At 37.1% G+C, this 564,928-nt stretch overlaps 31 protein-coding genes and 6 long non-coding RNA genes across 56 annotated transcripts; 19 read left to right on the plus strand and 18 right to left on the minus strand.

Moving 5' to 3' along the window:
• Window positions 1-15,434: 15,434 nt before the first annotated feature.
• On the minus strand, window positions 15,435-16,250 carry LOC149690696 (SRR1-like protein). The gene has a single exon (XM_089870531.1). It carries the CDS (start codon window positions 16,248-16,250, stop codon window positions 15,435-15,437), a length of 816 nt encoding a protein of 271 aa, XP_089726657.1.
• Window positions 16,251-17,144: 894 nt separating this feature from the next.
• LOC149690697 (E3 ubiquitin-protein ligase PPP1R11) lies at window positions 17,145-17,956 on the plus strand. 2 transcript variants are annotated; one of them, XM_089870318.1, is made up of 2 exons: window positions 17,145-17,288; window positions 17,368-17,956. In XM_089870318.1, exons 1-2 carry the CDS (start codon window positions 17,229-17,231, stop codon window positions 17,653-17,655), a joined length of 348 nt encoding a protein of 115 aa, XP_089726444.1. In that variant the 5' UTR covers window positions 17,145-17,228; the 3' UTR covers window positions 17,656-17,956. The 2 variants fall into 2 exon arrangements, with proteins under 2 accessions (XP_089726444.1, XP_089726443.1); XM_089870317.1 differs by having other exon boundaries at window positions 17,147-17,288; window positions 17,356-17,956.
• Fbw5 (F-box and WD repeat domain containing 5) lies at window positions 17,741-21,394 on the minus strand. Its single transcript, XM_089870307.1, has 7 exons — window positions 21,248-21,394; window positions 20,800-21,169; window positions 20,521-20,713; window positions 19,724-20,443; window positions 19,015-19,209; window positions 18,727-18,939; window positions 17,741-18,645 (listed from the first exon to the last, which is right to left on the minus strand). The coding sequence occupies exons 1-7, from the start codon at window positions 21,392-21,394 to the stop codon at window positions 18,396-18,398; spliced, it is 2,088 nt and encodes a 695-aa protein (XP_089726433.1). The 3' UTR covers window positions 17,741-18,395.
• A 391-nt stretch (window positions 21,395-21,785) lies between these two features.
• On the plus strand, window positions 21,786-25,064 carry LOC149690699 (beta-1,4-mannosylglycolipid beta-1,3-N-acetylglucosaminyltransferase brn-like). Its single transcript, XM_089870311.1, has one exon. The coding sequence runs from the start codon at window positions 21,888-21,890 to the stop codon at window positions 23,073-23,075; it is 1,188 nt and encodes a 395-aa protein (XP_089726437.1). The 5' UTR covers window positions 21,786-21,887; the 3' UTR covers window positions 23,076-25,064.
• Window positions 24,936-31,727, minus strand: Usp20-33 (Ubiquitin specific protease 20/33). Of its 3 annotated transcripts, none has more exons than XM_089870297.1 (15): window positions 31,170-31,727; window positions 30,685-31,088; window positions 30,492-30,605; window positions 29,094-29,660; window positions 28,603-28,795; window positions 28,309-28,520; window positions 28,082-28,232; window positions 27,883-27,997; window positions 27,744-27,809; window positions 27,561-27,687; window positions 27,423-27,492; window positions 26,930-27,117; window positions 26,644-26,858; window positions 26,514-26,582; window positions 24,936-26,437 (listed from the first exon to the last, which is right to left on the minus strand). In XM_089870297.1, the coding sequence occupies exons 1-15, from the start codon at window positions 31,239-31,241 to the stop codon at window positions 26,157-26,159; spliced, it is 2,844 nt and encodes a 947-aa protein (XP_089726423.1). In that variant the 5' UTR covers window positions 31,242-31,727; the 3' UTR covers window positions 24,936-26,156. The 3 variants fall into 3 exon arrangements, with proteins under 3 accessions (XP_089726423.1, XP_089726424.1, XP_089726422.1); XM_089870298.1 differs by having other exon boundaries at window positions 28,321-28,520; window positions 28,597-28,795; XM_089870296.1 differs by having other exon boundaries at window positions 28,597-28,795.
• A 144-nt stretch (window positions 31,728-31,871) lies between these two features.
• On the plus strand, window positions 31,872-33,320 carry LOC149690701 (alpha-ketoglutarate-dependent dioxygenase alkB homolog 3-like). Its single transcript, XM_089870312.1, has 5 exons — window positions 31,872-32,092; window positions 32,176-32,410; window positions 32,477-32,915; window positions 32,993-33,073; window positions 33,145-33,320. The coding sequence occupies exons 1-5, from the start codon at window positions 32,020-32,022 to the stop codon at window positions 33,217-33,219; spliced, it is 903 nt and encodes a 300-aa protein (XP_089726438.1). The 5' UTR covers window positions 31,872-32,019; the 3' UTR covers window positions 33,220-33,320.
• Window positions 33,107-45,659, minus strand: Pbp95 (proximal sequence element A Pbp95). Its single transcript, XM_089870294.1, has 13 exons — window positions 45,235-45,659; window positions 44,847-45,022; window positions 44,661-44,783; window positions 44,500-44,578; window positions 44,107-44,423; window positions 43,867-44,031; window positions 43,722-43,792; window positions 43,441-43,630; window positions 42,444-42,624; window positions 42,250-42,356; window positions 41,758-42,178; window positions 40,742-41,678; window positions 33,107-33,211 (listed from the first exon to the last, which is right to left on the minus strand). Exons 1-12 carry the CDS (start codon window positions 45,434-45,436, stop codon window positions 40,747-40,749), a joined length of 2,964 nt encoding a protein of 987 aa, XP_089726420.1. The 5' UTR covers window positions 45,437-45,659; the 3' UTR covers window positions 33,107-33,211; window positions 40,742-40,746.
• On the plus strand, window positions 34,107-40,738 carry stumps (DBB domain-containing protein stumps). The gene is made up of 12 exons (XM_089870295.1): window positions 34,107-34,877; window positions 36,955-37,535; window positions 37,600-37,738; window positions 37,802-38,080; window positions 38,138-38,410; window positions 38,473-38,787; window positions 38,882-39,057; window positions 39,137-39,274; window positions 39,338-39,524; window positions 39,580-39,671; window positions 39,738-40,038; window positions 40,264-40,738. Exons 1-12 carry the CDS (start codon window positions 34,799-34,801, stop codon window positions 40,620-40,622), a joined length of 2,919 nt encoding a protein of 972 aa, XP_089726421.1. The 5' UTR covers window positions 34,107-34,798; the 3' UTR covers window positions 40,623-40,738.
• Window positions 45,660-46,166: 507 nt separating the features above from the next.
• On the plus strand, window positions 46,167-50,827 carry LOC149690704 (transient receptor potential protein-like). Its single transcript, XM_089870319.1, has 14 exons — window positions 46,167-46,478; window positions 46,712-46,949; window positions 47,029-47,373; window positions 47,441-47,611; window positions 47,674-47,908; window positions 47,973-48,125; window positions 48,196-48,335; window positions 48,404-48,516; window positions 48,570-48,824; window positions 48,887-49,082; window positions 49,169-49,330; window positions 49,386-49,421; window positions 49,484-49,667; window positions 49,733-50,827. Exons 1-14 carry the CDS (start codon window positions 46,315-46,317, stop codon window positions 50,674-50,676), a joined length of 3,336 nt encoding a protein of 1,111 aa, XP_089726445.1. The 5' UTR covers window positions 46,167-46,314; the 3' UTR covers window positions 50,677-50,827.
• Window positions 50,828-57,560: 6,733 nt separating this feature from the next.
• On the minus strand, window positions 57,561-61,657 carry LOC149690705 (protein phosphatase methylesterase 1). 2 transcript variants are annotated; one of them, XM_089870310.1, is made up of 12 exons: window positions 61,436-61,657; window positions 61,189-61,288; window positions 61,033-61,125; window positions 60,859-60,968; window positions 60,543-60,791; window positions 60,094-60,445; window positions 59,225-59,285; window positions 59,090-59,155; window positions 58,980-59,024; window positions 58,802-58,866; window positions 58,567-58,634; window positions 57,561-57,767 (listed from the first exon to the last, which is right to left on the minus strand). In XM_089870310.1, the coding sequence occupies exons 1-12, from the start codon at window positions 61,504-61,506 to the stop codon at window positions 57,764-57,766; spliced, it is 1,284 nt and encodes a 427-aa protein (XP_089726436.1). In that variant the 5' UTR covers window positions 61,507-61,657; the 3' UTR covers window positions 57,561-57,763. The 2 variants fall into 2 exon arrangements, with proteins under 2 accessions (XP_089726436.1, XP_089726435.1); XM_089870309.1 differs by lacking the exon at window positions 57,561-57,767 and adding an exon at window positions 57,789-58,295.
• A 3,372-nt stretch (window positions 61,658-65,029) lies between these two features.
• Window positions 65,030-244,427, minus strand: LOC149690706 (uncharacterized). Of its 2 annotated transcripts, XR_016383783.1 has the most exons (12): window positions 244,369-244,427; window positions 244,192-244,296; window positions 221,278-221,367; window positions 195,454-195,618; window positions 163,288-163,338; window positions 162,942-162,967; window positions 150,411-150,557; window positions 117,320-117,404; window positions 90,324-90,614; window positions 89,987-90,261; window positions 74,625-74,690; window positions 72,489-74,539 (listed from the first exon to the last, which is right to left on the minus strand). It is a non-coding gene; the product is annotated as an uncharacterized LOC149690706 (long non-coding RNA). The 2 variants fall into 2 exon arrangements; XR_016383782.1 differs by lacking the exons at window positions 72,489-74,539; window positions 74,625-74,690; window positions 89,987-90,261; ... (2 more) ...; window positions 162,942-162,967; window positions 163,288-163,338 and adding an exon at window positions 65,030-65,137.
• On the plus strand, window positions 77,619-210,566 carry dac (dachshund family transcription factor). 8 transcript variants are annotated; one of them, XM_089870299.1, is made up of 11 exons: window positions 77,628-80,352; window positions 119,056-119,139; window positions 119,623-119,771; window positions 129,921-130,341; window positions 154,344-154,420; window positions 155,014-155,235; window positions 155,328-155,555; window positions 169,163-169,246; window positions 185,193-185,333; window positions 195,972-196,055; window positions 208,036-210,566. In XM_089870299.1, exons 1-11 carry the CDS (start codon window positions 79,469-79,471, stop codon window positions 208,053-208,055), a joined length of 2,394 nt encoding a protein of 797 aa, XP_089726425.1. In that variant the 5' UTR covers window positions 77,628-79,468; the 3' UTR covers window positions 208,056-210,566. The 8 variants fall into 8 exon arrangements, with proteins under 8 accessions (XP_089726430.1, XP_089726425.1, XP_089726427.1 ...); XM_089870301.1 differs by having other exon boundaries at window positions 77,630-80,352; window positions 129,945-130,341; XM_089870300.1 differs by having other exon boundaries at window positions 77,630-80,352; window positions 119,644-119,771.
• On the plus strand, window positions 185,990-192,932 carry LOC149690708 (uncharacterized). The gene is made up of 3 exons (XR_016383784.1): window positions 185,990-190,363; window positions 190,430-190,569; window positions 190,707-192,932. It is a non-coding gene; the product is annotated as an uncharacterized LOC149690708 (long non-coding RNA).
• A 9,423-nt stretch (window positions 244,428-253,850) lies between the features above and the next one.
• Kr-h2 (transmembrane protein 33-containing Krueppel homolog 2) lies at window positions 253,851-255,952 on the minus strand. The gene is made up of 8 exons (XM_089870320.1): window positions 255,732-255,952; window positions 255,522-255,647; window positions 255,357-255,448; window positions 255,085-255,269; window positions 254,936-255,003; window positions 254,736-254,869; window positions 254,589-254,672; window positions 253,851-254,304 (listed from the first exon to the last, which is right to left on the minus strand). The coding sequence occupies exons 2-8, from the start codon at window positions 255,591-255,593 to the stop codon at window positions 254,157-254,159; spliced, it is 783 nt and encodes a 260-aa protein (XP_089726446.1). The 5' UTR covers window positions 255,594-255,647; window positions 255,732-255,952; the 3' UTR covers window positions 253,851-254,156.
• LOC149690710 (meiotic recombination protein REC114-like) lies at window positions 255,930-256,736 on the plus strand. The gene has a single exon (XM_089870321.1). It carries the CDS (start codon window positions 256,068-256,070, stop codon window positions 256,704-256,706), a length of 639 nt encoding a protein of 212 aa, XP_089726447.1. The 5' UTR covers window positions 255,930-256,067; the 3' UTR covers window positions 256,707-256,736.
• A 7,390-nt stretch (window positions 256,737-264,126) lies between these two features.
• On the plus strand, window positions 264,127-265,951 carry LOC149690711 (uncharacterized). Its single transcript, XR_016383895.1, has 4 exons — window positions 264,127-265,009; window positions 265,075-265,170; window positions 265,235-265,667; window positions 265,740-265,951. It is a non-coding gene; the product is annotated as an uncharacterized LOC149690711 (long non-coding RNA).
• A 4,494-nt stretch (window positions 265,952-270,445) lies between these two features.
• On the minus strand, window positions 270,446-414,217 carry LOC149690712 (teneurin-m-like). 3 transcript variants are annotated; one of them, XM_089870323.1, is made up of 26 exons: window positions 414,116-414,217; window positions 373,702-373,761; window positions 344,255-344,475; window positions 326,992-327,624; window positions 320,807-320,992; window positions 318,366-318,474; window positions 310,623-311,044; window positions 310,096-310,206; window positions 308,838-309,190; window positions 307,419-307,530; window positions 304,543-304,647; window positions 294,859-295,053; window positions 293,412-293,621; window positions 293,086-293,271; window positions 292,801-292,947; window positions 290,127-290,334; window positions 287,764-287,790; window positions 286,018-286,137; window positions 285,646-285,934; window positions 285,265-285,532; window positions 283,583-284,209; window positions 279,841-279,998; window positions 278,233-279,558; window positions 276,741-277,043; window positions 273,182-274,781; window positions 270,446-272,909 (listed from the first exon to the last, which is right to left on the minus strand). In XM_089870323.1, exons 3-26 carry the CDS (start codon window positions 344,454-344,456, stop codon window positions 272,047-272,049), a joined length of 8,760 nt encoding a protein of 2,919 aa, XP_089726449.1. In that variant the 5' UTR covers window positions 344,457-344,475; window positions 373,702-373,761; window positions 414,116-414,217; the 3' UTR covers window positions 270,446-272,046. The 3 variants fall into 3 exon arrangements, with proteins under 3 accessions (XP_089726449.1, XP_089726451.1, XP_089726450.1); XM_089870325.1 differs by lacking the exon at window positions 326,992-327,624; XM_089870324.1 differs by lacking the exon at window positions 287,764-287,790.
• On the plus strand, window positions 382,292-388,658 carry LOC149690713 (uncharacterized). Its single transcript, XM_089870322.1, has 2 exons — window positions 382,292-382,505; window positions 387,426-388,658. The coding sequence occupies exons 1-2, from the start codon at window positions 382,495-382,497 to the stop codon at window positions 388,243-388,245; spliced, it is 831 nt and encodes a 276-aa protein (XP_089726448.1). The 5' UTR covers window positions 382,292-382,494; the 3' UTR covers window positions 388,246-388,658.
• A 48,120-nt stretch (window positions 414,218-462,337) lies between the features above and the next one.
• LOC149690714 (uncharacterized) lies at window positions 462,338-462,805 on the minus strand. Its single transcript, XM_089870532.1, has one exon. The coding sequence runs from the start codon at window positions 462,803-462,805 to the stop codon at window positions 462,338-462,340; it is 468 nt and encodes a 155-aa protein (XP_089726658.1).
• Window positions 462,806-463,529: 724 nt separating this feature from the next.
• LOC149690715 (uncharacterized) lies at window positions 463,530-463,997 on the minus strand. The gene has a single exon (XM_089870533.1). It carries the CDS (start codon window positions 463,995-463,997, stop codon window positions 463,530-463,532), a length of 468 nt encoding a protein of 155 aa, XP_089726659.1.
• Window positions 463,998-484,282: 20,285 nt separating this feature from the next.
• On the plus strand, window positions 484,283-486,299 carry epsilonCOP (coatomer subunit epsilon). Its single transcript, XM_089870328.1, has 8 exons — window positions 484,283-484,441; window positions 484,562-484,775; window positions 484,847-485,010; window positions 485,087-485,293; window positions 485,590-485,671; window positions 485,736-485,891; window positions 485,951-486,094; window positions 486,163-486,299. Exons 2-8 carry the CDS (start codon window positions 484,674-484,676, stop codon window positions 486,208-486,210), a joined length of 903 nt encoding a protein of 300 aa, XP_089726454.1. The 5' UTR covers window positions 484,283-484,441; window positions 484,562-484,673; the 3' UTR covers window positions 486,211-486,299.
• Window positions 486,300-486,400: 101 nt separating this feature from the next.
• On the plus strand, window positions 486,401-493,752 carry LOC149690717 (uncharacterized). Of its 2 annotated transcripts, none has more exons than XM_089870326.1 (8): window positions 486,401-487,027; window positions 487,262-487,530; window positions 487,602-487,768; window positions 487,852-487,991; window positions 488,765-488,921; window positions 488,993-489,084; window positions 489,148-489,224; window positions 490,762-493,752. In XM_089870326.1, exons 2-8 carry the CDS (start codon window positions 487,330-487,332, stop codon window positions 490,888-490,890), a joined length of 963 nt encoding a protein of 320 aa, XP_089726452.1. In that variant the 5' UTR covers window positions 486,401-487,027; window positions 487,262-487,329; the 3' UTR covers window positions 490,891-493,752. The 2 variants fall into 2 exon arrangements, with proteins under 2 accessions (XP_089726452.1, XP_089726453.1); XM_089870327.1 differs by having other exon boundaries at window positions 491,244-493,752.
• Window positions 493,753-493,898: 146 nt separating this feature from the next.
• Cib2 (Calcium and integrin binding family member 2) lies at window positions 493,899-497,163 on the minus strand. The gene is made up of 6 exons (XM_089870330.1): window positions 496,818-497,163; window positions 496,542-496,576; window positions 495,129-495,246; window positions 494,757-494,904; window positions 494,428-494,623; window positions 493,899-494,102 (listed from the first exon to the last, which is right to left on the minus strand). The coding sequence occupies exons 1-6, from the start codon at window positions 496,866-496,868 to the stop codon at window positions 494,081-494,083; spliced, it is 570 nt and encodes a 189-aa protein (XP_089726456.1). The 5' UTR covers window positions 496,869-497,163; the 3' UTR covers window positions 493,899-494,080.
• A 184-nt stretch (window positions 497,164-497,347) lies between these two features.
• Window positions 497,348-500,643, plus strand: LOC149690719 (ribosome biogenesis protein bop1-A). Its single transcript, XM_089870329.1, has 9 exons — window positions 497,348-497,565; window positions 497,637-497,921; window positions 497,984-498,253; window positions 498,314-498,517; window positions 498,816-499,372; window positions 499,448-499,566; window positions 499,639-500,019; window positions 500,099-500,291; window positions 500,359-500,643. Exons 1-9 carry the CDS (start codon window positions 497,485-497,487, stop codon window positions 500,510-500,512), a joined length of 2,244 nt encoding a protein of 747 aa, XP_089726455.1. The 5' UTR covers window positions 497,348-497,484; the 3' UTR covers window positions 500,513-500,643.
• Window positions 500,644-501,567: 924 nt separating this feature from the next.
• On the minus strand, window positions 501,568-504,291 carry PIG-U (phosphatidylinositol glycan anchor biosynthesis class U). Its single transcript, XM_089870331.1, has 10 exons — window positions 504,069-504,291; window positions 503,862-503,998; window positions 503,735-503,797; window positions 503,556-503,653; window positions 503,389-503,489; window positions 503,092-503,320; window positions 502,883-503,026; window positions 502,190-502,314; window positions 501,966-502,108; window positions 501,568-501,873 (listed from the first exon to the last, which is right to left on the minus strand). The coding sequence occupies exons 1-10, from the start codon at window positions 504,208-504,210 to the stop codon at window positions 501,763-501,765; spliced, it is 1,293 nt and encodes a 430-aa protein (XP_089726457.1). The 5' UTR covers window positions 504,211-504,291; the 3' UTR covers window positions 501,568-501,762.
• A 181-nt stretch (window positions 504,292-504,472) lies between these two features.
• On the plus strand, window positions 504,473-511,067 carry Hsf (Heat shock factor). 3 transcript variants are annotated; one of them, XM_089870333.1, is made up of 10 exons: window positions 504,473-504,693; window positions 505,315-505,423; window positions 506,813-506,943; window positions 507,028-507,426; window positions 507,501-507,775; window positions 507,837-508,187; window positions 508,919-508,963; window positions 509,258-509,357; window positions 509,697-509,741; window positions 509,832-511,067. In XM_089870333.1, the coding sequence occupies exons 1-10, from the start codon at window positions 504,586-504,588 to the stop codon at window positions 510,288-510,290; spliced, it is 2,022 nt and encodes a 673-aa protein (XP_089726459.1). In that variant the 5' UTR covers window positions 504,473-504,585; the 3' UTR covers window positions 510,291-511,067. The 3 variants fall into 3 exon arrangements, with proteins under 3 accessions (XP_089726459.1, XP_089726458.1, XP_089726460.1); XM_089870332.1 differs by having other exon boundaries at window positions 504,474-504,693; window positions 506,813-506,949; XM_089870334.1 differs by lacking the exon at window positions 508,919-508,963 and having other exon boundaries at window positions 504,474-504,693; window positions 506,813-506,949.
• A 5,969-nt stretch (window positions 511,068-517,036) lies between these two features.
• LOC149690722 (uncharacterized) lies at window positions 517,037-519,130 on the plus strand. Of its 2 annotated transcripts, XM_089870339.1 has the most exons (3): window positions 517,037-517,227; window positions 517,514-517,597; window positions 517,670-519,130. In XM_089870339.1, exons 1-3 carry the CDS (start codon window positions 517,216-517,218, stop codon window positions 518,186-518,188), a joined length of 615 nt encoding a protein of 204 aa, XP_089726465.1. In that variant the 5' UTR covers window positions 517,037-517,215; the 3' UTR covers window positions 518,189-519,130. The 2 variants fall into 2 exon arrangements, with proteins under 2 accessions (XP_089726465.1, XP_089726464.1); XM_089870338.1 differs by having other exon boundaries at window positions 517,037-517,597.
• A 244-nt stretch (window positions 519,131-519,374) lies between these two features.
• LOC149690723 (uncharacterized) lies at window positions 519,375-520,982 on the minus strand. 2 transcript variants are annotated; one of them, XM_089870340.1, is made up of 6 exons: window positions 520,824-520,982; window positions 520,590-520,751; window positions 520,429-520,522; window positions 520,183-520,355; window positions 520,042-520,111; window positions 519,375-519,761 (listed from the first exon to the last, which is right to left on the minus strand). In XM_089870340.1, the coding sequence occupies exons 1-6, from the start codon at window positions 520,839-520,841 to the stop codon at window positions 519,712-519,714; spliced, it is 567 nt and encodes a 188-aa protein (XP_089726466.1). In that variant the 5' UTR covers window positions 520,842-520,982; the 3' UTR covers window positions 519,375-519,711. The 2 variants fall into 2 exon arrangements, with proteins under 2 accessions (XP_089726466.1, XP_089726467.1); XM_089870341.1 differs by having other exon boundaries at window positions 519,375-520,111.
• A 69-nt stretch (window positions 520,983-521,051) lies between these two features.
• Glg1 (Golgi apparatus protein 1) lies at window positions 521,052-528,843 on the plus strand. Its single transcript, XM_089870335.1, has 18 exons — window positions 521,052-521,522; window positions 521,623-521,655; window positions 521,729-521,815; window positions 523,123-523,341; window positions 523,406-523,651; window positions 523,718-524,122; window positions 524,196-524,317; window positions 524,627-524,728; window positions 524,792-524,954; window positions 525,031-525,441; window positions 525,515-525,603; window positions 525,791-525,905; window positions 525,983-526,075; window positions 526,150-526,518; window positions 526,825-526,962; window positions 527,038-527,251; window positions 527,332-527,438; window positions 527,733-528,843. Exons 1-18 carry the CDS (start codon window positions 521,190-521,192, stop codon window positions 527,898-527,900), a joined length of 3,414 nt encoding a protein of 1,137 aa, XP_089726461.1. The 5' UTR covers window positions 521,052-521,189; the 3' UTR covers window positions 527,901-528,843.
• Window positions 528,737-530,878, minus strand: Mettl14 (methyltransferase like 14). Its single transcript, XM_089870337.1, has 6 exons — window positions 530,772-530,878; window positions 530,638-530,711; window positions 530,437-530,572; window positions 530,061-530,378; window positions 529,482-529,574; window positions 528,737-529,415 (listed from the first exon to the last, which is right to left on the minus strand). The coding sequence occupies exons 1-6, from the start codon at window positions 530,841-530,843 to the stop codon at window positions 528,840-528,842; spliced, it is 1,269 nt and encodes a 422-aa protein (XP_089726463.1). The 5' UTR covers window positions 530,844-530,878; the 3' UTR covers window positions 528,737-528,839.
• Window positions 530,879-531,255: 377 nt separating this feature from the next.
• LOC149690726 (5-phosphohydroxy-L-lysine phospho-lyase) lies at window positions 531,256-537,265 on the plus strand. The gene is made up of 11 exons (XM_089870336.1): window positions 531,256-532,028; window positions 533,233-533,351; window positions 533,435-533,594; window positions 535,209-535,283; window positions 535,352-535,445; window positions 535,551-535,762; window positions 536,003-536,103; window positions 536,169-536,293; window positions 536,360-536,514; window positions 536,576-536,665; window positions 536,729-537,265. The coding sequence occupies exons 1-11, from the start codon at window positions 531,940-531,942 to the stop codon at window positions 537,003-537,005; spliced, it is 1,497 nt and encodes a 498-aa protein (XP_089726462.1). The 5' UTR covers window positions 531,256-531,939; the 3' UTR covers window positions 537,006-537,265.
• Window positions 537,266-537,282: 17 nt separating this feature from the next.
• LOC149690727 (glutamate receptor ionotropic, kainate 2-like) lies at window positions 537,283-540,237 on the minus strand. The gene is made up of 8 exons (XM_089870534.1): window positions 540,074-540,237; window positions 539,788-539,891; window positions 539,646-539,733; window positions 539,270-539,585; window positions 538,987-539,207; window positions 538,624-538,919; window positions 538,262-538,555; window positions 537,283-537,833 (listed from the first exon to the last, which is right to left on the minus strand). The coding sequence occupies exons 1-8, from the start codon at window positions 540,134-540,136 to the stop codon at window positions 537,629-537,631; spliced, it is 1,587 nt and encodes a 528-aa protein (XP_089726660.1). The 5' UTR covers window positions 540,137-540,237; the 3' UTR covers window positions 537,283-537,628.
• Window positions 540,238-541,667: 1,430 nt separating this feature from the next.
• On the minus strand, window positions 541,668-542,059 carry LOC149690728 (uncharacterized). The gene is made up of 2 exons (XR_016383785.1): window positions 541,905-542,059; window positions 541,668-541,846 (listed from the first exon to the last, which is right to left on the minus strand). It is a non-coding gene; the product is annotated as an uncharacterized LOC149690728 (long non-coding RNA).
• Window positions 542,060-544,152: 2,093 nt separating this feature from the next.
• LOC149690729 (uncharacterized) lies at window positions 544,153-546,549 on the plus strand. The gene is made up of 2 exons (XR_016383786.1): window positions 544,153-545,237; window positions 545,298-546,549. It is a non-coding gene; the product is annotated as an uncharacterized LOC149690729 (long non-coding RNA).
• LOC149690730 (uncharacterized) lies at window positions 546,501-548,319 on the minus strand. The gene is made up of 2 exons (XR_016383787.1): window positions 547,296-548,319; window positions 546,501-547,183 (listed from the first exon to the last, which is right to left on the minus strand). It is a non-coding gene; the product is annotated as an uncharacterized LOC149690730 (long non-coding RNA).
• Window positions 548,320-553,749: 5,430 nt separating this feature from the next.
• LOC149690731 (growth hormone-inducible transmembrane protein-like) lies at window positions 553,750-555,531 on the plus strand. The gene is made up of 5 exons (XM_089870342.1): window positions 553,750-553,830; window positions 554,041-554,402; window positions 554,465-554,904; window positions 555,037-555,208; window positions 555,273-555,531. The coding sequence occupies exons 2-5, from the start codon at window positions 554,071-554,073 to the stop codon at window positions 555,355-555,357; spliced, it is 1,029 nt and encodes a 342-aa protein (XP_089726468.1). The 5' UTR covers window positions 553,750-553,830; window positions 554,041-554,070; the 3' UTR covers window positions 555,358-555,531.
• Window positions 555,532-555,943: 412 nt separating this feature from the next.
• Window positions 555,944-558,404, minus strand: LOC149690732 (monocarboxylate transporter 9-like). The gene is made up of 4 exons (XM_089870535.1): window positions 557,940-558,404; window positions 557,728-557,871; window positions 556,603-557,651; window positions 555,944-556,181 (listed from the first exon to the last, which is right to left on the minus strand). The coding sequence occupies exons 1-4, from the start codon at window positions 558,157-558,159 to the stop codon at window positions 555,966-555,968; spliced, it is 1,629 nt and encodes a 542-aa protein (XP_089726661.1). The 5' UTR covers window positions 558,160-558,404; the 3' UTR covers window positions 555,944-555,965.
• Window positions 558,405-564,928: the final 6,524 nt, after the last annotated feature.

Raw genomic sequence — 564,928 nt, forward strand, 5'->3', positions numbered from 1 at the left:
CTAGAAGAACACTGTCGCAAAAATATATTTATTGGTAATGGAGCAAACTGCGGTTGGTTTAGGTTCGTGATGTAAAATAAATTTCTAGAATCATTTTGGCCTACAGAAGAGGATGGATTTAAGCTGATGATAACGGTAGGGAGACCTATTTCCTCCTAACCCCCAGCGGGAGGAAAGGGAACTAAAAGGAGTAACTGGGAATTTTGCCAAGCAAGGAAGCCTTACTATCGCCTTAAATTACTCTCTCTCTCGGATATTCTTGATTCACTTTTTAATAAGCTCCCTCATTTAATCTTTAATAAGATTTCGTCAAAAGTTATTCACCCTTTTAGGGGTTCCACCCCCCTCCCAAATGAAAAAAGAAAATATTAACCACGCAAATATGTTCACGAAAATATTTTGGTGTAAGCAAGCGTGACAAGTTTGATGGAAAATTTCCTGAATAAAATTTAAAATATATAGTATGCACTAAAGGGTTAGGGAAATTTCCTAGAACCTTTCCTTAAATTAAACTGCGCATGCGCTTCAGGGTTGCCAATAATTTGTTATTAGAGCATATATTGTATCATTCAGGTTTGGGAACTGAATGATAATTACTGAATCGAACAGAACTACTACAAGCTTTTCAATCTGTTGTAGATAGTGATTGAATTGCACTTAATCAATAGTGTCTATCCCCTCTACTCAGGAAGTGAGGTCGAAACTCAGGCGGCGGTCCATCGCAATGATCCTCGAAGAAAACAGCTTAAAAATAAGGACCATTGGGCAAGGCTTAAAGGTTATGGTAACCTTTTGTCGGTGTTACGAAGGCACATACACCCGAGAGGTCACTAGGGATAGAGCAGAAGGACCACCACGGCCGCTGCTGGAATTTAATTTGCAAAAGTTTGTTGGCCCTAACGAAATTTTGGGGAAAAGGAGAGAATTCTTTTTATCGACGGAAAAGGACTTTAGGAGCGAGAGAGAGAGGGGGGAAAGCTCTCAAAAGATAGAGGAAAGCAACTCGGAGAGAGAGCGAGAGAGTGAGTGAGAGAGAGAGAGAGAGAGCGCGCGAGAGAGCGAGAGAGAGAGAGAGAGTGAATTTTAAAGTCGTAACCAATGTTTGCTTAAATTTCAAGAACTCGGGCTTTTATGTACTAGCAGACCGTAAGAGCGGAAGCTTAGGAAGCCTATGCTAACTGCAGCAAAGAGTAAATAAACTTTTCTACATACCTGGCCTACAACCCGTTTATTTTTTAAAGTTTTTAAGAACAAAAAAAACTATAGGTAAATAAATAATGTCACAGGTAAATAAGTAAAAATATAGCCAGAAGTTAATCATTATTTACATCAACTTTGGACCTGCAAACAAGTTGTTTTAAGAACCAAAACAACTAGGCCCCCCTATAAGGGTAAATAAATAGTATCGAAGGTATTATCCTCTGATATAATATTAACGGAACACGACTTTATAAGAGGGGGGAGTGATATTATACGTGGGTAGTGTCTTAAAGGGGTTCGGGGGATCTTTCTCCCCAGGGGAAGACAGCCCCCAACCCCTACTTCGTAGCTAGTTCAACCAGGCAGCCATAGCTTTGATTGATTGACGTGAAACGGAGCTGAGTTCTCTCTATGGATGCGGTTCATATCCCCGCGTAACACTTCTTTTTCTTCTTCACACTATAGAGGTATTATGGCTCAACCTACTTACTTCCGTACCCATCCGCACCGGCACCGGAAGCTAACCATTCTGTACCGCCTGACTAGATCTAGGACGTCAAAAATATAACGTAGCTGCCTTAATTTCATTTTAAAAAAATATGCCAAAGGGATTTGAGAAATATTCTTACACCCATCACCCTGAAGAAATACATAAATAAAGAAATCAAAATGGCGGTTCATCAAACTATAACGGCTCCTATAACTTGTATAGGTCGCGGTTACACCCTTGGAAAAAATGAACGTAGATCATAATACCCTTCCTAGGTTGCGAGAGTCGGTATACCCGGAATTGGACTGTCCCCCCGGGAAGCGTTACGTTTTTATAACAACTTTTATATTTGTTTTTTTTTCAGCAAAAATACTCGAAGAAAAAAGAAGAGTTTTCCTCTATAGTTCCTTAGCATCTTGTTACGAAAGGCTAGCAAAAATAAATAAACCCCTTTCCTCGAAGCTTTCCAAGGTGCTCAGATACTTAAGAATGGGTAAGAATGGGATATAATCTCGTCCTTGTTACGAAACAAACTACAATGGATAAAATGGATAAAAGACGAAGTAATTATAAGCTATGTCTGTAAATGAATATTAATTATTATTATCCATTGAATATAGTTGGCATAGACGCAAGGCGCTCATGTAGTAAAGGAATGTGGTGTGTGTATGTGTGTGTGGTGTTAGGTGAAAGAAAAAACAGGACCCCTGTCTGGATAGTCTGCGAAGGCAGGCAGGCATCTTGAAAAGTTGATCCATCCCCTAGGAAATCTATAATGGCGTGTCGTCTCATACATTCGCTCCTTCTTCAAATAAACTCAAAGCAAAGCTAACCTACAACGTGTACAACACTGAACCAAAGGGACACTCAAAGCTCGCGCAGAAGCCCCGCAAAAAAAAAACCCACGGAATTATCAAACAAAAATTGAACTCGAATAAACACGATTACAGAAATTGAAACTTCTCTTTTCAGATGAGGTGCAATTTCTCTACAGAATATATACGCGAGTTCCAGCTCCCTTTAAAGTATTTTTATTAACTTTATGGCTTCGATATACCGTTTTGTTTGGCAAAGGTTTTCAATTTCCTCCTGTAGTCGTCCCCTCACCATCCCACTCCCATCTCGGTGTCGCTGACAAGGAGAAAGTTAGAGGAAGAGAGAGTGTGCGCAAGTACTTGTATGGTTGTACAAGAGGAAGACACGTCCCGAAGCAATACCTATATAGTCTACCAATCCATGGATATGTAATGTTATGTTTATCGACCATTGGATATTCGCAAGGTTTCCTCTTGAACTATATAAATCTACTTGTTTGTCTATATACTATACAGAGTACTTGAAATGGAGACAGCTATATACAGAATGGCGAATTGAATCCAGTTATAACCCAAATATTTATTCTTAAAAGCCATACCGACTGGCGGAATTAACGTATTGGTTAATAATTAACGAATTAAATACGTCCTCGTTACCTGATATCACTAATGTAATGCCTGACCCATTTTATCACCTTTAAAAGGTACTAAACAGGCCGGTTCTCATTAAATTTCTAAAAGACAATACCCCAAAGCAATAAAATTCCATGAGAAAATTTAATATGAATGGAATCCATCCAAATTAATTAACAGGGCCCATATTCTAATTAAAGAAAAGATAGTGCCCCCCCCCGTACTTAACTTCTAAAATATATCTAAGAAATTAGCGCCCCAACAAAAAGTTAATCCAATAATAATCCACTTTGCCATCATGGGATGTGAACCGGGATGAAGGAACCTAGTCCATCCATAGCTCACTTTTTTTTCTTCAGAAATAATTCTATTCGGATCAAGGGGTTGAAGTATACGAATATACTCTGTTAATGAAAGGAAAGAGGGGATGGATACGTTTAAAGAATAATTCTTCACATTATTCATCTATTCAGCGAGGAAAAGCGAACGGATGGGAAGAAATTCGAGTTAGGGGAAGCGAGAGCCTTATATAACTTGGAATTAGTGTTAATTAAGGATGCTTTCAGGCCCACACCCACCCCCAACCCTAAAACCCCACCTCACTCTCTTGTAATTAAAGGAAAAAAGGGGGTGCGGGGAGTTGAGGAAGGAATTTCTAAGATCTATAAAGAATTGTCGGGGGTATTGCCCCAGTCTGGATTACGGGGAAATACAAGACAGGGTTGAAGCAACTTTTGGAAAACCGATTTCCCTGACATTTCCAGGTTTTTCCCATATATTTCCCTGACATTTCCAGGTTTTTTCCCCAATATATTTCCAGGATTTTTCCCACATATTTCCAAGAGTTTTCCCTGAACGTTTAGTCAACAATTTAATTCCCTGCAGACATTTCAAGCTTCGGCTGGTTTTCCAGGTTTGAATGAACCCTGGGAAGTAGAGAGAGAGGCCTGGATTAACCCCGATGTTAAAATATAAATATTTTAATGAAGTTGCCAATCGCATCTCATTATAAAAGAAATTTAAATTTCGAAATCAGTAAAGTTAAAAATAAGTCGAAATGCGGTGGTTTAAAAAAAATCAGAATCAGAAACAGAATTGATTTTCTCCAATTAAAAACTCCCTCTTTTATCTCAAAACTAAATCAGCTAAGCTATAGCCTAGCTTCATTTAAATATTGTTTGGGGGGTTAGCTATAGCTGCTAGATCACGTGAGTAAGTCCTCTTTGAAATTCGAAATATTTGAGGACATTCTAGGCTTCTGACATTATTACAGAGTGGAGCTGGGATTTCAAGCGTTAGAATTTCGTAGGTATGATAAGCATTATTTTACAGGGAGTAAACAGAGATGGGGAATTAAGTCCACGTCAAGAGCTACAGAGAGAGAAGGCGAGAGAGAGAATTCGGCTAATTTAAGTTTACCCAAGACACGTCGCTAAAACCCGGTCCCAAAAAATTTGAATATTACAGAATTTGAATAATAATTCTTTAGATGGTGGACGCAATATAAAAAATTACATCCCTAGACTGCAACAGCATTAAGAGCAATATTTTGCAAGTAAAAATGAAAACGGTATCTCTGGCTCTCTTAAAGGACCACACGGTTACATTCCCTATCGCTATTATATCTTACGCAACGCGTTGCCTTTGATTTTAAATTTTTATCTTCCGCGGGCAAAAATATTTAATAACTTTAAAGTCTATCATTTATTTTTTTTTCTTAGTGAAATAAATTTAATTCAAAGTCACGTCCGCCGCCGACGTCGACGGCGACGCCGAGAGCTTTTAAACTGGATGAAGAAAGAAAATTTTTAAGAATTTCGTTTCATAAGCGAACGCAAAAATTAAGCACGTATTTTATTCCCCCAGACGACAGAATGAATATATATTCACTCTCGAGTGGATATAAAAAAAAATAGACCAAACTGTGAATATTTCGCCTATTTTATACGTCTCGCGAAAATCAGAAAGGAACTTAAGTCTAATTTAAATAATTAGGCTTAGCAAAGATTCGTTTCCCGCGCGTGCGCAAATCCACAAGGAAAACTAAGTCTAATTTGAAAAGTTAGGCTTAGGAAAAATTACCTTCCTTAGAAAAAGTAGGATGAAGATTGTAAGGGGGAAAAATAGACTTAATACGCGTTAGGCTTAGGCTTAGGTGTTAATTATCTATATGGGTGGAAATTTTTACCAGAGGAGACTATATATACGGTATTATTTCTACCATAACCGATGAGAGGGAGATTGGGGGGAGGAGAGTTGGGGGGCATTAGCGTTAGGGTGTGTATGGAGGGAAAGGGGGAGTACTAATGAAGGGTAACGTCCTAATCGTGGTTTTCCTTTAGGGGCCTAATGAAGCGAACTCCTACCCCAATTAGCCACTGACCAAAATCCATTTCTATAAATAGAGCTGGGTGCCCAGCCCAATCCAACCCTTGGTCCCTATAAACTCGTTCCTCTATCAACACTTACGTATAGACTGTATACGTAAAAGACTTAGCCTATTACCAACTTGATGAAAATTCCATGAAATTTCTCGGAAAAAGACAAATAAGTCCACGAAATTAATTTGAAAGAATTAAATCAAAATTCAACTGAAATCCGTGACACTTTTCTGATTAAATAAAAGGTGGTGGTAGTATACACTCCATTGAATTATAGGTATACATTAATCCTATAGCAGTGATGATTAGCAAAACCGCACCGCCTTGATGACATGGTACTTCGCGCATGCAGTTACCACCACCTTGCCAATGCTCTAACAGACACAGCCCAACCAAAAAAAATGGGGTTTTCTTTTTCTGTGGGTTCACGGATGAGAGGGGGGTGCATGCCGGAGTTAATTTCGTTCAGGGGTTCAGCTACCTAGTGATTAGTTTGTAATAGACTAGTACCCCCAACCAACCCCAGCCGAGAGAACCCCCCCCCCCCCGATAGAGAAAGAGTAGTTTTTTTCTTCTATCCTATACCCGGGGTTAATTAAGGGTTTTGCCCAAACTTATTAGTTCGGTGGATATACCCCCGACTACATATATACATACATACATATATACCATTGATATACAGACCGACCCAATCAACCCTCGTCCCCAAACCAAAACCCACAAGTAGATAGAGAGAGTTATTAGAATAATACAGGGTGTTTATGAAAGGTATGTCAGAAATTAAGGAAAGGTTTTCAAATATTCTATGAACTTTTGACCTAAGTACCTCTGCAAAATCGGTCGTATACGTTACATTTTCGATTTTAAATCGTAAAAAGAGCATATCCCTTAAATTCAAACAGATCTAAAGTTCAATCAAGTCTGCGGTTACGTAAGTTTCTAAACAATAATAATTCTTTACAGAATTGATCACTAGTCATCGTAAGGGCCTTTCCAGAGAATGGATCTTTTTGTTTATCGAGAAAGAAAGAGGGAGTGTAGCAAAGACTCTTGAATGATTGGGGTTCGTTAAATGTTGCGTCTACACGACAGAAGTCGGTGGGATGCCTATTAGAGAAGCTCTTTTGTCGTGTATAACCCTTCCCAAGAAAAGAAAAGACGCAGTTTTTAAACGACAGGACATTGACGAGAGGCAACTAGAAGACAACTAACTAAAGAGACAATTTGTGACGATGGCAGCGTGAGGTCCTCTCATGGAGTTTACGAGTTCTTTTGTTTTAGCTTCCAATTACTATACCTAACATTTCTGATATTTTTCTTACATAAAGTTCACCACGTTCATTAGTAATTTAGTAATTAGTCAATCTTAAGTATTACCCGATAATTTGGACGCGATTCTTTTAAGCGTATCAACAAATTTACGTTAAGAAACTTCAAGTACTTACCGCGAGTTGTTGTTGAAGTCTCGTGGTAGAAGAATTAAGGCAGAAGCTAAGGACCACCACATCTCTTCAAGCTCCAAAATTTATATCTAAATAAATAAATAAATAATTAATCAAGAGAAGAGAAGATTCCTTAATACATCTCAGGGCACGTGACTTTCTTGACGAAATAGCGCGTGCCATTTCATTAAAATAGATCGCAAAAATAGAGGAGGCCGTGTATGACGAATATGCACTTCCCAAAATTCCAAGAATTCCTTGACGCGCAGCTCAGGGGCATCTTTCAAAACTTTATAATAAAGTATTTCGGGAAGAGAGGAGAGGAGTGTGTATACTAATTTTAAAGCAAGCCCTAAATCTGTATAGAAAACTCCAAAATCTTTAAAGGACCACTTCAAGTCCGTTTTTGAGAATGTCAAGTACATACTCTCCTCACCTCACTTCCTCATGAACTGCGAAGTAATTGCGCCTCGAATCTCAAATTACACTGAGATAGGGGACAGACGAAAAATGCTCTTAATTTTGATGAAGATTTTTGTCCAAAACATTTTCACATTCCGACGACCAAATTAAGTAAGGACCCTTTTTTTTCAACTAATTAAGTCCCTTAATTAACTGCGCTATTTAAAAGCGTTCGAAGCCTAGCTGGGAATGACCAACTCAATTTAAAGTCAGTAACAATTAAATTAGGTTCAATTCTTAATCACTAAATTTGATTATGTATTTAGACAATTACAATTAAAAGGTCCATTATAAGTATAGGCTTAGTACAAATTACAATCTAATCAGGTGGAATTTTTGGGGTTGGTTTAACAGCGGAATCAAATTCAGAGTTGGGTCCCCAAGTAGATGAAGGGCATTTAAATCATTAAGAAGCTAAAGCTTATACAACAAACTTTACGACGGTGGGATTCTCAAAATTTTAATTAAACTACAAATTAAATTTCGGAGGGACATTCATGAAGGAGATAATCGAATGAGAGGTACTAAGGAGAGACCGAATTGAAGCCGAGCACTTATCTTTTACCATAATTGAAACCGGATAAAATTAATACCAATTTACCAATTGTCAAGATGAAACTGAGAATTATTCCTACATTTATCGAATCAGTAGTTTTAAGTTAAAATGTTTAATTATAGACTTCGTAAAATCAGAGAAGGTAAATTTTCAAGCGTTCAAATTTAAGTATGGATTTGCACCGACCGGTGTCTATGGTGTATTCCCATCTTTTGGGAGCTTAGTATCCCCTAAGAGAATTTGGGGTTGGGTTAGGGGCAGAGTAAGCCCCTCAAAGGCTAGATTTATATATAACAAAGCTTATAAAAAGCTTTTCGCTATGGCCACTTTAAAAAAATAATAAAAAATAAATTCAAAACCAAATTTCTTTGAGAGAGAAAAAAGTGAAAGCCAACGAAGAGATTGAAAAAGCACCCAAAGCAAGACATAAGGGGGGAAGTGGAGAAAGGGGTATTATCCCCCGAGGTGTTAACCACTCCTATAATAAATTTCAAAATTAAACGTATCTGGGTTTGGGGAATTTCTTTCTTGCATAAAGAGTGTTGGACACCTCGGTTGGGATCCAAAAGCCCCTTTTTATACATTAACATAAAAACTATATCCCTTTCAAGACGCCACGCCGTCCGAGCTCTCCATAGAAACAAAATAAAAGGTGAAACCACGCAAAACACAGCGAAGAAAAAAACACCCCCGCATTTACCATGTACTCCAAACTTAACCTGACGTTACACTTCCTTTTAAAACTTGGTATAAAACGCCAACCGAGGGGGAGCAAAAAAAAAATTCATTATGAATTCAATTCTCTACACTCAACTTTGGAATTTTAAAAATTTTACACCCTTAAAAAGTTAAAATCAAGGTCCTCTCTGGTACCACATTAAAAGGCGTTGTTAAAAACAATTAAACTAAAAATAAATCGCCTTGATACCCAATAACAATAATATATACTAAATACATCGCAACCTGGCAGTCGTATCGGTGAGGTACACAATTTCAATAGCCTAAATTTATATCCTTTCTTGGGAAGGAAATTTCCTACCAGGTCTCTTAAATATATATATATATATATATAACTTTTTGAATAAAACTTCCTTGGCGGAACTTTTACTTCAGCTAGCAATTTAAATAAATTTTAAAAAGGAGTTTAAATCGCGTTAGGGGGAACCAACGGAGTCACTTGGCGGACCCAGTTCACGTGGACAGAATCCAGTACCAGTTTATTTATACATAAAGGAGATGGAACCAATATCCAGTCAATCCCCCCCCGTATTGTTACTGTACCCTGCATCATAGAGGATATAAAATAAGAGGAGTGGACAGTTCTTGATAAAAATATTTTAGCACTCGGCTTCTTGGTAGACACGTGGTTTACCTTTGCCTAAATATAACTACCCGCCTTCATAGAGGATGCGGAGTAAAGCAGACGATATTTTTCAACCAATATCATGCACAGAAGGGGCAAAAAACAGTAAAAAATAGAGATATAGTATCTACTCCTCTACTGTATATCCTCTATGCACCGGCGTGGCACCTTCGAACGCACGAAGCCTATATATACTAAAATGGGGCCATTCATATTGAAATGGGCATACATTTCCATATAGCACCACTCTCTTGGTAAAAGAGCCTCTTTCGGAATACCAATCGGACTTAACTTAGTTTAAAACACGCTGCCCCCCCCCCTCAAAAGGGTTGGGGGCGAACCCCCCAAAAAAGCTATAATCTCGCAAAACCATCCGCCAGAAAGCGTATCAAAGATACAATTAAATTTAACCCAATCTATATTTAAGATGATTCCAGTGATTAAGGGGGATATTTTCCCCCCTACAAACAACCAATCTGCTACCAAAAGAGAGAGGGGAAAGGGTTCCCTATATCTATCAAAAATCAAAGGCCGTGATTACACAAAGAAGGAAGACAAATCAAAAAGCAGATCCTTAGATCCGAATATCAGCAACAAAAAAACACTCGTCAGAGTTGTAGGTTTTGGTGCATTTACTCTTAGCGTTACTAGACAATCGATATGACGGAATACACACACCAAAGAGAGAAAGAGAGATAGGGATAGAAACAGAGAAAGTGAGAGAGAGTGAGTCGTTTTATCAGATTGCAATGGAGAAAAGTGTAAAGCGGGGTAACAAATCCCCTAATCGATCAAACAAAGAAACACTCTTCAAAAAATAAAGCCCCCATCCAAGTGTAGATCAATTTAACAGAAAACAAACATATATATATATATATATATATTATTTCAACGATTCTTAGACCGTAAATACCTCTCCTTAAGACTTTAAGTTATTTTACTACCCCTTTAAGGAAGAAATAGAAAAAATAAGAATGTCTCACGACACTATCCCTTCAAGAAAAGCACATCTTAGACACGAGCGAATGTTTAGAACTATGGGGACAAAGTAGAAGTATCGCGATTTTAAAACGAGAAATGTCTTAACTAGGAAAAAGATAGATGCATTACATCCAAGAAAGGACAACAAAAATAAATATACGTTAAAAAAACACCCTTAACTTAACCGGGTGTCAGATATTCTGAGCTTTCAGGAAACCATAAATTCTTAGCAGAAAAAAAATACCCCGACATGGAAACATTATTCAAAAATTCAAACTATGTAGGCGTATAGTGTATTTATATTTTAAAACAGTTTCTGGAATCCATATATTACTTACAAATCTAAAAAAATATATATAAAGAATTATGGACCATCTACAAGTTTGAATTCTTAAAACACGATCAGGGTTCTATAAAGCATCCCATCTTTGATATATTTTGATAATTGTTAAATTGACATTGGAAAATATCTATTGAAATTCCAAAAAGGAAAAGAATGATAGAGGCTCTTTTAATTAAAATCTGGCAAAATCCCTCAGAAATGTCATTAATTAAACAACATCTGGATTTAGGAAAGTGCAACTAGAGAGTCTGCGTGTGTGTGTGTGTGAGGTGAGAGAGAGAGACAGAGAGAGAGAGAGAGAGGGTTGTGGGGAGGAAAAGGAGAGACAATCAGAATCTTCATTCATTTGAATATCTCCTACCTCAAACCCGACTAAAACGAGAACTCAAGTCAATAATTAGCCTTACTATTTTCCCCAAAGGGATAGATATACAAAGAGTATATAAACCAAAGACGAAACATTTGGAGCTCTCGTTTTCTAATTGAACAACCCATTAATCAACACTTTTTGCGTTGCTAAACGTATATACGAACTTAGACTGAAAACTATATAATTAACTTATGGCGTAATGCAGGATGAGTTGATAAGAAAATTTACTTCGCTGAGAAGAAGTTTCGCTTAATTTGAATCCAAGTCCTAGCCCGGGGGGGGGGAAGAAAGGAGGGGGGAGTGTTAATCCAGTCCAAGGTGGGGGTGGGGGGACCCGCCCCCGCAAAAGCTTCGGTTAATAAAAGGACGCGTAAAAGGGGTGAATTTAGATCAATAAGAAATGAATATTCATAGCAAATTTCCTGCCCGGAAGCTTCCTTAACGTCAATCTAAGAGAGCATCTAATAAGAAAAGAGCCTCCAAACCCAATATCGGAAAGAACACGCCGGTCACTAGTAACAGACAGGGTTGCCACGAAATTTTCACATTCAAATTTCCCTGACTTTTCCTACGATTTTCCCTTACATCTTTAGGCCCAATTGTTATTGTTCTAAATATAAGAAGAGGGTGATAAAAGTAAACCAATTCGAAAGTTTAAATGGGGTGTTATGAATTCCGGTGTCTGGTCAAACGTGATCTAGTTCAAAAGTCACCCAGCTGGTTTGTTGAACTGCGGATATTTCACCAACTTTAACCAAATATCCTGACTTTGTTGAAATTCCCCGACTTTCCCCAGGTTGTCCCCGACTTTCCCCAGGTTGTCCCTGACTTTCCCCAGGTTGTCCCCGACTTTCCCCAGGTTGTCCCCGACTTTCCCCAGGTTGTCCCTTACTCGTGTCAACCCTGAAGAGTCAAGAGTAAGAGCACCGGACCGGTAGCCAATGACCTTTCCCTAATATTGCCTACAAGCAAATGTATCTTTCAGAAGAACTATAGTCTATTCATTATCTACTCTCGATAATACTACGAAGAAAGACAGATATATCGTAGATTAGAAAGAAGAAGAAGACTAAGTAAGTAAGTCTACACTAGTAACTGCATCCGCTAACGGAGGAGACTCGGATGATGAGGATGAGGGAGGAGTTAGGGGACTTTTGGGAGAACGTGCCGTATTTCCGTTAAAAAGATGCTAAGACGTTAGTAGCGAGTCAAGCAAACCGAAGAAGACTGTTTGCATTTTCATTGTCGCTCGCCTAGCCGTGATTAACCAAATTATAGCACCACCCATCCACCCACCCACCCACTATCTTCCCCGGGTATAACGGGTTAAAAGGATGGGATAGAGGGTGTCCCCCCCACCACTACGCCCCCAGAACTAAACCCCTCATTTTCTACAAAAGAATTGTCAGAGCGGAAAAGCCACAAATTGCCAGCACCACCACAGCTAGACGCCCAAAAGTCCCTCTTACGAAGACGCGACAACGAAAGCAGCCCGGGGAGTGTACGGTATTCACCCTTTTCATTTAGGAGACCCGCGAGCATAAACCGGAAATGAACTTTTACCAGATACTATACACGTACCATTGTACCAACTATTATTATACACCGAAGAATAGAAGGGGGAAGGGACACTTAATGAAGAGAACTGAAAATCTTCTTCGGGTGTGTACATTAAAAAGAGATAAAACTGTCCTCAGCTTAAAATATAGACAGTTTACACATATGGAGGAATCATATCATTTACACCTGAAGCCAAGGCTACCTGGAGGACAAAAGCAGACGGGTTTTTGTCCTCCAGTTAGCCCGGCCTCCTGGTGTAAATGGTATGAATCCTCCATGAGCGTAAAAGTATCTGTTTGTGCCAAAAAATCAACTTTTCGGTCCAGAAATAGAATAAATACACTTTGACATAAAAAAGTTTGAGAAACTTCCATTACACGTAATGGGTAATTAGGCGTATTTTAACTGTTCGTTAAAGCATTTAGATTATTTTAAATTACCCTTCAAAACATATTTTAAGAGTACAGCCATAAAGATAAGACAAGTTAGTAGCGGTATAAATTTACTTCAAAGATATGGACTGCCGGCGTTTTTCTCAAAAACCCAATCTAAATAAACTCTTTGGAGGAAAACTTTTTTCCCCCACCGAAAGTCCGAAACGAACTTGTCGACGTTTGAAGGATTAAAGTTTGCTGCAAATTAAACGCCTAAACTAAGACTGTCCAGAAAAGAGAGCGGGCGGAGGTGGTGGTGGTGGTAAGTGTCTCAAATTTTGGCGAGACTAAGCCCACCCCCCCCCCTTCTCTTAGAAAACCCCAAAAACCCTAAGTAGGATTTGGGACCAATGAAAAACGAGGGACCGGACATTATTACTATCTTCAAATTAAATAAATAAAGAGATAGGAAGTAAATATCGCGTAACTATCCGACCCCTCCAGAATTTTAGATATAAGGTATGCAAATAAGATAGGCCATTGAGGGGGGCCAAAGTTGGTCAGGGGTGAAGGGGGGAAGGTTAATATTGTTTTCCCCTGGTCTGCAAAACTTTGGAACGTCAGCTAAAACAGGTCGACTACTAATTAGGCGGATTAAAATCCCCCCACCCCTAAAATAGAGAGAAAGGGGGGATTACCCCACACGGACAGAGAGTCCAAAATGATTCGAAGCGGCGGACGACAGATAGGGAGGGCGCCATTATAGAGAAAATAATTTTGCTAGCAAAAACATCGTATCTGCAACTTAGTGGGTGACATTTGAGTTTGCCGCGGTTGAATTGGTTTAAGTGGGATTTTTCTTTTTTGTCTTTAACAAAAAAGCTGCGTTCTTAACAAAAAAGGGGTCCTTCCCCTTCATCCGGGGGGGGGAGAGCGAGTTAAGATGGGAAACAAACCCTCCAGGGAATTAATCCCCTCGCGTAAACGTAAGGGAACGAAAATAAAAGAAGGATTTCATTTCAGTCCTAAGAGTTTTTTAAACGTCAAGAGGGTTTAAAGCCACGCCCCCTAGAGACATTCCACAAAGATTGAACCCCCAAAGTGGATTCAGGGAGAAAGAAAAAGGAAAAAAAAAAAACCTAGGCGCTGCGCAAGTATAATAGAAGAAGTAGAAGAAGACAAAAAACGTACCCAAATAATTCAATAAATATTGACGTTGAAGTGGTCTTGAATGAAACGTCATCAGTTCTGAACTTTTGATACCGATTGTGATTACCTGAAAAAATTAAGTCAATTTCTATGAATGTTTTACTGTTTTTTTTTTGTTTTTTTTTTGTTCATTTCTTTCAGTTATCGTGGTTCAAAAGATTGAAAATACTGTCATAACTTTAGACAAATTTACTCCGGGGTTAAGATCTAAGATGGATCAGAAGGGACCAGGGTGCTTATCTTATGTCTATAGTGGTGGTAGAGACGAGGGGGTAGACACTTTGGATCTCTTTATACACCTGAGTTTAAAAGAGTTCAGCTTTGACAGTGCATTGAGTTCAAACCCTTCGGAACTCAGAGTTCAGCTTTGACAGTACATTGAGTTCAAGACATATTGTACACCTGAGTTCTCAAGTGGCTACCCCCTCGGGTAGAGAGGGCATAAGCCGCTTAAGCTACTTTTGCCTTCCCAGGCCAAAAAAAAAATAAGAGAGCTCTATCAAGAAGTTATATCAGTATCTCAGAGAGAAGGTATAAGATGCCTTTGTATTCGCCGGGCGCCATAGTCCCAGTCCCCCTTTCAAAATACAAGGGGGGACGTAAAAGGAGGCGCCGGGCTATTTCGCAGCCTCTCCTCTGTCGGAAAATATGACTGTAATTTTCGTCACTCGCGTCGTCGCGCTGACGTGAGTTTTCAAGAACCAATGAGATATCTCGCTGGTTGTAATTTAGAGACGGGGATTAACTCCGGACCTACTATACGTTTGGACTGGAGATAAAGCTAGATTATAAATCTGGCGAATTTATACCTTCTCTCTGAGATACTAGATATAACTTCTTGCTCTATGAAGTAACTGCAGTTGTAATCCCGCACCATAGGGCACAAAAAATGCCACATCAGAATAAATAAAGTAAGAAAGAAAGAAAGAAGGAAAGAAATATTTTGGGGGCAAAGAAGTATCGATATACTAAAATTTGGTAATATTTCCATGGCCTTAGGGACTGACAGCTATTTTTTCATCCATCCAACATTCATTTGAAACTATGTTGGAAATTTCAAATAGAAAGGGAACGGGGAAATTTCTAAGAAAAGGTACGCAATTCCCACCAGTTATATTTATATTATAGGAAGGGTTGATGAAGGGCGAGTGTATGTCTGTCCAGGCGTATTTGAAAAAGGCGCCAAATAAGAAACCGTTCCCTTAAAGGATAGAGACTAACGCCATCTTTTGGTTCATAATTATAATAATATTTCTTAATCTTTCACCTTCAATTTAACAATAATTTCATCGTCGCTATCATATTGAGGTTCTTTAGGAAAAGACCAAACATTCGCGTCAAATTTAATTTCCAAATCCCTCTCCCTAAAGAAGTGTAAGGCAGTATCGTTAAAGATATCATCCCTTTTAAAAGTATTGGGTATTTGCACTTCGGTCACGGCACTCAATACTAAATTGACGTATTTCAATTTAGTCGCGAGGTATTGTTCCGTATTAACAAGTTTAATACGCGAAAAACTGTTCCCTATAATGGCCACGTTTTGTAAAGAAGTAATGTTCCAATTGGCCCAAAGTAAATTATTATAGAGAGGTTTCCCACAATGAACCATGTAAAATAGAGTTTTCTCCGTTGTTTGAAATTTACCTTCATCATTAATTTTTAAAACTTCAAAGCCAAAATCATTTAACATCGTTTTTTCACTTTCAACAAAAACTGGGTCAAAAATTGATACTCTAGACTGAAATTCATCCCTTAAAATTAGTAGTAAGGCTAACTGGTAACTCGAGTTGAGGCAGGAACCAAAATTGCCCAAACCATAACATACTAAATGTTTAAAATTGGCAAAATGGGTTTCAATTATAGACAAAACTTCAGTGTAGAATTTGCAGCTTTTAAGTTCAAGTTTTTGTTTGTTTAAAGTTTCTAGAAACAGTTTGAAGTTGCTTATTTCCGGAGGGGATGAATTTGGAGAAAGACTGGTGACTTTGGGTTTGAAGCATCTTGCTCCTTTAGCGCCATTTTTCCTTTTAACAATTTGGAAACCATCAGAATCAAGTACATTGTCAGACATGATCCAGATTGGATTGATCTCAGTACCAACTTCCAAGTTGTTTGGAACAAACTTCACCAAATTTGCGTAATAAGACGCTTTCTACAAACAAATAAGTAAATAAGAGAGATCATGAAACCATGATGAAACTCTATTCCTAAGTTTCGAATTTCGTACTAAATTAACCAGGGTTTAACGTGCAAAAGCCACGTTGCAACTTGCAAGACTCCTAAATTAACCAAGGCTTAACGCGCCAAAGCCACGTTGCAACTTCCAAACCCCACTAAATTGACCAAGGCTTAACGCGCCAAAGCTGCAAAGCATTGTCAAAGCCACCAGCCCACCATGGATGAAACCACGTTGCAAACCCCGCTAAATTGACCAAGGCTTATCGCAACATAGCCATGTTACAATTACAAACACCGCTAATTTCTAGTTTTCTGTAAAATGTCTACAAATATAATTTATACCTACAAGTAAATGAACATCCACTTTCTCGATTGCGATGATATTTTTTGACCCTATTGTAATTAAACTTATTAAATATCTAATTAAATTTTACAAAATAGACGACAACCGGCTTCGAAGCAACCAAGAACTGAAACTGAATTAATACGAAAATAACCCGCTGGGCGCCACTAAAAACTACGGCGTTTTTCCATTGGCCAATACTGAAAACGTTTGCGGCTCGTGATTGGCTGAAGTCTAATGTTTACATTTCTTGTGGACGAAATATTTCGATAGAAAAGGCTAATTAAGCGTTTAAAATTAAAATTGAAGACATAATTTTAAGCTATTTGTTCCAAAATTAAATATTAACATCCGTTAAAATTTTCCCCGTAGTTTTCGGCATTTATCCCTACATAAAACGCGGAAATTTATAGCTAAAGAGAAAAAAATCATTAAGCCTTGGTCATAAATAGGATGCTAATTTGTCCGGGCCAATTTAATCTCAATTAAATTGATATCCATTAAATTTGGTGGAGAAATAATTAAATCATGGCCGAAGCCCAAATAATCACGGAAAACAACAGCGTGGTAATTGAAGAGAACTCAGAGGTATATATCATTTGAATGTTACCCATCATTAACCAGGCCATTCCCGTAACGGAAAGTTAAATTTTAGGACCATTTTCAGGAATCTAACGTCAGATTAAGATTAAAAAAACCCAAAACTAAAAAGAAAGTCATTTGGAGGGAAGATACTGTCGATAATGAACATATGAACAAAAAGAAATCGAAATGCTGTTGCATTTACGAGAAACCCAGATCATTTGGTGAAAGTTCCTCCGACACTGACGATGATGAATGTGAAAATTGTCGGGGCCATGTTGAAAATCGTAAAAGAACGACGCAGAAAGTACAAAAAACAACTGAAAATTCCTTGACTCAAGTTATGCCCCCAGAATTAAGCCAAGCTGTATAAAAAAATACAGACAGCCGAACAGAGAGTACACGTACTATTGAAATAAATAGACTACGTCCTATAAATATATATAATGTAACCATAAAGCGCAAATATTGTATTTATTCCTGTTTCCCCCATAATTTTTAAATATAATTAATTTCAGTCAGGCTTTTCACAATTAGAAAAGGCTTAAAAAAACGCCATTAAAAAAAAAAACAAAACAAAAACAAGCTAACCTTGAATATTGTTTATCATTTTAAATACATTATTTAATTATTTTGAATAATTAAAAAATAAAAATGATTATTGAAAACCCTAATGATTCCAATCCAATCATTTTTGGTAATTGGGAGGGGGGCGGGGCCTCAGGTACACCTTACATAATACTTAAATATTAAAAACTAACTAACGAACAAACCCTCAAAATCAAAATTCCTATCACTTTAGGGCGTCTTAATTACAATTAACACTATTAATTAACATCCCAAAAAAAATAATTATCATAAAATATTGGGATTGGGAATTAATGGGATGAAATGAATATATTTAAACGGGTAATTAAATATTAATTATGATTAAATGAGTAGCTTAAGTACAATTTGAACTATACTTCCTCCCCAATTTTTTAAAAATAACTATTCCATAGATATTTTTTCTTTTTTTCCTTAAGGCAATTAATTAATCTAATGTTTTTTTGAAAATAGTTCCCCCCCCCCCCCAATAGTAATTAAGCTAATTATATCCCTAATTAATTTTGGTTAAGAAAAAGAAGATTGCACGTTTCTGGAAAGGGGTATTTGGTAAGGGGGAGGGGCTTTGGCATTGATTTGCTTGACTCTATTACGCGAACGCCATACTTTCAAGGTGAAATCATCACTGGCGGTGACCAACATTTCGGGATCTTTGGGGTTAAAGGCCACGGAATTAACAACGTCACCATGGGGTAGCTTAGCCAGAAGATTGCCATAATGACGGTCCCATAAGTATCCGTGTTTATCCTCAGCCCCACTACATTAATTACCAATGTTTGTTCGATAATTAATAAACTCGTCTATTCTTTAAGACTGAAAGTGGAGGTGATATATTTACCTTGAGACGTATTGGTCACTGACGTCCAGAAATATGAAAAAACATTCATCATTGGGCGTGTAAGCTTTGTGCGAATGTAGCATAATGCCCACTTCTTTCAAGGTCACAAGGTCAATGACGTGAATGTCAATTTCTTGGGCAATTGGTGGGGGACTTAAGGGACGTTCAATATCATAGTTCTTGGGCCATGGACGACTGTTCACGTAAAGATACCTGCAAAATAGTAAATACCAACTTGACAATGACTGACCCATGACTAAATAAATCTAATGTTGATGGTTTTCACACCTGTGATCGGGTGATAATCCCATTCCAATGATATGACCATGAAGATCAATAATATGATCAACTTTATCATAAAGGGGGTCTTCCTCTTGCAAGAAATTATTGCCAGGGGAAGAACCACCCCCATTCTGATCAGCATTGGACTTTTCTTTTAATCTATCAGCTAAAGTCGCGGTTTCTTTAACCATTTCTTGAAATCTATTGGGGAAACTTTTAATTTTGGTTCTCGGCCGTAATTAATTATTTTAATTGGCCATATGTCTAATCAGCGCCACTAGCGGATGGTCTGAAAACTACTCCCATAGAGTCTAGGTATATTTAAGAGGGTTTGCAGAATTTCCGTCAGATGGCGCGGCGTTCGAGCCACCTGGCGGAAATTCTGCAAACCCTCTTAAATATACCTAGACTCTATGGGAGTAGTTTTCAGACCATCCGCTAGTGGCGCTGATTAGACATATGGCCAATTAGCCTTATTCCTGATCAGCGCCATCTACCCATAGCGGTGACTTTGAGAACTACTGTAAGCGGCAAGCCAATCAGATGTCGCTAAAATCTGGTGACGTCATTTTTGGTAAGACCCGAGAGTGCCAGTTAGTGACGTCACCAGATTTTAGCGACATCTGATTGGCTTGCCGCTTACAGTAGTTCTCAAAGTCGCCGCTATGAGTAGGTGGCGCTGATCAGGAATAAGGCTAATTAGGCCTAGTATAACCTGAATGGCTTAATTCTTTTGAATCCAATTTGATGCGGAGTGTATGTCAAAGATCCAGTTGTAAAAATTAGAAACTTCTCACGGTGGTCCAGTATCTTGGCCACACTAGAGTCTTCTTCCGCGCTTTCTTCTTCACTTTCACTACCACCTTCTTCCGGTTCCCCCCCATCTTCCCCCGCTGCCTGGGGGGAATAAGCCTCTGAATAATCAGAGAAATCGGGAGTTTCCTCATCATCATCAGAGTTTGAATTCTTCTCTTCATCCCAAGGGAATAATAGAGAATTGTTACAATCTATTTCATCCGGAGATATTGGTTTAAATTTGTTTTCCGGATGTTCAACTCGTCTATATTCTTGGCTATAACGAATGGGGGATTCCATAGTACACGCTACTTTGCTTTCAGCCCCAAATTCTACTTTTTCATCCCTGGAATTCAAACTCGAAGGCGGAACAAAGTCAATTGACCTTCTCCGTCTAGTATTTGTTAACTGCCATTGGCTGGAAGACAAGGCATTGTGGGAGACTGGGTTTCCTTTGATAATATAATCGGGAAGAGAATTAGTCGAGGAATGAGCTGACCACTGATTGTCCGAGGAGGTACATCCCCTAGGGATGCTTCTCCCAACATTCTCTTCCCCATCCTCCGTCTCTTCATCACTGGGGCACAAACAATTTGCCACCATTATCGTACGAATTGAACTGGCGTTCTGATTCAGAAACCTATAGTTTTAATTAACGAGTGAAAACCAATTAATAAAATTAATTAAGTTATTAATCGTAATTAAGTATTAACTGACTTAAATAATCGTTTAATAATTGGTTTTCTCTCAGATTCTGACTCTTGCCAGGCTTTATTTAACCATAAAGCGGAACAAGAGACCAAATGTCCCAAGAAATGAAGTCTCCCTGATAACAAGTAATTGTCAGTATACCAAGTACCGAATAAATCGTAGGGTTTGTTTAAAACGCGACATTGAAGAGTGAATTCGTCTGAAAACATTAATTAATTCATTTACAAATTTGATGATAATAAAAATACAAATACCCATAATTAAAATTAATTAACGTTAACGAACTTTGTAAATTAAACACTGCTATTTCCCCTGACGCAGTATGAGCTCCAAAATGAACTCCCGATACTAATAACAAGCTATCAGAGTTATTAAACTGCGAGAATTGAGTATAATTCCAGTGGTATTCCTTCATATCGGCACTGTATCTAATGGTGGCCGGATAAGTTGCGTTCCATACTTTAACGAACCCGTCTTTACTAGATGAGGAAAATAATTTGCCATTGTGGGAGAAACTGACGTGTAGAACTTGATGAGCGTGTTCATTCAGCGTTTCCGTTTCAATAACGGGGGTTTTGTACAATAATCTGCGATATTCGCGGTACCAGGATGTTTTTCCAGGCACAATAGGGATGGACCGGTCAATTTTCCATTCCTATATAGAAATTATTTCACCCTGATTTTTCCATAGAAATGATTTTTGATTGAGAGTAAAAAAAAACATAACCCTTACTCGATAGAACAATCTTTTCCAAAGAGAACCGTCTCTAGTTATTCGATACCAACTATGGCAAACACAGCCGCAACGTAAGAGTGTTTTAGCATCCAAATAAGAGAATATTTGCAATAACAGAGATTCGGGGAGATTGAATAAATCCATACTGGACTGGATTTATTATAACTTTCCAGCTCTAATTATATAATAATTTTACTTTCTTCTTCATAAATTAAATCCCATAAAACCTGTTATTAATTATAGGTTTAAGATATAAAAGGCATTGACCCCGTCCCCGACTCCCGAGACCAGCTGACAGCTGGGTGACATGCCTTATCGTATCGTATCGAAAATTGCGGTTTTTTAAACAACTTTAGGGGTTCTTAATTAATTTTTTATAATTACCTCGATGACGGTTGTTAATTAAAGTTAACTATATGAATTTAAGTGTTATAGAAAGGTTTTTTAACCTAAAAATTATATTTTTAAAAATGTAAACAAACCAAGGCAGATTAGGGGCGTCTGCTTGAGGACATCCGGATCCGTGGCTGTTGGGTACTCACCTACTCGGGTTGCCAGCAAGCCGCTGGAATATCTTATTGTTGTAATCATTAACAAATAAAAAATGAATTTAATTTTTTAAATATGTATTAAATAAATGAGGGGAATTAAACGCCGCGTTATGAAACTGAACTTAAGTCGACTTAAAGCGAAATACGTCTTATTGGGCGTGATTGTCGTGGTGCTGGCGGACATCATGGGGTTGTTCAGTCACATATTGGAAACGCATTACGACGATTTTTCGTATCCTTTGGATCTGGATTTGATGGAAATCGTCGAAGCGAAACGAGAAGGAAGAAAAATCGACGTGAAACCGATAAATAATTACAATTACACCTACTTAATTAGTAACTCTATAAAATGCAAAGTTGCCGAGACGCGCGAGTACGAGGACATCACCTTATTAATCCTAGTTAAATCAGCCATGAACAATTTCAAACAACGAGACGCTATAAGAAACTCTTGGGGGTTTGAAAGAAGGTTTTCGGACGTCAAAATAAGGACACTATTTATGGTTGGCATCAACCCTTACAATGAAGATCAAAATAGGAAGATCGTGATGGAAGATAAAAAATATAACGATTTAATTCAATCGAACTTTGTAGACGCTTATTACAATAACACCATCAAAACTATGATGGGCTTCAAATGGGCGGTAACCAATTGCCCTAAAACCCAATTTGTCTTTCTAGTTGATGATGATATGTATGTTTCCGTTAAAAACTTGTTAAAATTTCTCAGGAATCCTTTAAACATAGAAATATCCGCGGGGGGAAGAAAATTATCGGGAGTTATCCTTAAAAGCAATAATGTTGAGGATGTTTTAAAAGATGAAATAGAATATCAAGATCAATTTGACGATCCTTCTAATCCAATGGATAATAGGAAACGTTTTTATGACGGCAGATTATACGGGGGTTATTTATTCCCCGATTCTAGTCCCATGCGTCATAAAACCTCTAAATGGTACGTCAGTCTCTCGGAATATCCCTTCCATAAGTACCCACCTTATATCAGCGCTGGTGCGGTTGCATTGAGCTTCCCGGCTCTTTCCGATATGTTTGCCGTCAGTTTTTACACGAAACATTTCAGATTTGACGATATATATATGGGTATTTTAGCCAAAAAGGCTCAAATTGAGCCCATTCATAGAGACGATTTTTATTTCTGGGGAAAAGAGTATTCTAAAGAGGGCTACCGTGACGTGATAGTCGCCCATGGATTTGATAATCCACAGATTTTGTATAAATCATGGGAGGAACAAAGAAGTAGCGGGAATGCCTGAAAATAAATATTAATATCAAATTGAATAAAGAAAATATCATTCAGGATTTGAATTCTAGGAGAAATGATTCCCAAAAAATATTATTCTTTCCAAGAACACAAATCCTTTGAAAAAGGAAAAGGACAAACTAATACCTTAAAAGAATGGCCTTTTTCTAAACATAAAAGGGAATCAAAATATTATAAAAAATATATTTAATTTGTCTTAAAAACGAGGACTACTGCGCCGCCATTTTGTTTTAGTGGCGTCTGCTAACTCGAACCTCTTATCCCTACGTGATTGGTTGAATTCTCACAGGGTGAGGGAGGTTAGGGTAAGGTAGGTTCGAGTTAGCAGACGCCACTAAAACAAAATGGCGGCGCGGTAGTCCTCGTTTTTAAGACTAATTTAATGCTAATTTATTTTATTTTCTATTATATTTTTGCTAACTCGAAACTCTTATCCCTACGTGATTGGTTGAATTCTCACAGGGTGAGGGAGGTTAGGGTAAGGTTACTAAGGTAGGTTCGAGTTAGCAGACGCCACTAAAACAAAATGGCGGCGCGGTAGTCCTCGTTTTTAAGACTAATTTAATGCTAATTTATTTTATTTTCTATTATATTTTTGCTAACTCGAAACTCTTACCCCTACGTGATTGGTTGAATTCTCATAGGGTGAGGGAGGTTAGGGTAAGGTTACTAAGGTAGGTTCGAGTTAGCAGACGCCACTAAAACAAAATGGCGGCGCGGTAGTCCTCGTTTTTAAGACTAATTTAATGCTAATTTATTTTATTTTCTATTATATTTTTGCTAACTCGAAACTCTTACCCCTACGTGATTGGTTGAATTCTCACAGGGTGAGGGAGGTTAGGGTAAGGTTACTAAGGTAGGTTCGAGTTAGCAGACGCCACTAAAACAAAATGGCGGCGCGGTAGTCCCCGTTTTTAAGACTAATTTAATGCTAATTTATTTTATTTTCTATTATATTTTTGCTAACTCGAAACTCTTACCCCTACGTGATTGGTTGAATTCTCATAGGGTGAGGGAGGTTAGGGTAAGGTTACTAAGGTAGGTTCGAGTTAGCAGACGCCACTAAAACAAAATGGCGGCGCGGTAGTCCTCGTTTTTAAGACTAATTAATTAAATGCTAATTTATTTTTTATTATATTTTTCTTTTTATGTTTAGAAAAAGGCCATTCTTTTAAGGTATAATGTTAGTTCTAAATTTCCTTTAAATAATTAATAATACAAATTCCTATATATCCTTAAACATAGAGATCTAGTTTTTGAAAAATAAATCTAAGCGAAATTCGCAATCAAGCTCAAAGCAAAGTTAGAAAGAAAATGTCTCGTCTTACGTCTTACAAACTTTATAAAATTAAAATTAAAAAGAGATTTAAATTTTTTTAGAGAAATCTATTAAATGTTAGACAATCAAAATATCTTCCCATCCAATGTAGGCCTTAATTAAAAATTAATCCAAACCTTAATCCAAGAAAAATACGTTTTAATTAATATTAATAAATATCTGTTATCTTTCCTTGTCTTTTTTTAGGTCAAATTTTATTTATTTACGGACAAAAATTTTGTAAAATATTTTTAAGTTTTCTTTTTTAAATTTAATTTAAATTAAATTAAATTAAAGCGTTATTATTATTAATTATTCAATTATTTTTCATAAAGGTCATTAACAGCGTTTCTTATATTGCTTTAATTAATTATTTATTTATTTATTATTTTATTTTAAGTCAATTATTTAAAATTTAAAATAAAAAAAAATTAATTTAATTTTGTCAATAGATACGATTTATTAATTAATTAATTAATTAAATTTTAATCATGATTATTTTTCATACTGTGCACTGGTTTGTTTGTTTGTTTGTTATTTCTTGCACAAATAATCATAGTGTTTATTTGTTTGTTTGTTTGTTTGTTACTTAAAGGTTTAAGGAAATGTAAAATAAATATTTAAACTTGAACAATATTAAATAAAATTCTGACTTAGAAGTGATTTCATTCTCAGGTGTGTGTGTGATGTCGTTTCTTAATTAATTAACGTTCAGTGATTATCGTTTGTTTCTTTGTTTGTTTGTTTGTTTGTTTATTGTCCCTCTAAAAAGTGTCTTTGCGGTTTTCATAGTGTTTTAATTTTTAAATATATTTTATTGGTGAATATCTTAACTATTTTTATTTTGCTAACGTTAACGAGTTGTTTGTTTTTGTAAACGCGGGAAAATAGGCCTATTCTTATGAAATTAGGCCTAATATTTATGGTGGTTATCACGCGTATTCTGAAGGAAATCAGCCCGCTAACTGTGGAACACTTAAGGTCCACCGGGATGCTAAAAATGGCGGATTTATACTCGGAAAAATGGCGGACGGTCTTCCTGATTGGTCTGACGTAATCCGTCCGCCATTTTTCCGAGTATTCCACTGCCATTTCTAGCGCCCCCACAGGACCTAAGTTGTTCCACAGTTAGCGTGTCCACCGATTTCCCTCAGATTACACATCCTCTCCCCCATTTCGTTCTTGTGAAAGGGGATGATTCAGTAAATCGGTTTTAAAATGTTCTTATTTTAAATTTTGATCTAAAAAACCTTTAAACTTCCCCCCCCCCTGAAGAATCTTTCAGAAAAATAGGCCAAACTGGTCTACTACATATGATTATTGCTACTACTACTAAAAAAATGGATAATTAAAGGCGCTAATTATCTTAAATCTCATATTTAAATTAATTTCCCGGGTGTGTATGTGTGACGACAACAACAATTAGCCTTATTCCTGATCAGCGCCACCTACCCATAGCGGTGACTTTGAGAACTACTGTAAGCGGCAAGCCAATCAGATGTCGCTAAAATCTGGTGACGTCATTTTTGGTAAGACCCCCGAGAGTGCCCGTCAGTGACGTCACCAGATTTTAGCGGCATCTGATAGGCTTGCCGATTACAGTAGTTCTCAAAGTCGCCGCTATGGGTAGGTGGCGCTGATCAGGAATAAGGCTAATTCCCGGTTTAAGTTTAAATATCAATATCAATGAATAAATTATTAACAGTGGTTAAATAATGCCCTACTAATTTTAATTTAATCTCTAATTAATTAACTTTACTCGTTAATGAGGGGGTTTAGGCTAGACGCGGCTGACGAACCTTTATAAGAACTCGAGAGTGAGGGGGAACGTTCCCTATTAAAACGACCGGCATGCAATGGGGCCAAACCTTGTTGAGGATTAGCGTTAGCGGGAATCCCAGCCCCTGGTTGTTGCTGCTGCTGGGAATGTTGTGGTGGGAGGGCTGGGATTTTCTGCAAGAGAATTTCGGGTCCCCCCGCGTATATATTTGAAAGAAACCTCCACATTGAGTCCGAAATTGACCCATAATCTGAACCTGTTTGGTTTTAAAGGCCGAAATATTAACTAACCCACCCTTATCGGAGGTCGTGGTTCCTTCCCAACATTCTTACCTGGTCTAAGAACATTTACTCCATTCTTAGAGTAACAAATGGTCGTATTGTCAATAGATCCAGGCGGTTCTAATTGAATTCACAGTATCCTTTAATATTAAATTACTTAAGTGTAATTAAAAATAATTACCGTTCGTTTTCCCTTTGACAAAGGCTTCCCATTGTTTAAACCAATAAAGGGAAAGAGCGTAAACTGCTTGGGGTGGCGACTCCTGACTTTGATACTCTTTGTTTAAAAGGACAAAAGTGTCGTGTTCCGTCTTCCGTCTCCGCTCCAATGACTCTTGTTCTCCCTGACACGTTGGACAGATGAACAAATGATTGCAAGGTGGACCTCCCCCAAATCTAAGAAAGAAAGTTTAATAAAAACGTCACTCAGAAATAACTTTAATTAAATTAAATAAATAAATAATTACGTGTCGTGTAGATATTCCCAAACAGCTTGTGATAACATGGTACAGAGATCTTCAACGTAACTGGCCTTATTGGGATGAACACCACCATGACTGCATAAGAAATCAGTGTTGGTGATTGGTCCTGGTTCGGCAAATGTGTTGAAACGATTCACCCATTGTTTTGAGATGTAAAATTGAAGCAATCCAGGCTGTCATAATCATAGATCATCATTAATTTAATTTAATTTAATTAGCCTTATTCCTGATCAGCGCCATCTACCCATAGCGGTGACTTTGAGAACTACTGTAAGCAGCAAGCCAATCAGATGTCGCTAAAATCTGGTGACGTCATTTTTGGTAAGACCCGAAAAGTGCCAGTCAGTGACGTCACCAGATTTTAGCGACATCTGATTGGCTTGCCGCTTACAGTAGTTCTCAAAGTCGCCGCTATGGGTAGGTGGCGCTGATAAGGAATAAGGCCAATTGACTTTAATTAATAAAAGTAATCATTTACTTCTGATTTGCTTCGTTCCATCAATTCAACAGCCAGCTGTCTTTTCTTGATGATTTCATCGCATGATTTTCTTAAGGTTTATTTGGTTAATTTAATTTAATTAAAGTTAATTAAGAACTTTAATTAATAATTAAATACCTATAAAATAGAACATAGGCTTCACAGTTTTGGACCACCTGGGGGTCAACAGCAGTGACATATTGGTCATCAAACTCGTACCATTGATCATTAATGTGGTTCAAAGAATAGGCAGTGTAATGACCAGCTAATTAAAATGGTTGATTAATTAACTTAAATTAAATTATTAATTAAGGTTCTTACAGCCAGCTGTTCCATGATGACAAATGACAGCGATTAAGTCATAAGTAGTAACACCTCGGGGACAATCTAAATTTAATTCTAATCTTAATTTAAATTAAAAAAAAGCATTTAAATTTTAAACTTAAGTTAATTAACATGCCTTTATGTAAGAACATGGACATGTCAAGGCCTTCCATTGGGAAAGAGACATAACTCCCAATTTTAGATGAAAACATGACTTCATGACGAAAACGTTTCAAATGTATACACAAGACCTAATACATTTAATTTAATTTAATCCTTAATTTCTTATCTTAATTTAAAAGAACTACCCTAAATACTAATTAAATTAAATTAACCTCTGGCAATTGCAGAACTTTAGAAAATTTGATTCCATTGCGCAATTTCTTGCATTTATCGCAACTGTACATGTTATCACCCTTTAATTCATCAGCGGAGAAAAAGGCCGATAAACAATCTTGTAAACTGATAGTTGGACCCCAAAACCAACTGATAGATTGTTAAATAGATATAAGTTAGAGTTAATTACCCTTTAAGTACATTAAATTAATCTTAATAATAATACTTAAACATCCACCCAAACATCCATTGTAGCCAACTCTGTCGATTGTAAGAATCGGAACAAGAAGAGGCGACAGTTGCCAGACTATTTTGACTGGCGCTGTTTGACTTTTGCATCTGGATGAGACCACCGTGCGTGGAATGCAACAAGTTCAAGTGGTCCCGAGAGGGAATTGGTAGAGAAAGGTCTTGGAACGTTTCTCGAGTGGTTGAGATCTATTGAAGGACAATTTGAAAGACTGATTCCCCCCAGGGTCTCGGTGGATGCTTCGCATGATTTGGGTAAACTTACACTTACAGTATCGCAGGTTAAACATTGAACGGAACTAAGAATTTTCCCGTCAAAAATATCAGAGATAATACTGCGAAACATTTGGCTTTTCTTGCATTTTCCCAAGCCTTTATTAGTGCATCTGTTGGTTTTACCAATAGGGCCCGGGGTTGGGTGCATTTTGTTGCCAACAGAGACGGGGGAAAGATTGTTTGAAAATCTAAGATCAATGTTAATTATTTACCTCTCCTTTCTTTATTTAAATTAAATTAGCCTTATTCCTGATCAGCGCCATCTACCCATAGCGGTGACTTTGAGAACTACTGTAAGCGGCAAGCCAATCAGATGTCGCTAAAATCTGGTGACGTCATTTTTGGTAAGACCCGAGAGTGCCAGTCAGTGACGTCACCAGATTTTAGCGACATCTGATTGGCTTGCCGCTTACAGTAGTTCTCAAAGTCGCCGCTATGGGTAGGTGGCGCTGATAAGGAATAAGGCTAATTAAATTAAAGAACTACCTAAAGGGGGCGTCGGTGGGTTTTTTAGGATTATTTGTTTTCTCATTGGGGTTTTCAATGGGTGATTCTAAGGAGGCTGTTGAAGAAGTTCCATTGGCCAACTTGATCCCTTCATCACTGTCCTCATGAGGACGTCTTTGAGACAAAGCTCTATTATCCTGAGAACCACTAATCAACTCCGTTTCCTCCATAGCTTCTTGTTCAACAAATTCCCCGGAATAGGAACTCTTTTCGCTGCTAAGTCCGGAATCGCAGGTTTCAAACTCAGCCTCTGATTGACTGGAATCATCTTGGATGTCCTCCAAATGATCCTTTTCACGTTGATTCTCCTCATAATTCCCATTCTCATTCTCTTCATTCCCATTTGGGTGTGAGTCGGGTGAACATAGGGACGTGGTTTCATTGTCAGAGTCAAGGGAATCAGGGACGGATTCTTTCAACTCTTCATGCAATTGATCCATGAAACAACGCAGGAATTCCTGCGCGTCTTGCTGAGTGTAACCCCGGAAAACGGGGAATACCACTTTAATTCCGTGAGCTATACCAGAAGGAACTACATAGCTTGGTCTAAAACAGTTTGTTGAAATTCAGATCATCCATCCGCTTTCTTAACTATTGGGTTCATACAAGTTTTGGAAAACCGATTTCCCTGAGTTTTCCAGGGTTTTTCTTTCCATATATTTCAATGCGTTTTTCCCATATATTCCTCCCGTTTTCCCCACATATTTCCCCCCGTTTTCCCCATATATTTCCCCCCGTTTTCCCCATATATTTCCCCCCGTTTTCCCCATATATTTCCCCCCGTTTTCCCCATATATTTCCCCCCGTTTTCCCCATATATTTCCCCCCGTTTTCCCCATATATTTCCCCCCGTTTTCCCCATATATTTTGCCCCGTTTTCCCCATATATTTTGCCCCGTTTTCCCCATATATTTTGCCCCGTATTCCCCATATATTTTCCCCCGTATTCCCCATATATTTCCCCCGTTTTCCCCATATATTTGCCTGCGTTGTCCAGGGTTTTCCTCATATATTTCCCAATTTCCTTGCGTATTCCCCATCTATTTCCCTGCGTTTACCAGGGGGTTTCCCCCCATATATTTCCCTGAGTTTTCCAGTCCTTTTTCCATACATGTTGTAATAACAATAGGAGTGGTTTTTATATAGTTGAAGCAACCCCTTCAAAGCAAACTTACTCAAACCTCACAAATTTTCTTGTGGGTACTTGTAGGTACTTGTGGGTACTTGTGGGTGCTTGTGGGTACTTGTGGGTGCTTGTGGGTGCTTGTAGGTACTTATGGGTACTTTTAGGTTTATTTCCCTGAGTTGTCCAGGTTTTTCCTGTTCCCCAGGTTTGTATGAACCCTGACTAAAGTTTTATTTTATTGTAAGAAGAACCTTTGTTTATGCCAAATTTCAGAAACGAGTTTCATGTAGCTTTTAGCTAATCCAGGCTTCAGATCAGATCGGACGTAACAGCCACAATCCAAAAAGAACTGTGTCAATTGCGGGCTGAATAACCATCATTAACATATTGGGTATAAATTAAACTAATAAGCTAAGAATCTGAAATAGAAGAGTAGGAACAAACCAATTTGATAGGGCTTGTAAAGCGGCATTCATGTAACAAGTATTTCCTAAATTTTGGAGACCAGTTAAGCCTCTAGGTTTGAAGTTTTGAGGGTCATCATCATCATCATCATCATTCAAATCAGGTTCAGCCGCTGTCACCAAATTGCTGGAGATATGAACAGCTTGGGACAAAACTCCGGGAGCGGGAGGATCATTGTTCTCCAAAAATACTTCTCTTTGACACAAATAACACCATACTCGTAACGTCACCAAGTTAAGGATTAAGGAATGAGTGCTATTGCTTTCAAAATGTTTTGTGCTATGATCAGCTTGACCATCTCCACATCCGACGTATAAGCAATCGTAATGCAAGCAAGCCCATAAATTGGGACCGTTAGAATCGCAGCTATCGCACTTATTTTGCTGCAAAAATGTAGAAACTTTGTTAAGCAAACTTACTTACCAAGTTACCAGCATTGAAGACTCCGAGAGATTTAAACTCACTTCTTGTTTTTTGATGATATCATCTTGCGCGTAATCGCCAACGATACAAACGTGACTACAGGAACTCGACATTTTTAAGGTTATAACTACTTGCTAACTATTAATATTTCTTAAATTAATTTTCTACGAAAATTGGTTAATGATTAAGCAGAAATAATCGTTAAGCCTTGGCTCCATATATGGATTTTTTAAAGTTCTCGTGTCGAAGATGCTGAACCATTTCTAGCCGATTTATTTCTTACTTTTCATAAGATGACGCCCTATTTAGAAGAAACGTTTTGGAGGAAAATGGCTTGGAAACACTCGCTAGTATTTAATTACATTTTATCGATTCAATTATTTACCGAAAGAAAACACAACAAACGGTTACCTACTGCCGTCATAGCGGAAAGTAAACTTTACCTTTGACCCCGAAACCGGAAATGGCTTTCAAAAATCTCCCCGGGAGTCGGCACCGAATCAAGATTACTTTTCCGTAAAATCATCAAAATTCATGGAATAAAACACGATTTTAGAGGGAATTAATATGAACTCTGATAAAATAATCCCCTCTATTAATATAGGCCTATTGTAATAATCATGAAATTAGTTTAAATATAGGAAATTTATACATGAAAAGAAGACTAGGCCTAGTCCCTTTAAATTTTAGCAGACGACACAACAGGATAGATAGTAGAGGGCAGGATATAAGCTTAATAGTGACTCGGCATCCGCAATGATCAATCCTCCATTAATGAATGGTCATCTTACAACAACTTTTACGACTGACTACGAGTGGTCAATCAGCATTTTTGACTGAAACCTAAAAAATTAACAATTGTCATCTAAAATCTTTTAAAGAAGGATTAATATGAATGAGGAGGCCAAAAGACGCGCCAGAACGCAAGGAAGGTTTTCTTTGGATAACAAATGGAACAATAAAGGTTTTTTTTTTTTTTTTGCTCCTGTGGGGGAAATTAACGTGAAATAATTAAAAATTAATTGATTAAATGTGAAATTTAAATAGAATCCAAAAGACCGTCGGATCAGCGTCTAAATAAGAGTTTAAATCAGGATGATGACGATAGATATCAACCTAGACCTAATTTCGCTCCATCACAAAGCAGCAGACAACCACGTTTAAGCTATGAAGGAGGCGGCGCCAGTCCTTCCGTGTCTCTACCTGTAAAATGCACTGATTTCACCGCAAATCATTTCAAGAAATGGGTTATTTTGGATCCCTCAGCAAAAAAACCTTCATTGTAAGTATTTCTATAACACTTTCATTCATTCAGTTTGACAGCCTAACTCGTTAACGATGTTTTTAGAGTCTACTACGACCCAAACTTTTTACACACCGATGAAGCTGATCTTTATTACGAAATGATAAAAACCGGTGTAGATTGGGAACAAAAGGTGCAGTATAGAGATGGAAATGCCGTACCGGTCCCCAGATTAACGTGTTGGTTTGGGCCATTGGCTTATGGCTACGGAAAGGGAATATCCCATAAACCAAATGAAAACTGGTCTCCTCACGCGCGCAAATTAAAAACAAAGATCGAGAATTATTTAAAAGATAATTGCGATGACGAAAATTCGGCCGAATTAAGAGACGCAACTTTTAATTCGGTATTATTAAACTTCTATCGTAATGGCAAGGATGGCGTTGCGTGGCATAGTGATGACGAAACCACTATGGGGGTTTGCCCCACAATAGCCTCAGTATCCTTGGGTGAAACGAGAAAATTCGAATTAAAGAGATATTCCGTAAGACAAAGAGTTTAATTCAATTATTAATTGGAATTAATTTAAATAATATTTAATTCCAATTAAACAACTTGTAGGGTTTTGACGCTGAATGGCGGGTTCATTTAAAAAATGGAAGTTTGTTAATCATGTCTGGTAACACCCAACTGGACTGGAAAGTAATTAGAATTAAATTTAAATAGTAATAGTAATTAATAGACCAAAATAATTTTAATTGTATCAATTTCAGCATCGAGTTCCAACAGAATATCATGATAAACAACCGAGAATCAATCTCACCTTCCGGCACATTCAACCTATTTGAAAAAAACATGAATAAAATACATTTCATCAATTGTAAATTTAATTGTACTTTCACCGCTGATTTTAAATAAAGAAATAAAAAATAATGTCATAAAAAATAAATTGTTCATTTTTTTTTTAACCTGACATCAAGTTATGGGCTTTTATGTCGCTTGTTTATTGGCAGGAACTAGGCTTTCCCTAACTAAGTTGGTTTGGTTTTTACGTTGTAGCATAAGTTTATAAGATATGTTCCCCATAAGTTTGTTTATCACTGGTTACAAACTGGAGCTTATCATGAAGTGAGGGAGGTAGGTCATACTCATAGATTCGAGGTAAAGCGACGCCTGGTGAAGGCTGTCAAAGGCTTAGTACACGGACTAAATAGAGTAGCGTCGGTAGAGAGGGGAGTAGACGGTGTATCCCTCCCTCTAGGCGCGCTTTTGCAAGAGGGGATACTATATGCGCCTGGTAGGGGGGATGACACTGAGCTAAGAGATAGAAGGGTGTGACGTTTGCATACGTAGAACTGACATTACTCTATAGGAGAAGATGGAAATCCTGCAAAAATTAACCACCGAGTGTAGGACTTCAATTCACGTCGCTTCCGTCGTTCTCCAACTCTATCTCGAGCTGTTAGTCTCTAGCATTACGTACTTGTATAGGAAGTGTCATACTTATGGAAGGAACTTATCTTATAAACTTATGGTTGTAGGGGGTGGTGTGAGTGTTTTAGAGCTTCCGTTTGTTGGGTCGGTCGGGTCGGGTGCATCTGTGCGACATATCTTTTATTTTTTTCATTCCACCCTTGTTGGAGGGGATGGGGATGGGGGGAGAAAGAGGGGGGAGCTGAGAGGACTTCCGCTCGGATGGAACCCCTTAACTATTCCCTTCCCCATTGCCACATTTTTCACATCTATCTTTGACAAGATTACTAAATGAGCTTGTTAAACCACGGCGAAACTATTAAACTCCTTCCTCTAATAAGTAATGAATAATAATCACAAGTTGAAAAATTATAAGAACGATAATAAGAGAATCAGTCTGAAGCTGATTAGTGCACGGGGAAAGTGATAATAATTCTAAGAAGATAAAAATACATCCTCCTTAACCATCTGGTCTAGTAAAGGATGCTTTCTCTCTCTTGTCGATCCCGCTGTTCTTAATTCACTCATCATATATTCATTCCTCTTTGGTAGAAGAAGCGAAAATAAATCGGTGTCGGCTGCAGCGACGGCACCCAACCCATCTGTGCATTATAGACGCGCGCGCTTATACACAGTCAATGTAAATTCCCCAGAGTAAAGTACTGGTACTAGCTTAAAGTTGACGCGTGCCGGCGGTGTATAGCACCACTAACGCAAACCCTCCTCCTTCGCCTCCTTTCCCTTCAACCCTCCTTCCTTCGTCGCAATAATTTAAAATTTTGTTCCTGGATCGAGAAAACACAAAACAGCCCTCACCCAAAGACTACAGTCGCTAGTTTTGGGAACGGGAACGGTTGTCATGTCAAGACTTCTCAAATAAACCCGTTGCGACCTTTCAAGTGTCAAAAGTCGATTGAACTACATTAATTGTGTTAAAACAAGTTGAGAAACAACATGAGGGTTGCCGCTAGACCAAAAACGGTTTCACCATGGGATAGCGCCGTTTCCCCAAGAAAAACTAACAAGAGAAAAGGTAAGAATTTAAGTTAATTCTGGAATGGTGTCATTTTATTCAATAAATATGTCACAAATGGGTGTCATGTCCTTCAATGTACCATGCTCGGTGTCATATCATATTTCGAATGAATTAGGTTTGTATCAAAATCTTTTCAACTTCTTTTTCGGTCATATTTTTTAAATTCCCTGACTTTCCGGTGATCTTTAGGTCATATTTTTGAAATTCCTTGACTTTCCGTTGACCTATCAGCCCTATTTTTCAAAAAAACCCGACTTTTCCCGGACATATCAGTCCTATCATCAAATTCCCTTACTATTTCCGGATCTATGTCCGCCAATTTCAAAAAAAAAAAAAAAAAAAGGCTGACGTGTCCAGGATTAGATTATTGGTTACCCCCATTGAATAACTTTTAGAAAGAAAGTGACGTCAAGTTGAGCTGACATAAACATCCCCCGAGTGTGTATAACAAACGTCAAGTACTTGGAAAAATAAAATGGCCTGGTGTGCCTTAAACGTAATTGAAAATGATTTCTGTCTGAAAGACTTACAATGACCCTCCATTGAGAACTCTAAAACCCTGTTCATTAAACCATTCAAAACTCTCCCCAGTCAGTCTATTCAAGTTTGTTTAAAGAATCATTCTTACAATCAATTCCTTTAAGCTTCCTTCCCGCGTTCAGATGTACTTGATAAAATGTGTAAGCCTAAGGCGCATCAATACCCAATGGAAAATCTCGTATAAAACGAAGTAGTCTTTCTAAAAACAGACTGAACAAGAATGTTAACTCAAAATAAATCTTGGAATAAAAAAAGCATTCCTGGAACGCGTTTTTAGCTCCAAGCCATCTGTGTTTTAAATAAAATATTTTGATGAAGGCAGATTATTTTCTATCCTGTAGCTCTCTGGCTCGGCTTGGCCCGTCCCGTCGAGGTACACGTTTACTTGACACCCGAAAAAGTTTTAAATAACACCAGTAACACCCCCCTCCCCCAAACCTGGTATCGTACCGTAAGCCTGGTTCATATGATCCTACCATATTTCTTGGGTCGCTGCACCAGTTAACCCTCTGAAGTATAACCCCTCATTCAAAAGCTGAATAGAAACCTATTTTTAAACATGAATACCATATTTGGTTTTCGGTCTTTTCATAGTTTACGTTTCCAAAGTTAGCATAAATGTGGCGAGTTCAATGAGGTTCAGAAACGTATGGATGGTTTCAGACACGACAATTTACGAGGTTTAAATGTGATTTAAATACTTATGTGAATTAAACATTTACTTGAATGCTATATTTAAAGTTGTTCCTGGCTCTTAAAATGTCTCGCAATCGGAAACAGTCGATCATACTTTTGATAAAGGGCCAAATAAAACACGGTATCATAGATTTGGATTGGGTTTTTCTGTGAATGACGCGCGCGTTTGCGTTGGACGTTTAATTAGACCTTGAAAGGAATAAGTTCCTCTTCTCTTTCCTACCAACTTACTAGCCCAGTAATTTCCCACAATGTTAAGGCACTTTGTTCCGCCTACGAACAACTCCATCCTCCTTTTAACCAAAACTAAAAAGACAAGCGCACAAACAATAATAGGACGCCTACCACTAATTACTTGCCAACCCACTATCTGCTGCCTTTTTTTGGCGACTTCAAATAATTACCATCATGACTAAAACTAAATTGGCCCCTTCCAACGCTTGTTGACACCATCCCCTCTCTAGTCGGGTGCAAAGTGACTAACTAATTTTATTAATTAATTAATTAGTAAAGCAGAATTAATCCTAAACTACTTAAGGCGAAAAATATTTCGGATCGTCTCCAAGGAGTAGTTCACTCTCGCGATTGAAAACTATAACGTCTTTTAAATTTAATCGCGTTCCATAAAAAAGTAGTGAACATCCCCTCGACCGGAAATGAAAATACATACTTTTAGAAGTAGGGTTTGATTTAATTTAAACGTTTAATTATTGTTTTTAAATGGTTCTCATTAACCACACGGTGTTTTTGGGGATAAAACTTAATCCATAATTCAATATTGTAATACGCTAAGTCCAGAAGCTTGTAATTAGAAGTGGAAATATTTAAAATCTCTCAGGTAGCAACAGATGTTACCAAGCCGAGCAAGGGGATTCTAAAAATCAAACCCGAGTGGATGTGAATATCATATTTGCCGAAGACACGGCCGGATGGGACACATACTTAATCGATTTCCTCAATTACTTTCAAGAAGAACCGGCTGCCAATGCCGCATGCGCCTCTCCCTCACCCCGTAAACTTAACATCCGTTGCGATGAACTCGAGAGCGTAAATCTTAAAAACATTAGCGCTTTGGACGCGAAAGCCATTTCAAACGCTAGAGCAACTTTGATTATCCTGTCCCCGGCTTTCATAAATTATATAGAAACGCACGCTGACGTCTACGAACTTTGTAAACTGTTAAAACCAGCCAATACCATCGCTATGTTATGCGGGATTTCTGACAAGGACATTATCTCCGTTCATAGAGCCGCCTTAGTGTCCTATGACGCATGGCCACGATTGGTGGCAAAGAATACCGATAACGAATTCGTTTTGTCATTAGTGCAATCTTTACAAGAAGTTCTGGCAAAGTCCCACGAATCAGCAAAATTAATTAATAAGTTCAATTTGAAATTGACACCCAGAAAGGTCAAAGAGGTTAGTCAGTTAGTTGGGGCTTCGTAGGTTTTGGGCAAAAGTATTTATCTAGAAAGTTTTTTAGGGCCATAACAAAGTTTTCCTTCTCCTGGAACAACCCTTGGATCATATTCACAGAGTACAAGTATTTTTGGAAGGGGATGGCGTTCGCGAAGTACAAGTCAAGCAAAGAAACCCTTATACTTTACAGTTCGTCGTGCCAGGTACTTGATATGCACGCTTATTCGATCCCACCAACTAACTACACTTTCTTTAATCCCAAACAGACGCGTACCTAAAAGTATCCAAAATTCTAAACGTTCATATCAGATGTCAAGGTCGACTACTAGGAGTTCTTCCTTTGAAAGTTGAGTCCCTAATGGGGGAATTGTCCGCCATTTTATCGGCGGTTGATTCTCCGTACGAGTTACTCTGTCGGACATTGGGGTTGGATTCAAGACATCAAGTAGATGCGTTTCTAACAGATAGATTTCGACAAAGAACACCCAGAGGGTTTGATAGCGAATGGATAACTCCACCCCAGTTAACGATGGATAAAACTACCAGTAAATAACAATCCTAACTATCAAGATGGACTAGAACTAACTGCAAATTATCCTTAGTAAAAGAAGAGCTCCCAACATTACTTCACTTCTCGGCGTGTTACGGACTTAAGTCCTTTACGCGACTGCTTCTCGATTCGCCGGGTGGTAATACCGCTTGCACCATTAAAAACGCGAAAGGACTGACCCCGAGTCAACTGGCTAACTACGCCGGCCATAACGACTTGGCATCATTACTTCACGATGCCGAAAAAGGTCAACAACCCAAGAAATTGAGCTACGAAAATCTGGTAGCCGCTACCGCCTGTTGGTCAATTGACAATCAGAGCTACGGTATGTCTCAATAAATTTATTCCAATGACCACGACTTAATTCTCATCCCGGTCTTTAAATAGTTAATATGCCGTCGGAAAGTGAATGTTCCGGGGGAAGTTTCCAAATACCCGAATCTGAAAACCTAAATACAACCAGGGAGGAAGAATGCCAGAGTCAATTCTCACCGACAAAGTCACAGACGGAAATACCACCGCCGTGGGAGGAAACCCAGGAAAGCCACTATCTATCAATGCAGCCAATCAAATCGCCGTCACAATCTCCCGGAGGACCATTACTACCGCACGAAAGGATGTTGGAAGAACTGATGAAAATGAGAGATTCGTGTAACGACCAAGAGCGCGACAGTTATCTGAGCGAAATCAATGAACCATCAGGTACAAACGCTTTGAGAATTTATAGACGCCTTTAACCGTCTCGCCCTGTGACGTCCCTAACTTTGCTAAAAACCATGGCATGAATTATTTCTAGGCGTAGAACCGATTGCTTCTTCGAGTACTTGTTGTAGTAGCGAATGCTTTACTAACAGTCAAAACGAGCTGGCAAAAATATTGGAGAGTTTTAAACAGGGTCGCAGCATCGAGGAAATTGAGAAGGAAGTTCACGAGTGGAAGCGAAAGAATTCGAAGCCTTTACAGGAAGATGAGGTTTGTACCATTTAATTTTTATCATTCAAATGTAACTCTAAACTGAATAACTAAATTCGCTAATAATTCTTCCATTCAGGAATCTCTGAATCTCTTAAGACTGGAATACGAAAAGAAAATCTCAGAGAAAAGTCCCAAATCTCGAAAGAAATGTTTCTTGGACATTAAAGGCATTTTTCCCAATAAGGTCAAACAGGATAAGAAGAAAACTCAAGGGGTAATCATTAGGACTTCAATTTTAAATACAGAAAACCCGGGTTAACGTTTTAGCATAATTTAGATGGTGAATTCCACGTCAAATACTTCATTATCATCGATGGAGAATGTTGAGACAAACCCGGCAGGAAAAAAATCGCCCAAAATTAACTCTAGAAAACCATTACCCGTCCCGAGGACTACTCTATCCCTAGAGGATTTCGACCCTTCAAGACCAAACAGTACAATCAGTAGTTCAGGATCCAGAGCTAGTAGGTTATTCCAAATCCAAAATTAGACCGCAATGAATTGAAATAAATCCAATAGGTACCGCTTCTAATCTAAGCAATTTGAGCGCGGGAAGCGTTTACGATAGCGGAAATCAAACTGATTCTTGCGATGAATTAAATACCAAAAAGGTTAGTTAGTAAGATGTCTTAAAATACGCGTTTTAATTTACAATATAACTTTATTTTGTTCCCCAGCCTTACGTCAATCAAAGTATTATCCAAAGGACATTGCTAAACTTGAAGCCGAATTCCCTGAACAAGTACTCATCAAAACCAATGAAAGCTCCGGCGCCTCCGCCGCGTATTCGAAGATCCCCAAATTGCGTAGAGTCCGTGGAAGAACATTATTCTCACCCTAGACACAGTTTCGATACGTGTGCCAATTTCGCCAATCAATGCCCAACTCAATCACCCGAAAACAGAATTTCCCAACAAGGATATGTCAGTCCCGATTTTGCAGTCGCTTGTTTTCACAGATTTAAACAAAATCAGTCAGGTAAGACAAGTGTCGAATGACTTTTACGCGACACCAAGTGTTCTTTAAGCAATAAGGGTTTTACGCATAGCTTCCTACAAGTTACGAAGCCTCCCAAGGTTTTTAATCAAGGCTTACAACAGGGTTTCACGCAAATGTTCTTAAAAATAATTTACGCCTAGATTTCTATAAGTTAACCAAAGACTCCAACAAGTACTAACGAAAGAATGCCTAACTATATTCCAGTACCAAATTTATGCAAAGCCCAATCAAATCAGTCGCTGAACCCTAGTAGAGTCAGCGCTTCATCATGCTACGACGAGGATTGTTACTGGATCCCTCCTCCACCCATCCCAGTTTACCGCAAAACCTCAGCGCCCACATTGGAAACATCCCCTAGAAGGTGCGTCCCCGAATTGGACTATGATATGCCTAAACCCTCGGTCATCTTCACGCCTCCCAATCCCAAATGCGCGAGCAACGCCTTCTTCCCGGACCAAGAATGCCATTACTATTCCATTCCCAGATCGGTTCAAACCGTCGAAACAAGTCACTCTTTAGATGACATCCCATCGGAAGCCCCGCCACCGCCTCCCCCAGTGTAGTAGTAGTAATAATAATTTTAAGATACTGTTAACTTTATAATTGTCCTTGCGTTATTTAACTGTCCATTTTATACCGTCACGAAATAAACTGGTTTTAATAAAGAAAAAAGATCATCTACCTGATTTACTTCCTGGCTCGGGAACTTCTTCTGACCTCTAAGTCCGGCGGTGGTTTGTATCTATTTCGTTTCTTGGGCGGTGGTTTATCAACTACTTCCGGTTCCGCGGGTTCGTTAACTACATTAGTTTGTACGGGGTTATCACCATCCCGTTGAGCTTGATAAGTCTTTCTACATTGTAGCAGAAGAGCCAATCTTTGACGATCAGTTCTTTTCTTGGATCCACGGGAAACCTTTCTGACAACTTTTCCAGTATTTGTTCTTAGCACTTCCGTATCTTTGTGCAGACGTTTCACGATTTCTTTCATCTCTTCGGCGGAAGCGATGTCTCCATCAGGCGGAGGAACGATGGATAAAACCCCGGGCCAAAAGAAGATACTGACGAATCGACGACGCAGAACATTATAAGCTTCTCTCATTTTACGCAAATCGTCACAAGTACACTTTTGGTGACATTCGGAGGTTGTCGCTTCGGAGTCAGAGTCCGATTGCGTGTTAGTAGATGTACCAGGATCACTCTGGTCAGATGGACCTTGGTTATTTTGAGTAGTGGAGGGACGTCGTACGCAATGGCGACACACTATGGGGCTTTTCCCAACAATGGCGTTGACGTATTTAGTGGAGTTCATACTCATGGCCATTTCAGCCAATCTAGCCCGATCAACGACCAAGATTTGAAAGGATTCCAATATGTCCATCATGGGTAACAAGACGCTTTGAGGGTACTTGGAATTGGTCTCGTTGGGGGACAGTTGGTAAGACGTTTCGCGCGCAACTTTGGTCGCTATTTGCAACAAATGCTCTTGGTTTTTGTTGGGTCTACCACCAACATACGTCGTTTCCTCCTCAGTTTCTTGGTTGACGCGTTGAAGACCCAACGCCTCGTGTATTATATTGCAAGTAGCGTTGAATTGCGCCTCTCTAACACCGCCAAACACTGGCAAACACGAACGCGCGGACATTGAACAAAATGACTGAAGACGGACAGAGAAACGGACAAAAGATATTGTACTCACTTTTAACGGTTCTGGTTCTTTCGGGGTTAAAGTTCAGGATACTGTAAGATTGGCACAATAGGCTATCGATTTTGGAATCTATCTCTTGTTCGGTACGCGTTTTTTTCTTGCGCGGACTACCGCTTTCTTCAATCTTATCATCGTTGATATGATTTTGACACATAATAGAGACTTCGCTTATAAGAAAATCCAATTCGAAATCGGACAAGGGCGGGATATCGATCGAGTCATTAGCGTCGTAACATTTGGGATAGTACTTTTTCAAACTTTGGGCTCCACCGTAATATCTCTTATTACTTTTGGTATGTTCCTTCATCCATTTCAATCGATCCAACATGTAATTACGGAAAAAAACGCGTCGTTGGAACAGAATTTTGTTGGAGAATGAAGGAACAGTTTTCCAAGTGTAACTGGGATCGTCCTGTTGACAATTTTAACCGATTAACGACGACTAAGGCAAGCCTACTCTTAACTATAATCGCGAGGACTTACAATTCTTTCGACAGCATTGGGATTGTAATCTAAAATAGACTTGTACCTCGAACTAAGCTGATGCGCGAGTCGGTTATGAAACTCTTTCCGAACTTCTCGCCAACTAACTGAACAAACGACGAGTTCAATTAAATTAAATTAATTAACTTAATTTAACGCTGGGTATGCAAGGTAATTAAGCGCGCTCTACTTACATCCGTGTTTAATGGCGGATTTTATTAATTTGCGATCATCTTCCGTGGTAAATTTCTCAGGTTCGCGATATTCAATACTATTTCGAAATCGGTTGGAGATTTGATGAGTTGTACGATTCGGGACGTGGTTAGTGTATTTTTGGTAATTTTTCCCGTATTTTAAAGAGCACAGGAAAAGCAGCTTCAAAATTTAAAATAATATTGTTTTTTTCATAAGGCCAAGGCTTAACGCTGTATATTTTTCAAAAGGCCAAGGCCCTAAAAGCTTAACACTATTTAGCAAATCCATCTCCATCCTTATAACTAAGTAATCAGCCTTAACTAAAGCTAATTATAACTAAATATATTATTATTCATATTAGTTTGATGATAATTTTCCATTTCTTGCAGTAAGTAGTTTTATCACGATTTTGTCATGATTGAGCCCTATATTTCATAAGGCCAAGGCTTAAAGACTTAACGCTATTTAGCAAATCAAATCCATTCTCATCCTTATAACTAAGCAATAATTCTTTAAAATACACCGTAATCAGCCTTAAATAAAGCTAATTATAACTAAATATATTATTATTTATATTAGTTTTGTACTTTAAATATTATATTTTTCATTTATCGCAAGTAGTACTAGTTTTACCGCGATTTGTCAACGAGGCCTATATTTATCACTATTTACCCTAGATGGCGCTCAAAACGACTAACGCGTATAAATATAAAATATTGAGCCCTATATTTCATAAGGCCAAGGCTTAAAGACTTAACGCTATTTAGCAAATCCATTCTCATCCTTCTAACTAAGCAATAATTCTTTAAAATACACCGTAATCAGCCTTAAATAAAGCTAATTATAACTAAATATATTATTATTTATATTAGTTTTGTACTTTAAATATTTCTCATTTCTCGCAACAGCGATTTGTCAATGAGGCCTATAATTATCACTATTTGCCGTAGATGGCGCTCAAAACCATATGGCGCGAAATTTAAATTTAAAACTTACCAAATCTTCCGCGATGTTAAATTTTCCATTACAAATTTGGGAAATGTTAATATCTCGATAATGACGTCTCAATTTTATCGCGTGACGATTAGGAAAATGATGACAAATTTCAGACCATAGAATTTCACCCTGAACCGTGTATTTCTTTACCAAACTCAACAGTTTCTCGTCCTCTTCCTTTGAATATGGACTGAAAAAGAAAAAAACAAAGAAAAAATAAATTAAATTAATTAATTAATTACAAAAAATGCTTCATTTTAAAATTATTAAACATGACTTACTTATTATGTAAATTATCAACCTGAATTTTACGATGAAAATGAATGAAACATGATATAGAATTTCTTCCAGTCTGAAATAAATAAAACAATTAATTTATTAAATAATGTAATTAATACTATGTAATTATAATTAATTTAATCTTACATTTAAATCTCTGGCGATGGAATCCCAATCATGACCTTGATATTTTTCAACTAATTCACGTAGATTATCTTCTTCCTCGTCAGTAAAAGGGTCTTGTTTCACAGCTGGATTAACAAAATATTTCCACATTAATCTGCAAGAAACGTCACTGTGTTTCCCCAGCATCTAAATTAATTAATTAATTAATTAAATTATTTAATTACAAGAAGCATAATAAATAAATAAATAAAGAGTTCTTACAATTGTGACTGAGATATGATACCAATCAATATCAATCTTATTAATTTCACGGGAAAAAAGAACTTCATCGGAATAATTCCCAATCTTTACAATTTCATCATCAACTTCTTTTAATTTGGCAACAATTTCTTGCTCAGCTTCATTTTCAGCCTCATTTTCTTCATCCTCAGCTTCAGTATCATTTTTTTCTCTCTTTGTTTTAATTGCCTGTCGTTTTGTCATCAAATTTAATTTTCTTTCCATTAATGGTGTCATTAAATTCTTTAGTGTCACTGTTTTGACACTTTTTCGTAATAATTCCTTCTCATTCTTGTACCCTAATTAAAAATAAATCCCTAATTAAATTAACTATATTAAAAACCAAAATATAATTATAAAAGTTCCTAGTCTTACAAAGTAAAGGAGGCAATACGTAATTTTCCAATTCACCATTAGCTACTTTAATCTCATAATCCTCATTTTTAGTGCAAAACTGCAATGACACATAGTCATAGTCATTTTGATTAAAAGTACAATTAAATAATGAAATAATTAATTAAGAAAATTAAGCTTACAAAATCATTTTCATCTCTAAAATATGGGGCAGCGATAAATTTGACTTGTTTAGGTAATCTACTGTATCTTGGAATAGATGTCTCATCATTGGCAATAGTGTAAAGATCATCTTGTAAGAGTTTCTGCCAATTGATATCCCATTCAGAAACGTTTAATTGAAATATATGCTTAACAAAAAGGTGTACCTGTCTCTCATTATTAGCCTGAAGAGCATTTTCTAACTGATTAATAATGTCAATTAAATATTCTTGATACATCTGGTTAGATACTAAACAAGCCTCTAAACTTGTGGCATCAAAACTCCCCTCATTCTTTGAGGTTTTGAATCGAGAACTGTGGTTCTCATCAATTATTAAGGAGGCTAAATCGATTTAATAATTAGCCTTAATTTTAAATTTAAACCTAATAGGGACTTGGCAGTACCACGTCATGCAATGTCACGCTACCTTCCACTAGTGCTAAAAAACATACCAGGAGGAGGGGCTTATATAGCTTTCATTCTGTTAAATAACATACCATAATGGCGCTGGGGGAGGAGTTAAGCCCGAATTGCCAAGTCCCTATTACACATACCATCATTTGAATCTTCAAAATCTTCATCTTCACTACTGTAAAATTCTTCAGGTTCAGGTTTAACTTTTATTTCTTGAAAATCTCGACTGTCAACGTCATCTTCCTCTTCTTCTTCTTCTTGTTCATCATCAGAATTTTGAATGTATTTACTTAAATAAGCTAGATTTAAATCTAATTCCATATCATGTTGCTCTAAATCCATGTTTTTCTCAAATATTTTACTTAAGCCTTGGCCAAAAAGCCAAACTTTACCCTCAAAGTATAATAAAACTAGGCTTAACGTTTAATAATTTTCATATATTGCTTGTGGTTTTTACTGGCATTTATTAGAGTGTATACTCAACCTTTGTGATGTTTAAATTTTAAATAAACGAGTGTTAATTATGTTTAGTCCAAAGAAATTTTTCCCAGGCTACGTTTGACATATGTCGTCTGCTTACGTCTCATACCGGCCGGCTGTTTTTTCCACCAATCAAGTCGTCAAATTGAAAAGCGGGAAATTTTAAATAAATTTTAACACGTGGTGAGAGTGTAGATATGTATTAGAATTTAAGACTGAAAATTTTAATTACTGTATTGTTAATCATCAATGAAATAAATTTAAAATATGATAAAAGTTTTAGTAAATAAATTAATTTAACATTATAAAATGTAATTTAATTTTATTGTAAAAATAATTACTTTGGAAGTATTTCTTAGAAATTAGTTATTTTTAGTCAGATCAAATTACTTTTCCAAGGTTGTATATTTTTGAAAGAGCGAAAAATACATTTGGATCTCGATGAAAAAGAGAAAGAAACCTTACAAGTACAGACAGTTGAAAACAGTGCCATTACCCTAATACCTTTTCCCCCAAGTAGTCCCCCCAACACGATGATGTAGGTCGACAAAGACCATTCTCCAATCTTGTTAGGTAGAAAGGCACAGCTGGATGGAGCCGGACGAAATTAACGAGCACTCCTTAATTCGTCCGTGAAAAGAAATGTCCTTAAAAACTTAGCAGAATTAAGTAGAGGGTGGGCTGGTTTGATTACCAGCGTAGATCAGATTCTAGAGTTTAGAATAAACTAAACGGAGACAATGGCCAACGATAAGAAGGGCAGCCGAATGAGCAAAATGAAGGAAAGCGAAGAAAGACTAGTGGCCGTAACGGCCAGTCAAAAGATTAGGAATCGAGAACTGACCGTCTTCGAGAAGAAATTTCTACTATTCGTACAACGGGGAGATGTCATCCAGGTTAGAAAGTAAGTAAACAATTGTTAAGGGAGAAATGGGACTCTTCAATTAAGACATATTCGAAGCGGAATACATTTGTTTCAATTAGTTCTAGAAGTTAGCTACTTTAAACGAAACACACCGGGGTTCTTTTACCTCAAGTGGCTAGCTTCTAATAACAATTGGTAGTTTGTCCATGGCGTGTCCATTACTCTTATAGAAAGAACGAAATGACAACGAAGATCTTGGCTTTGTTTTTCAGAATCTTAGAACAGCATAAAAACAATCCCCGTCTCGATATAAACTGTACGGATCCTTTGGGTCGAACCGCCTTAGTAGTTGGCATTGAAAATGAAAATATGGAGTTGATAAGCCTTCTATTGGAGTACAAAGCGACTGCGGGCGACGCCCTGTTGCACGCCATCAGCGAAGAATACGTCGAAGCGGTAGATGTACTCTTACAATACGAAGAAAGAGTCCACGAACCCGGGAAACCTTACGTAAGAAAGCGGTCATTGGGGATTAAGAATGTCTTTTCTAATCCGATTTTATTTCTCTGTCCATTTTCGCAACCGGTAGAGTTGGGAGGCTGTCGAATCGAACAGCGCCTCCTACACTAAAGATATTACGCCCCTGATTTTAGCCGCTCACAGGGACAACTACGAAATTATTAAACTTTTATTGGACAGAGGCGCTTCGCTTCCGGTTCCGCACGATGTCCGATGTGCCTGCGACGAATGCGTGGTCAATTCCAAAGAGGATTGTCTCAGACATTCCCGAGCTAGGATTAACGCCTACCGGGCTTTGTCCTCACCCTCCCTCATTGTCCTGTCCAGTAAGGACCCCATCCTGACGGCCTTCGAGCTCAGTGCCGAAGTTAAACGGCTTAGTACTATCGAAAATGAGTTCAAAATAGAGTACAAGGTGAATGTCTCTCTTTAGCCTAACTTCAAAAGTTAATGCTAAGGGAGATTTTGTTAATTCTTATCAGGAACTGAGAGCCAAACTTCAAAAATTCGCCACGGCTTTACTAAGTCACGCCAGAGCGTCCCACGAACTCAGCGTTTTACTCAACTACGACCCGAATTCCGTCAGCTTCGAACCCGAAAGCCGAATGCAATTGGAGCGATTGAAACTAGCCATTAAGTTCCAACAAAAATCGGTACAGTTTTCCAGTAGAGTTCTTTGGTGATTACATCTATACGAATTACATTTCCCCCAAAGTTTGTAGCTCATTCGAGCGTTCAGCAGCTACTAGCGTCAGTTTGGTACGAAGGGATGCCCGGTTTCCGCCGAAAAGGCCCATTGGGTCAAATAGCCGAGATCGGAAAACTAGGAATCATGTTTCCCGTATATTGCACGGCTTACCTACTGGCCCCTGAAAGTGAATTGGGAATGAAAATGAAACAACCCTTCATCAAATTCATAGCTCATTCATCATGTTATAGCTTCTTCTTAAGTCAGTTGAGACAAGCTAAAATCAACGTTCAAAAACCTAACTACACTGATGTCGTATGTTTCAGTGGTTCTAATCATGGCTTCCCAAAGAGCGGAATCCATAGCCGTCGACTTCATTGGTCCCGATTGGTTAAAAGAATGGATGGATGATTACAACAGGCGCGAGAGAGGAAAGTACCCGATGATACTAGAAACAGTTACACTAATTTTCATAATGGGTAGGTAACAGGTTCGCGTACTAGCGCGAGGCAAACATACTTTGCAACCCGTTGTCCTTCTACGATACAGGTTATATTTGGAGCGAAATCAAGGAACTATGGGACGAAGGAATTATAAATTACACCAGTGATATGTGGAACGTTTTGGACGTCATTGCCAATGTATTTTACATCACCTGGATTGCCATGAGGGTAGTCGCCTGGTACTTGGTAAATTGAAATTAAAACCAAAATGAATCTATCGACAACTTCTGAAGAATAAATAATTTCCAATCTAGGTTCAAAGAGAATTGTCCCTAGGTTACGAACCTTATATACCTAGAGAAGAATGGCATCCTTACGACCCTATGTTAATATCTGAAGGAATGCTCGGGGCAGCCATCATTTTTAGGCAAGTAACCCGGAACTATCATTCACGTTTAACTGAAAATCCTTTCTTTTCAGCATCCTTAAACTAGTCCATATCTTTTCGATCAACCCACACTTGGGACCTCTTCAAATCTCATTGGGGAGGATGGTCTTCGACATTATCAAGTTCTTCTTCATCTACACTTTAGTCGTCTTCGCATTCGGTTGCGGTATGAACCAGTTGCTATGGTACTACGCCGAAAACGACAAGAACCTCTGTTACAGTCTACCCGGCGAGAAACCCAACCCTGATGCTGATATGTCCTGCGAAATTTGGAGACGATTCGCCAAGTTAGTTTACTACAATTTGTGACAAATGTTTTGGTTGACATAAAATGACCTCTTTATTATAGCTTGTTCGAGACGTCGCAGAGTTTATTTTGGGCTAGTTTCGGACTGGTGGAACTGTACAACTTCGAACTGAATGGGATTCAATCTTACACTAGATTCTGGGCCATGTTAATGTTCGGTAGCTATTCCGTTATAAACGTAGTGGTCTTACTAAATCTACTCATCGCTATGATGAGTAATTCTTATCAGATCATTTCGGTAAGAACAAAAGTGGAACGCGGATATAATAAGCCTTAATTACCTCTAATTAGGCTTAATTATTAAAGTTTTCATTTCGTACGTAGGAAAGATCCGATATGGAATGGAAATTCGCTAGGAGTAAACTATGGATGAAGTACTTCGAAGAAGGTGACACGTTACCACCTCCTTTTAACATCATGCCAAGTACAAAGTTATTAAGACGTTTCTTTGGATGTACCGTCAAACCACCTTCGGTTTCCTTCAAGGTAAAATTGACCCCGAACCTTTGAAGATACGAGTTATTAATTGGACTAATTTCAGATCAAAGAAAATAAATCTAGAGAAGCGGAATACGAGGTTAGTTTATATTTTCTAAAAACTTGCTTTTCAACTTTAATTAAATGGAATACATCCGTTAGAAAGTAACTCGAAGCTTAGTCCGACGTTACGTCACCAATCAGCAGCGAGAAGCCGAAAGTAAAACTGTGACGGAAGATGACGTCAACGAAGTGAAACAGGACATCGCTACATTTCGATACGAATTGTTCGCAGTACTTAAACAAAATGGGATGAACCTTTCCAGCATTCATTGCGAGAAGGACAGTAAGTTTTCTACTTAAACTCGCACCATAAAGGTCATATTGGCTAAATATAATTCATTTTGGCAGCTGGTCGTAAGGAAAGGGAATTCGAACGCCGACTTTTGAAAGGTTTTAACATCGGTCTGGTCCAAACGGTAGTCGGGGCTGTTATTCGTCAAGGCACGGGAAAGAAAAACTTCGACATTTTAAGGAAACTGACTGGAAAACGTGGCAAAGCTAAACGCAACTGGAACGCCATCGTCACCGCCGCTAAAGAAAAGCAGTCGCAAATCGGATCTAGTCATCCCAGCCATAGCGGAAGTTTGAAAGAACTCAGAGATCGCATCATGAGCGAGAAAGAACTCGAAGAAAAGAGAATCAACGACGCTCCATTAACCAAGGTCAAGCTAATGGCCGCCTTAGCCCGCAAGGCGCGTATGGACGCGGAAAAAGCTAAAGCAGACGCCCTAGGTAGCCCTGCCATACAAAAGGATGATTCAACATCCAGCAAAATCCTACAAGAGTCGAAAAAGGGTCAGTTAACGCATGTCCAAGAACTTCCGTCGAACGGAACCCATCAATTGGTACAAGCGGATGTTACTCCAGATATCCCTCAAGTTGAGAAGCAGGACGATGTTTTCCCAGCTGATATCCAAGAGGAACCTCATTTAGAGGCTGTAGAAGCGTCAGCCATGGAACGGATGTCGACAGCAATGGGAGGCCAAATCAACCAGGCCTTCCAAGACGATGAAGCGAATTATTCCCGGGGAACTACCCGAGATAAAGTAGCTTTGATCGAGTCCAAAAAGGGGGAAACTGCTAAGGAGAAGAGGAAAGGTTTACACGTCAGGATATCCTTGGACGAATTAGACCCCGTCAAGGAGGAACCGTCTTCATCTGTCCAACCAATGAGACCAACACCATCTTCATCCACGATGGAGGTTCAATCAGTAAAACCACCTCAGCAGGAAGTACTCGAATTCAAACACCCGACGGAAATTAAACAAGTTAGAAAAGGACCATGGATTTAGTACGTGATAAAAACTCTTCAAGAACAAAAATTCTTAATCATATTTTTGGGATCGTTAAAATTATAGTTAACGTTAAATTTTCGAATATCTTATAGATCCAATTTTAAATTGGGTTTTATGTAGACGAAAATTATGCACTGTTGCTTTAAATAATAAAATTATAAAATGTTAAAATTTTGCCTCTTTTATTTTCAAAAATAATTAATCTAACCGTGAAACGGCAGAACCTATCCTTTGGTAGTACTAAATACTACGGCCAGTTTCTGTTTTGCGCCATTAGGCCATGTCCCTGAGTATTAGCAGCCTTGAAAGACGTTAATCAATATAGAGTTCTTCAAAAGTGGGTCCGAATAGTCTAGCCAAATATACATGTAGGAAAAAGACATACCTTTAAGAGACGTAAGATTATAGATGCTCCCATACTGTTCTTGGAATGACACCCTTTTTTTTAATAAGTATTTGGGCCGACGAAAAGTTCACCCATAGGTGAGGAAACCCTACAAAGTTCCTGTTACTTGTCAGTCCTATATTTTACACCTACAATAAATGTTCCAAAGCGTTAAACCAATTATAAGAAAAGAAGGCGAAGCGGCCTTTGAACAAAGAAAGAAAGAAAAATAAATAACCAAAGAATCATAAAATCTATATTGACTTAGAATAGAACGGTTGCTAACATGAAATCAGAATAAAAGTTGTCTAAACATTTCCAGGAATTTAAAAGTCATGGAAAACTCGCAGAATAGTAAGCTTTTGTGTAGATCCAAGTCTAGGAATTTAATGTTCACATTATATAACCGTTCTTGTTTCCCCTATTAGGCGCTGGTTCCAGACGAAAGTCGGTCGGATTACTAAGTCAAACTCTAGTAATTAAAAATGACGATGGTACGGACCAAGAAGAAATGTACCAACACCCAGCCACCAGGAGGTTAAGTCCATTGGAAAAGAGATATCTCTTGGCCGCGGAACACGGGGATGTGGCCACCGTTAAAAAGTAATTGTTAACGGGCCTGAATTACTTGCTCCTCTAATTGTAATAAAACTGTCTTTTAGAATCTTGGAGAAATGTAAAAGCGCGCCATCATTAGAACTGGACATAGATTGTATGGACCCCCTGGGTAGAACCGCCGTGCGAATGTCAATTGACAACGAAAACCTAGATATGTTGGAGACCCTCTTAGCTTTTGGAGTACATCCTAAGGATGGACTTCTACACGCGATAAACGCCGAGTTTGTCGAGGCTGTTGAATTACTAATAGAATACGAAGAATTTCACCATAAAGATGGTAAACCTTACGTAAGTGTGAAAGTGCGTACTATCCACGGACAAAAGCACTAACTTAAGTTTCAATTACTCACGCAGAGTTGGGAACAAATGGAGATCGGTTTAGCTTCCTTCACGCCCGAAATCACTCCCTTGATCTTGGCGGCTCATAAAGACAACTACGAGATTCTAAAACTGCTACTGGACCGTGGCGCGTCGCTACCACTAGTTCACGATGTGAAATGTAGTTGCAGAGAATGTAAAATCGCCACTCAGACCGATTGCCTGAAACATTCCCGTTCGAGAATCAGTTCTTACAAAGCTTTAGCGTCTCCTTCTTTAATTTGTCTATCGAGTATGGACCCTATCTTCACTGCCTTTGAACTCAGCTACGAATTGAGAAGACTCAGTGGCACGGAGAATGAATTTAAACAGGAATATCTTGTAAATAGAAGCGGGAGAAAAAACTTTAACTAGAGATGTAAGTTTATTTCGTTTTCTCTTAACAGGGGCTGCAAAAACAATGTCAAAAGTTCGCCACTGATTTGGTGGACCAAGTTCGAAATTCGGAGGAGTTAGAGGCAGTTTTGACCTACGATGGAGCCGAGTCTAAAATGAAGGGCAAAGACACGTCATCTATGCGTCTACCCAGGATCGAAATGGCCATCAAATATAAACAGAAAACGGTTCGTTAGATTCGTTTACTAGTTGACCTAAAATTTATACGTTTTTCCGGTTCAGTTCATAGCGCACGCCAACGTCCAACAATTACTGATGAGTATCTGGTACGAGGGAATGTCCGAATTCAGACGAAAAAGTAGCGCCAACCAAATGCTAGAGATTCTAGGCATCGGGGTTATGTTCCCATTATACGCTTCTCTGTACATGCTTTGTCCCACGATTACTATTTGTTCACGTATAAGAAAACCTTTCTTCAAATTCATAATGCATTCCTTCTCTTATCTGTTCTTTCTACGTAGGTTTTGCGTCGAAACTCAAGACCCACGAAGATTAAATTAACCTAATTGATCATTTTCCTTCATAGTTTTGTTAATCTTGGCGTCGCAAAGAGTCGAATCCCTCATTATAGAGCTACTTGGTACGGAAGACATGAAGTTAGAGATGAAAGACGAAATGAGGAAACAAAGAGGACAAATTCCCACCATCACCGAGTTCGGAATCTTGCTTTTCGTCATAGCTCATATCACGGAAGAAGTTAAAGACGTTTGGAGAGTGGGTTTCTTCGAGTACTTTGGCAATATGTGGAACATCATAGATAACATGAGAAACACCATGTACGTTGTCACCATCGCCTTAAGAACCTGGGCCTACATCCAGGAAAGAATGGAGGCTTACGTCAACCCCGATTCTGTCTACATTCCGAGAGAAGCTTGGGACACTTTCGATCCAAATTTGTTAGCCGATGGCTTTTTCGCCGCTGGAAACATCTTCGCGTAATATTTTTAATTCAGTAGTATTCTGAAATACATATTAAGCGGCAACTCTTTAATTTTTGCAGAGCGATAAAACTTGTTCACATGTTTTCGATAAACCAGTACTTGGGTCCATTGCAAGTGTCGTTAGGTAGAATGGTCATCGATATCATCAAGTTCTTTTTCATCTACACTCTGGTCTTGTTTGCGTTCGCTTGCGGGATGAATCAACTCATGTGGTATTACTCTGATCTAGAGAAACAGCAATGTTTCTCCGGGAACAATGGCGAAGCGGACTGGGATAAACACAGGGACAACTGCATCGCTTGGAGAAGATTCTCAAAGTAAGACGACGACGATTATTAGATCATGGTACTTAGAAAGGTACTGAGTACATTTTGTTTATTGTTTCAAAGCTTGTTCGAGTCGTCGCAAACTTTATTCTGGGCCAGTTTTGGTTTAATCGATATTGGTAATTTCGATTTAACCGGTATAAAAGATTACACTCGATTTTGGGGTCTTCTTATGTTTGGAAGTTACTCTGTAATTAACGTGGTTGTCCTCTTGAATCTATTAATCGCTATGATGAGTAATTCCTACCACATAATATCCGTAAGTTACCAACAGGACGTGTAAATCATTAGAAAAAGCTTAACACTAAATAAGCTCTCGCGTCTTTAATAGGAACGTTCCGACGTAGAATGGAAATTCGCTCGTACCAAACTCTTCTTAAATTACTTCGAAGAAGGTGGAACACTTCCCCCACCGTTTAATTGTTTACCGAATGTTAAACACCTTATGAAACTCTTCACTTGCAAATTATGCAAATGTTGCAAATGCTGCAAATCTGACGACGAGCCCCTTTCAAACGTAATGAAATTAATCTACTTGTTTAAGACATTGAAAAACTAACCTTCCAATTTTACCATAGGATAAGAATGCCCAAAAAACCGAAATAAAGTATCAAATAGTCATGCGCAACTTGGTATGGAGATACATCACTGAACGTCAACACCAATTGGAACACCGTTCAGTCACCGAAGATGATATAAATGAAATCAGACAAGATATCAACACGTTCCGATATCAGATGTTAGACGTCTTCCAAAACAACGGGATGGATACGGCTAATATTCGTGCCGATAGGATGGAAAGTGAGTAATTAAGTCTCACAGGGGAACTTACTAAATGTTACTGACAATGTTTGTCTTTCGCAGCTGCTGGCAAGAAAATCAAAATCAGGGAACGTAGATTACTTAAAGACTTTAGTATCAGTTTGGTGGAAGATACGGGTAAAAAAGATCAGGCCACCAACGACGAGGTTGTTCGTCGTAAATTCCAGGAGCTGACCAGGACGGCAAGTGGAAAAAAAACGGTTCCTAACCGCAGTTCTTTAAAATGGCGCGAACTAATCTTCTCAAGTGGCTCTCCCATTGGGAAAACCAAGAACAGACACACCATGATGAAAACGGACAGTATAAAACAACGTCTCGAGAACGAAATCAGTATGCAACTCGAAAATAGACTTCGCCGGAAATCAAGATCCATCGAATACCTTCCTGGAATTCAGGATAAGAAAGGACAAGTCATCGAATGCAAACAACCATCCGCCACGGTTGCAATTACCATTACCGACACAGAATACAAGAAAAAAGTTGGATTTGACGTTGGTTCTAAAGCTCAGGACAGCGTGAAACAAAAACAAGGATCTTATGTCCCGGAAACGAAAATTAAACCACCGGAAGCTAAAGCGATTGCGATGGTACCCACGAGTAACCAGGTTTCTACGTCAGTTAAAATAAAAGCTCCTGAATTACCAAGGAAGCAACAGAAAGCTCCACCCACACCCAAATCACAACCTCCTCCCAAATGGGACCACCATTTGATAGACATGCCAATAGAATCGGAAACAAGGGACGACACACAGTTAATCGATAAAAACCGAAACACACCTAAGACAGGGTACGACAACGCGGCTTTCGTTATGGATGAGGACACGGACTATGGGTACGGAACGCGTGGTAGAGAGAGGGAAAGAAGGGTCAGCGGAGGGTTTCAGTCCAATTATCCCAAAGATGTTATGATAGATTTCACATCATCACCGACAGATCCTGTTGAGGAACTCAAGTCTTTGGAAACTGGAAAGGTCCGAGAGACGAGGTCAGATTTTGAAAATAGAATAGGTCAGGGAAGAATGGATTTTAGTCCAATTACGACTGACATATCAGGGAGAACTTTAGTTTATATCAGTCCGTCTAGACGTGGGAGTGCCGACCTATCCCAAAGAAGAGGAAGTTCAGATTTAATTCTAACTAGACCACTAAGTCCCGAAAGACCACCGAGTCGACGAGGTAGTACCGATTTGATTAGAGCTAGACCAGTCAGTCCTGAAAGACCTCCGAGTCGACGTGGGAGTACCGATTTGATTCGAACTAGACCAGATAGTCCTGAAAGACCAGGAAGTTCTGGCATATCCGTTGGCAAATTTAAAGCCGACTTAGCTCCCATTAAACAAGAGAGCTGGAAATTCACATCAGGAAATCAAGAAAGCTCAAAATTGACCACGAGTAAACCGGACAGCTTAATATTGACTCCGAGTACACTGGAGAGCGCAACAGGTAAACAGGACGGCTCAAAACTGATAAAGGGTAAACAGGAAAGCTCGGTTTTGACCCCAAGTAAGCCAGAGACAAAAGATTTAAGTCAAAGTAAACCAGACAGTCAAGTTTTAATGCCGAATAAGCAGGCCAACAACGATTTGACATCCTTAAGTAAAGCGGGCGGCTCAGTTTTACCCTTAAGTACACAAAAGAGCAAGGTTACACCTTCAAGTCAAACCCAAAGCAAGGATTTAACAACTACAACTAAACAGGAGCCGAAAAATTCATCAAAGCCAGAGCTCAAAGATTTCGCCCAAAGCAAACAGGACACAAAAAGTTTAGTAGCGCCAATTAAACAGGATAGCATGGAGTTGAAAACCACAAGTAAACCCTCTACATCGGCTTTAAAACCGAGTAAAGAGGAGAAAAAGGATTCGGCGCCTAGTAAACCGGAGAAGAAGGATTCGGCGCCTAGTAAACCGGAGAAGAAGGATTCGGCGCCTAGTAAACCGGAGAAGAAGGATTCGGCGCCTAGTAAACCGGAGAAGAAGGATTCGGCGCCTAGTAAAGAGGAGAAAAAGGATTCGGCGCCTAGTAAAGAGGAGAAAAAGGATTCGGCGCCTAGTAAAGAGGAGAAAAAGGATTCGGCGCCTAGTAAAGAGGAGAAAAAGGATTCGGCGCCTAGTAAAGAGGAGAAAAAGGATTCGGCGCCTAGTAAAGAGGAGAAAAAGGATTCGGCGCCTAGTAAAGAGGAGAAAAAGGATTCGGCGTATAGTAAACCGGAGAAGAAGGATTCAGCCCCGAGTAAAGAGGAGAAAAAGGATTCGGCACCGAGTAAACCGGAGAAGAAGGATTCGGCGCCTAGTAAACCGGAGAAGAAGGATTCGGCGCCTAGTAAACCGGAGAAGAAGGATTTATCGCCTAGTAAACCGGAGAAAAAAGATTTAACACCAAGTAAAGAAAAAGAGAAGGACTTATTCCCAAGTAAACAAAAGGAGAAAGATTTATTCCCAGGTAAAGAAAAGGGGAAGGATTTATTCCCAGGTAAAGAAAAAGAGAAGAACTTATTCCCAAGTAAACAAAAGGAGAAGGACTTATTCCCAAGTAAACAAAAGGAGAAGGACTTATTCCCAGGTAAAGAAAAGGGGAAGAACTTATTCCCAAGTAAAGAGACGGAGGAAGACTTATTCCCAGGAAAACAAGTGGATTTGTCCCCAGGGCAAGGTACATCAAGTAGACGTGCAAGTTCTGCCTTGTCTACTGGGAGATTAGGATCGCAGTTGAGCCCCTCGGACATGCCCCCAAGTAGTAGGCGGGGCAGTAGAGATATTTCCCCAAGTAGTAGGCGAGGCAGTAGGGATGTTTCTAGTAGGCGAGATAGCAACGCCACTAGAGCCGCCTCAAGCGTGGACGACGATGATGAAGCGTACGTTATTAGTTTCAATGGCCATATATCCACACTAGGTAGACGTTCCCCAACATGGTTCTAATCTAACCTATTATATGCTTAACGACAGTCTATCTTGGCAAATAGTGATTAAAATAGGCCTTGTTCGCATTGAATTAATTATAAAAATCTTCTTATGATAATTTCCTCAAAAACAACAAGAAATTGTTTATTATTTACTACATCGAGAGGATTGTTTGTTTGTTTGTTTGTTGGTTGGATTTTCCAATTATTAAGTATAACAACAATAATCTCTCACTCTCTCTGTCTGTCTGTCTGTCTGATAAATTGGCAACGAAATATCACGGGGGGGGGGGGGTCCCGAAAATTAAAGTTCAGCATGCATTTATCTTAAAAAATAAATAAAAACAAAATGGCCTAAATTTAATCAAATCTTAATTAACATTTAAATGCTAATTAAAATTTTTGCGAGTGTAGCGATTCTGAGAGATGAAAATATAAGGTCCATATAAAAATATGAGTATACCATTTTTTTTTTAAAAAAAAAAACTTAATTAGTTTTAAGTGTTTAAAGTTAAATTAAATTAAATCAAAAGCTGTTTTTTTTTAATATTTTTTTTTTCTTATGAAAATATTATTGCCTAGAAGTTAAGCCGTTTTTTTGGTCTTAAAATTTGCTTCATTAAAGTTCGTTTTAATCTTTGGGATTAATTTTAATTGGTTATTTTTTGAAGCTAATGTGTCCTTAAATGTTGTCTGTCTGTCTGTCTCATTTTCTTTTTTTTTTTTAATATTCCTTTTTTTTTTTTTGGAAAACACGATTGGTTGTTGGTTTTTGGGATTCATAACATTAAATTTTAAATCACATTTTAAGTATTTAAATTTAAATACTTAACTCTCAACATCCAGGGAAGGTTCTGTAAAAATGTTTTAGGCTTATTGGATTTTTTAAATTAATAATTAATTGGATTCCTTTGGGGTTATTTTAGTTAATCTAATTATATTAATTAGTTTTAACTGACTTAAATAATTAATGGGGGGGGGGTAGTGTTTTTTTATGGCACGATTTTTCAAAGTTAATGATGGATTCTCTATCATTAAAATGTTTTTTTTTTTTTTTAAGTATTTATAGTTGGTTAAAATTAATCGGGATTAATTTAATTTGGGTGGTGTGTTTAAAATTCGTACCTGTTGAAATCAGACATAGGATTGGCAAACTTGTGTCTGACCAAGAAAGTTGAAATTGCTTCAGCAACCTTTAATTAATTATACTTAATTTAATTTAATACGCGTAATTAATGATTTACGTAGGTAATTTAAAGGGTAGATAAAATACCAAAATATTAAAGGGTCTATGAAATTTCCCCGATATATTTTTGTGTTTTATCCCGAACCCTTTAAATTAGGGGGGGGGGGGGTGTACCTTATCAGGGACATCTTCATGTACCGCGTGACCACATTGAGGTAAAACCTGCATTTGAAATTTTCCTAATTGCATTGAGGTCAGGTAAGGTTAAATAGAGGAAATTTAAAAATAAGACTATGTTATAAACAATATGTACTCAGTTAATTAATTAAACAAAAAATATATATATAGTAACCTTGCATTTGACCAATGGTCAATTCCCTGTCCAGTCTATCAACACCTAATAATTAATATTTATTAATTTAAATGTCCTAATTGATTTAAATTAATAATGAAAGTAATTACCAGCTAATAGCAGCAATTTAGGTTCATTTGTTGATAGAAATAAACTAGATAATCCCTCAAACCAACCTATTATTAAATCCGTCCATTAAGTTAATTATAATTAAATTTAAATTAAATTAAATGAACTAAACTAACCAGACCAAAATCTTTCAGTATTTGATAAATCAATTCTCCATGTATACTTTGTGTTTGATTCCTTAAATTTATATTTAAATATGATAATTAAGCATAAATTAAATTAAATTAAATTAAATGAGCCCAAAATTTAAATATGATAATAATTAAGTATAAATTAAATTAAATAAGCCCCCAATTTAAATATGATAATTAAGTATAAATTAAATTAAATAAGCCTCCAATTTAAATATGATAATTAAGTATAAATTAAATTAAATTAAATTAAATGAGCCCCCAATTTAAATATGATAATAATTAAGTATAAATTAAATTAAATTAGCCCCAATTTAAATATGATAATTAAGTATAAATTAAATTAAATTAAATAAGCCCCCAATTTAAATATGATAATTAAGTATAAATTAAATTAAATGAGCCCCCAATTTAAATATGATAATTAAGTATAAATTAAATTAAATGAGCCCCCAATTTAAATATGATAATTAAGTATAAATTAAATTAAATAAGCCCCAATTTAAATATAATTAAGTATAAATTAAATTAAATAAGCCCCCAATTTAAATATGATAATTAAGTATAAATTAAATAAGCCTCAAATTTAAATATGATAATCAAGTATAAATTAAATTAAATTAAATAAGCCTCCAATTTAAATATGATAATTAAGTATAAATTAAATTAAATAAGCCCCCAATTTAAATATGATAATTAAGTATAAATTAAATTAAATTAAATAAGCCCCCAATTTAAATATGATAATTAAGTATAAATTAAATTAAATGAGCCCCCAATTTAAATATGATAATTAAGTATAAATTAAATTAAATAAGCCCCAAAAAAATTAATAATTAAAATAATTCACTTACTGTTGGTAATGAAGGTGCTTTAAATAGTGCAGACCCAGAATCCACACTGAGTGACCGGTCCCTTTTTTTGCTAATTAAGTCATCTCTTCCTGTATTTATATTATCTCCTGTATGGATGCTGCTTGGATTAAAGGAGATATCATCTTGGGTTTTATTTTTCTTGTCATCTTCATCATATTCCTCTTCTTCGGGGATGCTATCAGCTCTAGGGGGCATTTGATAAGCATTTTGGCCCTCCCCCACTGACCCCCCAACTATGGTTGTTGCTGGTTGGTCAGTGGAGCAACTTTTAAGTTGACCAGGCATGGAAACACGGGCTGATTCAACATTACGTACTTGACCACTTCTGATACTATTAAAATTTAAAATAGTAATTGAATTGAATTAGATTAATTAATTTTAATTATGAACTAGATTAATTAATTAATTAATTAATAAATGAGACTTACCACCATTCAATAGCTTTCTCTAGACTTAGGAAAGAATTTGGGCGACTTCCTAAGAAACTCTGCATACTTTGAAGGGCATCCATTGCCGTTCCTTCCACAACATCGATAACAATCAACCCGATACAAGATGGTATTAAACTTCTGTGTACAGCGTGAACTGCAATAGCCCCTCCCATGCTATGACCAATAATAACTAAAGGGGGAGGCGCCCCATCAGGGTACATGGCTGCCAAAACGTTACCCACATCCCTAAACACAATTAAAATCAATTAAGAAAAACCCCAAGGGTTAAATTAAAATTGTTTTTTAAACTTACATTGAAACTGTTTCCGCTGATAAATCTTCATTATCAGTTGTTACTGTTTCACCATGACCTCTTAAGTCTAAAGCGGCAACTTGACATTCAACCATGTTCATAATACTGGTCTGTAATTAATTAATTTTAATCATTATTTAAATATATTTTAATGTTTGATTAAATGACATTTACAGTAAATAATGCCCATGTTAAACCACAGTATCCTCCGCCATGTAACAATAACAATAAAGGTCCGGAACTTCCAGCAGTATACACCCTAAATGTCTAATTGAATGTTATTTAATTAAGGTTAATTTAAATTACACTTATACAACTTTAAAAGGATACATTTCCCTCTGAAATGGTGATATCTTTAGCATTTTCAAAGTACTTGTCCCAAGTTAAGGGTGTAAAGTCTCTCGGCCTCCCAAAGCCTTTCCTCGGACCACTTTTATAATAATAATAATTATAGTTATTCATTAAAATAATTAAATTAAACATTAAATACAAATTTTCCGGCGGATTTATAAATGACAAACGTTAAGCCTTGGCTCTTTTACTACTAAAGGTTACAAAACAAAGTATTTTCACTTACTCTCCAGCACCCGATCGCGGTACCATGGGCGGTAACCTATTCTTAACGAGTTTCTTTTGCAAAGCAGACATAATTATCGACTAATATTTAATTAAAACTAAAAATATAATGGTTTTAAATCAACGGTATCAAGGAATGAGCTTCATAGCCACCATTTTGTTTTTTAACACACGAACTGCGCATGCTCTATGGATGCTGGATAACTTCCATGTCGCTCTTTGATCCCTAAAATTCTTTCAGAGTATGTAGGAATTGTTTAGGTGTGTGTGTCTGTTCACTATATAAAATTGTTTCTAGTGTTTTATTCGAAGGAAAATGGGCAAATTTTGTTTAAATTTAAGCCCATTTCTCTCGGGATGGGAAGAATAGTGTTCGAACGAATTGAAGCATCATTTACAAAGATAAAAAATTGATTCTAGAATCGCTAACAAAAGGGGAGAGACAGCGAAAAGTTAAAAGTATTGTTAAAAATACTTAAATAGATCCTTTTATTCAAATTTCGGTACTGAATTTTACGTAAGCGAGTCAAAGTGAAGACGTTACGTATAGAAAAGACGAATTCGTTGGAGTGTAGAAAATGAAAATTAATGAGTTTTGCATCCGGCGCCAGGAGGGGAGGGTGAAGGGGGATGGCTGGCCCTACGTGTATTTAAATAGTGAGCTCACGACTCTTGAATGACACGGTTAGTAGTGTCATTAATCATTTCGAAGCTGTCAGCCCCCTTAGAATTACCCAACGTTCCTTTCGTTTGTTTCTCTCGAGGCGCGGGCCATAGGACCGAACCGACATTCGAGCTAGACCCGATGGATGTACCCAAAGCTAGGAACGAGACACCCAACCTCCTATCCTCGAGAGTAACAAAGATTTAAAGCCTACCATACCGTTATCATCAGTTAGTCAAGATAATACGCTCCTTGGAAAAAGTGTTTTACCTCTCGTAGATGATATATCCAAAGTGCAGAGTGCTCTTTCTCGGAACGGGGTTTGAAAGAATCTAACGTCCTATGTGACGTAAAATGGGGGATGGGGGGCTAGTACCCCCAAAATGCTTCCATCTCTCGGATAGTGATGGGGCATACTACCAAAAGGGAGGAGGAGGGGGGGCAGGGAGAGAGAGACGAATGTGTTAGGAAAGAGAGATTAGATAGACGTTTAAAAATCGACTAACAGTTAGCGCCTAATGCCTCCTTGCCAATCCATTTTATTTTCGCCTCACTTGACTTTTAACTCGAAACGCGAACGTCAATGCGAGATAGAAATTCTCAACAAAAAGATTGACTAGATTATTCTTAGTCAAATTATAATTAAAATCGTGGTTAAAAATGATTAAATGGGCCTTCTCGTAATTATCATTAAAATGAAGGATTACCTACGTAACAATGGAGGAATTGAATAAATTCATGGATGGTTTAAGTTTTCCATTGAGTTAGAAGAAAAGAAAAAAAAATACAGTTTTCTTATTAGAGAATACCCTAAAGGCTTTTAAAGTAAGAGAATTTTTAAGGAGTAAAAAAAAACGATCTAGGGCAAACGAAACATAAAATAGGAAATATAGGATGAGCTATAAAATTCTTTTTAGTGCATGGACTGCCTTGCCTTTTTTATTCTATGGCGTTTGATAGAAGAACTCTTATACTTCAAAAGAAGATATTTTTGTCCCTGGAAACAGATTACGCTGGGGGGTTAAGGGTTGGGAGGGGATACGGTTTGGCTTGAAAAAAAAAAACCTTTTCTGCCAGAATAATCTTCTTGGACCAATAAAGAATAAGAACTCTCTCTCTTTCCATGAGGGGATGCAATTTTTTTTTCTTTCTATTTTCGAATCTTTTTCCACTTAAATTTAAAAGAGTTCTACGTTCTATTAAATTCAGCTTTGTAATCTTCAAAGTTTTGGACATAAAGTTGAAGAATTTAAATTCCAATTAATAATACACGAATTTTAATCGCGAAGAGGATATATTTCGTTCAGGAACAATGTGAAATTCAGCGAATAATTTCCAAAATTTCGCGGGTAACTAAGTTCTATTACTTATCTTTTCTCAACACGCGGAAGGAACACCGTTTCACCAAAAACATAAAACTACAGTCCATCCCAAGGTTAAAAGGTCAGAAACTAAAGGGAGGTCATTTGTTTCGCTCCAAAGGCGACGAAGCCTGGTTCCTAGTGGTCAAAAGAAAGAAAAAAAGCCCATCAATCCCGCTAGTCTCGAAATTTTACGACATCCGTAATCACCACCTGTTTCTCCATATCCCCCCAAAGACGTCCATCCGTTCCTAGGCTTTCCAAAAACCATAGCCTTGAGCCTAGTACACTTTCCAAATAAAAAAACCCTTCAACAGGATGGACCAGATCAAAATATCCAAGAGATTCTACAGTGAAACATTCCCGTACATCAGAAGAAGTTACCGAGACCCAAACCATCCTGTACGCATTAGCCCGTTTGATTAAAAGTAAGAATGTTATACAGGGTAACGCGGTAAAGCAACCGTAACTACCCAAAGCGACTTTTTACGAGCGCAAACCATCGCGAAACTAAATTGAATTTTGTTTATATAGACAGTTTCAGTGTAAAAAAGTACCCTCGTAGTCTTTTGATCATCTAGGAAATTCCAGGAGTAAGGAATTAAAAAGCTAAGATTTCCGAGTAGTCAGTAAGAGAAGCCGGGGAAACTTCTCGTAAAGCGGTCCGAGAGAGATGGATCTAGAGGAAGATGAGGATAAAGAGAAGGATGGTAAGAGGATGGATGAGGAAGGCGTCGAGCCGAGGTCCCGAAAACGATAATAAATGAGAGTAGCGTATCCGCAGAGAGGGCGCTTGCCGCTTGCGGTATTGAAACAGGCATCCCAACAAAACGCACTCATTAATCAAGCCTTACCTGTCAACATCTTTTCCAACTGCGATGATAGAGGGAGCTATACGCCAACTCTAAACACCAATAGAACTCGCGGGACGATTTTATTCCCTTTATCATATTTATTTCGTACAGATCTAAGACAATTCCTTACACCCTAGCCTAGTACTAAGAGCGATAAAAGTTTCCCAAAACCTAAGAAAGGAGCTTGTTTCTCTGATGGCGACTAAAATATGTGCCAAAATCAATCTGTAACAAATGAAATTCTTCGCTTCGTTCCATGGCCGATCTGGATTCTACTGGACTTCAACACCCCCATCCCCCCCACGCAGCAACCGATGGATGGATTTTTAGTATTTTTCTCCCTATCTATCTTGAGTTTGGTGTAGTTTCCCTATCGCTTCCAAGGGCTTCAATCCCGAGTTATACAATCGTTTTTTTTTTGCCCTTGACGATGACGTAGGAGTTATTCGATTGCGCGCGGGACCCGCTTAGCTTCTCAAATAAAAAAAAATAAGGTTCCACGCGCCCAAAAATGCTCGGAGCGAACTTTTAATCAAGCGACAGGCACTGATGGATCGCCCAACAATCTATAGCGAGTGCAGCGCGATACCCAGATATTAATGCGGATCTACTCGCGCATATACAACCTTCTATCACCCGCCGCGTGCAGTTCCAATCTCCATGGCTAGGAAAACCTACAAAACATTTTCAAATTCACGAATATTTCAACTTGGTATTTTAAACCACTTCAAGCTTGCTGTTCCGCTTTTTGCGTTGCAAGCGGTGTATCTTGGTAGAGCTGGCTTCCTTCAACAATGTATTTGAACAATAACCAAGATATTTGCCTAAAAAAATGAAATAATCAAATGGAAAATTTAAATTAATAAGTTTTAATCAAGGGGGTGGGGACAATTTCTTGTTTCATATAATAAAACTGGGAAAAATCGTAATACAGCCTACAACTTTTCGCTTCTACTTCGGAAGGGGTGCTTTATCGATCGGGGGGAGGCAACACCCCCGTTGGAGAGAAAAGTAGCTTTTAATAGTAGTTACTTCTCTGTCAGGGAGCTTTTGTTGCTCGTAGAATGATTAATTCCCTTAGATATGGCAATACGGATCTAGAAAAGAGGCTGGCTGGGGTTAGAGTGCGGGGTGTAGGCGTTTTTTCCCCCCGGCCCTGTTAATGTATCCCATTGGAATATGGATCAAAACATTAAGCCTTGGCTTTCCTCCCCCCGCCACATACAAAACACTCGTTCGTAACTTCAGTTGGATCGGCGAAATATTGTAAAGAGAAGTCTTTTGTTGTTAATTTTTGTTTCGAATCTGTCAGTTGGAGGCGCTGACGTTTTCGGGATAATTTTAACACTATATATACTTCTTGCTAGTGTATAGTGTTAACACTCTATTGTGTGTGTATTGGGGGACCACCTGACGTTTTGCCCACGCTTTTCTAAGTTGACAAGAAATGTTTTTGATAAGTTTTCCTTTTCCATTAGCCCGAGTCGTTTTAACGGATCTTTATTGACAACGGAGAAATCTCTCCCCTTGTATTATTATTTTTTCAGAACAATAAGATCTAATTTTTGCCTTGAATCTACAGCTGAAGCAATAAATATTCAGTTGCGCCTTGCAGGACCCTTAGCCGGTCACCAATTTCAGGCTTTAAACCATTTAATCCCAACATGAAAAACAAAATGAATCCGGATATTAAGGTTTCACCAAGCACAATCTATTTCTGATTGCTTTTTTCCTTTGTTAAAAAAAATCCCGTAGGAATGACGCGATAAGAAAGTCTTCCTTACAGAAAACAACGAACAAAATTTCCTGCAAAGGCCTAAGAAGTGTGAAAATTGGGGGGTAAGAACGGGAGGAACAGAGAACTAGAGACGGAAGTGGGACGGGTGTGGGGGTATAAATTGGACACTAAAGATAGCCGGCCGTGTCCGATATTTTCCAGGAGCTGGTCATTACTTATCGTTTATCAAAGAATAACCTTCGGTCAGTTCTGGGTCTTAAGTTCCCTCTATACCATGGCCCCTTATGAATTTATTTAATTTCAACAAGAATATTTAACTTTAAACGACTATTCCAGGGCACGAACTATACAGTCTCCAAGATGCCTTCAATATACTCTCGTACGATTTGAATAAATTCGGTTTTGTAGTGAGTGACCAAGGTCCGAGGTTCTCTAGAAATAGTGGGCAAGCCAGTTTTGATCCGTAACGCCCGATTGATAAAGATATATTGCTGTAATAAAGGGTTTATGGACGGACGTCGCTGCACCACCGGACTGCAAGGATTTTTGCTTCAACCCTGGGAATGAGATTCCAGCTCGGACTTCTACTGACCGTTACGGAGGGGGTTGGGGCTGAGGTTAAAGTCTTTGACACCGTCCAGCTCATATCATAATGCGTCCGGATCTAACTGGGTGGCCGGGGGGATGAACCCCCCTCTAACATCAACACTAAGAGAAATGTTCGAATAAAACGACCGTTTTTATATATTGTATAATATGGAAATTGGGGTTTGTTCACATTAAACGACAATTTCAGTACAGTTAAACGTTAAGATAAATTGCGCCTAGCTTGTGGTTCAAAAAGAAGACAAACCCTAGACGTTCGAAGCTCACGTTTCAGCGTCCAAATTGGTTTGCTAAAACTCCCTTAACGCTTTGCCTCAAAAATTATATTTATTTTGACAGCATTTTGAGCAACACTACTTTCAAATGCGAACTAACTCCCATGGGAATTTAGTGTATGGCTTCAATACCTTCTCTCTCCGATTAGAGGGGCGGTTTATCGTTTGACCGTTCTGTAATTCCTTCTAGCGGCTTATTGCAACCTCCCCCCTTACGGCCCCAAGGCGAATTAGCGCCTCGAGGCCGCGAAGTCCCCCCAAAAAATAAGGGTCACCAACTTCCATTCCTAGCCCCCCTCCCTTTGACGAGAATTGACCGGGAATGATTCCTAGCCGCCGGGAGATGATATCTTTTCCTTCTCTTGAATTATTACCCAAGACCACGATAAAAATAGACCTGAGTCTGCGGAGGAGAGTAATACATAGCATCCTTAAAACTATTCCGACTCGGTGGACGACAATTGGTCCGTTTACTTCACTCGTAAAAAGATTCGATCGCAAAAATGTTATTTTATGAAAAGCCAACATTTAGGCGCATTGATTTCCCATGCTTTTCCTATGAGCCCCTGTAGAAATGTTTAACCCGCAATACTTTGGTGTACTACAAGTTGACATATTTCTATTAGAGTTTGTTATATTTGTAACAATAATTTGTTAATGAAATTGAAGTTACAGTAAGGTATTGGAAATCTGGGCATTATATTGTACAATTTTCAACTCGATGTCTGGAGGTCAGAAGGTCATAAAAATAGGCGCAAATAATACGTCATTTATTACGGCATGCGATTGGAACAAGGGGAAGGATGGATTATATTACCACCACCACCGACAAAGAATAAAAGATCTATAGGGATTGAAGAAAAGGCGGCAAAAGAGAGAGAATATCGGAATGACCTTTGGCTCGTAAAGGGTCGAAATGACCAGCAGGCCGCTAGGCTAGCTTCTTTTTCCTATTTGACCGTGGACCAATAGAAAGGCATTTTCGACACACACATACACACAGTGTATTTGGAAAAATGGGTAATGGCTCTTTATGGGAGCCCAACTCCTTCCGAAGGGGACTCGTACGCTACCAAAGATAATATAAAAATATAAAAGGATTTTAGTACCGGTTCAATACCGCTTGACCATAACGAGACCCGCAGGAAACCAACGCTATTTAACACCTGATTTAGTGACAAGCGACACTGAACCTTCGTATAGATTCGAGACAGGGTGGCGCGAGATATTTCATACTTTTCTTTATTGCCTCAATAGCTTTTCCGCTTTCACGTGATACGTCTTACGTCGCCAGCAAATGATTAATGAAGTGTAAGGCAGGGAATAGGGTTTTCATAATGTAGACTATACCTTTCTATTCATTACCAAGGTTTCTTCGAAAAAACTTTTATCTTTTTGTTCATGCCTTGGTTTGAAACAATTCAAACAATATTTTTCCAAAAATTAGGCTTAGCAACTTCAGGGGTTGAAGTTATTCTTAGGGTTTCCCCCAGGGTATACCACACAATCAAAGTCTCTTTAGACGGTTCCTTTTGGTTCAATTTGTGTTTTTGTACCATTTCTTCGAGAATGGCGGACTCGAGGGAAAAGGTACCAGGTCCATTCGAATGGTTAACGCGCCCCCTGGGAATAAAGCGTGGCAAAAAGAAATACTCCCATGTACCGAAGGAGAATGACTCATGAACTGTTCGGAGATTTTACGATTCTAGTACTATTCTTCACCTATAGGAGTAATATATATAGGTAGGTATATCACAAAGTAGTAGAAACTGCTAAGCTACGTCTGCGCTCGCCAATTTCTCCCCAAAAACGGTCTATTCTCTTCAGATGGCTATAAAAACGCCAGAGGGGTTGGATAGTTAGTTCTATAAATAGAATCAAACCTGAAATTAATACTTGAAATAAACTTCCACGAACTCGTGGACCGGAAAAGGAAAGTATCCGACCTCCGGTGTTAGAGGGCAGAGAATATAACGTCATAGGCAATAAAAATCAGGCACATACAGTCAGAGAGTTGAGACAGAAAGAAATAGTATGAGAACCATTCCTTTTGCTCGTCCACTTCATTTTAGCACCCCGTCTATGGTATAGTGCCCATTTCGGACAACTCAACGCGGGGCTCCATCCAACTGGCTTCCAGGGTTCGGTGGGGAATGGATTTATGAAGTTCTCTGTAAGACTTACTGGGCAACTACCCAGAAGTTTAGCTCGGTAATACCATAAGTCTGAAAGAATAGGGCCTTGGTTTGTCTGAAAGACGATGTATCATCGTTTAGAAAGCGTACGTACGTATTTATAAAGAGAAAATAGTTCCGGAAAAGCTATAAGGCGTGCATATAACGCTGTCCGTATTACAATTTACTTTCAAATACTAAACAGGAAACCGTAATACAAACCAGCATTTTAAGGAAGTTAAAAAACTATTTCCTCTTTCGAAAAATAATTTTAATACCAACTTCCGGTGGATTTTAGACACAATATAACAGTTCGTAGCGATAGATAACGTTCCGCGTCAGTCACGAGAGAGACAGAAAAAACGTCAAATATCTGAATAAGTCACCGTTGGTGGCGCAAGGTGCTAAGTATCATTGCAATGGCGATTTATTCGAGTGTGTCCGAAGTGCGAGACCGCGAAACCGCAATAATACGGCGGTCACGGCTTGTTGACCGCGGGTGCTTGAGCGCGTGCTAGACCGGAAGTTGGCCACGCGCTGCCCCCTTCCTTAATGATAGCCCTGGGGTTTTGTTCCTATAAACAAGGGTGACTGACTACATTGTCTGGAAATTGACGGTTTTTTTGTGACAGTGACCCAACAGTCAAATCAAACGACCCCCGTTTTCTATTATTTCATTTCTTTTGAAAATTTTCAGCTTTAGATCGTAAAAGTCAAACTATATCTAACAGGGATTGTTATTTTTCTAAAATGGGGTCATATTTGATTCAACTTTGAAAAGAGAGGGCCCATCTGCACGTGCCAATGTGTTTTTGTTAACTTTGTTCCCTAATTTATTTGAGGTCGAGGGTCAAGCTTGGGTCACTCTTGGAAAAAATTGAGCAAATTGTAATACAAAATACATAACTTAATCTAAACTTTTAGCAAACCTAAAATATAACTTAAATAAAATAGATACATTCCCTTATATCTAACTTTTTTTAGGTAGGAACTATTCTTTTTTTAGGAAGTAGCTTCCTCCATCTTTGACAGTAAAAATCGCGTAAAAAAGAACTGAATGACATTTTGCTTTTAAAAAAAGGGGAGGTTTTTCCTTTACCTACTCTACTAAATTCAATACTTCCATGAATATTGCATTTTATCCAGGCCTATTTTATTTAAAGGAATCGCGACTAAAAGATATATCCCTCGAGATTCATGGAAGAATGAAGTTGAAATTTTTTTCTGGCGCGAGCGTTTAGAGACATCACGAGAAGAATTGGTATAAAAATATATACGTTCGTTTCAACCGGTGAATTCAATAGTGGTTATGGTTGAGATAAGTTAATGGTAATCGCGTTAAGGTAGCTTTCTACGTATTGAATATTAAGGTTGATACCATAAAGGGACGGGTATAAGAAACGGCAGTGTGTTTTATGCGGATTGCGTTTGTAATTGGTTCGTAAAAAGCCTCTTGCATAATAAATTCTGGCTTTTACGAGATTTTCCCGAACTATCTTTTCCATCTCATTGCTCCCGAGCTTCTCCATCCGTAGAGAGAATTTAAAAACAGATCTTTCCAACATTCCCTCAACTGCGTCTATAGGGAGAAGGGGGTAAGGGCTTAAATTCCAACCGATTCCTTCGTTTAAAGCAATGAGAAAATAACCCGTAATACGGAAACAAGTCGGTTAAGATACCTATAATCCTTCTCTCTCAAAAATAAATCGGGATGGAAAAGATACAGTCTCATTAAATACAAAATTTTCCGCTTCCAAAACTCTAAACAAAGTCATTACTCGGCGATGGGTAGGACTACCCCCAGCCCCAACCAAGTTGGCGGCTTTAAAATGATTGCCAGCAAAGCCCAACTTAAGGGGAAAGGGGGTGGGCAAGGAGAGACGGTTTTTGAGAGAGAGAATGAAGAAGCAAAAAAATGGTTTTCAGTTTTAGTCTGGTTTCGTTTCGCGTTTTGCTCACTGAAGGAATAATCTAAGGGTTCTACCAATAATTTGCATACTTCGAGAGGGAGAGAGAGAAAGAAAGGGATAACTGGAAAAGCGGTGATGTAGAACCCGCCGCGGTTTGTGGCCAGGAAAAAGGGGAATTGAAGCAGATGGAAATAAAGGCAATGCCGAACGCTGCTGCATGGCTTTTTCTCTTCATCACGCTTCGTCTCACCGATCATATTGCAAAGTCTTTTCGGATTAAAAACTAGCAAAAGGAAATTAGAAATAAAGCTACTAGAGAATGATATCATCATTTATATAAATTATTATTCTATGGAGGGATGGATATCGAGGATTCCTTCCCTCTTCATTAAGTATCACCATTTCTAATTAACTAACAATACGAGTTGAAATTACAGTCGAATTATTTCTTATCATTTAAAATATTATAACCCAAATGTTTATTATTTATTATATTCTCTTAAAATTGGATAATTTCCAATGAACCCAAATAAATACTTCCTAATACATATCCAAAATTGTCCCAGGTGGAATAATTAAAATACAAACAGAGGCCTAGACATCAACTACAACTTTATACAAATGTATAATTTTCCCAGGACTTTCTTTCATTAACGGACATACTTCTAATAAGAACGAGAAGGGGTATGGCAGTGCACTCACTTATTATTCTTGAATCTTTCCCACTCTCCTCGTGCCATAAAGCTGGTAAACCCCTAGCTATTCCAAACGTATACTCGGGCTAAAAGCCATAATAACGAAATAAAATTCGTTGGATACTCCCTTTTCCCCTTTCCTCCTTCCCCAAATCAAAAAGTAAAGGGGGCTTTACCCCCATGTATTACGTATTTTTACCTCCGATTCTAAAAATTCTTTCATTTCTGCTGGCAAGGTTTTATTACTAGCGCTATCATTGAAGCGAGTCAAATACATTTGCATAAAACCCCTAGAAACACCCATGGTTCATAAAACCCCTTAGTTTTGCAGCTTTGCTTCTCCGGTACCCCCTTCAAACCCCACCCACCGTTATACTACTAGCTCGGGGGTACTTTTCCCCTTCAGTCAAAAATCCAAGGCAGTTTTGAATTTTTCAAATAAAAACATAAGGCTAAAAATATATACATACATACCTAATACCAACCCGGCCTTTTTATGTATAAAGTTTATAGGATTTACAAGACAACTGTTTGATATATATACAACATTGTGTTCTGTTTGCCCTGTAACGTTAACTTCGGGGGGTTTTTACCCAAGCTTGGTTGGCTTTTATTACTCAACTCACGCCTGAATTCATTTCGTATACTAAGTCCATCTCAGACTCGAAAAATATTCATGTTATAAGTGAAAATTTCTCGCGTTCGAACTAAGATACGCCTTTGTTAGTGACGTCATTTTATAGGCTTAAATGTCTATTTTCAAAATACATCCTTAAATTTGTCCTTATTGAAATTTTGAGGTCTTAGCAAGGTTTATAAGTAAATAGTTCGAAAATATCCAAAAATATTTTAAATTATGTAAATTGTTGTTTAAAAAATTGCAAATTTTTAGCGTTCCAATTAAGATAAGCAATTGTTAGCAACGCAATTTTATAGGCCTAAATGTCTATTTTCAAAATAAATCCTTAAAATTTTCAGCTCTTGGCAAGGCTTAGCAAGAAACATCAAAATATAGTTTAAATTATTCTTTTCAAAATTTTCGAATCGAGCATAACATTTCTCCAACATAATTTTTTTATACATACATAAATAGGCCTAGAAACCCTCAGAGTTTGTAATCTACGGTATTACAATATAAGTTGAGAGAGAATTTATACCGACCGAGGGATGAAGGGGGAACTATGAATAATTCTATATTGTCACTGCTTAGATATTGATGCGTTATTCATACCAAACTCATATAGCAATACCTTTCTTTATCCGACCGAAAAGATGAACAAGAAAAAAAAAGAGCTATCCCACCCTCCCGACAATATATATTCGTTCTAAGACGAGAAACGTTCTATTAAACTACATCATCTCCCATCTATTCCAAAGACAAAAATATAGTAAATTTCCATCTAAACCAATTTTTTTCTCTCTCCCTAAGAAAAATTGGACTGTTATGGGATGGAAAACCTTGATCGGGTCTACGGAGAGAGAGAGAGAGAGAGGTTTTTAAGCTCAAAAGAGAAGAAAGAAAGGATGGAGAGAGACAGAGAAAAGATCAGGAGAGCTACGTATAGTCAAGATCAGGGGATGAGAAGAAAAAGCAATATAGTTTCCATTTTTTTAAAAACGGAGTTGAAATATTGAGTTCTTTATCCGTGAACAATGTATCGGATCAAACTTCCGCCCAATCTACTTTTGAATCTAAGCTTCGGAAATATATATATAAGTTGGATTATACAATCATATAATAAATAAATATTTAACTATAAATACTCCCTTAGCACATTTGAATGATAAAAAGAATAAGTAATAACGAATTCACTGATTTCAATTAAGAAAAGAGTTATAAGAGACAATGGAAATTTTTTCTTTACACTAGGTGTGGTGGTGTTCAGTTTTGGCGCGGAAAAGAATGGTAGTACACCCGGTCCTAACTTCCAGCTACACAATAAAGAGGGCGACACAAGTCTCGCGCATATCCAACAACCTCAAACACACAATAAGTTTTCCTTGAAAGTAAGTCTACGTACCCGTACCCGCGTCTCTCCGTCCACCAAAGTCTCCTGTCTCATTTTCCTCGCAGCTTTTTTCCTAACTGGTCTTGGCGTGCGTCGTCGTTTACTTTAGTTTTAGGCCTTACTTCCTCTTCTCTTCGTTGGAAAGGAACTAACCCTTCAAATACCCATTTTTTTTTACTTTCCATCCTTAGAAATTTGTACAATCTAGAAAAGTTAGTGCCGCGGGTGACGTACCAGACCGGCAAGCTGTAGTCGCAGGGGCATAAAGAACAGAGTGTAGAGCGGCTAGTACCACCACCGTTCTTTGTTTCAAAATCCATGGAACGACACGTCACCAGCGAGAAAAAGTTACGCGACAACCTCTTCCACCCACACGGTCCCACAAAACCCCAAAAATTCCCCCCCCTGCCTTCTCTAAAACAGATTCAAAAGAAAAGTTGTACATATTGAATAGGTTTGGGGGTTATGACGTGGGGATACAACCCCCTTTCTCTCTCTCGATATCTCTTAATTTTGGGGGAAAATGCCCTCATTTGCATATTGAGTCCCTCCTATACACTCTGGGTAGAATTTCGGCTCCCATCTCTCTGGTACACAGGCAGGCGTGTTCCGGAGTCAATACATATGAATACATCTGTTTCTTTTTAGCTTTAGGGATGGCGTAGGGACGGGATCGAAACCCTTGGTCCCTTTTCTTATTAAAGAGGAGAATCTGAACTACGTTTCGTCCTCGATAGGAAGCGCCGTTTTTCATTTTTGTCAAACTTCGGAAAAGTTTCTTTTAAAATATTTCAGAGAGAGCGGTAGTAGGTTTAGCCACTGGAGGGATTTTTAAAGACACTAAAATGAGCTTGGGGGTTGTTTTGTTTGTTAGCATCTAGTATACAGAAAATGAAATACGTACGTCAAATTTAAATAAGCGTGGTCCGGATCTGCACATTCGTGGCAATCATCTTCAAAAACATTAACACTGTGGAAAACGTTTTTTATCTGAATCATATTATTTTTAAATTATAATAAAAAATTAAGAGGAGTATTTAGTGAATTAGGCTTAACACGTGAGACAGTTTTTCTAGACTGCAAGTATGATGATAAGAAATCGGTCGTAAGGAGAGGATGATTCTGTTTTCCCAACCAGCATCCCCATCCCTAAGAGGATGGGTCCCCCCGAAAAAAAAGATGAAAGAAGCGTGGGAGACAAAACGACCGGAAAAGTAGACAAACACGGCGCTGTATTTGTCCAAATATTGTCCCCCATCCCTAAATGCCTCTATCCCATCCTGGAGACTGGAGAGACACGAGGGAAGAAGATAGTCTTCCCAAAAGAGTCACTGCGGAAAAGATGGGGAGACAAATTCATCCTTATTTATTAGGTAACTAGCAAAGGATTACTATAATATTGCTATTATTACGTGTGTTAAAGGCCTCCCTATTTTAACACACAGACAACCAAAGAGCTCCTCAATACACGCTCGCGTTATACCATTGTGGGGGTAAAATTGAAAGCCAAATAGACGTAAGTCGACTTATTCAAAAATTATTAGGCAACTAACATTGTTGGAGAAAGACTTCAAGGCGTTTACGCAATAACTTGTAACTAAAATCTTAACGTATATCAAGAGTAAATAAATCGGGGAAGAGTACCCTATACGGGGTGGGCTAAATGTTTTATTTAATGGAGATGGGGGTTCTATATTTTCTAAATGCCTTTAGTATCTATATATATAATTTTTTTGTTTCTAAATCATAACTATTTTGGGGGAGGCCAAGTGTTATAGTTTTCCTTTTGATAGTCTTTGAATGTTTACATTTTTGTATGGGGAGGCGCGATGCGATCTTATATACTCTAGAAGCAGCGCAGGGCTATTTCGAAGACGTACTAGTATCCAAGATAAGACATTTTAGGACGGCTAAAAATGATGGATACCGTTTTAGCTGCCAAAGCTAAAGCTAGAAGAACTGAATGCCTGCCTCTCTCTTCTCTCCTCATCCCTCAGACTACTGATGGATAAAAGCTTTTTTATGGATTTATGGTGGAAAAAAATGTCTGGTAATTCTTGAGAATTGTATATGGGTTTTTATCGGTTTATGCCTATGAATTATTTCGGATTTATCAATTTATTTATTATTGTTTTATTAAATATAAGGGGGGCTAGAATATATTTCTCTGATCGTAGTGTAAGCCAGTGTAATTCATATTCATTGTTTTAAATTGATTTAGCTCTATTGTAGAAGAAACTGTACTAAGTCTTTGAGATATACTGTATAAACAATATAAAGTGTGATTATAAGTGTTGCCAGTCATTCGTGGTGAGTGAAACAGACTGAAAAACCTTGTAGAATTCAGTTCAAAACCAGAGATGCTCTAAAACAATATTAATGGCACCCTGAAACACCGGTTAAAATTAAAAAAACGGTGGAGGATATTTCTCTAGCATCTTTAAAAGAGAAATAGCCTAAATTTGGTTCAAAATAGACCCGTTAGATGGCGACAGTCTCATCGAATATCCCCATCAACCATAGGCAAAAAACTACTTCAAAGGAAAGCTAAGGACAACTACTATAGCTCTTCACGCAGGATGTACATCCTTCAGTCAAAAACACAAATTATTTAACGAACGTTAACAAAACTTGGCTTAATATCTTTCACACTAAACATCATTGCATTGCTGCATTCCCGAGTGAGTTTCGAAAGTTTCAAACGTTCAAAAGGATCCCCAACCAAAAATAAAATAAAACATTCCTAGATAAGGAGGAGAAGAAGAAGGAGAAAGCGAAGTGTACCCATCTAGATTTAAAACAAAGGAGGTTCTTGTGCAAAGACCGGGTTTTTTTTTTCTTTTGCCAGGAGCGCAGGATCACAACAAACCCCACAGAGAAAGATTCCAAGAGAGGGAGAAGAAGAAAGAAGGAAAAGAAGAAGAAGAAAAAGACGTGGATCTTAGTTTCTTAGAGGAGGTTCTCTTGGCTTGGAGGCCTCCTCCTTCGCGCAAGAATTCTAGAGAAATTCCTTTTTTTCCGTCTGTGGTTTTGCAGAGTTTCTCCAATTGCGCCGACCGACTCTCTCCGGGAGAAACGCCTTTTCTGGAATAGGCTCCACCGCCAGATGCAGTCGAGGATTCCGCGGCCCCTCTCTCTCTCTTTCTCTCTCTCTCACTCACTCTCACTTTCTCCCTCTCTCTTAGAAGTCCTGGTTTTCTTGGATCACTTCTGGACTCTAAACGCGGGAACCATTCCTAACCTGTTTTGGTTCCATTACGTAGTAACTCCCAAAAAAAACCTCTTCCAATACGTCTTACTTACTCTCATCTAAAATACGAAAGTTTTAACCGTTTTGTGTCGGTTTTCCAATGATGAATTAATTTTAATAGAACCATGAATAAATTATTTCCTAATGAAATTATAAAATATTTAGTTTAATTGTATCCATTATTTTCTTTGCGTTAGTTACGTCGTCTTGGCTCTAAAACCGATCCCAATTATAACTTGTGTATTTGCATCCCCCGTTAAATCACAGCCCAGCATTTCTTCTGGGGCGATTCTCTTTCTTGTAATTGGTGGAGAGAATGTTTTCCTACCCCCCCCCCTTTCTTTCTTAAGATCTCGGGAAAGAAAAATAGTACGAGTTTCCTCCCCTTAAATACATCCATAGGAACCAATTCACTCCGAAAAAATAGTTACCCCAATTTATTTATTTCGACCCTCATGTACCAAGATCAAACTTGTAAAAATGTTAAGCCTTGCCCTTTTGATTACGTATTACGTATCTTCAGGTTATAAAACGGAACCCCCCCCTTTACACCCCTGTTCCAATCCCCGAATTATTCGGTGTTTCGAACCCCAGACCAGAGTTACCACTCCAAGCCAGTCCAGGACCATAGAGAGGTTCATCTAGGTGGGGAGGGATTATATCAAAAGAGGGGAACCAATTTTTTTTTTCTTTTTTGGCAATCGGGTACTCGAACGAGAGCCTTCATTCGGAACTTGAACCAACGCAAGAAGAGACAGCGTGAATATTCCCGGTTTCTAGATAGGCATAGTAGTCATGAATGCTGGAGGTATCGTGCAATGCACCACCGGATGTTAGGCACGCACGAAATCCGGTTTAGTAGGTCTGCGGGAAGCGCGTTGTTTATTGATAAACATTAACGAGGGAAATTTATCAGCGACTGGTGAATTAAGTTCATGATATTATTCTGATATCTATGGTTACTTTCGCGACAATTATGTTTGGAACAACATTTGAAACTCGCGTTCTTAATTGTAAACCAGTGATTTACCCCTCGAATTTCATATAAAGAATTCAAATTGACCATAGTGTACTACAGCGTGGAGTTAGAGGAGCAAGGACCACACCGAATTTGTTTAAATGGTCGAATTTTTAAAGCTCCAGCAGGGATCAGCATCCGCATCTGATCCTCGCATCTTCCCGCGCAGACATATTCCGGATCCCTCAACCACGCGACGCGACACCACGTGGCCAAAAATATAAAAAAAGAGATCTACTATAGGCATAAAGCTCTGGTGTATCTGGAGCCGCGCTTTCATCTCCTCGCGGGCGCGCGGGTTTTTGGGTGGCGTTGTTGGAAGAGGCAGGCGGGCGGGGGAAGGAAGCTTCGATCAGCTGAAAAGGAGAGAGTTTTCTCCGAACTCCATCTCTCTCCTCATTCTCCTCTCAGTGTCTAAAGAGAGAAGTAGAGGAAAAGTTGGCTCTTCGGAAAAAAGGGCGCGTTTTAAAAATACAAGATAGAAATAGGGTCCGAAACGTTGAAACGTTTTAAAGGGCGGACGCGCAATTTTTTAAGTTTTTAATCGGTCGCGCGCGCGCTCTCTCCATACGCATTTCGCGCATCTTCGCGCGCCACAAAAACATTTCTGCCATTGATGGTGGTGGCGGTACGATTCGACTCCCCCCTTTTTGGATTGCCACCCCCCTCGTAAGGTAGCCACGTGATTCGAGCCTCCCCCCTCTCCCCCTTTGGCAAATTCTGATCGGAAGAGGACAGAGCTCCGAGTTTTCCCTTTTTGCCCGGGTTGTATTCTCTTACTTTGGTTTGGCCAAAGAACCGAACGAACCGACCGCGTTATATAACTTTTGTACGTACGTTTTGGGATATTGTAACGCGCCTGCTCAGAAGCCGAACAAACCCAAAGAGCGGAGCGACGAATCGGCCAAAACGCGATCCGAGTGAATCCGGCCCCAAATGCCAACCCCCCTGAAACCCCCCGCGGCCAAACCCCAGATAGAAGAATATAGTAGCCCCTTTTCGTCGATTCGAATGAGGTAGCTATGAATTGAGCTCCCCATTTCGACTGAGCATTTCGAGCCGGTCGGTCCTGACCGAGGGGACAGATATTACCTTTTCTTTCAATCCGATACTGTTGTCCCTCAACAACGGAGCCAGAGAGAAGCCCCACCCACTCATCTCTCGAAGAACTGTCTAGCGCGCGCGGGACACTTGGAAAGAAACATTTTGGCAAAAACATCGGGTCGGATCTTAACACGATCCAACCGCGAACCCATCAGTACATCTGGCTATCTTTCAACCGCGGATCCCATTCTGGGATTTGGTCTTCGATTCGGATCGAGACCGAAGTAATTCCAGTAGTTGCGGAAGTAACTACCATCCCAAGCCCTCGATACCACGGGAAGACGAAGAGGAACAAGTTAAAGATTTAACAACCGGCAAGATTACGTCGCAAGTAGTTAAAACAATTCCTTCACCGTCAACCGGTTCCTCCGTGGCCATGGATGGTAGCGTCAGCGACGGGTCCTCGACACCCTCAATGGGACTATCTTCCCCTCATTCCATGCAACCCAGCCCAAACCCGGACAGTAGCGGGGTCATAGGCGAGCCACCACCGTCGAATCATCCGGTCTCGACGCCAGGAACCCCGCCGATTTTAACTTCGTGTCCACCGACTGTCGTTAATAACTTAAATCGCAACGGGGCTTTGAGTCCCTGTCCGAAATCGGCACCGCCGTCTTTGAGTCCGACAAGTACCGGGGCGGGATGTTTATCGTCGGTCGTCGGGCCGGGAGGACCGCACCCTCACGCGCCGAGGTCCGTTTCTCCCGGTGGTCCCATCTCTTTGACCGGGAAAGGTTCGAGCGCGTCACCGTACTCTCTACCGGCCGGGGTGTCTCCGGTTTCGGTCGGAGGTTTGGTCATGCCCCGTCACGACGCGCTACAAGTCGCTTCCATGGCTCTAAACGCGGCGGCGGCCGCCGCGTCCCGGGGCAACGGAGTCGGGTACGGATCCCATCATCATCACCACCATCACCATCACAGAATGCACGCGGCTTCACCTCCCGGCATCAGCGGTGACGGCGTCGGCAACGAATGCCGATTGATAGATTATCGCGGAGCTAAAGTGGCCGCTTTCTTGGTCGGTGGAGAATATTTACTTTGTCTACCCCAAGCTTTCGAATTGTTTTTGAAACACCTGGTCGGAGGACTGCACACGGTATACACTAAACTCAAAAGATTGGACATAACTCCCATCGTTTGTAACGTCGAACAAGTTCGAATTCTCAGAGGTCTAGGAGCCATACAACCCGGAGTCAATCGTTGCAAATTACTCAGCTGCAAAGATTTCGACTCCTTGTATAAAGATTGCACAACAGCGAGGTAGGCCACTATCCTAAAACAATCATTATTATTTACGTAAAATTGTTTATCAATTTCAATTTTATGATTTTACTCCGTTAATTTTATTTATACTGTTTTATCATTTTTTTCCCCCCAATTGCTTAATTTCGATTTATTTCATTAATTTCCAAGCAACAGAACGTTCGAATGATCCAGGTTTACGATCATTCTAAAGTTCTATCGCTGTACCAGTATTATTTTAAACCTTAATTTAGTTAAAGCAATTATATCTGAGAACAGGTATTTTAATTACACCGCGTCTGATAATATAAATATTACGGGAAATTATAAATATATTTAAGGGTTCTTAGAACTTTTAAACCTAATTTTAATTAAACGTATAAATAATACACCCAATTTAAAAAAACTCCAAGCTTAAAACAAAAGCTCGTGTTAAATAACAGAAAAACCCAGTAAAATCTGGTGCTAGAATGACTGCCTATCTAACTCTTCTTTTCCAAAGAGACTGTAACACATTCGGGAATAAGGGGATTCAAATAAAAAAGGAAGAGAGTTGGAGAGAGGAGAAGTGACGGGGCCCTAGATTTGTGTATATCCTATCCAACAGTACATCTAAACCGATATTTCTAAAGAACACAAATAGGAGAAAGAGAGTGAGAGAGAGAAGCAACACCCCGCCGAGAAGCTCATCTTTCTCCCGAGCCTCTGGCTTCTTTAGCATCCCTCTGACACGCGAGCGAGAGTGAGCCCATTGCTATAGTATTCGAAGCCCCGCACCCGAGCAAGAAGACTCCTTCCTCTCTCTGTCTCTCGGTCCGCGAAACAATCGTAATAAGCGTGCCAAATGGTTCCCCTATTATCTCTCCCGCCAAGACAAGACATATCCCCGCAGTTTACCACCTACGGATTTTTCCAAAAGGCTTTTCTAGCTTTGCTTTTCAAGATACTTTCTCCTACTATACTAGGGAGATACTTTTCTCCTCATCCCGGGAATTAAGGGAAGGGGAAGCTCGAGAGCAGAGAAGATGGAAAAGAAATATATTTCGAAATAATACTGTCTCTTCTCGGGTGCTATTCAAATTTGTACTCGATATAGAAATGTCTGGTCTTACGAGCAAAATTAATGCGGGTGGGTCTTCGTTTGGCTTTATTTGTTTGAGATGCAACCAGATTTGGCGGGATTTTTGTATAGATAATGGGTGCTGAAGGGGCTAAAGAAATCTGGTCCTCGTTTCTTAACTTTAAGCACTTTTTTGGGTTACCAGTAATTTGGGAGATCATCTCGAGTTTGGAACTGTATGATCCGAATCGAACCATCTGTTGTAGATAGCGGTTGAATTGAATTGCACTTACAAATGACTGGCAACACTATCTATTGTTCTGGTGAAATTTTATATCTTAGCGCCTTCGTGTGCACGAGATACTCCTTTTCCCAAAGGAGCTAAGAGGGTATACATAATAGTGTTGGGGTTTTTAGGGCAATAACATGGAATTATAATCTGACTATACCACCCACGTTTGATGTTACTTAGGCCTAACTGTATTAGCAATTTAAGGATTCCCAACGATATATTTTTTCCACTGAATGACACATAATAGAAACGATGGAAATTAACACCTATCTCGGTTACAATAACACTTCAATCAAACTATACAGATCCTTCCATAATAACAAGTAAGGTAGTTCCCCGAATTCAACAAATACACCTTCTTCGGGGAGGTCGAAATCCCGATGAAAAATATTTTCAAAATTACTAACAATACTTTTACTACCGAAAAATACAATCTATACGGAATATTTCATGACACCAACGACGATTTTCAACTTGTATTTGGGCCTAACCAACCTCTTCTAGTTAACGGAGGAATTTAACAGAGCTAAGTAATGGAATGTTTTGGTAGTATAATAGCCTTTCATTTGGATAGCTGATTCTATTTCAAGCAGGGGCCATGACGCGGGGTAAAAATGCATGGTTACTGTAATGTTTACGTCTAACCCTAGCAGGGTCCTGATGAACTCCTGGTACCGGGATATAACCCATCGCTGTCAACGCGCCAAACCCCAGTCGGTCACTCCCTAAACGAAAAGTACGCCCCCTAAGACCGGTCAAGCGTGTAAACTAATAGAGTCGATCGTCTGGGTACGGGAGGAGAAACTCACGGTCATAATCGCTAGCTGATAGATTGGAAAAAGATCTATTTCTGGAAACAATTTAAGATATAGCCAAGTTTTCCTGTCCACACTTTACGCGTTTAGAATTGTGGTCCAAGTTAACAATTAAGCTAAGAGTATGATGGCATATTTTTAACTGTAATTTTTTAAAGTTTAATTTGTGTCTTGTCAAAATGCGTTAAATCTACGAAAAGAAAAAAAAAACAGAGACAGCGTAAGACTAAATACGATGCTGACCTTTAGGGAGCAATTTGACTGTGACCCCTTAGTAATGGCGTCCCTAATTTGCATACGTAGCCCGGCCCCGAAGTCACGCTCTAGCAATGATGGGGTGTGTTGTTTCAGATACTACATTACATAGGCCAAGTCCATCCCTACTCGAGTTTACAATTAAATCAAGACTAGTTCCTTGCTAAAATAACGCGCGGTTAATAATTTAGAAGGTATTGAAGTTTCAAATTGAAGTAAATTCAGGCTTCAAGGCATATTTTTTTCTTTTGCAAGCCGCAATCATTGGAGCTATGGGGTACACAGAGTCACGATGTCCCCTTTGGGTGTGTTAAAACGCTCAAATTATATTGAAAGAACGCAAGCGCAAAATACTATAACGAAAGCTTAGAATCCCACGCGCTAATTTTTCCATTGAAAAGGCCTAAGATCGAGAGCTGGTGCATGAGTCTTTTTGTTTATTTTTGTAAAAATCAACTCAGTTGGCGCCATTTTTAAGTGGCCAACTTATAACTTTCATAGAATAAAAATAATTCGTAGGCGGTTGATGTTTAGCTTTGAAAAACACGCGTTTTAGACAGTGAACATGTTAAAAAAATCCTCTTTCATATAGCGAACATTATTAAGATTAAACGGTCTGCAAACCACTCTTATTTTTTTTTCATTCTTTTCTTTGTGTAAAGTCATATAATATACGTTGCGTAATTGTCTAACGGAGCAATTTTTTTAACGTTTAACAGAAAAGATTCGCGTATGTACTTACGTGGTGTGGGTAGTTTTCAAATCTTCTCCTATTTATAAAAGATCCTAATTACATTTAACTTTTCCCTCAGCTTAACTGACACGCTAAGCCTAATATTCAATTACGCCTTTTGTTTTTAAGGCGATAAAAAAGCCAGCAGCAGCGCGCGCTCTGTTAAAAATGGCGCGAGATCCTTAAGCTAAGCTTCTAAAATGGCGGGAAAAGTCTCGCGGCCGACGGCGCGCGGCAAACTCTCGGATAAAAGCATCCACGTGGATGCAATGTTTTTCTCTCCCGCCTTTTCCTCGAGATCTTCTATTCATTCATAACATTTCTACTATTACTACTGGCAGTCGGTCGACCGGCTCTTTTATAGGAATGGAGTGTGTGTAGATTGTATACAAGCGTAGTATCCAGCCGGGTTGCATGCTCTTCTACATTTCCATTGCTAGAAAGAGAGCATTGGAAATCGACTCGGAGACAGACTGCGTGACTAGGTCGCTTTCGACTCCCCCAAGAGAGAAAAGAGAGAAGAGAGAGAGATAGAGAAAGATGGGGATGGGAAAAAAGGCTTCCCGGCGCGGCACGGGGATGCGGCGGGAGCAACAGAGAGCTTCTCCGGGATCAGGAGAGGATGAAAGAAAGGAAAGAACCACTAAAGGGGATTCAACTCTTGTTGCTTGGCGAATAAGATACCCACTGCACCCAATTTGACTCTATCGTTAATACAATTAATTTAGATACAAATTTTAGTAGATTAATTAACCTAAATATTAATTTAACTGTAGTGAAAATGACAACCATCTTGGATGAAAATTTAGAAATATTATTTCACCATCACTTTGGGTTTGAAGTCGGGTCGCGGGCATCAAGAAAAGTAAAGCGTTTTCTAAATCGATATAGGAGAGGGTTTGCGTTGCTTCGCGAGTTTCGGGGGAGGGCGAAAGATTGAAGATTTTCATCCCAAAAACCACCCCCCCCCCAATTCCCCACCACCAATCTTCCTACAACTGCCTTTTCAGATAGTCTTTTAGTATAACGTCCACCAAGTAGAGTTGAGAGAAGGGGAGATGCTAGCTAAATGAACCATACCGAAATAGAATTGGGGAAAAATTAGGCGTAAGGATTTGAAAAATCGCGTACAAAAATTCGCCTTTTTCCTATTTCCCATCGTCCTCCTCCCGAGGAATACCAGTATAGTGGTGGTGGTACACCATACCGTTATGTTTTAAGCGGTTTCCACTTTTTTTTTTGGAAGCTTAACTTTATTCGATGTTAAATGCGCTGTAACACGATTTATGATTATGACGTATGATGTGATTCTCCTAAAAATTCCTTAACAAATTGATGCTGCTCTCGAGTATTATTTTTATCTTTTGAAATGGCCCAATTTTTTATCCGTCGGTGCACCACCGAGACTTATTCTTAATTGAGAAAACATTGCACTATAGCTACCAATTTCAAAATAAAACCATTCATTCTTCCAAGTTTCTTTTCTTCCTCTCAAAGATGAGAGAGGTTGCATGGTTGAAAACTAACTCATCATGACTTAACACCACAGCTAAATTTATACCCGTAACAGAATTGTGAGCGGTTAGTTCAAAAAGGTGTTCTCGTATCTTCGAAGTCCCGCATCTCTTACATTACTCTCTGTGTTTTTGGGGGGTGGGAGAAGAAACCATAAGATCCATTTAGTAAATGGGCCAAAAAACACATGGCTTTTTTTGGCATAAGGCTTCTGAACGAGAGAGGAAACTTAACTCTATGAAAGGCATCGGAAATCTCGACACCATACACAACAACGCAACGCGGCCGCGGGATAATGTGAAAAATATGGAAAAAGCTAAAATGGTTTTTCTTGAAATTTGAGGGTCCGCAGATACCCAAATTTTTTCCTACTACTTCTCTTTAGTTTTTCTTAAAGAAATCAGTAAAAACACACATCACTAGGGGTCCTGTATAAACTTCTTGACTTTTAGGATAGACTATTTTGACCTTAATCGACCAAGAGCTCCAGAAGTTGGTTGCGTGAGTTTATATACAAACTGAATTTTGAATATATATTTTATATAAACAACGCGAAATTTGATCGTCAAAATCGGTTAAGATACAAAAACAGGAAGTCTTAAACAGAGGGGCAAGATACTCCGCTGTACGTTCAATGATTTAAGTGATTTGACCCTCGAAAATATACACCAATGTTCTGATGTTCGGGGTTCAGTATGTAAAAAAGCGTCTGCTAGAATATTGAACACCTCCCGCGTATTTGGTTGGACATAAGAAACGTTTTCTTTAATAAAAATCTAGTTTTTTTTGGTATGGGTTCCACGCTTTCGCGAATTCGATACTTTGATACTGGCTTCGACTATTGTCCAAGAGTGTATATAAAAACAACTTTTTTAAATAATAAAAAAAAACAGGCAGAAGCATATATGCCTAGGCCTTTTATCATAGAAAACGTTTCTTGAGTGACAACTTTGACGGCATATGCCGCTGAGCTCTGGGATCGCGCGCGCATGCACTGTTACAATATTTCTGCACTATCCCAGAACTACCCTGGAGCTATACGCTAGAGGAAGGGGAACCCCAGTAAACTGTCGACACATTTTACACTAGAAGCTCTAGAACGTGTAAAAACCCTAGAGGGGAAAAATTATTATATTTTCCATCGAAAACTAGCTATGCTGCTAGAGAAAGAAAGAGAGAGAGAGAGAGAGAGAGAGAGAGAGAGAGAGAGAGAGAGAGAGAGAGAGAGAGAGAGAGAGAGAGAGAGAGAGAGAGAGAGAGAAGAAATTCGAATATTAATAATCTGCTTTTTCTGTAAAGTATAAACCGATAATAACTTGAAATTCGACGCTTGAGGCTAAAGGACCCCAACTTATTGTCGCTCAGTGGTTAGAAAGAGAGACCCGCGCTTTGCAGTTGTCCAAGGCCTAGCTAACAAAATTGGAAAGATCTAGCTTGGATCCTACAATAAAAACAACCATATTTTGAGTGGTTTTTCGAATGTATCAACAATTTATATTCCCATATTTTGATAACCTTGTTTATAGCGTGTTATACGAAGGAGCTAGGTGTTTTCTAGAGATAGATGCGATGGTTGAGCCTGCACCTATAGGTTTTGTTTAGGTTATTTAGTTAGGTATGCCGCGCCATGGGAATGGTGAGCTGTCAACTGTCCAATAGACGGATCACGCGATGCGTCCATCGGACTAACAAGGCGAATATTACGCTAGGATGGCTCCGGGACTGAGGAAAAGGCCATCGAGGAGGTGTCGACAAAGATATCGGTATATACACCTTATTTACATAACACGCGTGCTGCAGCTGTTACTATTTGCATCTATATAAGACTAGCTATAGCATCGTTTAAAAATGACCGTGCGGACATCCGTTTCAAAACGGAACTACTAAAGAAATTGGCAGTTATTAACTTAACAGTTTGCTTTAACCATAAAATGGTTGCGTCAAATAGTACTTTATCCATTTCGAAAAGAAAGTTAAGTTTTATTTAAGCCTGGAGTAAAAAAAAAGAATAAGTTTTGGACCAAGATGGCAAGACGACCTTGTTAAGTTAAAAAGCAATTGCGCAGGGAGTTTCGCGGTCAGCGCCTTAAAGGCGACGAGGATAATGGAACCTTCATTATGTCCATCGCCGAACAAAGTGCAACTCTTAGATACGCGCCAAGGAAAAATGCCTCGCCGCTCCTTCCAGAGGAGCACTATATGGGCCAAAGAAACGTATAAGCCGCTGTAGTATATAGTTTACATTTTTTTCTGGACATAAAAGCCAGTTCAAATTCGTCTTCATCCATCTTGCGTCGTTACTGTCGACGCCAAAAGATGCCCCCCTGAAACTAGGGGCGTGATACCCCCATCCTCTACCCTTAAACCCCCGGTAATGATAAAGGTCATGGTGTTATCCATTGGATCGCATTATTTTCATATGTTATGCGCCTAATTTGAGTTACAAATAATTAAAGACTCCGCACGTGTACTGCGAAAATGGCGCGAAATCAGATCAGAGGAACATTTGGTGCAAAGAGAGGATGCCGTATTTACTATACCAAAAAGGACTTATTTCCAAGTATCTTGAGATGTGGGTTCACTTTTTTAAGAGGTCCTCAGATTAGCTACAGTTCATAATGGGCAGAGCTGCACTCAACTTCACGTGGGGGGATCTAACTATACCATGGGTCACAAAGAACTAGTAAGGTTTCGAACACTTTAGTATATGCTATAGGTACCTAGGTTACAATTCGATATATATACATAAAAAGAGGAAGTAAACTTTTACTTCAGAAGTTCCTGAAGCGAAACTGATATGTTGTTTCCTATTATGTTTTTTATATCCCCCCATGTGAGAATTCTAATTCAAGGGTCTGCTATTCAATCGGCGGCCTATTTTGTTGACGTCAGATGACATAAACTCGATATAATATTCCCTAATCCAGTCTAGGCTCCACTATAGTGTCATGGGTTTCAAATCAAGGTGTAAAACACTGTGTCCAATGAGATTCGAGCATTATTAAGTATAGCAGACGAAAAATTATGACATTTGCCAAGCAATATAGTTGACATAACGTTCCTAACTATATAAGGCGACATTTCGTGACTCGTGAGAGAGAGAGAGAGAGAGAGAGAGAGAGAGAGAGAGAGAGAGAGAGAGAGAGAGAGAGAGAGAGAGAGAGAGAGAGAGAGAGATTTGAAAGGTCGAACAGACAGACGAGAGAGAGAATCTGAGGAAAAATCTCACGCAAACTTTGAACTGCACGCGTTCACAAAAAAAAAACCTACCACCAAGTCTTCATCATATTAGGCTATTGAAGACTCGAGGTGAATTTTTTTATAAGTCGAGTTAAGGGAAGAGGGGTCAGTCATGCGTTCCTAAAAGCGGCCGTTTTACGTCAAGAGACGATTCACACGGACAATGAAGATAGCCTAGACCGCTTTTTCATTCAATACAAGAATTCTCTCAATACTGTCTCTCTTGCTCTCTACTCAGAGACGACATAGAGAAAGCCACGGCATGTTCGTCACAAATTCACCATGCGAAACTTGCAAGGACAGCCTTAGGTTAGATCATACTGGGCATTGAATACAATAACTAGGTATAGTTACGTGTGTACGTTTTAAATAAAAAAAAATGTCCTCTTGCAGTTGGATAAGGAAAACTCGAGATATCAGCATTGATTGCCTTATTTAACATTTTAGAATCATTACAAGTTCGAATCAGTCGTAAAATACGAATTATATCTCTCGGAATGTTTCGACTATTGAAGCGAAATAACTCCGATAAGAATGTATCGAAACGGCACTTGACATTATTTCTCAATGAAAAATAACTTAAAAGTGCCTGTACTCGATATACCACTGGGGAAAAAAAGGGAACTGATAGGAAAACATGACGAATTGCTTTCGTACGAATTCTGTTTCCGTTTCATCCAACCAAACAGAACTAATAACGGATAAAGGCAGGGATGGTATAGGACAAACCTAGCGAACAAAACACCCTAAACCATAGCTTCAAGCTTGTTTTCAATTGTTTCTTGAATCTTAACACGCCAAACGAAATAGAAAACAATGTTATTTTGTACTGCAAACCGAAGTGTTCAAAACACCCAATAATAGGCTTTAATACCATTGCATCTGTGTTTATAACATAGGTGAGGGGGGAAGGTTAAAAACTGCGGGAAAAACGACTGAAAGGAAGGGAGTCGCGCGGAGAAACGGGGATTACAGGGGTAGGGGTTTGGGGCCAAGAGAGGAAAAGAGAGGAAAAGAGAGAAAAAAGCGGGACTTCGACACGGTGGTTTGCAACGTTTCCAACGCAATTCGAATGGAAAAGTATATACAAACTGGGAAAACGAATGAGGCACGGAAAGATTTCTCTTTTTATTCGACTCGGGGGTGATTCTCTGTTGGGGGATTCTCCCCACAAACGGTGGGGAGAAGGGGGGGTAAAGGAGATGTGTTTAAAAGAGGGTAAAGTCGTACCACTCCCCCACACACTATCTAAAACTAAATAAACCCCTGAACACTAGTAGAAAAGAAGGCAACCGTTTAAAGAAAGATCTTGAATCCTACACGATGGAGTAGGAGGGGAGGGGGGCAACACCCCCCAAGGATTTAAGGTTTCGAGGTGAAAATAAACCTCAAGGATTCAATATGATAAACTAACTATACGTAGAGGGATGGTTCACTATACTCCACAGGGAATTAGACGAGGAAAACAGGGAAGTCTTGTTAAAGGAATCCTTCTGGGAGGTAGTTGATCACCCCTCGGTTGATTCAGTTGGAAATCAAGAAGATTTTTATCGACAAAATGATTACCGAAATCTTAATTGAATTACCACCCATAGCAATGAGGAATACGCCCTGTTTCATAGTGCTCAACGAGAGGCTAACCATCAATCCATAAGGATAATTCAACCATTACTTACAAATGAATACCTAGGAAATAATTTCGGGTGCATTTTTGGTTTGCACCTCGTGCCGCGTATACTTACCGAGGAACAGTTCCAGAAAGCGCGAGCGGGTCAAATGAACCACGTGTGCACTGGTAAATCGGGTTGAAAGAGCTAGCTAGGTTAAGTCCATAGAGTTTCATTAAATCCACTGACTATTTTATCGATTTATGTATGCCTGTGTGTAAGGTTTTAAAAATGGGGTGTGTACGCCCGGCCATCTCTTTTCAATTACATCAGAGCGACCACTTAGTGACTAGTCAGTCGCTTTACCAGTAACGTACGTATATACCGGAAGAGGTGTACCAGCACCAGCCCTTTCAAAAATAACTTTGAATTTATATCTATATATATATAAAAAAATCCGGTATGTTCTTACCTAATGTGGGTACGTAAGTAGTCTTTAGCTTGGAATATCTTTTGTCGGCGGCCATTTAGCGGAGGTAATTGCCTCATTATTCTTTCCGGTGGACACCGCGGGGTGGCGCTTTCCTATTCCGATGGCATTAGTCTTCCGAGGAAAAGGATGGTGAGAGAGAGTATTTATAACCCGACCACTATGAAAGAGCGGCTAGTGATTTTTCTCAAGCTGTTAGACAAAGCTCTAGGCGTTGTCCCTTTTCTCGACACTATATTGCAGTCATCTCGTCTTCAAATTCCAACATATCATCTAAGAATAATATAATAATACATGGATTAGCTTAATTGGACTTAACAATATATATATATATTTATGAATTTATCAAATTTAATCAATGAGTATTGATAATTTTAGCAAAAAACTCAAGACTTAATTCATAAATCCTAATTCTTCCAATGAATATTGAAATATATTCACGCCTTATTTTTTTTTTAAGGAACCCAAGTCTTAAATTCAAATAAAAGCAATTTTTCTTCAGGATGAAGTGAATCCCCCCCAATAATTCCCCATCCCCCCGTCCCCCAACGGTTTACAACCTGATCATCTTTCTTCTAAATTCTAAAAGATGGTTTTCCAGGTTCGTAATTTGCCTTACAGTACCGTTACCGTACCGTGACGAAGGGGGGACAAGGGGTAAAACCCCATAAGGAAAGGCCCCAACGTTTCATTCCAGCAGGCGGCGCTAATTAAAACTTGCTTAGGACCTTTAATCCTTCAGACCCAGGCTACATCTTTTTAATTTTTTTCAACCGGGAGATTAAACCAGTACCGAAAGGCAAACCCCCATTCGTTTCAATCAGCGAAGCGTTCTCAGCTCAAAGTTGAAATATTAACGAAACAGAGTTCTAGTGTTCAACTAAATTGAAGCTATGAATGGGGCTAGAGAGAGAGAGAGAGAGAGAGAAGTACAATCACCTAGAACCATGTATCTCTTCTTCAACCCTTCTCCCCACCTTCCCCAATAAGTCCTTTATTAACTGGAAGATGCTGCGGGATGATTTTTAAGAAGAAGATGAAGAGGAAAGAGAATCTGTTCTCGCAAAGATAGCTTTGGTTATGGATGATCCGCTATTTACGAAAAGTTCTCGGTCTTTACCCCCTAACTTCCTCCCATCCTTTAGAACTAATATACGACTCCAAGTGATCAAGGGCTAATCCCTCCATCTCGTATCTCACGTGTCACGCCTTCATTCTTCATTGTTTCAATTTAAAATAATACAAGGAGGGATGATATAGAGGTTGGATCAGAAATCCATTATAAACTGCTGAAATAAATGAGCTTCTTTTAATTAAAGATCGGAGCGGTTCCTCTGTATTTTTTTTAAGGGTTTGGGAAAATTGCACGATCCCTAGATTTTTATAAAAGGGAAAGAAAAGGAAGCCTAAGATTGTCATGGTTTAGGCTTAGCTATACATTACGTAACAAGTTTCCATACTCTAGTGTGAACTGAACTGATTGTATTAGGTTTCCAATTTATTTTCCTTCCAAAAATATGGGATAGCCTTGGCTGTATACACTTTGATTTCGTTTTTCTTCTTTTTTTTTATGATAAAATATTATTTTGATTAAAGAAAATGTATCTTTTTAATTGGCAAGCTAAGCTACATGCAGGTATGTTTATATTTCAGGATTGAATAGATATGTAGTTAAGATAAAATTTAAATTTATCGTAATTAATAAAGTAACGAAGTCGCAAAGAAATTAGGCGCCGAATGGTTTTATTTTATTTATTTATTTATTTATTTTTTTAAATATTAAGACCATATTGTCATTATTTCGAATTCCGGACCTTTTATCTATATAGTCTGTATTTCGAAGTCAGACATAATTAACGGTGAATAAGTTTGAGCGGCGTCATTATAATTCCAACCAATCATCTCCCTTTAAAACGGAAGAGGGTGGAGCCTAATAAGAGGATCCCGTACAAAATGGTAATTAAGAATTCCCCGTCTAGCCAAAGAAACGTAAGACAAATTTTACTCGCGCTTTGCAAAAAAAAAAATGTTTTGAAGTTACTTCGTATTTTTTTATTTCGTTCAAGGACTAGCTAGCATGCACCATATGGCCCCCTTTATTATACATACATACATATATATATTGTCTAAACCAATCAGCTTCCAGTTCTTATTAACATAAGAAATTTATTGTTCTAGGCTACAGAAAGTAAAGTAGTTTAAAGCCTGCAATTTTGGTCTTTTGCAAACTTTTACGTTTCTAGATTAGAACTCTTCTCAAGTGTTTGTTTTGAGTCGGCGTCAAAAAAAGACTTAACATTTAACCTCAAAAATGTCCAATCTTAATATACATGTATAGTTCTTACTTCAAAAGACCCCGGGACCCTCCTAATTCAAAAACGGAAATAATCAATCATTTTAAATAATTAGATTTACTTAACCCTTAAAATAGGCCTATAAAAGAAGGACCCAAAATGGAACGCGAAAACGTAAGCGCGTTATACTAGCCCAAAAACCAACGAAACAATTAAACCTACAAACGAAATCCCAATAATAATAAAAAAAATAAATATTATAGAATTATCCTAATTTTACAAACAATTTTAAGTGAAATACGTGAAACCGCCCAAAGTTTTCACTAAATGTATTTTGTGCCGTTCCCTCAGTGTTGCCAGACCTTTGATAAGACGGGAGAATGCATAGTGAAAGGTTAGCAGTTCAGTTTGAACCAGTTCTTGACTAATATGACCGAATTTGCTATACCAAGGGTCTGACAACACTTCATTGAAGTTAATGCTGAGAGAAACAAGAGAGTGCAAACTATCTATACATTGGCATCTTAACGTGACGGTTATATTTGCTTCGTGAATTGGCCTATCCCATTTTGAATGGCGTCTAAAATACTAAGAAATCCTTTGAAATAATTACGCGGAGACGAAATAATCATCGACTAATTTTTTAGAATTCGCATTAAAGTTAATTATAGGTAGAATCCCCACCCCCGGTACCGTCATTACCATAGGCGTACCGCGTTAAAGCTTTTCATGTCAGCCAAAAAACCCTATTTCTTCCAATGTATGTACCCCCACACTTTTTTGCTTCGTGATATTTCAATTAATCAAACGTTGTAAAAGGGATGGGGGGATGGTATAAATATACGGAAAGATTCGTTGGGTTTTAACGATAAAGGTTGTAGTCTTAAATGTCACGTGACTACAAATACTACCGGAAAACCAAATGCTCCTCTGTATCACTCACTACAAAGACGATTTGTTTTAGTATAAGGTTAAAATTTAAACATCTGCTCCATCAGGAGTCTGATTTTACGACATGATTTCTCTATTTTTTATGTTTCTGAGATTAATTTTTAACTTACAGACCCCTTGTTCGAATTCACTCAACGATGATTTTAAATTACGAGTAGACATAATTTTAATTAAGGGCCATGCATTATCAAAGCTAGAGATGACGTCACGTTTGACTAACCAATTGTAAAAGTTTATAAATTGAAGTAATTCAAGTAGGGATAAGAAGATAAGAGACTTTTTCAGATGTTTAGAGCTAGGTTATGTAAGGTTAGGTTATGTTAGGGTCAATTGGAGGTCAGGTTACCTAGCTACAGTCTTCTAGTCTTAAACTTAGGACCTGTTTAGAGTCGTGGCGTATTAATATACAATGTAAAACCTCGTAGGAAAGGAAAGATGCGTAGTGTAATTGAACAACAATAAATTTTGAGTTTAAATAGCTTCCGAAAAAAAAACCGTCGTCGAAACGCGTACTTTAGTTATAAATCAACGTTAATCAACGGTGCTGTTTTCTTCTATACGTCTCTAGTTGGCCTCGCTGTATTATTCCGGTTTTAACAGACGATTAATATTATGTGTGTGTGTGTGAGAGAGAGAGGACCAGGGCCAAACATACGGCAGAAACCAGACTAAAAAAAAAACTGGTACTAATTTCTGGTGGCTGCCAAAGAAAATGGCAGGAAACAAATGCCCCTAAGTCATAATATCTCAAATACAGCTTTTATCCTCTCTTAAACGATTCCCCAAAAAAAAATTTTGATTCTTTTAAATCGTGCCGCAAAATGCCAATTAAAAAATTTATAAATAACGATATTAAATATGTTATTTATTTTATTTTTATTTATTTTTTGGAAAATTAATGAATTATATAGCTGATGGCGCCAAGGGTTAAGAATTATCTAATTTTATATTGATTGTAATTATAATTAAATACATCCTTTGCAGGAAATGATATTCACCAAGGTAGGGCCAACTAAGTTAAGTACTTGAGGCACTGTAGTGTTTGCGACCACGTGGCGCAGTGACTAAGCCTCGGCCCATACTTAATAATACGATATACTCCATAAGTTTACTGCTTACTGAGAGACTGTCATGAAGTGACGTAGGTCTGAGATTCAAGGTAAAGAGACCCCTGGTGAGGCGCTGTCAAAGGCTTAGTACAGACTAAATAGGAAGATGGGACTTCAAAACCGAGTGTATGGTCTCGAACTAGCTCTCAGTAAGTCTCTAGCATTAAGAAGTGTCATACTTATGGAATATATCTTATATACTTATCTACTAGCAGCTCAACACATAGGCCAGAAAATAATAATTAAAAATGTATTTATTTTCTTACACCCATAATTGCAATAAGCCTTTGCGACAATTAGGCGTTCCGATTCACAGTACACAAAAATCACTTTACCCCCAAACTAAGAGAAAATATTTCGGTGTATTCATATTTAAATTCCTGTCCTGTATATAAAAAAAATTAAATAGGGAGACGGGGTTTCCTGTTTAAAAAAAAATCTTCCCCATAAACTGTGAACCCCCTATAAAAAAATTAAACAAATTCTTTAGGGTTACAATCTGAATCACAAAAGGAAAACGGGGAAAAAATGACACAAAAAAGAGTGAGATTACCGAGGACATAGAGGAAAGGTACGGAGATAGCAATTAAAGTGTTTTGAATAAATATTTCCACATGGTTTCTTTCAATTATAAGGGTGAAAGAAATCTAGCCCAAGTATTGTACTTAAAAGATAGACACACCTGTGGGGTACAAACCCCACGGGGTAATTTACCCTGACTCACATAAAAACGGTTAGTTATTTTACCCCGAAACTGAATTAAGAGTATAAAATTTGAAGGAATTTTTTCTTTAATTTCTGGAATTTTTTGTAGTGTAAGAAAATTTGAATTAATGTTTTGATATCAAATATTTTAAGTATTTGGTTAGGGTTAATAAAGGTTAACAAAGACAGAATCGGAACTAAAATAAACAACGTGTCTAAATTGAACCACCTGACGTGAACTTCACTTTTAAAGTCAAAAACAATAGATAACAATTGCCACGAAACTTATTTCATCTAATTTGAATGAAATTAAGCCTATAGGTGTGTAATAAACGATACCACGTGATTCCTTCATCCAACACGATCTCGGGGACGACACCCATTGCAGGGCCATAATGAGTTTAGAGTATCGCGTTACACCAATTAAATCAACCCCCCAAAAGTAATTTGGCTTCTTCACAGCGAATCAAATATACTTTCGTACATTTGTATTCAAGAGCCAAATGTATTAAGGGGCCGAAAAAAAGTGCCAATTAGCTGTATGCGCGCCGATTCTAACAGATATCATTAAGACACAGCTCCCACCCCCAGGGCTAAAATTATTATAGATACAGAGTCGGATCGTATTATACCTTAGGCGTATTGAGGGGTCGGTCACTTGCATTTATTTAAACGCGTTATATATACCATAATTTTTAAAAAGGATACAGCTATCCAACCCCTCCAGAGTAAATCCCAAACCTCCACGCCTTGATATAAAATAAATCTCGACATATGATGAATGCATTCGATAAAATATATTTTTGAAAAAAAAAATATACTAAACGTGATATAAAATTATGGAAATTAACTTCAACGCTAATTGGATAGTAGCAAGAAGGAATTAATAATGATAATAAATTTATACAATTACATTAGTTTTTACGACATGAAAAATAATATTAAAATTATATCAACTGCAGCCATGGAAGTGGTTTTTTAAAGAAAAAAATATATCAAAATTTTAATTATATACGATTTTTAATTATTCGGCATAATTATAGAAAATAAATGCCGTATTTACGAGCTACGAATATAAATTATTATAATTGCCCTTTAGGTATGTTATGCTTTTTTTTCTAATCGCGATTAAATTAAGAACTTAAAGGAATAGCGACGTGATTTAAAAATTATCTCAAATCTAAAGAAAACCTTACTTTTTTGAGAGTTTAAACTCTTCTGATTCCAAAAATATGCTTGATAAATATTTAAATTTGAGGGAAAATACAGAAAAAAACACTTCAAACATTTGAAATTTGGGGGCAAAAGCAAATTTGCGGAGAAGATTTTTGGCGGGTTTTTCTCCTTGATACGTCACTCACGGCATCTCGCGGGAAAGCCAAGCGCGAGCGCACGAGACTCCCGAGTCTACTAATACCGCGCGAATCTGAATAAAATAGGCTTAACAAGGCGCGGCGACACTAACAGGCGTCACGTGAGCGATATCTAGAGAGAAAATTTCTCCTTACTACGTCATCAAACGAAACAAAATTTTAACTAAGCCTTTTCCAAACACAATACTTGGATTGCAATTTTCTAAATTGCTACGAAACCAAATAAAAAAGTAAACATATCATAATAAACTAGATTTTTCAAGCATTTTTTTCGCATATTAAGTTTGTGGATGACGAAAATTATGTCACTAACACTTTAACATTAAATGATCGAATTGACATATCAAAATAGTTGCCCTGTCAATTCAAATAAATTCAGGGTGTTTTAACTTTGATAAATAATAAGTGTTTTTAGGAAAGGGTTACGAAAGATAATTTAGAAATAAAAACCTATCGCGCCCCTTTTTTAAAAGAAAAAAATAAATAAAAAGGCAGGGTCATTGTCTTAATATATTGGTTTCAAGAATTCGATGTTTAAAGAAAAAAACCGGTTTTTATTCACGTAAAGATTGTAGTTAGTTGAATTTTTTGATCAAATCTAATGCTAAATATTATACAAAACAACAGTAGTTGAAAATATCCTTTCACTTTTTTTTACCAATTCGAGGGGTTCGTTACCCGATATCTCTTGCAAAAGTACTTGCGAGTTGAATTCATTATTTATAGACGGGGGGCTAACCCCTTAGTACTAACCTCCTCCCACCCCAGCCATATTTTTTAATTAGAAAAAGTCTCTCCAGTTATTAGCACATCTCCCTATCCATTTTTTTTAAAGAGATAGAGAAAGAGAGATGTTGAATTTCTTATTAATACAGACACCATATAATTTGTCATAACTGTATCGAAGTTGTAAAGGGTTTCTAGGCCTTGGTTTCAATGACAAGTTACGTAAGGAGAAAAGATGTCAAAGCTTAGTCAGGAGTGAAGATTAGGGGTCCATCCCTTTGTCTTTCTCACCCCCCCCCCCCCCGAATTTCAGTGGGTATTGTATTAAATGGCCTATCGAATTTACGTCCCTGCATCTCATCGCTCTAGTCAGAGATGGTTTTTAATTTTTAATATATAATTTTTTTCTTTGCGAAAGGGTTTTTGTTAGAAAAATATCAGGTTACTTCACATCCAAAAGGATGATGGTTTTTTTTTTATACTGGGACAGATTTTTAATTGGTTATTTAATTTATAACAACAAGAATATGATAGGTATGATATAATATCAGAGCTTTATTTTAAAAATAAAATTATTAGCGTCATTTTTATAAATTTCTTGAGATTTCGTTTTCACAAAGAAATTTATCGGAAACTGTTTTTTATGGTTTTACGACTTTCAATAGGTGAATTTATCTGTCTTAGTTTACTCGTTTGAAACTTAACTTGGATGACGCGAGGTTCAGCTACTGCCACACCCCTGGGGTCATAAAACCATCCATTCTAGATGGATTGAACTGTGCATGTTAAAAGGTTACGTAACCTTTAACAGAAAATAAAGCTAGAATCTATTTTTAGAGAAGAACTTTTAAAAATTTATTAGTTTACAACCCTAGAAAGAAATCTTTCCCTACTATCTTTATTATTGCATGATGTTATTGTAAGCCTATAACTCTTTTAAAAAAGAAATATTCTATTGAAAATGCCAATGCGTAGAGCCCGAATAGAACAGCTAAGCCTTGGCTATGAAAGAGAGATACAGAGAGCAGTTGACATAAAATATTTTATTCTAACCTAGCTAGCTCCTATCGTTTAATTTTTTTCAAGTTTGCCGCGAAGCTTTTCTCCCAAGAAAATAATTGCGAGGGAAAATATATTACGGAGGGCTATCTCTATAGAGAGAGACAGAGGTTGTTCAGCAGCATGTCCTTCATGGACAATTTAAAGAAAGATGGCCGGTCGCCTAAGGACACGAACCAATGTTACGCTTGACTTGGGTCATGCAACATCTTTTTAACAACACAACACGCGCGCCGCGCACAATTCAGCTCCTCGTAAATATTTACGATACTAAAACTTTTGGGCCTCGGTGGTGGTGCGACTTTTGTCGAGGCCAAATGTTTTCAACTTTTTTCTTTTTATTGTTTTACAACTCTGTTTTGTTTGGTCCATTTTGGTTGGGGCAGTATAAGATTTAAGTTTTCGGTATCTTTTGAAGTAAGGAACTCTAAATCTAAAATGACCCCAGGGTCCAAGAAAATAGAGCCAAAAACATTTTAATTGTTAAGTTCAAAGTTCAATCTATATTAAAAGTTCACTGAATGTCCATGAAGTTCATGAAGAACTATGGCGCTAATTAAAGATTAATTTTAATTAACGAATTTAGGTGCGGGTAGTATTACTTGACGCGTATAAGGCAACGTGGCGTATCAAAATTCAATCCCACCTATCAAGTCTGTCTGAAATGTCAATGATAAATATTCGGGACGTATTTGAAGCGTATCGTTTGATAGCTTCATTAAGGAAGGTTGACTTGCGCGCGAGGGTTTTTTTCATCTAAAAATAAACTATTAATGGTGAACATAGACGTATTAAATGACTGACCAAAAGGAAATCGGTTAACGCCCTGCCGAACAAAAAACCATAAACCACGATTTTTCTATCCCTATGATAGACATCATGCATTCCGATAACATATTGGGGGGGAAAAACTAACTCCTCCTTTCAAAATAAACCAGAATATTCTATTAAAAACAATAAATTGAACTGGTAAAGGCTCAGCAGTAAAGTTCATAATAATATTAATATTTAACCTTAATTTTTTTAATAATGATATTAAGCTACTAAATTATAGGTACGTCATTTTAGTATCACTTTAAACACAACCGAATCGTGCGTTTTTCTCCCCCTCACCTAACTTCCATAGAATTTTACGAAAATGGAAATGAAATATATTCTTTAGCTAAAAAAAATCTTTGCAATCTGATTGGTTGCTCGTATAGCCATCATTGACCCTAAGGAAAACGTACTAGCGCTCGCAATCGTGACTGAATTGTAGAATCAACCGAAGCGTGTAGCGTGTTTAAGCCTAAAACCGAGATAACACCTTGACAGAAAAGCAATAAGAAACTTAAATTGATACGACAGCGAAAACCCAAAATGAGTTTCCATTTTTTTTGTAGATCACGATTTGGCGATTTCAGAGAGAAAAAGAGAAATGCCTCTCTTAGTGAAATATCACCAATGAGTGTGATGATACCTTGGGAAAATATTCCCCCCCAATCCCCCTCCTTACATCTCCTGATCTATCCATATTTCATTTCAAACCTAGGAATAGATTCTCTCTAAAAATCTATGGGACGTGCTTCTTTCCATAGTCGTTTATCCTAAGCCTTGGTTGCCTTTTAATCTTTTCAAAAGGTTATATAACATTTTGGTTAGGTATTCGAATACTTCTTTACACCCTGCACGTCCTCAAACCGGGGTCCCTACGAAGTTACAAAAGAATTGGATGAATATTTCTCATATCTGGTTTGAACTGCATGGGAGAATGCGAGGAACTAGGCCCAGGCCTTAGCAAGCGCGAACGCGACGTTTTATTTAAAATTGGAGGAACGTGGTAAAGGGCTATTATTAGGAATCCTATTTAATGATCGGGTTTGGGAACGTAGAAACACAGAGAACCGTCCTGTACGTCCGTCTATTGAACCGAATTGCAGAAACAATATAGCTAGCGTGATCTATTGCGCATATCTCCTCCCCCAATTCATCTTTCTATATCTCTTTTAAGCCCAGACGCTGCTGGTACATGCTCCAGAACTAAGCAGAATACCTGTGATTTAGTACCGAGAGGTGTGTAGGGGTTGTTATAGACGGACAGACACGCGGCGGCGCATGCGTATACTAAACATCCCACCAAATCGAAGTCGAAGATAGTAATTACGAAGAAAATAAATAGTAATCTTTTTTTAACAAGAGAAATACTATATACTTTGAAATGTATGGGGTCAAAAGGGTTACGGTTATTTTGACCCCCTTATTTGATTGATTTAGACAATATAGAAAATTCCCTACCATCTTCTTGTTTATTTCTATGAAGGAATTCCTTAATTTAAATTAATTGATATTAGAAGTTAATTTACTGAAGTAAAAAATGCGTTCGTACTTCAAAATGATGGCCTTTTCTAAAATGCAAAATAAATTTTAAATCCTTTTAGTCTTATTACATTTGAATATTTTACGAAGCAATTTAAAATATTTTATAATAAAATTACGGATAAAGGACAGGTAAAATAAAGTGGTATGAAATTTATAGTTAAATCCAGTTTGCATGGGAAAAGAATATATCTAATGGAAAGACAGTGGAAGGGGGGGGCGGAAATGGTTGTAGAAATGAAGGGGGGGGGCAGCAACGAGGTCTAAGATTTTTACGTGACCAGAAAGCGTAATGTCGATAAGAATTTAATGTTATGGCCGACTTCTTCCTCAAAATTCAACTTAAATATATACTTTTACATTTTTTTATGGAAACTTTTCTTTTTCATTTTCTGTCAGATGCGCGGCCATTGTTTCACGAATTTAAATGAGCTCTAATAACTTTCTAGTTCTAGTTAGTATAAGAACACGCAGACTCTAAAATAAAAAGAAGAAATTGTGTACAAGTCAAGGTTATACCTTGGTTGGTTTGGAATAAAAATATGATTCTAGATGAACGACACTTTAGGCCGAAACGTTTGTCATAATTCCGTGAAAAAGCAAAAACAAAGATTATTCGAACATTATTGTATTTTTGTTCGAGACAAGCTAATTCCGTAAAAACATCACGTGAAAATAATTATTAGTATTATTTATTTATTTACTTATTAAGAAGGAATATGTTGTATCTACCAATACACTTAAGGTAATAAACTTACGTAATATTCGCTTTAAGATTAGACAAAAAAGAACCATATAGCAATTATCGTGTGTGTGTTTGAATGCCCATCACATCATAGAAAAACTGTCATTTCAGGAACAGTCAAATTAATCATTATCATATAAAGGTAATATTATTGGCCGCAGTCTAACAGTTCAGGCTACTAAATAAGCTTTAAGAGAAAAGTTAAAGGTCACCCACGCGATTCGGCCACCAACAAAATACGTCTAACATTCTAATAAATCAATTTTCGGGGCCCAAAATACAATCAACTTTTCCGGAAGAGGTCAAACGTAAGGTCAAGCAGAATCGTGTCCGATTCAAACAATTTCCTCTCTGTAGTTTCAATTATATTCTATTATGGAATAGACTCAATAGAGGCTAGCGTCAAATATATATTCAGAATAGCGGATGTAAGAAATCATGATAATTGTTTTTCTGTTTCCTTTTGGGACTCTTAATAGATATTTGTTCTTGCGTATTTTGTAAATATTAATAGTAATTGTTAATCAAATTTAATAAACTTAATTTTACGCGTAATGCACCTTCCAATTAAAGCATCTCTTCCGCGCATGTGCAGGAGGGTTTATTATACAAATGGATGGCCGATTCAAAGCAAGAAACAAACAGTAGTTACAACAAGATAGGTAGAGATAGAAACTGGGCAGCTTTAGTAGGAGGGATTCTCCGCATTGCAGCTGTGTTTGAGAAGTGAGAGAGGAGCTCTAGAACTTTCTACACCTGCGCGGTCAAATCGGATCTAGGACCACAGAGAGAAAGAGAGAGCGAGAGAGAAGAGTAAGAGAGAGAGAAAATCCCCAATCCCGACAAGAGACGAATGAGAGACGAGATGAATTCCAAATGTTTCTACGTTTGTTTTGACTTTAGGGAGGACTTTAGCTATAAGCTTTCCGTGGAATGTTGGTTGGGTTGCCGCGCACACTCAGTAACGTTCGTTGCATCGCAATCGTTTGCCGCGCGCATCCGAAATGGATTCGGAGCAGAAACGGAGAAACTCATTCGTGCAATTCCATTCGTCTTCCAGAGAGAGCGAGAGCGATAGAGGGCTTCAAAGACGCGGACGGGAAGAGGATAGGACGAACCCAACATCTCTCTCTCTCCGGAGATGCCTTTTCCATTTCATCCCCCTCCCCCATTCTAAGAAAAATTGTAAGACGTTGCTACGGTTAAGAAAGAATCCCGCGCATACTCCGTGATGTACCATAACCATCCCTTCTTGTACTCAACTACTTTCTTCCCTACCATCTTTAACATTAGGTATTAATACGCCTAAACCTAGCCTGTTTTGCCAAGAACCTTTGTTTCGTTCCAACTAGCTTCGCTGAGCGAGTCAAGTGTATACCCAAGACTGCTCTCTATTGGATAAGACGTTGGTGACGTCACCAGGGAGGGGATGAAATCTTAAAAGGGGGGGGGGTAAGAAGGTTAACACAATAGAGCAAACATCGATCCGTATGGTACCATTTCAAATTGAATTCAACCAGCCAGAAGAAAAAAAAATTCAATAGATCTATGTGGTTGGGTTATTAGTTTCTATATAGTGCATGCAAAGGCTTAAGTTTGCTTAGGTACTGTTATTTTATTAGCTAATTAGTATACGGTTAAACCCTTGACCCCTTGATAAAAGTTAAACCTATCCCGTTTTAGTATCAAATAAATAAAAAAAAAATATAACAGTTTTTGAACTTTCACAGTAAGTTCATACATGCACAGAGCAAACTGTACATACATAGGTCGGTGCAGAATAAACAACCATCCACCAGACCAGTATTTCCCGTGGGGTCACGTGTATATACGGCGAAATCTTTTAATTTTAATACAAGTAAAGCAGAGAGAGAGAGAGGACATGGGTGGCAATTGGTTGCGTGTTCGTAGTTGAGTTTGTTCAGAGCTGGTATGGTCTAACCCACCCTCTCCTAGAACCAACCTTTCGATTTTAATTAACTATACCCCCACTCTGTTAACAAACAAAACCAAAACCAAAGGGAAAGATGGACGAGGCTTAAACATCAGACCAAGGCTTACTGTGGAAATTATTACCTGTCGCCATAAAGATATGTTAGTAAAAGATATTGTAAGTGATGGTTCTCAATATGTTGGCAAGGGTAAACACCTTACAGGGGCAAAATATTCCAAAATCAAAGGCGTTTTAACATGGCCCCTGTAAAAGTGTTCCACCCTCTATACACCAAAAAAAATAAAATCATTTTCCATTCCGTGAAGTTACTGAAGTAGTAGTCGGGCTTAGCAACTATTCCAAAACACAGCAGCTGGCAATCGAGATGCCGTACTATTTTTGCCTTTTTATTATTATTATTTCCTCTCCCCTTTCATCCCCCACCCCGGGCTCAGTGTTTAAGCGCGTATCTGATGGCGCTAATCTCTTTTTCGATTTGGCTAGCTATTATTAATTTAACTGACTGTATACCACGCTTATCTCAAAGGTGTGTGTATGTGTTGTGTGTGTTTAAATATCTAGCGTGGGACCGGTAACGCGTGTGTGCTTCCTAAGCCTTTGTTTCAACTTAAAAACCTAGAGAGAGAGAGAGAGAGAGAAAGAGCAAGAGCGGTAATGCATATTTGCTCTCGATTGCACCATGCACCATCCGGGCGCGGGCTAAACAGAGATAAGGAACTGTGGATTTACTTTTTAATATATTTAGTCGATACGAGACTCCGGGTTTGGGGTACTCGTGTTTAACTCGCTGTAAAAGCTCTTGTTATTTAATACCACAGTTTTTAATTAATATCGAGACGTATTTTCTGTTCATTTTAAGCCTTGGTTGATGCTATAATTAATGTAATTGCACAGGGAGAGATATTTATTGCGTTTTTGATTGTTTACTTCTGTGTTATTATTTACTTTTTGTGAAGTATTACGAGTAATTGAAAAAACCTTTTACGTATACTTCTAAGACTATAATTATGAGCTTCTGATGGAGCTAACCAATTTAGGAGTTATGGCTTTATGTCTAACGGAAGAGCTAATCATTGAGGGATCCGTAGTCCCTTCTCTAAATGAATTCTCTATTCAATTAACATCTAGAAATTAATTTATAAATTGAAATCAATAATTGTCAAAATACACGTGACCCAATAAGTAAGACATTAATTGGAAGAGGAGGGGGTTGATATAATAAAGCCGTACAACATACATTACGTCACCTGTTGATGAACCCTACAGAGAGAGCGCGCGGCCCCCTACAATACAAGTTAACCCTTACGATCCTATTTACACTGAAACTGTCCGCAAAACGTAAATGACAACTAAACCAACGGGACTCGCGAAATTTTGCCAACGCGACATATCAGTGAAACGAATACTAAAACGTTCGTAACCCGGAAAGCCAACGAGGGTAGACAAGTCCAGTTGTCTAGGCCTAAACTCTCTCTCATTGTATCGTCATCATTCCAGCGAGTTTCCATCCCCAAAGAGGAGAGTGAGCGAGAGAGAGGGAGGGGGAAGAGAAGAGAAAACAATGAGATGGGTGAAATTCAACAGGCCATTTTCATGGTAAAACTCAACTGTTATTCCCGCGCCTTTGATAAGCGTTAAATGTAAATCACGTGAAAGGCGATTGGATCTCGTCTCGTGACTACGATTGAAATACGTCATGGATAATCCATATACACGATTTCAATTTAAATCACGCGCCAGGTTAACTATAGCTTTGACTGTATTAACATAATGAAAAGGGGCGCGAGACGCGAGCGATTTTACATCGAAATGGTCTATATTGAATAATTACTTGGGAAATCGGAATGAGAATTGTCGCGGGGGTCGGAGCGGGTGTCCATCCACTAATTAAAAGGCTGTTTGGGGGCGTACGAGAGCCCGGAGGGAGGGGAAGGGGGAGAAGGTCGAAAATACAATGAGATGAGAAGGAATTAATTACCGCAAACTGGAGTGGCGCATAGATTTCCCGCCTTTACTCTTCCCGCCAAAACATTGACATCCCCGCGATTTGGTCCCGACAATTTAAGTATTAAAGTGCCTCGAGAGAGCTTTTGGGGGGGGGGAAAGAAGGGAAAGAAGGGATTTAATCCAAGCAGTTCGTCCACTTCCTACTCCTCTTTAGTTTCATTTCCTATTTCCTTTTGTATTGTTTATCTATCTACAACTCCAACGCCAAAGAGGGCTTTCGTTTTCAATATATCCCAAAATTAAGCCTTCTCTAACCTTGGGGAGTTTCTTAAACTCTATTTAAACAAACAAAACAATTTGACACATTTCGGAAGTAAAATAACTTCCACTACAAAAGTAACAATATAGAAGTAAGTAAGCCTACTTCCTTCCATGGTTCCTAAGTTCCTCATATATTAATCCTGAATAGGGAAAGGGAAAAATCCAATTTAGAAACGAGAGGAGACTTGAGAGAGTAAGCGAAACTATCCTAACAATAAAATATGATCTTTCAAAAATTTCATCCGGAAAAAAGCCTGGGCCTTTGTAGGAGGTTGGTTGGGTTGGTAAGGGGAGAGGAGATATGGAGGCCGAGGCTTAGGTTCGTTGTTAATTGTAGAAACTGAATCGTTTATGAGTCACTAGCAGTTATAAATATTTCAAGCCCTTTGATATACGATTGCAGTCAAAAATGTACGATATTAGCTAAACCTCGGTCCCTCTAGCTAGCTTACTCTCTCTTTCATATTTACCTTACACTTCTTGTGATTTATTTAACGCCAAAGAGCAAATATAGTAAGGCCAATTGCAGTACTCTCTCTCTGTAACCCCCCCTCCCGCCATTTTCCCCCGGATTTGAGTACAGAAGAAAAAAAAAGAACAAAGGGAATGGATAACTAAGCCTAACCGAGTCCGATTTCATTAATAACCTTTATTGTATAGGATATACTTCCCTGTATACTCGAGATGCAGTAAGAGTTTCTTTGCCTCGTGCTTCTCGTATCACGTGATTCATAACCTGTCCCCCCCCCCCTTCCATTCTTTTAAGTTATTTTAGGAGAGCGTTTCCATGGAAACAGATTAAATTTAGGGTCGTAATTCTACCTAGGTTTCAATTGTGCATTACAATTGCGGTTACGTAATCATAACAACGGTGCACCAGGTGGTATTTGACATATTTATCGGTATTATTTACAATTTAATATATAATACTCTATTCTATACAGAATTACGCAAGAAATATTCGAATTAAGGAGTAGAATTTAATATAAATTATAATTTATGTGTGTATCAAAATTTTTAAGCCTAAATAATTTAAATTTAATAATTATATAAGGGGGAATATAAAAAAACACCTTTCCAACTGTAAACGAAACGTTATTCCATTCAATTGAATAATGCAAACAGAGAAAGAGCGGGAACCGTATAAGCTGCCAAGTTTTACAATAGTAGAAATAACATGGCCGATTATGCGCTAGGAGGTTCGGATTTTTTTTTTTTTTCAAAAATCTATCGGTATAACCGATTGAATAAATGTGATATGGTGGAATTCAATCCCGAGCGTTTTTTTTTCGCTATTGAAAGGGCACACACACATATATTATAACAATGCAATCGTTTTGCCGAATGAACTGTTACGTAAAAACGAAAACTCAGGCGGCCTCGGAAGCCGCTACGCCACGCACGCCTCTATTCACAATATTAAATCCAAACTAGGGGAACCCTGATTCTATTGTACGAATGTCTGACCCTGTTAGTTTTTCCCGCCAAGAAAGAAATCAAGGAAAAAAAAAGTTTCGGAATCGAATTTATATATTTTCCAATTGAATACCTTTTTGATCTCCCCCTTAAGGTAAATGATATTGGATACCATCATGCATACGCTAGAAATAAAATTTTTGAAGGCATGGTTTGATTTTGCGAATCTATTCGGGCGCCAAATTTGACGATGGGTGCACTATTGCATGCACCACCATCCAAGAAGTTTTTTTTCTTTCTTGGTAAAGTTTGCTTAACTTAAGAAAATCTGATATATATTTTTTTTTATCCAAGACTATTTCCAAAAAAGCGTAAAATTGAACGTAGGTTAAAAAGGAAGTTGGCTCTACTAGGTATTTGCCGACTTAACAATTTAAAATTTACATTTGCATGCCGGTAAATGTTGCCAGGCATTTGTGACGTATGCAATTCAACGCCTATCTACACTGCATGGGCAGGAAATTTCTCTAACCCCTTTAGACATCAATAACTGGAAGTAAATGATACGAGAATTGTGACGTATGCAATTCAACGCCTAAGTACACTGCATGGGCAGGAAATTTCTCTAGACCCTTTACACACAGACGTTAATAACTGGAAGTAAATGATACGAGAAGTGTTAATTTACGTTTGATTTATTAATTGTTTTGGGGGTTAGAGCCGGGATGGCGCTTATCTGTGTCACAATTTGTTTTGGGAGCTCAGGTTAATCCCCCTGGCGGGCTTTTAACGTTACGCCATTCGCCGATTATAATTGCTCGTATAGTCCGTCAGATGATGAAAAAGTGATCTAACCAAATTCATCCTTTGGGGCCCAGAAAAAAACAGTTCGAAGGGAAAACATATCACCTTTTTTCTCTCTCATGGATAGAGTTTTAGCCTGCCATAGAGATTTCACTTGAAACAATATATAAATGAAAATGGGACCGCGCCCCGATAGATTTCTAGGAATAAATTTTGGCAACCAAAAGATAGGAAGGGAACGCGGGGTCGAGTTCTCATTAGTTCACTAATAATTAAATTACTTCGAATTGAACCGAGGGATTTGGATGAAACTTGGAAAGAATGTTTATCATATTCTATCGGTACAAGATGTAAAATTTTATCCAAGTTCCATTATTAGTTCACGGTGAATAATTCAAAGGTCAAAAAAAGGAAATACTTTGTTATCTGAATTTGAAATTTATATACCTACGAACCAAACCGAACCGAGGGTAGGAAGATATTTCTTTCAGTGTTCGTGTTTGAGCGCTTTAATAGTGGGTGTGGTTGGCAATTGGGAATAGGTAGAATGATGGTGGACCGACCGAGGCTTAGCCTTCTACATGTCCAGATACAAAAGTCGAAACGGTTATTACCAACATTCGCCTTATAGGAATAAAAGGAACGTGTCTACCGTTATCCCTATAGACCGATTTCACGCGACGTCCTCTACGTGGGAAGCCATTTTGGCGCTAAAATATGGCGCCAATACTCGAAAACGAGGCTGTAACTGCAAAAAGAAAGCGCGAGAAAGCTCGTGCGTACGAGCTAGAGAAATAAAATATACTAAATCGCAATCTAAGAAGGGGCAAATTTAGTATAAGAGAAAGGTACTGGTTTCATTGTTTTTTAAGGATGTTTTATAGTACTATAGGAATGATGTCGCGTGCTAGTCTGGCGCATGATTGGTAGTTAGGCCCGGGCGCTTTTATATCTATGACAAGTGCGTAGATATTGTAATGTACGATTCGTGTACGGAATTGAATAATTTAATGATTCCCCTGACGCGAGCGAACGAGCGAGCGAGCGCCCAAAAGAAGAGAAAGAAGCCAGCAAAGGCAAAAAACACTCGGCTCGGCTATACGCTTTTGTAATCGCCGTTAAACGATTAGGGCAAGCAAGCTCCGGAGGGAAAAACTAACTTCTGTAATACGAATGAATGCCACAAAGAAGAAGTAGAAAATGATTTTTATGACTCCGCCTAATTCGTTTCAGACGTTTTTAAAACACCCGATCAATTATCTCGCGACTTCAATGTACAGTGGGAGAGTTTTCCCTTCCAAAAAAGTCATGGCTACACGAATTAATCCGAATTCGTTCCGCCGCCCTTTAAAGTAATATTAGTTTTCTTTTAAATCGTGCCATCATTAATTATCCTTTATAATTTAGAATCGTTTATAATAGCGGAGAAATGGAATGACCAAGTCCGAAATTATTTAATAATTAGGGTCAAAGGTCACATTGTTAGACGATTCGATTTCGTCTAACCTTGTGACCTTTGACCCTAAGTATTTAGCATCACTCAATAGAGAACAATGTTATTTATCAGGACTTAAAGTGATTTCGTCGTATTTTTTAATGTGAAAATGTTATAACGATTTAAAGTTGGTCAATTGTAGATGAAATCGGGGTACAAATCTGTAACACGGACTGTAAACATACAAGGAAGGGATCCGTATTGGCAGGTTTATTTTATAAACAGACAGACAAACAAGTGATATTTCATTTCGTGACGTGTTAATCTGCGAAAACCCATAAACCCTTTCGCGATCAATTTGTGATTAAATATAAACCGGGGGTCCATACGCAAAACCCTAAATATAAACACACTAAGTCAGCCCTTGACTTTATTACCTTATTCTGTTCGAATACCATCCAGGAGTCATTTGTACTCTCCGATTTATAGAGGGGCATATCCCCTAAGAAATAAATCCCCCTCCCCTTAGGCCATTGGAAGGGAAAACTGGACAATAGAAGGTAGGTTGTGATACGTCCGGTACGGACACATTTCTTTTGTGGAATATTGTGGGTCCTAAACGTCTTGTTTTCAGTTATTTTTCACCGATCCCCCTCAATACTAAACTGCATGGGGAAAATGGGGGGGGGGGCATTACCCCAAAAGGAGAAGGGAAGGGGGGAGATGGGGCAGTTTTATGATTACCTCGTGGCCCGAATAATTTGCCCTGACCCGTGAGTGCACTGATTCAAATTCTAAAAATTCATCTAGAAAATACAGTTTGTTTGAAATCGTGGGAAGTAATTCTACGCGATAAATACTTCGAAATTATAGACTTCTGTTTACGTTTCATAACATTCTGTTAGTTTTTAATGTAACTACTGAATTACCTAACCCTCGATTCAAAATAAAAATAAAACAAAAGGTCAGCAAAGGCAACGGTTATTTTCAATATATTATTTGCAATGAAAACGACTGGACACAAAAGCGAGCGAAGTCGTATCCAAGAACACTTCCTGTTCCGGTGTATCTCTCTATGGACACCGCAAAGGTCGCGTGGCTAATAGATTAAAACAAAGAAGTACATTGTGAGATATGTTAGGATATGAATCCATATAGTCCCTTTTTTTCTGATGCACTTAACCAATTTTGATATAATAATAATATAGTACGGTTGGAGCCGTACACTTTTCAGACAAAGAATTGCGCTATATCGGTTTCCTATTCGTGTCAAAACCGCTTCCGTTTGAAATATATATATAACTTCCATTTCCGGTGGTGGTGGTGGTCACGTGTTACATACGTTACTGAAAACCACTATTGTTTTATTTAGGCTTAGCTCTGATGGAAATGGTTGTTGGTATAGAGAAATAACAATAATAAACGCGTTAAGCGTGGGTTTCACATCAAAAGTTGATACCATACGAGCTGTTATTATTATTTGATGTTTGTCAGAATATGAAACAAAGAATTTATTATTCTAGAATAATCCAGAGGAAGCCTATTGAAATTGGAAATTTGATTTTAGTTTTTCGTGGTTTTTTTATTATTATTTTGCGTTGGTTTATTCAAAATCAAATTTTAATGATTTTTGTTGATAGATATTATGTAATTTTGAGTTTATTAATTTATGCCATGAATATTATTATCATTTTAGTAGTTTCGGGAATATGATGCCATGACCTTTAACCTCTTGTGGAATAATATTTTCATCGTTTCATTCACATTATTTATCAAGAATAAGAAAGTTTCAAACGATTTAGGCTTGGAGGGCACAGGACGATTCATAAAAGACCTCTTTCAAAGTTCGAAGGGTGCAAAGCAATTTTAGGTTTTTTGGGAAAGTTTTTACGGTTTTCTTAAAAGTAGGCCAAAAACCTGCTCTGTTTTTTTTTCTTTCTCCGATTCAATTCAATTTGGGGTAGGAAAGAAGAAAGGAAAACTACTGAACGAACACCGTAACGAAAAATATGAAAAAGTTATGGATTGGAATAATTTATCCCGAGGGTCTCATTTTAGAGAAAGTTGAACAATTTTTCATTTTCATTGTAACGTTTATCGACTTCAAGACTTTAAAACTAACAGGTTGACGAGACTTTCAGGAAGTGATATTACAGAGAAAAAATTATTTAAAGCTATTTTTTGGTTCGATTAAAATTGATTTAAAGGGAGAATGAATTAAATTTGTTGGAATAATAAAGACTTAACAATCCCTTTAAAAAATATATCGTAATATATTAAAATAAAAATAAAAAATCCAATTTCATAATAATAATAATAATAATAATCGAATCGCAATGGTGTGGGTTTGGTTGTTTTAGAACAAAAAAAATATAAAAAGTTAAACTTATAAATTTAAAATATTAAATGATAGCGATATATAAAATTTTTTGGGGCGTTGTCTTTTGAGAAAGGGCGAGTCACAAGAAAAAAAAATTCATTTTTATTTTTTTGCGTTCGATGATTGAAAGATTCAACGTTAAATAATTCGTTTCAAATTCAATAGCTATCAACGATTTTTGTTCCCTTCCCTTATAAGGTCAACTTTATAAAATTATGGATTGAGAATAATAGAGAAGGAGATAGAGATAGATTAAAAAAAAAAATGGTATTACGAAATTTAATCATATCTTTATAAATCTAAAAGTTCACCAGGTATTTTATAATATTATTATATTTTTTCCAAAGTAATATTAATTATATAATTAATATTCAGATTAAATAGCTTGTAAAATTAAAAATTTAGTAGATAATAAATTAAATTCAATATAATTTGAAAAATTAAAATGATATAGGCCTTAATCAATATTCATTTAAGTGGTAAATACCTTTGATAAATGATGAAAGTCATTCTATTTTTGTATCATATGATATTTTTAAATTAAATTAGAAGAAGTCATAAGTAATCTGATGTCACGTGATCTACAACTCCCCCCCCCAACAGAAAAAAAACTAATTTAAATTATTCAATTATTTATCAATGAAAACGCGACTTAATCAGCGTAACAAATAATGAACTTTTGTGAATAGAAAAGAAACAAGAACGAAGGGCGGCGAAACTATTGTGGTTTTAAGCCTATTATTTTACACACAAATGAAATTTCCTTCCCCTCCTCTCCCCCCAAATTTTCCCCAATCTGTCTGCTTGGAGTTAGTGTTACTAGGCGAGGGTAAAAAAAAATCCCCTTGCTAATTTTGACAAAAGAAGTTGGTCCTCTCCGATCCCGAATTCAATTGAAAACCGGGCCCAAAAATAATTTGGATAGCGACGGGCTATAAAAAGTCATTAAAAATCCCCCTTTCAAAGCGAAATAAGAGCTAAGCTATCAATGAGAAAACACGGCTTGTTTTATAAAACAAAAAGATTCTGAGAAGGGGAAACGTAACCAATCCGCGGGAACCAAGTTCTTTTGTTAAACAGTTCCATATATTTCACCTGGGATTGCACCAATCCCCTTCTTAAGCCTCGGTATGTTTAGACTTAGCTTGATTTTCTTCCCGAACTAATTAAGAATAACCCAAAATAAATTCAAAAACATTTTAAATTTACTTTTTGGGCTCGGATTTAATAATTCTAGTGGGATAAAAAAATTAATTTGAGTGGGTGTTCGCGATGACTTAGTTAATGAAGTTAAACCGGGGGATATTTCCAGAGGAGTATATTAATGAAAATGTTACCACGTGAGTGAACCCATTGTTTCTGAGAAGGCTGTTTTTTTCTAACTTTTCTTAGCTCTGATTGGTTTAGGCTATTGTTTAACGAGGGTGTGATATACCCTACCCTTTTTAAAACATTAGAAACAACGTTTTTCCTCCATAAAGGCATTGGTAAAAATCTACCAAGGGTTTCTTATTAATCTTCTATGCTAATTTTTCAATGCATTTTTGTTTTTTTCATTGTATTATTAATTTCGAAAACATTTTGTCCGTCGGCGTTTCGCTCGATTGCTTTGTATCATTATGCAAAAATTGTTACTTCGTCTAAAAACCAACTTTACAGCTAAAACCACGTAATTTTAATAATATTTCTGTAATAAGTTACGATGTTTTCGCTATTAATCTCTGGTTATTTTTAAATATTTTTTATTCGGGGTAAAGATGAAAGGAAAAGAAAAAAAAATTTCTGAAATAGTTTTGGTTATTAGAAAATTACTTGTTGGAGTTATGTTCTTTTTTTAGGGGGGTAAACCCCTTCGTTGGTGGCAGGATAATTTGCATATTTATAAAACTAATGTTTTCTTTTTCGACTCTGATAAATATCAGACGTAGAAGTACATTAAACTTACAGAAGTTGATAAAAAAATCGAGAAAGAAGTAAATAAACGCTGTAAAACATTGCTAAGAAAAAGGTAAAAAGGATTATTCCGGGTCATTAGGCTTAACGATTTCATACAAAATTCAGATGTATCTTTCACCATTCCGAGGATTTCACACCAGGAAACTGTTTGAAAATTTGATTAGGCGAAAGTAAAAGCAGGAGCGGGAAATAAATACACGGTGTATAAAACCTAGAGGCTATTATTTAAAAATTGAAAAGGAAAAAAAAAAATCCATCCTAAGGTGGTGGTGATACACCTTTTGACCTCTATACACACTATCTACCATTTCATGTGGAAAATATACCAAGTACAAAGGCACGAGCATTGATTTTTTTCAATAGAATTTGGTACCAATAAGTACGTTTAAAACAAAGGCGGGAAAAGGTTAAAAACTAAGCCTACAATGTTCCCGGGTTTCGGCACCACTATAGATTCCGGGTAACCTCCCTTAGAAAAAAAAGAAAGATTTGTATATATACGGTTGTATTTCTCTGACATACGTTGGCGTGATTTATTCCGTTGCTTCTGGCGTTTAGATTCTCACTTTTTCGCGCATTCTCGGGGCCCAAGCTTCGAATAGTTGCTGGCTTATGGCGCGCGAAAGGGACCCCCGCCTTTTTTTTCGCGCTCTTTTTACCCGCTGGTATTTTTTGGGAACAAAATCGAAATGGATGGAAAGAAACGTTTTTTTCGAGCCCGGGAAATTTGTACCTACTGTAACTATACCGAAATTCAAGCGTACTTAATCGACACTACTTTCTTTTATACGAGATTTAGTGTTGGGAATTCGTCCGCCCTGCTTACCCAAGTGTCCTGAGTTGACAAGGACTGTTCGGAATGTATTTTTCTTATCCCCGTTTCGTAAGGGGGGGGGAACATGGAACTCAATGATATACCTAATTTACACCCTACTATCAATTTAGAGTCGCCTTGGGCCTTGCCTGATGAGTTGTGTACATACGATATCCATGATTGCATTTAACTGTATTATATCCTTTTGTTATATAAAAATTCTAGGAAATAAATCTATTTCCGGTAAGGGGGTATAGGTAATTGCAACCTAGTTAAACCCGCAAAAGCACCTTTTTCCCTTAGGAAATTTACCCTTACCAAGATTGCAAAGTATTAAATCATCCACAACCCCTAATTTAAATTGATTTTAAAAAATAAATATACCTTAGGTGTATATACCATGAGCAATAATTAATGTTATTAGAACTAATTGAAGATATCATTTTGGACCAGTTTTATATCATCTGGAGGATAGGGGGTATTAGTCAGTGTGGCCAGTTTCAATAAAGCAAGAAACGAATTGGTTATTTTCCGTTCGGGGGGATATACCCCCGAAATGTCGGCACTAAAACTTAATGGGGGAGAATAAAAATTTATCCGTTGGTACAGAGAAGGATACGTTACGTATCTCTTTCCCGTAGCTGTTAATTATAAAGGTTGTTCTGTACCCCAACCCCCCCCCTAAAAACCCCCGTAGAAACTTAAATCCCCCTGATATAAAACCTACAGTACTATATATAGTAGTAGTACATACAACTCAGTCGAATTCGCTAGAGAACAAAGCATTTTATATGGAGAAAAACCGTGTTCGTCTATTTATTCTAAGCCTTGGTCAGGAAAGATGTGGGGGGAAAGGCCCTTCCAAAGCAGGTAATAGCCCTTTTGCGGGGTTGGTTGGGGATACAGGACCAGGGGAAAATCCCGCTCCATAAAAGACACTGTTAGTTTAGGGAAAAGGTATAAACACCAGATCCATGATCTAGAGACGAACCTAAAGCCCCATTCAGACTAGAAACTAAAATATTACGAAGTTGCTTTGGACACAGATGGCACCACTTCCTTAGCGCCTTTTCTTTAGCCATAGCTCACTCGATTATGCCTTACTGACACGTGATCGATTGAGTCATCTGCTCTCGCGTCTGAACAAGAAAATGAACCTTTACTGATATTGACGTCATAGAAACGAAATTAACGAGGCCACCAAAGGGAACGGAAGACGTTACTGAAGTCTGAATAGGCCTTAACACTCTCCTCTAGGTTGTAAAACCAAACTAACACCGTATACCAGAAAAGTTAGGCTTAGGATAGGTCTATTTTCTATTTGTCTAAATTCATTGGTGTCCGCAGCGCAAGTTAGTACAACCCCAGGTCAGAATTGAGGTTTGTTGACTGCGATAATACGGTATTTTTTTTCTCCCCTTTAGTGGAAGTGCGTATGCATGTTTGGGGGCATATTGTATATTTGTTAACAAATAAACTTTAATGGCAATTGCGAGCTTAGACGGACGCGCGACAGTGGGCCGGGAGGTGAGCTAGGTCATTAGAAAAGATCCATTTCGAAAACTGTTGACATTTAGACCCATATAATGGATAAATGGATATATTTTGGTCATTAGCGGAGGTGAAATATCACGGATGACCTTTTCGTGTTTGATTTAAATTTATTTTCGTGCGTTTTTCAAATTATTGGTCATGTTTCGCCAAAACAAATATGGCCACTAACTCTTGGTCGGTTTCGGTTTTATAAAGATAACTTAATCTGTTTTTATGTTTAAACACCAACCAAAACATAATACGCTTCTCTCTTCTAACAGAGTCCAAAATATAATTAAACGATATATGTACGTACCTTATAAGTTCTGAAATTGTATTTGATATAAAAACAAAGGTATAGCTAGCTCTTCGTTTATTGGATGATTCTCGATAGAATTAAGTTAGGGTTAGCTTTATACGTATGTAATGTTTCGATAAAAGTAATTGTGATTCAGGAGCTATTATGATTTCATCACGCTAGCATTGCAAACATAAATGCCTAATTTTTGCATAAATTAGTTATTAGTGTTTTGTTCCTTATGGGGGAAACTTGGTTAAATTATATTGTTATTAATATGGCAAATCAAATATTTTTTCAAACTAGACTATAAATTAACTTAGAAAGTTAGTATTAATTGGCAATAAACACTGCTCATGAAGAGGGTGGCCAGTTCTGTTACTGTGTACATGTGAACGTAATATGACTATGGATGGTTTGTCCGTTCGTCTATTCCGTCCCCCCGTCCCCCCCCAGAAAACAAATGGATGGTTTTCTCCGTTTCCCCTATACGCGATAAATCATTTGAACATTTTCCCCTCCACTAAACATAGTTGCTCCTAGTTTTTTTGTAGTTTTTTTTCAAACATACTAGGTTGTATATGTAGTTCTATGAGATACGATACATATTAAAGGCGAGCTAAAGGTGTTAGATTTCAAAGTTATTATTGAAACCAATGTTCGGTGTGGTATATCCAAGCTTGTTAACCAAAATATTTTGACGCCAAAATTGTCATATATGAAACGCGAAACCTCGTGCCCAAAATATGTCCAATTTAGGCTACGAACGCGAGTATAGTATATAAAGTATGAATTTAACTCACCAATTTAAGCTCGCAGTGACGTTCCTTGAGTAACTTGAAATTTAAACCAAATCGTCATGTCATGTCCTTTATTTTTTTCTTATATCTATGAAAAGAATAGAAAAAAAAAAATTATTATGTATTAGTTTAATTATTTAAATTAAATATTTAAAACACTTAAATTATTAAACTGAACGACAATTAAAATGAAATTTATAGCCATAAAAGAAGGACTGGGGACTTGTAAGTACTTATTCCTGTTGGAATGCGTTATAGACATTCACCCATAACAACCATCGAACGTAAAAGTCACCCTGAAAAAAATTACCAGTCTAGAACATTTCTTAAATTCTCCCCATGAATATTGAACAGTCTATTAGTAAGATTTTACAGTCGCTTAAGAAAAAGACACGAGAATCCTTTCTTGCTTGAATTAAACCTACTCCAAGTTATTATAAGCCCGGGAACAATTTCATCGTTAAAATACACTAGAGTTGAAGGTATAATCCAGGACACTTAAACGTAATTGAGATACACCTTTGGGGCTAAGGTATTTTACTCCGAGTGGTAGTGAGATGGAGCGTGTATTAAAGCCATTTTAGAATCTAGGAGGAGGAGGAGGAACGCGTAAGTACAATGCGATTCCATCCGCTTACGACGAGTTAGGGGGTTACGTTTTCAGTTCCAAATGGAAGAAGTATACACCCAGAGTTTAAATTGAAGCGCAGCTCCAAGTTTTACGAGCGAAATCATGAAAGGGAAGAAAAGGTTATAAAAGCTGGCTCTGACTCATTTCTGCTCAATTCCATGGTCTCACGCGTAACGCGCCTTGCCCACGACAGCCTACACGATTGTAAAACGAGCGACTAGACTCAAAAGTACTCCTATAGGCACCACAATACGAGTTCGCATTACGATTGAATCCACCGTAACCCAGGCGCTGTACACGTCGCAGTTGGTAATATAATGCGAACGCGACTTTCCTAGCTCGAATTATAGTTGTGTAAAATGCTAAAAGGGGTTCATTCCTTTTCTACATATATATATGTAGTTGAACATAACGCGGAGTGAGAGAGAGATGTACAGAGGAAACCCAAGGCTTATAATGTGACCATTTTCGTGTTTCCGAGAGTCGTTTCATTCCATACCATAGTGAAGTTTATGTTCCTAAAGGGAAGTTGCATGGACGCGACGGTGTCTTTTGACGTACGCTGCTACCATGATATGCCGCAGCCAGCTTTATATAACTATAGCCCCTTAAATTGGCCATACAGGGGAATACACGTCCCTACATCGCTTACTTTCAAAGGGGAATCGTAACATAAACCTTGCTGCGCCGGTAAAAATTTCGTAGGTTTTCATTTCTCCCAATTCTAATAACAAAACCAAGTTTATTTCAAATTTCGCTGCGAATAAATCTATAATGGGTTACGGATTTTTAAAGGGAGTATATAGGTATAAACCCCCAAAATGGACGCCTGAATTAGTTGCCTCTGTATTGCAATGCCAAAGAAACTCATAAGTTAGAGAACGAAGATAGTAAACAATTATTTTCGAATGTGTTTTATACTCTCTTTAAGAATAATGTGTAGTAACTAAGAGATTAACTTAAGGTTAGAAGATTTGGATTTTATAAAAGTATATACATACATACATACATACATATTATATATAAGCGTCGTCTGCTAATTTTAGTTTAAAAACGCGGGGACATGGGAGTAAACATGCCATTCTGAAAATGTTGCATCTATTTTCAGGAGATTACCTTTCGGGAAAACGGACTTTGGGCCGAGTTCAGCGAGATCAGATACGGAGGCATATAACGGCGAGGCAATGCCAGTGTAAGTCCTTCCAAACAAATAATTATAAACAGTACAACAAACAAATAAACAAAGTGTATATATACCCCCTCATTTATTTATTTTTCAATATATATTTATATATATAATACTGGCATCGCTTCAATGTGACTCTTTAATTATTTTGATTATAATTAAATAAATTAAATAAATAAATAATTATAAAAATCCCCCGGGGTTGGGGGGGGGGAAATGGGGATTAGATTCAAAATTCGGGGGGTTCTCGCATTAAAAACGACACCTCGGCTAATTGTAAATCCCCCAATTGGTATATAATACTGAATGAAGAACATGATACCTGATTCTCAGTTCTGTTTTTTTGAGTTATTTTAATTTAATTATGATTTGGTAATTAGTAGTGGTGTTAATTGTTGTTGGTGGCTATTGATTATTGTTGTTGTTGGGTGTCGTTGGTGTGAGAGCCTCGTCGAGTTAGTAGGGCTAAGCCTGAATAATTGTCAACAGGTGTGTCTTCTCTTCTGGCAGGCCGGGCCGACCACCAAAGAGAGCGTCCATGGTGGGACTGACCAGTTCCTCCATCACACACGCCGGCCTTCTCAAGAAAGGACGAATTGACGGAGAGTACGGTGGATACGAAAACGGACACATTTCCAGTAAGAGCACATTTTTTCATTAATAATATTACTTATATCTATTACTTTTATAAAGGGTTACGGTAACTATTTTTAAAGTTTCTCAACCTATATATAATTATTAGATGCACTAGCCCTTGAAATAACCTAAGCCTAAAATATGTTAAGTATAGGGTGCAAAGGTCAGTCGATGATTCCCAATAAATAATTAACAATTACTCTAATTAGATACCTAATTACACTACCCCCTTTCATATTCACTAATTATTAAAAACGCTAAGCCTTGCATGGTTTTATTAAAAACCCACGATGAACCCCTCGCGCTAGGGTCAAGTTTTTGAACCACTGAAGTAACAGCTGTGTCGAGTTAAAAAACAATTTTTTACCCATAAAAATATTTAATTTCCCGCTATTTCTGTAAAGAATTTTATATAAAAATGTTTTTTTCTAAAGAAAATTAATTGAAACTATAAACTCGGCGTCAGAATTTTAATCTTAAATTATCTTAAAAAGCGATGAAAGGCGTCGATCTAGATTACCGGATTAACTTACCACTAAGATATTAGATTACAGACGGTGAGAAAATTAACGGCGCGAATAAAAAAAAAATCACAGATATATCGTACAGTAACTGAGATCTTTGGGAAACAACAAAAAAAAAAAAAAAAACATTTGACCAAAAAATAGCCCTAGGTATTTTTCTTAAACTTCCACGGTGATCAAATTACTTAAAAATCTTTATTTTCTCTCACTATGGGAATGTAAAATTTCTTAAATACGAGGGGTCGGAAATTTATACAAAAATTATACTTATATGTATTTCAACACCATATACGGAATATAAGTTTAAAAAAATAAGTATCCAATCCCTCGGATTTATGCTTAGCTACTAGTTGTCTGTCTTTTCTTTTCGATTTCGTTCCTTGCATGATCAGATCGATGTTCCTAATCGCCGTGTTAATCTCACTGCGCCCCCCCCCCAGCTTGCTTCCTACATCTCGAACGGCCCCCCATCACATAGTAGCTTGCAGACAGCCGTTTCACCCCCTTTAACTTCCCCACAAAAATGATGGATTATACAGAAGTATTGAAGAAAAGGTTATACCACCACTATGTACCCAAGAAAGCTAAGCCTAAAGAAGGGTGGGTTGGGGGGGGGGGAATATAATCGATTATTTAATCGAATAACGTCATCCAAGATGGTTACCGTTTATTCGATTAGGTACAGGGGGTACATACATATCCTTGGGTTACCTGACACCGCTGGGAAAGGTGGGGTGCATGGGTTGGTGGTGTGATGATGGTCAGAGTGTGATAATTTTCCCTTACTGCAGATGGTTCGGGTATACGACTCTTAGGCTATAACGTAACGCAAACTCGGGATGGGTCGGTTGGTAGTGGGTTATGGGGTAGCTATATGCCTTGTCAGATCGAATTGGTCCTCAAGTATGTCATTGTTCTTGTCCACTTTACTTCCCGTGAGGCCCAGATGGCTAAAAAGCAAGCTTCGGGCTATTTTTACCTACATAATAATTGCGCAAGGGGATTGGTTATAGACTCTATACGACAACCAATAGGAGGGGGGTGGACCGATGCTATTGTTAGAAGATGTGTCTTATCATTCCCTACCCCTCCCCCCTTAATTCGTAAGGGAACTTGAGTTGAGCAACTCAAGAAGATGATCTTATAGTGTAGGAAGATAAGGAGAAACTTCATCCCAACCTGAGCATGTACTTCGTCCACGAAGACATAAAAAATCCCTACGATGTAGCTTCGGTTTCAGTAGCAAATCATCTTAGAAAACGCGATGAAAATGTACCTAGTCTCTTGGCACCATTTCCATCTCGAAAAAGGGGTGTGTGTGTGTGTGTGTGTGTAGTATATATCCCCTCGAAAAATGACTACAGTACGTCAATTTGAGGCTGATAACTTGGACAGGCAACGTGTCCCGCGAAATATGGAATGGAGGTTGGTGGGTAGCTTGGTTGGGAAATTGTCTAAGTGCCTATCCTGGTTGGACGCGGTGGTTATATACTTATTCGTGATGTCGACAATAGCTAACGGTAGCCGGCCGCGGTCACCTTCTGTTGCCTTGTTCGGATATCTCTTCCCCCCTCGGGTCCTCGACGTCGCTACAAACCTAATTTGTCGGAGACAGGACACTGGTCTATGGATATCAACCCCCGAAAGGGACACTTTGCGGAGAGAGATAAATTTACCCATCCTTTCTCTCGCTCTCCTCTTGGTCTTCTTATCGAGACTCTGAATCTTTTTATACTGGATTGGCGACATCGGTTAGGGTCGGAGGATGGATAAGGTAGTTGGTGTAGTATACCCGGCGGTCTCTCCATCGGATTAAAAAAGCCCATGACGGAATGGACAGGGCAAAAGTGTGACGGGACTTGAGGAGAGGCCGTAGCCCGACTAGCTACTCTTGAAAATGAGATAAAAAATATATGTATTTCTCGGGTTAAAATTCGTGGATGGATATCGTGGTACGTGTTCACCGAGGTTGCACGCAGACCAGAACCAGCAGTTTCTTGGTTATCGATTCATCTTAGAACAGGTTACTTATATTATATTAATGGTGCAGAACGAGTATTTTTTTTTAGTAATGTTTCACTGTTTCTCGGATTGATTTTAAAATGTAATGGTCTTGCTATAGATTTTCAAAACATGAACGTACAATAACAGACTACCTTACCAACTGAAACTCTAGCTAGGGCTGCGAGACACAAAGAACTAACTGAGATAAGGATGACGCAAGTACTTAAAGCTTCAATGACCATGCAGTTCATAAATGTCAAACCCTTATGGATTTCTAGTCAGGATGAACCCTTGAAAAAACCCTTGTAACTCCATAAAAGACGATGAATTCATAATGGGTATAGACGGATAAAGATCAAGCAACGATTTTAAACTCTAAAGTCACGATCAAGCAAGAATTATAGTGAATAAAAAATTAAAGAAAGGTTAGGTTAGACAGAAAAAGAGTCGAGTGCCCTTTTCTCTCTCTTTCTCTTTTGGGTAACTTTGATGGGAATGCGGTGGCCTGGCAAGCCTGTCGGCGGCAACGTGACGCTATCAGATCATCCGGGACCTAGCAAAAGTCTGTCGGGAACTCATCCCATGTCCTATAATCGTTCGCATCACGCAAAACGGTTCCCAGGTGTCCACAAAAATTGGGGGAAATTCAATTTAGACGACCCCCTTAAAAGCTCTAGTTTAGAGAACGCTAGACAAGATGTCAGTCCTATTCAATATTACGAACGACATATCCCAAGATGTTCCTACGATGAAGTAAAACGCGTCATGTCAACTGTAAACAGTTTTTGTTCCCTTAGTGTTCAGTATACTCGCGTTACATCACTGTGAACTTTCAGTTGCCGCAAAAGCAAAATACTTCAGTTTTATGAGCTTCTACAAATATCCGAATTCATTTTTTGACTTCTGATAATGGGGGTCTTTTAAACCCCACCCTTAGGTGGATATATATAAAAAATGGTAAGGATGATTCCATTGTTAAGTATTTTTCCTCTATTTGAACTTTCGGAAGTGGAATACAATAAAAGATACGAGCGGCCCTTTTTAACCATAATGCACTTGGGCAAAATGCAATATGGAATTGAATTCAATGAATAGACAGAAACCCAAAATAGAAAAGAAAAAAATATATCGTCCCACAATTCCAAGCGGGAACGTAACTATGAGCGCAGTCAGACAGTGAGTGCGGGAGATGAATTTCTATGAATGTGTGTGTGCTCTTTTTGGGTGAGCTATCCTAAACCGACCACAAGAGGATTGTGGTGGTGGTCATGGTGATGGTACTATAGATCCCCTCGGGAATGGTACCATCAGGCCATCTTTGTTGTATTCTAAACTAATCCCGAGAGATGAAATGGAAAGAAAAAGATTCTGGAAGATTCTTCTGATAGATAGTTTTGGAAAAAAGAAAAAAAAGGAAAAAATCTTTAGCCCTAACTTAAAAAAATATTCTATTTGAAAGATCTTTTTTTTTCCCGGTCGTTTCTTCAGACGTCAAACGTCGAAATCACTGACAAAACTTCCGAACGATTGGAAGCAACGTACCATAAACGCCAAATAACTTCAAGAAAGACAGAAACGATGAACCACCGAAGAAACAGTTCTTATTTTGTATTTTTTAGGCTTAGCCCTGGTTAGTAAAAGCGAGATTTAGACATTTTGTCCCTTTTTTTTTCAGTTCATTATCTTAGAATAGAAATCTGTCCACTGTCTAATAAACTTCATATAGGCCTAGAAGTAATTTTGAAAATATTTTTGAATTCGAAGCTTGTTAGGGCCGCGTTCGTGGTATTTATTGATTTATTCCAATTTTTTGCAAAGCAAAACAAGAAAGAAAAATTCGTAGTTATTTGAGGTCACTGAACTGTCACTAATTTATTTAAGAAACGTATTTACTCTTACGAAAATAATTTGCATAAATCTATTAACAACAAAACAAAGCCCCCCCCCCTTTTAAGCATGCATTGTTTACTCACAAACAAGGCGGATAATTTTCAAGAAATTCCCTTAATTAAATAAAATAATTAAACGCCCTTGGGTTTAAGTTAGAACACGCGATCAGTGATCAAAAGGTTTTGGATTCCCCCCTCTCGTTTCTTAATTCAACTAATTAGCAAAGTTTCGCCGTTGAAATTGTGTCATAAGGTCTATTTTTGACCTACTATTCCATTATTTGTAACAACAAAAAAAGTCGTAACGGTTATAGGTGAACCAGAAAACCAGGAAGTCGCTTACGGGGATTTCAAAGAAACTAGATTTGTACGATTCATAAATCATAACCTTACAATAGGGAAACCCCAGTTGGAAATAAAAAATGTATCATTGGAATGTCGACTTTCTCTTTCTGTAACTGGCGCAGTTTGCAAAAGGAGCTCGCTCACCCCTCCAAGGTATTGAGAATTACACAATGAAGGCGAGGAAACTCGTAATAAAATAATTTATATCCAATTTTCAATTGTGTTCCAAGAAAGAGTTGGTTGCATTCGACACGCAACGGTTCATCGAAGTACGTAATTCGAAGTAATTATTCAATATTTCTGTGGCTCTCATAGGAAATAACAGTAGTCACCAACCAACTCACTCGATCCTCGGAGGATACTAGGGGTTGAATTAGAATGGTATGGGAACCATCGGGTTCTTACAAGTGGGGACCGGTAAACCCCGGACCCCCAAAATGCGAGCGAATAATATGACAAGGAAAGAAATCATAGAATAGCATCTTGACTATGCAAATTTGATTTCTTTCCAATTGTCCCATTGAAAAATTCCCGATGTCCCCCGCTCGCTCCGGGACACAAAGTATAGTGTGTGTGACGCGAGTATATGACGAGGAGGGCCCCTCTCCTAGATCTGTAGATCTCCGGGCCCTATTTTTCTTAAGGACATAATGATATTCGGGATAACACTATAGATCTAGATGCCACTATGCCAAGGGACCCCTAGATAAGGGGCCTCAATCGAAGGCTTGAATATTCTTTAATTTCAAAAATATTTTTATGGAAATTATCAATTTTTTTTCTTTCTTTCTTGGTTCGAGGAGGAGAAATCTTTCAGGCGTTAATTTTACGGTTGTCCGATTCCATTTCAGACTTTTTAGGTTCAGTTCAATTCGATTGAGGGTATATAGAATCTTTCCTTGAAATTTTATTCAATTATCTATAGCATTTGAGTACCTTGCTTGCAGCAAACCACTTTAGCTACAAAACAACCTTGGCATACTGCATGGAAGGCAGGCCAATTGGAACCATCAATTTGAATAATATATCCCGGAAGTGTCCATAGAGAGGTCCTCTAAGCTCAATCCAATAGGTCAACAGAGTAAGGGGTTCATATCTACAGGTATTACACGTGTTTTGGGCCAAGAGAAGGAGTTCATATGCAAATGGTAAATCCCCTAACCCAAAAAAAGAGGCCCATCCATATCTTGAAGAATAATTTTCCTTCTTGAAGAGAGAGAGAGAGAGAGTATCGTGTTAGATTCGGGTATCAATGACGCGTTATTATTATAACTCCGAGGATTATCCTACCACCACCATCATGCAGGATATCGGATATGTCCCACCAAGAAATCCTTGACAAGGCGTTTTATAAAAATTTCCATTGTGTCCCATGGTGTCGACACTTTTCCTTAGGGGGTATGAAGGACGAAAAAGGCTTAGTTAAAGCAGCAATACGTGACGAAAATCATACGCGAGCTTTGTTAAGCCTTGCACGTATAAGATTACATATTTTTACCTCAACTAGGTATATTTTAAGTTGAAATTATACTATTAAACCACGTCTTTCATACCTCTACCATACCTTAAGTCCAGCTTTAAGGTATGGTAAATACTAAAGTTGAAATATCGATATGTTCCTACATTTTTTTTTTCTTTTCCAGAACTAAATCGTATATATACATGGTTACAAACAACCCCTCTTCTTTTTTGGAAATATGGATTTTGGGGGCCCATAACGTGCCCCTTTACTAAAGAGAGGTTGGGGTTACAACGCGGGTTTTCTCCCTCGTCATATTTTAATCCTCAATCCCGTTCACTCTCTCTCTCTCTCTCTCTCGTTTCTTTTCTTCCCATGCTAATTCGATATCCGTTGTCACAAACGTATATACACTATGTCCTTAATACGAAATTGGCGGGAAAGTTGTCGCGCTAAAAAAATACGGGGGTTTTCCCCTCGCGCCTAACCATTACAAACCACGTCAGAAGCAAATTAAATATATACTGAAATATATATGTATGTATGTATGTATTTCTAGATTTGGCAAAGTTAGAATTTTTATAACCTAGCATTGGGGGTACGTAGACCCCATAACGGAACAACTATGCAAAACCCCATTGAGGAAAGAGTGAGTCAGACACAGGGAAAAATGCATCAGTTTTTTAGGTCTGTACTCGAAAACCTTAACGTATAGGCATACATCACAGGATGAGGACCCTAGATGTCATTTCAAAGTTGGGTACCATCCCTCATAGTGTTATACTAGGGTATCCCTGCCTGGTTCATCCCATCAGGAATCTTATATTCACTTGTACTATGACTTAAAGTCATTCTAAGCTCAGTGATGATGCATTTTCATTTTGGGTTGGCGTATTGACAACAAGGGTTGAGAGTTTGAAGATGGGATGGATTGATAGGGGCCCCAATTTTCTCTCTCCATCCATTTGCATAACTTCATAGATACGTATCACGTGGTTCAAATAAAATATTATCAATGCCCCTACCTATTATTTGACCAAAAAATTTAAACTGATTTCATGAGATCCGATTGAATCTTAAATTTGTAGAATTATAATTCCGTGTTCGAACAAAACCTAGCCTTATATTTTAATTAATTTTGGTGATAGTAATTGGACCCCCCCCCCCAAAAAAAACCACGATGGTGTCCTGTCAGGAAACCATGTTGAGAGAGTAGAAGCAGTTGTTTTAACAAACACTAGCTAGCTGCCAGATGTTTAAAGATATCTAGAAAAAAAAAGGAGAACTCCACCTAGAACTTTAGGCCCTTGATTGGCCAGCATACCGAATGGAACACCGAATGGAACAACTGAACTCGGGACAGATTCTAGAAACTATATCAGAAAATGCAACACGCTGAGTCCTACGTCCGTTTTAGTCCATCTATCCCCGACACGTCTACTTCACCGCGGGAACAATGACGGAGAGGAAAGCCTATACCCGTTACGTAAAGAGAACCCATCCCTATATCATCTACCTGAACCTTCTTTACACCAGGGAAACCTACTGGACTTGGTATAGTTCATAAGGCGAACTTAGGGACAAGTGACGCGAGTTGGGCAACGTTTTAAACACGATACCATCCGTCTGTTTGACGAAGGAGACGAGAGGAAGATGGCCAAGCACGAAACTGCAGCGTGGGGAGGATTGGAGGTGTAGCCTTCGTAAAACGAGGAAGTTTAGGCTTAAAAAAATTGGCCCCGAATTCAATTAACTTGACCCAAACACTATGAAGTGATCGTTGGTTGACTGCGTTTGCTCAACATGAACGCAAATCGCATCTGCGCTTTGAGAAATTTGCAAAAGACATTTCGTGAATTATTTTTAATTATAAGCCTAGGCGGATTTTGTGACAAGAGCTAGACTAATCAATGAAATTGCAGTTAGAAAGACGTCCGAATTGTGACGCATGACGGACAGTTTTCAAGCCTGGCCCACAAAGCCCAAGAATAGAAATTAACATGGACCCAATGATAATTGTAGAAAATACTTTGAAATTTTTCTCAATGTTAATTGCGTTAGATCAAACCAGATGTTCGATTCAGTTTGTGAATTAAATTCACGTGCAGTCAATAGATAAAAAAAATTATATAATTTTCTCATGGAAACGATTTTTAAACGAAAGCAACTTGAGAGTTTTTAGGACCCCCAAAAAAAGGAGCTTTAGCTAGCTATACGAGTCGAATCTTGGGTTTGGAGATTTCATAAAGTATATTTCCCCTACAAACCGCGCTCCACTTCTGCCATCCATTTTTGAACCAACGTCAGGAAGAACTTATACAAGGATGGTAAAAAAGTACGTTCGAAAAATTTAGCGGCGGCGCAACGTTTTTTCATATATAGGATCTCATTGTGCGATTTTCACTCCGTGTTTGATCGGAAGCAGAAGAGGTCTGCAATGAGATAAGCGCTGCTTCGCCCCATCCCTTAATGCAAACAAGTTGAGTCCGACACAAAGTAAATATCAAGTTAGGCTAAAAACCCCGGACAGAGAATAAACCGGGAAGCTAAAACTTTTTATTCTAAGTGGCCGTAAGGATGATTTGGAAAAAAAAAAAAAAGATCCAATCCCAGGGTAGCGCCTACGGTGGTGATGTGGCCTTATTATTGTCAGATGTCACTCGAGCGCGAGAGTGGACACGGACATATCTCTCTTGTTAACTTTAGTAGAGTAGCTATATGTTTAGGCAAAAGGCCCAGATGGTACTATCAAATCACAACGTCCCAAATTTCAATCTTAGATAACAATTAATTACATCCAACGGTTCAATTTGAACCATCATGTTAACTCCGTATGAGCAGACAAAGAAAAACACACTGAATCATACTAGTAACTAAGCACATCATTTTATCCGTCTCCCTCCCAATGCATTTGACGCAATCCTGGCTGGTTATGTAGTTTACATTTGGGTCCTCAATGCGTGGGTTGCTTCCAACGTGTCCCCATAATCCTTGACATTGAAAGACAAAGGCTTAGCAGCTACACTTGAATAGGATAAAACATGCCTAGTACCGTAGTGCCCGGTGATATCTGTTTCCCAGTTATATATATACACGCAAGTAGGCTTGAAGCGAAGGAAGGAAGCGATAGACGGTGGTGTAGTGTAGTGTAGGTACATCTGTATTATGTACCGGGCGCTGATGGTTAAGTGACAATGATAAATGAGCACCAGAAACCCGAAGCGCCCATAAGAGATAACTTTCGTTTTAGACTATCTTCCAGTACAGGAGAGCGCCATACAGAGCTAGCTTCCTTGTTTTCCTTTTCTTCCCCTACCCCCTCATTCGATCCCTTTACCCATACTGCATTGCGCGGGACAGACAATCGACCCTAGTTCAACAACCATAACCAGAAAAATACTTGGCAACTTTAGTTATCTTTTTGTTTCGATAAAAATACTCGAATGTTGACTCCTTCGGGATTTGAAGTCTAGAAGTTGTAGACCAACTTTCTCAATTTTCCCTTTTGAATTCTAACCAAATTCGGAGTTGAAATAGAGTACATTTTAGATGGTTCAATCTTTTTTTTTTTCATCGCAAACTGAGGGATGATTTAATGGTAGATAGTTCCAAAAAGGAAGAGGAGTGGGGCTTCTTCCCCCCAATAGTCGAGGGGTATCACCGATTCAGGAAGTAACTTTAATGAAAGACTTACACGAAATGCCATTAAAACTTTAGAAAACTCCCCGCTATTTGCATTATTAACCAATCATACAAACGCCTTGCAATAAGTAAACTTTGCAACTTCAGGGAATCTTCACCCCTTTTAATATACTTCTGTCTATGCTTAAGAGATAGTGTACGGGGAATGGATAGAATTAGCCAATGGTATTTGATTTGTTGCGAACGAACTAATGACATGTTTTTCTCACCCCATTACTGTGATTACAGAAAGCCGATATTTCTATTCAACAGGTGAACGATTGGAAAAGCACGGTTTGTTACCGAACGGCTACAGTCACCACGCGGCGGCCCAAGCGGCAGCAGCGGCGGCGGCCGCGGCCGCCACCTCTCCTCACATCAACCCGCTGCCTTTCATGGCGCTGAACCACCCCAACGCCCACGGGGGCAATCCCCCCGGATCCATCCTGCCCGCCGGGATGACCCTACCACTATCATCATCCTCATCTTCCTCGTCTTCATCGGCGGCCGCCCAGGCGGCGGCTGCAGCGGCTGCGGCCGCCGTCGCCGCTAATTCCAGACAGCACGCCTCCCAAGGTGGTTCCAACAACATAAACCCATCCTCCAGGACGGACGGTTCAGTCATTAAAGACAGGTCACAAGGACATACGGACGGGGTCAACTCATCAAGGTAAGAAACTGATTCAAATTTTCCTGAACTGATTTCACATATTTGCGCGCCCATAATTTGACCCCCCCTATGAACTTCAACCTTCAAGCATATATTTAAATGATTATTTTTGGCAACAACAGAACCCTCTACGTATAATCTAATGAAACCATTCCTTAAACCTTTGGGAACATTTCCCTCATCCTACAAAGGGACACCGCCTTGCCCAACTAAAAAAAGAGATCATACGCAGCACCAATCCATTCTTTCCCAAAAGGGTTCCTCTAGACTAAAAGCAATTTTTTTGTTCTATCATATCACATCGTATCACACACATACACATACACAAATTCCGGAGAGATTCTCTTTGAGAGAAAATATAATTTGATTGCGGAGATTCAGAGTGTTGCAGGGAAAAGAAAGGGGTCATTCGGATTTTTTGGGGGGCCATGCATGCCGGTAGGCTGGAAAAAAGGCTTAACACTCGCCTTGTTAATGTGATGAAAAGAGAATTTTCCTATCGCCAGATTCTGACGCCAACTATTTCTGACTACCGCTGTAGTACTTACGAAAAGCAAAAGTCGGAAAAAAAAATCCCCGCATCTTTGATCCTAGGGAATTGTTCCAAAAAAGGCGGGAAATACGTGACCCCCCGCGACCCCCGGATATAAAAATGAAACTAAAACGATGAAGGTATTGTTCCTACTATACCTTGCTACAGTACCAACTAGCAAATCAAATTTGTTACCCCTTTTAAAGGGAACGCAAAATGAGTCGAGATTTCATTGCTGACATATCGAAAAATATTCAATAAATACGTAACCTTCCCTTTAATATCATCTATTCCCTTGCCGAATGTACAGGTACAAGCGCTTTGCCCAAAAATGAATTGAATTGAACTGGAATCGAATTTAGGCTTAATAAACGCCCTACACAAAATTTCTCTACAGCAAACTCGAAACGTGTTCAATTTGACATTTTTATATAAAATGCTGCATTAAAGGGTACACAACACAACCCTTAGGTAATATCCAAATCTTCAAAAGGAAGAAAATATGTATGCGTACAACAGTTTGAAACCAAGGCCTAACTCATAGCTCATTAGGTTTGAATTAATAAGCAAAACCGTATGCAAATTTTGAAACCAAACCCATATCGGTTGACGACAGACCAAAAGGTTTAAAGAATGTATTGAAATCACTTAGCAAGTACGGTCAAGTGACATTGGGTGCTATACCCCTTAACGTTAGTTTAATTTTCCCACAAAATACTCATTATCGAGACCCGTTGGTAATCCTTACCGTGGGGGAGGGGGGGTTACGCCGTTTCGTTCTAGCCCCCCCCCTGTCAAATTGAGACAAGTTTCGAACCCCCTAAAGACTCCAAAAGGATTACTATGAATTTTTGTAAGTTGAGATGGTTGAGGTCTCCTGTTCTTACTGTTGTACAGCCGCGCGGCCTGAACCCGAATATCTAATATTTATTTATTAATTTGCGTTTTGACCTCAACCATATTATTTCTAAGATGAAACCCAATTACGAAACGCTTTTGGTTTTGGTGTAGTATAGCTATAGTCAGTATATATGGTCGCCGGTTTTAAAAGGTTTTAAAATTACAAGGATTATCTTCTTGGGGTACAAGTTAGCTTTTAGAATAAACAAGTTTTAAAACACCGTCGCAACCCCCCTTCTCCTTTCACCCTATCCCCAATCTACGCTATTTTAACAAGCATGGAGGAGTAAAGGATTAACAGGTTTATATTTAAATATCTGATTATAATTTTTCCATGTAAAGATTTGATCAAAAGCTTGTTTGTTTATTGTAATACCTGATTTTACACTGAACGAGTGTTGCAACTTGTTTGTATGAATAATTATATTCTTGTGCGGTTTGCACCTCCATTAAGGGGTGGGGAGTTTAAACGGCGTATTGTTACAACTATGGCGCCATTTTGGTATTACTTCCAAAGCATACAATACTGCAAACACCATAAAAATATATATATAGAAAAAAGTATATAGTTCTTAAGCGTATAATTCTGTTCCGAGGCTTAATATTACTTTTCAATTCGGTGTGCAGAAACGTTAGGGGGGTAGTATAGGGGATTGTTCCTTTTGTTTTGGGCCGCTAGGATCGCTTCGCTACGTAACTGAGTCATCGGGCCTCATTAACCCTAGCGACCCCGCGTGCAGTGTAGAAATGGCGCGCTAAGCCGCGTGCCATCGGAACAGACAAAAATCCATAAATAAACCCCGTTTAACTTGTCCCTAAAACCGAGGCTAAAAATCCCCTACAATCCATGTTTAAAACGCTGCAAAGCGATACTTGACCATTTCAGTCGTAGATTACACTACCACGGGGTTAAGTACTAAGGCGGAGAGTACTATGAAACTGGTGGCAAATTCGGGATGGAGTCGAAAAAGAACGAAGGTGCGAGTGGAAGATAAATGAAGTTTTAATTCGTCACCCAGCGAGCGGGCGCCCCCAATAACGGGGACCCAAAGGGTGAGGGTGTGGGGGTACATCCCCGCTAAGAAAAGGATACACTAAACACCCCCCCCCCCCACCTAACACCACCAACCAACACTTTCCGTAACACTTTCAAAAGAGTATTATGCGGAGAGTGGAAAAAACTGGGCACCCAAAAAAGATAGCGTACCATGCATGCATGAATTCATTCAAATTATCCCATGAAAATAATTACTTTTACTATATGAACTTATACTTATTGACTACCCTATCATCACGTGATTAATGCCGAACTTTTATGGTAATTTTAATAATTTGCAATGTAAATATTCATGTTAGAAATTTATATAATTCATAGTAAGCTGACGATTAGAAATGCAGTACATGAATGGAAAGAAAGTAGCACGAGAGCGCGTGGAGGTTTTCCGAGGGGTCAGTCACTAGGCGGATTAGGTCGTTCACGCTTACTAAAGTTAAACCATACTCAAGGAAATAAGAGTGTCTTGCCCCTCGCGTATCTCTAGGAATGAAAGGATTGTATAATTATGCCTGTTGTGATTTTTTTTCAACATCATCCCTTTCTTTGGGTTCTTTTACCGTTAGGCCTCAGCATAGTATCATGCGTGTGCCTTTCTATTCTAGCTTAGAAGCTGTCAAAATGAGCTGGCGTTTTATATCCCCTTTTTTTAAAATAATACTTTTTTTTAATTAAAATATCAGGTGTGAAAAGTTTTAAAACTACTACAAAAACCTTATACGTACCACCGTAATTCAAAATTGAAATTTAATTACGTGGAAAATGGAATGGAGTTCAGTGTTCATATTAAAACCTTTCGCTATAACTAAATTACAAAACCTAATTAAACATACAAAACTATAAAATAAATTCACCCCCCTCTTTAATAATAAACTTTGCCCCTACTACTACGAGGTGGTCTAATCATTTCTAAATTGCGCTGCGTCTAATGCAATTGGCATAGTAGATAGAATAGAATCCCCATAGAGAACTCAGGGGGGAAATCCTCTACACCAGTATAATATCCCTATATAGTAAGTAGACTGAGTTAGAAGCGAAATTTAACAACTGGAGATAGAATTTATCCAAGCCCATCTCGCTGGCAAAACTGCAAGCAAACTGCATTTAGAAATTTAATTAAGCGAAAGGGGACAATTCAAATAGAATTCCCGCTCTCTATATATAAGTTTTGGGCCTAACTATAGCCGTACCGAACTCCCGTTTGAAGATAAACAAGACTAGGTTAAAATGACGTGCTCTCTCTCTCTCTCTCTCTCTCTCTCTCTCTCTCTCTCTCTCTCTCCACACCAACTCTTAACTCCATCTACGAATTAAATTGAACCATAGGAGAGTAAGAGAGCGCGTAGCTCTCTTTTACTGTCTTTTGAAAAGGCCATGCACTCCGGCACTCCCCAATCCCATTCTTATATATAGATGGAAAAGGAACTAGTTCCTAAAATAAGCTTAACCTTAGAATCGGTAGAATTTAACAAAGAATAAGGCAGTTTTCCATAGGGAAATGTTACGTTTCTAAGGTTGATTTTTGAGACTCTATGAACCACGACGAGTCTCTGTTTAATTAGTGGCCCTCAAATTTAGGATACAACAGAGAGGGATCCAATAATTCCGGCAACCCGACAATGGAATGAAATGGGTACAGGATGAAACTGAAATTACTGTCTTTACAGACAGAATGGGAAAAGGAAAATATATATATGCGAAAAGGCTTAAAACGATTTGCGAGCTTAAATTGCATCCACGTGTCTTTGACACATTCGGTTCCCATCGCGAGATACTGAACCTTTTCCTTCATACATTTTAAAACAATTTAATATTGGAAGCTAACCACTGTATATTTATATAAAAAAATATATTGATTCGATTTTAAAATTCTGAATATTAAAGCTAAAATTATTGATAAATTTCCATAGAAGGTTTTAACCCTTTAAAAGATATTATATAATATAATATTAAAGTATCGGAGTTTTATTTTTTATTCACCCTCATTCTTTTATTAATATCTTTCATATCATTTAGAAATTAGTGTTGAGATGGGGTGAAACAATGAGATTCAAAAACCCTTTCACATTTCTGACGGATGTCAGAAGAAGAAAGTGGTGTTTTCAATGTTCATCCCCCCCAATCCTCAACATCTCTCTGAAGATGCTACAGGGGGAGGAAAAAGAAAGGGGTAGTATAGTAAAACGAGACCCCAGATTGTGTGAACCTGAGAGAGAGCTTTTTCAGGAAAAACTAAAGAGAGAGTCAGAAGGGAGAAAGAGAGAGAGAGAGATATGTCAGATACTTTTCCCCTTCTAGCCCCAAAAATCTTACCCCTTTTTTTTTATTCAACTTTTCTAACTCAACCCCTGGAAGGAAGGTTTCGCTGCCCGTCAATGCCAGCTGCATTGAAAACAAAACCCCGAGATGATGGGAAGAGGAGAGAGAGAAAGCTAAGCCTTTGCTGGCTCCGGATGCCTGGAAGATGCTGGGCGAGATGGGTTAGTTGGATGGTGGGTTTTTGGAAAGGATAGCCCCACCACCAGAAAGAAAAAAAAAAAAAAACTAAAAATTTGATAATGAATATCAATTGAATTTCTTTAAGCAAAAACGACTGCACACCCCTGACGAACCTCCTCCCTAAAATTGCCTATCGGATCTAGAAAGAATCGGGTTTTTTTTTCATAGCAGCGTGGGGGTTGGGTTGAATCACAAAGGTTCGACGTGAGCTAGTTCAATAAATTCCTGAACAAAAGCGAGAGTCTACGGAATTTGGTAAAAAGAAAAGAACTACTTCTTTCTTCTTTGCGAGGGGGTACATCCCCCCAACACCCCCTTAAAGAAAAAGAAAGTAATATGGGGAAGGAGGTGCAAGAATTGAATTTTTGTCTTCTTTTTTTCTATACAAACATTTTGTTAATTTCTACAAAGCCTACCCCCCCCCCCTGCACCACATCTTTTTTCGGGGGTTTCGCCCCCATCCCCCTTCAAAACCAAAATTAAGGAGAAAAAAAAAGAGGGCAAAGGGGGATATAAAAAAGAAAGTTTCTCTCAGCTTCCTAGGATCCCATTTTCAGAGAAACGGTTTTTTAATGCACCCCCTCATCTCCCCCCCCCCGGGGGTCGCTTCATCCTCATCCCAAATCGATTCCGATCAACCATTGGTCCGTTTTTAAGATCGGATTCTTTAAAAGAAATTTTACTTTCTTTACCCAAGATTTTTCAAAGGGTTAGGAAAAAGAGAAGAATTCTAAGAGAGGGAGAGAAAAAAAAATACTACGGGTTTAAAAGGATTTAAAGGAATTTCTTTTTCAGTTTAAAAATAGTTTAAGATAAGTTTTTAAAAAGTCTTTAAAAAACTTAAGGACAACTATTCGGACTCGACCTTTAAAGTATAAACAAAAACTATACCTATTTTTCCAAATGACAATAATCCGAAAAAAAAATTAATTAAAATGTCACGGGACAAAAATTTAAATCTAAATTTCAAAGAGAAATATTTTTTTTTTTGACGTAACATCTTAATCGGAATTTGAAATTCCGCCCAACATCATTGAGATGCGATGAAAGCAAAGTACAAGAAAAAAAAGCATATTAGAAAAAAACCCAGTATTTAGCTAGAGGACTTAGCAATCTGTATGAAAGGAGAGAGAGAGAGAGAGAGAGTCTAGGTCCCTTTGACAATTGAGACATCTTCAATTAGCTGCGAGCGTTGTCTGTCCTTCCGTCTCTTCCCCCTCCCCTCCCCCACCTCTTGTCTATTTTTCCCCAAACTAATTTTTTTCTCTGCCATCAAACACTTTATATTGTAGGAAGTGTAGTTTTTCCCCTGAACGTTAATTCTTTTGTCTTGCCAGGCGGCAGATGTCCTATTCCCTATTCTAGCTACCGGGAGAGAATAATTCTGGGACCATTAGTGTCCTTAGGCCAACACCTAGGATTACTAACAAAACTTCTAATTGAGATACGAGCACACCATCCTGAACTTGCACCGAGTTTAACACTATGACATTAAATAAATATTGCAATTGAAAAATTTGAATATTTTTGGGTTAACAGGATTAGGACTTCATAAGTAATTTAAAATTGCCACTAAACCATTTAAATCTTAATTAATCAAAAACTCTGAAAGGGTACTAAGCCTAGTAAGAGCGTAATTTGCCACAGCAATTCAAGGCAAACTCCTAGTGAAATTGCCGATGGAATTCTTAAGCTTGGTGAATATGAAAAAAAAAAGTATAAATTCATTTGAATAGGAAATTTGGTTGGTTTGGTCGGTGTATATACACGAGACAAGACAAGGGGTTTGGTTGACACGGAATTTTTTTTTTCTTACACTTTGGTTTTGTACCGCGGGACTTAATTTGAAGACAAGGGGATTCTGATGTTAATAGAATGGAAGAGACTATTCGACGACGGGTTAAAAGAAAGATTCGCTAATCTAAAATCTAAACAAAAGGAGCCGAGCTTTTGCAGCTCTGCACTGCGCCACGCACGTGTATGTGAACTCATCGAGGGTCGTATAGTGTGTCAGAAATGTAATCTTTTCTGTTCCCAGAAACAAAAGGGGTCCGCTTCGTTCCCAAGTCCATAATTAAGAAGTGTACCACCACCTCCCCATACCCCCAAATACCCCAAAACTCCATTCATTTCCAAAAGAATATGAATGCAAAAAATAAAAAATTATTTCTCGCAACTTCAACATATATAGTTTGAAATGCACATTCATTTTGCTGTTTAATTACCTTGCGTCTAAGTATAGGCGTGCTGCAAAACATATTCTACTAGACCTGGACTAGAGATAACAATTAGGCCAATAGACTAAAAATATACAACGACTAAACATAGGTTTATCAGTTTGCGTGTCATGATATGAAGGACATCAGATATAAAGTAGAGACGTGTGCTTGTGACTATGTCGCACTGCACTGCGGGATGGTTCGTTAAGTTCATTTCGAACTTCACATCTCTATAGTCCATGGTAAATTAAGTAGAAATTAAATACAGCCTGACCTTTAACCCTATAGATTTTATTCCAATTACTATTCAAGACCTGGCTCTATCATAATCAAATATAAGGGGGGGGGGGTTTAAACTGTTCACGAATGTCAGGATCAGGATGGAAGTGGTTTCCCAACATGATGGGAAAACTTTGAAGAACAATTCCTTTCCTTCTTCCTACAAAAATCATCATAATCCATTTTCCAACTGCTTCAGTAAACACATTTCGCGCCTACCTTCGTCACCCTGTGTCAATATGGCGAGGGGACCGACCGGGGGTAAACCCCCATCGGATCTTAATGAAAAGTGGTGGGTGTTCGCCCCATCACGTAAAGAAATGTGTAAATTCTTTTTTTTTTCCCCCATTGGTTTCAATTCATTCCCCAATTCCCTACCATTGAATTCCCAGAATGAAACGAATATATAACCTAGTACTTGATACAATCTTGTCTTTCTGTTGGAAGAAGACAAAGAAAATCCTAAAGGAGAATATGAAATATATGGAAGAGAAAGAGAGACAAAAAAATTGCCTAATTTACGCAAGCTGTCCTATTTACTCTGATGGGTCCTCTCCCAAAATTTTTGCGTCTGTCTCATCGGCGTTGAAACAAAATGAAAAAAATTGGTAGGAAATTTAATTAGTAAGGCATCTTTTGGACGGAAAGAAAAAGGGGATGATGGGAACGACGGATGGAGAAAAAGGAAGCTCAAGATGAGAATACTCGCGAGCGGCGCGCTAAATGAGGAGAGAGACTCTTCTCTCTCTCTCTCTCTCTCTCTCTGTGTTCATCCGAAATTGTCATTGATTCGTTTCGTTTTGGAGAACGTCTCTCTCCTCTTCCTCTTTAATTAGGAAAAAAGAGGGCTAACCCCCCCCCCCAAACCCCATGCACTAGCTGCCTCTTTATTTAAAGGCTGCTGTGGATCAGAACCGTTAACAGCTCGATAAGTTTATGAGAAGAATTGGGAGCTTAGTGGAGAAAGCCAGACGAGGCGTGCTTTGAAAACCCAAGTATATTCAGGCGTCGAGTTTGGAAATTTGACTTAAATAAAATTTAAATATGACATATTTAAATATAATTTTTCAGATTATATACGGAGGCGGCCATCTGGCATCTGTATCCTCCTATCTCTTGACAAAAGTGAATGTGAATTAAGTACTTAGTGCGAGAGACAGGATGAATTCTATTTGTTTAGTTTTTGAGTGAGAAGTTATAGGCCTACAACCCTACGATATCTTTGTTTAAAATAAGCTCCAAAATCCATCCACTTGAAGGGGGGTAGAACGAAATATAAATTTTAAAAGATAACATTTGCCAAAATTGAAAAGAGTTACTTTTTAGGCAGTTGTCATGGCAACCAACCTATTCAAGCTATTCTCTAAATAAATTAATACCGAAGTTATAATTATTTTCTACTATATTAAAACTTCCATTGGTTGATTTCAATTAAACGATAAATATCTTTAGTTTAATTTTCTTCTGACAATGTGGAACTATTGTTGTCATTATTTTCTATGGGGAGTTGATACGTGTACGGAGGGGAAGTGGAAGCCCAAGGTCTAGTATATAGCAAGGACATTCCCTGATTGGTGATGGCGTTTATTGGTCCCTTCGCTCTGTTTCTCTTTGTCACTCGCGTCATTTATCATAGCGTGCCATTTCCAACTCTCTCTCTCTCTCGCTGTCTCACTCCGACTGTCTGTCTGTATTCACTCCGCAGCCTCTTCCAATCCCACTCTTCATCCTCCGCATCCCCGTAATGCCGGAGAAAGGTTTATACGTTTGTGTTATTTCTATCTCTTTATCCAAATACAGACTCGGTTAGAATAAATACAGATAAAAGGCGGAAAGATATGTTAATTCTAATGCGAACAAGTCCAGGTCAATTGACCATCATTCCAGTAGGGAAGGGAAAAATGGTATCTTAATGGAGTGACCGCAAAAATTGACCCCCGGCTCACATGATTATATCCCCTTGACCCTGATATATTGACCCCTTTCACGATAAACTCCCCACGTGATCTCTCTACCCCCGTCCCCCCTCCCGTTCGACACAGAACTGTGTGATGGGATTGTCCCCCACGATGGGAAAAAAAATGTTTCCAGGAAAGGATGGTTGCATGCGGGATTCGGTGGGTAAAACGTCAAAATGCCAGTTCATTTATCATAAGGAAAAGCCGAAAAACCATTAGCAGAAACAAAGATTAGGCTTAACGCCGGGCCCGAGCTAGGAAAAACCGTGAAGGGTAAAGTTTTAACTTTGAAACAGAGAGGGTGAATGCCGGTGGAAAAAAAACTGACTTTATCGTAGCGAATGCAGATTTCACGTCCTTTTTTGGGGTTGAAAAACATGGTTATTTAACACACTGGTTATAAAGTGTCGTTCATGGAATTTCCCATACCATCATTTGGCAGCTAACTGTGATAAGGTTAGAAACGTCACGTCCCACTTAACCAATCAGGCGCATTCCCCCACTAGCCTTGCCTTTTGTAGAGTTCGCCGCCATTTTGGTGGATCTTATTATCTTTATTCGTGTTTGGCTGGGGAAAAGTGAAGAAACACCATAACCAGTGTATTTTAAAAAACCATGATTTTAAGAAAAGAAATATATGTGCAGGTTGGCTTAACACTGGTCTTAATATTTATACGACTAGGAAAAAGTACATTTGTCTTCCCATCCTAGACAACTCGACTTCTGGAGTCATTTCATCTCATTAAAAACCTTCAATACCTACCAAACTAAGTCCCGATATAAAAAACCCCACCCAGTAACTTGGCACTCGTGGTAGATTTAAACTGGGACGGTAGAGCAAGATTAATGACGAACAATCGGTACGTTCCGAGCGTTGTCAGTTATTACGTACCCATCTCATATGCATCCATTCGCGTGGTAACCGTGAATAGCGTGTAATGGATGAAAAGGGGAGCAAATATACATTAACTCTAGTATCCACTGTATTAACGCAAAACTCGCGAATAAAATCTTATATAGTTAAATCCCATCATTTTCCTTACACAAATTTTTATTTAACGTAGTTGCAAGCAAAGTCAAGGTTAGAATTGCGAAGGCTTCCTGAGCTTCCTGATTTGACTCCTGGATTGAAAATCAATTCAAAATTTAGATCAGTTTTTCGGGGAAGTAAACCTACGCATGCGCATTAATGGATTCGTGAAGAATCATTGTTCGGTCCCCATTTCATATATTTTTTACAAAGCTTTCTCAAATATCTTGGGATTTTAATGGATTTCATATTTCATCCTTAAGTTATATTGTTCGAAGGATTTATTTTGTAAGAATCCATTTATTCAAAAAAAATAATAATTCTCTAAGCTAAAAAAGATCATACGATATTTTGAATTTTGAAAGGGATTTGAAAATAACACCAGATATAAGACGGGAGGGTAAGAAGAACTGCATGGGATTATGATTTTTAAGATATTGTTTTCAAGGATATATCTTTTTAATATATATACTTTGTTTCCTATGGACCAGATCTAAAGAACGCCAAGAATGTTATGTTTGGGAAAAGAGGTCAGAAAGGTCAGAGGTTATTCGCGATTGATTCGGAAATACACCAACAATTTTCTTCGAATTCAACGAATGTTATTTCTTGGGGGTCCTTTATATATAATTTGATTGAAGAGTTCAAGACCTAGTTGCTCTGAATATAGATTAGAATGATTTCCCATGGACCTGCGCGTCTGAATGTGTCGCGTCTGATTTCATACAGGCCAAATCTTATTTCTCTCTGGAATAGTTAGGGGTCAGTCAGCAAGTCATTCAGGGGAGGGGGGTAATGCCCCCCTTACTAAACTAACAAGGCAGCATGCACCCGTAGCGCCAATCACGATGCCAAATCATTGATAGGACCCGAGACAACTTCGTCATAAACTATGATGGCACCCCGTGCACAAGTGTAAGATTTGATTGACTATGCAAACCCAGGGATATGTTTTGGGAAATTCAACGTTGGACGTCTCTAGGACTGTCTCTAACACAAGACATTGACTAGTTTAACAGATCGTGGGCAATGTTACTTAAAATCATTACAGACATTTTGCTCGAGCAAAATTTGAATCAATGGTAACAATTTATAATCTAAATAATTTGAATTCGGGACAGGAGTTGAATATTCTATGGGAAAATATATAAATTCAATATAGTAAAAAAAATCTATAAAAAATTTGAGTTAACTGTCGTGGGATCTAGCTGTAGAAATTTGGCAAAGGTTGCATTGACACAAACGAAACGGACTGCATGGGAAAGGCAGCCTGTCGGGTTAGCAAGCTCTAGTTCCAACCAGTGAGAAAGAGATAGAAAACTGAAGGTGTTTTTTTGTCTGGCATCTTTCGTAAAATTTTATCTCTCCCAGAGTTAATTTAAGCCGACAGTATGATGGATTGCACCCAACCTATACGGCCAACAACACAACGAGCACCAGAGAGAGAGAGAGAGAAGGTTCGCTGCTTTTTTTACCATTCCTTCCGTCTTTCTTACTTATTTCAACCCCGAATCGATTCCCATCTCTCAAGAATATCAAATTCCTAAATGAAAATCGAATAAATACCCATAGTCCAATATTGGCAGAAGCATTTGGATAACCCAATAGACCTGTAGTATCCGGACATAGAAGGGGGTTGATACATTGCCATCCGCCTCTGCGTGCGTACTCGCGTGACACAAAGAGACTACAGCGCATGCGCCAAAACGTGAGATGAACATTGAAATGGTCTACAGCTATTTGAAGCTCATAAAACACAAAACAAACCTTAGATGTTAAGACAATTATTCTTGGTGGAATTTTTCGTACACTTCTTCCTTACGCTTGAACGGGGGCTCTCGCCCCTTCGTAGCTAGCGACCCCCCCCCCGGTTGGTTTTACCCCCATCAGCCGTCGTCCGCCTTCTCTCGGCAGCTCATTGGTACCCCCAAAAAACCATCAATCACTCTGGTGCCAAGAAACGGTACCCCCGTCCGTCCGTCCCTTTCTGCTAGGTCGCCCACTATCCAACAACCATTTCTAGAAAGTCGACGGCATTTTTTTTCTCTTCTTCTTGTTCCGGGGAAGTAAAGCTAGGAGTTTCCGGCAAAGAGCCGTTCGCTTTCCGTCCCTAGTTAGACAATTTTTACTTCTACTGTATAGTGTAGCGTAGCCAAGGACTAGTTCGGGTACAATACTTGACGCGCAATTATAATGGCTAGCTTAACAATTTTTAACAATGGAAGGGTGCCACATCTGCTAAGTTTCATACGAGATATCACGTTAAGGATATCAGAAACCCTGATTTTAATAATAATGCAAATATAAGTTTAGTTTGAATAATAAATATGTTAATTGCGTGATGGTCCTTGCGGATCTTCTTTAAAATTCAATAGGAAATACTGGGATAGTACTTCCGAAATTGGGTACGGCCAAAGTATGAAAACTTTTATAGACAAATGCGAACAAAACCCTAGTTCAATGTTCTAGGTTCACATTTTTTTTCAAAGCCTCGTGCTTTAGGGGTTGGTTAGTTGGATAGGTGTCAAACAAGAAATGTCTCTGACGATCACAAAACATATTGGGGGCTTTTAAAGTCTGTCCGATAATATTCGGGTTTATTTCTCATTCCTACACGGTATAGCCATAGCTGACTTGTCACGCAAACCCATAAGTAATTGTAGATTCCATCAACAACTAATGATAAATCGTTTTCCACGAAAATTTATCGCAATTTAATTTCGATCGAGCCAGGACAACAAAACTAAAAAACCTCTTGGACATTTTTAGAGAAGTCTGGCCAGCAGCAGCTTTTAAAACAACTGTCCGCAACTCGATCACCATCCCAAGGTTGCAATGTGGATTGAAATTTAAACTTGAACTTAAATGACAAGTGAGAAAAATATAATAATAAAATGGGAAAGCATAGCTAGATTTTTTTGACCATTATAGCTGAAATGAAAAAAACTAAATTTCAAATGAAAAGATCCGAGATTGCAATAACTCTTTTGGTTTGTGTGTGTTCGCGCCTGTCTCCTCCCTTTCAATAAGTTTGAAAATGAATTTGAAAAGCGTACGTATATCGTATCTTTACACAAAAGGATTTTGGGGGCATTAAGAACCACCACAGAGGGATGATGGCGTATTACGAAATGTTACAAAAATCATTTTCATCTCTTGTGGTGGATTGGTTAAGTTCCTTTTCATTGTATCAAAAGAATTTAACCCAAAAGTCTGCATGCAAACGGAGGAGCGCGCCTCTATGCGAATTTATTCCATTTTTGAAAAAGAGAGAGAGAGAGATTTTTGATAAAAGAATCAACTAATGAAATCATTTCGAACAATCCATCTCAAACGGAATTTACAATATTATTATAAAAGGCTAACAGCATCCTTATTTTAACCGTCGTATGTGTCCCATAGATATCAAAAACTAGCCCCAGAAAAACGTGTTTGATCGTAACTTATACTACACGTGCTCTCGTATATTATTTACGATATCTATGATCGCGTGGTTTTGCACGAGATGAGGTCGCGAGATGGGATGAATATCGGATAGACTATTTCGCACGAAAGCACGCGCTGCCTTTGATAATATTACGCAATATTCGGACGATTTAATATAGTGGAAAGGCGGGGGATGAAATAGCTATCAATTTTAACTTAAACAGCCCATGAAAAAGCGCGGAGAAATGATGTTTTTGGAACCGTATGCGTTTTATTGCCGTCGTACGTCGGTCGGGTCTTTTGTGTTTTCCCAAAAAATAAAAAAATAAAAAAACCTTACGAAGGGAATTGAATTTTTTGTTACCAGCCATCCAGCATTTGGCTTCCATCTCGAGTAATAAATTTCATTCTTTATTAATTCTTCCATCGTTGATGTACGCTAAAACCGAGTTATCTCGGTTATATAAGGGAGGGGGAATATCCAGTATGATCTAATATAATGCAATTTATATATAATATAAATTTGATTTCAACAGATAGTAAGTAACATAGTAAGTTTGGGAAAAAGGTACACCGCGCTAAGTGCATGGCAACGTATATAAAACTATATATTGTTTACTTAAAAGGTATGTTTCATATTATTATGGCAAATTCCTTCCCGCCCCCGCCCACGTGATCTATCCAAGGCCTAGCTAGTTTCGATTATTTGAAAATAATCAAGAAGACTCACGTCTTTCTCTCTTTACGTTTTAATATCTTTGGGGGGGGGGGGAATAAGATGGATGACTTTAGATCAGAACCAATTCCCGACTGACTTTTTTATTATTAAAAAAGAATGAGATAGATATGTATAGGAATTGAATCTAGAGAAGAACAAGAAGAAGAAAAAAAAATGGCCGCCATCGCATCAATGATTGAACACATTGCTCCCTTTTCGTTTTTTTAAAAAAAAATATTTCAATTTAAGGCTCGTGCCAAGGTCTATCACGCTACGAATTAATTCTCGTGATTTCTATAAAAAATATTGCTGTATTTTCGCATTGAAAAATTCTGAGTATAATAATATTCATGGGGAAATGAATAAATTCCTGTGGAAATCAGAAAATGGTTTTTTTCTTTTAAACAAAAAAACAATTCATTATTCTTTCTTTCCGATTCTATCAGTACTCTATTCGCGATGAAAATGGTAATAACGTGAAAGGCAAGGTCTATATTATTTCGTAATAATCTCAGTTCCATATACCCTCGTTTCAATTCAATTCATTCAGTGGAATTGAACAAGTAACTAAAGGAAGAAGATCCGATAGACGATTAGTCCCTGCTGGATCTTTATAATTCGCGCAGATTCAAGTAATAAAGGGGATAGGGGAAGGTATAAAGCCTCGAAATTGAAACAACTGGAGTCGTACTTTAAGCCTAATTAATTATACAAACGCGAATACAATAACAATAATTAAACACATTGAATTTTTAACCTGAAATGAACTCAAATTCCCAATGAACCCCCTTTGGTCCTTATCAAAACTCGTAATCCTGAATGAATTGAAATTCAGTGAAATCAATAGATATCCGTTAATGAAACCCCAAAAAGGACGCTATATAGTTTTCTGTTTGAGCGAAATTAGCCAATCAGAGAAGAAAGGCAGGCATAACTTTGAATTTTAATTAAAAGTTTTGTCCTTTGTCAAGAGAGGAGATAGGTGTGGATTTTTCTGGTTACCAAAATTTCAATATTGAAATAACCAATAAATAAATAAATAAATAAATAGCCCCAGTAATAATATTCATTACTTTGGCCTAATATTGGTTTTATTTTTTTGCCAATGAAGTCAATATGCAAATTTTACTGATTAACCTGAACCTGACTACTGACAAAAGTACCTGTAGAAAGACAAATAAGGGGGTGCGAAGGGGTCCCATTGTATTTTTGGGGGGTTCTTTAAGAAACAATGTATATGAAGATCCATAAAAACTAATCTACAATATCGAATCCTTGAAGGAAAAAAAAAAGTGAAAGAACAAGGGACCAACGTTTCACCATCACAAACATCTGACGAATAATCGAGCAATTTAAAACTGCGGCCCTAAAAAGAATCACTTCAATTAATCGCCCAAAATTTTACGTCCTTATGGGTGATTACCAAAAGGAAAAAAAATGTATTTCATAAAAAATTCCAACCTTAATATGCAATACGCTAGAAACTACCTAAGTTATATTGCAAGTGTTAATGAAAGGTGGCTAGGGTAGGGTTATCGTCTGACAAACGAAAAAGTGGCGCGATGCATTATGGGAGTGGAAAATTTTTAACTAAAGCGAGCGAGAGCGCGCGTGTGTGTGTATCTTACAGGAGCTCTCATTTGCATAAGAGAAATGATTGAGTAGGCCTTTTCTTTAACCCCATACAGGAATATTGGTGTGGATAATATTCCATAGAATGCATGAATTAATTTAATTCACCCTTGAATAAAAACGCTCTAGTTAATTACAGAAGAGTGTGTGAGCCAAGAATACATACAGATAATAGAAACCTCACAAACTTCCCTAATTTCCCTGAAGTTTACTAAAAATCCCTGAGTTTTCCCTGTGTTTTTGTCAACAATTTATTTCCCTGTGTTTTCGTCAACAATTCATTTCCCTGAGTTTTCCCTGTGTTTTCGTCAACAATTTATTTCCCTGTGTTTTCGTCAACAATTTATTTCCCTGAGTTTTTTCCCTGTGTTTTCGTCAACAATTTATTTCCCTGAGTTTTTTCCCTGTGTTTTCGTCAACAATTTATTTCCCTGAGTTTTTTCCCTGTGTTTTCGTCAACAATTTATTTCCCTGAGTTTTTTCCCTGTGTTTTCGTCAACAATTTATTTCCCTGAGTTTTTTCCCTGTGTTTTCGTCAACAATTTATTTCCCTGAGTTTTTTTCCCTGTGTTTTCGTCAACAATTTATTTCCCTGAGTTTTTTCCCTGTGTTTTCGTCAACAATTTATTTCCCTGAGTTTTTTCCCTGTGTTTTCGTCAACAATTTATTTCCCTGAGTTTTGTAGGTTTGTATGAACCATGTTAGAGTTTAGCTAGCTCTTCCCAAAACGTCTGTACACAATTAACGATTCCAATTCAGAGCTCAGTCAGTATTTAACTTTCATGGTAGGTTTGAAATACTTCATGCATGAAGTCTTTTCTATCTATACGGGGGTATCGTTGCTTCTAATTGGAGAGCATAGGTGTTAAAGTCATCTCAGCGATTTTTTCCCGGGGAGCCTGCATTAAACACGGCCCACCCAAATGATTAAAGACTTCTTTTTTAGCATAGTAGCCCCTTTTTTCTACACTATACTATACGGTACCATACCAACCATATATACCCAAGGTTTAACATCGCAACCACCTTCACCACCACCTACCCATCCATCCATATCTTAAGTTAGGATGCCCGCTTGATTGGAAGACACACTCCTCAAGATTGGTTTTTTTCTTCTTCTTCTTTTCCTCCCCTTGTGCATTCTGGGTAAAGACTCAACTAAACTACCTGCTTAAAGAATAGCGATGCGAAGGGTACTTTTAAATTTATGCAAGGTTTTTTTAGGGGGTAGGGTGAACACCAAATATTTTTTTCTCTCTCTCTCTTTGGGAGGGACCAGTATAAGGTATTTAAAGTTTAAAAGTCAAAGAGAAACGTTGTAAAAAGTATTGTTTTCAAAGATGAGTCGACTATAAGAAAGGGGACCGAATTTTTGCGCCACTCACATCTTCCATCATGATCATAGTATCAAGAGATTGTTTTTTTAAATTTTTGGGGGTCCCGTATTTTCTGCTACTACTATACAAAAGGAGTTCGATAAAATGATAAAACGTTCGTATACTCAACTCAAGTCTCACGGGATTACATAACAAAAAATAAAGACTAAGAGGCTGTTTTTTTTACCTTCTGAATAAAGAATAAGATATAATATAGCTAGCTTATGAATGATTTTAGATAAATGTGTACTGCAATCTTGGAAAAGATTAATTTTTTTTTAATTATGAATGAATATACTTAAGATGGAATAATTGGAGGAAAAAATAGAGGTTAAGAAATTAAATGAACTTAAGTTAGTTCTGCTTTGTACTTCAAACGCCAATCTCGAAAGATATTTTGTCTGTTAGGCGTTGACGTACGCGTTTAACTGAACGTTGAGATTTACTGATTAAATCTCAGTATTGACTCCATGGTTCAATAACTAAAATCCATCTCAGGCTTTAATACAATGTTAAAAATACCTAGCTGTTCCAGTAGGTAAATTGGAAAGAGAACGAAGCACAGAAAGAGGCTTGTTAACTTAACGTTTTAGAAATAATTAATAATATTGCAGACGTCAAGTAATATATATTGGATGAAGGAGCAAATTTGCTATCTAGCTATAAATTCAAGCATAGGACCTATAATATATATCCCGTAGTTTGACAGTAAATCCGCGTTCCGTATTAAGGAATTCCACTAAAGAATGACTTTTAATTTAAAATCGAGTATGTGAACATTTCCGTTGAAGGTGTAGGCAGTAGGCACACCTCGACCACTCTATCCCCTCTACTTATCTATCTCGTATAACTCATGGACAAGGGAGAGCTTGAAATTCCAAGCGTGAATTCACGGGAAGAGATTGTTTTAGAATATACAACCCTAGCAGACGACGTAGTAAGTAAGAGAGGCGGTCCCGGTTAAGTTTCTTGTTTACACTTGGAAAAGGGACTTTAATTAAATCTCCGACTGTTTTCCCTTCCAACTCTTGTCGGCGAGGCCCAACCAAATCCGTTCGTTCTCAAATTAGACAACCGGGGCTATGCATGCCGACTTAAGCTTTAACTGAGAGAGGGTATGGCTAGCTGCTATCTCGCCAAGACTCCTTGTGTTTGGTTTAGGGATTGGAATTGTTTCATCGCGGAAATATTTGGTGATATGCGAAAGATGGTAGGTTGGGTGGGTTGTAACTCGTAGTGGTAGTACCTCAGCATTGCCCCAAAACCGTATATGAAATAATTCCTGTGTCTTGATTGGTGCGAATTATCCTTAGCTCCTGTACTAACTCTTATTGACCATGCCTTCGAGGACATTTTTAGACGTAAGCCTTGCATGCGGGTTATGGAACAAATTAGTACTTATTAATCGTTCTAGAAAAGTTAAAGACTCGTACACTGCAGACTGCCCCGAGGCCAAATAGATGCTTAATTCCAAGACTGAAACGTACGCAAGTACTTGGGGGCGAACTTGGTCTTCTAGCTTACTTGACGCGCGTATAAAGAGACAGTTTCCTAAGCCTCACCATTAAATACACTTCCCCTTGTTCTTATTAACGCTGACAAAGGGTACCAACCAAGTCCAACTATAGCTCTCTTCAATACGAGTGCATGGACCAGAACCCATGGTGCGGTAGGAACCGCGGAAAAAGTCATCCGCAGGCAGTTGGACGCGGAGTAAAATAGTCAATTTAACTTGGTAACAAACGTGTAAGGGGGTTCCAATGGAAAGAAAAGGGGTAATACGCTTTCAACTTGAATTGGTGTAATCTCAGGGAAGTTCTCTCGTTTTCGTCTTGATTAATGAAATCTTGCTAAATGTAATTTTAAGCACTGTGAGGCCCCGGATAAAGGGGAGGGGGCTTTCCCCCCACCCAGTTTCATTCTTAAGGGGTTCAACTTCTATTTTTTTTAGATGTGTCGGAAACCGGGGAGAGAAAAGGGTGAGCAATTGGAACCGCGTACCACCACCATTCTTTTTTTTTTAAACTTCAAATTTAGTTCGAGAGGGCATTAATTTGTCTTATACATTTCAAGTTGCCCCCTCTCTCTTTTTGCGAGTCTCTCTCAGTCAGAACACACAGCGGTAGCAGATTTTTTTGGGTCTGTGTATATTATACGGTAGCCCATTTTGTGACTTTAAAGGGTGAGTTTTTATGCGCACCTTTGTCGAGAGAGCTGGGTGCGCGAAACGTTCGTAATGAGCTTGACAATTAACCGAAACATCATTTATAACAATTCCCCTTCTTATTAAAAAAAATACCTCCACGTAAGAATAAAAAAAGAAGTCGGTTGCTTTTTTAAGTTACTTTCCCAACAATGAAATTTAGATACCTAAGCCTAACGTGTTTTTCTTTCTTTCTTTCCTTATTGTATAAATTTGATTGAAAAAGTTGGTTTAAAAACTTACATTACTCGTTCTTCAATAGTTCGATTGATGAGATGGTTCTTATAGTCAGGAAATTATTTGTTGGGGTTAAGTAGAGGTCAAAGTGCGTTGAAAGGTGCCCCTGTCATATTAGTGAACTGGTTGATTTTTTTTTTGAAGTATTTCAACCTATATAAAATAATACAACAATAATGCTCAAAAACAATTTGTTTACAAGTAAACAACATTGACGGAATAAACAACAACTGATTGATTGATGGATGGGATCATTAAATGTATGTCAAATCCATTGAAATTTAACCACAAACGTGTCTAGATCGGCTGTGTTATAATCTCAAACATTAGAGCCAAGGCTAAATGTCAAATTTATAACTTTAAACAATATCTGGTATTAATTTTATAGTAAAATTATCAAATACTTACAAAATTATATCACTTAAAAGTAATTAAATTGGCAAAAAAAAAAAAGAAACACCTACCAACCAATGGCAAACTGAGTATATAAAAAAAATTTAACCAATTTTTTATAGTTAACCGATAATTTAATAAAATTAAGCCCAAATTTAAAAATAAAATCCTCACCACTTAAAGTTTTAAACAAACTCCGTAGATATAAATCAGATTAGTACGTAAAAATTAAATTAAGCTTCACTTTATATTATTTAATCAAATTACCAAAGCCTTGATCGAAAAATATTAGAAAACATTATTTAGCTTCGAGGCATCTGTATTTTTTTTTAACTTAAGGTACACTTCGACCCCGACTCCATAAGGGGGGGTGTTGAACCCCACACTAGCTCTTGTCACCATCTATTAAGAATTGTTCTTATGAAAATATCACCCCATAAGACGGCATTTTTTAAGGAGGGTTTCTAAGTGTATTAAAGACACCGAGGGGTGTTGTAAATTAGATTGCCGAAGACAAAAGTATCGGTCCTTTTAGAACGCTTTAGGTATGGGAAGTTGGGGGCTCAAGCCCCGCAAGAAGGTGTATTGATAATATGCCCCTAAATACACCTATCCTGCATTGAAGACAGTTTTTTTTTGTAACGTCGAAAAGTTGACAGGTTATGAGAAGAGACTTCCATAATCCCTCTAGCCAAATATACTCCCTTAGCACCTTGAAAATCATCCCAAATATTGATTATGTCCATTAGGACCTTGGTATTATTCATATAACGAAATAATTAATAAACAACAGATACAACTCTATGTAAATTCACGCGTAATCCATACAATGTGCTAAGGTACTATTCATCCTGGTCAAACCTTAAGGTTAAATATTAGTATACCTCTATAAGAGTCTTAAGCCTAATTGCTATAACACGGGGGAAAGGATTTTTTTTTCTGGTATGTTTTTTTCTTCTCACTTTTTTTATGGGACTCAGGGGTTAAGGGGTTAGGCTCTGAACTTCTTGTCGATTATCATTTTTCAAAGGCCTTAAATAAGCTTTTCCTTAAACAAGTTATTAGAAAAAGGCCCGGCCTGATTTACGGTACTACAATATAGAATTAGGGAACGTTACAAGCACCTCTTCAGTCTTAACAAGTCTTAAGTAATTTTATTGTCCCTGATTAAATTTAAACGTTTAGTATTATTTTTTTAATTCATAGAAAAATAATTAATGCGAATAATTGGCAAATGCAGCAACTATTCCCGGGTTTTAAGGACCAAAAGACCTCGTGTTCTTGGACACTGCCCATTCAGTTTTGACCCTTGAATTTAACGTAGACTTATCAGAAAGAAAGTTCGTGTCTCTAAAAATATTTCGATGGCGCGAACTTTAATTAAACTAACGATGCAAAAATTTGGAGGCTGCAACTTTAATTACTGAACGAAGCGGATTTAAGTTGGATTAAGTAAATAAGCCAAGCGCGATAACCCTTCTTTCTGAAGCGGATCGAAATAGATGCAAAATAAATTTTAGGGGGAATAAAACCCATCGGACAACTTAACGCAACGCGTACGAGGGGGATTTTTTAGGGATGGTCAGTAGTTAGTTACCTTGGGAACGCATTCATCCATAGGAGAGACTGTATCTCACTTCCCATGCAGGCAACGGACAAAGTTACTGTTCAGTAAAGATAAAGATTGTACAAGTACCCCTAAATCATTAAAGACAATGGTAAAGGGTGTCTGTTTGTACTTGAACTTCCCCAGGGTTAGTATAGGAGGGGTAAGAAAGGATAATACTCTTAGTGGACTAGCGGAGTCCGTGCAGTTCAGTTCAGTGGAAAGAGAGACTGCCACTATACGTCTTATCAAAACGGCTTAGCGCTTGTCAAAGAGCCAAAACTAGAAACTAGTGCGTGAGCGTGTGTGTTGACTCTTACAGGTATATGAAAGGAGACTTTGCTCATTCAGTACGTTAAATATGAATCAATACATTAGTAACAGGAATGTCCAGCAGCGGGAATTAAAGCCATAGATGGTTTTCATCAAGGACTGTTAGAGAAAACTCTTCAATATTCTAGGAAGAATGGGATAAATTCGTGGAGGTTAGATTGAAGATTCAGGGGTACTGAAGATCCTCATATTCCTAGGCCATTTTCCAGTCTGTTTCATTGACTAATTTGAACATAAAAGCAGAGAGAGAACGTCTTTTGATATATTATCTAGTTAGCACCGGCGAAAAGGGGTATATATATACGAAGTAACTTATAAGGATTGCTGCCGCGTCGAGGAGACTGTGGCGATACCAACCCGCGACTCCCTAAAATTTCATGAATATTTATAGGCATGGATTCTCGACCCCCATCTCTCTCTCTACTCGCAGCATCCTCCTTACAGGGAGAGAAAACGTCCTTAGCATCTCGGAAACCATTTATTCTAAACGATATAATTTTATTTGGACCAACCAAGCAGCCAGCCACTTCGGGAGAGCCCCATGCACGCGCGCAATCCCGCCAAAAGTGCAACATAGCTTCGCGCCAAAAAGCTAAACACGAGAAAGCAAAGATCATAAAGTAAAGTGTAAAGGAAATATATTTTCCTCCAAAACACAAAGATAAATCGGAAGAATATGAAAAACTTGGAATAAGATTAGGGAATTTATAAGGATACAAAAATAAGGGATATGTTATACACTACAAGTCATAAACCTTTGCAAAACCATGCAGAGAAGAGAGAACGGTGTAAATATATTGCCCGTGACGAAACGGAAAATATTATCCATAACTGCGCATGTCCCTTGTCTCAAATTTGATAACGGAATTTTATAGCGCAGATAAGGCGGGATACACATATTGTCTATAGTGTCTGTACTCGATACGGCGGCTAGATTGTAACAACATCGTATTTTATAAACCCATATGGTACTAGTACTAACAAAGGGGTTTTAAACTCCAGCCATGGCCCGTTACGTCAGCTCTGGTCCAATAATGTATCCTTTAAAAGGATTAAAAACTTTTAGTGGAACGTAACATTTTAAGTAAGCAAGGTCTAACGATAAAGACTTTCGCGTCGAAAAAGCCACCACGTGATTTGGGAGGTTTGACAAGCGTGGTCCCTGCATGGGCGCCCGGTGGTAATCTCTCCCTAATCTCAGGGTGGATAGTTTAAATTTAACGAGCAGGGTAAACAGGCGAGACATGACGATGACGCAACAAGTAACAAGCCATCAAGGCGATGAAACAACTATAGCTAACGATGGCATAGGGAGCTAATTTGCCAAAATGATAAGTACTTCCCAAGCTAGCTAGCTAGACTGATGGGGAAACCTCGATGTACCCTTATATAATGGATGGTGGAGAAATAACAACATATTTTTACTAGAGAGTAAACAAACTTATAAATTGCGTATACTTGCGCCTCGCTGGCAAAGGCCCAAAAATTACCCTGTTTATATTTTTTTTCTATTGTCAATGAATTATATTAACCAAACTTTCAATTTCTTTTTATCTTTCTTTCTCTTTTCGATTTGATGTTAATTCCTTGGACACGGAATGGAACAGAGAAGAGCTAGCGGACGTCAAGGATAAATTTTACGGTTTTGACAGTCACCGACTGAAGGACCCCACGTTCTTAAATGGTAAGCCAAAGCAACCAACCGACAATTCGTTGGGACAAATACACTATAGCTTAGCGAACGACGCTCTCCAACCCTCAAGCGTCGCTTCCTAGAATCCCTGGATTAACGAAACCCCCCGCACCGTTTGCTTTCGAGAGTGTATCGGGGATTGTCGATGCGATATGGCGTCATAGGGATGTACGCCAAGCCCCGACTCCACCGACTGACGGTCGGACCGTGTTGCGAGAGCAATGAAGGATAAAATGGCTCGAGATAGACAGACCAAAGAAGATAAAACTTTCCCGCGCCTATCGCCCGGGATTAAATTCAGTACGATTTAATGACAATTACGGTTAGGGTTAAGGAATTGTCCCATTTCTGCCCCGTTGACTCTAAAGACAATGTCAAAGCTTTTTAAACGGATTCCACGAAGCGAACGCTGTACAACTCTCTTTGCATACATTAGTAGCAATTATAATTTATTAGTTTAATTATAGCTAATTAGTTTGTTTATTTTCTAATTGAATGATTTTTTCTCTCTCTTTACCCCTACTTCCATTATGTTTTTGGTCAATCCATCGTGAAAACTCTTCTCTCGCGGCATGTGTCCGAAGGCTACTTCTGGCTTCTTGCAGGTGCCTCGGCCAACGGTCACAGTCCGGTCCTTAACCTATCGCAGAACAGTACCCGAGGCGTTGGCGGTCCGGGTAATGGCTTGACCGCCGGAAATGGTAACGCCACGGGCGATCATAGCGGCAGCGAACACAATTACAACGAGTGCGCTGATGACGAGGACAATGATACGGAAGATGAAGAAGAGGATGAACGGGACCAAGGTCAGTCAGTAGTACTAGTCAATCCATGGACACAAGTACTCGTATGACTCCCAGGCTAATATTATGTACGTATCTATTTTGCTCGTGTCTAGGCGACTTAAGCGACAACCCAGACGTAACGAGTACGGCGAATAACGAGTGCAGGTTAGGGGGCAGTCATCCGGGAATGCCCTTCCCGGCTAACCCCGGTGACCTGAGCGCGGCCGCCGCCCTACAAGGGGTCTCATCCATAGAAACGTTATTAAGGAACATTCAGGGTCTACTCAAAGTCGCCGCCGACAATGCCAGGCAACAAGAGCGGCAAGTCAACTTAGAAAAAGGTAAGCTTAACATTAATTACTCTAGGCCTATCTTGGCGTCTTTACCAATGTCGAAAATCGGAAATATACCAGCGGGGAAACGCGAAAATAAACACTTTAAGCCTTTGCTTAACAAAAAGAGAAGGGGGTGCCGTGTTGAGAAGCTAAAGGGGTGCGTGATGTGAAAGAAATTTCAACAACAGCCGATCGTATCCTCGAACAAGAAATGGGAAAATAATTAGGGCAACCATTTATTCTCATATTAGTTATACCTTCACTAAGGTTTTTTCCTTTGAACATTTTTTTTCCCTTTCTTTTCCTTCCAACGAAGGAAATCTCACTGCATCCCAAAAAAAAAACCCAAAAAAAGGTTTCAACTTTTCTTCGAATTCTTTGATAAGAAGGTTTAAAACGTTCGGGGGTTCAACCCCCCACTCAAGATTCCTTAAAAAAAAGGATTTTTTTATCTCATGATAAAAAAGACATCACTAGTGTGATATAGAAAGAATTCTCCAGAGGGGGAAGGGTTTCGAAGGGGGTAGATTCGAAATATATTCAGAATCAAGGAGTCATATCAGACATTGAAACGTCACGTGCTGGGGGGGGGGAGAGAGAGATAAAAGGGGTGTTTCTCCAGTTTTAAATAATGATTCGAGCCACCCATGGACGGATGAAGACGGAGAAGAGAGATACTAATGGTTTTTATTTCTTAATGTTCCATTTTTGAAGGCCGTATCCATTCTTTACGACAAATGCTTGTATTTAAAACTAAGGACTTTTAAGTGTACAGGGGCCAGGGCACCCCTTTTTCCCCCGGATCTCCAATGATTACGATTATGGAAATACTACAGAACGAGAGAGAGAGAGCTAAATACCTCTTTTCTGAAATTTCTCAGAGAACGCCGGGGCATACAATCGTCAAGGCGCGTAAGAAAACGATTTGTTAGAAACAATGAGGAAAAGGGAACAAACAGAGGATGGGTTAAGAGAGTGGGTGAACGCCACGCCACGTCTTCTGTTTAAGGCTATTCAATGACAAAACGAGCGAGCTCCTAGCCCTTTTCAAATGAAGAGTTTGCGAGAAAGAGAAAAGATATTCTAATAGAAAGATTATTCAAATGAATCCAAGATCTTACTTAATGTTATTCGCCCCATCCTGGCCCCGAGAAATTAAGCCTTTCTCTCCTACACTTAAGAACGAATGAATAAATAAATAAATAAATGCAGTACCTATGGATAGATGTTTTGAATTCTAATACGGATTAATGTTACGTTACCCCAAAATTAAACGCAATTCACTGTTTAAAGAATTATATTAACATAATTAAAGTTTTAAATTCAATAAAATTTTCCCAATTTCAAATGCCAGTCAAGATTATGGTAAGGCCATAGAATTTAACCATCCTCTCAATCTATAACAGACGATCTTTTGAAATTCACCGCTCGTGATTCTATCATTCATTCGTGAGAGAGCGCGAGCCTGTATTTGACCCCGTTTGACCCCCATAGAAATAAACCTTAAAGGTTGTCATTCGGAAACATTTCGGGGGCCCTCCCATAATCAAGTTGATCTCACTCTTAAAATTCACTCCCTTTAGCACATCTCATATAGAGATAAGGCGAGTTTAATCTATTGTAGATTGAAAGTGGTACACCAATTTATTAAAACATTGCGTTCTTTAGTCATTGTTAAGCCTTGTTTTAAGAACGAAAATTTGTATTCTAGACGCCGTAGCTCTATATATACTATTGAGACAATAAATAACTAGCGAGGTTGGTTGGTTTGGTTGGGTGTTAGCAATCTTAATAAGGAATTCGGAGGATTCAAGTTCATGACGGAGAGATCTCCAGAAAGAGGGTCGTGGATTGACCCGCCCACTTCTGCTCGGCAAAAGAAAAAAAAAATCCACACGTCTTTACGTACGGTTTACCTGCAGCTACAAGTCTCTAAGTTCTATATAGGAAAAACCGAGTGAAATTTGCGATATAGCTACAACTTTGACTGAGAAATGTATATATATGTACATACAACTGGAAAGGAGGGGTAGCTAATACGTGATTATTGTTAAAACTTATGGTAAAGTAAAAGAGAAAGAGTCTTGTTCGCACTTCCTTAGCACCTCATAATTGTTCTGACGAGGGTCAATTTTAAGAACTTTGAATGTTTAAATACCGTAGGGCAATTTCAAAATATGAAACATATTAAATCTTACAATTAGATTAAATTGCACTTTGCGTCTGTGCAATTGCGTATTGGAAGTTTTATTACTAAGTATCCAAATCAGGATTAGTGCGGCCTAGTCTAACTCATTCTGTTTTAAAGAAGAAAAATCCAAGAGAGAAGAAGAAAAAACATTCATTCCATTTTGAAAGAGAGAGAGAGAGAGAGAGAGAGAGAGAGAGAGAGAGAGAGAGAGAGAGAGAGAGAGAGAGAGAGAGAGAGAGAGAGAGAGAGAGAGAATTGGCAAGTTTTTAACAGACGATTAAAAGGTGGAACATAGAACTCCTCCCCTTAGACCGCCGCGTTTTTACAAACTCAAATTGAAGTTAGAGAGAGAGAACAAACGGTCAAGTCGTTTACTTTGAAAAGAAAAAATAAAGAAAACATTCAAACTTAGATCCGGTATTATAATAAACTCTCGGCTCCGTTTCTAACACAGTAACAGACGCAACTTTTAAGAAAATCATCTTTAAAGAAAAAAAAACTGAAAAGCTTGGTCTTTCTTTTCTACAGTATAGCAAAGCGAAGTGACCTTTCGGGGGTTGACCTTTCCAACGTATACGATCTCACGATGTTTTTCTATATACTGACAACTAGCAATATACCTTTCGAAAAATAAGAAAAATACGGATATCTTTAAAGAAACTTATTCCGGACTGTTTTAGCTCTTTTAAGATCGAAGCTATTTAAGAAAACATTTTTTTTTTACCTTCCTTCAACTTTTTCAACAACTTCAATGAACGTGTGTGAAAACAAATCCCGATGATTCGGCTATCTCTAGTATAGTAGACAGTTCTTTTGACAGTAATTGCTATGGTTTCCTATCGTTTAAAACGAATTTTTTTATTATGAAAGAAATAAGAAGGCAAAGAACATGAAGTCATATTCATTTCAAACCTACATACTTGAAACAACTCGTCTAGTAAAACTTATATGAAAATTACACACTAAAAATAATCGATATATGGTTATGGTATATACCAAATTCCTATATACGGGGTTAACAACACGAAAACCATAAGTTTATAAGAAATGTTCCGTTCCATAAGTATGATACTACCCATACTTCGTAATGCTAGAGACTTACAGCTCGAGCTATGACAAGCGAGAATTGACTACACACGGTTAATTTTGCACTGTCCATCTTCCTATTTAGTTTGTACTAAGCCTTTGACAGTGCCACACCAGGCGTCACTTTACATCGAATCTATGACCTACCTCCCTCACTTCATGACAAACTTATGCAACATATCTTATGAACTTATGGTAAAACTAAGGGAATCCCCGAATCAATCAAAAATAACGACTTATATTTAATATTTTTGATTTATTTTCGAAATATTTTTCGAACTTCATTCTTTCTTTTAAGGGTGCATGGGGAAAAGAGAGGGGACACGCAATTAGAAACAGAACATTAAGCTTTATTACTTCAGCAAAGGCTTAAATTAGCAATAAATATTCGTATCTGAATTGGAAGGGGGATTCGCCGCTCCCCAAAAGCTGAAAGAACTAAAGAAACCAATTTATTCCCGAACCGAACTGAAATGAAATCAAAGCAAAGTTCTCTCTAGCTCTCTTTCAGAAGTTTCTCATTGTGAAGAATCATTTAGCAAAAATACCCGACCGTCTGAGTTGCACCAATCGGAATTAACCCAGCGGGTGTTCCGTCGGAGTAAAGTGTTAAAACCCTTTCGGGCGATTCATCAAGGACTAATTAAACTGGACATAATGTTGCTTAATATCATTTTTGCCTACATATATCTCTCTCTCTCAGGGACGTTTGCAAAACCTTTGCGCCGCTATTCAAATGAATGCCTTTAGTAATGAGTTTATCAGTCTTAGAAAGGTATAAAGAGTACTTATTCAACTAGGTTTTACCAGTTGGAAACGGACCCCCAAAACAAGATTGAAATTGAGAGAAAAGGGTTGAAGTCGAAAAAGGGAAAAGTATTCATCACATCTAGAGCTATTTCTAGGCGCTTGTTTTACTGCGAGTCAGTGTTTTATGAAAGAAAAGGGGTTCAGGGAACAAGGGCGAATAAGGGTTAAACCGGGGATAGATGGGATAGCGAGGTTAAGGGAGTTTTAGACCTCAATTTAAAGAACACTTTCGACTCAATTCCGCGGTGGAACGCGTTACATAATGGGGTTTGAGTTGACAGCAAAGCCATTAGCAACACCTCTCTCTCTTTCTCTTTCCGGGCGTCCATCCATCTACGATAACACTCTAAGAATGGTGCGTATTCCCGCAATAACCCTTTTGGCGTTGTACCCAAACTTAGATTGTACCTTTAGATCCATTCCAATTGTCTCTGCACCCAATTCTACGGAAGAACCCGACAGTTCATTGGGTTACGTGGACAAGTGACAGGGATTGGTGTGTATACCCAAGTAGAAATGCGAATTCGGACAATTCTTGCCTGCTAACATTAAACGCCATTAACAAGTAAAGCCCCCCAATTTTGAACGACGCCTTCGAGCTACTTGCTTGCTTTCTCTCAAAATGGAATTGGAATGAGTGTGGGGGGTTCTTGCCCCATGGACCCCTTTCGCCTTGCCTCGCCTCTACCCCAACCCCATTTAGAACGGGGGCATCAGGTGGGCTTTATGAGGTGTATGAATGCTGCCCATTAACGACCCTTGCTAGCTAGACTTTGGGGTCCGGACGACGCTCCTTCATCTCGACGTCGACAAGGCTTAGCCTAGGTAGGGTTTGACTTAAAGGGTGTCCCAGAGTTGGCAAGGCTTAGCACTTTCTCTCCGGTCTTTCTTCGGCCTTAGGACACGGGAAGGAAAATTCTCTCCTCGAGTCGAGACCAATAAAAACGTCATCGTGAAATATTGGACAAACGTACCAGATAAAATTGCACGTTGAAAAGGGGTACGAAATGAAATGGACAATGTTAGTTGGGATTACGATAAGGCTTTTAATAAGGCTCTTTTCTAACTTGATCACGGTGCAAAGTCAAACTGACCAAGAGACGGATGGGAAGTCGCGATGGTACAAGCATTTCTATTGCCAGAGGTATATACGTCGTCGCGATGCTGCGGGTTTAGTCGGTCTTTAATTAAGGAATTGTTCCGGTGAAGTTATTATTGCCTAAGGCAATTCGCGTATTAACAATGAATACCCAGATAGGTATGGGTATGTCGCGGTAATCCTACCTAACCACGCATTACACCTATTAAAATACTAAACGCGAACAAACTTAACTCAATGTTAAGTAATATTCCCCCGGACTTTTGATATCGTGGAATAATAAAACCAACCAACTCGCTCTGTAATTTTTGATTATAACCCAAGTTGAAGTCATTTACGTACGTATAAAGTTGAAACTAATATTTTTAGAAACATAAACCCGATCTGATACAAAAATATCAGAAATAAATTCACGAAGTACATTTAAGATTAACCGTTTCTTATCAACCCAGAGTTCATTCTTTCTATTAGTATTAAAAACAGTATACGTAATTGACACGTTATAATTTCGTATAACTCGAATCCCTTAAAATATTCAGGTCACAAACGTCGTCGTAAGGTAACAATTACAATTTCTTTCTTTCATTCCAAAATGTTATCTATCTGTTATGGTTTCATTTATTCCCGCCCCGAAATACATGATAATTCCCTTTTATAAAATCGTGAAACGGAACTACTATAAAAACGAAATGATTTATCAAGTATATGCGTGGTGAGAATCTGTTATTTCAACTGGGTTTAGATTTTTCTTAGAACTTTGCTTGCTATATTCGCTAAATCCGGATTCGATTCGAAAAACTTATACATAAATTAATCTTTAAAAGTTAAATTTAACGCACACGTTTGCTTTGTAAACCTCAAATACAAAACTAGTTCCGATTTTTTTTTTAATAAATGGGTTAGGGAAATGAACTCCTGACATTAGTCACGTGGTTCCCTCCTCCTTTCTGTCTAAAAAAAAATCATTGATAAGCAATGTTTGATATCTCATCCCACTTTTTTTTTTGCGGAGAGGGGGATTGTTCGTACACATATCATGAATGAATTCTGACTGTTTTGACATGACAGAGCAGAAGGTATCAACCCCAAAAAAATTATACATTGAATAACAATAACCACGGGGGTTTCCATATACAATATTATACCCCCCTTACAAAAAATGCACGTCAATAATACGTCAAGAACTGAGCCTCGGGTATGTTGTCTATAGTCACTAAATACACCATACGCAGACTTCGAAAAATTGCCTAACTAGTTTGATTAAAATTACCCCCAAATAATTTCACTTATTTATTTCATGGTTTAAATTCTATGCACTGGACCAGGTTTTTCCTTATCTAGAAAGCACTAACTATATCTTAACTATCTATAACTGATTTCCACTAGTTAGTTCCCCTGAATCCGTTTGAGCAATATCGGTCATCGTCTGTTCGGGAAGGCGTCTTGTCTCTTTATAACGCGCCATTTTACCTTTAACGTATGCAAAGGCGTCCGTCCAAGCAACTAACCAACTTAATATCATATCTCTGTTGTCCGTTAGAGCTGGGGCCCAAGTTACTAGTTAGAGAGAGAGCGGTCTGATATGACAGCTATATGGATCTACATACCGTTATCTATACTTAGCGGGGGCAAACGCCCACCCGGCAACCGAGTTTCCAAGCGGTTTCCAGTAGCCTCTATAATGCGAAACCTATATTATCGAAGCGGTATATGGGACAATACCTAGGGAGATAGCGAGGAGAACCGTCCCTCGAAGCGATATTGCCCAACAGCGACAAGTCTAACCTATAAGAGGATAGCTAGCTCTAACTTCAGGAATGATAAATTAGGGCTAAGCTAGCACTCGGACCTTTCAGACATACGTTACGCGCCAAAACTGGAGCTATATACGTCGGACACTTGTCCCGGTCGGTCCCGAGCCGACACCAAATTAACTACGCTCCAATCTCTCAAACACATTGTTACCTGACCCTAACGGAACCCAGCCTACATTGGTACGTTAGCCTTTCCACGTAATGTTAAGTTTCAACGGTGTTGAAATATATCGATTATGATTATAACGAGCCTACCATCAGTCAATTTTAGTTGCAATACGCGCGCAAAGTAATCCTATATAGCTCTAATCCGAACATTTCCGGTTCGAACGTTAAATCCGTGAGACATAAACATTCTGTTGTTCTTAAAAAAGTCATGCCTAAACACTTACCCAACCAATATATTTCCAGATTATTATACAGGGCGTTTGTGAAAAGTCCATCAATAATGAAAGGGCGTATTTATTGGGCCATTTTGAGTCGAAAATGTTCTATGACATTTTGCCGTCCGAGCCACGGTTTTCGAGTTATGATTTGAATATTTTAGGGATGACCCCTTCATTAAATTAGCGCTGTCTTTCAATTTCTTAATTAAATTTAAGGGGTCATCCGTAAATTACTCCAATCATAACTTGAAAACAGTGGCCCGAACGGAAAAATGTCATAGAACATTTTCGACTCAAAATGGCCCAATAAATACGCCCTTTCATTATTGATGGACCTTTCACAAACACCCTGTATAGTCCTTTAGAACATTGAGTACTCTGATTCGTCTAATTCATAAGCCATCTGTAAATAAATAAAAATAAAGAAAATAAAAATTAATACAAGTCCATCTTTGGGCGGTTTGGAGTTAAAAATATTCTAAGACATTTTGTCGTACGGGTCAACGATTACCAAGTCATGCTTCGAATGCTTTACGGTTGACCCCTTAATTCTTATTTAATTATAAGGGGTCATCCTTAAAGTGAAAATTTCAAAAAATTATTTTACAAAGTTTATGGAGGAGAAAAAAAAACCCCCAATAGATTGTTAAATCCCCTACATATATACACAAATATATTTCTATGGGAATTCTTGTACATTATTACGTTGATAAAAGTCACGTATAACTCCCATAGCCACAGTAGTAGAAGGGAAAAAGTCATTACTCATTCTTACGAAACAAGCAAGCTAAACACGAAAATATTGGTGCTATAACAAACTATTTTAACAGAGGAATATCCCTCCCTCGTCATCTCTCTCTCTTCTCTACAAGGAATATGTATTTACCATTTATCGAAGAATATATTTATTATAAACGACATCTAGTTGTTGTAAGCGAGAACACCGTGTTAAAAAAAAATGAAGCCCGACTCGACTTAGAGAATGTACCAAAGAGACCAAGGGGACATGGAAAATATCCGCCATAACGACTCACAAAAGAGTGCTGCTAAGTTAAGATGGTTATGGGAACTTATGGGAAATCAGAATGAAAATTTATTCAATTTGATCATGAATATTTGGTAATGGTTGAATTAAAGAGAAAGTTCAATGAAATACTCTCTTTTAGAATCGGGATGAGTTAGGGCATAATAAGAGCTACACATTTAGTCTAATTAGACCTATAGATAGTTTATAGACAAGGAGGATTAATACCATTTACACAAGGAGGCCTGGCTTTAGACTCCACCAGTGAGTAACACGTGAAGCTTGGCCTCCTTGGGTAAATGGTATGACTCCTCCTAGTCAGTACTTTCAACCGAAAATATTGGGTAAAATTACGATATTTTTAAAAATATATAAATAAAATAAATATAATCATGTGAATTTCTTAGTAAACTCTCAACCATCTAATCACCAGTGATTTTCGAGTTGGGGGTCTGGGGTTTTTTTGGGGAAGCGGCGGTGTAAATTGAAGAATTAGACCCAAGTGTTAGTCGGCACCACCAATATGGGGGGAAAAGAGAAATCAGTCAAGCCTGCAAATGCAGTCATTAATCATAAGAGCTGCCCCAAACCCCCGGATCCCCCCTCCCCCATACATGGACCCCAAAAATCAGCCTGAAAGCTTATATACTTGACTCAAAGCAACGGGCTACGAGAAAGAAAAAGAAAAAAAACATCAGACAGCGATTTTGCATAAGAACTACTTTCAAACATGATAAAATGTAATAAGGTATCAATCCACGTGTAGGTTCTGTTAAGGGGCAAAGTGGGCTGGTTATTAAATAAGGCGGATTGTTTTCTCATATCGATTATAAATGCAACCAAAGACTAGTTTGCTAAAAGGTGACTAAATTGCAATAAGAATAAATATAACGTTCGGCGACAGGTAAAGTTCTAAATTAACTATAAACGAAGACGTTAACGTTTTAATAAGTAATAGTTAATTAACTACAGGACTATGACGTCTTTCTTGGGTCTAGTTAGTCGGCATTCTGACCCTTAACCCCAGGAGAATCAAAATAAAATTTAAAAAACATTCAGACAACTTCAAATAATTTTTTTTACAAAAATTCAGTAATCTTCATTAATTCTAAACTGTCTTTAATATTAATAGCGAATAGGGGGGGGTGATATCAGATATCTTATGGCGTGTCACGAGCTATTAAAGCTAAATTCACTAATGGACCAAAACTGATAGATATGTAATAATAAAAAAAGGATACTACCAAAGTCGATCTGATGACAATGGCAATATCTTTTAGCGCGGTTAATATTAACGGTTGTCCAAACGACACGACGGTCATTCTGCAGCTAATAATTTAAACTCCCTGACGGAAAAGTGGTCCATTACCTCCCTGAACCGCTCACTCCCTGGTGGTGTAATTATACCAGGATACCTTTTAAAGAAAGGCTTCCAAGTGAGACATAATAAAAAAAAAATTGAATTTTTCCATCCCATTTTGGTATACGATATCGATAAATAATGAAATTAAAATTTTGCGGTGGGGGGAAAAAGACATCTTTACCTGTCTCTGAGAGATTAGGGTTAAAAGGGGTCTTCCCTAATGTTATTAATAGAGTCAGGTGATCAAGGTATTAAATGACCATTCGCGAGATGAGCGCGGATATCGTAGAGGATCGGAAATATGATTCAATTTAATGCCAACTAAGGCTTAGGAAAGAAGGGGAAAGTAATGGAGGCGTACGAATACGCAATGTTCAATCACGTAAGAAAGTAGTGCCAATGGGTTTCCTTTTTTTTAACTAATGGACGAACGGTTCGGTTTTTTAATTGACCCATGGTCACGTGATCTTAAATCGATTCTTTGGGGTTAACATTTAAGGCGATCTGTTGGGTATGGTGGGTAGTAACATTTAAAATAGGTTTAGGGTTTTTGGACAAATGATGTACGATGCTGTTTCCAGCCAACGGAAGTAGCTTGGCTTTTATGATAGAAAGAAGAAACGTTGTCCAAGAGAAGCAATCCGACCGAAGCTAAAAGGTCCATTTTAGTATATATGATGACCGCGGCCCTTGTCCCGTATACAGGGTCCCGAAGTCTCCAAGGGTAATAACTCATTTGGACCCCATCCTGAACGAATTAGGGTACACGTATAGTTCATGCTAGAACTTGGACGGACACAAAAAAAAACTGCAATCTCGGGGGTCTATGTATATTTTTTCAGTTCTCCTTGGTATTATTGGAACCTCCCATCAGGTTAAGGTCATTGTTGGGTTTAAAAATAAGTTCGAAATGAAGTTAACTTCTTTTACGAAGGTTATAGGTTATAGGACGTTACGTGTCATTCGGGACCAAAACCGTAGCTAATCAAAGCAATATTTTATATCGTATAGATTTTCTTTCAGCAAAGGGAAATATGTCCACCGATATGTTATGTTATGTATTTTGCAAAGGAACTTAATTTGTTACGGGTTAGTTTCGTGGGTTTTTTGAGTCCAACGCGTATGGTTGTATGGCAAAAATGGTATCCAGATGGTATGGCATGGCATGGCATTCATATTCGTTATTTTGAAATGATTAATATATATGTACCATAAATATACACCTTAAACTTAATGTGAACTATGAAAAAAAAACATTTTTAAACTTAATGGTCTGAACAAAACCCTATCCTTCATTTTAAAATTAGTTATTCAAATTATTAAGTTACGAGTTTAGCATCAGATTAAATTAACACGTTTGACCTTTGACCTTATACCTTGTATCTTTATTTCTAATGGGAACAAGGCCCAATATCTCTAATTTAAAAAAATTAGTGTTTATCAATAAATCTTAAAAATCACAGCGAAATATATATATATATACAAATATATTCATATTGCGAGGTCATATCCTTCCCCCGGTGTGTAGTTTCGTTACTCGTTTGACCTTTGACCCAAGGGGGGAAGGAGGGGGCCCCTTCAACCAAAAATCGAAATCGGAGGTTGGGTTAACACCCGGCTAAGCGATAGAAACATCATAGAGCGCTTTTCGAAGATAATTAACGCCGAAAATACTAATTAAGATTCAACTCGCGAGCGCGCCATGTTATAAAAGGGGGCGACGAGAGAACACACCTGGTCTGAGTCATCCCGACCAATAGGGTACTTTCAAAATCGTGACGCCATATACACACCATCCAATCAGAGTGCATTCTCCCCGCCTAAAAAAAATTGGCTTCCGAAATACATGTACTATTTCATTATAATTCATATTTCCATTGTATTCATTTGTTCACGGTGTTATAATTAATACGGTGGAAGGTTAAATGGGTGGAGTTACGAATCAACTACGTGCATGGCGGTAATTTCCCTGAATTCACATTTTTAGGGTGAACAGATTACGTTCGCTAGCCTTTTAACTTAATTTGCATATTAGAGGAAAACCAGTCACCAATAATCATGATTGGTTAGAAGCCAAAATCACGTGCCTTTCCCCCCCTACTCCCGGCTGTATTCCCTGCCCCCCCCCACGTCATCCTTAATACGTGGCGGATTGTTTGGAATGCTAATAAGACCTAAATTAACATATTCTCGCGTACAACACGGTTCCATGTTAACGACGCAGTTACCAAATATGTCGTGCGTTAATTTTAATTTTGACTTAAATGTTAAAAAATCAATTAATCGGTGGTTATACAACCTTGAAATTCACCTTTCTCAATGTTAAAATATTCCTTTTATACATTGTAACTCTGGGTAATTTATTTAATTGCAGAGTATATCTTTTTTAAAAAATTAACAGTTAATTTATTAAGTAATAAAAACCTTCCCTTATAAATAAATTTTAAACACGATTTCTAGAAAAAATAAAAAAATAAAAACTTGTCGTATATTTTTGTTTTAAAGACTTCGGGAATCACGTATAATTTTTTTAAACGACCTTTTAACTTCTTATATTCGTGTATCGTGAAATAAAGAATATCTTATTTCAAAAATAACTCGAGAAAAAAAAATTGAAGAAAGAACGAAAGATGGGTTTTGAAAAATTGCGTGGCGTGGTTTGCCATTACAAATAAATTTGGGCTAAAGAAACATTAAATATTTTTACTAAGGCAATCAAAATTATTATAGATTTATATAAGGATAAGAAAATTATAAAGTTGATAACATATGGTCCCCAAAATATATACCTATTCGGATGTAATTACTTCAATTTAATAAGCACGCAAAATTAATTAGAGATCATGCTCTAAAGAACAACATGTGTCATGTTCATCTACTAAACCAAAGACTCACTAAACATTAAATTTCCAGACAAAATAACATAATTCAAATCACGTTCGCTTATTTTCCTTTTAATTTCTCTCGAAAAGAAAATTATATAAAATTTGATAACTTTAATCATTGCCACTGAAACAGCTTAAAGCGTATTTCCTTCATCCCCCATCTTTCTTCCATCCAATTGAGGGATTAAAAATCTCCCTTCAATTTCATCTTCGCTTTCATTTAATTCGTAACCTTTTTATATAAAAATAAAGGTCCTCCGAAAACGTTTTATAATCTGAACTTATTTCTGTAATATCAAGTCGCAAAAAAGGGAGATATGGACCCTGAGGGAATTCAGGGACTCTATGTTTGTTCATATTGAGAATGCAATGTGAAAAATTATACACATGAACTAAGTTCGGAATTGAAATGATTAAGTTTCTTTAAAAAAATTGGAAAAAATCCTTTGATTTTTCTTGGCGCTGATTTCGAGGACACGTTCGTTTGAATTGTTAGCTTACGTTTCAACAAGAAAGTACATTACATTTTGGGTTAGATTAATCTTTAACTAAGTATTGTATCAACGGAAAACTGCAATTGGGATAGATTTAGGAGAAATACGGGTGAACAAATGATGTTATTTAAAAGATAAGTCATTCATTTCGACTTTTCTTTTACATAATACAAGGGAGGGTTTTTGTGTTGAAGTTACAACTTGTCAAATAAATTGTTTAAGAAATAACAGAAACACTTGTTCGTTCTTTCTTCGGACGACGTGGGGGTCCGTATGAGATTAAAATTAATTGGGTAATTCTAGACGTTAAGAAACGGTCAGCCTTCAACGCTATACATATAAAATTGATTAATAAAGCCAATTAATTATTTAAGTGGGTTAAAATTAGTTACGGCATATTACGTTAAAGTTCATAAACATAAACCTAACGAAGTACATATTTTCTTTTGTTTTCATTACAGCCGAATTAAAAATGGAAATTCTACGAGAACGAGAATGCAGAGAAAGCGTAGAAAAACAATTATTAGAAGAGCAAAGAGTTCGGGGTAAGTTTTGAATCCATTAATTAAAAATTAACTAAGCCTAAAAACCAAGAAAGAACTCCAAAATACGCTTCGGCATATGATCAATTAATGACTTATAACTCCTGAAATAATTAATTAACTTCAAAATATAAAATAGTCAGGGTATATCAGATGATAAGAGTCAATGATACAATACCATCCATACCTCCTTGGGATGGGGGCAACACCCCTAAAGGAAATTGGATATCTAAACTTAAATTCGAGAAGCGCGGCGTTGTTGGTTACCTTCCGGTGGTATATTTCTACTTGTGGAAAACCAAATACATATATATTTCTATCTATATATATACACTACAAGTAATCGCTCAGTTTCCAGTTTCAAGATGATATATTCTTCGACTATGCACCATTTCAATACAAGTCGCGAGCTATTTCGCGCCCGCGTCTTACTCCATTGATATATAAGCATTTACAAAGCTCAGGTTGAAATTACACCTGGTTTTACATCGAAAAGGCGCCTTTAATCGCCTACATGTCCAATAGGGCTAGCTAGCTGGCCCTAGCTGGGGTTGTCCATGGAGTAAGGGAGGGGGTAGGATACTATACTCTTAAATTGATAACTGGATATAAAGGTCGTTGGTTGATGGAGGCAAGTGTTCTACCCCTCAATTTATAATAATTCGGAACCATATTTTTTCTTTCTTTCTCCTTCCTTCGTCTTATTCTGGAGACGCGTTGAAAGAAAAACGTTATCTATTTTATTTTATATATATTTTTCTTCTGGGGGGAAGAAGGTCTCATTCACCTGCTGTCACGAGTGGTGCAGTTTTGCGCGTTTTCCACGGCACCATCCCTCCTCCCACCCTTAACTTCATCTTTTTCCTTTTCAAGAAATTCGATAGCATCCGTTTGGGGAAGCCAAAAAGGGAAAGAAAAATAAAGAACCGAATATTCTGTCATCTTAGAAACTAAAGTTCGTATCATACTGAGGAATCAGTGATAGACGAAGCTATAGCTATAACTAACTGGGGAAACTTAAATATGATATTGTAGGGATAGCTTAGCCTTTGTTCAAAAGAATACTAAAGCTGAGATGAAAACAAAATACCGAAAAATAAAAAAAATAAAAACTACCATACTCTCTCACTTCAAGACTTAAAATGGTCGTTTGAAAATAACGGCGATTTTCTTTATCTACTAGCTGACTCAAGTTCGGTATAGAAAGGATATGTTTGCAGACAGTGAAAGACGTATCTTCGACCCTAATACAATTGACAGAACTTGCCCTCTATTGTTTTAAGAAATATCTTTTCCTGTATGACGCATGATCAGTTGGCAATAATGGAAACCAAATTAAATATATTCTTTCAAAAGTGTTTTAAGAACAAACACTTCAGTAAGAAAGAAAGAATTACGGTACAGTTCTTGCCGCCATGTGAGCGAAAGAAGTCAACGTGGAATCGGAGTTAAGCTGATAAAAAGAGTATACCATCGGGATTTGACCTTTACATACAGGCGTCGTATTAAATAAAAGCTTAGAGGCATTTCATTAGTTCATAAAACAAAGGTAAAATTTCTGGAAAAGGGGGGTGGCGTCGTTATCAGTGGAGCAAAACATGGTAACTCATCGCCCGGTGGTGGTGGTAGGCCTAGTCCCTCGATCCCAAAAGCGGACGGAGATTGCCAGAAACCCCTGCCGCGTTCATTTTTACAACTCCAAATGAAAATCCGCCCTGTCCCTTACTACTTTCTTTTTCTACTATATCCATGTCCCTCTCTCTCTCTCTCTCTCTCTCTCTCTCTCTCTGTGTGTGTGTGTGTCCCCGATTTGCAGGAACGAGCGTCTTGGGTCCCCTTTAGTTACACTCGGTTTCACGCAATAAAAGTTCTTCCAATTTCTAACGTATACTTTTTAGGTGTCGAGTGATTACGCTGACTTTAACTCGATTTTTGTTCTCTGCAAAACTGAATGAGGAAAGGAGGGGGTGGGTTCAGTTTTTAATAGCTTTTAATTATTCCCAAGCGTTTAACTAATCAAAAGGTACCGTGAAAGCAAACCGAATTAAAGATAAAAAGTGTAATTAACAGACGTTCATAAATTTTGAGCAAAAAAATGTTGAATTTCAAAAGCTATCTGCAAAAGTTTGTAGAATTCTGTTCGATTCAGTTCAAAACCTGCAGGAGATGCTCTAATATTAAATTACTGGCAACCCTGAAGCACATGGGGTTAAAGTTAAGAAATTTCTCCAACCACACTATTTCATCCATGAATATTGTCCACTAATTTAGCAAATATAAAATTTAGTAACTTCAAGTAACACACTTTTAAGAAAAAATCGATTGAGACGAACGCAAAACCGTGAGAGAGATATTTTCCTAATACAGAGAGGTCAAAGTTGAATAAAATTTTATGTGGGGAGGGAGGGGTCAAAGGGGTTATCCTTAAGATAGGTGTGGGTGTTTAAGTAACAAGAGGGTGGTCATAATTCACAAAAAAGGGGGAGGGATGAAAACGGTACCTATCCCTTCTTTGTTTCGGCTGCTGCAATGAGTACTATTGAACACGCGAAGTGTTAAATCTTTTCTTTTTCCTTTTTGGGAACCCCGGTATTATTCCAATGGAGAGAGAATATATTTCTAGGGTCGTTATAGGTTATGGTGTAAGGAGCTAGCCCGCGCTAAATTATGCATGTATTCCGCGGGGGCCCGTAATGAGAGTTAACCGAAACCGTAATGGCATGCAAAATAGCAAGCCAGAACTGTATATGGCTTCACAATGAAGGCCGTCGTGGCAGGCTCACAGAAAAAGCCAAAAAATACTTTACATAAAAAAATGCATACACGTGGTGGTGGTGGTAGCTTTAGCGCGTGGTACATACACTTTATAGTTTTCAGTCAAACGCCTACAGATAGACAGACAAACAGTGTTAATTTCTTACAAATTAAAAATGCTAAATGGGTTTCAACAAGATATTTATCAGGTTGATATCGGCCTGATTCCATAAAACAGAATATTTAGCAAGTTATTCTTGCACTTTTGTAAGTTCTTCAGTTATTTTGAAATTATTTATAACATAACGTCGGCAAAGAACAGAGAGAAAACCCCTTTCTTCACCTTTTCAAGACTTCAACTTATAAAAAAAATTGCGTAAAAAACTGCAGCGGCTAGGGCAATAGGGGAAAAAAGGGTTAAGATATGTTTTACGACGCTTTACTATCCCAAGCTTGTATATAAGTTCGCTATTCAAATAATGTACCTTACAATAAAACAGACTATAGTCATACAATAACATTGCCAAACCAATTACATCAGATTACCTTAAGAAAAACAATCCCATGCAATTTTCCACCAGTAATTAGGCGAGATTTTTAATTCCCCTCTTAGTAATTAACGCAATTAACCTAAGAGAATAGAAAAATATACTTTCCCAGATTGTTTCTCAGGTAAGAAGATGAGACATACCAACGAGGCTTAATTTATATGATACAGGTGGCCAAGGGGAGTATATGAAAGAAAATAAATTAGAGGGCGTTGTTACGCCCAGAAATAAAGTATTGATGACCTTGAAGGGTCACGGATGGGCCATTCGATCGGATATTCCAAGAAATACGATAATACCTATGTCCCCCCTGTTACCAATTACATAATGAACAAAACAAGGTATGCCCCTCAAGGTATTCCTTCGTTAGAACCAGTTTTGATGGTGCTAAAATAGTCTGGGTTTTGTCTAGGTCTAGCAAGCTCTTAGGGGGCGCAAGGCAGTCTACCTACCATGTTTTGTTTAAGCCTATTTCCCGCCTACTTTTTGGGGAAACAATAACTTTTAACCCCGTTATTAGAGTTGAGCAAGGGGGTGTGCAGGAGGATATGTTTTTAAACTTTACTTAAGTCGCGTACCCATCCTGGAAGGCATATACGGGTTAAGGGCAGCAACAACAATAAGACGGGGTTGCCAAATGGGTTGAACTCAGGGTGTGGACTGAAAATGATGTATTGATTGTTATTTAGGAATTGGAGTACTTTATCGATGATGAAAAATATCAATTTTCCACCCAAATTCTTATCTACTTACGCCCTTAATGAAATATTTTTCTGTTTCCGTAAAACTATATTTTTTCCTACTAAAATTCTTTAGAGGGGTTGGTGGAAACCAGTCGAAACTGACCCAAAACACCAACCAGGATGTATTTGTTTACCAGTAACTGAAACCCCGTAGAAAAGTTCGCAACTTGAAGTAAACAAACTGTTGGTTAGGCCTATACTTGTTCCACACACATCTTCAAGAATTCAATTCCGAGTTTTAAGACAAAGAGGATTCATACCATTTACACAAGGAGGTGAAGCTACTTTGAGGACAAAGTAGTATGCACTTTGGTTTCCCAAGTAGCATGGAATCCATGTGTATATGGTATGAACCTCCTAGTTTAACGGCGCCATTTCGGTTTACTTTAAATTCAAAAATTTGGGTAAAGCCGATTCTCAAAAACTTAACGTAACATAACATAACAAAACAATCTGGTAAAATTCAATTTGAATTCCATGGGAGGTCCTTTCAATCTTTTGAAATAAATCCCAAATACTTCCTAAGCTTTTGATTGTATCAATCCGCGAAGCTTTTTATTGGTTAAGATGGACGATCCATCAAGATTAACAATGTATTATCTACGACATGGGAGAAGAAAAAAACTTAGCTAGTGTATACGTCATTCTAGAGCCCATGAGCCCATATCGTCTGCTCACGAATTTAGAATCCCTAGACAGATTTTTCTCATCCAACAATAAAAATTTAGCGATTGGACAAATTCAAGTGTGTTCTCCCTATGAAGATGAATTGATGAAGGAAATACAGTAGGAAATCCTCCCATTCAAAAGAAAAAAGCAGTTCTCTAAGTCGCCTCGCCTTGATTGCAAATTCATACTTGTACCCATCCATACGTTTTAGGGAAGAGGAGGGATCAACTACTAGTTCCTGAGGAAGATAGGAATATTTTTCTCATGCTAAAATAGTTACATAATATGAAATTTAGTATTCGGTATCTTTTGAATTGAAGCTAATACAGTCAAGGTACGATTCAAACTTCAATTAATGGGTTTCTTAGGGAACCTTTACTGGTTCTCTTTGAACGAATACTAGAAGAATCTCCTGGAAGTTCTAAACTTGTCCTAGGAATAGAAGGAGGCGGTCTGAGAAATTTTTGCGTCTCCTTATCCAGTTGGTGACTGTCATTTTAAACTGCAATGATGGATGGTTTCACCTGCTCTCTCTCTCTCTTTTTCCAAAGAGCGGGACAACTACAGTCCAGGTGACAACTATTATGGTTATAGGTTTTGGGTCCATCGAGGGGTCTAACACTAAAGCTACCTTTCAAATCAACAAAACTGCTTCACATTTACGAACAGAACTATCAAATAGATAACTGTCCAATCACTTTTTCTACATCTACAGTCCCAACCGAGTTCAAAAATCGTACAATGAAATAAATATTTTGGTCCAAAAAATAAATTGTCATTACCCAGACTTTCCATTTGAAGTTATTGTAAACTTAAATTGTAATCTTGATTGGGATTTCAAGGGTTTATCAATGTAAGATTGTAGTGGGGTTAATCCTAAACGAAGCCTTGTTTCTAAATCGGTTTGGGTTTTGAACTTCCGAGGAAATCCAGTTCTAAATCTTTTTTAGGGTTGAGAGAATTCCCCCTGATAAGAAAATGTCAAAATAGAAGAGCAACTGTTGAGCGCTTTCAAAATGGTTGGCGCAGTCAAGGAATTTTTTTTTAGTATTTTTTAAACGAATGCCAACTAAGAAAACAGCTTTCAATTTGTGTCCTTGATATATTTAGAGTGTTTTCTAGCAACTAAAAGAAAAAAATAAGTAAAGGATTTTGATACCCAAACAGAATTAAGTCCCAAGTTAAAAGAGACACCGCACCGCAAAGCGCCTATTTAAGTTTTGACTTTTATTTTCTTTCAAAACTCGAGGATTAGATCTCAGGCAAGCCAATTACTTAACAACTTCGGAATTAGGGTAAAGAAAAATAACTTCAGACTTTAAATAAAAAAAGGCATCGAGAAATCTAACAGAGACATAATTTCTGGAAGGATTTCACGACCCAGAAAGCAAATACAATGCGCTATTCATTGAATAAAACAGAAATAAATTCTAAAATACACTGAACTGTTTTCACTGGTTGCTTAACATAAGTGCAAACGCACCATAAACTACATCACCAATCAAGGTTCCGGATTAATTAAAGACAGTAGAATCTTATTGCCTAGCAACCACACAATCGCGAACCTTAGTGGTATAAGTAAGGTCACAAAAACCCGCCCTACCATACCCTAATATGGGAAGAAAATAACTTTAAACCACACAAGGACTACGAAGTATACTCTTAATGTCTTTGGGGTCGGGATTCCGGAGAGGGATTTGAAGATGCAATAAGAAGATGCGAGAGAGATTGAGAAGAGTAATGCGCCGTGAAAGGGATACAGACCAATAAGGAATAAGTATCTCTATTTCCTTCCCCATCATACATACTTCCTCCGAAAGAGAAAGAACACAGAATCGCTTCTTTCAAACGAACCAAAATTAGAATGCATCTAAAGCAGATTCGGGTATAGATAAGCGTGTGCCCCACTAATTGAGGAATGAACCAATGGTTCTTCTTCGTCTTCTCCATCCCAAGATGAGAGAGAGCGCGAGAAAAAAAGTCTTCTTCTAAAAGATCTCGCGCTTCGGGAAAGAATTAGTCGCGCGGGCCCCCATCATGCATCGCGCGACTACTCCGATACATTACGAAACCAACAGTCCGTAGACAGATATAACGTACAAATTTCAGCGCCGATGCCAAGTATAAAGTTTCTCTCAGCTTCCGACGCCATATGCCCCGGCCTAGATTAGACTTTAGACAACGCCAGCTATAGCTTACTACAAGTTATTCCTTCAAGAAGAGATGAACTAACAGAAACCGATTCATCATGCGCTAAAAGAGATCAGTTCAGAAAAAAGAACCCAACAGACTTACGAACGACAATTCGACGCAGTTAAACTATGCACACTAACGCGACAAAATTCTTTCTTGTTCCTATTCGTAGCCCTTGGAATGTTACGATTACTGGTTCCACATTTTTTTAATTGTAATGTCACGTGACGAAATCAATTCACGATAATAGCGACGTAAATAACAAAGTCAACTTAATTGTTCGATGTAGATTCGTAATGGGATGAAGCTTGTACTAATTCATAGATCACAGGCCGAAATTTCTTACGTATGTCTTGGGTGGGGGTTAGGGTTGGGGAAGGGAGAGATTTTGAGCAGCGAAATAATCAACGCGGTAATCAGAGAATGATTGGGATGAAGGATGAGGATGGAGAAGCTCTCGGAGAAAAATGTTGCCTCGTAAAATAGGCTAAGATTGAGTGCCTCTCCTAAGAACCGAAAAACCCCAAAGACAAACCCAAAAACTGTATCTTCACACACACACACACAGAAGAAATTGCTGGAATTTCTTCGCTCTAGTCGTTTAATAGCTCAACGGCTGCGTCGGCCACATCAAAAAAAAATAAAATAGAAAAAGTCTGACTTTGCTCATTTTTCTATATAACTCAGCGCCATAAGTGTATGGTTCGAAACTTTTTCCTAACTGTAATATAGCTTAAGTACGAATGGGACAGTGGAGGGGGGTGGAGAAAAATGTACTTGGAAAGCCTAGGCGCACTAATACATAAGTAAGAGGTATAAAGAAAATAGAGCCCAGGCGTGGGAAAATATGTTAAAAATTAAAAATATGTGGTCGTTTGCGAGTTTGGCTCAAAACTGACAGATTAATTCCGTGCCATTTAAAAGTTTAACGACTTTTCCTGGAAATATTTCCCATTAAAAATATACCTTGGGGTAATATTAAAGTTATTAGAATATTTGGCGGGCAAACTCATGATCGTATAATAAATCAATTAGATTAAATTAAATTAAACACGTCAATTTTCCTGATATAATCTAACACCCCCCCCCCCTGCAGTTTAATCCAGGGAGATGGTAATCCATGATTTGACAAAATTAATCCAAACGAATTTAAAATGACCAATATTGACATATAGGGGACTAGGGTTTAAAATTTGTCAACGTCAAAATAAGGCTACCGCTTTGTAAATATTAAAAAAAATATTGAAATTATTGACCTCTGTCCTGGTACGAGGTCAATCTCTCCCCTTCAAAATAATTCCATGGCCAAAGCAAGGCAGGACATTAGACTCGTTAAAGATTAAATACCCTGGAAAGGTTTCTAAAGCTAGGCTTGGGGGGGGGGGCGAGGGCGCATTACTAAAGGTCAAACCGACCTTAGAGAGAGAGAAATAGCCATCTATCTTGACAAAAGCTGAGAGACAGAGTAATATAGCCCCTACCCTTTTTGAGAGAAAAACGAAAACAAAAGATGAAAGAAAAGAAAAAATACGTTAGGATAAGTCCAGAGGAAGTTCATAAAAGATATCTGGTACGGAAATCGGAAATCTCCCATCAGTCATAGCCAATCAAATGGAGGCTTTAGGGATAACACCATCCAGAGCTAAGGGATCCCAGCACCGTCTTAACCATAAGCGAGAAGAATTCATTCAATTCTTACACGAATGTACAAGAAAATAATTGGCAATACAGATACGAAGGTGAGTGCACTTAGCACGAGCTCAATGGCAATATTCATGGGGAATTGGGGTATAAATTCATGGTCTGCCCTTTATAATCTCTCCGGCCAAGTACGGGGAAAGTTAAGTTCCATCTTTTTTTGGTGGCTAGCGAAAGATAAGGTTAGTAAGTATATAACTCGGTGTGTCGAAGGGACTAAAACGTTACGCGTGAAAAGGACTTAAAGAAGGGAGGGCTTCCCTAATCAAAACTAATGGCTCCGTTCTCAAAGATGGAGGAGACAGGGGATCATCTTTCACTTATTAATTGGCGCAAATCCTTCTTCAGACTCGGTGCTAGTACCATACCATCGTATAACAAACATCCTTAAACTTAAATTATTTGTCAACGTCAACAATTTTTATAAAGATATTATTATTATTACTATTATAATATCTTAATAATTTTTGGAGTTACGTGTTTAAACGTTGCTCGGCTTTAGCGTTAAATTCGGCAAACCACGAGGCTCGTAACTCCCCGAATACCGAATATATGGCGCCTATACTTTCTAAAATTTTCTTTCCATTTTTTTGGTGGGATTGTAAAGAAAGTGGGTGGATACTTTGAAACCAATTTTTGTGTTGATTTCATATCAGGAAAAAAAAACTTTTTCTGGATTTTCTAGGACGGAAAAAGAGGATTTTTTATATATGTACATACATATATACATTTCTCAACGTTGGTCTAGTATATATATATAAAAAAAATGTGGTAGCGCACAAAGGAATTGATGGAATAGTGGAGCCCAAGCTATCCTCTTCCAAATTCTCCAGGAAACTTTTTCCACTGGAAAAGAAACAGGGTCCCTAATGCGAGCAGTGGCGCTCTCTCTCTCTCTCGCTCTCATTGCGTTTTTTGACGTCCGAACATCGAGTGATTGAAGAGGTTGGTCTCTCGGACTCAAAAGAAGTCCAACTGCGACCTCATTGTTCTGCTCGAACCCCTTCTCTTTTCCCCTTTTGGACCTCATTTGGAACCAGCCAGAATCCCCCTGGCGTTTGTTACCCCTATGCTAGGATACCATACTATCTTAGCCCCTTGTTATTTACCAAGAAAGAGAGAGAGTTTTATGGAGGTTTAATGGAATTTGTTATGTACAGCGTCTGGTTCTTTCTAAGGCGCTAAAGAGGTATATACGTAACCGTAGCGATCTCTCATTGTTACCAAATAAGTATTTCACCGTTAGGAAGGGTGGGTTGGTTCCCTTTTCAAGAAATCTTCAATCATTCATTAGTTTCGGCAACGTTTCAACAGAAAAAAAATACAATTTTTTTATATCCTACCTAAGACTGTAAATTACCAAATCGATACCAAGCAGCTGGACCGATATTCCAACAACTAGGATCCATAGTTCTCTATCGTAATCATTGACCCACCTGACCTTCACCCAAACTTTATTTGCAAGGTCATTCACCTTAATTTAGTTTATAAATTAAATTGGAAGCTGACGAAAACCCAGCTCAAACTCGTAATAATTACGAGTTAAAACGCGAATTCAGTCATTTTTGTTCTAGAGGTCCCATGCGTGCCCTTTGACCTTCAATACAAATGGAGAAAAATATATTTTCTTTCGCCAGAAAGCTAGATGCGCGCGCATGGTAAGCAAGCAATCGCTCTTGAAAATAGCATCCGATGAAAGGCATCTGAAAACTGGCAATCGGAAAAAAGGGACACGAGATCCGGGGGTTGTATTTTCACCCCAAGATGGTCCTCCTAAGTTCCTAACCTTTTAGGAGCGAAGAGAATATTTCCCGAAAGGTTTCTCTGGGCGCGGGTAGTCTGGGTAGTATAGAGTATAGGGCGCTCATCGTTCTCTCTCTCTCTCTCTCTCTCTGAGGGATATTCTATAGTATTGGCCATTTTCTTAACACGGGGGCTTCTGCACAGTTTTTCTTTCTCTCTCTCTCGCTTTTGAATGCGAGCGCCGTTTGACAGTTGGACCCGAAAACGTCGTTCATCATTCTGGAGTCAGCCTTTGCGCGAACATTTTTGAAAGGCCCACGTGGGGTGGGATGGAAATATAACCGGGGACAAGTAGAAGAAGAAGATGGCGTCAATAGGGAGGGGGAGAGAATCTCTCTCTTTCTCTCTCTCTAAGGAGCACCCAGAGGAGGAGGATGGGGTGTAAAGAGAGAAGCATCCTTACCCTCCCTTATAAGAATCTTTATTCCATTTGGCTCCACGTTTTTCTTTTCTTTTACATTTATCAAGATGAATTTAAAGGTTTTCGGGTTTCTTGGGCTTTGAACTTTGAACTCTTGTCGGGGACATATTTAAGATGGGAATGCAATGATACTTGGAGGTATTACGCTATGGATATAGTAGTATCTTACGGTACCTTTAATTTTGATCTAACTTATCTCCAAGAGAGGTTATACCTAATTATTTTATTGAATAAGAGTTATTTGATTTTGCAAAAGGTTCAAGTCCTAGTGGACCATTACGATACTTAAGAGTGCTCAATTACTCCTCTGAATTATCGCCTTCAATTGTAAAAGTATACGACCCACCCTCAGAAATCGTTTCAAAATTGACTTGCAAATCTTGTTAGAATTTCACCAGGGCCTATCTGAAATGCTATCTGAACTGTATATTCGTCGTATATAACCCCAACAGATATTCATATAATATATATATTTTTGAATGATCATCTCCAGTTTCGTTCTTCATGCCCCTTGGAGAATGAACCCCGAACCCAACCCTAGCCCCCCTTGGACCATTCGACTCCGATTTGCCTCAGAGTCAGAGGCGGTCAGGATCAGGGTACGATAGAGTATTTGGGACAAGTCGATGTTACAGGCGAATGCTTTTCAATATCGGTATATATTCAGTCAGTCAGACGTACAAATGATTGAAAACTACGGCGTTTTCAGAAGCCGATCGCGTTTTGGGGAAATAGAATATCGCTTTTAGTTTTTCTCTAATCGACTCTCTTTCTCTAAGGTGATTCTTCATTTTTTTCTGACTCGAAGAATTTCTTAGTAACTCAAGGCGAATGTCGCAAAAGATAGCCCGAATCGTTCTATCATTGATAAATTTTTGCCATCATGACATTTTTTTTTGTCAACCTTGCTTTGGATTTCACGCCCAAATTTTCCCTTAAATTTGTATTTGAAAAAGAAATTCTACTTACTCCTTAAAAGTTTCGATTTAGTTTCTTCCATTTCATCATCCGTAATTAAATAAAAACAATTAAATCTAATATATATATACATATATATCAAAGGTCCCTATCCCTATGAATTATAACTTAAAATAAAATTAATATTGGCACGTATATATTATATAACCAAACATTTTAAGATCACTGCACCTTTACCAAATAAAATAAAAAAGAAAAAGTTTCAAAATATTAAAAAAAAACGTGCACCCCGCCTAAGTAATCAATCAAGTACAAAACTAACAATTCTAACCTCTAATGCAAACTTTAAAGATGAGAAAGAGAAGAAAAAAAATTAGCACCCCTAACAACCAAAAAAGGAAAAATAAAAAAAATAGGTAAAAAAAATTTAATAAAACATTTACCAAAAATCAAATAATTCCGAATTATAATTAAAAAAAAAAAATAATTTTAACCGATCAAAAAGATCTCGCAAAATTCAATATTACAACTCTATGAAAAGAAATTTATATTTAATTTATATTATATTATTATTTGAATTGGAAATTTCTTTATACCGTGGGAAAATAAAATTAAGAAAAAAATCCTCAATCTTTATATGAAATTTTGGCACAAAAAATGATGGTGTAGCCTAGATATTAAAAAAGATACCGGGTATATTCTTGTCTATGGTTATATAGTTAAAAAGATTCAATTTTAAAGGATCTGTATATAAGGATGAGCTTCCATTCTTTAGTATAGCGCGTTTAATTCGGGATGTAATATTGAATAAGGTTAAAGAGCGATTAGGCTTAAAGTTAACTTGGGTCTACGGCTTTGGTGGCATTAACTGGGACGTAGGCGAACACTCGAGACTCGAGATATAAAGAACGCGTATGTATGTTTCTTTTTGGGAATCTAAGCAAAAAGTAGAGTTTCCTTTTGGCTTAGAATACCAGATGCCAATGGCAGGCCGCGCAATGCGCAATCTAAAAGTAACCGCGAACCGTAGAGATCCCAAAAAATTTACTCAAAGAAGTACGTAACTCGAAGAAATATTAAAAATAACCTAGGAACAAAGTAAATATTTTTAAATATATTCCAATATTTCAACTACACTAATTTCTATAACACAACTTCACTACGATTATATTACCAACAAGACTTAATTAATTTTAATATAAACCGATTTCCCTGACATTTCCAAGCTTTTCCCATAAATTTCCCTGATAATTCCAGGTGCAATGTCACCTAGTAACTCAGACCTCGTAAATTTGCCTGATTTCCCTGACTTTCACTAAAAAACAGATCTCCCCGAGTTTTCCCCTGAATTTTTACTCAACAATACATTTCCCTGGACATTTCCAGGTTCTCCAGGTTTGTACGAACCATGTTTTATGTAGGACTAATTACATCAAGGCATAGACTTCTAGCAAATATCAAGAGTACATAAAGAAAAAAATCCGCTCGAATTCGAAATCTAAGCTTTTGAGAAAAGTCTGCGGATGGTTGCATGGAAGTTGGAAAAAGAAAAAAAAATGCACTGTAGGAAAAATTCAGTTTCCTTCCAAACCCAGAGAGAAGTAAAAATTAAGGGAAGGGGAAAAGGAGGGGGGAGTATACCCTTTCCGCCCCTTCGCCCCCCCTCTAAGAGTTGACAGTGATTAATGACTTAGAGTTGCTCTTCTATAAGACTTAACACACAACTATCCCACTGCATCCGACACTCAAAATGCTACGAGACCAAAGTTAAAATCAGAACTAAAGAAAACGTGATACATTCAACATTAATACACGTTGAAAATTAAGACTGAAACGCTATCTTAAACACTATATAGCAGCCAGAACGACACGCATAGACTGCGCTAGCTGTAGAGTTTTTTTTCTGCTGCCTACATACAAAAATTTCTCCGCCTTTAGTCAAAGTAGAGTTTGCTCTTTTTTTGGTCCATGAAGCTAAGTTGAATATTGATATAACTTGTAATCGAACGCTTAGAAATACAGATGCGTTTAGGTTCGTTATCAATTCAGCTTAGAAAAGTGGACAACTTTAGATGTTTGCGCGACTGAACAGTGACGTAATAAGCATTGGGAAAAAAAAGAACTATAGTGTGTTCTTTCTATCTAGGGAATTGCGTATGTTCACCCGGGATTAGTGTAATGTAATAGAAGTTATGGAAAGGTTATTTCAACTTGTATCGAAAATATAATAAACACTATTCAACGTCTTAAGTTGAACAAAAGCAATTTCCCAAATGCTTTCGTGTTCAGTTAAAATCAAGTAATATTGGATAAGGGAAATAATATGGGTGGTGATAAAATACGGTTGTAGCTTTCTACGTATTGCTTCAACTAGGTTGAATAGAGGGCCTTCTACAATTATATCATGCCTATATCCAGATCAAATATATTCGAAAAGTTTAACCCTAGTATTTTTTATATTCTTTTTTCTCCTTTAGTTGGAGATTAAAAATCGAAATCCCACCGGGGGTGAATAACAAAAATGCTTCCAGAATAATTTAAGTTCGGATCATTAGGTTTTTAGGCCTTGGTTTTAGGCTTAAGAAATACTTCATATATATCGTGGTATTCAGTATTTTATAAGAATGGTTCGATCTGTTATAGAATTCTAAAGAATTGCTTTTAATTTAAAATAAATTTAAGAATACCCTAATTCTTTTAGTTTAAAAATGAATAAGTAAATAACAGGAACGAACAGTGTTCAAAATTTATCTGTCTTAGAATTGGGAAGGAGGAGGGGTTCGTCAAATGACGTCACAAGAGAGAGTGGTGCATGGTCTGTTTACCCAGGAGGGTATCGGAGATTGTCAACATTGGGTGAGAGAGAGAGAGAGAGAGAGAGAGAGAGAGAGAGAGAGAGAGAGAGAGAGAGAGAGAATTGCGGAGAAGTGAAGTTCAGTTGGAGGTTGGGAACGTGTTGTTGCTATAGAAATGGATGGTGCACATCCAGCAAGCACCCCAAAACTAACTAACCCTCACCAATTCTTCCCAAAATCCATGAGATTTCCTAACCCTATATAATAATACTCCATTTCAACTGAGAATGCAATAAGAACTCTGTATTAAATCAACAATTGAAAATATCATTGAATTTATTGCAAACTGGGTTTGAAATGAAATGAAGACATAGGTCCAAGACGCCCCAACTGCTACCAAAATTAAACGTGGGAGTGCACGTTTCTTCAATGTAACTGAAAATAACACGGGACTTAGCTTTGTACTGTAGAATTCATTTATCTTTGGAAAAAACCTGCACATCCCATCCCAGTAGATATATATTTAATTGCAATCTTGGAAAGCGTATTTTGGTCATTTTTTTACAAGGGGATCTAATACCTTACAAGAATACTATGAGATATGTCTAGGTTGTAGGTTTTATCAGTGGTGTTCCATTTGACAAAGACTCACTCTCTCTCTAAGTCTTCTCTCCTTTGAGTTTGTTTAGTTAAACGCCGAAAGTCCTCTTCGGGTTATAAGCCGACAAAAAGTTCTTATTTGGCCATTTTGCTTCAGTGACAGCCATCCTTTACCAGTTAAAGCCCCCCCCCCCACCCACCTCAGTAGGACCGCTCCGTTTGACATCAACTCAAATTCAAACGTTTCCGGACCATTTGTTTAAAGATTTTCACCCCAAACCTATAGTGGACTAGTACTATCTCCCTTACCATTCCATTCCATTGTTTGCACGTACTGGTGGTGGGGGTTTTAAAACCTAAGCCTATACTTCCTCACAATCCAAAATGGGTTTTAAAGAAATAAACCAACCTCAACTTAAATTTAAATCGAAATCACCTTTAAAAGTAATTTAAACAAAAATAAATCTATTTAAAATTAATCCGGAATATTACATTTACACCGCATTGATCATACGCCGAAATGTTTTAATTAATTTCTTACGCCAACACAAAAAAAATGTTAAATATTTCTAAACATCATTCTTGGCAAGGGATCATAAATGTTACAAAATATGTCATATGTCAGCTACTGTTCAAGATTCAAGCGCAATTTGCAATGCAGACTAAATTACTAAAACGGCAATGATAAAATTAGTTCTTGCAAAAACACTTTCGTTGCTATTGAAAGATTAAGGTTTATTTTAACTTAAGTATATTAATAGAACGTGCTTTTCTCTCTTAATTTCTTTTCATGGTTTTTGGCTTCAGTTCTATATCAAAAACGCGTGAAACGAGAGAAGCGCTGCAGGCGGAGACTTCACGAACAACTCGAGAGCGAAATGAAGAAAAGGTCCCAGTACGAAGACGCCCTAAGGAGTACGTCCGGAGAAACGCTTAGACTACTCAACGGTAAGACCTCTAACGCCACCTATCTTTTATAACCTAAATTATATAAACACCCATCCCAAGGTGGTCGGACACTTGCCACCAAAGAAAGCAATCAAGTGCTCGACCCCTCTCTTACCAATAATTAAAAACCTAATTTGCATATTCATATTATTTTCCGATGTAGTGAATTCGTAAAATGTACCAAATAATTCCGAAAATATCATAAAAACATTGTAGACAATTTAGTTAATCGTTCAAATAAATAAATAAATAAATAAATAAATAGACATTTTCCATCATATATTTTCTCATTCATTCACTAAATTATTTAATTATAATTAAACTAATTATCCTTTTAATCAATTCTCCATAATTTTAAACCCTTCTCCCATCCATTGAAGTAAATTTTGAAGATCCAAGCGAATTTTAAGTTAAATTATAATGGAAATATATATATACATACATTGAAGAGAAGGTCTTAATTATAAATATTAGAATATTCTAAAGATGCGTTTAAATTGGCAGTGCAGTTAAAGTTAAGGCGGATGAATACGTAATGTTAAATCTAACAGCAGTATCTCCAGAGCTCGAGCTGCTCCAAGCTAAGAGAGCGAGAGAGAGAGAGAGAGAGAGAGAGAGAGAGAGAGAGAGAGAGAGAGAGAGAGAGAGAGAGAGAGAGAGAGAGAGAGAGAGAGAGAGAGAGAGAGAGAGAGAGAGAGAGAGAGCGATTCTAAAATCCTATTACGAACCATAGAGGAGAGAACTCGAAACTTGTTGAACATTCGGAGGTACGCGATAACACGATTTTGCGTTTGTGTGCGAGTTCGGCGTTTCCCTTTTGATCCCCCACTAGCTAAGAGTCGTAGGTGAGTGACTTCTCCAACTAGGAATTTGGGGAAACTCAACAATTTAACCCTTTTACGCCCTTTGTTGCGCGCTTTCCACTCGAGCACTCGAGATTTCATTTCGACTAAAGGGATTCGATGGATTCGCTCTCTCTCCATCTCTCTCCTCTTCCGCATCCCGCGGCAAAAGACTCCTTAATGGACCCATTTCGAGATGGAGAGAGAGAGATAAAATGTCGAAATTCGTTTGTTCGGCCAACATTACGAGCAGCGCGCTTTCAAATACAGTTAATACGTTTTAGCACGCGCTAAAAAAGATAAAACAAAGACAGCTAGGCCTAGGCGTTTATTCCCAAAGCGTACGTACTTCATTAATAAAATGGAAACGATTTCTACGTCAAATAAAAAGAAAGAAAAATCAGGATTATTTGGAATTGCGTGGGAGGGGAGAGGGAAGGCGCGCGTGGACAGCAATTGGATTCCGAGTTATATTATAAGAAAGAACGGGGAGCTTAATGATGCTTTGTTGCTAATTAGTTTAACAGCAACGATATACCCCCTATATTTTGTTCGCAAAGTATTCGCGAATGTACATGCAGAAGGGGATTTTAACTTCATCCCGATGGTATATATGTCTGGGAAAAAATGAGGGATGCGGATGAAGATGAGGATCTTTCAAAGGAGGATAAGGGGGAAAAATAAATGATAAATTAAAGCCATTGGATCAATTAAAAGAAACTGGGATGTGATTGGATGATTAAACTAATGGATTTCGAATGAAAAAAAAAATGAAATGGTGGGTGCATGCCTTTCCCGCTTAGCTTAAAATATTTTAACGAAACGAATTTGCATAATGAGAAATATACTTTAACCATTAATTAAAAGAATAAAATAAAATTAATGTCAACGGAAATTCTATTGATTTATCAAAACATAAAAAAAAGTATTAAAATATTTCTAAATCCATTAGGGTTAGTTATTTATTTAGTTATGGCGACCCTTTTAAGTAGAAAAATCTATATTTGCAAAGCGACTCGTTAACTTAAAAACATTCATTGCAATATTCCTGGAAATGAAATCGTGAGAGAGTATGTGAAGTGCATACATCTTTTTGCTTGCAAATTAGCTCATAAAGACATAACGTTTTTGGTAAAAGCGAATTAGAATCGCAATTTTTCCCATCATCATCCCCAGTCTTCTTTTCCCCAAAAAGTAAGAAATTTCACCGGGGGTTTTTAGCTTTGATCTGGCCGCGCTCTCTCTAAAATTCCCGCTTCTTTTTACGCCAATTTGTAGGCGGCAGAAGGAAGAATCCCAATAGCGTTTTGAAAACCCCCTCTCTCCATTTTAAAAAGCCTATTTGGTCGAATTAAGGAAGAGACCCATTCCACGAAAGGCAATGCGATTTTCCGTACGTTTCATCTCCTCTTAAAACCATTGGCGAGAACCTTAAATAACGTTATACTAAACGTCATTGAATCATGCTTGAATCCAGGCTTAAAACGTAGTACCATTTCCGAATGAAATTACGTATTAGAACTCATTCCGGTACTCGAGTTTTGGAGCGTTTTTCGGGAAGGGAAATATCTCTAGCTCTCTCTCTCTCTCTCGCCCACGCATTTGGTTCCTTTAATATGGTTTTCCTTCCTATTTTTATGGCTGATAATTTTCGCTAAAAAAAGGAAAAGTGGGCAAGGCAAAAGCCGTTGCCAAAAACGAAACTAAACTTAATGCGTTTTCTTATTACCACATTTTTATATAATATATTTTAAGTGTCGATTAAAAATAGAATGATGAAAATGTTTAGCTGGCAATGGGTTCCAAATGAAATCATGGATATTCAAGCCTTTGTAACTAATAGCAGTCGACAGTTTACAGTTTTTTGGGTCTTGGGTTTTACATTTAAGCCTTTGTAACTAAAAGCAGACGACAGATCTTTTGTGTAAATCTTTCTCGCCTTAAGGGGTGATATATATCCAACACTGGGGCTTTAGGAAACCCCAGTTTTGAACCCTAGAAAGCCGTGGCCCTTCTGTACAATCGTTCATAGGGTTTTACAAAGAAAGGAGGTCAGAAATCGAATGGCTTCCGTATTTATGGCGGGAAATCGAGATTCGATACAAATCCCGCAAAAAGAGGAGATCACGTGGTACCGAGTCGGGTTGCTACAAGTTCAATCTCAGTCTGTCCGAATAGCAATGTTTTTTCATAAAAAAAACTTAAAATAATTTTTCTACTAAAATTATTTAACTAATTCGTATGAAACTTGGATGAAATACTCTACGGAATTGTGGCTTTCTCACGGTATGATTCGTATAAACACCTAAAATTATTTACACCACAAATACGACGCGATCACTTGTTTAAGTTCAAAAACAATGCAATATCATAAATATTCTTTGCATTTTTGATCCCAAAAACTTTAGAATATATTCCATGAAAACCTTTAAAATGGGGGAGGGGAAGGCAGTAGACGCTATTTATCACGTGACACTCACTGTTTCTGCCAGAAAAGAAAGAAAAAGAAAAAAAATAGCGAGGCTTTGAAGAAGAAAATTTTTCCAACCAGGTTTGATTTTTTTTTGGGATCTCTTTGAAAACGTTATGTAAATGTCTACCGATACAAATCCCCGGGTTTGTTACATAGGGATGGAATAAAAGGGGCCTGGGGCTTATACCCCCTTCACGCAACTTTTGAATCCAACCTGGAAAACGGAGGTGGGGCTTTAAACCCCTCACACGTGTTTCTTGAACCAGAATAACATCAAATATACAATAAGAAATATATATATATTTCTTTGTAGACGCCTTTTTAACAAGAGCTTTAGAGATATCTATATGGATTATTTGATTTATTTGAGGTGTAAAGAATATAGATATGGCAAGATAGGTTAATTCTCCAAAGATTCAAACGTTCAAAACACTATAAAGGTGTCAATACTACATAATCTAAATATATTAAATCCCAGCACGCGCTCGCATGTGCCAAAAAAAAAAAAAAAATAACAAAATAATAATTTAACATATGGTAGGTACAAAACGTTAAACTTCTTCAGGCGTAAATTAAGTAATATATTTACAATCTTTAAATTCATAAAAAAAATCCATATAAACCTTAATAAAAATCAGCCCCTTCCCAGCCTGCAAAAACCCACACATCACCAGAATATCATTAATAAATTTATATATAAATATAAAAAAATTAATTTTATATTTTACAAAATTCGAATATATTCTATCAAATATATAGCTGTATATATATGTAAAAAGTCTTTGTTAAATTTAACAATAGAATAAGCGGGTTGGTTCGTTGGAAGGCGAACGGTTGAATTCAAAATGGAAACATACTATAAGCGTGTATTGAAAAAAATTTATATATCCCTTCATTGTATTTCACAAGGTATTACATAGGTTTTTCATGTAAGTCAGGTTAGCGAATAAAAGTCCCTGAAGTCAAACAAAAAAAAAAACTAACATCGGGGGAAAAGGAAAAAAGGTTACGAACCAATAAAGAAAGATTATTAATCAAATCATTCAAATGTAAGGATTACATTGCTATTCGACAGCCCGTGTAATCGAACCCAAAGCCCATCCATATTTGAACACTTAGCCTTTAACATCAACTGCAAAGTGACATTGGTTTCGCTATACTTAAAGAGTGCTTGCCCTTTGACATTTAATAGTCCTTACACCCGCTGCAAAGTAACTTTGTCACGCGTTTTATCAATAGAGTTCGACACCCTTGTAATCTGTATGTTTTTTCTTCTTTTAAAAAGCGGAATCTAGTTTAGCGCAAAAAACACAATAGATTTGGTTGGACATTTGAAAAATGACTTCTAAGCTCTAATATGGATTTAAAACGTTTGTCGCTAAAATGTTTCTGAAAAACCCAAGGCTTAGGCTAGGTGGTAGACAACGTAACAGCTTTTAACATTAGATAAATGTGTGTAAGTAATAAATAAAATCTAACAAACATAATAGGGTTCGGAGTGAAATTGGCTGGAACGGTCGAGCAACCACTCGGACGGACAAAAATTGAATTTGAGCCTAAATTTGTCATGGTCCTTCAGATTTATTTGTCGATGAAACGGAAATACTTTGTTGTAATTTGTTCCTTACTGGAGTATTTACTTGTTGTTAAGTGAAGGAGGACATGCAGGATTTTATGGGTGAAAAGACATGTCTCGTTCCCATGTGCATGCCATGGTAATAAGCACATCTTATTTATATCTTCAAGTATTTTAAAGCAATTTACTTCATGACGCGGGTTAGGTTACGTACACAAGCCCCAGTACCAAATATAGCAAATTATAAGGGGCTATCGTGTCCTAAATTCAATTGGTTTCTCTGGGCAGTGGTCAGTGGACGCGTAGAGGTATTTACAACAATACCTATTCCGCAGAATCCAACGGGTAATAACACTAATGCAATCGAAAATAGGCCTAAAATGAATCTCAATTTGTGGTCTATTTTTTTTTCTTCTTGGAATTTTACACGTAACAAAAATTGTAACAAATGGATTCGATTTGCCGAAATGCATATTGGGTAGAAAGAACATTACCTCTATTCTTTGGTAGCAAAAATTGAGTTTCTAACTTGGCAATAAATAGGGGACTAAGGGAGGAGGTAGCTCCGAAGAAAAATGGAAAAAATGGAAATTCTGTTGGAAATGTTCTCTCTTCTCTCTCTTTCTCTCTCTCTAGCACTCTTATCGTTAAGGCAACCAGGGAGAGAGAGAGAGAAGAAGACGTAAACGCGGATGGAAAAGATGGAGATGAGATGTAACTATAGAAACGTAGAAACGCAAGCCTTTTTCTCTCTCTCTCTCTCAGCCAAATTGAATCAAAAGGGGAAAGAGAAGATACAGAGAGCTAGAAAGATTAATGTTGCTTCCAACTGAGCCATCTGCCATCCTACATTTAGCCCATTATTTAGCAATTTTTAAGATTCAACTCTAGCTAGCTAGCTGCGTGATGGCCCGAAGTTTCTCTCCCTTTTTCCTCCCACCCTGCCTTGAAGAACGAAAGACGTCGTCTAGATTTTTTTGTTGCAGAAGTTAGGAAGTTATCTTTGCCATAGAGTTCCTGCATGGCAACCCCGCCCATAACTGTAGCTAGTGACTTTATAGTCAACTTTCAGACGACAGACAAAGCTTAGTTCGTACTATAATAATACCAGCTAAGATTATGTATAAACATTTCTGAAGTTTGGCAACAGGTTGACTAACCAACTTTGGAAAGAAGTATTTAAAGATATGGCCAAATGCCTTTAGGGTATGATACACCAATTTATTCCGTGTGCAAAGATATCAAAGAGTTGAGTCTGCATCAATTAGGGCTCGAGTTCAAGAGATGTTAAATAGATTAATTTTTTTACCCCACGTGGCGTGTAAGTTTGAAACGTCATAACGTGGTCAATTTTGAAGATACGATAAAATGCCTTTAGGATGTGATAGAGAAATTTATCCTCTTTTGAATGGTACCAATTAAGTTGGTCTACATCAATTAGAGCTAGAGATATTTAGGATTTTAGACCTATTCCCTAAAAAAGTTCGGAAACTGCAATGACATCTAGATGAGAACGCGACCCTGGATAATAGTACGCGGCAATAATCCGGAGCAAGTCGCCTAAAGTGGAAACTATTGTGACAAGAGGCATTTCAAGTCAGCGGCCACGTCGGGTAGGTCGGTCGGTGGCGCGAGTACTATTCCTCCTCCCCATCCCAGAATGCATCGGGAAAAAGCGGAAAGCTTTCTTCTTATGCCTTTTACTACTGGCAGTACGTACTTTCATCGGCATATCTTTCTGCCTGTACACTTTTACCCAAATTTTTCTACCAATTCCTTTCGATAAAGGGGGAGGTTGGGGTTTGGAGGGATGAAGCCTTTTTGCATTTTTACTCCGTTATTTCTGGGGCTAAAATACCCCCACCACTTTTCGAATTTCCAGGCAGCGTGCATTAAAAAGCGAGCCAGTGAATATCCTACGCCCCCCAACATACTATACGGGGGCTCCAGCCCCCCCCCCCTATTCCGTCCCTAGTATAAATTCAAACGCATTCTTCAAAGGAAGACGAAATTGAATATGGACTGAATATAATTTCGAGTCATTTTAAGGTTGACTCCGTATAAGAGCGCGTAATACCTTCGGTTTCAATCCCGAATTGCATTACATTCGAAGGTAGATTTCTACCAGAGTTATAATAAGTCGTATTGAATTCCCAGCTTGAAATCAACCAGGTTTATCCATCGAATTTTATGTAATAGAGAAGAAGGTATCCTCTATGAAATTTTTACCAATCTAACTCCCACTCCCTGCCTTCACTTAGGCTATTTCAAAATCGCCTAACACACCTATAAATTTCATTTATTGAATTAGAAGTAAAATGGTGGAAGGCAGGGCTATCCTTTTTAAAGTTACAACGTATTCCGCCTTTCCCTTTATTACATTTAATTCGACGGACACCGGGGAAACTAACGGAGGATGGCGTACGTAATATTTGTTGCCGACTTCCATTAGTCGAGAGACGTTTTTTCCTTCAGGAAATCCAGGATATTCAATTTTCCAATTAGGGTTTCCTAGTAATTCCGATTTTTTTTTTCATTCTTTCTGACTTTTTCTAATGTTATTTGGAAACTACCCAAAAACGTCATGATATTTTTGAGCTAATGGGTCATTAAGATTAAACCCACGCAATTGAAACTTATTAAATTATTTCGTGTCGTATTGCACTGATAAAGCTACAGCGTATTGTTACAAGAAACGAAAGTAGTGTTCATCAAAGACATGTTAGGTCTTAAGTCATTAAAATTAAATAAAATTCATAATAACTCAAGAATATTAGCCTAAAACTAATTCTAACTCAACAATACTAACTTAAAACTCATTGTAACGTAGACAGACAGACATCAAAACCAAATTAATGCCAAAATAAGCCACCCCCCATTTGAGTTAATTTGATATAAAATACGCAAGTACTTAAAAAGTAATTCCAGTAATTCTAAGCAGCGTTAAAAAAAGCTTTTACCCTTAAGTCCTAAACCAACCAACCAAGCAAACCCATACAAATTAGGGACCCTGAAGAAGGCAAATGAATTAAACAAAATACCCTTAAAAACCTCCTTTGAATAAAAAAACTAAAAAAAATAAAAAAAAACCCCTCCTGAAAACCCAAGGCGGAAATCCTTGAAAACCTTTTCACATCAAAAGAATCGTCCCCAAAAACAAACGACTTGAAGTAAATCAAGTTGAGTATTCACTCCCCCACCCCCTCTCCATCTTCCCCGAGAAGAAGGAAAAAAAACCCGTTCTTTCTTTTGTCAAGTCTAATTTTCATCAAATAATTCTCTCCCTACTTACACAATCGTGAATTAATTTCATTCGCCATGACAACTGACAATTTTTAAAATAAAAACGAAATGAAAAAATAAATTTATGTGGGTTCAAACCTAAATCAATATTAATGGTTGAATATAGTAAATTCATGTTTGAAACTGGAATTCCAATGATTAGGGGGCATTTCCCCTTGTACCCTCAACGCAACGCGCAACCACTAATTTGCAGAGTCCCGTTCCGTTCTTAACCTCGTTTTCTCACCATTTCCATTAAACAAAAAATAAAAAAAAGACCCTCGGCCTCTCTTAGTGAAATGAAAAAAATTCTAGACCTTCATTCAGAAAGGGGTAGGCCTGTTTGACGCTTTTTTTCCCGACTATCCACTGTTTTTGGTACAATTACTACTGTTGGCACTAAGCCTTGGTTTAGTGTTAATAGTGTAAACCTTAATGCCAAAATGTCTTAACTTTAATTTAAAAAAAAATTAAACTGAAATTAAGATTAAAATAATTATATTTAAAATAGAAATAAGAATTACTATTAACTAATTAGTAATTAAAACCCTAATCCTAGTCTAATTTACTGATAGTTAATGAACCATCCAAAATTATAAAAGACTAGCTGTTACCCGCGGCGTCGCTCGCGTGTAATAAGAACTTCCATCAAAATGATACAAAGAATGGGTAGATTTTACTGATGACTAATATTTTTGTAGCACCCTAGGAGCGAAGGCACTCGGTTTTGCCCGTCAGCCCGTCGGGACATTTTTTATTACTTTTCACGCGGACATTATTCCATAAAGAAGGCTTTTTTAGTTTTTGGCCGCCATTTAAAAATATGGCAACAAATCGAACCCTAAAGACCATTCAGCCCGTCTATAGGTTAAAGGAAACCCGTGTACTAAATATCTGTGAAATCGGTTGAAACGCGCGGACTTTGTTGCGCAGAGAAGATTTTTTACATTTCTGGGCGCCATTTTTTAAGATGGCGTCGGATTGGGGGGAAATCTTTCTTAGTACGCGCCTACTACTTATGAGTAACGTTCCTGCTAAGTTTCAGCCTTCTAGGGCAAGCGGTTTGGGCTGGGCGTTGATTATCAGTCAGTCAGTCAGGACTTTGATTTATATAGATATAGATGTTCTTCGATAATGGTAAAATATTGAACTACATTTTCACATTAAGACATTTTTGCACTTAGACTTGAAACAAAAGAAAACTGGGGGCAAATATTCATATATACAAGAAAAGGAATGTTTTAGTTTGGTTGGAAAGGGGGGCATGGGGTTGGGGGGGGGGGGTTGAAAGTTGCGTAAGGCGTGAGAGCTTTTCCCAAATGAGGTTTGGCACTTAAAGGCGGATTGCCACCTGAAATTTGTATAATGCTGTAGTAGGCGAAATGACTCTAAAAAAAGCAAGAGGTTTTTACACCCCCTCAATATGGCATGCAATGCAATGCCTGGGAGTCTGGTTGAGGGTGCTGTTCTAACCCCAAGAATCCATTTTTCTTACCCCTAACTCCAGGAGTATCGAAAAAAATAATCGGCATAACTTACAGTGGCAGCTTGGGGCTAATCCCCACGTTTTTTTGAGTGTAAAATTTGAAAAATCTGGCAGTATAACTCAAGCCTCGGAGGAGTTTTGAAATTTAAAGTAAAGAATAGTGTTTTACAGTTGATTTAGGTGTTAAAATATGAGAATTGTAACCATAAATGGTGTATTTGAACCAATTATACTTAAATTTAAACTCAAAAGTACTTTAAGAAGGATTTTTGGTGTCATAAACCTAAAATCTTTGTCACAAATGAAGTCCAACTTCGTTAAGTTTCAACCTGTTACTTTGATTATTCAATTCTACCGTTTGTTTCTGACATTTTGCATATTTATTAATAATCTTGTGTATTCTTATGTTAAATAGTATTTAACTTTTACCCCCTCCCCCTAAATAATTAAATTTAACTTACATTGATTTCAGTCGCATCAGATCATAAGCCTTGGCGAGGTTCCCTTCCTTCCTTCCTTCCCCTTGAATGGTTGATCCTTTCGAATTTGACATACGGATTACAAAGAAATAGCAGCCAAGGCTTAACAATCCGACTATTTTCATCCAAATTAGGGTCCACATTTTTCTGTTAACGAATAAAAATTATTGAAATGTATTAAATATCGAGTAATAATCATGAATTTCATATAATTACACTCGGAAATATAGCTTAACATTATCGAATTACCATAAAAAGTTGCATCAAACTCTCCCCCATTGTTTCGGCGCAAGAACTGATAAGAAACTTAGCAATTTTCGCACTAGGTGTCGCTAAAAACCCACGAGGCCCTATTCTTAAGGCGCCAATTTTAAACACACATTTTTCGATCAAAAAATGATAAATACTTAAAAATCAAAAATATAACATACAAATTAAGTCCCATAGAGTTTTAAACTTAAAATTAAGCATTTTTTTCCTATTCTTTTCTCTCCCTACAGAATCGTTACAACAAGAAATTGAACGAGAAAGAAATTCGAGGTCCGAGGCTGCGACAGAACACAAAAACATGCAAGCCGAAAAAGGTCAGTTCATCTATAAAAATACTTAACTTAAAACGAGCGAAAGACCAAATTACCCGCGAAAAAGGAACATCAGCTAAGCCTAAAAACTTCCACCGGATATTTACGACACAATGTCCGAGGGATTGAACTTTGACCCGTAACCCTTTGACGACAGAAGAGTGTTAATAAAATAACCCTTAGGAGTCAGGATACTTTCCCTGTAGGAATTAAGGAAGAATACAATCTAGGAAAGGGTAAAATTAAACAGGTTTCCTATGGGGAAATTCGCCCCTTCTGAGACTGAATTCCACTATAGTATGGTGCGGGAGAGTAAACCGAAACTGATTAGGTCCATAGGGGCGAGAAACAAGACCCTACAAAGCTTTTGGAAATGAGTCTTGTCTTAAGCCTCGGTTTCGGCCTTGGTTATCAAAATGTTACCAACGACGACCGACGTAGTTCGAATCTACCAAGGCTTAAAAGGGGATGTATTCTCATGCAGCTACATTGATGTATAAAAGCGTACTACTACTTTCTTTCTTACGAGATTTAACACTGGGTATTCATCCGCGAGTGCCACTCTTGGCACAAAAGTTCAGTACACTATCTTTTTTTGTAGAAAGGTTAGGACAAACTCGATTTACCAAGAAAAAAATGTGGTCTTACGTTATAGGAGAGTAGTGTAGTGAAATATGTATGGATGGTGGTAAGTGGAGAAGGGAGAAGAAGGCAGCGCGTACCGTCTATTAATTAGTGGTAGCGAGACTTTTAGAAAGTAAAATAATTAGAAGCGCTCCATTAAGTCGAGTAATTATGAGAGGGAGTCGCAGTTTTTGATTTCAAAGAGCGTAAGAGCCGGAGCAGCACTGTGGGGGTGGAGAGAATGCACCAGGGCGTCAGAAAACAGTTACGTGAGCGCTAAAGCGTACCCAACATACTCTATATAGTCTAAAAGAGAAAAGGGGACATGCCGAGAAGATGGAATACACACCCAAAGAACTGTACAACCCCTGTTTACGATGCGCTATTTCAATGACCCTTTTTTTTAATATTCTTAGCTTCGATTTTTGGTAAGAGTCATTTAGTTTTTACTCAGGTATAATTAAGACACGGAGGATATAGTATACAGGTTAGGCAATTGATTTTTTTCTGCCGATATGAACTTGGACGTGTAGTTAAAATTTAAGTTGAACTTGAAAGATATGCTATCTATATCTGTACGTCTACTCTTAACCTATTAAGAAAGGTAAGAAGGGTGGCTTTGAAGCAACCAATAAAGAGACGAGAAGGGGGGCAATTACCTCATCCCTGTAGTCGTTAAATTCGTGGGATTTTGGATGGTGATTAAATTTTGGTTCCTTGTCGAAAATTAACTTTAATTACTATAGGGCTGATCCCAAAGGTAAAGGAGTGTAGTATGCTTGGTTTATTTTGATAAAGAGTAAGCCATTATAGACCAAACGTGATCTCAGAGGGATGGGGATGGAGACCGGGGAGGGGGGTTATAGAATCGTCTAATTTGCATAATGTGTCGATAATTAGGGTCTGTGGCTCTCCGATAGCATTTAGGTGTGTTTTTTTTTCCAACACCGTTCATGTGTGTAGGAGCTTAGTAAGGTGTTGAAAGATTTAGGTTATAGATAAATTCAATTATTAATCGTATTATTTAGTTACGGGGGTAATTATAATAAGGTTAGGGTATTAATTAAATTAAAATTAGTAATTAGGGTTGGTATCAATTGATTACATTAAAATCCGTATTAATAACGTGGGAGTAAATATTTCTTTAATTGTTATTGTCTTACTTAATTACTTAATTACTCATTAAAGATGAAGATGAAGAACAAATTATAATTTTACAATTCATTTGAATAAATATAAATAAATCAATTTAATTTCTAAAACGCGATAAAACTCGTTCGAAATCATAGCATCTTTGAAAACCCAATGAAACTTCATACAATGTTTTAGTAAACTATATAGATTTTTCTTAGAAGAGGGCAAAGAATATTCCAAGATATTCTAGACATATTTCAACCGAAAACCAAAAAGTAGAAGAAAAATAAAAAAGCTTAGAAAACAAAGTCAGTTTTCAAATTTTCATCCCGTCAAAGATGAAACCGGAGGAAACTCTAGATTTGGGGAATTTTTTCTTGTTTTCTTTCTTATTTTGCTCAGTCTGATGGACAGATTTTAAAACAAGAGAACGATAGGTAAGGGGGCGGGAGGCAAGGTAAGGAAGAATAAATTCCTTAAAACAGTTGGGCCTTTTCTATACTTTATTTTTCTGACCGGATATTTGCTTGACTGCTCTTATCATCCGTGTATGAAAAGAAATACGTAACCAAAAAATAATAGCTTGTTAACAAATATCAACTAGACTTCGTCTCTCTTATCTCCGCGTAACCTTTGAAACCATCTATGAATTTATTCCTTAATGATAATAATATTTCATCTCTAGAGTCTCGCATGAGACAAAATAGTTTTGTACTGGAATTAATTTAATCATTAATTTAAATTTAAAACCAGGCACTTTTTTATTAAAAGATCGAATTGGAATTGGGGTAGAGAGAGATGGAAAGGGAATGAGAGAAAAGGGATGCGGAGGAGGATGGAGGATGGAGAAATCCCTTTCTCTCCCTCCCCATCTTCCTCTCTCTTTCTCCTCTTCCGAATGCAGTCGGAGAGAATTTCTACCACTGACACAGTGACTGAATTTCAGATCTCTCTCTCGCCCTTTTCCGATTCCAATGCGGAAATAAACTGCGAGAGAGAGGGAATGTTTCTGATTCTCCCTTTCCGCTAGGGGGAGCTCCCCCCATCCTTCGTGACAAATGCCTTTGCGGTCTAGCGGACTAACTTCCCTGTCTGGCTTCTTCCACCAAAAATACTATACAGTACAACTGAAAGACTACACTCAATGAAAGGGCGTGGGAATAATTGTACGATTGAGTAATAGACGGCGTAGAGATGGGAACGCCACCTAGATTTTAACTTTAGAACTATTTACATTTATTCTTGGGATAAAGGACGAAAATTCACGGATACACATTTAGTATTTAAACCGAATGTCTGATGAACTATAATTAAACTTTCAAGCTATCATTCAAAAATATATTTCGATTTATTTTTTTCTTGACAAGTCGCTACTGATATTTCGCCCGCTTCTAAATTACACGTTTACTACGCTTGTCTTTCACGGAAACGCTAAGCCTTAATTGAATTTTTTAAAAGCGAAAAACAACGGTCCATCCCCCCTGTAGAAGTGTTCTACCCGCCGTACACCGGTGTACAGCGTCGAAGATAAACTCTTTAACAACTAAAATTTTTGGGTGCGACAACATACAAAAGCCAAGCTTGAAAAGTTGCAATGCCTTTTAAGGTGGTTTTTGAGGCTTTATTCCGTTTGGCGTTTGGAGCAGAGGTCTTCGTCGTCGTAAAGTCCACTTTTCAACTTTCCAACGTAATTAGTACCGGGCCGAGAGACAAAAATCCATTAAAGCTTGTTTTACCAGAGCTAAAATACTTAACAACTATTCCCTGGTTCAAAAATAGGCGCGAAAAAAAGAGCGCCAAAAAGGAAAGGGCGCCACGAGGTTCTTTCGTACCACGCTGAAACTATTTTTGACGCTCGCGCTAAACTGGCGCGCGCTTTTCAAACCTATATTCGATTCACCCGGAGAATTCCATAAACTTTAAACTATAACCCCCATTAGTAGGCTAAACCTTGATAGAAAAGCAAACTGAACTTGGTCAAAACGAACCTTTTACCCAAAAAGGGGAAACTGGTAACGTTTCCGACATCCATTTTCAAGTACAGTTTAACTTGGCAACAAAGTTGGAGAATGAGAATTATATCTAACCGGCGTTTGGTTTCATTATCAACTTAGGTTGGGGTGGTTTCGGACCAAGTCCAGTTCGGCAATTAAAGTACCCCCTTACCTCCCTCCAGTCCACCACCCGGGGGAGGGGGGGGGTTGTAGAATCACCAAAGCCTTTAAACTTATGCCCAAGTATTATCCCTGATTCATGAGCTATACGGGAATTGAGGTTTAACTTATATGGGTACCGTATACGCCCCCTTTCGCATTTACAATTTGGGCATTTTCCCGGTTCAGGCGCGAGCCCCGATCTATGGGCCCCCTCTAGTAATTAAAATAGAGCGATTCTAGAATCAATTCCTATAGAGATGAGATGGTTAAGGCAATGAAATGTATTCGATAAAAGCTAAGGTAAACCCAGAAAATAAATAAAAGCAGCTTGAAATGTGCAAACTAATATTGGAAAAGAAAGTATTACCATTGAGAACAAACCGTTTCTGAGCCTTACTAGTGTATATATGAGAGATTAATTCTAACCTTAACCATCCAATCTAGTAATATTACTACAGTAGCTAGAGAGAGAGCGAGTTTTCCGAAGATATTACCGTTGAAATACGTTTATAGCAATATTGTCAACCGAATTCAGGTCCGCGTTAACTGCACAAGCTACGCGTTTCGGTTACTCCCGTCCAATATATATATTATAGGGGGGGCTTTGCCCCCGATGGCGTCGTAGGAAAGGGCGAGGAGGGAATAGTTCCGAAATGCCACATCCTATTATCGTTTCGCAGGCCCAAATTGGACCTCTATCTAAATATATATTTCTATAGTCGTTAAGTGAAAGTCATAGATGGTTTCGGGAGAGAGTTTTCCATTGGGCTATACATCTTCCAGATACCTTCTAAATTTCTCTCTCTCTCTCACTCTTAACTAATAATATAGCTTTATAGTTCGGATATGAGAACCCTAACTCAATTCGATGATTGCAAAAACGTAGTAATATCATCATACCTGCATGCCGAAAGTTTAATTTTGTAATCCGTATTTGTGGTAAACAGACGAAGAATCATTTTGGTAGTACTTAAAATTCTGTAGATTGTTTACACAAATGGAGGATTGATACCATTTACACCAGAAGACCAGGCTACCTAGTAACCTAGCGGACAAAAGCAGACGGGTTTCTGGCATCCAGGTAGCCAGGTCTCCTGGTGTAAATGGTATGAATCCTCCATGTGTCTAAACTATTGTGGTTTTCAACCTACTTATAATAAGTTGGTGTGCGATACAAAATCCATGATAATCTCCTCATGTGCACGAACCAAAAATATTACAACGAGTGGTCGGCCAAGTTCTGTTAATCTGGAGTTACTTCATTTTGGTCCGGAAACCTTTTAGCCAACCGGGGGAAATGTAAGCTGTATATTCATAAATGTATAGGAGTTGGAAATTCCAAAGATAATTAGAAATGAACTTGGCTTTTCTAGCATGAGCTAGGACAGAACGGGACAGGAACAGGGACAGGTATGGGAGGAAGGAGAGAGGGGGTAGGGGTGAGGAGGATGATGAAAGTCGTTTCTCTGTCGCTTTTCTGGAAGGGAATCGGGCATGTGTAAAATTAGCCGCAAACCATTGTGTTATATACTTCTCCTCCCTTAGCCGCTTCTCTCCAGCTCATTTTGATGCCAGAATAGAGAAACTTTCCCGACAGTATTAATGCCACCAGAAAACCTTCATTTAAAAGATTTTCTCTTAAAGGGGGAGGGGGAATTACCCCCCATGAATTGCCTTAAACTCCCCATGAATAAATTATAATTGATTGATAAAAAAAACTTGGTTTCATTTCAGATATATTATAGAATATTAGTATATCAAAGATACAAGTCGGGACCTTGTTATTAGTTTTCATGCAGCCATTTTAAAATATGGCGGACAATTTAACCACAAAATCTTACCATAAAACGGGTCTATAGGATATAGCCTACCAGCGCACTAAATATTAGTGAAATCGGTTGAAATACAGGGACGTAATGCCATAAAGAAGTATTATTTTTTTTACATTTTTAGACACCATTTTTCAAGATTGCGGTGGATTGAAAAAGTATTTCGTAGCACGTTCCTACTACTTAAGAGTAACGTCCCTGCAAAATTTAAGCCTTCTAGGTAAAGCGTTTATCAGGCAGTCTTCGGGACTTTTGACTTATAGAGATATATATTCTTGGTAGATATTAATTTATTCATAATGAGACTAGGAAACGCGTGCCATCTCGATTATTCGAGAAATATAATAACTTAGTTAAAAGCCAATTTCAACGACGACCAAAGCAATTTCGGAAGCTGCACTGTGTATTAAATTTATGTTTCCATACTTAATTCATAGAACGGGAAATTTCCTCGAAAACTGGGATTGAATTTCCTATTGTTCCGGGGAAAAAGCCATCCCCGTCGCAGTAATATTACTTAGTATATCTTTCCCATATTAAAGCCTGGATTGTTTTACAATATTTGTCACATAGTAACTGTATCATAAGGACGGCGCAAAAATGTCATCAGCGGACTTTTAAAGGACAACCAAAGCATCTAAAGAATTTAATAAATAAAACGCCTTTTCATCTTTTATAAAATTTGACTCGGATATCGATATTAAGGATTAAAAATTATTTTAGATTGTTATTAAAGATGAAAACCTTAGAAATATATTTTATAACTAAAATATTAAACGAAAAGATGACACAAACGTAATTTAAACATAATTAATGATCATTTAACACTTGTGCAGCTTCAAGAGTCGATTCTGTATAGGTAACTATATACTCTATGGGGAGAGACGAGGGCCTAAATCGTCTAAAAATGTGTAATAATTCCTTCTCTTTAGCTCAAAAATGATCTTAGCTTTCGTATAGCAATGATGGATGAGGTCTAAAAAACATCGCGTGCTTCTTATATATGAGAAAAGATCCAAACCGAGGCTTAGCGCATAGTGTACTTTAGCCCAACCTAGGAAGGAATGATCATAGCAAAGATGGGCGCGCCGGTGAAAATCTAGAAACGTAATGGTATACCCCCTAGATATGTAGTGAAAGTTAATAGGCTTAACTACGCTACAATATATTCAAATGCCTAAAGGGTATAGTATATAAAAGATCACGAGTGACTATATTTGAATTTATAATGCAGGATGAAAAATATATAATAGAGAGAGGTGGTGTTTTCAAATTTATAATCGCGAATTTAGACAATTTCTCCTGGAATATTGTAAGGAGTCTTAATTCATTTACACCTTTACCTTCACTCACCCTTTAATTTATGTCATACTTATCAGAAACACCTTATATTCTTCATTAATAATACATTAATTAATTGCCTTTTAAACAATAATTAGGCATCCATTATCAAATAACTCGAAAACCCTTTTAAGCTAAATTTAAACAACCATCCAATCAACTTCCTTCCCATTATCCCCTCTTCGCTTACAAGATAACTTCGTCAAAAAACCTTTCATTTAAATTTGAATATTTAAACTGAAGAAACTATGCTTAAATAATTCTTAAGAGTTCTTAGACATGCATAAGAAGCAGAAAAAAATAGAAATTGGTCTGAAAATATGTAGCGAAAGTGAAGGGGGGTATAGAAAGGGGGTGTTGCTAATGACTTCTAAATCATACACTCCTCCACTCCACTCCCGAGATGATTATGATGCTTGGAGGATGGAAGAGGAGTAGAGGAGGAGAAAAAAGAAGCTCAAGATGAGGATGAAGAGTAGTATAGGAAAAAGAAAAAGGTTTTTCGAGATAAAACTAGCTGATGGCAAAAATGACAGAATTAACATACTGCACTTCTAAATAAAATATACTTTTATCGGAGGTTCACTTTTTTATAAGTATACGGGTATGGGTGCGGAGGGATACAAGCTATCGAATCGCCAGCCAATAAGAGGGCTTTCCCCCCGTCCCCCCGAACCTTTCTAAGTGTCAACGTGACGTTTTCTCCTATTGTCCCCGCGATGATTAACGACCTTTTCGGATACGGCTCGGGATAGTAGAACTATTTCCATCCCAGCATCAAAAACTGTACTAAAAGAGCGTATCTTATTCAACGCCAGTTTGCAATGTTATTAAACATACCGTTATAGATTAAGAATCAAAGTATCTAAACGTATATATTGTAGTGTAAATTAAGCGTGAGATGGTCTAGTGTTTTGTCGCGTAACCCGACCTAGAGAGAGAGGCAGGCTGCTCCACTAATGTTACTTCGAAATTCATACGCTAACCAAAAATTTCTCCAACTTTTATACCGATTTTAAAATGAACTAGGGGAGGGGTAGGATGGAGGGAAATGGCCAGTCGAGGGGGAAAAGTTTATATTTTGATGTCCAGTAGCTGTTATGGGAGTGGTCCCATTGGGATTGTGGACGTAACAAAGTTTGAGGAGGTAAAGTTGTTGTTCGTAATTAAATATTTTTAAATAAATAAAAACATAGTTTTAACTTTGACCTCCAAATTATAAGTAGCTACTAACACCATGGCAGTAACTACAATAATTTTCGCACCGTCCAAGTAAAACAAACCGCTCAAATACTATAAACCTGAAGTTTTTCAATCCAATTTAATCTTATATATAAATTTAATCACCTTTTTTTCTTTCGATATCAAGTCATTAACACTTTAGAAAATTTCCCCCCTATTAAAGAAATTCTTTTCTAATCAATTTGTCTTAAAAACTATTTAAACTTTTTTTAATTTTAATTTAAAGTTGTACGCGAGAAAGGCGCGGTCGTGACCAGGTTATGCAATCTAAAATCTTTTAAGCGTGTAAAATAGTCAGGTATATCCTTTAAATTGTCGCCCCCCCCCCTTTTCCTAAATTTAGGCATAGATTAACCCTTTTTTTTAATAAAATTTATAATAAATGTAGCGTTGAAAATTAAAATACAGGTCTACAATGTGCATGATACGAGAAAAAAAGCATGGGCCATTTTAACCTACGACAGGGTGAAAATTAGTCCCCCGCCTATAGCAGTATTAAATTAAGAACATTGTTAAAGGCTACGTAGGGTCTTCCACTAAATTAGCCTATTTCAACAGGTAAAGTTTTTACCTCAAGGATTAAAAAAAAAAAAAACACCAGGCCCTCTTAGGATAAACGAACGTCATTAAGTCTAGATAGTGGAAGGGAATATAGAAAGAAAAAAAAATTCCAAGTGTTGCTTCTTCCAGACGCTGAGCATAAGAACTTTTTTCTTACTTAGTCAAGGGGATAAAAACAATTTAGCTTAAGTTTTCTTACGGGGAGGAGTGAAGAGATGCGGAAAATGCAACCGACAAAGTTTCTGATGATGAAGTTAGGTGATTCAGGTATGAAATAACAAAGTTAATAGAATAGTTAAGCATGAATGAATTTCTTGGAGATGGGGTAACGCCCCCTCCCGCCCTCACACTATACAGTAGAAGAACCTCCATGCACCCTTTGTTTAGTAACCTTTTATATAAATAATAAGCAAATAAATATGGTTACAAAATGGCCGCTTTTCAACATTTGTTTTATTTCTAACATCTCTTCTAGATACTACCCGCATCTCTATACTATTTGGGGGCCTTAGCTTCATTGGTTTAACAAAGCCCAGGGTTATATTTAACTCTTGGAGACATTCCCGCATTTATACCCTTTGAGTGGTTTGTACGATTATAAAACCGGTTATATTCATAAGGGAATTTTAATGGGGTACGCGACGGTCCAAGTCACTCGTTTAATAGTTAGAGACAGAGCGTCGTCGTCGCAAATATTTAATGTTAATGACTAGCGGTGATTTTTAAATGAGGAAAAAAGGACATTTTTCCTCTTTTAATTAATGACGAATTTAATGATGATTTTAAGGGGGGGGCAAAAATGATAACGCGGGACCCGGACCAAACGCCCGGGCGAATTAACATTTTTTTCTGTTAATTAAAAAAACAGGCTATAAATATTAACTTAACAGGCGCGACGAAATTATACACGTTGCTTCTTAATGTTTTAACCCTTTCTCTTCTAAATTAGGATTTATTGTATTGGATTGTTCACAATTATAACAATGCTAAATTGGATTATCTTGCTTGAAAATTCCAACGAAATTTCATCAGCAAGTTTTCCCAAATAATTTAAAAAATCAGTACAAAATCACATTAAAATACAAGGGGACCCTTAAAACCACTGAAGAAATAGATTCTATTTCATTAAATATATAATTAGTATGATTTATGCTGATGCATGAAAAGTCTGAGTATAACCAAGGCCTAAAAATTTTAACCAACGCTTATAGAGAGAGTAAGAGACGCTGTTAGTGACAAAAGAACCCCTTCCATAACCAACTAATGATCGATACGATTTTTTTTCTCCTCTCCCAATTCTTAATTTCCAAAGGGTCCGTTTTTTGTATAGAGTTCATACCATATTTAGTTAGTAATATGTACTGTACAATCGTATTGGGACGGATTAATAGCGACACTCGACACCAGGAAGGGGTTGCGGAGTTAGGAAGGTTTACTCTATACCCAAACGAAAAATATAATTTCTAGACTTCAAATGAGGGGTGAAATTGCTAAGAAACAAATTAGTTTTTTCTCTCTCAACAATCTCATCTACTTAATTAAACAATTCCTTCATTTAGGAATTAAAGATTATCAATTTATAATTGGTATTATCAGAATTACAACCATAAGTAATAATTATACACAATCAGCGCAGGCGCAGTTGATCACAAGGGGTGTTACTTGAAAATTTTAAATTATTTTTCTGTTCCCACGGAATGAGATAGTGTCTTGAAGACAAGCGTCTTGAAGATGATATGTATTAGCATTAAGTACTTAAGGGGAGGTCCCTTTTCTCTCTCTCTCTCTTTCCCTCTCTCTTTCCCTCTCTCTCTATCTGTCTTGAACTTGAATATTCTTCGAGTAAGTTCTTGTATGGCCACGCTAGCTGCTTTATGGGAGGTTCATTGGTAATATAGGGGAAAATTAATACAAGGCGAGGCGAGATGGAGGAAGGTAGGAGGACAAGGAGGGAATGAGTGTACTTAGCATGCTAGTCACGTCCAAATTCAATTTATATCTTTCTTCGCAGTGCATGATGGGACAACGTTCAACTATCTCTCCTTTCATATATATATATTTATAAATTAAAGTCTGAATATGGCGTTAAGTTAATTAAGGGGAAATTTTTACACTTGTTTGCCCCCTCCCCCCGTCGTCTACTTTGCAGTAAAAAAGGGGGGACATTAATAACGATGACAAAGTGTACACCGAGACGCAAATAATAATCATCTAACTTTCAAACAAATCCTTCATAGATCTTTTGTTTTACATTATTGGCTGCCATTTTTTAAGATGGCGTCGGATTGGAAAAATATAAAGTAGAGCGTATCTTGCAATTAAGAGTAACGTTCATGCAAAATTTCAATCCTCTAGGTGAAGCGATTTGGGCTGGGACTTAAATATAATAAGTCAGAATGCAATATCAGATTGAAGGCGTATTTTCACGAAACGAAATTCAACTTCTATTTAATTTTGGGGGGGGGGGGGCAGCTGAAATTGATAAAAATCCTAAATGCATTTAGCCAAATTAAAAAAAAAAAAAATAATAAAAAAAAATACGATATTGAGAAATTCAATTAATTATTTTAAACTTTTATCAGTTATATATTCTGCGAGCACGTAGCTAGGAACTCTCCAATCTACGATGATAATTTTATATATATATTGTCACGCGATGGTTCCTTCCGACAGTTGTCATATTAGCACCGCAGCCAACTGCCCAATGTATAGCCACAACAGTGGTCTGCCAATGTAGCTATTTCATTTATTTAGTTCTCTGTAGCTGTTATCTTAGTCACGTTTCCCAACGTTTCTTCATGCGGTTTATACTTATATATTTCAATTCCAGTATACCTGGTCTGGTCAGGACAGGTGAGCTCAGAGAACTTTTATCTGAAAGCTCATAAAGGAAATCCGTTTCTTTATCGGAGCTTACAAACGCCGGCGCCGACATTACAAAAAAAAACTGACAAAAATTAAAATTAGTTTTTTCTAAGCCTTATTCTTAATAATAAGTTAACTTTTTTTTCAATAACTACTTATATTCTTAAAACAAAAATTGTTCAAGCAGAACAAAGTTAAATAATCTCTATATTTTTATCTATATCATTTCAGAGTGTCCAATGTCAGTTTAGCCCATAGGTAAAATAAAAAAAGAAATACAAACTAAACCCAAGGCCTCAGTCTCTCTCTCTCTTCGTTGGTTCTTCGTCATGAAGAACACACAAAAACAAACAAAACATTTCTTTTGCATTTTGTACAGTTTCACATCTCTAATAAACAACAACAAAAAAACAATTCCCGCCCTTATTCAACCACCACAACAAAGTAAACAAGTATTTACAAACAATCCTGAAAAAAAAGAAAGAAAAAAATAAACAAAAACAAAGGTACGATTTCAAAAGATATCGAGAGAAGACAACACAAGTTGGTTCGGTCACTTGAATTAAAAAAGCGTCGTATAGTGCGTCATTAAAAAACATATCAAAACATCTTCCTGATTGGTTGAAATATTGACGAATGAAAACTGGTTTAATAAACTTTGAAGAAAAATATAGCTACTATATTCGACTGGTTGAAAATGAGATAATTCGGAATAAGAATTTATGCGACGGAAAATGGACGCTAAATTACAGCGCGTTACGTCAACAATTACCGATTTCTAATGAAAATGACGTCATAACAAGCCTGTTTTATTGATTGGCAGGATCATCTAGATGTTAAATAAATCTTGTCGGCACAAACAAAAAAAAAAACAATCCCTACCTAATTAAACTTAATCACAATCCAACCCAAGGCTTATTTTAATTTAAACGATCAATAATTAATTAAACATTTTGATCCCGAAGCTTTCCTAATCTAACGTGATTAATTTAATCCTAAATAAATCCTCCATATTGTACATAAATTCGATGTACATGGTGTAACAGTTAATATACATGTTCGTAACTAAAAAACCCCGAAAAACTCATGAAAATTGTGAGATATTCGTTTTCACATTTTTTGAGATGAAATAAAAAGATAACTTGGCTTTAAATACGTCAAATGGTATTAAATTTAAGCTGTTAATAATAATTATTATTCAAATAATAATCGAAAAACAATATAAAAAGAAATTGTCACACGGAAAGAATTATTCAAAATTAAAAAAATAAAAAGAATCGACTCCAAAGAATATTTAAAAAAATAAATAAAAGAAATTAATGAACAGTCGACGTTGGTAGTTTATATTACAAAAAAAAAACAAAGAATGTGTAAAACTTTACTATGTAATAATTGTATAAGAACCTAGAATACTTAATTATTATCTTAGCCTTCCCTTATATATTTAAATGAAAACCATTTCACTCGTAGGAAATCAACCTAATTAATTAAATACTTCAATATAACCTAAAACCTACGGGATACCTTGAAACTAAACGTTCGAATCTAGGGGTTTTTAAAAACTTAAACTTGATAAATTTATTTAAGCGTTAAGTTGACGAGTTTTGATTTAAAGTAATTAAATATTTGAGTAGATTATTTAAAGAGCTACAAAATGAGACCAATTAAGTCTAAATCGGACTAAAACTAAGAAAGTTACGACCGTTTTTCAAAATATATTCGTAACTCCATTGGTTAAGAACCGATTTTGACTTTTATGGGTTAATTAAGTTCTATTCAAATATTTAATTAGGTTTTAAAAAAACACGCAACTTTTAATTCTACACCCCTCTCGCAATATCGTTGCCATATTTTACTTTTTTTTTTAAATTGTCGAATGAGTGGTCACGTATTTTTTTTTTAAATTTAAAATTAAAATGTTTTTCGTTAAAAAATTTGTAAATTGTTTTCCTGTTTTTTTATATATTAATTTAGTTTTTAAACTAATCAATCTTCGTTAAATTTAATTTACGAGAGAGAAATGTACCTTTTAGACCACTTTAATTATTTTTAATTGAGAATTAAAAATAAGCTGCCATAGGCGAGAAAGTTATGGACCTTACCCCCCCCCCCCTCCCAAGAAAAAAGAAAGAAAAATAAAACAATGACATTTTTCATAACTAGTTCCTAGAAAACTCATCGTTTTTATAACCCGTTTACTTTTTACAAAAAAATATAAATCCAACCATGAATATTTGAAGAAGGAAAAAAGAAATTCAATTCATCATATTTATGAAATTTAAAACTATATTAATTAGTTTTAATTTTCTAACTTATTTTTACTTCAACCCACCTCAAATTAATTTTAATTAAAACTATAATTTTCGGGATTGTTAAAAATTCTATCTATTTCAAAAAAAAAAAACTTCCATTTTGATGAAACAAAAAAACCCCACGAATCGTACGTAAAGAGGCCACAATTAAATTAATTCAAGTATTATTTTTTTGAATAATTAAATTAAAAAAATTAATTGTCAAAAATAAACAAATGAATAAATTCAAGAAAAACATGAAAAAAAACCTCCCCCAAAAAAAACCTTTCCACGCATTGCTACTAGTATTTTTAAATGTTGTTATAAATACGCATCGGTTTTACTGTGGTCAATATAAGCTTTGACGTAGAAACAAACAAACAAAACAAAGAAAGTGTGATTTGTCATTCATTATAATATTATTATTGGTCAACGGAAATATTAAAAAAAAATATGTTTTCGTCCGCCAAATTACTTTGTCTTTATTGACTTTTAAAAATATAATATTAAGCCTATAACCTAACCAACATTCATAAGAAAATTTACGTTATTCATATATTATCGTTGTTTAAATCATGGAGGCCTCCCGGGGGGTCAGAGGTCAGTTAGGGGGGTAGAGAAATGAAACGTATCACACACACACTCACAAACACACACCCAAATTTTTCACGAAAGTTGTTTGGAAAATATGCCTTTTTTACCCAAAAAAAATATCGTTTATGAAACGGTATATTATATCCCCCTCTAATAACCCCCGGGCCAAAAAGAAACGCCGAAAAATATGGCAAGTTTCCCTAAAAACCGAAATTCATCTCCTGACCCGAAACCATGTTTGTTATCTTGAATCCCCACGTCTGATATTCCCAGACTACTTTTGTTTTCATCAAAGTTTCTTATCAACGCATTCCATACAAAATAGAGTAATTGATCCGAGTATCACTAGCTATATTATCCAATTAAATTTAATCCTTTTTTCGGGTAAGGGCATGGATTTAAAACCACACCTTTATAAAGAAAGTAAATTGATTACAACTCATTATATCCAATTTTTTTCCATCTCATACGTCATCCTTTGAATTCATATATTTATTAGACAACGTTCCTTGTCTGTATCATAAGGATTAAAATAGGCTATCTATTACCTTCATAATAGTGTCAAGGAAAATGTTTAATGCGCGTGAATTTGACAAGCGCACGTGAAATTTCCTTCTAGACAGTTTAAGCAATATTATCCTGGAAACCACCGTATATCTAGGCCTACAACGTGTTGCATTAAATTTCACGCTTAACTAGTCTACAACATTTCTTTCACAAAGTAATAATTAGGCACCTTTTTAAGGGCCCACTCAAATTACCCGGACCATTTTTGTTTCATATAGTGTAGTAGGTATGAAACTGGAATTTAAAATGTCCCCCGCTAGAGGGCGAACTCTCTAGAAAGAATTTCGGGATAGGCGTTTGTCAAGTTAGTTGAATTTCGCCCAATTAAACGCGTAAATGGGGGTGGGAAGGGGGAAGAAGTTGGAAATAAAAATTGCCGAATTCAATGTGAGGGAATGTCGTCTTGCCCGGAGCTACAAGTACTTACTTAACTTACCCATCTTATAAAGAGGATTCTTATGGGTCAAGGATTAGGGTTCGTCTTTTCTTTTTTAAACAAGTACCCCCTTCGTTAAAACTAAACCAAAACGGACCTATAGGTCTATTTGTAAGTGTTTGCCCTGGTTTGGTTCAAGAGTCTCTAGAAGATGTTTCGAGTGAAACAATTGGGGCTAATCACACTGTTTAATGAACGCGTCGTCTGCTAAGAGTGACCCAAACTACGTCATTAATAAACTTTGCATTATAAACCAAACTAAGGTAAGTTAACCGATAAGCAAATTACTTAAAACAATTAGATTAATTCTTCAAATTTGATTAAATATTTAAGTACACTTGGGTGTTATTAAAACATTTCACTATTAATTATTCTTAATTAATTTAACTAGGCCTAAACTCGTACTATCATATTATCTATCAGAATTTAGTAAACAGTAAACAAGTTATAATATAAAATAAATAATGTTATATGCGATCAAATAAGGGCATAATAAATCACCCATCCTATTGTTATTCGAGTAACAATAGGCCTTGATAGGTCCATCTTTAGTTTCATAAAGTTTAGTAGCTTCGCTGACTAAGTACTGCTATTAGCATTAACCAAGAATTGATGACAAAAAAAGGCAGAGTAACTTCTCTAATTGTCTTTTGGTTTTAGTCATTTTAAAGATGGGACACGAGCTTCTTGTTCCTTAAAAATGCTAAGATACCGAGGGGCTGGATACTTATCCGTGTATGTTCTTAGACCTTAAATATATGCTGTTATTTATCGTAGAATTCATTAAAGGTAAGTAAACATTTATGCAGGGGCAATTCACAAACCCAAGTTTAAATTTTAAACACTTAAAATTAAATATAATTAACGCATCACCGTTCGAAGTGAATTGTCCCTCGGATATCAAAATGATATTATTTTTTAACAAAATTAGCCTTCGAGATGGAAAAATAATGAAGTGAGTTAGGGTCGAAGTCGCGGTTAGCCAAACCGATATTTCACGTGAACGAACTGGACGGCTGTTTCTGATTGGCTTAAAAAATAAATCTCCTTATATCATTGGTCGATACGGTGGCGTTAATGTCTTCCTTTAAACCCCCCCCCCCCCATCCCCCATTTTTGGATGCCCACAGATAGGGTTAACTTCAGTTAGTCTCATTTCAACCCTCGCCATTTTTTTTCTAACTCCATCCAAACCCTTTTCTGGTTTTTGATCGCATTTTTGTTAATGTTATTAAATGAAGGTCTGTTCAATAACGAAAATGTAATAAGGAAAAAGCCCTAGGTTAATACAAAATAAATATCATCTTGAACAGTATTCAGTTTATTAACTGCGTATAAGTGAACGACTCTGATGTATTGAAGATAAACCAGGGAAAGATATTCAAAAATGAAGATAAGTATAGCCTTCGTAGGCGCTGGTTCAATTTAATTTAACATCAGTGTGTGTTACCCTCTTTTTTTGGGAAGGAGAGGGGGGGGGGTGTTCCGGAGAAAGGGGTGAAAATTAATGGTAGCTATGATCTGATAATCGTTCATAGTAACCGATTGAATGAAGTCAATACGGGGAAAAGGGGAAAACACTGCAGGGAAATCATCATCACGATCAGGTTTAGTTCGTATTACCCGATGACGAAATCAAAATTTAGGGATAGAATAATGGTAGATGATGATGATATTTTTTTTTCGTTACTCGCCACGCCACGAGTGGCTCGCTCTTATAATCGGTGGCAAATTAACTGCAGCAGGAAAGCGGCTGCTTTTGAAAGAACACACGATAAATGGCCACAGAAAAAAAAAACATAAGAGACCCCAAACTAATTTCGGTATAATATCAACCCAAAGATATTATCATTTGTTAACTTTTAAGTACATATACATGGTTAGTTTTAATTGCAATCATTTATTATGATTATTACGATGTTCTTCCCATTGGCTCTTAGGGTAGAGTTAGTCATATTGAAGTTAGTCTAGATGGTTCGTGGCCTTAATGATTTCCTCGAATAACTTTCTAAGAATATATATTTATACAAATAATAATATAATACAACACTAACAGGAAATAGAAGTTTCCATCAGCGGAAGTTATTTTATTGACTAACGGAACTAAAATAAAATACGTGTCTGCGTGAGTGCATACATCGTACGTCCATGCATGGTTATCGTCAATTATCCATTTAAACATTTCATTAGTAAAATATTCCTTCTCCAAATTGCTGCTTATAGAAACAAGATAAATTAGTCCCTGGTAGCAAATTGGGTTGCGGCGGAGTCAACGCCACCGGTGTATCTTTCCCTCTCTGTAAATCTTCATCTCTATCTTTCCCATTCGAAGTTAAATACATCCGACTTAAACGGCCAAATAAATCCTTTAACCTTCTGCCTTTGGCCCTCCTCTTGAATTCCTAGCGAGGACTAGGGAAGTGAGATTTCTACTCGAGGGAGGGAGAGCCTTATATCGGTATCACAGTTAATTCGACTGAGAAATACCAGAGACTGTTTTTCGAAGACGAAGTATAAGCTCTTTGCGAATGGCAGTCAATTAGAGAAACGCGCTTTCCATCGGTTTCCCCGCGCGCATCGTGTTTATTTGCGGAATGGATCTAATGCCAGCTTCCACTACCATAACTAAACTACTTAGAGGGACGGGAGAGAGATTGACGCAACCGTGATGGAGTCAGTGACTTAACTGACTTTGAGACTAAGATTGCGTAGTTGTAATTGATTTCGGAACATATCTTATGAACATATGATATTAGTAAAGTGTTTAGGTTCAGATCGCGAAATGGACAATTGCAAGGTCTTCGTTTGCCCTAAGTACTTCACCCAAAAATCTTTTTAATAAAGGTAAAGATCTCGCGAAGTTTTCCTCCAGGCGCCTCGGTTTAGGGTTTCCTTGGTCACATCCAAGTACATTTAGTTAACTAAACTACACTTAGATATGTTGAGTCTCCATCGGTATGGCGCCATATAGATACGTCTCAAAGTTCCCCCACTCTTTGCTGCTGGTTTCTCGCAAAAGTGCGGGAAGGGAGGAGGGGGTCAACGGTTCAGGTTCCCATTAAGAGAGTTTATATTCGCCCATATAGTCCCGCGTCTTATCAAGCCAAGAAAAAGCCAACCAGAGGGATTATATATTGCGTAAACAAAAGAGCCCAGAAATTATTAGCTTTTAACTTTTCTCAAGTTGGTTGGAGACTCCCCACAGCGAGCCAAATATCCCCCAAAAAAACATACATCTTAGAAGATTCCACATAAAAATATAAATGTTAATTGAAATCAACCTTCAACCTAATAAGTACTTGAAATAGAAAAGACAAGAATATATATAGATACCTCGAGGTCCCGTAATACGTCAAATATTGTCAACCAAGGCCAATTTTAATTACTGATCCTCCTTCCAATTATTTTTTTAGGAAATTTGAGAAAGTTCTCAACTTTAAATTTATTTCTTAAATTAATTCTTTCTTTCTTTTAGAGTTACAGTAGGTTGATGATACGATGAGAGCAAAAAGGTTGTTAAGATTTGTTCAAAAGATAACCCTGAATTTATAAAGAAACCAGACTAGACCGGGGGCGCAGAGAGTTAAAAAACTATCTTGAGTTACTAAACCATTTAATAATCATGAAAACTAGCTAGATGCTCAAATAAAATCGTTTTTATGTTATTTTTTTTTCTCTTGTAGATTTTGTAATCAGCGAATACGATCTGTTTTAGCAAGGAGGTATAGTTGCAGCAGCAGGCCCAAGAAATAAGTTAAAAAACATTAGCCCGCCCACAAGGAATTTACCGAGAATTTACTCGACCTTTCAAGAAACATTATGTTTCTTCTAGAATCCCTCCCATCAATCCAACATTTACAATATTTTATTATTTTTCTATCCTAGGATGAGAAATTTGGAAATTTCTTATTCGTTTGATGCTCCTGTCATTCCTCCATGAATATTTAACATGATTTGGCCAAGAAATTTACAGCAGATTCAATTTTTTCAGGTTTTCCCTAACGTTTTCGGGCCCAATTGTTATTGTTCTAAATATAAGAATGCCCGAGTAATATTGGTAAACAATCACATTCTTCGAGTAATTCACGTATTAAAACAACATTGCTAAAACGGTGTCTAAAACGTTAACCGAGCTAGACCGCGAATATTTTAGCAACCTTTATCAAATTCCTTGACCTTTTTGGTAAATATTGAAATTCCTGACATTTCCAGGTTTTCCCTGACCTATTTCAACCCTGCTTAACATAGAATAGGTCCTTACGACACCGTATGATGTTACGATGACCTTACTGGTCACTAAAATCATGGGTTCAAAGGGTAGATGGCAAGATACAAGTTCCATTAGATCATTTACACTTTCCCATGCATGCATGCACCATCTTCTAATACGACATGTATACTTTTCCTCGAATATTCTTTGGCGAAATTCAATCAACTCACGAATGTATTACACTACCCCAAAACCCCCCACACACACATGGCCAGTATAGTTTATAGAATCACTAAGCGTCCCACGTTTGAAGACAATTTAAAGGAATTGGATGAGATTTCGTTTCATAAACGGACGGAATATTTTTCAGGTACGAAGCAAAATAGCCTTGAGATATAATATATTAATTTCATCTCATCTTTCTTTCTTTTTCTTACAAAATAAACAAGACTGTAGCGTATAGAGTTTTCTAAAAAGAAATTTCAGTCTGACGTCGCAACTTGTAACAGATACGCCATCCTACTCTGTGGACCGACACGAACCTAAATTACATGACAACCCCCACGGAATAGTTGAACAGAGCATGCGCCAGGCACCAATGATGATTTCGGCTCATCGCGTTAGATGCAGTAACATATCATATACCCAAAATGAAAAAAAAAAAAAAATTGTGGAGAGAGAGAAGAAAAAAATGGCGTTTTTTGGGTGGGGTTTAGCTTTGGTTTGAGAAGATCATGGTGGACACACCTTTATAGCTATGATCCAAGCGGATAAATCTATCTATCTACCAGGGTTCCTGGGCTGGGTTACCTACCATGAGAGAGAGAAGGAGAGAGAGAGAGAAGAAAAAAACTTTCATTATTTCATAGCCCGTAAAGTAATTGACTTTGAAACCGAGTTCATGATTTTTTCCATCCGAGGAATATTTCTTGCCCCCCCCCCTTTCCAACGTCTCTTATATCTTATCACGATTCAATATATAAACGATTTTGCCGACAATATTATATTAGAGAGATACGGAAATCCACTAATCGAAGTGGTCACCAAAATTTGCAACCTGATCCCCATGGTATTTATTATTGTGATAGGTTAGGTTATGGTTGGTTCGATAAGATTAGGTTAGCTTCATTGGGTTGGTCAAGTGGTCCGTCTTGAAGCCCAAAGGTCAATTTTACCTTCGATACCTAGATGTGGTCAAACAGGCGAAAGGTCAACCTCTTAGGTGAGTCAAGAAGCCCCACCAGACGGAGCTAGCCCAAGTTCCACTACACGCCTAGGGAGGCTAGCCAACTCGCCACTACCTCTAGCGGTGCATGCTTCTTGACGCTAGGGAAATAATCCAAGGTGACCATTGTCCGCCCCTGTATTATTGCCTTCTCTGCTAGAATCAATGAAATAGTCTCTTCTTACAAATTTAGAATTGGTTAAACACCATCTTCTCATTATGAACATCTGATACATCTCAAAAAGAGGTCCGAGAAGAGATTGAATTGGATTTTTGGGATACAGGCCTTTGTTGAAATAGATAGCGCTGTGTAGGGATTGAAGGGGGGGGGTAAGGTTATTTCATATTTGATAGGCTGCCGGGTGGGTCAGAAAGGGGGGGAGAGAAGGACTCAACTTTATATTATAGCTAAGGGGTCGTCAAATATGATATGAAAAAAAAAATAAAAAAAAAACTCCATAACCACTACCAGCAGATATGATATCCAATCAGGTTTATTACCGAAGCATTTCGGGTGAATTGTAAACCCACTTCTGCGTTAAAATTATTATAACCCCAAGCTAAATACATTTCTATTCGGTTGCCTGGAAATTGATGACTTCGCAAAACTATATATATTTTTTTAATACTAAAGTCATTATTAACAAAGAGAAAAATAATTTTCAATCAAACAAGTTGAGTAAGATAAAAATTATTTCTCCAAATTGAACTAATCGAAAGGGAAAAAATAAATGCAATCTCAAGAGACTTTGACGTCTCTCTAAGACAATATTAACACTTTCCGAATGAGAATCGGGTACGGAATCGAAGTGTCAGATAATAATTCTGATGGAAAAGCATTCATGAGCAGGTGTGGTTTCAAAAATTTCCATAAAACGTTGTGGTATTTAATAGAAGTATATCATTCCATGGTATAGGAAAGTGTGTTTATCACACACACCCCAAAAAAGTAATTGATGAAATAGACTCCGATATAAACGCGGTCGGATCTATCTAGAATAATTCCAAAAAGGGTGGGGACCAATAAAAAATTTTAAGAAAAAAAAAAAAAAAAACTTTAAATTATCATTTATCTTAATGGCTGATTTTTCAATAATGGAAATGATCGGTTTTCGAAATGGGATACCTTTAAAAAAATCGTAATCAATTTTAACCATTATTTTTTTTATATTCTATAAATCTGTCGAGGAGTTAATCACTCCATAAGAGAATGCTCAATTTAAACATTAACTTGTAGATTTTGCTCGGTAAATTACTTTACCAGTGAATAGCACCTCGATATCTCTACGATGATGAGACGAACCGATCATAAAAATTTTAACTATCTCAAGCCGAGTATTCAACGCCTTGTAAATATTGCCTTCAATATTCACCTATGGCGATTTAAGGCAAACTAAAATTGGGACGGACGCGTTCGAGGCGATGTCCCGGTGGGTACGAAATGGAAATTTATTATAGATAGGATTATAATGACGTCACGCGATTTATATGATAGATTCGTTGAGAATTAAGAAACTGATAGTTTCCCCAACTCCACCCCTTCATTAAGATTGCAACGATGAAATTATGTAACCCCCTAAAAAAAGTGTTAAATAAGAAAAAGAAAACCTACGTTCAACGAGTTATATAACACAACGGACTCTATAACAATTAAATTTGAAAGATTTCTTAAGCCTTGGCATTTCAAACTTTCGTAATTTTCACGCGATTTAAAAATTGTAATGTCACGCGCTACAAATTTCGCGCGCTTTTTAAATTAAAAAACAAGTGTGCACGTGCTAGAAATTTCGCGCCCTTTTTAAATTAGAAAACAACCACGTGCTTTTTATTTATTCCAAGCCTTTGTTTTTGAATTGTAAAAACTCGAGATGCGATTTAAAAATTAAGAGAGTGTAATTATAGATACTCATATTATAGATAAGAATAGTTTTCCAAGCCCCTAAAAGACTATAATATCGCGGAATATTACAAAATGGAGATGAATTTAAAAAATGATCGCGCAAAACAAATTTATTTCTTATGCGGGTATATGCCTATACGTTTCGTTACTTTGTCTTGGTATTAAGTTTTGAATCCTCCTTAATTCAAGGATGGGACGAGAAACGCGAGGCTGTGGTGGGCCAACAAAAAGCCAGAGAGACGGATGGTTGAATTATTCCAAATTATAGTAATTTAGAAATGGTATATTACGTATTCTCCGTCGTGTTTTTGTGAGGGGGGGATATATAATAATCATAGGTTTTCCAAGATCCTGTTTGACTTTAGAATTCCGGCTAGTTTCATTGGATCACATACCGCATTCGAAATAAAAGATACGGCGAGTTTCGACGAATGAAATTCATTCCAAGTCTATTATTTTAAAAGGTACTTTATCAAGGTATTGTTTGATATCCAATAAGATAACGCCATTATTCGGAATTAAAAGAAGAAGGGGATTCAAAATGGCCAAATAATTCTTTTCTAATCCAATCGTATTCTTAGATATATGGTAGATAAATAATTAGATATTTTAAATAAATATTACTTAATAAATGTTCTTAATTTCAAATTAATTTCAGGTACATTTCTAATAGCTAGCTATAAAATATTAAAACTAAAAATTATCTTTGTTTTTTTTTTATTATTATATATACGATCCCAAATATTATACGAAATAAAAACCATCTATCACTGGGGTTTTTGTTACTGCACCCCTCAAGGGGGTTTCATATAATATTTTAATGCAAAACTATACCCGGGGGGAGGGAAAGGTTAATGGGGGGGGGGTAACTAAAAGAGCCCAAAGATTTTTAAGTGGAAATAATTTCAACGAACCGGATATTCGAATTCAAAATTCGTAGCTCGGGTTTTTTTTGTTGTATTTTTTCGTTTCTCCCCCTGAACGCTATAAATTTTTGCGCCTGTAATATTATTGAGTGCTTTCTCATAGCTCTAATGTTTATAGGTAGAGACCCCGCCTATTTTCAGAGTTTCTGTTCTAAGAGAGAATACTAAATATTATAACCCCCCACCCCCACCCCGACACACAAGCAAAATATACCTGCCTTCAATATATACGCGCCGACAAGATGGTCAAGCTGCCCTGACTAAAAGCCCCTCGTTTAAAACTATTATTTTGCTGTACAGTTCCCCTATTTTATGCAGAATATTTTGCTGAAAAATTCACCTATTCTATGCAGAATATTTTGCTGAAAAATTCACCTATTCTATGCAGAACCATTGGGTCTACAAATCCCCAACTTATGTGGAATATTTTACTGAAACCTTTTTCATTTTATCCAGAATATTTCGCAGAATTCCCCTTGTTTATGCAGAATATTTTGCTGAGAAATTCCCCTAGTTTATGCAGAATATTTTGCTGAGAAATTCCCCTAGTTTATGCAGAATATTTTGCTGAGAAATTCCCCTAGTTTATGCAGAATATTTTTCAGAAACATTCCCCTAGTTTATGCAGAATATTTTTCAGAAACATTCCCCTAGTTTATGCAGAATATTTTTCAGAAACATTCAATTATTTTATGCACAATATTTTGCTGAAAAATTCCCCTCTTTTATGCAGTACAATTGGCTAAATAAATATCCAAATTTATGAGGAATATTTTAGTGAAAAATTCCCCTAGTTTATGCAGAATATTTTGCTGAAAAAATTACCTAGTTTATGTAGAATATTTCAATGATAATACCCCTAGTTCATGCAGAATATTTTGCTTAAAAATATTTCACAAACAAATAAATCTGCAGTAACATCAACCCGCAAGACTTATCAATTCAATACACTATGAAACCTTTATCATTTCTTGAAGGGATTTAAAAATATATAAAAATATAAATTCACCCATAGAGCCCTCGGCTTGAATCATTCATTCGTTAGCCCTCTTTAGTTTTAGCGCTTAATGAAAAAAAAGGAAAAAAAAAGAAAAACCCTTATAGCTCTCTCTCGTATTCGAATGGCGAGTTAAAAGCTAAGAGAGGTAATTTTTGTGGAATATTTCTTAAGAATTTACGATCCATTTTTATACGTAACTTGTAATAGTCTTAGGCTGGGACTAATTACCATAAAATACTAATGTTAACTTCATGTTTTAAGGGTAAGAAAAAACGCGCTATAATGACTGAAACCCCAAAAAAGAAAAAAATCATCGGTACTCACGATTTAAAAATAAAAATGGCGGCCACCGGTGATGAAATTTGCGTAAAGGTTTCTAGTCCTTCCATAAATTACACTTGATTTTAATAATATCTAAAAATAAAATAACACATAGGGTTAATAACTTATTAATTAGCTACGCAAATTAATTGCTTCATAAAAATTAAGTAATTAAGGCTCAGAAGGTAATCAGTTTTGAGCTAAATATTAATAATAATGCTATTTTAAAGTTGCAAGGCTAATTTAATTCAATATTAATTGAATTTACCTTAATTAGTAAAATATAAGAACTTTCATTGCGTTTAAAATTGGCCAATAATCATAGTGTATGTTTTATCTTTAACACATCTCAAATTGAATTCCGTCAGTTGCGCTAGAGGGCCTTTTCATTTTCCGAAGTGTAAATATATTTTTTCTTTTACCTCTCATTTTCGTTTTTTAATAGAAATGTTTCAAATTTCCATTTAAAGCCTTGGGCTTCTTTTAATTCATCATGACATTAGCTGCACCACGAGTGCAGACTACATTTGGGAATTCCTTAAAAAACTAACATACACCCTCTCATAAGAAAGAAAAGTAGTTTTTATCAAGTGCGCTTGAGAATTGATACAATTCATCCAAGAAACATTACCATTTATGTCATCATGGAGTCTTAATTACCCTTATTCCAATGTATTACTAGTCCCAGTATCATAATAAACAGACTCATATATTTCGTATTCATGTACGATTTGAATAAATTCAAACGAATAGGTATTTTTTTAGGGATGGAAGTATGAAAAAAAAGTGAAATTTTGGTGGATTCCAATTTCATCGTATGACTGTACTTTGTTAAGCCTTTGCGTCCAAGTTAGCTAATGGGTTCTAGGTAAAAAGAGACCCTTTTGGTAGTAGCGGGGTAAAAAGAAAAAAATCAGTGGAAAGATTGGCCCTAATAAAAGCCCAGGGAATTGAAAGAGTGTATTTGATATCTTGTTTAAACAACTCGGGGTGAAACTGCGAAACCGCCCTGGTGCAAATTTAACCCCATCTTCCCCCTATTAGTTCTAGCTACCTCTTTGAGTCAACACGACACCCTTAAAGAAAAAGAAAAAAAAACGCACGTGGGTGATAATTTCACCCTGAGATAACAGTGCTAAGAAACATAAACGGACCCTATAATAATACTTCTATATAATGAATTTTAAGTCTGAGATGAACCTCAGTTCATCCCAAATAGAAGCTGCAAATCTTTGATAGATAAACGCGAATGTAACTCTAGGGTTAAACTGATTACTTTGGTACTGAGATGATAAAAAACGGAATTGGAAAAAACTACTAGTATTTTTATCAGAGTGTTGTATATTCAAATTTATACTATAAAAATACGAAATTCCTTATTTTTTTTAAAGGAGATGGGGGAGGGGGGGCTAAATCAAATATTAGCCCGGATATTTTATACTACCCTTTTCAAGTAACTGAGAGAAAATTTTCATTAGATTTTTTTCTCGGTGATAGAAATTAAGAGTTGTTTAAACAAACATTCATTTTATTAATATCAAAAAAATTTTAAGGGGGCGATTGGCAGTCAAGTGGAATCAATACTTGCCCGGGGGCTAAACCCCTTAAATTTAAATTAAACTACGCCATGGTATCACGTGGTCCCCTGCAGTTTTAATGACGTCTTAGAGTATCACACCTTTATTGATTTCGTGATAAAAATAAATGTATTTAATATTTCTTCTACAAACTTAATAAAATGTTAAAAACACAGCGCAAACTGAATTGAACTGGTGTAATTGCAATCTACAAGTTTAGCTCAATATACCTACACAGAAATATTTCGGCACTAAAAATTCCTGAAATTTAAATTCCTTATTGGATCATCGAAGACGATATCATATAAATTGAAGCACGTCGTCCCATTTGTTGAAGAAGAGTAAGGCTAAGCCTTGGTGGGTGCCCTCCGCCCGTCATGATTATAGTAGGCGTAGAAGGAAATTGTTTGGCTATTATTCGAAGCACTAAAGATTTCCCTGGACCCGTTTTGAAAACCCCGAAAAGCAAGCAAGCAACCCACTCACTCGCTCCTTCCTTTTGGAGCTGGCACTCGAATGGCTCCACTATAGCCTAGCTCTCTCTCTCAAAATTCAAATGGATTTTCCCCATCATGCACTAAAGGGTAAAAGGGATGTGGGGATCTTTCTCCTTGATACTCCTAATTTCGAAAGCTATTGCATTCCACTGGGAAGACCAAGAGCGAAAGAGCATCTCTCTTTAAAAGAGAGAGCCCACAAAGAGATGAAAGAGAGAGAGAGAGTGTGTAATTTAATAAGAAAATCCCTTTCTTTGCAACCGTACCATCCATGGTACAGAAAAAATATTAATAAAAGTACATAACTTGTAGAACAATCAATCGAGCGGAATATGAGTTGGGCAAAGCAGTTCTGAACCGAAACCCACGTTATAGTGTGAACATAGCTTTAGAAAGGGTTGTACTTAGTGGAAAAGAAAACAATGATTGCTTATAGAGTTTTGGCGGGAAACCGAGGGCAATTTTATTGCCCCTTTTCTCGACCATCCTATCGGCCCCTATTTGGCAACTTTTATTAGAGTAACATTTCAAAAAAGGAACCATGAAGTAAAAAAAGAGCCTCAAATTAATGAATTCGAACTCTAGCATGCAGCAGCCGAAGAGCTATGGTTTCGTAGTTATTGCTTCGAACCCAAGACTTGCCGTTTCCCCCATCATGGCAACGTGCGTCCATTGGAGTACCCCTAAGACCAGGGTATTTTACCACAGGAATTAATTGAAGATACCATTCCCGTTTAAGGAGGAATAGCGCACCTAACACCAGTAAAGAATATAAAAGAGTAAAACTACATCCCGGAGTTTTGATCGTCTGAGACAGTTTCTCTTGTCATTGAAGGTTACATCAGGATGGGTTTAGGGAATGTAATGGATAATACGGACTAGTGAAATGGTGAATGTAGTGTAGGTATATGGCAATAAAAACGGGCCCGAAACACTAAAATGGCGGAGCGGAAAACCCAAAAAGGTTATTGTTGCAAAGGCAGGGGAAAAAAAAATTCCTATCTGAAATGAATGTTCCCATGCACGCTCTTTACGCGCCTAAAATGGAATTATATTTATAAATATATATATAAAAACACGGAGGATCCTGGGATATATCCATCCATAGTTAGGCTTAGCTACGAAGAAACAAAGGCATTTTATGCGTCCCCCCGTCCGCTTTTGGGCATTGTTTCATGGCTTCGACCGTTTCATTACCAAGAACTAAAAATGGTGTATGTATGGTTTAGGTTTCATTATTTCTTTTCCAATAAATTATTTGGTTTTTAATTGATTTTTGTGAAAATTAACGCAATATTTTTGATATAATATGTTTGGGAATAGTTTTCTGAAGCTGGTTTCAATAAGGGACATTAATTTACCAACAACCTTTGGAAGAAGGTTTCAAAGAAACTAAATAAGAATTTTCAAACGATAGTAAAAAAAAGTTGGTCTAAAACGCTAGACGCAATAATAACTGGCCATAAAAATGTTTTATTCCATTTCTCCAAAGAAAACGACAGCCGACCAAAAAAAAAAAAAAAACGTGGGGAAAATTATATGTTGGGTAATTTTTGTCAAGCCGACAGCCATAGCTGCTCAAAAACTATAAATTCTTTCTTTATATGCGACTGTTTTTACACAGCAGTTGGTCAGAATGTGGAAAACCTCCATATGTGAAAATGGCAGATAAAAACCGCTTGTGAATTCGACAAAACTAATATTGAATGTTTTGAAATTAATATTAAAGTAAGTGATTAAATTAAAACCCAATATAAAAACCTTGGACTTCAAATTCGTAAAAGTAAAACACCAAAAATCTCATGGAAATTTCAACTCCCAGAAACGAGCAAATACACTATTGACACCTACGTTTAGTCTCCGTTGAAACTTAGATCTTTAAAAGGCAAACCGCTGCCATTACCCCATACATTCTTTCCCATAGATTTCAATCAAGGGGCTAGACATAGTAACGCCATCTGTTTTAGAAAGTAAGAAACATTGTTTCCAAAATAACAGGGCTCGGCTCTTCAATATTTTGATTTGTATATCTATCTAGCTAGGGGTTGTATTTTTGTCGGGTCCTATAAGTGAGGAAGTCATACGACAAGGAGACTCAGGGTCCCTCTCTGGCACCCCGGAACCCCGCAAGTCGTAAATAAAAGGGGCAAAAATGGGACCATAGATGACCCTTGTGATAATATTAACGCCAGAAACCTTTTTCCAACTAAAAAAAATAACTGCGGCATGCAGCACCTTAAAATGTATGACGCAACCAAATGGTATCCCGCGTTTTTTTAAAAAAAAAACCTTCCCAGGATGCATTGAGTGCTTGGAAAAGGGAGCCCATAAAGCATAGGGAACTATGGCCCCCGACGTTTAGGAAGCTATTTAGGCCCTTAATACGGGTGCATCTGTATTGGGGTCGGGCATACAACTAACACCCCAAGTGCTCTTGGTTCCTAATGGACATTGGCTTGTATGGCGACGAGTTACGACTGACCCATCTGTATGCCATCTATGAATTGTTCAATTCATTCGCGGTTTTTCCTCTGGTACTGGTACCCGTGTCTACGCTCACAGCTACAATGGAAAACCACTTTTAGAAAAGTCCTAGGTGCTTGGTAACCCCCAAGACGTAGTCTTTGAGGGCCTTGGCCAATACTTAACAGTAAACATTGCCATTGAAATAAAATAATATGACTTTGTTCATTTACCAAACAAGTCCCTGAGTGCCTACTTATTATTTCAAGTGGTCCATGAGAGAGTAAAATTTTAATACCATTAACAAAACAGAAGAAGTTAATTAAACAAAAATTATGTCTAAAATCGTGTTAAGGCTATTAAAATTTCTACCCTAAATTCGGTTTTTTTATACATATATAAGACGGTTTTTCTTATGGTAATAGACTTTAAAGTTAATTGGATATTAGGTCAATAGGTGAAGGACATTACGGTGTAGGTAAAGAGCATATTTCAACAATGGTTTCTCATTCTTGAGAAGAACCGCTGTGCGTGTTAAGCTCCCGTAAATTTGTATAAATTATTCCGGCACGGAAAATACAGATTCAAAATAAAAAAAAAATTTATAAAAATTTATATTTTATCCTGGTTTGAATCGCGTACGTAAGTAAGTACTTATGAAATTGGACATAAATATAAAATGGTATCTTCAGAATATTTTATTTTTTATAAATTTATTAAATTGTTTAAGTTTAAATTCCTCATTTTGATAATTCCCCAAGGACATCATACAATCCTATAAAAGCCTTGACCCCACTCCCCTCCACTGGGTGTACAACCCCTTTCAATATAAGGTTAGGTTTCATATTACAAACTGGAAATCACGGCTACCCATATCGTTTTGGGACCCATAAAGAAAAATAAAAAAAAAGAAATACATAAATTTAACTTTTATTCTTAAATTTATAGGTGCATGGATCGGGATATTCCATTGTTTGTTAATACCGCTTGTTAATACCCAGGATACCCCGCGCGGTACCACGCTAGAATCGCTCCGCGCATGCCCATTGTTGGAATCGCACAAAATCCAAGGGACCAACTTTTTTCAGGGACCCCCAAAAAAACTCAATATACGAGAGCTAAAATGTAGTAGATATAAACTGAAATTCGAATATTTAATCCAGGAATAGTTAAAAGTTACGACGTTTTTACATTAAAACCTATGTCTAGAATCAAACGTAACAGAAGCGTAAAGAAAAAAAAGGCCATAAACGCCAATATTTACGAGTTCTGATTTGAGGGGGAACTATTGTAAATGTTTGATTGTTAGGAAGGAAGAAAAAAAATTGGATAGGGGGAAATTCCAATAATTTTATTCGAATGTTTATTTCGACTTGAAAATGTGTTTGAAAATGACGCCCCGAGTAATGCGTCACATCCCCTATAGCTAGAATGGTTTCCTTTTTGCCAGTGAAGTCAGTTGCCAAAAAGGTCCGCTGTGTTCGATTGAAACCACAGATAGAAAGAAAGTTTTGTATAAAACGTAAGTCGTTATTGCTTTTTCATTTGAGAAAATCGCCTCTTATAAGCTAAGGTAGTAAATTCCCGATCACCATCACCGTTTCTATAATTTTCTTTTCCATTCTGATAAGCCTAGGTCGAGGGGAGAAATGGAGTCCGAATTCTCGTATCTGATTTCAAACCAACCCAAGTCAGTCATCATGTTTTACGACATATTGTATACGATTGTAATGTCAAAAAGTAACATTAAAAAGGTCGTTATGACGACTTAGAATCGCGTATCCGGTTTGCAAGCGTTTTGTTACGTTACATTATATATAGATGGGCAATAGTCTGCGCAATAGATGAAAATACATGGCCTTAAACTCAAAAAAAATAAAAATAAATAATAGTTAATTTTTAAAAAAAACGTAAGCCATTAAATTAACTATTAATACGTGTTTGAATTGATTGACTTTAAGTTGAAAAACACCGCGCGGACAGTTTTACAATAGGGGCCAAATTAAAATACTTCAAAAACCAAACGTATAACTGACAAGATGAGGCATCAACTGATCACCTCATTTCTTGACCGCGCATTTAAAGCTAGACTGCGTTAAAAACAATCTAAGGTTGAAACGGATTGCAATGCCTTCCATTCCTGATGCAAACTTAAATTGACGCGGGTTTCACCTTAGTCCTCGAGCCCTAAGAAAGACTATAGATGGGAGCGAGGCGAGGCGAGCGATGCTGTTATTTCATTAAAATAAGCTTTCCTCAACTAGGTGAGGTAGGTAAGTAGATTTTGTGACTGCATGCCGTCCGCTCTCCATCCGAGATTTGTTATTCTTTTAAGAAAATAAGGATACCGAGGCTTAGAGATGAACGGGGGAGGGGGAAATGGGCAGGCATTTTTCTACTTAAAAATAATAATCGCACGCTGCTTGCTATATAACCAGCCTCTTCACGAAAGAGTGGGGAGAGAAAAGCTTGGGCCAAGACGTTACGTCTTAAGATTGCGCGGACAGGGCTTGCCTGCTTGCCCTTCTTGGAATTTATGAATGTTTTGTTAACTCGTTCTGTCACGGCAATGTTTTCCTTCAAATTTAAATAATAACTCTTTCTCTTATCTCCGTCATCCTTTTCGTCCCTAAAAGACTTATTGTTTATATCTTAGCTGTATTGTTCAAAGGCTTAAAACAAACACGAGGAGTTTTGGCGCTCTTGCCCTAGGGGTCGTCGAAAGAACTCACGTGATACTCTGCATGGCTCTTTCGGCTCACGCGCTTCAATATTTAGGCCTATATCCGACCTTGAAATTACCTTTAATCCACAATCACGTGGTGATTGCGCGTGATGTTTATAAATGTACGTTACCTTGGCAACGTAAACCATATTACAAATATATATAAAAAGATTAGGGTTCCATTAGTGAGAACAATTTGTATAAGATTATAGTCCGGAATTAATATTTCTTCTTTTATTATATAATCTTTGGGGGTGTGTGCGAGGCTTAAGAAAAGGCTTAAACATTCAGTGACGAATGGTTCACGTCCGCCTCGCGATAAAAACATTCTCATGGTTTTCCAAGATAGAAAACCAAACCGTACGTGTTCCGAAATACATATTATTCTCTGCGAATCAACCATTTGAACACCCAAATACCAGGAGTGTATAACAAACGCAGAGTGTACTATACTTAGATTTAAAATATAATATAATATATTATAAGATTTAATTTTAAAAAATTAGTTACTCAGAAGGAAAATATTTAGGAATATTAGGTTACAAACTCGTCATGCATTGCTCGGTTATATTCTGGTATACAGGGGTGAGGGGAGGTGTATAAAGGTTGTGATGGATGAATAGAAGCCCGTTTATTTTGGCCCACCGTATATACTAGCAGCTAGCAGCAGCGGTTCATATAAATATATGTATATATACGTAATTCGAATGGCTATTTCGTGCCATAACCTTATAGGAACCGCAGGGGGGGTATAAGCTATCATTTTCTCGACCGTAGGTTGTAGAGAGCTGGAAAAATGCGTGCGTCCGTGCATGGACCCACCCTTTATATAAAATTGTACTCTCGTCTGATTAATATACGAAACCCAAAAGAAAAAAAAACACAGTACGCCCATTTCGAGCAAGCACACACACACAGAGAGCGAGAAAGATCGTGTGGCGCAAAGGTTTGATGGAATTAAATTGGCCCTCTCGACGACGACCAAAGTGCCGAGTGTTCATTGGATTTCTATATTCAGATACGCCTAAGAGAATTACCCTCCCGAATTGTCTTTAGCATAATGGCGACAGGGGGGTCATTTATCTGACCCCTGATTGGTCGAAACAACCAACCGAAAGAGTACGTACGTACGAGGTCGTGGGATAATATTCCAAAAGATCGCGTGACCCGGGATGATTCTAAAGTTGTCGACGTACACGGAGCCGACCGGGGGCTAGCTAGCTAGCTATTAAGCGCTCGCAATGTATGCATGCGCCCAAACATTCCCGGCGCTCGCTTCAACCTTTCCGAATCTAACTAGATTGTTCCTATGGGTGTGGTTCCATAGATGGATTTAAATTATGGAACTAAGAGAGTTAGAGCCAGAGTTTATAGGGGAGAGACTGAAAGAGTTTAGGTGGTTTGGGTTTTAAATCCTCCCATAAGGTTTGTTGCCTAGCTTAAACGCAGGTGAAATTACCCCCGATAGCTTTGCTTCACTGCAACGGTTTACTGCTATATATACGTTATGGGAAAGCTTACCTACAAACTTACAAAGAGTGGGAAAGGGGGGGTTCAAACGATATAAAACTCTGAGGGAAAGAGAAAATTGTTTTTAATCGGAAATTTGAATCTCGCTCCAGATTTATTTGAAAAGCGGTATTGGTTTTAGGACTACTGGGAATTTAATAACAACATTTTATCAAGAGCTGAGTCAATTTCCAAAAAACAATTTCTTGTTTTTTACCAATCCTGATAACTATTGAATTAAATGCCACGAACCAAAAGAGACTTATAAATTGTCAATGTTGGTAGCGAGCGTTGACAGCTTTTAACGATTAAATGTTATTATTTTGGCAGTTCTTATTAGAGAGCGTACGTGGGTCCAAGTCAGCTATTTTTGGTTGGAAGAGGGGGGGGAGAGAATATGATCTTGATGATTTGCTCTGATGAATGATGATTGATTCCGTTATTATCATGCAAATAACAGTTTATCTATGCATCCGAGAATCCCCTCCTAAGCCTTTGCTTCTGTTAATTATTCCTTTCTTTTCGTCGACACGGAAGTCACGTGATTAACATAAACCAACCAATAGTCTTGGCCCTCAACACTTCAACGCGAGACTTCTAAAAGGAACTACGCCTCTAGAACAAAGCCAAAGTCTGTATCCGCACGCTATACCGTTAACTTTATAGTAAAATATTAGGTGCGAATTAATATTTTAATTATTTAAATTAATTGTCAAACTTTTAACTCAATTAAATATTTATATTTAAATAAAATTCAAAATATTCATGGGGATATTTATTTTAAATTCATATATTTAAAAAGGCAAGTAATTTAAAATTAGCTCAAAGGTATCGCAATAAATATAATGGCTCCGCCTTCAAATAAAACATTAAAAGCTATAGATATTTTAAAAATTCGTTTCTTTATAATTAGTCGAAAGATACGGCCTCGGGCTTGCCCCCCTCCCTCCCTCTGCTTTCCCGGGCTGGGGTAACGCCCCTAGAATCATAATGGAAAAAGGAAACTCACAGTGAATAATAAAATAATACAAAAAAAATAAAATAATTTGGAAATACAATTAATATTAAGCTCGTAACCTTCGAGAGTTCATTAAAAGCAAAAAGGCCCGTTTAAAATCATTTTTACGAACAAAAATAAAAAGAGACAGCGTGGGGGGGTACAGGGGGGGTTTGAAACCACCTATACTATTTCCGCCACCTGTTTTATAACCGATTTATGAATATTCATTAAAAATATCGGCTAGGGAGCAAATTCACACTTAAATTTATAAAACTATAGAGTAGTAGAAACGTTAACGAGGTATTTTTGGTCACAGCTTGATAAAGATCAGGTCAAAGGTTAGGTTGAAATTGAAAACAATGACTTTAAGATAATTAAGTTAAAATCGCGGGTAAAAACAAAGGTTTAGTAATAACTAATCAGTTCGTTGTTGAGTTTCACGCGGAATTTGCTTTAACCCCGTTTATTTTCCTTAATGGTGATTATAGGGTAGTTCGTGGCATACTCGGAATGGTCTTCGTAGCGCGCGCGCGAATATTAGATTCGAGATTTGGAGCACGAGCGCTTACGTAACAAACTCAAAGTTAAACTGCACGCGCCAAAGGCGGGGAAATAAGGATGAAAGGGGTAGATCACCTTAACTGGAAATAGGAACAATTGAATTTGTACGCTAGAGGGCCTTGGATTATCATTTAGTGGATGGTTGGAGCATCCCAAAGAGTAGTAGATTACAGTAACCCAGAGAGGAAGGGAGTGAGGAGATGGTCCAAGGCTTATCGGGGGATGCTAGCTCTTTTACTCGGATTTTACTCCAACAAAGACCCGTTGGAGCGATAAGAGCGGCTTTGAGTTATCACGAGGCCAACGTCGGAGCTAGCCCGACTCATTAATCATACCGAGAACCAGAGAGAATGTTGGTTGTGTGCATGCCCCGTTTTGGGCACCCAATACGAGTACGTAGATGAAGGTAGAAATACCATACCCCCTTCCAAGCAACCAGAGGAATTCAAAAGACACCTTTTCAGGAGCAAAAAAAAACTAAACTATAGGATTTTAGCAACTAGAAGCCCTGGACCAAAAAGAGAGAGAGAGAGAGAGAGAGAGAGAGAGAGAGAGAGAGAGAGAGAGAGAGAGAGAATCTTCTCCTAACTTTAGGGAAAAGAGTAATTTAAAGGGTGGGGGTTAGGTTTTTAATCAAGGTTAAGATAGTGAATAGCCCCTCGAACAAGTAGAAGAAAAAATAATTTAGACGTATGAAAATTAAATTAATTTAAGTTGATTTGAATGAAGGAAAGGGATGAGATGAGATGAATTGAAGGGATACATAATATAAAAATAAGTAAACAGAATCAGGCTGCTAAAATTTGTGTGGGAAAGTTATTTTAGTTTTAGAGGCATACGTGGGGTGTGCTTGTATGTACCCTAATATCCAAGCAGCCATCCAGATCCACTTCATGGTCGTTTTTGACAGACATTTTTGGAGAGCCATCCCGATGTACTTAAAAGACTATCTTTTATTTCAGCGCGAGGCGGCACCATCACCGACCGGGTGTAATAACACAGAACCCGAGTCATGCAGTCAGGCTATACGACTTTAATTAAAATCAGCAGCCACCATGATCCAACCGTAATATTCAATACCAATAATCCCTTTCCACTCCGGGCTTTAATCTATTACTTTGAGGTGCAAACTAAGAGTGAAAATCTTTGAAAATGGGGATCGCCTTTAACTTTTCTTCATCGATTCATGGCCCCTTGACCCCTAAGCGGCGGGATGCGATATCTTCAAAAATATGATCCCCTAGTGGCGGACATCTAAACAAAACAGTAGAAAGAGAGATGGTTTGGGGGGAAGGGAAGGGGACCAAAGATTTTTAGGGGGAAAAGAGATTTGAGGGGGGGGGTCTCCCCAAAATGAATAGAAATTGGCAATTGTTTGAAATTTATCGCTTGGTTCTTTGGTGAGGGATTTTTCAAAGAATATTGCACCCCCTTTTAGTTTTCGTTAGGGGATTTTTGAGAAGATACCCCAATAAATGAAAATAAAGTGCTCTTGGCTTTAAAACTGGTCGATTATTTTAAAAATAGCCGTATATACCACCTTTTATACACAAGTGTTGCCAGTCAATTGATAGTTCAATTGAACAGACTGAAAATAGAATTTTGTTCGATTCAGTTCCCAAACCCTCAAGAGATGCTCACAAAAATTACTGGCAACACTGAAGCGCATGCGCAGTTAAAGTTAAAGTTTCTATAGCCCCTTTAAGCTCACACTATAAATATGGTGGTTTTTAAAGAAGATACAAAACCACAAACAAAAATATTAATATTAACAAAACCATTTTCGAATTTCTTACAAGATAAACTGACTAAGTTGTAATTGATTATTTCCACGAGGTATCATCGTTAGAAACGCGTTTAACAAGTCGTTAACCAGAAAGAATTCCCATTCCCGAGTTAAGAAAACTTCACTTCTGCTTCTATTAACGAACAGAAATCAAGTTAGGATTGTTGGGGGTCACAGCTATGCCTATTACCGATTGTTGACCCTCCCCATTTGAAGAAAAATATCATCTATGTCGTGACTTTCTCTTGATGAGAAAACCATTTAAACCTCTTGCAACGAAACCGGACTTGCATGCTTAGCAATATATATGTATTTTTTTGGGTCCAGAAACATTTAAACGATTTTTTTTCTCTCTCTTTCTATCTCTTTTGAAGAACGATTTAAACGCTTGTCGATCCCAAAAAATTATTTAGCCCTGCCTAAAAAGAGTATATAAGAGACTCGGCATATTTTAACTTCAAAAGGTCACTTAGATCTAGATAACCTTTCTACGAAGACATTGAACTAACTAACCATCACAAGGATACGTTTAGATATTTTAAGAAGAGAAAAAATAATTTACGAAATTGGCAATTATTGAATTTACGTACAGACCCTATTTATTCAAGATATAAAAATTGTCCTCCAAAATATAATTGTTACTAAAACGTCTTTCGATGACACGTCAAAGTATAACTACAAAACTACGATTGATAGCGTTAATTAAAAGCAAGGAAAAAATTAAGGGGAAAAAACCCGCCTTTAGTGACATATTTTTTCCAGCTGAAAATAATTTTATCCAATCATTGGCAAATTATTAGCAATTATTTTACCAAGAGGAAAAAAGCAATTATATGATCTAATACATATTTTTCTTTACCTTCCTTGGCACTGACACATACCCAATTAAATTCTTTTCAATAATTCTAATTAGTTTTAGGCGTAAGTATAGGAAAGTTTGCCAAGATCGTAATCTACCGATAGTATTTGCAAAGTACAAATAATTTTCGTGTTTGACATACGATCAAAATTATATACCGTTTTGACAATCCCCAAAAACCGGTATAATTGAAACGTTTAAATGAAATTAAATATAAATACTTAGTTTGTAAACTTGATAATTAAACTAATCCTAAAATAAATACTCTAGGCCTAAATCTAAAGTGTGTAATGGCCGTATTGGCATGATAATATAGGTGAAATTTTCAGTTGTTCAAAATAATATTCTATAGGTGGGTTAACAAGGCCAAAAAACCCTACAATTACTATGGTATATATATATATCAATATACTTATAGCCCCTGGAAAGAGTTCAGAGATTTCTACATGTTTTTTGAGAAAGGGGGCATATTGAAACACCCCAATTTTAGAGTTTAGACCCAAGTGGTATTTAAGCCGTCAAAAAGATTAAACATAGATATAATAATGATAGCCTACTAAAAACAACTACCCTCAAAGAAACAGGAGTGAAACTCCAAGTAGATTGTTTGTGTGTACGGAAAAAATCTACCTTGTTAACTTGGTTTACAGTAGATTTCAAAACTTATAATTGAATTTGAAGATCAAAGTAATTTCTGATATGTTTTGAGATGGGTACAGTGCAAATTGAATTATTAAATTCCCACGTGCACTTTTAATTAACTAGAACTAAATTAAACTTAACTTACGATCAAAGTCGTAGCTAGATAAATTCAGAAACTTTTAAACTTCCGAAGAATTAAATTACCCAAGTTGAAACGAGAGTAAGAAATTGTAAGAATCTACAAGACGTATCGCCACCTATGAAGGAAAACTGAGAGATAGAGTTTCTCCAACAATTCCTCAGATGCATTGATTTTTTTGCGAAACCAAATAAACCTTAATGGTTCTTACTATGATTCGCTTGTAGCAGCCCTTTCCTAACCCTAAAAAAAATGGAGTCTCCAAATACCCTATCCTACCGAAGAAGACACAGACATATACTGACATACAAGCGCGTGCAAATTTTTTCTTCTCTATTGTATCTCAATAATGAGAGTCACGAGGGTGATCTTATCGTCATCCTGAGCTTCTTTTTTCTCCTCTCTCCATCTTCGTATGATCCCTAACATCCTAACGATTCCTGGCCTTAGAAACTTAGAAAAAATGATCATTTCAAGAGTGTATAGAGGAAGATGACACCCTCCTTATGTTGTTTGGCGGCGGCGGTGACGGGATGCTAGAGTACATTTATCGGAATGTGAAAGTCTCTCTCATCTTCCAAACCATTCTTTCTTTTTCCCAATATATATATGAAAGGATGGGGACAGATTTTTATCTTTCTACGGAATATTTCTTTTATGTATTGTCATACTTTTCCGCCCAATCTATTCAATAAAGTTTTTTTTTTTACTTTATTTCCATATTGTTCGGAAAAATATCTAATAAAAAAATCTAGTCATATAGGCTAATGTAGTCTTTTCTATTCAATTTTAAATGAAGTGAAATTCGATATTTTTGTACAAAAATGACACGTTTCCCCCTTTTTCTTTAAAAAAGATGTATATTTATAAATTACAATCGTACGTACACCTTAGAAAGGTATTTTTAATTAACCTTTGACCTTCTCTATGACCCTGGCACGAGGGGGATTTTTATAAATCCGGATACGAATTGAAAGGTAAAATTATTTTATATATATAAATATATAAAATACGCAACCCATGGACTATTAATAACTTCATATATTTATGAAAAGGTATTTGTTTTTTGGTATAGTCATAAATTACGTATAGTCAATCTATTATTTGCTTCATGGCAATTTAATATGCAAGACGGAGGTTGTCCAAACATTTCCTACGGACCAATTTAGTCTTAGTTGCAGCATGAACAAAAACGTGGGGTTATTTTTACTATAAATACAGTACTGATAAGAGAGTAACGAGGATTTCTTAAATTATAACGTGAATATTGATATATAATTATTTATACGTATTACAACAGATTTGCAACAAAATATTCTGTTTCTAGGTCAATATTCGTGTAAAAAATGTATAAACGCTAGATAATCTTTACTCGCCTATCGGAACTGACCAATAGATTGCTGACTTAATGAGATTTTTCCCTTTAATTCAAAGCATCATTAATTATTCCAAGGTTTTCAAACAGAAAAGAAAAATTACCGTAGAATAAAGACATTTCAACAAATATATATATATAAATATATACATTCGCCTTAAGGAATATGTCAAGCAGCCTTAAAGAGAGAGTGAACTGGAAAATAAACCGATTTTTTTCATAGATTCATCTACTAGTAAACATGCAGGAATTACATTAAAATTCAAATTAGTTTGAGATTTCATAATTTGAAATTCGCACCTCGGACAAATGGCGTAAAGACATTGTATCATCGCGTGCAATTTTTAACAAATCTTAAGCGCTTAATTTCATTCCACAATTCACTTTATTTTCCTTTTCACGCTCCCTTTAACCTGCACGTTTAAAATTAAGGCAATCCACACGCGGTTTAACTCTTAATTAACCCTTTCCTCGCGAACAAAATCCGAATCATAATGTTATAAGCAAAGCAGTATTTGCAAGTGCAGAAACGTTCGCGCCAATAAGGAAAGGGGGGGGGCAGAGTTGACGGAGGGAGGGGAGGGAGGAAGGAGTAATAATACTTGTAATAACTCTCTTTATAATAATGTAGGTAGGGTGCGGTCTTCCTGAAACTATTAATAACTTAGAAAACCAACCGCTTACGAATAAAAGAAGCTATACGCAACCAACCTACCATTCTTTAAAAACTGATCATATTTTAACATATCATACCCACGCAAAATACCAACGATGTTAAATCTTTCATTCTGGCAGCAACAAGGCCAATATCACTATCAAGTTAATAACATTGTCAATAACTCTGCTGTCCCAGAGGTAGGCAACTCGCAACGTTACGAAATACTTGGATAGGTCTCTGAAACCCACCGTGATTGAAGAATAAGTACACTTAAACACCCATAAATATTTGTATTTTTTGTGAAAAACAACAGAAACAGGATATAAAATAAAAAAGGAATTGTTTTTCCCATCAAAAAACATTTTCTAATTAATATAAAGGTAGTTTAAATCATAATCATTATCAATAACTCAAGCCTACAAATTATAGGCTTGAAAATATACTAAAGATAATGAAAAAAAAAGAAGCCTTGATCAACACGTTCGTATGTATATAAACTTAGCTAACTTTAAACGCAGTGGCAATTCATCTTGAAAAACAATATTGTTATTTTTTTAATATAATAATAATCTCTAGATGCTTATTTTTTTGGGGTTTCCCACACACACACCAATTTATCCATTACTTCATTATAGCATGAATAAACTAAATAATACTTTTACCCATGAATATCGAACTCTTATTTAAAAGTATCAGCTTGAAACGATCCCATAGTATTTTATATGAACAATACTCTTTGGTGAATTCGCGATACTGTCGAATTACGTACCAACCAGATGTTAGTGGTATAATCATTGGAATGTTAATCGTAAAAGGTAGTATCTGATATAAGGTAGATATTTAAGAGATACGATGTTTTGGGGGTTAGGGGATTGAATAAAATAATAGGTATGGGGCTCAATTTATTCTGGGAATGAGGCGTGTCCCTTGGCGAGAGAGAGAGAGAAAAGGGGCCGCGCGCTGCGTACGTCCACGTTTAATGATTAAGTCGGCATCAGAACCTTGAAATCAATCAAGAATGGGGAGGGATCATTGGAAAATGATAGCCTTTCGATAGATACTTTTACCCCAGTTAATCTATTATGGATTTAACACTCCCTTATTATACTGGCTGGCTTTCGTCCCAGTCACTGAGTGAGTTGGTCTCGCCCAATCTTACGTACCTACTACATCCCGAAACGTATAGTTGCAGAGACAACCCACCATCAGGTAATATTGATTTAATTGCATCTTCGATTGATTAAAAGTACTCTTTCAAGGTTATATTTATATTAATTAAGTTAATTAAATAGCTAATTAAACAGTACAAAAATATCCAGATATTTTATATAAATAATATTTATATCTTTGCTTAATTGTTAAATTCAATTATTATCGTTAGAAGTTAATTACATTTAACAAATATAGTGATTAATTTTATTTAGATAATATTTATACCATTGTTTAATTATTAAATTCATTGTTTTTATCATTAAAAGTAAAATTAAATACGTCCGAAGTTTTACTAGTTAGTAATAGTCTATTTCTAAGAAATGTAATATATTTTTTATTTCTCTATTTTATGGCCTGGCCTAGAGGGTCAATTTTCTTATTAATAAATAATGCGTTTCTTTTCTTTTTTTTATTAATCTAAAAATTATTAGGAGATTAAAACCTGCACCATAAAAAGAGAGAATCACGAGTTCAAATTATTTCAGATTATAAATATTATTGGAAGATAGCTATTAAAAATGAAGAAGATGAACTCGACACTTTACGGCCCCAATACTAATTAATAAAACTGAAAATCGAGCTCGTCTCATTTTACGCCTGTTACATTAACACGGCCATCTAAAACACGAAAGCAACTTTTTTTAATTCCAGAAAAGATGGATGGAAATTACTACTAGAGATAAATCCGCCAAGTTACACTTTTCTGATTTTTATTTATATTTTAATGAATTCATATTTTTTCTTTCTCTATTAATTTAATAGCGCTGTTTCCTTTTTTTAACAATGGAAGGTGATTTTACACCCCCTCTCCCCAGAAAAAATCCAAACCCCATCAAGCCTAAGGGGTTCCTTAAATGGGAAAATATGTAAAATGGTTCAAAGAGGAGAGAGAGAGAGAGAGAGTTGGTCTTAGAGAAAGTAGTCCCTTGTGATGAAGGTATGTATGTATGTACACCTCTACAAGTTTCTCTCTCTTTTTTTAAATAAAATCAATTTCAAACCTATCCTCTTCTACAATATAGCTTAAGAGGAACTTGCATACGAAGGAGAGGGGGAGAGAGAGAGAGAGATTTCGGTTCGGAAAAGAAAGAAGCCCAAGAGCAAAGATGGAGGCGGAAGAGAGGATGAGGATGGAGAGAGAGAGAGAAAGGAAAAAAAGGTTCCACTCCAGGGAACGATTCATCTTGGAAAACTATTGTCCTCAACAGATAAAGATTCCTAAAGTTAAAAACATAAGCTAACTTATACCATCATTGAATGCAGAATTGATTTAAGTCCATTAATTTTAGAAAAAAACCTCAAAATTCACCTCCATTGTATTTTAGATACGAATTTAAATTTTGGAGTTAGGATATTTTGGTATTAAATTGTGGATCTCAGAAAATGTCATAACGCGTTTGGGTTGTTGCAGTGTGCTCAACGCACGGTGTCTGTCTTGGCGATAAGATGCGACTCCAATATAGCATATAAATCAAAAGACTCTTTGTGCATGCATACAAGGGGAGAGAACTTTGCAGGGGCTATAGAAATATATCGAATCGACATATAGATATATATTCGAATTTTGTACACTATATTATATACGTTTAAAAAAATTTGATATAACTTTTGGCTGTATATCGGTCTACCCCCCCCCCCCCTGGGTTTGCTAAAAAGAAAAAAAAACTTAAAATGATGTATACGTATTCTTTTTGCTATTGATGGAGATAGCTATATTCGGGGGGATTCGCCCCATATTTTTATGGCTTTTCAAAAAAAATATATATATATATTGATTCTGCAGTATGAAACATAATACCATCTATATACTTTTCATCTTTTAAGGTAGGTGCGGTGGTGGGTTCTTACCCCCCAAACTGTCGCATAGTTTAAATATGTCGTTTAACGGGGGTGATTATGAGTAATGAACAGGGGGTATATGCCCCCGCGACTTGTATAATGTATTGAAATGAACAGAAATATCTTGTGTGGGAAGTAAAATACCCCCAAGGGGATATATATATATATGAAAAAAATGTCATTTAAACTAAATGATAGTACAATTGTAAATGACATTTATTGTAAATATACCTGACAGTTAAAGGGGCCGGCACTAAAGGAAACTTGCATAGTGATTAAAATTTGTATAATTTATTTTATAAGAGTGCACGACTATTTTAAACATCCCTAAAGATGCTAATAGCAACCCTCTAATCGCGTATTTAACGGGCAATAACAGGCGACAATACCTTATCCGCGTTTAAAGTGGTAATAAACCCAAAGGTAACTTTTAATTAAAATTATTCCAACGAAAATAACCTTCTCTTTATTAAACCATAGCTCGCGAACACTTTCAATAGACTAATTTAACGAAAGTCACGAGACAGCGCGTGCTGTTTATTAAAAACGTTAAATTAAAGTAAAGGCACGTGATGGCTACTATTTTAAACTAAAATAGCCCATAGTGTTTTGTCCAATCACGTGTAGGTAAACGGAAAATTTCCTTTTGGTACGTACGTAGAGTACATAGGACAGGGGAAGTTCAGGTTATTAAGTCCGCCGACGGGGCTATACTACGAGCTGGCAATTAAGGGAGGATGGCGACGAGAGAAGGGCAACGTTTTAATTGCTCCATAAAGTCAATTAAGCGTTCAAGTCGAAATGGGTCGACGTCATGCCATTTCCACCGAAATGTAAATTGGGGGGAACGATATAGCTAGGGCCATTTTAAAGTTTTAAGATAATGGGGTACGTTACATAGCGCCATTGCAAAGCGCTTCTAGACCAGCCAGCCAGGTTCCAAATGACCTGTGTCCAATGTTTGCATCCGCGTCACCATCAAGATGCTAGAACAGATTACAGAGTTTAAACTGCGATGCTCGCTTACCATCCATATCCCCCCCCTACAATCATCCCCGTTTAGGAATTATTATTCTCAAAATTAATATATATATATATATATATATTAATATAAATACAAATTAAACTTCTATATATTAAAACTTGCCTGGCTAAGGATATACCATCGAATTTAGAAGAACGGTATATAAAGTCACCTCTTAGAGGTTATGTCTGAGTCTGACCTTACAAGGTTTGGGGGTTATTATCAGGGACTTAAACTTCAAATTATGAACTTCTAATTTTATATTATAAAATTTGCGGTGGTGATATTATACACCCAGTCCCCCCAAAAATGTTAAAATGGGCAGTTTTTATTTTCATTTATATTAAAAAAAAAAATCATATTTCCGACCTTACTAAGCCTCGGTTTTGGTATATATAAATAGTTCATTAAAAAAATTAAGTACTCTAGCGTCCGACGTTAATATTCGTTTTAATGGGGATATTAGATGCCATGAGTTGATAAAAAAGTCGAAAAAAAAAGCTATATCTATAAACGCTACCTAACCTTTCCCGTCGTGTCTACGAAATGGATGTTAATGTCCATTTCAAAAAGGAGAGGGGGCTAAATTTCGTAATTAAAATTTTACTTAAATTAAAAATTATATTAAGCAAATTTTTAATTAATTAAAACCCGCAATCTTCAGCACCTTGCTACAATATTATTACTAATCCGCATTAAATATTAAAAGTTCTACGTTTAATCACGTGTGAGGGTGTGAAAGGTCATGACCTCACGTGAATTAACCATATTATCCTTACGTGCAGGGCTAAAAAAAAATAAGGTATACCTAACGGTCCCATAAGGCAACTGACTCCCAGGACCAAGCAAGTATATATAAGTGTATATTGAAAAAACTGAAATGGATAGTGCATTATCATTAATACTGTGTTTCATAAATAAAAAGTGTATGTTACTTTTTTCTTCTTGTTTTTGGTGTAGGGAGTTGTCCCTTTTATACAAGCCAGGGTAAGGGGGAAAGGTAGGCCCTAGTAAATCTAATTATAATTCCAGGATCATATTTGATTTTCAGCGAAATGAATTTATAAATTTAATATATCGAAAAATTGATTGATTTTGTTTATAATGTATATTAATTTAAGGAGTACTACTTTCATTAATATATATATGATGTATTCGTACGCGTATTATAATCGTAGGTTATTCTAAACACGTTCGGATATACGAGGTTGTTTTTTGGTTTTTCAAAAACGTATTTAGACGCAACGTTTGGAGAAAAAAAAATTAATTGTCAAATATTTTTCTGCGACTAGACAGCGCTTGCATTTCACCCCCCCCTCCTCTCTAAACAAAAACTAATTTAGTAATTTACTAATTGAACGAAGGAAAAATTAAATATTTTAGATTAAAGTGGCATTAATATAATTAATATAGTTAATATAGTTAATTTCTTAAAATAAATTCAGGGGAAAAAAATCTTGCGGTCACGTGGAAGTATGACGTCACTACTTCAATTAACATCCTTTTATTACTCGTTATTAACGCATTATCGCTTTTGAAAAAAACAAAAATTATTACAACCTTGAAAAGTTAAAATAAATATTTCCAACGAAACTAAAAAAATCTAAATCACGAAAAATGTACTTAATTTCCTTTTTTTTTCATTATTTTAAATTTATTTTTCCACCTATTCCATCCCCCTTATATCTCAATAATATATTAAAATGTAAATGAATCCTGGGCTGTATCTAGCAAAGGCCTAGCTGCGTTTCAAATGAATGATTTTCGTTCCGGGCCCTAATGTTTCGAGAGATTGAATTTCTTACGGCGTGCATTTCGTAATTCCAATCCCCGATCGACGGCAGCTGAATTATCAAAGTCCCCAAATTTCTTATTTCGCCCCTAAGGCGTTTAATTCTCAATTATTTTCTAATTGCACCTTCCACGCTTATTATCCCACCCTCAATATTCAATACTATCCCAGCTACAATCTCCATACCCGATAAACACGCGCTTCATTGCAAATTAGGTATGAAACGAAGCCAATATTCTTAGCCACGCTCGAGACACGATGAAAAGTCAAAGCAACCTGACACTGTTACTAAACACGTGGATACGATTAATACATCCTTTCCTTAAAAGTCAAGTAATGTTGACTACAATACGAATACGTCATTAAAAAAGCTTCTTCTTTTTCTTCAGAGGGTAACCTATTAATTTTTATATTATTTTTTTTTTGCTATATCCATCTATCGGATGCGATTCTCTCTACCATCTCCATCCCAATCCCCCAAGTTCTCATCTCATCTCATCTTAGAATTTCGGATGAGGTTCTAGTACTTAGTTTTTTTTAAAAAAAAAAAAGAAAAATGTAATTTCAACCTATGTCATTCGGAGATTACTAATTTACAAAATTTCGGCCTCTCCTTAAAAGTAAAAATAATTTGATGGCAAAATATTAGCGTAACGAAAGTTCATTTGATGGGTTTCCTATATACGATTCATGATTGACTCAAATGATTATTTTTTTCTACTTCAGTAGAGACATGTAGACTAATAAAAATATCCTACCATGGTACGTAAGCTCCGCCCAAAATGAAGATATAAATAATAGGGAGGGGGGGGGTAGAAATAAAGGTGCATTTGAATTAATAGTTTGCCAGGTATATGATATCATTAGAGCTGCATGGATAGCGGGGCGGCGAATGGTTTGGGACCATGCTTCAAAATGGGCGGTTTATGATCCCTCCCATTTCTAGACGTAATTATTTCGTAAGGCCATCCATTACCGACAGGACACAACCTGAATATTTCAACCACTACACCGGACACGTCTTCAAGTACTATATATATATATACCTTTTTTATAGTTCAGGTCCTACCACCTTCTCTGAACTGCATCGAGATATCACTGACATTACAATTACTACAGTGTCTACGTACCACCGTTTGTACTGTACTACGTGGTCCATTTTTGGAACCAAATTTAACCGATGGGATTACCTAGCTACTTGTTACTTAAGTACTTGTACGGGTCTGACTAGGAGAAAAATATATAAGTACTTCACTTACCCAATTAGGTTTTGAAATGAAGAAGCCAGTTGAGTAAACGTGCATGGTCAATTTCGGTCACCGGTGCGGTTAATGTCCACATTTCCATGACTTGTTAATTAATTTCTAAAATAAATAACATAAAATTAAATTAAATAATAAATAAATAAATAAATACACTTAAAAACAATCACATACCAATAATTAAACCAAGGCTTATTAAAAACATTAATTAAAACCTCATTTTACAATCAAACAAAGACCTAATTATTCGAACTACAAAGCAGGCGAGCGGCGCGTTTCAACGCGTCTGCAACGTGGCCCCGATTTCTTTCTTTCCCAATAATCACGTGACACGCCGAATTGAACTTTGAGACGCAGACAGTAGATCATTCTGCCACCCCCCTCCCGCTAGTTGCCCAATAAATTTGTAACAGAATTTGACAATTCAAAAATCGAAATATATTAAAATTAACGATCAATATTGAATAGAAATCGTGTTAATAATTTTATATTAAGTGTAAATTAAATAAAAACTTCAGAAGTATCAAGATATTTATGCCTAGGCCTATTTTATAATCAAAAATGTCTATAAAATGTTTCAGAGAAAATTTTTGGTTCCCCGCCATAAAAAATGGGATATCATAAGGAATAATTTATTTTATATAATTCTCGTTTCGTGGCACGATTTCTCATTATTTTATCTGTAGTCTTTAATCAAAAATACGATGCCTTTTTATATTTTTCTACGTATTCCACCCAAAAAAAAAAATAATAAAATACCAAACTGAAGTTGGAGAAAATCCGCATGAGGCTCAATGCACGCCGGGAAGGGGATCTCTCTCTGATTAGAGGGGGGGGGGAAAGAGGGATGGGGAGGAAACAGTCAAATTATCCCGGCTTTAATTTCTGACCAACTGCGTGCGTGCAGACGAAACAAAAAATCCCAACAAGATGAACTGGGGACGACTTTTTGTTAGTTCGACCATTAGGAATAATCTAAAAGTCTTGTTCATACTGTCAATCAAATCTAAGGTGAATCCTTAACCAATATACTAATACCATTTTCCATTGGCTGGCTGCTAGTAATCCTCCACCATGGAGCAATATTTAAGGAAGAATAGATGCATTTAATGCAGTTTTTTAGGAACTTTCGTTCTCGCTCCAAGAAAATGCCAATAGAAAACGACAAAAGTCTAATAAGAAAGAACACACATGATCATAAATTGCCTGGTGTTAGTATAGGTCTAGATAAATTTACCTGTTTTAATCATTGCTTCTTGGGTTATCATAAATGCGAACAATTCTACGTGAAAGTGCGTTTCGTATTACGCAACATTTTTGGGTAGAGCGCCAAACCGGGGGTATATCTAGTATTACCTTGACCTCTTGAGGTAAATTACGCCTTAATCTACCCCCCCTCCTTTTCTCTTTAAGGATGTACGTTTCCTTTCATTTAGAACATAAGCTAAGATTAAAAAACACTTTCTCCCCGTCTGAAGAAGTCCATTACAAGAAGAAAACACTTAATATCTCGAGTTCTAATTGACGAAACAGAGATTATTTGGTACCGTTTGATAGAGGACAGTCATATCTATGATATCCTGAAGGCATTTCTCAGTGCCGGTTCAATCACGATAGTTATAACAAATCAAAGTTGACCTCTTCTGACCCCTTCAATTATGGACTTAAACTAAGTTCACAAAAAACACTTATTTTCTCTTGTTCTAATTGTTGAAACCACGATTATTTGGTACCATTTCATAGAGGACAATCATATCTATGACATCCTGAAGGAGTTTTACAGTAGCGATTCAACTACGAGAGTTACAACAAATCAAAATTGACATCAAATTATGGACATGAACTAAAACTCACATCACAGACGGTGAGAGAGAATATATATTTTTTTCTCTCTCTCTCTTTCTAATTCTTCATATCTGGGATATTATTTCTCTCTTAAACCACACAGAATATTCTCTCTCTTTCTCTCTCTCTCTTTTTATCAGATCCGTATATAATATTATACGTTTTACAGGAGGGGGGGACGTTGTTTCAGAGAGATCTCGTGATGGTGGGTTAGGGCTTATACTCAATTCATCACGGCAAGGTGTCATCCGAAAAAACGCACCCTAATCGTCGGTTAGGACGCACGATTTCATTCGTTATTCCACGATACAAGCGTATAAACGAGCCCCCTTTTTCTGGCGGGACGTAGACCTATACGAATTGCTAAAGCTATAGAAATACTCACTCAACCAAAGAAAACCAACCCCAGAGGTTGAATCTACAGACCAATTTTCTAATATTTTTTTTCCTCTTCTCCCAGGTAAATTATAGGATAGCTATTAAATATCTTCGTTGGAATATAAAATTACTATCCCAGGTAGGTAAGGTAGGTAATGTATACGCCGTAACATCTGTACATATCATGAAGGAACGTTTCTATTGGTTAGTATTTGTAATATAAATTGTAGGGTATCATCAATCTGCTTAGGCCCACTTACATAACAAATGTAGAAAGAAGTGCATGGTGTACTTAAACCACGTAAGTACTTTTTTTACTATTCAGTTTAGTAATATTGACTATTGCAGTATTGCAAGTACACGATGTAGTTCAGGAATGAGAGTTCGATTTAATACGGACTTAACCCAAATAGGAGGGAACTTATGTTCTGTGAATCACAAGCCAGACCAGACCATGCAACGTTTAAAAAGCTATCGTGGCGTAAAACTGTATACAAAATAAAACCCAAACACAATAGGAACTAGATTTCAGGGAATCACGTGTCCTGAAACATTAAGCTCGCTCCATAAAATTTGAATTACCCATAAGGGCCAAGGGATTCCTTTTTTTTATTAATAAAAAAAGAAGAAATAGGTTTTTTAAATCCGACACCGATTATTGTGTATCATTGTGTATCTCTTTTAATGTCGTTTTTCAAAAGGAAGAAGAAGCGGTTTCGGGTTTTGGTCTTCTCTAACCTCAAACTTGACAAGTAATCCCACTCGAAACTAGAGAAAAGAAATTGGCCGTAAACAACCGTTTTGATTTCCAACGCCCCGTTGGAGATAAGCACCCAATGGTTACGTCCTACCCTTAACAATGGACCCCCCCGGGGTCTTCAAGGGTAAAAAAGGTCCTACTATAGCTATACCACCGAGGGATATGGGAACAGTAACAGTTTCCCGAAATCTTTGAAACTTTTGTGTCAAACTGGCTTGGGTCTAGCTCATTCTTTCATGTGCCCTAGCTGGCTGGTCCGTTTTTGCAGAAAGTATTTCTAGTAGTGTTGTGTAGCTAGAGGACCCCTAAGACCCTAACAATACGAGATGGGTGACAACTTTTGACGAGTATAGGCTTTTCAAAGGATTTTGTCATAAATGAACAGACGTTTATGAAACGTCTCTCAAATAAAAAAAAAAGAACTTTCCGTCTGTCAATGGGCCTTTGAACTTTGACCTTCCTATAAAGACGGCGCGTTCGCACTCGTTAACCCTACGTAATCCAAGCCAAACCAATGCATATATAGGTCAGTATGGGATAAATGCGGACACGATTTAACTTGTACGGTGGTCCAATAGGTTAAATTTTAAATCTTTATAAATATCCGTAAGAAATAATTAATTTAGTTAACAAAAATTTTATAGGGTCAGTTTTAGGGTTACCTAAAATATTAGTTAGATCTAAATTAATTAATATAATTAAATAAATTGGAAAGGCAACGATCGTAAAGTTTCGGGAGCATCGAGGAATTAATAAAGTTTTTCTACCCAAAGAAGAGAGAAAGAGAGAGGAAAAAATCCCTTTAAAGGGGCAATGTTTTTAATCCCACACTTTTCAATGATTAATTTTCGAAACTAGGCAGAAAAAGTTGGGATCGAGCTTGGGATTTAGAGCCGCATGCTCCGGACCAGAGAGGAAGAAAGAAAAAAGAAAGTACCTTTCAATAGAAGGACTGATTAAGCAAAGAGCCAATAGGGAAATTCTTATCGAAAGAAAGTCCACCAGCACCAGCACCACCACTCTCTTCTTAATTCATTCCATTCAAGCGAGTACCATCTTAACTTTGGTTCCTCGAGACTAAAACCGATATATCCCTTAAGAATAAAACTTAACTCCCAAGTTCAACCTCGTTCCACAAAGACTATTTTCTAACTTATAAGATTTTACATCAGGTATTCATACGCATCCACTTTCATTACATTATCTAGTCAGCTTGCACGAAACGGTAACAAGATTCACGAGACAACTTAATAGCTCCAAAATATAAATAAATATAATTACATTCAGAGACTTAACATGGAGTAGAAGCAACGCCAGACGGAGCTCTAGTTCACTATACGCTTCGGGAGGCTAGCCAACTCGTGGTGCCTCTAGCGGTGCATGCTTCTTGGCGCGAGGGAAGCAACCCAAGAAGGCGTTCGATTCTCATCAGGAATCAATGTAATGGTCCAACAATTCTCTCAGAACAACAACCCTCAAACCCACGAAAAATGTTTAAAATTAAGGATGGAAAAAAGCAGCTTTGACTCTTTCTTACATACGCTTGTAAAAAAGATACAGTTACTTTTTCTAGCCTATATATAGCTTTTTCTTTCGGGAGCTTTGGGTAGGATGAGAGTTTTAATCTTGATGGATCTTTCTGGGTGAAGCCATTCCATCCCTTTTTAATTTTACACGTAATTTTAATTACGGTAAAATTTAAGAAACGGCACCAAAACCCCTGTCCCTGTCCCTGTCCCTGTCCCTGTCCCGGACGCGTCCGCGAAACGAACGCTTACGATGAGAGAGAGAGGGAAACCGGTCGCGTCCGCGAAACGTACGCTTACGATGAGAGAGAGAGATCGCTAGCGTACGCGGTGGCGATACGAAGCTCCGCGTAGAGAGAGAACTGCCTGCCTGGTATATTAGAGAGAGGGGGAAGAGGGAGAGGGGGCATCCCGCTCGGAGAGAGAGGAAAGAAAGGTAGTTTAAATCTCGCGGGCTTTTTTGAGTGAAGGGAAACAAGATGATAATTTTCGTGCACTACTGCACTTTTTTAATTTTACACGGAATTTTATTCCGTTAAAATTTAAGAAACGGCACCATGCGCGTGATACATCAGAGATTATGCTGAATGGTTAGGTTAGGTTAGGTTAGGTTTCGTAAAATAGAGGGGACGGTTTACGGTCATAGTGATTTCTGGTTTAGGGGATCCAGGATTTGGTTTTAGATACATTATTTGATTCGTATGGTTTTGAAAAATTATACTTTAGTGGGGTGCACAATTTAGTTTCATTAATATTATTTGAAATGTGACGTTATTAGAAATTAAGGGGATACACGATTGCGTTTCAGAAATGTTTTTAGTTGTACGATTTATTGGAGATCAACTATACGGGGGGTCACGTGAGCCGTGTAAAATTACTATTAAGGCCCAGCCCTTGGGCCATCTTGTTTAAGAAGTAGTCCGCTTGCCGTACGTAAATGATAATCAATTCAGCTATAGAGCGAGAGAGAGAGAGAGAGACGAGTGAAATCCATCGGCGGCGGAGTGAAATCCGGGCCTTTTTCGATACCCTCGAATTTTAATCACTTTTTTGTGGGTTAAGTCGAGGGAGGAGAAAATAGAAACTAGGAAATTTTAAACCCTTTTGCGCCCAAAAAAAGGCTCCTTCGCTTACTCGCCCGGGTGCCAAATAATTGTATTAACAAACAATACAGTTTGGGGAAACTTTATAACCCGCGGCCCGGGTTGCACCCAGGACATTCCTGAAAGGTTTCGGGAGGTGGTGGTGGCAATGGTGGGTGTTTTGGTGCGTGGTCTAGGTCTATACCAGCAAAGAATAGGGATTCTTTTTTATTATTATTCATCCTGAGCTATACTATTTTTTCTTTCGCAGTCATCCATCCGTTTCTTCTCCGAGCTGAAATCCTTCCCTCTCATCTTTTTTTTTTCATCTTTAATGTTTAATCCTTCGTGTAATAAATAGAGACTCTCTTCACGCTCTCGGATCCGGAGTTCGTTTCATCTCATATTTAATGTACAACGTTAAGAAAGGGGAAAAAAATTGATACGGAAGAGGAGAGACAGAGAGAGAACGGAGGATGGAGAGCAAAAGAAAGTAGAAGAAGGAAAAAAAAATTATTCTTGGAATTTGACGAAGTGGCTGATGAGAATTATCCAGGCCTTTCATAAGTTCATAAAATGTGTTCCATAAGTTGGTTACTGAGTTTGTCATGAAGTGACGTAGGCCATAGATTCGAGGTAAAGCGACGCCTGGTGAGGCACTGTCAAAGGCTAGGTACAGACTAAGTAGGAAGATGGACTGCAAAATTAACCGGATGTAGTATTTCAATTCTCGCTTGTCGTTCTCGAACTAGCTCGAGCTGTAAGTCTCTAGTATTACGAAGTACAGGTACATACTTATGGAAGGAACATATCATATAAACTTATGGTATATATACATGTATATTGGAAGGGTTTTAGAATTTTCTGAATCGCTATACGCTACGGGGGTGTCGATAGGTGGAAAACTACTATCAATTCCCCCAAGATTCTTATTAGAAAGCGAGCTACCGAAGCTAATTGTTAAAAGATTTCATCCCCATACAAAATATGATATTTTTTTTTAAATGACTTTTTAAAAGATGGGAATTTTAGTCTAGTTCACATTGTCACAAAATTTAACGCGTACTCCTTGAGCGACTTCATTTGTATTGTCGTAAACTATAGTCTTTGAGCAACGAGTGCAAAAGAGTAAATGCGAACGCACCTTTTCCCCGAAAAAAAAAAAAAGAATAAAAATAAAAAAGGGGTTTGGAAGCTCAATCTAGCTGTTACCTGGTGGGGTTTTAGAGGGGTTTCGCTCGGCTGCTTTGCAAGAATGCTTTACCGGGAAGCTGCGCAACTATCAATCGAGGAAGGCGGGGGTTTTGGGGTATCTTAACACTTCCAAGTTATGGGGGGCCGCAAAACCCCTTTCTCATTAGAAAGATTATTTTTGTAAATATATGATATCTGGGCTCGAATATCTTCTCTGCGAAACTTTTTCATTAGTAGCTTGCTTTTCTCTCTACGGAGTTTCCCTTAATTACTAACAAAAAATAGAAAGCTCGGTACGTGCTATCATCCTAATAATAACTAGCCTGGGTATCTTTTTAATTGCAGCCAAAAATAATGGATTGCCTTTAACTCTATTAGCTCTAAATCAGTAGACGAATTAATAAACAATACTTACTGTTTGCTGACTTTCTTGGCATTGGCACCACAATTTATAATCTAAAATGAAATTAAATCATATAAAAAAATTAATTATACAGATATTAATTATAATAACAATAAAACAAATTAAATTAAAAAAGGAAATTTTAAAATTCCCTTACGGTGTTTACTCAAGTTATTAAATAAACCTTAGATCTTGAAAACCACCCCCAAATTCAAGTGTTCTTGAAACAGGTTGGGAATGAAGTATAGGATAGGTCTACCAGCATATTAAAAGAAGTTAAAAAAAAAAGTCGAAAAGGAAATTGTAGCTTTATCAAAAGAATTTAAGCCTTTCCCTTAAACTGAGGGGAGCAAAAATTAAAACGCGCGGTTACAACCTTAAAAAGAACTAATTCCAAATAACCCTCCATTTGTATTTCAACCCAATCCAAGAGTGATATCCTTACATAGATAATAGGGATTGTAAGAGGCAGGATGGGGTTGCATCCTTCTGGATGAGGACTGATTAGCGCAACGGATATTATTTTAAAGGAGAGAGATTCGAGTTATTATTCTTTCTTTCTCATCTCCATCCTCCTTCGAAAGATGATGACGGGAGGAAGAGAGAGCGAGAGGAAGATCAGGATGAGAATGACGCTTTAACGTACGGAGAGAGAGAGGGGGGATGGAGAAATCTGGGAAGAGATTCAAAAAGTTACAAGAGAGAGAGAGAGAAAAGGGGATCATTTCTGGAGCGGATTTGGGGATGGAAACTGAAGCGTCTCTCTCTCACTCTCTCTGACTGGTGCGAGCACTGAATTAATTTGGGTCTTTGTCAAAAGATAGTTATGGAAATGTTAAAGAAACAAAAAGGGGTATACACGTTCCAAAAGGAATGCGGGATGCTGCATCCATTTTTCCAGGGAAGAGGATAATGAGAGACAGATGATGCATACACACTCACGAAGACACGAAAAAAATTAATTTGGGTAGTGGGTTATTTTTAATATTTTTCAATGGTTACGGTTCAGTCAAGATTTGAATATTCATAAAGAAATATTTCCGCTTTGATTTCAACCCATTTTTAAAAGAAATAAATGATATTTAAATAAAATAGACTATTTTGTCTACTGTCCTTGCCACGTGGGTCAAAAGAAACGTTTATATCTTGAGCCCTAATTAATGTACACTCAAGTAATTGGTACCGTTATATAGAGGATAATTAGGTCTATCACACCCATAAAGCGTTCCCATTTATCTATTGTATTTCCATAGTTAAGACAACTCAAAGTTGACCAATAACTACTTCCCAAAATAAATCTATAATTTTATGTAGTCAAGGAATGCAAATCCTTCAGAAGAAGAAGCTTTCTTCCTTTTTTTAAGGTACAGTTAAGTCGTGAGAATCTTAAATACACTTCTCTTCATGCATTTTTCCAAGGCTTACATGTCCATTGGGAAAACAGACTCCGGAAAAACCAGGGGAAGAAAATAAAAAGAACGTAATCCCACGTATATTTGTAAGAATGTCATTTCATTGATTATTAAAACTGCATCTTTAAAATACTAAATGCGACAGGAAAAAAAAAAATCCCCTCCCAAAGAGAATTTAAAATAAAATAAGAATCCAAAAAAGGAAATAATTTTCAAGGAAAAATCACTTAACTTTCAATTGAAGACAAGTATAACTTACTGCGTCTTTCCTGTAAGGTTACCACCCCCAAAAACATGACATGTGGAAGGGGTTTATTTCATAGCCAGAAGCGTTTCAAATGGGGGGATTTATTTAAAAGGAGTGAAATTTGAGAGGATTAACCCTTCCCCCGCCCTATTCCCCTCCCCCCTCAAAAAATAGGTAGAAAGTCCCATTGAATTATTTTACCCCATCGAAAATAGACCAAAAAATAGGTATATGCCAGTGAGTAATCAAAATTTAGACAAATAAATAACAAGCACAATTTTAATTGTAATTAAGAATCCAAAGTTTCTTATTACAACAATACATATTAATTTTTTCTTCACCCAATTAACAAAAATTATGAAGTGTTATCTTCTATATGGTATATATAGGAAATCACAGGGTTTAGTTTTTTAAATATACTTTTTATTTTAACTAAATTAATTTTCTTCTTAACTCATAATCAAAATCAAAAGGTAGAAACTTAAATATTTATATTTCCCTACAGTACACTCACTTGTTGCATTCTTTAGAACAGGTGAATTGAGAATTAAACCCTCTGCTCTTAAAACATTAAAGGTGGAATTCATAAACGTCGGACGCAACGCAATTTAGTACAGGCAAAGGCAGGGGGGCGTCGTGCGCAAACTTCTATATATATATAAGTTTGCGCACGACGCCCTGCCTTTGGCTGTACTAAATTGCGTTGCGTCCGACGTTTATGAATTCCACCTTAAAACTATTTTTATTTGAAGGGTTGAAATTTATTTTGTATGAGAAAAAAAAACAACAACAACAACAACAACAACAACCAAGGTTTATTATTTATTATTTAGTTTAACGTGAAAATTAATTGTTTTTCTTGAATCTTATCAAGATAAATTAATGAATATTAAGGAAGGAGGTGAAAAATATACTTAAAAGTAAATGTGATGATGCATTTGTTTTAATTTTATATCAATTTTGTTTTGCGAAACCCCCGAAGTTGAATTTTATTTTCATATTTTTATTTTTTTGTCAAAGTCTTGTTCCCATTTGTCCAGAATTTTTTCTTTGCATGTCAAGGGGATTTCATATTTATATTCTTATTATTCCTCCACTGTTTAATTGCTTTCCTGTTAATTAGAAGGCGGGGTTTGGGGCATGGGAGGGGCCATTCTTGAAGCAAAAGCCACAATAGTGGTCAAGAGACGACTTATAATAGACGGACAGCTGGGATGTGTTGAAAAACTTTCCAAAATCAGTCTCAATTCATGAAAAGCCGTTCTATTTTCATAAATAGACATAATTATAGGCTTCAGTTTGAAGATATTTAATTAAAGGGCTCCTTCGGACCCTTAGACACATGGTCCCGCTGATTTCCGAGCCCCCCCCTACCTAACCAGAGGGAGGGAGTGAAAGAAGGGGGATATTAACAAGGAGGGAACTACTTAGGGGTCGGAAATCAGTGGGGCAAAGTGTTGAGGAAGATCGTCTATGAAGAGGGGATGGAAATCCGCGGGGTCCATGTGTCTAAGGGTCCGAAGTAGCCCTTTAATAAGATATACAACCTTGTGTAGGGATTTCTTTGAGAGGCGTAACGGAGTGTTAAAAATCTAAAATAGACAAAGGGAACGAGCAAACCACCTCTACCCCTGAAAGAAATACAACCCCAAGTCAGTTCAGTTTATTTCTCATTTAAAGAGAAACAAACTTACGAAAAGATCATGAAAACAGTCATGGGCATAATAAATATTTCAGCTAAGGCAATGGCTCTTAGCATATTACGTTGATGCTTTTCAACAATTCCAATCACCATTCGAGAAAGGAAACTTTGTTGCATGTTTAACAGCTTAAGAAAGTAGGCCAAATTATTAGGCCAGTTTTAATACTTATAAGTTATTACCCTTAAACTTACCCCTAACAAGGCCAGGGTATAGCTGGCAGAATGTAGCAAGGCAAATAAAAATATCGGTACCAAACAAACTAACCCCCCCAAAAAAATACACGTGAATTACATATTCTACGGTAAGGGGGGGGGGTGTTTCTTAGAGAAGAAGATCTTACTGGTTATAGGATAAGTATAGAGGAAAATTAGTGAGAAGAAAAGGTAATGACAACTATCCTCTATCAGCAATCGGCCCAAAAATTCTCTCGTCAAGCGTACATTAGGCAATCTCTGATGTAATCTTAATGCACTAGTTGCAGCATTTGCTACCAATGCTTTTTGGTAGCAACTGTAGGGATTTACCCTGTAAATTTATACCATATTATGCCAATTAATCTCTCAATTAATATATATATAGAGAGAGAGAGAATGTGAATGAAAGAGTACAAACCCCAATGGAATCAAATAAAGAACAGAAAATATTAAAGTAGCTAGACGTGTTATCCATAACAGAGCGTCAACTTTTTTCGCTGACATGTGGTTCTGAAAAGTGCAAAATTGCCAATTGCAGTTGCAGTTGCAGTTTTGACTCAAATTCAAAAGTTTTAACTCTCACCACAACATTCTGAAAAGTTGAGGATGGGGGAGGTGCTGTTGAACCCTCAGCGTTAGGCGCGGAAGAGCTCATTGCGTTTAATTTATTTGTTTTTAAGTAGTCAAGTGTGTCTTAGTGTTGAAATATCTTTCAAAATGTTCCAATTTCAATCAATTTTAATATAATAGATATGTTTGTAAGCTTAGGCAATATTTCTGAACCAAGGCTTACCACGTTACGCTGAAATTCTTACTCGTAGATTTAAAACCAAAGCGATTTAAACTATATAAACGTTATAACTAACTTAAAAACTAACTAATTACCGTTTTAAGTTAAATTTCCAGGGAATTTATCGATATTTTTCGTGAATATTAAGTAAATATTTGTTGTGAAACGCTCGATCCAACATCCAAGCCGAAATCGATCAATGGTGTCGTAACTCTGAATAAATCTGCCAATCAGAGAGCTAAGCGACATCTAGATAGACTAGCGTCTTTCTGATTCGTCGTTCAAGCACGCGCGGGAATTCAAACTAGGCCTAACTTCATTTTAAAACATCAACGCAGAATGGAGGCTTCGAATAAAGTTTGGATTCTAAAAAAATACGCCCGTTATATTAACTCGTATGAAAAAGAAGATGGAGATGACTTTTCGATGAATTCAGATTGGAAAGTTTACGATTCTAAAAAGGAGGAATTAATAATGATGTTAACGGATTCGCATCAGCTAATTATTTCCTACAATGACGTCGTCATGGAATCATTTTCGACATTGCTGGCTAAAAAATGGGTCAGTGGATTCTATAAAGGAGACAGTATCATGATTATCCTAAAATTCGACAACAAAATCCGCAAATTCCGAGTACAATTCAAAGGAAAGGGTTCAAACTCTAATGGAACAGAGAAATGCGCCGAATTTTGTCAACTTTTGAACGACTATTTCCCCATAAAACAATCCGGTTCGATCGAAAAACAACCTGACCCGGAATTAATGCAATTAGAGGAGAATATTCGAGTCAACCCTATCAAAAACCAAGCAGAAATGCTGCTAGATTTTGAAAATATCTCGGAATATTACGATTCAAACGGATCAACTACAATTTCGGAGGAGGAAATTAAAAAGATGATATTAATTTGTTTAACTGATCCTACTTTCCCCGCTTTTGTGGCCAAAGTCGAACAAGCTCTGTATGATATTGTTAAATAAACTTATATGTAATAAAAAACATTAAAAGCATTTGAAGCAAAGTTTAAAAATGGGTTTCTTATTTCTCCTGAACCGAAACTAAATTAAACAATGAATGATCCTAGATATACATACGGCTTGCTTTTAAAATGGTCTATGTAAAATAAAACCTCGAGTTAAATGGATTTCAAGTGTTTAAACACCGTTCCAAGAGGGGAGGGACAAGTACTTTTCCATTTTAGCTTGTATAATTTTAATGGTGTTTGTTCATTTTTGTCCCCCTCCAAAAAATACATGTATAAATTTCATAGTTAAACCGACACCCCAATTTAAAGAGAAGCTGAAACGCAAACACTTCCAGATCGAGTTATAAACCTATCCTTTCTGGTGTAGAAAAATTCATCTATTTCATAATACCTTTAAAGTAAGCTTTTCAAATAAAATTTATCGATTTTCTCTGAATTTCTCTTGCTAAGAAAAATACATAATTTTTTTTAAAAAAAAAAAAATACCCCTACAGGTGGTCCAAAACCCCAGACCCCAAAAATCATAGAATCAAAGCTCTCAGGCTGCCATGTTCGTAAGAGGAGCTCCCCTAACAGGGGCTGATCTATTATTTTTTCTTCTCTCTCTCTCTCTTATTTAGGGGTAGAAAAAAATTTAACCATTATATAAAGAAAAAATTCGAAGCAGTAGCAGAACCATCATTCAGTTTTCGTCAGATTCTAATCAGAGTAGCTAGCAGACGACGTAAGAGATTCACCGGGGGAAAAAAATTAATTGGTTAAACTGAATGGCTTTGATTAATGAAAACTTTACTATACAATCTAAGCTATATTTCTTCTTCGGTTATTTTTTTATCTTTTGTTAGGTTAGGACCCTCAGAGCAAAATACCTCAATATATATATAGTTTGTGATTGGTTCATTTTATCTTAGTTAATAAAGATAATCTTAGCAGAATCCAGGGTAATTCAATCCTTCAACCTTTTGCTAAAGTATTAAACTGAACCGACTCGGTTCCATCTATCTTAACCCCAAAGTAGAAAAAAAAATAACGAAATGAATTACGATGGCCAGTGTCAAGTCTATATAAGAAAAACGTTCCTTCGAAGTAAATAAACTCGAAGTTTATATACTGTATATTGAGGAAAAAATAGAGAATGACTTTTTTTCTAAAGATTTTCAACTAACTTTTACAACGACGTTTCTTTAGCTGAAAAATTTTTGTAAATTAAATTTTTTTTTTACCAAAATACAATTCATCAAACTGCCAAGTGACAAGATGGGATGAAACCGACCCGACCCTCAATTGTCAGGGAGTTCCATCCCACCTTGAAAGTTACCCACCCTCAACCCTGACACTATATCGTTCGTAACTAAACCTCAAAATTGAATTTATAAACACGTTGAAGTAATCCCAATAGTGCCAAAATTGGACGAAATCTACTTTCTTTCTTACGAGAGTTATCATTGCGTATCCTTCCGCACCGAGTTGAAATACACCAAATAAAAAATAGGCTTAGGGTTGGTATAAAATTTTAAAACCTGCAGAGGGAAACGGAATTTTCTCCCCAATAAAACCGATATAAAAAGCTAGCTTGGGTATATAGTCAGTCTATGGGACATATAGTATGGGGATTTGTAATTTAGAAGGGGCGGGGTTTAGTTAAAAGAGAGCGAGGGGGGCAGGAGCCCCCGCAGCCAAATACTTGTCAACTGCTTAAGATTGGCAGCTTTAAGATTAATGAGCTCTTCTTGTTTTGCATCCCCCCTCGCGCACAACTAAAGGGGGCATTACATATCACACAAAGTCTAAGGGATTCGTTTCCCTCCTTAACGTTTCTAATCAATCATTGGTGTCGAATCGAATTATAGGAGAGACTGAAACACCCCCTTAAAGAAGAAAAAAACCCGAATTGAAATCCCCGATGGCAAGAAAACCAACGTGAAGTTGAAATTTCAACTCAATAATTTTTCCAGAGCGTCTATTTTGAGTTCAGATTCCAAAAATGGAAAAATACATTTGATATTTAGGCCTAATTGGGCAAAACTTTGGATATTGGTCGTAAAACTAAAGCCACTACAACAAAGCACACTATTAATAGCGTAATCCCTGAAATTTTCGTGACCTTTGACCCAGAACTAAAGATGATATCGTGATAAATAACATACGATTCGGTAGAACGAACTGACAGAATGGTATTCCTAATTTTCTATGAATTATTTAAACCCATAGATTAAGGAACGTAATGTAGTCAAGGCATTCGGAAACTAATTGCATTCCGAGATGAAATTAAGTGAGTAAGAGAAAATTGGGGTTGGAAAACAAATGGTGGGGTTTTACTCTTAGCGGCGGCCGTGGCAATAATCCATTCAATTGAAATAGCGCGGTTATCCATTCCCAATTTGGAATTTCCCCCCTTCTACGAAATGAGGAGGCGATACCCCCGGGGTGGAGCGCCCCCCCCTTATCCTCCTCAGAAACTAATGAAGCGGTGATAGCTGGTTGCCTTAGTGTTCAGGAGGACCCCCAGCATTAATGGCGCTAGCAATTACCCAAATTTCCAATGGATGGAGAGATGAAATAGCTATTCTCTATTTTCAAATTTCCCCAGAAAGATCCCTTTTAACGCAAAACAACAATAACTGAAAAATAGGAAAATTTTTAAAAAAATATTTTCATTTTAACAGAGTTAAAGACCCATTCACACTTATGCAATTTTTGCAGAAACCTACCAATAATTTCAACTGCAAAAACAATGTCACGTTTATTGTACGAAAGCTAAAATTCTCATTAAGAACTTCAGTTAGAGGAACGAATAGAAAAACTCGGAAGTTACTTCCTATTCCCACTGAGATATTAAAATAGAAAGAATACTTATTTCCTCTACGTTAATCATTTGCCTATTTCTATTTTTGATCATATTTTTCTCCTAATGGCTAAATGAAGAACAGCTGTCGTACGCACTCCCCCTTGCCCAACAATTGCCCCCTTTTTTTTTTAAGAAGGGAGCTATCTGGAATCATCGTGGGCTTGAATTTTTTTAAAAACAGAATTTCCTCACCGATTAAGAAATTGAAAACCCTTATCCCTGGTTCCTTTTTTTATTTTTTAAATGAGAAGCGGAAGAAGAATAGAAAGGAGGTTAAATTACCCGGGGAGAATTGCTAAGCCAGGGTTCATTTCGAAAAACCCTTTTTTTGGGTGAGCGTTTGAAAATTAAGGCATCCTTGATTGACTGTCGGTCATTTCTTCCACCTAATGGCCAAATTAATTCTGACATTTCTTTTGATTTAGGAACCGTTTCAATCTTTGTAACACTCCCCTATCCAATAAAAACTATAAAAAAGTGTCTTCCCTTTTACTTTTAACGACTTAAAATTATGATTAGTTAAGAATTGGCACGTATTATCTACAGTTATAATACACATTTATACAATTTCACTAAATAACTCGTCTCTACGAAAAAAGAACGCCAAAGAAATTCTATTGGTTGATTTTCTTATTACGTAAAACTGTATTCTATATTAAAAGAAAAAAATCCCGTTTTTCCTCTCTGAAAATTAATCTAATCTGAGCTCGCACCATCCTCGGGGGAGATGCCCCCCACAAATAATGGCTTCCCCAAAAAGAAACACACAATCTGCAAGCCGCTCGCTCCCGAGAGAGCCCAAAAGACAAAGTAAAAATATCACAGTATATTGTTCATCGAAATTCATTCAACACTTACGAAAATAGAACCTATCTAAATAGCTACGATTAAACCCAATTTCCCCCAAGAAAACTGTATTGGTTCAAAAAGGATGAACAAGCAGAGGTACTAGGCATATAGTTACGTAAAGAAAAAGAGAGCTGACGAAAAAGCTTTGATAAAAACAGCTACATCTTCAATTAAGTCTGGAGAAAGAGGGACAATTCCTAGCATCTGCTACCAACATCCAACCCAAAGTACGAAATATATAGCGGCATTCGTGAATTTATCATATTTTACCAATAATATTTATTAAATTCAAGTGACAACTCAATAAATACTCCCTTGGTTATAAGAACTAATATTAAAGTTGAATGGACTATTCAATATTCATTTCGTATATGAATAAATTCATGATCTCTAGATATCTCGTGACAAAAGATGAGAGAACCTGGCGTGTTTTTCAATCCTTTTTACTAGTAGCGGATTTCTGGCCTACGGGCTGGGCTGTTGGTACAAGCCACTCTCCAACTCCACTCAACTACACCTAGCTACCATCAGAGTACAATAGAATCTCTGAAAAATTCTGAAGAAATGCGGATAGGGGGGACGTTCCCCCAGCTCCTCCAATTAATTAACCAAAAATATCTTGGTTGGTAAGTTTTAGCTTTTGACCACGCAAAACTTGCTTTATCTCTGTAGTCTTTTTTTTTTACCCCGAAAGGGTTGTCTCACCTTTAATAGTATTAGTTCTAACTCGACGGATAAACTGGAGAACTTCCAAGAATTGTAATTAATAATATCTTTAATCAGAAAAGAAAAACTTGGAAATAAATAATTTTTCGAAAAAAGAAATTACGCCTGCATGTTTGCTTCCCCCAAAAACCTAGGTGTATTGCGGGTTTCACAGGGGCCATAGGATTAACATGGGCTTGTTTTCCCCTGTAAAGTAGCTTCTCCTTTTACAAAAATTATTTTGGTTTAAAATGATTTTAAGTTAAATTAAACTAAATTTGACCTTCGGGTGGTTAAATGAGCTAGAAACTTTTTAATTAAATATCGAATAATTAATGAAGTGTATATTTCCCGATCCCAAAAAATCCCAGTTGGAGGAGAGAATGTTTCCTAAGAAGATAAAGTCGACTTATTTTTTTTTTAGGAGTGGAGCTAGGGCTTTAATTTGATTGGTTGCGGCAGCTTTTTAGATCGCGCTACTCTTTAAGAGGATCGTCTATCTTTCATCTAATTGAAATGGCATTGAGATAGAAGCCGATGACAAAATTAATCAAAATTTATCACTGCCGAAGATATTATTAACCTGATTAATTATTCTGACTTTAATATTAAACTTTTATTTTTTGACTAAATGCTTTTTTCGGAAAGTTTTAAAAATTATCGTTTACTAAATGGGAATTAGTGAAATAAATATTTTTTTGTATAAATAATCCAGGAGGAAGTTAAATGCGATTTAAAAATTAATTTCGGAACTATGCTAAATTAATAAGCAATTTCAAAATTAGGATATAAATATAAGTGGAAATAAAGTTAAATCAAATCAATATTTAATTAAAAATACTAATAATGTAAATTAATATGAAACGAATCCTAATTTGCAAAGACAGCATCGCCACCTAACTTTTAGGCGTAACTAAATAATCGATTTATATATCGATTGGAAACGGAACCTAATCCTAAAGTGTCATCTCTTGCCTGCCCAAAATAATTAATTAGATTGTTAATTACAGATTGTAATAAGCCATTAATATTCCCAGCAATTCATATCTCAATTAAATGATTATAAAAAATGGATAACTTGAACACTAAATTTGATAAATTAAAAGATGGAGCTAGTTGAAAAATTTTCAGAGAAAAAAAATCGATTGACAAATCACGATAAGGTTCCGGATTTCCCCGCTATAAAATAAATGGCGCTTCGCAAGAAATAATCCCACGTATTCTTTCGCACTTACAGAACTAACATAATTAATTCAACTAACCCCCAGGCATTAAATACTCTAAATTAATAAAATAACCACATAAATATTCTATTAAATCGAGCACCATTCATCAAAATAGTTCTTTTCAAAAAGTTTGCGATCGTATAGTTAAAAATTTAAGAAAAATGTTCAAAGTTGTTTGGGAAAAGTTGCTAAAAATACGAGAAAACTCGCAACTTGGGGGGTTCAATAATCCATTAAAAAATCTATACAGCTAGGCGAAGTAAGGAGTCTAGCATATTGATAAGGAGGGGGTGGGTCTCGGGGGTACAACCCCGCGTATCGACAAAAATCTTGGCCTAGAGCTGGAAGCCATCAATCTTAAAGCCGTTACCTGAAGTGATACCTAAATGTAATTAAGAACGGTTAAGTTAGCCCTCATCCCCTTGCCTTGGTCCTTTCCCTAGCCCTCTTAGTGTGGGGGGGATTGGGGGTTAGTACCCCACGGTCGCGCGCTACTTCAGATCCGGGCGTCTGGGTAATCAATTGATGGAAACGAGCTTGGCTAATGGCTGACTCTAAGCGTACCATAATGGACATTCAAAGAGCGACTGTTCCTTCATAGCGACCGACTATGCCTGACCCTAACTGGACATTACGTCCAGGGTTATTTCTAAAAGTTCCTTATTGACCAACGACCACCCCTCTCCACCATATACTAAGATTGATTAACTGTAGGGGATAAAAAGCGTCGTGAAGCTAACGGTACATCCACTAAAAAAACATATATAAACGATTGGGTTTTGTTTCCTTATCGATTTAAATTAGTCTTAGTGAAAATGATTAAAATGGCCTGTATATTAATCAAAATTTCAATTAAAATTAGCAGTATCTGTAGTGTTTGAATCAGTAGAAATTTTGTCGCAAGGAAATTTAATTTTTAAACTATATAAATTTCTGATATCTATGCTCGCGTTTCACAGTAAATTTTTGACAGCGGGGTTAAAATTCTTGTAAGAGTTTTTGGACTCGAGATAAAAAATAATAATAAATTGAAAGTGCTTGGGGCATATTTTCATTAGAATTGTTGTTTTTATAACCGGGACGTTGGGGTCGTGGTACAATAATCTGATATACAACCAATCATCCACTTCTAAGCTCTAGCTCTAGCAACACCGAGAGGGGAAAAACCAAATAAAAAAAAGGGAGAAAGGGGTGAACCAGAAGAAAGAAAGAAAAAAAAATGTGCGGGTGAATTTCAATTATGACCTTTAATCAGATTGGCCCGCCGCACTTTACACCAGAGGCCAAAAACCAGTATCGCTTTTTTTTTTTCGCTTCCTTCTCCTTGAGCTCGCTCGAGATCTTAGACTAGTCCCTACTCTAGATCCTAGGGACCTCCATCTCCATTGGAAAATACATTCTTGAAAAGAAATAAGTCGACCCCAAGAACTCAAAGAGTTAATCCACAGTATACTTCAACTCATATTGGGGCATAGTTTTAAACGAAGAAGAGATAGAGGTACCACGTGATAGAGTAAATGCCCTTCAAGTTTCATGAATTTCGTAATTAAAATCAGTTCAAAACGAAAATTATATCATTATTTTTCTTGGAAATAGATGGACAGTCATTAGAGGACAAAAACGTAAGCTTCCCCATGAAATCCATGAAAGTTGGAGAGATATATAAAAAGATAAAAATCAATAGGGGCGACTTAGAAAAAGACAATAAAGAGAAACTTATTTCCTTTTTTAACCCTCGACTTTACTTCTTTACTTTCGAGGTGAGGGGTAAAGAGGAAGGAGTTCTTTCTCTCTCTGAGAGAGAGAGAGAGAGAGTCGACTAGCCGCGTCACTACATTGATGAATGATTTTTAGATTTTTCCTGGGAGAGCGAGCGAGCTATGCCTAGTTTTCTTTCTTAGAAAAGGCAAGGTTACATGGAGCGCAAACACTTTTCCTACTTTTTCGACACACCGATATCAAAGAGAGAAGAAAAAAGGATGGTCAAGTCCCCTAATAATATACAACACCAAAATCCTAATCCGCAACACACCGGTGTATTGCGGGTTTCGCAGGGGCCATAGGATTAACACGGGATTATTTACCCCTGTAAAGTGAGCTCAAAATTATAAAATTCTAAATATTCTTGGTTTAGTAACAACTACGACTCAATCCCGAGGTAAGTGCACACCTGGGTGATTTTTTGGCGAGTCTAAAAAAGTCCATCAAACCTGGACTGGTGGTTCCTTGGTTCAAGCTTGCCCATAAGGAAGTTAAGAAGTCAAGCCTCTCTCAAAGTCCAGTAAAGAAAAAAAGAAAGAAAACTGAAGAAAATAGAAATTTAGTATATAGAAATCGATCAAAGTTTTTGAGATAAAAAGAATATTTTTTTGCCTAAATCTTGACCTTACTATATTTCAGAAAATTCTTTAGAATATTTCTCTTTCAGGTGAACTGAATTCAGATCAGTAAAATCTTAAATTAAGATATTAGATAATAAATATTTGCTATCAATTGAGTCTAATACCCTGGGAATTGAATTGAACGCTTTTTAAGACAAATCCTGGATATATTGGCCAAGAGAAAAGGATATTATCAAGATAAAAGGTACAGGAAAAACAAACGTCTTGAGTGAGACGCGTTCCTGACTAAATCTCCGGGATTTCTTCTTGAGTAAACCGGGGGTAAAAGGTATACGAGATTACCTGTCGAAAATATCTTAGAAATCTTTAATGCATTGTAAGATATATCTTTAGAGACAGGTGAAACTGGATATGGAGGATATGAGAGGACGTTTTGGCTTCTTAAATAAACTCTAGACGATATGTAGTCTCTTAGCTCGATTGTCGAGTGTAAGACACACACACACCAGCAAGAAGACTCTGTGCTTGAGCCTCTTTTTTTACATGAAAATAGGAAATAGTGGCGAAGACATTCTATAGACTACATCCGCGTCTACCCCAATACAAACTGAAGCTAGTACCCCAAAGGATGGTTAAACCCCGGATAAGTATATTTTCCCGCATTTCTTAATACATTTCAAGTGATATATACGTTCTCAACTATCTCATCTTGGTTAAAAAAGGTACAGCGTGTATCTATATGGATGGGTAACGTTTAGGGAAGACCATTTTTACCATTACTTTCGAGGAAGGACCGGGGGAAAAAACGTTTCTTTTTTTGCGCTTTTTATGTAATGTAAGATAGGTATTTTTCTGTCCCTTATGCAATGCGCATATCCGTGGTGGCGTGTAGGAAACTGGGAGGAGATGGTTGGCACTACGCGAAGAAATCGTTTGAATGAAAGGAAAACGTTTTTCTTTTGCTCTATGGAACTTAACCTCTCACAGTAAATTCCAAAAAAAGAAAATTGCTTACGACAACATTCAAAAATAGACTGAAAATTATCAGAATTTTTCAGGATAAAATGAATAAATTAACCCGAAGTAAAGCCTCACCAAAATGGTATCGTCTTGAGGTGTGAAAGTACATTAATTTTTAGACTGTTTGTTAATTTACAACGGCAAGATATAAACGCTTAATTAAAGACTGGCTTTGATTGGTTAAGTACCAACTCACATCTTCAGGAAGGTCATATCAGTTTCACAACTAATTTTTCTGGAACACTTACAAACACACTCAAATTATTATACTTAGATGAAGGTCCTAACTGGTCAAGTGCGAACGCGTCCACCTCCAGGGACGTTAAATTTTTCTTCTCCCAGGAATTTTATATTTCACCCTCGAGGAGTTTTAAAGGGTGAGCTCGCGAATAAGAAAAAAAAAAGCGTTTTCTTTACAGCGTTCCCGATTTTATGCGGTAATAGAGAAAGCTATATCAATGGATGGGAGAGGAGGAATGCTTTCCAATATCTGGAGAAGCCATCAGATAACCTATAGCCAACCATAAGAGAGGGAGGGGGAGGGGGGTCGAAATTCGGACCAGTCTAGTCTAGAATATCCCTTTCATGAATGTATAAAAATATTTGGATGAATATTAGGTAAAGATGAAGTAAGTTTCTTTAAATGAATCAGTTGTACTATTCAATATTCTGGGAAGGATTGAATAAATTTATTCTATTTTCTGCCTTTGTTATGTACGCGATGTCTAAAAAAACATACTGGTCTACAAATAGGTCTATTCCCTATATTCGATTTAAGATTACAGTAAGCCAATTATCGTAACGAGGTTAGTCAAAAAAATCTGTCCAATTATAATTCGTTTTACCTTAATAACAATAAACTATGTTTAACCAATTATTTTAGCAATTACGCAATTATTAACAAAGGCAACAGCCTTTACTTGATTTTAAATTAAAGAGTAGTAACAGCCGCAACAGTAGCCTCCTGGTGTTAAAAAGTACAGAACCGGTTAAAGAAATAGGAGACCACCTTACCACAAAAATCTCAGAACGGATATCCGTTTGTGGGCATGAAATGTTTGTAACTTTCTAGGAAAGCACCTCAAATCGAGGTTCACCTTAACGATTTCAGGAAATCACCCCTTTTTTGAGTAATTTCGCTCACGTAAGAAATTTCTTTTAAAAATTGAGTGGGACCATGTAAGGAAACTAACTTCATCCCATATTGACACTAGCTCTTCAAATATCCATCCAAACTTCAAAGGAAGGGTGCTGGAGGACCTTTCTTTTAAGTACCGACATTTCAACAGGAAATCGGGAATGGTATCACTAAAACAAATAGCGATTTCTTTAAATTTTTCAAATGGGATTTGTTATTGTCCCTCCTTAGAAGAAAACCTAAAAGTAGAGATGATAGACGCTTTGGATTTGAAATGGGCTAGACATATCGATTATAACTTATAGAGAAGAGGTATATCCACTCGGAGGAAAATACTCTAATTGCGATTCAAGTCACACATCCTAGCTAGAGAGAAGTCTAGGTATAATCTATGGCTAAGCCTAACATCCCACTCTATTTAAGCCTCTTTTCAGCTAAGTATTATTAGTTTCATTAAGAGTACGAAGACTAAAAGACAAAAGTTGAACCTTGGTTGAAAGAAACGCGAGGAAATTATAAGATCTAGAAAGAATGTTGTCGTGAGCCAAGCAGCAGCCTGCTCCCAAAAATTAGTCCATGGGCTCTTTCTTCGCAATTGGGGTGTTCGTTTTTGATTACGCCTGGCTTGTTTCTTTTAGAATGAATTATTGAGAGAGCTTTTTAAACTAAATTACAGCACGCGCCGTTTAGCAATGAAAAAAAGGGGCAAGGAAAATCATCTCAATACCAGCCTTCCAATCGTCAAAACCCCATCTTAAGCCTACTTAAGCAAAATTTCCATTGAATTCCATGGATGAGATAAACTTCACTGTCTTTTTACATCGTTAAAACTCCCCCGAAACATTTTTAGAATCGTCAGAGGGTTAAATCTATTTGACATTAAGAAAATGGAGATAGGAGGGTGCCTTAGGCCTTTGATAAGGCTGACCAGTGACCATGATGGGTGGGAAGAAAAAGGGGGAGTGTCACGTAGGGTCAAAAGAATCTTTAAACTCTTTCCGGTTCGGATGTCTTTCCTTCGCAACAACTTTAGTAAATTATTTTTTTTCACTTAAGTCGCTTTCTAGAGACGATACGACAATGACGTGTTAAACTTATCCTATGATGACGTCATCTACGAAAAATCTAGCGTGGGTTTACCTCAAAGATTAATTTTTGCGGGAAAATGATCAGATTTTTCGAATTCGTTCGCGGTTTACTGATATTACGTATTAATCAGGAAGGGGGTGGTTTAACTAATCACCTTTCTACCATACATTTCTCTTTCCCCTAACATCTCTCTATTCAATAAAAGACATCGAACAAAATAAATGTATAAATACATTCTCGTGTCTCGTGAGAGTTACAAGCACGTGGAAAAAAAGAGGATTATTTGTTTTCATCCACCCTTAAGAAACGAATAGGGTTAAATGCGGGGAATATGGAATAATAGGTAGGAAAATATGCCTGAAAAATAACACTCCTTATGTTTTTATCAGTATTCAATCAATTTAGATGAACGAACAATTTATACTATATATTTGTAAGGAAATGCTTTCGGAATTGCTTTTCTACCTTTTCTCAGGTAAAAAAAAAAGAAAGCTTGTAGCGCGGGGTGTTTCTAGTTTCGTCTTACCCAGGGGCTTAGCCCCGGTAATAAATAGACGCTTCGAGGAGTTACTTTCAGATCGATGTTATAGGGGCTTTGGTTTGCCTGGGTTACCAGGGGGGGGGGGTTGGGGCTTTTTACATTACGCAACCGCTCAAGTAGAAAACTAAAAATTGATTTCCACCTCGCGAGAAAAAAAAAATAACACATACGGGGGTTATAAACCCCTTCAAGCTTACCGGGCCAATAAATTTAACTATTGATTGATTTTTTTTTAAAAAATGGGAAAATGCAAATATATATTGTGGTATAAAATTAGTACTATACACTCGCCATTCGCCAAGTAGCGAATATTAGTCTTGTCCAGAGTCTCTTGAGACTCGTCGAACCAACCAAAGAACTTTGGGGACGATTTTTGCTCTAAAGAGTCCAAATCCTTGATCCTCTTCCAACTACTCTATTGACTCTGCTAAGCCTAAAGATACCCCACAAAAAAGAGGGGATGGGGGTAAGTCCCCTCGACCCCCACCCGGAAAGAAATCCGGGAGGGGGGACAATGAAAAAGTTTTCATTGGCTACGATTTTTCAGGAAGAAAAAGTGGAAACTTAAATTCACTCGCGAGCTATGTTAAAAACCATCGGAGTTTGCTTCAAGTAGAAGAAATATAACTTCAAAAAAAACCTTCAGGGCTAGTTTAACAATAAAGCAAACTTAGAATGGCTTTGGCAAAATCCTGAAGGGTAAGGAGGAAGGGAGCTAACTTAAAAAATAGTTGGTCATAAAAAACAAAAGCGGAGTTTAAAGTTTCAAGTCAAAAACCTTCTAGAAAACAGTAAAGCATTCATCTCAGTTTCAAAGCTCAGTAAGAAAAAGTCGAAACCAGTTTGTTTGTCTATTGATTTGAAATTAATGAAGTTAAAGGCGGGGAAGACGTAGAAACCAACACTAGCCTTACAATCCAACGCACTGCATTCATTCACAAAGAATAAAAACCTATTTTCTTCTTCTCTGTTTTTTTTTTTAAAAAAAAGGCAATCCCCCAAGTATATTGTTTTTTAATTCACGATTTGTGATGGTGTCCCTATTGTAGTCCCTAGCAGTCCCTCTGTAAGGAGTCCCTAGGGTAGTCCATGCAGGACTAAAGGGTCTCTCTTCCTCCATCAATCTCCTTGGGGATGCTGGGATAAAATCCCTAGAGAGGAATCACGACTAAAGGTAGTGGTGCAATATATACTCAGCAGTCCTACAGTACAAACCCCAAAAACCCCCTCCCCCCACGAAGATAGAAGGGGGTGAAGGCGTCTTAAGCTCTCCTTTATTCCAACCACCACCACACCGCACCGAGAGAAAATAGAAGCTCAAGATCAGGGATGCTGGAGTGATGGAGGAGAAGTGTTTAGATTTTCGGGGAAAACTTCGCAGAGTATGGGGGATTAAAATGTGTCAGGTTAATTTACATGCACGGTGTGCGTTTCTTCTCCTTCTTCTAGAGAGAGAAGGCATTGATCCTTAAAGGTTTTGTGGGGTTTATGCCCCCTTGTGGTAAGTAAGAGAATCTACGCGGTCTAGGGATCAATTTCGAGTACCGCGGTAGTATAAGCATTATTATCGTTAGAGATGGTGCATTTTTATAAAATTTTGATTTAAATCTCCATATCTTGGAGGTATTATTTACCAAAACTTTACCCCAAAAACAATTGAAATGACCTACCTGAATTTTTCTCTTTTGAAGTTCTTGAAGTCCATATTGTTCTGAAATTTATGGGAAATGGAATTGGACCGACTTGATTTATACCGAAAACCTCGTGAAACTATCGGCTATCGTATGTTCCTCAATTTCAGTGTAATTTATTTAATCTAGAATGGGGAAGAATATATGGCAAAAATCAGAAACGAAATAAATTGAAATTAAACTATTTAAAACATAATTAATCACAATAAAAAAAATTCCCATCTGTAAATTAAGTCCCTTTGAAACCAAAACGAAGTAAAATATTAGTAAATATTGAAAAATTAGTTATTTCCTTAAAAAAACACACTGACGTATTTTATTTGATGGTTTTTGGTTTGTTTAGTTGTTTGTTTGTTTGTTGGCTAAATAAGCCTATTTACAAGCATCTTGTATACAAGTCGCGGTACAAAACACGAGGGGAAAAAATGCCGTTTCTGAAGTATTATTTTTGTGTTTTTCCATGAAATTGTTTGAAATCAATTTTGTCATGTTTTTCAAAACCAATCTCTCTCAACATTTTTCTTTTGACCTTTCGAACCCCCTCATTCTATATCATTATAGTTCATAGTTCAAGTATATACCTACCAGCTCGAAATTTGTTTTTTTATATAATTTATACACTTTGCAATTAAATCTAATCACGATTAAATAATTAAATTTTGTCAGGGGGGGGGGGATAAAAATTATATCTCGTATTTCCTTAAAAACAATTGCACTTCCAAGCTCGTCTTTTCCAAACCCTAATTATCTTAATTAATTAATTATTTAAATTAAAGTTTAAATCATGTTTTTGATTTGGATTCCTTCCTGACTTTCCCATCTATCCGGTATTAAATTTTTTTAATTTATTTTTACGGTGTTAAGATTAATACCGAGTAATTAACATTATTAGCATTAATTACATCAGCGTGGAAGAATTTGTATAACCCCATTAAATTAATTAATAAACACGAGTTATTACTTACACATCTAGCGGTCGTTAATATACTTACCTAATTAATATTAGGTAATTTATAAATATTTACGAGTTTAGTTTAAAAAAAAGAAAGATTTAATTGTTACTAGGATTCATTTAGTTGCCCCTGAAATTAACCGAAAATAATAATTAAGAGTTTTTACGTTTGATCCGGAAAAAGTTGAAAACACTTTCAAAGATTTTTTTTTTTTAGTTTCTCTTTGGGAAGGTTGAGGGGGATTATAGAGTTGTCTTGTATGTTTGTTAGTACGTTATATTTGTTTTCGTTTGGCTATTTACACGGGAATTAGTTTTTTATCCATTGAATAGGAATTATATAGAAGAATTTCTTATATATATATACTTTTACTTTGTTTATATATTTATATATATATATAATTATATTTCAACGTTCAGTCAGCGCGCGAAAAATGTGTTTACTGCACTACGAAGCGTCCATTACTATAATTAAATGTCAGAAGCGTAATTTACTTCAATTGATAGTCTTTACTTTCCGAAAGAGGGAAAAATAAAACTAAATCCTAAATTCACCTTCGCCAATTTTTTTAAAAAATAATTATTAAATATGTGCGCGAACCGTATTTTTTCTTTATTAGTATATTCTCCTTAATTACCAATTACAGTTGGTAATTTAATTATTTTACAATTAGCGGGGGAAGAAGAAATTATGGCAAATAATTAACCGAGACACCCGCAAAAGTCGATCCCGTTTCAAAGGTTATTGTTTTCACTTTTTTAATTAGTCATCCATTGAAGTTCGGCGTGTGTTTGGTTAGTTAGTTTTTGTTTAATTATTTAGTTATTAATTGTAGTTTAAGGAATATAATCGTGGTTTGTTCAGTTAATATTCTTCTTGTAGGAGTTGGTCGTACGTTTGATTGTTATTCAAACTCGATTCGATCGCCGCGTATCACCTGTGTTTTTCGCTGGTTTTATGGAAAACTATATTCGAGGGGTCATCGGCTAATTCGGGCAAGTATTTAACATCGTGGTAATAATCGCCTCGGTATCCGGGCACCGAATTGGCCGATAGGATATGTTCCTTTTCTTTCTCGGTCCAATCTCGCGAGCCCTGATGATTGGCTTGCACCAGCTCGCGTTCCAAGGCCCAGCGAAGGCCGACCGCGTGCTTTTTCGCGTGACGTAGCAGGCGTTGGCGTTCGCGGGGTAACGTCGTTCCGTATCTGATATTCAAAATGGCGTGGTAAGCGTGAACGCGAATATCGACGTGATGGCTGCCGCGTTCCTCGTCCGTTTTGCTCTCGTGGACCGTCGTATTGATCATGTTGCCGAGTCGCTGTAATTGGTTCAAATCGTCGCCGACCCGCCAAGTGTTCTCCTTGACGAAGTAAAACACGTCTTGACCGTGCATGATCAAATGGAGGTCCAGCAAATAAGAGTTGTTGAAGACCGAAGTGACGGCGTCGCGTCTGATCGGGTCGACATCGCCGACGGTTCGGACCACGGCTCGCCCCTCTATCAGACTGACCACGATGCCCTTGCCGAAGGGAACGCTCAACGTGGAGATTTTAGGAACCACCGTATCGTAGAGTTGGTCCTTTTTCACCTTCGACCCTTCTACGATGGATAATTTCGCGAAGTTTTCGATTTTTTTGCGTACGGAACAAGCGAAACCGCTGACTAGCGGTATGCTCGGCATGTCCAGATATAAGGGTGAAGGGTCAACCGAGTACGGACTGTGGAAGAGATCGGGAGCCGCTAATTGCAGGCTGTGAACGTCGATGCCGTACGCCTTCGTCCAACCATCCATTTCTGAATTCAATGGCGGGTTAAATGACGCAAAGAAAAAGTGTCCTTCGGGTTACTTTGAGCGAGTAACACACACTCGTGTACATAATAACGATATTGCGAAAACTACCATGCCAATAAGCAACCCATAAACATGCAAATGTACTTCTAAGACTAAGCAAGCCTTGGGTGCAACTACTTCACATACAACAGCAAAGATCGTTGCTCAAAATTTGCTACTTAACAAGTGCGAGTAACAAAGGTGAGGAAAAGTGAAATTCTTTGGAAGTACTAACCCAATTTATTGCGATGAGTGACGACCTTATTAATCGGATCATTCTTATTGAACCTGTAGAGATGTAGTCCTCTGGGATCATTCAAATTGCGCAGAACATCGTCCCAACCCGGGGACATCCACTGTCCTACCATAGGATCGTAGACTCTTTCGCCAAAATGTATTAGACCGGAGAACGGATCCAAAATTCCGCCTTGAAAATCGACGGGTAGGTAGAAATGGGGGTTACTGTCGAACATGACGTGACCGTACGGACCCCTGTGAAATTCTTTCACCACTTCGCCGAATTTATCGAATACCACGACGGGAGTCCCGATGCAATCGCAAGCCACGTAAAAGCTCTCTTTGTTCAACATGACCAGAACGGGGTAATCGGAATCGTCGTACAGCAGGATTAAGAAGCGCCCGTCCGCGTTATTGTAGACGTGTGTCAGTAAGTGAGGTTTCAAAGGATTGGCGTAAAAGAATTGCGTCAAATTTCCAAAGTTGTCTTTACGAACGGCCAAACGTCCTCGCGCGTCGTAAGCGTATTCTACATTGAAGCGTCCATTCTTGGAGGCTCGAATCAATTGTCCTTTGACGTTGTAAAAGAACCTTTCTTCTCCCCGTTGAATGACGTATCCGCGTCCATCGACCAAGTAGGGAGTTTCGCCGAAACTGACAATCCGATCGCCGGCGTCGTAAAGGATATCGATTCTTTTGGCTTGGTACTGCATCGTAATCATATTCCCGTTCTGATCGTAGTTAAATTTCCATTTCTCCTTGCCCGTCGTATCAATCAACTGTCCGTCTTCGTCGTACGAGTAATTCTGTTGTCGTATCTTGCTGGTGCCTAAACTTCGAACGAACATCTTCGTTTGCGTGACGTAGTTGCGATTATCGTACTGCAAGTCCATCCGGTAGACTTCCTTGTCCGAGATAATGAGCGACAACTGACGAAAACGGTGATGAGAATCGGTTTGACGCGCGAATGACGCCGTCCCGTCGCTGATGACCGAATCGTTCGTGGCCCGCTCGAAAACCCGAAAATTCCCGAACTGCGTTAATTTCCCCGACACCGGACTGTATCCGAATTCGACGCTTTTCAGTTGCAACGCTTCCAAACGCGTCGCTAAACTACGCAATCTCGCGCCTTTATCGTAACTGTAAACGAACGTCAAGTTGGACAATTGGAACTTCCCGGAGTACTTGACGCGACTGTGCGTCAATAAGGCGTTGGCGTAACCGTATTCCGAGATGACTTCGACACGATCGTCCGACCATAACTCGCTTTCGACGAAACCGGCGATGGTGTAATTTCTCTCGACTTTTCCACCCCCAAAAACGATGGACTTAAGTAACGTTTGATTCACGTATCGATACAAAACGCGTCCCAAGTCACCGGGGAAGATTTTTAAAATAGGAAACTTCATATCATTGAAAAGGACAACGTAAGGAGCGCCATTACCGGGCGGCGTGTAAAAGAATTTATGGAAACCGATAGAGATATGCCCGAGGAAGGTATGACGCGTTCCTTTGGGGGTCGCGATTTGTTTTAAACCGCCGTTATCGTCGAAATGGAACGTGTAAGCGCGTCCACTCGGTAGAATCACCTTTGACGGCTTTGGTTAGGGTTAAAGGTCATTGACAGAAAGGGTAATTGGATAAGAGACGGAAAATATTTAAAAAAGAGTTGAACTATATTCCTTTAATCCTTCAATTAGGGACCATTCACAAATTACGTCCGAAAGTACAAACGCGCGATGAAGTGTACCGACATTTTTGACGTAATTTAGGGACAGCCCCTAATTAATTGGAACCGCAAAGAAATAATAAGTCGAAGGGGGTTCAATAAATCAATGTCTTTCGCGTTAGAAGAAAAAATACCTAAATTGGTAAAACCGTCAAGTAGGAAAAATAAAAAAAAAATCCAAAAAAAAAAGTGTCCCCAAACTTATTAAAACGGGACCCCTGTCGAGTTTCTTTGAGCTCCATTGACATTTAATCGTTTTCTAAGACCTCGCAATGGGGCACCAGCCCCACCACCAACCCTTCAAAGGAGAACTTTTCCCTCTCCTCCCCTTCCACCCACCCGGGGGTACTAAGCCCCTCAAAGTAGCCAAGCCGCCACTACTCAAAAGCTGTCTAGAGGAAAAACTTCAATGGATCTTTCTTCTTTTGCCAATAGTTTTAACGCTGGAAAGGGGATGCTTTATTAAGTCCTGGGAACTCCTGGACTCTTGCCAAACGGCATAATCGATGAAAATGAGTTGGACGTGATTGGCAGTCCCCCCTCCCCCAACTCAACCCTCCCCCCCCTTTAACCTGGCAAACCCTAAGAGGTAAATCATAGTAAGATGAAGTTAGTTAGTTTGTCGTAGGAAAGTCTTTGATTTATTCTAACCTCAATTTATTACTTTAAAAAATCTGTATATTATGATTTTTGGGCTAGGTAACAACCCCTAAAAGGTACCTGAAATGGTCAGGGACCGATGACGTCTCTTACCAATCAACAAAACTTGACCCTTATTGAAAAACAAAACCCCAACCTAATTGAGTTACGATTATTTTGCTGGGAGAGTCAAGTCGAGAGACTGTTCGCTTTCTGACGTAAAGATTTGACCCTTTGGTCTCTAGTTCCTCCCCCAAAAACCTTAATATTCCTCTCTCACCCCTTTAAGCTCTTTTTCCATCCAAACACCCATAGTTCCTTGCAAAGAAGCCGAGCTATAGGCGCCTCTAAGAAAACTGATTATTATACTCCAGCTCCAAAGACGTAAGACGTAGCGAATAACGGTAACCTTTTCTCTTAAAACATAAACTCTATCCATAGATTCGCATCGACTGAGCTGCAAGGAGCTATTGATTTTTGCAAGAAATTCCTACGCCTAATACCGTTCACTGTTAACCTCACTTTCCCTAAGCTAATGATACATCGCGAGTCCTTTAACAATAGTGACAGGTGACGCGGGGTTTCCCGGGGTTTATTTACCCCTTTTCAAGCCAGGGGTTGGAGGTTTCTTAAGCCAGCCAGGGTGCATGCCCTATTTATTGAGAATTATCCCAAGAACCCTTGAAGATTGGTGGGGAAAGTTGCTTTCCTTTTTTTACTTTATTTTTCGACTTAAAATTATTGAAGCGTGTTGTAAATCTGAACGTGTAAGAGATTTACGAGGTTGAATTTTTGAACGCCTTCTTTTAAAAGTTTTAAGGGTTAAGGAGCAGTGGGGGGAAGATACCCCCTTAGATGAATGATACTTTATAGGGGGCATTCTATCAAAAATTGATGGTTTAAAGATTCAACGACTTTCCATTGAGTTATTGCGTTAATCTTTCAACTTTTACCTTGACCTTTTAAAAGGTTTAATTCCCCTAAAATATGCTGGCTATTCCCAGAGTTTTGGAACAATTTCTAAACCCCCATGACCTTTTGACCTGAGGTCATGTAGTATATTGGAAAATGTATCCCAACTTTATAACTATTAAACATCAAACGAGATTCTACTTAAAACTTTCATAATAGGTTTAACTTTAACCCGATTTAAAATGATTGACCCCTTAACCTTTTTAATTGAACTCACCATGGCTCTTCCTTCGTAAGTTAACTTGACAACGTGATTATCGGTGTACTTGAGGTCAGATAAGTGTCCGAGGCGGTCGTAGCCGTAGGTTTCGGTCAAAGTGCCGTGTTGCCAGCCCGATAGACGTCCTTGACGGTCGTACATGACGTTTAGCGGGACTCGAGTGTCAGTAGGTAACCACTGAATTGGTCGAGAAAAACTGTCGTATTGCACCACCAAGCAAGGCCGTCTTGAACTGTTATAAAGGATTTCACGTCCAGCTACCCAGTCGTATTCTACTGTAAGGAATTGGGTGCCATTCACCTGAAATTAAATTAAATAAAGTGATTTTAAATTAATTTTACTGATTATCAACGTTTTGTTTAAAAGTTTGTGATATATATCTTAATTCAAACTTGTATCTTCACAAATTTAAAATTAAATTGTACCATTGAAAATTGTTTTAAAAATAACGGCCATTTTCAATTTCTTTCCGGTCCCCCTAACTGACCATCAACTACGGGCATGACCTAATTTCTTCCGTAGCTATTATCTTGAATCTCCGTACGTACACCCACCATTCTGACCCGAGGGCCGAGTCAACCTCGCGTTAAGCCTAACCCTAACGGGACTTCACAAATAATACTTGCCGAAAAGACACACTTACAGGAAATATTTCACCCAAAAATCATTTGAAGCCTTGGTTCCTCGATGTTGGCACAGTTTTGGTCACAAAATTAATCCATTTCGGCCTGATATTAATTACTTTAATCCGACTTAAAAAATTAACTATAATTCATCGGCATAACCGATTATCTCGCGTCAATCATTATCATACTGAAAAATGGCTGTCTGAAGTTTCAAGAAGAAGGGGGGGGCGATAGAGAAGGGGAGGGAAGAAATATGAAGTTGCGTATTTTGAATTCGCGGCGCGGAGGTGCCGTAAGTCCGGATGGAGATAAACGTATTTTGGCGGGCTTTTTAGTAAGCATTATCCGCGTGGGTCTGTGCTTTTAAAAACAACCAAATAGACCGGACGAAAAACAAGATTAATATTAATTGATGTAGGAGAGTACAGGGATATGAATTTGAACCGGAGTGTACGCCAAACTCTACAGCAGCTTATAATATCGGGGAACCAACCGAGGCTTAGCCGCTTCACGCTTGGCCTCGAAGCATGCCCGAAGCTCCCGAGAGGAGTCACGTTGCGACTTGCGAGCCGGCGACTGCCGCAGTGCGCAGACTCGCAGCGTGTCAGAGTGCTAGCGAATCAAAACGCTGCACGTGACCTCACAGTCTCTTTAAATTATTTGAAAAAATGGCGCTAAACTGAATGGGTTATTTGGTTTATGTTAAAAATGATAATATAAATAATTAATGACAAATTATTTTGTTCGTTACTATTTTCGTATTTTGTACGTGTAGGCCTAGTACTACTTATTTAAAATGGTGGTTAATAATAGTGTCCCCTCTTTTTAAAAACATAAGCAAAGTAACAACATTTCAAACTTACAGAAAGGACTCTTTCGACGGCAGAAGTAGCTTTATCTTCTTTCCCTTTTTCTCTCCTATTATATTTAACATCATAATGCCAATCCAAAATACTGGTTGGTTCCATGCCATAGTACAAGACTTGTTTGACAGGTACGGCAAACATGCCCGCCTGTACCGGAAGTACCTCCCTCAAAACGCTATGCGGAGCTGTCTCCCAAACACCACCGACTTTCCAAGGAGTTTCCACTTCGATGGTACCATCCTGATGTACCGTCGTTTGTAAAAACATGCCATTTTGTTCGGAGATAACCGTGGTTCCTTTGACGGTAACGACTAGCTGTTTCGGACCACCGTCTTCGGTGTAAGAAACCGAAGCCCCCGATGGACTCAGGTCAAAGGTTAAAGAGGTAGCCACTCCGCTAGGTTTGACCACTTCGGTTAATCGTCCATTATCATCGTATAAGTAGAAAAAGGACCTTCCTTCGCTGTCCGTTCGACTGGTCAGTAAACCGTTAGCGTCGTAGTAAAAATTGGTCTCCAAGTTTGTCGGGTCGACAAAGAGTTCGAGGAAAGCTTGCTTAGTGACTTGAACCCGACATTTCTGTCCTCTGGCGGTTTCTATCGTGTGTAGGCTGTTGCCAGAGTCCCTGAGGAAGGAAACTTTGTTGCCGGACGCGTCGGTGACCGCGCTTAACTTTCCGAAACTGGTATTGACATTGTACAAGAACGTGTACATAGTTTTACCGGTTAAGATGCTTCGAGTGGCGATATGTTGACCGTATTTATTGAAGACGAAAATCTCGTGGTTGTCCGGGTAGGCGATACGGAACTCAACTTGTTGTTCATCGGGTTGAGGTAAGAAGGGTACCGCGGAGAGTACACGTAAGCTTCCCTGGTCCGCGAAATGCACCACACCGTCGCTGGTAACCGTCAAAGAAGTGATCGAATACAACCGAGTGTCCATAGCCAGGGAAACTTTGTCATTCGAAGGACAAGTACAATTAGTCCAAGCGCAATCGCAAGCCGTTTCGCTTCCGGCGAAATGCAGCAGTTCCCGATCCGGTGACATTGTTCGTATACGATGAACCTGGTTCGAATGGACTTCGGCGATGTACATAAGTCCAGTTGGTCCAAACGCGAAACTTATCAACGAACCCAAAGTAGTTTCTTCGGTCATACGCGATTTTTGATTCTTTTGGTTTTGATTTTTACAGTAGACCGGTTGACCAGCCATTACCATGACGCGTTTATCTTTGGTGACCTTCAATACCATATGGTCGTCGATGAAATAAAGTAACCCGTCTAACGGATTGATGGCCAAATCGGTGGGCCAACGTAGCTTAACCTGTTGATAAAATTGTAATTAAGTGTTACATAAGAGTTATTAAATTTAATAAAACGCGTGAAAATCTAATCATAATTAAAATTAAGTGATGTAGATTATTATTCCCTCAATCCCATTAAGTCTAGACACTGCGACAGTTCCCGCCTTTTTAAGTCAACTCCACAAAGAGGAGGGGGGTCCGTCCCATTGGGCCACTTTGATAATAAAATCACCGTCGCCGCGATAAAGTTGGTTGGATGGGGCCCCATCAAAAGTACGACATGCTAAGGGGGCCCATCTTACCTCGTCGAGTTTAAGAGTTCCGGTACAGGGAATGGGTCTCCATTGGCGCTTATGATGATGGTCGCCTATCAACGTGTGAATAATACCACGGTTATCCACCATACGAATATTGGTGCCGTCCGCGAAGTACAGCGTGTTATCAACGGCTACCGCCATACCTAAGTACAAAAACAAGTACAAGAAAAAGAGTAGACATTACGGCATTACCCATTTGATTGAGGCAGTCCATCATGAATGCATTTAAATTCCCCAAGGAATATTTTTGACACAAGGGAAAGATGAACTAGTTCGATTAATATAAAGTTGCGATCTCAGTTATTATTCCTTATAGATTAAAATACATTCATGGATGGCACTGTCTACAGTAATCTCTTCTTTGGAAATAAACACAAATAAAAGCATGAGAGGGTCGTTAAGGAAAAGGGATCATTTATTGGCGGAAGCCCTGAGAGATTCCCAAGTATGGTACCGGGTATTCCCCCCCCCACCCCCAACCCAAGAATCTAACGGGGACCAATGAATTTCTCGAGCTGCAAACCATCAGATGTCCTTGGAGGCTGGACCATCGTAAAAACACCCGTCCCAAAGAGGTATCAGTACCCAAACCAAAAAACATCCTACAAGTCACTAATCCGGGATCATCCTGAACTGACACCGTTGTTAGGATTGCTTCAAAGATTCATGGATGGCAACCATTGGATTTAATATCAACGTATGTTTTGGTTATCCTTATTGCAGTCGAGAGTATAGCAATTGGCAATTGTGGCAGGCAGGCAGAAGCTCCGGAACGTTTTATTGTCCGAGCACTTAAGCAGCTCGCCTAATCTTTACAGTACTCTTTTTATTGGCGTGGAAAAGACGGTGCATGGCGGCTAGCAGTCTCCTAAGTAATTTACAAGCCCGCTCTTCCTAATTAGGTGATTAATTATTTAGCGAACCCGTTTCATTTCCCGTTGCCAATTAAGACCGAAATTGGAGACCTATGCCCGGACAATTTAGTGATACTTCCCAAAGTCCAATAGATTTAATAGGAAAAGGGTTATTTATTTTTACCCCATGTCTGAAAATTTATTACATTCAGGAAATTACTTTTCTTCTAGTCTACGGATATCTAATTTCGTCTATTTTTCTTAAACTTAATTAAACTCTAAAGTACTTTTTAATTTTGAATTTAAAAACTTTTTTAAACTTCAGATACCTAATTTCGTCTATTAATATTTTTCTTAAACTTGATTAAATTCTTAAGTACTTCAAAACATTTCATGGGATTAATTTTGCATTAAAAACAAACTTATGGTTTTAAGAGGAGACTACCAAACCGCTCAAATACTAGACCTATATAGCCTAATATCGAACATCAATTTAAAAACCATTTTGGGTAACCTATAAATTCCCTAAACATGTAAAAGAAATTCCAAGTTTGGGTTATAACACGCAAGAGTAACTTTGAAAGATTGGTAAAAACGGTTTCAAGATGGGAGGAAAAACATCTCGCAGCTTCTTACAATCCCTTGCCGCCAAGGAAAAGATGAGGAGTAGGTATTTTTTCCCATTCCATAAACCGAACGAATTCAAAACCGAAATTAAATTATACCGGGCCCCAAGACTCGACTGAAGGAGTCTCAAAATTCCAAAGACATATCGCTACCCATCTATCTATTTCAAAAGAATTGAAAAGAAATAAAAAATAAGGCTTATTTATTCCAGGTTAGCTTGTATTTCTAATATATTTTTCACTAGCTCCCCTTCATCCCTTTTCTCCTACTTGTATTTTGATTTTATGATAACGTGAATTGATATAATTTATTCATGAATAAGCTATAAATATCGAAGTATGGTATCCATATCTTTTCTCGGTTCCAACTGGTTTTCAATATTCAGGGGATAAATGAGTAAATTCTTAATAGTACTGAAAAATCGTTTCAGAAAGGAATGTGGGATGAATGTACGTGTACAAGGGCCAAGGTTGTGAGAAAATGAAATATAAAAAAAATACGATCTCAGAAAACATCCAATCTTCGGTTGGTGGTGAATAAATTCAATTTTGAATTGAAAATCATTTTCGAAACGTGATCGGTGACTCACATTTTGACCCTTTGGATGTTTAGAACGAGGGGAGAGTCACTATCCATTCCTAGATTGGAAATACCTTTAGGATTGGGTGTTTTGGATGAATTGGTTTCATTTTCCCCAACTGATTTCGTTCAAGTTATTAGATGCAATAAAGTTATTTAGAGGGTATAAGAAAAATAAGGCATCGAATCACACTCTTCCCCATAGCTTCGCAGACGTTAAATCAAACTAAACGAACGCATTGTCAAAGAAAAGAGATTTGAAAGGAAATCGGAGAGAACCATTTTCAGAAGAAGAAAAATAAGGGAAAAATATCGCGTCTAACCCTATCTACGGATATGGTATTTTTCCGGTTTCGCGTTATATCCGTTAATAAAGGAGTATTTGGAAAAGGGAGATAAGGGGGAAGCCTCCATACTTAACAGCCTTCCACCGTATTACCTCAATGGTACGCGAACAATTTTATAAGTTGAAGAAGCTGGTCTAAAATATCTATAGAAAATATTTTCCGATCATTGAAACTTCTCACGGGTTTCCTTCCGTATTAGGTGACGTTTCAATCGGAAGCGTCTCTAACTTTAAAGCTATTGTTTGAGCCTTGAGATATCAAAAAGGTACGGAACCTTATAACTGAGATGAACTAAAATAGAAGCCTTCGACTAAATGTATTTCTTGACCGTTTTGATATCTACGTGCCCACTGACAAGCGAAACTGTCTCGTTGTATAGCAGTCGCGTTCATTTCTCAATGGACTTTAATACTCCGAAAGGCGTACCAGACCAAAACTGATAATCTAGCAATAACCCTTTAGAGTGTACACCGTCAAACGAAATGAAATAAGGTTGGCAGCACCTAACGTTATCTTTTCCATAGAGCTTAGTGCCTCGAAAGGTAGGGATCCGCCATCAGTCTATTACTATAAGGTCGGTTCGGACAAGGTAAGGTGGTTCAATCTCTCTTCATCGACGGGGATATCTGGCCCGCAACACCTGTCCCGAATTGGCTTTGCAAGATTTCAACGTAACCTGTCAGTATCTCTAAGAGGAGGATCGACTCGGTAAGCCTCGCTTCGAAAGCGAGCGAGCACTAAGAACATTTCGGAAGAGATCTTTTCGTCTTCGCGATGCCAAAAACGAAGAAAGAGAGAAATCCTCCGTTTGAAGGACCTCCAGGCCTATAAAGGAAGCTGTATAGGCCAACCCCGAAAGGAAACGGTCAAAATAAATCCCTTCCAATTCGTTCCCATTTTCAGAAAATAGGCCTAGGTATTCTCCTGCCATGAATTTATATCAATTTTATCACGATTGTTGAATTGGATGACTGACCCATCGTTTCTATTCCTTCTAGGCTACGAATGATGGAAGATTCCTTGGGGAAATGAATAAATTCGGGGAGCGTGATACCACCATATCAATCGATAGTTGATTGGTCAGACTCTCCCTTCCATTTCTGTAGATAGCTGCAATCCTCTTTCTTTAAATCGTTTCTTGCCAACCCACCGGGGCACTCGAGTCAATCATATCTGGTTGGTATAACTCGGGTAGAAAACACCATTTCTCAAATGGAATTAGGTAGACACGAAAATCTATTTTCGGCTATTGTTAGATATATCCTGACCAGCGCGCGATAAAGGACAAAACGAACTACGATAAAAATAAAGTTCTACTACCTTTGGGGTAGGACAGTCGGGCTTCGAGCGCTGGTTTTCCATCTCCGCAGTTCTCTCTGTCTCGGGGCAAGCATCTCTCTCCACTGCCGACGACGACGTCAAAATTGGAGTCGGGATCCTCCACCTTGTCCAGAGAGTGAACGCGCAAGATCTGGTGTCTTTCCGGATCCGAAATATACAAATGTCCGTCCGTCGGACTCAAAGTCACGTGGTATTGGTACGAGACTTCCGTCGTTTTCATACGAAACACCGTGTAGACTTGACCGCTCGGGGTCACGCGTCGAACCAAGTTGAAGTCGCCGACGTACACGCTACCGTCCGGTCCGCTGGTCAAGGCGACGGGCGCCAATAACTTATTGTCCCGGGCTAGTCCGTTGCATTCGGGGCACAATAAAGGTCGTTGAAGACCGGTTCCCATAAGAACTTTGATGACTCGCGGTTGTTGTTTAAAGTAAATGGTAGTGCCATCCCCTTTCTGCAAAACACCTTCGTGGAAATTGTATCGATGATGGATGTCCAGGTTCCAGGAACCCAATTCGGATATGTCCATGTGGTAACCCCGGATAGTGACGTCTTGACTAGTCCATAAGATACTGGGACAATTACTGTATTCGAATCCCACAAAAACTGAAACGGTAAAACGGATAATACTCTTTCAAGGTCGTGTTGTTACTTTCCTAGCCCGTAACTGAAACAACTATCAACTTGGAACAATTCGCCTTTTTTTTATTCCCTTTCGTAGTAGAATGCTAGCTAAATGTCAGCTTAGAAAGGGTTAGATATACCATAGAGATATGGAAGGCAATGCAATAGGCTATTAGAGTAACTATGGTAACAGCGGGAAGCCATTTGGGTGCGGGCCCATTTCGAGTGTATCGAAAAACGTTGCTCCTAACGCGCTAGTAACATTCCTAATAGATACAATACTCTATAGGTAATTTCATAGAAAGAAAGAACCATCTAACCGCGCATTTACATCGAAATTTCGCATCATTCTAAGACTGCAAAATACTATAATCCATCCCACTTAAAAGCTACATCGCGTACAATCCCGGAGTTTTTCTTTACACTTGGAAACAAACGCGAAAATATATTGAAGAATCGAATTGAGACGGACTGCCATATATTCCCGCACCTTTCTTGGGTTTTTTTAACCCCATAACCCTTGGGGAACAGAGCGGGGGATCTTCCCCATATTCCGTTCATCTTGAACCCAGTTAATGGTACAGAAAGGGTAAAATAGGTCTTCTTAAAGCAAGCCTTAGTAACGTTAAACCTTATTCACGGACCAAATTTGAACCAAATAGGATACTTTAGCAGAAGTTTGGTACGAGGATAAAAAACTAAGTTTTTACCGAACCCTAAGCCTCGGTCCACGCGGTGTCTAGCCAAGGGTTGTAGCCCCCAAACACTATCGGTAATTGTAGTCGAGTCATTACTCGAGACAAAACGAGGGGCAATCCTTTAGGAAGGGGGAGGTACCCACCAGGGAAATGTCGGTGTACCATCCCACCACCATGGTCCTCTCTTTACACAGATGGAACTAAATGGAATACCATCATTTCTATGGCTCGCTCGTTTTCTTACAAGTTTCTAACACAACTTTCTTCGGAACAAGGCTTAAGATAAAACTGTTTTCCTCTACGATCACAAGGACTAAAGACGAAATATTAGCATCTTACCTCTGGCCACGGTTAATCCGTAGACCTTCTGTTTGTAAATGTTCCTTTTGTTCCAAGGATAGGTGAACTTGATTTCAGGATCTGCTTCGAATGTTTTCTGAAATAGGATTCCTTCGACGATTATCTTCAAATGAACCAAACGTAACGTTTCGGGAACCTCAGACGGAGTTAATTGCAAATGGATGGTCGATAAATAACCCTGCGCGTGAGTGCTATGGTAGACCAAGTGCAAATCGGAACCCAAAATTGGCAAACTCTCTTGTAAAACCTATTGTTGGAAATTAATAGGAAAATAAGATATCGTATATTTAATAATAGATTCTGAGAGATCGCCTACATTTTCTCTACCTAATTAAAACATGATGTTTATAAAGTACTTACTTGAGTTTCGGTTAAAACGGCGCTATTTTCAGTACATCCACCGTGGGAACCTGATCTCCATGTTTGATAAACAATGGGTTTCATAACGTCGTAATCGTGATCAACGCATGGTTCGTGGAAACCGAAAGCCAATGAATTTGGTTCTTCGGACGCCGTGGCGGACATGGGAACGGGTTCCATGACAATGATGTCGTTCCACGGAACCATAACCGTTCTTTTGATTGGATGAAACGGGTTTCTTTGAAATTGAAGCGTCACCGCACTGCCGCCGTTGACTAGAATGTCAAACCTGAGGATAGAGAAGAGGAGATCGAAAAAGATAAATGATAAAGTTTGAAATCAAAGTGGACGCTCTTGGACGGGTGCACCTACCATCCGTCACTCCTGGTCAGTGTAAAGCCAAACTGCGGGTCCGTCGCTACGCTGACTCGTATACCAATGAGTCCGTTACCATCTCGGCCAATGACTTGACCCCGAATGACCGATACCCGACTGGAAAATCATGCCGAAGAATTGGGTTAGGGTTCAATGGATTCTTCTCAAGTTTTTTTTTTCATTTCAATTTTGTTACGGAGACTAAACTATTCTAGTTTTCTAACCCTGAATTATTAACTAATCTTTCAAAAATAAAATCTGTAATTCTCGAAGTAGTTCTAAGAATGATAAATATTTAATTCTATTTGCGATTTAACTAATTAAAATAATTTTTAAATAATCTAAATTAAGAATCTTGAGAATTTAACGTAAATTTTTATAAAAAAATAAATATGAAATCTCTCGTTTATTGTATTTAAATTGCAGTCTTAAAATGCATCTAATTCCAGCGTTTCTTTCAGGGGAAAATTGTACCTTTCAAAGCTACAATTAACCCCATCCCCATTTAAATTAAAAATAATATAAATTAATTATAATTAAAAATGAAATAGAAATAGGTTAGGATAGACGGGAAGTTAGTGGAAATTAAAAGTTAAATAAAACGAATAATTCCCTTTTTTTCTTAGAATAAAAAAAACATATAATACAGAGACGTTTCTATTTTACTTAGAAATTCTCTGAAGCGATAATGTGCAATTAAAAATAAATAAATAATTAACGGTGATTTATAATTAACCACACACGAAGCGTAATTAGTTCGTCTCTCCCATATGGAAACAAAAAAAAACATAAAATATATAAAAAAAAATTATTTAAAATAATATTTCTAACTAATAAACAAAAGATATATCCATGTTTTGGGAGAGAGACTAAAGAATACATAATATATATAAATATATATATATAAAAGCTGATAATGTGTAATATTTTTGGGTAACACAAAGTCCACACGGAGCGCAAACAGGCATGTACACAGATACAAATTATTCATGTAGAAATTTATGGATTTCTATATTTGTCATGTTTTTGTTTTCTCTTTGTTTTTGTCACGAATATAAAATAGAAATAAATGGACACAAGAGGTGAAGAAAAATAAGCCATTTGAAACTAAAGCTACTAATTCATATATTAATCAATACCAAAGGGGTCAAAAGGTCGCGATAAAAACCGATTGTCCAATTTGGTACGATTTAGAAACGCGTTAACTGACGTAGGAAAATTAATCAAATTCATTTTCGGTAAACTAAACCTAGGTATATAATCCAACACAAATGCGTTATGTTCAGACTACGTAATATTTGCTGAAAAAACATTAATTTTTTTTTTCAACTCAAGGGGTTTTTCAGTAAAAATTGCGGTATGAACAGGCCTCGTGAACAAATACATATTAAAACAAGTAAACACGGCCAAGAAATCTACATAAATTCACACATCCTACGTCAGTTAAACGCACTACACCTCGTAATAATGATCCAAACTAAATTTTTTCTAATTAAACAAAAACGAAATAATTAATCTAAAACGAATAAAATAATGACTATAACTACTACTAATTACTAATTACTAAAGAGGCCTACACGTAACTGGACCAAGCAAGCAAAATGAAAAGAATTTCAAAGAGAAATAAAGAAATATGTCCACAATATATACGATTATTGATTTTTGGGTTAGAGATATATGTTAAGGGTCATTTTTTTAGTACTTGATTGTTTGTTTATTTGTTTTCGGTGACGAGATACTCACCTCTTAACGAAGGCACTCCAAAACTGACTGCACGGCCGAGACACAATGGGCAAAGAAGCAAGGGACACCAATGTAAAAACGATCAGCTGATATATTCAATCATGTGACCCATTTTTTAGAGAATGCTCCGATAAATATTTTCAAATACAACGCGCAACAATCTCATCTATCATCATCATTCATTCCTTAAATTAATTATTGCAGTTAGATTTTTTAATGTTTCCTGACTCTGTGGACCACGCAACACCCTAAATTGCGGTAGAAAACTACAAGTACAACCACTCCTTAGAGTATTCCTACATTTTGACAATATTCGGGGTCAAGCTAAATAAATATAATTGAACATTCATGATAATATGATATCAACTCATTTTCACTTGACGTTTTAAATACTAGAGCATTCTCTTTTTGTATATAAATATATACACAAATAAACCATGTATAAAATTTTTGGACAAAGACAATTTGGACACCACAAAACGCTTTCACACACACATAGACATTTAAGACACATAAGGAAATTATTTAGAAGAACAGAGGAAATTGGGTTTTTTGGGGTGCCAAATAAATCATCAAAATTAATATATTTTAAAATAAAATATAAACGAGGTTAAAGGAAGGCACAAAGGTCAACTAATGGGGTCAAGGGGGAAAGGGGTTAGAGAAAGAGAGATGACGTATTCACACACATGTAAAAATGTTATAAGACGAAACACATTTTTATAGAAATAATAATAAAAATGTCGAGTTCTCCTACACGTGGGAAACAGCATTGTACATCCGAGACTTAAAAGTGTGGAAGACACTAATGGCACTGTAGATAAAAGTTTAATACTGTTGGAAGTAAGACGCTGCTTTTACTCTATAATTTGTTTCAACGTAAATTAGAATTTTAAATTAAAAATAAAACATAAAAATTAAAATTAAAATCTTCCGTACTTTGTTCTCGGGATATACGCTTTATTCCCGGAGAACCCAATTAAATTCACAAGAACCACTTTGCGCCGCCGAAAGGGATAGTGTATGAACAAAGAATGGGGGGGAGAGGGGTTGGATAGTTCCCTTTATTTTTTCATAGGCGGGGGGAAGGGGAAATGGCGGACGCAAAGCTTATAGAGGACATACTCCGTGTGAAGACTTCCATATAAAACATTGACACAGATAAGAGATAAAAAATTACGGAGAAGACATACATTTGGAATTTATCTCTCAGAGAGAGAGATAGAGAGAGAGAAAGAGTGAGAGAGAGAGAGATAGATTGGAAAATAAAAATATTTGGATGGATTTCAGGATAAAAGTAAAAGATTTGAATTTTTTGGAAGAAATGGAAAGGTTTTATAGATCCCTACGACACGATATGAATAAATTTTTTTTGGACGAGAGACCTCTAACGTTGATACTTAAATAACCATCTTAATGATAATTTTAAAACGTCCCAGTAATTTATCTTATTAGAAACAAGATAAACTACAAGTAGACGTTCGTACGCCCGAGTGCAAATTAACGCCTAACGCCTAAAAAACAATTGCTGACCGAAAACAAATTTAATTTACCAAGCCAAACAAAATGTAATAACGATTGAAAAAAAAAATTAAATATTATTAAAAGCATTTAAAATTTTAAATAATTAAATTAAGCAAGAGCGTCGCGCAGGCGCGATGTAGAAGGCTATCACAACGAAGTATGTCTTCCCTTTAAACATTTATTTGAAATATAATATTTTTTTTTATAAAATAATTAGACATGGAAATAGAAATGAAAGAATATATAGAGAAGAAGTAAAAAAAATATATGAATAATAGAAAAATATTTTTATCATCCCCACCAACTTGCAAGCCCTCAATTTGAATTGAATTGAATTGAATTGAACTGAATTAAATTACACCACATAATAAATAATAATAAATATATTTTTTTTTACACATAGACTATTTCGATCAAGGTCGCGTCCACCTTTGATTACCGTATTTATATTAATACTAATCAAAGGCGAACGGGATCTAGCGCGTAAATTTTTATCGAAAAAAATAAAAAAAATTAAAATAAAATTTTTAGAAAATAAAAACCCAAAATTAAATTAAAACTTTAGATATATAGAGATATTATTATAAAAATAAATATACTACCAAGTAAATAAATAAATAAATAAATAAAATGGAGGGTGTTTGCGAGAGGGTGGAGTGAAGGTCAAAAGAAAATTAATTAAATAAAAAAATATAGAAAAATTTAAACAAAAGGCAGACTTAGTGGAAGAGTTATAGTTAATTCTAAAGAGAAAGCTAAAAGAATATTGAGATGAAATTATAAAAGAATAAAAAGCTCCTACTGATAAAAAAAATGTGTCTCTTGGGAGGGTGGCCTACCTTTCGGTGTACTCGTCACGATGGGCGTAACTCTGGACACTCTCTTCCTCGATAAGGAATCTCATCTTCTGGTAAAAGGAAGCGGTCACCGCCGGAGGCTGTTTACGCAGAAGGATGTCCAGCGGGTCCGGAGAGGACAGACACATCAAACTGTCGCGACATTTGTCGTCCGAACAACATTCGCTGTCCGCGCAGTCCATTAGACCGTCTGCCAGGAACAAGTAAAGAAGAAAAGGTCATTTAGACGGGGGTGCAGAAAAACATAATCTACATGGATAAAATTAGTCTACAGCCAATAGGGGGAGAGAGAGATGGACACCCCTCAAAAATTAAACGAGGCTATCCCCTACAAGAGGTAATTAGCGAATATGATCAAAATGATGGTGCAAGATCATTAGTCGTCTTAATTGAAGATCATCGAGTATTAGTGCCATGCCCATCAATACGTCATCCAATAACCATTCATTGTTACCCACCGACCCCCATCTTAGTTGCCAGTAAAACTAAAGGCGAATCAGAGTCAGCCCGGCCCTTTAAAATAGTGCCAATATACTTTATCCCTATTATTAATTGGAATATGTAAAATGAGAAAAGGGTGATCGAGCCTAGGTCAATATTACGTAGGCAAATTGTTCATTATAGAATATGGAATACGGAGGAAGGTGGACGATACCGTATTGGGGGATACACGCTCAATAGTTTCGGTTCTATTAACCGGGTACTAAGTGAACAATTCCTAATGAGAATCCGGTGCATTTTCCTGGTCGATTTAATCTAATTTCCCGAACAAGCAAGGCCTTATTTACTCGTAGATTCAAAAACCCTTCAATATTTAATTTTACATTAAGGTTTTAACGCGTCATTACGTTATTACCGTCTGCAAATTAGTAGATTTAGTATTTTTACCTCAATGATGTCGTATAAAGAACGGAGACTACCCAATATATTGTTTGTTATTTTTATTTGGTCGCATCTCTAGTGCAATACCGATAATCTAGGACCTGTCTTTTATCATGAAGAAGGAGATAAAACAGAATTCTACTTAGAACTTGGGTGATACCAACAGTTCTTTCTTTATTTTCTACAATCTCCAGATTGCTGCTAACACCCGGAAACTAAACGGGGAATACAAGGGTCACCCCGCCTTTCGTAGTACTTCTAGAAAACTTTGACAAAGAGATGGTCTCATAGGCATGAATGCATTCATCTTTTCCATGAATATTAAGACGCAAGAATTAATTCTTCAGTTACTGCCATAAACGTGGGTCACTAAAGTCCCTTTTGCAATATTATTGTTGAATTGAAATACATTCTGTTGAGGCATTCCACCAGGCACCTTAAGGCTTAGGTGTTTTTTTTCTTTGGCCGCTTGGGGTCTCTGTAGGCGCGAGTAGATTTGTGTCTGGATTGCCCCCCGGAAGACAGATGACGTAGAATCGGTCGGCTGCCCCGGGAAGATAGCCCTCCCTCGAGATTCGTTTGGGGACACAGTCCGAAATGGTACCAAAGGCGGGTGGACAAGGCGGCAGGCAGCTAGTTATGGATGCCCGGGAACTCCCTCTGTATATACAAAGAAAATGCCGCCCCGCGCCTAAATCGTTCCATATATACCTTGCCCCGACACCCCAAACCAACTGGTCACGTTCGTACTACCTTGTCCGGTTGGCCAAGTTTTAAATTAAAACATTCAGTTTGGGAAGTTTCCGACCCCATAAGTCATAAACTACACGATAATTACCAGAAAAAGTTTTGGCAAGTTTTAGGTCCCATACATCAATAACTAAACGTGAATTATTCAAATATTACAAATAAATTAAATTTTAAAAATGTTTCGGTTCGCGCCTGGTAGCTGGCTTCACTCTGAGCATTAATGTATTGCGTGAAAAACATTTCTACAGGGGCTATGGAAAAATACATAAGGGTGAGAGCCCCGTAAGTTGGCTTTCCCGCCAGGTCTGAACAGGCCAATAAAACGGGCCTATTTTTTGTGGAACAATTCTTCAAGGAAATGATCTACGCGCAGTTCTTGCTTTATACCAAAAACGTTCAAAAAAACTAACCCCCCTACGCGAAAATAAAAGAAATGGTCCAGTCTAGAAAATGGACTCCGATGGTAAATACAAGTTGACAGTATCGTAAAAGACTGATAAACCTTTCCCCCAATCTTACAGGAAATGCCAAGAGACTTTGACTATAGTACAGCGCGTGTTCGTCTTAATGATACAATGCTATAAAGCTTTGATGATGGGGCAAAAAGCGGAGAGAAATTCTACATTTCCCCAGCTTCGCTGGTATTGTTTAAAATAGGATGAACAGAGAAATAGGAGTCAAAAGAGGAGTTATAATGGCAGGTCATTATTCTAGGAGAGTCCAGGCGACGTTACGTCCTTCAAGACATTTTTGTTGAGGTTTCTTTAAGCCTTGGTTGGTTTTTTATATTTTTGGCAGTCAGTTACGCGTTAGGCCTAGCTCGGGGGAAAAAAATAATAGGGCTACTTAGCTTTAGTTTAACCGCCCATATTAAAATAGATGATATTTTGACCTATGGTCAATTTGATTCTAAACTATATTTGACCATCTATTAGTCGCGGCGTTTCCAATGGGATCATTACCTCCAAACAGCGTGAATTTAGAGATTATATTGCATTCTACCACGAGTATTGAGTGGACTTACCAGCGTCGTTATCCATATCATCCCTGCAGTTGGTCTCTTGAGGAACGCTGCATTCTTTACCTCCCCAACCAGAATCGCAACTGCAAGCCCAAACCTCACCATCGCGTTGACAACGACCGTGATTACTACAACCATTCGGACAACCATCTATTTGTAAAAAGAAATAATGGTCATCGCGACCTTGAATTAGTAATGTCAAAGGCTCAGGAATCACGACCTTGAGGTATATAATAATCTGAAGGGTATATAATTCAATTTTATCGAAGATGCGATGAGTTATCTTACCTAGAGTACAATGTCGTCCCATCCATCCTTGAATACAGATACAAGTGCCGTTGTTACACTGTCCGTGTTCGAGACATCTCGGATCGCAAGTCCTCGAGTCGCACTTGGTTCCGGTCCATCCATTATCGCAATGACACCGACCTTCTTCGCATTGACCGTGAAGACCGCAATCAAGATTGCACTTTGCTACAAAAGAAACACAATAGAGAAAGAAAGAAAGATGAGTGAAACACAAATAAAAAAGGGTTATTTTCACTGTATCAAAAACTATATATTTCTCGGCCTTCGCGAGAGCGATAGAGAGAGAGAGGGAGACCCAGACTGACCTTTGGAGCAATCATTTCCGGTCCAGTGACGAAAGCAAACGCATTTTTCCGTTTCTAGGTCGTAAACACCGTGACCGGCGCAATCCGGGAAACAACGGCTTAGACGGTCATCCGCTTGGCTGCAATTGCTACCACGCCATCCAATCTTGCACCAGCACTGACCCTTGACGCAAACTCCGTGCCCGGAACAGTCGGGTTCAATACAGTCAGCTGGACATGAAAAGAAACAAACAGACAAAAACACCCACGTTCAAACTTCAACTAATAAACTTCGTTCGCGAATATCAAACCGACTTAATTATTCCTAACCCACGGGTCATTCCCGAGTTTGACCTTAGGTCACGAGGAGGTAAACTTATCGATTGGGGGGGGCCTCCCTGTCCGTTCAGAAGTCGTTTCTTATCATTTTTGCGCGTGGAATGAGTCCATTTGTCCGGAGGAATAGGAAAGAGAAAAAACGGTACGTTCTCTCGGACTGTCAAAAGTGGCAAACATCTTGGCTGATATAAATCGTTTCCAGTCAACTTTATTCTCCTTCCGACTTTGGTAAGCGAAGTCTAAGTTAGGCCTTTGTTGATTTCTCCAACCCTTACCCTTGTTCCCCTTCCATACATTTTTTATTTTCAGTCCCTAGATGCTGGGAAAAAGTCTTTTCTTCTAAAGCTAGTCTCGAGATCCAAATAAATGGAATGACAAAATTTGGCCATTATTATTTTTCCTCTTTCTAAAAAAAGTAAAAAAATAAAAATTCTTTATTTTTCTATCGCGGGTTTAAAAGAGTTGAAGAAGGAGACTGTAAGCCTTTGCTTATTTTTTTTCTTTCTTCGAGAATACACTCGCTAGGCCTTGGCTGCTACGATGGAGCAGGCACACCATTACTATTTTCATCCGGCCAGTTTCTTTGATGGGAAAATGTTTTATCGTTTCGTTTCTAAGATATATTTTTTCTTCGTCTTTCTCTTTGTTTCCCGCGATTTTTGTGAATTTTCTTTTTCTAGGAAATTTTTTTTTACTGAGAAAATTGCCACCCACCTCGGGCCGGGTTTATTTTGAAAGCGATAGCTCTCTTTCTGTATCCACGATCGTAAAAATATATTTTTGTGTTGCCTAAAACTATATAAGAAACAAAATCTGGATTCGTGGTTTCATATTTGCGGTGAAAACAAATTTAGAGCGTCAATATTCATAGTGATATTTATAAAATTCATATCGTGTACATTATATAAAAATGTCCTCGCTTAATTTGTGTCTAGACGTTATCAAGGGAAATTAATTTTCTATCAGCCGATGGCAATTTCACATATTCCCCCCCATTCGGTTTTGATAAAAAGGGCTGACAGAACATCTCCAAAATAGCCTCAAACCCTCTAATAAATTATAGGTCTCCAGTTTTTTTCAAAAACGACCGAATTAATCATGAAAGTAGATCTATGAAAAATGGTCTTACCTTCTTCGCAATGATCTCCTTTGAAACCGCTATTACATAAACAAGTTCCTTCGACGCATAATCCATTGCCATTGCAATCGGCAACTTCGCATTCCGCAACGGGTATACTACATTCGGGACCTTTCCAACCGACGTCACATCGGCAACTTCCGTGAACGTATCGACCATGTCCGGAACATAAAACTGGACAAACACCTGAGAAATTAAAAAGAAAAAGAAAATATTAAACAAGGTGGGTCATGAATGATACTTCAAGAGCAATTATTCCACGCAGTAAGTAATGCTAAATAAATCCACTCTCCAAGAAAATCAACTCAATGATTTGCTTTCTAACTTCCCCATTCAATCCTACGAATGGAATCAATCGATCTGAATGAAAAGCCACCACCACAAAACCGACCACCTTCTCCCCGGTACCATCAAAATTGAATATAAATCCTATATTGGCGGTTGAATCGGTGTTGGATTGGACTCCCCTCTGGACCCTGAACCAAGCTAGCAAACTAATCATTTTTCTTCTAGACCAATTTTTCCTTCCTTGTAGGCTTTAGTTGTTGGTTCGTGAAATGTTTTCGACAAATAATTCCATTTTCGTGGTTGAGTATGGTAGAATCCCTTGCAAAGCCTCATTCAGAAGTTAATAACACGAAGTGAATATATTGTACATCATTCTGGAGCGCCCCCAAAGAGTTTATCATCATTGGGTTTTTCCCTTTTCACATCGTTATGACCTTCTATTTGTCCCCCCACCTCTTAGGTGGTATACCCCGTTTCAAAGTTAGGGGGTGATGGTTATATATAGTCTTTTCTTTTGGTAATCAATTTTCCCTGCCGCTAGATGGCACTGTCTCATCAATAACCAACGAACCAACTGAAGAAGTGCAGGGTGGAAAGGGGGGAGGGGAAGAGATTGGAGTAGGGTGCGAGATATAGTTGATATACTAAACCTAGTGTAATAAGAAACCGGGTTTGCAACCGGAAACTGACTCTCCATCGCTTTAAGAATAACCAAGCATACTACCCCCCATGGTTTCTATGACGTCATTTCCCCTGACGTAGAGAATTATAGGCAAATTAGCAAAGGGTAGGACATACCCTAAACCAAGTTTTAAAAAAATAATTAAGAAAAAATATTGAAAGAAGAAATATTTGAAATTGACATTAGCCTTTGTTAGTTTGATTCGCAGCCAAGGCACTCAAATACTACGGTTAATGTTATACCCCTCTTTCTAAATGATGAAACCTTTTCTTTTCGGAAATCAAAATGACATGCAAATGAGCATTATTTGAAAATTGATGATTGGCTACTAGGGGCTATAATTCAAACTGCGGGGGGGGGGGGCTAAAGGAGGCAATAATAGTTTCGAATTTCAACGCTAGGGTTTGTTATCTCCTTAAGGAAAAATAAAACGAAAAGCCAAAATCCGCAAAATCTCCTAATGATTTCGGGGTAATATATTGGACACCATCCAGATGCGACCAGTATAAGAGATGGGTTAAGGGAGCCAGGCCAACTTGGTGGTAACCAGAAACGGACGTGGCTGCCCTGGAAATGGCGTAATGGGCAAGGAAGGGGGTAGGTTGGTTAGATCTCGAGTTAATTTACTCATTAGTGGTAACGTCTTAGGAAATATTTAATGACCTCTCTTTCTGAAAATCGAATTGGAGATCGCCTAAATTTTAACCAGAGATGGATTAATTTATTTAATATAATGATTAGGTAATAATGATGTTATTTAAAATTAAACTAAATTATTAATGAATATATTTAGGCAAATCTAATTGGTACAATATATATCTAATTTTGCGTAATATGATTTGGTCTACAATTAATTTAATTAACGCTTAAATCAAAGCTAACAGGGTTTATCTTACCAAGACACTTAACGTATTGTTTTACAATTGGGTAAATACCACTATAAATTCCTCTCCTTCCAAGGATGCAATCGCTTTGGGAATAATGTTAAAAATAAAGTCATATTTCCCTTAGGTTACCCCCCAGGGACGGGGGTATTTCCCCCCAAACCCCAAAATCCATTGCAGAAACGTTTGCAAAATGAAACTAAGTCTTTCTTATACAGTAATCCGTCTCAGCGAGAGATTGGTAAGGCGCCGAGCGAGCGACAAAGAAAACCGATGGTCAGCTTACGGTCAAGACCAACACGGCTAGCTACCACCGCGTGTTTCTGTCGGACAACGTTCGATACTCTATCCTAGATAACTATTCCGGGCCTTACAAAAGGAAGCTAGCCAACTCGCGGCTAGAGCATTACAAGACCAAATTGCAACGTTATAGTTATACCAATACCCAAAACCGCAAGACGCTTGCTTGAACCAAGCTTAGAAATCAGAAATTGGATACTATCAGATATCCGTAACACTAAAGGCCTTTTCAGACCATAGAACTTGAGTTGAGTAAACTAGTTGGGTCTTGTCAACAGACGTTGGACAAGGTGAATCACCAAATTAAAAATTAAATCACTAACCAATTTTTTCTGGCTCAAATTTTTGACCCATGTAATTGAGTCAAAAGTTGTATCGTTTGAAAAGGCCTTAAGGTACGCCCTGCCTTTGCCTCTACTAAATTGCGTTGCGTCTGACGTTCATGAATTCCACCTTAGAACGTCAGGCTTAAATCAGAAGCTTCCAATGGATAAACCTCCTCAAGTTACCATCTTCTGCTAAGACATAGCTAAGCCTCGTGGCTAGTATCCTTACAACCCATTGCAAACTGAAACTGAGACAAAATAGGAGAAGCAAATCCGGTGCGGATTCCCCCGGACTATCGCGAGATTTTCTTCTTTCTTATTATTATAGTTTCTTCCATCCTTTGCCCCCCCCTACCCTCCTTCTTCACGCAATGCATTCTCCCGTCCGGAGGAGCTAGTAACTTTCTTTAGCCACTGCGGAGTAGCGCAATGCACGACGGGTAGTAGGGGAGGGGATGGGGTGTTAGTCGGAAATATGGTTGGTCGGGTGGTAGGCATTTACGCTATTTCTTATTAGATTGCTTCGAAGAACGGACGGACGGAAAAGCTTTTTCCAGTTCAGCCGCTATATAGCATCTACACCACCGGAGAAAATCGATAAATCCCTATGGAATGTTCCCAAGCTAAAGTAAATACACATAACCAAGTAAGTAGTAGTAACAAAAGGTCTTCCTAATACCAGAAAACACCTTAGCTTTGAGCGCCAGGCTATCTTTCTTGCAAAAGTAATCAATGTTTTCCAATAAATTCTGATTTTTAACCAAAAAATAAAATAAAAACCAAAAGTTCATGATAGGGCAAGGCAATTAGTCTCGTGGGTAATTAATATAACAAGAAATATTTGATGGATTAGTTAGTATGGGGATTAATCTCCCATGAGATTACAGTAAAAATTCAGAAGGTATCTGCACCATTAAAGTGGTTTTTTTTTCTTTTCGTTATACCTTTGAAACTTTTATCAGGAGACATTAATTATAAAAAAAAAAAATAATAAAAAATTCTAACTATCGATGAATTTTAGCTTTGATTCTTTCTCTCTAGTTTCAAGTATTTATTTCAATTATATCATGAATATATACTTAAAAGATATAATCATTTGAGCTCGAAGTAAAATAAGAAGTGGATAAAATATCTATTACGATAAATATTCAAGGAAGAATTGAATAGATTCATGTACGATACTTATTTCTTTTTTTTTTTTTCTAACTTTAGAAATCCGAAATCTTATAGTCAAGCTCGTGCTAAGCCTAGATGTACCTAGTTCTCTACAGAGAGGATGAGAGAGAGAGAGAGAGAGAGAGAGAGAGAGTTAGGGAGAGAGAGAAAAAAAATTGAATTCTAGTGGGAATATTGAAAAAGTAAGGAAGGGTAAAGATTATCAAGCTCGTATAAGGCTTAAGGTTCGTAAGGCAAAGGCACAGGCACGAAAAATTCGTTTTTAGCCCTTATAAAAAGAAATTTAAATCAAGAAATGAAAAAAAAAGGGGCTTTTGTCGAAGGAGCTTCGCTTCGCTGCGCCATTTCATTGATATGCTAATTCCCTTTTCTTTCTGGGCTACAAGTCTCTCGTTCAATTTTTTTCCTCGGATATTTTTCTTTAAAAACCTTAGACTTAATCCAAAATGCTCCGCAATTTTTTTAAAATTAAAAAAGAAAATTAGAATGAGTTTTTAATATTTTTTAAAAAAATTAATCCGTAGAAAATTTCGGATGTAATTAATTTGAATGTACAGTATAATAATGTCTTAAAAATAGCAACCAATTTAAAACATTAATGTGTAATTAACAAGTATAAGTTTAATTAAGATATTTATAAGATAAATTCTGGGGTTTCTGTTAAGTGGAGTAGGGGCTAATTACGAAAAAGTGGGCAGTTTAATTCTTCCTGAATAAAACGAATTGCATTTGTAGCTATTTTGAGAAGTCCTTTCAATTAGTTAAATAAATGAATTAAACTAAACTAAATTGTAACCTTCTGGGTAGGGGTTTTAAAATACCCCCTTATATTCTAAAGTAAAACCCACAGCTAAAATGTCGTATCTAAATTAACCTGCACCTTCGTTATTTTTACCTGAAACTTCATTAAATGGAGTGGACTTACTTGGTTTTTAAAATAATAGTAAGAAATGGGGTCGGGGTGGAGGGGAGAGGGGCGGTTATGTAAGTGGAAAGCTGTTTTAATTCTAATCGTTAATTAAAGCAAGTTGCCCGGATTATCGATTAAGTGGGAAAAGAGTTAAGGTTTTTGGGGAGAGGAGAAGGGGGAAAGGGTTGAGATGGAAAGTTTCAGAAGCTAGAGTGGCGATTATTCTTGGGCACATTAAAGCCTTAGCTCTGGGGTCGGGGTTGGTTGTTGGGATTGGGTAAGTAGAATTGGGGGTTGTGTTGGGATTCCAACAGTCATTTATTTTGGTTGCCCCCCCCCCATACATCCCTATCAGTTCCCCCAAAAATACGAAGTAATTTTTGGAATCCACAAAACTGCCAAACCCAATATATATATTTCAAAAATACAGGTAAAAATAACCGATTTTTCAGATAATTTTAACGTATTTTATTTTTTTCAAGGCAGGATAAATAATTCCCCAAAATATATTTCATTTATTGATAAAATTCAGCCCAAATTTTTGTATTGAATATTTAGGATAGATCAATATCTTGTCATCGAAATATTCCTATGGCTTCTAATTTAATATCAGAGATTTAAAATATTAGGTATACTTTTATGAATTGAAATTTCGTCGCTAGGTTTTTGGAAAAATTCAAAGACTTAAACTTGACACGAAATTAATTTCAAAAAGTACCCTTTATCAAAGTTGAATAAATATTCTTCAAACCAACTTCAATATTTTTAAATTAAAATTAAAAATATTTTTAAATTAGAAAACTTTGCGAAGTTTAATAGGGAAATAAGTTCGGAACTTCATTCTTCTTTTCAAAGAAAGACTTAGCCTAGACGTAATATTCGATATTTCTTAAGGATAAAAGTAGAAATATTTATATATATATGCTGATGATTACTTGCAGTCCAGACGGGAATTCGGTTGCGAGAAATTTATAATCTTAAAAGTTGGCAACGATAAAATTATTCGTTTTTAATCCCCTTTGACGCTGAAGGCAACAGTACAATACAGATAATAAAGTACAACGGAAAACAAAAGAAAATTTTGCGGCCAAAATAGATGGTCCTGTTAAGTTCGGAATTTCATCTAACACTCTTCCATCCTTTCCTAGTGCGAACATTTTTAATCGAAATTCAGACTTTGGCCCACTTTAACCCCTTCCCTTTTCACCCCCCCCCCTAGAGAGAATAGAGACGAGAAAAATAAGGTCTAACTATCACGAATTATTTACTTCCTCCATGAATATTGAACCATCAATTACTCACGTTGCTTTAATGAAAAGTTAAACTAAGTTAATATTAATATTAAGTAATTATGGCCAAAGAACACGTGACACGCTTTCTGCCTTATACGATAGTTAGTTGAGAATTGTGGATGAGTTAACTTCCAAATATTACATTCATGAAGTTCTTTAATAAATTCATGGAATAGCTGGTATATTTTAGCGGCTTCTTCCTTAAACTTTCCCGAAGTTGTTCCTTAAAATATTTTAATTTTAACTGCTGTCTCTGTCGAAATTGGGTCGTGCAGGCGCAGGCAGATGGGGTCCTGGGGGCCAAGCCCCAAAGCTTTTAATGAGAAAAGAGGATTTTTCCCCCCTACACAACGCTGCAACACGTTCTGAATAATTTATCTTCGGATTAAGAATTTTCAAGGAATTTTAAGGAATTCCTTACTAAAATTTACGTATACAAATATTATTCTGGCGAATAAAGAACAGGAAGATAATAAATAATTTAGTTTTGGAAATCAAGCGATGGAAAACTAGCTGTTGATCGAGACAGAGCCGAGCGAGAAAAAATACAAAAATTATCCTTCAGATAATAATTAAGACGTCTAGAACAAAACTAGGGGCTTATCGAAAACACGGGGAAAAATTCTCTCTCTTTCTCTCTCTCTGATCTGGAGTGCGTGGAAGGAAGCTCAAAAGAAACTAAATTGCATCTCGTAATAAATCAAGACGAACTTTTCCCTCATCAACGGACCAAGGATGGAGAGAGGCAAACGGAGAAGCAAAGACTTTTCTTCATTCGTTTCTTTATTCCTTCATCCTCTCCCTATCAAATCCCGAGGTGTTGGATACTAGGCGTATTTTTATTGAAATCCCTCTCTCACTTACATATATAAAAATGCAAGTATCCAACCCCTAAAAAAGCACGTTAAGCTTTCATTAGAATCCGTCGCTCGCGCACACCGATTAAAACATTTTCCTTATCGTTATTTTTCAATGCGGTAATTTGTATAAAGGTATTTGTGGGTGGAATTCAAGAACGCCTCCCAACTATTTTTTCCATTCTCCCCTAATATCCTTCTATTATTTCAAAGAAAACGTATTCTCGTTCTCTAACAATGATTGAATACGTCTAAAGCTAAAAATAGTGTTTATTCAATGTAACCCCATTTAGTTCATTCCCTCGTACATTTGCGTATTACCAGATTGCGCAAAAAGGGTTTGCGCGTGAGGGTTGTAGCGCGTGGTTACCAATAACTGGCGCGTACAAAAATATTTCTCTTTAAGCCTCGGCTCGAGGTTTGTACGTAGCTCTTTTGCCCAAACTAAACCTAGCTATGCCTTGGTCGAAATTAATGTTCTCGCGGGATAGGAGCATGCAGCTAGGAACGAGTAGGAAGAAAAAAAGCAATTAAAGACGAGAGTTCCCCCTACAGGGGGGCAAGAAGTAACTCCCCCCCCCCCCGCGGGAGGAAAAGATGGAGAAAGGGGATCGATGAAAATGACTTCCAAAAATGTTTTTGTCGCATATATATATTTCTTTTCTGGATGGATCTAGCAGCGGGATCAAGAATCTAGAAGTTGTTTTTGCAACAAAAGAAACTACAGAGGGGAATTTTCATTCTTTTTTTTCCTCCAAAAGAGATCTTTGTAAGCTCACGACGGGAGTATTACTTAAAGAAGAAGAGAAACAAGCCTTCATTGGGGAATTAAAAAGTCTTTTTCTTGTCTAACCATTCAACGGGGCTTAATTGAGCGACTATATATATACCCCTTGAGTGCCTTGGAAGCGACAAAAATAAGGTATATATAAGACTATAAATTCGTTTTATCGCAAAATAGAGAAGCCGATAATACGTAACCCAAAACGTCAAAACCTGATTTTTAATATAGGCGAACCCATAGTAATCTAGAGTAAATGGGGTGGAGTTCGGAGTATACTCGCTATCACGGAGGACCCTTTTTCTACTCCCTAGTGGGTATTTAGCCCCACAAACTTGGGCGTAGAGCCATTTTGAGATCTCGGTATACTTGGTAAAGAGTGCGTGTCGGGCCCCCTTAGTAGATGGCATGGTTAAGATACTCAGACCCGTAATATATTTGCATATATAAAACTCCATTCAAAATGACTCCTCAAACATCTCATTTAAAATGCCCTTACACCATTAAAACACCGGTGTTTGGATAACGATATAATTTATATATATATTTCTTTTACCCTAAAATGAGGGCACGCATATACCAAGCCAAAATGTATGTTATGTTCCCATCATTGCAACAGTCTGTTATAAACATTATATTTTCAGTTTTTATTTATACTGAATAATTTCTGATTTATATCACAGTTGGGTCTTTTTAGTTTTTTGAATTTTATGCCTGAAACCATAACAAAAGAAAAAAGACCTTCACTTAAGGTTGACGTTAATGTTTAAAGGAATATTTACAACTACCTAGGCTAAATTAATCGTATCTAGGCTTTGAATTAAATGTCACTGAACGTAGAATATTTTAAACACATACCATTTAGTGCCATACATAGGAAGATATTATTATCTATAACATTGGAAATATGCGACAAGGAATTATATTAGCATAAAATAGGAATGCCGAAAAGTATTTCTATATAAAATTTATGAATGATTCATATAACGTGATTTTACAAGTCCGTGGTATAACAACGGTCGAAACCATTCCTCGATAAAATGTCCTTATAGTCCGATATTCAATTGAAATATTTTGCTACACAAAATATTCTACATACACATATATACGAAGCTGCATTCAATTTCGGATTTGCATTTTACAAGTTCCATTTATTTATCCGGAATAGAAAGACTGAAGCTTGGTCGCATCTACGCACTTTGTATTAAATTTACATACGATTTAATACGGTAAAAGGCGGAGAAATGCCACTAGGCCTATACCCTGACGTTTCGTGCATACAACGTGGAAAAGATTGCGTTTGCTATACATTTCCCATTATCTTTTTGGCAATTCTAAGCGTATTGCCAATTTAATCTGCCTACACTATAAGATAATTCGAGATTGGTAAGTACTCTAACCTGGCCTATACTGTTTCAAAATGCTAAACTTGCACTTGCCATTCTTTCTGGGAGAAAATCTCCTTCGAGGCAAAATCTTAAGCTCAAATGTATCACTGGACAAGGCGATGTCCACTCATTCAGTTATAGTAGAACGGAATTATTTTTAGATGTAAAGGGTTAAAATGAATTGAGGTATTTCAAATTTATCTTCTGAAGGTAATTAAATAATTAATTACGGTCAATTACCCATATCCCTCTTGACACGGAGTGGAAAATTCTCTCCCCTTCCATACCGGAAATTCTTCAAGAATGGGGCTCGTTGGTTGTTACCCCTGACATTCTGAAGTACTTCTAATTCTTTCCCGCTGTAATTCATAAGTACAACTGCTCCCTGAAGGTTTTGGTTGGAGGGGGATAGCCCCATGACTAACCCCCCTTATTGTAACAAACGTGTACAGTCACCACCCAAAGATTAATTAACCCTGGTATAGTCTAAATCTTGAATGGAATGCGATGAAATTCAAAGACCTACTGCATGAGAAAGCTAGACTTGAACGAAAAACTTAATTGTAAAAGACGAAGCGGTATTAAAGGTAAGTCAACCCTTTTCCCAAGTATCTAAGGTATCTTTGATCAAGCCAGTATACGGTTTTTTGATTGGTCCAAATAGAAAAGTTAGTTACTCGGGACCGGGATCGTTAATGAGCTTAGGCGCTTAGCGCTAATTAGCGGAGAAAGACGGGTTGCTCGCTCGTAGATTAAGTCGAAAGAGAAATAAGAAAGAAAAAAAAGCTTACTGTCAGCGCAGTCGGGTCCGATGTATCCTGGGAAACAGTGGCACTTGCCCAATTGGCAATTCCCGTGACCGTGGCAATTGCTGGGACACGAAGTTGGCACGTCATCTATGACACACAAAGATAAGAAGAATGAACATACATACAGACAACAGAAAATATAATATAAAGAAGCCCACACATTGAAGTAATACGCGTAAATACACAAATATACTACGCTTGTATTCACCTAGCTCGTTTTACTTCGAGTTATGGTTATCTATATTGAGCTCTGTACAAGATACGAGAGAGTCAAATGAAAGTTTTATTGGAATTTTCGGTTGAAGGGAAAAGTGGGTATATAGCGAAACTTATTGACGCCTGTAATCAGATCTTGCATGCCCGAGAGGGGGGGGGGAGAAGTTGCCTTCCAGAAACGTCCCGCCCCCTCCCCCTCTCTCTGCTGGGGCTTTAACCCCCGAGGCATCTAGGAAGCTTCCCCAGAAATTCATTAATTTAGCATTACTGTAATTAAACGGGTGAATTCTGCAGTTCTTGGGGGTGGAGTGAAAATTCTATCGATAACATCGTTCGTTCGTTTTCACGCACTCTTCTCTTCAAGCTTGCTTATTTTTAATGACAAAATAAAAGCTAATTTCCTGTTTAATTAATAACTAGCTAAAATTACTCTCGGAACTTAAGAACGAATCAGTTTTAGCAAACGACTTTTACAAAACTAACTAACTAAATATCCGTACGAAATTGCTTTCAATCAGTTGATAAATTAAAAATTAAGCCCTCTTCCTGCATGCATGCATTGATTCATTTGTTATTGAACTTTGACCTTTCAAAATGATTTGACTTGATTATTTATAATTATAGTTATTGCTTTAAAAATCGCTTGTGTATTCATTAAAATTAAAAGTTAGTTTGACCTATTTAGATTAGTAAATGTATTAAACTAATTTCAATTCAAAGAAGCGTTTGTTTAAATAAAAAAAAAATATTCAACCTCTTTATATAAATTCTAGTTATAACGACAATATAATGAACTGAAGAGACTATAGTAAAATCGACTGAATAAAACGGGAAGAAACGTTCGTGATTAGCATAAGGTCGAGCAAATATTGTCTTGCGATATTAATAATCTCTATCGGTCCAATATCGATTAGGTGCACTTGGCCTTTTAGGGGAGGGGGGGAACACGTTGGAGGTTCTATAACGATATATGCCCAGTTCAAATTCCGCTTCCCATTTATTAGCATTTAAGCGATGAGGGGATAATATACCCTAGCCGGTTTGCAATCATTAAACTATAATCTAAGAGTCAATATCATTGGTCAATACTAGTTTTGGGGGAATAATCGATTGGTCAACGATCAGCGTTCATATGATATTATAAACTGGACGGTATATACTATTAGTTGAAAATTTATTTTCCGTGCTTAGGTAGGAACAAGAGCTAACAAAATATAATTAACTTTAATGCCCCTAGTTTTAAATTTATAGGGGAGTGTTCTCATAACTGTATTCACGTGTTTGGAATTCTAAACAATCGGATTAGTATTGTTGAATATTATAAAACTAAATAAAATATTTGCATTGCAATAAAAGATATTGTCAATGTTCCTATATAGTAAAGTTTAATATTGGTAAAAACACGGATAAGGTAGGAATGAACAATAAAAACTGTCTTCTTACATTCGATCTAAGTTTAAAAATAATTCGAAGGTGTACATTGTTTTCTTTTGCCTTTGAATTATTTAACTGGACTTTTCTAACTTTATAAGTTAGGCTTAGAAAACTTTCCGTGTAAAAATAAATTGGGCATGGGTTGTAGACCAAATTCTAGTCTATTCAATGGAAATATTTGGGTCTACTTCAGTAATCAAACATTGAAAGGAATTAAAATATCAAAGTCTATTTTTGGAACTTCAGAAGTCGAGAACTTAGAAACATTTCCAGTAAAATTAATTGGGCACGGAGTTGTAGACGAAATTTTAGGCTAGTCTATTCAATTTTACCAACTACTTGGGGGCCTTCATCAAACAGAGCTAAAGTAATTAAGACTTTTGAAAGGACAACCTCCAGGTATAAAATTTGATTCGCGAAATTCCTAATTTGTTAAATCTAGCCTATGGGAATATTCTCGTATAAATTCTAGGATATGTATGTCTTATTCTTTTGACCTATAAGACAAAGAGAGAGAGAGAGAGAGAGAGAAAAGGTTTAGATAAGCCTAAAGCGTTATCTGCGAATGTCCAGTCAGCTTATATAAGTCGGGTAGAACAACTCTTCCGTGATTAAAAACAGCTGGATATCTCTTTATTCCCCCCCCGTGCTTCCCGTTTATCCGTTTCGTAGAACCCCCCGCGGGGTTAAAGGGGCTTGGGGGAGGGGGTCTCGGGCATCGAAATAGTCCGCGAAGTCCTCTTCCTTCAGAGACACAAATGAGAATTTAGTGCCGCTCTATTGTTTTACACTTTTACGACTGCAACCAAAAACCCAGACAAACTCGTATAGACAGCGGCCAACGGTGAAAATGTTTCTTATATACATTTACACCGGGATACAAAGGCTCAAAAAGGTAAGAATTCAAGCCATGAATACGTTAAACTCCTCCATGAATTACTATCTCTAACCCTTATAACTTCGCTTTCAAAATAACTAAATTTGAAATGAAATAAATGGGGAATATTCCTGAGATAATGGAATCGATTCATGGAGGATCAGGATACAACTCTAATGTACACTGTCTTTGAATTATGGTTCCATACACGGATTTTATAAAAGCTCCCCAAAAATATTACATGTTCTCCACGGAAATATTTTAACTTTTTTTTTCATACCAGACTGGTCTACTGTGTCCATGATTATGATAAAGCAATCTTTGTACTTACTGGCTGTGTTTGGTTGCAAAGAAACATCCACTGGTACATTGTCATCGTTAACGATAGCCAGGTACCAGTCGCCTGGTACGAGGTATTGAACTATGCTCACTTCTTCACGTAACTGAAATTACAGAAATAAAAATTCGAGGCTTAAGTTTAATGTCCAAAAATTTCATATTAATTCATCAAAATCCTAACTAAAACGTTTCCAAAATTCAATAAATTCTTCCACCCCAAACTAAACTAAGTTACAGTTGTCAAACCGCGAGGAAACAATCAGTTCTCAAACCATAATCATAACACCCTCTGAAGACGCATCAAAACAATTTCGTCACCCCAAAAGAAGTATACAAGCATCCTTACAAAGAGATCGGAACTAAGTGTAATTCATTTTAGTTCCCCAACACGATCGACCATCTTCATGGTTTGTAGAATTACAATTTGAAATGTGTCCAGGGCTAACCGAAATGGGAGAGGTCGTTTCGACAAACCATATCCATGGGTGCAAGTATCACGTTTTAGGTCTTCAGAACGCATCTTGTTTCACCCCAGAATTACTATTGAAAAAGGGAGAATATTTTTTTGGGGGGGAGGAGAAAGCCCCTCAAAGACAAGATATGTTCCGGGGGAATCGTCCATCTACCATAAGTCAACGTGACACCCCGCCAAAAATCGGATTACTGGCGGACTATCACTATCAATAATTTCGTCAAGAGGAAATTTGAACAAGACCCCGTTCTGAATAATATCCAAGATGGAATAGAGAGAGAGAAAAGGAGAAACTCAAGATGAAAAGATGACCAGAGAAGAGCCCCAAGTATTCATCGAGATAGGTCGAACGGAGAATGGAGTATTCTAGGGTTAGGCAAAACGATTTTCAGTGAAGAAAATCACTTGATGACTCAAGATGGAGAGATGGGAAGACCAAGAGCGTGAGATGGCTGTTCAATATCAAAAGATGAATACACACAAAAAAATGGGGGAATCCTACGGTGTGAGATGGCGATATAGGAATATCGTCTGAGAGGTTCATGAATTTTTCAACGAAGCGGGTGCACCCACGGACACCCTAAATGGGTTATGGGAAATATTGCAAACCACGTGCGGATGGGGTGGCGAAATGGGCATGTGGTCATCTTTGCAAAAACTCCAAAATATCTTTAATATAAAAACCCAAAGATGTAGTTGGGTTATAGAGGGGATATCTCCGAATAGCACCCCGTGTCCAGCAGGGGGCAGCGTCACGGAAACTGAAGATATCTTCAGAGTTAGGACGAGAATAACAAAACTATGTCGTCGATATATCATTGGGTCATAACTATTACCACTATAGGTTTGCTAGGAATCCCTGGGGGCGTGGTATCGTAAAGGGTATCCTAAACCATTTCATCTACTGAACGAATAGGTAGAAGAAGTACTTGTACTGACCATTGATGTCCTTTTGTAGGTCTTTCTGTGATCATCACCGATGACCTCGGTAAAGTCGTGCGCCGATATGGTTGGCGGATCATTTTTCCTTCCGATGAGGGCCAGGCGGCTCCCGTGAGGCACCGTGAAATTAAACCTGATGAAACCAGAGTTGGGATGGCTAAACCAAACGTTCCAGCTTTGTCTCGGTTGCAGATTCTTAAACAGGGAATCGCCCAAGGAGACGCGTTGATAAGCGCTCATGTCGTTCGGAAGTAGATTGCATTTCCCGTTACCACCACTTCCTCCACCGTTGCCGCCTGACCAGCCCAGACCACCACTTCCCATACCACCTCCACCGTCCTTGTGCTCAGCTAAAGAAAAAATATACAAAAACCCATAAATCATGATATAACATTTGCTAAAATATTAAACATCAAATTTCTTCAAATTATACCATAGGGTACCTATAACGACTAAACTTATTTCTTAACCCATAAGCTTAAATAGTTAAAGGTTAAATTAATTATTTAGTCCTCTATATTTCTTTTCTTTCAACAATAAATAGCTTTTCTTGGGAATAAGAGAAATTTAGAAATAAAAGGTTAAAAGGCCATTCACTTCATCAACAAGAACAAAATAAGGAACAAATCCTCTTAGGAGATTCTTTGCCGTTGAAATTATTTCAAGCAACCAATGAAATTAATTACGGCAAAAGTAGTAACAGAAATATACCCTGGTATAGTTAATTTTTCATTACTTAAAATAAATTGAACAAGGAAGAGAAAATTAATTACGAAACAAAGTCTGGAGTTAATTTCGTTATTAAGAAAACTAAAACTGGGGAGTTTTCTTTTGAAATCCCTAAAAGAAAACTGGTTTTTCTCTTTTAAAATGTATACATGTATGTACGAACAAAGAGAGAAAAAACATCGTAGCAGATCAGATGGTACGCGACAAAAACGACAAGTCAGAGAATGTACATAGACCGGTCTCTACTTGCAAGAAGGTTCAACGGTTAAACCATCTCATATACCAAGGGGGATAAAAACTATTTCACAGACAAAAAACCCTGGAAGAAAAGCAAAAACCAAAAACAAAAGGAAATGGAACTGGAACTTGGTTGGTACAGGGTTTTGGGGGGCCGGGTTCCTTTCTTTCTTTCTTTGGCGAACGAGCTTAGAAATAAGAGTGATTGGTTCTGGCACTAATGGTCCAGCGTGGTACAGTCACATGGCATATCACAGAAAAACAATAGATGGAGAGAGAGAGAGCTTACCATTTGACGGAGCCGTGACCGGTAAACCCGTGGCGGTATAAGGAACATCTTGATCCTCCATAACGATACATTGACGATTCATCTCAGGAAAATCATTCAAGGAACTCATAGCTGAAAATACATCAATTATTTCATTCATTTATAGTATATCTACGACCTTTTAGAGCTAAAAGTATAGTAGACCTAGCCTAGTAGTACAACTAAAATAATCTACTCCAGCTTACGTTAGCTAAGACTCTGGGATTCTTGGATCTGAGTCTCAGCTAGGGACTAGGTATAAAAAAATTGGGGAAAAGACCATGAACCAACATTCCCTAAGAAGATTAAGCATCTTCTTCCTATACCCAGTCTTAATCCCTTCCGCGGAAACTCTACTATACTATTGTTGCGCGATAGTTATTAAAAAAGAAGGTATACCCCAAGGAAGTTCCTTTTGCCTTAATTGGACGAGGGATCTTTTTCGAAACTGTAGGCCTACTGGTCTATTTTTTTATTATCATTATATAATTAATGAAAACCGAACTTACCGGCTAAGTAGGCCAAGATGGTGGTAAGAATAACGACTAGACAAATGAGAACGATACAAGTTGTCTTCCAGGAGCAATAATGGTTACAAGCTTTCCGGAAGTGAAATCTGGAAGTTGAGAGGGCGGAGGAGGCGAAGGCGGAAGTGGCGGAGAAAGGGGCGCGGTTATTATTGCCGGCCACCGTCGGGCCTTGGATCAGCTGAGGATTGACGCAGTTGGTCACTGGCACCATCGGTCCCGTCGTCGAACTGGGCGTACTGCAGAAGACGGGCAAAGGATTCGAGTACGTCGGTCCACCAACGGCTGACGTCACGGTTGTCGTAATAACCGAATTACTAGCTAAAGTCGTCGTGGATGTTGAGTTCGGCATTGGAATGTTCGTAGTATCACCTTTGGTGAAAGGTTGTGGCTGACTGTATATCCTGTAAACAAAACCAGAGAGAAGAGAAAAATTTACTTTAAAGTTTACTGAAAGGGGAAACGCATTAAGGAGGTGGTGGTGCATGGTGGTGGTTTTCTCTTAGCCCGCAGTGCACTCTGGGAACTTTGAAGAACGTTTCTTCATGGTTAGTATATATTGCGTAGGGTGCTATAGTATGACAACTATCTTGGTAGAAGGGGGTCCACCACCCGCGGGTATAAATTAGTTTTCGGACAGAAAAGGGCCCGAAAACGAATGAAAAGGCGGGAAAAAGCGGGGTTGGGCTTTCCCGCCAAAAGCTCTACTATACAGTGAAATATTTCCAAGGAAAACTTGGCTTCAAACTCATTCATCATTTATATACCCACTTTTCAAGAATCCCCTCCCCCTATATATATTTATATATATACTTTTAGATATTTTAGAAGCAAATATATTTATCTTCAGTTCAAAACTGAAGATGGGCGGGAAAACAGTTTTCAGGGGTGAGAAACTGACGGAGATTTGAAAGTAAAGAGTGAGTTATAATGGCCGACAGTCAGTCTTAATGTCAACTAACATCATAAACTTTAAATTATTTTTAATAAAAGTTAAAAGGTGTAAGTCCTGTAAAATCAAAGTTTCAAATTTGTATCTCCATAAACTGTTCCAAAGAATTTTGTCTATTTTAGACCATATTAATCTTCCCCCAAGCTAAGCCTAATTATGAAAGGTAAAAGCGTAATTTACCTTTTAGATAAAACTTGGTAACTTGGTGGAAATGAAAAAGCGTTATATTCTGTGCAGGAAAAACAACAAGCAGAACCTAAAGGGGTTTTCGCGCCTAAAATGGCTCTTTGTAGGGGAGTAAGGGGGAGGGGGTATGAGCCCCACATCGTTTTTCGGGAAATAGGGTATAGGATAATTAATGAAAGAGTATACTCTCAGTTAGGGTTAGATAGTACGGAAAATTGGGGAAATACAAAAATGCCTCCAGTACGGGGCAGTATCTAAGCCTATTTGTAGTACATATAATTTTATCAGATAATGGGGGGCTCTCCATACTACGTAGAGGTCGTCTCTCAAAATTCCAACGTTAAGCCTTGGCGGCAAAAGTATGCGAAAAATGCCAGTCAGATCGTCCAACCGAATTATATTTTACGTTCTATCCCAGACACCCACGCGCAAACCGAGGGTGAAAAAAGGTTCATACCGTTTTAAAGGTTCCATACCGAGTACGGTATAGTTAACCTTAGAAAAGTACCTAAAAGTAGGGTTTAAAACGCGTCGAACTCCGCGATTGAGATGACGTTTTAAAACTTCCGCACGGCGAGCCAAGGGCCAAAACTGACGTACAACGTTGCCCTTGTGGAAGAAGTACAGGCAAATTTTTGAAAGAGTACTTTGTGCCTGAAAACTGGCTGGCCAAGACCATTATTCTGTTGACTTTAAAAAAAGGACGGACGAGGCTTAACGTTTTATAGAATGAATGGGGGGAATGAGTTCCCGGGGGGGGGGTTAAATTTAAGGCTTCAGGAAGGAGAAGGAAATAAGGAAAAGCTTAACCATCGGGAAACATTCTTTCGCCAGGAAAGTAAACAAAATATATATAGAGAAAGGGGAGATTTGCTTCGGTTCGAAGAACACTTGGCCTTCTTCGTCTTACCCACTAAATTCTACGCACTTTCTTCTTGACATTACGTTTTAAAGTATTACCGAAAAACGGAAAGGAGATTAAAAGTAGCTAGTCTTTCAAATATCCCCTCCAAGACTCTTGAAAGGTTCGCTCGCGTTTCATCTTTAAAATCCAGTTAGAATTAACGGGTTTTTTATGCATTAATTCTATTTAATTATCAAATCATTTCAGAAAAAAAATTACGTCTAAGCATAAAATGAAAGTTGAGCTGCAAGATAACCTTATAAATGGACCCATCAATACTCTAAATAACCATGTAAGTTCATGGAAAAACATTATCCACGGGGAGTTCTAATACAATATACATTCAAACACATAATAATACGAAATAAATAAAACACACGTTTAAGGACCTGCTTTTAACATAATTCCCAGTTATTATGTTTTTATTATTCCAGCCAATTGAATTATATCTCACACAGTTTTTCCCCCAAGTTGCGAAACGATGTTTACATATATTTTGTCTGACCATTTGACCATTGAAAAACGATAAACATATTCCTAGGAAATATATTAGTAAATAAAAAAGGGATATAAAAAATATACAGAACGTTGCCTAATAAAAACTCACTCTACCGGAATAAACAGATAAATTTTCAAGAGAGAGAAAGAGCAAAAAGAAACTAAAAAGGAACGTTGATATCTCGCGAAAAAGGATGTAAAATCCGTCATCAAAGGAATGATCGTGCTCCCGAAATGAGATGAACCAGAAATACCATGGGGATACAAAATACTGCCTCCAATTCCCGTAAAACTTCCAACGAAGCTAAAACATACATGTATTGTAACAACTCAAACTGGAGCCTGAGTCGCTTCTGTCTCATTTTTAAACAGAGTTCAAGCTTAATATATTTTCCTCATCCGTGGTTAAACTATATACAAATTAAAGTAATTCAATTGTATAATTATTGATTTAAAGTCTAATTAATTAGAATTAAGAGTCATGACAAACGTACAAACTAGCTCCACACTTATCCAATATATTGGAGGTATTTCACGTTCAAATTTGGGAGAGTTCTTATAGCTAATTCGAGTAAACATCACGTTCATATTGGTAGACAGGGGCCGCAACATTTGGTAATGCTCTCTTGTTTACCAGTCTAGAAATCCCCTTACGTGGTGGTACGTATCTACACTAAATAGTCATTTAAATTACAAACTCGGCTGAGCTTACGTAGAAGAGCGAAAACCCGCGGTGCATCTCGGTTAATGTAGTCAGTCAGAACTCAGACTTAGGTCGAAGTTACTCGAGTTAAAATCCCTGAAATGTATTATACCATTTCGGAGTTAGTTCCATTACACTACAAACATTAATATCTACAATATCCACATGAATATTATTAGTACCCTAATCCCTTATAATTAAAATTAATTGGGGTAAACAAACACGGTGTTGTCTCTTTACAGATTAATTCGTATCAATAAAGTCCCCATTCTCACATGAATATTTAATAATGCCAAATAAATAGAGTTACTCTTCGAAATTTATGAGCTGATTTACAACTTCCCGACTGACCCTTGAGATTGAATCAACTCTTAATAAAATTAGGCTTTTTTAACTCTGGGTAAGATTGAATAGATTCATGTAAGTACAAATGGCGCAATTTCAGGCAAAAATCCCCCTTGGAATAGAGCAATTCGGGCCTTGGTCAATTTATCCTAATCAATACTTAATTAATGAGCTTGTATCAATCACGACATAATTTAGCGCCTTACTGCATCAAACTAGGATCGGAAGTTAAGGGGAACCAACGTCACGTAATAGCCCTATCAAACTCGGGGAAGTAAGCCATACTTCCCATCTCTTAGAGTCAAGCCAGGCAGTTGGGACTTAGATACACTCCCCCCATCCCCCAAATATTCCTCCATAGGGTTTACGTTTCCAATATCAAACTACACGGATTACGTTTTGCGAAGATAGCGTCTAGTTTAAGCTTTGGGGATCTAGACAAATATCACAACGTTTGAAGATCATAAATTTTAGAAGTTATTGCCTGTAGGGGCATAGGAGGAAAACTACTAAATTACACCCCAATTTTATTTTGGGGGACCCCCAAAAATGAAGTTGCTTATTAAAAAATATATTTGAAATTTGACCTTTTCCTTACGTTCAAGGAAAAACTAGGAAAGGAAAGGAAGAAAAATAATATATTTTATTGCAATCGTTGGGAAAAGCGTGGTCGGGTTAAATTGTGAATTCACCACCAGCAGAATGTATTGGAGACCACAACCTCAAAATGAAGAAGTAAAAAAAAGGAGGTCGTAAAAAACGAGATCACTTAGGAAAAAATTGTACTTCCACGAATTTATTCATTTCAAACATGAACTTTTATCTTTTCTCTAAAGTAAGAGAGTCCGAAAAACCAAAATGACAACTTGATTAATTTTTCAAAGAATCGATATTCGTGTGAGAATTGAAATTTGCAGAGTATCTAGTTTAATAGGTGGTCTTTGGAGAGATGGAGTGAGTAGAACGTAATGATAATATTAGGCCATTAAGGTTGCCCCTTGGAGATCTTCCCCAGAAAATATTAAATCTTGTTATATATATATAATATAAAATGGTCATTTACGTCTTTATAAAAACGTGAAAAAATAATTTGGGATCGCTTTCGAAGCTATATAGTATGTCTTGTAATGGGTTAAACAATTTAGAAATGAAATAAACGCGGACGGCGCTTGAAATTCTATCTACGCTTCTATTAAATTGTAGTGGGTCAAAAAATGAAGCTATCAGTTTAAATTTAATAACATATCCTAGAAGAAAAATAAATGCGTCAAATTCCAAAATGACACCGAAAGTTAAATAACAATATTACATTATAGAAATGGGTTATATAGCAACCCAAGTATGGGATGAAAGGGGTTATTTTATACCGTGTCTATCACATCATCACGAAAACCATGAGGAGGGTTTATAATATCATGGATATTTCCATAAAGAAAACCCATGGAAACGAGAACGGGATCTCATTCTTTATCTGACGTCTTCGCGAGCTTGATGGGCAAAAAATACGATAAATTTAACGTTGATGTATCAGTCCGCTTAAACTTCCCCCTAGAACTCGAGTACACGTCATTATTTTGCGATATTACATCATTTTCCCCATCATATTTCGACTTAGAAACGGGGATTGGTTAAGGAATTCCAACGTCTGTTTCGTCAATATGCACAATTGCAGGAGCTACCAACCTGCGTATTCTACAGCCTCAGTAATACAAAGTCTAACTTTGTATTCAGTATACACTTTGGGAAGAGTTAGGTCTCGTACACCTAGCTAGTGGAAGGGAATTCTAGGGATGTTGGCGTGTGAATATGTCCGCCGAATAAACTGATGGAATGTTTTGCAGGAACCCAAAGCCATGAGGGTAAAGAGGTGGCCTGGCTATTAGAATACCTTTATTACCTCTCCGTGTGACGTAGTCCAGGAGAGGTTCTGTAACGGCCGTGTCTGTGTGTGTGTCTGTCTGTGTGTGTGTCTGTCTGTGTGTCTGTCTGTCTGTCCGTTGTTACACCCACGTGACCGCGTTCGCAGTTTGCGTATCGGAGCAAACGTGTTCGCCATTTCCGAACTGCTTTCACAGTCACGGAAATGGCTCCTCTACTTGAGTTCTCACACCACCATCTTCTGGTCTTTGTCCATCCCACACGGACACCAGTCTGTTCTTACTGGCTTCTAATCACCACCATCTTCTGCTCTTTGTCAATCCCACATTGACACCAGTCTGCACTTACACTGGCTTCTAACACCACCATCCACTGGTCTTCCGTCTATTCCACATAGACACCAATCTGTATCATTGGCTTCTACTCCATTATCATCGTTTGGTTTTAGGATATACGCGGCGATCAGCTAGGGTTACGAGAAACGTCTAGCCTCCCTAAGGTGGGATCGCCACCAAAGGTTTTCGCAATTGCGCTTTTTCCTTACTATTATAATGGAAACGAATCGTATATATACCCCAAATTTGAAAAAAGCGGGCAAGAGGGGTACCCTTAACTTTAAACGTCAATATTAGCAAAGTTTGAGAAGATAATAGGTATAACTTTATTTTAAACGATTTAACTATTATTAATGTTAATTATTGAAGATTAAAATAATTAAAAATAATTATATTTATTTAAATATTAAAGATAAACCTCTGGTGCAAAGAGAGAGATTATCATTGCCTCCTATATCTACCAAGGCCCGTGCATGCGATATATTTCCTTCATTGCCTCTTATATCTATCAAGGCCCGTGCATTGTGATATATTTCATTCATTGCCTCCTATATCTATCAAGGCCCGTGCATTGCGATATATTTTTCAAAACAACAACAAAAATGGGAAACCCCAACTCAGAAACATAATAACGTTTTCATTGGATACTTTAAGTTTATATAATCTTCTTGACACGGAGAGGTAATATTTTGGTTTTCCCAACTTGGTTTTATTACGCCTTTCCCAGGTGGTTCCACCCATACGAAGAGGGTAATTTTGAACAAGCGCACTTTCTCGGGAATGCATCACGAATTCTTTTCACATACACTCAGGCTATAGGATATCCCTGGGGGTGAATTACGGAACTATATATACCAATGATACACGATTGGATACGACCTCCCAAAGTAACCTAACACCATCTTGCACGGTACTCGAGAAAAAGAAGGAAAAGTGTAGTCGTAAACGCCTTAGCATCGTGCACCAATAAAAGCCTGTATATCATGAAGAGATGTTATATATAATTCATCCATGAATATTCCTGAAAAGGGTGCTGTTATAGTTGTTTCCTACAATATTATAGGTATGAAGGGCCAATACTGTTCCTGTAGCATTATTTAATCATAAACTAATGGTATGAAAATTCAGTGCGATGATATTCAATTTAAAATTTAAAAATGGAATATTTAAATTTAAAGATAAGATAGAAATTCCATGAAATCAGGCTTGAGGGGGGGGGCGGTATGGCACCGTTAATTAACTAGATATAAAAATATTGGTCCACGTTGAATATGGTTAAGTCATCCTTGTTTAGTTAAAGTACACTCTTAGCATAATTACCAAGCTTATCTATATAGAAGGTATATTATAAGACGGAAAATTCTAATTAACTGGCCAGAGCTTTCCCCCCATCTCTCTGTCCCTTTCTCTGTGTTAAGTCAATATTAGGATAATCTCTTTTGGATGCTAAACCCCGGGGTCATGCTAGTGGCGACCGGCGTATTCGTTCTCTTATGGATTAATAAAACTATCTATTAATTTCGAGTCATTGAGAAAATGAACGAGGACTCGACTTACATCATCCCAGTTGGCGGGATACATAGAGAGAGAAGAGAGAGAGAGAGAGAGAGAGAGAGAGAGAGAGAGAGAGAGAGAGAGAGAGAGAGAGAGAGAGAGAGAGAGAGAGAGAGAGAGAGAGAGAGAGAGAGAGTAAGAGAGAGAGGAGAAAGATAGGGGGTATCGGTTTCAATTAGTCTAAAGGAGGAGAGTGGCTCGCAAATGTTTGACTCGCGGTCATGGAATCAACCCATTACAAAGATGAGTGTATTCTCCCAACCCCCCGGTTCGTTTTGACTAATTACTTTACCCCAATGCATTGTCGGAGTCCATCAAAATATGGTTTAGAAAATAGAAATTAATATTGAAATATTAATATATATCTTACCTTTCAGATTCGACCCTGTTGTTTAATTGAGAATTATTTCTTTGATTTTCCGTATGATTAGACTCCAAATTATTATCCAATAATGGTTTGGATTGCCCATTCACCAAATCTGAAATTATAATTAGATTAAATTAAATTTTAATTATAGAAGACATCATCTGGATCAACTCATCATTTGTAGAAAGACAGAAAGAAAAAAAACAAAATAAGTTTTCCTATTTGAATTAAGACGCCTTTGAGGCTAAATTATACAACATATCATTTATTTTAATACCAAGTATCTTATAAGATTCCGAAAACTCAAACTGTCATAGAAATCGACTCTATAATTAAACCGAGTCTGAAATTTTCGCCATACTGAACTCGAAAATTCATATATATTACTTCTGTATTGGCGGGGAAATATATATAAATTTCGTACAAGTCGTGGTTCCTAATGGAAATGAAGCTTTCGTTACCAGGAGAGAGAGAGAGAGAGAGAGAGAGAGAGGGAGCGAACCGGATGGAAGAGGAGAGAAGTATACGGTTACCAAGGCAACGATCCCCCAGGAGGTTTCATCTGATTATATAACACACACCATCTTAGCCTATATAAAATAATTTACATCCAAGTTTCTAAACTAAGAAGTGAGATCCTTGCCCTGAACTATTGTAGCTTTGTTCCGTAAGTCCTCTAAGCTTAGTGTAGCCTAAACTTCGATTAAGATTAGTTTACTTATGTTTTGTGTTCTCTTTCAAAGGAAACCGTAGCTCCGATATTTATGCTTGATTGGAGAAAAAGGGGCCGAACCATTTTGATTGGTAAAGGCGACAACTTCTCCTCCATCTTCCCATTGCTCCTCAGCTTCTATTTTCTCCACATCCTTGTCTATGTATATATATAAGCTATGGTCGTCTGGACTACTCCCTAGAGTATTTGCTTATTATTCCGGGGATCGGGGGTTCAAATGACCCATGACAAGCCTCGCACGCGAGATATACGAATCCCTTTCCCGGACCACTAAAGTCGGCCATGACCCCTCTGAATAGCGATTTCGGGTTTCGTAATATTTAGGTGTACATCTGCTTGGATTCGGATGCAATTCGGTAGGCCTATATAATACAAGTATACAATTTAGGGGACTCCTTGACAATCATCAAGTTATAAACTTCACCTTCGTAATATCATCAGGAAATGAACAAGGCCTAGGCCTAGGTCTACTAAGAAGGAATTTCAAAATAACTAAAACGGAAATAAATATTGTAAAATAATTCTGAAAATTTTAGCTTTTTCTTATTTTGAAATATCTCTTTGAAATTTCTAGGGACATATTGCGTGGACAGGATGCTATTTTAGTTAGCATAAAGTGCAACCCACACCCACAAAAAGCTCTTAATATCATAAAAAGATAATTCTAAATTTCAAAAATAAAAATGAGGAGACGAACAATAGAATCGGAGGATGTGCATGGCGGAAGCAGAACGAAAGAGGGGCAAAAAAAAAATATTACGTCGGATAGGATCATCCTAGAATAAATTCATTCCTCCCATGAATATATCTCATCATCTTGATAAATAACAATGGAAGTTCCCTCTCACAAATTTTCGTATAAAGGAGACCAGTTTCGCGTAATAATTAAAAAAATTCGCGAATGGTTTAGTCCTCGCATGGATGGGTCGTCTACGCCGTAGCAAATTGACACTCGAATCTGTCAAGGCCTAAAAATGAAGAGCGGAACTCGTAGTTTTTTAAGCTATGAGTCAGAAGGGGCCTTTTGCCATCCAGTTATCCATGAATTTCTCCCTGGTTTTTTTATTTTATTCTTTAATAAACGCCTTGTGTACCAAGAGGGATCGCGAGGGAACTCTAAATGTCACCAGTCAAAAAGAGGAGCTGATGGAAGTACTAATGTGGTTTGTTGCATGCTCAGTTCCTGCCAATATACAGTTAATACTATACTATAGAACGCGGAGAATGCTGGGAAATCTATATTTCCTTAGTGATATGACGTCATTCATAAGCACCTCATTTTGACGGGGCGGTGAAATTTGGCAAGGGGCATGCAGCAAGCTAGCTCTATAAATTCTTCTCAAACAACAGGTCCGTCGACATCTGTTACATCTGTTCGGTTCGCGCCTTCTCTCTTAAACCTTTAAAACAAGCCACTAAGGTGAATATTACACCACCTTTTTGACAACACGTGTGTTTGAAATGGCGCCAAATATATATTTTTTTGGCGCGCGCGCCAAGCCATAAAATAAATGGCACGTGGATTTTTCTGTATTAAAAAAATTGTCGCCTTGTAATACAAGTTGGGAATGAGGTAGGGTACAAGCCTTTTTGAAAATTTGAGGGAAGCTCAAATAACCAGTATCTTAAGTTTCGATTCCAATGGGAATTAATTAACGCTATTATTCTTAATAAAAATTAGTTAATGAATTAAAAGTTCAATTAAACTTACCCGGTTGGCTGTAGGCTGGTAATGGTGAAGTCAGCATGGTAGGCAAGTAAGGAGGTTCCGATTCGCATTCACTCTCGAGGTAACCCAAGCGAGGCCTGAGACCGAAGGCTTCGATGTGTTGAACCGCTGTTAAATTTCGGGACGGGACAAGCGGAGGAGCCGGTTCGGGAGGACTGTCGCAAAACACTGCGTGATGCCACAAAGAAAGAAAGAAAAAAGAAAATAATATTAATTCTCAACCATCTAAACTACTATGTAAATCGATTTCAACAAGTTGAAGGGGGTTTTTCTGAATTAATACGGATAGGGGGGGGGCAGGATAAGATATAGGGGCCGGGACATGCATACACACGGGGCCTCTCGCGCCTTTTACGAATTACCCAAACCCCAAAATAGGCCCCCAAAAGTAGAACTAGTTTTGATACGTGAGAGAATTCTGCATACGAAGGATTTATTAATATCAAAGGGACCAACGTATAAAACCACATCAGTATTACCATATCGTTGAGAGAGAAAAAATGTAATATGAGAGAGTGAAAAGTATACTAAACCTAACTGGAATTAGGCTTAGAAAGAAATATAAATTAATATTCAACGGTATTACGAAGTATTCATGGCTGTATTGATCTTAATTAAAATTAAAAAACCAATTAATTTAAGTACAGAATAAATTTAAACAAAATTATTTCAACCCAAAATAGCACCAAATGAATTGAACCCAAAAATAGTACCAAATGAATTGAACCCAAAAATAGCACCAAATGAATATAACCCAAAATAGCACCAATTTTAAAACAAAACTTCAACAAACAGAAAAAAATAAAAAATTTATATTTTGAAAAATTCCAATCTTTTTTTTTAAAAATAAATTTTCTGATTTTAGAGTGAGATGAAGAAAAAAAAAAGAAATTGGTAAGAGTAAGCTCGGAGTAAAGATAATGAAAGGATAGAGTAACCGGACTCTTCTCCTTCAATTTTTTTTTATTTTAAAAACAGCACCATGGTGCACTGGCGCTACTCTAGAGGAGTGAGCCAGGGTTTGCTGAGCACACTATATATATATAAGAGGGTTCGGATTACCCCAAAAACTCATCCCTAAAAAGAATAGGAAGAGGATAGTTGATGGGAGAGAGAGAGTACCAGCACCACGAGCGCGCGCGTTAAAATTTAAATCGCCTCGATGGGATGGTAACCCGATACCAACCCCGCTTAGAATATTATTATCAAAAAAAAAAAAAATTGCATGCCTCGAAATTCCATACTAAGCTGACAATAAGCCATACAACGAAACGTAGACGAGCGTAGCTTTGAGTGTAATATAATTTCCTCTTAAAATACGGTTTCAAATTGAAGACGCTGATTTATTCCCTAGGGGTTAGGAGAAACAGAAGGGGTACTTTTTTTTAAAGCCATGATATAGCGAATAATGTTAAAGCGCAATAATGTCTAATATGGTGAATATTATACCCTGCCATTAGAGCGTATTTCAAACCAGACGGAATTTGCTTGGAATTGGATAAGTTTCGATAACGAGTGGGTGTAATAATAGAGTGGAATATTGCGATTGAATTTTGAAAGATAATAAGAGTACAGACAGACGTTAGTGGCAGAAGTACACAGCTCGTTTATCAAAAGTTGAAAGTATGGAACCCTTTCGACACGCTAACCTCAAAATAAGCAAGGGAAAAGTACACTAATGAGTAAAACCAAGGCCTAAAAAAAGGTCTCAATTTAATTGTTAGTATTCCAACATTTGGTACCGAAGTAAATATAACCATAACTAACCAGGCATAGCAAACCAATAAATGATAAAAATTCAATGGATGGGAATGGTTTACTTCGGTTCCTTGAAACATATACGAAAAGAAAAAGTAATGATCCTTAATTTAACGATTCATCTACGTCCATTTGACTGTAATTATTGTAATTGTAACGATACTGGACACGCGATAAAACTTTTGACCATTATATTTATTAAGACGACATAATACCTATATATTATAATTTTGCATGGAAAAACCCCTTTAACGTATCAGCTGTAAAATAAAAGTTTTGTTTTACAAAAATAATGATCCCCTAGTCCAGTCCAGTCCGGTTTATTTATTTATTTTAATATCAAAATATTTAAAATATGATAAGGGTTTTTTTGGAGACCAAAATAAATCGAAGTATCGACTTTTTGATCACAAAGTTGTCACCGACAGAGAAAAATCATTAAAAATAAAATATACAGGGGCCCGAATCCCTCGAAACAAGCTTATCAAAAGAAAACTGAAAGATCTCGCCAGGAGAGAAAATCGTTGTTAGGTCTAAAACTATGTTCGCCATGGAACCATTAATAAGTGGAAACCTAAAGTCTAGGATACATTTAAAGGCATACGTTCCCTTAACTTTCCTTTATTCACGAGGGCACCACGAACACTATCGTGTCACGCGCTGCTCCGAATCTAGGACTAATGGGGCGCGAGGCTTAAGAGTAAAAGCGGCAGAAGAAAAAGAGAGGTTAAGCTATAGTTTAATTCCTTCCAAAATAGTTATACGTCTTCAAAGGTACGATGGAAACATTAGCTTAACCTCTCGAACAGAAATAGGATGGGAAAAAGCAACGTAATGGCATGGTGGCCTATTTTTCTAGAGAGCTCAGATGGAGGGAGCTACAGACCGACCGAGGCTTAGCCAAGCTAGGGGGAAAAATAAAGGAAAAAAAAATAGGAAAAGTAAAACTTTGAGTATCTAGGAAGCCTAGCTTATCTTTAAGTGGGATGAAGAAACATTTATTTGGCTTAATGAGAACGTGTGAAGCAATTATGGCGCCTGAAAGAGAGAGAGCGAGAGAGAGAGAGAGAGAGAGAGAGAGAGAGAGAGAGAGAGAGGAGAGAGAGAGAATTGAGTCTAGCCAATTCGAAATCTACGCGTTCCCTTAACTTCCTAAACCTAAAACGAAATTTCTCTCCTTTTTTTCTTTCTCTCTTTTTCTGTTTAAAGGCCACTAATGAGTTTTGTGTGGTGGTTACCGCCTTTCCAACAACCAAATGGATTATAATTGAGATAAAGCCGCAGCGTGTTGGCACCAAATGCTTAATCGATCAGCGAAACATAGACTATTTTCACTAGAAACTTTAGCCAATTCGCCGTCTGACTTTCCTAAGCTTTATTTAAACCCAAAGCCTAAAGTTTTACGGAAGGATATAACAGCTTTGAATCGAAAAACCTTATATTTTGATTGATATATTGCTCCGTAAGTATTCAGACACGCAGCGAGAGTGACAGCTGGGGCGGATTAACACGCAATATTAAAAACCTCATAGAGACAAAAGTAGTATTTGAACAAAATGAAAGAAAGAAAAAAAAACCTTAGGAAATTCTGTCTTTTAAACAAAATAAGTAAGGGCTGTCGAGTTGACTGTTTCCAGAGGGGCTCAATCCCCACAGTATATACATTTGGAATTTAACAGGAAAAGATACACAGGACGACAGTAAGGACTTGGCATACAGGAATACATACAGCTCCAATAGGAATATCTCCAATGTTAATTTCTAAGCAGTTTTTGCATGGGCCGGCCTTGAGAACTTGCTATACGTCAACCGAGGTAAAATTCGTCTAGCATTTCAAATGTTGAGAAAACTGCTACACAATGATTCATTCCTATTAACTGTATGCATTCCCGGGCATACCATATAGTCTTTTTATGTCTTTATTGAACCCAGGCGAGCCCCGTCAACCCCAACCCCTGGATTTCTTCTGTACTGGCATTGAAATATCGCCAGGAGCTTACTAAGGGATTTTGCAACTTCTTTTTTTCACAATTCACCCTGCACCCTCACTGTATATCTTTCAACATACAAGATCCAACAGTTTAATCGTAATCATCCAAGCGATTCTTCTAGACTGTCTCTCTTCCCCCCCCCCCGAAGTCGAGGAAGTACAGGAAACTTTAAGAAAATATTCTAAAAGCGTTTCAATTTTAATTCGAACGCTGTTTTCTTTCCCTGTCCTCGCCACCAAAACCCCCATCCATTCCTTAAACTCTCTAAAGCAGGAAAAGAGAGGACACATCCTTATTTTTCTCTATTTTTCATTCTTCTTTTTATTAAAAACTCTACGCTGTTTATTTGCCCATATGTAAGGTTATCCTATTTTGAACGTGTTTAACTTCATGAAGCGGAAATATATTTCTATTTTTATTTTATATAAACGTCTGGGAATGTTCACCCAAAAGAAATTTATCGTGTTTATGTCTTGAAAATTCTATTTCTTTTAGTGTAGAAATAAAAAAATAAAAATAATGCGAGTAAATAAAATAATAATACAAAAACCAAATTAAACTATAAAAATAATAACAAAAGCTCATAGACAGAAACAAAAAAGTCTACATCTATAGTTCCCTCCCTCTGTTGGAAAATAATTAATAATATTGCAGGCTTCAATCAATTCTATAGCTATTGCAATATTGCTTGGATTTAATTTCAAAAGATCAAAGTATAGCTTGTCGTCTTTGAAAATATATTAGTAATAAATTTGAAATAGTTATCATTAAAATACGGTATTTTGACGAGGCTGACACAGTAAAGGATAAGAGAGAGAGAGAGAGAGAGAGAGAGAGAGAGAGAGAGAGAGAGAGAGAGAGAGAAAGAGAGAGAGGTTTGAAAGTCATTAATAATAACAGCCCGATAAATATAGCGTCATCGTCAATTGTCAAATGTCAAAAACGTAACATTCTCCCGGCCCCTCCCCTCTGTATAAGTACCTAGCTCGAGACTGATATCAATTTATACTCCCTTTATCTTATTCATTACGATACTACATATTCTCTTTATATACAGCATCTACCTCTACCTGAAGTTAATATTACTGGTGTAAGTGGCGTACCAATGTTTTCCTATTACGAAACCAACAACAGTGTACGGTAATATTTTAAAAGTCTTCAAATTATGTACTTTCAAAAATAACCCTTTATCTTTACAGCATTATAAAAGGATTCCCTTTACAGTTTTGGGACGGGGACAAACATTTATCGATTCTCATATAGTTGTATATAGGCAGGTCCCAAAATCCAAAGAGGGGTGGGAGAAGGGGGGGGTTGATTGTAGAAGCTTCCTCAAGTGGAGAATGATTAATTAAATTTTCCAAAATAAATAAGGGCGAGAAGGGACAGTGTTAAAAGATGCCGGTATAAACAGGGACATCATCATTCTACGGGGTGGACCACGCACCCGAAAATATTCTATCCTGTCCCAGGGACACCCGGTCCGCCTCGTTATCGGAGAGTGCATTAAAAAGAGATTTAGTATGGGATTTAAATTTCCGAAATAAACCTTTGGCCCAACCATTAAATGGTCGATAGATGGCGCTACTCCTATTTCAATATATAGGACAGCCAATAGCCTATAGGGGCTAACTGGGACTCCCCGACAAAATGGATTCCCCCCCCCCCACCAAACGGATGTTTAAGAGAACAGAAAAGGGAAAACTTTACTTAAAAAGTGCCCAAACTATCTGGCGAATTTAGTTGAAACCAACACGAATAACTTAACTTCAATAAATACGCCCCCTTCGTTTGCTTTTTTTGAAAGATTGTAGTCGTGGCGTCTCTGCGATTGAATAATATTCCTGTTAGAATTTTATCTATTCTTACTACAATGATTTATCGAAAATTTCCATAATGTTTAAGTTTTTTTTTCTTTTTTTTTTCATGGTCCCCCTAGCTTCATCGTTTGAGGGGGAAAAATATTATTCAGAATATATGATTAATGTTTTCTATGACGATTTCGTACAATTCTTTTTCCTTAAGGGAATCCATCCCAACGTGCATTGCGCCATCCAGAAATAAATGCGGTTTCTTTCGGCTATACGGCTTTTTTTCCCATTTATTTTTTATATTCGTTCCCTTTTCCAATCTAGGAATCATTTTCCAGGGTTTTGGATTCGTCAATCGATACCGTACCCCCGAAATACCGAAAAATACGCATCGATTACCGATCTGATTGGTTATTGGGTTACGAAACATTTTGTTTTCATTAAAGAGGCGCGAAGATTCCAACTTTAGTTTTTAATTATCGTGCACGAGAGAATAAAAAAGTTGCTAAGCCTAAATTAAAACTTTTTCAAACTAGGCTTAAGAACAAATGTCTCGTGTTTTAAATTTAGGATTTGAAAAGTCAAGGGGGCCGAGGCTTAAGCTTACCATTTTGGCTTTCGTGAATCATATCGCGTCTTCTGCTCATTGGTTCCGAATCTGTGTAAGTAGCGTCGGAATTATTATCCGACGTGGAAGTCGAGGATTGTTCCCGTCTCAAGCCGAGTCCCATTCGTGTCCGAGAAGCGGTCGGAGTTCCGCCATTACTTCCGGCTCCCGGACTAGTATCGCGATTGGTCGAAGTCGTCATGGCTCCCTCGCCATTTTCTCTATTGACACCACCACCACCGCCGCCGCCGTTGTTCCCCGTCCGATGATTCTTAGAAGTTCCGTTTCCGGTGGGACTTCTACCATCCCGACCAGCGGGATTGACCATTCGAAAGTTCGTACCGGAAGTCACCAAGGAGTTGGAACGACCTTGACGCGGTAATGAAGAGTAATTTGGGTAGGAGTTGACGAGACTGGCGGGGCCATTCGGTGTCATTTGTCCTCCTCGAAGACCGTTCGGGTAAGGGCGCGTACTAGCGTCGGGGTCGTGGAGGTGAAGGTCACCTTCCGATCCGTTACTCGCCGGACTGGTATTGCCGTAGTTCCTACCCGTTAGCAGTTCCATGGAGCTGTGACTGTAGGAGCGGCCGCTGCTGGTACTGCTGTTGCCTCGACCACCACGATTCGCCCGATCTGGAAAAGAGGCAAAAGCAGCGAAATCTCAGCAACGGCTCAACTCAACAGTTTAAGCAACAAAAACAATATAACTACTGAAGTATGTACTTAAACTCTCTAAATAACCACAAAAAGTACAGTCAAATAGTAATTCACTAAAACCTGACGTCAAACTGATTAAAAAAGTACACCCTTAACCCTATAATTGCGTTATAACTCTTAACAGAACGAATTAACGGCATCAAAATTAATCAAATTAGAGCAATTAGCGCTGGATAATAGTTGACAAGTTAATCATAATTGCCGCAACTATATTAGACCAGAACTTTTGTTTTAATTAACAGAGAATAATCTCGAATTCAAAAAAACCCTTTCCCATAGAAATTACATCAGACCTTTTGTTATCAGAAACTGAGAGTAAAACCATAGGGTTTACCATAGAAATCTAATCGTACCGTAGGCCTTGGCCTGCAGAAGAACAAGGAGAAGAAAAAAAAACACTTCAAGGGACTAAAACCGCTCGTAACGGAGCGTAACGACTCATTATCTTTGATTAATTAAACTCATTTCCTTAAACCCTTTTCCATCGTCTCCCTACCTCATTCTTCCCGCCATTTTTTTAACCCTAAGCCTAAATCTCCCGCGAAAAATGCCTCTTAATAATAAATATTATAGCACTTGATCGTAGTTGCAAGCTTAAAAGGGTTGGAATTTAGCGTAAGGTTAAAAGGTAAATTCTTTAGTTTCCAAGATTGGTTACAAAAGGCCTACAAAGAACTCTAAAACAAATAGACATTATAAATTATTCCCTAAGCCTTTGTCCTTAACCAGACCACAGTAAAATCTGATTTTCTCCTACCAGGGTTACTTTTCACCAATGTCCAATCTAGGCGGAAGGATATTATTCACAGTACATATTTACACTAAGCCCTAAAGTACGCGAAAGGTTATCTAATATTATTTCAATATTAAAATAAAATAGATCATGACAAGTAACGTCGTTTGAAATATTTTATTTTATTTTATTTATATATTTATTTATTTTTTAGAAAAAAGGGAAGCGGTACTTAAGCATGTCATTAGCATAAATATTTAGGGTCTTTCTTTCTCGTTCCTTGTTGCTATTTTTGGGTGCGGGGGTTCCTTTTGGTCCGGGGTTGGTGATTAATAGGACGTCTTGAAGTAAAGAGAAAACCGGTCATTGTTACAAGCTATATCTTTTGTCAAAGACGTTTCCTTTTTTTTCCTCCTTTTACAACTAGGCCTAGAGTAAAAAAGGCAGTACATCTACAGGAAAAATTACCCCAACCATCTTGCTGGACTCCCATGCAGAGCAACTTGAATGATGACCCAGAAGAATACTCCCTCAAAGCTTATATAACTAAGGCTATTTTGAGATGGTTTAAATTTGCTTAATATGAATTATAATGGAGAGGAGTGTGTGGCCTGCCCAAGCAGGGTATTTTTAAAATTATATTTTCTAGAATTAGACCCTGGTCCTTTTAGTCCTTAGACCCCCGTAAAAATATATTTCAGGTAAAGGAATTCCATAAACTCCAGCCTCCCACGCCCGCCCCCAAACTCTTTCCCACTGTAAGAGACAAAGTCCATAACTTGAAGTTTATCAGGTTTGACAAACTTTTCCTTTTTGTTCATTTTATGTTTAAGAGATTTTAACGATTAAGTACTTTAGATTGCAAACTTCTATTACACTCATTTGTACAAAGGAGTGGGGGAGGGGGTTAGTTCGTTTCCTCATCGCGGATATTAATTAAAAGAAAACGGAAAAAGACCCAGGAAGGGAAAAAAAGAGAAGAGGAAGAGATGGGAAAAGTAAAAAAAAAAAGGTGGAATGGGAAAAAAGCTGTCGTTCCAAGCATTCGACATTTATCAAGCGTGAAATAGGTTGGAAATGTAATCGATACCAATCTACCCTCTACCTTCAACTTCAACCCAAGTTCCAATCCCATCCTTGGTTCGTAGTAGTTCATCTCAAATTAAGAGTTCATTGGGTTAAGATTACTTTCATTAATAATTAGAAATTGTTTATATTTAGAATGTATTCAAAACAAACACAAAGCTTCCTGAATTTAATTAAGTTACTTCTATTATTAACCTTTTAATTAGAATCCGGGCAAAGAGAACATTTAGGCGAAATCAACCCCATGTTAATCCTACGGCCCCTGTAGAAATGTTTCACACGCAGTACATTCCTGTTCAGCGTGAAGCTACCGTGCAGGAGCAATATTAAAAATATATCCAAAATAAGAAACTTTAAAATATTATTCAATAAATTTACTTTTGGAAAAATTTTGATTATAGTATATTGCCGCAATAGGCTAATTCTCCAAGCTGCTTAGATACTATACATAATACATTAAAAAAGAAAAATCAAAGCTGTAATATTTTCCCAAGCTAAAAATACTTGTAAATTATGCAAAATTAAGTTCGTTGGGAAATTAACAAGGGCTAATCAGTACGTGTTTTTGACGTTTCATCAAGGCAAAAATTTTTGCTTCAAGGAATAATTAACAAACTTTTCACCATCAGTTAGTTATATAAGTACTTAAAAACTAGTCAGGAAAAAAAAACTGATTTTTGTAAACGAGGCTTGAGCTTTCAGCAACAGAATTTTTGTTTCTGCACAAATTATTCGGGACCAGACGAAATTTTGTCGTGATTAGCATAATACTTTGCGAAATCTCGTTAGAAGCTAGCCACTATGAGAAAAGGGGTGAGCTGCGAAGAGTGCAGGGTTGTGTTAAAAGAGATGGGACATTTAACTGGCACTTGGTGCGTCCACGAACCAATTAACAATTTAACCGGTCGAACCGGGTCTTCACTTTCATCGCGTCTATGAGTCACCCAACGACTATGAAGGGTTATATAAAGTCTTTCGGACATGCGCACTAACTAACTTATTGATAAGTTAGCTTTATAGTACAACGAAACCGTAATTACTGACCCTTTCCCATTAAACCCTGTATACTTTTAATCTCAACCACTACATTACTCCTCCGTCCCAACCAACCAAATAACCACTTTGAGTTGTCAATATTACCAAACCTAGTATTAAAGAACATTCCAACTGAGATAACTCAGAGTACGTATGAAACTAGAACTACGTCAAAATATTATTCATCTCAACACCAATTTTCCATAGTTAAAGTAAACCAAACCAAGCTTATTTTCTAAGCCTTGGTTTCGTATCTATTTCTACATAGAAAACTCAAAGTGACCCTTGCGGAATGAACCCTTACACGCCAGGGTATGTTTACAGTACAGAAAATTTAACGTTGTTTCGCTTACAAACGATAAACGTCAGAATCTTCGGCGTAAAATCACGATTTTGGCTGGAAATTCCGATAAGAATTTTGGTGGGTTTTCCGTGGATAGGGGGGGGGTGAATGGGTCCGTTTTGTATTATGCATTATGCATGAGGCAATGTCCCTCCCCTCTCCTTCACCTATACACGAAGCTTAGGCAGATCGCTGGCTAAAACTGACTGTTTGTATTACGTGTAACAGACGCCAGTAACTTGTTACTTAAGCCTTTGGAAGTGCATCGGAAAATATTAACGGATATGATAATTAGATAGGAACTAAAATAAGCAAAAGGTTCAATGTATATAACTAGGGTTAAGTCAACATTCTAGCAACGAGAGGAAAGGTACTGCCGTTAAAATGTGTTGAAATACTGCATGAAGTAGGTTTTAATTCACATTCAGAGTGCGTATACCCTCTCTTATTCCATAAATGGAGATATTGTTATTATCATTATTTCAAAGAGGTTTTATTTTAATTTGTTTTATCTTGTTAGTGCCGATAAGTTTCCATTAACTATACGTATACGAATATTTTAATAAAATAATATAAAATTTAATTTCATAGCTACGAAAATTTAAATTAATTTTATATATATAAATATATCTTTTGATGGTTTTAACCACGCCTCTTTTAGTCTACTACAAATGGCTAGTTAATTATTACTATATTAATTAACTGACCTATTTTAAAATTAAAATTAATCACCGAGTATTTTTCAGTATTAAACAACGCCAATTAATTAAAATTGTCTATTCATTATCGATTTTGTAACCTCATACGATGTAACCACGCTATATTGCACAAAACAAGCCCTATTTCCCAGAATGAAGGGTATAATTTTCAAAGGTCTAAAATGGAGTCGAGCGCAAACCGACCGAGACAAAATAGCGAAAACGGGTACTGAAATAAATAGGGAGTCATACCATACGACGGGGGCTTCACCCCAAACCCTTTAAAGCCGCGTTAATTGCACCTATAAATTATCTATAAACACTATAAGGTTCCAAAATGATAACAGTGCTATATTCATCTCAGCCCTTTGAATAAAGGATAAGTTGTACAGTATGGGATTTACAAATAATTACCATAGCCTTTAACATCATTAACAATTTAATAGCGAATATTTTTAAAGTTTAAAACAAAGGGGGTCGCTTTTAATAAAAGCCGAATTAAACTGGGGTTCACCCCCGCAAATTAACGACACGCAGTTCGCTGATTCAATATAAAGTCAACTGTACTGTAATGGCAACTCCAGTCTTTGACTGCATTAATCTCTATGGAAATTAACACTAGCTGCTGCTACTCTTGAAATCCGTTCACGATTATAAGTTAATGAAGAACATGTAGGGGACAAGGATGAAAAATTAAAAGCTAGTTTAGCCTTGTACTCATTAACTCTATAAAATGGACAACCAACAATCTCGAGACTTTGAGCACGCGCAGACAAACAAATAGACTTTTTTTCAAAAATAAGCCGGGATAGTTTATAAGAGTTTAAAATTTAATTGGGTTAAAGGCAGGGAAGAGATGGCTCGCATCTCAAAACAAGAAAGCCTATACAGTGAAGAGGATAATTTTGCAGTAGAATTCGTCCGCGCGAATTAATCTTAATACTTTTGGTGGCAATTAATTTTTAACTCGTGGCAAGAGGCAATTAAAAGCGCCTTAGCTTTAAGAGCAAATTATCATAATTCATTCTTTAAAATTTAGAATGAGAAAAGAAATCATGCGAAACTAAAACAATCAAAAGTATGCAATATTAATCCAGTAGAAAGAGAGCCGTAACCCAATTTTAAATTAAATTAAATTAAATTAAACTCAATTAAATAATATATTTATCATCGTAATATTTGAGTGGGTTGCTCCAGACCCAAAAATTGGCATAGAACTACCTTTCAAAGTTAAATAACTACCTTAAATTTAAAATGAATGAAAAAAGGGGTAATTTTTGGTACGATCCATAATAAGTAATTTGAGTCTATAAAAATAACTAAGCTGTGGTGGTAGATCGAGAGAGGGGGGGAGGGGGGAAGCCGTTATTGCTGATAGCCGGCAGTGCATTCTGGGTAAGTACCTAGTAAGGAGTAATAATATATTTTGACGGAGGCGACGATAATGGCGACCGTAAAAGTAATCTCTTCGGACATTTATTCTCGTGTTTGTCATATATCGGTCCGATGATTTTCCTTCCCCACAAAAAAAAAGAAGAGACCCCTTTTCTAGGAAGGAACGAGTGTGATACCAGGAGAGCACATGCAATTACAAAAATTGCATATTTTGCCCATTCCAGCGTGGAGAATTTCTATACGCAAGAAGTTCCTTTTTAAGGCATTCCAGAAGGTCAGGTCAAGCCAAGACCTCGAAACGTGATGAGATGGTTAACCCAATATTTTTAACCTTACAAAGAACCTGCTGTTACTCCGATTACCCTGACTTGATTTTATGGTTATAAATGATTCTCTCAACAATCTGATCTACTTTCTTTAAGAGACATGGAGGGTGGAGGAAAGGAGAGTGTGTGTTGGAGTTGAAGCTATTAGATTTGGGCATTAGTTGTGTCACTTTTCTATCTGGCTTCGATAGTTTCCGCCCAAGCGGTTATTGCGTTATCCTCCGTCACTTCCTATTATATCGGGTTCGCCTCCTTTGGTCCCCCCTCTATAGGGGATAAAAGACACCTCTAGCCATGACGCGTCCCTATCACCTCCTGTCCCTTGTCCCTACACACTTCCCCCGCCCCCACCCATATCTCTAGAAACGAAAGAAAAAAGAGAGGATTTTCAGAAATATTGTTAACTCAAAAAAAAGAACGAAAAACTTCTTCGGACATTTTCGGCAAGGGGTTTCTCTTTCGCATGGTGGTCCTTCTGTTCCTTGAGAGAGAGAGAGGGAGAGAGAGAGAGAGGAGAGAGAGAGAGTAAGAGAGAGAAGATGGGAAGTTTTATCCTTTCCGATTTATTTGGTCGTGTTTTCCCCAAGTATTTTTTTCCTCTGTTTTTCTTTTTTTTTACGTATTCTATAGAGCAAGTGAGAGGTCCAACTATTTCGATTTTTATTTGTTTCGGTCTGTTTTTCGATTTACAATGGTCTTTTTACTTTTTCTCCCAAGAACTTTTTGTTTGTTCTTTCTCACCAAAGCAAGAAACGATATCAGAAATTCATATCAAGAGTTGTAATAAATGTTTACTCTATTCTACAAATATATTTTATCTCAATTAAAATTTTATATCCCTTTGATTTCAGAGTATCATACTTATTTTCGTTATTTTACTTATATGTTATAATTGATATTTTATCTGTTTGATCTGTAGTTAATTTTGTGTTGTTCGGAAACTTCTTCATCTTCATCTCTTATCAATTCCTTAAAATATAATAAATTTTGGAAAACAAAGTCTCAAAGCATCTTGCCTTTTCATCTTTCTAAACTTTTCTTTAAATTAGTATCAAATCAACTGTGAATTTATTTTTAACTAACTAGAATAGACTGTGGGAGGGACACAGATTGGTCCATTGTTTCGAAGAGAAATAATATACAATAATAAAAGGACCAAAAGATGTTATCGTCTCGGGTGTGATTGTAACAAAAATAAGAGGAGAAAGAATGTTACGTCAGAGAGAGAGAGAGAGAGGGGGGTGGAGCTAAAAGGGTCGAGGGTGGAAAGGTTTCAATTAGAGATTGAACACGGATTCTCGATTTCGGAAACCAAATACTGCATGCCGCTACACGTTCAAAGATGAAATGGGGGCAGAGACGACCTCTTTCTCTCCCTCCCTCCCTCCATTTGTAGAGGAGGGGAAATTAATACAAGAGTTCAAACGAGAAACCGGACAAAGTTTAACACTGGGACACTGGAGGACGTCTTCAGTCTACAAGCCTATTCAATTACTCTTAAGTCTCTCCTTCCTCTCTCTCTCTCTCTCTCTCTCCGTATATTGAGGCTACAATTCTAATTATTTCTCAGATTTATAAAGATTCAACTCAAAAAACTCAAAAGTTTCAATTAGAGAAAAATGAGTAATTAAAATAATGAAGTTTCAGAAAAATTAATTAACTGAAGAATTAAAGATTATAGTTAATGAATCACTCTGTATTTTGAGTCATGGACAATATAGTAAAAGTCTGTAAATAACTGAACGATGTTGAAAACATTTCAAACAAAAAACTATAATGAAATTACTTTAAATAAATAAGGTTCATTAATTTTATAGAAGACAAGACACGTGTTAAAAATCAACCTCGCATTGTAACCTTTGACAGACAGACACGGGGGTGGGTAGAGGAGGATGGGGAAGGAGATGAAGTGAGTTTGCTCGTTTCTCCAAAAACAAATCTAGATAAAATGTCACGTTTTCCTTCCCAAAAAGATAAGTAACCGAAAACTTTTCATTCCCGCCCAATTCCACTTTGACTTGGTCCTTCTTTTAAAAGGGGTCGAACGGCTTTAAGTCGGGGGAAAACTTAGGGCGTGACAACTCAAGGTGGCAACGGACCAAAAGTTATCGCTTCTCTTTTAGGGGGATTTGCCCCCTCCCCAATCTTCCATGCCTTCGAATGAATACAAGAAATTCTGGGTAGGGCGGATGTCAGGATTCGATTGCAGAAGCGTGTAATCAAACATTGATTCGAAGGAGACATTTTAACACTGGTTGCTCCCCCCCCCCACCATCCCGAATGGCCCCCCAATGAAAGACAAGGGAAGAAGGAATGAACGAATGATGTCCTAATTAGAAGCCCCCGACCAATTCCACGAGGATCAATTTTAGATGTTTTCTTAACCGGAGCTTGTCTAGTTGTACCTAATTGTTAGGGATATTAGCTACCACCTCTTTCTTCGTTTGCTCAGATCAGAGCCAGATGTCGCCGAGAAGAACAACAAAGTGATAATATCGGGTAGCAGAATCTTATTTAATCTAGAATGAATTAAGTAAATTTGACCTACTTCTGAGCTAGCTAAATATAGTCGCACTAGTGAAAGTACCTTAATTCAACTAAGTTAAAACAATTAAAAATAATTATTTTTCGAAAATTTTAAACATTGTCCCTGTACAGTAGCCTCAAGATGAACATCAGTGTACCGCGGGTAAAAATGTTTTACAGGGGCCATAGGATTAACATGGAGTTAATTCCGCCTGTAAGCTGGCTTCACCATGAACAGGAGTGTATTGCGGGTAAAACATTTTTACAGGGGCCATAGGATTAACATGGGGTTAATTCCGCCTGTAAGTTTGCTTCACCACACTTACCCCAAAAATTAAAAATTATTTATTACTCTCATTATTATTATAAAAATTAATTATTTACTTAAATAAACACTTAAAAATTAATTCTATAATATCCCATAGCCATAGATATATTCACTATATAATATATACCATAGAAATTCACTTAAAATTATACATATATGTATATAAAAAGGACGAGGCTAAGAATTTGAGTAATTCAGCTAATAAGGCTTAATTAGGGCGTGAGTGAGAGCGTATGGGGGAGGGGGAGGGGTGGCGAAAAAGGGGATAGAACCCCTCAAAATTTAATGAGCTCAAAAAGCCTTTGAACGAAATAAAAGTCAGCTATTCCGCCATTCCCGCTCCGCACCGCATCTCTTTGATAATGCTAAAAACCTTTGAAATAAGAACCAAGGCCTAAAACGGTGTAGCCAAGGCTTAATAATGAACTCCACCATGCGGGGAAAGTGAAATTCATCCATAGTTTAAAAGTAACCGCACCGCGCGTATTCTTTATTAGCAAAGTACCCAAGTACTCAAGATTGCTTTACTGAAAAATTTAGGAGGCACTTGTTCTTTGCCGCTAGGTCTCTACCAAGATCTCATTTAAGTTTTAATGAAGATGGTTTTAGTTAGACTAGAGAGATTTTTTATATATAAATCCCTTTTTCCCAAGAGCCCAATATTCTAAAATTAATTTCAAGATCTACAAATAGGTTATATAAGACTTCATAATTATTTAAAGGGAATATAAATCAAACTGCTGCCTTCTTTGCTGATGTAATAAGCTTAATTTACCCCAAAATAATGATCTGTTCCTTTAATACAAATATCATTAAATATACCAACCATTTCTAGACTTATCGTGCAGTGACATTTTGACCCCTAGCTTATAAAAATAGCAGAGCAAAATAAATATAATTAATTTAAAACCTGGAATTATCTATTTCAGTAACAAAAAAAAAATCAAACCATATTTCTCTTATTTGAATATGAAAATCCCATAGTTATAGAAATCCGATACACGTTTTACCATCGTATGTTTTATTGTTTTTTATTTATTCTATACTAGTGTCCGAACTAAGACTATACTTTTCAAGGATTGTATAGAAAGCTCTCGATCGCTAGCTAAAAGAAAAATCTATTGAAAATCGCATTACAGCATCCATTTTATCCCTCCCCCCTCTTTTGAAAACCCGTCTCAACCCTTTCCTTTTAAAAAAATAAGCGAACCTGAAAGCTACCTAAAGCGTTTTTCGATTTATTTTGCTTCTAAAACGGAAAAGGGGTTTCGTTCTTTTTTTGTAGACCGAGTTAAATTTTTGAAACAAAATCTATAGTAAAGTAGGTGGGTATACTATATAGTTTTGGGTCTGTAGCTAAGCCTCGGTCCTTGGGCTACATATATATAAAAAGGAAAAAATCCTAAACTGGATCTTTACATCGCACGCTATAGTATTTTCATTTTTTCGATATCCTGAAATTTTTGGTGTTTTTTAACGATAACGAAAAAGAAAATAAAGAAAATTGAAAAAGAATCACGCGCAAAACACTCTACGCTAAGCCTATTTTAAGCCAAAATTGTTAGACCTATTTTTCTTTGACTTATAATCTTAAAGATTTGGAAAGCCAGCCACTTAGATCCGCGTGAAAATATCTAGAACAGCCACCCCCTAATAGCTTTGAAATTTAATATACTTCTAATATCATAACAATAATTTTTTCTATTAAAACTGAAGTTATTAAAACTCCGTTTCAAAAACATTTAAGTCTAAAAATCGAGGGGCTAATCACTCCAAATTTTTCCGTAAACCGATTACGCTGAGCCATCAGAGTTTCGTCACCATATTCTATTTCTCCATTTCCCAAAACAATCCCAACTTCTTAGCTCCCGCCTTCAAAGAGAGAGAACTAAAGAGAGAGAGAGAGAGAGAGAGAAGTTATCTAGTAAAATCCCAAAGGTTGTAACGAGGTCTTGTGTCAATTTCCAACCCCAAGATTTGCGATTGGGAAGTAGAGGGGGGGGAAGGGAAAAATCCCTAAAACAGCATTTTTCCATCGGTTAAAGCTCGAAAATCTAAGCGAGCGAGAGGGGGATTGCTTGCCATTCTCAAACATCCACTTTTGTAAAAGAGGAAGTAGGAACTAGGTGCTTGGCTAAGTTGAAACCAACGGAAAATCTAATTCCGGGTGCTGTTCCGTTTTTTTTCTTCTTCCCCCTCTTCTTATTTCTATAACGCTGATTCTTGAAAAGCAAAGCACACATAAATTTAGAGAAACACTCTCAAGATCAGAGGTATTTTAACAAAAGTTTGTAATCTTGAAGTAGGCCTATGCATTGTTATTTTCGTCACAGCTCAATTTTTTTGTTGTTGTCAAAGAAGTATGGTCTTAATCTTACACGTGTTGTTTTTATATTATCACGAGAAAGTTTGTCAAATCTCGTGACGAATGACTTTACACTAAAATCTCGTGAAAACTAAATTATGATATCGATGAAATCTCGTGAAAAAAATTATAATATCGATGAAATCTCGTGAAAAAAATATGATATCGATGAAATCTCGTGAAAATAATTCTGATATCGATGAAATCTCGTGAAAAAAATTATAATCTCTCTTAAATCTCGAGAAAAAAATTATTATATCGCTGAAATCTCGTGCCGTTTAGAAGGTTAGATGATAAACTTCTAGGAACGTATGGTTTTCGCGCGTTTGTTTGACTTTTGAAAAAGCAGAGGTTTCCAGTTAGATTCGCTTCCGACAAAAGCGAGGATATATATAACAGGGCTCGGCAGACTGCAGACACGTCGTACATGTACGTAACAGTACACCTCCAAACAAGTCGTTTTCAAAAGCGTAAGATCTCTTCTCAAATACAAAAATTCCGAAGAGAGAGAGAGAGAGAGAAAAAAAAATCTTTTTCTTTATAAGCTAGAACCAAGCTAGAATTGAAACGTCTTCGAGTCGAATTCGCCAATGAAGTACTAGCCGAATTCTTTATAAAAATCAAGCCTATATCGAGCCCTTTTCCTTCATTAACTGTTCCAGGGCGAATATAGAGAGTAAGGTGAACTTTTCGCCATTCGAATTCTAAAGCTCTTTAAGTTAAGCCAATATTTACTCTTAAGCCTAGGAGTGATGCCTTCCAAGTTTGCCTGTGCTTCGTTTCGCGAATCATCCACCCTTAATCTTCCATAGGAAAAATCGTACGGATCAATTCCAAACTAACTGTTTCGAATACAATGTATTTTCAATGGGAGAAGAAACTTCCCCTCAACAATACCAATTGATTGATTCAAACTGGGATGAACCTGATTTGTTCTGGGATCATCTCACCCTCGATATTCAGTGAATATTACGCTATAGCATACGGGGGTTTGTTCGGATTAAGTTTTTCAGCGTTGAATTTCGAAAATGGGACGAAACTGGATTGGAATATACAGTAAAAATCGGGCTAAAATGGACAATATTCGGGGGCACTTTAACCGAGGGTACGTACACTTCAGATTACCTTCGGGCTTAGAGAGGCAAAAAGCGTTAAACTGGTAAGAAAACAAACTTCTCCGGTATAGAAATTCCGTAACGTAACTCTCCCACCCCCTTACAAAACTTGGCCTTTCTATCTAATAATAGGCTTACGTGATAGGCTGTAAATCCCCAAGGAGGAGTAGGAAAAGGGGACGAAATCTTTAGATGCGTGCAACTCCTCTTTGGAGTTTGGGCCAGAAAACGCCGTTGATCGAATTTAGACCCAAAAAATCTCAGTGGAAAAATATTGTAAATTCACTTTTAGACAAAAGAAATAGAAGTTCTGAAAGAGTATACGTTTGAAAGGTAACTTTTTATCCCCAAGGTAGGTAAATATTCGGTACTCGGAAATTAATAGTCAATTTATCCATCATTCTATTTGCTGATTGGTTCTCATTTAGAAAGATAACCCCAATTCATTTCTTGAAAGAATCAATTCAGACATACAATATTTTCCCCTTAAATCCTAGTATTTATCCTTATAGAATTTCCCTCCTACATTTTTCTTTCAAGAGTCAGTCAGAGTCAGGGAGAGAGAGAGAGAGCGAGAGAGAGAGAGAAGGAGACCTCACGTACTTTGTTTGAAATGCCTGACGTGCCTTAGGCGTTTTTTATCTTTCCTAAGTTATATAGGTGTATGCCCCCAGACGCCCGATGCGTGAATACCATGGAGTAACGCGTGGCTAGCGTGATACGATTTTGAGGAAGGGGCAAATGGGGGCACGCGGATCCCCTGACTTCAATAGAAAAAAAATTAATATCAAAACTCTCTTCTCTTTGTTTTAAATTCCCTCTGTAAATGTTCCTTTAATCCGAAGGTCTCTCTCTCTCTCTCTTTCTGGCATTTTGCACGATGAGCCCTCTAATTATTTTTCAACGAAATTATTCGCGTTCTTTTTTTTTTGGCTTTTCAATTGAGGACCCTTAAAGATGATTTCTGAGCTTCCAATGCCCCTAATTTTAAAAATTGATAAGTCACGTTCACGAGGGGTTTTTACTATCCGAGGGGTTTAACACTTTTAAACCCCCCCTACCCAAAAAGGGCGATATTAAAAACCATAGAAGTGCAATCAAAATTGTTCTAAGGCGACCAATTTAAATTCGAATTTTATATCGATTCATGAATGCAGTCATAATATTTATCTTAGATGGTCAAACCAAACCCGCCCTTGACCATCTATGTCCATCACTCAACAAACTTGGAAGCAATTAACAACGTATAATAAAAAAAATTACAGTGATAAGCAAAGAGGTTGGTCGGTGCTTCAAAAATGAAATGGTATGTCTGGACGATTATCACCGCGGCCAGATATTAGATGGACAGTTTGTCCTATATACATTCCCTACCCCAATCTACATAATGAGGGACAAAACGAGAGTCGTCCAACTCCCCATCAACCTTACGCGTCCTAAAAATTCATTCCAAACGCTTCGGGCAACCTGCACCACAGCTCGTTTCCATCCATTACAATACGTTAATATCAAACGCTGTCCAAAACTCGCGCATTGCAAATTTAAATTGGTAAAGAGAGAGAAATAAGGTGGTGTTCGCACTTACGGATACTCTCTTTGGAAAAATTGCCAGTAATTACACCTTTTTTTTTTCATTAATGTGTCTTCTACGCCCTTTCCCAAGTGAACTTGAACCAAACTATATAGCTATAGGTCGTCTTCGTCCATATTGTAATTAGAATGTCAACCGTGGAAGGAGGGTGAGGGTCGGTATAGGGACACTGGGTTCTAGACAAACGAGGAGTTAGGCATCTACCGCCTTGTCATTTCATTATTTTTCCGTAATTAAAAGGGTTCTTACTCCTCAAACCCCCCCTTTCCATCCAGACTCTATCTTACCCCTTACCCTCATTGACGTAGACCCTACCCTATTATAGCGGTAGTAACTGCTGCACCGATGGAAACTCAAATTGACTGGCCTCCTAAAACTTGGTAAAACCCTTTCCTTCACGATGGTGCACCTTTTCTCTTCCCGCAAGGCTTACCAGACTGGATAGACACTTATTTTATATAAGTTAGACTTACATCATTAGAGAGGTTGGACACTTAACATTGCCATCTCATCAGTGGGCACTAAAGGTGCTAGAGAAATTTTTTAACTTTAACTGCGATAGCAATTTGAGAGAGTATCTCTTACAAGATTGGAAATCTGAATGATCACTGAATCAAACAGAATTCTACAAACTTTTCCGCCAGGTAAGTGTTCGACCCCACATTTTCTTACCACTAAGATGTTATTAACAATATAAAGTACACGAGGATGTACCTGTAAGAAAAATTAGGGCCTGCAGGTAAATCTTTCGTTTACATAAAACAAAAGGTGTCAAACACCATTACTGATATCTTACAAAATTCGAGTTACACGTTAGAGAGGGGGGGAGCGAAAATCTCTATTAGATTCGAACATAAAGAGACGCGAATCAAAGTTACTTTAAACCCCTTTATAAGGAAAAGAAAAATAAAGATATGTTTGGAACGTGTTGAGAAACTTTGATGACAGCAAAATTGAGCCATTCATATAGACACTAGTACGTGATAGAAACTATAGCACGTTCCTTAGGGAGAGAAAGAGACGGGTTGAATTTTGTTAGTTGGGGTCACGAAAGTTTTGCTGATATCCCCTCCTTTATAAAGATTCCGGAAGTTCTAGTTAAGATTTATTCATAATTAAATAAATTCTAAACACATATATCTTTTTCGTCAAGTAACCACGACTTATATGGTGGTATAAATAATGCGCTTATGATAGCTTCAACAAGAAGAATTGGGTCTAACGAGGTATGGCTAAGAATGAATAGAACCCTAGAACCGACCATGAGAAAGAAAGAAAGAACAATGGGGTATCTCCCCTCATAGAACGAAAACGGGGTGTGGTGGGGGGTCCTCTAGACTTATATTGTTTTGATGTTCATTAAGGGGCCGTTTGTTGGTCAAGCTGTAGCCTAGGTAGTCCCGGCCGTGTCCCCACCGAAAATTGTTTTCCCAAAGTACTTGACGTAGAACCACTTTAACGAGGTAGATTCCCCCCTTAGAAACAACGGGTGGGGGGTATTTTCTGGACATGACTTATCCCTAACCCCCCTCTGTACTGTACTTCCCACACAACAAATAAAATCAGCGGGGAGTAGCCCCCCTTTATATAAGAAAGAAGGCAACGAAGAACAAATTCATTTTTCTTGGGATGCACAACTTCAGCTTGTCTTTTGTTTTTCTCTTTTAAGCCTTGGTTAAAACAATGTATACCTAAATACTTCTTCCAAAATTACTTTTGAGTTTGAACTATTATTCCAGAACCCTGTAGTATAGTTTGAAGTCGAAATTTATGTTCTATAACACCCTGTATTTATTTATACTGTATATTTGACCCTCTTTTATCTGGAAAACTTTTATTTATAAATGTCACGCAGCACGACATTCTTGAATAATTAAAATCCATTTTAGCAAGAAGGAGAAGCCGAAGCCGAGTGGAATATGGGAAGAAGCTACAACTTATAAAGGCGGATTGACACGTTTTAATAAATAAATACATGTATAAAAAATAGATCGGGAAGGGGGACCCCAAAAAAATCGGTTACTAGCTATTTCGATAGTATAATCGTATATTTATGAATATCGTCTCTTGGATAGTATGCTCCCGACAACGAATCTACGGCTCAAAATGCATGTATTTCAAAAACCTAGATGAATAAAGAAATGCTGGGGGGAAAAAGGAACTGACAGACGGTGAAATTCTCAGTCGGTTCAGTTATAATGCGAATATTAAATGCAGGGACATTCATCTGAGAGATTATGGTTAGGATGGTTGAGGAATTGTCCAGTAGTACATCACAAAGACCTTAATGAAATTTTATCAAATGTTTTCCCCAAATCTCCACAGTGTCAAAATAGGTTACGATCTGAGCGTGGCCTCAACAACCTCATTTATTACAACAACCATGTACCAGGAAGGATATGTTATCTTGCAAAGAGACGCGACGCTATAAGCCCGAGTTGATTCATCGCTTAAGAAACGTCTTAGCGGTTACGGTTAATATTACAGTAAGGAAGGGGACTTGATACCCACATGATGGTAAGGGGTGTGGGGTGCGACAGTGGTTCGTTTGATTGTCTCCCTCTCTCTTGTCCTCCGGGTCCCCATGCTTATTTCCAAAAGTAATGAATTTTAAAGTAACCCCTATACATATATCCCGCTATTTCTTTCTTTTCTCTACGAATATTTGCGTTTCCCGCTAGGGGGAGGAGTTACGTGAAATAGTCATTGTTTAATCTACATATCCTGAATGCAAGGGCTCGTCCCTATACCGTTGTCAAGATAGTTTTTATAATTCGACTGTATGTCTTATACGTATTCAAGAAAAGATATAAAAAGGAGCTAGGATTGTGAGAGCTGGAAGATGCTGCGAAGGACCAATATTTTTAGTACCATGTAACGTTTAGAACGAATTTTCAACAATATTACCACATAAATACTAACAAAATTCTTAATGAATTTACCCAGCAAGGGAAGTTTTCTAAAATTATTTTCAATATTATGATTTGAATGTTTAATGGACTTACCAGGTACGTGTTTCTGTGATCTGGGGTCAATGGCGTTTCGAGGGTCCTCGTATTCGTGTTCTTCGGTGTAATAAGGTGGATGAGTGTCAATATCATCTTCGTTATCGGAGGAACTATAATCTTGCCAGTCCTGTTGACTGCGTTGTCGTCGGAGACGAGATCCCTGACGATTCAAACGACTCGTTTTAACCACTCCCTCCATATGGAGAAACACCGGCTATCTAAACCCCAAAAAGAAACAATTAAAAAATATTAATTAAAATTAAACCAAAATCAAAACAAAATTTAATAAATAATAATTATAATTTCAATAAAATTTTAATTCAAACATATTTTTGTTTATAAGTAAGCTTGTTATTTTAATATTAAAGCTAGTATATGGAAAACTTTTTAATTGAATCACTGAATTGATTTTAACTTAAGCGGAGTGAGGGGGGGGGGTTAGTGTTCCCATCAACCCCACGCAAACCTCTAATTCGATTATAAAAGCTCGGAAAGTTGGTTCGAAAATATGAAGCATAATTTTGACGGCCGCGCAGCAGTTTCCAATATGATTACGGGGCGGGAACCTCTTTATAAAAGTTACCGAGGCTTCCAACCTCAAACAAGGACTGGAATTAATTCAATTTCCACGTGAATATTTATTACCCCCTCTCAATCATCTACTACCAAAGATAACGGTGTTTAATTCAAGATAATTATGCCTAAGCTTTATATTCCTGGTAAAATTAAATACATTTTTCCGGGAAACTTGATTCTCACGAGAATCAAAAATTTCATTTTTATCCGCTGCAACCCCCGAAAAATTTGTAAGCCGACTAGCAAACAAATAACGCGTTTATTTGGGGAGGGGGGGGGGGGCTAAATCCGCACCGTCTCCCTTGTTATTACTGTTAAGGGAATTATACCCCAATCATTTTTGCAACTTAAGAATGGTTAAAATTCGTTATCAAAAATCATGGTTTTCCGTAGCGAATTATAGTCTTTCAAAAAGTGTAACTAAAACTAGACGACGACAAAATTACTGGGGAATAAATTTTTGAGGTTCCTACGGTTAATCCCATAGAGATTTAAGCGAATTACACTCTTAAAATGGGTACAAAATTACAGCCGGTGAAAATCACTTTTCGACCGATTGTAAGGATGCAATTACGTATATATATATACACATCGTAAAAATTTTGTAGTAGAAAAATTTGGAGGTTGAGCAATTTGCCTAGCGGGCCGACATTAAACGTTGCCTAGATAATATCTGAAACAATACAAACGAAAGTATCCAGGTATGCGTAACAACCACGTGTATCCTTATTCCCCTTAACCTCTCTTCATTAGTTTCAATTGTTTAAACGAACAGAAGTAGACTGTTTTAAGAACGTTGGACGCTCTAGCTTTACCGAAAAGAGAAAATCGCGCGGGAAAGTAGTGGCGGGAACTTAATTACGTTACGAGCTATTAGGAACGCCAGCTCCGCGCGTACTTTTATTGAGGGAATGGCGGGAAACAGGGGAGTGGGAGGCAAGCACGCGCCAGAAGTTAATGCTAGCAGCACGAGACAACGGTTCATCTTATCATATGGAATACGGTACAAGGCGGGATATAGTAAACAAAATAATCTCTTTGGTAACTTCAACTACATTCTCCTTTTAATAACGAACGTAGAGAATCAGTCCATAACGAGGAGAAGCAACGCTCCCAGGCAAATGATCAGCATCCGTGCAAAGTTCACCTATGGCTGAAACAAAAGCTATATACAACTATACCTATACCTAAGCCTAACAGTACCCCGTTAAGACGTCTGCGGAGGAAAACAAAAGGGATATAGGTTATTCTTTCGCTACAGTAGCGGAAAAACCTTTACCTTAAGGGGTTTATTTTATACTTCAAAGACTAGGTCGCATTAACGCGTGTATATACTTTAAGACACAAACTTTCTTCTAAAACATCGGTATAGAAAAATACCTAATAATTCCGTTCATTAAGTGTGAACGGAACCACCGTATTTTTATCCATCCATACAATTGCCTTTGGGCCAATCCTGGAAATAAGAAGATGAAGGAGCAGGAGGGGGGGACTCCAGGACTAACTCTAACCCTAACGGGAAGAGAGAGAGAGAGAGAGAGAGAGAGAGAGAGAGAGAGAGAGAGAGAGAGAGAGAGAGAGAGAGAGAGAGAGAGAGAGAGAGAGAGAGAGAGAGAGAGAGAGAGAGAGAGAGAGAGAGAGAGAGAGAGAGAGAGAGAGAGAGAGAGAGAGAGAGAGAGAGAGAGAGAGAGAGAGAGAGAGAGAGAGAGGAGAAAGAGGTTGGAATAAATCCGCCAGGGAAAAAGATGAGAAGCGAGCAAGCCAAAAGGGAACCTTACCTATTCGGATGTATAAAAAAGAGCTAGAATTCCACAGCATGCGGCTTTACATTTGGCCCGGAATTGCCGAGTCGGCTCTCGTGGATAAACCCCCTTCTATCCGGCTCTGGGGTTTGGCCCCTTCGCCCCCCCCACCACCGTAACCCCGTACACTCCCCTCTATACCCACCCTCCTTTTCCGGATTTAAAAAAGAAATCTTCCAGGAATCAACCGGCTTTATATAGCTAGCTAGACTTATCATCAATGTACGATCCGGAAAATATACCATTTATTGGAGAGTTTTATACGCCCTTCAAACGTGTACGTATACGTCAAGCAAGCCTTCTTTAAAAATTTCAAAGATATTGAAATACAGTCTTTGATCTTCGTGATAAAATATTATCGGTCGATTTACATGAATTCATTATTTTGAATTCCGTTGTAAATATACAGATGGTTCTTAAAAATATTTCGCTATGGGGGATCCTTAGAAAAAAAAGGGTTAAAGTTCTCTTTTGAAGACAAAAACGTTTCTAGGTTAAAATTAGTAAGGAGCATCACGATCCACGATAAATTTTCAAGATTATCCGAGAGCACTTTTTGCGGCTGCATCGGCGGCAAGATGTAAAAGAACATATATATATGTTTTTTCCACCAGCCAAGGCTTAGAAGAAAAAAAAGATAGGGAAACGTGGCAACCCATATCTTTTCAACAGTTTAATATTCATAACCGCGTTCCAAGCTCATACTTTTCCCTACAACCATGTTCTTTCCGAGAGCTAATGAATCCACCATCATTCACCCATGAAAATTACACTATCACATCCCTATTTTTAAAAGTAACCCATTGAAGTTAAGCTACTGTAAATATTCAAGGGAGAATTGCCTAAATTCATACGGGATATCTTTACTTGTCGAATATCCGATATATTTCTTTTTTATTCGGTATAGAGGTTTTTCTGGGGATCGAGAGAGATGATGTTGAATTCGCTTCAAATGGAAATGTGATGTTAAAAGTAAAAGATTTCCGTGCCATGTACTTGGGTGAAAGTTCCCAGAAACGTTCCATAAGTTCATATCTTCCGTAAGTTTGACATTGGTTACTGCGAGCTTGTCATGAAGTGACGTAGGTAAAGAAAAGTCAGGTGAGGCGATGTCAAAGGCTTAGTAATACAGACTAAATAGGAAGATGGACAGTGCAAAAATTAACCGACTTCAAAATTCTCACTTGTCGTTCTCGAACTAGCTCGAGCTTTAAGTCTCTAGCATTATTACGAAGTATAGGTAGTGTTAAACTTATGGAAGGAACATATCACTTATAAACTTATTGCCTATACTAATGGACTTTGAGAAACTCTAAAATAACCCAAGAAGAATTTCTACCACCAGACTATGATCAAATAAGTAATTGTAAACACGATAAAGAACTCAAGAAATAACTATAAACCTTTCAAACTGAATTAAATGATACACTACACGTAATATTATATATATTCCAACATATTTGAAATACAAAAGTTGTAGGATATTTAATAATAAATTAATTTCACTAACTTAAGTTTAAATTACGAAACTGTAAGAGGAATATTGCTTATAACTTTTATCGGAAAAATAAGAAATAAGAAAAAAGAGAAAGAATCCTCATCCAATTCCATTTGAAGTAAATTGCCCCAAACCCCAGAAGAATCTTAGATCTACGAAAAAATAAGAAAAAAAAGCCAGCTTAAGAAAGATCTATTTTCTCTTTTCTTTTTTTGGTGTTTTCGGTCCAAAAAATTGTTACAAAAATTGTATCGTTTCGGATTTCTCGATTGCGACGAGCAATCAAAAAGCTTTTCTCTATTTTTCTCCCTTCTCGTTCTAAGGATAGGAAAGATAAAAAAGATATATATTGTGGAATTACACGGAAGCAAAAGAAAGAAAGATGGAGCTCAAATTTGATCTTAAAAAACAACTATGCTGGAACGAAGTTGACTTTTAAAAGCTCTTATTGCATCTTCCAGACCGTAGATATAGGCTAACCATTATTAAAAAGGTTTTTAAGGTATGGGGTCTACCTGCCCCCCCGTGAAATAAATGCTCATAATTCACCCTACAATATCGAATTTCATGGAAACATTGATATTTTTGTGAAAAGAATTTTGGGGAGCCACCATGCAACCCAAAAAGAACTATTTTGCTATAATAAACACTGTGCCAGACGTTTTGTTTTTACTACTAAAAATATAGGCCTACTACTATAATTCGACTTTCAAGTCATACATAAACTGTCTTATCTAACCATCAAAAAATCCAGTTCAAAAAGATCCTTTTGGGGGGAAGAGAAATTCTTGAAATGGAGAAAATTTAGCACGACCATAAGCTCATTTCATGGGCAGATCTCGATATTATCAAGGGAGTTACTGTTACATATATTGGGGTATATCAACACTCGTAAAAAAGACGAAATGAACGGTGTAGTACCGTATTGCAAAGCGGTAGTAGAAATAAGTTCCATATTGGCATCGATAAATAAAGAGATGGTAGAAAAAAAAGAAAGAAGAAAATGATTCTTCCTTCTCAAATGAAACATTCCAAGAGATTCTCTATCAGATCACCACTATCTTGTCTTTATCTAACCCAATGTTAAGCTATGCTCGCCGAACACCGAGCGAGAGGGAACACGAATATTTGTCCATGAATCAGAGGTTTTTTTTTCTTTTAGAATATTACTAAAATATAAATCTTCGTTGTTATTTTATTTAGTCACTTCGTAAAAATTTATCGCGGTCACTTTTGACCTACAGGAGGAGTGCATCGGTTGAAAGGTGCACAAGAGAGAGAGAATTATTGAGGCTACTGGCATGACCTTCTCGAAAAAGAGTTTAATGTTGCATTTGGGGATGCGGTGAAGAGACCGAAGGGGAAGGGGGGGGGAAATAGTGAGTGGACCATCTTGCACTGGTACACTCGGATCAATATTTGTTTTCGTCTCTATTGGTACGAAGCAAGCGACGTTGCCCCAGATACACTCTATTCTTACATTAGAGTGCACTAGAGCATCATCCCAATGCACCCACCATTCCTCCATTGCGACCGGAGTCCCGGATTACATACTCTCTCTCTATCCTATCTCTCTTGAGGAAAATGCTCCGCTCATAATCAAAAGTTTCCAAAAGGCTTTACCCTTCTGAAGGTAACCCCAAACATCAAGATCGAATTATTGGAACCTATCCTAAAGCGGGAACAGGGGGGTCCAATCCCCCCAAATTTCCCCCTCCTCCTCAAAATCAGTCCCATAGCAGTGAGGTAAATTTTTAATCAAAACTCATTAATATCGAATCCTCATTTATGTGGTATCAAAAGTATTTATATATAAGTTAGATGACCTTTCAAAGGGTAAATAAAGTTCAAGGGGGTCACCACCACAGTTAAAAACTTAAATTATTAAACGATTACAATTAAATTCACAAATCTATCCTATCTCTCTCACGGCCAGCACCCAATTTATTTCATATTAATCCTATTAAACTGAATTAAAAATATCCTTTGATATCAAATATAGAATGAAACCCAACCTGTATTTTTTTTTCTTTTTCGATTTCCATCCCTATAACCCTTTTACCTTACACGAGGGTGGGGGATACGGGGGTAAGGTAAAGTGTGGGGTTATTATCAGTAGTAGCATCGTGAAAAGCAAAAGCCCAAATCCTCTCTGGGGTTCGGAGAAGCCGGGAGCTATGGGATTGGTTGGTTACCCAAGTAGTTTTAAAAACAGATTAACGTCCAAGAGGGGGAACGTTTGAACAAGATAGAGTTACACTTCGTACTAATGCTAAACCCTACTTGAAATCGAATTAGCTGGAAAACTAACGATTCCCTGCTTTATCCCATGGTATAAACTTAAGCTTGAAAACGATATGTAGGCAGGCGCGTGAACCCAAAACTTGCCCATTAAGAAGCTTTTCCATCTCTTTGTTTACCAAATAAAAGCGACCAGGATGCGGAGTCGGAATACAGGGGGGCTTTCCCTCTCTTTCTCTCCGAGTCTTCCAGTGGTCCATAGAGATGGGATTAAGGTTTGGATCGTGTCACCGCGCGCACGCGTCCAGCTTATTTCTAAATGGAGGCCCATGAAGGCGCTAAGACCTCAGAACGTCAACGACAACTTGGCGGGAAAGTGAAATGAGATTTAGCTTCGATGGTAAAATCCACCGAAAGGTGTGGTTCGAGGTGAAACCAGAAGTAGATTGAAGTTTAGCGTACGATAACCTCGTTTTCGAGGCCAAAATTTGCTGGGACTGCGGGTACCAATAATTTGGGTAACTTTCGGGAACCGTTCTAAAATTAGCTCCAACTCGCTACTAGTTTATAAACTTCTGGTTCAACTTGACACATCAATTGTTAGGCTGTATTGACGCGAGGGACCAGCGTGGCGTATGCCCAAGAGAGAGACTCATAGCGGCGGCTTTTCAAAAGGAAAGGGTTTATATATACTGCGAGGAGCTACTATATTGGTCCTTTCAACGTCCGGCGTACGACCGCTAATATAATCTCATTTTCAGTCAGTATACATTAAACGCGGGAACTGAGACCTTATACTCTTCTACACACACGCGTGCCTTTGACAGTCCAGAAACCTTACCAAACTGAACCGAGTCTTAACACCAACCAATGAAAGTAAATTAAGTCGATATGATTATAGTAATTAAAATTTGTTACCTATCACCAACTATATCAAACTGAAATGAATTTTATTATAACATAAGTTCATAAGATATGTTCCTCCCATAAGTTTGTCACTCGTTTAAGGTTATTGAAAGCTTAGATTCGAGGTAAAGCGACGCCTGGTGAGCTGGCGCTGTCAAAGGCTTAGCACAGACTAAATAGGACCTAGATGGAAGTCCTGCAAAATTAACCACCGAGTGTAGGACTTCAATACTCGCTTCCGTCGTTCTCGAACTAGCTCGAGCTGTAAGTAAGCATTACAAAGTATAGGTAATGTCATACTTATGGAGCATATCTTATAAACTTATGATTATACCAAAAAGGAACGGGTTTAGGCCTCAATTCCCTTCATTACAATATTCTTCTTGAAGACGGCACAGACATAAACAGAATGTCATTTGAAGTAATTCGCGCAATGTGTAATGGAATTCTATAAATTATTTGTAAGTTAATTCGGGAGTATATATATTTCCCTCCTCCTTTTCCTTTCGATGTGACATCCTGGATTTATTACACGTGTTATTACGTGTTTCCGGTGGTGGTGGGTTACTATTACTATACCATTTGCAAACTGCCACGGGGACCCCAAATGATTTGTTAGTTCCGGTTTTGGTAATTTGAATCCCCAGAAATTGGAATAATTAACGCGCGAACTGCACCCCTTAATTCTAAACCAGGATGATTTGTATTCAAGCTTAAGTAATTTATTTGCAAAGAAATACGTTAAAGTTCATAACTTGGATGTACTGTACTAAAACCTCCACGGTTTTCGTTTTATTTAAATTGTATCGGTAAACAATCGATCATAGATAGATGCAATCTGAATATGGTTTAAAATCCCTATAGAAAATACATTAAATCGAACCCCTTACTAGATTGTTTGATGTTACGGAATAAAATCAATATATGCATATATACATATATTTTTTTTACAAAACTTTAAAATAAAATCGTGCTTCAGGGTGGGGCGAGGGACTTTTCCAAATAATTCTAAGAAATACGTATTATTCTGAATGTTTTCTTTATGTAAATCCGAGTGCAAACCGTGGGGTGAATCTCCCCATCAAACCTTTTTACTAAATGGGTTTTCGAATCTTCTGTATATTGGAGAAATCTGGCTATCTACTGTTTCTAAATATATCCCAGGCCCTGAGATTCTCCTTAGCGACAAAAATTCCAAAAAAAGTAATTGCTTATTACCACGCAGTCCTAATTAGAAAAATTAGTTGGAGTCCTCGGTGATTATTTTAGCTAATAAATAAATAATTTTACTTAAGGCCTTATGATGTAACCTCTGCCCACAAAATTCACCAGGCCTTTTCCAAAAAGGATTCATCCCATCTCAATTCGAATGAATTTCAAAGGGATACTGACACCGTAAAGATAGTGCAAGTACATAATTTCATAATTGCATTTTGTGGTTGTTGTCCATGTCACTAAGACTGCACCAACTGAGGTTGTAACTAAGCCAACGACCTACACCTCACGTTACTCTCAAATAAATAAATAAATAAACAGCTATACTTTCCCTTTAAAAGATTCAAATTCCCTTCAGTATCTGAAGGATATCCCTTTTATCTTTTAGGGAGAGAGAAGATGGATGCAAGGAGGATGAAGATAGTAGGAGATGAAAAACTGGGTCGAAACTATCATCATTAGAAGAAAGGGTCGCCTTTTTCTTCATGGCGGCGATGCATCCATCTCTCCGAAGATACAATAGCGAGCAGGATATCCCGGGCAGGTTGGCCTCTTACCAAAATCTTTTCAACACTCTTATAAAAAGCGACTTTAGTTTCTTCATAAATAATGTAGACAGTTTAAACGCGCTTAATGGAATGAATCTTATCCTTTCGGGACCGGTAATGAGAAGGACCCGACTTCCGGTTTCCGTTGATGGGAGGCGCAAGATCACCGGTATCTCTCTTTTTTCATCCCCATGCCCGAATATTTTGTACCTGTTTAGGATTACTTTTTTACCCCCAAAAGCTGCATGATTTTCAAGTAGCAATCAATATGAGTCTAGTAGAATCTTTAAGAAAACAGCTACAGAATTTAGTTTAATTCTGTTTGATTAAGTAGGCCTACGCGCGTTAAGTTTAATTTAATGTTTTAGCGTGAACATTCGATTGAAAAAAAGGGTTTAAATGGGATTTTTACAACTACAAGGTAGTCTTCATTTCGCCACAAAAAATTGCACTGAGAATTAACCAAAAAAAACCCCCCTACTAAATTGAAAACCTTTTATCTAGATTTTTCTGGGACCTGTCTTCAATTACAACATTCTTCTTAATGATAAAAAATTACTCTTTATTCCAATCTGCCTGGTGTTCAGAGAGAGAGAAAGCGAAAGAAGGTCCCCTATACACCCAAAAAAAAAAAGTTAAGACTCAAAAAGGAAATTAAAACTTTTTTAAAGCCAACAAGAAAGGAAACGACTGCACAAAAAAAAAAGAAAGGAAAAAGATAAATTCAAGAACCCAAATTCCCAAATCAATTCGTTCGTTCAGAGTCAGAAACCATAAGATAAAAAAACTTACTCAATCGTCTAAAGTAGAACTATACTTCCGGGTTTAACGTGATGTAGAACATTCCCAGAAAAATATAGAACATTCATCATTTTAACCCCCCCCCCAAAAGAAGCCCCATCATACTTCAATCATAATCGCAGTTAATCAAGTTGTAATCATTCTAGGGATGGTATGGCCTTTATTGGCAAACTCGGACATTAATTCAGAAAAACCCCTAACTAAACTTGGTGTCAGGTTTCCATGGCCCACACGGTTGGTTAATCGAATTTCTAAAGGAGTTCCAAGCTCTCCTAAGAATGGATTAGAACCCCCCAAAAAAGAAGTTGAAGGTTCATCAACTATCGGTTGGTTTGACCTACATTACAACCAACCATCACACATCCTAACTTATCGACAACTCATGGATAGCTAACCTAGCTTCAAAAGCAAGAGAGACAAAAGAAATCTCTATTCATTAATACGATTCTTAAGCTTCTAAAAAATCCAACCAGAAAATCGTATCCATGAATTAAATCATTTATACAATGAATATTATTATAATAAATAAATAAAATTAATCTCCAATAGATTAACTGTAATAATTTGTATCTCAAAAGGTAGCTAGCTATCTTAATTCTTTTTCTTTTCAGGGGTTGTAGGTCTAGTAAGTAAATCTTGATCTTCTTTGAAAGAGGCTTAAAGATAGTAGAAACTACGATCGATATTGACTGACTGATAAGAATAGACCTTCACCAAAGTCGAAGAGGCCAAGAGAAACTTGGAAGCGAAGCATCGTCAAAAAGCTGATCAAGTCATCAATATTCCGCCCTAGTTTTTCTTTCCACGTACTTTATTTCTTTTTTTTTATATATATGGAGTCGGGCGCCATCTTCTATCCGCTTACAGAGGCCAACCGGAAGCACGGACCTAACCAGAATTCTCGCTCGGCTTCCGAAATTGAACCCGAATCCCTCCCCCCCGTTTATTAAAGGAGTCGGATACTTAATACTCTATATCATTAATCTATACTGTACTGTAAATTCGAGATGAAAGTGTATTCATTTAATTTATTGAGCTCACAAGTTTAATTTATTATTTTTCCTTACAATACACGAGGAATTTAATTCAAGTATCCGACACCTCGCACGCGGATAAACCCGGGAAAGAGCGCGAGCGCGGCTGTTCATACGGAATGATTTAATGAATGCGAGGCGGCTAGACTCGTTAAAATCTTCTTACACAATTCCCGAATATCTCTATTACTTGAAAGAAAGTGAACGTACGATGAGATTAACATAAACCAACACAGAATAGGAAAAGAAAACCTCCACGCCATTGGTCCATTACGGGAACCGCGTCAGTAATAGAATTTACGCTTCAACGGCTCTGCCTCTTAAATCAGAATAAATTTAAAAACAAACTTTTTTTTTTAAAATATGAAACTTTATAATAAAAATATTTTGTAAATATTTTAAGGATTAAAATATTTTTCACCGAGGCTTAACTTTTAAGTTTTATCTTTACTTTAAACTTTCCCTCGCCTTTAAATATTCAAAAACCTCGATGCGAAAATGGATTATCTCCAAGTCGGGAAAACTTTAGTGTCAAACTTATAAGAGAATGTTTTCTCCTAAATTTCATTTTATAACCGGATACAATATTTAGAGTTTTTTGTACCAAGGAAAATACAAGCTAGAGAAAATGTAATTTAAATTTAGTGGCCGCGTTGGTGGGGGGGGGACTTGTCAGACCAGACGTTAACGTGGGAGCGGGGGTTTGGGGGTTCAGAGAGTTTTAAAAATAAAAGGTGACGCCTGGCGTTTGGATGCTATAACCCCATTTACGAATTCGAAGCTTTCTTGTCTCGAGTCTAGTTACATTTCCAAATGAAATAAAGGAACAATTTCATTTGTCCTCATCGCCTGACTTAACTAAGAGTGAGATACGAGGGGAGGACCCACCTTTCAATTTACTGTCAAGTGACGATGTCAGAGAGAGAGAGAAATAATACAATTTTCTTTAAAAGATGTAACATAATCTGATAAACGTTTCGGCGATGTTTTCCCCGGTGGAAACCATAGTTACTTAGCACCTTGAAAAATATAGACCTGAAATATTGCCGAGTTTTATTAAATTTAGTCTACTATATATTTAGAGATCAAAATTCAGAGTAAATATTTGAAATCCGAGATCCCTGAAGCGATTTCTTAAAATGTGAAAGTTAAATAGTGAAATTAAATTTCAATCAACTATTCAAAAGTAAATTTAAAATTCAAGAATAAACAGAATATGGAGACGAAATATTTCTTAAATATCAAACTACTCAGAGTCAATATGTGTGAATAACTTAAACAATTTACCTTCGAGGGAATAGGAATATAGACTAGGGAATTCGTACAATATTTCAAACCTTGTCAGAAAATTTTATTTAAACATTTTTCTCGTCTAGATATAAAATTCACTAAAAATAGTCTAGAACTTTGAGGAAAATAAATATTTAAGCACGTTGCTATGTCCCCAAAGGAATGAAACTCGAACTGTTACGAATATAAACCGAGATCGGTGCAAGAAAGTTTTAAAACAAACCCTTAAATTCTTATTTATTTATTTATTTATTTATTTATTTATTTTTTAATTTCTTCCTAAATAAATAAAATTCTCAAAAATATATTTTCAAAGACGTTTCGAAACATCTTCGGGGAATATATGAAAGAAAAAGATTGCGGTGAAAATGAACTAAGCCTTAAGAGACGGTAAAAATATCATCAAAAATGTGGCAAGATATATAAACATATTAGGGATGATATTGGGTACCCAGTGTGAACGCGCCTTTATAGACGCGTCGCGGGGGATTTCATTCGGGAATAAAGGAAGCTCAAGATGAAGGAAATATAAAAGTCGGAGCCGGCGTTTCCGGCGTAACTATAGCACCACGCGCTCGCATCTTTCAATATATAAGAGAATCCCGCATCCTCAAAGAGAGAAGAAGAAGATGAGGAGGAGGAGGAAGAGAAAAGAGAGAGGATTGTAAGAGACAGGATGGAGAGGAGTAAGGGAGGGAAACAACATACATAAGCAATGAAGCTGATGCAGCCCCGGGAAAATTTCTGGACCCACTTTTTCATATTTTATTTTTATTTTTTGGGCAAAAAGGCTTTGCCCCCCCCCCCTTACCATACACTCCAAATTCTAATACGGACTAGAACGGTAGCTAAACCTTTCATCGGAGTATTGACAATTCCACTTCCAGTACTCGGCCACCGCGCAGTCGCTCCATGATAGAACTGGGGCATGAATATAAAGTATTTTCTTTCCCAGAGAGATAGAGAAATTCAACATTGGATAAATTTTTAATTTTGAAGTAAAAAGCATAATTTTTTAATGAGGGACCTCAAAGCAATAAAATTGATTAGATTTGAAGTATCAACAATCGTTAATTATTTATCAAAAATAAATTAAATTAAAACTCGATCCCAGAAACTAATCTTCACAATATTCTTCCGGAATCAGGCACTCACCCAAACTAAAATATAATATATTTACATTAAATATAATTAATTATTCATATCGAAGGGTTTATTTTCAAGTATGACCAAATGAGATGGCACTTCGGATAAATACCAATCCACATATATTCTAATTAACTCCAGATAAATATATATATATATATAACAAAATCAACATACTTAAGTATGGTAAACACAACACAATCAACCTGATGACTTCACTTCAAAATATATGAAACCACCACATTTAGCCACGAGGGGATATATGATAACCAAAATACTACAAAAGGTGTACGTTGCATAGACAGAGACTAGTACAAGAATGTAAAACATCTCTCCAGGAATCTGATTTATCCCAATCTACAAAGGATGGATCAAGAAATGTCTACTACATTTATATTCTAACGCATCAGAAAGCTTCATATCCTGTACCAGGAAAAAATACTAGCTTACTCCAATTAAGTTTTAAACAAAATATACTATATTTTTCGTATCCAGTTCCAAGTAATAATTATTACTCCTAGTTGAAGGAAGAAACCACAACCATAAATTATTAAATATTCATCAATACGTTAATCAAATTCACGTTGGCAATCTAACCCTTTTGCCCGTGAGAATCTTTTGGGTGAAAAGAGAAGATTGGACGGTGGTAATATAATAGACAAAGCGAGTGTACACGCGAACCCGGGCCTAAAATGACTGGAAGCTACATCCGGGGAAGGAGCAAAGAGACCACCTCCCACACCAAATTAGTCCTAACGTTGGCATATTAAAGCCCCAGGGTCCATCCTGGTTCCTGCATGGAAAGAGTTAGGACATAAGACAAGGGTTCGGTTTGCCTATACAAGCACGAGGAATATTTCATAGAATCCTATATTATAGGATATCTCCGGGGCTCGCAAACTTTAATTGTCTTTGACCAACCATCCCTTTAGTAAAAATGCCCGGGTCATTCAGCTATGAATAAATCTAGAGATGCAATCCAACTAACTAACCTAACCTACCAATGCGACCGACGACAAAATAGGGTAAACATAGCACCAACCTGAAGTAAATCACAGGGAGAAAATTGTGCATTCAACAAATAACTTGGGATATGTTAAGTTTGCTTCAAAACGTGAGTTTCGGATGATACGTATCCATGTAGAGTTCAAAGTCGCGTTGCGCATTGAGAATGGGATGAACTAAGGGACAATGAAAGACATTAAGGATCTTTAATGAGGCCAATCTCGGTGCGTCCTCTCTTATAATGCAAACTCGACAATATTGAAGTCATCACCGCGTTTGAATAAGCCCTTCGCTAATTCGCAGCCGACAAAAAAAACTTGGGAATCTATTGTATAAATTTAAACAATGGCGGAATAAGGTTTAGGGGGAGGGGTCTTAATACCACCACCACTAGTTTTGAATCAGCTGGTTGAAATTGAAGGGGCTCGATAACCCAATTAGTTCACGGATCGAAGCTTTCTGAAGCGCATCAACTCCTAAGCCTAATTTCTCCACCTCTCATCAAATAGCGCGTCGTCGCGCGTCTTTTACAGATCTAGAGGTTATAAAGCCAACCTCTTCCTAGATGACTGAGCATTGGACTGAGCATTCAGTACCGACCTCGTGACTTAACCCTTCATCCTCCCAAACGGTATTTGAGTATAACAACGCATTGTAAACAATGTCTTTGTTTCAAGGTTTTGTCCGCATGGGTAATGCCTTTAAGCTGTTTTCAACCTTTTCAGGCTAAGTTATCCACTCGCGAAAGGTCAAAGGGCTTGTCGCGCGTGTTGTTAAGAGCGTTACGGGTTTATTTTTTGATTTAAGTCCAAAAGTTAAAAGTTTAATCGTTTGCCCGTGTTTCTTACTCCCTGCCTTTCAGTTTATTAGTTCAATTCCAATAGATGGAAAGACAATTTTATCTTTTTAACTTCTTGAACTTGATTAAATTTAAATTTAATTATTTTTCATGTTTTTTTCTTTTCTTTCAAATACTTCGGGTGGTCTTGGTTGGCTAAAATAAAACCGCTTTTGCATAGAAAGAAAGAAAAAATCAAACCGACTGCGAGAAAGATAATACCATGGGGAAAACGTCTTTCATGTAACTAGAAAACTTTGGGGCTACAGAGAACCCCACTAAGAAAATGCCAATTCCTCCCCTGTCACTACAAGATTGATGCTACCCACCCAGTATAACGATCAAAGGGGGGTGGGAGCATATCCCCCCGATAAACCCTATTTCTTTTGGGTATATTGTTGCCCCCCTGTACTGTCAAATATATAGGGAATCCATCGCGTACCATGAGGTAATAAAGCCAAGCGAGGGTAAGAGAAATGCAATATGGAAATTAAAATACTTCATTCATAAAACCACCGCGAACAAACCAATTGAAAGAACCCGAAACAGACCAATATTCGTGTCAATGTGTTTATATACTTTTCTCACCTTAAGTTGAAACCAGATTCAAAGGTTTAGTATAACTATATTTAAAGAAGTAATAGGTACAAATTCAACGTAAAAAAAACTATTACTAAAAATAATTTCGGGTAGATTTTTCCTTTGGAAACGTACTACCAGGGGCTGCTAGTCTAAAAACGCAATCTTAGAAACAACCTAAAATTTCCATAGAGAAAGCGGGGGTTTTCTATGGAAATTGGGACGTCTTCCAAACCACTCAAAGACTATATTTCCATTTTTATTCAATATCGGTTGGCTAGGTGGATCTGATGATAAGACGAACGAAGGCCGACCGATTCGGAACGATTTATTTATGGATAAAAGCAAGCTCGAGAGCGGTGCATGCCGGGTAAGGTCTCAGCCTAGACTAAAAATGATTTCAATTGTAGATTTGCTTTTGGCGGGAAAAAGCTCTCTCCGCGAAACGGTGCGCGGGGGCGTTTTTATTTTGATACGCCGAAGATAGATTCAAAGGCGGGTGGGTGCATGGGGTGGGTTCAAGAAAAATAACCGTAAATTCAACCAAGAAGATGATTCGGGATAGGGGAGGGGAGGGATAGAAAGAGGCCTAAGGGATCGAAACGTGGGTGAAACATTATTGCTCTCTTGTATTTTCTCACAACTCCCAACACAGAAAACCCCCTGAAACCTCTTCCAGAGAAAATAGGAAAACATTTGGTCCTTCATGTGGAATACTAGACACGGTAGACCAAAAAGATTCTTGGACCTAGAAGCTATTAAAATTCAGCTAGGACATCTTTTTCAAAGTGGGGGTCCCTTTTTACGACGAAAACGTTGGAACAGGGACCTATAGTAGACCAAATTGACCTACGACATGAGGTTCCTTTACTAAAAAGTTGAAATTTGGTTGCAAATGACTAAAACTCGTGCCAGGGTTACTGGCATTCCTTTCAGCGGACGCAGTCGCATTGTGGATGTACTGATCCAACATGAATAGTTATTCTTTATTGCTCTCTGCATAACTATGAGTGGTACACGCGTTGCTCACTACGCCATAAATACACGATCGTAATTTCTATTCGAGCTGATTTAGTTGTGAATTAAAACTAACAATCATAAAAATATTTCAATTGTCTCTACGAGGCCTTAAATTTGGGCTTCGTTTGACTTATTCCAACTCTGAAATTGGTCTATTATCAATAAATAAATAAAATTAAATCTAAGCCTATTTGACATAACTAGGATTGAATGAACTTCGTTAGTTGGAGCTGCTACCCAATCATTTTCATTTTTTTTTTATCTTCTGTTTCTTTGGAGTTTTTCAAGGAAATAATTCGGGGATTGGCCGCTACGAGCGCTGACTACGTAAACTATAGGTAAACCTAACCTTCCTCAGTTTTCCCTTTTTTCCTGGTAGGGGAGGGCGAGGAGGGCTTTTTTAGATAATGAGCTGCGGAAGCTTTTCGCCGAGTTTGCTGGAAAAAAGTTTCGATTGCTTTTGGCTTGGCCGAGGCCCGCGACACTTTTTTTTATCTCGGTTCCTTTTGGGATAGAGAGAAAGATTTGGAGATCCGAGGAGCGGCTATTACATCCATGAGTTGTTACAGCTAAGGGGGTTCTTCTATCTTACGGAGGGGGGATGGAAACCCAGGGGGGTGTTTAGGAACGGGCTACAAAATACACCACCACCAACACCACCATCCTCCTTTTCTGCGTGTAAGCATCTGCCTCTTTTATACAGGAATTAATTCTAATCCTTGCATGAATATTAGCTTAAATACAGAAATAAAGGTTGACGTACGCTTCATAAATTGAATTATCTTATTTTTTTCTCTTTATGGGAGTGTTTTGTCCCATATGTTTAAAAGGAATTTGTAATATTCTTGTAAACATTGAATTTATTCTCTACAGAAGAAAGAAAACCTTGGGTTTTTTTTACCTCAAGTATGTCAGGGTAAGTTAGCATTATTAAGAAAGGCGGGGGGTAATATACCTTTTACATTCAGTCAATCTCAGGTTACGCTGACCAAAAATATACACTATCTTAGTAAAGAAAAAATAAAATCGAGAATTTTGCCTAGAAATTTGTACAACCTAAGACTGTAAAATCGTACGGCGGAGTTCATCCCATATTAAAACTACAATATGATCGAAACCCAGGATAGATACCTTCTCAGCGTATGGTTGAAATGAACCAGTAACATTTCTCTCCTAGGAGAGAGAGAGATAGAGAGAGAGAGAAAGAGAGAGAGTCGGTTTTTTTGGCTTGGGTATCATTTGTAACCCGCTCCGATGGTTCCTATACAGCATGTACGTTTTTTCCAAAAAAAAAAAAAGCCGACCCCACAAACCGATAAACTTTTTCTTTCTCCCCTTTGCCGAATTTTCTCTGATTCGTTTTCGCTATCTAAGATATAAATCGAAGAAAACATCCGATTGGATACTTATTTCCAAATTAAAATTGAATCCGACCTCAATTTTGAGGGGGAAGAGCGAACTTCCCCATTTCTCCGATTCCCCCTTTCCCAACAGCGAATTTTATACCCACTATTTTATTTTAAAGGAAAGATAAATTGTGTAAAATACAAAAAAACATAAATAATATTGAATAAATATAAATAGTAACATAATTTTTATATTTAAAATGAATTTTTTGGTAATCGGGAAAAGCCAACATTTAGGGGTTCTCATCTCTATGTAATTTCCCATAGCCCCTGTAGAAATGTTTATCACGCAATACAAAAATGTTCAAGGGTGAAGTAACACATCAGGCGTTAGAAATAAAAAATATTTGAATTATCTTTTGGGGTTTTCATACTCCCTTTAAAGGGGGGGGTTTAGATTGAGTCGCGTGCTGTCTTTGGTTGGTTGGGGGGGTTCTTCTTCGTTTCTCGCTGATAAGAGAAGGAACGAAATTCGATTCGAAACCGTTTTACTCCCGTTGGGGATTCGCGTTCGTTTCGTAGGGGCTATAGCCCCCTATATCTTCTTTTTTTACACTAGCTGATGTACCTGAAGGGGGTTTGATTCAAGGGGGGGGTTTGAAAGATAGACGTATATAATGGTGATTGGCCTTCGAAAAAGGCTTAGCAAATGTTTTTCCCTGGTTTTTTCTTCTATTTTTCTTCTTTTCTTTTTAAGTTGTAATCCTCCAACGTAAAGAAAATTGCCGAACTATTTTTGATACAGTTTATCACACGTGTACTATTTTTAACAGCTATTTTGTATTACTACGCCAGCTGGATTTGGTTATTTAGGTTTACATTTAAACAAAAATAATTTGAAAAGTTCTACGTTTAACTATAAGTTTTCAATATTAAATCCCTTGATAACCGAACTTTATATAATCAGATTATAGTTTAAATTTCATTGAAATCGGATAATAAGATTAATTAAATCCTATAACATTGGAATTAATGATTGAAAGAAAAAAAAATCAAAAGATAACTTCAATCACGCTCTTAAGCCTCGGTTGGATACCCCAACAAAATGGTTAGGCCTTGGTTAAGCCTTATACAGAATCAAGAAGATAAAATTGGCAGAAAATTATGCATGGACCGATGAAGCGGAATTCATGGGTGAGACGAGATCAGGAGGAGGGAGATGAGGGAGGGTTTTCTGGAGATAAAAAGCATCCGTAAAAGATGATTAGAAAGATATGTTAGAGAGATAGAAGGGAAAAAACCCCGGGGGCATAACCCCCCAATGAACTACTCCAGTCTAGAAAGATCGGGAGAGAAAATTCTCTGGTTCTGGGGTTTAATTAGCCGGATAGACCAGAAAAAAATATCTTCTCTAATAACGTCGACCAAAATTAAAAAAGAAAGAAAAAATTCTATTCGAGGGGTTCAACACTAAATACGTCTCTTTTTGGTATATTATTAAACTTTGAGTTAACATCCACAAGTTGTGACACGCGTGGTATACTTCAACTTAATTCGGGGGGAGGGGGGAGAAAAGGGGTTTTCGTGTTTCCGGGTATACGGTAATTATGCAAATATGTCGAAATTCTAGTTGGTCCTTAATTTATGCAATAAGAGTTAGGGTGTGCCAGACTTAGCTGTTAAGGCTAATAAGCTACGGTGCAGTTAATTAGTTATATAATTTACCTAAAAGCTTTTGTTCTACTATAACGTCTAATTTGAAATTCTACTCCATAAATTAAAACTAAGTCTTTCGAGGGGGCATATTCCCCCGATATTAAACTTAATCAAGAGAAATTGAAAGAGAAATAAAATAACCAGAAACATAATTTTATTTATTCATAAATATCAAGTGTGTTTCATCAAAACTTAACTAATAATTTAAACTAAATGAACTACTTTCTTTTGTATATATATTGTGTATTCATCCGCCTTCACCTCAATTATATATTTTTTTAACCAGAAAATTTTAAAACGCCCTGCCTTGATATTTAAACTAGTTCGATGGAAGTATAAAGCTTAACCCCAATGTTAATTAGAAAAGAGGCTTGAGCCCCCAACCCCAAAACCCCTTTTGCATCTACGTCGTCGTTGAGGGTATTTCATTAAAAATTCCTCCCCCCCCACACAATCCTGTTAAAATTGTCGCCCCTTAAATTCAAGGCACGTCCTAATTAATCCTAGAATAAAGGTAGTCGGGGGAGGGGTTTGAAGGGGTAGGAAGCCCCCTAAATACAAAAAAATCCAATACTTAAACCTTCAAAGCGAGAGGGGGGCCAAAAAAAATACCAGTATCTTTCCAATAAATCAAAATCAGCTATTTAATTTCAAACTACGATCGAATTCACCCCCCCCCCTTTTTTTTAAAAAAAATCTCCCATACATCGTCGTCGTCGGCCATTTTGAACTACTCAGTTTGGTAAAGGTCAGGTCAAAACTAAAAGCGCGGGAAAAGTAGGCGGGTCGTACTCTCTCAGAGCTCGAGCTATGTAGCTTAGACCGTTATCTAATTTCAATTTACTTCTAGCTAGCTTCTACGCGTACAATCTAGGAACCAGGGACGGACGGACGGCCGCTAATGAATTAGACGCGAGACAGCTGTTTCCCGCTCGAGCTCTCCACCAACCATCCTTTGGTATATAAGTTTGCGCGAACTATACGTCCATATAGGTAAAAGGGCTAGCACGTGGTGGCGCGTGGTGCACTTTGGCGGGAGAAAAGAGCGGGAAAAATACTCCTATATAGAAATTTCCCGCGCAAAGAGCAAGAGAGAGAGAGAGAGAGGCGGCTCCTGGTTAGAGGTTATTCCGAGTGATCCATGGAAAGCGTGGAAAACTTAGTATACGATCGATGCGTACCATAGTTAAAGCTGCTGCAAAAGAGAGAGAGCAAAGGCTTAGCCTTTTCTCTTCCTCTTTCTCTTTGCAAGATGTCAAACGAATTGGCCTTTTCAACTTAAAGGACCCCCATAACCATGTGCTTTTATTTTTACATTAATTTTCTCTTAACCAAGTTAAAATTGATATCTAATTAAATAGGGTTCCGTTACCTGCAAACAAGATTACATTTTATATTATTTATCTTTGGTAAATATCCGTGTTTTATGTCTCGCTGGTGATAGTAAATTATTAACGCGACGATATAAAAAAGAATGTTTTCTGAGTGGCAAACAACGCTAAAAATAAGACTAAAAACGAAATAACAGCGGAAGAGATAAGAACTAAGTCGGGCAGCTCGCAAGCTCTGCCCTTTGTTATACCAAACAACTTGTGATAGCGAACGAAACCCAACTAACAACAAAAAAAAGAAAAAATAACAATTTACTAAAGTAATATAAGTCTAGACCTTCCTTTATTAACAGAAGTACCTAACTTGAAGGAGCTCCTCCATTTATTTATGTGTATAAACACAATAATACAGCTTCATATTTCATGAACTCAATCTCAATTTTTTCTTTCCTTAAATAAATACCAAACTAAAACCAATAATTCTAAATAAGTCCAGGCTACTCCAGATTATGAGCTTCTGATAAATAGTACAATAACATCCCTAGTATATATATATAAATATACTTCACCGGGTCTTCTTTTAATACTATCTAAGGCGGGGAAGCCTAGTAATGACCAAAAACAGATCTCTCTCGTTCTCTTTCTCTTTTATTTTGTGCGCAATTATTTCTTTCCTATGTTTGATAACGTCTGATCCTAATTCCGTATCACTTGTCCCTAAATTATACCAGAAAGCCTAGCCTTTAACAGTAGTGCAAAGTAAGGCGCGTGCGGATTATATAAATACATCCAATAAAAAATGCAGCGCGTGGAATAAAGAGTGCGAGTGCAGCTCGTGAATGAAGTGGAAACGGGGGGATGTGAGGTATGGTTATGGGTATATGGTACCTATATGGCTTTAAATGCATTAACTGGGGTAAATGAACATACGTAGGCGATAACGGGTGGTACTGACATGAACATTAATTAAACGGTATCAGAATATTAGTTACCAAAAAACGAAAATAAGGAGAATAATGGCTTCAGTAATCTATTATTTATATACCAACCATATGTCTTGGCTATGTTTTATATATTCCTGTAGTTTGGAGAAGAAGGGTTATTTCATGAATTTAAATTAATTTATATTAAATATATGCCATTTAAGGCTTAATTTCTCATTAAATTTTTTTAATACAAATTGAAATAAAAGGTTAACGTCTGCTAGAATTAAATTCAACTCCCTCGCAAGAAGTATTAGCCGAAATAAAAAAAGATTAGATTTTTTTGCTAATTAAGCCTTGTAAGAATAAAAAAAAAGTTAACCATTTGAAATTTCCGCTAGAAGTATTTTTAAAATGACCACCAAAGAAAGCTTAGCGAAAAATTAAAGTGCAATCAGAAATATATTAATTGGAAATAATTGAACAAAAATTGTAATTATCTGTGAATTAATACCCAAAGAAGGATGGAGTTGAATTAAATTTTAGAACACGATTAAATATACAGTATAACTTTAAAGTTAATCTATTTCTAAGAATTCAGTTAAAAGAAAAAGACGAATAAAAAGAAGAGAAGTAAAAAAGAAAAAAATTTAAAAGTTGAATCGAGTTTTTGAACCGCGGAACTGAAATCGAATCCGTCAAGTCAGCTCGAAAAATATTTCTCTCAAAATGAACGAAGCAGACTTGCGAGAATAAGCAAAATTTTGGCGTTCACCATAAGTTAATTAATACAGCTGGTCGAAGAACTGAACTGTACTATTCTATTTCTTTGAATTTAGCCTGCAGTAACCCACGTCCAAAACAAAGAAGCTGCTAACCCATGCCAAGTTTAAAATTAAATTAATATTTAACAGAACATTTTTAAATATTATAATGTTTTTCCTAAATAAAATAATAATAAAGTTTACACAAAATCGATTTTTAAAATTAAAGTGACCTTTGTTTTGGATAAATAGAAATTCGTCGATACTCGCGACTCGTCGACGGTCGATGTGAGGCGCACTTGATAGTACATACACGATATTCCTTTTTACGACATTTAACATTACGAATTCAAACCATATATGCGCTTTCATATTGAACTATCTTTTCCTATATTTGAGTTGACATCCGTTAAGGGCGGGGGGAGGGAAGGGGAAGCTGATGTTTTAAAAAATACTACATCATTAATTTACCATTAAAATTTAATATCCGACGGTATCGTACGAAAAATATCGAAACGGAAAAATCCGTACTCCGATCGATAAATCGATTTCCTTTTTTTTCTCTCGATCCCCCCAACTTTAGATCGTACGGTTTTCTTGTGTTTTTGTTTCCATTTTTTTATGTGTTTTTCGGTTCCCACCCTATTCGTTTTTGGCATGAATAAATAGTCGTTTGCTTTGTTTCAACCCTTTCCTTTTGTATTCGCAATTCTGTTGAATTTATAACTTGTTATAAATAAAATGATTTCTTACGATTGTGAATGGACTATATAAAAATATATTGTTCATTTCATAGACTATTTTAAAATATAGGACATTGGATCCTCCCAAAAATCTATCGTTGATTTACAGAATTACTAAATATTCTTAAAATTAACAAGGTAAAAAAAATTTCAATTTGAAAACATTCAAATTTATATAAAAATAAATTGTCGAGTTTTTAAAAGTATTCTTTCGTATCGAGTCTGTGTTTATATCTAAAATTCTTCGATATTAAAATTAAACTAATGCAATAATAACTTAAAGGAATAGCGACGTGGTTTAAAAATTATCTCAAATCTAAAGAAAACCTTACTTTTTTGAGAGTTTAAACTCTTCTGATTCCAAAAATATGCTTTATAAATATTTAAATATGAGGGAAAACACAGAAACAACACCTCGAAAACTTGAAATTTGGGGGGCAAAAGAAAATTTGTGGCGGGTTTTTCTCCTTGATACGTCACTCACGGCATCTCGCGGAAAAGCCAAGCGCGAGCGCCCGAGTCTACTAACGCCGCGCGCGTGAATCTGAATAAAATAGGCTTAACGCGACGCGGAGACAATAACAGCAATAACTGGCTTCACGGGAGCGCCATCTAGAGAGAAAATTTCTCCTTACTACGTCATCAAATGAAAATAAATTCCAAACACAATACTTTGATTGCAATTTTATAAGTTGCTACAAAAGCAAATAAAAAGTAAACATATCATAATAAACTAGATTTTTCAAGGATTTTTTTTCGCATTTTAAGTTTGTGGATGACGAAAATTATGTCACTAACACTTTAACTTCACAATAGGAATTAGCTTACAATTTAAATATAGGCATATAAATTAAACGAAAATAAAGAAAATTTATACAACTCGAATATATAATTTTTCGAACACTAAAACTCAGTTAAAACCTCGAATTCAAAATCTAATAAAGGCCTGTTCAGACGGTACAACCTTTTGACTAATTTAGATGAATAAGCTTGAGTTGAGTATACAATTTGGGTCGTGAGATTAACAGAAGTTGGACAAGTTGAATCACCAAATTAAAAATTGATCACTGACCTATTTGTTCTGACTGAACTTTAAGACCCATCTAGTTGAGTCAAAAGTTGTACAGTCTGTAAAGGCCTTTAAGTTTACATAGTGCACCTTTTCTCCCAATATCTCACCCAGTACCTTAATGTAAACTTTCCTATACATTCCACATCGTTTAGCGCGTGCAAATTTGACGCCAAAACTGATTTTTGGTTCGGGCTGCGGGGCTAGACGTCTGTATCAACAGCCCTAGTTAGACCCAAGGGAGATTTAGATTTTGGGCATCAGTGGGTCGGGGGCGGAACTTTTGGCAAATTTTGACTTTAAACCAAGTTTGTTAAAACTTTTAAAGCGACTTTTCGTAGCGAGCCTTAATTTAGAAGTATATATACGTGTAAGCTTCGGATCATTAGCTTAATCCCGATGGAAAACTCCGCGTAAAGAGTTTACACGTTTTACCGCCAGAGACCGCTAATGGCGCTTTCAAAAATCAGGTCAACGTATTTATTAAGTTTAAGGCATATTAAAATTTATTTAATTATACGAAATCTACGGAAAAATTTAGAACTTAATAATTAAACAGCTATTTTTAATCTCGTAATTTTATACTTCGAGTTCATGAACTTCTAGAAACTATATGGTCAAAATAGCCAAAGGGGGTTTGTCCAAATAATGCTGGGGTCGTTTCTATAGACGGCCATCACGGTGGTCCTTAATTGTCCAAATGACCTTTAACCCGATGTGAGTCGGTTCCCTCTCTATCTTGTCGCTCTAGGCGTTGTCCGAACAACCAACCGAGAGTATACCGGAGCGACCGAATCTCGAGCATTTATCTGAGGGGCTCATCCCCAAGATGATATCAGGCTATGTGGGGGGGGGGATGACCGACCAAGGCCCAACTAAACTTCAACGACGAAGAAGACACGCTATCATAGAAACTCTTCAACCTTAAATCAAACCGCGTAAGAAAGCCCAACCTAAGTTTAACCATTACTACACGGAAAATTTGACTTTTAACTTGATTTTCCAGTTTGAAAATCAACTTAAGTCTAAGATAGGTTTAGTTCGATTTTTCCTTACGTAACTCTTTTGATGGATAATATAATTTATGTTTAAAATATTAGATGTAATACCGGAAAAGGCAAAAATGTGGGTGGAATTCTTAATGGATAACTCCATTTCGTATAACATACCTTCATTGACTTATTAAGATGAATAATGAACAGGAGAGAGAAAATAAAAAAGGTCAAAAAAATGAAGTTGACCCCCTTAAAACTAAGGTAAGGCATCAATACCGTATAGAAAAAAGAAGCGATCTGATTGGTTAATAGCCAAGAAAGGTAATTTATAGGATAGGCTATCAATATTACTCTTAACAAGGTTAAACCCTCCTCAACCGACTCTAATAACAGTGAATATAAATCATATTTCCCATGAATACGCAGCTAAATCCCTGTTCAATTGAAAACAGCATGAATAGTTTTCAATTTTAAATTCAATATTACTGGACATATTTTAATAAATTCATCATTGGTTACATTGTAACCGAACTGATAAAGGTTTTAAACGCGGGGTTATGAGTGACGTACGTCTATAGAAAATGAGGGCTTTGAGGTTTGGGGGGATAATCAAGGCGAATTATTGAGTAACGAGAATTTAATCTCTAGGAGGTAGGTAGGTAGGGATATATGCCAGCTGATAAGGGATGTTACCGTATAAAACCCTACTAGGGGTTTTGTAACCCTGGATACGTACTCTTTTATTTCTTATCAATTTCCAAACCCCCAAAAAACCCCTGCCGATCCCACGTCAGTCAGTTTATAGACGACCTAATCACGCTGTTCGGTTTCAAAACCAATTTGGAAGAAATTGAATGTTACATTTTCAAAGTCCATTATGGACTGTAGGCTTCAAGAGGATCAGTATTATTTTATGGTATATCAAGGTCATTGGAAATTAATCTTCAATGAAGGTAAATAAAATTATGGTATTCCCAACAGCCTGACCAAAACATTATTTAATTCTTCTTTAGAATTATTAACAATTAAAGTCCATGCACCACGATGGTACATACTAGAAACCCGAAACCACGCCCCCAAATCGAATTCAGTTACATTTCCAAGAGAGAAACAAAAGAATTAACGAAGTTGTATGTACGCTTAGTTTAGTTCTCTGCAGGCAGACAAACCAAGAGAGAGATATTGGCCTTAGCTACAAAAGCTAGCCGCATCTCTGATTTGGGGTTATTGCAAAATCATTAAACGATCCCGGTTTCCCCTTAGCCTCAATTTAACCTTATTAGCTAACCCCCCAGCCTTTCGTATCTCTTACTCTCCCTCCCTGGACCCTCTCAGAGTCTCCTCGATTCCCCAAAAATAAATTAAGATGCGGTAGTTGCATCAAGAAGCCAAAAACCAATAAACCATCACCACAGCTAGACATTGCTACCCAAATAAAGGTCGGGTCAACCTCAATATTCACCCCTAAACGTCAGAAGGACTTCCCTTCATGTTTAGAAGCCCGCAATTAAAAGTTACACCTTTTTTTTTAATACAGTTGTATTACTGAAGGAATTAAATAGTATATTCAAATGAAATTCTGCGGTGTTTTTGTAAAGTTCATTACAAATTAAAGGGAGTTGTGTTCGTTGGGCAATTTTGAGTCGAAACTCCCCCTTAATTTGCGATGGACTTAACAAACACACCTGTACACTCCAGGGATTACGGGTTTATTTCATAAAAAAAGAAACACTCGATTACCTTTGTGGAACTTTAAGTTATGACCTTCTTAAGGCCAGGATTGAAACTTTTAGGAACAACTTCTACAGTGCATGCACAAGATAGGGATGGAATAAGAATAAGCTATAGCTTGGGCGAAAATGTGGGTCTCCTTCTGAATTGGGCATCTGAGGGGTTGTTGGTGGGAAAATCAGTAAAGGGCGGAACCGCGAAGTAAAGAAAAAAAGGGGGTCCAAGGGGTCGCGAGATAGGGACCGGCCCTTTTCGCGCGCCCCCATATATTCCGGGTCACCTCTTTCCATTCTTATGACATCAGACACTCGGCGCGGAAAGTCTAGTTTCTAGACTGGACCGTGCAAAAGGCGCTGCCCGAGCTTCATAAATAAATAATACTCCGCTAGAAAAAAAGAGTTCTATATACAAATAGATAGGAAATCGCTCCGCCAAGCGTAAACCGGACATATCCCCCATCTAACTGCATTTTCCCCGGCCCTGATCCGTAATAGCATTCAGTTAGTAGAACCACGCCAATATTGACTCCAAAGGAATGACCGTTCTTAAACTGAGATACTCCCTTTTCAACATGAGTTTACATTAAACCCAAACTTATCCCCGAGTTACAAAAGGGTATATTTCTTAGACTGAGACGGACTCTATACCGCGAGACGATCTCTTTGGTCAATAAGTTGTTGTCATCAGACTTTGTCTCTAGCCTATACGCTAATCGTAATGTCGTTTGTAATATTAACGCCATTGTAAACTCCAACTGACACAGTTCTTACCCTTCCCTTAATCCAGATTGAGGTGAAGAGGAAAATATACTAAGGGGAAAGGGCGGGAAATAAAAGATAAAGAAAAGAAAAAATGGTAAGCGATATCCCTTGTTTCGTGACCATGCTCGGACGCGCGCGAGACACGAGGAGTCGGTCATAATCGACGCGTCTTTTTCCTTATAAAACCAAACAGATCGAAACTTTACGCGTTATATCCCACCCCTCGGACAGGCGATACCACACCACGCGCAAATTGATTGCACGCGCCAAAGGTTCGTCCATAGTGTTCGCCCGAATGTCGTATAAACTACAATGGGTTTTATTCTATTACGGCAAGGATATGATAAACCGTATTCGCGTTTACTGGGTGGACAAAGGCCCTATTTTTCTCGCGTTCGTATCTCGAGTATGGAAGATTTATCGGCATTCATTGGACACCCTACTCAATCCAGGATCCTTTTTCTTGGACTGTCTTATTTCTCCTAATCCATATTTGTTCTGGATTGGAAGCTACAGCCAGGAATGGATGCGGAGACCAAAACGACAAAAACATCCTCTCCGCCATCCACTCCTCATCCCATTCCATCCCCAAGATCATCAAATATCCAGCCTCCTTCACCCAAGCAGAAGTCCAAATACCGAGACAACAAAAACAAGGATCGTTTTTCATTCTATCTTGGTGGTCATATAATCTCATCTCTATGTTTTCCATGATCGTTTCTCGATTATATTACGAATGTCTACGGTTAGCCTAGCTCCTCTGAATCACAAGTATTAGTTTAATTACAATAATTTATTTAATAATATTATTTTAAAATAAATAACCCTTTAAGAATTGACTATACCGACAAGCGACGGTAGAAGTCAAAAAAGGCAATAATATATTGAGTGTAAATCCTTAATAAGCCCTGGATCACAAAATAAAAGAAAGACGACCCTCCCTAGGTGGAAGCTTTATATCTTTCTCCAAAAGAAATCTTGAAAATTAGTTTTTTTTTCATACCTACCCTAAAGAACACGTGATTTCCAATCTATCTATAACCCAGGGTCGGTTTCCCACCAAAGAAAAAAAAAAAAAAAAAAAGAAAATACAACCCATGCATCCAACCCTGAAATCTGCTTTTCTTCTTCCCGAATAACGAAACCCTTCCTTCAGATTCGTTCGAGTTTAATCTATGAATACTCGTGAAAAGGCGTAAAGTACCGAAATATTTCAATGTTTCCCGCCTTTAACTTCATTACAAGTACAACGACGAACAAAATGTACAAACTACGAAAAACAAAAATATTAAATCCCCAATTTCTTTCACGTAATCCTTAGAAGAAAAAAAATAAATTGCAATTTTGAAAGAGAAGAAGGGAACAAAAAGGTGCAACTGAAGTCGTATATAGAGTTTGTTGAAATTGCATTGCACCGCGGTAAAGGTTAATATAATGAAGATATTTATGTTTAAGTAATCCCTGATTAAAGGCTAATGAATATTGCGGATTTGTTGTCAGTCGTCAGTTAATTTTAAAACAAATCCCCCCAAAATTAAAAATAAATAAAATTAAATATATACTTACGTATTTAAGGATGTCCAGTCATGTTCTTGGCAAGGATCCAAAGATCAATTGTTAAAAACCCTGTAATTGAAAAAAAGAACACAAAATATATAGTAGTTTATCATTTCTATATAAAACAAATGACCTCTTATGACCTCCAAAATTTAATTTATCACCTTCAAAAGTTATTGACTTTTTTAAATTAGACAACTTTGCGAGGTTTTTGGTTTTATTTTTATATCGCGTGTTAGCAACCAACTTCTAATATGTTTAGATAAGAAAATGGGTGAGGGAAAGGGGTTGGGGCTCAAATGATAAATGATATAGAATTATCGCGCTATTCCAAACAACACACAATATTACGAAAGAAAAAGATTGTCAAGAATATTAAAAGATTTTCTCTTTTAAAAGTGTAAACACGACCTAATAGAAGAATCTCGTGACTTATAAAGATCCAGGAAAGCGCGCGCTCGCTGAAAATTTTAATAGATGAAATAGTTGAGGTAATTAATATTTCAATTTAAACAAAGTTTCCACATTCCCCAACCGAGATTATAAATTAAAACCATGTATTAATGATATTAAGAGTTCATTACGAAATTTTCGTACATCCATTTTAAACTAAAAAGAGCATGCGTTAATTTTAAACTAAGTACCTAAACTATTCCATCTAAAATTTATGCCCAGTTATAAAATGCACCAGGGTTTAAGGTAAGGATTAATTATACACCGCGTAAATTTAAATAGAGGGAAAAAGTAGTTCTGGAATTATCCGGATGGATGAATAAACTAGGGTTCTCTTAAGAGTCCCAAAGAGATGTAACCCCTTTTTTTTCTCCCGCCATTTTCTTCTTCCTGGCGTGTTAAAGTAACATTACGCGCTACGCCAGCCAGCTCAACCTAATTAATATTGCAGTCACGAAAATCGTTTACAAAAACAGATGGTACAGAACCCCTCCCTGGGGTCACCTCTTAATCAATAACCGAATTAGTTAATGAATTAAATCCACCTCTTTAATCAGCTAGGAATTAGCTCGATTAATTGTTACAAGCTTCGCCAAACATTTCCAATACAAAAAGTCTCGTACACCGGTGTATTGCGGGCGAACGCTTTACAGGGGCCGGTAGGGATTACATAGAGAGGTTTGCCCCTGTAAGTTGGCTTCCTTAGATCAGATCATAAGAAGCTTAAATATTCATAAATATGTTGAAAATTAATAAATAAATACTTAAATATATTAAAAATTAATAAAAATATTTAAATATAATTAAAATTAATAAAACTATTTAAAATCAATAAAAAATATTTAAAAATAATTAGAATTAATAAAAAAATACTCAAATATAATTAAGATAAATTAATAAATACTTGAATAATTAAGATTAATTAATAAATACTTGAATAATTAAGATTAATTAATAATTACTTGAATATAATTAAAATTTATTATTAAGTATTTAAATATAATTTAAAATTAGTAAATAAATTGTTATCTAAAACGATGGCATGTCTAAATATTCTGTATTAATTAGATTAAGAAAAATGTACATATAAAATACATTAGGAATTGCAAAGCCCCTTTTCGATTCTGTATCAATTAACTCGAGACATCTGCGACGGTAGAAGCGAGAAAAAAATCAAATTTCCTTGGAAAAAGCCATATAGCCGCTCCCCCTACAAGAGTAGGGAAAAACGCGTAAAAAAAGGTAACACTGCATGGGGAAGACGAAAAGGTAGAGAAATTGTAGATCCCCGGAATGGGGATTCAAGATGAGAGCGGGGACATTTTTTTTGCTTTGTCAGCTACTTTAGCGCGAGCAAGGTGCCACTAGAAAAAAAAAGCTTCATTTTAAGATATTCAGAGTGTATTGGCCAACGGAGAACAGCTGGAGCGGCAGAATTAACTTCAAACCAATATAAATTCCCTCTAGCAAAAAAGGCCTAACCTAACTATATCCCCGTTCACACTCACCAAAAGGGGATATTCCATAAATATATACTTTCAAACAGATTTATAAAATAGCGAGTTATATTTCAAACTATTCACAGCAACCCATAAACAAACATGCAAACAAATAAATAAATAAAAACAATTCGAACTTTATGTTGCATCCCTGGGTAAGGTACAGTACTTTCCATATTGTAACGCGTTTTTTTTTCATCAACAAGTGAACCCATGACAGCAAAAACAACATTTCCCCTCAGGTTTCATGTTAATTTTTTTCTCACGTTTATGGAAAGAAGGAGCCTTCGTTCGTTATTTAGAAATAAGTCAAGACTTTTCTATATATATATACCTCGCTACGTTCCTTGATTAGATTTATTAAAATATGCTGGAGCATTTTTGGGAACGGACCCGAGGGAATAGAAATGTATACATTTAAATTATGTATCACGTGAGAGAGTGTCGTTTCGTTTTTCCATAGCTATGTTACCTTATATTAATAAATGTGTTGCCAGTATATTTATTATATTTTTTCTTCGGATTATCTTAAAGTACATTTGCATTTAGCTAGAATCGCGTATAATATACGTGTGTGTATTCATACGCTATATTAAATTTGACAGTAAAAGTTGTAGAAAGTAGTGCAATGTAGTGTTTGAGTGGATTACCAGTATATTAAAATAAAAGGTAAATATTGTACCTGTACTAGTTTAATTTATGATACTTTTTCAGTGGTTTGCTGCTTATGGAAAGCATCAGTAATTTTGTCTCACTAAAATTATGTATTCCTCCATTTTATTTATTTATTTATTTTGCATGCAATTATTAAAATTAGTCTATATTTTATATTAAAGCAACAAAATGTATATACATATAAATATATAACACATCCACTTAAAACAAAAAATTGCAATCTTTTGTCGTTTTGAAAAATTGCAATTTTTAAAGAAACAATTGTAAAATAATCCAGAGAAAAGCGATGTGGGAATAGAAAGTAGTCCCTCGTTAGTCTTTTGGTGAATTGAATCCGAGCTTCTTTTGTCAAATAAAAAAAAAAGTAAAAAAAAAAACCTTTCTGATTCAAAAGAAAAAGTGAAAACTTTTCAGAGAACAATTTCTTCCATTTCTCAATTTCAAGTGAAATTTAATGAAAAATGGAAGAAAAAAAAATTTCACCACCGACTTACTGTTTTCGATAAAGGTACACCGGGGAATTAAATAGAGAAAAAGAAAAGTTAAAAATACTGTCGCATCGACATTTTCTGATTTTCTCCTTAAAACCAAGGCCTAGGTATCAACTGATTTCTTCAATTGGAGGAAGGGGTAAGCTTAGCAACAAATAGAGAAAAACGTCTCAAATTTCAAATACAAAAATAGAACTACTGCATAGATATTCTAGACATAATATAAGGTCACGTGTTTGCGTGTCCATCCATAGATACAACATCCATAAGACAGCTAGGGTATTATTTCTGTCTGGGGTTTAAGCCTTTGGAAAAAGATGCCGTCCGCATCTCAATTTACACTAAATTTGGGATTCAAATAGGGAAAGAGATCATAGGCTATTTCGAATGAAAGCAAGCGCTACTTTAGCATCCCGACTTTCATCTACGTTAATATTTAGCAAAAAATATATATATAAAGATACCAAAGTCCGATATAGAAGTAAAATCTCCATCAAAATTGTATGTGAAAGATAATCGAGGACTTTTTCGTATGAGAAACGTTGCCATTTGCATCCGCGCCTTTCCGCTAACAAAAAACTTTGGAATAACAGGTAAAGCGATAAAAGATAGAGGGCGTGTCGCGCAAAATTAGTCTATAAGAAACGTGTCTTGAAGTACGATTTTCGTCGATCAGAGAGAAAAGAAGCCGGGCCAACAATCTCATTTCTTATAATTTGCAGAGAGAGAAAAAAATAAAAGGAGAACATAGAGGAGATGGACACTTTCCAAAAAATTATATTTTTATTTTCTAACACAAATTGGGGCCTTACTGAAAAAGTATCCGATCCCTTTGAAGAGCAATGAAGAAAATTCGTAGAAGATAGGGGTAAGTCCCTTTAGAAGGAAAAACAAGAGCTATTATTGGAGGAGAAGGAATTGTTTATGTAATGTACGTGCCCCTTAAAAAAAGTGGGGCTTCGCTGCGTGGGCTTTATTTAAATATTTCCTACCCCCCCCTCTCTTCTCCGTCACCCTGTAGGTTGTTTTTCTGCAGCTGCTTTTTTCTTCTTTCTTTTATACTTTGAACTAGGCGAAAAATATTACGAATTCAGTCCGCGAAGAATACACATATCTTTTATGAATCCTAGATTTATTTATTTTTGTTCCCTCTTTCACTACTTTTTTTGCTTACCCTATTTAACATTACGTATTCATACGCTTTACCTTGTTCTCTAATGTTTATAACTGAGGTGCCAAAATAAATAATATTTATTTATTTATTTATTTATTAAACTCCCAAAGCCAAATATTTTTAATGTTACAAGGCTCAGGATTATCACACAAAAAAATTGCAAATTTCTTTATAAATATAGGAAATTCATCCTTGAAATATAGGAAAATATAGGAGCAATATCGAGTTCACATTATAGGAGAATATAGGAACTATCACGAAATTATAGGAGAATATAGGAATGACTTAAAAATATAGGAAAAAAGGGAATATTGGAAGAGTGGTCACTTTGATGTTCTGAACGCCTTAATCATATTTTAATGCTAGTACGATTAAAACGTGGAACTCGTCATAATTTGTGTCGTAAAAGCATGGAAGAATTGTAAACATGGTGAGAAAAGAAGGGTTAATTACCCTTGACGTTAAGGAAACGATATAGACAGCCATAGCTCTTTAATACATATACATTTATATATAATCTAATTTGGGTTGGTTGGTCGGATAGTTTGGGGGGTAGAGAAGAGAAGGTCATAAAGATCTAAGAAAAAGGCTTAGACAAACTTTGAAAGAGCTTAAGCGGGATTAAGCGCAAACACACGTCGTCTTCTTACACCAAAAATGGGATCAACTAAGTATACACACAAGGAGCAATATCAAAAACCTAACCCAATTAATAATAATGCAAGCTTTCAACTTCCTCTACATCGTTCCTCCATGACTATACTATATGAATTTACTGAAATCTTTCAATGAATATTGAATAAAGTAAGAAATATCATCTCTTAAAGGTACAAGTAAATTATATCATTTTAATAATTACAGAGTGATATTCATGGAAGTATTGAATTAATTCTCGATATCCCGAGAGGACGACGAAGACGCGAGTAAGTGTTGCTGTATTAAATAGCGACACTTACATTAGGGACTCGCAAAGGCTTAACTCTTAATTAACGAGTGAAGAGGACCTTCGGATGCAAAAGATCAAAAGGTTGCGATGTCAACAAACTCGCAGGGTGCGAACAAAATATAAAATACAAACAAAACAATATTAAGGAGCCCTCGCAATTAAGCTACTTAATAATTAACTAATTAAAATAAAACCTAATTAAGTAAATCAATTCGTAGTAAACACCAGTAATGTTTTTTATTTACTTAAAATTTAGTATCGCAAAGTTTCATATAAAAAAACTACTTTTATACTGCACGGTCCTATCACGCTATAAAACCCCTAAATTTCAAACTTTGATGGTTACAATATATCCCCTTTTGTTACACGTAACTAAATGTAAATTAAACTAAAGTAATATAAGCGATAAACTTAACTTAAACAACGATTAACTTCGGGGTTTATTCACTTCCGTACTAAACTTGTACGGAAAATATCTTTAAAGATAAAATAGAGGGTTCTGTCAGGGTAATTTGAAACTGAGATAAAAATGTTAAAGAAGAAAAAGAGACAGAGATAAGAAAACCCCCGTTTTGTTTGGGGTGCACATGCCTCTTCCCCGGTTTCTCAGCCAATCAAACGTCAGGAAAACCGCGGGTAAGAAAAAGACTATTTTGTCTCAATTCACGAAGGAGGATATTCGAGTAAATCATCACCGTTATATTTGTTCGTAATTCTTAGTGGAATGAACGGAGAGGTAGGTCTAATTTTCATAAAAATACACTTTCCCCCGTTTAAACCGTATTAACATACCTAACACGAACATTTTATACCTAATAAAAGTTACGAGGAAAAAAAGGCGGGAAAACTAAGAGATTTATATTTGAAGGGATGCGCGTGACAGTTCGCGCGCGCCAGAAATATTTATACGATCGCTGCTAAAGATTTAATACAGCTAAGGGCGGAAATGATTCGTTTTCTAAGGTAAATCCCTCATTGGATACCTCTCCCTTCATTAACGCACCACTGACGAACGTTAAAATACGCAATATGTCCACGAGGAAAGATTGAATAGGTTAAACGATAAGATTAAGGGATTACAGAGTTATGTAAATAGCCTATCCATTCGTTACAAGGGTGCGAATGAACAGATATCGTAAAAATAAACGATACTCGTGGAACTCCTCTTTCCTCTAATCATTTTTGTCTGGAGATGATAATATGATTGGTAGGAGATAGTCGGAAAGGGGTCTGAAACTTGCCAGGTTGTACTTCCTCCCGAAATTAAAATTTCACAAATCACAATCTCAACAAATTTCAAATAATTTGTAATAGAAAATTTCCTGACTCTCACAAAGAAATTTCCTGTATGTGAACTAAAGGAAACTCTTTGGAGTAAGTAAATATCCGACCTCTTCGTTAGAGGGGTGCGTCTAAAACTCTAGATATTGCCTAACAACGACTCTCCAAGGAAATGAATGATCTCTCTTCCTCTCCAGCCTCTTCCGTAATACATGTCCATCCCTATCTTCGATTACACCCAACGGTCGACTCCATTTCTCCTTCTCGCGATGCATGCATGACTCGCGTCGTAAAAGTCAAATTCTGTCTCATTTTTCGCCATCTCTCTTATATGCCTTCCTCCCACGTCGTAGCTAAGCCTAATACGCGGTCTTAAATATTCCTCATCTTTAATCCCCCAATGATCTCTCTCCATCTAGTGACAAGAGTCAAATGCTTTGATCCCGCGAGCTGCAAAACTATAGAAAGCCATAACCTAAAAGTATTATGGCTAGCTAGCTTGGCTTTTCTAATTGCAATTCGTCGAATTTAGGCTCGTTAGCGGATCAGAAACTAACCAAGGCTTAAAAAAAATAAGGTCAAATCAATTCGAGGCGAGCAATTTAAAGCGAAAGGCAAATAAAAACATAAAAAGCCAACTAAAGCGACCCGACTCGCGCCAAACACCGATTGTTTAAATAAAACTTTAAGCTTTTGTCATCATAAACAAACATTGCGCGAAACTTGGTACAACCCCTAAAAAAAAATTAAAGGTTTTTCGCAAATATCTTTCCAAGGGAAGATGAAACGAAACTTTTTTGGCCTTGTCACTGCAAGTATTGACGCTTCAAAACTAGTCAATGGTCAAACGTATATTTTACCTCCATTTAATTTTGTCTTTACCGTTAACCAAATCAATATACAACCCAACATTTTCCTAAAAGTTTTTCGAGGCCGTATTACCTCTGTTTAAACTTTGGCATGAAATATTTCAACCTATCCCTAAAAATTCAGGCAAAGGCCTATAGGGAAACACGCCCATGTAATATAATAAAACATTTTGTACGGGGCAGTGGCGGAGCAGACGAGAAAAATTTCCAGGTTAGGCTTAGGTACTTTATTAATAGTTCTTTCCCCCCGTTAAAGGCGTCATAGAGAGAAAATTAAGCCTCGGTCGTACCAGGATACACGCCTATGCCTTCCTTGTTTACAATCAGCGATGCCAACGAGGGGGAAATCACTCCGCGTGAAAAATGTTGTTAAATACAAAGCAAAGGCTGCGAAAGTGCATCCGGTTGAGGATCCCCTCGATTATCCCTCCATGTACGGTTTGGATATAAAATATTTATGAACTCTACTGGGATTGGTTGGTTCAGATTGATATTATTCTTACGGAACGGCGCTGTAGGGTCCAGAGTAATTTTGGTCTATGTAAATAGGCATCGAAATAGGCTTAGCATGATACAATATAGATTAAAGGCGGGAAGGAGAGATAGAATGGTATGATTCAAACCCATCATTCAGTCTTAAACAGCGTTGCTTAATTCTATAACTAAATATACACACGAGTATATTTCTCCTTAAGTGCTTATGCCAATCAATTTTTACTGTTTAGCGAATTAAAAGCAACGCCGTTAAAGCTGGACTAACCTTAATAGAAAAATACAAAACGTGGCTTCCATTTCGTTAAATATTTTCCTGGATATGCAAGTTGTTCTGACTCATACAGTAAACCATATAGAAATCGAGTCTTTTTGGGAAAAAGATACAATATTTACACAATGGTTCTTCCTTCCTATTCAAAAGGATGTCCCCGTGTCCCTGGTTACATACTTTTCAGCCCCCCTTTAGGCGCCCTTTCCCCTCTTAGGGAAAGAGGCTATAGGGGGTTTTACCCCTTGAATAGCGTGCGAGCATCAGCTGCGAGAATTTTTCTCAAAATGAAACTATAACTATATAAAAGCCAGCCAAGGCCTAGGTCTAATAAAGTTTATTTTTGAAAATTTGTAGGCCTAGAGAAATTTTTGGGGGTGATAAAAATGTATACAGTTTGTCTAGTGAAACGGAGCCAATATCGTGACTAGCGAGAGTTGTGAGGTCTGTTTTGCCTCTTCTCCGTTTGGGGGTTTCCACCCCTCGTGTTGGACCGGTCCGGCTGGGGGATCGCCCCTTGTGCGAAATGAGACCCTCCCAGTTTGGAATGTGGTCGAGCAAGGGGTTTTCGGGAAAGAAAGAGAGAGGGTTGAGGGACATCATTCTAAAAGAGCGCGCCCGCTCGTAAAGACGTTCCTTCTACCTGAAAACATGGTCAACTGGTAAGATGTGTTATCTTGTATATTAAAGACTATTTTTTTGACTACATCTCGAATCCCTAATTATTGGTAAGGCTTACTGGATTTACGGGGTAGTAAAAGTAGACCTTACATCTGGCGCCCAACGTGGGGCACGTTAAATACGCGTGAATAGTTAGTAATTCGGCGAAAAGAGTAGTGTAGACTCTGTAGAGGGTGTATTTAATGTTGAGCGGTGTAGTTGAATTGGCCTAGCCAATTCATTCCTTTTACGGCAATTTGGACTTGCGTTCTCGTTCTCTCGCAAGGATGGCTGATCCGGCTCAGCAGATAGCTGATGCGATCACGCGGGCCTTGGCAGGGGCGAGGCAGGGACCGACGGTCCGGGTGACGGCTGAGCCGCCATCTTATTCTGGGCCGCGCGACCCTTTGTCTCCGAATGATTTTCTTGAAGCGTTATCGAGGTATCAAGACGTATCTGGTTATACAGATAACGATATTCTTACTCGAGTACTTCCACTGGCGCTAACTGAACATGCCCGCAGGTGGTTTTCATTTGCGGAGCCGTTCAATAGTTTGGCCGAGTTCAAAACGAAATTCAAAAAAGAATTTTTGGCGACGGACTACGAAACTCGTCTTCGTCGGGAACTTGAGCTGAGGACTCAAGGTGTAGACGAGCCGTTAACCCAGTATATACACTGTATATCTGAGTATTACAGTCGTCTTGGAGGAACGGTAACGGAGGCGGAAAAGATAAAACGCGTCATCAGTCAATGCCATCCCGCCTATCGTTGCCACTTGCAAGGACAGGTGTTTGCCAGTATGGCGGCGTTGTCGGACAAGGCTAGAGAGATACAAGGATCTTTATTGGCTTGTTCGATATATGCACCTCCACCGCCACCAGAATGTTCGATAGAGCCAACTCTCGCTTACTCCGGTGTTCAACACACGGAGGTTGGCGTGAAAGGCGAAACGGCGTCGGCATTAATGAGTACGCCAGCGGCGGGATCTCCTAGTCCGTTTGGAGGATATAACGCGCTCGCATTAACGCCTCACTCCCTCGGTTTAGCTTCGCTTGACCCGTATCTGTACCACAGATTTCGGGGAAGCGTCGAGACAAACAAGCAGCCCAAAGAAGTGAGACAGCCGCATAGAGCGGGCCCCCCAAAAAACAACGATACTGGTTCGGGAAACCCGAACAAGGAATGTTGGAAATGTGGGAAAAAGGGGCATCTCAAGAGGGAATGCCCCGGTAGGAAGGGAAACTAGTGGCGGGGGACGCAAGTTCGGGTCCGGAATCTTCGAAGCCCGAAACGCGTCCCCCAGATAACTTGGGCCCAGGAAGAAAGCTGTCGCACGATGCGAAAGTCCTTCCCCTGGTAGACAGTTGCACCCATAGTCACTATGGCAGCAAGGATGCGCCTTTGATAACGCTTTCCTTGCACGGCAACGATGCACTAGGTCTTTTGGATACGGGATCTTCGGTATCACTCATGGGTGATGCTGGGATCCAGTTATGTAAAGAAAAGGGTCTTACCATGAAAAAAACTACAAAAACTGTTCGTTTTGGCCGAGGGTTCTCCCGCTCCGTTGGGTCGGTGAGACTCAAGGTTAGATGGTGCTGCGGTGTTCGGAGGCAGCGGTTCCTTTTGGTCCCAGGTCTAAGCGTACCGATAATTCTCGGCAGAGATTTTATTCGATGGTCAAGTATCTCCGTGCATTTAGCACACGGAGGTTACACGATCGGTCCGGACGAACAGCAGATTATTCCCTTTGACAAGGAGGAAGGTAAATGCAGGACTTGTATGTTGGGTGGGGTCGATGTTCCAATAGTGGATATCGTACCTACGTGTTTTGGGAGGGAGGACGGCACTGCCCTCAGTGACGGTCCCCTCGGAAAGCAAAACGCAAATCCAGGTGGCGACTCTCGCGCCACTTTAGATGGAATCGTGGCCTCGGCGGGATGCTCTTTTTCTCAGAAGAAAGCGCTGTTCGACACGATAGAGCCCTACGCAGACCTTTTCACCAAAAGGCCTGGTACAACCCATTTGCTAGCACATTCTATCGAGACGGGGCAGGCGAAACCTATTCGCTGTCACCCCCGACCGGTTAGTCCTCGCAAACGAGAGATCTTGAATGAAAAAATCGACCAACTTCTAAAACTAGGAATTATCGTCGAATCCCATAGTCCGTGGGCTGCGGCTCCGGTTCTGGTGGAACAAAAGGGCGATTACCGTTTGTGTCAAGATTTTAGGCCACTGAACAACGTGACCGTAGACGATTGCTATCCGATGCCTGCCATCCCGGATATATTAGCTCGTCTCGGGTCATCGAGATATTTTTCAGTCTTTGATTTGTCACGCGGATACCTTCAGGTTAAAATGACTGAAGAGGACAGAAAGAAAACAGCCTTTGTTTGTCACAGGGGTCTTTTCGAGTATGTGAAAATGCCCTTTGGCTTGAAAAATGCGCCTGCTACCTTTCAACGTCTCATGGACCGAGTCTTGGGACCGTTGCAGTGGAAATTCGTATTAGCATACCTGGACGATCTGGTCATATTTTCCGACACGTTCGAAGAGCACGTGGAACACGTTCGCAAGGTTCTACAACGTTTGCGTGAATCAGGGTTGACTATAAATCCTAAGAAAGTACAACTGTGTAAACAAGAGTTGTTGCTGTTGGGTTTTAGGATTCAACCTGGGAAATGTCTACCGACTACGGAAAAAACCAAGGCCATAGAAGAGTTTAATACTCCCAGAGATGTGAAGGAGCTACAACGATTTTTAGGCTTAATTGGCTACTATAGGCAATTTATCCCTGACTTCGCAAGTGTTGCCAGGCCACTTCATTCTCTTTTGCAAAAGTCCGTGAGCTGGGAGTGGGGACCAACCCATGATGCAGCCCAACGAGAACTTTGTCAGAGATTGATTCGCACTGCCGAACTAGCCTTGCCAGATTTGAATAAACCATTTGTTGTTCAAACTGATGCTAGTGCGTTGGGTATTGGCGCAGTATTACTCCAGGAATCCGTGGATGGGAAGTTATGTCCCATTTGGTTTGTCAGTCGTGGTCTCACCAAGGCGGAAATAAATTACTCAGTGACTGAGAAGGAATGCCTTGCGGTGATTTATGAGCTGAAAAAGTTTCGGATGTATTTGGAGTTTACTAACTTTATAGTCGAGACAGATCATCAAGCTTTACGTTGGTTACGGCAATTAAAAGAGCCGGCAGGAAGGCTAGCGCGATGGTCCCTCAAGCTACAAGGCTTCAAGTTTGAGATCAGGTATCGACCTGGGAAGACAAACATAGTGGCAGACGCTCTCTCGCGTGCTCCAGGCTCACTGGAGGAAGATCGCGAGTTGACGCTGGTCACTAGTATCACGGATGACGTGGCGCCCTCGTCAAGGTTAGGACTACCGGTAGGAAGGCAAGATATAGTGGTCGCTCAAGCTGCTGATCCAGCGGTAGCGAGGATAATCGCGGTTATAGAAGGCGTGAAGCTTTCGGATGATCCGGAGAAGGCTGTGCAGGCTGGGATCATGTTGGGTCAGTACGTAATGGACCGCGATAGACTGCTTTACCGGTATGTGACACCTTGGGACGAAGAGAATGAGGAGGACCAGAAGAACGCCTACAAGGTGGTTATTCCGAAGAGCCTCAGACCCGCAATCATTCGCTACTTTCACGACGAAGCTATTTCTGGCCATCTGGGAGCCAACAAGACATACAAAAGAATACAGTCGAGAGCTACATGGTCGGGGATGAAGAATGACGTGATGAAATATGTACGGGGATGTTCTTCGTGTCAGAAAAGCAAGCCGAAGACCCAGCTAGCCCCAGGTTTACTATCATCCATCATTAGCGCTGAACCTTGGCATACGGTAACAGTCGATTTACTCGGTCCTTATACCAAGAGTTCAAAAGGGAATCAGTACCTGTTAGTCGTGGTCGACCACTTTTCCAAGTGGCCCGAGATATATCCCTTGAGGAAGATAAGTTCTGAAAAGATTTGGGAGAAATTGCTAGAAGTGTTTAGCCGGTTTGGATTTCCTAAAGAAATTATATCGGACAACGGTAGCGTTTTTACTAGCAAGTTGTACAAGGACTCGTGCATTAAACTGGGTATTCAGTTTAAACTCACGACGACCTATCACCCCCAAGCCAACGGTATGACCGAAAGAACGAATAGAACTATCAAACAAATGATCATCGGTTTCACAGATCGGCACAAAGATTGGGATCAACGTATTCCCGAGTTGTCATTCGCCCTTAGGACCGCCGAAAGCGCATCCACGGGGATGACTCCAGCCTCTATAAACTTTGGTCACGAGCTAAGAACACCTCTCGATTGGGAGCTGTTGCCTCGATGTGATCTTGACACGAATTCAAAGGGATACGCTGCTAGACTCCAGGGTCGACTTAGCGATGCGCTAACGTACGCTAGGGCTCACCTTGAAGATTCTAGAGTTACGCAAAAGTTCTATTACGACCAACACAGGCGTCATGTTTATTTTAAAAAGGACGACCTGGTATTGAGAAAGACTCATTTTCTTTCAAAAAAGAGAGAAGGACCGTATGTAATTTTGGATAGGCCCACTAAACTGACATATGAGTTAGGGGACCCAACCAGTAAAAGAAGTTTGGGAATTACCCACGTGTCCGAACTGTCCTTGTTCACCCCTCCTTGGGATGGGAATGGAGCGGACCAATCTCAAGCTGCTGTTAGGCCAGAGCCTTCCAGTGAGGAATTATCTCCTGTGCCGCCTAAGACAGTGAGGAAACGTCGGATACCCGAGAAACGCGCTATTTCTCCCGTTGACCGACACGTTCCTTACAACCTACGTTCACGAATTTAACTTGATGATTAGCTTATCTCGTCATTTAAGGATATTGAAATAGTTTTGGCTTAGCTCAGCTAGGTTGATAAATCTTTTAAATTCTTAGCTCGAATTGCAATCATCAATACCGGCAACCCCGAAGTGGTTCACGGCAACCAAGACGTACGACAGATGCGGAGCATGCCCAGAATAGACGAGAAGTCACTGCGAAACAAACGACAAGGGATTGTAGACAGCCCAGTACCCGTAACACGTCTGTTGCGCGATATCCTCCTCCAGATTATGAATCCTTACCAAGGAAAGCGAGACGACTCATCGATTTAAGGCAAGCGAATCGAGAAGGAATCTCCATCCAGGAATTACGCAAAAGAGCCCTTGCCGCTGATAAATCTGTTGAGACTCGTTCCAACGCTGAACGAGCTGCGACCTCATCCAGTCCTAAACGGCGGGAGCCCAAGATCAAAACTAGGGATGTCTCTACTTGGTGCTCCCTTAGTCCCAACCACACCACTGTTTACTTCAGCTGCCAGCCGTGGAGTCATCAGCGCCGAGGAGTTGTTGGCAAGTCTTTGCCGCCTTTCTTCCGCGGACAACCAAGTCCTTGCCTAAAACCCGAGCAAGTCAAGGATTTGAGGCGACCGATAGGCGAATGCGTCGTCGCTGTTTCCACTGAGCACCCTCAGTGCGACCCGAAAGCCATCGCCATCCAAAAGGATGTTGCGTCAGGACAAACGACCGAATCCGATCCACTTCGTTCGAACGCCATGGCTGTCCCCACCGAATCACTGCCATCACCTATGGAGCTTTCAAAGGATGACGATCTCGATGTCGCGTCCATCCTTCTATTGGCAAGCGATGACCTTCCTGCTATTAGCGACACCGAAAGCGACGAGGGCAGAGTGATAACACCTGGAGCCGATCTATAAGTGGATTTGCGCGTTAACTTAACCATAGACTATAACGCGTTGTTTTTTGAACTTTTTGAACTTTATATTTTTAGTTGGTTATGGTATTATTTGTAAAACTAGTTATGATTTTTATTTCCGGTTGACCAGTTTTGAAGGGGGTAGATGTGAGGTCTGTTTTGCCTCTTCTCCGTTTGGGGGTTTCCACCCCTCGTGTTGGACCGGTCCGGCTGGGGGATCGCCCCTTGTGCGAAATGAGACCCTCCCAGTTTGGAATGTGGTCGAGCAAGGGGTTTTCGGGAAAGAAAGAGAGAGGGTTGAGGGACATCATTCTAAAAGAGCGCGCCCGCTCGTAAAGACGTTCCTTCTACCTGAAAACATGGTCAACTGGTAAGATGTGTTATCTTGTATATTAAAGACTATTTTTTTGACTACATCTCGAATCCCTAATTATTGGTAAGGCTTACTGGATTTACGGGGTAGTAAAAGTAGACCTTACAGAGTAGATTAACACGAATCTTTATTCAAAGTTTTGAAAGCCTACTTTACGAGTTCATCACTGCTTTGACAGAATTCTAGAATTTCGAATTAGTTCGCTGCTATAGTAAAGTAAATCATGCAGAAATTGAGACACAAATTTTAAAGGGGATTTTTAAAACATATAAATGCAGGGCTTCAACGCATCCATTTTAGAGAGCGAGAGCGTAATGTCCCCCATTGGGGGGTATCTCGGGGTATCTGGTTACGACCTTATGGTTGGGTTATTTTCAAAACCCCCGGTAGCCCAAGCCTACGGTTATGTCAGAGGAGATCGAATGGGGTGATAGCTTCACTTTAACATTACAGATGGAGACATTTTCTAGTTGACAAAACACCCCATACACCATATTAATAAAGCAATCTCCTACGGACGGAGTTAAGGGGTGGTGACCATCGTAGTGTACCATTGAGGAAAGATAACATTACCACGAAACTGAAAAATTTGTACGCGATAACCTAGTTAATGAAGATATATATATATATATATATATATATATATATATATGGAAAATTTCATACGCGGAAAAATTTAACAAGCCAACTTAAAGAATTAAACCGAGGTTAAATTTTAATTAAATTTCTTTCCAATTAAATAATTTTAAAACTTTAAATAACTGGTTATTATCGCGTTCTTGGTATTGGTAAAAATTTAATGAGGTAATGATCAAACTCGTTACTATTTAATAATTGAAAACAGATGTCTTTTGTTTTCGTAAAATCATGGATTATTATACTAATTTCAACTATACTATAGTGGAAACTGCTCTTATTTAAATTATCACAGCACCAGCTTCATTCATAATGGAAACTCGAACAAAGGAGGGGATTTTACACGTCACCAGAGGGCGTCTTCTCACGGAGAACAGAGGGGTGTGAGAGGGAAGTCTGGGGTGCAAGGAAGGGATGTGGGGGGAAAGAGCCCCCGAAATAACATAAGCGTCACTAAAGTGAAAAAGGAGTAGTGCTCTCTAAGGTACGCATTAATGGGGAAGCTCAAGAGCAAACCCATCCCCTCTCTCTCTCTCTCACTCTCCATCTTGATCCCTCTTTGCTCTTGCTCTTCCTTCATTTAGAGTAGACTTTCTCTAGAAAAATCCATCCCCTCCCCCTTTCCCAATTCAAATCACGCACTTGGTCGACTGGAAAATAGCCAAAGGCCCGACTAGAGCTCCACATAGTTCGTTCACCTGATCAAGATGACTACGGAGCAAAGATGAAAAATAAGAGATAACAAGGAGAGATGAACTTATCTTAACAACGTCTATTCTATTCGCCTTTACTCAGTGGACGGAGAAGGAAAAGTTGGATGAGGGGAATGATAAACGAATGCAAATAGGCTTTCCATCAGAGAAAAGGATACGGGGTATTTCTGTCGAAAGCACGAGCCGTCTGGAACTTGACTTTCATCCTTACAATATCATTCAATGCCTTGAAAGTAAGGGTTGAAAGCAAATCGAAAAATACCCTTGAAAGACCTTTTCAACATAGACCATGAAAAACACCGGCTATATAAACGATACTGAGTAATAATTCTAATACTATCTACAGTCTGATAGGTATTATCTCTTATCGTGAATCGAAAACGTCTATCAAAAAGAAAAGGTGAAGTCTCGAGAAATCATCCCCTATTTCTTTCTTTTTTTATTCCCGTTCTTTCGTTCGTCTATTCAGGGATTGGTCAGGGGGTTTCGAGGTTTACTCAGAGAGGTGAAACACTAGAGCGTAAGGAGGAGAATAGAGGTGTGTACGTTAGGTAAAAAAAGAGAAAGCTAGACTGAGTTATCGATAGTTAAAATAACTCGGGCGGGTTTAATAGCGAGGAGAAGAAACTCAACAGAGTGTACACGAAGCTCATGCACTTGGCCCTCTCTCTCTCTCTCGAGTCTTTTTCTTTACATTGCGGATAAAAGCTCTCTCAGTACGTTTTAGGTAAAATATTTCGGTCGGGTTGTTACTTCAAGCGTGTTATTTCCTGAGAAAGGGGCTAAAGAATAACATACTCTATATTGAACAACCTCATTTTATAGCCTGAAATACACACATAAACTATTTGGGTATCATGGTATAATAAAACCACATATATGGTTAGATAAGAAAACTTCCATTTAGGGAATTTCATATATCTATATTAAGTTTGAATTTCAGTAAATATAGAAGCTGACCAATGACCAGGTCATGTAGATAAATTGTTCATCCTTATTTCTTGTAGAGAGAAAAATGGACTACCGTCAGTTTGTCCAAGTCATTTGACCCGATGAAAAAATTGCACGAGGAATTTTATAAGTAACACTAAGCTTATTTCCAATTAGTTAAACATTAGTTAAGATTAAGATGAAAATCAGAATAAAAAACCAAAAATATTATTGGTGCAGAAACCGTGCAAGAACTGTGTTCTCTGTTCAATATTTTTCCTTTGGTACTTTCATCTAACCACGTAGCATCCTTTGTGTGTCTTTGAGAAGTGATTTTTGAGAGACTGAAGGTTTATCATTAGAGAGAATCCCTGCACCATCCTCATCCAGCATCCCACCATAGCTTGTCAGTTGGGTACCAATTTGTTCACGAGTGTCGATAAGCAATTGAACGCAGCGCGGTGAAAGTAAAAGCTTATTGGGATTGGGGGTTTTTTTCCCAGAAAAATTCCCATAGAAATTGCACCCTTTCACCGAATGTTTATTATCATTCTTGATAAGTTTGACAAGAGCGATTTTTCTTATTTTCAAAATTGTGCTAAATTTACTGAAATTTGATAGATTTACAATGGAAAAGAGAATGTTAACTGAATATTATCTATTTCTGTAGATTTCGTTGTCTAGGAAAAAATGCTTTTCTTTGAACCCATTTTGTATATTTTTGACCCTGTCAACCCCTTAAAACTAAGAGAGAAGAAAAGAAATATATTGTCGTTGTAGAGTTATGGTGGTGTTGGTGTGTATATATTCCTAGACATTTTCCAGACATACAACAAGACCAAAATCATGGGCGTGACGTTTTTCTTTCGCGCGTGGTCAACGTCAAGAAAACAGACACGTGTACGTGTAGACCTAAGGATGGAGGAAGTGGGGGCGGGGGAGGGTGGAATTGCGCGAGAGAGAAGAAATGGAAGAAGAGAGTGAGAGAGAATGGCTTCGAGGAAATAAAAAAGCTTTTAAAGGACCCCCAAAAAATAGACAGCGTGCAGAAAAGAATAAACGAAATAAAACACATAGTATATATTGTATTCCATCTCAAATACAGTTTGCAACCTTACGCAATTGCAAACCAACTATATTTCTACTAGCTCAACTTATTAGAAAACCATAATGTAAAGTTCAACTTCCAAACAGTCCCATTTTGTCTTTCTTCGTCGGTATCTCCAAGGGAACTCAAGACTTATTATTTCAGACTAACAATTATTTCAGGACCAGTTTGAGGCCATGTTTAAAGTGGCCTCCCTAACACGATGGCTAATCTCCCACCCACCAATTTAATCTTGCCAAAAGGGACTCGGAGAACCCAATCAGAACTGGTCCACGCAGCTGGATCAAAAAGAAGACTTTGCTAAGTTTAGAGGACTACGGGATCAAATATATCGCATTATGAACTTCGGTTAAAACAAAGAGTGGGCCATACGCGCATGCAGCAGGAAAAGGTGAGGCGTATGAATACGCTTGTGTTAAAACCCCCTTATAAGAAAGAACAGTGTAGTATATACGGAAATAGAACTATATATATATATATATATATATATTGTATCTATAGTTCCCATTCTTGATTCGGGATGGTCGGTCCGACTTGGCTATACATGGGAGAAACCGGCGTTTCCTTTTCTGCCCAAGTGATGTTTGAGTTTGCGGGCAATTCTTTCGAAGCGAAAAAGCGCCTTTTTATTACAAGCGAAGAAGCATCTCGGGAAGAAGACCTATAGCTAGAAGGAAAAAAAGAGCTTTCCACGGAACCTCAGCCGCTAGTGGCCGCCGTTTCATAGAGAAATAAGGAAAAAAAAAAAAGGAAGGAGATCCTGTGTAAGGGAATATTTTATATATGTTTAAGATGTGAGAGTGAACGTGGTAGTGGTATGGTTAGGATTGCATACTACCCATGGGATGAACTCGTTCCCTACAAAGGTTGTTTTATATGGTCCGGGTAACCGCCAAGCCTTCACTATTGGGACTTGCGTGAGAAATAAAGAATAGGTACGTTGTCTAGGGGATTGATTTTTAAATTTAGATATAAGAAGATGAGAAATAACTAGATAGTTTAGGTTGCCAAATTTAACAAAGATTTAATTAACACTAGAAATAATCATTACGAAATATAAACACCTTAATGGTGTTGACCATGGTCTAGGCTAAAAGACTTAATATATATACAAGAGGTCAGGTTCAATAGAACCGATAATAATAAAAACACAAAATATTCAATAAAGCATAATTAATAAAATAAACCCTATTAGCGGGTAGATACTCAAGTAGTTCGGGGAGTCCATTGCAGATATTTGCGGGCCGACGATTATCCAATTCTCGGACGTGGTAAATCCTTTGTTGCGCGATTTACTTCGCGCACAGGTTTTTCATATTCACGTATCGCGCCAGGTTGTTATTAACGCGGTACCGCGCACAGGTTTTTAATAATGATGGCGCGCTTATCTTATTAATTTCATTACCCGGGTTTTTAGATGGACTCGGAATTTCCTTTCTTATAGGCTAAGTTTATTAGGATTTGGTTTTGCACGCATAAACAAAGAGTAACGCGCGGGACTTTTCATTCCAATCGCGGATCGTCAGCGTCCGAGCCCCAAACTCATGATCGCCAAGGTTAGGGCGCGCAAAGGGGTCGAGGACCAAAAACGTTCGTCCTATTTCTTTCAAGTATCCGATCGGACTCTCTGTTTTTCAAAATTCGTCGGACCTCGCGTCCTCTCGAACACGTTGGTCTTATTGTGGGAAAACCACGTACGTCATTTTGGACGTTCCCGACTTACGAGTTCAATAACATTTTGCAGGTGTCCTTATGTTAACACTACTTACAACTATACAAAAATATTTAGTTTGGCAACCTTGTTTTCTTTCTAGTTATTTTTATAAGGAGGAAACTCTATTTACATGTGGGGAGAGGTTAGGAGTGAATAGGCAAAGGGGTCACTCTTACAAGTTCCAAAAGTTGACCTTAGCGGAACGAATGGACGGGATGGGGCAAACAACCTCTGCAGTAGTTGGAACGCTCCCATCTTGGGTAAATACAAAGGGGCTGATTGGTCAAGGTATCTCTGAATGCCCGCATTCGAGAGTCCCAAGACCGGACAATACCCTCAGTTTGTTTGAATAAGTATTTGTGTATTTGGTTACTTTTTAAGATTTTAAAATTAGAATTGGAAAGGTAAATTCGTTTTATAAATTTTGAGATAATTTTGACAAATTTTGAGATAATTTTGATAATAAGAATTTCCACCGTTACACTCTCCCCCACCTTAATTCTCATGTCCGCATGAGAACACATGTTAAAATATGTATGTACAGGGCAAAAAAAGTTAAAAATTGTGACGTAAACAAAAAAAATTATGGTGGCATGCCACTGAGAGTATCTCATATGTACAGGTATACCATGAATATAAAAAAAAAACAATTACATATAAAGAGGCCTAAAATGATCTGGAATTACAAGGATCACGTACCTAGGGTACGCAACCATCCAGGTTGTAAAAAAAAATTGTCTTTCTGGTTTTCTAAAACCTAGAAAGGGGTTGAGAGTCCGCTGGCTTCAAACCATTGGACACAAAAAAAAATATTCCTGTGGGTTTTTCTAAGACCTTGAGGAGAGAGAGAGATATATATATATAAAATAAGGTTAATATAGATACTAATTATGAGAGGGTTGTGCAGTGTTGAACCCTGCCAGTACTTGGGGCCTTTGGCCTTAAAGTGTACCCACCAAAGGGTTTGGGGGGTTTTGAATTAAATATATGAATGTCAGGGGAACATGTCCCAACAGCTAAATCAGAATTCTGCAAAACAAAGTTAGTCCTGGAAACATAGGTCTTCAGTCTTTAATAATGTGAAAGTGCCTTTTAAAGGACGTCCTTTCGTGGACTCTAGCCTATATGTTAGGGATTTCTAAAATGTCTTGGAATTCAGTAGAAATAACAGTTTGACGTATCGAAATTATATAGAAAGATTCGGGTCCGAAGAAGCCGGAGTCGGTAGAGATGCTGGAGCAACAGAATGGCTGCCGAACACTTGGGCACCAACCGAGTGGGCGTTTCCTGAACTTTGGGGATTTTGATAATTTAAATTAGTAGGGGGGTAATTTGGGCACGCAGGGCTAAGGTGACCCTTTTGTAAACATTTGTGACAGGTTGGTACCCATGGTTGGTTATTAACATTCCAAGCTATGTTTTTAGGCTGGGTGTTAGGATTGGAGGGAATTTGGATATTATTTCCGCGAGACGCGTTAAAAGGGGGTTTTGGTCGCCCTGGGTTCCAGTTCTGACCGCTATTGTTATTATATCTCGGATTATGAGAAGGCTGAGGGTTTTGGGCAGTCGAAGCAGGGTTAGGGGTTCCCGGCCCTCGCTTTTGCTTGCTTACAGATCTTTCTACTCCGGAGGCATCATCTAATAATTCTCTGAGAGAAGTGTAAGTTTTAGTGGCTAAATATGGTTTGATATCGTCACGCATGTTACGAAAGACGTATTTTATTTGTTTTCTCTCATCTGGAGGGTTAACTAACTGATGACACAGTTTTAAAATAGCTTCCGTGTACTCATGCACGGATTCTTGCGCGCGTTGGATTCTGTCGGCTATCTTCCCTTTAATATTTTCATCGTGTTCTTTTCTTTCGAATCTGGTGCGCAAAGCGTTTTCGAAAGTGACTAAGTCGGTAAAAGGGGTAATTGTGTTTTGCGTATAGAACCACTCTAACGCTGGACCGGTTAATAAAGTGGGCACCCATTGTTGGGTGAATATAGGTTCTGGGACGTTGTACGTCATACGCATTTGTTTGACCCTACATAAGAATAATTTTGGGCCTGCATCTGTGGGATTGCCGGCGTAGGTGGGTGCAGGTAATGGGTTTGAAAACATAAATGGAGTAGTTGGTGGACAATACATTGGGGGTGGCGCTGTAGCGGCATTGGTGTTTGACGTTATAGAGTAATTAGCTACGCTGGGTGCTGGGGTATTAAAAGGAGGTTGGGGCGCGCTATTTGGCATGGGCAATGGCGGCGTTCCCAAAGTGGGTGTCAGGCTTAACTGACTACCTGGGTTAAGTGGTAAAAACTGATTAGTCGGTAGAGTTGCACTACCAGGATTATTATTAGCTGGTAAAAATTGATTAGGGGCTGGATTAACACTGCCCGGAATATTAGCTGGGGTACTAGCAGGTGAGCTAACTATATTTGGAGTGGATGACGCAGGAACTACTGCGGCTTGAAGGTTAGCTATCATGGTGGAAAATTGTTGATGTTGAGCTGATAATTGTTGATTTTGGACTGATAGAGCTGAGAGTTGGTTAAGGATTTGGGTTAAAACATCCCCGGGAATTGAAACGGGGGCCGAGCTATTGGCTACGGGCGCTGTAGGGGGTTGAATATTGGAGCTAGGTCCAACTGCATTGGGTACGGTAGAGGTGTTTGTTCCCGTAGTTATAGAAGGGGTTAAAATTTGATTACCCCCAGCGAAAATGTTGTTATTTGGCGGGATAAAGGTGTTGCTCGCCCTGGTTACTACAGCGGAGGGGGCGTTAACAGATAACATGCTTTGGCTTATACTGGCATTTGGGTTAGGGTTATTGTTACCCGTAGAAAAAGGGGGAATTCCCCACTGGGATAAATTGGCTGAATTTCTATTTGGAGAGGGATTTCTGGAAGAATTATTGCTAGCCATATTGACTGGACTTTGTTTGGATTTTGATTTAGGCTGTTTTGTTTTAACAATTGGGAGAGATTGCCTACGGTCGTTACGACTTGCTAAACGTGCCGCTCTTAGACGGTCACAGTGTTCCTTATGGGCTTTATCTCCCGTTCTATACATAAAAAATAATTTAACACTAATAACTAATCAATAAACAAAGCACTCTAAACTAACCCTGGGAAGGTTCAACAAATAAAACAACATACAATTCACACTATAGCATCTATAGCATGGGGCAAAAAAAAAATTCTTATCAAAATATATAAAGCACAATCGTGCAAATTCATGGGTTACCAGGGCGATTAGAGATACTCCGAAATTTTGAAATTAATAAATCAGGGTTAATGCATTAAAAAAATTTGTACGACATATATAGCATGATATCCCGGACGGACCCCCAATTTTGTAAGGGAATATTTTATATATGTTTAAGATGTGAGAGTGAACGTGGTAGTGGTATGGTTAGGATTGCATACTACCCATGGGATGAACTCGTTCCCTACAAAGGTTGTTTTATATGGTCCGGGTAACCGCCAAGCCTTCACTATTGGGACTTGCGTGAGAAATAAAGAATAGGTACGTTGTCTAGGGGATTGATTTTTAAATTTAGATATAAGAAGATGAGAAATAACTAGATAGTTTAGGTTGCCAAATTTAACAAAGATTTAATTAACACTAGAAATAATCATTACGAAATATAAACACCTTAATGGTGTTGACCATGGTCTAGGCTAAAAGACTTAATATATATACAAGAGGTCAGGTTCAATAGAACCGATAATAATAAAAACACAAAATATTCAATAAAGCATAATTAATAAAATAAACCCTATTAGCGGGTAGATACTCAAGTAGTTCGGGGAGTCCATTGCAGATATTTGCGGGCCGACGATTATCCAATTCTCGGACGTGGTAAATCCTTTGTTGCGCGATTTACTTCGCGCACAGGTTTTTCATATTCACGTATCGCGCCAGGTTGTTATTAACGCGGTACCGCGCACAGGTTTTTAATAATGATGGCGCGCTTATCTTATTAATTTCATTACCCGGGTTTTTAGATGGACTCGGAATTTCCTTTCTTATAGGCTAAGTTTATTAGGATTTGGTTTTGCACGCATAAACAAAGAGTAACGCGCGGGACTTTTCATTCCAATCGCGGATCGTCAGCGTCCGAGCCCCAAACTCATGATCGCCAAGGTTAGGGCGCGCAAAGGGGTCGAGGACCAAAAACGTTCGTCCTATTTCTTTCAAGTATCCGATCGGACTCTCTGTTTTTCAAAATTCGTCGGACCTCGCGTCCTCTCGAACACGTTGGTCTTATTGTGGGAAAACCACGTACGTCATTTTGGACGTTCCCGACTTACGAGTTCAATAACATTTTGCAGGTGTCCTTATGTTAACACTACTTACAACTATACAAAAATATTTAGTTTGGCAACCTTGTTTTCTTTCTAGTTATTTTTATAAGGAGGAAACTCTATTTACATGTGGGGAGAGGTTAGGAGTGAATAGGCAAAGGGGTCACTCTTACAAGTTCCAAAAGTTGACCTTAGCGGAACGAATGGACGGGATGGGGCAAACAACCTCTGCAGTAGTTGGAACGCTCCCATCTTGGGTAAATACAAAGGGGCTGATTGGTCAAGGTATCTCTGAATGCCCGCATTCGAGAGTCCCAAGACCGGACAATACCCTCAGTTTGTTTGAATAAGTATTTGTGTATTTGGTTACTTTTTAAGATTTTAAAATTAGAATTGGAAAGGTAAATTCGTTTTATAAATTTTGAGATAATTTTGACAAATTTTGAGATAATTTTGATAATAAGAATTTCCACCGTTACACCTGTGTACTTTACGCTCCAAATCTCTCTTTTTTTTTCCTTTTCCAAAAAGTCGAAACTTCACGTGGACAGCCAACGTTCATTTTATAAGAATTAATAAGGTACGTTATAAAGACGCGGAAGACTATATCTACTTACCCCCTAAGATTTCTCTATTAACAAATATAACTCGAACGTAGAGAAAAAAAATCTCGTGTTTAAATTCACGCGCTATAACTTTGTACCGTATTAAAGCTTAGAGTATGAACGGATTTATAATATATATATATTTAGCGCGTGGTGTCAGTCTTGGTTTGGAGTATTCTCTTATTGAAAAAAGGAGGGATTACTGGATATTCTTAAGTCGCGTATATAGAGGTTGCAAAAAAAAGAGAAGACTTTGAGAGTGGACCCAAAACCATTTCGGACGGCGTTTTCTGTCAGTTCTGAACGGCATAAATTTTGATAGAATTTCTTTCGGTGCTGCCGAGTTCTTTTTTTCTTTTTTCTTTTCCAAATGCTAGAAACGCTTTCAATGACAATCGGATTTCAAAAGTGCCTAAAACACGCTTGAACTATATAGCTAGCGCTCGAATACTTTTTCTTATAGTCCAGTTTCCTTTTTGAAGAAATAAACTCATTCCATTGGTCCAGGGCAAGCGGTACTTTGTGTAAAATAGTTTCTACCAGAATTCCTGTCATATTTTTAAAATAAAGAATATTTAAGGAGGTTGTTTTCATATTTATAATTGTGCTAAAAGGCATACGCCAAGTACGCTCGTAATCTAAATTGAAAAGGTCTATCTTTGCATTGTATAACTCAATTTAAATCCAGTTTGTAATAATTTAAACTGCGTGAAATTATTTAGATCCTCATTTGAATAAAGCCCTTTAAATTTTGCAAACCATGGAGCTACAATTCGAGCCAAGAATTCGTTATATATATATTTAATAGGATCTAGTTTAAATTGGACCGGAAAGTACGGTAAGTTTTTGGGAAGAGTGCGGAAGTAAATAAACCGGAAGTATACTGAAATATTTCTGGGAAATTTTAAATATAGCGTATTAAATTAAATACGAAAATTAATTAAGTTTGATAACTTCAGTTGATGACGCCGCCGCACTGATTGGAGGTTCTTAACGCGTAGAATTTCAAATGTGGCGACGCTAACAAGGCGATATCCACTCAATCAAAGTGTTTCGGCGCCGGAAATGGATCGCTTTGGATAGTAGAGACATACGGAGTCTAAAACTATATAGGTATTTAGAACGTAGGCGTTTCCATGGAAACAAATACTTATCCCCGCCGTTTCTCAAACCATGCATTTCGCGCCTTAATTTGGGTACAATGCCTTCTGCTCGAAGTGGGGGAGATGCGTGTGGATCCCCGCTCGGTCCCTAGCTTCGGGTCCCTAGCTCTTCAGCTTTTCAAGGCGTCTTAAGCTAGATTTAAGCTCCCCGATTTAGCTATACACCCGGTCGGTCTCCTCTACTCCATTGTCTTTTCGATTGCAGTGTATTCAAGTCTTCTATCTATATATGTGTGTGTCCCGTCGTTTTCCAAGCGTGTTTCAAATCCCCAATGAGCTTAAAGGATCCAACCATCTTGCGTCAACCAATAGGAAAAGAGAGCTAACGCGTATAGAAAAGTACCAGTCCGTGATTAGACTGACTTGTTAGTTAATTCCATGCACTATACAGTTGAAGTTTTTATAACCCTTTGTATACGAATAAATATATATATATAAACCCTACCAATTATCATCTTGAATCGATAAAAATGCTTAGATTATAAAACATAATCTCGTTTATATATACTTCATTTCAAAAACAAAAACGCAATCATATATCCGATTAATTATTAAGCCTAATTGATTTAGGGTTGGTTGAAGTAGAATCGTTGTGTTTCGTGTCCGCGACAATTAAAAAGGAGAGAGTTGGTATATCCTTGGAATTAAGTATAGTTGATGAATTTTTCCTTCCATTACAAATAAGTTTCCGTCTTAGCCTGACTTATTTTTGTATAGTGCATGCAAAAGTGTTAAGGTTTCTGTTTAAACCCTCGTTAGAAAACACTTCCGTAAGCTTTATAAAAATATACACGCTTCGAATATTTCGCTAATCGCCTCCCGTTTCTTAAGCCTCGGCATATTTAATCAAAATAAACTAGATTTGTCGTATATTTTTGTTTTACTCTTTTCAAAGGCATAAGTGTCGAAACTTTGGAGTTTTAGGGTGATATTTTTCTCACCTACAGACTGCAAGCTCGTGCGATTTCATTTCCGCTTGAGAGCTCTAGGTATCGTGACATTTGATTTAACAGTTTTAAAACGTAATTTGAGAGGGTTTTTTAATAAAAAAAATAAATAAAATAAAATTGCTACCAACTCTAACGATAACGATGTGTTATAGTTCTACTTCAAACTTTTCAGGATAATTTAATAAAAATATAAACCAGCAAATTTTAAACTAAAATATCTTATATTTGGCCAAGGAATTAAGTATGTAATATTTTCAAAACGTAGCACGTATAAATAAATACCCATAGATTTAAGAATTATAAACATATATATGTTTTTTAAATATATCTATATAAAATATAGATATGATATAGCGTGACAAAACCGGATTGCAAAATATAGTCCAACCCACTACAATACTCTACAGAGAAAAATACTTCGCAATTATGTTATGTTTGTGTTCCTGCGACGATATGAGTTACGAAAGTATTTTAAAATAGCATATTCGTCTATATAATGACTCTTACTTGTTGCGACGACGTACAAACCGTTCAACATTCTATATACGCCCGATCCCCGTTTTTTTTCTTCTTATATTTGAAATAAAATATCTAAATGGGAAAATTTCGGTATAAGTGCCATTACAACTTAATTACATAAACAGAAAACGCAACGACAATCGAGAGGCACGCGATGACGTATAAATGGCAAAAAAGAAAATCATGGATGACATTTAATGTTATTTATCCTTAGACCATAATACCGCGTAACATTCAAAGCTGCCATTATAATATTACCGAAAATCACTCTAAATTTGCGTAGCAATCAACGGTAACCTAATACAAGATCGCATCTCTTAATAAACGGAATTCTTAGCTTGATTCTAGGTAAATTCAAATAAGAGTTGATCACTGGAGTTTAACAGTGAGTATATTTATTTTCAATACGGTTGAATTATACAGGGTTGTGCCTTTGATCTCTGGTAAAGATTCGGAATGAGAAACGTATATAATGTTCGAGTTTGTCTAACATGTAATACGCGAGTGGCCGCGGAAAACCCACAAGTAGGGAGTATCGATTGCAAAATTCGAGAGAGTTATACCTTAATAGAGGTAGAGAGGTTGTTTGCGTTGGTTTAGCAACTAGATTCCAGTAATTAAACTCTACCACAGTAATACAGCTATAGCATTATACGCCTTGTATTAAAGATAATAATCTCTATTTATTTTTATATTTATATATATAAACGTAATGAGATATTTGCATAAACAGGCAATTTATCCGCGAGTTATAGACCCTCGAAAACCAACAAACACGTACACGTCAACGTGTACCACGTACTCTACTGAGTAGAGGTTTCGCGGTATTAAATTTAAAGTTCTCACTTTAACTGTGTGGCGTACATACGTTAAGCCTAAATTGAAAATCAAAATTACAAAGCACGTGCATATGAGCGTCTGTTAATTTTTATTGGCGCCAAACTTATGTCCAGCGCGCGCGTACGATTTTGCACGTGCAAAATAACATTCACTTTCCCGCCAAATTTGAAAACGCGAGCTTGAAGTATGCAATAAAAACCTTGAAATCAAAAAAAAAAAAACCAGAAGAAAGACGAGCTAAACTAAACTTATTTAAAAAGGCATTAAGACTCGTATAGCCCGAAAGAGTGACACTTTTCTTCGAAGCGAGTTTAGAATGCAAATGAAGTTATAATTGCGCGAATTGAAGTTTAGTCACGTGTTACCCCGGCCCGCCTTCACCCCCCCCCCCTCCGGTAGTGGTTAATTTAAAATTCACTTAACGAGACAGCGCGGCCTATAGTGTTCGTATACTCATTGGGAAGGCGAATGAAACTAAAAATAACAGAAAATTAGACCGAGGCCTAAAAGCAAACGCTAAGAGCTTCCTCTAATCAAACTAGGCCTAAAAGAGCCGAGGCTTGCAGGCCCAGAGAGAGAGAGAGAGAGAAAGACTGAGAGGAATGAAATAGGATAGGGAAAACCCTAACTTTCGGAGGACACTTGTCCAAGAAAATGTAATTAAATTTGATAGAGGCTACCAACACGAGGTATAGTCCGTGTGTGTGTCTGACTATTTATGTAGGTCAAAACAAAGTTCATATTGGACTACATCGAGAAATGCCGTAGTCCACTTATAATCTAATTAGAATAGACCTAATAAATCAAATTAAATAATATTATTCGAAGTTAAATCTAGGACAAGTAAACATCATTAATATTAATTATAATCCACAAATTGAAGATTAAATCCCAGTACAGTAAAATTCTCATTTCGTTCCCATTAAAGCATCGAGAAAAATTATAATGCCAAGTTACATTGACGTCTTATCATTATCGATAAACTAATACTCTTTCCAATAAAATACCACGCGACACTTTAACCTCAAAGCGAACTAAACACGGGGGTGGGGGTGAGAATAGTTTAAACACACGGTGCAAAGTGACACGCGTATCTCTCATAGTATTAAGGTAAGAAAAGGGGTTCTTCACTTGTCAATGCTATCAAACTATAGGAAAAGTAGTTCCCTCTCATGAATAATACATTGGGGGCTTTAAAAATGACCTTCCCCCTAGCTACGAAATCAGGAGTGGGGGAGTTCAGGGGGTTAAAACAAAACCTATTCCAAAGAGATAATCCTTCAGTGAAAATTTCAAGAGAGATGGTGGAGAGTTTTAAAATTAAAGCAGCCAGAAGTTGAATTGGATTTTAAGTTAACATAGGTGTTAGTTTGGGGTGATTTTTGAGGGGATTTACACCCTTTGAATAATAAAGGTGAGGTACAAACCCAGAAGGAACCCCAGCGGGATTAATCTCATAGAGTATTAAAGATAATTGGTCTTGATAGCAGGCAGCTACCATCCTGAAAATTTTCAATTTCTGCCGCATTTTTGGAAATTACAAACAAAATTTAAAAAAAAAAAATTCAATTATGTTTTCTCGTTAAGTCGATTTCAAAAGCGAAAATAATTATAATTAATTTAAGAAATAAATAGAGACTCGAAAAGCGTGATTTAATCCTGTTTAAGGATAAAATTGTAATCTCTTTTGCAAAATTAATTTTTGCATTAAAACTTCGTTTGGAAGTTCACGGGGTAAGCCAACTTCCAGGCTGAAATATTCCCATATATTTTCTACGAGCCCCTGTAGAAGTGTTTCACACGCTCTACACCGCTGTATATAAGGGAAGCAACCTTGCAGGGGTAATACAAAAATTTCACAAAAATAAATATTTAATAAACAATAAAAAATACTTCAAATCACGTGATCAAAGCATTAGAGAAACTAAAGAAAATAATAATTATTACATCTGGTGTTAAATTAATCATAAATAATTAAATTTGTTTGACGTTAACTGTAAAAACGCGTAAACCCTTTCGGTACTGGTATTACAAAGAGTTTGGGAAATGATAGAAAAAAATTAAAAGGCAATTTATATATAAAAAAAATAAAACTAAAAAAGAAAAAGAAACCATCATGGTCATATTTCATTTAAAACTTTTGGCAATTTATTTTTTGCGCCTCTTTTTTTTTCATTTAAGCGGGAAGAGCGGAGAGAGGAGGGGGGAGGGGGGGGTAAAAATAAAAAGGTGTCAACGAGCTCGAAAACATAAAATGAGTAAAAAGAAAAATGGTTTTTGATCCGACCCATCTCATCCCCACGAGTGACATAAAATTAATTTCAACAAAAATTGAACTAAGAATGAAAAAAAAAATTAAATTCACAATAACAAAATCCACTTAAAGATAATTTTAAAATTTCCCCTTATTATCCATCTCTAAAGATAAATAGGTATATTAAATTATATTATATTAAATACATACATAACATTGTATTAAAGCTGGTCCCTCCTTCCAATAAAAAAAATGAAAATAAAATAATAAAGAAAAAAAAGAAACGGAATAATTTTTCCGTTTAACCCATAACCATGGCATGCATGGTATACGATCATAAAAATGGCGGGAGATGAAATTCCTTAACGAGTCCCTGGCGTCTCATACGCCTTCCTAATACGTCCAGGCCCATTTAATACAGGCGTTTCCATGTTTAATACGAAAATCAGCGCACTATCCCCGCCTTTACACGTATTACCACGGTGCAACTCGAACGGAAAGACCAAGGCAATAATCTCATCTGGTTAATGTGTATTTTCCTATCGCATGCCTGATAGTATTTCAACGCCACGCGGATTATTCCGTTTCGCCTTTTTTCGCCCTCATTCCCATATAAGGGACTACTTTCTTTCTTACGAGTGTATACCATTATGTATTAATACGCTTCAGGCATCGCACTTATGACCTTCGTCACAAAATCATTGATATAAATTCTTTCCTACCCGAATTACGAGAACATCTATTCGTATCCAATTTTGGAAGATTTGGGGTTCTAGTATTTATCACTTTGGGGTCACGAGGGGTGTACCTTATACCCCCAAACATTTTAGCCGAGCCACATCATTTTCATGATTTAGCAGCGATATAAAGTTCCCATTACTTTTTCTGAATATAGAACTGAATTGAACCGCTGATATTATCAAAGATAATTAGATCCTACCCCAGGGTGGGAAATAAGGACTTTTTTTAAACTGGAGATTGGGCCAGCGACCCCTCTGGCCTGGAATAAATAAATAAACTGGTCCATGACCACTGACCAGGGCGCGTCGTCTGCTAAATTGAAGAAGTGGATAATTACAATATATTAGCTAATGTCTGGACTCTGGAAACCCTTGAATTTTCTTAGTGGTCCTGTGGACCACTGACTCCCCTCCGATTTAATTTTTAAACTGGTCATTTGCCCTGTGCCACCGCCTTATTTCCCACGCTGTCCTACCCTACTACTTAACTAGAATAACTATATTAACCTAATTAATTATTAATTACATTCCAATTTATTCGAGATTAAATTTAATTCCAATCTAATTAGATAGAATACCTAAGCCTAAATCCCTGCATGCAACCACAAAATCTCTAGGGAGTAGACTCCACTTAAAACCCTTTAATAATGAAAGACTAGCAGTCAGAAGTTTGAACCATGGAGAGATCGACTATTTTATAGTCTACTAGCGGCTTGATTAACCCCGTTAGAAGTCCTATTTATATATTAAAACTAAGTCACTCAAGGACTATAGCACGCGGGAAAACCTAATTGCCACGTACCTTCCGACACACACACAGAGAGAGAACGAAATTTATTAAGTATTAAAATACCAAATATATAGTACAACCATAAGATTAGAGTTGGGTACATATACTGTATATAAGCCTAAAGGGGAGTTTTAGAAAACTGAAGTGAATTAACGAAAGATAATCAACACTTAATGAACTGCAAAAGGAATAAACTATGAATTTCAAAACCACGTTACGTTTCTCTAATCAATTAATAACTTTAAGGTTAATCAACTTTTGGTTAAAGGTAAAATTCCTATAGAATATGCCATTATATAATTCGTAATTAGTTGCCCGGGCAAAATAATTAGGAAGCCTTAAAATCGAGGGAAGAGGCATTTGTCATATTTCGCCTCAAAACAACCCTTTTTTAAAAAAAAATACAATTAAAGCAAATTAAATTAAGCAATATTCCATTTAAGAATCTCAAAGCTGAAAAAAAAAGAAATTAAATGTGGTAAGTATCCGATCCCTTTTAAGAACCTTTAATTAACCTCTAATTAATAACCTAATCTTAGATTGTATAGGTTAAATCTTAAAGCCAAAAATTTTAAAATCGCCTGGTTCAATTAGGGGAGAGTGTGCCCCCGTCGTATTCCTGTCCTAGTAATTAAAGTCAATAGATACAACGCTGCCACTATATAAAACTATACATTATCACATATTGGTTCCAATTATTCGAACAAATAAATATGTCTCGTGACAGTATTTAAATACAGCGCGAGAAATGGACCATTTCTCTGCTTAATTTCGAGCGTACTAAATATACGAAAATTAAACCATTAAAACGTAGCTAATATGAACTGGCCCTAATTTTATTTTAAAGTGGTCCATCCAACGTATAACGATTCTTGCTTAATTTTTGGGTGCTGCGTTTACCGAAGCAGAAACGAATTAGTTGACGAAGCTTAAATCTTAAAGGTTCACAAATGAAAGGCGAATGCGTTGTTAACCCAATAGCAACGTTACTAAAATCATTTGTTCCCCCATTTAAATTGAATTAACGCTTAGCTGAGTGGATGAAGGAAGGTGTACAAGGATTAAGGTTTCCTCAAGCAAAGGCTTAACAATCTCTCGATCTTCTTGCTCTGCTAGAACGCGTTTCTCTCGAACCATCACATATTTAATCAAAGATGAGGAGCTTATAAACTCAGTAATTATATACAGTCTGAATTTTCTAAGGGCTGGGATATATATTTTATATCATTTTCTTGTGAGGTTAAAGTTCAGTTAAAAGTCCGAAATTTCAAATCGAAAATATATTTTCGTTTTCAAACTTCACCCCAGCAATGCATAATGAAAGAAAAGTTCAAATACGAAAAAGCTTTGATGAATTATTTCTTATTAAAAACACGATATACTAAATTATTACTAAAATCAATCAATAACCCTATGAACCCTTGATTTTATGGCCACCAAAAGTCCAGCGCAACTTTTGACATTTCATCCCCAAAGGTCGCGACCCCATTTCGGTGGGGGTGGCGGAGAGGGGACATCAAGCGAGCGAGGTTACATGTAAAGAAAATATCCAGTTTGAAATGACAGCTTTTTCATATATTTCTTATTACACAGCACACACAACAACTCAAGGAAGGATTTTTCGTTGGTAGGCCATCACTCATTTAGAGTGATCGGTCCCGGTGCTGTGTGTAAGAAAATACTCAAACCCCTTTGACGCCCCCATCCCAGAGAAGAAAAAAAAATAAAAGAAGATTCAAAATCAGAAAAGCGAGAAGCCCAAGAGAACACGCGACCATAACACACCAATCACGTGACATCACGACAAGAGTCACCCTTGATGTGGCTAGCGAAAGAGAGAGCGAGAGGGTGTGATTGGATACTCGACTTCAAAGAATACCTAAAGTTCCTTGAAACGAGAAATTTTCATCCATTTACTCGCCAGGAATGCTAGATTTCATGGAAAGATTCCTTTCATCTCGTACGAAAAACTACATCAGTAAATAAGCCTTATCCCATAACTAATTTCGGGATATCTTTGGAATTCTCCATCTGATACGAACCGCGCATGCACCACTGAAGTTCAAGTGCTTCTGTGGCAATTACTGGCGAGAATTTTAGGCCATAAGTGCTGGTATTAGATCTTATTATGCTAAGGATATCAAGCTCAGTCTGTACCAACCTGAAATTTCTACACATTCAAAGGCGCTTCGATAAAGCTTCTAGTTTTAATCTCATTGCATTCTTAGCGTGAAATAATATATCTCCAAAGGAATATTCGCGCCTTATCCATTAATAGGTGGATATAATGCGATAGATTAATAATTAAATCAAGCTTTACACTTATTGCGAGGCTTACCTCGAACAGCTTATAGCCTAAATCAGAATAAATCGAACAATAGAATCACGTCGTACGTTGAATAAACCAAAGGTAACCCCGCGTGCCTACGAAATTCCCGCTATCAAATTTTGGCAGGCCAAGGCCTAAAATAGGCCTATAATAGAGGTGGAGTGGTTTCCCCCTTAATTAAATGCTCGAATCCCCTCAAGATGATTATTGCCTTCGGACAGGGACATCTAAATCCTGATAAGTTCGTTCCATAGATCATTAATTGAAAGGCATGATGGGTAAGGGGTTATACCATTTCTTTATAACCCCCTAGGCGGTCCTCGTTGTGGAGGTGAAGCTCCCCCTTAAAAGGGGTAACGCCTATTATAACAGAGATATCCCGTAGACAGGGGCGGGCTAATAGCCCACGCAACCAAAAATATTAGGGGAGTTTGAGATCTAATATTAATATGGCATAACTCGAGGAATTCTGGGTACAGTATTTCAAAAAGCCTAAATTTTAAAATGAGAGAAAAGAACTCGAAACTCCTTTAAATTCAAAATTTGACACGATAACAATTTTAAGCTATTTAAATATTCTCCAAACACCAAAAGTTAATAATTTATCAATTAGTTTCAATAGTATAATGAACACTTTGTAAAACACCTGCCCTAATTGTAAGGACTTGTCAACAAACGCAATCAATGAATACGAAACAAATAAGTACAGGGATTGGATTGTTCAAATAAATTGAAAAACGTATAATAATTGTCTTTGATAATCAGACAATATCAAAACCCTTTCAAAACTATACTACACTCTCTCATTCTGAATATTAGAATTATCCTCAAAAATTTACCTGAACCAAGGATATACGCCTGAGCAAAGTATACGGTATACGAATCCCTTTTAAACCAACCCCATGCATGCATATAGTCCCTAGTTTTAAAAGATTCAAACAAATTCATACAAGAGAATAAACACACAAGTCGAATGAAATTCCCCTAACTAAAAGCGGGAAAATATTTCGCGGGAAATGAACGCGTGGAATTATTACACACGAGGTGCCTCTCGGAATGCTCTAGAGTGATTCCAGAGCAGCCAGCGCTGTACCTTATTTCAAAAGGGGTGAATTGAATACCGTGAGGCCAGGCAAGTTCTCTCCTTGCTCTAGGCAGCCGAAAATTAATCAAAACCATTCACTCTTCAGTTCAGCACCCTCCTTTCTACGAAATTTTCAAGTGGCGGGAGCGTGTACCGTGCTGGGGTCAGGAGTTCAGAAGAGTAGGATCTCCGGGTAAAATTATATTTTAAGGATTTTGACCTACACGTACGCCTATATAATATCAGGTGTTCCGTAAGTTTGTTTTAAATTGTACCCGCCTTCATTCGCGTACTCATTTACTCAAAATGAATGTGATACTGAAAATTTTTCAAGTGTTTAGTAATAATAATACGGGTCACAGGCGGTGTTGAGACCAAAATTCTTAAGAGCGTGTTTGGGTTGCCTTTGGTATATAAAGTACAACACGTTTCCTGGTTTTGGTTTAAGTGTTTCGCTAATTATAAGGCCGGCGACATAATCCGGACAGTATCATGAACTTCAATTTTAGAGCAAACATGTATTTTGATTGTAAGGGTACAAAGACGCAAAACTGACCAAACACGGTATTTACGGTGTCGTAATTTAGGTTTAAGGTTAGGTTAGCACAGGATAGGTTTGGGTTAGGTTAGCACAAGATAGGTTTGGGTTAGGTTAGCACAAGATAGGTTTGGGTTAGGTTAGCACAAGATTGGTTTGGGTTAGGTTAGCACAGGATTGGTTTGGGTTAGGTTAGCACAGAATAGGTTTGGGTCAGGGTTAGGATTAGGTTTCTGTTTAGATTAGGGTTAGGTTAGGCTGTTTTTCAGTTAAGGTAAAGCTCAGGTTAGCACAGGATAGGTTTGGGTCAGGGTTAGGATTAGGTTTCTGTTTAGATTAGGGTTAGGTTAGGCTGCTTTTCTGTTAAGGTAAGTAAAGCTAAGGTTAGGTTGGTTTTCTGTTAAGGTAAGGCTTAGGTTAGGTTAAGTTTGTTTTAATTCAGATTTATTTCAGTCAACAGTTGACTATAGACCTTATTAACATTTACAAGGATCAAAGTCTTTCGCGCTACAGAAATATGGTGGTCAAAACAATTTTGGTTTTGAAATATCGCCTAAATCGCAATAGGGAGCAGAACAGTACGAGCGCGCGAGTTTCGAATGCAAATTTTTGGTTTTATACACGAGGTGGAATTAGGCTCAGAAGTCTGAATGCCCCATTATAACACAGAGAGAGTTGGAAAAGGGAATTACTTCATTGTGAAAGCACCAGGAATGAATGAAGGGGGTGAAGGTGGGAGGGGCAAGCAGCGTTATTATTAAAAGGAGGTAGCTGGGTGGGCAGGAGCTGGGTCACTCGTGGGAAACGGAAACCATTTTCCGATCCTTAATCCTCTGGCAATTGTCTAACAACGAGACGCGCTCGCTCGCGCACCACTACCAACTAACCAACCCAAGACCCGGCACGCGAATTACAATACTGCTCAAAGTTGAAATAAATCCAACCTCGACTAGAGCACGTACTAATCATTTTCAACACCCGTCCAAACTTAACGCGCGGCGCGTTTCATAAGAAAAAGGAGTTAAATTCAAACCTTGAGGAACTGAGGTTAAAATACTTAGCGCAGTAGATTATATGAACAACGTACGAGTGTCACCAAGAAACACAGCTAGCTAAAACGTTACGTTATCCCAACACCTTTCGAATTTCACCTACGTTTATATGCATATACATAGTTCTAAAATAAAGGTGAAGGGGAAACTTTATCCTACTGGTCTAAATCCGTCATCCTTAAGCCTAAAACCCTGAATATTTCTGTCCACCCAGCTTTCAAGAATAAGGATATAACCTATCAAACGATATATAATTCTTCCCCATTTCTATATTTATACTTTATTCGCCGTATCAAAGTGATCGAACTTAGGCGAATCATATAGGAAATGGCCTAAATTCCAGGGAATCTCGATAAGCCTTGGCGATCGGATCTTGGATTGAGAAACGGTGTACGAGGAAGAAGGGGAGATGTAGGAGCAGCTTTGCAATTTGTCAGCTCGGAGCTCCTAGAGATCGTCGCCAAGGAAAGATGTACAAGCTATATCCTGCATGCAGCAGCCCCCAAACTACACACCAGGATATGTTAGATACCAAGGGGTGGGGAGGAGGGGTTCCGTGACCCCTTCCCCCCACGAAAAGGAGGAGGTTTAAAAGACCATTGGGTAATCGCTTCGCGTGCTGTACCTCTTCCGACGGACAATTAGGGAATCCGTGTATAGCTAGCTAGCCAGGCTGCTCCTCGTGCACTGCCAAAATGAAGAAAAGGCGCGCTTTCAGAAATGTCCAGAGACTAGGGTGAGAAATGAAGGTATATACACCTTTAGCTCATGTATACAGGGTGTTAATCTTCGAGATTTGTTTCACCCGTGTAAATTCTTTGAAATTTTAATAGATAATTTGAAAATACTGGGTTTTTAATTTTAAAAAGTATGCTCATTTACATCATGAGTTCATAAGATATGTTCACCATAAGTTTTTCACTGGTAACTTAGAAACTGGAGGGAGGTAGGTCATAGATTCGAGGTAAAGCGACGCCTGGTGAGACGCTGTCAAAGGGGGCTTAGTAAAACAGACTAAATAGGAAGATGGAAGCCCTGCAAAATTAACCACCGAGTGTAGGACTTCAATTCACCCTTCCGTCGTTCTACCTCTAACTAGCTCGAGCTGTAAGCAACTCTCTAGTATTACGAAGCATAGAAAGTGTTATACTTAGGGACATATCTTAATAACACCCTGTATACTCAGTATATATCACTTTGAGATACAACCGAGTACTCCAACCTGGAAGGAAAGGAGAATCAGGGTTGGGGGGGGGGGTAGCAAGTTGGGTTAAAAGTGCGCGATCATTTGTACAAGACTGGTTTGTAAAGCTCAGCTCGAAAACAAATGAAGCTTACGCAGGAACCCTTAATGATTTTAGAACGACCGCTAAGGAGAGAATAGTGATTAAAAAAAAATAAACGAGTTTCAATGTTCAACAAATATAAACCCAAGTACCTTTGCTCCTCTCCCTCTCTCTCTCTCTCCCTCGCTTTGAAACTATACTAGAATGTTTAGTCAATTAAATTATATAGACACGTTTGTTTACCAGAATCGAAATCTAGTCTAGTCACGGTACAGTTATTGCAATGAAACCTTTAAATAAAAGACCATGCCTGGTGTTTTGAACTAAAAATCATTTATAGAATATTTCCTGATAATTTTTAGAACTCTCGAGGAGATTTCTTGAAATTTATCCTCTAATTAGGGATTGACTAATTAAAAAAATAAAATTAACTTTAATTGACACGTTTCGTGGAATAGAGAAATATCAATCTAGGAAAAATTAAATAAGTGGAAAATGCGGACTAATTAGGCTTCAAATTTAACTCGAGGTTTTAGGGGTATATAAAAATTTGAGAGGTAGGACATTTGCCGTCCGCAAAAAATTCTAATTTTTTTTTCAATGGAAAGATAATGATAAATATGATTAAATCCAGTTAAGTATTCGACCCCCTCTTTAATCTTAGTCTTAAATGAAAAGTGGTAGTGTCGAAAATTTTAAGGAAACGTCACAGCTCGTCACTGCGTTCATTTAAAGTATTTCGGAGTAACAGCTCGACAACTTAACTTGAAAATTCGATTAAAATTATGAAGAGACACCAGCCGTAAGTTAAATTTAATACCAAGTTAAACTGGTAAACGAATAAAGGACTTTTATATATACACAGTATATCTAAGCTGTCATTTTTGGGCTTGGAAAGTTAGTTTCATCGTAACCCTGTTCATCTTTTAACAATTAATAAAGGTTGAAAAAGACGCGAATACGTAACATAACCCGGTGAGATTTAACCCGTCTAATACCCTTAACTTTATTAAAGCGGTTCTAAGCGAATGAATACATTTCATAAAATTCATCCCCATCACCAGTCAAAACTTAAGTGCTTAACAAGGTAGTTGTTTTAAAGATATGACAGAAGCTCACGAATTTGAAGTAAGTCGAGGGTGACGTCCATAAATTTATCTTAGTGAAGTTATAGGATAATTTAGTATAATTTACTTCTAATTGTAAAAGTCGAGCGCGAGCTAAAACATACAAGGAAAATTCCCACTGTGGTAACTTTAAATTAACTTCATCCCAACCTAAGAATTCAATTCCGTCTAAAATAAACTTTAATACTCGCGGTTTCGCCTAAATTGAACCTTGTAATTGAGATAAATCTGTTCATTTTAAGTGAATTATTAAAGAGATCTTAAGGGGATTGGGAGACAACGACGCGTCGCTGTTTATGAGTTTAATAGCTTCGATATAATTAACGAATCTAACTTGAACAGAAAGGGCTGCGGGGTTCGGATCGGGATAACTTATCATTGAAGGGCTTAATTCCCAAAAGGAAAGGAGCTTGTAGGCGCTTTCTAGCGCTTACAAATTAAACAGTTATGGTCGACGAAAGATAATGGACGCGTCAAAAAATATATTAGGTAAACTTTTAACAGCCTCTTGATGTTCCAGAATGCACCAGAGCTACCCCCGCTGTCATAACTAATGTTTGCTCGGAGTAAACTCTACTTACTCCATCCATGATTGCTCTTTTTAAACAGGAACATTTGACAGCTGATATGAAATTAAGTCTAATTCTTGGATTAAGGATCTTGAGTTTCGTTTTGACTATAGCAGGATACTATGATCAAAGATTTAGGGTCGAAGTTGGTTATAGCGCTACACATTTTTTCCATTGAGGTCAAAAGAGGTCAAAGGGTGACCACTGACGTTACGATCCCTTCCCCCAAAATTAAAGTTATTAAAAAAAATAACTTACGTGTTTTTTCAAGGAATAAACCACCGCACCATCAGTTATTGAAAACTTCAAAACAGATGATTTTTGATGATCGATTGAAGTCCACAATTTGATAAATCTATAAATAAATAAATAAAACAGAATTTAATTATTATTAGAATGCAGTCCTTATAAAATCACAAATTATTCCTTAAGAGAGATCGGTAGATTATAGATTAAAACAAGGCACGAAGGTATAAGGTTGGTCAGGCTTGGTTGCATGCATGCAAAGTACAAACGTAATTAAGGCAAAAGAAACGAGGGGGGGGGTACTGAATATAATCATGATTGCAGAAACAGTACGGGAATCTTCTCCTCTCTCTCGAAAACGAAAGGAAATTAATTCAAAGGAAAAGAAGAAAAGGATAATCACAATCTCCTTCTTTTCCCATACAGGCAGTCTGAATTCACGCGCTTCCCGCGCTAAAATGGGTGCACGTGTTTCGGGGCCAAGTCCCTGAAGCTGCATGGCCAAGTATGTAAGCACTACATTATCCATTGTTTTTATTCATAACATTCTAGATGACTTTTCTGCCTTGCAATCGCAGTTAACGTTTTCCTTATCCTACTTAGCTTATAAACAAGACAGAGGCTTAAAAGCAGCGCGGTGACGTGGCCCATTCTCTTTTGGCAGACAGATTTAATTATTTTCATCAGCTAGGAACGATTACCATTAATAGTTATACTCTTTTTATCACAAACGGATTATGCATGATTAAGTGATGAATAAGGTTCTCGTTTTTCTTCGCAATACGCTAATTTAGGAGATTATATGTATGGTCTTTATGAAATACGTTTTCAAGTACTTCAGCTTTAACACTGGAATGTCGTATAAGTAACTAGGGGTACTTCAAAAGATAGTCTCAATGCTTTGAGGAAGTCACTAATTACTTGCGCCTACATCAATTAAGAATCTTAAAATAAATAATAGAAGATGATCAAAATTTGAGATCTAATAATTTATTACATTTCAAAAGAATGAGTTCATTGCTTCATGTTGTCCTGACAAAAGAAGCGGCGGTGACCATCTTAAGATCAATTTAAGATCTAAGACAAAAGGACGGACAAGTTGCAGAAATAAATAAAGAATGAAGTAAAAAAACGGTTGATTAGCGTCTCGAATTTTGATTGGGTGTTAAAGGGGGGATGGGAGGAAGGACATCGTAGCTATAACTGTCTCCCAGGGTAGATAGATGACAGTTGAGCCAAATTGCCTTGACTTACACATCTCTCCCTCTTAAGTGGCACGAAAATGACTCGGCAGTAATGTGTATCAACTGAGTTTCCCGAGCTTTTCTATATGTCCAAACTCCATTAGGAAGTCGTCGTACAATTACCCAATCTTAGAAAGAGTTCATTTCAACATACATGTTGGCCAAAAAAAATACACTTTTCTAGATGAAAATATAACCCTTCCAAGAATGAATTCCACTACACGCAACATGTCAAAAAAAAAAAAAAAACCTTATAATGACAACAGCAAGAAAAGTGAAAGAGAAATTTGCGGCGGTGTTATCCCAACATGCAATAATGTCTTTTATCCAAGTTAATTACGTTTTGTAAGAGCTAAATCATAAAGTGGCAAAGTCAAGATATATTTCTAATTAGAGTACAAGAATGATTGTGTCACAATTGAACCTTGAGAGAATTAAGAAACGTTGCTCCAAAAACCAAAAAACGCATGGGCATCGCGTCGATCCAACAACGCGTGACAAACGACTTCAGTCTTAGGACGATTAACTTTCATTTTAGACGAATTAATCCTAAGCCTAATCATAATTGAACACAGCACCGGAAATCCAAAAAAAATGAACATCGTCATTAAGTTTAGGAAAAAGCCTGGACCCTGCAATTAAAACTAGATCACCCAACAGCAGCAGTCCAAAACAATAAATATATGGGCCAAAAGGTAGTCGCCCGCACAGGGACAATACAATCGTACATTTTATTTGGGAGGAACCGCCTCAAAAACCACCTGAACCGTGATAAAAACGATATACAGATACAACCCCCCTTAAGCCTTGGCTATTTCAAATACCATCACCTACGGGACTTATCGCAAACTCCGCTGGAAATGGTTCAAATTGTTTTATATAGGAACTGTTGGAATTACAACATATATATATATATATATATATATAAAGTTATAGAGGGGTCCCTTTTGAACGTGCCGCTCATAATGGCTTTCGTACACTCTTTCAATAATTCATTTCTTAATTTCTACGGTAATTAGAAAGCGCCCTGGTCCAGTTAGCCAAGCCAAACAATGAGGACCATGAATTGATTCTAAAACCAACACGAATGTAATATTGTATTTCCGAAATCTTAAGCGATTTTCGAACATTTTCACAACAAATGCTTCTTCAATTGTATAAAAAAAAATAATATTCACCTAAAATATTTTATAAATTTATGCGGAACCCTTGACAAAAATCTCGTTGGTATATAAAGTTCCAAGTTATATTATAACGCGTCGAAGCTCGTTTGCGAGTCACACTAGCTCAGTTTCTGTAATAAATTTCGTGTCCATGGAGCAGCTAGTGCCAGTTCAGTTCTGCTAGCCTTAACTCTTCAAATATCCGTATCCAGAAACAAGGAGTTACTCACTCACTCACTCTAGAGAAACTCTGGGGGGAATCATGAGCATTCCGAACACGTACAACGTGATACACGATACCAAATATAGGTCTACTTCTTTGCAACCAAGTTTCATTTCTTTCTTCAAGACATTTTTCCTAAGTCGAAAAATTTGAAATTTCTATATAGAAAAAGTATAACCCTATATATACACACCGATAGAAATATAATAAAAGAAAGGTTCCCTTTGTAAATTTTATATCTAAACCTAATTCGTTATTTATAAACGCTATGTTCCTGAATATTTAACGACGCGAAGATATACTAAATCAAAAGGTACAGACGCATCAGACAGAACTCGCAAAATTAGATTCAGAAAAATATTTAATTTACAGTAAAGTATATATTATATATTCGGATTTGTGAAATATATATTTTTATATTTCTTTTTAATTTAATTTCTTTTAAAAACAAGCCTGGCATAATTTTAAGTCTCCTTTCTCTTTGAAGAGGTTTAAAAAAAGAAAAACATTCAAGCTCTCTCATCTTTCTCTCTGTTGGGAATTTTGTTACGGATCGTTTGAAAAGCCAGAACTTTCAGTTAAGAAAAGAAAAAAACAAGGAGATCGCTTAAGAATTTACGAAAGACAAACATAAGGGAACGCGCGCGATGAAACTTAAAATAAAGAACGGGGTCAAAGTTCGAACTGAAATTAACCAACGCGACTTCCAAAGAAAAAAGCGCCAGCCCAAGTTTTTAAAAGCGACATCGTGTCGACGGAAAAAAAGTGACAAAACGTTTATAAATTAAGGTATATAACTTCACGGCGCATTAACACAATCTTGTAGAAGAATTCACCCATCCAAAGCATACAGTTCTTCAATTAGTATTACTAGATTATAGTGGAACTAAGTTTAAAAGCGTTGCAAATTGCGTTTGAACTGAACCGCAACTATACACCCACGAAAACTGTTAAAGAATTATTTATAAATTTTCCGCGACTCTAGCTAGCTGCGATGAGGCCCGGGCCCTTTCTTCTTTATACTCGTGTTCACCTTCAATTTACACCGCGTACGAAGCTACCCTCTTTACAAATACCTAACACGAGTTAAAACGCAGCGTATCTTTATCCTGGCAACATTCTGAACTTGAAAATAAATTAAGTCAGCAACTAGAGAAAGCCAAGAGCTGTTTTCGAAAGGGGCCCGGGTTATTTCTCGTCATTCGGAATTCTTTAAGCGCAATTCTGAGTAGTTCCAGGACAGTCTCGGTGTCCTTAACTAAGCCTAATTCCGTAATTCATCATCCCCGTCACATCCGGACGGCTGGTCACTCTGGGGAAGGGCAGGGGAGGGGGGCAACGTGTTAGTTAACTGAGATAATTAGAAATATTATTGCGACAATGATGAAGGTAGTTAAAGAGCCCATGCAGTCCCGCGTGTAAGTACAATAATAACGTAACAGGAGGTAATTGTCTCTAGCAAAGTGAATGTAATGATTAAAATTAACCGACCCAAAATTATACTAAAATTGCTTGAATAACTCGCCAATTTAACTCAATTAGTACACGCAGTGAAATTGGTTAGTTAAGCGAATTTCTCTACATAATGTTGTCCCCTTCATATGATTGGGTTAACAGACTAGTACCCTTAAAATGTACGTGGTTTCAAATTAATTTCGAAAGACCTTGATATACCAGAACAAAATACAGACTACCTTAACTTAAAAACACTGACGTCAAACCCATCCCACGCTATTTAAAACGATACTCCAACCAAAAGCACGTCCACTCCAATACATCATGTTAAGTAATTTTGAAATAAGGTCAAAGTTCAAGCATCAGAAATACCTACACAGACACACGCAATAAACGCCAGCAGGGGCTGCTGTATACGTCATTCATTAATTATTCGCTATCTTTAATAATAGAAATAGAAATTCTAAGTTTAAAAGGAAAATATAGGTCAACTGTTTGTAAAATAATCAATAAAATTACCACCCTTCGATCCCTCCTCTTCCCAATCTTACAAGATTTTGAAAACGATGAAAAGGCATCTGAAAGTAGGGGGGAATTAAGAATGGGAATATTTACAGGGAATTTTGATCGAGAGAGAAAGAGGAGAAAATCTTTCTCTTTTTGAAAAATTAAAATTATGCAAAATTGTTCGACGTGCTGTGGGGGGGGGGATGAAAGTTTCGGGGGGGTCTGTGGTCCTCATTAATTCCGCATGATTAAGAAATTATGGAAAAGTATGCTTCAAAAGTTCAAGTGAACGAATATTAAAAGATTCTAAACTCCGAACATCACGTATGTACGTCTTTCAGTCAAATCAAAATCAATAGTTCTATAGAAAATTTAAAAACATTTTAACGAAGTTTTATCATTTGATTTTGAAATAAATCAAGGAATCTTTATAATCTCTAATATTCTAAAGCCAAATTGTTGATAATTAGGAAGTAAAACAAATAAACTCGTTGTTAATTTGCCTTATTTCACTCTTTAGTCAATACACTGAAAATCCACAATAATAATTTATAATAAAGGTCAAGTTTAAAAGTCACCATCTAGAATAACAATTCCTCAAGTGGTGATTCAGGCTACAATCGTTCGTCATTATTCCCCAATTAAGCAAATTCCTTATTGACAAATTCTAATTGTTAAATTATAATCCATTTCCGGTTTAGATGCCTTTAAGCTATATAGGCAATGTACCAACTTTGAAATATTATAGCAAACTCGATCCCAAATTTGGTCTAGACTCTAGACAATCCTCGATCAATAAATGATGATCATTTTAAGGGGAAAATTTATACCTTTAATTTTAAACTAGAAACAGAGATCGTGTTTTAAAAATGAGAGAACCTTAATGGACTTTTAAATACATCCATTAACGTGACATCAGTATTTTTCAAAACTAGGTATAAATTTAGAATATATTTAAAATTTTAACATTACAATCATTCTTAATACATTAGTTATGTTGCAAAAAGGGTGGAGGGGTAGGACATTGACAATTTTGAGTTGAAAATGTTCTGTAATGTTTTGCCTGTACTAATTTCTGATTTAGGCCCTGAACGACTACACTGTATTACTTACAACAATTATTTATAAACTTATCATACTGATTACCAAGATAGTTACCTAACTCAATGCCTATTCAATATAACAGTAAGCCTTAATACAATAAAGCGGATATGCTGAATTTAAGTCATGAATAAAAGACTACGATAGCAGTTTTTATCTAATCTTGAAACGCATCGATTCTTGTCCCGAAGGACATCTTCAAAATAAAAAAGGGGTAGAAAAGGGTTATTATGAAAATGAGGCTCTTGTATCTATCCAACTAAAAGAAACCAATATCTACAAAGTTACAAATATATAATAAACAAACCAAAAGCTAGCCCTTCAATACATTACATCTAAATTACGGAACAAGACGTACAGTATTAAATTTAAAACTCAATATGATGGAAGCTATTTCCAACGCGTTCAAATAACCCTTATCCATGCCTTCTCTTCAATGTTTCTATTTAGCTAAACAAGGAAATAGAACAAGCGACTAAATCGGGGCCGTTATACTCTTACAGAAGACTCGAGTCAACAGTAAAAATATAAAAAAGAAACATGGATTGAAAGATAGTTTTAAAAGAAAGAAAAAAGAAGTTTTTTTCCTCTACAGGCCTAACTTCACTTTTTTGACAAGTCAATTTGAATAAAGTTTGGCGGAGAAGGCTGTCTCTAGCGGATTTCTCTGAATTTATATTAGGTACTCCCTTCATGGTTACAAGGCCTATATAGGCCAAAAAAAAAACATAATTTATACATACTCTATTGCGAGTTTAGCAAAGGCCTATATTTTAAATATTTTAATAAATTTGAAGTTGGGCGCCTTGTGGATGATAACTCCATGAATTTTAATGAATAAGAAAAAGCGAGTTACTTATGTCAATATATATACTTTACAATTACAGAAGTCCACGAGACTCTCTCGAAGTAGGCTAAACAAATGATAACAATTTCAATGTGTCGTACCATGTTTTGGCGTTCGATTGGACCTTTCCTGATCATTTTCAGCCTAGGAGGATTGATACCATTTACACCAGGAGGCCAGACTACTTGGTACTGCACTGTTATTCGCCAAATAGCCTGGCTTATTGGTGTATATGATATAAATCCTCCTAGTCACGTTTGTAATTTCTTATCAGGTATTTCGTAAGTCTCATAAACTTCCGATTTCTACTTCACCAGTAGATTTCGACTTTATAAAAACAATTTCTATCGGCTAAGATATCGACAGGTGCATGACTCAGTTTAGGAGTAGGAGAGAGAGAGAGAGAGAGAGAGAGAGAGAGAGAGAGAGAGAGAGAGAGAGAGAGAGAGAGAGAGAGAGAGAGAGAGAGAGAGAGAGAGAGAATAAAGGAAACTAAACTAAAAGAGGGTTTAACCTATAGCTCCCGTCCAAATCTACACAAAGTAAAACTAACCATTTTTCAATCTAAGAATAAACCACGATAAAAGGTAGTCATCAAAGATTCCCTACCGTAATATCTGGACTATTTTCAGGATGCAAAAAGGTTACGTCACTCTTGACAGTCGGAAAAACCTATCTTGTCCATGGGTAGGTAGGGGGGGGGACAAATCAATATAAAAACTAGTCGTGGGTTGCGAGCCCCGCAGTTTCTTCTAGGCCTAAATCTATAATAGTAGAGTGTGCGTGGGTCCTTTATAAGTCATTCGGATGACAAAAGAATTGGCAACCGGGAAATGGACGTAAAAGTCTACCTACCATTCCCAAATAACAATCCCAGGGGTATCTCCCCCGAGAGAGGAAACTCCCCCACCGGTCAAGGAGGGGCAGGGGGATAAGACTGAAGATAAAAATGTTGATTTAATCCTTAAAAAATGTAAAATATTTAGGATACATTCACTTAGAGGGTCAAGAAGTCTATTTTTTTCTCTTGGGTTCAAACATCCATTACAAATGGTCTCCCCTCCGTTTTGTAAATATCTTTTGAGTGTATAGGGGAAAAGTCTACCCCGAACCTTAAAAGCTTTTATCAGGGGGGGGGGGTAATATGTCTTATAATCCAAAGATTAACTTCCGTATTTGCTAAAACGAAGTACATATTTATTTGTAGATTGTAGACTATTTAAGAAAATATTATTTGGATTAAAAAAATAAAACACTGAACATTGGATTTGTAATGTTTAGGGAAAAGAGATGGCAAAACCAGTACTTGACTAACAGAGGGTCTGACAACAATCATAATGACGTGTTTGCTGTTTATTTTTCAATACAGACAAAACTTCATCTCGAAAGATTTAGTAAATCAAAAGTCTAGCTGTGACAAAAAAACCCCATTGACCCCTAGCGAATAAGGTAAAAATTACGTCGAATTCACGTTGCTAGGCGGTAGGAGTTTCTCCGTGCATCGCTCCAAGAAGCAACGAGTCCGAATCAAAAGATAAGTTGTAGTCAAACATTTCGGAGCCAAACGCGCGCGTGCCCTCCAAGAAAAGGTGTCGAATACTTGTTAAAAATCAAATCAATTTTTATCTTTAGAAACGCCAAGAAATGGGCCAAGTATCCCACGTCTCGTCTTGGGGGAAAAGGCTTTTTTCTAAATTGAAAAGAGACTAGACCTAGAAAGAAATAGAAGTGACGGCATCCCCGTATAGCTAGCTAGCTAGCTCTCAAAGCCACGATTTACCATTTGGCGCACGTTTCTCTCCTGCCTCTGAACATCCCTAGCTAGATCCCTGCTAAAGGATATAGAGAAAGAGATTTTTTTCTCAAGGTGATCCCCCAGCACATCTTCCCATCATCCAAGGAAGACCAAGATGAGAGAACTCAAAAGATTAGGAATATGTGCTTTAAGAATATTTCACCTGAAAATTCTACAATACCCTTCTTCTTCTTCTTCTTCTTTTTTTCTTTTTAAGATTATATCTTTTGTGAGTTGGAAATATATATATACACATATAAAATGAAATTAAACGTTTGCAGTCGAATTCTTCAAATAAAAGAGATTTTAGGCTTAACTTTGAACGGGAGAAATAATACGAAAGAAATGGAATATTTACGGAGCTTTTTTAAAAAAAAAATAAATTAAATTTGTAGGATTAAAGATGAATCGTTTAAATAAATTATCATATTTATAAAAAGGAGTAATAAAAAGAATTTTGCCTTAATTAATTTTTAAATGAAAGAAAAACCTATTTTATTATTTATTTCAAGAAGAATATTTGTATATACCTTTTAAATAAATTACTTTGAACTAAAATTAAAGTTTTCTGGGATTAAATAAATAATTGTACGAACAGAAATTATTCTCTATGACTAATTAAGTTAAATTGCCAAGGGTCTCGAGTCTTTTCGATTCGGGGTACTTGTATCATTGCGGGTTAGAACTCTCAACACTCCCAATATCAAATAACTATGTATTGAATCCATCTCCGATACATCTCCATTTCATTCAATCATTCATTGGTTTGGAAAGTACACTATACCAGCGCTATCAGGCACCATCCTGGGAAATCTAGAACCCGAGCGCTATATCTAAACTACAAGTCCTTACAAGATGAGATGGTTGAGATCGACTATATTAAACAAGCAAACAATCTTGCAAAACCCAAATTAATTAATATGAAATTGCACTCAAAATCTAAGTTAAACTTAACACAAATGACATCAGTACACCTTAAGACTACAACAACCTCAACTATCAATCAAGGCAGCTATAGCCCTGAAGGTATCCTATGCAGAAGGCGCGCGGGAATGGATGGGGTTTAGCCCCAAATTCAAAGTTATAAGGCTCCCTAGTTCTACAAGCCCATATTTGAACGTTACGTTAGGTTACATCAAGTGTTGGACTCGGACTGGGATATACGGTAGTTTGGTGTTGTGAATGTATAAATAGACTAAAAAAGGTTATCACTGTATAATAGGCCAAAAGGTTTTTTGCACATTAATAACTGATAACAACTCATGTATAAAAGTAGCTCACATAAGCCCGTGCGGCATTCTCCGTTTTACCTACCGATCAGTCTGCATTCTGTTCCTTTAACTTTAAACGACTTGTTAATTATTCAACAATAAAGAAGTTTTATGCTTAGTTAATATTGTGTTTTAACTTGGAAATTATTACATTAAAACCCAACACGCAAACACAACAAAAATGGCGACGGAGCTTTACGAACTCTCATAAGTACTTCACGGTTCAAAGTGCTTACCCGGACCACACCGCAGTTCTTTTTCAAGGAGGTACCGTTAGCGGAGAATCAACCCAAGACTAGCTACAATGGATGAAGAAGAACCCAGACACACTCTTGCTTCACCTCGACTTTTCGACACCTTCAATCCTAGACAAGAGCCTTGGGCTATTTACTCTGAAAGACTCGAAATATTCTTCGAAACCATGGCGATCACTGCCGCTCCTATGAAGAAGGCACACCTATTGACGTGCATTGGACCAGAAGTATATACGACTCTACGTGGTATCTTGGCACCAGTTAAACCATCAGCGTCCACGTACGAAACAATTGTCAGTACTTTAACGAAGTTCTACAATCCCATCTCCGTCGCCATTTTTGTTGTGTTTGCGTGTTGGGTTTTAATGTAATAATTTCCAAGTTAAAACACAATATTAACTAAGCATAAAACTTCTTTATTGTTGAATAATTAACAAGTCGTTTAAAGTTAAAGGAACAGAATGCAGACTGATCGGTAGGTAAAACGGAGAATGCCGCACGGGCTTATGTGAGCTACTTTTATACATGAGTTGTTATCAGTTATTAATGTGCAAAAAACCTTTTGGCCTATTATACAGTGATAACCTTTTTTAGTCTATTTATACATTCACAACACTTGTGAATGTATAAATAGACTAAAAAAGGTTATCACTGTATAATAGGCCAAAAGGTTTTTTGCACATTAATAACTGATAACCTTTTTTAGTCTATTTATACATTCACAACATTTGGTATATCCTTCCCAAGTGACATCGGTGGAACGGTGCATACGCGGACCCCGATTTCGCCCCGCGTCGCTTGGCCGAAGGGATTTTGGGGTCTGGGGTATACATACGGTGGTAGTGACAGCTTGTCTAGGTTCGATCAAGTGTTTGGGGCCAAATTGGAAAACGCCTAATATCGATCATCTTAAGATATCTTGGAAACCCCGCATTCGACTAGCTCTTATATATACATTTTCAGTGGATGGGGGAATAAACTTTAATCCAATAGAATATTGTACGCTGTAGTAGACCCCCTTCCCCAACCACTGGTCCCCCTCCTCCTTTACCTCTTTGAGATCTGACCCCTTAAGGCCTTTTCAAATTAACTGGCAGTTATATTGGATTTTAAATATATTAAATAATAAAACAAAGACCCTTTCATCTAATCAAGAATTTGGCCTTAAATAAGTTACTGACCGATCGACCTTAAGGCGAAATTAAGGTCTTGTAGAATACAGGTAAAATTAATTTTAAAATTACTTAATTCAAAGTAATTAATTAAATAAAAAAACTTTTTGTATTTAGGTAAACAACCAAGGAGTAATATTAAAGATGGAGGTTCATTACTTAAATGAAAGAAGAAGAAAAAACCCACCATAATTATTAATACTCCTTGTTTCTGACCTATTGACCCTTTCAGTAGATATTCATTAAGCAAGTGTCATTTCAATAAGAGTGAAATCAAAATTAATTTTTTTAATAATACTTTTTGGTTATATAACAACAAACAAGCTAACGGTGTTTCGACAGACAAATCATTAAAATAAATAGTCAAATTGAGATTCTATATGAAAATAGACCAATTTTCCACGAATTTGGAGTTGGAATACAGAATTTGAAATGAGAAAGAGAGAGAGGATCGAAGTTCAAATACAAATGTCAGCTTTCTCGTCTCAAACACGCGATAGTCGAATTAGAAGTTCGCTAAATTGATTTTGTCCTATGGGGGAAAATATTGCGCGTTTATTTCTTAGAATCCTATGAGGGTCAAATGGAACCAAAAATTGCCAGAGCCTGCATGCCTCGCCAGAGAGACTATTTGTATTTCTCGCGGCTAAACGGTAGCGATTTAGACGCCTTTAAATAGTAACTTGATGGATTAACGCCTTTCTTAAAAAAAAAAACGGAAAAAAGCTTTTAACAATTCCCTTCGTTCCCCTCTCCTTCTCCCCGCCGACCTCCATGACGAAAAAATATGCGTAAATGTCGTCAAGTTTTATACGAAAATAGCCGATTCTTTCCGAGGGTGGAAAAGTGATTTATTCCGTTCTTGTTTCTCGGTTTTTAATGAGGTTTTGTTTATAGCTCATACACTTTATTGCCTTTCAGCACGTTATGCGGTGACGTCACTCTTGATCCCGAATTCTTACAGGGTTGAGAAATTAAATAGTCTGACTCTAGATATCCTTAAATTCTTACAACTACAAAGATTAATTAAATTTCTTTATTTTAACGTAATTCAAGTGAATTCGTTCAAATCTAGCGAGTTATCTCGTGAAATCACTTCCAAATCTCTCGAATGTCTCGTGAAATCACTTCAAATCTCGCGAATGTCTCGTGAAATCACTTCAAATCTCGTGACGCGATTAAAACATCTCGTGAATTTTCTTAGTAAATTACGAAATTTCTGATTTATTTTAAAATCAATTAGATATACTATTTAACTTTTTCAGATCTGATTATATGGTAATACCAACCAATAGATTATCCTAATACACTAATATTTATTAATATATAAAAATTAATCACCGAGATGAATGGTCTTTTAAGTTTTTATCGGCGTAAGAAATTGGTTTAAAGGGCCTTTTATTATTATTATATAAGATGAACTCCGTCAAAGTTTAATTCCTTTAAGAGGCACCCATCGTGAAACTCGAGAAAGAAGAAGGAGAAAAAAACCCTTATACTCTATCTCCCCCTCGTTAAAAAGCTATAATGAAAGCCTACATTAATTCCGCATCAACGCCTCCCATAATACACCAACCAAGAATGCACCAGAGCAGTGACAGAACCGAACAGAACAGACTCGGCTCAGTTTAGTGCGAGCTAAAAAAAAATTTTAGACGGCCGACGAGCGACACTTGATAAATGAGACGGTAAAGTCAATCGAAAATAATAATAAACAGCAGAAGCTTTCTATATATTGTAAAAACATTTTAGATACCTCAACAATCTCATCTACTACTAACTTAAAATCTAAAAGACTCGACTTCGTAGCGCGTGCAAGAGCGCGTGGAGAAGAAATAATAAAAAAAGGCGCCAATAAAAATCCGTCGTTAATCTGGCGGGAATTAGAAAAAGCGCGAGCTAAAATAGACGCGCTGATCCGTAATGGATTAGCTAATTTTGAGATTGCACTGTGTGTGAATAGCATCTTTTAAGCCTCGGCTAGTTTTTACTTTTAAAGACGCTATACTTTTAAGGATGGATGCTGAAGATGAGGAAGGGATGACTGGAGAGAGGGAGGGAGTAAAAGGGGTTCAACAAAGTTTCAAAAGCAATTTAAGTATAAGGAAAAAGCTTACTAGGGGATCAGAAAAAAAAAAGAAAATACGGGGAATAGCCGAAAATTTTTGCTCTCTCGCTACTTGTACGTTACGTTAAGTCCTGATGCTCACCCACTCCTCTATCCTTTCCATTTAAGTGTTAAATGCTCCATTCAATTTTTTATTCCAGCATTTTCAAGGGCTTCTATAAGATGTACTGTTAAAATCTTTAAGCTATTTTACTAAAAGGGTTAATTTCGAAATCGCATTGAACATCGCAAATAAATATAATTTTTGAACAATCAAAAAGATATTAATTCATGTAACTATTTATATATTATTTTTTATATATTTATTTATTTGCATATTTATTTTATATATCCACGTTGCCAAAAAAATCAGGAGCAGTTAACACTACCAACATAACATATCGGCTTTTCCATATTTTCTCTACTTTATTAATTATGAAAACAAAATAAAAAATAGTAGTTTCATTATCCCTTTTAAAGTCATCTGAAACTGGGGGGAGGTGAGAGGGGAGGGTAAAGGGGATAATATGCCCCCTAAAATTGGCCGCCATGATCCCAAACTATTCTTTCAAGTACAAGTGCTGGCGAACACGATCACGGAAAAATAGAAAAAAAAAATAAGAGAAATTCTTTCCCCAAACAATGGGAAAATTGGCATCTTTCCCGAGCTGGCCTATCTGGGGTAGTATGGGCCCCATATTGAAAACTTTTGGCACGCTAGAAAGGATTTCGGGGTTGCCCTTCTATTTGCCAGTGGAGCGAGAGAGACTGAAACGCCCCCCAACCCCAACCCCATCGACCCCCCCCCCCTATTAAACCCCCATGGCCAATTCCCTACAAATCGGAAAGAGAAGATAAAAAACAAAATAATTCCAAAAGAAGAGAAATTTTTATTTTTTCAAGAAACAGAAAAATGATTCTATTATTTTTTTTTTTTTTCGTTTCTTAAATTCTAAGACAGATGTCACGTGCAATTTCACTTTTCTTCTTTATCATAATACCAACCAAATAAGTAAAGAGTTTTAAATAGTTGCTTTTTCATCTCGCTGGTTGGTTTTCTCGTCGTGCTTTTGTGGTTTCATTTTTAAAAAGAGGAATTTTAATTTTGGGACTCGAGTTTGGGGGTATTCTTGCGAAAACAAAATACTAAACTACCCCAAATTTATTATTAACTCATTGTACCAAATAAAACAAAAACGTAATCTGATTATAAATATAATAATCTAAGAGACAATAAGAAAGTTAACTACACTAACAACTCAGTTAGTGCGCTGAAAAGTGACATTGGCATTCATTTGCGATGTGTGCAATTCAACCGCTACTAAAATCTTGTAGAATTCTGTTCGATTCAGTTCCAAACATGCAAAGCCTGACGCAAATTTCTGGCAACCCTGAAGAGCATGCATGCGATTAAAGATAAGAAGCGATGAAGAAAATTTCCCTATCCCTTTTAGTGCGTGCAAAATATCTATAAGAAACACAGAAAATTAGTTTTATAATATAATTCCATCTCTTTTAATTAATGTAATTAACCATTTCGTAGATATCATTAGAAAATCATTATTGAAGGGGAAAACTATATAAATATATCCCTTAGCTTAGCAAATTAAGGATATAATGTTTCTGCATGGAGATCTCCATTTCAATGTTTTGTTGTAACGCGTTGTTTTCTGCTATATAATCACTTAGCATAAATCGACTAGCAATTATATATTCATAGGTAGCGGAAGAGAAAAAGACTCGTTGATGGGGGTCACAATAATTCGCCCCTACTGCCCCCCCTCCTCTCTCTCTTTCGTTTTAAGCTATAGTCCGAGAAGGCATCTGGTTATGACAGTTTTGACACGCGTTGAAACGGGGGTTTCGAACTCTTTTTAGCCTGCAACGAGACTCACTACATGCACACACACCCACTTTTGGATATTATATTGGATACTTGTTTCATTAGGCGTTTCCCGTAATGGCGACTGTATACTGTATATACCCCTTCAGGGGAGAGCGCAGAAATACTCTTTATGTATATACCCTTTAATATGGTACATGTCTTTAATATTCTTCCAATGACATTCTGTTGTCAAATGTCCATCCGCTTCTATAAGGATCAATATAATATCCGAATCTCTATAATTTCATTTCTATACAAATATATATAATTATATTTTTAAATAAATTTTTGAAATGGTTTTAATTTAAAACCCTAATTTAAACTTCAAGTCCTTAATATTCTTCTAATGACATTCTGTTTTCAAATGTCCTTCCGTTTCTACCTCTATCTACAATGATCAATATCTGGAAAACTATGACTTCCTTTCAGTACAAATCAATAACTATATATTTTAAAATTTATTTTTGATCGTTTAATTTAAAACGGCAAATTTAAACCTAATTTCCTAACGTATGGGAATGACGTAAGAGCAATTTTCCATCAGAACATTATGTGCCAGCCACTTTGGCTAAAACACCGTCATTCTGAAACTAAGCCTTCCTATATCTTATCTCCTTGTAAGTTTAGCCGTGCTAAAATATAAAATCCTTTCTAAAGAGAGACAAGAGAGAGAGAGAGCGAGAGAGAGAGAGAGAGTAAAAAATTAGGGAGATAAAAAGCTACAAGCTGAACATCAGAGAGAGAGAGAGAGAGAGAGAGAGAGAATCAAGAGAGAAAAAAATTGGAAAGTAATTATATCCTGCAGGCAAAGTATAGCTAGCGCTTGAACCATTCCAACATCGTTTTTGAAAGCATTACCCTAAAGTTTTAACTGAAATCCATCACGAGAAGTAAACATTTCCAACACATATTGCTCCTAATCTGATAAACAATAAACTTAGCTACATATGCACCATTTAGTTTTAAATAAACAAATGTTGTTAGTCATTTGCCAGTGCAATTCAACCGCTCTCTACAACAAACTGAAAATCTTGTAGAATTCTGTTCGATTCAGTTCCAAAGCTGCAGGAGATGCTCTCACACAAATTAATGGCAACCCTGAAGCTGCAGTTAAAGTTAACAATTAATTTCTCTAGCACCTTTATCTATTTCAAATTATCAAACTCATCGCTATATCCAGGAAAAAAATGTCAAGGACAGTTTTTCCTTACATTCCTTATAGAATACAAGGAAGGAATGTCAACCTACAAATTCCTAATACAAATACTCGTACGTATCACCTGACACCGTAACAGCCTACACCAACCAACACGCAGGTAAGAAGAACAAACAATATATTTCCTTAAAATATTTACCTTAATTTAAATATAACGAAAAAAGAATCAAAACTGAATTCCTTTTCCTTGATTAGTTTACATAACAATAACTCTTTGAAACTACAGAACTATATTACACTCCTGAAATAACCCGGAAATACCGAATTCAAATTAACAATTATAAATCGCGTATAGAAATTATTCCCCAGGTAACGTACATCACGACACCAACCAAAACATTTTCCTTAAGCCTTTGTACAGGTCTTCAACGTTTCCCAAATACAGGAGGAAATCTTTATAAACGCCACCAAACCAATTTAAAAATTTAGGAAAAAAGTATTTAAAATCGTACCTGTACGTTGTTGATAAATAGACCAATAACCACCACGAATTAACAAATGCAAATTTGGAAGCGAGGTATTATATATTTGAGTCTATGTCCAAGCAGCAAAGAGAGCGAGAGCGAGAGGGAGAGGGAGCGAGAGAGAGAGAGAAAGAGAGAACTAGCTGACGGTGAAGCCGAACTTCGGTCCTTGGTTGACCGGGGAAAATTTTCGCGACTGCCAAAAACCCAAACGGAGAATGAGCCTTAGGCTCGTGTCGAAGGGTTTTAAAAGCACCGACTTGCAAAATTGAAAGGGTTATTTTACGGAATTAGATCAAAGCGAGTTGATGTTGGGTAGCTGATCTACTATCCAGAGTACGTTATAATTCAGAGTGTTCCAAAAACGAACTTACACGTCCTCGAGGCGAACGCGAAACGCGAACCTCGGTTGAGTGTTGAGTTCTAAATGGCGCGATGCAGGCCCGGTAGAGCCTTCCTAAACCGTGAAGAAACTACTAGCGCCTGCCTACAATGGGATTAAATAGCGCAGGCGCAATACACGCTCCGAACAGAGAGACCCCGAGAGCCACCGCTAGAGTTCGCTTTAGAAGAGAATAATATCGATTCGGGTTCAGAGTTCAGACAGGAAAGTGGAATAAGGATGAAAGCGGGGTTAACGCGTTTAACAGACGGAACTCTCCCCCTTTTCTTTATATTAAACGGGATAAGGTGAACGGGGCTTATAGGCCAGATGAAGATTTTTCTATCCGTTATTTTGCCGATTTTCAACTCCCCCTTTTGCGATTCCCCCCTCCCGTTACGAGTATGAGTTGCTAGATGAACTGGTTTAGAAATTTTAAATATAGTTTAGTTAAATTTAAATACGATTAAGTTATCTTTTATGTGATAAATTCATTTGAAATTATCCAATACAATAACAGTAGTCTCTTAACCATCCTATCTACTAAAACTCCTTCCATCTAATTCAAACAATTCCAAAACGCCTAAACCACCTCATCTTATTCTGTTCGGGCAATTTTCTTTTTTATGTTAAGGATTGTTTTTTTTTTCTTATTATTATTTGTTACTTGTGATGTGAGAAGAGTCGCAGTTATGTTTATGGATTGTTGACCCACGAGCGGTCAATTTCATCTTTACCCCCATCTTTTCCCCACAAAATGGCGCATTTCTCTTTCCCTCAAGGGGTGCGGGTCAAAGAAAAAGCGAACTGATATAGGCGCCCAAATAAATTAATAAATTTTTTAAAGAAAAACGAAAGAGGGTTCTTTGCAAAATTTTCGAGTTTAGGACAAAATAAACTATTAATTTCAATTTAAATTAATGTTACTTCAGTATTTATCTGGAAAAACGAATAAATAATTTCATTCTATTTCTCCAAATAAACAACATAATCCAATTTCCATTAACGTCAGAGTTTAGTGGCTTGAAATACAAATCTAAGCTTGCGTCCTCAGACATCCTTAAACACATTTCCAAAACAAGTGGAAACTTAGGTCCTTAATATCTTGAAACTCTTCCGGTTCGTACATCACCGCCGAGTCCACGACAGAATTTATTTAAAGTTTATAATAATATTTAACTTAAAATAATACTCAAAATAAGATAAACGAAACTGAAATCTCAATTAGTTTCTAAAATAATTCAACATTCACTAAATATTTAAATGAACTCATAGCGTACCTCTAAACATAGTCTCGATAAAATCCTTGCAATTTAAGTAATTTTTGGTAAAAATAAAAGTCTAGACTCTGTTTCTACGAAACCTAAGGATCAGATAACACGTGGAATTAATTCTTAGAATTCAGAGTTGAGTATCAAAACGTTTCCGGATTTAAAATCAACCAAGTTCGAAGCCGGAGCAGCATCGACTTAAAATCGAACATAAACTCGACAACACCCGCCTTTAACTCTAGTACAAACTCGCGATTAAAACATTGTAGCACGAGATATTCCAAGAACGATATCTTACCTCGAAATAAACCAATAAAATTTTACAGGTAAATCAGACACGAGGAGAGATAAAAATCAGTTACAAAATAATAACCCAAAATTTCCATTATTCATTTGAAAAATCTAGAAAAATAAATAATTTAAAATATTTGAAAATAAAATTACTAATTAATATATATAACATTAAATGAATATCTTTTTTCATTTCTAAACAAACAAACAAACTAAACCACAACTCAGTTGACCTTTAACCTCTTCTATTTTGTGGAGAGAAAGCTATAAACTTTGGTTAATTTATACTTAAGGAAGGCCAAGCGACCATATTCGATCGAGACAGAATTCGATTCTCATAAATATAAATCTATTCCGTTCCGTTCATGGGAGCAAGAGGACTGGAGATAATAGGTCTGCCAAAGCGGGTACTCCTTGCCCTTACCATCATGCATTGCGCGCCCCATAGGCCTTCCTTTCTTCCTTACCGTTGCCAACTTGGAGGTAAAATAGCAGACGTTTCGTATTACTAATTCAAAGGGGTCCATATAAATTTCTTCTCCGAAAAGGAGAGAGATTCACCTTACAGTATATTGGAGTCTTTGGTCCCCCCCTCCACCTACACCAGTCAGAAGAAGGGCAACTTGATTCTTGACCCGTCTGATAAGGAATACAAGGGGTAAGGTACTTTGTATCAGAAATTATTCGTTCCTTTCTTAACCCTACATTTAACATATAACGGAGTAAACACTCCCTCGGTGTTGACATATAAGAGTCCCGCAATTGTACGTCAATAACAAATGACCACTTTGGTATTAATTTATTTAAGTTATACCGTTGGTAAATAATAAGACTTTCCTATATAATAAATAATAACTTTGTTTTTAGTTAAATATCGAGTTACCGTCCGAGGCTTAAGCTGACTGAAGAAGAAACTCGCTTGAAATAAAAATTTACAATCAAAAGAAATATACGACAGGAAATACTTTGCAATGTCGTCTGATTAAGATGAAATTTATTCCCCATCTCAAACGAATGGACCATTTCGAATCAACCTAACGAGCTAAATCAAACCCGCCTTTAAAATAAATAAAACACGCGGGCAGTAGAAGGCGCGTGAATTAAAAATCGAAATACACCATCGCGAGAAATCGCGAGCGCACGAGGGGAAGTGATTGGCTTTGTTCAATTTCATTGATGTAATAGAGAAATGTTAAGGGAAAGGGATAAAATGTTGGATAAATGGGAAATTAGACGTGATAGCTTCGTACGAATTGACTGTGTAAACTTGAATAGACAAAAGGCTTAGCGATGGGTTATGGTGAATAATCCCTGAGCAATTCAAGGGAAGCAAGGGGTCTTTCAGACGGGAAGGAACTAATGATATGGGAAGTGGGGGGGGGGTAACAATCCCCCGAGTTGACCCCCTACCCCCTTTACCAGTTCTATATTCATAGACGATAATATCACTCTTAATGTCAGAGCAGAAATCGTCCCTTTCATCAACATTTTTGACTGATAACTTTTTAAATCCCCCATGGGAACCTTCACCAAAAAAAGCATATCCTATTTCCACTTTAAAATTTTCAAATTCCCAGAAATTCCTCGATTGTTATATGAATTTAAACTAAATGTATCATGAATATTCTAAATCTTAAACTGGTGGATTGTTTTCCACACAAAAATATATAGGAAACTATAGTATTTTCTGTCTGTACCTTCCAGGAAATTTTGGAATGGTTTCCTGGAGAGAGAGGAGGGAAGGGAGGAAAATAAGGAAATTTGGGGAGTATCCCCAGGAGAACCATTTCAAGGTAGTTTTCCAAAAAACGGCTATGGCTAAAAAATAGCTGCATGCTGGTTTGGGTAATTCCGTAAATATGGGATGAAGGAAAACGATTTAAATGTGCTAGCAATAAAGATGGCGTCGGCATCGGATGTTTATACGATTTCCCGTCGTCCATATTCTATTTTGTTTTTAAAGGCAGCTGCAAAAGATCGAGGAGTGAGGAAATACCCTTAGAAATTACCTATATAATATTTAAGTAAGGAAGTCTGGTTCAGACTGTTGCGAAACTTAAGGGTTGTAGCTGATTTCAAGGTTATTGCAAATTCTTTCTGCTAGAAATAGAATTGGCCCTATTTTTTCTCCCTTTCCTTGGGTATGTATAATTGGTAGCCCTCCGCGTGGGCGAATAATTTTTTAAAGAGGCCCTCTCCGAAGGAATTAACCCCAACATTCTCAGTTCCGCTACAAATCAAACCTATAGTTTTATAATTCATAAAAATATGACATTTTAACGACACGTCTTTCCAGTATAGACCATTTCATTACGAGACATGTCATGTTTCAATAACCAGCCTTTAAGGATATGAATTTTAGAAAAAAAAATTATAATATAATACATATAATATAATATAATATAATATAATATAATAATATTTAAATTCCAATAAAGGGAAGGTTTAATTTAAACTGTAATATGTCTAATTCGGCCTTTGGTTTAATAGCTTTTTGGTTTTTTTTACTAGGCAAAGAATTCCAATTTGAAATGATACTTTCATCCAAAAAAAGGGATCCTCCATAAAGCTAACAAATGATTAATGAAGATAATATGATATAATGCAAAGAAAAAGGTAACGAAAATATCATATTTCCAGCGCCTTCAATTCCATTAACAAATTCCACGCGAACACTAAAACTTAAGGTAATCAATCGTAAAATTTACGCTGTTTTTTTTATTATGCTTTGTTCCCTTCAAAATACGATCCCCGAGTTTTTATTGCAATTTTTATTATAATTTTTTATCTTCGCTTCGATGGATTTATTTACGATTCTAATTAAATTAATCATTTAGGCGGGATCCAAAAGGTCAGAGGTCAATTTTAACAAAGAAATACGTCCGAAATGATAAAATATCACCTCAAAGTTAACTTTATACCGACCAATTTTTGTATCACATCCTGCATGTTCAAAGTTAAAATATCGAAAGATGAATGGTCAGAGAGTTTAGCCTAAGAGATGATAAGGAGGAGTGGGGGAGGGGGCGTTGAGAGTGACCATTAGGCTTAATGGGTTGGCGGGAAAACACTCGCGAGCCAGAAACAGATGGCCGCGCTCGAGATCACCGCTATGAAGCGCGCAAAAAAAGAAATAAAACACAGAAGGGGAAGGACACCATTATAAAACACACCATCCGTAAACATCTTTATCAAAAACATTTATGGAATGCCGGACCCCTCGAAGAATAAAAAAGGCGCGAGCGAGGTCGCGCGCGAATATAGTTATACCTCTTTCATTATTTCCAAGATGAATTTATACCACGTGAAAAGGCAATCCACCATAGATATAAATATCACAATCACCGCCTTAGTTTCTATCGTCAGCTCATAGTAGGAATTCCATTTACAACGTACAGGGGTTTTCCTACTGCCTAGCATCAAAGCATCGCTTCCCAAATCTAATATCATTTTCCGGCCTTTTTTTCTATCTCTTTCCATATCTTGATATTTCTTCGCTTCTCTTTCGGGGGCTCGTGACCCCCGGAGCACTTAAGGAAAAAAGGTGAAGGTACAACGTGGAAATGGTACGAGAGAGAGAGAGAGAGAGAGAGAGAGAGAGAGAGAGAGAGCCACCAGAGAAAGAGAGAGGGACAGAGGTTCAGATAGCAAAAACAGTACAGGTATTTTGGTCGACATATTTCTTTCAATCCGGGATCTATTTGAATTTGAAGCGAGTTAACGTTTAAGATATCATTTTTATCTGTATTTATATTATTTTGATTATTTTATTTATATTCCATTATTAAAAATTAAGTTTTGGTCTGAAAATTATATAAATTGGGGGGACCAAAGGGGGGTTAAAAAAGCTACCCTAAATTGCCCTCAATTAAGATAGCAAAAGAAGAAATATTTTCTAACTGCTATCGAGAAACAACTTTAGCAAAAAAAGAAAAATAAAGACAAAAAAATACTATAAAACACAAATCAGGCAAAAATATCTAAACGATCTCCTGCCCCTATACTTTCTCTCTCTCTCTCTCTCTCTCTCTCCTCGTGGATGGAAAAGCGCGCCAAATATCTAAAGAGCCAATCAGAAAACTAGAATGGTACGGTTTCACGCGCGAGATATTTTTTTCTTTCCTCTCGCGGGGCAAGACATGTCAAGAAAGCCATCTAGGGGAAAAGGCCCATGTCTCTATTTCCCCCTTTTAGTGTCCAGAGAAACTGGGAAAAGGGATTTTAAAAGGGAAAATACGGTGGGGAAAAGGAAGTGTAGTGCACGGTCAAAGAACGTGAGATCGCTAATTCGTGGAATGACCCGGTACATATACTTTTTGGCTTTGGTATAAAAAACCAAAAAGTGTTTCTATCTCTCTACGTCTTTCAAAAGCTAAGCCTTTTTTTACGCGAATGGCTATTACCCCGTGCAGCGGAGATTCTTGGTTAAACGTAGATGAGATGGTTGGAGAATGCGAAATTAAAACTCGACTCTCTTCAATAGGGGGTTTAATTCCATAGATAAATAAGAAACAGTAGAAATAATTGGTAATCACATTTACAACTCGCTAGCAATATTTGTTTTCGATTCACTCAACCATCTCACGTATTAAATTAACCCAACCAATGACAGTGGCGCCAAATAAAGGCGGACTATCTCTATTTCCGATCGAAATTGTTGTAACAACAAAAGTGGGTATCCTTCGCTATCGCCGGCCTAAGAGGCTGAGTAAACCTATTTCGCTAAACATTCTCTTAGGGATTAAGCAATCTTAAAAGTGGTGTCATTTTCTTATATAGGAAACCGATATTTCGCCAGCGATATCTAACCCAATCTAAGATTGCAATAACGTATGTATAAAAATAAAGCGTAACCTCTTGAAGAAGCCGTAAAAAGCGGTTAGAAAACATCGTTCCACGTCTCATGATGGGAATGCGGTAGTAATTACGTTACTATATTGTTATTTACAAATATACGGGGGTTAGTTTTAACGCTTATTGTAGATTGCTTTGAGATGAAATGCATCTTTGTGGGTAAGGATTTTTTTTTCATAGTTTGTTTAACACCAAAAAATGTTTTATAGGTTTACGTGCAAAATAATTAGCAATAGAACCAATTCGAAGATAAATAATACTTACTAAATATTTTTTGGTCTTCTGATGAACTCGTAGATAACCGTAGCTCGCGAAAAGTTCATACACAGATAACCCTAACTCGCGAAACTGAAACTTCACACGATAACCCTAACTCGCGAAACTGAAAGATGACACGATAAATTTTACTCGCGAAACTGAAAGTTCACACAAAGTTCAAAGTAGATAATCCCTCGGTGATAGCTCAACGTGGCCTTCGAGAAGGTCAGGTGACCTCCAAATTTGCAGATTAGGGTAAGGGACTATGGGACGCAACGCTCTGCGCAGACCTGAAACTTTGTTAATGCGCACCACAAAATTCGCAGACTATAAGGAAAGGGACTATGGGACGCAGTGCTCTGACTTGTATGCTTATTAATGCGCGCGCAAAACAAACATTTGGTACTCACTCGTTTCTTTTGGAATTCCGATGAACTCGTAGAAAACCATAAAATCACGTCGCGAAATTGAAAGGTCACACAAAAGTTCAAAAGTTTTTCAAGTAAACCGGAGTCACTACGCGTTTGGAAACCATCGTGACGTCATTTTAGTCGGTCAGAACGTGATTGGTTCCCGCGATCCTCCGTGCAGGCGTGCACTGCACCGCCAAAATCTTGATCCCTCGCTGATGGCCAAAACGTGGCCCATCGAAGATATTTAAACCACGAGCCCATGACGTCATTGGGGCAAATAACGACCTGAAATTAAAATAAATTCCACAATATCAGATAAAGATCATAATGATAATTTCAATATGCAAAATAAGAGAATTTAGCGAATTCCCAACAATATTCCTCCAAAAACCCCTGTATTAGCCAAAACAAAATGAGGTCACTGGGAACCGGAGTGGTTAGCCCCTCGACCCAAAACTACTATTTAAAGGGAATATAAATTAAATTTAAATATGTTGTTCAGGTTTAACACAAATCACACAGTTTGAAATTTAAATACAGAAATAACATAACCCTGGACGGTGACTTCACTGCGAACACCGAAGTTCGGCAGGAACAACATTTCTACAGGGGCCATAGAGTTAACATGGGGTGGTTTCAGCCTAAATGTTGGCTTACCCCTATTACATTAATACTAAAAATATGCATCAAAAACAAGGAAAACAATTGGAAAACTTAATATTTAAAGCGATAATATTTATCATATATTATAAAACATCTCTCAATTTACCTTACCAAAACAGGAGTGCATTTATTTAAATAATAAAGGTAAGGCACGATAAACGAATTACGTTTACCCATAAGTACACGGACGTAAGTAGTCAACTCAATTCCAGTTGCACACGGTAAATTTAAGTGACCGGCCTTTAAAAATAAATAAGTCCAACGTAAATCTAAGGTTTTCATCGTAGAACGGGAAATCCCTCCGTTACTTATTATTTATTTAAACGTGGAGAAAAATTGCACGCGCGGAACTATATTAATCGAAATTAATGCAGCGCGTGTTAAACCGTAAAATTATATGTATAAAACCCAACCCGTAATTTCCCTTTCCCCTAACATCAGTACACTACTTCAAAAACCCTAAACAGAAGGTAAAAAAAATGATCTATCATAATCGCTCGCTTCAGACACGTGGGAAGGACAAAGATGGGGTAATTTTAATACGAAAATCTCGAGCCTGATTACATAACATTAAATATAACCTCGTGGAAGGGGGGTATGGTATTAGCACGTGTTTTATACGAAAATACTCTATCGGGTTTGAATTCTTGATCTGTGAGAACTGGCCCAGCCTGCTTTGTAAATACGCGTCCATCTGTGATGAGACCGATATTACAAAGGGGGGGGGGTTGAAGGGAGGTCGTCTGTATATATTCCGATCTTTATTGGTCATTGAGTGACGGGTCCGAACTAGGGACCACCTCTATACCTGATAACCGATAATAAGGGTACCTATATATATCTTTTACAACACACCGGTTGGACTTTCTCACGCTCATCGAATATTTCTTGGGATAAAATAACGTACGTATTAGAAAATTACACGTAAAAAGTGAAGAGGGAATAAAAGAAAAAAAACTAAAATTTTTGTTGGCAATTGTTTTAATTTATTATTAATTCTGAATAAACGAAGGTAAAATTAATTACGTACTTAAGAAAACCTAATGGGCCAAAAAAAGGGGCTTAACTCTGAGTGGAAATTTTGAACGACGTGGTTCAACCAAAGAACTAGGGTAGACAGTATACCCTCATTGGTTCAACCGACCAGAATTAAATTTGAAAATTAAGTAATAATTAGTGACATAATTAAAAGCTTGTTAAGTAAAGTGATACTGGAAACGAAGGATTATTCTAGAACAAAATAATTATTACAGTTTCACTTTAACAATACTACGAGAAAAACCAATTACTCGTGAGTATACTGTCCAGTACGCGAAGACTTCCGGTATTGAGACAACAATAAATGCTTGAGCTATATACTGAAGTAATTAGTATTGATTTTTCAATCGTCTAAGTGTTGCTATATACCTTTATGGTTTATATTAGGGGGTAACTTCAAACTCAGGGGGTTATCCTATTGACAGGTGTGTGTGTGTTCGTCCCATTCCCCCCCAGGTTGGGTTGTGGTTGCCCCCACCCCACTGTTAGACAGTAAGGGGGTTCAACCCCACGAAAACTTGCTAAGGCCACCGCCACGTGTTGCCAGGCATTGAGGGAGTGGGGATATGGCCTATTTCAATGGCTGCAACGCTAGACACGGCCGGCCGATTACGAAGTGCGGAGAGAACCCCACGTGGGTGCAATCCCCCCCCATCCACTGGTCACTCACTGCCTATAGATTGGGGTGGGAAAATGGCGTACTAGGGGCTAGCTATTCCCTAAATGGGTCCGATATTTTTGCCGTGAAGGCGATGTAGCGAGGAAGAAATGAGATTTGGGTGCTACCGTTTCCCCCAATAAAAAATCCTACTAGATAAGATGGTTGTAAATATCTACAGTATGCAGGGGGTTTGGTGTTTTTTGAGTCAAAATTATTCAAAGACATTTGTCATGGAACATTAAATTGCATACCCAAATTTTCATACACTTATAATAGATATATTTTTCTGACCTCAACTATCTTATCTATAAACCAACGACACTGTCCAATTTTAGCCTATTTCTCTGAAAGGTTTTTTTTTTCTCTCTCTCTGTTCTCCCCATATCTGGATCTATTTTAGCCTGATTATGCCCTAGTGTACCTTACCCTTAAGGCTTCCTTACTGACCATGGTACGGACAGAAGCGTATATAGCAAGCAGGCCACTGTTTTCGTAATGATATTTCTTCATCGGTATATACGGTATAGGGGAAGGCGAATATTTTTGATTTGTGGTTCGGGAGTATAGACAGACTTGTCTGGCTCGTATTGGAAACATTACGCGGGGGTGGTATGCGCGTTATCACGGAATAGACAAATAAAAAATAGGCCAATAGACCGAAAGACCTATATCATTTTTAATATAAGAGATTTTCAGTGAAATTCCATGAAATTACAAAGAATCTGTCATTTTTAGTGAATGATATTTGAAAAATAACAATTCACTGATATGTCATGAATTTATACCCATTAATTTAATTAATTATATTTAAACTTTGATATTTTTAAATGTTACGAAAATAATATATTGAAATACAACTAAAAAAAATAAATGATTTGAAAAGTATTAATAGACAAGCGTGCGCCTACGCCTTAGGCCCACCCTTTGAAATAAATTCATCAATGACGTCATATTGACGTAAAACCATTTCGAAAAATAAAATTAAAAACTAAAAACCAATCAATTCCTCAATTGAAATCGTTTTACGAAAGGATGCGAGCCAGCCAGCCAATCTGTTTTCAATGAGGCGTTGAGCAAGATCAAAGAGAGTTGAAAGGTCAAATAAGTCTTTTCAATAAATAAATCCATCTTAAAAGAGAGAGAGAAAGAGAGAGAGAGATAGAAAGAGAGAGAGAGATCTACTAGTGAAAATAACAAAATATTGGAGGCACACCCGTTCGTTGACACTTTGTAGAACTTTTTTTAAAAAAAAATAAAGTAATTTCGTTTTGGGAGAATCTTTCTGATGTATAAAGCTTCAAGCTAGATTCAAGGGGGTCCCCTGTAAACAAGCCATCCCCCCTCCCCCAAAGAAAAGAAACCTTACATCCCATATGGAGTATACAACGACAACTTATAAATGTAAGCCTACCAAGGAATATAGGACTTACGTGGAATGAGATGAACTCGTGTCTTTATATTTTTTTACAGCTACTAGTAGAGCGAGTTCTAGATCCTCTTTTAACTTTGGAGATAAGAAAAGAAAGTGTTAAGAAGAAGTTTCAGTGGTCAAGAAATAAAATTAAATGTCAAGACGATGGACACCTCATTAGACGAACGTGCTAATTATATTCCGTCCCCTCGAGCCAAACTAATTAATTTATATCTTTCTTAATTAAACGTATAGTCTCTCCAAAGTTTATTAACTGAAAATTATTTTTACTTAAAAAATGCTTTTTGGAAGAGGAATATAAGTTTTGTCTCGTCTATCCCTTCTCATTAACATAATTAAAATTTAATAAAGAAAAAATTCCAATTAATAAATTAATTTTTAATTTAAGATTACCTAATATTTAGTTAATAATAATAATAATATTTCGATGCTACGAATCCCGGTCTGTAATTGTTAAATATTACATATATTTCTTCTACACAAACAAATTTTAAATTACTAATAGGAAAAATAGTAATTTTTTCTGGAATTATAGGATATTGTATAATAGAAAATATGTGTATTTATAGGAAAATATAGGATTAAAAATGCTTATCTATAATTAATTTGTATTTAAAGATTTTGGAGTAAAAAAAATATTTGGGATTTTGAAAATTATATTTGGATTAAAAAAATATTTTGGGATTTGCTGGGCTCCCTGTATTATCTATCTACCAACGTTGATGTATCTTTAGGTAGATGTATTCAAAAAAAGATTTCACGTTATGATCTAACCCTCCTGTTCATCGCGACCCCTTCAATAAAAGACAACATACTTTTATGGTAATAACGTAGAATGTCACGCGGGCTTCCCGGTATTAAATGGAAGAAGTCGAACAGTTCATTCCTCGCGGAGCATAGAGTCACGTGCCGAGACAAATTCGATATTTGTCCCTACGTTTCCAATCACAAAGAGGAAGATTCAAAAAACAGAATACATACACTCTTTTAAACAGATATAGAGAAAGGGGGGTTTTCACCCAATAGAATATTGAATTGCTAGGATAAAGGTAGTGCCATTACAATGAAAATAATCAAAAAAATAAATAAAAATAATAATAATGATAATTAAAATATCGTAAACAATTTTGAGCTATAATTTCTGACAATGCATAAATGCCAAGGTATTATAAATTGTCCTTGCGGACACCCTAGCATTTTACACAAACGTATGAATAGGACGATTGCCTAGCAGGGAAAATACTATACAGGAAATTAAAATTTGGAAAAACAGAACCTTTTTTCTTCTTTTTTAAGCGTCTTCAGATAAATAAATAAATCGATTTAGCGATTCCGAAAATAGCTGCTATAAGCCACTTTGATTTCTACCAAAAGTTTAATCAGAAATCAATAACTTAAAGTAATTTTAGGCCCATAAAAAACTTAGCCTAATTAATAATCAAAATTATAAGTAAGCTCAGATTGAATAATGCATTGAAGTGCAAAGTAACGTAAGGTTTCTTCGTAAGTATTGAGAAATGAATAAAGGGGAAGAAAATATGCTAGTGAATTTATTTCATAGAACCTTTAGCTTCAATCGTTTTCATTTTAGTAAACGAACAAGGTTAAGAAATATTTCTTTAAAAATACCGTGCCGTTGTCATGGCAACGATGTATTTTATAGTTAAATTTCTTCAAGGGGTCCAAATTTATCCGAGCCGCCATTCTTTAAATTGGTTTAGTTTATTTAAATTTTTATTTTATTCTGGAGTAAAAATAACTCGTTTTCCTGCTTGATTCAATTCTACTTTGAAATTACGCCGAACTACTTGTAATCTACGTGTTATTTGTATTATAAATCACTCCGCGCCCGTTTTAACCTCGGTATACTTAGTAAATGGAAACGAAATACGTATATACGTATCAGTTTAAACATCACTTGAAAAACCTTTATGCTTCCGCCAAACTCAGGGACTTTTAGGCTTAACAAAGAAAAATTATTTATTTTTTTTAACTAAAGATGCAAGTAGTGGAAAGACGGAATGGGCGAGAAGGTAAAATGCTTTATTAAAAAGAAAAAATATGTTTTTCAAATGAAAATGAATAATGTTTCTCATTTCTTTTTAAGAAGGTAATTTAACTGGAAAAAGTGGCTTTGTTATGCAATATTTTTCACCTTTTTTTTAGTGAAAAATTAATGAGATATTTGAAAAAATATTTAATTATTACGCGTTATATTTAAATAATATGGTATTAATTAACCTTTCCATGCCAATATATTCTACATTTAAAATAAAAACTGATGTTAATTAATATTAATATTAATTTTAGTTTAGAATTAATTTTAAGTACACACGAGATTCAGAAAAACCAAAATTACAATCGTGTAATATCGATCAACGAGGGTCAGTTTATACCATTATCCCAGAAAGTGTCCTAGTTCTTATTTGAGAAATTGCAGTTTGGGGTATCAGCTTTTCCGGTCGACTGAGCCAATCATTCTTTCTCTACCCCCCCCCTCCCAGTCCCCCCTGTTCGAATTGAAGGCGAAGACCCATGCATTTAAGCCTAAACAGAATCCACAAACAAAATAAAAACAAAAATAGAACAGAAATCCAGTAAGAACACCGTATTTTCTTACAGCGAATATTCGTACGTGTTTGTTTCAAATCAAGATATCAGTACGTTTAAAATTAGCTCATTCAGATTTTTATTGCATTTAAAATAAGGTTTATCCCATTGAGTTCTTGGAATGAGATGAACTACTACTAAGGGGGGAATAACCCCCAAAATAAAAAGAAATCTAAACCTTTTTGAAAGTTGAAAAAAAAACTTCATTTGAAAATTCGAACCAGTAACATTATAATACAGCGAAACATTTTAAAACAATTTAGTTCTAAATAGTTTAAGTTGTTTTTCGAAACTTTCAGTTCAGTTTCAAATAAATAAAACCAATTATAAAAGTTTGTATATGAAAAACCAAAACAAATTAACAAATAAGCGCATCAATTTAATTTTAAAATATTTCTTGTAAAATATTGAGCTCAAGAAATTAAAAACTACCCTTCTACAAAAAGATGAAACGTTACTTCTCTCAAAAACCGGCCCCATCAACCTTCTTTTCACGCGTTTTTGACCCGAGATAAAAAAAGAGGTCGTAGGCTAAATTTCAGAAAGAGTATTTCTATCCGGTGGTACGATGTATATATACATACATATATTCGGAAATTGAAAACAAACAAACAGACCCCGAAGAAAATCTTTCAGAATTTCACGTTAACGTTTTCTAAAAAAAGAGCTATAGCTAGATGCGGAGGAAGATGGAAGAGAAAAAGGAAGCCCAAGAGAAAGAGAGAGAGAGAATCGCTTTAAAGCAAATGGAGAGAGAGAGAGAGAGGAACTGAAAGGATGAATTTTCTACAAAACTCCTTACTCTAGAATATAAATCCGGTGAGTTTTTTTATTTTCAAAAAGAGAAGAAGTTGAGAGCGAAAGAGAGACTAGATCACTTGTCAAAAGACTGAGCTACGTAAAAGGACGACAGAGAAGAACCGATCGAGAGCTCTTTGAAATACGAGAAAGAGATCTTGAAATATTTCTCTCTTTCTTATTTTTTTACAATAAACAAGCGATTTAAAATGACACACTTAAAAAAAAATGTCTACAACTTTTCAGTTCAAGTATAAGCGTCGGCATAGCGCCCCTCTTTTGGAATCAAAATCGCATATACTTAAGCGCCTTTCAATTTCAAATTTCCTCAAAATGTTTAAATAATAAATGGCCCATCTTCGTCACTCGCCGAGAAATTAAAAAGTAACCTACAAACAAACCGACTTCGTTATACAATTTTATGGTTAATACAACTTTTGGGAAACTGATTCCCCCGGAGTTTTCCAGGTGCTTTCCCATATATTTCCCTGAGTTTTCCAGATTAGATTTTATGTTGAGTAATAACAAATTATAGTTGAAGCAACCCCTTCGGAACAAACGTACTCAAACCTCAAAAATTCCCCTGAGTTTTTTATCAACTATTTATATCCCCAATTTCTCCAAATCCAGGTTTGTATGAACCCTGAACTTCAAATAAAAATGTACACAAGGAAAATATTCAAATTGAAAGTTCTACAAAAAATTTCATAACGCAAACAATATAGCCTATAGATACAACAAAAATCCTGGATTGGAAATAGAGCTTATAGTTGCTCCAAAAGTTATCACCCATCCACAGTTGTCCAGGCTCGAATAGAAACATATTTTTTTCTGCCCAAAAAGAAAATTTCATCTAACTTGGAAGCAAGCTAGCTAAACACGAACCTAACCCAAAAAACCCCCAACGATACTTTTCTGTATACATGAACATCTTGAACCCGGCGGAAAGACACTAACTTTCGCCGTTAAGTTCCTCTTGGGAAAAGAAAGTTCTGATTTTTGTTTGACGCGGTGACTGAAACTTGGCTATATAGCCTAGCGTCACTTGGCAAACAATGCCCGGCATAAGAGGTGTACGTAGTACGTACGCCTGACATTTTTCTCAAATATATACACAGTATATATATATATTTTTTTCCTATATATATATATAATCTATAACCTCACGTTACACGTTATTTTTAATTTCCGGTAACGTCGGCTCTCCAACTTTTTTTTAAAAAAAAAAAACTCCCTTCAAATGGCTTGTCGTCGAGAAGTCAGTGGATTTCGCCAACGCTTTAGCGCGAGATATCGTTGGACCAATTTCATACAAACACAGAACGACACGGCTGTTAGCCTTTAACAGTACAATTCTCACGTGCTTTAACAACCTCGTATAGAAGTTTGAAAGTAATCTATATCGAAATCGTCTTCTTTTCTTAAAATTCACGTGTCTCGTGATCTCGCGATGAAAGGGCGCGAGATGGGGGGGAGGGGATAATAAAAGGCGATCACGTGTTGTATGTAAACACGGGTCTTTTCAGTCAATCCAATTCCCGCCAATATTGACTTTTCCCGCGTTTTTTTTTTTTATCTTTCCTATTTTTGGAAAATGGTAAATAAATTTTGTCCAAGACATTTTAGAGCGGCTAAGAAGCCAATTTCTTTTCTGCGTGGCAGAATGCGCTAGAAACCTGCGGAAGAAAACCTTATAGTAATCAAGACAAACAGACTGGTAGCGTGTAAATAGGCGTCCAACCCCTTTTAACGACCAAGAGGGGATTTGCCCCACGGAATTTATTTCCCTATCAAAGAACGAGAACGAGAAAAAGAAAGACGATATTTTCCCGTTTACAGTCCAAGAAAATTGCGTGCCACCAGCGCTAAGAAGAAAATTGGTGACTATTGCCATGCTATTGCATGCAGTATACCGAGTTGTTCAACTTTAACCAACCAATACTGACAAAGTCGGATGAGAATATAAGGTCTAATTAAGACGTCACCCCTTTATCTCTCCTTCCCCTATCATCACTTCATTAACTAAGATAAGTTGAACGTAGCGATTGACCGCGCGAGAGCACGCGCACTGAAGAATATAAAAAATACAAATTCTCGCGCCAACCACGCTGTAATTTTTAACATTCTCCCATGAATATTAGGGTGTACAATCCCATAAAGGTTTTAAAACAATTTCTAACGCCAGGCTTCTGAAGGCGGAATGATTTTATCCAAAAATATTCGTGGATAAAATTAAGCAGCAAATTCGGGGGATCCGAGTTGTACGGAGCTATATTCTTTTTATCCCTAATAGTGACGAAGAGAGTCGAGTTGGTAGTAATTGCCGCGTTCAATCAAACGGGCGCCAAAATAAAATAAAAGGGCGGGAAAGTTGGCACGCTCGGCCGCCGGCATCAGACTTGACCATGCAGTTATATAGGGGGGATAAAGCCCTTAACTCGACGGCGACGTTGGCGGAAAGCACTCTAGGGTTGTAAAAAGGCGCGCGAGGGGTCCTGGAAAACGACGTAAAAAGCGTTGGGCGCGACGAAAATGAGCCGGACATTACCCGGGTACCACCACCACCACGTTGGACAACTGAACCGCCATCCTCTATATCTCCTCTAGTCTCCTTCATCGCGTTCGCACAGTCCATGACATGACTGTTCCCTTTGCTAAAACCCAAAAATCTTAAGCCTAACCAAAAACACGGTCGTCTCTTATCCAAGTCAAGCGTTACGGAACTTATCCGTATCGGTGTACGGTTTTACCCCCTCCGTGACTCAATGGCCTGGAAAGAATAGGTCCACCAAAAATCCAGACAGATGTATAATGGATAAAAACGACATCCTATTCAAAGATAAAATAACCCTTAAAGCCATTCGGATAAGCTAGACAAGAAGACACCACAACCCCCCACCAGTACTTCCTAATCCATTCACTGACTAACAAAAATTTATTCCATCGTTGTAGTCGTCATTCTGCAGGTTGAATCGCTTTACCATCAAATTAATTGTTTCTTTGCTAATAAGTGATTAAATTAAAACTCCCCAATAATTTTCGAAGCCTTATTTCAAATTGGCGTGGATCAAACCATCAAAGTTTGTTCAATTTTACACTGAGAAAACGCGCTTACAAATACCATATTCTATTTCAACCCGAAACCGATACCCAAATCGCTTTACCATCAAGTTACTTGTTTCTTTGCTCGTAAGCGATTAAATTAAAACTCCCCAATAATTTTCGAAGCCTTATTTCAAAGTGACGTAGATCAAACTATCAAAGTTTGTTCAATTTTCCCCAAGAAAGCTCGCTTACAAATACCATATTCTATTTCAACCCGAAACCAATACCCAAAAGCTTTCCTACCAAAATTAACACGTAGACGTCTAGCCCCAAAAAGAAATCATCAGAACAACTCACATGCAGACTTTGCGGAAATAATCTAGAATAGAAATCTAAAGTCTATTTTTTTATTGGAAGAAATGTGACCGCAACCGATCGGCTCGAGAATGGGGGGGGGGGCTAATTCCCGCGGGACAAACAAGGATGAAGTAAAAAGCGCGGGAAAATATATATATATATAGAGCATGGTGTGGTGCATGGTCGAGGTTCGCGCCAGCCATTCCGTTCGGAAAAGGTCCCACGAGATCCTACAGAGGGGTTCCAAGCGCGTGGAGACAAATTCCATCGCTAGACACGGACCACTAACATCCATTCCCCAAGAGTGTGAGCGTCAATGCGGTGTGCTTCTATTTCTAGCCAAAAAAGACGTTGCCATAGCAACCCTCCATCTCCGAAAAGCTTAATGTCCGAATATTGGACATATTTCCTAAAAATTAATGCTATTGGTTTCCAAATAAATCAAAAAAGTAAGGTGAGGGCAGAATATAATAAATTTGATTGGCGACGCGGCTAAAACTTGGCGCGTTTTCAAAAATCAAAAGTTTCTCTTTATTAAATACACCCAGAGTTTTAGTTTTAAGCTGAACGAAATAGTAAGGGCGTACTTATTCATTAACAAGTCTTTTATAAATTAACCTTTTTTTACTTTTTACTCTCGGAACTTATAGCAGTTCATTTTTCCTAAGCCTAAATTCTTCGCAAACCGTTTCGTTTCAACGCAGTATATCATAAATAAAATAGCGTCTAACTCTTTTAAAAATATTTTATTAAGAGAGAAGAGAAGAGAAGAGAAGAGTATAGAATTTTTCAGAAAGCTTTTTGACTGGGAAAAATTAAATTTAAATGATAAATTAGAACTTCTCTTTTGAAATATTAAGTTCGATAGTAATGAACTCCATTTTTCTCCTGAATATTGAAGAGTTAACTCGAATTGCGAGGATGGTAAATACTTAATAAATAATATATTGACGGAAAAAAAGAAATGTTTTACTTTTTACGATGTTACTATAAAGCGAAATAGCTTTCAATATAAAGCAAGCGATGCAGGCAAGGAAAAACCGTTCAGATTTGATGCCAAAATATCTTAAGTCAAAATTACCGTTATAAAGAGGTTTGTTTTGGGGGGGGGAAGGAGCTAAGATTCTTGAGATAATTTAAAATGCCATATTGGTGTGTTCAATGCAAAAAGGAAAGCCAAAACCCACCACCAATATGGCCGCCAGAACCGTGTGGTAAGACACTTAAGAGGTTGTGCAACTGAATATAAACTTATTTTCTAGACCTAATTCCCATATTAATATTTAAACCCACATATTTAGTATAATTGAATGTATAAAAATTAGGACGTCACAATATAAAACCATTTCTCCATATTAAGAAAATCCTGGAAAATTTGGAGTTAATACATTTTAGCCTTTAAAAAAAAGAAAACGATCAAAACTTTATCATTTTTCATTTTTTGCAATATTGGTCCCATCCAAAAAAAATACGGAATTGCAGTCCATAAGCAGACAACTAGGAGTAGAAAAAGATAGAGAATGAAGAATCAAAATAGTTGCCCCGCACATCCCCCCCTTCTACCCCGACCCCTAAAAGATATTCTAAATCAAAACTAAAGGTAGAATATGTCGTTACGGAACAGAGAGAGAGAGGAGAGAGAAAAAATAAAACGTCGCAGATGCATGATGGGAGGCAGAAATGTTGTAAATCACGGATAGTACCCAAAAGAACGTAGGAGAAAAATAATAATAGCAAAAGATCCATCATAAAAAAGGGAGGAGACCATTTAGGGTACGTATCTGCACCATGGTATCCATCCTCCATTGATACCAGGTACTATTTTACCATACTAAAAATCAAGGTAAGATTATAGCGTTGAGAATAGTGTGGGAATTACATATTTTGATTTTAAACAATGATTTAATTAGTTAATAACGTCCAGTTATATAATTAATTTATACTAACAGAATAATAATTTAGTAAATATATACAGGGTATTCCAAAAAGGGAGCGTAGTTATTTATAGGTCAGTGGGATGGGTGATCAATTTTGATTCAAATTAAAAATCTATCTTACTAAGGTACACCGTTTTCAAATTATGATTAGAATGTGGTAGAGATAACCCTTTTAAATAAATTAGCAATCATTGAAATCAGAATTTCAGTTTCTCAATTAAAATGGCCATCCATAAACTACTCCAAGCACAACTTACATTTTGGACTCAAAATTGATTCCCCATAGAACCATCCCAATATACCTGGGTACAGCCTTATTATAACACCTTTACATTATTCCATAATTTCTAACTCCGTGATCACTGGACAAACGTACTAATATCTAACTTATATTGATATAAGTGCAAGGCTCAACAAAGCTACCGCAAACTACAGAGAGAGAGAGAGAGAGAGAGAGAGAGAGAGAGAGAGAGAGAGAGAGAGAGAGAGACGCTACTAACTAAAGGACAGTGGAGCTATGGGAAGGGAGGGGGAGATCTGCTGTCACTTTACGCCAATCAAAGTCCAAACAAGCTTGAAACTAAAACGGGCGCGGTGCGGTTTTATAACTTCCAATTAAAGTGGTCCTTTTCCCCGCTCCGGCTCTTACAAACCTATACTGGACAAGTTAACGAACGGGTAACGTATCGTTCCAATCCTTGTCTAGTTAATTATGCAAATTTATGATTGCAGATTCCTCGTTTAAAACCGGGTGAAAAAAAAGAGAACAGAGAGAATAAGGGTTCTGTTTCACGCTTTCGTTCTTTTCTGATTTATTAGAAACAAAAGGGGCATGGTTCTAAACCCCCCCTCCCCCAACCTGGCAGCTTGTCCTTGTCCAAGTTTAATTTTTCCCCGATGTTTCTTCGTTTTTCAAAGGGAAGGTATATTAAACCTACTCGTGCTGCGATGACAATGTATACTTTTTAGTCATTTTAAATTCATTTCACTATCACTTTAAGTAAAATTTGCACACAAGGTAGAGAGAGAGAGCATCCTTGTTAGTCACCAAAAAATGTCGCTTCTGAATAGGAGGGAGTAAATCGGTTAAATCCCTTCAGAGATGATGGGCGGAAGGATATTTAGGCACCTATTCCCTATTCAGGAGTTCGTCTCTCCTACGTTCTCAACCAACCAAGCATTCTTCGCGGGGAGTCGAGGGTTAAACCACTGAAGAATTTCTACGAATTTGAGTTTTAATTTGAATTATTGACGTGTTTAAAACGCCACTAAATATTCGTCACGAAGAAAATCGGGTGAAATCCGAAAAAGTCCCGTGAAATTTAAAAAAAATCTGATGAAATTCGAAAAAGTCGCGTGAAATACAAAAATTGTCGTGAAACAAAAAACCATATCTTGTGAAATTTAAAAAAAAACCAAAAATTTTTTTATGAAATCAAAAAGACGGTAATTTCTTGGAAGTAATTTAACCCTCGGTATTGAATGGAAGCTCGGAATTAGAAAGGTGTACGGAGAAAGAGCTGAACTCGGAGAAGAGTTAATGTCGGCAAGGACTTGAGATGAAGAGAGAGATGAGGGGGGGGGAGAGAATCCCTTTCCTCCATGGTGCTGTTGTCACATTAATATTTCACCGGTTAATTCATGCAGATCCCGCTAGAGCGCAGCCCTTACTCCTGGCTTCTCTGGCGATATTTTCCACACTCGCGCCAACCTAAAAGAGGGATACACCTCTCTCTCTCTCTCTCTCTCTCTCTCTCTCTCTCTCTCTCTCTCTCTCTCTCTCTCTCTCTCTCTCTCTCTCTCTCTCTCTCTCTCTCTCTCTTTCCCGAACTAATTCTCCCTTAAACTTCAATGAGTCTCAATTGGGGGATGGAGAAAAGGGTAAAACGCGTCTAGGCTTACGAATGGGTTATGTCCTTTCCTGTCCTTGCCTCCCTCATTAATGGCACTAGCAGCTGTCCTCCATATTCGTAAGCTGTCTTTTCTGAAGCTCTCCAATGTTTCTTCCCGCGGAGAGCGTCAGCGCGCTAGTAAGTAATTAAGGGGATAAAGACGGAAAGAGACTCGTAGTTATTTGGGCAACGCGCGTGCGCTTTGCGGTATGATCATATTCACCTGTCCTATATAGTCCATATCCCCGAATTTCTCATTCTTTAAACAAAAGCCACGAGTTAAAAGATCCTCGAGACGCCATACGGTTATTTACTTTCCAATTTTAATTTAAAAATGCCGAATTAAATTCCGATTCCATTACCAAAGTATGGATACGTATATATATACATATACATTGAAAATCTTTTATATTTTAAGTCCTTGTAAATTATGTTCCCCCCAATAGGAAGAGCCTCACATTAAACTTTGAAGCATTGTACCTCTTGTCCACTATAGATAGAGGGATGTCCTTTGAATATGTTATAGTCCCATTTGCCCACCATCCAACGATAGCAAAAACCTGGGGATCGAGTAATTACTTGGCCCCTGTTTGTCGTAGCCCAAAGTTTTTAGAATGGTTAGATGGGGGACAAATTGGACTATAACATACTCAAAGGACATCCCCGTATCTCCACTAGAACCAGAGTAACGAGCCTCCAAAGTTGGGTCTAATGCTATTCCTATGGAGGGGTTGTTTGTTTACGTTTTACTTAATTACTTGGCCCCTGTTTGTCGTGGCCCTAAGTTTACAGTATGGTTGGATGGGGGACAAATTGGACTATAACATACTCAAAGGACATCCCCGTATATATACTAGAACCAGAGTTACGAGCCTCCAAAGTTGGGTCTAATGCTATTCCTATGGAGGGGTTGTTTGTTTACGTTTTACTTAATTACTTGGCCCCTGTTTGTCGTGGCCCTAAGTTTACAGTATGGTTGGATGGGGGACAAATTGGACTATAACATACTCAAAGGACATCCCCGTATATATACTAGAACCAGAGTTACGAGCCTCCAAAGTTGGGTCTAATGCTATTCCTATGGAGGGGTTGTTTGTTTACGTTTTCCTTCATTTCTTGACCCTGTTTTTTCGCTCACAAATGATAACATATCTGTAGTTTAGTGGTTATCACATCCGCATCACTCCCGGAAGGCAAAAGGTTCGAGACCGCGAAGATTTTTTTTTTTGCTTGGGATATGTAAAGACATTTATAATTAACCGAACATTTGTGTCAAAGTCACATAATAACAATAAGCGAGACGATACCATACGTTGACGAACATTTTCCTTAATATCTCGGCCCCTATTTGTCGTAGCCCTATGTTCTTAGTATAGTTGGATGGGGGACAAATTGGACTATAACATACTCAAAGGACATCCCCCTATGTCTAGTAGAACCTGAGTTAAAAGCCTCTAAAGTTGGGTGTGACGCTAGTCCTAAGGCATGTTTTTGAACTTTTCGCTTAATTTCTCGGCCCCTGTTTGACGCAACCCCAAACATTTTGCACAGTAGGATGGGGGACAAATTGGACTATAACATATTCAAAGGGTATCCCCCTATGTCTAGTAGAACCAAAGTTACGAGCCTCTAAAAATGGGTGTGACGCTATTTCAATGGCATGTTTTTGAACATTTCCCTTAATCACTTGGCCCCTGTTTGTCGTAGCCCTAAGTTTATAGTATGGTTGGATGGGGGACAAATTGGACTATAACATACTCAAAAGGCATCCCCCTATGTCTAGTAGAACCAAAGTTACGAGCCTCTAAAGTTGGGTGTGACGCTATTTCAATGGCATGTTTTTGAACATTTCCCTTAATTACTTGGCCCCTGTTTGTCGTAGCCCTAAGTTTATAGTATGGTTGGATGGGGGACAAATTGGACTATAACATACTCAAAGGACATCCCCGTATCTCTATTAGAACCAGAGTTAGGAACCTCCAATATTGGGTCTAATGCTATTCCTATGGAGGGGTTGTTTGTTTACGTTTTGCTTAATTACTTGGCCCCTGTTTGTCGTAGCCCTATGTTCATAGTATGGTTGGATGGGGGACAAATTGGACTATAACATACTCAAAGGACATCCCGGTATCTCTTCTAGAACCAGAGTTACGAACCTCCAAAGTTGGGTCTAATGCTATTCCTATGGAGGGGTTTGTTTGATCACGTTTTCCTTTATTTCTTGGCCCTGTTTTTTCGCTCACAAATGATAACATATCTGTAGTGTAGTGGTTATCACATCCGCGCGAATCCCGGAAGGCCACGGGTTCGAATACGGGAAGTTTTTTTTTATTTTTATTTGCTTGGGATATGTAAAGACCTTTATAATTATCCGAACATTTGTGTCCAGGTCTCATTATTTACATCCCCGTATCTCTGGTAGAACCAGAGTTACGAGCCTGCAAGGTATAGTCCAATGCATTTCCTATGGAGGGGTTTGTTTGTTTACGTTTTGCTTAAGTACTCGGCCCCTGTTTGTCGTAGCCCAAAGTTTTTAGTATGGTTAGATGGGGAACAAATTGGACTATAACATACTCAAAGGACATTCCCGTATCTCTAGTAGACACAGAGTTACGAGCCTGCAAAGTATAGTCTAATGCATTTCCTATGGAGGGGTTTGTTTGTTCACGTTTTGCTCAATTACTTGGCACTGTATTTTCGATCAATGATAAGAACCTTTCTGTAGTGTAGTGGTTATCACATCCGCCTCACTCCCGGAAGGCCACAGGTTCGAAACCGCGAAGCTTTTTCTTGATTTTGCTTGGGATATGTAAAGACCTTTATAATTATCCGAACATTTGTGTCAAGGTCACATTATTTACATCCCCGTATCTCTGGTAGAACCAGAGTTACGAGCCTCCAAAATTTTGTCTAATGCATTTCCTATGGAGGGGTTTGATTCTTTACGTATTGCTTAAGTACTCGGCCCCTGTTTGTCGTAGCCCAACGTTTTTAGTATGGTTAGATGAGGGACCAATTGGACTATAACATAATCAAAGGACATCCCCGTATCTCTAGTAGAAACAGAGTTACGAGCCTGCAAAGTTTATTTTCAAAAATCAAAAGTAACCTTTTAACAATAAGTGAGACAAAAAAATAAGTTGACGACGATATTAAGGTAGCCTTAAGTTTAAAGTATCCTTGTATGGGGAGCAAAGAGTACTATAACATATCCCAAGGAGATCCCCGTATCTCTTATAGAACGAGAGTTATGAGCCAACAAAGTTCAGTGTTAAAATCATAAGTAACATAATAACAATAAGCGAGACTATACCATACGTTGACGAACATTTTGCTTAATATCTCGGCCCCTATTTGTCGCAGCCCTATGTTCTTAGTATAGTTGGATGGGGGACAAATTGGACTATAACATACTCAAAGGACATCCCCCTATGTCTAGTAGAACCTGAGTTAAAAGCCTCTAAAGTTGGGTGTGACGCTAGTCCTAAGGCATGTTTTTGAACTTTTCGCTTAATTTCTCGGCCCCTGTTTGACGCAACCCCAAACATTTTGCACAGTAGGATGGGGGACAAATTGGACTATAACATACTCAAAGGGTATCCCCCTATGTCTAGTAGAACCAAAGTTACGAGCCTCTAAAAATGGGTGTGACGCTATTTCAATGGCGTGTTTTTGAACATTTCCCTTAATTACTTGGCCCCTGTTTGTCGTAGCCCTAAGTTTATAGTATGGTTGGATGGGGGACAAATTGGACTATAACATACTCAAAAGGCATCCCCCTATGTCTAGTAGAACCAAAGTTACGAGCCTCTAAAGTTGGGTGTGACGCTATTTCAATGGCATGTTTTTGAACATTTCCCTTAATTACTTGGCCCCTGTTTGTCGTAGCCCTAAGTTTATAGTATGGTTGGATGGGGGACAAATTGGACTATAACATACTCAAAGGACATCCCCGTATCTCTATTTGAACCAGAGTTACGAACCTCCATAATTGGGTCTAATGCTATTCCTATGGAGGGGTTGTTTGTTTACGTTTTGCTTAATTACTTGGCCCCTGTTTGTCGTAGCCCTATGTTCATAGTATGGTTGGATGGGGGACAAATTGGACTATAACATACTCAAAGGACATCCCGGTATCTCTTCTAGAACCAGAGTTACGAACCTCCAAAGTTGGGTCTAATGCTATTCCTATGGAGGGGTTTGTTTGATCACGTTTTCCTTTATTTCTTGGCCCTGTTTTTTCGCTCACAAATGATAACATATCTGTAGTGTAGTGGTTATCACATCCGCCCGAATCCCGGAAGGCCACGGGTTCGAATACGGGAAGTTTTTTTTTATTTTTATTTGCTTGGGATATGTAAAGACCTTTATAATTATCCGAACATTTGTGTCCAGGTCTCATTATTTACATCCCCGTATCTCTGGTAGAACCAGAGTTACGAGCCTGCAAGGTATAGTCCAATGCATTTCCTATGGAGGGGTTTGTTTGTTTACGTTTTGCTTAATTACTTGGCCCCTGTTTGTCGTAGCCCTATGTTCATAGTATGGTTGGATGGGGGACAAATTGGACTATAACATACTCAAAGGACATCCCGGTATCTCTTCTAGAACCAGAGTTACGAACCTCCAAAGTTGGGTCTAATGCTATTCCTATGGAGGGGTTTGTTTGATCACGTTTTCCTTTATTTCTTGGCCCTGTTTTTTCGCTCACAAATGATAACATATCTGTAGTGTAGTGGTTATCACATCCGCCCGAATCCCGGAAGGCCACGGGTTCGAATACGGGAAGTTTTTTTTTATTTTTATTTGCTTGGGATATGTAAAGACCTTTATAATTATCCGAACATTTGTGTCCAGGTCTCATTATTTACATCCCCGTATCTCTGGTAGAACCAGAGTTACGAGCCTGCAAGGTATAGTCCAATGCATTTCCTATGGAGGGGTTTGTTTGTTTACGTTTTGCTTAATTACTTGGCCCCTGTTTGTCGTAGCCCTATGTTCATAGTATGGTTGGATGGGGGACAAATTGGACTATAACATACTCAAAGGACATCCCGGTATCTCTTCTAGAACCAGAGTTACGAACCTCCAAAGTTGGGTCTAATGCTATTCCTATGGAGGGGTTTGTTTGATCACGTTTTCCTTTATTTCTTGGCCCTGTTTTTTCGCTCACAAATGATAACATATCTGTAGTGTAGTGGTTGTCACATCCGCCCGAATCCCGGAAGGCCACGGGTTCGAATACGGGAAGTTTTTTTTTATTTTTATTTGCTTGGGATATGTAAAGACCTTTATAATTATCCGAACATTTGTGTCCAGGTCTCATTATTTACATCCCCGTATCTCTGGTAGAACCAGAGTTACGAGCCTGCAAGGTATAGTCTAATGCATTTCCTATGGAGGGGTTTGTTTGTTTACGTTTTGCTTAAGTACTCGGCCCCTGTTTGTCGTAGCCCAAAGTTTTTAGTATGGTTAGATGGGGAACAAATTGGACTATAACATACTCAAAGGACATCCCCGTATCTCTAGTAGACACAGAGTTACGAACCTCCAAAGTTGGGTCTAATGCTATTCCTATGGAGGGGTTTGTTTGATCACGTTTTCCTTTATTTCTTGGCCCTGTTTTTTCGCTCACAAATGGTAACATATCTGTAGTGTAGTGGTTATCACATCCGCCCGAATCCCGGAAGGCCACGGGTTCGAATACGGGAAGTTTTTTTTTATTTTTATTTGCTTGGGATATGTAAAGACCTTTATAATTATCCGAACATTTGTGTCCAGGTCTCATTATTTACATCCCCGTATCTCTGGTAGAACCAGAGTTACGAGCCTGCAAGGTATAGTCCAATGCATTTCCTATGGAGGGGTTTGTTTGTTTACGTTTTGCTTAAGTACTCGGCCCCTGTTTGTCGTAGCCCAAAGTTTTTAGTATGGTTAGATGGGGAACAAATTGGACTATAACATACTCAAAGGACATCCCCGTATCTCTAGTAGACACAGAGTTACGAGCCTGCAAAGTTTATTTTCAAAAATAAAAAGTAACCTTTTAACAATAAGTGAGACAAAAAAATAAGTTGACGACGATATTAAGGTAGCCTTAAGTTTAAAGTATCCTTGTATGGGGAGCAAAGAGTACTATAACATATCCCAAGGAGGTCCCCGTATCTCTTATAGAACGAGAGTTATGAGCCAACAAAGTTCAGTGTTAAAATCATAAGTAACATAATAACAATAAGCGAGACGATGCCATATGTTGACGAACATTTTGCTTAATATCTCGGCCCCTATTTGTCGTAGCCCTATGTTCTTAGTATAGTTGGATGGGGGACAAATTGGACTATAACATACTCAAAGGACATCCCCCTATGTCTAGTAGAACCTGAGTTAAAAGCCTCTAAAGTTGGGTGTGACGCTAGTCCTAAGGCATGTTTTTGAACTTTTCGCTTAATTTCTCGGCCCCTGTTTGACGCAACCCCAAACATTTTGCACAGTAGGATGGGGGACAAATTGGACTATAACATACTCAAAGGGTATCCCCCTATGTCTAGTAGAACAAAAGTTACGAGCCTCTAAAAATGGGTGTGACGCTATTTCAATGGCATGTTTTTGAACATTTCCCTTAATTACTTGGCCCCTGTTTGTCGTAGCCCTAAGTTTATAGTATGGTTGGATGGGGGACAAATTGGACTATAACATACTCAAAAAGCATCCCCCTATGTCTAGTAGAACCAAAGTTACGAGCCTCTCAAGTTGGGTGTGACGCTATTTCAATGGCATGTTTTTGAACATTTCCCTTAATTACTTGGCCCCTGTTTGTCGTAGCCCTAAGTTTATAGTATGGTTGGATGGGGGACAAATTGGACTATAACATACTCAAAGGACATCCCCGTATCTCTATTAGAACCAGAGTTACGAACCTCCAAAATTGGGTCTAATGCTATTCCTATGGAGGGGTTGTTTGTTTACGTTTTGCTTAATTACTTGGCCCCTGTTTGTCGTAGCCCTATGTTCATAGTATGGTTGGATGGGGGACAAATTGGACTATAACATACTCAAAGGACATCCCGGTATCTCTTCTAGAACCAGAGTTACGAACCTCCAAAGTTGGGTCTAATGCTATTCCTATGGAGGGGTTTGTTTGATCACGTTTTCCTTTATTTCTTGGCCCTGTTTTTTCGCTCACAAATGATAACATATCTGTAGTGTAATGGTTATCACATCCGCCCGAATCCCGGAAGGCCACGGGTTCGAATACGGGAAGTTTTTTTTATTTTATTTGCTTGGGATATGTAAAGACCTTTATAATTATCCGAACATTTGTGTCCAGGTCTCATTATTTACATCCCCGTATCTCTGGTAGAACCAGAGGTACGAGCCTGCAAGGTATAGTCCAATGCATTTCCTATGGAGGGGTTTGTTTGTTTACGTTTTGCTTAATTACTTGGCCCCTGTTTGTCGTAGCCTTATGTTCATAGTATGGTTGGATGGGGGACAAATTGGACTATAACATACTCAAAGGACATCCCCGTATCTCTATTAGAACCAGAGTTACGAACCTCCAAAATTGGGTCTAATGCTATTCCTATGGAGGGGTTGTTTGTTTACGTTTTGCTTAATTACTTGGCCCCTGTTTGTCGTAGCCCTATGTTCATAGTATGGTTGGATGGGGGACAAATTGGACTATAACATACTCAAAGGACATCCCCCTATGTCTAGTAGAGCCTGAGTTAAAAGCCTCTAAAGTTGGGTGTGACGCTAGTCCTAAGGCATGTTTTTGAACTTTTCGCTTAATTTCTCGGCCCCTGTTTGACGCAACCCCAAACATTTTGCACAGTAGGATGGGGGACAAATTGGACTATAACATACTCAAAGGGTATCCCCCTATGTCTAGTAGAACCAAAGTTACGAGCCTCTAAAAATGGGTGTGACGCTATTTCAATGGCATGTTTTTGAACATTTCCCTTAATTACTTGGCCCCTGTTTGTCGTAGCCCTAAGTTTATAGTATGGTTGGATGGGGGACAAATTGGACTATAACATACTCAAAAGGCATCCCCCTATGTCTAGTAGAACCAAAGTTACGAGCCTCTAAAGTTGGGTGTGACGCTATTTCAATGGCATGTTTTTGAACATTTCCCTTAATTACTTGGCCCCTGTTTGTCGTAGCCCTAAGTTTATAGTATGGTTGGATGGGGGACAAATTGGACTATAACATACTCAAAGGACATCCCCGTATCTCTATTTGAACCAGAGTTACGAACCTCCATAATTGGGTCTAATGCTATTCCTATGGAGGGGTTGTTTGTTTACGTTTTGCTTAATTACTTGGCCCCTGTTTGTCGTAGCCCTATGTTCATAGTATGGTTGGATGGGGGACAAATTGGACTATAACATACTCAAAGGACATCCCGGTATCTCTTCTAGAACCAGAGTTACGAACCTCCAAAGTTGGGTCTAATGCTATTCCTATGGAGGGGTTTGTTTTATCACGTTTTCCTTTATTTCTTGACCCTGTTTTTTCGCTCACAAATGGTAACATATCTGTAGTGTAGTGGTTATCACATACGCCCGAATCCCGGAAGGCCACGGGTTCGAATACGGGAAGTTTCTTTTTATTTTTATTTGCTTGGGATATGTAAAGACCTTTATAATTATCCGAACATTTGTGTCCAGGTCTCATTATTTACATCCCCGTATCTCTGGTAGAACCAGAGTTACGAGCCTGCAAGGTATAGTCCAATACATTTCCTATGGAGGGGTTTGTTTGTTTACGTTTTGCTTAATTACTTGGCCCCTGTTTGTCGTAGCCCTATGTTCATAGTATGGTTGGATGGGGGACAAATTGGACTATAACATACTCAAAGGACATCCCGGTATCTCTTCTAGAACCAGAGTTACGAACCTCCAAAGTTGGGTCTAATGCTATTCCTATGGAGGGGTTTGTTTGATCACGTTTTCCTTTATTTCTTGGCCCTGTTTTTTCGCTCACAAATGGTAACATATCTGTAGTGTAGTGGTTATCACATCCGCCCGAATCCCGGAAGGCCACGGGTTCGAATACGGGAAGTTTCTTTTTATTTTTATTTGCTTGGGATATGTAAAGACCTTTATAATTATCCGAACATTTGTGTCCAGGTCTCATTATTTACATCCCCGTATCTCTGGTAGAACCAGAGTTACGAGCCTGCAAGGTATAGTCCAATGCATTTCCTATGGAGGGGTTTGTTTGTTTACGTTTTCTTAATTACTTGGCCCCTGTTTGTCGTAGCCCTATGTTCATAGTATGGTTGGATGGGGGACAAATTGGACTATAACATACTCAAAGGACATCCCGGTATCTCTTCTAGAACCAGAGTTACGAACCTCCAAAGTTGGGTCTAATGCTATTCCTATGGAGGGGTTTGTTTGATCACGTTTTCCTTTATTTCTTGGCCCTGTTTTTTCGCTCACAAATGATAACATATCTGTAGTGTAGTGGTTATCACATCCGCCCGAATCCCGGAAGGCCACGGGTTCGAATTTATTTATTTATTGGAGGGATAGGGTTGCTAAGCCAAATTGACTTATGTGCAACCCCCCAAAAGCATTAAGGTACAACAAATGAACCGAAAAATATTAAATTATTAAAGTCAGGCGTTGTCCAAGATCCAAGCCGTTATACTGTGACGGAAAGTGGTAGAAGATTCCAATGATAACAACTCCTCAGGTAACGAGTTCCAATCATTGATGACCCTTGCGGTAAAGTGACTAGCTTTAGGAAAGGACTTCGCCACTGGTTTCGCCAGTTTAGCAGGATGTCCTCTGGTGCGTAGATTAGTTGACGGGAGAAATAGTGAAGACATGTCAGTGTGCACATTGCCTTTATAAATATCGAATACGTAGACCAAATCATTAACACGTTGTCTAAGAGACGGGGAAAGTAGGCGGAGTCGCTCATCACGCGTAGCAGGGGAGTGGTGGCTAAATCCCTTTGTGACCTTCGTGAATCTATTGTGGGCCTTTAAGAGTAGAGATTGCTGCGTAATTCGAGGAGGGCGCCAGATGACAGAAGCGTAGTCAATTAATGGTAAAACCAGGGAATTATAAATTGTACGCATGATAGTTGGCGAATGGTGGCAAAAATTCCGTCGCGTTAGCCCAGTAATGCTATTTATACGATTGGCGGTGCGTTGAGCATGGGTGCTAAAGGCAAATGTTTCATCAATAAAAACGCCTAGGTCCCGCACTGAAGCCACATTAGACAGAGAGATACGGGAAGTTTTTTTTTATTTTTATTTGCTTGGGATATGTAAAGACCTTTATAATTATCCGAACATTTGTGTCCAGGTCTCATTATTTACATCCCCGTATCTCTGGTAGAACCAGAGTTACGAGCCTGCAAGGTATAGTCCAATGCATTTCCTATGGAGGGGTTTGTTTGTTTACGTTTTGCTTAAGTACTCGGCCCCTGTTTGTCGTAGCCCAAAGTTTTTAGTATGGTTAGATGGGGAACAAATTGGACTATAACATACTCAAAGGACATCCCCGTATCTCTTCTAGAACCAGAGTTACGAACCTCCAAAGTTGGGTCTAATGCTATTCCTATGGAGGGGTTTGTTTGATCACGTTTTCCTTTATTTCTTGGCCCTGTTTTTTCGCTCACAAATGGTAACATATCTGTAGTGTAGTGGTTATCACATCCGCCCGAATCCCGGAAGGCCACGGGTTCGAATTTATTTATTTATTGGAGGGATAGGGTTGCTAAGCCAAATTGACTTATGTGCAACCCCCCAAAAGCATTAAGGTACAACAAATGAACCGAAAAATATTAAATTCTTAAGGTCAGGCGTTGTCCAAGATCCAAGCCGTTATACTGTGACGGAAAGTGGTAGAAGATTCCAATGATAACAACTCCTCAGGTAACGAGTTCCAATCATTGATGACCCTTGCGGTAAAGTGACTAGCTTTAGGAAAGGACTTCGCCACTGGTTTCGCCAGTTTAGCAGGATGTCCTCTGGTGCGTAGATTAGTTGACGGGAGAAATAGTGAAGACATGTCAGTGTGCACATTGCCTTTATAAATATCGAATACGTGGACCAAATCATTAACACGTTGTCTAAGAGACGGGGAAAGTAGGCGGAGTCGCTCATCACGCGTAGCAGGGGAGTGGTGGCTAAATCCCTTTGTGACCTTCGTGAATCTATTGTGGGCCTTTAAGAGTAGAGATTGCTGCGTAATTCGAGGAGGGCGCCAGATGACAGAAGCGTAGTCAATTAATGGTAAAACCAGGGAATTATAAATTGTACGCATGATAGTTGGCGAATGGTGGCAAAAATTCCGTCGCGTTAGCCCAGTAATGCTATTTATACGATTGGCGGTGCGTTGAGCATGGGTGCTAAAGGCAAATGTTTCATCCATAAAAACGCCTAGGTCCCGCACTGAAGCCACATTAGACAGAGAGATACGGGAAGTTTTTTTTTATTTTTATTTGTTTGGGATATGTAAAGACCTTTATAATTATCCGAACATTTGTGTCCAGGTCTCATTATTTACATCCCCGTATCTCTGGTAGAACCAGAGTTACGAGCCTGCAAGGTATAGTCCAATGCATTTCCTATGGAGGGGTTTGTTTGTTTACGTTTTGCTTAAGTACTCGGCCCCTGTTCGTCGTAGCCCAAAGTTTTTAGTATGGTTAGATGGGGAACAAATTGGACTATAACATACTCAAAGGACATCCCCGTATCTCTAGTAGACACAGAGTTACGAGCCTGCAAAGTTTATTTTCAAAAAAAAAAAGTAACCTTTTAACAATAAGTGAGACAAAAAAATAAGTTGACGACGATATTAAGGTAGCCTTAAGTTTAAAGTATCCTTGTATGGGGAGCAAAGAGTACTATAACATATCCCAAGGAGATCCCCGTATCTCTTATAGAACGAGAGTTATGAGCCAACAAAGTTCAGTGTTAAAATCATAAGTAACATAATAACAATAAGCGAGACGATGCCATACGTTGACGAACATTTTGCTTAATATCTCGGCCCCTATTTGTCGTAGCCCTATGTTCTTAGTATAGTTGGATGGGGGACAAATTGGACTATAACATACTCAAAGGACATCCCCCTATGTCTAGTAGAACCTGAGTTAAAAGCCTCTAAAGTTGGGTGTGACGCTAGTCCTAAGGCATGTTTTTGAACTTTTCGCTTAATTTCTCGGCCCCTGTTTGACGCAACCCCAAACATTTTGCACAGTAGGATGGGGGACAAATTGGACTATAACATACTCAAAGGGTATCCCCCTATGTCTAGTAGAACAAAAGTTACGAGCCTCTAAAAATGGGTGTGACGCTATTTCAATGGCATGTTTTTGAACATTTCCCTTAATTACTTGGCCCCTGTTTGTCGTAGCCCTAAGTTTATAGTATGGTTGGATGGGGGACAAATTGGACTATAACATACTCAAAAAGCATCCAACTATGTCTAGTAGAACCAAAGTTACGAGCCTCTAAAGTTGGGTGTGACGCTATTTCAATGGCATGTTTTTGAACATTTCCCTTAATTACTTGGCCCCTGTTTGTCGTAGCCCTACGTTTATAGTATGGTTGGATGGGGGACAAATTGGACTATAACATACTCAAAGGACATCCCCGTATCTCTATTAGAACCAGAGTTACGAACCTCCAAAATTGGGTCTAATGCTATTCCTATGGAGGGGTTGTTTGTTTACGTTTTGCTTAATTACTTGGCCCCTGTTTGTCGTAGCCCTATGTTCATAGTATGGTTGGATGGGGGACAAATTGGACTATAACATACTCAAAGGACATCCCGGTATCTCTTCTAGAACCAGAGTTACGAACCTCCAAAGTTGGGTCTAATGCTATTCCTATGGAGGGGTTTGTTTGATCACGTTTTCCTTTATTTCTTGGCCCTGTTTTTTCGCTCACAAATGATAACATATCTGTAGTGTAATGGTTATCACATCCGCCCGAATCCCGGAAGGCCACGGGTTCGAATACGGGAAGTTTTTTTTTATTTTATTTGCTTGGGATATGTAAAGACCTTTATAATTATCCGAACATTTGTGTCCAGGTCTCATTATTTACATCCCCGTATCTCTGGTAGAACCAGAGTTACGAGCCTGCAAGGTATAGTCCAATGCATTTCCTATGGAGGGGTTTGTTTGTTTACGTTTTGCTTAAGTACTCGGCCCCTGTTTGTCGTAGCCAAAAGTTTTTAGTATGGTTAGATGGGGAACAAATTGGACTATAACATACTCAAAGAACAACCCCGTATCTCTAGTAGACACAGAGTTACGAGCCTGCAAAGTATAGTCTAATGCATTTCCTATGGAGGGGTTTGTTTGTTCAAGTTATGCTCAATTACTTGGCACTGTATTTTCGATCGATGATAAGAACCTTTCTGTAGTGTAGTGGTTATCACATCCGCCTCACTCCCGGAAGGCCACAGGTTCGAAACCGCGAAGTTTTTTCTTGATTTTGCTTGGGATATGTAAAGACCTTTATAATTATCCGAACATTTGTGTCAAGGTCACATTATTTACATCCCCGTATCTCTGGTAGAACCAGAGTTACGAGCCTCCAAAATTTTGTCTAATGCATTTCCTATGGAGGGGTTTGATTCTTTACGTTTTGCTTAAGTACTCGGCCCCTGTTTGTCGTAGCCCAACGTTTTTAGTATGGTTAGATGAGGGACCAATTGGACTATAACATAATCAAAGGACATCCCCGTATCTCTAGTAGAAACAGAGTTACGAGCCTGCAAAGTTTATTTTCAAAAATCAAAAGTAACCTTTTAACAATAAGTGAGACAAAAAAATAAGTTGACGACGATATTAAGGTAGCCTTAAGTTTAAAGAATCCTTGTATGGGGAGCAAAGAGTACTATAACATATCCCAAGGAGATCCCCGTATCTCTTATAGAACGAGAGTTATGAGCCAACAAAGTTCAGTGTTAAAATCATAAGTAACATAATAACAATAAGCGAGACGATACCATACGTTGACGAACATTTTGCTTAATATCTCGGCCCCTATTTGTCGTAGCCCTATGTTCTTAGTATAGTTGGATGGGGGACAAATTGGACTATAACATACTCAAAGGACATCCCCCTATGTCTAGTAGAACCTGAGTTAAAAGCCTCTAAAGTTGGGTGTGACGCTAGTCCTAAGGCATGTTTTTGAACTTTTCGCTTAATTTCTCGGCCCCTGTTTGACGCAACCCCAAACATTTTGCACAGTAGGATGGGGGACAAATTGGACTATAACATACTCAAAGGGTATCCCCCTATGTCTAGTAGAACCAAAGTTACGAGCCTCTAAAAATGGGTGTGACGCTATTTCAATGGCATGTTTTTGAACATTTCCCTTAATTACTTGGCCCCTGTTTGTCGTAGCCCTAAGTTTATAGTATGGTTGGATGGGGGACAAATTGGACTATAACATACTCAAAAGGCATCCCCCTATGTCTAGTAGAACCAAAGTTACGAGCCTCTAAAGTTGGGTGTGACGCTATTTCAATGGCATGTTTTTGAACATTTCCCTTAATTACTTGGCCCCTGTTTGTCGTAGCCCTAAGTTTATAGTATGGTTGGATGGGGGACAAATTGGACTATAACATACTCAAAAGGCATCCCCCTATGTCTAGTAGAACCAAAGTTACGAGCCTCTAAAGTTGGGTGTGACGCTATTTCAATGGCATGTTTTTGAACATTTCCCTTAATTACTTGGCCCCTGTTTGTCGTAGCCTTATGTTCATAGTATGGTTGGATGGGGGACAAATTGGACTATAACATACTCAAAGGTCATCCCGGTATCTCTTCTAGAACCAGAGATACGAACCTCCAAAGTTGGGTCTAATGCTATTCCTCTGGAGGGGGTTGTTTGTTCACGTTTTGCTTAATTACTTGGCCCCTATTAAGTTCAAAAAGCTTAAAATTTTATTTTAATTATGCATAAAGTCTGAAATATAATTTTGAATGAATGGGAGTTTGGCAATGTAGTATTTGAGCTCTTGAAAAAAATTTCATAGTATGGTTGGATGGGGGACAAAATGGACTATAACATACTCAAAGGACATCCAAGTATCTCCACTAGAACCAGAGTTACGAGCCTCCAAAGTTGGGTCTAATGCTATTCCTATGGAGGGGTTGTTTGTTTACGTTTTGCTTAATTACTTGGCCCCTGTTTGTCGTAGCCCTATGTTCATAGTATGGTTGGATGGGGGACAAAATGGACTATAACATACTCAAAGGACATCCAAGTATCTCCACTAGAACCAGAGTTACGAGCTTCCAAAGTTGGGTCTAATGCTATTCCTATGGAGGGGTTGTTTGTTTACGTTTTGCTTAATTACTTGGCCCCGGTTTGTCGTAGCCCTAAGTTTATAGTATGGTTGCATAGGGGACAAATTGGACTATAACATACTCAAAGGACATCCCCGTATCTCTTCTAGAACCAGAGTTACGAACCCCCAAAGTTGGGTCTAATGCTATTCCTATGGAGGGGTTTGTTTGTTCACGTTTTGCTTTATTTCTTGGCCCTGTTTTTTCGCTCACAAATGATAACATATCTGTAGTGTCTTGGTTATCACATCCGCCTCAATCCCGGAAGGCCACAGGTTCGAATACGGGAAGTTTTTTTTTTATTTTTATTTGCTTGGGATATGTAAAGACCTTTATAATTATCCGAACATTTGTGTCAAGGTCTCATTATTTACATCCCCGTATCTCTTGTAGAACCAGAGTTACGAGCCTGCAAGGTATAGTCCAATGCATTTCCTATGGAGGGTTTGTTTGTTTACGTTTTGCTTAAGTACTCGGCCCCTGTTTGTCGTAGCCCAAAGTTTTTAGTATGGTTAGATGGGGGACAAATTGCACTATAACATACTCAAAGGACATCCCCGTATCTTTAGTAGACACAGAGTTACGAGCCTGCAAAGTATAGTCTAATGCATTTCCTATGGAGGGGTTTGTTTCTTTACGTTTTGCTTAAGTACACTGCCCCTGTTTGTCGTAGCCCAAAGTTTTTAGTATGGTTAGATGGGGGACAAATTGGACTATAACATACTCAAAGAACATCCCCGTATCTCTAGTAGACACAGAGTTACGAGCCTGCAAAGTATAGTCTAATGCATTTCCTATGGAGGGGTTTGTTTCTTTACGTTTTGCTTAAGTACTCGGCCCCTGTTTGTCGTAGCCCAAAGTTTTTAGTACGTTTAGGTGGGGGACAAATTGGACTATAACATACTCATTGGACATCCCCTTATCTCTAGTAGACACAGAGTTATGAGCCTGCAAAGTATAGTCTAATGCTATTCCTCTGGAGGGGGTTGTTTGTTCACGTTTTGCTTAATTACTTGGCCCCTATTAAGTTCAAAAAGCTTAAAATTTTATTTTAATTATGCATAAAGTCTGAAATATAATTTTGAATGAATGGGAGTTTGGCAATGTAGTATTTGAGCTCTTGAAAAAAATTTTGGGATTGGGGTGGGAAGGGGGAAAACCTTAGGGGCTTAAAGACTACAACACAGTATATTTTGATATATATGGTCGCGGGTGTTAACATAATTTCTGTCCTTGTAAAACACGATGGGTACAAATTGGGCATCAGCACCGGAAATTCGTGGCGGACGATTAAGTATATACATGCGCGTGTAGAAGGGGCTGGAATATTTCTTTTCATATTCATATTAGCGCGCGCGAATCCCATAAAGTAGCCTGAAAGGCCCATTCAGACTACACTAAAAATCTTAGGTTTAAGCTCGCTCGATCGTGCCTTACTGACGCGTGATGCAGTGAGCTCTGACAGTTTAGCAGACTTCGTATGAAAAGTATCAAAATTATTGGAGCGCTGTATTTGTTATTTCGAATTTAGTATTTGGAAGTCTCGGCTCAAAAAATGGCGACTCGTCTTAAGGCGTCTGCTATGGCGTCTGAATAGGGAAACGAAAGTACCAACGCGAACGAAACGAAATAAGCCTCTAAGAAATAGCCTGTAACTAAGAGGGAATATTTTACTCGAGTCTGAATGGGCCTTTAACGACTGTTATGATTCAGGGAAGCCCATACGCACCGTACTCTTTCATATTGGGACCCCAATGGATCCCGTAGGAATAGTGGGGTGCGCGTAAAGCCCCATTCATAAGATGCAAATAGGCAGACTATATTCGGGCCCCCCTCTATATCTCCTTATTATTATGATTCTTAAAAGCTATATGGCTTTAGTTAAAAGGATCTAGGAAATATGGAAAAAAGTCCAGGGCAATCGGGCCCTCCCAACGTTAAGGCATTGATAGATAATATAAAATTCGCTTCGGATTTAGAAATAACCTATAAGCCTACAGGCTAACCAATAACTAGGGGTTTTCCACTAAGCGTCTCGTACGGTCACTGGCAAAGGGGAAATTCAAATTCCGCTATCTAATCGGGATAAACCTGGATCCTCTCCGGGGGGCCAATATAGAGCTTCGATAATCGGATAGTTTGATACATTATTCGAGGTTTTTTGGGCACGCGGAAGGGTCGATCTTGTACGTACCCAGTGACCCGTAGAAGGTTTTAGGGGGCCCATTTCTAAACTAATGGCATTATTACTCAGCCCCCAGGGTAGATATTTCACGGAACCGGGGAAACCTCGTTTAAATTGCACCCACCAATAGATGGATAAATGTCAGTTTTTATTACGCAAAGTCCGAAACGAAAGAATTATGACTAAGAATGACTATACCGACCAAATGCCCTAACAAATTTTAAAGATGAATATTTAAAATATGGAGTATCTGTCTATTAATTAACTTAAATTAAAGACGATTAAACAACATCTAGCCAACATTGGGAACAAGTACACCCGAAGAGAAAGAAGAAAGTAAGACGGAGAGAGAATAATTGAAATCATTCATTGCAAAACTAAAGAAACTACAAGGTTGTATCGATTTTGGAGTTGAACAAAAAAAATGAGGGAATAATTTCCGTTTCAGCCGCGCGGAGAACGGAAGAGAAAAAATACATTAATAATAAATCTATCTTGATTCGTCTGACCAGAAAAAGTCACCTTACATTAATCGATATCCATCATCTAAAGAAAACATCTTTCAAACTAATTCCATTATCCTCATCAGATTAAAATTACTCCAATTTCTTCGGTGTATTTACATCGCATTATGAACTTTGTATAATATCAAGAAGAAGAAAAAATAATCTCCATTCATAATATATAAGCGTGACTTCTTATAACGTGTTTTCGATTTTATTTTATATACAGGCAAGATGTAATGTTTCTTTACCAGAGGTTAAAGTTCAAAAACGGGGATATACTATTTTAAAAACTTGAGAAACTTGTCGTCTACAACTTCAGAACCTTGCACGTTTAAAATTAAGCGTGGAAACCCTTGCTATTGCAATTCAACAGAATAAAAACCTTGTAAGAATTCTGTTCGATTCGGTTCCCAAACCCTCAGATGCTCTAATAACAAATTACTGGCAACCCTAAAGCGCATGCGCAGTTAAAGTTAAGAAAGGGGTTAAGAAAAATTCTCAAGCCCCTATATTTCAGTTCAAAATTTACCACCACGACAACAAAAACAAAACCACCACCACTTGACGCGTTGTTTTCAAAAATATTAGACCGACCGCGGTAAACAGGGTATGTGCCCCCATTTTCGGTATAGTAGCAAAAAAAAGTATGAACGTTAAAAACTACTACACAGTATGGCCAGATATATTAAGGCATGAAGAGAGGGGGGTAAAAAAAAAACTACTGAGCGCGTCGATCGGTCAGAAGACGTGAAAGACTGCGTGGCCATCACAGTAAAGCCATTAACCCTAGCTCTCCCTGAAAACAGTATAGAAACTTGACCCCACTTCACTATACCAGCAGCAGCAGTGGATACTATAGTAGATAGGTAAAGAAACTGAGAAAAGTACTCGGGACGTTAAGTACGGTAAGTTTGGATAGTGGTGGCGGTGGTGCATGGTACTCTCGGCCTAAAAGGGGTACCAGCTTAAAAAAAGAATGAGGAAGCTCTTAGTAAGGTCGTGACCCCCTCCGCGATAGAAACGAAAAATATCGGTATATATTATAGAGAGTAAGTACGTTTTCTTATAGTCTTTCCCAAAATCAATCCATTCGTGAATACATCTTCATCATGACTACCGATTCTTTCATTTTAAAATTTCTAGAGAACCTAGATACAAAGTCATTATTTCTTGCGGAAAACCAACGCACAGGCGGGAGACTAGCCGACTTGCGCTGCCTCTATCGGTGCTTCTTGGCGCGAGAGAAATAACCCAAGAAGGTAACCCCCTCGACCACGTGGTGTCTGCTTTACTACAGAAATTAATGGAATAATCTACCAGTAAAGGAAAGTTTAGCCTATAAACGCGATTCCGAGTTTATTTCGTTTTGGAATAATTCCTGAAGTCAGTAACTGAATTTTGGGACCGACATAATAAAAGTCCCAATGCGAACGGGGACCTAAAAGAAAAGAAAGAAAAGTCGAGGTGGAGAGTGAGTATGGAGGGATGTAGGTGGAAAGATAGCCGTTGGTCGGTCGGAGGAGATAAAACGGTTGTTTGTCTCACTTTGTGACGAGGACGGTCGACCTAACCCTTCCCTCCCCAACCCCCATCCCTCCGGAGTGTCCTGACCGTCCTCAAAGATATAAAGCTTGGTCGTATTCTTTTTCCAAAAATACTTATTTCTCTAGACACCAGTTACGAATACGCGACCAGCCTCTACATCAAACTGGCACTTCTACTGAGAGCGAGAGAGGTACCCCTATAGAATTCTCATAGATATCGAAAACCATCTATTCTTTCTCAATAAAATATCTCAATATTAATAAATAATTCAGGGGGACATCCGATCGTAATATCTATCTATAAGAATACATACAGCTACTAGGAACCACTGCGTAGCCATTTTCACTCAACGTACTTTGTGGCTGGTAAGAGTCAGACTAATTAGAGCTGTATTTATTCCCGATATGAATAATTAAACTTTTAATTAAAAATCTTTCTATTTCTTTCTATATTTACGTAAGGTGATATTTAAGATATCTATGGTTATCCTCTTTCGTTGTTGTCGTTGTTGTTGGTGGTGGTATCATTTTCTTATTCCCAAAACTGACATTCTTCTCGGAGTAAAGAGAAATACAGTGTTCTGGGAAAAGCCGGTGTGGAAAAACCGAAAACATCTCACGGGCGACCTATAGCTACAGCCTGAAACATATTTCCACCCAACTGAACAAAAAGAAAAAAAAAGTTTGACGGTATCATTTTTGTCGCGAGACCCAGCTCCTTCCAGAAATAAACCCACCCATATCTCATCATCTTAAACGTGACAATTTTTAAAATAAACCATATTTCAATATATATATATACATATTATTGAACCCGAAATGATAGAGAGCATCTCCTTCAAGTTTTGAACTGAATCGAACAGAATACTTCAAGCTACTATATAGTCTCTTGTTGATAGCGATTGAATTGCATTTGCAAATAACTGGCAACACTTGCCCCCCCCACTCTCTACTGATCTTTCTCTATGCAATCTCTTGAATCAACAACGACCTGGCAACACTGTGGGAACGGCATAGCTTAGCATAGCTTAGCTTAGCATGGCTTAGCTTATTTTAGCTTAGCTTAGCTTAGCATAGCTTAGCTTAGCATGGCTTAGCATAGCTTAGCTTAGCTTAGCTTAGCTTAGCTTAGCTTAGCTTAGCATAGCTTAGCTTAGCTTAGCATGGCTTAGCATAGCTTAGCTTACTTTACTTTAGCATAGCTTAGCTTAGCTTAGCATAGCTTAGCTTAGCTTAGCTTAATGACTGGCTAACTCAAATTTGATTGGGTTTAATTGAAAGGAAGTTCCCAAGTAACGACCAAATTCAAATGAAAACTAATTCTTTAAGTATAGCGGATACCTCACCGAAGTGAATAGCCCCTCGAATGTGGATGATCATGGCGAGTTCACAACTGAGAGAGAATTGAGGTTTCGCGTGACAAACGTGATAGATAGTGAACAGCCCACCTAATGAGGGAACGAACCAGGAACCGGCACCGCGCGCATGCAGACTACCTGGGAATCCATTTAGTAAAGAAGAGCTTTTATTTTTTGTTCTCTTGATGACGTAGAATAAGAAAAAGATGGAGATATGGGCGTAGTTAATGACACCGGAGACGGCGTTTCTCTCTGCAAATGACGATTGAGTCCGATTCATTCAGATTGTTTTACGCTACGGTTATACCTCTTAACCATTTCTTTAAAACTATTACCCATTTCTTTATAAATATTACCCAAGGAATCGAGAGTTTGTTTCTAAAAAATAACGAAAAAAGGGGTATATAGTTACCCTTGTCATTTATTAAGTAAACCATCGTCTTTTAACCTAGTTAGAATTAGTTTAATTTAATCTTAGGCCTTGGTTCAAAAAATGTGAACAAAAAAATTAAAGCATTATAAAAGAGAGAAAGAAAATACTCGGCGCTAACTAAACGTCGTAAAACTTGGGGAAGGAACTATTCTTCTTGTACCAGCATAGTATAGTATGATGATAAGAAACCCTAGCTTTAAAATACATAAAAGTTTGAAGTAAAAAAAAAAAAAAAAACTGGTACACTGGGTAGCCACCTATCTGTACATTACGAGCCTTTAAATCTGGTATAAGAAGACTTTTTGGCAGATAAGGGTGGAAAGCTTTCAGCCTCCGCGGTTCATCTTATCCCATTTAATTCACGCCAAGGTATTAAAAAAACGTCAGAGAATTCTATATTCTATCACGCAACCTCTAACATTCTTTCATTAACCGTTACGATTTGAATAACAAAAAAAAGACGCGTCCCAACGTCGAGGGAAATGATAGCGCGTGATGGAGCTATAGGGAAGCTCAAGATGAGGAGGATGGAAAAGAAAAAGGAGAAGGATCGTAAACTTCGTTTCCATAGCAACGAGACTAAAACAAGATGACCCAAGGGTCGGAACTCGTAATAGTAGCCACATCCATCGTACAGAAAACTTAAGTGATACGCCAACTTTAACAGAGCTATAATTATAACCCGTATTCTACACGTACCCCTTAATAGCCCATATATATATATCCGTGACATTTCCAAATGTCAATACGCTCTGAAGCAGACCAGCACCTCAGATACACATACAAGGGGGCATCGCTTGACTAAATCTTGCGCGAATTAAAAACTAACTATAAAAAAATAACTTCCGTATCTGAGCACTATCTTCATTATACAAGACTTCATTGGGTACTGACAATCTTTGAAGATTGATCTTTCAGGAACTGTCATTCAATGGCGCTATCAACTGCGCCACGATACACGATCTTGAACTCTCTTTGAGCTTATTTAGTTGTGAATTTAAACTAAAGAGCACAAAAAACTTGGCCGCACCTACGCGGTCTCGAACCCGCGACTATCCGAGTGTGAAGTGGTCTTATTTGACATAAAAACTAACTATCAAAAATAACTACGGTATCTGAACACGAGCTTCTTTGGGCACGACTTCACCGGGCATTGATCCACTGTGGGATACTGACCAGTTCGAAGATTGATCCTTTAAGCATTGGCATTCAACGGCTCTACCCACTGAGCCATGATACACGATTATGAAATCTCTTTGAGCTAATTTAGTTGTCAATTTAAACAAACGAACATAAATGAATTTCTCCGCACCCACGTGGTCTCGAACCCGGGGCCTTCCGTTTGTGAAGCCGGTGAGATAACCACTACACAGCAGATACATACACATGAAAGCATCGTTTGACTAAATCTTATGTGAATTAAAAACTAACTATAAAAAATTAACTTCTGTGTGTGAGCACTATCTTAATTAGACAAGACTTCATTGGGTAATGACCATCTTCGAAGATTGATCTTTCAGGCACCAGCATTCAAAGGCGCTACCAACAGCGCCATGATACACGCTGCTGAACGCTATTTGAACTAATTTAGTTGTCAATTTGAACTAGAAAGCTTAAAAAACTTCGGCGCACCTACGCGGTATCGAACCCTCTTTGAGCTAAATTAGTATTGAATTTAAACTAACGAGTCTAAAACAATTTCTCCGCACCCACGTGGTCTCGAACCCGGGTCCTTCCGAGTGTGAAGCGGATGCGATAACCACTACACAACAAATACATATACATGACAGCATCGTTTGACTAAATCTTATGTGAATTAAAAACAAACTATAGAAAAATAACTTCTGTGTGTGAGCACTATCTTAATTAGACAAGACTTCATTGGGAACTGACCATCTTCGACGATAGATCTTTCTGTCACTGTCACACGCTGATGAACGCTATTTGAGCTAATTTAGTTGTCAATTTGAACTAGAAAGCAGAAAAAACTTCGGCGCACCTACGCGGTATCGAACCCGGGCCTCTCCGAATTTGAGGCGGATGAGACAACCACTCCACCATTGACACGTATAGAATCGCGGATCGTTTGACTAAATTTTATTTGAATTAAAAACTAACTCTAAGAAAAAGAACTGCGGTATCTGAGCACGAACCTCATTGCGGTACTGATCCTCGCAACGGCCTAAGCCGCAATTAGGATACTGGCCTGCCTTCCTTTTAAAGGGGCTCACCGGCGCTGTTGGGGGGGGAGACCGCCCTTAGTTCAGGGGGAAAACCCCCAGCTCTTGCGCCATAATTAATGGCGCCACCGTCGCGGTGGGCGGGTAAGCAATATGCTAACCAACTGCTCCGGCCAGCCCCTTTAATTAAAGCCAAAAACAAACGAAAAAATTACGAACGAAAATTTTGGTATTACTACTACTACTACAAGCCATGCGAAACTAATAGCTTCATCCTAGATATACATCATAAGATGTGGCTAAAAACCCACGTCAAAAAAAAGAAGACATCAAGAAGAAATTTACACCAGCACTTTGGGTGAGCTTTACACCCTTCTCTTATTGAGGCACCATCACCATGGGTGTAATGTTATATATCACCCCTCCCATCCACACCTATATATTTAAAAAATTGTGTAGTTTCTCCCATGGGCACGGAGATCGAAATCATACGTATAATAAACTGTAGGTCAATGGGGTCAAGTTGGTGAAATAATTGGTCGGGGTTCCTCGTGAGTTTAAAGAAATTACTCTTGTTTTTAGAGCTCTTATACCTCTTCGAAATAAATAAATAAATTATTAAACTGAAACCTTCTAGTAGGTCTAAGTACTTAAGAAAATAGACAAGTTCTCACTACGCAAAAAGAAAGTCCTTTCCAAGTACTTATTCAAGACAGTTCTTTAGAATACAATCTACGGAACGAAACAAGGACGAAAAAAAAAACCAATATATCGAAAAATGTTTTTTAGTCCGACATATCGTAAAGAAAACGTTTTTCCGGACTCGCCACTCCCAGGAGGACATTCCCCCCCTCCCCCAACGTCCTACTCTCTCTCTCTCTCTCTCTCCCTTGCAATGCTTTCTAAAGTAGTCTACAATAGCAAAAATATCGAAGAAAAAGGCGCCCGACTTCTTAGGACGACCGCTACAAAAAGTTCCAATTTTACATACACGGAAACAATATATCGAACCGCGTTTCTATATATGTACACACTATATATACTATAATATATAAGTAAAAAAAAAAAGAAGTTTATAAATGGCTATTTCGTCCTTTTCTTTTTCTATCTATGGCTTTGGCGGATGAATATCTAATGTTACATATCATAGAAATAAAGTGTATTTCTAATGAAGAACGCAAGTTGATAAATAAAATATTCAAAAATAAAGATTTCAGTGGTGTACCCCTCGGAAATAAAAATTAACCCGTCGTTTAAATTAAAATTGTTTATAATTAAGAAATAAATTATTTTTTTTTAAAAAAATTATAAATTAATTAATTAATTAATCTTTAATTAAAACAAAAACCCCTTCTTCTCCCCACCCCTCTTATAGTTGAACTTTGAACTTTTCATCACTTCAAATGAAAGAGAAGAGAATAAAAAAATTAGGAAACAAATAAAAACTTGATGCCTGAAATTAAAACCATTCATTTTTCTCAGCGTTGATTCTATAATTAAAACTTGATCGCATGCCCCAGACGTCTCTCTCTCCCTATTCGTCTCCAAAAATTTGCTAATAAGCCAATTGATTTTTACCAAAGGGGAAAAGATTAATTAGTCGCTTTACTTTCAGTCTATTTTAATTTCAATTTTTTTTTTAATTCTCACACACTCTCTCTCTCTCTCTCTCTCTCTCTCTCTCTCTCGAATTTGCTTCTGAAGGACTAGCTCGAGCTATCAAAGTCAGGATGAAACTAGAATAGTTCTCAATAAAGTATAATATATAAACGCAAACCTCGGTGGATCTTTCACAATCCCTTTAAATTCGAAGTATGGGCGCGCCCATTTTCCTGCCATATAAATTAATTAGCGCCAGTTCAGGGGAGTAGATTTAATTTTTATATTGTAATTTTCTTTTTCTTTTTTCCCCCATTCAATCTCTCAGTCAAAATTTATCCGGAAGTGTTAACTATTTTTGTAAAATCGGAAAAAAGTCGGGGGAACCAATTTAACTCATATCGGAAACTAAATTTTATTAATAAGATATATTTACGCCTACGTTTAAACTATTTTTAAAATATTTGTCCTTCAAATTTGGGGCTTTTCTGACCTTTAAAATGCTTTTTATCTCGTTTATCCATCTCTTAGTCGTCCTTGGCAACCTCTAACAATCCCGCTTCCACCAGAGTAACATCCCTGATAGAGAGGTTAAGCTATAAAGTTCTTTCAAAATTATTTTAAAACCTAACAACCAGAAGTTCTAATTTCCCTTAAAATCCATAAACCCAAACTATACCTAAAGTTATAATTCTCCCTTAAAATCCATAAACCCCAATGACCATGTAAGAGCTCCCCGGACTGAACCGAACTGAACCAGATATTGGGGACCTTTCATAAAAAACTTCCTTTCCGAGGATATTTCCAGCTCTTCCTAGATTAGAAATTCGTACTTATATTTTTTAAAATGGGTATAAAAAGTCATGGTGGACTATAAAAGGGTCAGTTCACTAGTTGTGATTGAAGTAGCCAGTACGAGTAATGTGGCTAGTATCGTAATTCAGTTCGGTTGGATTTTGTATTGCGGCGTAATTAACATGGACTTTTTGGTAAATATGAAAGGTTTTTCTTAAGTAGTTTTTAATTTGAATAAGTATCCACTCAAAGACTTAAACTAGAAACTAGGGTCTTTGGTTTTAATTCTGGGTAATTATGACCGGGGTCCGAAGGAAATATTACATCCTGAAGTTCTAACTCCCTTTCAAAATCCATACACCCTAAGACATGAAGTTATAATGCTCCCTTTAGATCCGTAAATCCAATGACCATGTAAGAGCTCCCCGGACTGAACCGAACTGAACCAAATATTGGGGACCTTTCATAAAAAAACTTCCTTTCCGAGGATATTTCCAGCCCTTCCTAGTTAGAAGCTCATACTTATATTTTTTAAAATGGGTATAAAAGGTCATGGTAGACTACTAAAGGGTCAGTTCACTAGTTGTGATTGAAGTAACCAGTACGAGGAATCATTATTCAGTTCGGTTGGATGTTGTATTGCGGCGTAATGAACATGGACTCTTTGGTAAATATGAAAGGATTTTTAAGTAGTCTTTAATTTGAATAAGTATCCTCTCAAAGACTCAAACTAGAAACTAGGGTTTTTAGTTCTAATTCTGGGTAATTATGACCGGGGTTCGAAGGAAATGTTACAGCCTGAAGTTCTAATTCCCCTTTAAAATCCATAAACCCTAAAAATTCCATCAGCATCATTTATTAATATAATTACTTAATCTCTCTACAGATCCGGATGGTTTTTATAACAAAAGGGAGCTATTCTTTTTAAACGAGCAGAGTTCCTGACACTTTTGACGTTTTTCCAACTGAAAGATAAAAAAACCTTGCAGTTAACGCAACGTTACGTCGACGACAATCCATCCAGGGTCAAAGTTCGCGGAGAATTTACACCCTCTTTTCATCTTACTAAAAGGATAAGTTGATCAAAACTAACTAAATAAACGCTGTTAATCCCAAACTAACTCTGTAATAAGTTTAAAACTAGGGTTATTGCATTTACGCGCTATCTACCTTACATAATAAAATTGTTAAAATAACGCTATCTTTTCTTTACCATCACGAAAGAATCGGAATTTATTTCATTCACCCAAGAATATTGATAGGATAATAAATATAATGTAATTTTAAATTGTCATCGTAATAGTGCCAATTATTTCAATATGTTAAATAAATTAAATCTCGATATGTAACTGTAAGTTTAAAATTAAAACATGTAGCCCTCGTGAAAATAATCATGCCAAAAATTAGGGAAAAATTCTCATCCCAATATTCTTGATTAAATTAATAAAATTCTCGGTGACATTTTCTTGTTTTGCACATTTTTATTATTCTTTTTTTGTGTGGTGTGTGACATGGTTTGCGGCGAAAATAAAAGTCCTTGATGAAATATTTGCTAACTCCTTTCTTATTTCAATGTCAAAACGCGTATATTATTTAAGAAAAAAATAACCCTCCATAATTTTAATAAAGACACGAACGCGGAAATAAATATGTCAAAAAACTGAAGAATAAATTCATTTTCATTTCTTTATAAAATATCACTTAAAACTACGATCTTTTAATCAAATGATATTTAAGAAATATTTTAATTCAAAGAAAACCGTATCCCCCAGAAAATAAATAAAAAAATAAACTATTTTCCCGAGGTGTTTGTGATTCCATCAAAAGAAGAGGTCGAAAACTAAATTAGCATTTTAAAGGACTTTGAAGAATATATAGTGCTAGCTCTTTCGTCACTAAAATCATTTGCATTCTAACAAAGCCTCTTTCGAGTGCAGGGGGGAAAGCCCCTCACCCCTCACGTCCTCTAACAATGAATAAAAGGGTTGAATTTAAAGGGTTTTAAACCATGAAATGAATTTTCTTTCTTAAGGACTTCAAGGCAAAATAAAATAAAAAAATAATAATTTAACAAAGGACTAGAACAAAATTTTTCAATTTATATCCCGATTATTTTAAATTTTATTTTTTTTAATTAATTTATTGAATTAATCTGATTTATTATTCCATCAAATCGAATAAAATTTTTGGATGGATTTGAATATGAATTTATTTTTAAATGGATTAGAAGCCCTGACTGACCAGCCCAAACCCCTATACCATAAAACTGAAACTATTTTTGCAGTCTGAGTGACGTCACTCTTAACTTCTTAAGTAAACGGTAATAAATAAAAAAGCTGGTTTGAATAGGCGGCCATCTTTCAAAATGGCACCCAGATATGTAGAAGAAAAATAAAGGGTTCCTTTGGGGATTAACGTCAGTACTTAGGCTGCTTTACAGGGCACCATTTTGTCGCCACTTCTCTAATATCAGTAATGAGTTATAAAACATTTTATTTATTTTTTTTTGGGGGGGGGGGATAATTTGATATCATTATAGTACATATATAAATATATCTAATATATATATAAGAATACGGTAATGACAACTCAATGCTTTTAACCGCATTAAACTCTATGGAAAGATAACATGGAATACCACTACTCCGTTATATATTTTCTTTCTTTCTGGTCCAAAAATTACCCCCGAAGTTCCGTAGTCTGTGACGGTTATAAAAAGAGGGGGGGGGGGGTTCTAACCTTATAAATAGGCTAGCCTTAGGCCTAACTAAGGCTAAGAGAGCCTGAGGTCTAACGTCAAAGCTATTTCCAGTCGCTTTTATATCATTAATCATTAGATATTTTACCCCCACGATCTCTCTCCTCGCCTGCATTTCAGGGGAGATGGGGTAACGGAGGGGGGTAGGCTTCCTGAATTTTATCCTCGGGGTTGCGCCCCTGACTCTGGAAAAGGAAAACGGAAAATAGTGTCGGCTAGCTGGAAAGCGGCAACCCTTCCCAGAACCTTAATGCAAAAACGCTTTAAATTCAGGGTTAATTTATACGAGAGATACGAGGTTTTTGCTGTTAAAAATAAAGGAGGTCCGTAACGTTCCAAGCCATTTAGCCAGAATCTGCGAAATTACACTTCTTCCCCTTGGAGAAAAAAAAGGGTAGAATCTATACTACAGGAAAAGTTGTCCTTAGCCCTAGCTGCATTTTTTGTGTGTGTGTGGGTCCTTTAAGGATGAAAACCATCCGGGGATGGAAATCACTAAGGCCAAAAAGGCATTTTTCTTTTTTCTTTTCAGGATTTTATTTTTTTATCATATTTTTCGGGGGGACACCCAAATTTTTCTATATTCATATATTGATCGAATTTCGTAGACCAATTTTTATTTTCAAAAATATAAATTTTTGGTCTATTTCTATCAAAAAAAAAATAATAAAAAATTCTGTCTGACTGATGATAATCAACACTAAAAAACGTTCAAGCGGCAACATCAAAAACAATAGTAATTAAACCAAAATACAAAAGGAATAAATTTCAAGACAATTCCTGGCAAACCAAAACATCAAAAAGCCCTATTGTCTCTTTAAATACCTCAAACTTTTATATAAGAGAAGAAACTTTTTAAGGCAAAGGCGAAAACCTAAGAAAGGTCCTTAAAAATCTTGGCCTAAGGTCAAAGAATTTGAAAAAGAGATTTCCGCGTGAAAAATCGACACTTTTTAACCGATGTCAATTTAATACGAGGAGAAGAAAAAATGTTTAAAGAGAAACTAAACTGATATCTTATTTTCTTTCTTTCACTAAAACCTATATTATTGATTAATACAACTTCAACCTCAACCTCTTTCGCCTTAAGGTGGTGTCCTGTCCTTACTGTCCCCAAAGAAAGGTCAGAGAAGGAAACTTCTTTCCAGGATAACAAATATCACCCTAACCCGACAGTAAATCTAAGAAAAAAGGCCTAAAATCCTTAACTTTCATAGTACTGACAAGTTAGAGTGAAAGTTAAAGGGTGGAGGGGTCAGCCTAGTGTCCGAATGTCAAAGTGACAAAGCGTTTCTCTATTTTTTTTATTTTTTTTCTATCTCACTCTTCTTTTCTTCCCTTTTCCTTTTTTGATATCGAAAGACGAAAGGTGAGAAGGGTGTTGTCCCCGCGACCCCCCCCCACTCCTCTCCCTCCGGGTGGTCATCAGCTTCCATCATTGGACACTCGAGCTATTGGCAGCTTACAGCGGCTAAGGGTTAGACTCTAACAAAAGTGGACACGTAAGAAGAACTGAGTACTATACAAGTTTTGTTTCAAGCGCACTTGGGATGGTATGTTGACTCTCATAGAATAACAAGAGCACCCCAAGCGTGTGAGAGTGTACTCATTATGTTAAGGAACTGTGAATTCAATAATTTCACTGGATTAATTGGGACTGAGACGCATTCTTCCATACTTATGGCCTAAATCAATTTACTTATGGTACAGTCTTTGAGAAAAGGTAAGAGTTCTCTGACCTTTTCAATTTAGAGGGTTGCTAAAATTCAAGTCTATATTTTGTCTAAGAGATAAAGCCAATCTAGGGAAAGTAATCAGGTGTTTTCTCCGTTTCAATGTTCCCCGCCTTTCTTTGTAATGGTTCAAAACAGTGATCCCCGGTCCCCTAGTTCCCTGGGATTTGAAAAGTGAATTTTAGAATTTTGTGGAAAGCCTTTTAAGCGCCGGCAGGAAACCCCCGTAACTCTACAACCTTAGAACTAGATAAATCCCCATAGAGATTCGTTATTAACATCGTTAAATTCTATCCATTTTAAGAATGAACCGTCCTATACACTCGTGTTAACTTCCCTCTAAAAGCGAGAGAAATCTCAAAATTGGTGACAGCAAAACCAAAAGGCTAAGCCCCCCTAAAGCCGCTCTGTTACTATCATTTACTGTCAAGGAAAAAAAATTCAACTAGAATAAAACGCAAGTCGAAAATTTTATGCAAAATTCGGAAAGAAAAGTAAGTTAATGTTCATCAAAAAATGTTTGTTTTTGCTGCTTTGCGCCAGTTAGTACAGCATTGAATTGAATTATAATAGATCTCAGCCCTATATGTTAAGTTAAGGAGGCAGTAGCGTCCCCTAACGATGAGAGATCGAAACTATAGAGGCAGTAGCGCCCCTTAACGATGAGAGATCGAAACTATAGAGGCAGTAGCGCCCCCTAACGATGAGAGATCGAAACTATAGGGATCTTTCCTAAAGTACTGTTTCCCCTTCACTATTTACTAGCATTAAACAAGCCTAAACGCGGCTGAAATGGAGAGAGAAAATGTTGTCTTGCTCCACTTGTTTAACAGTTTTTACGTTTTCGCGCCAAAACTGTAAATTCAAATTTTCGCCTTGATGAGCGCTCAAAAGTAAATGGGAATGGTGCCCATCTATGATAAAATTTAAACTATAACCCCGATTAAATTAATTACCGTTAATTTTTACCCTTTCATGTGAAAATACATCCAAAATCCCCAAGTCCCGCGTGTTTGGTTAAGCTTGATCCAAGAATTAGCGCTCAGCAGTTTAAAACTGTTCCATTTCAAAAGAGATGTCGCTAAGTTCCTATTCCTATTCTCGTTCGTGATTGGTGGATATAGGTTACTAATGCCGTTTTTCCATTGGCTGCTAGTACCATCGAGCAATATTAGAGTAGACGTAAAAAAATTTAATGCAGTTTTAATGGGGATTTTATTTTCACTCCAATAAAACACCTCCATGGAATATTCCAATGCAAAAACTGCGTATGTGACGTGTACCGTGGATGACGGATACCTCTCGGTAATTGTTTAATTTGTTTTAATAATTATAATTCAAGACTTTTTTTGAGCAAAACCTTTATCATATATTTTTAAGTATATCTGAGGATAATTAAATAAATAATTTGATTTATTTATGCAGGGATTTACCATTTTAAAGTAGTTAATACGCTAAGCCTTGGTCAGAATTTTTTTCTTTCTGGACGACAAGTTGTGATTGTAACGTTAATTTAATTAATCTGCATTAAATTAAAATGTCAAGTCAACAAAATCAACCGGATCCTTTATTTGACATCAAAAACGCCTTTTACATCGGAAATTTCCAACAATGCATCAAAGAAGCTCAGAAATTAAAGGTAAACATTGATGATTTATAAAATGGGATCTCGGTAATTGGTGTTAATGATGTTACTAATTATAACTGTAGAACTCCTCCCCTGAGAAATTGGAGGGGGATATCTTCATGTACAGAGCGTACATCGCTCAACGTAAATTTGGCGTTGTTTTGGATGAAATCCGACCAGGTGATAATTCAGAATTAAAAGATCTTAGAACATTGGCTGATTTTCTCTCCGGAGATCGCAACCGAAAGTACTTAACCTTAATTTAAATTAATTTAAAATTAAAATCAATCAACTCTTATTAATTACTATAATTATTATATCAGAGATCGTATCCTTGCTGATGTTGAAAAAGAGGTTGCAAAGAGTGTTGATATTTGCAACATAACACACTTAATCACCATCGGAAGTATTTATTTCCACGAACAGAATTTTGAAACTGTTTTAAGAGTTTTGCAACAAGCTGATAGCTTGGAATGTTCCGCGTTAATCTTGCAAGCTTACCTTAAACTAGATAGAGTGGATTTGGCCAAGTAAGTCCCTTAATTAGCCTTATTCCTGATCAGCGCCACCTACCCATAGCGGCGACTTTGAGAACTACTGTAAGCGGCAAGCCAATCAGATGTCGCTAAAATCTGGTGACGTCACTGACTGGCACTCTCGGGTCTTACCAAAAATGACGTCACCAGATTTTAGCGACATCTGGTTGGCTTGCCGCTTATAGTAGTTCTCAAAGTCACCGCTATGGGTAGATGGCGCTGATCAGGAATAAGGCTCATTAATTAAATCTAATTTAAATACATAATTAAATTAAATCAATTTAATTTAGGAAAGAAATAAAACGTATGCAAGAAAAGGACGAGGATGCGACTTTGACTCAATTAGCCCAAGCTTGGCTTAATTTGGCCATTGTAATTAAATTAAATTAATTACTAATTAATATAATAAATAATTAAGTTTTCAAGTCCATTTTAGGGAGGAGAAAAATTCCAAGAGGCTTATTACATCTTCCAAGAACTTTCCGATAAATGCGCTTCGACACCTTTACTTTTAAATGGTCAAGCAAGCGCTCTAATGGCCCAAGGAAAGTTTTTGGACGCTGAACCTTTGCTACAAGAAGCTTTGGAAAAGGTATAATTAATTTAATCATGTTTATCATGTCTAAATTTAAGTTTACTTTGTTCTTTTAGGATTCAAACAATGCTGAAACTTTAATAAACATGATTGTATTATCGCAACATATGGGGAAAGCTCCGGAAGTCAGTAACCGATATTTGAGTCAACTTAGAGACTCAAATAATAGCCATAGTTTCATTAAAGATTATCAGAATAAGGTAAAGGTTCCTTATTTTATTATTATTATGGGTTAATTAATTTTAATTAATGTTTTAATCAATTTTAGGAACAAGAATTTGATCGTTTAACTCGACAATACGCGCCCAGTGGATAAATTTATATTATTATTTGTAATAAAAAAAAGGGTGTTTTTCTTGATTAAAAATAAATAAATAAATAAATTAATTAATTAACCCCCTGAAATGTTTCAATTATTGTTATTAGGCTTAAGTTGTTTTGTTTATGTTATGACTTTGGCCAACTTCTTTGTCGATTATGGTCACGTGACGTCTTTACTGGCCCCTTCCGCTCTTCTTCACCGCGATACAGTTCGCTTAAAATATTTCTATCTTTAACTCTTTTTATCGAAAATTATGAATTGTTTTCTTAATTATTTGACACTTAACGACGATTTAATTCTTAAATTGAAGAGAAAACAAGAGATTATTGATAAAGGTTCCTTATTTAATTATGGGTTAATTAATTTTAATTAATGTTTTAATCAATTTTAGGAACAAGAATTTGATCGTTTAACTCGACAATACGCGCCCAGTGGATAAATTTATATTATTATTTGTAAAAAGGGTGTTTTTCTTGATTAAAAATAAATAAATTAATTAATTAACCCCCTGAAATGTTTCAATTATTGTTATTAGGCTTAAGTTGTTTTGTTTATGTTATGACTTTGGCCAACTTCTCTCTTATTCGTCGATTATGGTCACGTGACGTCTTTACTGGCCCCTTCCGCTCTTCTTCACCGCGATACAGTTCGCTTGAAATTTCTATCTTTAACTCTTTTTTATCGAAAATTATGAATTATTTTCTTAATTATTTGACACTTAACGACGATTTAATTCTTAAATTGATGAGAAAACAATTACAAGAGATTATTGAAATTAAAAATGTATGAAAAGTCTTCGAGTCCGAGAAAGGTAAGTTTCAAAATTTACACTGACTTAACCCTGAAAACCGAGGCTTAGCTATTGGGAAAAAATATCTGCCCCTAAATGTAGGCTTAAGCCCCTTACATTTCAAGGTCAATTTACGTAAAATTAAATTGAAATTGACGCCTTTAATTTAATTTAATGTCGTTTTAACGTATTGAATAAGCGTTTGAAAGGTTTATAGTAGTAAAAGCTTAGCTTATCGTTTTTTTTCGTTTCCAGTTTTCCGTTCTTAGATTTCTTTTCATTACCATCGTATCGCTTAAACTTCTCCCGTATCTTACAAAAATATGAGCCATCCTGTAGACTCCAAAGACAGTCTTCCATCTTCACCGACGGCGGCACAGGCTGATGAAAATTTCGCGAAACAAGCCACTTCCAAATCGGGATTACCCTATGTCCTGCTTTCACCAACAAATGCTTGTAGAGATTCTCCAGTTTCCTCAACCACCGCTAACGGGTGTCCGCAGCAACCTACTACAGCTTTAAAAGTACGCTTTTCCCTTTGATTAGTTAATTAAATATTTTGGGTCAATTAATGAGAAGAGGTTTTTAATCGTAGTTAATTAATAAATTAAACCAAACAATATGCGAGTATCGTCATTTGGTCCAGTCAGTGGGGAGCAACGCGGATGGGGTGGCTGCCAGAGAAGAAATGGCGGAATTGAGACAAAAAGCCCTTCAAGATATCGCTAGCTGTCAAAAGCATCTTTCGCAAGCTTTCAAAAGGTTCATTTAAATCATTAATTATTAAATTATTAATGAAGAAATATCTTAATATTAGAAATTTGTATTTGTTATAAATTTTTAAGCTCCGAATCTTTGTCCAAGAAAGAGTTACAGAAATTGGAACAAATGTGCCGTATCCTCATTGCCAGCATTCATACGCTTGATAGAGAACTCAGGCTAACGAGACACTTATTCCATACCTTTCCTTTATTCTCAGATCTTGGTAATTAACCTAATTCAAGTCTAATCAATTGTTAATTCAAGTCTAATTAATTGTTAAATCAACTCTAATCAATTATTAATTCAACTATAATCAATTGTTAATTGAACTATAATCAATTGTTAATCGAACTATAATCGATTAATTGTTAATCGAACTATAATCGATTAATTGTTAATCGAACTATAATCGATTAATTGTTAATTGAACTCTAATCGATTAATTGTTAATTGAACTCTAATCGATTAATTGTTAATTGAACTCTAATCGATTAATTGTTATTTGAACTTTAATCAATTAATTGTTAATTGAACTTTAATCAATTAATTGTTAATTGAACTTTAATCAATTAATTGTTAATTGAACTTTAATCAATTAATTGTTAATTGAACTTTAATCAATTAATTGTTAATTGAACTGTAATCGATTAATTGTTAATTGAACTGTAATCGATTAATTGTTAATTGAACTATAATCGATTAATTGTTAATTGAACTATAATCAATTAATTGTTAATTGAACTATAATCGATTAATTGTTAATTGAACTATAATCGATTAATTGTTAATTGAACTATAATCAATCAATTGTTAATTGAACTCTAATCAATTGTTAATTGAACTATAATCAGTTTATTGTTAATTGAACTATAATCAATCAATTGTTAATTGAACTCTAATCAATTAATTGTTGATTGAACTATAATCGATTAATTGTTAATTGAACTATAATTAATTGTTAATTAAGTGTAATAACCAAGTTTAAATCCTTTTTAGAATATAACAAAGAAGATGATTTTGGTTTTGTGAAAACGGGTTTATCGGAGCAATCTTTATTGACTAGGAAAGCATCGCAAAAGTCTTGGCAGTCTTCCCCCATTTCTTTAACGGCGCTTTACTGGCAAGAAAGAGACAGTTGGCAACTCCTAGAAAAGTACATTAATCACGTTCTTATTGAATAATTAATTTCATGAATTAATTTTTTTAATTGTTTTGTTTTTTTAGTGAAATAATGACAGTTCATGATTTGGATTTGGCCCTCCATAGAGATCCAGTTTTGGGTCCCGTCGTTGATTACCTGACTCTCTGTCCAACCGGTGTGTTAGCGTCGTAATTATCTAATTAGTAATAATTGCTAATTGGATAGTTTTATTAATTAGGTGCTGCAACTGTTTCTAGTAGCTGTGATGACCTTCATCCTGTTTTAGAAACTACATCTTTAACTACTGGACTTCAGGTTTGTCTAATTCCGTCATTATTTAGTTTTAATTAAGTTTAATTATCAATCTCATAAAAAAAAAAGAGAAAGTATAAAAACCAACTTTTTCTTACAAGTTTTCTCTGAAAATAAAAAATACCTGGTTTTTTTGGCAATGTTTCAGAAACAAATGTTGTTTTTCCAAAATTAGTAATTAGTTATAATAATAAGTTACTGGGAGGTAATTTTTTTCCCTCATCAAGTCCGTTTTTCCCTTGATCAAATCCGTTTTATTCCCCTTTTAAAGTCCGTTTTTCCCCATTTCAAGTCATTTTTCCCCTGGTGGAGTCCGTTTTTCCCCCAGGTCGAGTCCGTTTTCCCCCCTGATCGAGTCCGTTTTCCCCCCTGATCGAGTCCGTTTTCCCCCTGATCGAGTCCGTTTTCCCCCCTGATCGAGTCCGTTTTTTCCCCCTGATCGAGTCCGTTTTCCCCCCTGATCGAGTCCGTTTTCCCCCCTGATCGAGTCCGTTTTCCCCCTGATCGAGTCCGTTTTCCCCCCTGATCGAGTCCGTTTTTTCCCCCTGATCGAGTCCGTTTTTTCCCCCAGGTCGAGTCCGTTTTTTCCCCCAGGTCGAGTCCGTTTTTCCCCCAGGTCGAGTCCGTTTTTCCCCCAGGTCGAGTCCGTTTTTCCCCCAGGTCGAGTCCGTTTTTCCCCCAGGTCGAGTCCGTTTTTCCCCCAGGTCGAGTCCGTTTTTCCCCCCTAATCGTGTCCGTTTTTCCCCCCTAATCGTGTCCGTTTTTCCCCCCTAATCGTGTCCGTTTTTCCCCCTAATCGTGTCGGTTTTTCCCCCTAATCGTGTCCGTTTTTCGCCCCCTTCTCGAGTCCGTTTTTCCCCCCTTCTCGAGTCCGTTTTTCCCCCCTTCTCGAGTCCGTTGTTCCCCCCTTCTCGAGTCCGTTGTTCCCCCCTTCTCGAGTCCGTTGTTCCCCCCTTCTCGAGTCCGTTGTTCCCCCCTTCTCGAGTCCGTTGTTCCCCCCTGATCGAGTCCGTTTCCCCCCCCGATCGAGTCCGTTTCCCCCCCCCGATCGAGTCCGTTTTCCCCCCCTGATCGAGTCCGTTTTCCCCCCCTGATCGAGTCCGTTTCCCCCCTGATCGAGTCCGTTTTCCCCCCCTGATCGAGTCCGTTTCCCCCCCTGATCGAGTCCGTTTTCCCCCCCTGATCGAGTCCGTTTTCCCCCCCTGATCGAGTCCGTTTTTCCCCCCTGATCGAGTCCGGTTTTTCCCTTGACGGATTCCGTTTTTCCCCTGCTTCAGTCCATTTCTTCTTCGCGAGGGGTCAACTTTATAAACAAATTCTCAGTAAAAAACAAAGCTTTATGCGCGATACAGTGACATTACATATCACTTCACGGTCCCAATTTACCTTGTCACTTTTCAGTACAGGCTATACTATATCTTAAGCCTTTGCTATTGCGCAACAGCAAATTGCGATAGGCAATTTTTATTTTTAAGTCCACATTCATACACCATGCAATTAAAGCCCTAGAAAAAAAATGTTGTTTTGGGCGACTTTTCAGGTGCTAGAAAGTGGAGAGAGTGGTCCAGCTAGCACGACGCATCACGCGTGTATCGTCATTTCCATTCTAATAATGCTCTTCATTGGAGGGGGCGTCCTTATTGGCGTTATCTTTATTATTGTTGGTTGAAAAACAAACAAAACAAACAAACAAACAAACAATGCTCTCTCTATCTCTCTCTCGCTAACTTATCTTAAAGCAAACGAAACTTTAACAACACCCCTTGACCACTCTTTCAACAACAACAACAACAAATAAATGAATAAACAAACAAACAAACAAACACTATTTCTTCAAAAACAATGTGCAGGTTTTTGAGTTTCACATCAATTATCTATCGAGAGTTCACGCGAATGTTTGAAAACATTATCAGGGAAGATGAAACGCGTTTCAATGCGTGAAAAGAACAAACTTAATTGAAGTTAATTCCCACTTTAGAGATAATTAACTAAAAAAATAATACGAATAATTAATTTTAAAAGCCCAGCGCAAATCTACGAGCTCAAATTAAACATTGACCTAATTTGGTAAGTAAAATAAATAAATAAATAAATAAAGGCGGAAGAATCTCAATTAAAAATACGTAATTTAAAAAAAAATATTAATTTAATTTAATCTAGTTCGTACGTGAGCTTTTAATTATATTAAATTCATTTATTTTGAATTAAGTTAATTAATTATATATTTAAATACAGAGGAAAGATTGGGTTGAGGTAATAGTTTTTAAAACTTTTTAAATTTTTTTTTAAAAAAAGAACCCAAGTTTTAAAAAGAAATTCAAATTAATTTTAAAATTAATTTTTTTTTTTTTTTTTTTTTTTTTTTTTGCTACATTTTCTTTCTTTCTTTCTTTCTTTCTTTAATAATTATAATTAGGCTGGCGTAATAATTAATTAATTTAATTGTGATATGAAACGCTATATAAAAACAAAATACCACTAATCTGGGACCAGATCTTTAATTATATTTAATTAATAACTACTACGTGTTGTAGTTAATTAACTAATTAACTAATGTGAAAAAAAAAATAAAAATAAACCAGTATACAGATTTTTTAGGAGAGTTTAAATTTAATTTATATTAAATTATCTGCTAACTAAAATTTTTATTCAGTAGCTAGCCTTAAGAAATTAAAATTTTAATTAATTTTAGAGATTTAGGAATTAAAATAAATATTTAAATATTTTTCTTTTTCTTCTTGGATAAAATTTGAATTTGAAAACTTTTGACTTTCGTAGAAATTATTGCTAAAAAAAAATTGTAAATTGTTAAATAATGGTGTATATAGGACCTGTTAAATTCAATTAGTTTTAGAATATTTCGGATAAATAATTAATTAATTAAGTTTAATTAATTTAATTGAAATTTAAGGAAAAAAAAGCAATGTTCGAACAAGTCCAAAAAAAAAAAAAAAAAAACGTTTTTTGAAGCATCCAAAAATATTATAGTGATGGAGGAATTAATGTTACGTCATCAAAGTCTGATTCTGATAGGAATGAATTTTCTATTCATCATGAATATTTTATGGGATATTTAATTTAATCGGGGATAGTTTAATTATTTTTATTATTATGTTTGTTTTTTGTTTTTTATTTGTAGTTTATTCAATGTTAAGTTTTATAAAGCCCTATGTAGTATTACTCCAATTTAATTAAGTTAATTTTAGTTAATTAATTACCCATTTTCATCAACGTAACTCAAGACTAGGTACAATGACAGGGGAGGGTTTCCCTGCCTTTGGTAGTGCTTCTATTTTACGTTGATACATAGGTTATCTTCTTTTTTTATTTTAGTAGTTTTTTTTTGTTTTTTTTTTATTTATTTTATTTTTTTTTTATTTTTTTTTTGTTTTTTTTTATTTCTTTTATTTCTTTTTTTATTTTTTTTTATTTTTTTTATTTTTTTTTATTTTAGTAGTTAGTAATCTCATATTCTTTATTTTATCCCACGTCAATTTATTTTTTGACATTTATCCTATATTTAATTAAAGTCAATTAATTAATTAATTAATTAACTAACTAATCGCTCATTTAAAATTAATTAATAAATATATAAATACTTGAGACCTGATATTTTTTAAGTTAAGTATATTTCGTTTGTTTTAATTCCGAATAAATGGATTTGTGCAATAGCAGCAGCGGAATGATTAAGAATAAATTAGTTTTAATCGTGATTAAAAAAAAAGTAATCAAGATGATAATAAATTAATTTATAAGAGCAAATGGTGCTTCCAAAGCTTATAATTTTGTTTTTATATTAAATAAAAGAATATATTATATACATCAATTAAATTAATTAAATTATCTATATTGGATAATAATTCCAGTTAAAAATTAAATTAATGTTCAAATTAATTTAATTTAATATAATTCCATTTACGCGTAAAATATTTTTAAAATACGAGAAATAAATAAACAAATGGATATTTTGAATATTATTAAAAATTAACTGGAATTAAGAAGAAAAAATTAGCAAGTTCTCGCTAATTAATAAATTAATAAATAATTTATCCAATTATAGAAATTTTAATTTAATATTGAATTTTTTTTTTTGAAAGGAAAAAAAAAATACTATAATTTGCTCGTCCTCCAAGCATACGTCATTTATATTTAATGTTTGTATAAACAAACAAATATTGACAGAACAAAAAAGGGGAAATAAGAAACATTAAAATAAAAATTAAAAATTCTTCCCATCAAATAAATTGGAAATAATTTTTAGGAACCCGTGGAATTCTATAGGCTTCCATATTGTACATTTAAATAAAAAAAAAAAACCCAAAATTACCAAACCCCGCCCCTCCCCTAATCCGTTCCGTTACTCCGCCCCCTCCCCTTCTCCCACCAACCATAAACTGAACAAACGTCTAAACAAAAATTAACTCCAAATAAATTGGTACGAAAATAAAAAAACTTCCTGTAATAAAGGAAAAAGAAAATAATTAAGAAAAACTTATAATTAAATGATATTAAATTTGTTTTTAAAATATAATATAGTTGTCGTTATTTTATTTAAACATCAAGTAAACTTTTCAGCAAAGAATGGAGCCAAAATTCTTCAAATAAAGTAAGTTTTTAAATAATTTTATTTTATTTATTTATTTATAAAGATTATGACAATTATTCATGATATGTTTGATAGTTGCTTTTCTTTCTTTCTCTCTTTAAAAACATTCTGCGTATTTTTTGAATATTGACCATTGGTCTTACACGATTTCGAAATTTCCACAGAGAAATATTGAACCCGAAAAGGTATTTTTGTAAATTACAAAACATTATCTGGGTTTATTCAGAGATGACGTCATGATGGGTCGGGAGTTTTATATTCTGATATGAAAAGATCTGAAAACCCAAGAAAGATAAATTTATTTAGTTTAATATGATTTAAATACATTTAATTTAATATAATTTAAATATAAACGCGTAATAAACTGATAGCCCCTGCAGGTATGCTTATCACGCACTACACCGGTGTTCAACCAGGGAAGCCCGCTTATAGGGTATTGCCTCCCCATGTATTTTCCCGTAGCCCCTGTAGAAATGTTGTTCCCTCAATGCATCAATGCTTAAAGGTGAAGCACCGTGACAAACGTACAGGGGCGAATGTTAAAAAATTATTTTAATGCTAATTTTAATGATTATTCAAATTATATAAGCTTCAATTTACCCCAAAAAATCAGGCGCTCTTGAAATGGCGTGTTCAAACTCCATAAATGATAATTTCCCATCATCATCTACATCCGCTTCGTCCAAGACCTTTTCAGCAACTAATTTAATTTCTTCTGGACTTAATTCGGTCCCCGTTAATCCAATCACGGCTTGTTCGATGTCCTTTGTCCCGATAAACTGGTCCCCATCAAAATCTAATTGAATAAATTTGAAATTAAGGTTTTAGGGTTGAATGTACGCATTAGGTCTAGAAGACGACAACCCTAACTACCCCTCTTGAGGGATAAAATCTGGGTTTTTACTGCGTTTGACTAACGTCCAACGTACCGTATATTCTAAAAGCATAGACCACCTTAATATCCCTGGGAGCTTGTTCACTGAAAACGGAAAACATGTCGAGAAAATCGTCGAATGTCATATTTCCGCTGCCGTCGTGGGAAAACACTTGACAAATACGTTTTCTAAAAGGATTCTCCTGTTTAACAAATAATTAATATTTAAATTATAATTTGTTAATAAAATTTCAAAGTGCTTCCTAAAGTTCATAAACGCGTAGGAGGGAAGGTACGATATCTGTTTTCGTTTGTTTGAATTATTAAGAACCGCGTGGGATTGTTGTAATATTTGCTCAACGTAATTTATATAAGCTTTTTAAAAGGAAAGCGAGGGCCACACTTTGGAAATAGGGTTATATCTTACCCTTAATTCGGGCATTTTCTCCACCCTTTCCAAAGGAACCACGACAGTGTGAGCTTCGTCTCCCGTCATAACTTGGGGTACAGTTTTAGGGTCCAATTCTCTGAATCGTTTTTGTACTCTGTTAATTATTAATATCTCATTAATACTAAATTATTTTACTTTTAACAAATAACTCTTAACCTAATTATAAAATAATTATTGTACCTAATTTTATATTCAGTAATTTTTAATATATATTAAATTCTGATCCCTATCCTAGTAATGTCACCCTACGTTATACAGCATAGACCCTTAACGCGGTGGAAGGTGGTATCTGCTATTACTCAGTATAGGAGAAATTTAGGATATGTACATAGCAAGCAGATGGTTCAGGTTGGGCAGCTTTGCCCTCAATAACCGTACGTATAGTGTTTGATTTAATAGTCTTAGGGTGTGGTTATGTCTCTAGGGAGGTCATCGCGTGCTGAAGATCATAGCATCACCACCCAAAGTTGGATGGATGATAGAAGCCCATATCTTAAAGTAACCCAACGCCAGTTGTTTAATATTAACAAGAAAATGAAAGGTGTTTCCCCTCAAGATTACTTTACATTTATGAGCTTCTAATAGACAATTTTGCGTTTCACCCCTTCCCTTTTTTCGGAATTGGAACACGTGGTTAATGTAGGAATCAAACGAGGGAGGTAGATACTCGAGTGAACTCGGGTGTAACTGCTTTACGGTACTACATACGGTACATGCTTTACGGTGTACATTGACTTCCGGAGTATCTACCCCCTCGAATGTATGTTTTTATACGAAGCCATAGTATATCTTCAATAGGAAAAAAAATGAAAACTACCTACATTTTCCGTGCGTAAGGGATGAAAGATGTGAAAAATAAAGTATAATCCTTTTACCTGAACTGGCGTTGATAAAAGAAACTAAAACTGTATTGGATTTACGCCTGTATTTCTTATTTTATTTTTGTAAATACACGTGAAATCTTTAAAGTATTATTATTGTTAAGAAATTTAGTTTAAAAATATTTTTGGCACTATCCCGTTTGACCTTTGACTCTTTTACGGTTTTATTTCTATCTTTTTTTCATTCATTCTAGACTTTTTCAAAATTAACGGAGTATAACCGCTTTATTGGCAGTTTTATCACATGGTGCGATATAACTAGGTTATTCTGGTTTTTAAGAAAAAGTCTCATTGCTTATTTTTATTTAAACTTAGAAGTATATCGTTTTAACCGGTTTTTAAGGTAATAATTTGATTTGAAAAACAACCTTATTAAACCGCTTGGTAACCAGAAATTATATTGTTTAGGATAATGTGCTTTTTGCCGCTATTATGATTTCAAAAATGTTCCCGCCCTTATAAACTTTATTGTCAAATTTATTTTAAAATATTCTTGAAATAAACTCACCGTAAAATTTCTTTCTTTGTAAAAAATGTACAGTCCTGAAAATAATTTATTTAATTTATTTTTGGAGTTTAAGCTCATCGCCCATGACATTAAATTTAATTGAAACTGAAGAGATATATTATAAATTTAAAATTATTTTTTATGATGAAAAATACCAAAAACTGACATTAATAAAATATTTTAAGTGAAAGGTTACATATTTATGATTGTATTTCATTAGAGATCTTTAAAAATTAAAATTATACTTATTGAATTATTTTAATAAACTTTTCTCACCTGATAATCTTCTATTTGTTCCTCCGTAAACGTCACAATTTTGTTACCCATCTTTTTCAACTTTTCTCAAGAAACGTAAAATTTTAAGGACAATTCCAGGAACCGCAAAGTCTTTTTGAGAAAACTATTCGTCTAACTTTTATTTAAGAACCGGAAGAGGAAATGCCGTTTGAGAAAGGTATTTTCCTTTAAAAAGGTAATCCGAGAAATTCCTTGAAGTTGGGAATCACCTCTCACTTCTCTATCGGATGCGGATATGTCGTTGTTTTCCAGGAAACCAGGGATGCTATGAGAAAATTTACTCTCTATCTAATTAAAACTCTATCGCGCATGCGTTTAATTGAATTGAATTTCGCGCCAATTAATGTAAAATTTTAAATTTTAATTATTTAATTTATAATATACAGAAAATTTATTTATATTTTATATAGTTTCCAATTTAGTTTTTAAATTGAATAACAATTTTAGTTAAAATTAATTATTTGTTTTAGAGCTATAAACCACTAGAGGTCAGCAAATAATTTTTAAATATTCTATACCGGATGATCGTCTGCTTATGCATGTGCATGTACACGTGGTTTGCGATTAAGTAATTATAAAACACTCTTAAAAACTAATTATAGTCAATTAAAAGTTTAATTATTAAAATACGAAAATCGCGCGTAACATGCAGACCAATTTTACTGAATCCGACGATGATTCCAGCGTCTATTCCGATCTAGAAAACGAAGAAGGCGAATCCAGCGAAGTAGGCTTAGCATTTTAAGACTTAATTACGCTAATTATCTTTATAAATATTGACATTAATTAATGCCTAAGGATAGCGGAGATGATTCTGAAGGAGTCTCCCGAACATCTAGTCTAGAAGTTCATGTAAATTCCTCCGAGGAAGAAGATGATGAAGATGATGATGATGCTTCCTCCATGCACACAGATAGCGATGTTGAGGAACTTCTTCAAAGAAAATCCAGCGACATTGAAGAAAGTGAGCTTGAAGACAATGAAGATAAGTCTTTAACGAGTCAAAATGGTGAGGAAAATAACTCCGAAGACAGAAAGGAACCTCAAAAAGATGAATATGAAGAAGATTCATCTGATGAAGAGGTTTGTTCTATACATATTAAATTAATCTTCAACAACCATAATGTAACCTTTATTAACTTCAGGACCTAAGAAACACAATTGGCAATGTTCCTTTACATTGGTACAATGATTATCCCCATTTGGGATACGATTGGGATGGAGAGAAAATTATTAAACCCATCCAAGGAGATGAACTTGATGATTTTATTAAGAAAATGGATGACCCTAACTACTGGAGAACAGTTAGGGACCCTCAAACTGGACAAGACGTCATTCTAACAGACGAGGACTTGGAATTAATTAATAATATACAAAAAGGGCGATATCCTGATGGAAATTTTGATCCTTATCAGGTATTTAATTAAAATTAATTACATAATCTTAATCATAACTTTAAACAATTTTCTTTTCAGCCATTTGAAGATTTCTTTACGTACAAAACAATGATTCATCCAGTTACAAATCGCCCCGAACATAAAAGATCTTTTATTCCTTCAAAACACGAGAAAGAGAAAGTTTCTAGAATGGTTCACGCAATTAAAATGGGTTGGATGAAGCCTGAACCTCCGAAGAAGGAACCCAAAAAGTTTTATCCATTATGGGAAGATGAAAATGAAGTAAGTGTTTAATTTTAATTAAAAACAATTTCTATTAAATTAGCGGTCTTATTCCTTATCAGCGCCACCTACCCATAGTGGCGACTTTGAGAACTACTGTAAGCGGCAAGCCAATCAGATGTCGCTAAAATCTGGTGACGTCACTCTTCGGGTCTTACCAAAAATGACGTCACCAGATTTTAGCGACATCTGATTGGCTTGCCGCTTACAGTAGTTCTCAAAGTCACCGCTATGGGTAGATGGCGCTGATCAGGAATAAGGCTAATTAAATTAATTTAATTAATCAATTATTATTTAGAATGAGATCAGCAGGAGAATGCAACGTTATATTCCCGCACCTAAACTTAAACTTCCTGGTCACGAAGAGAGTTACAACCCTCCTCCGGAATATTTAATGAACGAAGCTGAAATTGAAAAATGGAAGAAAACTGACCCTGAAATGAGAAAGATTAATTTCATAACTAAGAAATACGACAGCTTAAGATTGGTTCCTGGTTACAAACACTTTACCCAAGAACGTTTCGAACGTTGTTTGGATCTTTATCTTTGTCCCAGACAAATTAAAATGAAAGTTAACGTAGATCCCGAAGATTTGATTCCCAAGCTACCAAAACCCAGAGATTTGCAACCTTTCCCGACAACATTAGCTCTGGTTTATGAAGGACATACGGATATGGTTCGCTCCATTTCTATTGAACCATCCGGACAATTTTTCGCTTCTGGAGGAAATGATAAAACAGTCAGAGTTTGGGAAATTCAAACTGGACGTTGCGTCAAAGTTTTGGAATTTGATGAAATTGTTAGGACAGTCGCTTGGTGTCCTAATTCGAGTGTTAGTCTCATAGCTGTAACCTCGTGAGTTTAATTTAATTTAAGAGTATTTACAACTTTAAATTATATTAATTAACTTAATTATCTTAATAATTACAGTGGAAACTTTATTTATATCGTAAATCCGGGTGTTGGAAGTAAAAATGTCATGAATGATACTGATACTGCTTTGCAAGCGGTTTCAGACTCGGTTGAAGTTAATGAAATGGAAGAAAAGGGTAATGGTATATTAGATTAAATTAGGTTAAAATAATTAATATTAAATTAATTATTTATAATTAATTCCGTAGTTACTTCAAAAACATCAGTAGTTTGGAAATCAATTCAATTAAATGATCCAGAATACCATAAAGGAATCCGTATCACCGTAGAACACTTTAGTTTAGTTGAACAAGTGACGTGGCAATCAAAGGGTGATTATTTGGCCTCAGTCACGACTGCTAATACCAATCAAGTGGTATTGGTACATCGTTTATCTACCAGAGCATCGACTGCTCCATTTGCAAAAACAAACGGACTGGTACAGAAAGTTTTATTCCATCCTACCCGACCTTATTTCTTTGTTGCCACTCAACGTCACGTCAGAATATTCAATTTGCTTAAACAAGCTCAAACTAAGAAATTGCTTTGCAATTGCAAGTGGTTATCTTCAATGGCAATTCATCCCAATGGTAAGTAAACTAATAATTAATTAAATTAAATATAACTTTAATTAATTTTGATTGTTATCTAATTCTTCTCCCCCTTTAGGTGATCATGTAATTATCGGAAGTTTTGATTGTAGATTGAGTTGGTTTGATTTGGATCTTTCCGTTAAACCTTACAAAACTTTACGTCATCATAAAAGAGCTATTAGACAAGTAACAATGCATCGTAAATATCCTCTTTTTGCTTCAGCTAGTGATGATGCTTCCGTAATTATTTCACACGGAATGGTTTACAAGTAAGTACCTAAGTTACCATCTCTTAGTTCTAATTCTAAGTAACGCTAAATTTAATTTATTTAATAGTGATTTGCTTCAAAATCCTTTAATTGTTCCCGTCAAAGTTCTAAAAGGTCATAAAGTAACGAATGATATGGGAATCTTAGATTGTCAGTTTCATCCAAATCAACCATGGATATTATCGGCTGGTGCTGATAGCAAAATTCATCTCTATTCTTGAGAGAATGAAGCTTTTTCAGATTTATTTGCAAATTAATTAATCTTATTAAAAAAAATGGTTTTTTACAATTTGTTACGTTTTAATCTATTATTGATTCCGTTTTTATAATTAAAAATGGGTTACGTGACGTATTTTTACGATTTTGAATCGTGTTCGAAATAATTTCGAATTTCCCGCCTTACTTTTTATCCGTAGATGGCGACACTTAAGGATTTTTTTAAATTTGATCACGTGACTACAGAACTCCCGTTCCCGCCATTTTCAAGGAAAACGTAAGTTATATTTAATTTATATTATAGGAAAACTATTAAAATTAGAATAAACATTCAAATTAATTCAAGAAACTAAATAGATAGGCCTAATTTTGAAGATGAATGACTGCAATTTGAGGGGGATAATACAGCATCTTAGCTTTAGGCCTTGTGTTTGATATAATTAGGCTTAAGCCTTGTCTTTAATGTAGGTCATAGGGGGTCAGATTTTACGTTAGGCTTAAGTCGGGGGGATTCAATAGGTGTCAGATTCCGGTCTTCTAACAGGTTTGAGATCATTTTAGAGAAAATCAGTAATCTAATAACACATTTGACAATCAAAAACACAACTTTTGTTGCAAATGAATATTTATTATACTTCTCTAAACTGATATAGGTCACAGTTGTCAGATTAGGCTTAAGCCTTGTCTTTAATGTAGGTCATAGGGGGTCAGATTTTACGTTAGGCTTAAGTCGGGGATTCAATAGGGGTCAGATTATGTTCTTCTAAAACAGGTTTGAGATCATTTTAGAGAAAATCAGTAATCTAATAACACATTTGACAATCAAAAACACAACTTTTGTTGCAAATGAATATTTATTATACTTCTCTAAACTGATATAGGTCACAGTTGTCAGATTAGGCTTAAGCCTTGTCTTTAATATAGGTCATAGGGGGTCAGATTTTACGTTAGGCTTAAGTCGGGGGATTCAATAGGGGTCAGATTATGTTCTTCTAACAGGTTTGAGATCATTTTAGAGAAAATTAGTAATCTAATAACACATTTTACAATAAAAACACCATTTTTTTTTGTTGCAAATGAATATTTATTATACTTCTCTAAACATTTCCAAGTTTTATGTTAATGTAACTAATTACGTATGAAAAACAATGATTAAGATTCTATCTTGTAAGAAATACTTTCATTTTTGTGCCACAAATGAAGTACTAATATTCAACTTTTTCCTCATAATTTGATTACTGCAAAAGTGCAGTAACTATTTTAAGTCTAATCTTTGTGGTTGACCTGTTTCATCCAATTCTATTCCATTTGCCAAATGATAATCTCGTTTGCAATAAGCAAATAACAGATCAGTTACTAGAAAAATCTAGATAATTAACGGGGGGAAAAGAGAGAGAGAGAATATTGTTTATTAGAAATATTAGACTAAAATGGCCCGGGATGAAAAAAATTCCAGACCTGGGCCGTATTAAAGGCTAGAGTTATTCCAAAATAAAAATTCGAGTTGGCACTCCCCGCATAGATCCAGAGATACCACAATAATGGTGCCAAAACTGAAGTTACCGCTAGAATGCAACCAACTAAAAAACTTTGTCTCATGACTTGAAAAGTATAGAATAATTAATTAAAACTAAGATAAACGCGTTTAAAACATTCTTGGCAATGTTATAAATGATAGTTACACGGGAAGTTGTGTTTCCAAACAGGGAGGAATGCCATTGGAATAGCATAGTCACCAATACTTGGGTATGATTTAAAAATGGCAATCAAAAACAATTGGACGTAGAGAAGGAGCATTGGTTCCCTTCTGACAATAAATTAGTTAGTTTTAATTAAAGGGAGGGTGAAGTAGAAAATCAAGTGATTTTTTATCGATTCTTCTACTAATTATAAGAGCAGTCTGCATAGTGAAACATTCAGGAAATACAGATTCCGAATGATTTTAAAATTATTTCAAATTAGGTTCAGATTTTAAGGATAATTTTAAACAAGGACTGCCGACCAATCACGTAACGCCCTGCCTTTTTATTAACAAAATTCTCGTGGCACGTTCCATGTCTCGCGCCATGATTATCACGTTGCGCGCGAATTTTATCAAATCTCCTGATAAATTTCATTCAACATGGAACGTGCCACGATAATTTTGTTAACAAAAAGGCAGGGCGTTACGTGATTGGTCGGCAGTCCTTGTTTAAAATTATCCTTTAAATCTGAACCTAATTTGAAATAATTTTAAAATCATTCGGAATCTGTATTTCCTGAATGTTTCACTAAGCAGACTGGTCTTAAAATTGGTAGAAGAATCGATAAAAAATCACTTGATTTTCTACTTCACCCTCCCTTTAAGGGTTATTAAAAAAGGTAGTTAAGCATACTTAAATCTTATAGCCAATGGCAAGGCATAGATAAACACGTTAATTTGAAATGTCCAGAGAAATAAAACCCGAAATTGGTCAAACATTTCAGTGAAAAAATACCAAAATAGACCAATATTTGGGGTCAAATCTGGTACAGTTAATCTGTGATTATTTTCAAATTATAATTATTAATTTTGGAAGATTATAATTAAGTTTAATTTTATTACATTGAACCATAAGTTGTTGTAAGGAAATCCCAATTTCCCATATATTCTTTAGAGACATATAGTAGCCCAACTATAGCCATTGCAGTTAGCGTAAAAGTTAGACCAAATTTAACTTTGCCAGAATTTTCATCATTTAAAATTCCAATTAACATTGGGACTAGTAAAATAAGAGGGTATATAGAGTGGTAACTCAAAATGGAAAGACATACAGATGCTAGGAACCAATTTTCTAAGGAACAGTATAATTATTGCTTGAAAGATTTAAATAAATTCAAATTAGTTTGTTTAATTTCTTACTGGAAGCAACTGATAAGAAAACTAAAGCTAGAATAAAATTTGTTAATGAAGTTGTTGCTTGACCAACGCAGGAAAATATGGAATATGGCGAAAATAGATAGCTAGATTTATTAATTAAATAATTAAATTTAACATAAATTAATTTAAAACATAATTAAACTGCTTACATGCAAAGTACATAAAATGGGATGTCAATGATGCTAGTTGTACTTAAAGTTAATGTTTTAAACGATGAAGGGACCTTGAGTTTTGATTCTTGTTTTAACTAATAACAATTAAATTAAATTAAATTAATTTATATTTTAATTAAAGATTATTAACTGAAAAAGGTTTATTTAAGATATACCAAATTTTGGGAATAGATTTTTGAGCTCCATGCTAGTAGTAACGCAGTTAAGATGTCACTGACCTTTTTAAAAATATAGGATTTAAATATATCCCTTAATTGTAATTAATTTAATTTTAACATTTACCATAAATAAAATGGGGAAATATGTGGGTATGTGTTTAAATAACTTGGCATAAACCCATAAAGCTAACGGAACTTCGTGAAAAGTGTCACCAGAGTATGGGGATATTTTTGAATTTTGTAAATTAACACCTTCGGTCACTAAAATAATTAATCGGGATTAATATCTAATCTAAATGTCAAAAAATGGTAGCCAAGGCCTAAGAATCACCTCTTTTCCACGCATTTACTGGCGTTGAAATTTCGATTCTGTTGACGAAAATCTCGTGTAGAGACGATTGAAAACATAATAACCGAACTAAAATACCGAAAAATAATACTATCAACCATTTTAAAACGCTTTTGAACGACATTTTAAGTATAAATTTAACTAAATTTCATCACCAACGATGAATAAATAAACGGGGACCTATCGTCTGCTTACAAATGTCAAAGTTTACCCCCCCCCCCCCTGAGTATAACCAATTGGGAAGTTTGTTTACGTTTTGTCAGCCAATGAGAGTAAAGAGCCGGTACTGATATCATTTCCGGAGGAATGAGGAAATTCCGACATATAGGCTAAATGACGTCATTCGTGTTACGTAACTTTTTCATTCGGGACCCTTTATAGTTTTACTATATCTATGGTTCCAAATGCAAAACAACAAACGCAGTAGGCTGTTCGGTAGCGGTTTGCGTTAAACGTGTTGTTATAAATGTCCGGTAAACTTAATTTCTTTAATTAAATTATGCATTCGACGGATGTAGGAGGGACGGGAAGTGTTCCCGCTTTCTTGACGAAATTATGGAAATTGGTTGAGGATCCTAAATGCGACGATTTAATATGTTGGAGTTCGGTAATATAAAATTTCCTCCTTTTAATCTATAGCCAAGGCTTAGAGATTCAGAGTATCAAGGGCTTTCCTGTTTTGGCCCGGGGATGGGGAAAGGTTTCAACATCGAATCAATGCATAGAATACTGTACTGTAATTAGGATATTTGTAATTATAGATGAGTTGCTAGTTCTTGAATGAATACGCGTCACGTTTTTATAAAAATATTAAGGTTTCCCAGTTGACATCCAGCTGTAGTCAAACTCAAACTGATAAAATTTGACTTTTAGATTTCTATTTTTATATTTTTACATTTTAAAGTCCAACCTCCACAATTTTTTTAGCCTCCCAAAGTGTAGGGGTGTTTATTACTCATGCCTATAGTTGAAATATACATGGTAGAAATTTTTTCCTTGCCTAATATAGACTTGGGACCACTTTATTTCAATTCAATCTATAGACTAAACTCAATTAACATTAAGCTAGTTGTCATTGTCAACTTGTCATCCTCCTTTCTCCTATTTTGAAATTGTCAAAATAATATATTCCCAAGTGTTACAATTATATTTTTAAGTGCAAATTATTTGCAAGAAGACTTTCATATTGCACATCAAATTACAATATGTTTGTCAATATTAATTTCAGAATGGTTTGAGTTTCTTTATTCATGACCAAACCCGTTTTTCCAAAGAGTTGTTGCCAATGTATTTTAAACACAGTAACATGGCCAGCTTTATAAGGCAGTTAAATATGTGTAAGTTTCTGAAAAGTAGCCTTAACTGTGCCTTATCAAAAAAAAATTAAGTTCTTTCAAGTCCCTAAAGCTGGAAATTGTCAAATATTTATGTTAGACTTGAATTACTTAGAAAATAGTTTTCAAACTAGGATTCATACCATATGCACATGGATTCCAGGCTATTTGGAGGACAAAAATGCAGATAACTTTGTCCTCCAACAGGGTTCATACAAACCTTGAAAGCTCAGGGAAATAAATAGTTGACAGAAAAGTCTGAAATTTAGAATGAAATTCATGGAAACTTGTGTCACTTATTGTTATTATGTTACTTATAGTAGCGTCTCACTTATTGTTTTTATGTTACTTACAGTAGCGTCTCACTTATTGTTACTTCGTTACTTATATTATCTCTCACTAATTGTTATTATTTTATTTATATTATCTCTCACTAATTGTTATTATTTTATTTATATTATCTCTCACTAATTGTTATTATTTTACTTATATTATCTCTCACTAATTGTTATTATTTTATTTATATTTTCTCCCACTAATTGTTATTTTGTTACTTATATTAGCGTCTCACTAATTGTTATTTTGTTACTTATATTAGCGTCTCACTAATTGTTATTTTGTTACTTATATTAGCGTCTCACTAATTGTTATTTTGTTACTTATATTAGCGTCTCACTAGTTGTTATTTTGTTACTTATATTACAGTCTCACTTATTGTTATTATGTTACTTATAGCGTCTCACTAATTATTATTGTCTTACTTATATTAGTGTATCACTTATGTTATTTAACACTGTACTTGCGTGTAAGTCCTTTTAGTTTTGAGTATCTTATAGCAAAGTTATAGTCCTAATAGGGACTTGACAGTACTACGTCATGCAACGTCAGGCTACCTTCCACTAGTGCTAAAAAACATACTAGGAGGAGAGGCTTATATAGCTTTTCATTCTGTTAAAAAAAACCTACCATAATGGCGCTGGGGGCGGAGTTAAGCCTAAATTGCCAAGTCCCTATTGTCCCCCTTCCAATGATACTAAGTACTTGGGGTTGCGGCAAACATGGGCAGAGTAATTACGAAAAAATGTTTTTTAACATCCCCTCCATGGGATACTCCATATATGGGGAAAAAACCTGGAAAACTCGGGGAAATATATGGGGGAAAAACTTGGAAATCTCAGGGAAATTGGTTTTTCAAAAGTTGTACGAACCCTGTCCAAGTAACTTGGCCTCATTGTGTAAATGATATGAATCCTTCTAGCCTGAAAACTACCCATAATAAATGAATATGAATATGGCAATAGTCTAATATGTGATAAGGCATTGTTAAACCTGTTTTTACTTAGAAACTGAACTGAATTATTAGTAATTTCTGGGATTTGTAAATATAATTAGATGGGTTTCGAAAAATGTTGAACCTTGATCAAGGTGGTTTAAAAACTGAGAAAGATACGGTGGAGTTTTATCATCAGTATTTCTTGAAGGGACAAGAAAAGTTGTTGGAATACATAAAACGCAAAGTTCCGGTACCTGTACAGTCATCATTTCTTTTTCAAATTGTATCTTTAATGTTACGCTTTTGTCTAAGTACTTAAGGTTTTTCTTCTTAGACTTCTACCAGTCGAGGTGGACCAGCTACTGGTACAGCCTCCACTAGCGATAATTTAAATGGGACAAATGCGGAAGTTATGAGGGAGATTCTGACTGATGTCAGAGCCATTCGTGGCAAGCAAGATAATGTAGATTCTTTACTGAATAGCATGAAACGGGAAAATGAATCTCTTTGGAGGGAAGTGGCCTTTTTAAGACAAAAACACATGAAACAGCAACAAGTTGTGGAGAAATTGATTCATTTCTTGGTGACCTTAGTTCAACCGGGAAATAGAAATATCAATGTTGTACAAAGAAAACTGCCTTTAATGTTGTACGATAGTTCTTCGCCCAATACTTCCGCTAATTCTGGCTCTACAGACATACCCAAGTTGTCTAGGTTGTCCAGACAGTATTCTGTTAGTATTTAGAGTTCTTGGACCACTTACAAAGTGACTGAATGTCTTTATTAAAGACCATTTTTATGGAATAGGCTCCTGGTACTAGTAATATGGGTGGACCAGTTATCAGGGACGTCACTGATTCATTAGTAGACGCGAAATTCCCTTCAGACGTTTTTGAAGCGGTTTCTTCACCTATTGACCCAAATCTCTTGAATCAAGAAGTTTTAGAAAGTAGTTCTCTTCAGGCTGAACAAAGTCCCGTTCCCGATCAACCGTTGGTCAATAGTCCATCCATTGACAGTCCTTTACACACTGACGAGATTATGGAACCACTCAGTGTACTTGTTCCATTACAAACACCAACGTAAGAGAATAAGCTTACCCAAATAAATTGGTACTCAAAAATGTTGTAATCTTTCTATCAGAAACACAATTTTAATGTCGCCATCGGAGAATGAAGTACTTGAAAATGAATTTCTGAATTCTCCTAGCCCAGTCGCATTGTCCTTAAATGACTTGGTTGAAACGAGGGAATCTACTGAAAACTCTAATACAGATCAAAAACAAAATGAAACAATGCAACGTACTTCTAGCCCCAAAACCAGCTCCGCCTCTTGTCCTTCAAACGTTCCTTTAGTTGCCACCACCACCACCACCCCACAAACTCTGATTGTTCCCGATTTAATTGAGGCCACGCCTTCCACTTCAAGCGTCAATAATACTAATGACAGGGATAAAATGACTGTAGCCTTAACAGACCCGGCTCAACTATCTTTGTAAGTTTTATCGTTACAGTTAGCATGATCGTGATTCATTCTTCTGCTGGAGTCATTTCAGTACTGTATTTCTTCAGTTTTATAAGTCTCGATCTGTTTTTATGTACCAATTTTACGAAAGGGGCCAGGGACTTGAAAATTATTTGCTAAAAATCTAAGTTACAAATATATTTTGCAATAATTTGAAGGGGAGAATTTATTTTAAGCAAAGTCTCATAAATAAGAGTTTTTTTGCAGAATAAATTGGGTTTATTGCAGGAAAGAAATTGGGTTTATTGCAGGAAAGAAATTGGGTTTATTGCAGGAAAGAAATTGGGTTTATTGCGGGAAAGAAATTGGGTTTTTTGCAGGAAAGAAATTGGGTTTTTTGCAGGAAAGAAATTGGGTTTTTTGCAGGAAAGAAATTGGGTTTTTTGCAGGAAAGAAATTGGGTTTTTTGCAGGAAAGAAATTGGGTTTTTTGCAGGAAAGAAATTGGGTTTTTTGCAGGAAAGAAATTGGGTTTTTTGCAGGAAAGAAATTGGGTTTTTTGCAGGAAAGAAATTGGGTTTTTTGCAGGAAAGAAATTGGGTTTTTTGCAGGAAAGAAATTGGGTTGAGTTTAAGTTATGGTCTACTTGTCGGTCTCTGGCTCCTTGAAAACTGTTGATAACTTATTTGCAATATTATATTTCTTTATCGTCATAAATTTGACGAAAAACTTCTTCCCTTTGTTGGGTTATGTATGTTTTAGTTCCTCATTGTTAAGTCCCGGTTACAAAAGATATGATATCGAAAGGTAATTATAATTAAAGACTCCAAAATATAAATTCATCAAATCAATTAAATGAAGAATCTCATCAGCACTTTGTTTCCTTCTGTTGACTTGATACCTCAAAATTCAATTACCTTTTCTCTTTCACCTGGCTTTTTCTTAATTCTTTTTACCTTCTAAATTATTTTATTTAACTACCAAATTTTCCTTAATAGAGGACAAAGGTCAATCAATTGTTGATGGGTTTTCAGTTAATTATTTATAACGAAAAGTTTATAATTCCGTGTAAAAATAATAATTTTAATGTTTATCTTTGAGATCCGCGTTTTCCGATCACGTGGAAAATGTTGATAACGAGTTAGATTGGTTAACTGAACAAGTATCTGGAAATGCCTTTAGTTTCGATACTTTATTGGGGGTAAGACCTTTTTTATATAATTAATAGTTACGTAATTATTAATTAGCCTTATTCCTGATCAGCGCCACCTACCCATAGCGGCGACTTTGAGAACTACTGTAAGCGGCAAGCCAATCAGATGTCGCTAAAATCTGGTGACGTCACTGACTGGCACTCTCGGGTCTTACCAAAAATGACGTCACCAGATTTTAGCGACATCTGATTGGCTTGCCGCTTACAGTAGTTCTCAAAGTCACCGCTATGGGTAGATGGCGCTGATCAGGAATAAGGCTAATTAACATTAATTTTTGTATTGCGAACTAAAACTAACTAAGAATTAAATTTTAAATATTCACGCAGCTCTATGGTGCTGATGATACAGTACCTGGAAATAATTTACCTTTGGTAACGTTTAATTAAATTTAACGCGGATTACTTTGATTTTTGGGCTGTAATTTAAGTAATAATTAAGACTTTAATCAATCAATCAATCAGGACTCTTATCGATTCCCTAAAGGAGATATTACTGGTAACGAAGTGGTACAGTATTTACCAAATTTATTGGAAACTGATACAAACTCCCGAGATTCAACATCGAGTAATTTACAACAACCACAACCGCAACAACAACAAATAAATAATGATGAATTTGCGTCATCATCACCAAAAGATTCTTTTAACATTTCTGAACTATTAAATGTATCTCGCGAAGAATTGTACAAAAATTTGACATCTCGCGGTCAATCCAATGATAATCAAGCCGCGACTCAATTGCAGTACATCTCAAACTTGCAACAAAATCCGTTAAAAAATGAAACGGAATCTTCTTCTATTTCTTCTACAAAATCTAATTATAAAACAATCCCCAATGTCAATAACGTCAAATCTCCCAGAAAAAGAGTAGTGCCGACAAATAACCCCCCCGTTTCTGTTAAGAAAAAGAAAAGCATTTAGACTCCTGACTAAACACAGGAAGAAATTGAAATTATCAGTGACTAACAGACTTATCAAGTTATCAGTCATCATTGGGAAAGGGGGAATTCGGAATTGTGATTAATTTCTTTGTTCCCCGTTTGTTTTATGTCTATCTTTCTTTTCTGAAGTGTTCGTTTTCTTTTTAACGAGTGATGGAACAATGCCAAGGATATTTGTTAATATAATTAACAAGTTTAAAAAAAATCATAAAGAACAATACGTAATACATACAAGTCTTTCATACGTAAATGTCCTAAAAGATTAATTAATATTAGGCCTAGGTCAATTTTTTTTATTATTATTATTATTAATCTCAGTCGTGTGGTGGTAAACTAGATGAAAGAAAGAATTATAAATAATATTATTCTCCGTCAAATTATTTCTAGTTAAGCCTAATTTAACCCCCCCCCCTTTTTTTCAGGAAGAAAATTAAATAATATTAACAGTATTAATTATTTTAACAATGCAGCTACGTTTTTTTTTTTTTTTTTTTTTTAAATGTATTTAATTATGCCGGGAAAGGTTGAAACGAAAGTTATTGTCATCTAGTTTATCACACATTTTTCTTATTTGTTTTTCAACTATTTTCGTCGCAGTTACGTTTGAAGACCAAGGTACCCTTTCTTCTCCCCTTCTTTTTACTTAATCTCTATGTAAATGTAAAGAAATTATAAATAACATAAGCCTCGCTTATAAAATAGTTCAAAATGTTAGGCGATGTAAAGAAAACATTGATAATAAAAAGATAACACGGGATTATTCGTGTCTTTTTGTGGTGTTTGTTTATTTGTTTACAAACGCGTACGCGCGCGAAGTTATATTCAAAAATTGGCGGGAAACGTTTTAGGTTCAAGTCGATAGATGGCGCGATGTCATGAAGTTATATTTAAATTGACGGGAAACGTGTTTTGTGTTGTAGTCGAGAGATGGCGCGATGCTATGAAAATAAATTTAAATTGGCGGGAAACGTGTTTTGTTTTGTAGTCAATAGATGGCACGATCGTCCTATGGTGTTGGTCACGTGGGTTTGAAACGCGGGAGTTTCGAATCTGAAAATGGTGCGTTTTTGCAATCAAAATGCTACTGTTGACTTCTTTTGTAAGAAAATAAATAGTTCTACGATTCAATAGACCTCATAAACGATCGCGTGTGGTGCCAATTTCAACTTCACGCTTGAGTGGATACAAAAAAACAATGGGCCAAACAAAACCATTACCAACTTGCGTCCTAAAAGTCATTTCGTCCAATTAATACAATTATTCGAATTTTCGAAAGTAAGTAACATAGTTGCCCTCGACTTAATAGCACCCATAGTGAACTTTGGGTGGGTGTCTATATACCCTCTTATCTTCGCTAAGCCTAAAATGAAAACTATAAGATTTCGAAACGAGATAGAATTATAAGAACTTCATCACGATTTTTTTTATGAAACTCAATTTTTTTATTTCTTTATAGGTCTAAATAATTTAACGGAATCTTATTGTATTAGAGAGATTAAGCAATGAAAATTGGTTTCTTAACCTCAATATACCAAATGATATCTTATATTCTTAGATAGTTTGGTTTAAGTTGTTTCTTACATTTTGATTGTTGAATGAGTATGGGGGAAAAATGTAACAGAATACGGAAGTGTTCTAATTACTTATTAAAAATTCGTGAGTTGGTCTTTAAATTTAATAAATACTTGTGTACAAGTGTTTTTTTGGAAAACGGTGCGAAAAAAATGTTCGTCAACTGCGCTTTAAATTCTTTATAATTATACAATGAATTGAAATTAAATTACTTAAATACAAGGATAATTATTTGTAGGTCATATCACATCGCATTCTTAATTATATTAAATCTAATTAAACCATTGATAATTTTAATTTTTATTTGAATAATTTTCATTATATATTTTTTTTTTTTTTTTTTTTTGCTCCGTGTGGGATGACGAGCAATAAACCTTACAGCTCCGGGTAATAGTAGTTGGAGGGTTCGGGACTAAGTATTTAATATTAAATTTTGAGGAATTTTCTTAGTCCTATATTATTATCATTATTTTTAATGCTAATTAAGTTTCAGACCTTCAAGGTATATGGGGTGACAAGGTTTCATTTTAATTTTAAACCCAATTAACGAAGAATTCGCGAACTTAAGAACTTTGTCAGTCTCTAGGCTAGAAATTTGAAAGAGAAAGTTATTTTCCAAGAGACATAAGATAAAGCTCGGTATTGTTCAATGTCCGAATATAAATAATGCTTTAAACGTTACCTCATAAAGTCACGGTTTAAGTGGGACACGAGTTAGTAGTTCAAGAAAAGTGCGGAGCAAACATCGGTAGGCAAGAAAGTTAAGTTCGAAAGCTTAGAAAGTGGTGATTGCCAATTATCTGAATTGTCTTAAAATTTAAAACAGGTGTTATTGTTGTGTCTGAATGTTTGTTTAAAAAAATCACAAATATATTATCTCCATCTCTCTTGGTATAAATTTCTTGATCCCAATATCAATTCATATAAAAATATAATTATCATTAATTTAATCAATTTTAATTCATTACATTTAATTAAATGTCCTTCATTACAAACACGTACGTAATAATTCGCGTACATTACTTACGTACCATATATCTCGAAACCTCTTAATGAGTCGCTAGATTTTAATGAGCGTAGAAAGTGATTAACAACAAAACAATTTAAAACGAACCCGTAAAGTCACGAATTGCTTTTCTCTTACCCATTCTTTGAAACAATAACTAGGGGAGCTTTGAATCCATTGTTACCTTTATTCCAATGTCCTTATAAATTTATTACAAGTTGTATCCTGTGGGTAGCAGCTACCGTTAATTTTTTTGGTTTTTCAAACCCCGCTAGGAGAATTAATTGTTAACCAGAAATTAGAAATTATAGGTAGATTTCTTTCGTACCTAGTCGGGCATTTATTGTCAGACCACTAATAAGCAAAATGAGAAACTTGACTGACCCCCAAGGACAAGAAATACTGCATATTATCCGTTCTTGACCTTACAAGTTTATCACGGTCGTAAATTTTAAATAATTAAATATAATTTATATATTTTTATGGGGTATAGGGAATTTTAATTGGGGTATTTATTTAATTAGAATTTTGGTTTCGGGTTTTTATTTTATCAGTTTTTACTTGTTGGAAAGGTTTATCAATTTTATTACCAGATAAAGGGTAAAGTCACTACGAGTTTGAGATTGAAGATTACATTATTTCTTAATTATTTTACCCCTTTGGTGTCACTGGGTGGCATTTTAATTATAATATTGTTACAAATTCTGTTTTATTATCGAGACACTCGTCGTAAAATTTGATACAATTAAATTTTATCCCGATGTTAATTAAACTCAAGGTTATCAAGTGGACATTAAAATTTATTAAAAAAAATATATTTATATAAATTAAACTATTTATCTCCATTGAAAAATCAGTTCAGTTGGTTTAAATCATTTTGCGATAAGCCTATTTCTTTTGAAAATTTGAAAATTTATAATAGATAAATTTAAATTCAATTTCATTTCATACACAAAGAGCGGAAAACGAGTGAACATAATTCTAACTTGACAACAAGGCCATCAAATAAATTGAATTAGATTAAAAGGGAAACAGTTTTTTTAACATAACACACTCAAAAGATTTTTTAACCAAAAAAAAATAATATAATAATAATAAAATAGACCGGCACTTTTGAACAACGAAAGGAAAACACTTAAGACACTTTATATAATGGTAGTATCGTGAATTTCCGTTCCATATAAGAATAATAATAAAGAATATAAAGTATAATATCATTTAGAAGGACCAAACCAGAGATTCGAGGGGTCGGACAATTTTCAGACTAATTTAATTAGGTTTACCAACTATAGCTGTTAGTAATGTCCGACCATTTTATTTCTTTGGTAACCATAGCGACAGTTGAATCTTGAAAATACACATTTTCTTAAATCTTGGTAACTCCACCCAAACATTTCATTTCCCTGCTGAAAAGAAATAGACGAGTTTATATTTTAATGATAGGTTAAAGTTATAATGGCCTAAATTAAATATTACAATTGAATAATACTTACTAATTATGATATCGGGGTAACTATTTTTAGATTACATTTTCTTTTTTTTTACTTTCCCTAAGTTAATTACGTGTCGATAGGGACCAAACCATTTAAACTTCCGAAATTCGGGAATGTTAAATTTTTTTTTCCGTGTTTGTAAGCTTAAAGACAATGGAATGGTTTGAAGGTTTATTATTATTAACACAAAAAGGGCCTCATGCAATTTATGTTTTTCGTTTTTTTTTTTCTAATTAGGGGTTTGAAACTTAGTCGTATTGGATATTAATAGATTGTAAATGATTCTCTTGAAAGTAAAGTGTAGTTTTCTCCCTTATCAATTCTTAATTCTACTTTAATTCGATATGGTTTCCTATTACTAAATTATTTATTTACAAACAAAATAGACCTCTTGAAGTCTATTTCCTAAATTCTTAGCAACAATCATGTACTCATAAAATATTTTAAAGTAGTTCAATAATTTTAATAATATATTTATTTTTATTTACTATCTCTATTTTTTTTCTTATTTCAAAATTCAAAAACTTTTTATCGTAAAAAAAAAATATTAAGAGCTTTTAATGACCCATTGTTTCGATATCATACTATATAAAATAAGTTCCGGATTTCTGAAGTCCAGTTCAGTGCAGTTGTTGTATAAAAAAGGTATCTACAAAACTCCTATATTAACAAAAGCGTATATACAAAAAAAGTATATTTAATTATAATGTTTTTATTTAGTATTTAGTTAACAAAAGAATATGATAAAGAAATATATACAATAGTGACCGAAGCCTGTCTGGCCCGCTCTAAATTGTTACGAGACTGGTTGGATACAGCTGAGAAGGGAAAATGACCACTAACGAATAATACAATGTAATGTAATTACCTAATTTTAAATAATTGAATTAAAAAAAGGCGGGTCCGTCCATTACGTCATTGCACCTGCCCGTAACTATCACGCGCGTGGCTTCATGAATGACCTGGTCAATTTTAATGACACCCTAAAGAATGAAATGTCTTATTGCGATTATTCTCGCGATTGCCATAACTGAATCAGGGTGGTATTTATTTGAGCACCCAGTTTCCTCCGCCGTGGCCTTCAACACCAGTCTCCAAACAACCCCGAGGATGTGACCAGCTAGCTTGCTCGCGTGTGGGCGCGATTGAAACCAGAGTACTTAATTCCAAACCTAAAGATTGGTCTTAGATTAATGTCCGAGGGAAAAGGGAACACGCTATAGGCTTACCTTCCTCTTTACTACCAAGTAATTAACTTAGTTTACATTGTTTTAACCCTGTTGGTATCAATTTAAGTCTATACTGAAGAAACTAATGAAGCAGAGTTCAAATTTTTCTACCTCGTAGGTATTGTTTAGGAACCTCTCCCTTTTTTCTAGGCATTATTGTAGGTAAATAAACACATTCTTTTCGAACCAGGGTGGTCCTCTCCAATGCGCTACGTGGTGATAAGATCAATGCTTTGAATTATTAAAGTTTTGCGTTTGAAGGGTTGAATGGCCGCGTACGTCTGAGATTCAAAATTAACTTCTGCTAAGTTCTATAACAAACAATACTTTACCTATTGAAACAATAGATTTGTTTGACGATGTTAAGCTTTGAGAGAAATAACTGGTAATGTTACGCTTCTTGGTTTGCAGCCTTGGAAAGGTGTTGCTTACTGATACCTAGCTAGCGTTACTAATTAAGCAAGTACAGTTGGGCGTCGTTTCTAATTTTCAAGTGTCCATCATACACGGATTCCGGTAGCGACTTTGACAAGTTTTAATTGTGATAAAACAAGGGATTCGTTTCTCGTAAACGCCGGACGTGATTAAATTACAAATCGGAAATTCATAAGTGGGTGGGTGAAGACAAAAGTTACATTTATGACAACATATCCGGGCTAGTTCATATCTTAAGCTTACGAAATGTTTGAAACCGCATTGTTTTCGAGAGCGTATCGTATAGTCTATTAATCCGGCAACCAGATTCGAAATATATTTCCTAATAAACCCTGATTGACCTTTTTTGACCTTTAACATCCTGTTCTTGGAAGGAATTCACAATGAATGTTTCAAGTCCAATATGTTAATTATTCTGATATATTACAAGTATTTCAAAAGTTATCGATGCGAGGGTGACATCACTTGGAAATGAGATTGAATTGGACAACGTATGAATCAGCTCATTTCCCTCTTTAAGCGAGTTACCCCTCGAATTGATTACGTAAATCTAGTAACCTAGGTGGGCAACTAGTGGGTCAATCTTGGAATTTCATATCGTTACAATAATTCACCTAAGAAAACAAATCTTTTTTTTTTTCTTTTCGAATTCGCGATTTTCCCCAAACAAGGAGAAATCTGAAGAAATAAATATATGGGTGAAGGTCGAACAATAGAAGAGGTGGAGTTTAGTTACGTTAGGGGAAAGATTTGAACCACCTTATAAGATAGCGAGCGTTACATTAAGAGTTAGGGGTGAAAATTTGCTTACAAAGGATTTTTTCTTTCACTCTCTCTCTCTCTCTCTCTATCTTTTTCTCTCTTGGACATTATTTCCGTGACTGAAAACAAAAGGTCGAGATTATTTTAACGGTTTGTTCTAGAATGTAGTCTCTGATTGGTTCTTCGCGTGGTGCCAAAGGAAGGAAGGGCGAGGCGGGTTGGGCGGGAGGTGAAAAAGCGTATGGTGAAGAGATAGCCGCGCCTTTGTACCGACTGTTTAATAATGACCAGAACGTTCCTGGTAACCTATATAAACCCCGGGATACTAATCTTCAACTTCATAAGTCTTCCAACTTTCACTTCTCTCGTGGTAGTTAGATTCTAGCTCGAAAGAACGCGAAGGAAATCATGATTGCTCAGGTACTTGTCCATTCCAAGTCGAACGCGACTGTATTGTAGATTAGTTGAATTCGGTTCCATGGTTTCTTTATTGGATGGATATGTTATTACGAACGCGTCGAAGTCTTTCCTCGAACGTGTACTTGAAAACAAACGTCTGGGATGTACGATAAGGTGCTAAATCAGCGGTAGTACAAGTTCGTTGAAAGATTTCTTGAAAACATTTACAGAACACAAAAAAAAACCCATGGAATTGAACAGTGTTCCTTGTACTATTGGACTTAAACTATCTTTGTTTTATCAAAAGATACTTGTCGTTTCTCTGGCCATTTCTTACGTATCCGCTGGTATTGTCAGCGGTGGTAAGAGCGTACAATCCAGGACGCAGGACGTAAGTTGATCATTCCATAACGCTTCTCGCTAGGTGTTTTTGGGTTTAACTTGAAACTACTTGTTGTGAAAGGACCATGGAAATTACGCCTTCAACTACGACATCGTGGATCCATTAGGGGCTTCCAACGGACGATGGGAAACCGGGGACAAATGGGGAAACAAGAAGGGAGCGTACACCATCACCGACATTGATGGTCGCACTCGACGCGTCGAATACATCGCTGATGAATTAGGATTCCGCGTTGTCGTTAAGACCAACGAACCAGGTACCGCTGCCAGCGCTCCAGCCGCCGCCGTCATCGCCTCCCCTTATGCCGGTACTGAGGCGTACGCCCCAGTTAAGACCGTCGTACCAGCTGCGGCCTACGTTGCCCCGGCTGTTATCAAAGCTCCAGTTTACGCTGCCGCACCCGTTTATAGAACGGCTCCCGTATACGCCGCCGCTCCCGTTTACAAATCAGTTGCCCCGTACGCCTACGCTTCGGCTCCCATCGTCGCTAAGGCCGCTCCAGTTGCGTACGCCTCCCCATACGCCCATAGACCAGCTTACGGACATGGACATGGACACGGACATTACGGATATTATTAGACTTGAATTACTTGATCACTCTTCGAATTATCTGTAGGTATATCTTTGCGTCAGGTTAGGTACTAGATTAGTCCATTTTCCCAACAACTTCGAGAACCCAAGTACCAGTTACTCGCAACTACTTGGAAAGTATTCTACTTATGGGTTTTATTCTTCTTGGAGATTGACTTATGGTTAGAAGTACTTGTCCTTCATGCCCTTACGGCCTAAACAGCCGATCTCAAACTGTTTTCTATGGGTCTACGAATGACGCGGGATGTACGTTAATGTCTTAGGTCCCTACTTGACTTTTTGTTTTATGAAATTTTAACCATTCAAAATGCCATTGTTGAAGTTCTACTTTTACGGGTCTTTTCAATATTTCAACCTATACCCTTAATTGTTACGTAAATTGTCCATCATGTTACGTTTTCATGTTGCTAGTCTTATATTCAATGTTCGCTTCTTTGTTTATTTGTTTGTTTTTAACGCGTTTACATGAAGTGCCAATGTTTCGCGCCGGTTATCTCTCAGCTCTTCATCCCCGACGTTTTTCTCTTCAAATTAAAACTCATCGTTTATAATTAGGACAGGTTTTATTTAAATTAGATTTATTTAAACTGTAAACATCTTACACGTTTGTTTTTAATGTTTGTTTTTAAGAAAAAGAAAAAAAAATTGATCAATAAATTATTTATACTACTGCAATTTTGACCATGAATTTATTTTATCCTAACCAAAAACCGATTTATGGGATAAGAACGTCGGATCGTAGCTTTAGCCTCTAGTACCATCCTCGCATACTTTATTGAGAAACTTCGTCTGCTTATATTTTGACTCCACCCACAAATTCGATCTCTAGAAGTAGCTATATACAGAATTTGTGGGTGGAGTCAAAATATAAGCAGACGAAGTTTCTCAATAAAGTATGCGAGGATGGGGAGTGAATTCGCTAACTCCGACGTTCTTATCGTCCTAACATATGATTTGTTTCGAAGTAAAACAATATTTCTCCGCCAACCAACTTGTTATTCGTCTAAACCGTCTTGGAAAAAAGCAAGGAGTAATATGCCTAACAGTAACCTGGAGATTACGCTTACCAGCAGCTCCTTGCGTCAACGACTCCAAGATAAAATAACATGGAGTATTAATACCCTATTTATGAAAAATAATTAAAAATAATTAAAATTAAATAAAAAAGGCTTAATTAATGCTGGGAATAAAACATTTTATTGAGATTCAGGATTTGTTTTACTTTTTTTTTTGTTGTATTTGAAATCACAGTTGTGCTTTAAAAATGACATTATTTTTTCCACACATGTTTACACACATTAATTAATTAAAATTAAGTAGACTAATTAATTATAATTTAAATACAATACAGTGACTTGTTGTATATAAAAAATTGACAAGATTGTTGCAATCAATGTTACGTGACATTTTTCTAAAATCTAGTTTCCAAGCTTGCATGTGTATAAAATTAATCTACAAATTAATTTTAATTTTAATTTGGTTAAAAACCCGTTTTTAAGTTAATATCGCGCCTACATTGTTATATAATTGCTGACTAGTGTCACTGGACGTGTCGGAAGATCTAGAAAGAATCCAGATTATGGGAAAAATTACTTTAATTTTTAAAGTTTTAAATTTAATTTAATTTAATTTAATGATTTTGGAGGAAATTAATTGCCAATTAATTAAAAAAAGGGCTAAGGCTATTATTATTTTTTATTTATTTATTTATTTATTTAATTAATTAATTAAAGGCTGCCCATTTAATTAATGGCAATTAAAACATCTCCCTAAAAAGTTTTCTAAGGAAGAAAAATTAAGATTGAGAAAAGAAAAGTCCGTCTTTTAAAAGGGTGTAATACTTCTAAGTACGAATAAGGAGTGTTGGAGTCTTTGATTTGTGACAAAATATATAAATGGGCCCATTAGATACTGAAAATATAATTAAATATAATTATAGTTTAATTAAGTTCTTAACTTGCCAATCAATTAAAATATCTCACTTGAAATAAATAACTACGTCTTCTAAAAGATATCGTAACGGACATTCTGCTTTCATCTTTGTCTAATGGATGGAAGTTGAATTCTAAACGAGGTCGCAAAATGCCCTCACTTTCAACAACTGCTTTTGATAGTGGTTGATAATCAACTATTCTATAGAGGGCTTTAGTTTCACCTATAATTAACATCGTCATTAACTTAATTATGTAATTATTAAGCTCTGAAGTGATAATAGCAATGCATTTTACCGTAAAAGGGAATGTCATATATTGCGTGATATTTTTTGCCTATTCCTAAAGGTCTACCATCAGCTTCTCTTACGTGTGATGCAAAGGGGAACCACTGAGTATTATAATTAAATTAAGTTATAATTAATTTCCCTTAATCTTATTATTAATTATTAACCTGCCTTGCTCATGTAATCAGTTGCTGTTACAAAATTAATGGCATCATCAGTTTTAGCATTTAACCTAACGGATTTACTAACAGTCCATAGATCTTTTTCGACCTCGGATTGGTACATGATACCCATGACGGTCCCAATTATACAAACAACAGCCCACTTATTCATCTAAATATTAATTACTAATTAATTAAGGTTAAGCCTAAAATACCCAATTTCCATTAAAAGTAAACCCCTTACCATTGGTTTTTCGATCATAGTCAAAAGGAAAACCCACTAAAACTTAACGTTCTAGTTACTTTGATTTATTATTTAACGTAATTAATTACTTTATTTACGTTAAAAACATTTTAACGTAAACAAACAACAGCCGGACGCCCCGTTGCTCTGAGTCTGACCTTTGATACCGGTTTCCGGGTTAAAGTTCAAAGTGACGTCATCCACGATATCCGATTGTTATGCAAATTCATCACTTTTCATCGGCGGGTGTTGAAGTTATCGTGGGTTTTCCCTCGTGTTTTTAATCTAATGTTAATTAAACTATAATTACGCGGCCGTAACAGTTTATATTTTAAATTCTAATGATTAATTCCATCCGTAAATAAAATGTTAATAGAAAATAATTTAAAAATAAGGGCTGATTTGCCCTTGACAACGATGGTAATCGTGGGAATAGTCCAAGGCTTAGTGTATTTAACGTTCTTTCCAACATTGGCTTCCTCGGCTGTTGTTGCGCCCAAAAATGACAATTCCATCGGAGTTGGGCTAAATAATATTAACCGAAGTCCGGTGCAATCTTTAGACACTAATTCCAAAGTTACCGCGCCCACTTTCCTATTAGCCGAAACAAAGTCTTGCAAAGATTACATTACTAGACACTGTGAACAAACTTCGCTAACTAACAACTTTGAGGTGCTCGAATGCGTTCAAAATGTCAAGGTGAGTCCCTGTACCGCTTTATTATCTCCTTCGTATTTATTCATTGTTTGTATTTAACCGGAAAAAAAAATCAACCTATAATTTGTATTTTTTGATACAGAGAGTTAATGTGTTAAACAACCAATGTCAAAACGTGAGTTTGCCTTATGGCTAAGACCCTAAGTGTCCCAAATGTTAACTTTACAGTTTATCATAAATATAATTAGATAATTTGGAGTTATAAACACGATTTAACAAAAGATGAGAGATTTGAAGCTACAGCTAAACAAATATGTGCCAAACTATTGGTTCAGGTAGTGTTTGCATTAGCATAGTTTTAACCAGGAAGTCATACCCTTTCTTGAAAGGCATACTTGGGCCAGACTGGCCAGTTACTCAAGTGATGTGTGGGGGGCAGTGGGGTAAAAATGAGAATAATCAGGGATGCCAGATTGAAAATCTTGAACCCCCAAAAAACCGCCAATTGACATTTAGAAAAGCAGCCCAAAACTGACTAAGAACTAGACTATCCAGCCCAAAAACAAGGAAAAAAATTAATCCTGAAAATTTGGAATTAGTTTTTCTTTTAGCAATTTCAATGCATATTACATAATAACACCATTTATAGAACCCAAAAGCAAAATGAAATCATTTTATTTGATCATAAATTATAAGCTGACCAATTTCCAGCCAATATATTAGAAAAGAAGCCCAATTGGCGGCTTACCAGCCCAATATGGCATCCCATTATGGGATGAACCAAACAAGGCATTAAAAACGTCAGTTATTGCGTCACGAAAAGTGTTATGTTACAGGTGTTGCATAGTTAACTTTCCCTTCTACAGTAGAAACTGCACTACTGCAGCCTACAGGCGGTTTTTCTGGGTGGGGAGTGTTCTGAACTTTTGACTTAATGCTAAGTAAATAAGAAACGTCATAAGTTTATGAGATATGTTCTATAAGTACGACACTTCCTATACTTCATAATGCTAGAGACTTGCTGAGAGCTAGTTCGAGAATGACAAGCGAGAATTGACTACACTCGGTCTGTCCATATTCCTATTTAGTCTGACTGCGCCTCACCAGGCCACGGATGATGGGGGGGGGGTGCGTAATCTTAGAAAAATAGGCTCTCGCGGCGCTGTGGAATGGTTCAGGTCCGTGCGACGCTAGAAATGGGGGAGGAATACGCGGAACAGTGGCGGGCGGTCCACGTGATTCGTCTGCCATTTTTCCGAGTATTCCTCCCCCCTTTTTAGCGTTCTACCGGACCTGAACTGTTCCACAGTTAGCGCGCCTATTTTTCTCAGATTTCGTATCTCCCCCAATCATCCTTAACCAGGCGTCGCTTTACGAGAATCTATGACGTTTCACCTACGTCACTTTATGTCAAACTCTCAGTAACCAATGACAAACTTATGGAAGATATCTTATAAACTTATGGTAACGTGTTGTCAGCTATAAATCAAGGTGTGGAGCGAGATTACGCTCTTACCCTCTTTTACCCCACACATCGCAGTATAGGGCATATGGCTTTTGGCCCACTTCAAGAATGGGTATAAGTTCCTGTTTGAACCAACTTAATGCACGGGTGTAATACCTTGAAAATATTTGCCCGTAGCACCCAGAATGTCACGCTAAAAAGGGTGAAGAGGGCCAGTTGCTATATTGTTTAATGGAATTCACTGACAACTCGACCGAAGAGAGTTGTCAAAGTTTCTTGAAAAAAATGGAAGCTATTGTCTTTAGCGATTATCGCTTAATATACAAATTCACAACGTCCTGCCAAAGAGACATATCAGAATTTCAATGTGGAAGGCTTAATTCCGACGTTGATAATGTAAAAAATTACATTTGTAATCAACTTTGAATTCAAAATTTTTAAGTAATTTTGGGTAAAACAGGCTCCGCATAGTCAAGGCAAAACCATAGAATGTTTATCAAAAAAATCTGAAAAATTGGAGCCAGCTTGTCGGCACGAGATATTAAGAGTTGCCGAACTTCAAAGTGACGATTTCCATTTAGATCGTCCTTTATTCTTCGCTTGTCGCGATGATAGAGAGAAATTTTGTAGTCGAGTCATGTCTGGGGAAGGAAGGGTCTATCGTTGTCTAATGAGACACAAAATGGACCGCGAGATGAGTTCGGAAGTATGAAATATTTTAAACTTCCGAATTTGTTTATTATAAGAGTTTTATTTTTAACCCCTTCAAAAGTGTCGAGATAAATTGTTTCAAAGAGAGAAATTAGTCGTTCAGGACTACAAAGTCAATAGAGGATTGGCTAAAGCTTGTCGGGAAGACATTAAAATGTACCATTGTCGAGATGACACTTCGGAAAGAAGGGAATTTCGATTGGCCCAAATACTTTTATGTCTCGAAAACGCAATTAGGAAAGGGTACCCCGTCGAAGGGGAATGTCAAGCCGAGATGAAAGACCATCGTAAAGCCTTAATGGAAAATTATAAATTCACACCTGATTTGGCGTCAGCCTGCGAACAGGACATTATCAATTTCTGTAAACACTTAGAAGGGGGTGGGAAAACGATTCATTGCTTAATGGCGCACGCTAGACCGTCTAGGAAGACGGGAAACAGAATTTCTGATAAATGCCGAAGAGAAGTCAGTTTGAAATTCATTGTAGCTTTGTAGGAAGGAAACTTTGATGATTTATTTTTTTACGTTAAACAATAAGGTGGAATTATTATTGAAAGAAGTTGATATCGGGGAAAGTTGGAAGGTAGATCCTTTATTCCAAGAAGCTTGCGAACCCGTAGTTAATTCTATTTGTAACGATGTCAGTCCTGGTCAAGGACGGTAAGACCAATTAGCCTTATTCCTGATCAGCGCCATCTACCCATAGCGGTGACTTTGAGAACTACTGTAAGCGGCAAGCCAATCAGATGTCGCTAAAATCTGGTGACGTCATTTTTGGTAAGACCCGAGAGTGCCAGATAGTGACGTCACCAGATTTTAGCGACATCTGATTGGCTTGCCGCTTACAGTAGTTCTCAAAGTCGCCGCTATGGGTAGGTGGCGCTGATCAGGAATAAGGCTAATTCAATCAATCAATCGATTGAACTGAGTTTCAAATTGTTTCACTCCTTAAATTAAAAATACTCTTAGAATTTTATCGTGTTTAATGGACCACATTGACTCTCCTAATATGAGGGAAAGTTGCAAAGAGATCTTACTTCAAATTCAGTATTTTGTAGCCAGAGATTTCAAGTAATTAGGAATTAGTGATAGTTGGGGTTTAAAAGAAACTGAACTTATCGTTAAATATTATAGATTAGATTTCATGTTATACAAATCTTGCCAAAAAGACGCGGAAGTCCATTGCCACGCGAAAAAAGAGTGGCATGATAAACCCTCAAAAATGGACCCTGAACGTGGTCCAATTGTTTTACCGTGTCTTTATCGATACGCTTATCATCCAGATCAAAATGTTCGAGTACGTTACCAACCCTAGAAGATAGGTGTCCATACCTTTGTTAATTAATTAATGGTGAATGTAATTAATTAATTAGCTGGAGAAAGAATGTCTCTACGAATTAAAGCGCGTCATGAGACAACGCGCCGCGAGCGTCGACCTTCAACCCGAAATTGAGGAACCATGTTTAGGAGATCTTTCTAGGTTATGTAGCGAAAATGTCGATAGGGGACAGGAATTGACGTGTTTGCAACAAAAATTGAAGGATATTAAGAGCAAGGAATGTTTTAACGCCGTTTCAAATTATACCGAAGAAGAAGCTGAACATTTGGAGTTGAATTATCCACTTTATCGAGCTTGCGATTCGATACTTAATCTCTTTTGCAAGGAAATGAGAGCGAAAGACGTCGATCAAGGTGACTTGATCCAGTGTTTAATCACGCACAAAAACACACCCGAAATGAAGAACACGCAAAAATGTCGAGTTGCTGTTGAACATTTTCAACTGGTTTGTAATTATTTACCAAGTTATTTATTTCAAACTTTTTTCCTTCTTCACTTAATTACTTCATTATATTTAGATTACTTTGAAAGATTATCGTTTTACTTTCAAATTCAAAGAAGCGTGTAAAAAAGACGTTTTAGCCTTTTGCAAATTGGTCAAAACTAAGTTAGTCTCGCGTCTATCAGTAGTTATACCTATCCAGATATCCATGCACTAATTCAAAATGGCCGGACATCCATCCATCTTGCGTGATTGGATATCTGTGTAGGTGTAACTACTGATGATGATGGTTAAGTCAACTTCAAGGGGGACATCATTCTTTAACTTAACTTAACTTTAATTTAATCGTTAGATCGGATGTTGTAACTTGTTTAAGCGGTATCGTAACAAATGATACCTTAAGTAATAGACGTAATCGTATTTCGAAAGATTGTCGGGGTCAACTTAGAGCTGAGCTTTTACAAAGAGTAAAAACTTTAATTTATAAATTGGATCATGATTAAGTTAATTAATTAATTAATTAATTAAACTCTCCGGGTTTTAGTCTGAAAATATTTTATTAGATCCATCGTTAGACAAAGCGTGTAAAGATGATCAAAAAAAGTTTTGTCCCGATACTAACGTTGGCGAATCTCAGGTACTTGTGACGCGTTACCAGTCACCGCGTTTTGCTTCAAAGTTACGAGCGCCTTGCCCTTTCTTTAACTTTAGATGCAAGAATGTCTTAAAGATCATCAAAAGCAATTATCAATCGCTTGTCATAAGATAATTTTCAACCGCGAAAAAGTCGAAATGGTCGATAACGCGGTTGACTCTTATTTGATGCATCATTGCAAAGCGTCCATTAAAAAATTTTGTAGCGACGTTGAATTGTCGCAAGTACTTTATTGTTTGAAAGACAATAAGTTAAACACGGCCATGGAACCAATTTGTCGAAAATTAGTCATTAAAAGACTAATAGAACAAAATTTAGATTACCGATTAAATCCTCGATTAAAAAAAGCCTGCATTGACGATATACCCAAATTTTGCAGTAAAATTATTGATAAAGAGGTGCAGGATAATCTCTTCGAAGGAAAAGTAATTAAGGCCCTTAATTAGCCTTATTCCTGATCAGCGCCACCTACCCATAGCGGCGACTTTGAGAACTACTATAAGCGGCAAGCCAACCAGATGTCGCTAAAATCTGGTGACGTCATTTTTGGTAAGACCCCGTGAGTGCCCGTCAGTGACGTCACCAGATTTTAGTGACTTCTGGTTGGCTTGCCGCTTATAGTAGTTCTCAAAGTCGCCGCTATGGGTAGGTGGCGCTGATCAGGAATAAGGCTAATTACGCGATTTGAGTAGTTACGGGGGGTTTAATTAGATACTCGTTAAACGTTTCAGGTAATCGCTTGTTTAAAAAAAGAATACAGGAAAAATAGATTATCGCAAATGTGCGATGTTGAAGTTATGAGCGTCATGAGAGACTCCGGTTGGGATGTCCAACTTGACGCCGTTTTGGTCAAAGCTTGTTCCGAAGAAGTATACCGTTATTAATTAATTAATTACTTAGCGATGTAATTAATTAATTAATACGTTTAATTGCGCGCCACACAGATTCACGAGAAATGTCGCGACGAAGGCGACAAAGAGGAATGTTTAAAAATGAAATTCCAAGAAAAGGCAATCTCAAATGAAGCGTGTAGAAAAGAATTAGCGCGTTATATCTTTGAAGGAAAGGCGGATATACATTCTGATCCTTTATTATATCGAGTTTGCGTACAAGATTTGAAACATTATTGTTCCGACGTTCCTGCTGGTCATGGACGACGTAAATTAGTCTATTAATTAATTTACAATTAATTAACTAATTAATAATTTCATCCGTTTTTCTTCATATTACTTTTGCAGAGTTATCTTGTTTATTAGCAACAGTCGAATCAGGCAGCGCTACTTTAACAGTAGAATGCAAAACTACTTTATCAAAAAGAATGGAGATGTTCGAATACGCGGCCCAAGTAATTACCATTAATCTCTTAATTTAATTTAATTGGCCATATGTCTAATCAGCGCCACTAGCGGATGGTCTGAAAACTACTCCCATAGAGTCTAGGTATATTTAAGAGGGTTTGCAGAATCATAGCCAGGTGGCTCGAACGCCGCGCCATCTGACGGAAATTCTGCAAACCCGCTTAAATATACCTAGACTCTATGGGAGTAGTTTTCAGACCATCCGCTAGTGGCGCTGATTAGACATATGGCCAATTTAAAGGGTAAGTAATCTTCAATGAATGAACGAACGAATGTATCAGGTATCTCCAGCTGAATCAGTTGAGGAACTTTTACGTCAAGTTGTCGATTCTCCGGCCCGTAATTACTTCATTGTTGTAGCTCTGGCATTTTTTGGTATCATTTTTATCGGGGGATTGTTTTGTGGGCGTATTTCGAGACACGTACCGTCGAGTACCAAAAACAAATAACCGCAGCATTTAATATTGACAATTACCAACAACAAACCATGAAATGTTCATCCAAAAAAAAAAACAAGCAAAGATTTATTAAAGAAAAATATAATATCACCAAAAAAATAAAAAACAAATACAGGCTTATCATGGGACCATCTCTAGTCAAGGTTTGAGCGCATTTAAGCCTATTTAGGCCAACTGAACATTTTTCCCATGGAAAAAAGAAGTAAAAACCCTTGGAAATTGATCAATTTACAAAGAGATTACCTGAAAACGACTGATAATTGATGGATTAAGCGAAAAATTCCTAATTTGAGTTTGACGAGATGCCATAATTAATAATAATATTAATACCACGAGTTTATATATAACGATGAAAACAAACTTTAGGTGCGAAAAATTATAAAGGGAAACTTAACACACGCGTCGAAGAAATCAAATTTGAATTGGTTATTAAATATTAACTTCTCTTGAGAGTAAATTATAAACTGGACGTGTTTTTGTGTCAGTTAATCAGCGCAGTTTGTTTTTCCGTCATTATTATTATTTTGGCCTAATTATTAATTAATTAATAATTTAGCTTATTTCATATGCTTCAGGAAATCTTAATAATAATATTCTTAACTTAATTTTTGAGCCCAACTTCTTATAGAAAGAAAGAAACTAATGAATTTTTTAGTCTTAAACGCTGTAAATTAAATAATTAATTATAGCTTAATCTTTTGCAACCCTCGCGATAAATTTATTGTTAAAAAAACAAACAAACAAACAAATATATATGTATTATTATTATTATTGTTTTACGTAACTTTATTTCTTAACATAAAAATGATCTGAAATCAATGCAGCAATTAAGCATCTTTGAAAAAAATCATTTTATTGAAAATTTTACACGAAAGTTTATTAGTTTTCACGTACATTATTTAGTTTTAATTGTAATAAAATGATGTTTAATTAACGTCCGCGTCCTCTACCTCTTCCCCCGAATCCTTTACCCCTTCCCCCAGCCCCCCTTGATGACCCACTGCCCCCAGCGGCGCTCCCTTTTCCTTTAGGAGGCGGAGATTTGGGTCTTAACGCTTCGATACGTTCGGTACACCCTGTCAAATAATCCTGGGGTCCCTTATTAAAATAACCATTAAAAGTCTCGGAATTAAAGTTACTATTGGTCAACTCGGGTCCAATTGATAACCAACCCGGTCTGATTGTGGTATCATGTCCAAAGATATGCAACCTACGTCTTCCTAGACAAAAATGTTCTATAATGTGAAATATCTCTTCGGGTTTTTCTAAACTTCCATAAGGTGGTTCTTCCGCGATTATTAGGTCAATGTCTACATTAGCGTGGATGAAATCTCCGTCAGTACTACGTCGTACTGTTCCTTTAATCCCCATTAAACAATGTTCCTTGGTACGTTGGAATATAGCTTTAGGTTCCAAGTTTTTTGTTCCCGTGTTGGTTGGATTTTTAATGTTTGTTTTAATCCAGCAAATATCTTCGCAACGTCTGAAACCCCATTTTCTTAAGCACTAATTAAAGGAAAATTAATTAATTATTATTTAAGATTTTAATTAGTTTTAGTCTGGTTTATGTACTTGTCTCCCTAAATCAAGACCATCAGATGAACCACACCATAAAAATAGAAATGATCTCGGTGCAGCAACTTCCTCAATGTCTATTTTCATTATCTAATTAATTTAAAAATTAAATGCGGTGAGTAATTGGCCTTATTCCTGATCAACGCCACCGAGGCGTAGCGGCGACTTTTGGAACTATAATAATACGGTAGCCAATTACAGGTGGCGGTGGAGTCGATGGATCCTAGCCAAGGCTTAACAAGCGATATGGTTTCAAAAGCATTAAAAGTTGATTTTACCTTTCTTATTCTGTCTAATATTATGAAATAAGACTTTCGGAGTAAGTTTTCATTCGATTTTGGTCTATTTGGAGATTATTAGGTTAATAATAATTAGTTAAAACGTGTTTTTTGAAGTTGAAGCGGTAATAATCAAAACATAGAAAATAACAGATCTCCATCAGAGTCCATCGACTCCAGCGCCACCTCTGATTGGCTACCGTATTATTATAGTTCCAAAAGTCGCCGCTACGCCTCGGTGGCGTTGATCAGGAATAAGGCCAATTAAGTTTAATATTTATTTTATTTAATATCTTACGTCCTCCCATGACCAAAACTGCATGTTTGTGACCCCTTGACTCCTCTGGTATTCTTCCAAGGGTGGTTCAACTAATATGACATCAAATTGGGAGTTTAATTCACGCAGATCAAATGTTTTGACGTCACATTTGAGGTACATTGGGGGCGTGGCTGTTTTCGCGATCAGATCGTCTTTCAATCTGATTAGTTCTTTTAGTTTTGGGTATTCTTCAAATCGGTCAGCTAAGCCAACGTCACGGATAAAGTTTTGTGGCCTTTGACCAGTATCAACAAAGTGTTGGCAGTAATCATTATGGGGGTTGGCACTTTGAGTTCCCTGATACGTTTAAATATTGATTAGTTTAATATTTAACCAGGAAATTAATTTTAATTACTTTTAAAAAGGTACTGGAATCTTTATAAGTATGAACTTCTCCTTCAAGAGCAATTTCACTCTTTAAACTTTCAATATTCGCTTCCAAATTTGTTTCCTCCGATTGTTTAGGCTCTTCTTCTTTCGTGGTAGTATCCCTTTATAGTTTAATCAAGATTAATTTAACTTAATTAAGGCTATTAAAAGTGACAAACGCGCTTACTTGGCTTGTTTCGGAGATGCATTGTCACTGGTTCCCAATATTTCCCTCAAATTTTCGACGCTTTCGGCCCCAAACTATAGGAGATTAAAGTTTAGTTCCTATTTAAATCAAATTTAATCACGATTAAAACTTACTTGTTTAGCCAATAAAAGCCTCCTTTTCCTCGATTTTTCCCGCAAAGAATTTAATTTCCCAGTCTCCTCCATCTTTTCGCGGAATTTTGACAACTTTTTCTATTTAATTTACCCGCGTTCTAAATAGATGGCGATACCTGCGTTATTAAACCTAATTTGCATATCAAATTACCATTTTTTCTCTATTTTAATTAAGTAAAAATCACATCCTAAAATTAAATATTCACGTTTACAAATATTTGAAACAACCCCTGTCAATTAATTAATTAATAATTAATTCATAATTTTTTATTTTTAAAATGTCATTGGAATAGTTCCAAAGCTTCAACATAGATGGCGCCAGTGCACCCAATAACTAATAGTATATAAGGGGGCTAATGATTTTCAAATTATCTTGTCTGTCCATAAACATCGCGCGTAAATTAAAATACAATTTATTTTCTAATTCATAATTTTAAGTTTAATCATGTTACAATGATTACATTTCATCAGTGTTCATTAATTTTATTATTCAATTACACTTTCGTCTAAAAACAAAGCCACGTGGTGTTGTTTTTTGGCGTTTATCAAAAGATTGTATATGCAAATTATTTCTCAAAACTAGTTTTGTACAGCTGTAAAGAATGGAAGCACGTATATGTTTAGTACAGATGTATTCTAGGTTTTGTAATCGCTATTGATAGGGGCTGGAAACACATCTCATTAGCATAAACTCATTAACTTAGTTTTTCCGGATTAGGCTGGTTTCCGTGGCCGTATTATTGACGTTTATCATTTTCTACAAACCGAAAATTGATCTGTTTCCTTTCTCCCTAGATTATTTCTAAATTATGCTTGTCTAATGAAATGGCTCATTTCCAAAAATAAATAAAACTTATGACACTCGCCCTTTAACCCTATTAATGCGGTGCCCTATGTGGTTGGTTGTGGAAGTTTCGTGACGTCACTAGTGCTGCAATAGAGAGAAAGGGGGGAGAGCGCGACGTTTCTCCCGCCGTTTGTCAGCGCGCGTGCTATTGCGGCTTCACAGCTGAGCGTTAACATCAGCCTGAATCGGATCGTCCCGTCGTCGCTCGCGCTTTCGGAGCGAAACCCACGCGGCTCTATCCCGTTTTAATTGTTTAACCGTTAATTAGAAAATAATTAAATAACTTAAATTTAACTTAAAATGTCCCAAAATGAATGTCATAGCGACAGCGATGTAAAGGAAGAGTTACCTAGAGACGAAACATTAAGATTGCGTAAAACATTTATTGGGTGAGTTCCAAATTTCCAAGGGATTCCGTGTATCTTTTTTAATGTGTTAAAATTTATTCCTCAATTTCTATAATACTTTCCATGTAAATTATTGTACGCGTGCATAAATACGATTGTCTAACCTTGGAAAAAATTTTAATGTGAAAACTTTAATTAAGCGAGTAATATATCATTTATAATATAAGAATTTTTTTGACAACCCGTTCTCGGAATAGATGAAACCTTTTTAATGTAAAGCAGGTTTTGCCTATGGATGGTTTTTCAACGTACCTAATTATATAGAAGCAAAATTTCCCGAGGGAGTTAAAGATAAAATACTTAAACTCTATTAACCAATCAAAATGTTCATCTAATAATTGAACCATAAAGCAGCAGGGACACTTTTTTTGTGTAACAATCCATCAATAAATCAATTCGACACCTAAGCTAGCAATTTCGTATATATTTTGGGAATTGATTCCCTCGCCCCGCCCCCTTTTTTCCGGGTTGGTTTGGACACAAATTGACCCAGAAAGTGTTTCTATATACATGTACACGTAGGCATGACCTTCAGATATAAACATACTAACTGCACGCATCATCATTATCGTGTCGTTTACACTTATAGCAACTGCGAACGTAAAATCGAAACTTTACTAGACCTAAAGTCGACTTTTTATTTTTCATTTATGGCGGGAATTTTTAGTCTTTTCAATAAATGGGCTAGAGAAAATTCCCACGCCCCCCCCCCCTCTATCTCGCTCACCATTAGCTTCAGTGCAGTGTTGTCAGACCATCTGTGATTCAAGCTGAACTGCTAGCCTTTCTCTCTCTGCAATCTCTTGACATAGATATGTTTACTATATCTATGTCTCTTGACTCACCAACGGCCTGGCAACACTGGGGGACCGACAAAACCATCTTTAGTTGAAACTATGATTTAGTAGCTTAAACTCTCTATTTCGAAATCGAGAAAAAATTGTTTGTTTAAAGATAAACATTAATTATCACTAAACAAACATGTTTTAAATATGTCAATTGTTTTATCTTTGACAAAGAGGAAGAACCTCTCTCCGTTTTTTATTGTTTCTTTTCCCGCATTCTAATAGATTTCTTATCAATTAAGGGCCTCCATACATAATCTGTTCAACTCTCTTTAATCACGTGATTCGATGGCATATTTTTAGAAGATATTAAAAAAAATATTATTTAACTTCATTTCTAGGGGTTCTTGTACGCTCTTTTTCAAATCGAACCCCATAAAAATCGTTAGGGGCAAAGGTCAATATATGTACGATGAAAAAGGTCAAAGATACTTGGATTGCATTAATAACGTCGCGCATGGTAAATTATCAATTGTTGTTAAATAATTGATAAAATTATTAAAGAGGATGAAGTCAAGTTGTCTATTTGTTTATTTTTTTCAGTGGGACACTGTCACCCGCATGTCGTAGCCGCCGGTTCGAGACAAATGGCGAATTTAAGCACAAACAGTCGTTACTTGCACGATAACTTGGTCATGTACGCCCAAAGACTGGCCAGTTATTTCCCTAATCAACTTTCAGTCTGTTATTTCGTCAATTCGGGGTAAAAATACAAGTTTTTTTTTATTTTTTTTTTTAAATAATCCCATTGAAAATCAGGCATCACTAATAATATAATAATATCAACAACGATCGACTCATCTTGACCTTTTAACCCCTACTCTGTCGAAAACACGATACCGCGTCTCTTTTTTCGACAAGTGTCCTTCATTTTTCCAAAAACGTTTTTATCTTTCGCTAAACAACAGAAACGAAACTGTTATCAAAACGACCATACACCGCCAAATTCCGAGGGGTAAACCACTCTGAAGGGATTATTTTTCAAATATAGTGGACATGGGGTCACCCATCGTCAGGTGTGATTTACCCCTCGTCCACTTCACTTTGTATCGGACTCTCTCACTCTACCTAAATTCGTTCCAAACTCAGCCCCCTAGAGTTTATTATTCTCCCAGGGATACATACACCTACTAGGAATCATTACGTAGTAGTGACGTATAGTACTCAAACCCGACGTATAGAAACTATGGAAATGGGATATGGGGGGGGGGACACGATTATTCCTATTAACTATATGCATTCCCGACGAAAAGTATAGCGGTAATGTGTTTTTAAAAGATACATCGGAGGCTTTAGAATTTTTACAGCTTTTGAGGTTTTGTATAAGTTTATCATTTGAACGGAGATTTGTAAATTAAATTTAAGGTTTTTGTTGAACGTTTATCTTAATGGAACAACAAAAATAGATTGTATTTCTTTTATCAAAGATATTTTTACGTCAAAGAGATTAAAAGATTACCTTAATCGCAAATATAATTGTTTTGACGGTGCACATTGACGTAAATGAGAATTATATCTATTTTTTAAACGTTTAGCATGAATCTATATAACTATGAATATACAGCTGCGTTACGCTGTCTAACCTCTCGATAAGGTTTGGGCGGGGCTTAGCGAAAGGAGACATCAGTCACGTGCCTGCTAGAGTTAGGAGCGGGAGAAGGGAGGGGGAGTCCGGGGTTGTGTAAATTCGAAACGTCACTTCCTCTTGTCTCGTGATTGGCTACTAGAGCTACGCAAAACGCGTCAAAGCTAGTAGGGTAACACCTAAACCAAATCGACATGATAGAAAGGGCATATGATAGAGCTGTATATTCATAGTTATATAGATTCATGGTTTAGATAAAGTTTCCCGTTTTGGTAAAAACTGGTTTTATTCAGGGACTGGATTTAAAGGCTTATGATAATCTATTTTGAAATCAAGCTCAAACATCGAAGGTCATTTATAATTAACGAAAAGGGTTTTCGGTCGACACACTAAAATCCAATTTTCTCAAAATTGGCTTGAGATATCTCTACCAAATTTTGTGCAAATATACTACTAATTAGTACATATACATTAGTTATCGCGGTTAAGTAATCGGCTAATTAGTTTAGGAGAAATTAAATATATTAAATCAACTTGTCGCTAATGTTATTTCTATGGGCGTGACTGAGGATATACATTTAAAGTCATTTTTTTCTGGGAATTGCCGCGGGTTAGGGTTACGAAATTTTAACCAGAGATGACCCAGATTATGACAAATCTTTGGGTTATAGTAATTAATGAATATGTTAATTAGTTTAAGAGATTTTAATTATTTAAAATATATCTTTGTAGATCAGAAGCGAATGATTTAGCCTTAAGATTATCTCGCGCACATACAGGCCATAAAGACCTCATCGTTTTAGATGGGTAATTACTTAAATTACCGTAATTATTCTTAATTACCCGCTGACATTTTTAATGTATTAAACCGTCAGAGCTTATCACGGCCACCTTACTTCCATGACTGACATCAGCCCGTACAAATTCTTGAAAATGAAAAACGGCCGACAGAAAAACTGGGTTCACGTGGTGAATGAATTACTCTTGTTAACCACTAACCTTTGACCTCCCCCCCATCCCATAATCGACGCGTACGTCATATGTACCAACCGTGGCCTCATTGTGTACAAATAGGCCCCTTTGCCTTGCTCTTACCGGGGAATGTACCAGAGATCCGAACTTGGTGACGCCGCCGATTTGGGACAGTTGTACGCCGACGAAGTCAAGAAACTTATTGACACCGCTCACTCCAAAGGACGAAAGATTGCCGGCTTTCTAGCTGAGTCCATGATCAGTTGCGGCGGACAAGTAGTGTTACCGGACAATTACTTGAAAAATGTTTACAAGTACGTTAATAGACCTATTCCATTTATGACTTACGGAGGTACCCTGCCCTGGCGCCAAGTTCACTACACGCTTAGGGAGGGTAGCCGACTAGGGGTTCTTCTTGGCGCCAGGGATATAACACAAGACGTCGTCCAACCCTTATGTTGTTTGAGCACTTCTTTTCTTGAATTAATGGAAAGAAACACGGTCTACACTCAAAATATTACAAGTACCTTATCTTAGAATTGCAATCAATACAGATATGTCCGAGAAGCGGGCGGAGTTTGCATCGCGGATGAAGTTCAAACTGGTTTTGGTCGAATTGGAAGCCATATGTGGGCGTTCCAACAATACGGCGATGGTATTGTTCTCTATAGATTGACGCGTGTTTAATTAGCTAAAATAATTAATTTTAATTAATTAAAGACTTAGTCCCCGATATCGTCTGTCTCGGGAAACCAATTGGTAATGGTCACCCGGTAGCTGCTGTTATAACAACAATAGAAATCGCCCGTAGTTTCGAAGACCTCGGAATCGAATATTTCAATACTGTACGTTAATTTAAATTTTTACCGGGAAAACCATTTTCACTCGCTGTTAATATCAGTGAATTGCAGTACGGTGGCAATCCGGTGTCGTTGGCAATAACCAGCGCTGTCCTTGACGTCGTCGAAAAGGAAAACTTACGCGATAATGCAATTGCAATTGGCAATTACTTGACAAACGCTCTGATTGATTTAATGCCCAGGCATCCACTTGTTGGCGATGTTAGGTAATTAATTATTAATTAAAGTAGTTAAGATTTAAGTTAATTAATTAATCATCGTTAAAAGGGGGAAAGGTATGTTTATCGGAATTGACTTAGTGAGAAATCAAAAAACGAAAGAACCCGCGATTACCGAAGCGGAACACGTAATTAAATTGTAAAGTCATTACTTCCGTTAATTAACTTTATGTTAATTTGTTTCTATTTAATTATTATATAGAATGAAGCAACGATATATTTTAATTAGTACCGAAGGAAAATATGGTAATGTTTTAAAATTCAAACCACCCATGGTTTTTAATATGGAAGACGCCCGAGTATTAGTCAAAGCTTTGGACGAAGTTTTATCGGAAGTAGAAGATACTTCCGGTTTGAGTCATCTCGTTTCCGAGAAATTATCCATAAATGGTAATCATTCTGACGCCAATACAAATATCTCCTCTAATCAATCGAAGAATCTGGACAAAACGTCGATTAGTTTAGTGGCCAGTTCTTGACCGTTCTAGTACAGAGGTCAAGATACTTCTATTTCTACGCAACTCCATGCAATGCTTATTTTAAAATAAATAAATAAATAAACAAATAAACAAATAATACGCGCAAAAGTAAATAACTTTTTAATAAGTAAGTATAACCAATAATAACAATCAATATAATAATATCTTGTTGAAGTTTTTTCAAGTTTAAATTTAAAAACGAAAAATCATGGTTGAAGTTTTATTTTTGTCTATTAAATATATTACTTAAAAAAAAGAAATTGAAATACGTCACGCAAACACGTGATGGGTGATAATTATTTAACATATATTACATAAGGGGGGTTATAATGATTAGTAGTATTTTGGGTATCGAAATCTGATGATTATTTATGGTATGGGAGGTATGGCCTTAGTAGTATTTTGGGTATCGAAATCTGATGATTATTTATGGTATGGGAGGGATGGCCTTAGTAGTATTTTGGGTATCGAAATCTGATGATTATTTATGGTATGGGAGGGATGGCCTTAGTAGTATTTTGGGTATCGAAATCTGATGATTATTTATGGTATGGGAGGGATGGCCTTAGTAGTATTTTGGGTATCGAAATCTGATGATTATTTATGGTATGGGAGGTATGGCCTTAGTAGTATTTTGGGTATCGAAATCTGATGAATGCCTCGTACTCCTGCGCTGGATCGTATTCAAATGGTTCAGTGCTCGACGCGATTTCCCAAAAATTGTAAGTCTTTGATCTCCGACGGCCGTACGAACTCTCGTGACCTCTAACCCCAAGAACGAGTGGGACAGCTTCATTCAGGTAATCGCGTTGAGCTGTAGATAGATGTCTGTCGGGATAAGGGAATAAATAGTTTTAAATTTCTAAATAATTAATTGTAATAAGTACTAATTAACATTTTCCAGCGCGGGGGTGTTTGTATCGTAGTATCTTTGCGATCTTAGAAAAGGGGGTTTTAACTATTGGGTCGTGTTTTTTTAAGATTGAAACGCGGCGGCCATTTTCACAGTGACAATTGGGTGCATGAGTGTAGACTTACGGTTTGCCAGCTATAAATTGACTTATGCGTCAAAAATCCACGAATCCTGTTTTATGAAAATGTTCAAATAATTCACGGTGTTTATTATAATTTCATAAATATGGCGTCAATTAAGTTTTAAACAATGCAAATAATCCATCCAAAGATGACGTAGCTATAGGACAGGGTAGGATAGGGGGCAAAAATGAATTTATTATAAATACAGTTAAGGTACTTACGTTGGAGGCGCTGGTGAATCCAGAGTACGTCGACGTTGAGAGGAACGATGTCTCTGCAACTGTTGATGACTACGTTGAGCATTGACCTTTGAAAACTTTAGGAAGAATTCGATAATAAGGATGGACATTCCGACTACGTATCCCGCTATCAGTAACCAAACTCCTTGTATCAGGGCGATCAAGTCTAACGCGCTGTAATTAGTATCGGCTTCCTCCGTTAAACATACTGGCATCTTATATTTAATCAAATTAAACATGTGGGGAATGACCCCCGTTTCGTCCAGTAATCTCATTCTGAAAAGGTTATTAAATCGGTGTGTCAGTAACGCAACGTCGGGGGAGAGAGAAATCGGGTTACTGACTTGAGTCTGATTTTCAATTTCAACGAATTGTTCAATTTCTTTTTGCCGGCCAAAGCGATAAAATGCGGGAAGAAGGATTCCTCGGCGAAGTAAAAATTGCCGTCTTTAAGATGAGAGCATTGTTGGGCTAGTTTAAAATCGGAAGACATTCTTCCAGCAATGATGGCCACTCGTTGGTTCATTACTTCCTTGAACATCGGTAAACCGTAGATCTGTTTACCAGACACGATGCTCTCGTTTTCCCCCAGTGTCTCGATATTTCTCCACACTCCTTGAAAGTCCTCGTCGGGTGAATTCTAAATGCGAGAACATTTTGCTAAGCCTGCATTTATTTGGTCAAATTAGGCCTAGGCGAACTCTGACCTCTAAAATACTGGCGACTGATGTTCCTTTAATCAAAACGGGTCGAACTTCTTGTTTTTCAGCCAAATCACTCATTGTATTGATTCGACCGTCATCGTCACCCAAGACCATATTGGAACTTAGAAACCCTTGATACCAGTAGCTAACAATGATGGCGAAAATCCAGAAGAATCCAACTAAGACTTTCTCCGATTCAAAGATGCAGGCCACTTCCGTTATGCCTAATTAGTAAAACCCCTAATTAATTCGTACAAATCTTAATGGGTAGCGTAGTCAAACAAACCTTCTCCGACCATGACACCCAAGAAATGTACGGCGTGTTTGGCCAAAAGGTACAAACTAGCCCGTTGATTTTTGACCACTTTCATTTCGACCACCCTGATGAAATAGAACAACAATATGGCCACTGCGATGGCCAGAAAAACGTACAACCAAACGTCCAAATCCATGGGCGCCGTGAAACTGACTTCGTTGATTATTTCGCCCTTTTTCTGGGCGGCCAGTATGGTGATGTCCTGCGCCATGACGTGGGGCGTGAACCAAACATAACTGTACCGCTGCATGTTTATCATAAATGGCATGGCGGCAATATCCACTTTCTGCGAGACAAAAGATAAGGTCATATTTTACAAATTCATGTTATAGCAATTATTACTGACATCGGCGGCAAGCATTCCCATGGCTCCGGACCAATTTCCGGTTTTCGCGCTGAACCTCCCTTGTTCAGTCACCTTCGAGATGTTGTATCTGCGTGAAACTCGCGTTAATTAATAAAGACAATTACTTCCAAGGTCAACGTACCCGAATCCAATGGATTGCGCTAATCCTTGCAGGATTTCGATGGCTGGTCCGGAGTAGGTTATGTCTTCCGGTGGCTTTTCAAGTATCGTAACGTATGGAAAGAACTGTCAAGAAAAATATGTAAGTCTCTTTCCGGTCACGTTTGGTCTGATTTCACCCGTTTTTATACGCAACCACAAAAAGGGCAAATACTCCCAGTTCTTTCAATATTAAACTCTCCCCTTCTTGGGTTGTACCTGGATTTCGAAGTACTTAACCATATTTACTTAATTAATTCGTGACTTACGCTATTAGCGACCACTTTCAAAGTCATATTCAGCTTCGTCGGTTCCATAACTGCCTTCGCCATCTGAAATTAATTCACCTATATTTTATACTTATTTGATTTAAAACCTTCTAATGTTTAATCGCCGTAATTAACAAATTAGTTATTGATTTCCGAGCACGAGCTCTGCCTTGATTGGATGACTGAATGATGCGTGATTCATAATTCATTAAGAAAAAATTGCAATTAATATATGGCTTCTAGCTGTTTTTCTTTCTTTCTTTCTTTCTCTAGGCGCCTAAATATTTAACTATACATTATGAAAACGTAAGGGGAAACGTGATTATGGCATATCACTGATTTTAACCATACACGTTGAGAGTTAATTAAGATCAAGTGCGCGATTAAATTTAATCACTTAGTTCTAGGGAGAAACAACCCCAAAATTATTTCGCCACAGTACAGCTAGTACCTGGGAAAGTCACTGAATTTGAAACTATAGGGGTCAGAAAAATTTTTTCCTATAGTTGTACTAGAGTGAAGTAACATTTCTGACTTTTCAACAAACTCAAATTGATCAGGGAAAACGTTGAAACGTCTGGGAACTTTGAAAGACGCAACCCTATAGCTTTTATATTACCTTCCAGAAATTTGGCTGTATTTTATCATCAGTCAAATCATTATCTTCCGTTTCATCAGCAATTAAATCGGTTAAATCTCGCGCACTCATCTCTTGTAATAATTGATACCAAATGGTAATTATTATATAATAGGTCGGATTAATCATTTTGATATCAACGCCCGCCCAAGAATTGTTTAGGAACAACAGGGTAACCACCTTTACTTGTGGAATACGACAAAGATATGGGAGCGGCTCTAACCGAAAACAAAGTTATTCACGTAGGTTATCTACGGCAAACAAGAAGCGAACTAAATAAAATGATATCACGCGAATTCATGACAATTCTCAGGGGATTAACGTGTACATTATAGAAAAAGTGGCACTCGTATATCTTTATTTTTGGTTTAACTTTTTTATTACCAAATACCTTCTTTCTAATGCAAATATTAGTCGCATAAATTATCCAATAAACGAATCTAGATGATTAAATTAGTTTTGTATTGATTTTACTGACAACTCGGGTAGTCGTTAAATTAATGCAACTATATAGGGGTATTTATTTACTTTTGCAAATGAAAGACAATGGAATTGATCAAGGTATATTTACTTTTACTTACTTAGGTTGTTGCTGGTAAACATTTAGAATAATAGAAAATAAAATTTTCAACTTACTTTTAATTATAATTATTATCCGAAAGTTTATGTCACAATTGAGGCGAGGTGTATCGCACGTTACCTTCGAGCAACTGTTTCAGAGTGTTATTTAACTTATTGTACAATCGTGGTAAAGCTCTTAAGTTAAATGAAATTGGCGCAGACTGTAATGCGTTTTGTTAATTACCCTAATGTTTCTAGCCCACCTTTTTTCCCCATCGCGTGTTACAAGTAGATCCAATTTTTTATACGGTTATTATTATTATTTATTCATTTTGTTTCACCATAATCCTTCCTGCATAAATTATGAAGCTTCTTAGAAAAAAATATAGCGTCATTGCGATGGAAAAGTATAATTTTATTTAATTAAAATTACAGTGGATTATGTGAACCATGTGTTTATAAACATTTAAATTTCGCGGTTATTCTTTCCAAAGAGAAACGAAGACTGGAGTGGATATTGAAGATGATTATATATTTTCAATCAACTCGAATTGGACATCATTTCGCCTCTAAAACTGTATTTAGAAAGATCGTACAAATTATGACACTTAAGTTACTAGTGTGATATCCTACATTTGCTCGCAGAAATAGATGCAAATCGATTCTTTTCAATCTAATGGAAAAGCGATGCAACAGAGTTTAAAATTAATTCTTCAACACATTGGGCAACATTAACAACGTTTATTCCCGATATAAGTTTAGAAATTACATAGTTCATTTTAAACACTTCATTATTTAATCACTTCATTAATTAATCACATAAAATCGCACGCACAACGTTAAAATAGGTTATCCTTTACCATTTGTTTTGTTTTTGAACGAGCTGTCAAACTTAACCACGTGGTTTAAAGGGCTGGGAGTTTGGACTTGGTGTTTGCGCGAGCGCCGCTGCGCTGTACAAATCGCCGTCAATCTGCCTGATTCTTACGAATTTCGAACCGCAAAAACACCTATAACCAATTTCATAGATAGGAAATCCCTTTTTTTTTCATTCTATAATATTAAATTACAAATATTTACGGGTTTCCTTATCGGTAAACAAGAATTGCAGACGAAGTAACTGACTGCGCGCGAATCGACGCCTTTTCATTGGTTCATTGTATGGCGCGCCAGTTTGACATTCTTATTGGCTAAGGCCATCTTTTCTGCAACTTTTCTTTATTTCGTTAATTTTATAAGCTAAAACCATATTTTGGCATTAAAAATTATTAAAACTATCATTTATTAAAAATAATATATAATTATAAGTTTAAAAATAAGCTTTGTTTCCACTTGAAGTGGTCTCCCCCGTTTCCCCCCATTGGCCTATTTCATCTCGTCGCAAGTGTATTCATTTAGCACCGTGATGCGGCCAGTGCAGGAGCGGAAATAAGAAAATACTTTTTCCACTTTTGTCCAGTGGACCACCTAAAGTTATTGGTCTATAAATAATTGAAATTTGTAATTTTTTTTTTCGAAAAACAAGCGAACAAGTGTCCAATAACTGTAAGAAAGATACTGTCCCGTTGAAAATTCTTATTTCCAGCCCTTGCACTCTTTGCCTGCCTCTTAATTGCCGTCTTCTGCTGTTCGACCTATTGTCAAGGTAAGATGCTCTCTCTTTTTTTTATTATCAATTTAGCCCCTTAAATAATTGATATTAGATTAATTTGAGCCAAGGGATATACAGGGAAGGTGTATTTTTAGGTATTCTTATGATTGGAACTTTAGCCATGACGTATAAGCCAAATGTTTAGGCTTAATATGAAACCCATAATTATACTGTAGTTATGACACTATTTTTTTAGTTCACGTAAAGGGAGGGTTCGGCTTTCTTTTATGTAAACCCCTACGCGGTGGCCGGTGGTTCGGTCGTCTTCTTCCATTGTGTTAACGAGGGTGACGAAAGCGCGGCGATCGTCCTTTTTGTTAGCCGGCTCTTGACGGGGTAAGCATATTAGGGAACTCGCTCTTAATTTTTAAGTTTTAGCCCGTTTAATTATTGAGATTAGCTTAATTTTAGCCAGGGATTAATCACTAAGGCTTAGAACTGTTTTTAGATAAAATTGGGTTAGAATGAAGATTTTTTTAAGAGATAGAAATAATTAATTAACTTAGTATTGTTTTCGTTAATGCCGCTAATTGTTGCGTTAGGCTTAAGTCATAACCTACAACGGGAGATAACAATGTCTTCTTCCCCGATCGCGGCAGCCCTCCGCCATTTTAGGGTAGTAGGGTGGGTCACTTGATGGAAGTGATTTAGTGTTAATTTAATGAGACAATCAGGATTTATTTAATTTTGACTCGGTATAAATATATTTTAGATTAATTATATTTTAAAATATTCTCGGTGCATGCGTGTAATTTATTTTTGGAAATTTATTAAGTCGCGTCCTGGGAAAGTTTTCGGGTTATAAAGCCGAGATTTAATGAAGCTTAATTAATGAACAGTTTTATTTAATTTGAACTTAATTAAATTAATAGTACGGGTATAAAAATAAATCGGGTTTTTTTTATTCAAATTACCTAGCATCTAAGGTAGAATATAGTAGTAATGTAGAAGCCTGTGGGATTCCAATATGTCCGCTCTCGCGGTAGACAATGAAAGTTTTTCTGTTAGGTGGGGAGGAAGGCCGCCATTGCTTCTTTGCCGAAACGGGCCTCATTACGTCACTGTTATTTTTCGCGGGCGTTTTTAAGTTCGCCTAAAGGGGGTTGGGCTTTCTTTTATTTAAACCCCTCCCCCTGTCTTCCTCGTTAGGCTCGTTTTGAGTTTTTAAGCGGCATTTTAGATCGCCAGCTAGTAGGTAAGCATTACAGGGAACTAGCTCTTAATTTTTTAGTTTTGCCGCTCTTTAGAGCTGGAAAACTATTGTTCCGCCCTCTGTTGGCTGGACGGCTGGCTGGATTTGGTGTAACCGCATAATAAGATTCTTCATAAATAAACTTTTTAAATTTCAAATTTCCCGCGAATTTTCGACTCGAAATTCATCCGTAGTTCACCTTACACCTCATAGGTGGCGTAACGTATTTAATTTCAATTGAAATTATTTTTCCCGTCGGTGCCGGGGTTTGAACCTGCCATGTCCTAATCCATACGAGACGTCAGTGAAGACGGCCGAGCGAGCGCGTTACCACGAAGCCACGCTTGCTTAGTACAAAACCCGAGTTAAGTTAGACTGTAGAGTAGAGAGAGGTAGAAGTTTGTGGATCCCCACCCACCCTCCCCTTCCCGACGCGCGGCAACCAGCTGCGGCTGGATTTTGTAAGTGGGAGAGGAGAGAGAGTAGAGAGAATGACTGCCTAGCGCCCGCCAATAATTTTTAGCAATGCGATTTAAATCAATGAAACATACTCATTTAAAGTTAAATAATTATAATTAGCTAATATGATTATTATATTTAAAAAAAATTATATTATTTAAGTAATAAATTTAACGATAGTTGTTGAGAGATTCAATAGAGGGCAACATGAGATGTCATAAATAGACTGCGAAGTTTGCGAACTCCGTCTAGTCTGCCTATTGCAAGGTGGATGATCGATGATTAGTTTAATCAGGTGTTTAAATGTAACTTGATTCCGGCGATACCATTAATGACAAACGCAATCAACATACTCATGGTTTAATTAAAGTTAATTAAATTGAATTGCTCAAAGATAATTATAAAATTAAATCAACAACTCAACTATCTGCTCAACGATAATTTGGCTAGTTTTTGTCAGATTTGCTGTTTATTTAAACGTAATTAAACAATGGTTAAATACTGCAGCGTGTATGGGTGTATAAATAATGAGAGGTGTCCGCTTTCACCAATTTCCGCGCGACGTTAAATTGTCGAAACAATGGGATATAGCTTTAAAAATGGGTAAACCACACACCAAGTCCATGGTTGTCTGCTCCCTTCATTCCGAAATATGAACATTCAGGTATGTTTTAAGCGTATAATATTAATTTAAAACCAATTATAATTAGAGTTATTATTGTAGATAAGTTAAGTTACCCTCCCAGACTTGGACCTTTGGCTGTTCCTTCCAAAAAACTCCCGTTAAGGAAACATGATCAACAACAATAGTTCAAGGCTAATGGGAGATTGGAAAGACTGAAAAAAAAAGGAATCAGCTCTCACAATCTCCAACTTTGCATGCAAGTGAAACAGCTGAAATAAATGGACCAGCAGACGCAGAAATTCTAGCTGAAAGATTGGGGATTGATGCTGTTCAACAAACTACCGAGGAAACTACGACCGACAAATGCACCACTCCAAACCCCAATGATAAATCAGGGTTGCCACGGGTCAGGGAATTTGAAAATGGGCCAAAAAGGTCAGGGAAAAGTCAGGGAATTTGAAAAATTTCAGCAAAGTCAGGGAAAAGTCAGGGAATTTTATTTTAGTAGGTAAAATTTCTGGGGATAAGTCTTTATTGAAAGAGTAATGAAAGTTTCTTCTCATCCTCTCTTAACACAGAGTGAACTCTAGAGCAATCCTAAAAAATGTCTAGAATTGTTTTTGTAAAGTTAATGCTCTCTAAAGAAATCTCTCAGACTGTTATTTATATCCTAGATAAAATTTTTCTTAATCATTTAGGTGAAAATGGTTCTTAATCTTTTTGGTGTGAAAAATACATTGGAAAACTTAAATGTAGAGACTTTATTTAATTATAAGCACCACTTAAAACGTGCTGTAAACATTTACACTTTCGGCCGAAAAGGTCAGGGAAAATCTCAGAAAAAGGTCAGGGAAAACCTGGAAAAGTCAGGGAATTTGGTTTTGAATATTCCGTGGCAACCCTGTAAATGCATTATGGTCAACACCTTGGAAAATCATACATGTTATGTTAATGCTTCTAATGGAATATTGAATGCCCCCTCTATAATTTCATTAACAGGATTAAAGAGTACTGGTCTATTTGATGCAATCATTAAAAATATTAACAGTAAATTCATACCCCTTTTTCATGGACAAATAAGGTAGAGAGGGCCAAGAATGGGGGAAACTACGAGTCTCGAGATAGGGTATTTTTGACACTCATGAAACTAAAACTTGGCATTTCATTCACCGCTCTATCAGCTTTGTTTGGAATAAGTAAAGTTCAGACCTCAAATCATTTTAAATTAACTCTTACGCAGTTCCCAAGCTTGCTAAAACCCGTGAAAAAAAATGCAAATGAATAATGCACCCAAGACTCGTGAAATTTTGTAAAACAATTTTATTTAATAAATTTGTAAGATTCTATCACATTTTAAGGAACTTAAAAATATCACTTCAGCCTTATTTGCTCCATTATTTTTCCATTTCAAATAATTTGGAATGTAGTAATTAAAATAAGCAAAAAAACCTTTTGAAATAAGTAATTTGTAATCTTGGTTAATTGATTGTTAATAAATTTTTGGTCTTTAGGCACATATAACAAAACAATCATCTTCCAGTTTGAATAAATTACATAATGACAACTTTGAAGTCCTAAAAGGGCCAAACTAAGTTGCACTTGCCCATAATACATTTGTTTGGGTTTCAAAGAAAATGTTCTGTCCTTCTTGATTACGTAAGGAGTTTTCTTGAGGACTGTTTCTAAGTTTCCTTTTTCACCAATGACTGGACACTTCATTTCGACCAAATTATCGTTGACTAGACCGTCAGGGGAACACCCCAAGAATCGATAAGAAGGGTTGACTTCAAACCAATCTTCGTTACTTTTAAATTAGACTCTTTTTTAAAGCAACAAGAGTTTTTTTCGTTTATAATTCCATACTGTGTGAATTCATTTCCCTTAAAGTTTGACTGAAGAGCTTTTCGAATTTTTTCAGTAGGATCTTTTGGAAAATATGTGTAATACTCGTAGCAATTTTCACAAGAGAGAGAGAGCAACAGGTACTAAACAAAACAAAACAGTATGACCAATTTTATACTCGTGTTATGACCAAGGCTTAAGAGTTTACATAACTAATCTGGTTAATATTAGGGTGATTAGGTTTTCAACACTTACCATTTTTGAAAATATTCTCTTCTGAAAATTGTGGTTCATTCATTGCAAAAAATTTCGAGTACTAATTTTCATTAGGCACTTAATTATAAGTTTAAACGTCACATACACTGCCGTTGATGCTACAGGTCTCAGGCCTGCCATTTTTGTTTCACCTAGATCAAGCTTCGCGTTTTCTCCGGACGATGGCACTAGTGAAACTTTTCGTTCTAGGCGCGGAATCTGAGAAAAATTTCCTCACTAAGTTTTTACTTTCGCGAGTTTTAGAGGTTCGGAAAAGTATTGGTCCGACCCTGCCTGGCAGGCTGGGCGTACCTTCTACCACATTTTTATTTATAAATTATTTCCTTACTAAGTTTTTAGTTTCGCGCGTTTTAGAGGTTCGGAAAAGTATTGGTCCGACCCTGGCTGGCAGGCTGGGCGTCCCGTCAACCCCATTTTTAGTTCTAAAATTGTTTTATACTAAATTAAAATATATAAAATTGTTTTTAAATTAACTTTTTTGGCACAAATATTATGAGATTTTTGTAAGTTTTTTCGGTTCCAGCTTCTCTGATTAATTAACGCTTAGTACATCATAAACAAAAAGGATCTTTATCTCCACCATCCGTTTCCGTGTCCCGTCTAGCGTTGTTCTTTAGGGCTTATGCAAATTACTTCATTTCTATTGCTTCAAGTTTCAAGAGAACATGACTCGGGGCTAATTCTAAGCGCTTGTTGCATATTGCATATTGCATAAGCGTGCAATCAATGAATAATTTTAGTACCCAAACGCATCAATTATCCCACAAATATTAGGTTTGCAACAAAAATATCAAGAAAATTGTTCCATTTCATAGGACAGAAGTTGGTTATTTACTTGTTTCATAATCTATAACCCAAAATCAAGCTAGATTATTTTTGTTCATAATTGGAATGATATTTGATAATTAAAAGAAAAAATAACCGTAAAGTATATAGGCCGGGGTCACCTTACAATAAATTTAGCTAGCCAAGGCAAAACGTTAATATGGCCGGGGCCATCTTGTTTTAGTTTTAGCCCGTTTAATTATTGAGATTAGTTTAATTTTAGCCGGGGGTTAAACACTAAGGCATCTTAGAAGGGTTTTTAGATAAAATTGGGTTAGAATGAAGCTTTTTTGAAAGGATAGATTTAAGTAATTAGCTTAGCATTATTTTCGATAGGCTTAAGTCATAGCCTTGAATGGGAGACAACCATGGCTTCTTTTCCGATCCCGGCAGGACCGACGCCATTTTAGCGTAGTAGTTAGGCCTCGTTACGTCATTCTCATTGTTAATTTTCCCGCGTCTAAGGCTTAAGTCTTCCACCATGGAGCAATAATAAATGAACTTTCGTTTTCACTCCCATAAAACTACTCCATGGCAATAGCAAACGGCATTAATGAAGATTTAATCAAGGATTATTTAATTATAACTTAGTTAAATTAATCGTACGCGAATAAAATTAAACTTAATTTTTTATTTTATTGTTTTTTATTATTATTTATTCATTTTTCTTTTATTTATTTTTTTGTTTTATTTATTTATTTTTGTTTTTCATTATTTTATTATTTTGTATATTATTTTATTTTGTTTGTTTATTTATTTTTTATTTTATTGTTTGTTTATTGTTTATTTTTTATTTTATTGTTGGTTTGTTTATTTAATTTTTATTATTTTATTTTATTGTTTTATTTTATTTTTGTTTATTTAATTTTTTTTATTTTATTTTATTGTTTATTTAATTTTTATTTGTTTATTTATTATTTATTACTTTATTTTTCGAAATAAATAGAATTTATTGTTTGTCCCTAATTACTTCGGCCAACCAGTGAGACATACCTCACGCAATTGGCTTCTTTTCTGCCGGTGCTTAATGAAGTTTATTTAATCGAGGTTTATTTAATTTAAAGCTAATTAAATTTATCGTACGCGAATAAAATAAAATCAAAAATTTTATTTCTTAGAAGAATTTTAATAATTTTAATTAAATTTAAAAGGTGATTGGTCCCACCCCTTGGCGAACGATACTAATTAGTCACTTATATCATTGATGGATGCGAAAAAAATGGATTCTGGATTCCGGACACGCCTATGGACCAGGGCGTCCAATAAGGTAATGCGTATTTTGTCCTCATTAATTTTTTCAAGGACGAGTTCAACCATTATGTCGAGTCTATTTAAATAGCGCGGCTCCCGTACATCCCCTACAAGGTAACATTCCCTTTGAATTCCGGGTTGAGCTTGGCAGTGGCTATTCTGTTGGGCCAGATTTATAAGTGCACGTATAAATCTAGCCCTGAGAATGCCTCTTAATTACTTTTCGCCAAGCCTAAACTGGAGTTCTTGGGGCAAAGTCATCTTGTAGGGGACCATCTGGATCCGCTCTATGGTTATGGTTAAATTAATTTAAGTACAAGGTGTAGTAGTTAGTAATTAGTGTTTGCCCAAGAGGGTTTTTTGCAAGGTACTTAATTGAATATTTAGGTTTTATTCAAATTTAAACCATTTATTGAAATGGCAACGGTTATTATCTAAATTACGCGAAATAAAACCAAAAAAAAAAAAAAACTCGCAACAACGTCATCAATAATACCTGGAGTGCTGAGACTAATCCACCTTCATGACGCGTTGAAGACTTTTACCATCTCCTTTGAACTCTTGATTAATTCAACTTTTTTTTCGCAGGACCTTTTAAACTGATGTTGCACCTGAAACTATGGACACCTTGGATTGGACATCGTCTTAACAGTCGGGTACCGTGAGTCTTTGACCAAATAAGTTCCTTGCTTGCACTTTCGTTAGGCCATGAGAATAGGGTTTTTTTTAAACATATCTGACTTCAAAGGAACTACCTAGGCTTAGTTTATTTATAACAGCTAGGCCTAGGTCCTGCGAATTCAGATTGGTTTATTTGTCAGGAGTGTATATTTATTTAGTTAGTGCCTGCGGGGCCTAGGTCTTCCGGGTGCATGCATGAGCACCTGACGTGACTGGGGTCGCCAAGGGTTAATCTAGTCAGATTAGGAGTGTGGTCACGTGTTAGTTAAGTTTGAATTTTAGGTTGAGCTATTTTGTGTTTTTTTAAAACCCTAGTTGCGTATACTTCCGGATTTCAAAGTCCAGGACAGGGGGTTTTTAGCTTAGTACGCCGTCCCATTTAGTTAGGTCCTGGGTGGAGAAATTTGGTCGTTTACAAAGCGAAAGGTTTATAGGTTATTTAGTGTTAGACCCGTTGACCTTGAGCCTTCAATGCTAAGAACTAATTGTTCTGCGGAGGTTTGGGGTCAGAGGTTAATTAGGTTATGTTAAGGATAGAATTTAGGATGTTTTTTACAGCACGTCGTTTGTCTTTGAGACACAATATAAGTTACGCTTGAAATATTCATTCTACACGTCGATATATTTAAATAAAATAAGATGTTAAGTTTGTCAACTCTTCAAAAACAAAGAAAAAAAAATAATATACATTCTTCAAGTTGTTTTTGTTGTTGTGTCAATTTCTTTGGGAAAATGCGGCGGGAGGGGAAGTAGAGTAATTCGGTTCGGTTCGGTTCGGTTCGGTTAGTAAACGCGTTATCGAGAAAGTAGTCGGGTCTCGATCGTAGTTATGCATAGTTTACAGGCATGGAGGATTTATACCATTCGCGCAAGGAGACCGAGTGACTTAGTGTGTAAAATCGTCTGATATTTTACACTCTTAAGTTGCCTTGGTCTTCTTGTGCAAATGGTATGAATCCTCCTTGCGTGTAAACTATGTATAGTTACTCTCAAGTCATCATCGAGAACTTCCGGTGAATCGTTCTTCTTTATCGATTCATCTTCTATCTTCTCCAATTTACCTTTTCCCATTCTTCACTCTCTCTCTCTTGATTTGGACGAATCATTCTTTATGATTTGAAAGAATCTTGCCTACATATTTTTTTATCTTAGCCAGGACCTACTACTTACCATGGTTTCGTGCTGTCCCTGACTGCGTTAATCGCGAACTGTTTTTTAAGTTCCAATTACCAGACTTGTACACTCGAACCATTATTTAAGTTTATTTTAAAGTGTTTAATATTGTACTAATCTTTCCCCCCAAAAAGCTCATCAGAGACCTTCAGTCCTCCTAATGCGAGGCAAATAGAACATTTCAATCCTTTTGATCTCCTATTGGTTGAATTTAATAACCATGGGAAATCTGAATAAGGGTTTAAATGGTCTACTTTATGTTTATTGTGTTGTGTTGTGTCCACTCAGTAATAAATTGTCCGTGTACGTAATTAATCTTCGCGTGGTACTGGTACAATTATTATTATTGGGTGGGCCCCCATTCCGCGGGGCTTCCACTAACGTTGGTCGACTTCCGGTTTGGGGTCATTTCCTTGACTATCTTTTTTACTAACATGGGACAACGGGACCCACTGCACACTTCCCATCACCGTGGGAGTTGGGTCCCAAGTAGGTGCCCACATACGATCCCTTTACTAATGCCTTTTAGTTTTAAGTATTTTGATAAAACAAGAGTAAAGACATTGTTTATATCTGTTTAAACATTGTTTTTTGCTCTTTGCGTCTATTTGTCCTATATGTTTGTTATTTGTTGTGACTTTTTGGGGGGGAGGGGAATTTGTGACTGACGCGTGACGCGTTTGCCGTAAATAATCGCGATTTTGATGTGAATAAATCGATATTACTTTTACTATGATTGATATTAATTATCTTTACTATTATTAATAATATAAAAAATGAATTTTTATCGAAAAATGTGTATTTATTTACTATTTTTTATTGCGTAAATATAATTTGTTTATATTTTTTCTCCACAGGTGTCGCATTATTATTATTATTGTTTTATTATGTATAATTTATTAATATTTTTACTCCACAGGTATCGCGTTATAATAATAATTATTAGTGTTATTTTTATTGTTGTTATTAATTTTGTTGTATTTATGATATTATTATTACTGCATTTCTAATGTTTAATTTATCTTTTTTCCCCCTACAGGTGTCGCGCACTAACCCTTTTCTCTCCCCCACAGGTGACTCTCAAGTCGTGGGTCTGCCTTCCCGTGGCGAGAGTTGTTACGGTTGTAGATTACATTTTTAATTGCCTCCCTTGCTAGTTTGGATTGTTTGCGAGGCCAAGTTTGTCTAGAACTTTCGCTTTAATTCGTTTTGAGAAAGTAGCTACACAATTATTCCTAGTAGGTGTATGTATTATTTCGAAAAAATGTACTCTACAACTAACCAAATGGCCCACGCACCTTTTATTGTTAGAAATAGTGTTCTATTAATAGTTTGCAGGCATATTTAGTTCAAGTTTTAAAGTTAAACGAGTTTAATTTAACAAAAATCCGCCTAAATACGTTTTGAGAAAGTAGCTACACAATTATTCCTAGATGGTGTATGTATTCTTTCGAAAAATGTACCCTACAACTCACTAAATGCCCCACACACCCTTAATTTTTAAGATTCGTGTTCTATTAATAGTTTTCAGGCATATCTAGTTCAAGTTTTAAAGTTAAACGAGTTTAATTTAACAAAAATCCGCCTAAATACGTTTTGAGAAAGTAGCTACGTAATTATTCCTAGTAGCTGTATGTAATCTTTCGAAAAATGTACTCTAAAACTAACCAAATGGCCCACGCACCTTTTATTGTTAGAATTCGTGTTCTATTAATAGTTTGCAGGCATATTTAGTTCAAGGTTTGAAATTAAACGTGTTTAATTTAAGAAAATCCGCCTAAATACGTTTTGAGAAAGTAGCTACACAATTATTCCTAGTATGTGTATGAATTCTTTCGAAAAATGTACCCTACAACTCACTAAATGACCCACGCACCTTTTATTGTTAGAATTCGTGTTCTATTAATAGTTTGCAGGCATATCTAGTTCAAGGTTTGAAGTTAAGCGAGTTAATTTTAACAAAATCCGCCTAAATACGTTTTGAGGAAGTAGCTACACAAGGATTCCTAGTAGGTGTATGTATACTTTCGAAAAATGTACTCTACAGCTAACTAAATGACCTAAGCACCCTTGATTGTTAAGATTCGTGATCTATTAATAGTTTTCAGGCATATCTAGTTCAAGTTTTGAAGTTAAGCGAGTTAATTTTAACAAAATCCGCCTAAATACGTTTCGAGAAAGTAGCTACACAAGGATTCCTAGTAGCTATATGTATACTTTCGAAAAATGTACCCTACAACTAACCAAATGACCTAAGCACCCTTAATTGTTAAGATTCGTGATCTATTAATAGTTTTCAGGCATAGTTAGTTCAAAGTTTAAAAGTTAAGGCAGTTTATTTAGTTTAAAACAACCTAGCTTGATTTTAGTTTGTTGCTGTTCGAGTCCAGCGGAAGATTGCATTCCTCGAATGTTCTATCCCCCCCCGTCATTTTTATACAAACGGGCGGCGCGCCGTTCTGGGAAATCTCCACCAATCAGCTGGCAACAGTACTGTATTGCATAATTGCAGAAAGTTCTCGAAAGTTGTAGCTGCGAACGATTTTTGACTTTCTAAAATTCATTACATTACTTTTAAGAACAGGTAATTATGTTTATATTCTCATTATTAACTTTAAAATACTTTATTAAACCCAAATTTGATCCGGTTTTATCCTAATAAACTATTTATCTACGTCTTCAGTTAGAAATTTTATAAAATCTTCTTAAGCCTTGGCTGCAATAAAGATTGCTAGATTCAGTAGATTGTCTAATTCTTTTGGGCTTATGCAATATTTGGTATTTATTTCGGCAGAATCAATCTCTTTATCAGAAATAATAAAAGATGTTGGTGTTAAAACTCTGCACGAATCCCGCGTTCGGGATGTTTGCTAAGAGTCAATTAAGTTCCACAGTTGGCCGAGTTACTTTCCAAAAATCAAGCAAAACTAGTCCGTGGGTTGCTAGATTCCAATGTATCTCCAATGACAGTAGAAGCACCCTTAGTAGAACGGCCAGAAGAAGGACATTAAAGGAAATGGCCATGGCACCAGCTCAAGGTACTGCTTTAAATATGGGAAAAGCTGCTTTAGCCGGTGCCTCTGCACTTGGGATCGGAGCTTTGTGTTTCTATGGCTTGGGACTGTCCAACAAACAAGGAATCCTTGAGCAATCAATGCAAGTTTAATTGTAATTATTTTTTAATTAGTACCAAGCTAACTTAATTACCGGGTTATTAGGTTATGGCCAGAGTATGTTAAAAGCAGGATCCAATCAACATACATGTATTTTGGTGGGAGTATTATAATTACCTCTGCATCAGCCGCGGCAGTTTTACGTTCCCCAGCCATGTTAAACTTGATGATGAGAAACTCTTGGTTGGCAATTGGTGCCACCTTTGCCGCCATGTTGGGAACCGGGATCTTAGCTCGTTCTATTCCGTATTCTGAAGGATTTGGAACAAAACAGATGGCTTGGATGTTGCATAGTGGTGTTATGGGTGCCGTTGTGGCCCCCTTGTGCCTTTTGGGGGGTCCTATCATCATGAAGGCCGCCCTCTACACCGCAGGAGTTGTTTCTGGTCTTTCAGCAGTTGCTGTTTGCGCCCCTAGCGATAAATTTCTCAATATGGGTGGACCACTTGCCATAGGACTCGGAGTTGTTTTTGCCTCATCTTTGGGTAAGTTCTGATGGTTTTATTGTCCAAGGGGTGGTCATTTTGGGTCCTTAAACAATCTAAGAAGGGTTTTATTTACAATCAAGTGGATATTTTTAATTAGTTGGACTATTTTTGTCCAAAATATTCGTTTAGGCTCAATGTTCCTACCAGCTACGACTGTACTAGGCTCTGGTCTATATTCTATTGCCATGTACGGTGGTCTTGTACTGTTCAGTGGATTTTTACTCTATGATACTCAAAGAATTGTCAGGGTGGCTGAAACACATCCCGTTTATGCTGTGAAACCATTTGATCCAGTTAATGCGTAAGTTTAAAATGATAAATGTAGATTTAGTTCAAAATTAAAGCAATTTAAATAATTTTTTTAGGTCTATTTCCATTTATATGGATACCATGAACATTTTTATTCGGATTGTACAATTATTAGCCATGGGGGGTGGTAGAAAGAAGTGAATGTTGAACTTCTTAATTTTGTTTAATGCCTAAAATTAGTTTGAACTTAATTACTCTGTAAAACCTTAGCAGTCTGTAATATTTCTGTATAAAGTTATATTTCATAAATTATTTGTTTGTTTTTTGGCATAATCTTTAATAAGAAATAAAGATAATGAACACTTGTCTACCCAATTTATTTAAAATAATTTCTTAATAGCACCCCCAATATGGCGTCAGTGGGTCTTGTTTTTTTTACTTCAATTTTGGTGGTATAACACCCCCAATATGGCGTCAGTGGGTCTTGTTTTTTTTACTTCAATTTTGGTGGTATAACACCCCCAATATGGCGTCAGTGGGTCTTGTTTTTTTACTTCAATTTTGGTGGTATAACACCCCCAATATGGCGTCAGTGGGTCTTGTTTTTTTAGTTCAATTTTGGTGGTAAAACTAACCCCAAGTTTAATATTTTTTAAATATATATATTTTGGGAGATTTAAATATAAAGGGTGTAGATAATTTTTTTTAGTTAAATTATGGCCGCCATTTTGGTGGTAAAACTACCCCAAAGTTACATAAATAATTTATATATTTATTTGTTGGGGATTTAATTAAAAGAATTAACAAATCTAAGGAGTAACTTTAATCAATTTGGAATTAGATTTTTCTTTCCTTATTTTAATAACTTCTTTGATTGTCCTGTTATAATGTAAATAAGATTCAATTTTCCAAAGAGCTCCCGCGCTTATTGATAAGGCCCCCAACATCCATAGTAGATAACTGTAGGAACCAATATCGTCTCTGAAAATACCTAAAATAGATAAAGAATTATTAATAATGAAACTCTATACAGGGTAGAACCGAACCATAAGTTTATAAGATATGCCTATAAGTTTGTCACTTGTTACAAACTGGAGCTTGATGATGTGACGTAGGTCGTAGTTTCGAGGTAAAGCGACGTCTGGTGAGGCGCTGTGAAGGCTTGGTATAGACTAAATAGGATTAGTCCTGCAAAATTAACCACTGAGTGTAGGACTTCAATTCTCGCTTGTCCTGCTCCCACGAGCTGTAAGTCTCTAGCATTACAAACTGTATAGTTAGGTAGTGTCACACTTATGGAACATATCTTATAAACTTATGGTTACCTCTTTCTTCAACACCCAATATTAAAATGTCGAAGAATACAGAATTTTGGGTGGTCCTAAAGATAGGCTTAATATTATCAAACGAAACCTTACCCGTGATAGTTGGTCTGAGAAGAAATACAAATCCAGTGAAGAAATGCTTCATGGCTATTGCTAAACCAAGCTCCTCGGGTTTCATAATTTGCATATAAAACACGTTTATCAAAATAAAGGCGTTACCCAATGCGAATCCGAATAGACCGCACAAGGTGAATAAAAAGTATTTATCGTTTGTCAAGGTCATGATGCATAACAATGACCCCGCGAAGATTTGGGCCGTCACTAACAAATGTTTTCGACTGACGTACCCCTTGTCCGAAACCCATCCGAAACATAATCTACCAATTAGTTCCGGAACCGCGACAACCGACGCTAAGGCCACGGCTTCGTGTCGTTCCAGACCTTTATCTAACCCTAAATCAACCGTGATCATACTGAAGGTCAAGATCAGAAAGTGACAAGACACGTTTGAAAAGGTGATTATCCCGAACATGGGGTTTGTCAAAACTTTCTTCAATAAGATCGCGACTTCCCGTAACTTTTCTTTCACAGTTTTCTCCTGTAATTGTACCGTGGTGCTTTGATAAACTTGATCGTCATGTAATTGGTTGCCATTTTGTTCAAGTGTCGGTTCTGCATGGTCTTGAACGCGTAAAGGCGTTACTTGTTCCTGTTTTTCTGACTGATAACTGACCTCTTTGTTGGTGGTCAATTGACCATTTTCTTCGCGGTGTTCATTTTCATATGAGGATGTTAATGGATCATTTTCCGTATCACTATGTAATTGGTCATCTTTGTCCAGTCGATTTGTTCGAAATTCGACTATTACTTCGTTGTTTTCTAAAGTCGGTTTAGTCACGGTGGTGGTAGTGGCCACTCGTGAAAGGGTTTTACTGGGTTTGGCTTTGAGAAAACACGCGAAGACCAGTACTTGTAACGGTAAGGCCGCGCTGAGGAGGAATGTCCCTCTTAGATCGTACGTTTCCAAAAAGTACTCGGCTAAGGGTGGTACAAAGAAAGAACCCAGCGTACCACCTGCTAAGAAGATTCCCGTCGCGCTGGTTTTGTGCCGTACAAAGTACTGGTTGATAATTAGTGGCATTGAAACGATCGTGAAACCGATGCCCAAACCTTAATTAATTAATTTAGATTCTCATGATGTTTGTGACTTATTCGGACTTGTTTATTTACTTATGGTTAGACTTACCAAAGACGACACCGTACGAAACAGTAATCCAAATAATGTCATTAGCGAAATAGGACAAAAATAGACCTAAAGTAGACAAACCCACGCCGCTAAATATCACTTGTCTAATCGTTAGGAAATGGAACATAAATCCACTTATTAACCCTGTAACCGGAAACTCGTAATTAAAAACGGGCTAATTATATAATTAGCATTCATCCTAATAATTATACCAGAAAAACAATTAACAGCCCCGCAACAACTAAAAGGCCACGATGCCACTTCCCGACTGACGCCGTAAGATTCAATAACTCCGACGTAATAAACGCCGGACGCTCTGTTAAGTCCGAATGTCCCGAAAGTGACCAGACAACAGCATACCGCGATGACCCAACTCCAACCATGGTCAGTTCTGTCATCCAGTAAAATTCTCGGACTCCATGTCCGTGGCATAATGAGGCAGGCGCGTTATATAAACTATCCTGTATAGTTAATAAAGTTAAAGAGTTGTTTTATGGTACTAGATGTAAGCTAGATGTTTTCAAAAATAGTAAAAATGATGGTTGTAGATGTACGCTTGGCTGTTTACGAAACCATAACCAGTTGGTATTTAACTAGGTACTCGTAATGCAGGTGTAATTATGTAAAACATGTACTAGTTTCAACGAACCGATGGAAAAGTTGTATTAAAATTAGCTGCGTGTATTCTGGGACCATAAGTTTATAAGATATGTTCCATAAGTATGACACTACCTATGCTTCGTAGAACGACAAGCGAGAATTGAAGTCCTACACTCGGTGGTTAATTTTGCAGTCCATCTTCCTATTTAGTCTGTACTACGCCTTTGACAGGCGTCGCTTTAAATCGGATCTATGACCTACCTCACTCACTTCGTGACAAGATCTCAGTAACCAGTGACAAACTTATGGAACATATCTTATGAACTTACGCTGGTATACAGAAATACATGCTTAAGGTTCTTACTAATGTATTAGAACTTAAAATTATCTTACCTTTTACAAAGTCATCGTGTTCAAACGCGTGTTAGCATCAATTGAAATTGGGTCCTTAATTCTGTACGTACAAGTTTCTTGATTACCAAATAAGAAGTGAAGTAAGAAATTGATGTAATTTCTTCCGACCGAACCGGTTTGGGTTTCTTCAGATAAAAATGATAACTACTTAAAATAACTTTCCTCGTCGCCGGTTGTATGATAATGTTGAGTCAAGGGTAGGGAATGCGCGCGTTGTTGATCTAGAAGCGTGTGTAGATGAAGTTAATTATATACATACGTTGGTTGCTTCAACGCCGCCGTTCTCGCGTCATATCTCGCCTCACGCACACACTTTTATATGCATCACGCCTGTATGACAAGTACATTGTTAATATAAAACCAGCAAATTTTTATCTCTCTATATACGTTTTATTTATATTAGCCTTAAGACAAAATTATCTTTTATATGAACTAATTTTCTCAAGTTTTCCAGGTCAAACTCTTGACGTACGAGTTGATTTATTTCTTCATTTTGGTTTCACTCTCAGTTTAAGATAAGTTAAGTTTATCATTACGCCTTTCAATTTAACTTCTAGATTGTTGTTATTAATTGAATCGTTTAATTTTTTTATTAATTAGAAAGACAATATGACCAATAGACGATGTTAAAAATACAGTAAACCGCCGGAAAAAGGTATCGGCATATATGATCCAAGTTAGAAATATTTTTAATTTTTAAATTTATGTCCGCTTTGCAGATTGGTGGGATTATTTCGGTACTCCGGTCTAGCGGGGGTGTGTCCTTACCGCTACTTAACGTTTTAAGTACTTGTTTTTGCTCAGGTGACGTGAAATTACGAACTTTCTTCTTTGGACTTAACTGCGATTAAAATTATAATTATAATTCTCTAGTGACATCGTGACAATTTTTCTCACGGAGAAAACTTACCCTATCCCTAATTTTGACCCAAACCGAGGGTGATTCGGATTTCATAAAATAATACGTGTAATAATACGCCACGGCGTATTCTACCAGGGTCAAGAATACCATATTGACCGATACGAAAAGCCAGACGTCCAAGGCGCTAATGTAGGCGATAGGTGGGAGGGAACTTCGTGATTGGACAACTTGGGTCGCTACCGTCAACCTACAATAATTAATCAGGGTTAAAATTAACAGACCTGGGTCAAGATTACTAATTGACCCCTACAAAGAAGTAACCCCTAGAGTTATCCTAGCTGGTACCGTGTCGACATCCAACCAAAATGACAACCATGATAGAAAGACCACCAAAATACTCGGAATGTAGATATTAACCAATGATGCCATGATGTAACGGTTAAATGTGAAACTGGCCAATAAGGTCGTATAATTTCCTGTAATGTCAAAGGTCATTTTAATAATAGTCGGAGGTGGTTTTATTTTTGGGTCAAGTTTACCGGTTTCCCACGGATCTATTACTTTTGACAGTGATGTTTGAGCTATTGAGAACTGCGGTAAAACTATGTCAGTTTTCAAATCCATGGGCGATTTCTGAACCCAGGTCAGTTCCGCTTGGTCATCGGGGGTCGCGACTAAAGAAAATTTTATTACACTCAACACTTAGGCCTACGTTTTCTGTGAAATAATTGTGCAAGATCCGTACACTTTTCCGAGGGGGTGCTCACTAAAATTACTATTCTTTTTAACCCTCACAAATTCACGCGCGCAGTTTACCTACGTGACCTCTTTAAAATTAAAATTATGTACGTTATTCCATAAATATGGTTTTATTGTTACATTTCTGGCCGCCATTTTTCAAGATAGCGGTGAATTGGACAAATCTTTCTTAGCGCGTTTCTACTATTTAAGACTAAAGTCCCTACAAAATTTCAGTCTTCTAGGTCAAGCGGTTTGGGCTGGACCTTGATTATGAGTCTTACTTAAACTGTTCTAAGTCACGAAGTTTTTTCATTCAAGCTTAATAAGGAACATAATGTTTAATTAAAATGGAAAATACTTAACACAGAGCAATTTTGACGGTACACGTTTGCGTGTCCATTGGGTAAAAATGCAAATCCATAGCGCAGCTTATTTTCAGCAAATACCTGTACACCAAACATAGATTAAAAGACAAAGCAAACCTACAACCGCAATATCTTAATTAAAATATTGTCCGTCGAGCTCATTACGAGAAGCACGCTATGCTTATTTTTTGTTTTCTTTAATGGGGGACTACTTTACCTGGCGGATTTATATATTTGTCCAGTTAATGGCAAGAGTTTGTAGCTTATATTTGGAATGGCCACATCGAATAATCGACCATATTTACTATTTTCGAAAAATATATCGGGTTGCCATAACTTATTGGCCACTTCTTTGGGAAGCAGGATAGGACGATGTCCGAGAAAACTGACGTTTAATTTCAATCGTTGATCCGTCCAGTTTTCGTTAACGATTAAATGAATGTAAAAGTCCTGATTAATTAATTTAATATAATTTAATCAAATTCCGATTAAACCCAAATTTTAATATTTTAAACATTACCATAGTTTCATCATTTAAATCGTAAATATCGTAAATTTGTAAGCCAATTTCGACCTTGACCGCGTGACCTGGAACGCTCAATTCTTTACCACAATTTAAAATGATTAACTTAATGTTAATTAGTTACCATTCCAAGTAGGGACTTTAAAATTTTTATAATCGCAAGGTAATATATTTTCAATTGGATCTTTTTGGGAATTTTCGCACCTTTTTCGATATTTAAATGACATGTATAATATTCTTATCACTATAGTAACCTATGAATTGATGGATCTTATTCTTTCCTTACCTGCCATTATCTTCAGTAGATTCGTAGACTTTAAAAAATCCAAGTAGAAAAATCCACAGCAACATGTCTCGCCTGAAAACCTTCCTTGGGATCAAAAACACTTTCTGGGACAAAATAAGACTTTTATTCCGATTTTTGCACGCTCATTTTAGAAAGTATTTAAATGTAAAAACAGCGTTCCCCGTCTTTTAAGTAAATTGGAAAAATTTCGCTTTCAAAACACGTGCTGTCCGAGTACTGGCCTTACTTAATCTGTCCTGAAATTGTACAGTGTAGAGTTTTGCATAACGTTTAACGATCTGTTTTGTCACGCGAAATACCTACTACAATATATTCCTATTATTTTGCCCCAATCTTAATTTTACGGTCGACTTCAAGTACAAGAATTTATTTTTATACCCCAAGTACTTATTCAGGGTTCAAACGAACCTGGAAATATCAGGGAAATAAAATTGTTCAATAGAAATTTAGGTGAAAACTCAGTTAAATTTATAATTTTCTATAGTAAAAGTCTGGGAAATTAAGGAAATTTGTGAGGCTTGAGTAAGTTTGCCCTGAATAAACACAAACACACCATCAGTTACTAGGTGATCTTGCACCTGGAAATACACGGAAAAAACCTGGAAATATCAGGGGAAATACACTGGAAAAAACCTGGAAATATCAGGGGAAATACACGGGAAAAAACCCTGGAAATCTCAGGGAAATCGGTACGAACCCTGTTAATATTTGTAACTTTTCTACGTGTAGTTCATTCGTGGGCTACGAATCATTATTTATTCAATTAGCTTTTGAATGTTATTTATTAGCCACTCATGAATACTATAAATTATAAGGTATCTCTTCGGTCACAGGAATGAATATCAGCGTAATTACATATTCATGGGTGAATTAAATAAATTGAAACACTTTATTGTGTGTATACGATTCGGTTAGTGGACACAAGTTTATTTTCAATTGGGAAAAGTTACAATTTTGTTCTCGTGTCTTGTTGTTGGAACCAGGAATGCATACAGCTACTAGGAATCTTTGTGCGCCCCCATATATCCTGTGGTAATTTCAAGGCGAGTTTTGTCGGCCGGCCATCAGAACATAATATGCTAGTTCTTCCAACAAAATCCTCCGAAATACTTTGATTAGTCTAGCTCATTAGGCTAGATATATTGAGAAAATGACTACGCTAGGATTCCCATTAACTGTATTTATTCCTGTTGGAACCCATTGATCTCTCGAGGGTTAATATTTATTATGGTTAGCTCGAGAATCGATAAAATGTTTTATTTCGTCGCGGACAAATCGAGCCGTTCTAAAAGCGTATTGGAAGATACTCGGAATCGAAAGATTCAACCATAAACTCAAAAATCCCCCAACGTAGAATAATACCTCCACGTCCTAAACAGTAATTAAGAAAAATTTATAATTAGCCTCTATTACTTCAACCTTAAAAAGAGACCCTCTTCTATGAAAATACCTTGATTTGAGGTTTATGTTCGTAATGCATGATTTCAAGTCGGTTCATTGTGCATCTGAAACTTAATTCCTTTCTGTACGAGTACACATTTTAATTAGGATTAATCAACTAGGGTTAATTTTATAACTTACTCTTTAAGTTTGCTTATACCCTAAATTAAAGTTAATCAAGGTTAATTTGAATCATTCAGAGATTAATTAATTATTTAATCTTACGTTATCTTCGTAGAGAAAATCGGCAACCATTTCATAGTCAAAAGTCTTGATTCTGAGTAAAAAGCAATTATCGGAAATTAATTAAGTTATCAAATGCTGCTTATTAACTTACGAACAATCCGTACGACATAATTTTTTGCATTTATCGTATTCCTTATCTTTCATATCGTTACATCTATGCTTTATGAAATAAATTAAATTTAATTGAGATATATATAATTAAACCTTGATTAATGGAATACCTGATTAATTTTCCCCGCGCATTTATTGCCGTGTTGAAATATGGGTAGTTTATTGGCGATGCAACCGCAATTGCGAAGGGAAGCGTTTCGAAAACATTCCAAGAAGCAATTCTGTTGCATTTTATTTAAATTATTTTTTAATCGAACAAAATTAATTATAATCAATTACTTCCATGCTGAGTGGACCACTTCCGCCATTTTTATACCAATCGTGCGTATAATTTCGGCAATTAGTTTGATAGGGTGGTTTGAGAAATTTAATTTCCTTCTATAATATACATATATAGTTTTAATTGCATGTATGTCCTTAATTAAGCAACTAATTAATCACCGGGATTTGATTACCAATGAAAAATGAACTGAATAATACATCCCGGGTCTCATTAAAACTTTTTCCAACGTTCTAAACGGTATCTCTTCGGGGCTATGTATGTACAATTCCGCCAAATGTTGTTCCCTTAATTGCAGGTAACTTTCGGGGGAGTTAAAATGCAAATTTCCATAAAAAGCTGCGCGAGAAAATGACTTAAATTTCACGCTTAATTAACTTAAACATGTATTAATTCTTACAGAAGGTATTGTCATAAATTAATTTGTCAAAGTCCGGTTTTGTCCAGCAAGTGTTGAGACCGTAACAACTGCGATTTGACCAAAAGAAGTCGTTTTTGTTTCTGTAGAAATTTGGTTAGAAACTTTAATATTGTTGTGATAAATATTACCCGAGGGGTAAACAACTTAGTTTTGCGTTTGTTAAACTCAAGTGGCTTACCCCTTCCCTTTAATTGTTTAATAAAATATCTTTCTTACTCTATTGGAAACTGATCGAATTTGACAGCGTCTAAAATCATTATGAATGAGGACGAATTCAACTGACTTTCCAAAGATCTCAAAGTTTCAAGGTCTAAATTAACAAGTAATTTTCTAGCCTTCTCCATCTAGAAGTGGCGACGTAAAATATTAATTACAAATATTTAAATTAAAAAAAATTAAACTGACCAGTTCGTTGTTAGTTCTAGTATGACATCTATCTTTTTTCAAAAAATTGCAAAATTTGGCCCTATCGAAACTTTATACGTAATTAAACATTTAACTCTAAATTAAAACCTCTTAAACAAATGAATACTTACCTGTATTTAACTTTGCATAATGTAAAACCGGGTGATTCAATTGTCATAGGATTGTCGATGTAAATATCAACGGTTGTCGAGAATTGCAAATACAATTGGATGTAAGCTATGTTTTGATACATACAAATTGCAAAGCATATTGTTAAAAAAACGCTTCTACAGACGGTACCCCATTTAATTTTATCACAACTTCGTCGCTTTTTCGCCCGTTTTCTAACGTATTCCATTGTTATTTGACTGGAACTTTGAAGTTTTTTCGACAAAGTATACTGGATCATTTCTTAAAAGTTTCTTTCCTTAACCCATTAATTCTTAACTGTCTACCGTCTTAGGCGCTTTCTCAACAAAATGGCGA

This window comes from Phalangium opilio, unplaced genomic scaffold (assembly GCF_054372755.1).
Source record: "Phalangium opilio isolate 3A_F unplaced genomic scaffold, DU_Popi_V2 ptg000031l_1, whole genome shotgun sequence".
In the NCBI taxonomy this organism is placed as follows: Eukaryota; Metazoa; Arthropoda; class Arachnida; order Opiliones; family Phalangiidae; genus Phalangium; species Phalangium opilio.

Bases quoted from the DNA above. Each gene is read 5' to 3' on its own strand.
- LOC149690696 (XM_089870531.1), bottom strand. From the start codon at position 16,250: ATGTCTGACAATGTACTTGATTCTGATGGTTTCCAAATTGTTAAAAGG.
- LOC149690697 (XM_089870317.1), top strand. From the start codon at position 17,229: ATGGCCGAAGCCCAAATAATCACGGAAAACAACAGCGTGGTAATTGAA. The intron at 17,289-17,355 runs GTATATATCATT...GTTAAATTTTAG, and splicing joins TAATTGAAGAGAACTCAGAG to GACCATTTTCAGGAATCTAA.
- Fbw5 (XM_089870307.1), bottom strand. From the start codon at position 21,394: ATGGATTTATTCAATCTCCCCGAATCTCTGTTATTGCAAATATTCTCT. The intron at 20,444-20,520 runs GTCAGTTAATAC...TTAAAACTATAG, and splicing joins ATTATTAAACGATTATTTAA to GTTTCTGAATCAGAACGCCA. The intron at 19,210-19,723 runs GTTATACTAGGC...TTTCCCCAATAG, and splicing joins AAAAGAATTAAGCCATTCAG to ATTTCAAGAAATGGTTAAAG.
- LOC149690699 (XM_089870311.1), top strand. From the start codon at position 21,888: ATGAGGGGAATTAAACGCCGCGTTATGAAACTGAACTTAAGTCGACTT.
- Usp20-33 (XM_089870296.1), bottom strand. From the start codon at position 31,241: ATGTCGAGTTCCTGTAGTCACGTTTGTATCGTTGGCGATTACGCGCAA. The intron at 28,233-28,308 runs GTATTATTATTA...ACAATCTATCAG, and splicing joins ATGTTTGGGTGGATGTTTAA to TTGGTTTTGGGGTCCAACTA. The intron at 27,118-27,422 runs GTAAATGATTAC...TGATTATGACAG, and splicing joins TGGAACGAAGCAAATCAGAA to CCTGGATTGCTTCAATTTTA.
- LOC149690701 (XM_089870312.1), top strand. From the start codon at position 32,020: ATGAATGAGGAGGCCAAAAGACGCGCCAGAACGCAAGGAAGGTTTTCT. The intron at 32,093-32,175 runs GTTTTTTTTTTT...AAATTTAAATAG, and splicing joins TAACAAATGGAACAATAAAG to AATCCAAAAGACCGTCGGAT. The intron at 33,074-33,144 runs GTAATTAGAATT...TATCAATTTCAG, and splicing joins ACACCCAACTGGACTGGAAA to CATCGAGTTCCAACAGAATA.
- stumps (XM_089870295.1), top strand. From the start codon at position 34,799: ATGAGGGTTGCCGCTAGACCAAAAACGGTTTCACCATGGGATAGCGCC. The intron at 38,081-38,137 runs GTAAATAACAAT...AATTATCCTTAG, and splicing joins AACGATGGATAAAACTACCA to TAAAAGAAGAGCTCCCAACA. The intron at 39,275-39,337 runs GTAATCATTAGG...AGCATAATTTAG, and splicing joins ATAAGAAGAAAACTCAAGGG to ATGGTGAATTCCACGTCAAA.
- Pbp95 (XM_089870294.1), bottom strand. From the start codon at position 45,436: ATGGATTTAGAGCAACATGATATGGAATTAGATTTAAATCTAGCTTAT. The intron at 44,784-44,846 runs GTACACCTTTTT...ATCAATTGGCAG, and splicing joins AGGCTAATAATGAGAGACAG to AAACTCTTACAAGATGATCT. The intron at 43,793-43,866 runs GTAAGATTAAAT...TATTTATTTCAG, and splicing joins CCATCGCCAGAGATTTAAAT to ACTGGAAGAAATTCTATATC.
- LOC149690704 (XM_089870319.1), top strand. From the start codon at position 46,315: ATGGCCAACGATAAGAAGGGCAGCCGAATGAGCAAAATGAAGGAAAGC. The intron at 47,374-47,440 runs GTGAATGTCTCT...AATTCTTATCAG, and splicing joins AGTTCAAAATAGAGTACAAG to GAACTGAGAGCCAAACTTCA. The intron at 49,422-49,483 runs GTTAGTTTATAT...TACATCCGTTAG, and splicing joins CTAGAGAAGCGGAATACGAG to AAAGTAACTCGAAGCTTAGT.
- LOC149690705 (XM_089870309.1), bottom strand. From the start codon at position 61,506: ATGTCTGCTTTGCAAAAGAAACTCGTTAAGAATAGGTTACCGCCCATG. The intron at 61,126-61,188 runs GTATCCTTTTAA...ACATTCAATTAG, and splicing joins TCACCATTTCAGAGGGAAAT to ACATTTAGGGTGTATACTGC. The intron at 58,867-58,979 runs GTTACTATATAT...CAATGCAATTAG, and splicing joins GACCATTGGTCAAATGCAAG to GAAAATTTCAAATGCAGGTT.
- dac (XM_089870299.1), top strand. From the start codon at position 79,469: ATGGATGGTAGCGTCAGCGACGGGTCCTCGACACCCTCAATGGGACTA. The intron at 155,236-155,327 runs GTCAGTCAGTAG...GCTCGTGTCTAG, and splicing joins AGAGGATGAACGGGACCAAG to GCGACTTAAGCGACAACCCA. The intron at 196,056-208,035 runs GTCAGTTCATCT...ATATCATTTCAG, and splicing joins AAACATGCAAGCCGAAAAAG to AGTGTCCAATGTCAGTTTAG.
- Kr-h2 (XM_089870320.1), bottom strand. From the start codon at position 255,593: ATGAGCTCTTCCGCGCCTAACGCTGAGGGTTCAACAGCACCTCCCCCA. The intron at 254,870-254,935 runs GTAAGTTTAAGG...TACTTTCTTAAG, and splicing joins ATACCCTGGCCTTGTTAGGG to CTGTTAAACATGCAACAAAG. The intron at 254,673-254,735 runs GTAAGTTTGTTT...TATTTCTTTCAG, and splicing joins ACTGTTTTCATGATCTTTTC to GGGTAGAGGTGGTTTGCTCG.
- LOC149690710 (XM_089870321.1), top strand. From the start codon at position 256,068: ATGGAGGCTTCGAATAAAGTTTGGATTCTAAAAAAATACGCCCGTTAT.
- LOC149690712 (XM_089870323.1), bottom strand. From the start codon at position 344,456: ATGGAGGGAGTGGTTAAAACGAGTCGTTTGAATCGTCAGGGATCTCGT. The intron at 304,648-307,418 runs GTAAGTACAAAG...TGTGTGTCATAG, and splicing joins TTTGCAACCAAACACAGCCA to ATGACGTGCCAACTTCGTGT. The intron at 287,791-290,126 runs GTAGGCCACCCT...TCGGCCGTGCAG, and splicing joins CGTGACGAGTACACCGAAAG to TCAGTTTTGGAGTGCCTTCG.
- LOC149690714 (XM_089870532.1), bottom strand. From the start codon at position 462,805: ATGCGTACAATTTATAATTCCCTGGTTTTACCATTAATTGACTACGCT.
- LOC149690715 (XM_089870533.1), bottom strand. From the start codon at position 463,997: ATGCGTACAATTTATAATTCCCTGGTTTTACCATTAATTGACTACGCT.
- epsilonCOP (XM_089870328.1), top strand. From the start codon at position 484,674: ATGTCAAGTCAACAAAATCAACCGGATCCTTTATTTGACATCAAAAAC. The intron at 485,011-485,086 runs GTACTTAACCTT...TTATTATATCAG, and splicing joins TCCGGAGATCGCAACCGAAA to AGATCGTATCCTTGCTGATG. The intron at 485,672-485,735 runs GTAATTAAATTA...AGTCCATTTTAG, and splicing joins CTTGGCTTAATTTGGCCATT to GGAGGAGAAAAATTCCAAGA.
- LOC149690717 (XM_089870326.1), top strand. From the start codon at position 487,330: ATGAGCCATCCTGTAGACTCCAAAGACAGTCTTCCATCTTCACCGACG. The intron at 487,531-487,601 runs GTACGCTTTTCC...TTTTAATCGTAG, and splicing joins AACCTACTACAGCTTTAAAA to TTAATTAATAAATTAAACCA. The intron at 487,769-487,851 runs GTTCATTTAAAT...TAAATTTTTAAG, and splicing joins CTTTCGCAAGCTTTCAAAAG to CTCCGAATCTTTGTCCAAGA.
- Cib2 (XM_089870330.1), bottom strand. From the start codon at position 496,868: ATGGGTAACAAAATTGTGACGTTTACGGAGGAACAAATAGAAGATTAT. The intron at 495,247-496,541 runs GTGAGTTTATTT...AATAATTAACAG, and splicing joins ACAAAGAAAGAAATTTTACG to AGTACAAAAACGATTCAGAG. The intron at 494,905-495,128 runs GTAAGATATAAC...TTTGTTAAACAG, and splicing joins AGAAAATGCCCGAATTAAGG to GAGAATCCTTTTAGAAAACG.
- LOC149690719 (XM_089870329.1), top strand. From the start codon at position 497,485: ATGCAGACCAATTTTACTGAATCCGACGATGATTCCAGCGTCTATTCC. The intron at 498,254-498,313 runs GTATTTAATTAA...TTTTCTTTTCAG, and splicing joins GAAATTTTGATCCTTATCAG to CCATTTGAAGATTTCTTTAC. The intron at 499,373-499,447 runs GTGAGTTTAATT...TAATAATTACAG, and splicing joins AGTCTCATAGCTGTAACCTC to TGGAAACTTTATTTATATCG.
- PIG-U (XM_089870331.1), bottom strand. From the start codon at position 504,210: ATGTCGTTCAAAAGCGTTTTAAAATGGTTGATAGTATTATTTTTCGGT. The intron at 503,798-503,861 runs GTAAATGTTAAA...ATTTTTAAAAAG, and splicing joins ATTTCCCCATTTTATTTATG to GTCAGTGACATCTTAACTGC. The intron at 503,490-503,555 runs GTAAGCAGTTTA...TAATAAATCTAG, and splicing joins CCATTTTATGTACTTTGCAT to CTATCTATTTTCGCCATATT.
- Hsf (XM_089870332.1), top strand. From the start codon at position 504,586: ATGCATTCGACGGATGTAGGAGGGACGGGAAGTGTTCCCGCTTTCTTG. The intron at 505,424-506,812 runs GTAAGTTTCTGA...AAATATAATTAG, and splicing joins TATAAGGCAGTTAAATATGT to ATGGGTTTCGAAAAATGTTG. The intron at 507,776-507,836 runs GTAAGAGAATAA...TCTTTCTATCAG, and splicing joins GTTCCATTACAAACACCAAC to AAACACAATTTTAATGTCGC.
- LOC149690722 (XM_089870338.1), top strand. From the start codon at position 517,454: ATGGAATTGAACAGTGTTCCTTGTACTATTGGACTTAAACTATCTTTG. The intron at 517,598-517,669 runs GTAAGTTGATCA...TTGTTGTGAAAG, and splicing joins TACAATCCAGGACGCAGGAC to GACCATGGAAATTACGCCTT.
- LOC149690723 (XM_089870340.1), bottom strand. The intron at 520,356-520,428 runs GTAAAATGCATT...TGTTAATTATAG, and splicing joins ATATGACATTCCCTTTTACG to GTGAAACTAAAGCCCTCTAT. The intron at 520,112-520,182 runs GTGAGATATTTT...TTATATTTTCAG, and splicing joins GACGTAGTTATTTATTTCAA to TATCTAATGGGCCCATTTAT.
- Glg1 (XM_089870335.1), top strand. From the start codon at position 521,190: ATGTTAATAGAAAATAATTTAAAAATAAGGGCTGATTTGCCCTTGACA. The intron at 525,604-525,790 runs GTTAGTCTCGCG...TTTAATCGTTAG, and splicing joins TGCAAATTGGTCAAAACTAA to ATCGGATGTTGTAACTTGTT. The intron at 526,076-526,149 runs GTACTTGTGACG...CTTTAACTTTAG, and splicing joins CTAACGTTGGCGAATCTCAG to ATGCAAGAATGTCTTAAAGA.
- Mettl14 (XM_089870337.1), bottom strand. From the start codon at position 530,843: ATGGAGGAGACTGGGAAATTAAATTCTTTGCGGGAAAAATCGAGGAAA. The intron at 530,573-530,637 runs GTAAGCGCGTTT...TAAACTATAAAG, and splicing joins GCATCTCCGAAACAAGCCAA to GGATACTACCACGAAAGAAG. The intron at 529,575-530,060 runs GTAAGATATTAA...TAAATTAATTAG, and splicing joins AGTTTTGGTCATGGGAGGAC to ATAATGAAAATAGACATTGA.
- LOC149690726 (XM_089870336.1), top strand. From the start codon at position 531,940: ATGTCCCAAAATGAATGTCATAGCGACAGCGATGTAAAGGAAGAGTTA. The intron at 533,352-533,434 runs GTAAATTATCAA...TATTTTTTTCAG, and splicing joins CATTAATAACGTCGCGCATG to TGGGACACTGTCACCCGCAT. The intron at 535,284-535,351 runs GTAATTACTTAA...TTAAACCGTCAG, and splicing joins GACCTCATCGTTTTAGATGG to AGCTTATCACGGCCACCTTA.
- LOC149690727 (XM_089870534.1), bottom strand. From the start codon at position 540,136: ATGGCGAAGGCAGTTATGGAACCGACGAAGCTGAATATGACTTTGAAA. The intron at 539,734-539,787 runs GTACGTTGACCT...AGTTTCACGCAG, and splicing joins GCGCAATCCATTGGATTCGG to ATACAACATCTCGAAGGTGA. The intron at 537,834-538,261 runs GTAAGTACCTTA...TTATCCCGACAG, and splicing joins GATTCACCAGCGCCTCCAAC to ACATCTATCTACAGCTCAAC.
- LOC149690731 (XM_089870342.1), top strand. From the start codon at position 554,071: ATGTTGGTGTTAAAACTCTGCACGAATCCCGCGTTCGGGATGTTTGCT. The intron at 554,905-555,036 runs GTAAGTTCTGAT...ATATTCGTTTAG, and splicing joins TGTTTTTGCCTCATCTTTGG to GCTCAATGTTCCTACCAGCT. The intron at 555,209-555,272 runs GTAAGTTTAAAA...TAATTTTTTTAG, and splicing joins CCATTTGATCCAGTTAATGC to GTCTATTTCCATTTATATGG.
- LOC149690732 (XM_089870535.1), bottom strand. From the start codon at position 558,159: ATGCCACGGACATGGAGTCCGAGAATTTTACTGGATGACAGAACTGAC. The intron at 557,872-557,939 runs GTATAATTATTA...TTCCGGTTACAG, and splicing joins GGCTGTTAATTGTTTTTCTG to GGTTAATAAGTGGATTTATG. The intron at 557,652-557,727 runs GTAAGTCTAACC...TAATTAATTAAG, and splicing joins TTCGTACGGTGTCGTCTTTG to GTTTGGGCATCGGTTTCACG.